General features: G+C 36.0%; 4 protein-coding genes across 6 annotated transcripts; 1 reads left to right on the top strand and 3 right to left on the bottom strand.

Annotated features, from left to right (window-relative positions):
• Window positions 1-32,192: 32,192 nt before the first annotated feature.
• IDO1 (indoleamine 2,3-dioxygenase 1) lies at window positions 32,193-46,672 on the bottom strand. 3 transcript variants are annotated; one of them, XM_001137531.5, is made up of 10 exons: window positions 46,500-46,672; window positions 42,541-42,636; window positions 42,304-42,423; window positions 41,569-41,687; window positions 40,386-40,400; window positions 37,845-37,944; window positions 36,914-37,031; window positions 35,738-35,789; window positions 35,139-35,287; window positions 32,193-32,803 (listed from the first exon to the last, which is right to left on the bottom strand). In XM_001137531.5, the coding sequence occupies exons 1-10, from the start codon at window positions 46,584-46,586 to the stop codon at window positions 32,448-32,450; spliced, it is 1,212 nt and encodes a 403-aa protein (XP_001137531.3). In that variant the 5' UTR covers window positions 46,587-46,672; the 3' UTR covers window positions 32,193-32,447. The 3 variants fall into 3 exon arrangements, with proteins under 3 accessions (XP_001137531.3, XP_009453506.3, XP_009453507.3); XM_009455231.4 differs by lacking the exon at window positions 42,541-42,636; XM_009455232.4 differs by lacking the exons at window positions 42,304-42,423; window positions 42,541-42,636.
• A 75,061-nt stretch (window positions 46,673-121,733) lies between these two features.
• ADAM2 (ADAM metallopeptidase domain 2) lies at window positions 121,734-215,977 on the top strand. The gene is made up of 21 exons (XM_519722.8): window positions 121,734-121,926; window positions 122,847-122,923; window positions 126,062-126,117; window positions 135,145-135,223; window positions 138,368-138,444; window positions 138,860-139,028; window positions 150,557-150,613; window positions 170,880-170,951; window positions 171,372-171,538; window positions 172,571-172,652; window positions 182,630-182,766; window positions 190,201-190,384; window positions 192,534-192,632; window positions 192,742-192,937; window positions 198,503-198,608; window positions 203,857-204,040; window positions 210,004-210,081; window positions 210,298-210,436; window positions 213,072-213,231; window positions 214,814-214,877; window positions 215,648-215,977. Exons 1-20 carry the CDS (start codon window positions 121,872-121,874, stop codon window positions 214,845-214,847), a joined length of 2,208 nt encoding a protein of 735 aa, XP_519722.5. The 5' UTR covers window positions 121,734-121,871; the 3' UTR covers window positions 214,848-214,877; window positions 215,648-215,977.
• A 13,652-nt stretch (window positions 215,978-229,629) lies between these two features.
• Window positions 229,630-382,651, bottom strand: ADAM18 (ADAM metallopeptidase domain 18). The gene is made up of 20 exons (XM_016959382.3): window positions 382,459-382,651; window positions 381,784-381,860; window positions 360,798-360,853; window positions 358,039-358,117; window positions 357,598-357,674; window positions 356,456-356,633; window positions 337,783-337,848; window positions 329,924-329,995; window positions 329,556-329,722; window positions 328,716-328,797; window positions 321,802-321,938; window positions 318,759-318,942; window positions 303,416-303,511; window positions 299,123-299,321; window positions 289,782-289,887; window positions 287,110-287,299; window positions 274,668-274,748; window positions 260,724-260,838; window positions 243,756-243,915; window positions 229,630-229,798 (listed from the first exon to the last, which is right to left on the bottom strand). Exons 1-20 carry the CDS (start codon window positions 382,511-382,513, stop codon window positions 229,756-229,758), a joined length of 2,220 nt encoding a protein of 739 aa, XP_016814871.2. The 5' UTR covers window positions 382,514-382,651; the 3' UTR covers window positions 229,630-229,755.
• Window positions 382,652-386,991: 4,340 nt separating this feature from the next.
• Window positions 386,992-535,013, bottom strand: LOC735522 (disintegrin and metalloproteinase domain-containing protein 5). The gene is made up of 27 exons (XM_063817045.1): window positions 534,896-535,013; window positions 534,068-534,158; window positions 523,504-523,548; window positions 520,364-520,442; window positions 519,959-520,035; window positions 518,666-518,837; window positions 517,727-517,792; window positions 496,624-496,695; window positions 496,287-496,453; window positions 495,430-495,511; window positions 489,639-489,775; window positions 481,757-481,940; window positions 465,074-465,169; window positions 445,658-445,856; window positions 440,686-440,776; window positions 439,830-440,061; window positions 427,788-427,874; window positions 427,062-427,176; window positions 415,023-415,159; window positions 410,612-410,750; window positions 409,568-409,760; window positions 408,884-409,071; window positions 408,531-408,717; window positions 403,984-404,070; window positions 393,706-393,870; window positions 391,476-391,533; window positions 386,992-387,158 (listed from the first exon to the last, which is right to left on the bottom strand). The coding sequence occupies exons 1-19, from the start codon at window positions 534,948-534,950 to the stop codon at window positions 415,098-415,100; spliced, it is 2,109 nt and encodes a 702-aa protein (XP_063673115.1). The 5' UTR covers window positions 534,951-535,013; the 3' UTR covers window positions 386,992-387,158; window positions 391,476-391,533; window positions 393,706-393,870; window positions 403,984-404,070; window positions 408,531-408,717; window positions 408,884-409,071; window positions 409,568-409,760; window positions 410,612-410,750; window positions 415,023-415,097.
• Window positions 535,014-538,027: the final 3,014 nt, after the last annotated feature.

Raw genomic sequence — 538,027 nt, 5'->3', positions numbered from 1 at the left:
TTAGGTAATGACAGTGAATTTGGAAAGGAGAAGCCATATATTCAAGATACACTTGGAAAATGAAATTAAAATGATGTGATTATTAAATTTGGGGCTGGGGGCTTAAGGCAAGAAAATCACTAGCCCAGTAGCTCCATTTATGGCCCACTCTAGGCCTGTGGTTTAGCCAAGTAAGACATAGTCTGAATTTCAGTGACCCCCAACTCTCACCCAAGGGACAGTAAACTGCATTAATTTTTGTGAATTTTCATTGGCACCCAGCCTGTCTCATTTGTTTACATGCTATCTATGGTTGCTTTTACATTACAGCAGTAGAGTTGGTAGTTGGAACATAAACCATATGGTAAGCAAGCTTAAAGCAGTTAGTATTTGGCCCTTCAGAAAAAGTTCACCAATCTCTGATTTATCCCCCTAACCTGAGGCTCTTTTTCTCAGTGCATAACCTGCACAATTGAATTTTTGGGCTAGGAAGAAGAGGAAGTGAGGATGATTTCCATGTTTATGAATTAGGTGAGCAAATGAATGGATGGAAACACGAATTGAGACAGAAATGCAGGTGAAAGTCAAAGAGTGGGGATAAAGGTGGTAAATTCATTTTTAAATATATTGACATTAAATTACCTGTGGAATCAAAAGATATGACTGTGCTGAGAAGTTGGATACACAGTTTAAAGTTCAGGAGAAAAGTCATATTAGAAACATACAATTGGGGCTGGGCACGATGGCTCATGCCTGTAATTTCAGCACTTGGGAGGCCGAGGAGGGCGGATCACCTAAGGTCAGGAGTTTGTGACGGGCTTGACCAACATGGTGAAATCCTGTCTCTACTAAAAATAAAAAATTAGGCAGGCGTGTTGGCACATGCCTGTAATCCCAGCTACTCGGGAGGCTGATGTAGGAGAATCGCTTGAACCTGGGAGGCGAAAGTTGCAGTGAGCCAAGATCGTACCACTGCACTCCAGACTGGAGTAACAGAGTAAGACTCCATTTCAAAAAAAAAAAAAAGAAGTATACAATTTGAAAGCATAACTACAGTAAAAGCCCTATATTTTGGTTAAAACCACAAGAGTGTATAAAGCCATGTGAGGGAATATGAAAAATGAAAGGAGAAGCCTAGATTAGCACAATGGAGAATATTCACAAGGCAGATAGAGGAACTGATTCCAGCAATACAGATCAAAAACACAGTGACAGACGCTCAATGAGCTTGAATAGAATGACCCTATAAAAGTCAAGACAGTAGAGCCAGGTGCGGTGGCTCACGCCTATAATCCCAACTCTTTGGGAGGCCAATGCAGGCAGGTCACGAGGTCAGGAGATCAAGACCATCCTGGCTAACACGGTGAAACCCCTTCTCTACTAAAAATACAAAAAAAATTAGCTGGGCGTGTTGGCGGGCACCTGTAGTCCCAGCTACTCGGGAGGCTGAGGCAGGAGAATGGCATGAACCCGGGAGGTGGAGCTTGCAGTGAGCCGAGATTGTGCCACTGCACTCCAGCCTGGGCAACAGAGCCAGACTCCGTCTCAAAAAAAAATTAATTAATTAAAAAGTCAAGACAGTAGAGGATTTCACAGAAGTAGAGAATCATCAGAAGGTCAACCGCATCATTACAGAGTTAAAGTAAGATTGACCTCTTTAAAAAACAAAACAATATTAGGAAGTCACAAATATATATTAGTTTATCTATGTACACTTAATAGAAATTTAGGTCAGGGTCATAGAAGCAGGGTTCAAACGTTAGTGTGTTGAGGAATTAGAAAATAGAGAAAATGTACATTACTTTTGAAGGAGAGCCATAAGGCAGTAGGGAATTTGCATTTCAGAGAGATCTTTTAAGAATGAGAAGCTTGAGCAGTTTATAGTTGGCTATTGCAAGAGGGAGAGATTGAAGACAAAGGAGAGAGGAGAGTAACAGAATGCAGAAGGAGCAAGGACTGGAAGAAGCAAAGGAGGAGAGAGAGAGCCAGAATGGAATGTCTGTCCTTGCAGCAGTAGGAGAAGATCTGGAGTTTAAAGGAGTTCACTTTTTATAGACTCAATTTCTCAGCAGATGGGAGTGAAGATCAAGTTGTGTGAGTTGAGATAGGGGTGGGTGTGAAATTAATTACAGAGGAGAAAAGACCAGGGACCTCAACCTAAACATACAAATGACATGGAAGGTCCATGAGAACCCAGGGAAGTCTGAAAACTGTAAATTTGGAGTAGTATAGACCTATACATTACCCATAATTCACTTGGAAGTCTTCAGTCCCTGAGGATCTGAGACAAACCTGGGTTCAAGCTCCTAATTAATTCATAACTTGGGTACATCCAACATCCTACTCACAATCTCTGATTGACTGATTGATTGATTGAGACACAGTTTCACTCTATCGCTCAGGCTAAAGTGCAGTGGTGCGATCTCAGCTCACTGCAACCTCTGCCTCCTGGGTTCAAGCTCCTAATTAATTCATAACTTGGGTATATCCAACATCCTATTCACAATCTCTGACTTATTTATTTATTTTATTTATTTATTTTGAGGCACAGTTTCACTCTGTTGCTCAGGCTGGAGTGCAGTGGCATGATCTTGGCTTCACCTCCTGAGTTCAAGAGATTCTCCTGCCTCAGCCTCCTGAGTAGCTGGGATTACAGGCGCATGTCACCATGCCTGGCTAATTTTTTGTATCTTTAGTAGAGATGGGGTTTTGCCATGTTGGCCAGCCTTGTCTTGAACTCCTGACCTAAGGTGATCCACCTGCCTCAGCCTCTCAAACTGCTAGGATTACAGGTGTGACCCACTGTGCCCAGCCAAAGTTTATAGAGGTTTGAGAAAATAGTGTTGATATAAAATTGCTAGGTTAGACACACAATGAGTTAGTGTCCTATAGGGAATACAGTCATAAGCATTGGAGTTATATTTTCTACTCAACAGAAATATTTTGCTGCTTTTCTGTATAAAAATCTACAAATTAACAGCCGGGCACAGTGGCTCACGCCTGTAATCCCAGCACTTTGGGAGGCCAAGGTAGGCAGATCACGAGGTCAGGAGATCAAGACCATCCTGGCTAACACGGTGAAACCCCGTCTCTCCTAAAAAAAAAATTGAAAAAATTAGCCCAGCATGGTGGCGGGCACCTGTAGTCCCAGCTACTCGGGAGGCTAAGGCAGGAGAATGGCCTGAACCTGGGAGGCAGAGCTTGCAGTGAGCGAATCGCACCACTGCACTCCAGCCTGGGTGACAGAGCGAGACACTGTCTCAAAAAAAAAAAAAAAATCTACAGATTAACATGGAACTTCAGACTGAAGTAGCACAACAGTATTAATCAATACTAAGAAGTACAAAAAACAAAGGGAAAACCTCTAGATATTTAAATCACCGTAAAGTGAGATGGTTGAGACAATGCTCCAGGATGATATTGAAAAGACACACAGCCATCCTTTTGCTTCTGGATCATTTCTTTGGATAATTTTCTTAACAAATTTATAATTTAAAGAAAAACAGATTTGTAAAACGGTATTTTATATGAACACTAAACTCTTTGTTAGATTAATGCTTGATTAGATTAAGTATAAATTTTGGCTAAGAAAGTAGCATAGGAAAATTAAAAATAAAAGCATGCACAAAAATGAACCAGGTGCCAGGCCCAGTGGCTCACACCTGTAATCCCAGCACTTTGGGAGGCTGAGATGGGCAGATCACTTGAGGTCAGAGGTTCAAGACGAGCCTGGCCATCATGGTGAAACCCCGTCTCTACTAAAAACACAAAAATTAGCCAGGCGTGGTGACACGAGCCTATAATCTCAGCTACTAAAACTACAAAACTTAGTTTGATGTGGTGGCAGACGTCTGTAATCCCAGCTACTTAGGAGGTTGAGGCAGGAGAATCGCTTGACCCCAGGAGGCGGAGGTTGCAGTGAGCTGAGATCACGCAAGTGCACTCCAGCCTGGGCGACAGAGTGAGACTGTCTCCAAAAAAAGAAAAAAATTAGCTGGGTGTGGTAGCAGGCATCTGTAACCCCAGCTGTTCGGGAGGCTGAGGCGGGAGAATTGCCTGAACCTGGGAGGCAGAGGTTGCAGTGAGCTGAGATCAAGCCACTGCACTCCAGCCTGGGGAAGAGAGCAAGACTCCGTCTCAAAAAATAAAATAAAGTCTGGGCGCGGTGGCTCATGCCTGTAATCCCAGCACTCTAGGAGGCCGATGCGGGCAGATCACGAGGTCAGGAGATCAAGACCATCCTGGCTAACACGGTGAAACCCCGTCTCTAGTAGAAATACAAAAAATGAGCCAGGCATGGTGGCGGGTCCCTGTAATCCCAGCTACTCGGGAGGCTGAGGCAGGAGAATGGCATGAACCCGGGAGGCGAAGGTTGCAGTGAGCTGAGATCGCGCCACTGCACTCCAGCCTGGGTGACAGAGCGAGACTCCATCTCAAATACATAAATAAAAATAAAAATAAAATAAACCAGGTAAATATGAACAGGAAACTTGGGTGACAATATTAACATCAGAAAAATTAGAACCTAAACTATCAGAAAGATTAGAATTTGAAGCAGATGATTTTAAATGAAATCAAAGGTTTAAGTTTTGATGGAAAGAAGCTGTTCTGACATTGCATCAAAGTAAAGTGAAGGAGAAAGAGCTATTACATGCCCTTCTAGAGACAGGTGAGCATCACAGGAGCCCTGTAGGAAGAGTTTTAAAGAGCAGACTATCAAGGTTTTATTTTCGTTTTACGTTTTTTAGAGACAGGATCTCACTCTGTCACCCATACTGGAGTGTAGTGGTACAAATATAGCTTATTGCAGCCTCAAACTCCCTGGGTCAAGCAATCTTCCCACCTCAGCCTCCCAAGTAGCTGGGAACACAGGCACATAGGATCATGCACAGCTAATTCTTTTTTATTTTTGTAGAGATGGGGTCTCGCTATGTTGCCCAGGCTGGTCTCAAACTCCTGGCCTCATGTGATCCTCCTGCCTCAGCCTCCCAAAATGCTGGGATTATAGGTGTGAACTACCACCTCTAGCCTGATTTCCATTTTTAAGCATCACTTGACTGCTATGAACAGAATGTGTTACAGCTGAACAGGAATGGAAGTAAGGAAACAAGGGGAGGAGACAATAGTCCTAGGGCTACATGAAGGTGGACTGAAGTGGAGTGGAAATGGAGAAAACTGGTCACCTTGGAAATATATTTCCATGATAGTGCTGAATTCATTTATTGTCAAATGGATCATTTGCAAATGGTGAAGACTATTGTGAGGATTATTTATTTATTTTATTTATTGATCTCTTTTTTTTATTTTTTTTTTTGAGATGGAGTCTCACTCTGTCATCCAGGCTAGAGTGCACTTGTGTGATCTCGGTTCACTGCAACCTCCACCACCTGGGTTCAAGCAATTCTCCTGACTCAGCCTCCCGAATAGCTGGGACTACAGGTGTACACCACCATGTCCGGCTGATTTTTGTCTTTTTAGTAGAGACAGTGTCACCATGTTGGCCAGGCTGGTCTTGAACTCCTGACATCGTGATCCACCCGCCTCAGCCTCCCAAAGTGCTGGGATTACAGGCGTGAGCCACCACATCCATCCAAGACTACTATGAGGCTTAGATTTAAAAAGTGTAGTTTAAGTTAACACAGGGCCTACTACAAAGTGAACACTTTCTATATAGTTATTACTATTACTATATTTTATAAACAAACTTCAACAGGGAATAAGAAAAAATCAATTCTTAATGAACTGTAAGAGGCTGCTATGAATAAATGTTGCTAATACACTTGAAAATTTCAGTTGAGTTCACATTTGGGAAATTGCAAAAATTCATATTTATATTTAGAAATAAAAAACCTAACTAGAACAAGAAGCATAAAGGGAATAGAAAATGTAATTCAAAACTTATAGCCTAAAATGTCTGTAGTCTGAAGAGCTATGCTATATCAACGGATAGATTATCTGTTTCAGAACACAGAAAAGCATGAGAAGGCATCTAATTGGCTGCGTGTGGTGGCTCATGCCTGTAATCCCAGCACTTTGGGAGGCCAAGCCAGATGGATCACTTGAGGTCAGGAGTTGGAGATCAGCCTGGCCAACATGGGGAAATCCCGTCTTTACTAAAAAGGATACAAAAATTAGCCAGGCATGGTGGTGCGTGCCTGTAATCCCAGCTACTCAGGAGGCTGAGTCAAGAGACTCTCTTGAGCCAGGAGGTGGAGATTGCAGTGAGCTGAGATTGCACCACTGCACTCCAGTCTGAGCAACAGAGCAAGACGCTGTCTCAAAAAAAAAAAAGTCATCTAATGCATCTTATGAAGAAAACGTAACCTAAAGATTAATCCTTGAAATAATAACACTAACCAAGGCAACTATCCACTGTTGCTATTTATGAATACAAAAAGACAATTCTGAAGATGTCACAAAATTGAGTTCAACAATATATTTAAAGATCAAGTGAGTCAGAGCATTGCTATGGTTACGTTTTAATGTTAGAACATTATTATTATACATTAAACAGTAAAATCTAGAAATATAGAAAAAGTTTGGGGACAGTATTTTGACAAGCTACTACAGTAGAGGACATGCCAAAATAGCAACAAAGTTTTGCTGAAATTACTTCTAAAGAGGGTGGGACCTGACATTGGGGGATTTCTTTTCTTCTTTTTTATTTCTTTGTTTTCTTCCTTGCGGGATGGGTAGATTTGAGTCTAAGCTTCAGAGCTATGGATCATGGCTATCGTCAGAGTATTCAACTTTCTCTGTCCCCTCCCCTCACCTGGCATGAGAGCTCAGTCATTCCTCTTAAAAATCACCAGGCAACCTGTAACCCCAGCATTTTCAGATGCCAAGGCAGGTGGATCACCTGAGGTCAGAAGTTCGAGACCAGCCTGGCCAACATAGTGAAACCCCATCTCTACTAAAAATACAAAAAATAAGCCGGGTGTGATGGCCCGCACCTGTAATCCCAGCTACTTGGGAGGATGAGGCAGGAGAATCACTTGAACCCAGGAGGCAGAGGTTGCAGTGAGCCAAGATTGTGCCACTGCACTCCAGCCTAGGCAACAAGAGTGAAACTCTGTTTCAAAAAAAAAAAAAAACAGGCAAATATTAAAGAAATATTTGTTAATTGGTTTATATTGGTTAATATTTGTTAATGTGTCCATCTAGCATGGCAGAATATTTTTTCCTGGCCTTATATTTTCTGCTATGTGCTAAATTGTGTCTCCCCCAAATTCCTATGCTGAAGCCCTAGCCCTAGTACCTAAAAATATAACTGTATTTGGAGATAGGCCCTTGAAGGAGGTACATTGAAATGAGGCCTTTAGGGTGGGTCCAATTTAATCTGATTGGTGTCCCTAAAGAAGAGGAAATTTGGACACAAAGAGACAGGGGGAGACTGGGCACAGTAGCTTATGCCTGTAATCCTAGCACTTTGAGAGGCCGAGGTGCGCGGATCACTTGAGGCCAGGAGTTCAAAACGAACCTGACCCACATAGCGAAACCCTATCTCTACTAAAAATACAAAAAATTAGCTGGGCTTTGTGGCGCGCACCTGTAATACCAGCTATTCAGGAGGCTGAGGCAGGAGAATTGCTTGAACCCGGGAGGCAAAGGTTGCAGTGAGCCGAGATTGCACCACTGCACTCCAGCCTGGGTGACAGAGTGCAACTCTGTCTCAAAAAAAAAAAAAAAAAAAAGAGAGAGAGACATAGGGAATTTGTGCATAGTGGAGAAAAGACCATGTGAGGACACAATAATAAGGAGGCCATCTACAAGCCAAGGAGCGAGACATCAGAAGAAACCAACTCCACGACACCTTGATCTTGGACTTCCTGCCTCAAGAACTGTGAGAAAATCAACTTCTGTGATTTAAGCCCTCCTGTTTGTGGTATTTTAAGCCCAACTGTTTGTGGCTGCTGTTACAGCAGCTCTGGCAAACGACTATACTATTAAATCTGACTTCACAATCTTGAAGATAAGTAAGCATCAGCACCCTGTCTGGGGCACCAGCAAAGGCACAGAGGCCTCCTTATGGGATTTGTGAGTTGAATAGGGGGTCCTCATCTCAGAGAAACATTACACTCAGAGCATCTGCCCAAACCAAAAGCAAAAGTGCATAGAATCACTGAGGACTTAAATGACAGGAGATGAGGACTAGAATATAATGTCTAGGAGTGGAGAGTTTTTACACTGGTTTTTTAATCACATCTGTATCCTAAGCAACTTCCTAAATGCCCTTAGGCATAGAAACCAGTGAATAAATTTTCACTAAATAGAAACAATAAAATGGCCGGAAAAATTTTGAAAGAATAGAAAATGCAGAAAGGGTTATTAAGTTGAAACTAGAGAGAGAGAACAAATGGCATTCGGTTAGATGGCAATCGATCTCAAAACTAGCTAGTGATTACAAATTATTTTTAAGGACAAGACAGGGAATTTTTGTACAAATGGTGTGATTTAAACTTAAACATCTCGGGTAGAAGAGAAAAGTTTTGTTATTGTTTTTGTTTTTGTTTTGAGACAGAGGGCCGAGGCGGATGGATCACTTGAGGTCAGGGGTTCGAGACCAGCCTGGCCAACATGGCGAAACCCCGTCTACTAAAAATACAAAAATTAGCTGGGTGTGGTTGGTGGTGGGCTCCTGTAATCCCAGCTACTCAGGAGGCTGAGGCAGGAGAATCGTTTGAACCCAGGAGGCGGAGGTTGCAGGGAGCCGAGATGGCGTCACTGCACTCTAGCCTGGGCGACAAAGTGGACTCTGTCTCAAAAATAATAATAATAAAACAATCAGTAAAAATAAACGTGAAGTAAAAATTTAAACACTAGATTTCAATTTATGGGACTCATTAACTGGAGATGATATAAAAGTGAAAGATTTCTATCAGTCATAGAGCCTAAAAAAGCAGTTGACTAACATTTATAATAATCATATTTCAAGTACTGAGGTCAATTATGCTAGAGATTCTGAATGAACTATTCTAGGTGGAGCTTCGGCATCAGTATTTTTTAAAACTCCCCAAGTACTTTTGCTATATAGCCGGAAACAACAACTCTAAACCACCTTGCATGTAACATTCTTTGAGGAAAACTCTTCAAATATCAGATGCATCATGTCATTTACAGGATGTGTTAAATCTGAACTCCAGGCCGGGCCCAGTGGCTCATGCCTGTAATCCCAGCACTTCGTGAAGCTGAGGTGGGCAGATCACGAGGTCAGGAGTTCAAGACCAGCCTGACCAACATGGTGAAACCCTGTCTCTACTAAAAATACAAAAATTAGGCCAGGCGCAGTGGTTCATGGCTGTAATCCTTGAACTTTGGGAGGCCAAGGAGGGTGGATCACCTGAGGTTGGGAGTTTGAGACCAGCCTGACCAACATGGAGAAACCCCATCTGTACTAAAACTACAGAATTAGCCAGGCATGGTGGCTCATGCCTGTAATCCCAGCTACTCAGGAGGCTGAGGCAGGAGAATCGCTTGAACCCGGGAGGCGGAGGTTGCAGTGAGCTGAGATTTTGCCATTGCACTCCAACCTGGGGTACAAGACGCCATCTCAAAAAAAAAAAAAATCTGAACTCCAGAGCCTCATTTCCGGGCTCTCTCAGTTCTCTTCACTCTTGTCTCCTGCTGTAACCTTCTTGATGCCAAGCTAATTTCCTCATATTCTCCATGTCTAAAGAAAAATTAGCCCTCCCTCCAAAAACACACATCCATGCCCCCTCTACACACGTAGGGCACATGAAACATTTATTTGTATGAGTTGGTGAGGCACACATTTTCCACAATAAATGTTGGAGCTTGGAAAGGTTTGAACATTGACAGAAACAGTGGGATAGAATATTTGAAACTAAGTCAGACTGCTTCCCAAAACCAGAATTTTTTTTATTCACTGTCTTGACCATGTTTTCTTCAGACATGTTCAAGCAACTATCTATAGTGAGAAACCAAAAGAGATACTGAAGGAACTTCTAAAAGAGTTTCATCTAAAAGAGATACTGAAGGAACTTCTCTGAGGCCACTGGACATGAAGGTACAGCCTCCCGACTCTGACGCTTGCCTTTCAACTAAACGAAAGTAAGATCTGGTGTCCCCTTGAGGAGGGCAGCCGATTGTGATTCTCCATCTACTCTTGCAACACTCTGCCTGGTGATTTTAGTGGCTGGGTCCCTCCTTATCTGTGAAGCAACCTGCGGCAGATTTTGATGAAAATGTCCTTCTGCTACCTCTTCCCAGAAAGGGAGCAGTTGAAAATGGTCACACCAATGAAAGAAAATTAAAACTGAAACAAGGAAGTACATTTTGAGAACTATGGGGAAAATGATCATAACACAGTAAAACCACTTTCCCAAGGGACTTTTTTCTGCATAAGCTCAGGAATGGAAATTCCATTAACAAAACCATAGCATATCAGGCAGGGAGTGTCACAAGAACCTGATGCCATAAATGTTTCTCATCTGTTTCCATAGTTATGAAAGAGGAAAGAACAAAGAGGGGAGTTCTACAACTGTGGATCTACATCATGTTTAGCTCATTTGTAATACTGTTTTTCCTCAGCTCAGTGTACACATTTAATCCCACTAAGAGCAATTTGGTCTTTTCTTCCTTTGGAACTAGGCAGGATATTCCTGAATTGGGTTAGATGTATAGAGTGGAGTTTTTAACAAGCACTGGCTCAAGGTCAGAAGACTGGCTTCTGGTCCTTACACTGGATTTATGAAAATGCTTTCACATTCATTCTCCATAGCAATCTAGTGGAGGTGGCACCAGATCTCCATCCAGTAAATGTGAAAATTGAGGGTCAGGGGATGTTTGTAATTCAGTCAAAGTCACAAGAGCTATTAAGTGCAAATTAGCATGACCGACTCATCCGAATTGTCCCAGCACTTTCCTGATTTAGCACTGAGAGTCTGGCATGTCAGGCGTCCATCCAATCCACTAGGTTGTCCAAATAGGGACACTTGGTCAACCTAGTGGCAGTGTCAGAGGAAACAGTCCGGTCCATTCCCATTTCTCACAGTGCCACTGCACTCCAGCCTGGGCGATAGAAAGAGATTCTATCTCAGAAAAAAAAAAAAAAAAATCTTGGGGTCGGATGTTGCAGTCATTGCAGTAATTTTGGAGAGGTTCCACCCCCACCCTCCAGCCTAATTTGCCATTTAACTATGATTAAAGAATAGTGTGGAATTCAGTGGGCTTTTACTGAATACCTACCCTGAGGCTTGTCTACTTCTGAGTGTTACCAGAGTGATATAAATGAAGATAAAAACTCTGCTGCTTCCAAGAGTAGAGAGCTGTTTTGTTTTGTTTTGTTTTGTTTTGTTGAGACGAGTTTCGCTCTTGTTGCCCAGGCTGGAGTGCAGTGGCACTGTGAGAAATGGGAAAGTTCTTCAAAGATTATAAAAAGTCACAATTTCTTACTATAAGATTGCTAGCCACTATTAGTGGCTGTCCAAATCAGCTGTCGTAGCTTGCTCCGGCATGCCTGGACAGAACTAGAAAAGCCCCAGCCCATAGTGCATGCCATTCCTTATATGGAGATGTTTCCTTAACTATCCCTGGGCAACTTGCTTTTCTTTCTTTGTTCTGTTCCCTTATCCAATTAAAAAAGTTTTAAACTAATAGCCAATTGGGTAAAGTGTAAAATGTCAGGTCCTATTCCAGCCAATGGAAGCTGGACACAGCAGTAGGGTAGATGCGTCAGGTTATAAATAACTCTGTCTCCTTTGTTTGGTGTGCTCTCGTGGCTGGACAGCTATTGAGTAGCACCCTTTCTGCAGAAAGTAAAGGTCCTTTTGCTGAGAGATCATTTGTTCCCATGTTCATTCTTTTTCTGTGACACCAAAAACTTCATTCCCAATAGCATGATCTCCACTCATTGCAACCTCTGCTTCCTGGGTTCAAGGATTCTCCTGCCTCAGCCTCCCCAATAGCTGGAACTACAGGCATGTGCCACCACCCCTGGCCAATTTTTGTATTTTTAGTAGAGACAGGGTTTCACCATGTTGATCAACCTGGTCTTGAACTCCTGAACCTCAAGTGATCCACCTGCCTTGGCCTCCCAAAGTGCTGGGATTATAGGCGTGAGCCACTGCACCTGGCCTGGACCCCACGATTTTTAACTGAGTGGCCTTGGCCCTCATTTAGGATGTAATAATAATAATAATAATAATAATAATAATAATAACTAAAAGTCAAGAGTTATAAGCAGAACTAGTTCTGCTTTTGCCACTCATGACTTTGAGCAAGTCATTTCCTCTGGATTTCAGCTAGCTCAAATGTAGAAAGAGGGGGTTGACACCTGATGGTCTGTAAAAGCTTTGATAGTTTTAATGTTCTAGGCCTTGGACCACACCAGATGAGAAAAACAGTGTTTATAAGGGCTAAATGATGAAAAAGATTTGCATTACAATTTGAGCCCTAAGTAGAATTAAGAAAGAGGTATTGTTTGTTAGCAAGGTCTCCTTCCCCTTCTCAGAAATTGCCGCAAAGATTTAATCCTTCCTACCAGCCCTGAAAGCACCCAAGTTTCCTCATGTTCTCTTTTTTTCTACCATTAGCAAGTCAAGATAAACTAATTTACATCAGAATGTCGCGATAGTGATCCAGGACAGTTTATAAGTAAGCGCTTCTGGAGGGATCTGCATTACAAACATGTAGTCATGCAAAGGAGAAAATCTTTAACAGAGAAATTCCAGGTATTCTGTTGAAGGGGCTTGAGTCTTACTGTGACCTTAGCTCATGTACTTGGAAGTGCCATGTTCCAGGTTTGATAAACCACAACCACTTCAGAATTAGAAGTTACATGCAGACAATTATTCCAGTGATCTGTGGTGAGCAGGGAGGGGAGGAAGGGCCTGCCAGAAGCTCAGAAGGTGTTGTATGTAGTTTGAGCAACATAGTCTAGGATTATGATTGATTTATTTTAAGAAACAACACAATAACTTTTTGAAATATTCGATCACGTTAAAGAAGGACATATATTTTTTAGGTTTAGCAAATGAGATAATAAATACTAACAAACTTGGTAATAGCATTGTTTGAAATGTTTGTTCTTCCGTGCCGTAAAGAAATAGCACTCGAGGCTGGGCTCAGTGGCTCACGCCACTTTGGAAGGCCAAGGCACTTTGGAAGGCCAAGGCAGGCAGATCACCTGAGGTCAGGAGTTCGAGACCAGCCTCAACATGGAGAAACCCCATCTCTACTAAAAATACAAAATTAGCCGAGCATGGTGGCGCATGCCTGTAATCCCAGCTACTCGGGAGGCTGAGGCAGGAGAATTGCTTGAACCTGGGAGGCGGAGGTTGCAGTGAGCCGAGATCGCGCCATTGCACTCCAGGCTGGGCAACAAAAGTGAAACTCCATCTCGAAAAAAAAAAAAAAAGAAATAGCACTTGAACATAAATTTAATTTATTTAGTAAGGCCATTTTTACTTCCTGCAGAAAAGGTACACTTGCCAGCAGTTTTGCCACTAGAGTACACCAAACAAAGGAGACAGGGTCATTTATAACCTGACACATCCACCCTACTGCTGTGTCCAGTTTCCGTTGGCTGGAACGGGACCTTACATTCTGTATTTGTCCTGATTGGCTAGCAACTTAGAACTTTTTAAAAGAGGCACAGGTAGAGGAGAACAAATGACGGAGGAAGTAACTTGTGGAACGCTGAGAAAGATAAAAACACCTTTAAATAAGGAAGAGGAACAGGCTATGACCTACTGCTTGCTTAGACCAGTATAAGCATGCCAGGGAAAATATTTAGGCTAAATTGTGGGAGCTAAGAACATAAAGTACATTGATTTCCTTATTGTGGCTAGCAGATATTTAAGAATGTTAGCACAGGTCTTTGAATAAATTTTGCTTCTAAGAGAAGTTACTATTTATTCCTAATTAGACGGGGAGGAAAGTCTTTGAAGAGGAATATCTACTTTACATTTTACAGCATGAACAAATTATTTAATTAAACACTCTACTTCTTTTTTTTTTTTTTTTGATACCTTAGCTCTAGTCCTAGAGTTTTGCCCCTGTTGGTTAGGCTTGAGTGCAGTGGCACAATCTCTGCTCACTGCAACCTCTGCCTCCCAGGTTCAAGCGATTATCCTGCCTCAGTCTCCCAAGTAATTGGGATTGTAGGCACCCACCACCACGCCAATTTTTTGTATTTTTAGTAGAGATGGGGTTTCACCATGTTGACCAGGCTGGTCTCGAACTCCTGACCTCAGGAGATCCACCCACCTTGGCCTCCCAAAGTGCTGGGATTACAGGCATGAGACACCTCTCCCAGCCTCAACCCTCTCCTTCTACCAAACAACTTTTGGGACCCTACCACTAAGATAAGTGATTTCACTTATGAAGTGGGTACTACTGTAACTGCCCAGTGAGGTCACCTTGCCCACTGTCTAGACAGAGCCAATTTATCAAGACAGGGGATTTGCAATAGAGAAAGAGTAATTCATGCAGAGCAGGCTGTGCGGGAGACTGGAGTTTTATTATGATTCAAATCAGTCTCCGGGAGCATTCATGCAGGGAGCGGAGGTTATTTATCTATTTATTTTTTTGAGATGAAGTCTCACTCTGTTACCCAGGCTGGAGTACAGTGGCGTGATCTCGGCTCACTGTAACCTCTGCCTCCCAGGTTCAAGTGATTCTCCTGCCTCAGCCTCCCGAGTAGCTGGGACTACAGGTGCGTGCCACCATGCCCAGCTAATTTTTTGTACTTTTAGTAGAGACAGGGTTTACCATGTTAGCCAGATGGTCTCAATCTCCTGACCTTGTGATCCGCCTGCCTTGGCCTCCCAAAGTGCTGGGATTACAGGCGTGAGCCACCGCCCAGTGGGAGCAGAGTTTTTAAGGACAACTTGGTGGCCTGAGGGAGGCCAGCGAGCCAGGAGTGCTGACGGGTCAGAGATGAAATCATAGAGAGTCAAAGCTCTCTTCTTGTGCTGAGTCAGTTCCTGGGTGGGGGCCACAAGATCAGATGAGCCACTTTATCAATCTGGGTGGTGCCACCTGATCCATCAAGTGCAGGGTCTGCAAAATATCTCAAGGACTGATCTTAGGAGCAGTTTAGGGAGAGTCAGAATCTTGTAGCCTCCAGCTGTATGACTCCTAAGCCACAGTTTCTAATCTTGTGGCTAATGTTAGTCCTACTAAAGGCAGTCTAGTTCCAAGGCAAGAAGGAGGTCTGCTTTGGGAAAGGGCTGTTACTATCTTTGTTTTAAACTAAAAACTATAAACTAAGTTTCTCCCGGAGTTAGTTCAGCCTATGCCCGGGAATGAATAAGGACAGCTTGGAGGTTAGAAGCAAGATGGAATCGATTAAGTTAGATCTCTTTCACTGTCTCAGTCATAATTTTGCAAAGGCGGTTTCACTACCAGCTTTTGCAGATTAGTGATGAGAGATATAAATGAAATCCTAAGCTCTTCAACCAACTGAATGGACCTCTTCTTGGCTAAGAGGGTCCCAGAGTTAACTTGAAAACTGAGTTCTAGTTCATTACTAGATGGAATGTCAGACACTCCTCATTATACCCTTGTAGGTAATTCTCTTTAGACATTCTTCCCTAAGGGCTAAACAGAAACCAGCCCTTTTGAAAGTCTCCTCTACCCCTGGTATCAAACAAGCACCTGACTGTTATCCCTCCCTTTTGCAGTTTCAACATAACAACCAGCCAGGTTCACCAAACATGCAGTGGTTCTGGCCCCTACGGAGAACACACAGTGAGGGTTTCCTGTCCTCTCCTTCACTTTTGACCTCAGAGGGCTGAAAGATCCTCCCTCAGATCATGCTAAGGCTGCCATTTTTTGAATGTAGGTCCCATGAAGGGGCATGAAGCCAAATTGCACATGTACACATTTCTCCTTTCATAAATATTCATAACTCCTCCTATAGCCTATTGAATATGTATATTTGGTCACCCCATTCAGCATAAATCTCTGTCTTATTCTTCTGACCCTGGAAGTGCCTGTTTCTGGCTTCCAGCCAGAGGCAATGCTTCCCAGACTGTAGCATGGCCACCCTGCAGGTTGCAACCCCATATAAGAAACCTCTCCTTTTCAAATTTATGAACTTTGTCATTCTTCAGTTAACAGTAAACTGAGGCACACACATGTGAATAACCCTGTCCAGTTTCACTCTATTAATTATTAGCAGAGCAAGGACTAGAGCTAAGGTATCTTAATTTCCAAGCCATTGTTCAGAATTTTATGCCAGGTGTTGAAAGGCCACATAGCTAATAGATGCTAGAACTGTTGTACCTGAGCGAGTTGGAAAAACGCCACACTTTCACACAAATTAAGAATCCTTTATTAGCCAGCGACCGAGAGACGGCTATCGCTCAAAATTCTCTCGGCCCCAAAGAAGGGACTAGATTTTCTTTTATACTTTGGTTTAGAAAGGGGAGGGGGGTCTAGTTAAAACAATTTTACAGAAATAAATTAGGCAAAAAGTTAAAAGGATAAATGGTTACAGGAAAGTAAACAGTTCCAGGTGCAGGGGCTTTAAGACTATTACAAGGTGATAGACTCGGGGCTTTGGGCGTTATCAATCAGACGAATTCCTGTGAATTGCGGATATAGCTTGCCACAGTATCTTACCAGTTAATTGCATTCCTGGATGTGCTGGGAGTCAGCTTGCACAAGCTAAGTCCTTGAGGAAGGGGCTGCCAGTGAAAGAGCCAAGATGGAGTCTGTCTGGCTCTCTTAGCTAAGGGAGAGTCAATTCAGGTGGAAACAAGGCTAGGTGATTAAAGGAAAACGGGGAGTCTAAAAACGGGGTTAGTAAAAACAAGGTTGGGCATTACAGAACAGAGACTCACATTGTGGTAGTCCTGAGTTAACAGCAGGAAAGTCCTGGGCTGGGTGTAGTGGTTCACGCCTGTGATCCCAGTATTTAGTGTGGATCCTTGCGTAATAATATTCAGGTCATAGATCTCACTGGGGAAATTCCGAAGACCCTACCTTTTTGTTCATTGGACCTGAATTCTGGTCATAAGATTATACACAAATGTATTTGAATGCTTATGTATCCATACACATCTCTCCTTCCTCCCTTTCTCTAAGATAAATATGAAAGCTAAAAAAAAGCAGGAAGTTCCCAGATTAACTAATGCAACCGTTCTCACGCAGGTTTCAGTTTTGAAAGTTGTTTGATTTATGGTTCCTTATGAGACATCTAGGAGCCATTCTTGAACGCCTGGCCTCAGCTCCTTATGTGCCAGGACAACAGGACTGAGCCACAGCACCTCTCGAGCCATTCTCAATTATCCACTTCCCCTGTTTGATTGCTCTGGCTAGGACTTAAAGTACTATGTTGAGTAAGAGTGGTGAGAGTTGGCGTACTTGTCTTGTTCCAGTTCTTAGACGAAAGCATTCAACTGTTCACCATTCAGTATGATGTTAGCTATAGGTTTCTTTTTTTTTTTTTTTTTTGAGACGGAGTCTCGCTGTCGCCCAGGCTGGAGTGCAGTGGCGCGATCTCAGCTCACTGCAGGCTCCGCCCCCCGGGGTTCACGCCATTCTCCTGCCTCAGCCTCCGGAGTAGCTGGGACTACAGGCGCCAGCCACCTCGCCCGGCTAATTTTTTGTATTTTTAGTAGAGACGGGGTTTCACTGTGTTAGCCAGGATGATCTCGATCTCCTGACCTCGCGATCTGCCCGCCTCGGCCTCCTAGAGTGCTGGGATTACAGGCGTGAGCCACCGCGCCCGGCCAGCTATAGGTTTCTTACATATGGCCTTTATTGTATTGAGGAACATTCTTTCTACACCTAATTTCTTAAGAGTGTTTGTTTGTTTTTTGAGATAGTGTCCCTCTGTCATCCAGACTGGAGTGCAGTGGCACAATCTCGGCTTCCTGCAACCTCCACCTCCTGGGCTCACGTGATCCTCCTGCCTAAGCCTCTCAAGTAGCTGGGATTACAGGCTTGTACCACCACACCCAGCTAATATTTTTTGCATTTTTCTTAAAGACGGGGTTTCCCCACGTTAGTCACGCTGGTCTCAAACTCCTGACCTCAAGTGATCCACCCACCTCAGCCTCCCAAACTGCTGGGATTACAGGCGTGAGCCACTGCGCCCTGCGAAGAGTTTTTATTATTAAAAAATTCTCAATTCTCTTCAGCCCAATATCTAACCAATTTTGCAGTTCAGCATCTTATGCCTCCTAAATGCAAGTTCTCAGACTCTGCATGTTTAATTGTCCTCTCGTTCTTTCCTTCAATCTCAGATGAAAAGATGGCCCCATTATTTTTTATGTTAGTCATATGGTTTTTTTCATCCATTCCCTCTGCACCTTCTCAAGAATTTCCTGTAATATTATACAACCATAGAATTGTGAAATATTAGAACTGAGTCATAGAATAAATGATTCAGTTCAATGCTCTCATTAAACACGAATCACCCAAGATTTATGGGAATGAAACAACTTATCAAGTGTATTCCTGGAAGCTGGCATCAGAGTTGGAGTAGAATCCTGATTTGATGCCTCTTAGTCTGGGACTTTCTTACTGATTTTGTTTGTTTGTTTGTTATACAGAGTCTCATTCTGTCACCCAGGCTGGAGTGCCGTGGCTTGATCTTGCCTCACTGAAACCTCTACCTCCCAGGTTCAAGCAATTCTTCTGCCTCAGCCTCCCGAGTAGTTGGGACTATAAGTGCCCGCCACCACGCTGGGTAATTGTGTTTTTGGTAGAGACAGGCTTTAGTCATGTTGGCCAGGCTGGTCTCAAACTCCTGACCTCAGGTGATCTGCCTGCCTCAACCTCCCAAAATGCTGGGATTACAGGCGTGAACCACCACGCCCAGCCCAGGACTTTTCTACTGTTAACTCAGGACTACCAGAGTGTGAGTCTGTGTTCTATCATCTATTAGCTACATGGCCTTTCAACACCTGGCATAAAATTCTGAGCTTCTGTTTCTGCAGGAAATCCATAATGTTTATCCCAGAGACATTACATGATGAATTAATGAGAAATTATAAGCGAAGCACCTACCATATAACAGGGAATGTTATTTTTCTCATGTTTCATATTGTTTTCCTCTCATTCTAAAAATTCTTTCTTAGTTTTTATTTTTGGAAACAAGCTCTCATTCTCTCAGCCAGGCTGGAGTGCAATGGTGCAATCATAGCTTACTGTATCCTTCACCTCCTGGGCTCAAGTGATCCTTCTGCCTCAGCCTGTTGAGTGAGTAGCTGGGACTACAGGTGTGTACCACCATGCTTGGCTAATTTTTATTTTTGTTTTTTGTAGAGATGGGGTTTTGCTGTGTTGCTCTGGGTGGTCTTGAACTCCTGGGCTGTAGCTATCCTTCTGTCTCGGCCTCCCAAAGTGCTGGGATTACAGATGTGAGCCACCATGTCCACCCATTCATTTCTTAGAATCATGCATTTCTGGTTTTCTTTCCTATTGTTTGAACTGTATTTTTCTGACTTCTTTTTCTATTTCATCCCTAAACATGTTAGACATTTGCAGCATTAATGAGCCATTTCTCTATCTCAGTGTTCTTATGTATTTTTATTTAATCTTAACCATTAGTTATACTCGGTTCCCAAGTCTGCATACTCGATCTTGACTTTTCTTGTTCCCAAGGTCTAGACCCATGTTACTTGTGGGTCTGTAACTATCTTAGGTCCTGCCAATAAAACTTTCAAGAGCTCCTCATTGTTAATGAAATAAAGTGCAAATTTTCTTGGCCTGGCATTATGTCCAAAATCTGACCCCTAAGCACCTTTCTAGCAAGACCTTTGCTCAAGCCCTCAAAAATGATTTACTGCTCCTGAAACAACTGGTATTTTGTTTCTTTGGTCTGGTTATTCATAGTATTTTTCCAAAATACTTTCTTGACAGTCACCACTACTTCTACTTCTCGTTTTTAAAAAGAGAGCCGGGAGTATTGTCGCATGCCTGTAGTCCCAGTTACTCAGGAGGCTTTTTTTTTTTTTTTTTTTGAGATGGAGTCTTGCTTTGTCACCCAGGCTGAAGTGCAGTGGCATGATCTCGGCTCACTGTAGCCTCTGCCTTCCAGGTTCAAGCATTTCTCCTGCCTCAGCCTCCTGAGTAGCTGGGATTACGGGCCCCTGCCACCACACCAGGCTAATTTTTGTATTTTTTAGAAGAGATCGGGTTTCACCATGTTGGCCAGGCTGGTCTGGAACTCCTGACCTCAGGTGATCCGCCTGCCTCAGCCTCCCAAAGTGCTGGCATGACCTACTGCGCCCAGCCAAAGTTTTTTTTTTTTTCAATTTTATTTGTATTTGGTACATAAGAATGGTATATACTTAAGAGTTGCATGTGATATTTCTATACAAGTATGCAATGTGTAATGATCAAATCAGGGTAATTGACATCTCCATCACCGAAACAGTGATCATTTCTTTGTTTTGGGAAGCAGAGAGTAGAACAGTGGTTACCAGAGGGTGGGATGAATAGGGGGAGGAGGGACAGGGAGAGGTTGGTTAGTGGGTACAAAATTATAGTTAGATAGTAGGAATAAGTTCTAGTGTTCTATAGCACAGTAAGGTGACTATAGTTAATAATATATTGCGTATTTTAAAATAGCTAGAAGAGAGAGTTTTGAATGTTTCCAACAGGAACCCCACTTATCTTTTAAGATACATCTCAACTGCTAATACTTCCATGAACATTTCTTCAGAATTGTTTTCTTTCTGCAAAATTCTACAATCAATCTGTACCTCATTTACATCACACTTCCAGTTCTATCTGGTCTGATTGTTACTAATGTAGTAACCTCATCTTTCCTATTAGATTATAAGCTCCTTGAAAACAGAACCCATATCCAACACAACTTTGTATTTTCCTTTAGCCGCAAGCCCAATGTTTGGTATTCAATAAATATTTGTTGGATGAATGATATCTCAGTCTCATTATGGACCTCATATTTGTAGGACCGGGATCTGCGTGTCAGGTAGAACTTTGTACTGCTTTCGGTCACACTGCTTTACTCCCAGCCCCAGAAACTTACCATGAAGTAAGAAACACAGGGCTGTACCCTGCATGAAGCCCTGCCTGGCCTCTTTCTTACTAAGAGGAAGTTGGCTAGAGACAATTGTGCTTAGAAACTTTCTTTCGTAACAGTAAGGCTGGGAATTTTGGCGTCTTGGGTTGCATGATCAGCTTTCCATGAATCACAGTAGTACCAGTGCACAGCAAGGTATCCATTTCTATCAGTCGGGGTATTAGGGCTTTTTGGAAATGAGCCAAGGAGAAATTAGAAAAAGGAAAGAAAATATGGTCACAGTTTAACTTTTTAGGACCTCATTTACTTGTTTGCTAAAAGCAACATCAGATATACTTAGTTTCAGTTTCTAAATCGATAACGCTGGTACATTGAGTGTTTTTGTCCAGTTCATTAATTACTTCTTTGTTCCTAAATTCAATGGGGACATTTAAGTCCTTTCGTTGATTAACTTTTCAGGCATCTGGCATTGCAGCCTACTTTTTTTTTTTTTAACTCTTTTATTTTCGTGACATTTTCCATGACATCTATCCTTCCTTATTTTACTGTACTTCATAACAAATAAATACGTAAAGACTGCAATCACGGAATTTTCTTTTTTCTTTCTTTCTTTCTTTCCTTTTTTTTTTTTTTTTTTTTTTTGAGACAGAGTCTCGCCCTGTCGTTCAGGCTGGAGTACAGTGGTGCGATATGGGTTCACTGCAGCCTCCGCCTCCCGGGTTCAAGAAATTCTCCTGTCTCAGCCTCCCGAGTAACTGGGACTACAGGCATGTGCCAATACGCTTGGCTAATTTTTGTGGTTTTAGTAGAGACAGGGTTTTGTCATGTTGGCAAGGCTGGTCTCCAACTCCTGACCTCAAGTGATCCGCCTACCTCAGTCTCCCAAAGTGCTGGGATTACAGGTGTGAGCCACCACTCCTGGCCTCTTTTTTTTTTTTTTTTTTGAGATGGAGTCTTGCTCTGTCGCCCAGGCTAGAGTGCAGTGGCGCCATCTCGGCTCACTGCAACCTCCACCTCCTGGGTTCAAGCGATTCTCCTGCCTCAGACTCCCGAGTAGCAGGCGCCCGCCACCACACCGGGCTAATTTTTGTATTTTTAGTAGAGCCGGGGTTTCACCATGTTGGTCAGGCTGATCTCAAACTCCTGACCTGGTGATCCACCCGCCTCAGCCTCCCAAAGTGCTGGGATTACAGGCATGAGCCACTGTGCCCGGCATGAGTGTGGATTTCTACTGCACCATATCCTCACCAGCACTGAGAGTGCTGTCAGTATTTGGGATTTTCACCAATGTAAAAACGTAGTGGTATCTCATTGCTTTAATTTGCAATTTCCTAATGGCATATGATGTAGATCATATTTTCATATGCTTGCCACTGTGTTTCTTCTTTGATGGGGTTTCTGTTGAGATCTTTTGCCCATTATTTAACTGAGTTGTTCATTTTCTTATTTTTGAGTTTTAAGAATTATTTGTATATTTTGATAATTGTCTTTTATCACATATGTCTTTTGCAAATATTTTCTCCCAGTCTGTGGCTTGTCTTTTTGTTCTCTTGACGATGCCTTTCACAGATCACATTTTAATATTGATATGTGATATAGAGCTTGTCATTTTTTTTCATTGATTGTGCCTTTGGTGTTATATATAAAAAGTTATCTCCAAACCCAAGGTCACCTAGATTTTCTCTTATGTTATCTCTAATAGTTTTATGGTCATAGCAGTTTTTAAAATGAGTTTATTAGTATATTACTTTAAAATAATTATTAAATGAAATAAATCAAGGATAAAGTGATGCTATATTTTATAAAATTCATTTACAGATATATTTCCTGATAAAATTCATTTATATATAAAATATATAGTTTTCCTCACAAAATTCCTTTATATAGATATAGATATAGATAGAGAATTTTTTGTAGAGATAGAGTCTCACTATGTTGCCCTCACTGATTTCAAACTCTTGGGCTTAAGTGATTGTCCCACCTCAGCCTCCCAAAGTGCTGGAATTACAGGTGTAAGCCACAATGCCTGGCTAGAAAATTCTGCTACAAAAGAAATATAAAACAAACATATTCTAATATCTGTTTCTTGTAATATAAATATGAATTATTTAAATTTTCACAAACTCCCATATCTTTTTCCATAGTTCTTAACATGTCTAAGTAGTAGGAAAACAATAAAAGGACAAATAAAATACACATTTTACATTTTGTTATTATAAAACAGTTCATTACAAATATACAAATGCAATAAGTTTCTTTGCATGGTCTACAAGCAATGTTATGTTGATTATCTATTTCACTTTTTTGATCATTACATTATAAGGACTAAAGTTCCCTTGTTAGCTACGTGGGGGGTTGAGGTAGCAGGAGCAGTTGAGCCCAGGAATTCAAGGCTGCAGTGAGCTAGGATCACACCACTACACTCCAGCCTGAGAGACAATGTGACACATTGTCTCAAAAAAAAAAAAAAAAAAAAAAAAAAAAGAAGATATTTTGGTGTAGTTTTAAATTCTCATAGAAAAGCTTCCTGAAATAGACAGTTACATTACATAAAAGTCATTCCCTTTAAGCCAACAAAAAGTTACTTATTAAATGTATCTACCTAAATAAAGTTTTAATTGATGAAAACTAGAATTTTGATTAGAAAACTTTAAAAAGATGAAAGACACTGCAATTTCTGTTTGATGTAAGCTGCAAATTTTTCATTTTTTCTGTACCTGGTTATTTTGCCTTTCTGTGAAACATAACTGTTGGAATATAATCCCACCTGCATGATAAACTGGGAGCCATCATTCAACTGTATCCACAGAGCCCCACAGAGTTTACTGGGTCACTCAAACAACATTTTTCACAAAATAAAATTCAAAAGCTGTTCTGATTTTGGAAGACGATCATTGAAAGCGGCAGAAAAGGAGTTTGTCCCGAAGTTGTAGCTGTGCAATCATATTCTTTGTAATATAACAATAGGTATGTTAAATATGGGTATCTATTGCAGGGAAGATGAACTAGTCATGATTAAACTAGTCATGATTATTCTTCTTTTAAAAGATGTCTTTCCTCTCACTGTAAAGTTTGACCCACAGAAGGAGGAGGTGATAAGGCCTTAGGGGCCTAACACTGCCAGATTGTCTATGAATACCAAAAAGGAAGGACGACTTTCACGTTTATTTTCTTCTTTGGAAATTATAGATTTCAGTTTCAAACAAATGGAACACCCCCTAATTAGCATGGACCAAATTTATCTTCATTTTCTCTTTGTGGAGGCTAAAGCAACTCCATCTTGGATGCTAATCCACTGTGTTGACTTCTGATTAACTCCAGTTCTAGGAATGCCTCTAAGGTTACTACTTAATCTACTCTTAAGAGCATGTACTTGCCGTAAATCCTGCCGTTAAGCAAATTACTGCAATTGTCTTTCCCTATGGTATATAAGCCCTGGGTCTGGGGGTAACAGTGTGAGGATCCACCATCTCATCTCAGGGCAGATATATGGCTTCTGTTCTTAAGTCCCTATTAATTTTTCTTTTTCTGAGAAACTAGATTTGCCAGCCTCTTTCTTCAGCCTGTCAGCCTCCTTGACTTTTGGGGGTGGGTTTGCAGAGAATTGTTCACAGTGGAACACATGTTTAAGCTACCATCTTTACTTCCTCCTTTCCATGTGTAAGATTTCTCACACATGTTCCAAGATTTTGCAATGACTTGAATTAAATCTCTTTTGGATAGTTTTCGCTCTATCATAATACCAGACCTCAAAATCAATAGCAGGGTAATTTTTTTCATCAAAATGCATCTACAGTACCTTGTAAAATAGATGACCTTGTAAAATAGAGCCAGATCCTTTAGGTAGAATAAATCTGGAAGCATATTCATATTTCCTCCAGTACATTTCTGGTAAATTGTTAAACCTGTACTTACTGATGTTAGTAGGTGGATGCATTCTATCAGCAAGAGAAAACTTCCATCATTTGGATAGTACATTGTAATCATATCTCCATCCCTGGATATACTAAGACCTCTTTCAGAAGTTTTGTGGATACCTCTTCTGGATGAAGTATGTTCATTATTGCCCTTTTGATTTTCAGTTATGACTGATTTTAACTTGCACATAGTTAAAGAAGGTATAATACTTCATAATGTACATGTCTGAAAATACTTCAGGTTTTGCTGTCTTCCAAAACAATTGCTATTTCATAATCTGCCAATACTACTTTATGTAGTGTTCTTGACTGTGCCATTGTCAAATGTGTCCTCAAAAGTAATGCACAGGCTGGGCAAGGTGGCTCATGCCTGTAATCCCAGCATTTTGGGAGGTCAAAGCAGGTGGATCACTTGAGGTCAGGAGTTGGAGGCCAGCCTGGCCAACATGGTGAAACCGTCTCTACTAAAAGTACAAAAATTAGCAGGGTGTGGTGGTGAGCGCCTGTAATCCCAGTTACTTGGAAGGCTGTGGCAGAAGAATTGCTTGAACCTGGGAGGCAGAGGTTGCAGTGAGCCGAGATCACGCCACTGCACTCCAGCCTGGCAACAGAGTGAGACTCTGTCTCAAAACAACAACAACAACAACAACAACAACAACAACAGCAACAACCAGAAAAGTAATGCACAAAGCATTCAGCCCATGGACCAAACATTAAATGCAAGTACATGTGCACTTCGCAATTTCTAGGGAAACATAATTAGGAATTTTACAATAGAGAACAGTGATTTTCCAATTGAGTTGCTAGCCCCAAATTGTCAGTCTTGATGTTTACATTATGCATACGAGGTTAGAAAAGAAGTTACCAGTGTACTTACCATAATAATGAAAATGCAACATTCTTGTGGTGGCCTGGTGGGTGAAGTGTCAAGCTTCATTTCCTAAGAAGGTTTTCATTCTGTTCTTTAGGTGTCCATTGCCTTCTGTATTATGGTACATTTCTAATGTCAAATCTAATCCAATCCTTGTCTTTAAAATATTTATAAAGCTCCAGTGTAGGAGGATATTTCAACTGGCAGTGCATTTTCATCTCATTGTGGACTCTCTGTATTCTTACTCCTTTCTTAACTATCATCTGGACTGAAATTTCCAAACCAGTGTGTATGGACTCAACTTTGCAGACACCAGCAAATGATCCCTTACCAGGCAGATTTCCAACTTTAAAATTCTCCATCTTCTTTCTGTGGCAAGTCACAATATTTCCAGGCACCAGCCTTTGCATTCATTGGGCTCAGTTCTCTGGCTGCCACTCCTATGGCAAAAGTACAACCACCTCAGCGTCTCTAGGGCATCTTCCAAGGCCAGGGCCATGTCTCTGAGCTCTTGTTTTTAAAAGCTTGGGCCCTTGCTCCACATAGCAGTAATGAAGACAAAAATGAGTCTTCTTCCACCCCACCTCCACTGCTCTTTTATTGCTACAACATAATAAAAAGTCATGCATGAGTTGGGAATTTGAGGAGAGACTTGTGCAGTCAATTATCCAATACTGTGATAGCAAAGTTCAAAAGGAACCTAGTTCCCTTGTAAAAGAACATTTTCCAAGAGAGGAGATTGTATTGTGTAGCGGTTTGAAGTATTCTGCAGTCAGATTGCCTGGGTTCAATCTTTTACTTTGTCATAGCTGTGTGGCTCTTGAAAACTACTGAACTATATTGGGTATCAATTCCCATATAGGAAAAAGAAGTACTAGTAATAGTACCTGTCTCTAGATTCATTGTTTTGATCAAGTGATTAATGTATATGACACTTTTTGGACAGTAAGAGGCATATGAAAGAATTAAGTAATTATTAGCTATCATCATTAATTTATAGTTTTAAAAAGTAGCTCTCCCAGAAGATTCTATATATTAGATGATTCTGATGCTCATTTACAACATTTATATGTTTATGTTTACTTCTTGCATTATATATGAGGCTAGGTCAACAAGCAACTTATATGTTTGCTTATTTATTTAATGCTGGGCATTCAGGAGAAAATTTTCAATGAAGGCACACCAATCAATTCAACTTTAAAGTTAAGTATCAAACTTACCTCCTGTAAAAAACATTCCTCAACTTTTCAAACAGAAAGAATCATTTTCTATTTTGTGCCTCTATCACACACAATTTTCTTGTTAGTCTAACGATTACAGAGGTAATCACCCCCAAAGAAACACAATATGATGTCTTGTCTCTGTATGCTAATTGAGATTAGAGAAAGTGTTTTATTGATATTTAAATGTCAAGCAACTAAAAGAGTGAGTGTCTGTGCAAAAGGGAGTTGAGCTGTATATGTGTTATTGACATCCCCTTCTCTAGAGGTATTCCCACAGAAGCTGGATACGTTGCCTCCTATATATTATAGTAATTAAGAGCTCATCTTTAGAGCCTGACTATGCAAATTTATACCCTAGCATTGTCTCTTCCTTGCTATATTCTTGAACAAATTTCTTGGCCTCTGCATCTGTAAAATGAGGAGAGTAATAATATATAGAATTGCTTTGAAGATTAAATGACTTATATAAAGACCATTAGGAGCAGTAATTGATGGTGTGAGTTCTAAATATAAGTTTGCTGTTTCCCAGAGGATCTAGAGATGGAATTTCTGCCTGTGTGGGCCATTTTGTCTCATATTTGGCAAGAATCTTATAAACCATTAAGTGTATGTTTATATGAAAAATTTTTGGCTTGTGTGAACTTCTAACTTTTCAATTGTTTATTGTTTATTGACATAAAACAATTATGTGGAAATGAGCAAACTTTAATTTCCAACCATTACAACTGCATGACTGCACTAGCTCTTGTTTAAAGGGCATGAGAAGTTCAGAGTGGCGTGAACCGAGAAAAATATATCTTATTTCCTTGTGAGATTATATTTAATATAGTAGAGTGAAAAAATAGGATTAAATGATACATAAATAACTTCAACATTTAATATGCAAAACTGAATTATAGAAGGCAAGAGCTAAAGAATACTTTTTTGAGCCTTGATATGAAAACGATACATATTTTAAGCTAAATTATCCTTACTTATGGAAAACAACCATGTGAAGAAATACACCACTATGAATTTCTTTCTTTCATTCTTTTTTTTTTTTTTTTTTTTTTTGAGAAGGAGTCTTGCTCTGTTTGCCAGACTGGAGTGCAGTAGGATGATCTTGACTCACTACAACCTCCGCCTCCTGGGTTCAATCGATTCTCCTGCTTCAGCCTCCTGAGTAGCTGGGATTACAGGCACCCACCACCACTCCCTGCTACTTTTTGTATTTTTAGCAGAGACAGGGTTTCACCGTGTTGACCAGGCTGGTCTCGAACTCCTGACCTCAAGTTATCTGCCCCCCCTCGGCCTCCCAAAGTGCAGGGATTATAGGCATGAGCCAGCGTGCCCCACCACCACTATGAATTTCTGTTTTTCCCATGACACAGACTGGGATAGAATTATCTTTAATTTCATTCAAATAGGAACCATGTTACTTAAAATACATAACATCTCGTTAAAACCATCTCCTGTGATAGGATACCACCTTCACCATCTGGTGATCCCACCCTACCCCTGGAGGAGCACTCACTGCGATGTGCAGAAAATGCCTGGGATGGGGGCGGGCGAGTGGTGGGCAGAAGCAGCAGGGCTTCTCATGAAACATACCAAGCATTTTGTTGTGCCTTTCCCACTCCAGAGATGATTTAATTAGAGTAATTCAGGAATCTTGGTTTCTATTTTTTTTTTTTTTTTTTTTTTTTTTTGAGATAGAGTCTCACTCTGTCACCCAGGCTGGAGTGCAGTGGCGCGATCTTGGCTCACTGCAACCTCTGCCTCCCAGGTTCAAGCGATTCTCCTCCCTTAGCCTCCTAAGTAGCTGGGATTACAGGCACACGCCACCATGCGTGGGGATTACAGGCACACGCCACCATGCGTGGCTAAATTTTGTATTTTAGTAGAGACAGGGTTTCACCATGTTGGTCAGGCTGGTCTCAAACTCCTGACCTCATGATCCACCCGCTTCGGCCTCCCATAGTGCTGCGATTACAGATGTGAGCCACCATGCCTGGCCCTTGGTTTCTATTATGTGGAAACACAGAAGAGACTCTGGAGCTAGTGTTCACACCCTCTGTAGGAGCACGTGGAGCCCAGTGTCAGTCCCTCTCTCACCTACAAGGCAGCAGTGGGTGCAATTTTTATGACAATGCTCCTTACTTCCTTTCCCTCTCTCCCTTATTATCAGAATAAAGGTGATGTTCTAAAGGAGAAGGCATGACTGCAGGGTCTTTCTTTAGCAACCAGAGACTCTCTGCACGTCAATACTAATTAGGTGAAACCAACTCTGGAAGAGAGAAATGCCTGATGTGCCTGAAGTGTAGACTTTCCAGGATTGTGGGCCATCAGTGCTGCAGGTGGGAGAACACAAGATAGATAGCATCTTGACCTGGAGCCAATAAAAGATCCTTAGCAGGCCAATAAAAGATCCTTAGCAGGCCAGGCACAGTGGCCCACTCCTATAATCACAGCACTTTGGGAGGCTGAGGCGGGTGGGTCACCTGAGTTCAGGAGAACGAGACCAGCCTGGCCAACATGGTGAAACCCCGTCTCTACTAATAATACAACAAATTAGCTGGCCATGGTGGCAGGTGCCTATAGTCTCAGCTACTCAAGAGGCTAAGGCAGGAGAATTGTTGGAACCTGGGAGGCAGAAGTTGCAGTGAGCCCAGATCGCACCATTGCACTCCAGCCTGGAGGACAGAGCAAGACTCCTTCTCAAAATAAAAAAAAAAAAAAGATCCTTAGCAAGTTACTTACCTATGCTAGTAGTACTTTATAGCTTCCTAATACTTCAACACCATATTCCACTCAGGCCTCACAATAACCTTGTGAATAAGGCAGGGCTAGTGTTGTTATGCTTATTTTGCAGACATAAAATGGTCACAAAGCTGAAAGATGTCCAAATGGAACCCATGACCTGGTCTCTTGACTCTCAGGTTAGAGATTTCTGTACCACATTTAACTCCAAGAATGTGATGGTCATTCTGGTTATCCCTTAAAACTTACACACAGGCCACGCACGGTGGCTCACATCTGTAATCCCAGCACTTTGGGAGGTCAAGACAGGTGGATCTTCTGAGGTCAGGAGTTTCAGACCAGCCTAGCCAACATGGTGAAAACCTGTCTCTACTAAAAATACAAAAATTAGCTGGGCTTGTTGGTGGGCGCCTGTAATTCCCAGCTACTCAGGAGGCTGAGGGAGGAGAATTGCTTGAACCCAGGAGGCGGAGGTTGCAGTGAGCCCAGATCACACCGCTGCACTCCAGCCTTGGTGACAGAGTGAGACTCTGTCTCAGGAAAAAAAAAAAAGAAAGAAAGAAAAACAAAACTTACATGCATGTGCACACACATATATGTATTTGGCAGGTACATGGGCATGATGCATATTTACTTTTTTCATTATAGAATTATATGTCCTCATTGCAGAAACATTGACAGAAGCATAAAGAAGAAAATGTGTCCGGCCTGATAAATACCGTTATCGTTGACATTTGGTGCATTTTCTATGGAATCTAGTGAAAGTCTGCTGTGAGCAGGAAGATTTCACTGCATTACGGTGTATTTAAGAAACAATATTAAAACAGTTTTTAGAAGTTTGGTTTTTAGAAATATATGGCTACATTTCCTTCCTCAAACCTATTTGGGTATACTCGTTTAAATTCCTGTGTATTTAAAAGAGCTCAGAACCCCTCAGAACTCAGGTTTTCATAACTTCAAAGTGCTTGCTAATTCCACACCCATAAGACCATGGTGCTTTTTCCTCCTCTCATCTTTTTTTTTTTTTTTTTTGAGACGAAGTCTCGCTCTGTCGCCCAGGCTGGAGTTCCATGGCGTGATCTCCGCTAACTGCAAGCTCCGCCTCCTGGGTTGACGCCATTTTCCTGCCTCAGCCTCCCGAGTAGCTGGGACTACAGGCGCCCACCACCACGTCCGGCTAATTTTTTTGTATTTTTAGTAGAGACGGGGTTTCACCGTGTTAGCCAGATGGTCTCGATCTCCTGACCTCGTGATCCACCCACCTCGGCCTCCCAAAGTGCTGGGATTACAGGCGTGAGCCACTGCGCCCAGCCCCCTCCTCTCATCTTCTATAACATAACTTGATTTCTGGCTGACCATTTACAATCTCATGAGTTCCTGCCTAGTCATTTCATTTCCTTCCCTTTCCCTTCCAAAATTATTTTTTCCTTCAACCTAGTCTACTCCAAGTAGAGCAAAAAGAACAAAGACGTGAGTCATCAAAATTTTTTTCTCCCATTGTTAACCAACTAATTGTGTGGCCATCAGTAAGTTATTTCACCCTTCTGTGCCTCAATGTTGCCATCTTTAAAATGAAGAGCTTTGCTTTGATAATTCTTAAATTCCTCTCAGGCTCTAGCTTCTTAGGGTTCTATTATTAAATATATACATGCCAGAATGTGAGTGCCCAATAATCTGGATCTCTCAGGAGAAGTTTTATTTCAAAGGTGAATCTTCTTTTTAGCCCAGGTTAATTTATCATACATTCATTTATTCTTTTATGTATTTATTGAACATAAATTTGCTAAGTGTCTTCTAAAAGCTGGGATGCAGCTGGGTGCGGTGGCTCACACCTGTAATCCCAGCACGTTGGGAGGCCAAATCATATCTTTCATAATCACATGGGATTACAGGCATGAGCCACCACACCTGACTGCATCCCAGCACTTTGGGAGGGATGCTATAATCCCAGCACTTTGGCCTCCCAAAGTGCTGGGATTATCATATATTCCAACGATAAGATACAGACATAACTTGAGCTCAGGAGTTCAAGACCAGCCTGGGCAACATAGCAAGACCCTGTCTCTACAAAAAATACAAAAATTGGCTGAGCATGTTGGTGCACAGCTATAGTCTTAGCTACTTAGGGGGCTGAGGTAGGAGGATCACTTAGGTCTGGGAGGTCAGGGCTGCAATGAGCTGAGATCATGCCACTGCACTCCAGCCTGGGTGACAGAGTGAGACCCTGTCTCAAAAACAAACAAACAAAAAAAAGCTGGGATGTATAAATCTGGTAAACAATACAGAGTGTCCCTGGCATCAAGAAGCTTATCATGTAATAAGAATATAGACAAGTTGACAGGTAATTATGAAAAAGTCTCATATTAACATAGGGAAAGTATAGGAGTCTATTAGCCCTGCTGAAAGCAGTTTATAGTAGGTCTCATCTAAATCAATATTTAATGAAGCAACATTTATTATATCTTATGCATTTTTATTTATTATGACAGAATATATCTTATGCATTTTTATTTATTGAATGTCATTTTATTCCAATGATAAGATACAGATTACAAAACTTCTAGTATAATTACACATAATTACCTTTTATTGTTTTCCTACAAGAAATGCACAGGTATTTTGAGGTCTTTTGTATTGCATTATTGGTAAAACATTGCATAGTATTAGTTTGTGGCTCTGTTACAATGGGTAATGACAGGAATGCATACAGATGTCTCTGCTATGATAAAATGTGCTCTTGTTGGGTTACATTAACCTTCCTTCAAAAGGGATTTCTCAGTTGTACTTCTTACAGTCTTCAGGAAATTCATTAAATCAGTGCCTCCAGTTCCTTTGGCTTCCAGTTTTGAAGGGTCTTCAGAGGTCTTATTCTCCTTTGGCTGCTGGCTTGCAGGAATCAGGATATACTTAGTCACAATTTGCAGATGGTAGCTCCTCAGGGAGACCAGAGCTTTCACACAGGCGTCATAAGCTTCCCGCAGGCCAGCATCACCTTTTGAAAGGACAAACTCACGGACTGAGGGATTTGACTCTAATGAGCACAAGAAGTTCCTGTGAGCTGGTGGCATATATGTTCTCATGTCCTGGAGGAACTGAGCAGCATGTCCTATAGGAAAAAGAGAAAGAGGAAATACGGAGGTCACAGCATTCCCCAATCCAGGAGAGAAAGGCAGAGTGAGGTCAGAGTGGGCAGGAGATCACCAATATAGCATTCACTGAGGTCAAGGTCATTCTATTTGAAGGCTAATGTTTGGCTATTAGTCTTGCTACTAGCAATCGTAATTATTGTAAAATATTATTAATTTTGAAAACTGAATGAGCTAAACTCATTTTCTCACAATAAGTATTTTTGTTTGCGCTTTTTTTTTTTTTTTTGAGACAGAGTCTCGCTCTGTCGGCCAGGCTGGAGTGCAGTGGCACGATCTCGGCTCGCTGCAACCTGTGCCTCCCGGGCTCAAGCAATTCTCCTGCCTCAGCCTCCAGAGTAGCTGGGATTTCAGGCATGCGCCACCATGCCCGGCTAATTTTGTATTTTTAGTAGAGACAGGGTTTCTCCATGTTGGTCAGGCTGGTCTCGAACTCCTGACCTCAGATGATCCACCTGCCTCAGCCTCCCAAAGTGCTGGGATTACAGGCATGAGCCACCGCGCCTGGCCTTTGTTTGCACTTTCTTTCTCTCTTTTCTACTGTAAGAAGCTGATGGTATAGACAAGGGGCATATATAATCTGCATTTGACAGATTATGACTGATTCTTAAGAGAGTTTAAGAGATTGTGTTTAAATGAGTGTTCAACAACAGCAAAGACATGGAATGAACCCAGGTGCCCATCAATGGTAGATGGGACAAAGAAAATGTGGTACATGTACACCATGGAATACTACACAGCCATGAAAAAGAATGAAATCAAGCGCTTCACAGCAACATGGACACAAAGATAGGAACAGTAGACAGTGAGGATTTCAAACAGGGGAGGGAGGGAGGAAGGAAAGCAAAGGTTGAAAAACTACCTATTGGGCGCTATGTTCTATACTTGGGTGAGGGGATCATTAGAAGCCCAAACATCAGCATCACCCATTATACCTGTGTAATAAGCCTGCACATGTATCCCCTGAATCTAAAATAAAAAAATTAAATATGATAAAAAAATTTTAAAAATAAGTGCTCAAATTAAGAAAAACTCATGTTTTTACCCAGCCCGATGCTTTCCCCTTTGACTGTTAAACAGAAGTTTAACAAAACAGAGAAAATTAAAAAGAAGTTCTTCTTGGAGCTTATTCCTCCCCTCCAGCTAAGCCCCTAGAAGGCATACAATGAATGTGGCTCACCTTTAAACTTTGGTGCAGGCATTGCTCTGGGTGGCTGGGACAGCTGAACAAGAGCAGGGCACAGACTCTGCTTGTCACTGAGGTCTTTATCTCCCCACTAACAGCCCTGTCTCATTTGCAGGTGAGTGTCTCTTTCTGAGTCTGATCATACATTTTCAGAGCATGTGATATTGGCTTCACCGGAGTCAACCAGTCTTTATAGACATGTTCAGATTTCAAGATGGAACTTGGGTGTGAGGAAAGCTCTGCCACTTTATTTTATTTTATTTTTCTTTTTGTTTTTATTTATTAATTTTCTTTGAGATGGAGTCTCGCACTCTTGCCTAGGCTGGAGTGCAGTGGCGCCATCTCGGTTCACTGCAAGCTCCGCCTCCTGGGTTCACGCCATTCTCCTGCCTCAGTCTCCCGAGTAGCTGGGACTACAGGCACCCGCCACCATGCCCAGCTACTTTTTTGTATTTTTAGTAGAGACAGGGTTTCACCGTGTTAGCCAGGATGGTCTCGATCTCCTGATCTTGTGATCCGCCCGCCTCGGCCTCCCAAAGTGCTGGGATTACAGGCGTGAGCGACTGCACCTGGCCTTTTATTTTTTATTTTTATTTTGAGATGGAGTTTCATTCTTTCGCCCAGGCTAGAGTACAGTGGCACGATCTTGGCTCACTGCAACCTCTGCCTGTGGGGTTCAGGCGATTCTCCTGCCTCAGTCTCCCGAGTAGCTGGGATTAGAGGCACCCACCACCACACTCAGCTAGTTTTTGTATTTTTAGTAGAGACCGCGTTTCACCATGTTGGTCAGGCTGGTCTCAAACTCCTGACCTCAGGTGATCCACCTGCCTAGGTCTCCCGAAGTGCTAGGATTACGGGCTTGAGTCACCGCACCTGGCCAGCTCTGCCACTTTCTAGCTGGTTCACAAGGAACCTGTCACTGACTCTCATTAAGTTTCTGCATCTTCATTTTTAAAATGGGATCATGGCAACCAAATCCCTACTTGCCTGATTCTGCTAAAACTATCAGATAAGCTCAGATGAGATGCTGATGGGAAGGTGCTTTGTAGATATCCAAATACTATTGTATTCACATAAGAGATAATTATTTCTTGTTATTTTCCACTCACCTCCACCAGCAGTCTGCTGGATGCCCAGCAGGACGTCAAAGCACTGAAAGACGCTGCTTTGGCCTGCACTGCCCCCTGCAAACTGCTTTGGGTCTTCCCAGAACCCTTCATACACCAGACCGTCTGATAGCTGGGGGTTGCCTTTCCAGCTATCAGAGGAAAGAAGGAAAAAAAGAAAAATCATTCTTTAGGTTAATTGCTAATTTTCAGGTACCAAATCTTGCACTAGTGCTGAATAGAAGGTGACAAGAGATGGATTTCATGATCCTTTTTTCATACCCCCTTGCCCCTGCTCATTTTCAAGCATGAGAATAGTAAATAATATAATCCTGAGCAGATTTGGCATAACTATTCTAGGAATGGAATCTTACCTTTGTACTAGCACAGACCACTCTTTTTAAAATAACTAGCTTTCCTGTCCCCCACTCCAGTACATTCCTGGCCAAGTGATAACAGAACAGTCTAGTATTTTTCTACCATGTGAATTTTTGGATGTAAATTGTTAGCCAAACCCAATGGATATTAGGGACCAACCAAGAGAATTTGGTGGTGTTCTTTGTTAAGTGAGAGCAAACAAATTCAAACATAAGACTACATACCCAGACAAATATATGCGAAGAACACTGAAAAATGCTTTTGGGTTCACATGATCTGTAAAAAGATGGAATATGTTTAATTAAGCAGCATCAGAGGTATACAGGGAAATCAAGGTGTTGTGTACTGATAATGGATTTTGGCACAGGCTGCAGGAAAAGGCATTAGGTCAGTCTATGCTAAACAAAGCCCCTGCAGATAAGCATTCACTTTCCTACCCTCTTCCAGGAAGCCCATTAAACTGTAACTATTTATTTAGCACTACTTTACGTGCTTACGGACGTAACAAGTAAACTGTTTACATAAAGAAACAAACCAAAGACAAAAAAAAAATAAAACAAACCAAAACAAAACCCTAGAAACTAGATCTCCCTCTCTATTTTTAAAATTTTTAAAAATCGTTTGGAGACAGGGTCTCACTTCATCACTCAGGCTGGAATGTAGTGATCATAGCTCACTGCAGCCCCAACTCCTGGGCTCAAGCAATCTTCCCACCTCAGCCTCCCAAGCAGCTGGAAACTACACATATGAGCCACCGCACTCAGCCTCCTACCCTACTTGATTTGAAAATCTAGCTTCTTGCCAAGGACTAAACAGCAATAACTCAAAACCCAGAGAGAAACAATCAAGTATTTGTTGAGTCTGTTCAGTAGGGCAGATTTCCTATTGCAAATTACTGCTTATGCACTTTTTTGTGTGTTTTTTTGTGGGTAGTTTTTTAGCTGTTAATTTTGCAACAACTTTTGACCTCAATGACTTTTCTGTGTTGTTTCTTAATTTGTAAAAAAACAGAATTAGGAAAGAGTTCTTATCAAGCAGAAGCTATTTTTTTTTTTTTTCGGAACTTAAAACCACCCTCCCATGTGGAAAGTTTCTCTAAGGATTTTAGCAGGAGGCAAGGAAGTTCCTTAGTGTTAAATAGACCCAGCTTGGAACTCTGGCTTCACCGCCTGTGGAATCTGAAGTCATTTACCCTGTCTTTCTAAATTTAGATGACTTTACTTATAAAATGGAGATAATGAAACCTACCACATAGAAAGTGGAATGGTTTAGTAAGATAAAATACCTAAAGTGAAAACATACTAAGTGATAGTTGCTTTTTGCTTCCCTTTTTGCAACTATTCTACACCTGGAACATTTGACTTGTCAGCCTAAACTATTGCACTGCATACAACACTTGCCGTGAATTTGGTGAAACACTTGAAGGGCTTTCTCCAAGCAAGAAGCTATTTCCAACAGCGCCTTTAGCAAAGTGTCCCGTTCTTGCATTTGCATTGCCTTGAATACAGTAGGAATTACCTAAAACAAACAAACAAAACACAAACATTTAAGGTTTTCTTTCTTTCTTTTTTTTTTTTTTTTTTTTGAGACTCGCTCAGTTGTCCAGGCTGGGGTGCAGTGGCGCGATCTCAGCTCACTGCAAGCTCTGCCTCCCGGGTTCACGCCATTCTCCTGCCTCAGCCTCCTGAGTAGCTGGGACTACAGGTGCCCACCACCATGCCCGGCTAATTTTTATATTTTTAGTAGAGACGGGGTTTCGCCGTGTTGGCCAGGCTGGTCTCGAACTCCTGACTTCAAGTGATCCGCCCACTTCAGCCTCCCAAAGTGCTGGGATTACAGGTGTGAGCCACTGTGCCCTGCCAAATTCCCCCGTCTTAATCCATAAATTAAATTTGGGATTTTTACATTTCTTTCCTGGGCTGGACACTCTATTTGACTAATTTCCTTACATTTATAGAAGCTTGGATTTGTTTTTATTCACATAGCATTTAATTTAAAGATATTTATATAGTTGTATATGTTTCATTTCTATTTTTGATAATCAAAACTATTGAATTTATGACACTGTATCATAGTTCCAAAGCCAGATTTTATTGAAAATGTTTATCTCCTACAGAGGTTTCAAGTTGGATTTTAAGTATATGGCTCTGAGATTTTATATTTTAGGTAATACACAAAAATAAATAATTGATCCTTTACCCCCAATTAAATGATCCCATGTTGTACTTGTTAAGGATAAAGTTAACTCATGCTTAGTATAGTTTAGGCTCTGAAGTGATTGCTCTGCTTACGTAAATTGACATATAAATTTTGAAGTGAGGATAGACGTACTTTGATTGCAGAAGCAGCTGCTATTTCCACCAATAGAGAGACCAGGAAGAATCCTTTACTGCAGTCTCCAACACGAAATGAGAACAAAACGTCCATGTTCCTGAGGAAATTGGATAAGGAAGGCAAGAAGTTTAGCAAAAATTATGGGATATTTTTTGACATTTTTATTTATGCTATTTTAGTTTCAACATAATTTTATGAGAGAGGTGTGGCAGGCCTTACTATCTCCATTATGTAGTTGGGAATATTAAGACTCCTTTTTTAGGCCCATTGTCCAAGATCATATAATTAATAGTAAGTAGATTAAACTGAGACCTAAAGTTTCATATTAGAACTCAGAACTAGGGCCGGGCATGGTAGTTCACATCTGTATCTGTAATTCCGGCACTTTAGGAGGCCAAGGCGGGTGGATCACCTGAGGTCAGGAGTTCGAGACCAGCCTGGCCAATGTGGTGAAACCCCGTGTCTACTAAGAATACGAAAATTAGGTGGGCATGGTGATGGGCGCCTGTAATCCCAGCTACTCGGGAGGCTGAGGCAGGAGAATCACTTGAACACAGGAGGCGGAGGTTGCAGTGAGCCAAGATCGCTCCATTGCACTCCAGCCTGGGCGACAAGAGCGAGACTCGTCTCAGAAAACAAATAAACAAAACAAAACAACAACAACAAAAAACACTCAGAACTAGAAATTCCCAAACTAGTTCTGTTTCTATTATCCCGTCAACTTCTCACAGGATATCTGCGAGGTAGAGTTTTAAGAGGTAGTCTTTTGCTTAAATAATTATATTCATATTCATATTTTAATTTGTGAGCCTAATTCAATTTCTCAGCGGTTTATATGCTTTACAAAGGAATTGACTGCGAAATTCAAATAACTGATTAGACCCTATTTTTCTTTTTAATTGAAGTTTGGGCATTGGTGCAAACATAGTCTTACTATCTGTATATCTATGAGTTTTGTGGTGGTTAAATTCACGGTATCTGAAGCCAGACCATCTCTGCAACTTACTTGCTGTGTGACCTTGAGCAAGATATGACACCGTCTGCCTTGGTGTTCTCATCTGTAAAGTGAGACTGACTGCCGATGTCATCCTCCTTTTTAAAAACCTTCCAGTTTCTCCCTTAAGATACTGTTTTAACTCCTTATCATAGCTAATAAAATCCTACATAATCTTTATTTATTTTTATTTTTATTTTTTGAGATGGGGTCTTACTCTGTCGCCCAGGCTGCAGTGCAATGGCACAATCTCGTCTCACTGCCACATCTGCCTCCTGGGTTCAAGCTATTCTCCTGCTTCAGTCTCCCGAGTAGCTGAGATTACAGGCATGTGCCACCATGCCCCGCTAATTTTTGCATTTTCAGAAAAGGAGGGTTTTCGCTATGTTGGCCAGGCTGGTCTCGAATGCCTGACCTCAGGTGATTCACCCGCTTTGCCCAGCGATCTTTAAAAAAAAAAAATTAATCTTTTTCTCACACTGTTATTTTTATCACTTATTATCAGTGACATTAGCCATCCTTCAGCTTTGATAACCCACCAAGATGTTTGTCACTTCAAGGTCTCACTTTTGCTGTTTCTTCCGCTATGAATACTCTTACCTTTTTCCTCTAGGTAATTCCTCAAATAACTTGCTTCAAGGGTTCCCCCATCACTCCTTTTATTTGGTTAGGGATCCCAATACTTTAACTTCTTATGCCTTATCTTTATCATATCGCAGTTTACATAATTTTCATATACTGCCTTTCCTCTTCATTAGTCTAGCTTCACCAAGGTGGGTTTATACTGATGATATTTACCTTAGTTTTTCCATCTTTTTTTTTTTTTTTTGAGATGGAGTCTTGCTCTGTCACCCAGGCTGGAATGCAGTGGCGTGATTTCCGCTCACTGCAACCTCCACCTCCTGGGTTCAATTGATTCTCCTGCCTCAGCCTCCTGAGTAGCTGAGATTACAGGCGCCCGCCACCAGGCCCGGCTAATTTTTTGTATTTTTAGTAGAGACGAGGTTTCACCATGTTGGCCAGGCTGGTCTTGAACTCCTGACCTCAGGTGATCCACCTGCCTCGGCATCCCAAAGTGCAGGGATTACAGGCGTGAGCCACCGCGCCCAGCCCAGGTTTTCCATCTCTTAGCCTATGTTTAGTATATATTATAGGTCAAAAGTAGTAAGGATTGGGTCAAAAAGAACAAGTTGGTATATGGTTACTTATTGACACCGGTAACTAGTTATGGACATGGGAGTTATTAAGTCATAGATACACAGATGTGTGTGCATTTTGTATGTTTGCATATTAATTTCCTACAGATGTATTTGAGTAGTATTCTTGTATATATCTATAGCTATAATATCAGATAGACATAGTTGTAACACAATCATAGATACAATTAAAGACTGAGATTATTTGTTCTCTAAATAATCACTTAAATTATTTTTTGGCTGAATTCAATTAATCATTTAAAAATGCTTTTGGAGTCTATTGATAAACCTACATTCAACTATAAGTAACAAATAATTCTTAGAATCAAACAAGAATCAGATACTTACTCATAAGTCAGGGGCCTTATGAAAGCAGCCATGAAGCAATGGACCAATTGGAAGAGAGAAAGAAAACCAATTTAACATCAAATAATGATGAGTTGTTGCTATTTGATTGAATGCTACTATCAGAGGTAAGACATAGGTAAAAAGAAAAAGCTTATTAAAATATTTCTTCAGTAGGCATTACATTTAACTTAATAACTTACAAATGAATGAAATAATTAAATATGCAAGGAACACACATGGACAGTCAAAACTAGTTGTTTTATTTTTACTTTTTTGAGACAGGGTCTCATTCTGTCGCCCAGGCTGGTGTGCAGTGGCACGAACATGGCTCACTGCAGCCTCAACTTCTTGGGCTGAAGTGATCCTCCTGCCTTAACTCCCTGTGTAGCTGGGACCACAGACATACGCCACCATTCCCGGTGAATTTTTTTTAAAAAAAAACTAATTTTTAATAAGAAGAAACTTTCTAGATCGAATCCTTTCATTTTATGATATTCCCATTTGCAGAATATTTTTCTACAGGCACACACCCAGAGACATGGGCTTTGGTTCTCCCTTTCCTTTATTGTAGCAGATCTTATGCCTAAATGGGTAAAAATCACCTATATCCTGAGCAGACTGCTCTGAAAAACCAGTCATTGCTGCCTGTAATTAAAGATGTGTTGACTCTTAACCACAATTGGCTGCTAAAAAATTAAATTAATAGAATCTCAAAGACATGCTCATCAAAAGAAGCCAGACACAAGAGTCTATACTCTGTGGTTTCATTGATATGAAACCCAATAACAAAAATCATCTAATTTTTGATAAGGCAAATAAAAATATATTTGTCTGTGGCAGGAAAGGGAATTGAAAGAGGCACAAAGAAATTTTCTGAGGTGATAAAAATATTCTGTATCTTACTGAGAATGGTGGGTGTATGTATGTATATAATAGTTAAATTCAAGCTGAACACTTAAGATTTGTGCATTTTACTGTGTTAACTATACACCTGTCACATATGTGTACATTTGTAGTGGTAGACACAGCAGTCCAAGAAACCGTACCCAACCGAGGAACTGAGAGGAACCATACCCAGCTGAGAGGAAAGCTGTGCTGCCCAAAATTAAGCCAATGAACAACCCCTGTTTTATTTAATCGGCACACACTCCAAAAATTCCTGTTGTTATCACTGTTTACATACTTATTAGGATCCTTTTTCTTCCAGTTTGCCAAGACACAGTCTGCATAAACCAGAATAGGAGGCAGTTCCAGTTTCTTGGAGAGTTGGCAGTAAGGAACAGCAATATTTCTTGGCAAGACCTGATTAAAATACAGTAGTTAGGTTTTTTGTTGTTGTTGTTGTTGTTGTTGTTGTTGTTGTTGTTGTTGTTGTTTTTGAGATGGAGTCTTGCTCCTGTCCCCCAGGCTGGAGTGCGGTGGCAGGATCTCGGCTCACTGCAACCTCCGCCTCCCAGGTTCAAGCGATTCTCCCACCTCAGCCTCCCGAGTAGCTGGGATTATAGGCACCTGCCACCATGCCTGGCTATTTTTTGTATTTTTAGTAGAGATGGGGTTTCACTATGTTAGCCAAGTTGGTCTTGAACTCCTGACCTCAAGTGATCCTCTGGCCTTGGCCTCCCAAAGTGCTGGGAGGCCCATGTGTGTTTTAAAGGTTAGATATTGCAGTCTGTATTAGTTTTATGTAATTAGGATTGCCAGATAAAATACAGGATGAAAAATGAAGTAAAAGACTAAAAATATAATAATGATAACAGTTGACATGTCAAGCCAGGGCATATTTTCTTTATCATTTTGTCGTGTTATCTAAACTTTGCATGATGCAGTTATAATGCTTTTAGAAAATTTTTGGAAAGTTAAATGTAAATTAGATGAAAATCTGTCACATAGCATAAGAAATCTGAGAAAATCTCCAAACCTTACGGACATCTCCATGACCTTTGCCCCACACATATGCCATGGTGATGCATCCCAGAACTAGATGTGCAAGGCGCTGTGACTTGTGGTCTGTGAGATGATCAATGCTGAGCATGTTTAACTGAAAACAAATGGAGCAATTGACTCAAATCAATCTCGGTAATGTTTTATGCTTCAAAACCAAGTTAACAATGTTAAGAAGCTATACAAGAAGACAAATGTAATACATATGTCAAACCTTCTCAACTCTTTCTCGAAGCTGGCCAGACTCTATGAGATCAGGCAGATGTTTAGCAATGAACATCCAGTCATTATAAAAATCAGGTAGATTTTCCTTGAAAAAAAAAAGATCTTTATTTACTAGTAGCAGTTATTGTAGATTTGGCTTCCCACTGATAGTATGCCTTGCCTCCACATCCATTCTGTGCAATGTTGCCCTGGCATGTGGCTTACCTGTCTGGAATCACCAGCCTCTGTCTTGTCATCTGCACACGCAGGGCTGAAGACCCTCTCTGTGTTCCACCTCTTCCTCTCTCTTCAAACACTGCCATTTGCAGCTTTTCAAAGTTCACCTCAAAGGTTTCACTAAAATCCTCCTGACTACTCTATTTGAAACCAATCTCCTCCACTATAAATTCTATGGATTATGCCTTTTCAAATTGTTAAACAATTATTATCTGCTGCTTTGGTTTTTCTTTTATTTTCTTTTTTGAATTGGAGTCTCGCTCTGTTGCCCAGGCTGGAGTGCAGTGGCGCAATCTTGGCTCACTACAACCTCCGTCTCCTGGGTTCAAGCAATTCTCCTGCCTCAGCCTCCCAAGTAGCTGGGATTACAGGCATGAGCCACCATGCCTGGCTAATTTTTGTATTTTTAGTAGAGATGGGGTTTTGCCATGTTGGCCAAGTTGGTCTCGACCTCCTAACCTCAGGTGATCTGCCTGCCTCGGCTTCCCAAAGTGCTGGGATTACAGGCATGAGCCACTGCGCCTGGCCTACTTTGGTTTATCTTGGCTAGATTTTAAGTTCTTTGAATGGAAGGAAAATGAGATGTTTTAAATGTCAATAGTGGACTAGGCACTCTGCTCGATAATTTCATATATATAAAAGATATATATTTAATTATTGTAATGGCCCAAGAAGTTATCTCTGTATCATAAATAAGGAAACCCAGGCTTACACAGTTTACATAACGATTTTTGTATATTGAGTTTATTGTCAAGTTTCCAACTTTCAAAAGAAATGTAATAAATGTATTTTTGTTGTTTTTATTCTATGTTTCACCATCTAGTACATCTTATTTTTTTGGTTGTTGTGATTTTCCCCAAATAACAGAATACTTTTTTGTTCTGCATGATGATTATCATTTTATTTGACAGCACTTTCAACAAGTATAAAATTTAATCAGTAATATGCTCTGGTTCAGAGGATCCCTAAATGGTATAATATAAATTAAAAATGAATCACACTCAGGATCATTCAAATTCTGCTAGATTAGAGATTGTGCCTTGTATCTATATGGAATCAGAAAACATATTATTTTCCTTTGGACTAAGAAGCAGATAGATTATGAGAGGTAAAATAGACATTTTTTGGTTCATAATTTCTAGGAAAGATCTTCAGTGAAGAAATAAAAGTAACCAATAATTTTTTTTCATGTTTCCGGGACAGTGAATCTAGCTTCTGCAGCATCTCAGCTAGCAGAATTGTTATTATTGTTATTGTTTTCAGACAGGGCCTCACTCTGTCACCCAGGCTGGAGTGCAGTGGCGCAATCTCAGTTCACTGTAACCTCCGCCTCCCAGGTTCAAACAATTGTCCTGTCTTAGCCTCTCAAGTAGCTGGGACTACGGGCACACCAACACGCTGGGTAATTTTTTTTTGCATTTTTAGTAGAGTCAGGGGTTTCACCATGTTGGCCAGGCTGGTCTCAAACTCCTGACCTCAAGTGATCCACCCACCTTAGCCTCCCAAAGTGCTGGGATTACAGGTGTAAGCCACTGCACCTTGTCAGAATTATTATTATTATTATTATTTCCTGAGATGGAGTCTCACTCTGTCACCCAGGCTGGAGTGCAGTGGCGTGATCTCAGCTCACTGCAACCTCCGACTCCCAGGTTCAAGCAATTCTCCTGCCTCAGCCTCCTGAGTAGTGAGGATTACAGGTGTATGCCACTATGCCCTGCGAATTTTTGTATTTTTTTAGTAGAGACGGGGTTTCACCACATTGGCCAGGCTGGTTTCGAACTCCTGACCTCATGATCCACCCGCCTCGGTCTCCCACAGTGCTGGGATTACAGGCATGAGCCACCCGTCCCCAGCCGAGAATCTTTTTTTTAAGTAGCCAAGGAAGAGTTTCGTTTGTTTTCTTTTGGGGTTTTGCTTTACCCCTTGGAATCTGTTCTACAGGTATTCATAATTATCACAGTTGTTGCATTTTTAAGGAGAATCGAATCTCTGAGAAACAAAACCCATGCTACAAAGTTTAGTAGTTTCTGAAAAAGATGGTTTTATTGTACCATTGATAAGTACATCCTTGAAATCATCCAGTCCCGGCATTTTTGTAGATATGTGGGCAAATAGCAAGTTTGAGTATTATTATTTTGCATGAATAAAGCAAACTAGTGCTTTTGGCAATAAAATTAAAGCATACTTTTCATTTTCTTTAATTAACAATCTGAAGAGGAAAATTAGATTGGAAGGAGGTAGATGCTTTAAATTTGCCAGTATCACCAAAGTGTTTACAGGATTTCATTTCTAAGCACAGTTAGGTTGAAATCTCTGACTAAACATTTGCTGTGTTTAAAGGTGCTCTCTAGTATGTGGACTGTAACTGTTTGAGCTACAAACAAAAATATACTCGTCTACAGAATTATTATAACATGTTCCTAGAAATCTTCTCCCGGAATCCCATGTGCCTTGTTAAACTGAAGATTGAAAGAAAGAAAATAAGCAATGTCTTATTATCCCTTCTTAAGAGAGGCAGTGTGGAATAATGGTTTTAAGATTATAGACTCTGGAGACAGGCTGCTTAGGCTCATACTGGCCTCTGGCACTTGCTAGCTACATAGTTTATTACATTCTGCATGCCTTATACTTCTCATTAGGAACATGAGGATAATAACATACGTTTCTGGCCGGGTGCAGTGGCTCACGCCTGTAATCCTAGCACTTTGGGAGGCCAAGACCGGTGGATCACCTGAGGTCAGGAGTTCGAGACCAGCCTGGCCAACATGGTGAAACCCCGTCTCTACTAAAAATACAAAAAAGTAGCTGGGTGTGGTGGCAGGTGCCTATAATCCCAGCTACTTGGGAGGCTGAGGCAGGAGAATCGCTTGAACCTAGGAGGCAGAGGTTGCAGTGAGCTGAGATCGTGCCACTGCACTCCAGCCCAGGTGACAGAGCGAGACTCCATCTCAAAATAATAATAATAATAATAATAATAATAATAAATAACATACATACCTTTTGGGATGGCTATGAGAATGGAAAGGGTTAATTTGTAAATTGCTTAGAAAAATGCTGTATTTGATAATTAAAATATTGATGATAAATTGGTTTACATAGCATTCGTTAGAAGACAGATTAGAAAATGTAGTTTTTAAGGCAAACCTTTTTTCCACATACCTTGCACTTTATAGGTAAAACTTGCAAACAAGAAAAAAGGTAGTTCAGACTCTCACTTGAATCTTATGCTCAGTAAATAACAAGCAATGATAATATAACATGGAAGGTGCTTGATGTGCAATCTCATAAACCCCATCAAATTAGAAACACATGTTTTGCATAATTTAAGTTATATCCCTAAGAGAAAGGGATTTCTGTTTGACTCATGGCTCATTTAAAACTCTGGCTTTTTCAAAACACCTTTTCTCAAAATACAACTGTAATAACCTCATTGTTTGTATTTTACTATATAATTCTTATGTAAAGCTGATACACTTTCTATAGTTTCCTTTCTCACCACTCTCCATATCCATGTTAGGTAAGTAAGAAATGCATAGATGACTCCATTTCTAGGGAGAAAATGTAAGACAAATTAAGTGAGATGCAGTTATTACAGCTCTCTAATTTTTACACAGCTTTATGTGTTTGTTTACTAGAAGTTACTGAACCACAGTTGTTCAGTAGAAGTTAACTTGGCCAGGTAAGGAATGAGAAGAAGAATGCATTTTCCCACATTTTACTGCCTTCTCTTACCTGTGGATTTGGCAGAGCAAAGCCCACTTCTTCATCAATATGGTACTCTTTACTGATTGTCCAGGAGTTTTCCATAGCGTGTGCCATTCTTGTAGTCTGCTCCTCTGGTGCCCCTCAGTGTCTGAAGAGTTTTCAGAGCATCTTATAATAGCTGCTGCCACAGCCAGTGACCACAATTTATCACAGGGGCAGTGAGAAATTACTTCCACTTTTGGAATGGTTTCATTTTCTAGTTTCTTTGTTTGTAATATGAAAACCAATAAAACCACAAAAGCATCTCTGTGCATCATATGTACAAACTGAAAGTTCGTATTCCATATGAAATTTGTAATCATTAAGCACATCATTTTCTTACTGCCATATAGGAAGCCAGAAAGGCCTGAAGGAAAACACAGAACTATGAAAACAGGTGGCCGGAGAAGAACATTTTACTTTATGGAAACTTTTAAATCTTTGAATGAAAATGAAGGCTACAGTCCTAAACTCTCATTTAGTTATTTCTCATTGGCTTTCTTTTAGGCTTCCACAGTTCTTTGAAAATATTAGTGTCATGTTTCAGCAGCCCGGAAACACAACCTGTGTTATACTCAACTATTAGTCAATGGCTCTGAAGTAGGAAAAAAATAGAAGCACATGAAAAATTAGAAACATAGTAACTCTCCACTTCCTTATTTTTCCTATTGAGACTTTTGTCAGTTTTTCCAATGATAGCATTTGCCCTTCTCACATCTCTAGTAAGTAACTTTTAGGAAGATTGCCTTGCATCTAACTGTACCTGACTGCCAGGGGCTGATGAGGCAACAGTCTGGCATATTTGGGTACTTTGTAATATGTCAAAAGTTGGAGAAAAGGATAAAATACCTTGAAAATGTTTTTCTCAAAGTACAAATTAAGACTGCATTTGGTAAAGGTTTTCAGCTTGCATGCAAGTCTGTGGTTCACTTTAGAGGCATTGTTCAATCTTAATGAGAACAAGGAAGCTAAAGAAGAAACCAAGTTGCCCGTTCCTCTAGATGATCAAAAGGAGAAAAGAGAAATAGTTCGTGTGAGTAAACTAAAAGACATCGCTGTTTTGTCATCAGCTTATTAGTACTTGAAATAAATTAAATTGTGATAGCATATGGCTTTCGTTACAGTCTAGAATAGCTCTCGCGCTATTCTCTACTAAATTATGGCTGTTTTTTTCAACATGTCATTTTACAGGAAAATGTTCCTTGAATAGGAAATGTCAGGAAAACTGAAACCAAAATTATACAGCAAAGAGAATACAATGACTGTGTTTCTTATGACTACATGATTCATGAGGCTAATACTTTGGGAATCAGTTCAAGGAAAACAAACAAAAAATCATGAAGACCTATCATATCTATATAGAAAACAACAATACAAATAAAATATTGAGCATTAGAAAATATGTGGTTATTTTTCATTCTTTGTACTTGAAGATTTTTCATTCTTTGTACTTAAAGTTTTTATGGGTGAGTCAAAGTGAAGACATGGAACAAAGTTTTAGATGATTCTGTCCCAGGATTAAGTTTTTAAGAAGCATAAGTTTTTGACAAAGCTTTTTCTTGATTCCGTTTATCCAGTCATCTCACTAAATCTATCCTACCCCCCGGTGTGGTGGCTCACGCCTGTAATCCCAGCACTTTGGGAAGCTGAGGAGGGCGGATCACTTGAGGTCAGGAGTTGAAGACCAGCCTGGGCAACATGGTGAAACCCAGTCTCTATTGAAAATACAAAAATTAGCTGGGCATGGTGGCATGTGCCTGTAATCCCAGCTACTCGGGAGGCTGAGGCAGGAGAATTGCTTGAGCCCAAGAGGCAGAGGTTGCAGTGAGCCAAGATTGCACCATTGCACTCCAGCCTGGGCAGCAGAGTGAGACTCCGTCTCAAAAAAAAAAAAAAATCTATCCTACCCTTGACTGCAGAACCAATAATGCTTTAGTGCCTCAATTTTATCCCTAGCCACTTAACTTCCTCAAACTTTGGCTTCTTTGCTATTTCTGAAACTACATTCTCAATTGAGCTTGTCTTCATTCACCTTGATTTTCTTCAGCCATACCTACACCTCCCTAAAAACCTCATTTCGCATATTTTTAGAAGAGCATCATAATTTTATGATCTCATACTGATTCTTCATCTTTCTCCTTAGCTTTTAACTGGTGATCAGGTCGTTATGTTAGAAAACTCCTGAAAGCCAGAACTCAGCGTTTTGCTCTATGGCCTCCTACATCTGAGACTTTATGTGACTCTGTCTCCCTTGTATACATCTGTCTTTGATAGCTTACATTATTTTTTCTCTATAATTATTTTATTGCCTGACTTATCTTCACAGCTATAGACTACATTTCCATCTGCCTGAGGAACATCTCTACCTTAAAATCCTGTTATCCAGTTTCACAGGGGACTTCACTGACACGAGGACTATTATGATAGGATCTGCAGAGGGACCTTCATTCAAGGTCATGATAAATACAAATGTGTCTCCTCTCAATGGAGCATCTTTTCTAATACATTCACATTTCTCTTTACCATTATGTTATACTAATTTATAAAATGTAGCTTTTTTTAATAAAAGAATTTTCATTTAAAAAAATAATTTACAGCATGTAAGGAGAATGAAAAAAGTCATGGAAATACCAACATCACTGAATTCACCATTAACGTTTATGTTATTATGTTTTACAGCATTTTTCATGCAAATCAATTACATTCAAATTTTTCTGCGCACTTACTAGAGTCAGGAATTTTCTAAAAACTTTGCTTGTAGTAACTAATTTTACTTTTATAATTGGCTTATGAGGAAACTTTCATGATATCTCTGAAAGGGAATTAACGTGATTCAGATTTTGCTAATTAAGGCCCTTAGTTGCCAAAATAAAACAAAATTAAATACTCCCTTAAGGAAGAAAACATCATCTTAGACCTCAAAGTACTGATATTGTTTTTATAGATGTCTAAAAATCACTAAAAAATAACCAGGCGCCAGCCGCGGTGGCTCACGCCTGTAATCCCAGCATTTTGGGAGGCTGAGGCGGGTGGACTGCCTGAGGTCAGGAGCTCGAGACCAGTGTGGCCAAGGTGAAACCCCGTCTCTACTAAAAATAACAAAAAAATTAGCTGGGCATGGTGGTATGTGCCTGTAATCACAGCTACTCGGGAGGCTGAGGCAGGAGAATCGCTTGAACCAGGGAGGTGGAGGTTGCAGTGAGCCGAGATTGTGCCACTGCACTTCAGCCTGTGCGACAGAAGGCGACTCCGTCTCAAAAATAAATAAAATAAAATAAATAAATAAAATACTGAATTGGACTGAAATAGAAGACAATGATATGTGACAAAAGTCTGTCCAGGTGTGTTGACAAACTTTAGTCATTCTTCCTGTAACATGAGTTAAGTTAATGAAAACACAGAAAAGGGACCAGAGGTAATTGTTTTCTTCTTTGGCAGATCTGGACTTAAGGCAGGTAAGAGAACTTCAGGGAACAACTTCTTCCAGTGTCTACTGGCTTCCGGGAGCCTTTAATTTGAAGTAACCAGCATATCAGAGTGCCATATTTTTGGGTGTTCTTTTCTGAGCCCCAGTAATTCCCCTGTTTGAAACTTTTCTAATGTTTCATACACAAAAAGTTGAGTTGGTAGTTGTAGAGAGAAAAACTGAGTTAGTAGCTGAATGGCAAAGGATCTCATTAAACCAGTCTTCTCACTTCTGGGAAAAGGCCAGTCTAATTAGTCTTCTCACTTCTGGGAAAAGGCCAGTTTTGTCTTATTTCAGGAGATGGCTTTGTAGATGGGATCTTAAAGCTATGACTCTATATATAATGCAGACAAAAAGATCTATAGTAAGAGCCATTTTTACAGAATTGGAAGAAAAACAAAGGTTAATCTTTGGAGTAGTTTACAAACTAGTTTCTTCTAAAGTCTGCAGGACAGCTGAGAATATCAGTAGCAATCTGACAGATTTTCCTGGATTGTAGCTTGTGTGCAAAGTTTGTCCATTTATAAAATGTTGCAGTGATTTTTCTTCAAAGCCAAGTTAGCTAGTATCAGCTTGTAGAGTCTTAGGAAAAAGGGAATTTTAACGTTTAGTGATTCCAAGTCAGAAATGTAGGAGGAAAATTGAAAATGCTTGCCTGGAGATTCAAAGACAGATTTTGATAGGACTAACAATTTAAGATTTAGTTTAGATTACAGGCAAATAAAAAAAATCTGAGAAAGAAAGAAAAAACAAACAATGAACTGGAATCTAATTATAGTTTTTTTTTCTTTCCTGAAACATGATTTTTCTCTCTTCAGTCCCCCATTTCTACCAAAGATAAATAAAAGTAAAGCCATTTTATTTGCATATTAAGTTTTCGTCTTATTGTACTTGGCCTGATTATTTGCATAAAGTGCAGTAAGAATATCAATTTGTAACACAGGCTCCTTTTAAGTTCACTTTGCTGGAACTTTTCGTAAGGAATCTCAGATTAAACTTTTAGAAACCTCTTCAGGCTAGGAAGCCAAGTCAAGGATTGGATTTGCTCTTAGATTGTGTCAGTAATACCTGTACAAATTAGTGAATTTCTCTTTTCTCAAGGTCCCCCAAATAACTTGAGGTTCCTGGGATGTCAGAAAGTGACATTCTTACTTACCACAAGCCCATTATGTGAACCGTGTATTTAGGATATTAGACCAGTTTTTCCAAAAGCTCCTATGGGCTTCATAATATCAACCTCAGTTTCTTAAAGCTGTCTGGTCACATCTGAAAATATGGCATTTCAGTCAAAGCCTTGGTAAAATAACCAGAGTCTCCAACTGTGTTCTGTGGCAAAAGGGAACAGATTCTTAATGAACTGATTCAAATAACTATTTTGCCATAAAATAGAAATACTCATAAATAGTTTCCAAATTCAGGATCAATCAGGTAGAGAGAAAAGTGAATGTTTCAATTTTGTTCAAAAAAGTATACTTTACCCATTTCTGTAAAGCTTAAGAGAACAAACATTTTCCTTAAGTCTGTAAAGCAAAACATAAAAAGAATCAGCAATATTTTAAACAACAAAGTTATTAAAATTACATTAGTCCAATGTAATTAGTTGTTTTGCTTGATGTTGAGTTAACAATTTTATGACTTTTTAAAAATTAGAGTTCTGAAATTGTTTACTCAGTGCTATAATACAATCTTAAAATTATAAGAAACTTGTATTCAAGAGTACTTGTTTTTTGTTTTGTTTGTTTTTTGTTTTTGTTTGTTTGTTTGTTTGTTTGTTTTTGAGATGGAATTTTGCTCTTGGCCAGGCTGGAGTGCAATGGCATGATCTCGGCTCACTGCAACCTCCACCTCCTGGGTTCAAGTGATTCTCCTGCCTCAGCCTCCTGAGTAGCTGAGATTACAGGCACCTGCCACCATGCTGGCCTAATTTTTTTATTTTAGCAGAGACAAGGTTTCACCACGTTGGTCAGGCTGGTCTCGAACACCTGACCTCAGGTGATCCACCCACCTCTGCCTCCCAAAGTGTTGGGATTACAGGCATGAGCCACTGTGCCCGGCCAAGAGTACTTGTTGCAGTCCTTTCCATGAGCTTTCTTGAAGACACAACACTTTAGGATTTGCAAAGAGCTTTCAGAAAAAAAGGATCAGCATAAAAAAATTAATTGTGAGCAAGACTAAAAATGGCCATGGTTAAAGATGGAATTAACAAGAAAACTAGGTCATTTTCTCCTTTTATGACATACAACAATTTAACATAATACTCATAATTATGACTAATAACATATAACAAAACAAATCCAATTTTTAGGAATCTCATATAATTTTGGAGCAAATACTAATAACATGACAATACAAATATAATTTTGAAAAGGTTAAATATTATTTCTTATTTGAAAATCTTTTTACATAATGAACATATCAAATAAGCCTGTTTATTATTTCTTTTGGAAGCTTCAGCAGCTTTTTGGAGTATCTCAAAGTTAGTTTGAGGTCAAAAATACTTAATTTTAGATTTTGAAATATAATTGTGAGAAGCCTCTCAAATACCTTAAAGGTTTCAAATACTTGATCAAAATAGGATCATAGGTCCAACGAAAAAATAATAGTCATTCATTTAGCAAAAGTGATAATTAGAAGATTTCAAAAAGCAAAAACCTTTGCTGTTTGATTGATAAGAGACTCGGTTTTGCAAATAATCAAAACACCTTCTGAAGAAGCATGACAAGACATGAGGCACACAAAATCTGTTTCTCTCTCTTGCTTTTTTTCCTGTTCTTTTGCATTTTACTCAGAACATGTACAAAAATCTTTTCTTTTTATTAATCCTATGCAAAAATATTATTTAAAAGAGAAAATCAACCACTAGCTTTGTCTTTGTGTACTTTAAATACTAAAGCTAATTTTAATGACGTGTAAACAAATGTCTCTGATATCAGTCAGCTTTGCACACAAGATAAACTTTTCATAAACCTTCTATAAGCTATTATAATTTTTTCCTACTCTTCTACTTTTTAAAAGTCTTTATATCCATTTAGTTTTACCTATATCATTTTTTTTCTCCATTCACTTAGTCTGAAGCAACCTTTATTTATTTTTTATTTATTTTTATTTTTTAGAGACAGGGTCTTGTCACTCAGGCTGGAGTGCAATGGCCTGATCATGGCTCACAGCAGCCTTGACCTCCCAGGCTCAAGTGATCCTCCCATCTCAGCCCTCAGCCTCCACAGTAGCTGAGACCACAGGTGTGCACCACCACATCTAGCTAATTAAATTTTTTTTTTTTTTTTTTTTTTTGTAGAGACAGGGTCTCCCTCTGTTGCCCAAGCTGGCCTCAAGAAATCCTCCCACTTTGGCCTCCCGCAGTGTTGGGATTACAGATATGAGCCACTGTGCCTGGTCTGAAACAACCTTTAAGTAACCTCTAAACTAGACAAAATTACTTTTCCTTTAACAAAACCACATACTCATGACTTCCTTATAAGCGTTCTCACTGAAAATGTATCTTGCCTTTTTTTGTATACACTTTGCATACAAAATTGTTTACCTTATTTTTAGTGGTTTTAATTACATATATTAATTATAATTTAACTCTTAGTATCTTAATTTTTAGTGAAAATCTAAGAAGGAACTCTTTCATATCAGTATTTGTAAATGAAAACCATTTTATAATTCTTAAAAATATTTCCTCAATTTTTCATGTTTATCAAGAGATTCAAATATATTTATCTTTTCTATATCACATCAAAATAAGGTATCAGAGTATTCAAACTTAAACTTATGCTTAATAATTGATGTGTCAGTATTTTAACTTAGAAATAACTCAGATATTTCACGATTAACTATTACTTAATTTAACATAACATGACTTTAAGACTTTAAGAGTGTCAATTACCAAAAAGATTTTTGAAACTATGATAAATTTATTTGTAAACATTTACTCTATTTGTATTTACCTAATTGACTCGTTAACAATTATGTCTGAATTCCTCATGAAAAACAATAGTAGCCATTTAAGCTTAAGCTTTTTGTTTGTTTGGGGTTTTTTTTGTTGTTGTTGTTGTTGTTTTTAAGCAGTCTTGCTCTGTCGCCCAGGCTGGAGTGCAGTGGCGCAGTCTTGGCTCACTGCAAGCTCTGCCTCCCGGGTTCACGCCATTCTCCTGCCTCAGCCTCCCGAGTAGCTGAGACTACAGGCACCCGCCACTGTGCCCAGCTAATTTTTGTATTTTTAGTTGAGATGGGGTTTCACCATATTGGCCAGGCTGGTCTCGAACTCCTGACCTTGTGATCCACTCGCCTTGGCCTCCCAAGGTGCTGGGATTACAGGCGTGAGCCACTGTGCCTGGCCTGTTTTTTTGTTTTTTGTTTTTTTCCCAGCTAAACCATGTCAACCCTAAATCAGCCAATTTCATCTTGAGCAAGGCCTTTAAGATACTGGGCACAGGTATCCTCCCCAGGATCCTCTATCCTCCAGGTTGTCCTGGATCCAAATGCCCATGGGCACCCACGATGGTTATGAAAAGGAGGGTCCACCTGGGTCCTGGATTTACACACCAAGTGTAAAGCCCGGGACAGAGGACAGAACTATGAAGATGATGTCTGGAGGATCTGACCCCTCCCAGCATGACCAAGAGGAAGAGCTGGATGTGGGAGGATAGGGCCCTACTGAGCTTGACTCTGCCCTGCAGCTGGTAGCCCAGGTGCTGTGGACACACATATATCTTCAGGCTTCATCATGGCAATCTGTCTAGGCTCCAAGACCTAGAAACTCAAAAGCAAAAACATAGGCTCAGAGTAAGATGTGTGCAAGGCATTGGGGGAGCCCAGCCACCAGCTGTAGTAGCTTTAGCTCACAGACAAATCAAAGAAGTACCAAAAATATCATAGAAGAGATAGTTTTATGACCTTACTACATTTAGCAGAGACAGTCCAAACCTGCCTGAGCAGTAGCCCCAGGCAAAAATGTATAAATTAAATTCTGAAGAAATTTTTATTTTATTTTACCAATAATTTAAAAAGTTTTATTTAGCAAAGATTCTTAAGGTCATATGAATTTGAAAAGCATTGAACCTATTTACTTAATTTATATGTGTTTTTATTTTCAAGTCAATTTATTACCATTAGACAATATACAAGCATATGTATAGAAACATAAATATGTGTAGACATAAAATACAGAACACAGAGATATGTATCCAAAAGCCAGACATCAGGGGGCTTAACACAACAGAGAGCAAATCTTTAGACCTGAGAGGAACCTGCCCATACCTCTTGGAGCTCTGTAATGGAGACAGAGAACATCCCCCCGCCCCAAGAGGCCAGTGGCACTTTTTTTGTGTGTTCTTCAAAGGGTCACAGGGTCCCCTCATGAGAGTCAGAAAAGTCCTGGTTAGGCCCCTTAATGTAATATTAAAGGTGGCAAAAGAAAGGTGAAGTAGAAGTAAATGGGAAAACAACTCTTAGAGAAGCCCATCGGGAATATTTTAAGCTTTTCCAAAAAGACCAGTGAAATTTTACTTTTTTTTCTCAGTAAAAATAATTCTAATAAGAAAGGAAGCAAAAAAAAGGACCAAATGTATAATTTTTAAAAAGAGCTTCAGTTGACTGGAAAAACAAAAAAACCCAAAACAAAACAAAACAAAAACCAACACAGGGTAGAAAGAAGATCCAAAAGGGAAAAGTCTTTGTGAAAAATAAAACAAAGTACGGCCGGGCAAGGTGGCTCACGCCTGTAATCCCAGCACTTTGGAAGGCTGAGGTGGGTGGATCACCTGGGTCAGGAGTTTGAGACCGGCCTGGCCAACATGGCAAAACCTTATCTCTACTAAAACTACAAAAATTAGCTTGACATGGTGGTGGGTGCCTGTAATCTCAGCTACTTGGGAAGCTGAGGCAGGAGAATCACTTGAACCTGGGAGGCAGAGGTTGCAGTGAGCCGAGATCATGCCACTGCACTCCAGCCTGGGATACAGAGTGAGACTTTGTCTCAAAATAATAATAATAATAAATTTAAAAAATAAATAAAGTAAAAATTATAGCCTGAATATCAGCTTTTAGTTAAGCTGTTTTCTGACCTTAGAGTTCTTTTTTTAAAAATTGGAATTTATTATTATCAGATTTCAGCTGGGACAAAAAACCAGTATTCCTTGTTTTTGGACTTTTATTTCTCCTTTCTAACCAAAGGTATCTACTGAGTGACTCAGAACCAAAGCCAGTAAATCCTTTATGAGGTAACAAAGGACAGATATGAGGCACCTCAAAGTGGCATGAAGAGGAAGTCCTCACAAGATCTGGAGCCAGCCCCTAAAGAGACTTCAATAACAGAAAAGTAAAAATGGTCCATGAAAGGGAAAAAGATCAATATCAAATGGTAATGTAACTCTCCAAACAGTTGAGAGTCACACAAACATAAATTCAAAACAAATAATTCAAGCTAATTGTTGTACATTTTTCTTTTTCTCCTGAGTTGCAAAGATCTAGATCTCTAAGGGTCTGATTTCCTGAATGAGAATCCAATCCCAGATCACAGCAGTGAAGAGTAGAATCCTAGCCCCTACACTACAAGCTGGGGTATCTTTTTGCAGGTTCAGCGGGAACCCCAAAGCAGGCAGTTTGAAGCAAAAAGATTTTAAGTACATTTACAATCTGCTTTCTGCCTTTTTGAAATCTTGCCAAAGGAGTTTCTAAGGCTACATTTCTTTTGTTTCTTATATAAGTACCAATAACACAGCTGATTAAGGCAAGAGCCCTCTAAAAAGTTTTCACTTAAATATAGCCAGTTTCTTTATTGCAAAGCAACTGAAGCCAATCAGCCTTTTTCATGCAAAGTCCCAGAGGTAACTTTCCAAGTTTACAATACTATGAATGTTAAGTGGCATTTTAAAAATCGGTTCAGATGATGTAGCCCTCATGATTCCTCAAAAATTCACTCTCAGAAATAGGCTAAGGTAGCAAAAGACTCGTTACCACAGATGGCGCAGGGTGCTGTCTGTGTGTGCAGCAGTGCCACACTATCCCACAAAGTTGTGGGGTGTGCCAGTCACAGACCCCTTAATCTGTTGCACCAGCAGACCCTCCTGGGTTTGGACTTTTCCAGAACTAACCAGGTAACATGTGTTGAGACAACAAAGGTCCTTTATAGATAGGACAAAGTCCCCTGAGAGTCTGGCATATTCAGACCTAAGAGTGTGCTGCTTAATATCTTAGGTGTCTAGGGTTCTGGCCCTTTCAGACTGGCCACCAGTTATGTCCCGAAAATCATACTCCCCAGATGGTGAAAAACAAGAGCGAGTGCTCCCACCGGTAACAAACAAGTCAAGTTCTCACAAACACAAAACAAGATATAAGGGGACCCTCATCCAGTTTTTATTTCGGGGACTCACAGCACGTACAATTGTACATAGGTCTGATGAAACTGTAAACATCACCAGTCTCTCGGGGGCCAGCTCAGACAAGGGGCTTATAGAGACTTTAGACCCGTGTTCTATCCTATGACACCCATCTTTATGACAAAACAACACCTAAAGACAAAGACAATGGAGAAACAAAATCTATTTCTGGGAGAAAAAAGATAAGGCAATATGAATATCTATACAATAAAATACACCAGAGTTGCTACACCCAAGACCAGTCAAAAATGATTTTCTCCTGTTAATATTACATATGGAAAGAGAGACAAACATGGTTTTTTTACTATCCGCTCATCCAGATTCCAAAGACAAACACAGACCAAGATTCTGACTGGAAAGAATTTCTTACCCTTCTGCTGGCTTGCCGGGTCCCAGGTTCCCTGACTGCAATTTTCGGAAGAGCAAAGCAGTTTTGGTTGTCCTGTTCACTGTGCCAAAACTGTTGGAGCTGAGGGAAAACTTTCCTTTTGCCCTCTGAAGGTTCATTGAAAATCAAATGACAAGAAGCAGATTAATAGGAGAAAAGGCATGCAAATTTTATGTTAATGTGCATAGCATAGGGGGATTGTAGGAGAAGGATTACCCAATAACCCGATGGGGGTAGAGATGCCTATATACCACTTTTCATAGGGAAGAAGAAGTGGGGTAAATGTGACAATTTGGGGTATATAAAATGATTTTTTAGGGGAAATGAATGGACTTGGAGAACTCAAAAAGGCCTGTAACAAGGTCTGTTGAGCCTGCAGAGCAGACAATGGCTATGAAATGATTTTCTTTGAAATACTGAATTAGACTGAAATAGAAGGCGATGGTTTGTGACAAAAGTCTGTCCAGGTGTCTTTCTTCCTTTGATATGAATTAAGTTAATGCAAACACATAAAAAGGACCAGTGGTCATTGTTTTATTCTTTGGTAGTTCCAGACTTTAGGCAGATAAAGTAACTCCAGAGAACAGTTACTTCCAGTGCATGTTGGTCACCAAGGGCTTTTAAATTATTTTAATTTAAAATAATCATTGGGCCAGGCAAGGTGTCTCACTCCTGTAATCCCAGTGCTTTCGGAGGCCGAGGCGGGAGGATCGCCTGAGGTCAGGAGTTCGAGACCAGCCTAGCCAACCTGGTGAAACCCTGTCTCTACAAAAATACAAAAATTAGCCAGGCATGGTGGTGCGTGCCTGTAATCCCAGCTACTTAGGAGGCTGAAGCAGGAGAATCACTTGAACCAGGGAGGTGGAGGTTGCAGTGAGCCAAGATTGCACCACTGCACTCCAGCCTGGGAGACAAGAGTGAAACTCTGTCTCACTAAAATAAAATAAAATAAAATAAAATAATAAAATAAAATAGTCATCATACCAGGGTGCTATATTTTGGGGAATTGATTTCTCAGGCTCAACACTTCTGTACAGATCTTTGTAAGATACTATTCTAAAATAGAACAGTTCATATGACTTTTTAAAAGATGGCTTCCACAGATAGAACAATACACTGGCAATTCTTTGCTTTTTGCTTTTCATTTATTTTTTATTTAATATTTGCATGTTGCAGCAAAGATAGAGTTAACTGACTATAGTCTATTTTCCCATTGATCACAATTAGATTCTCTGGACAAAATACAAAGGTAAACTACTGGTAAATCTTAAAGTAAACAATATCAGGTGGATTTAAGGATTAAAGTCAAAATTTGAATAGTAACACATAGGAAGTTGAGGTTTGCAAATTTTTTTTCTCCCTTCTTTCCTGATTATGACCTCAAACTGGTCTAAATCCTAGAAGAGTGCAATAGGTACTGAGTAAAAAGGTCTTCTTTCTAGCCAAATGACTGGAAAAAGTTATTCTTGCATATTAGATATGGGAGGAGATCTCTATTTTTCTTTTTCATCTCCTTTCTCTCCTGGCTCCACTGTGAAGCCAGTCCATAGCTGTGGCATTGCCCTGCCACACAGGTGGTGGCACAGGTACCTAAGGCCCCGAAAGAAGGACTCTTGGTCAGAGGGACTAGGAGAAGGAACTAGGACAAATGTCTGAAGAATGTGGGAAGAATGCCCAGTATTTCCCTCTGTCTTATATCAACACTTTACTCTAAAGCTGACTCTGGTTGTGCATGATCGCACATCAGTGCAGAAGGCTAAAGCTCTGAATTATCACATCTTTCTGAACAAAGAAACTGGAAAAAGGGCCCCAGGGCATTCAAGCATGTGGGAGAAATAAAAAAACAGGAGAGCACTAAAAAATGGCATCCCCTAATTCTACTATGACCTAATATAAGTTTTGGGCTTTATTCTAAATTGTGTGTAAACAGAACAGACTCAAAGAAGAGTAGTCTATATTTCAAGAAGAGAATTATGACATAAATGACTGCTCAAATCTCAGACTAAACCTTGAGTGCTTCTATGCTATTTGGGTCTGCCTGGTCCATGACCCAAATAGCATAGAAAAAGCTTTGAAAGCTGAACTCACTGTAAATTACTGTCCATAGAGGACAAGACAGAACTGTGGTCTGATTGCTTCTCAGGCTTTTGGCTAATAACTGTGGTCTGAACCTAAATAGCCTGATTGCCTGCTAAAGAAAATTCTAAAAATCAGCATTCACTAGAAAATTTTAGAAGGATAGTAGTATTAAAAATGCTAAAGATAGGCTCGGCGCCATGGCTCACGCCTGTAATCCCAGCACTTTAGGAGGCCGAGGCGGGCTGATCACCTGAGGTCAGAAACTCAAGACAGGTCTGACCAACATGGAGAAACCCCATCTCTACTAAAAATGTAAAATTTGCCATACATGGTGGCGCATGGCTGTAATCCTAGCTACTTGGGAGGCTGAGGCAAGAGAATCACTTGAACCCAGGCGGCAGAGGTTGCGGTGAGCTGAGATCGCACCATTGCACTCCAGCCTGGGCAACAAGAGCGAAACTCCATCTCAAAAAAAAAAAAAAAAAAAAGCTAGAGATATAATCCAATATTAACATGGCATTTGGAGAACCATGAAAATCTGACCTAAATTCAAGGAAAAATGCAATCAATAGGTATCAATCCTGAGAATATTATACACTTTATAACCATCTTCCATTAGGTAAATGGGAATATGCTTTAAAAGTAATAAAAAGACATTAACATCAAAGAAATTAAACCAAATATAGAGTACAAAATAAATACAATACTTCTAAGTGAAAATGTACTTTATTGGCTCAGTATCAGAATGAAAATGACAGAGGAGAGAGACAGTATACTTGAATACAAATTAGTAGAAATTATCCAATCTAACACTAAAGAGAAAAATTAATTTTAAAATGAAAATCAAGGTTGGGTGCAGTGGCTCATGCCTGTAATCCCGGCACTTTGGGAAGCCGAGGCGGGCGGATCAACTCAGGCCAGGATTTTGAGACCAGCCTGGCCAACATGCTGAAACCCCGACTCTACTAAAAATACAAAAATTAGCTGGGCATGATAATGTACCCCTGTAATCCCAGCTACTAGGGGGGCTGATGCAGGAGACTTGCTTGAACCCGGGAGACGGAGGTTGCAGTGAGCCGAGATCATGCCACTGCACTCCAGCTTGGGTGAGGGAGTGAGACTATCAAAAAAAAAAACAAAAAAAAAAACATCTGCACAGCAAAGGAAACAACAATAAAGTGAAGAGACAACTTACAGAATGGGAGAAAATACTTGCAAACTATACAACTGACAAGGGACTAATAACTAGAATGTATAAGGAGCTCAAATAAGACAATAGTAAAAAAAAATCATTAAAAATGGGCAAAGTATCGGAATAGACACACTTCAAAAGAAGATATACACACAGCCAACCGGTAAATGAAAAAACGTTCAATATCACTAGTCACCCGGAAAATACAAATCAAAACCACAGTGAGCCATCTCACCCCAGTTAAAATGGCTATTTAAAAAAGATAGAAAATAATAAAAGCTGGAGAGAATGTGGAGACGGGAGTGTTCCTGCGCTATTGGTGCGGATGTAAATTAGTACAGCAACTGTGGAAAGCAATATGGGGGTTCCTCAAAATACTAACATTAGAACTACTATATGATCTAGCAATTCCACTACTGGATATATATTCAAAAGAAAAGACATCAGCGTATTGACGAAATATCTGCACTTTTATATTTATTGCAGCACTGTTCACAATACCTAAGATACGAATCAACCTAAGTATCCATCAATAGATGAATGGATAGAAGAAATGTGGTGTAAAGAAAAAAAAGAAAATGTGGTGTATATGCACAATGGACTATTATTCCCTCATAAGAAGAATACAATCTTGTCTTTGGCAACAACATGGATGTAACTGGATGACATTATGTTGAGTGAAATAAGCCAAGAAAAAAAAAAAGACAAATGTCACATGTTCTCACTCATATATGGGACTGAGAAAAATTTCTATGATGGAGGTAGTGAATAGAATAATGATTCCCAGAAGCTGTGAAGGATAGTGGGGAGTGGGGACAAAGGGAATGGTTAAAGGGGCCCCAAAATACAATTAGATATAAGAAACGAGATTTAGAGTTTGAGACTAGCCTGGCCAACATGGTGAAGTCCCGCCTCCACTAAAAATACAAAAAATTAGGGGGGCATGGTGGCAGGCCCCTGTAGTCCCAGCTACTTGGGAGGCTGAGACAGGAGAATCGCTTGAACCTGGGAGACAGAGGTTACAGTGAGCCGAGATCGCACCACTGCACTCCAGCCTGGGTGACAGAGTGAGACTCCATCTCAAAAAAAAAAAAAAAAAAAGAAAAGAAAAGAAAAGGAATGAGATCTAGGATTTAGTAGCACAGTAGGACGATTATAGTTAACAATTAATTTATTGTATATTTCAAAATAACTAGAAGAGTAGATTTGTGATGTTCACTCTGAAAACTCAGAAATTATCAATATTCGAGGTGATGGATATCCCAATTAGCCAGTTGTGATCATTACACATTGTATGCTTGTATCCAAATATCACAGGTGCCCCACAAATATGTACAACTATTATGTATCCATATATACATATTTTAATTAAGAAAGTGTTTACCAGGATTTCTCCACCAGCAGTGTTAATAAAGTTAAAACTTTTTTTTTTTTTTTTGAGACAGGGTTTGGCTTTTGTTGCCCAGGCTGAGTGCAATGGCGTGATCTCAGCTCACTGTAACCTCTGCCTACCCGGTTCAAGTGATTCTCTTGCCTCAGGCTCCCGAGTAGCTGGGATTACAGGTACCCACCACCACACTCAGCTAATTTTTTTTTTAATTTTTATTTTTAGTAGGGTACCCACACCACACCTGGCTAATTTTTGTATTCTTAGTAATGAAGGGGTTTCACCATGTTGGCCAGGCTGGTCTCAAACTCCTGACCTCAGGTAATCCATCTGCCTCAGCCTCCCAAAGTGCTGGGATTACAAGCATGAGCCACCACACCCAGCCAAGTTAAAACTTCTAAATGTTTTTTCCCTTATATTTTCCTGGGACTGAGACATTCTAATCCTTTTATCCTTACCTGTAAAAGAGGATCTAGTAATAAGAAACTTCTTGAGATTAAATTAGGTAGGGCCAGATGAGACTGTGTTGCTGGAACAAATAATTCCTCCACATTCTCATCCCACGGATGCTAGCAAATTCCCTTCTCTTCTTGATTGTTGCCTTTCTGAAGAGCAAGCTGAGTGAGAATCATGGTTGTGGGTTATGATTCCTTAGCACTTTTTACTATATGAGTCCATGCTTGCATTAATTCCCATAAATGAGAACAAATAAATCCCTCCTGGAATGCACCGATGGCGGATGGGATGGATATTACTAAACCAACAAAAAGTTGTTTTCAGCTTGGCGCAATGGCTCATGCCTGTAATCCCAGCATGTTGGGAGGCCGAGGCGGACAGATCACCTGAGGTTGGGAGTTTGAGACTAGCCTGACCAACATGAAGAAACCAAGTCTCTAATAAAAAAACAAAATAAACTGAGTGTGGTGGCAGGCGCCTGTAATCCCAGGTACTCGGTAGGCTGAGGCAGGAGAATCGCTTGACCCTGGGAGGCGGAGGTTGTGGTGAGCTGAGATCGTGCCACTGCACTCCAGCCTGGGCAACAGAGTGAGATTCTGTCAAAAACAACAACAACAACAACAACAACAAAACAACAATGACAAAAACAAAACAAAACAAAAAACAACTTGTCTAGAACCATGTTCCGAAGCTTTATGGTAATTCTTAATGCTCATGATATTTCTGGTACCCATTTAATCAGGAAATTTTAATTTTTTTATATTTTTTTATTTTATTTTATTTTATTTTATTTGAGAGAGGGGTTTCACTCCTGTAGCCCAGGCTGAAGTGCAGTGGCGCAATCTTGGCTCACTGCCACCTCTGCCTCCTGGGCTCAAGCTATTCTTCTGCCTCAGCCTCCCGAGTAGATGGGACTACAGGCACATGCCACCATGCCTGGCTAATTTTTCTATTTCTTGTAGAGATGGGCCTTCGCCATGCTGCCCAGGCTAGTCTCCAACTCTTGGGCTCAAGCCATCCACCCACCTTGGCCTCCCCAAGTGCTGGGATTACAGGCATGAGCCACTGTGCCTGGCCACATTTTATTATTCTTTTCCAAATTATGAATAGTTTCAAATTAGCAAAAAGAACAATATAGAATAGCAAAAATAGAATGTCATATGGCTTCAGATATATTTTTAAGACATGAAACATTACACACTTTCAGAACACTGCAGACCTATTAGAGACAAATCATTACAATCACAACTAAAGCCCCATGTATCTCCCTTGCTCCATAAGAGAAAGCATTATTGTGATTTCAATGTCTTATTCCCATACATAATTTTATTCTCTTGCTACTGCAGATATGAATCTATAAAAACTATATAGTATTGTTTTACAGATTTCAAATATATATTCTCTGGGTATATTTTTCATTCAGTATTACGTTTCAAGTTAATGAATATAACTCCAAAGCATTCATTTTTATTTTTGAATTTATTTCATTGCATGAATATATTATAATTTAAATCTATATTCAAACATTTATGTGGTTCTACTTTTTTGTTCCTATTAATAATGCTGAAGTAAATATACACATGTTTACAGCAATGTTTTCCAAACCATGAATTTTGTCCAACTAGAGGTGAACCACGTTTGCAAAATTATGACTGACACAGTGAAAGAGATCTAACTTAACTGACTCCATCTTGCTTCTAACCTCCAAGCTGTCATTGTTCATTCCTGGGAGTAGGATGAACTAACTTTGGGAGAAACTTAGTATATACTTTACAGTTTAAAACAAAGATGAGTCCGGGTGCGGTTGTTCACGCCTGTAATCCCAGCACTTTGGGAGGCCTAGGTGGGTGGATCACTTGAGGTCAGGAGTTTGAGACCAGCCTGGCCAATATAGTGAAACCCCGTCTCTACTAAAAATAAAAAAATTAGCCAGGCATGGTGGTGCATGCCTGTAATCTCAGCTACTCAGGAGGCTGAGGCAGGAGAATCGCTTGAACCCAGGAGGCAGAGGTTGCAGTGAGCCAAGATTGCACCACTGCACTCCAGCCTGGGTGACAGAGTGCGACTCTGTCTCAAAACAAACAAACAAACAAACAAACAAAACAAAAAACAAAAAAGCAAAAACAAAAACAAAAAAAAAGCAAAGACGATAACGGCCCTTTCCCAAGGCAGACCTCCTTCTTGCTTGAGAACTAGATTGCCTTTGTAGGACTAACATTAGCCATAAGATTAGAAATTATGGTTTAGGAGTCATGCAACTGGAGCTACAAGATTCTGACCCTCCCTAAACTGCTCCTAAGATCAGTGCTTGAGATATTTTGCAGACCCTGCGCTTGATGGATCAGCTGTCACCACCCAGATCGCTCATCTGATCTTGTGGCCCTCACCCAGGAACCAAATAAGGGCAAGAAGACAGCTCCGACTCCCTATGATTTCATCCCTGACCAATCAGCACTCCTGGCTTCTTGGCTTCCCCTCACCCACCAAGTTGTCCTTAAAAACTCTGCTCCCAGAATGCTCTGGGAGACTTGAGTAATAACAAAATTTAGAGTAGTAACAAATTTTTTTTTTTTAAAAATGGAGATTTGAGTAATAACAAAATTCTGGTCTCCTGCACAGCTGGCTCTGCGTGAATTACTCTTCGTCTATTGTAATTCCCCTGTCTTGAGAAATCGGCTCTGTCTAGGCAGTGGACAAGGTGAACCCACTGGATGATTACAGATGGTTGAGACCCATTAATAAATAATAAAATTCCTACAGTATAGTGAGACAAACATCTTTTTGAAGAGCTAAATGGAATAGAATACAATACAAAATTTCAAGGTGTACCAGACATACAAAGGTAACTATAATTTAATAGAGCTTTTGATTTACTAATGTGCAAATGTGTATGAGCATGTACTGCGGCCCACGTAAGATATTTTTACTTATGATGGCTGTGGTCAAAATGTATGAATAAAACTCCTACGGTTTACTTCCAAAAAAGGGGAATTCCTGGGTTTTGGTATGAATATCTTAAGCTATACCAGATTTTTCAGAATCACCTTTCAAATTGATTATATACAATTATTCTCCCCAGCATTTTTTAAACATTTCCACATCTCCACACTATGTTATTTCTTAGAGTAAAATATGCATACAGAAAAGTACACCTAGTATAACGTAGATCTCAATTCATTTTTATAAACTTACCTGTGCAAATAGATAAGTCACTTGTGCAAATAAGTAACTATGAAAATAATTACCTGTGCAAATAAGTAACTTACCTGTGCAAACAGGTAAGTAAAATTCTCTCTGGGGGCAGCTGTGCTGGCTAATGAAAAAGAGGCCTATATACCTTGTTAAACGACAATTAACAATAGCCACAGTCATTTGCATATAGGCGCTTTTCTAAATGAGGGAATAGATTATTGCTGGTATTGTCTGGGGAAGAGTCTCCTATTGTTTAGCAGGTCAAATTATGCAAAATATTTTTATAAATATTAATAACTTAGAGAACTTATGTAAGTTTAACATGCCAGATGGCAAGTAGGGCATAATAATCTTCAGTTTTGCCACATGACTAATTCAGGAGTTTTTGAACCACCAGGGAGTAGGAAAGCATGGAAATCTACCTAGTCTATCATTCCTATTAATTTAGGGGAGTGAGTTTTAAAACAATACCCTATTTATTTTTTGTAGAACATTTGGTATACCAGCGACCATCAAGTGTTGGGGCACTCAGTAACCTCACTAATATGTCATAATCCCTTACCAGTTATCAGTTCAGAGGAGAGTAAAACAATTTTACCCAGGACTTGTTAGGAAAATAGTCTGACCCTGAGGCTAAAGAATTTTATCAGCCACAGAGATTTTGCATGAGCTTGGACAATCCAAGTCTTGATGGAAACCACAGACCAAATAAAACTTGCCCCTTAAACCTTTCCTTTTCAAAAAACTAAAAATTCTGAGAGCCCAATAATGCTCCCAAATCCTCTCTGTGAATTTGAGAGAGCACATAACATGGAGTGGCTTACAGACACAAACTTTACCTGGTGAAATGGGTCACAGGAACATAGCTGCAAATGGATCTTGCCCCACTTGTCTGAACGAGCCTTGGTCAGAAGGAAAATTACGTGGTTTCAAATTTGAAGTGGATCATATGAATTTATTTATTATACATATATCTATGCCTATATCCTTAGCCATGTCTATAAATATATGTAAAAATGTATCTTTTAAATTGCAGTTGTGATAGCAATACATAGAAAGCTAATAAAAGACTACAGATTGAAATCGTCAGGCTATTTAAGGCTGGAGGTAAAAACATTAAGCTGCTTATAAACTCAAAGTGAAGTCAGACTGTGATATCCTTTATGATAGGGAGGATAATATTCAACATAATGGTTCCAAGTGAACCCCATGATTAATTAAGTAGAGCTTCCAGAAATGGTTAATGTAGCTACCATCCTCAATGTTTTTGAAGATCTAGTGCTACCTCATCACTGTCTCTGACTCCTGAGACCCTGTAAAAGAAACTCATGCCTGCTCCTCCCTTCCTTCCTTGGGAAATGTAACACAGAACCACCCTGATCACCCCAATCTTCCCAATGTACAATGAGTAGTTTTGATCACTCTGAAGCACGTATCTCCAGTGTCAAAAATACTTGAAAGCAGTTCTTTGGGTGAGAACTCTGAGAACAGTGAAGGGTCCATTAGGATTTGGAATTATCTGATATAAGAGTTGAGGAACAAAAGTACTGATAGGAAGGTGTGTCATGAAAGAGTAAGGACTTACGTTAAGCATTTCCGAAATCCCTAATGATGAATATCATCTTGGTTTTTTTTTCTTCATAAACCTAAAAATCTCTCATAAATTTGGTGGGAATCTATCCCAAGATAGATGCTGCAAAATATCCAGATTTTTTTTTTCTAATTTAATTGAGATAAATAGAGCTTAATAGTAATGAAGTGCTAAAAATGCACTGTCCCAGTAGGAAAGATTTTTGGAGGCCTGGTTTGAAGGACACAAGGACACTAAGACCTGTTCTTTAGACTCAAGCGCCATCTTGTGGATTCTGACTACATTGAAGCTAACATGCTCCTTAGCAGCCCCATTTTTTTTCTTAGAGCATAATGAAACCCCATTGTACCTGATGTCTGGCTGGATTTGATCTTCACAGGTCATGGGATTTTACCATTCAGAAAAAGATTCAGAAAAGTAGTTTTTTTTTAGGAATACAAGCGTGGTATTATTTTATTCTAGCCACACCTGATGAGTGGGGGACCAATTTGTTACAGAGCATCAGCAATGAACCCAAATGTTTTCTTGTTTATGCATGAGTATTTTTATTTTGGTGCAGCAAATATGAACATTGTATAGTTATCTGTGTTTATTTATTTTTTGTTTTGTTTTATTTTATTTATTTATTTATTTATTTATTTAGGACGGAATCTTGCTGTGTCACCCAGGCTGGAGTGCAGTGGCACGATCTCGGCTCACTGCAAGCTCCGCCTCCCGGGTTCAAGCAATTCTCCTGCCTCAGCCTCCTGAGTAGGTGGGATTACAGTCCTGCACCTCCATGCCCGGCTAATTTTGCATTTTTAATAGAGACAGGGTTTCTCCATGTTGGTCAGGCTGGTCTCGAACTCCCAACCTCAGATGATCCGCCCACCTCGGCCTCCCAAAGTGCTGGGATTACAGGCGTGAGCCACCGCGCCCAGCCTGTTTTGTTTTAAATAAAGATGGGGTCTCACCACGTTGAATAGGCTGATCTTGAATTCCTGGCCTCAAGCTGTCCTCTGACCTTGGCCTCCCAGAGTGTTAAGATTATAGGCCCCCACAACCCGGCGGATTTTATTTGTTAATGGTGAGATTTGTTTTTTTGAGATGGAGTTTTGCTCTTATTGCCCAGGCTGGAGAACAATGGAGTGATCTCAGCTCACTGCAACCTCTGCCTTCTGGGTTCAAGTGATTCTCCTGCCTCAGCCTCCCAAGTAGCTGGGATTACAGGTGCCCGCCACCATGCCCGGCCTACTTTGGATTTAGTCATCAAATCAGTGTATCTTTAGTGTATCTCTTAGAGCATGGCAAGACGAGTGCTCAACCACTTATGCAGTTCAAAAGCATTTTTAAGTCTGGACGGGGTGACTCACGCCTGTAATCCCAACACATTGGGAGGCCAAGGTGGGTGGATCACTTGAGGTCAGGAGTTCGAGACCAGCCTGGCCAACATGGGGAAACCCCATTTCTACTAAAAATGCAAAAATTAACCGGGTGTGATGGTGGGCACCTGTAATCCCCGCTACTGGGGAGGCTGAGGCAGGAGAATCACTTGAACCTGGGAGGCAGAAGTTGCAGTGAGCCAACAGCTTGCCACTGCACTCCAGCCTGGGCGACCCTGAGATTCTGTCTCAAAAAATAAAATAAAATAAAAATAAGTAAATAAACAAAAGCATGTTTAAGAGCAAACACTATAGTGAGAAGCTTACTAAAAAGAAATGATATATTATGGACAGTGTTTTAACTTATTTTCAGCAAATATACAAATGTAAACGTTTTCATTACGCAGTCTGTAAGGACCTCTTTTAAAAGATGATGGGCAGTTTTGTTTTGTAATGGAGATTCTGAAACCACAAAGTATTACACTATGTATGATTTGAATCTACCCAGCAATTCAATGAATGTCTCAAACTATATTGCCCATACATTAAAGAAGAAGTTTGGCAAGAATTTTGAAAGTATGAATTATTGACAAAAATTAATAAAAATTCTTAACTCTTGAAATTCAGAGATTAGCATTACTTGTCTGTATTTCAAAATTATATGATGAGCACCTCACAGGTAGACAAATTGAAAATGATCCTAAACTTTTGACCCAGCATGGAAAAGTTGATATTCACAGACAAAAATGTTTAACATTTGCTTTACCACTGTGGTGATTGTAAACCTTAGTTTACATACATTATTAAGGTTTTCTATTTTGTTCCATTGTACTGATGCTTCAAACACTTCTTTCTGATTTTTGAGTTCTATAGTTGATCTTGACACATCATTTGATGAATACTGGCTAAATTATGAAATCATGGAAGAAGCTATTACAAAAAATTTGTTACAAAAATTTTTAAAAAGTGCAAATAACATATTATCATAAGTTTCAGAGAAAATGCTAATGCTGCATCTGTTGGAGCTTCCTGTACAGACTTTTCAACAGTATAGGACTGTACAACTCTGTTACAACTTTACAACTCTACAACTGTACAATACTGTTAGAACTTTGTACAGAGTCTCAGACAGAATTTGTCTGTCTGAGAATTTGTCTGTCTGTTGTATTGCAACATTCAATACAAATAACCTTGTTCCTATTAATAGTGTGAACACGGAATTTGTGGAAAGTCCATTGGACAAATTATCCATTTAAAAAATGCTTTCAGCCGGGTGCGGTGGCTCACGCCTGCAATCCTAGCACTTTGGAAGGCCTAGGTGGGTGGATCACCTGAGGTCAGGATTTCCAGACCAGCCTGGCTAACATGGTGGAACCCCGTCTCTACTAAAAATACAAAAAATTAGCCAGGCGTGGTGGCAGTCACCTGTAATCCCGGCTACTCAGGAGGCTGAGGCAGGAGAATCTCTTGAACTGGGGAGGCGTAGGTTGCAGTGAGCTGATTGCACCACTGCACTCCAGTCTGGGCAACAGAGAAAAAGTCTATTTCAAAAAATAAAAATAAAAAAAAAAAGCTTTCTCCAAGGCTGTTTATGCTGAAGCCATATATGGTTGTTCTTTGCAGTGGGTGCCTTTTCCTATTCTCATTAAGTTTCACATGGGCCAAAAGTAGTCACACCTTAACCTCAACATCGTTTACATTATTCATAATTTATTAGTCAAAGGGAACAAAAAACACACCATTATTTTCCATTTAACATAATTTTCTGTCAGGATTTTTTGTAGAATTGGTATTATCTCTTCCATAAATGTGGGAATTCATTCATAAAGCCACCGGGGTCTGGAGTTTTCTATCTGGCATTTTGAACTGATTTTAATTTATTTATTAAGTGGTTATTCAAATAATCTTTTTCTTTTGAATTGGCTTTGTTAATTTGTGGCTTTTGGTGTCACATTTACGTTGTCACATTTATTAGCATAACATTTTATGATATATATTATCTTTTTTTACTATCTGTAAGATATGAAGTAATGTCCCTTCTCCATTTTCTGATATTGGCAATTCTGCATCTTCTTGCTTTTTTTTTCCCTAATTAATTTGGCTAAACATTTATCAAGTCCATGATGAAGAAACAACTTTTGGTTTCACTAATTTTTTTCTATTGAGCACATTCTAGTTTATTACTTTTTATTTGTCACTATTTTCTTTCTTGTGCTCACTTCAATTTATTTCGCTCTTCTTTTCCTATTTTTTTAAGACTACATCTTGATCATTTATTTGAGGCATTTTTTTTTTCTAATATAAGCATTTAAAACTAAATTTCTTTCAAGGACTATTTTACCTACATGCCTCAAATTTTGCTATCTTGTATATTCAGTTTTATTCAGTTAAAATGGTTGCCAGATTTCCTGGTGATTTCTATTTCAAGCTGTAGTTTATTTAGAATTGTGTGATTTTTAAATATTCTTTAAAATATTTTGAGTTTTTTCATATATTGCAGTCAGAAAACATACTTAGTATGATTTGAATCCTTTTAAACATATTGAATCTTTCTTTTTGGCACATAATGTGGTCTTTCATGGTATATGTTCTCTTATTCACTGAGAAAGAAGTTTATTTTTGAATTCATGCAATGTCTTATTGTTAATTCATTCCATGCCACTTAGTTTAAGTTGGTTGGTAATGTTTTCCTTTTTTTTTTTTTTTTTTTTTTGAGATGGAATCTCGCTCTGTCACCCAGGCAGGGTTGCAGTGGTGTGATCTCGGCTCACTGCCACCTCCACCTCCCAGATTCAAGCGATCCTCCTACCTCAACCTCCTGAGTAGCTGGGATTACAGGCCCCCGCCACCACGCCCGGCTAATTTTTGTATTTTTAGTAAAGGCGGGGTTTCACCATGTTGGCCAGGCTGGTCTCAAACTCCTGACCTCAAGTGATCCACCTGCCTTAGCCTCCCAAAATGCTGGGCTTACAGCCATGAGCCACTCCACCTGGCCGATAATGTTTTTCAAATGTTCTACATATTTGGTTATTTTTTTCTATTTTTTCTATTAATTCCAGGGAGAGAATGTGGGAATTAATCTCTAAGTATAATTGTGAATTTGTCTATTTCTCTTTTCAGTTCTGTTTGTTTTCATTTCTTGCATGTTGGAGCTTTGTTATTAGTTGCATGCACATTTTGCATTATTATGGCTGCTTGATAAATTTATCCCTTATTATTGCAGAAGTACTTCTTGAAATATTCTTGTCTTTAAGTTCACTTTGTGTGCCATGAATGTAGCCACCGCTGCTCATTATTTTTGTTTGCGTGGTGTATATTTTTCCATCTTTTTACTTTCATTCTTTCTCTGCCTTTATATTTAAAATAGGGTTTTTTTTGTAGACAACATGCAATTTTGTCTTGCTTTTCTTAATTCAATTTGATAATATCTGTTTTATAATTGAAAAATTTGGGAACTGCATCTCACGGACCAAATCTTGGCTACTATTTGTATTTTTTTGTTAACACAGCCACATTCATTTATTTCTGTATTGTCTGTGGCTTTTTAAATATTATGATGACAGAGTTGAATAGTTGCAATAGAGATTATATGGTCCACAAGCATAAAAGTAAATGTTTTGGTGCACTTTTTAAAAGAGATGCCTTTGGCTGCAACATGAAATTTTAGATTGGCAGTTATTTTCCTTTTAGCCATTAAGATTTCATATAGTTGTCTTTTCCCATCCCTGGCATTCATGGTTTCTAAACAGAAATTTGCTGTCATTCTTATATTTGCAATTTTGGAAGCAAGGTGAATTTTCATTTTTGACTTATTTTAACATTTTCCTATCACTTGTTTTCAGCAATTGGATTATGATAGGCCGAGGTGAAAATTTTTCTCTGTGGTTATTCTTCTTGGAATTCACTGAGGTTCTGGAATGTGGAGTTTGCAGTTCAAATGCTGGGAAATTTTCAGCCAGTATTGCATCAAATATGTTTCCTGTTTCCCCTCCTCTGCCTCAAGGACTCCAATTACTCAAGTTTGATTACTTGATGTTATCCTAGAGGTTAATGACTGCGATGATTTGAATTTGTTCCCCAAAGTTCACATGTTGAAAACTTATGCAACAGTGTTGAGTTTAATAGGTAATTAGGTCGTGAGGGATCTGTCCTCATAAATAAATTAATATCATCATCCCACGTGAGTGGGTTTGTTATTGTGAGAGTGGTTTTGTAATAAAAGTAAGTTTGGCTCTCTCTTGCTCTTTCTCTAGCCATGAGATGCATTCCACCATATTATGACAGCATGAAGCCCCTAGCAAGATGCAGGCCCCACCATCTTGGACTTCCCAGCCTCCAAAACAGTGAAAAATACTTCTTTCCTTCATAAATTACCTGGTGATTGGTATTCTGTTATAGCACAAAACAGACTAAGACACAGCATTAGGTCATTCTTTTATTGTTTCTTTTCCTCTCTGTGTGTTTCATTTTGGGTCATTTTTATGGCCATGTCTTCAAGTTCCCTTATATTTTTTCCACAGTTTCTAATATGTTGTTAATCTTCCTTAGTTATTTTAAATGTTTTATTTTCTAATCACTAGAGGTTCCATTTGATGGATTTTTTTCCATTTAACTCATGATCACATTCATATATATATATAGAGAGAGAGAGAGAGAGAGAGGTTTTTTTTTTTTTTGAGATGGAGTTTTGCTTTTCTTGCCCAGGCTGGAGTGCAATGGCATGATCTTGGCTCACGACAACCTCTACCTCCTGGGTTCAAGCAATTCTCCTGCCTCAGCCTCCCAAGTAGCTGGGAATACAGGCATGCACCACCACGCCCAGCTAATTTTGTGTTTTTAGTAGAGACAGGGCTTCTCCATGTTGGTCGGGCTGGTCTTGACCTCCCTACCTCAGGTGATCCACCTGCCTTGGCCTCTCAAAGTGCTGGGATTACAGGTGTGAGCCACTGCACCCAGCCCATGTTCATATTTTTAAAATATTGAGCATATGTATAATATTTATGATAGTTGTTTGAAAGTCTTCATCTATTCTACCATTTTTGTCATTTATGAAAAAATTCTATTTTTTGTGTATGAGTCACACTGTTTTGCTTCTCTGTTAGACATGACATTTCATTGAATGCTGGATATTGCAAATTTGTGTTGTTGACTGCTGAACATTAATGTATTCCTTTGAAAGGTGTTAGACTGTTTTTCCTGCATGAAGTTAAGCTCCTAATGGTTAACTTTTATTTTTTTCAAGATTTACTTTTAAGCTCATTAAGGTGGTTTCAGATTCTATTATTAGTCTGGTAAGATTTTTCCAAGGACTCTACATAATACCTCCTATTTAATGATATTTAATGATGAGAGGTGAAGCCAGCTGTGCTGGGTTGGGTGAGGACTTGGAGAACTTTTCTGTCTAGCTAAAGGATTGTAAACAGAACAGTCAGTGCTCTGTGTCTAGCTAAAGATTTGTAAACCCACCAATCAGCACTCTGTAAAAATGCACCAATCAGCGTTCTGTGTCTAGCTAAAGGTTTGTAAATGCACCAATCAGCACTCTGTAAAAATGCACCAATAAGTGCTCTGTGTCTAGCTAAGGGTTTGTAAATGCACCAATCAGCACTCTGTAAAAACACACTGATAAGCGCTCTGTGTCTAGCTAAAGGTTTGTAAATGCACCAGTCAGCACTCTGTTAAAATGGACCAATCAGCACTCTGTAAAATGGATCAATCAATGCTCTGTAAAATGGACAATCAGCAGGAGGTGGGCAGGGCCAAATAAGGGAATAAAAGCTGGCCACCCGAGCCAGCAGTGACAACCTGCTCAGGTCCCCTTCCATGCTGTGGAAGCTTTGTTCTTTTGCTCTTCACAATAAATCTTGCTGCTGCTCACTCTTTGGGTCCACACTACCTTTATGAACTGTAACACTCACTACGAAGGTCTGCAGCTTCACTCCTGAAGTCAGTAAGAACACAAACCCACTGAAAGGAAGAAACTCCAGACACATCTGAACATCTGAAGGAACAAACTCCAAACACACCATCTTTAAGAACTGTAACACTCACTGCTAGGGTCTGCAGCTTCATTCTTGAAGGCAGCGAGACCAAGAACCCACTGGAAGGAGTCAATTCCAGACACATTTTGGCAACCACAAAGTAACTATCACATATCGCCAAGCAGTGAGTACCATCGGACCACTTTTGCTTGCTATTCTGCCCTATTTTTCCTTAGAATTCAGGGATTAAATACTGAACACCTGTCGGCCAGTTAAAAGCAACTAGCACGGCCACTGGACTAAAGACACAGGTTTCAGGCTTTCTGGGAAAGGGCTCTCTAACAACCCCCGACTCTTCAGAGTTGGGAGCGTTGGTTTACCTGGAACGAACTTCCACTTTTCCTGTACTTCTCGACTGAGCTGAGGGTCAGCAGAGAGGAAAGCCATTCAGCTCCAGGGTCCCAACAAGATGTTGGTTGACCTTGCGGCCATGAGCAGAACTCTCAAAGCCATGTCACCCAAGTGAGACTTGCCCATCTATCCTATCTATCCTGACCCTTGCCTCCTGGGTCCTAATGCCTGTCAGACAAACTTCCTCTTGCCTCTCTTCTTCAAGGATAGTCCTGCTTCTAAAAACCACTCCCTGTCTCTGGTGCTTTTCTAGTTTCTCCTGTAAGAATGATTTCTAGTATAAACTTCAGGACTCTGTTACCTTCTTTAGGCACCTGGGCTCACCAATCAGAAAGATATAATTTTTGCCCAAAGCCTCATTGTAAGGGGGACTAGCTGGAATTTAAGGATCCCTCCTCAGATAAGGAGGCCTAACAAAAGCTATTCCCGAAGCTAGGATATGGGGAGCCTCAGAAATTATATCCTTCCTATTCATATAAGTGGGGACAAAAGGCATATCTCTTCCAATTCTGGAGATCCCTTCCCTCCCTCAGGATATGGCCCTCCACTTCATTTTTGAGGCATAACATCTTTATAGGACACAAATAAAGTCCCACTACTAACAGGAGAATGCTTAGGACTCTAACAGGTTTTCGAGAATGCATCAATAAGAGCCACTAAATCCGATTTTTCTTCATCCTCTTTGTGGTCTAGGAGGACAGGAAAGGGTGCAGGCTTTTGAGGATGCATCAGTAGGGGCCACTAAATCCTACCATCCTTGGTCCTCCTTGTGGTCTAGGAGGAAAACTAGTGTTTCTGCTGCTGTGTCAGTGAGTGCAACTATTCCAATCAGCAGGGTCCAGGGACTGTTGCAGGTTCTTGGGCAGGGGGAGAAACAAACAAACCAAAACCATGGGTGGTTTTGTCTTTCAGATGGGAAACACTCAGGCATCAACAGGCTCACCCTTGAAATGCAACCTCAGTCATTGGGACCAATTTGACCCACAAACCCTGAAAAAGAGGTGGCTCTTTTTTTCTGCACTATGGCCTGGCCCCAATATTCTCTCTCTAATGGAGAAAAATGGCCACCTGAGGGAAGTATAAATTATAATACTATCCTGCAGCTTGACGTTTTCTGTAAGAGGGAAGGCAATAGAGTGAAAACCTTATGTCCAAGCTTTCTTTTCATTGAAGAATACAAAACTACATCAAGCTTGCAATTTACATCCCACAGGAGGACCTCTCAGTTTACCCCCATATCCTAGCCTCCCTATAGCTCCCCTTCCTGTTAATGATAAGCCTCCTCTAATCTCCCTTGCCCAGAAGGAAGTAAGCAAAGAAATCTCCAAAGGACCACAAAACCCCCCAGGCTATCGGTTATGTCCCCTTCAAGCTGTAGGGGGAGGGGAATTTCGCCTAACCCCGGTACATGTCCCCTTCTCCCTCTCTGATTTAAAGCAGATGAAGGCAGACCTGGGGAAGTTTTCAGGTGATCTTGATAGGTATATAGATGTCCTACAGGGTCTAGGGCAAACCTTCAATCTCATTTGGAGAGATGTCATGCTATTGTTAGGTCAAACCCTGGTCTTTAATGAAAAGAATGAGGCTTTAGCTGCAGCCCAAGAGTTTGGAGATACCTGGTATCTTAGTCAAGTAAATGATAGAATGACAGCTGAAGAAAGGGACAAATTCCCTACCAGTCAGCAAGCCATCCCCAGTATGGATCCCCACTGGGACCTCGCCTCAGATCATGGGGACTGGAGTTGCAAACATCTGTTGACCTGTGTTCTAGAAGGACTAAGGAGAATTAGGAAAAAGCCCATGAATTATTCAATGATGTCTACCATAACTCAGGGAAAGGAAGAAAATCCTTCTGCCTTCCTCGAGCAGCTACTGGAGGCCTTAAGAAAATATACTCCCCTGTCACACGACTCACTCAAGGGTCAGTAGATTCTAAAAGATAAGTTTATTACCCAATCAGCTGCAGATAACAGAAGAAAGCTCCAAAAGCGAGCCCTGGGCCATGAACAAAATCTGGAGGCATTATTAAACCAGGCAACCTCAGTGTTCTATAATAGGGACCAACAGGAACAGGCCCAAAAGGAAAAGCAAGATCAGAGAAAGGCCACAGCCTTAGTCATGGCCCTCAGACAAACAAACCTTGGTGGTTCAGAAGGGACAGAAAATGGAGCAGGCCAATCACCCAGTAAGGCTTGTTATCAGTGTGGTTTACAAGGACACCTTAAAAAAGATTGTTTAATGAGAAACAAGCTGCCCCCTCTCCCATGTCCACTATGCTGAGGCAATCACTGGAAGGCACACTGCTCCAGAGTAAAAAGGTTCTTTGGGCCAGAAGCCCCCAGCCAGATGATCCAACAACAGGACTGAGGATGTCTGGGGCAAGCGCCAGCTCATGTCATCACCCTCACTGAGCCCTGGGTACATTTAACCATTGAGAGCCAGGAAATTGACTTCCTCCTGGACACTGGCGTGGCCTTCTCAGTGTTAATCTGTCCTGGATGACTGTTCTCAAGGTCTGTTACCATCTGAGGAATCCTGGGACAGCCTGTAACCAGGTATTTCTCCCACCTCCTCAGTTGTAATTGGGAGACTTTGCTCTTTTCACATGCCTTTCTTGTCATGCCTGAAAGCCCCACACCCTTATTAGGGAGGCATATATTAGCCAAAGCTGGAGCTATTATCTACATGAATATGGGGTACAAGTTACCCATTTGTTGTCCCTTACTTGAGAAGGGAATCAAACCTGAAGTCTGGGCATTGGAAAGACAAATTGGAAGGGCAAAAATTCCCACCCAGTCCAAATCAGACTAAAAGACCCCACCACTTTTCCTTATCAAAGTCAATATCCCTTAAGGCCTGAAGCTCATAAAGGATTACAGGATATTGTTAAACATTTAAAAGCTCAAGGCTTAGTAAGGAAATGCAGCAGTCCCTGCAACACCCCAATTCTGGGAGTACAAAAACTGACTGGTCAGTGGAAACTAGTGCAAGATCTTAGACTAATCAATGAGGCAGTAATTCCTCTGTATCCAGTTGTACCCAACCCCTATATCCTGCTCTCTCAAATACCAGAGGAAGCAGAATCGTTCACAGTTCTGAACCTCAAGGATGCCTTCTTCTGTATTATCTTGCACTCTGACTCCCAGTTTCTCTTTGCCTTTGAGGATCCCACAGACCACACGTCCCAACTTACATGGACAGTCTTGCCCCAAGGGTTTAGGAATAGCCCTCATCTGTTTGGTCAGGCACTGGCACAAGATCTAGGCCACTTCTTAAGTCCAGGCATTCTGATCCTTCAGTATGTGGATTATTTACTTTTGGCTACCAGTTCGGAAGCCTCGTATCAGCAGAGTACTCTAGATCTCTTGAACTTTCTAGTTAATCAAGGGTATGAGGCGTCTAGGTCGAAGGCCCAGCTTTGCCTACAGCAGGTCAAATATCTAGGCCTAATCTTAGCCAGAAGGACCAGGGTGCTCAGCAAGGAATGAATACAGCCTATACTGGCTTATCCTCACCCTAAGACATTAAAACAGTGGTGGGGGTTCCTTGGAATCATGGGTATTTGCCGACTATGGATCCCCGGATACAGTGAGATAGCCGGGCCCCTCTATACTCTAATCAAGGAGACCCAGAGGGCAAATACTCATCTAGTAGAATGGGAACCAGGGGCAGAAACAGCCTTCAAAACCTTAAAGCAGGCCCTAGTACAAGCTCCAGCTTTAAGCCTTCCCACAGGACAAAACTTCTCTTTATATGTCACAGAGAAAGCAGGGATAGCTCTTGGAGTCCTTACTCAGACTCGTGGGACAACCCCACAACCAGTGGCATACCTAAGTAAGGAAATTGATGCAGTAGCAAAAGGCTGGCCTAGCTGTTTATGGGTAGTTGTGGCAGTGGCCATCTTAGTGTCAGAGGCTATCAAAATAATACAAGGAAAGGATCTCACTGCCTGGACTACTCATGATGTAAATGGCACACTAGGTGCCAAAGGAAGTTCATGGCTATCAGACAACCATCTACTTAGATACCAGGCAGTACTTCTTGAGGGACCGGTGCTTCAAATACATATGTGCATGGCCCTCAACCCTGCCACTTTTCTCCCAGAGGATGGGGAATCCATCGAGCATGACTGCCAACAAATTATAGTCCAGACTTATGCCACCCAAGATGATCTCTTAGAAGTCCCCTTAGTTAATCCTGACCTTAACCTATATACTGATGGAAGTTCATTTGTGGAGAATGGGATATGAAGGACAGGTTATGTCATAGTTAGTGATGTAACCATACTTGAAAGTAAGCCTCTTCCCCCTGGGACCAGCGTCCAGTTAGCAGAACTAGTGGCACTTACCCAAGCCTTAGAACTGGGAAAGGGAAAAAGAATAAATGTGTATACAGATAGCAAGTATGCTTATCTAATCCTACATGCCCATGCTGCAATATGGAAAGAAAGAGACTTCCTAACCTCTGGGGGAACCCCCATTAAATACCACAAGGAAATTATGGAGTTATGGCACACAGTGCAAAAACCCAAGGAGGTCACAGTCTTACACTGCCAAAGCTATCAGAAAGATGAAGGAGAAAAGGCAGAAGGACACCGTCAGGCACATGCTGGGGCCAAAATTGCTGCCAGGCAGAACCTCCCATTAGAAATACCTATGGAAGGACCCTTGGTATGGAACAACCCCCTACAAGAGATTAAGCCCCAGTATTCCCCAACTGAAACAGAATGGGAACTTTCGCGGGGGCATAGTTTTCTCCCCTCAGGGTGGTTAATGACAGAAGAAGGAAAGATACTTATACCCAAAGCCAGCCAGTGGAAAATACTTAAAACCCTCCACCAAACTTTTCATATGGGTATTGAAAACACTCATCAAATGGCCAAATCCCTATTTACAGGGCCAAATTTCCTCCGGACCATCTGACAGGTAGTCAAAGCCTGTGAGGTGTGCCAAAGGGGTAATCCCTTGGTCCATCATAAGCCCCCTTTGGGGGAACAAACAATAGGTCACTATCCTGGAGCAGACTGGCAGTTAGACTTCACCCATATGCTTAAGTCAAAGGGATTTCAAAACTTGTTGGTCTGTGTTGATACCTTTACAAATTGGATAGAAGCTTTCCCCTGCAAGACAGACAAGGCTCAGAAAGTGATTAAAGTCCTAATTCATGAAATAATTCCTAGATTTGGGCTTCCCCAAAGCTTACAGACTGACAATGGTCCAGCTTTTAAAGCCACAATACTCAGGGAATTTCCAGGGCACTGGGATACAATATCACATTCACTGCTCCTGGAGGCCACAATCCTCAGGGAAGATTGAGAAGGCCAATGAAACACTTAAGAGGCACTTAAGGAAACTAACACAAGAAACTCATCTCCCATGGCCTACTCTTTTCCTCATGGCCTTGTTGAGAATCCAAAATTTTCCTCGCAAAATGGGGCTCAGTCCATATGAAATGCTGTATGGATGACCTTTTCTCACAAATGACCTCCTACTTGATCAGAATATGGCCAACTTGGTCAAAGATATAACTTCTTCGAAATATAACAAAACCTTTAAAACCTATGTCATAGAGAGAGCAGGGATAGCTCTGAAGGATGTCCAGAGAAAAGGGAACAGAGTTGTTTCAACCAGGAGATCTAGCGTAGGTCAAATCTCTCCCCTCTACCTCCCCATCTATGGACTCTGTGGGAAGGACCATACTCGGTAATCCTCTCTACCCCCACTGCAGTTAAGGTGGCAGGAGTGGAATCTTGGATTCACCACACCTGAGTTAAATTTTGGACACCCCCTGAGGAACCTGTGGGACTGTCAGCTCAGGAGTCCCAAGATCAGCCAGACCAGCCTCGATAAACCTGAGAACCATTAGAGGACTTGCATCTCCTATTTCAGAAGGAAACATCCCAGACTAAAAAGCCTCCTACCACTGATCCTGAAGAAAAACTCCATCCTCCTTAAAAAAGATAAGTGAAAACCTACATAATCTTTATCTTTAACACCCCTCCTTACCCCTTTAATGGAATCCTTTTACTATTTCATTATATTATTAAGCAGCATACTAACCATACTCCTTGCGATAGGGCTATATACTGTAGTTCCTGCTGGGATGAAAATCCTAATCACATCAACCTTATTTCTATCTTCCTTCCTTCTGACTGCAATTTACTCCTACCTTTAACTCAGGCTGGATAAAATGATTTCGTCTTCCAGAGCACCCTCTTTACCTTCCTATTTACTCTTTGCTTACCTATCCCTCCTGCTTCCTTGGATACCTCATACAATCACCCCTCCCTTTCCACTAGCTCCTAATTGCCTCTACAAGACTCTCAACTTAACCCACTCTCTGTTAAACCAGTCCAATCCTTCCCTGGCAAATGACTGTTGGCTTTGTGTCTCTCTATCAACCTCTGCTTATGTTGCCACTCCCATTCCCACAAAACATTGGGTCTTTAACAACTTAACCTACCACCTTCATTACGAAGGGAAAGACCCTTTCTGACTTCTAAATATGCAATCATTAGCCAACTTCCCCATCTCTGATAGGGCCAAGAATACCCTAACAAGATGCGCAATCCAACTTTTATGTTCTTACATTTCCAACCTCACCTATTACACAAGCAATGAAAAGCCCATACACAGCCCTGTTACTATGAACACGATCTTAACTTTCCAAGCCCCTTTATGCATCCAACTCAACCTGTTATCAGGTCTGCCCCTGGGGCACCTACTACCCCATCTGTGTAATTACACTCCACAACTTCAAGCCCCAACTGATCATAGTAACTTCTGAGTCACCCAAAGGGCTCCATTCAGATGGCTTGTCCGCTTCTCAGGGCCCGCGAAAATCATCACCTCCTCCCTGCTTAACGAACAGTCCAGGTTTTATAATGGAAAACTTACTCCCTGCCTGAACATTCACCCCTGGACCCCTTGCAGCAGGGCCCCCATGTCTAATGAATGCCTTCTCATCCCCTCTTTCAATCACTCTCTCTAATGGTTCCTAGTAGATACAATATGGTTTTTTCTCCAATGGGAAAATAGAACACAGGGAGCCACTCAGTTTACTCCCAACACTCCTTTCCAGCTGCTCAGCAGAGCTGCCTTGGCAAGTACTCTAGGAGTATGGGAAAATGAAAACAACAAAGTCACGCACCTTTTTAACATACACAACCAGTTCTGTCTACCCAGCCAAGGTATATTCTTATGTGGAATGTTGGCCTATATCTGCCTCTCCACTAACTGGGCAGGCACCTGCACCTTAGTCTTTCTAAGTCCCAACATTAACATTGCCCCAGGAAATCAGAACCTATCGGTACCCCTCAAAGCTCAAGTCCATCAGTGCAGAGCCATACAACTAATACCTCTACTTATAGGGTTGGGAATGGCTACTGCTACAGGAACCAGAATAGCCGGTTTATCTACTTCATTATCCTACTACCACACACTCTCAAAGGATTTCTCAGACAGTTTGCAAGAAATAACGAAGTCTATCCTTACTCTACAATCCCAAATACACTCTTTGGCAGCAGTGACTCTCCAAATCACCAAGACCTAGACCTCCTCACTGCTGAGAAAGGAGGACTCTGCACCTTCTTAGGGGAAGAGTGTTGTTTTTACACTAACCAGTCAGGGATAGTACGAGATGCTGCCCGGCGTTTACAGGAAAATGCTTCTGAAATCAGACAACGCCTTTCAAATTCTTATACCAACTTCTGAGGTTGGCAACAAGGCTTCTCCCCTTTCTAGGTCCCATGGCAGCCATCTTGCTATTACTCACCTTCAGGCCCTGTATTTTTAGCCTCTTTGTCAAATTTGTTTCCTCTAGGATCAAGGCCATCAAGCTAAAGATGGTCTCACAAATGGAATGCCAAATGAGCTCAACTAACATCTTTTACCAAGGACTCTTGGACTGACCCACTGGCCCTTTCACTGGCCTAAAGAGTTCCCCTCTGGAGGACACTACAACTGCAGGGCCCCTTCTTTGCCCCTATCCAGCAGGAAGTAGCTAGGCTGGTCATCCCCCAATTCCCAACAGCAGTTAGGATGTCCTGTTTAGAGGGGGGATTGAGAGGTGAAGCCGGCTGGGCTTCTGGGTTGGGTGGGGACTTGGATAACTTTTTTGTCTAGCTACAGGATTGTAAACCCACAAATCAGCGCTCTGTGTCTAGCTAAAGGTTTATAAATGCACCAAACAGCACTCTGTAAAAACACACCAATCAGTGCTCTGCGTCTAGCTAAAGGTTTGTAAATGCACCAATCAGCACTCTGTAAAAATGGACCAATCAGCACTCTGTAAAATGGACCAATCAGTGTTCTGTAAAATGGACCAATCAGCAGCATATGGGTGGGGCCAAACAATGGAATAAAAGCTGGCCACCTAAGCCGGCAGTGGGAACCCTCTCAGGTCCCCTTCCATCCTGTGGAAGCTTTGTTCTTTCGCTCTTCACCATAAATCTTGCTGCTGCTCATTCTTTGGGTCCACACTACCTTTATGAGCTGTAACACTCACTGCGAAGGTCTGTGGCTTCACTCCTGAAGTCAGCGAGACCACAAACCCACCAGGAGGAACAAACAACTCCAGACATGCCACCTTTAAGAGCTGTAACACTCACTGAGAAGATCTGTGGCTTCAAACTCACTGGGAGGAACAAACAACTCTGGACGTGCCACAGTTAAGAGCTGTAACATGCCGAGACCAGCTGGGTCGGGGAGACCCTAAACCAGTGGCACTAGAGGAATTAAAGACACACACAGAAATATAGAGATGTGGAGTGGGAAATCAGGGGTCTCACAGCCTTCAGAGCTGAGAGCCTTGAACAGAGATTTACCCACGTATTTATTGACAGCAAGCCAGTGATAAGCATTGTTTCTATAGATTACAGATGAACTAAAAGTATTCCTTATGGGAAACAAAAGGATGGCCGAAATAAAGGGATGGCTTTGGCTAGTTATCTGCAGCAGAAGCATGTCCTTAAGGCACAGATCGCTCATGCTATTGCTTGTAGTTTAACAATGCCTTTAAGTGGTTTTCTGCCCTGGGTGGGCCAGGTGTTCCTTGCCCTCATTCTGGTAAACCCACAACCTTCCAGCATGGGCATTATGGCCATCACAAACATGTCACAGTGCTGCAGAGATTTCATTTATGGCCAGTTTTGGGGCCAGTTAATGGCCAGATTTTGGGGGGGGGTCCTGTTCCCAACATGTCCCCCTTCTTTGATTTGCAAAGTGATAAAAGCAAAGGCAGCTTTGTCACAGTGAGCTACTTCTTGCAGGAGTCAGGATCTGCATCTGCAGACTATACAAAGACAAACAACACAGATTAAAGGTACAATCATTATTGGAATCACAGAGCTTCCAAGTGTTTTTATCCATTTTAATCGGTTACTAGCTGCTAATCAGTCTGCAGCTCCTTCAAGCACTCCAGTTCCTGGCATTAAGGTCAGGTGTGCCTGGGATGTTTTAAATATTTGTTCTTTAATTTCACAATATCCAAAGACAAGTTTGTAGAGTGTCCTTCTAAATGCTTTTTTATTCTTTCCCAAATTTTGATCTTATTAAGAGCTATTAATGGTTTCCACAAATCCTTACATTAAGCTCCTAGAGCAGGCCATATCATTTGAGGTTGAGGTGCCACTATACAACCATGGTTCCAGATAATAGAATTCTTGCCATACTTCTTTCCATTTCTACCATCTGACCATTTTGCTCAGACCAGTTGAACATAGTGTGGCCATGGCACACAGACTGAGTGGTGCAATTTAAGCTAAACATCCCCTTAGGGGACTGATCAATAATGATTCCATAGGAATCGTTGCACAGCACCTCTGCCTGTTCTGCAGTGCAATCTTCCTAAACAAGAACATTCATTATTTCTGGCCAGGTTCTATTTTGTTTACAAATAGATTTTTGAGGGCAGTATGCCTCAATTATAGGAGCAGATTTATTATGGTAAATACTGAGACCAGAAAGCATGTGTAACTGTGTCACAGAGTGATTACATTCAGGCATTATTGCCAGCCAAGATTGATAAATATGCCCAATAAGTATAATTGTTCTCTGTGTCAGCCCTTGTTGAAGGAATACTCATGGCAATGGTGATCACCGGTGTCATAGCTACCATTAAATTACTCATTGTGACTGGTTGCCCCACTTTCCTCAGGTTTTCTTCTGCCATCTGTGAAAGTTTCTTGATCTGTCCCCAGGTGGGAGGCTGTGTTCGATGGGTGTTGCACATGACAGTTGGGGTCCTCCTCAGCATCAGCCTCTACATGGCTGCAACCAGGAGGTCCTTGGGATGCTCCTGGAATCTCTTCCTCAGCATCTGGCTCATGATAAGTTTTCAGATGTCTTGATGGTATCCAAATTGGCTGTTGATTTTGGCCTGGAGAAACACAAGCATAACCTCTACCCCAAGTTATTATTTTATCTATTTCCCAACTTTTTGTTATCAGATCTGTCCACCAAACCAATTGTTTTACTTCTGTCTTTGCAGCTGGTTTCTGTAGATGCTGTTAAGCTGCTGATAACATCTGGCCTTTGGGCAGGCTCAAAAAATTTAAAGTTAATAATGCTAGATTCAATTGTGTGTGAACTGTCCCATAATCCCTGTTTCTCCCCCTTTTTTGTTTTTGTCATCAGTTATCTGTATGAAATCGTAACAGCATTTTCAATTAACTGTGTGGAATGAGCCATGTATGAAGACTCAGAAATCACTTTAATAGGCATATTGAAAGCAGTCAATATCTCAATTACAGCTACAAGCTCCGCTTTTTGAGCTGAAGTATAGGGCGTCTGGAAAACTTTACTTTTTGAGCCAGAATAAGAAGCTTTACCTTTACTAGACCCATCTGTGGAACATGAAAACTCTTAGCAGGCTGCAGGTTATTTACTGCAGGAATTGTAAACGCAAACCTTTCACAGTCTTGCTCAGCTAAGGGGATAGTAAAGAAACAGTCTTTAAATCTATGACTATTAAAGGCCAATTTTAAGTCCTATAAAGCCTTCAGTTTCTCTTTACTCGGTGGTCATTCTTCTATCCAAATTGGCTTTTCTGTTAACCATTTTAAAGGTATAGGTTCTGGAGACTTAACAATGGCATCATCAAAAATGATATCCTAAACCTAAAACTTTGTCTTTCCCCTTGAAGTGGTTCCTTTAAACCTTGCAAATTTTTTCCTAGTCCCATACCACAGACATACCCCATTTCATGCATCATATGTTGACTTTGAGGGCTGTATAATTGTTCTGGAATTAGAACTTGTGCTCCCCATTGTTGTAACAAATCTCTCCCCCATAAATTTATAGGTACAGAAGTTATAATTGGTTGAATAGTCCCAGGTTGTCCATCGGGCCCTTCACAGTGCAAAATATAACTACTTTGATATACTTCAGGGGCTTTGCCAACTCCAACTATGTTAAATTGAGTGGGTTGAATTGGCCACATGGATGGCCACTACTGTACAGAAATTATTGAAATGTCCTCCTGTATCTACCAAACCTTTAAATTTCTTTCCTTGAATAGTTATTTCACAGGTAGGATGTTTATCAGTAATTTGATTCACCCAACAAGCTGCTTTACCTTGTGTATTTGTGCTTACAAATCCTCCTGTTCATTTTTTTTTTTGTTTGTTTGTTTGTTTGTTTTTGAGATGGAGTTTTGCTCTGTCACCCAGGCTGGAGTGCAGTGGGGCAATCTCCACTGACTGCAAGCTCCGCCTCCCAGGTTCACACCATTCTACTGCCTCAGCCTCCTCAGTAGCTGGGATAACAGGCACCTGCCACCACGCTCGGCTAATTTTTTTTTGTATTTTTTAGTAGAGACAGGGTTTTGCTGTGTTAGCCAGGATGGTGTCGATCTCCTGACCCTGTGATCTGCCCACCTTGGCCTCCCAAAGTGCTGGGATTACAGGCATGAGCCACCGAGCCTGGCTCCTCCTGTTCATTTCATTTCACTTTTCCCCATTTCCACATACGGCACAATCAGGAGCTGTGCTATACGCTCTCCTGGCTTTGCTTTCCAGAGAACAGAAGTAGATATAACGATTTCAATTTCCCCCATTGTAGTCTGAATCAATGACTCCTGTATGTATTTTTACCCCTTTTAAATTTAAATTAGACCTGCCTAGAAGTAATCCTAACGTCCCTGCTGGCAAGGGTCCACAGACTCCTGTTGGAACCTTCTGCGGGGGTTCCCAGGCAGAAGGCTCACATCTTTTGTGCAGCATAAATCTACTGCAGCACTACCAGCTGTGGTGGGGGACAGATATTGTACAGGGGTGAGGGAATGGCCTGAGCTGGAAATGCCCTGGTTTGGAAAGGGGCCCAGGATGGGCCCCTTATGACATTTCCTGAAATCGGGTTCCCATCTTTATCAAACTTAGAGTGACACTGATTAGCCCAATGTTTTCCTTTTTTACATTTTGGACATATTTCAGACTCAGCAGTTTTCTTTTTTTCCATATCTGGCAGCCTGACTCACTGATTTTTTCTACATTCTTTTTTAGTATGACCATGCTTCCCATAGTTAAAACAAGCTCCAGGAAACAGAGTATTTCCTTTATCCACTCTCTGTCCTGCCATTTCCTGTGCCAACAAAGTAGCTTTATGCAGATTACCTCTGATACCATCACAGGCCTTGATATAATGAACTAAATGTTCTTTCCCTTTAATAGGTCACAGAGCAGCCTGGCAATCAGGATTAGCATTGTCAAAAGCTAATAACCGAAACACTATATGCTGTGCAGCCGAATCTGTAATTACCTTTTTAAGAGACTCCTGTAACCGAGCTATAAAATCCACATATGGTTCTTTCAGTCCCTGTTTTACAGCACTAAAGGAAGGGTATTGTTCTGCACCTGAAGTGACTTTTTTTCCCAAGCTCTAATGCACACTCCTCTAAGCTGTTCTATGGCATCATCCTGCATGACCACTTGTACATCTAAAACTGCCCAGCTGTCAACCCCCAAAAGCTGGTCTGCAGTTATACTAATTTGAAGTTGGGCCTGGGTGTTGCGAGCAGCCTGAATGGAAGCTTCATCTGCCCACCAAGTTTTAAATTGTAAAAACTGAGCAGAAGTTAGACAAGCTCAAGTAAGAGGATCCCAGTCAGTAGGAATCATCCAACTGGAAAAAGCAACATTCTTTAACAGTCCCATTACAAAAGAAGACCCTGGTCCATACTGACTAATAGCTTGTTTAAATTCTGTGAGTAATTTAAAAGAAAAAGGCTCAAATGTAGCTATAATATTTCCCTGTTGATCTAGGGGATGTACTCTAACAGGGAACTGCCAAGCCTCTATATCACCGTCTCATCTAGCTTGCTGAATTCCTGCCTGAATAGAACTGAGAGTGGTCACTGGAGGTGCTGCTCTAACAGTCACTGGGGCAACTACTTTTTGCCCAGTGTCCTCCAGAAAAGAAAGATCTGGAGGGTCAGGCCACTCTTTTTCTTCAAAATAATAATGAGGGGATGCAGAAAGGTAGGGATGAACCTCTCCCTCCTTTGCTGCTTTTGTTTTAGCTGGCAAACAAACCTGCTCTCTAACCTCTTCTGCTCCTTCATTATACTCTCCTTCCTCCTCATCATTAGTGTGAAAAGGTTCTAAAGTGGAACGAACCAGAGCCCACACTTGTCCCATTGTTACCCTGATGCTTCTGAGCTCCCCTTCTTACTCACCATGGGGATTGCTTTAAGAGTACTCAGGTGTCCTCCAGCTTAGGTCCACATTCTCCAATTGTTGCTCTGGTGACCCTTTGACCTGGATTCGAGCCCCCACGATGGACGCCACTTGCTGAGACCAGCTTGGTCAGGGTGACCCTAACCCAGCGACACTAGAGGAATCAAAGACACACACACAGAAATATAGAGGTGTGGAGTGGGAAATCAGGGGTCTCACAGCCTTCAGAGCTGAGAGCCTTGAACAGAGATTTACCCACATATTTATTGACAGCAAGCCAGTGATAAGCATTGTTTCTATAGATTATAGATTAACAAAAAGTATTCTTTATGGGAAACAAAATGATGGCTGAAATAAAGGGATGGCTTTGGCTAGTTATCTGCAGCAGGAGCATGTCCTTAAGGCACAGATCACTCATGCTATTGTTTGTGGTTTAACAATGCCTTTAAGCAGTTTTCCACCCTGGGTGGGCCAGGTGTTCCTTGCCCTCATTCTGGTAAACCCACAACCTTCCAGCTTGGGCATTATGGCCATCACAAACATGTCACAGTGCTGCAGAGATTTTGTTTATGGCCAGTTTGGGGCCAGTTAATGGCCAGATTTTGGGGGGCCTGTTCCCAACAGTAACACTCATTGCAAAGGTCTGCGGCTTCACTCCTGAAGTCAGCAAGACCACGAACCCACTGAAAGGAAAAAACTCTGGACACATCTGAACATCTGAAGGAACGAACTTCAGACACACCATCTTTAAGAACTGTAACACTCACACGAGAGTCCACAGCTTCATTCTTGAAGTCAGCAAGACCCAGAACCCACTGGAAGGAACCAATTCTGGACCCAATGATACCTCTCTACTTTAGTAGATGGGAACAAGGACCGTTTCCAGTCTTGTGTGAGTTATAGAAATTGCTTGGTCTTCTGCTAATTCCTTAGCTCTGTGGAACTTCACTCCATGCCTGCCCAGAGTAGAGTTCAGGCAAACACTCAAGAGATCTCCTTTGCATATTTCTCAAGCTCTACCTCTGTGCAGTTTTCCTCTCTTTGGTACTTTTGCTTACAAATAGCTGCAAACTCACCCTTTCTGCATTTTGATCTTGTCTCCTCAACTCAGTTAGAATGCCAGATTATTTTGATTTCCCCTTAATATATTGAGAGCTACCTCCTATTATTAAGCTGGGACCATCACGGAGCTCTCCTTGTTTCCTTTCCGTATCTCAGAGATCCTTGTCTTGTGCTACCTGTTGTCCAGTGTCTGAACATCATTGTTCCATGTATCTGTCTGATGTTTATGGACAGAGAAATCTCCATAACAGGTAATGCTTCATAGGTCATTGAAAAAAATCTGAAGTTTGATTTTGTTTGAGATGGAGTCTTTCTGTCACCCAGGCTGGAGTGCAGTGGCAAAATCTCAGCTCACTGCAACTGCCTCTTGGGTTCAAGTCATTCTTCTGCCTCAGCCTCCCCAGTAGCTGGGATTACAGGTGTGCACCACCACATCCAGCTAATTTTTGTATTTTTAGTAGAGATGGGATTTCACCTTGTTGGCCAGGCTGGTCTCAAACTACTGACCTCGTGACCTGTCTGCTCTGGCCTCCAAAGTGCTGGGATTACAGGCATGAGCCACCGTGCCCAGCCATGAAGTTTGATTTTATAAAATGCTATTTCAATACTTTTAAGGTGCTGTTGTTTATTTTTTAAACCACCTTAAATCTATTAAAGGATAGAATACCTTCATTCATTTTCTAATATTAAACTGATCTTGCATTCTTGGATTGAATCAAATTTGTTTATACATTTATACTAGGAATCTTAATTGAGCTTTCTAATACTTTGTTTAGGGTGATTGTATCCATATTAATCAGTGAAATTTCCCTCCAATTTGTCTTTCTTAATGGTGCTTTGATTTTTTTCCACCTTTCATTTTCTCTTTCCTGGAAGTGTTTTTAGGAGATTGAAATTATTTGTTTCACTTTTTTTTTTTTTTTTTTTTGTAGGAGTTACCAGAAAAGCTATGGGACTGAAGCTACATTTGGGAAGATTTTGACATAATGATTCAAATGGTTTAATTGATATGGAAATACTCATTTGTCTCTATGTTTGAATCAATGGAATGAGTTATATTTTTCCAGGAACTTTTTTGTTTCATCTGAATTTGCCAATTTATTGTCACATTGTTTATTGTGATCTGTTTTCACCTTTTTAACTTTTGTAGCTAATATGACCTTTTCATTTATGACATAGCTTATTTGTGCCTTTCCATTATTTTACTGATTGATCTTATGAATATATTGTTTTGAGGTAATAATCCTTGGGTCAAGGATACAAAAGGGTGGCACCAGTTTAAGGTTGGAGAAGCAGTTGCTGAGCAGATGTCCTCACAGAAGTATTGTTTTGTATAAGGTGACTTTTTTATGCAAGGTTGTGGTTTACATAGAGTGTTTTGTGATTTTTTTTTTTTTTTTTTTTTTTTTTTTGAGATGGAGTCTTGCTCTGTCACCCAGGCTGGAGTGCAGTGGTATGATCTTGGCTCATTGCAACCTCTGCCTCTCAGGCTCAAGCAATCCTTATGCCTCAGCCTCCCCATTAGCTGGGACTACAGGTGTGTGCCATCATGCCTGACTAATATTTTTCGTATTTTCAGTAAAGACAGGGGTTTCACCATGTTGGCCAGGCTGGTCTCGAACTCCTGACCTCAAGTGATATGCCTACCTCATTCTCCCAAAGTGCTTGGATTACAGGCATTAACCACTGCACCTGGCCATTTGTGTTATCAGGGATTCATGCATGAGAACCCTCCCTTCATGACTTCTCCTGATTTAATTTGCCAGGTTTCTTATTTTACTTTGTATTTTTACACAAATGACATAGTTTAGACATCTGTCTCCTCGAAATTTCATGTTGAATTTTGATCCTAATGGGAGGTGTCTGGGTCATAAGAGCAGATCCTTCATGAATAGTTTGGTGCTGTCTTCATGGTAATGAATGAGTCCTCCCTTTATTAGTTCCCATGGGAATTGATTGTTTAAAAAGTCCAGCACACTGGCTCCCCATCACTTCCCCTTAACCTTCTGCCATGAGTGGAAGCAGCTTGAGGCCCTCACCACACGCAGATGCCAGAGCCATGCTTCTTTTACGGCCTGCAGAACCCTGAGATAAACAAATCTCTTTACAACAAACCTTTCTTTACAAACTATCCAGCATGGGAGTATAGTAAAAAAGTATCTAGAATTCAAACTTCTCATGGAACATCTGGACCCAGAAGAAGAAAGAAGAAGAAGAAGAGGAAGAAGAAGGAGAAGGAGAAGGAAAAGGAGAAGGAGAAGAAGAAGGAGGGGGAAGGGGAGGTGAAGGAGGGGGAGGAGGAGGAAGGCAGAGGAAGAAAAAGAAGAAGAAGAACAAGAAGAAGAGGAGGAAGGAGGAGGAGGAAGAGGAGGAAGAGGAGGAGGAGGAGGAGGAATGTCAACTAGCACAAATGCTTGGAATAAAACCATTAACTTGCTGCTTAGAGGAGGTAGCCCTAAAAATAATGCAGCAGCAGAGACAGAAGATGATGAAAGTGATGGGGAGGAAGGAAGAAGAAACACTTCAGAGGTAAGGTGGAAAAGGCTTCAATGTATTGCATAGCATATTATGTTAAATGATTTGTATGTGCTTATATATGTCAGTTTATTAAATGTACATCAAATATGGACATTTATTTGTTCCCAAATAATACTTATATCATTTCTTATGCCTGTCTTGTACTTTAATCTCTTAATCCTGTTATCTTCATAAGCTGAGGATGTACGTTACCTCTGGACCACTGTGATACTTGTGTTAACTGTATAAATTGACTGTAAAACATGTGTGTTTGAACAATATGAAATCAGTGCACCTTGAAAAAGAAAGAATAACAGTAATTTTTATAGAACAAGGGAAGACAACCATAAGGTCTGACTGCCTGCGGTGTCAGGCAAAAAGAGCCATATTTTTCTTCTGGCAGAGAGCCTATAAATGGACGTGCAAGTAGGAAAGATATCACTAAATTCTTTTCCTAGCAAGAATATTAATATTAATACCCAGGGAAAGGAATTCTTTCCTAGGGGGAGGTCTATAAATGGCTGCTCTGGGAATGTCTGTCTTGTGCAATTGAGATAATGGCTGAGATAAGCCCTGGTCTCCTGCAGAATCCTCAGGCTTACTAGGGTTGGAAAACTCTGCCCTGGTAAATTTGTGGTCAGACCAGTTCTCTGCTCTTGAACCCTGTTTTCTGTTGTTTGAGATGTTTATCAAGACAATACATGCACTGCTGAACATAGACCTTTATCAGTGGTTCTGCTTTTGCCCTTTGCCCTGTGATCTTTGTTGGACCGTTATCAGTGGTTCTGCTTTTGCCCTTTGTCCTGTTCCCTCAGAAGTATGTGATCTTTGTTAGACCCTTATTAGTGGTTCTGCTTTTTGCTCTTTGAAGCATGTGATCTTTGTACCTACTCTCTGTTCTTACACCCTTTTGAAACTTTTAATAAAAACTTGCTGGTCTAAGACTCAGGCGGGCATCACGGTCCTACAGATATGTGACGTCACCCCTGGCAGCCCAGCTGTAAAATTCCTCTCTTTATACTGTCTCTCTTTATTTCTCAGCTGGCCGACACTTACGGAAAATAGAAAGAATCTATGTTGAAATATTGGGGGCGTGTCCCCCCAATATACTTGATTCTAGATTTGATGATTGGACCTTTGGGAGGGAGTGAGAAAGAATGAGAGAGAGAGAGAGTGTGTGTGTTTGTGCTTTTTTTGTATGCCTTGCATCATATTTCAGCAAGAAAGACATTTTGTATAGGTCTGGCACGGTGGCTCACGCCTGTAATCCTAGCACTTTGGGAGGCTGAGGCAGGTGGATTGCCTGAGCTCAGGAGTTCGAGACCAGCCTGGGCAACATGGTGAAACCCCCATTTCTACAAAAATACAAAAAATTAGCCAGGTATGGCAGCATGTGCCTGAAGTCCCAGCTACTCGTGAGGCTGAGGCAGGAGAATTGCTTGAACCTGGGAGGCGGGGGTTGCAGTGAGCTGAGATAGCACCACTGCACTTCAGCCTGGGCGACAGAGCAAGACTCTATCTCAAAAACAACAACAACAGAAAGGCAGGTTGTATAGAACAGTAATGATTGAGGTCAATACTTTTTGTCTGGAAATTGGTATGCCTTGTCATCTGTTAAGCCTCTAGTGCACAGCTATGTGCTAATCTTTTTGTTTCTTTGTTTTGTGTGTGTGTTTTCCTTTTTTTTGAGGCAGAGTCTTGTTCTATTGCTCAGGCTGGAGTGCAGTGGCACCATCTTGGCTCACTGCAACCTCTGCCTCCTGGGTTCATGCCATTCTCTTGCCTCAGCCTCCTGAGTAGCTGGGATTATAGGTGAACGCCACTGTGCCCAGCTAAATTTTTGTTTGTATTTTTAGTAGAGATGGGGTCTCAGCATGTTGGCAAGGCTGGTCTTGAACTCCTGACCTCAGGATTACAGGAGTGAGCCACTGCACCCATCCTGCTAATCTTTTTAGGAGTCACTTGGTTGTTGTCACATGGTTACTTTCAGTGCACCATGGGCTTCAAATTCCTATAGAGGTTGCTTATACTTTGGGTGGAGCATTAGTTTAGCAGATCCATGTCTGATTCTGAGTTTTAGTTATTCTTTTTGTGCCGTGTATAAGAGAGGGTCTCTTTCTATCGTCTATTCCTTTTAAGAAAGAAAAAAAATTTATCTGATGAACATGAGCTCCTTTAATTATCAGGCCCAGAGAGGCACTAAAATGTGACAGTGTGTGACTGCAGTTACATTCTGCTACCGCCTTGAACTAAATAATTACCTCTTGAAACCACTTCTTATGTGGGCTCTAGACATACAGATGTCAAGTAGCCATAAAATTACATATGCTCGACACCATAACTGATACCCTATAGATCAACAATATATAGCCAGCTACTAATCAATATTATTTCTGTAAACCAATGGGAATTCCTATCAAGCAGCTTTGTGTCAGTCCACTCCTTGTTCCCTTTTGCCTTGAGACCCTGCTGTAACAAAGGCTGAGCAGAGCACTCCTCAAGGCAACTCGGAAGTGTGTTATGGGTAGCTGCCCTCAACCGTGGCCCAAATTAATTGTCTATTAATTTTTGCCTCAGTTTATTTCTTTAGGTTAACACTTTCCTGCCTCTCTCCCAGAAGTATTCTATTGTCACGTTATTTTTAATTTTTTTCTAATTGTATATTTTAGAGATGTATGTCACTTTTTATTTAAAGCTAACTTAGTTTGGTGGTTAGAGTGGTGGTAGGGTGGGGACGCACCTTCTCTTGTTTTCATTATTGGCCTGGAGCATGCATTTTCTTCCTGAGTCTTGGGGATGTGGCCTTCTCCATTCTCTTGCATCTCTCTGAATGTGGTTATTGTGCTCAGTGCTTAATCTTGGCCCTTTTTCGAGAGTAGGATTTTTTTTTTTCTTTTTGCAGCCATTTTTTCCCCCTGCTGCAATTAGTGTCCATTAATGCACTAAGAAAGCCAATTTGTTTTATAGTGGATGTAAAAGAGAAGGAACTCTTGCTCCTTCTTCATGGCTGCTGGGCTCCTCCTCGTGGTCTGTATCACAATAAATACTTCTTAGAGCTCTTTGCACATTTTGCTGTTAGAGCCCACATAAAGTTCATAAAGACAGAGACCAAAAGGAAATACAGATTCCTTCACTTTCTACATGTCCCAGGTGTTTCACACTGTTTTCCAGCCCTCAATCAGTCATCACCAATTGTTCACCTATTTTAGCTTAAAAATGTTTAAAAGTGTTTGGTTTAAAAAAGTTTAAAAGTGTTTAGTTCTGCCTGCCTAAAGTGATAACTTGTTTGTGTCTTAAAGCAGACACTGCCTCTCCTTAGATTTTGCAACAGTTTTAATTTCTCCATGATACCAGCCCCCCAATGAGTTCCAAAAAGTCAGAAATTTGAAATTGATCTGGCCCTTTTTGTATTGTAAGACTGAGAATGAAAACTTCTTTTATTTCTCAACAACCCAATGTAGAAGCTGGAAGTCATATTTATTTATTTTTAAATGTTAAGCCAATTTTGAATTACTGGAAAGCCCAACTTATTAATGATACATTACATTATTTAAATAACACTAAATGCTGTGTGCTAAGACTTTCTTAAGATTATAGTTTCTCTGTGAATAATGTTTTTTGTTTGTTTGTTTGTTTTTGAGAAGGAGTCTCTCTCTGTCGCCCAGGCTGGAGTGCAGTGACGCAATCTCAGCTCACTGTGATCTCCACCTTCCAGGTTCAAGCAATTCTCCTGCCTCAGCCTCCCAGGTAGTTGGGATTACAGGCGTCCACCATCAAGCCCAGCTAATTTTTGTGTTTTTAGTAGAGACGGGGTTTCGCCATGTTGGCCAGGCTGGTCTTGAACTCCTGACCTCAGGTGATCCACCCACCTCAGCCTCCCAAAGTGCTGGGATTACAGGCGTGAACCACTGCGCCCAGCCTACTCTGTGAATAATGTTAACCTGTACTTTTTCCTTTTCCTAAGTGTCTTGTCAGGTTTAATATAAAGGTTATGCTGACTTATAAAAGGTATTTATGGAGTACCTCCTGCTTTTCTAATGTCTTGAAGGATTTGTTTAAGGTTCAAATAATTTTTCCTTTGATTTTTAGTATATACATAGTTGAAGTGATCTGTGCCTAAAAACTGTGAGGGGGTGCAGTTGGGGGGAGGGTGGGTGAGGCAGTGAGCTGTGCAAGCTTCAGGTTACACTTTAAATTTTCTTAATAGATCTTCCAGAATTTTATAAATTATTGGTTATATAGAATTTTGAAGGTTCTGGAGGAAAAGAGATTACGTAATCAGTGACAACTGCAGGAAGCTAATACCATCCCCAGAAATAGAACAAAAGTAAGAATATTATTCAGAGCTTGCAACTGCTTCATAAAAGATGCCATTGCAGTCAGAACCACACTGTGTATCCTGAGTCTACACTCTCTGCTCACTCTCACCATTCCTTCCATTTGACTGCCTCTCCTTTTACCACTGTATCTGCCACTGTCAAATATTAGAAAAAAATTTTTTTCCTCTTGCCATTATATTTCCTGCCATTGTTTCCCATTGGCAGAATAACCCCCCACAAAAAAAAAAGTGAACTGGCAAAGGATTTTAGCTGTCAGGATGAGCAGGGTTTAGACAAGAAACTGAAGCTGAGATATGACAGGTACTACTTGGTATGTTCTCTTTTTTGGCAAATAGTCATAAACATACCCTTTTATTTGTGTTTGAATTTTTGTTGTTGTTGTTGTTGTTATTGAGACGGAGTCTTGCTCTGTCACCCAGGCTGGAGTGCAGTGGTGTGATCTCAGCTAACTGCAACCTCCACCTCCCGGGTTCAAGTGATTCTCCTATCTAGCCTCCCGAGTAGCTGGGATTACAGGCGTGTGCCGCCATGTCCAGCTAATTTTTTTTTTTTTTTTTTTTTTGAGATGGAGTTTCGCTCTTATTGCCCAGGCTAGAGTGCAGTGGTGCAATCTCGGCTCACCACAACCTCCGCCTCCTGGGTTCAAGTGATTCTCCTGCCTCAGCCTCCCAAGTAGCTGGGATTAAAGCATGCGCCACCATGCCCAGCTAATTTTGTACTTTTAGTAGAGATGGGGTTTCTCCATGTTGGTCAGGCTGTTCGGGAACTCCCGACCTCAGGTGATCTGCCCGCCTCAGCCTCCCAAAGTACTGGGATTACAGGCGTGAGCCACCGCGCTCGGCCCTAATTTTTGAATTTTTAGTAGAGACGGGGTTTTGCCATGTTGGCCAGGTTGGTCTCAAACTTCTGACCTCAGGTGATCTGCTCACCTCGGCCTCCCAAAGTGCTGTGTTTAAACTTTCATGCAGCATACTGTTTACACGTAACTGGCTTCCTAAAAGGCATCATTACTCATGCAAATGAAGACACATTCATCTTCTCAGAAAGAGAGACACAAAGCTTCCTCATTCACCGCCCTCATCTCTGGGAGTTAACTGGCCTGCATGTTCTCTAATTAAAGAATGAACAGGCTGGGCGTGGTGGCTCACACCTGTAATCCCAGCAGTTTGGGAGGCCAAGGCGGGCGGATCATGAGGTAAGGAGGTTGAGACCATCCTGGCTAACATGGTGAAACCCCGTCTCTACTAAAAATACAAAAAATTAGCGGGGTGTGGTGGCCGGTGCCTGTAGTCCCAGCTACTCGGGAGGCTGAGGCAGGAGAATGGCGTGAACCCGGGAGGCGGAGCTTGCAGTGAGCCAGATTGCACCACTGCACTCCAGCCTGGGCGACAGAGCAAGACTCCGTCTCAAAAAAAAAAAAAAAAAATGAACCGTAAGTTTGACAAATGTCAATCTTCATGTAGAATGAGAAAGGAAATAAGAGACTTACTCATAGCTATTAAAAGTCTTTTCTGAAATGGGTAACAAGGCAACTGTTGATGTTTTTAGCTTCCTCTTTTGTTATGGGCTGAATGTTTGTGTCTTTCTAAAGCTCATGTGTTAAAACCCTGACTCCCAAAGTGAAAAAGTATCTGGAAGCAGGGCCTTCGGGCAGTAACTAGGTCATGCAGGTTGAACTGTGGTGATGGCATCAGTGCCCTTTTAAGGAAAGTAAGAGACACCAGGTCTTCCTCCTTCTACCATGCCAAGATGCACCAAGAAAGAGGTCACTTGCAAGCCAGGAAGAGAGCTTTCACCAAGAACCAAATCACCTCTTTGATCTTGGACTTCATAGCCTCTAGAATTGCAAGAAAAAATAGTTCTGTTTTTTAAGTCACCCAGTCTATGGTATTTTTTTAAAGAGCAGTCTGAGCTGACAGAGATACTCTTTCTACTATACATTTTGTTTTGTTTCTTTCATGTCATCCAGAACCTTAGCTAGTGAAGGATCGTTTTTGTTTTCTGGTGGAATAACCCAGGTCATGTTTTCTCAAATAGTCTTAATTCAGGTGTAGTTAGTGTAGTCTAGTTGGTATAACTGCTTAGTTTTCGGTGTTATTATCTCTTGTTTCAGCACGTCAGGATAGCCTTATTTTGCCCTATAACAAGGACTATTACCTCAGCCACAACAGTAAAAGCTGATTTGTCTGATGCTTCAGCAGAATTAGAAGTACTTAATTGTGGCCAGGAGTGGTAGCTCACGCCTGTAATCCCAGCACTTTGGGAGGCAAAGGCGGGCAGATCACTTGAGGCCAGGAGTTCAAGACCAGCATGGCGAACATGGTGAAATCTCATCTCTACTAAAAATAACAAAATTTAGCTGGGCATGGGGGTGCATGCCTGTAATCCCAGCTTTTAAAAATGTTTTCTTGTATATTTTATTTTTTTATTCATTCATTTCTGTTTTCAGTTTGTTATTTACTTTCCTGTACTTTTTGAGGTTATTTTGTGGTTCTCTTTCTAGATTCCTTTTTTTTTTAAGGAAAATTTGTATTATTTTAATTATTTTTATGTACAGAAAACTCAGCAGTGTACCTTTAACCCAGTATAGTGGCAATTTTTTTAGCTTTTGCCCTTTTGAGTTTGGCAATGCGAGCCACAGACTTGGGACCCAGGACATTGCCTCCCCACCGACGAGAGAGCTCATCATATCTGTTGTTGTAATTGGTCCTGATAGCTTCCACCAGCTTAGCCAAAGCTCCTTTGTCTTCTGAGTTAATCCATGTGAAGGCAACAGTGGTGCAGGTCTTCCTGTGGACTAGACAACCCAGTCTTGCCTTTCCTTTGATAATGCAGTAAGGGACACCATTTTACGACGCAGGGCAGGCAGGAAGACCACCAGCTTGATCTTTATTTTTTTACCGCAGTAAAGGGAACTTTATTGGTAATTTAGGAGATGTTCAAGGATCATTTTGAGCACGCCCAATTTTGTCCTTAGGCACAGTCTTTAAAACCTACCCATCTCACCAGTTATGACTCCACCGTACCAAAACAAAGAGTCTGTTGGGCAAAGGAATCATTTTAAGTATTTGAGCATGAGAATGATGATGTGATGAGTCCACGTTCTCTCAGATTAGTTTGGTAACAAGGAACAAGAGAGAGAGTACGTTCATGTGGATACACATGGTCAAGTGAAGGTGGAATTCACATCAAGAATTCTCGAAAAACCAAACCAGTTTGTGACTCATGTCCCATTTTTTTAAGATGACTAATCTTGGAAGAGTTTGATGCCATAAATATTTATAAGCAACTCTTGATTATAAAATCTGAAAGAAAAACTCTTAACTGGCTCAATATGACTAAAGGCTTATCAATTTTCATTTATTTTTCAGTATTTAAAAATAACAAATTAAGAAAAATAATAAATTTTGAGATAATTTTAGTTTATATACACTAATACCAATCATTTAACCTGAAAACAATAATCACTTACACATTGTAAAAAAATTTTCTTGAGATTAAACAACTAGAAATATTCCATTACCATAAAGCCACAAAGAGGTTCATGTTCCTAAGAGCAAACTCAGGAAAACAAAAATAATCATTATACCAGTGATAAGCACCAAGACAGAACTTTTTTGCACTTGAAGCCACAGACACGAAATAGAAAGTGGAAAAGTAGTGTGTCTCCTTTTCTTTCCCATAGGAATTTCAACACTGAATTTTAAAACATCTTTATATTATATTCCAGCAATTTATTTATTTATTTGCTTTTATTTTTATTTTTTTGAGACAGAGTTTCCCTCTGTCTCCCAGGCTGGAGTGTAGTAGGTGATCTCAGCTTACTGCAACCTCCATGTTCCCGGTTCAAGCAATTCTCCTGCCTCAGCCTCCCAAGTAGGTGAGATTACAGTCATCTGCTACCACAACCAGCTAATTTTTTTGTATTTTTAGTAGAGACGGGGTTTCACCATGGTGGCCAGGCTGGTTTGGACCTCCTGACCTCAAGTGATCCACCCGCCTCAGCTTCCCAAAGTGTTAGGATTACAGGCATGAGCCACCGCACCCAGCCATTTCCAGCAATATTTTTAAATTTGCCCTATACGTTATAAGTTGTGTGGAGAAACTATTTTGGTAAAAAGTGTTACTGAGATTTAAAAACTAGCTAATATTGCATGTAGATTGCTTAAGTTTTAAAGTGACTGCCTGACTACATAGGTTATTTTCTACAACCTCCAGTATGTTGGCATTACCTCAAACTCAGAGACCCCACAGGACAAAAAGAGACTCCCTTTCTGGGGCTGAGTTGCACGTGGAAGGGTAGCAGTGGATTTGGCCAAGCCTCCGGAAGGAATAGTATCTGTTTTGGGAGAACCCTTGGGACCAATAAGAGGGATGCCCAGTTTCACACTCTGGGACCATTAAGACATTGTCAGTGGGTGAAGTGGAGGACCACTGACATGCTGCCAGTGCCCTCTGGGGAAGTGCCAGGGACCCTCAGCTGCAGACCCAAGACGGATCACATTCCCTGATCTTTGCCTGAAAAGTGGCTACTGTTGCTCTGTGTCCTCCAGTGTAACAGGTATGCTGTGTCCAGACATCCTGCTTTAGTCTTTGCTTTCTAAACGTGTCAGTCACTGACACTTCATTGTGGTGATAGATCCCCTAGTTCCCCCATTGCTCAGCCTCTGGTTTATTTTGGGGGTAACTGAGTCTTTGACCGCTCAAGTCTTTTAAGGGTTAGTTGGACCATTATGTAAGCTTGTTTGTCTTACCTCTCTCTGGGCGGTGGTACTCAGTCTTTCACGCTGTTCTCTAGCAAACTTCTATGTGTACATACACACGCGTGCACACACACACACAATATCTCATCTGGCTAAAGTTTTTAAAAATTATAAAAATAAATAATTGTTTCAACCATCGGAATGAGTTGCAAATAAGATTGCTGGAGCAACTAGATCTAGCTCTACTGGTTTGGGTTTATTACAGCAAACCTACATAATTTAACATATTTATTTACTTTAGTGTGACAACTGATGAACAAAAGCAGAGCCATCTGAGTTGTATAAAATGAACCAAAGAGGAAGAAAAGTGATGTAAATTTATTTTGCAAATGAAAAATTAATTAAAAAATTAGTATTATTATTATTAAAGTGGGCATTCTTCACTGTTTCCAGGCCGTTGTGTGCGTTTTTATTCTATGTTTTAAATTGCTAAATAAGGTGTTCTTCTGGTCCTCTGATGTAGAGGTGACATTTAAATACAACCAATCAGGCCTTAAGTGCAAAAAAGTTTTGTCTTGTGCTTATCACTGGTATAAGTAATTCAAGACTTCTTTTTCTTTTCCCTTGGCCAATCTATATTTTTCAAATATATTTTCAAATAACCAAACTTTGATACTCTCTATTGTTTTTCTGTTCTCTATCTCATTTATCTCTGCTCTACAATTTCTGCTCTAACCTTTATACTAACCTCTAGTGCCTTTCTCTTGTTAGCTTTCAATTTATTTTGTTCTTTTTTTAGCTCCTTCAGGTGTAAATTTAGGTGATTATCGGAGATCTTTACCCTTTTTAATCTAGGCATTTACAGCTATGAATTTGTCTCTGAGCACTGCTTTCAGCTGCATCCCCTAAGTTTTGGTAATTGTATTTTCATTTATATTTATCTCTAAGTAGTTTCCAGTTTCCCTTGGGATTTCTTCTTTGGCACATTAGGTAAGAGTGATGTTTACTTTCCACATATTGTGAGTTGTTTTCCTTCTCTTCTTGATTTTTAGTTTTATTCTGTTGTGGTCAAAGAAAATATTTTGTATAATTTCCATATTTTAAAATTTATTGAGACTTGTTTTGCAACCAAACATATGGTCTATGCTGGAGACTGTCCCAAGTGTACTTTAGAAGAATTGACACTCTGCTATTGTTGAGTGCAGTGTTCTGTATATGTTATTAGATTTAGTTAGTGTACAGTGTTGTCAAGTCCTCTATTTTCTTATTGATAATTTGTCTCATTGTTCTATTCATTATTGAAGGTCAGGTATTGAAATTGTCCACTATTATTGTAGAACTGTATATTTTCCCCTTTAGATTTCATTTTATATATTTTTAGGTTCTGTTCTTAGGTAGTATTTGTTTATAATTATTATACCTTCTAGATGAAAAAACTATTTCATCCATGTATAATGCACTTCTTTGTCACTGGTAACGATTTTTACTTATAGTCTATTTTGTCTGATAGCCACCAGAGCTCTCTTTTGATTCCTCTTTTCACAGAATATCTTTACATCTTTTCACTTTTTACCTGTTTGTGACTTTAGATCTAAAATGGGTTTCTTTTAGACAATAAATAATTTGGTCATTTTGGTTGTTTGTTATTTTATCCTTCTGCTAATCTCTTCCTTTAAATTGAAGAGTTGAATCCATTTTCATTTAAAATAGTTACTGTTAAAAAAGGACTCCTGCCTTTCTATATGTATCCACAATAATTTTTTAAGTATTTATTATTATTTACTATTTAGTATTTTTTTAGTGTTTCTTTTATTGCTGTGTTCTTTTGTGTTTGACTTTCTAGGTTATTACTTTGCCTTCTTTTTTCTTTTTTGTATGTTTCTGTTATATGGCACAGTTTGTTACTTTCTTAGTAATTACCCTGAGGATTATAATTAACAATCTAAAATACACAATAATTTATTTTGAATTAGTACCAACTTAGCCCCTACAGTATTTAAAAACTTTGTTCCTATATAGCTCTACTTATCTCCCATCCTTGTGTTTTGGTTATTGTTGCAAATTACATTTTAAGCATTATGTGCTTAACAACATAGATTTATAATTATTTTATGCATTTGTCTTTTAAATCAAGTAGTGAAGAAAAAGAGAAGTTATAAACCAAAAATTAAAAATAATGTCATCCTCTATATTTATTTATGTAGTTACTTTTACCAGTGTTCTTTATTTCTACATAGTTTTGAATTACTGTCTAGTGTCCTTTCCTTTATTTGGAAAGATTTCCTTGAGTCTCTTTGGCAGGGCAGTGGTAATAACATACTTTCCCAGTTTTTTGTTTATCTAGAAATCTCTTAATTTATCCTTCATTATTGTTCCTTTGAGGTTGGGAAGGGGTATGCAAGTGCTAAGCTCCACACACTCAGGATAATGACAAAAGGATTTTAAAAATTTTTGGAAATATTCCTCATGCTGCACACAGATCCAACAACAGAGGGCAGAAGCCTCACTGGCACTAGAGATTTAAACACAACTTCTGACCAAACACTGATAAAATAATAAGCTGCTTCAACCTTGGAACAATATCTCAGAAGCCAGGCCTAAAAACGAAATCACATGTATTCTTGGCAGCCTGGAAGACTGTGTGCATGATGTGGGCTGTAACCTCTCTTGAGTGACAGGCCCTAAAATAAGCAGCAAACACTGACATAATTGAAAGAGGAGATAGACAGTTTTACAAAAATAGGGACTTACTAGTCTACTTTCAATAATGAACAGAATAACCAGAAAAAAGATCATAAAGAAATAGAGGACTTAAACAACATGTTAGGTCAACCAGACCTAACAGACATATGTAGAATGCTCTCCCCATCAACAACGGAACATACAGTCTTCTCAAGTGCACACAGAACATGTTAGGACTGTTAAAAGAAAATGAAATAAAGGACCCCCAAATCATTAAGCCAAAGGGAAAAGTCAGGCTGGGACCTGCCTCAGGCAAACCTACCTCTCATTGTATTTCTAAATAAGATAGCTACAAAGATTAAAAACAGTTACCTTCTTCGTTCACAATTTGCCCACAAGGAAAGTCCTTGTGGGCCTCAAGATCTTTACTCTAAGACAGTTCTGTTGAACTTCACCTTGGTAATGTAAATCGATAGCTTATCTTCACAGGTGCAGAGCAAAGGACAGACAAAACTCAGTCATCTCTCTGCTCACCTGAGACAAGTGCATATCCGATTGCTTTCTCTGCCCTATTGTTTATGTAAAAATGTAGATTCACTGAGCCAGACTAAAGCATAAGTGACTCTTTCTCTGTCCCCCTCTCACATGTAAGTTGTGTGTTCAGTGAAAGGTTGATGAAAGACTCAAAAGAATGTAACCTTTTTTCTCTTATCTACCTATGACCTGGAAGCCCAGCCTCAAGTTGTCCTGCCTTATTAGACAGAACCAATGTACATCTTACACATATTGATTGATGTCTCATGTCTCCCTAAAATGTATAAAAGCAAGCTGCACCACAACCACCTTGGTCACATGTTGTCAAGACCTCCTGAGACTGTCTCGCAGGTACGTCCACAACCTTGACAATATAAACTTACTAAATTGATTGAGACCTGTCTCAGATACTTGATGTTCACAACTTTGATCAAGGAACAAATGCTCACTTTTACTACTGCTATTTAACATTGTACTGGAAGTTTCAGCCAGAGCAAAGTGAAAAAAAAATGGCATCAGGATTGGAAGAAAGAAAGTAAAGTTATCTCTATTCACAGATTATCTGATCCAATATACAGAAAATCCCAGGGAATAAACACATACACACACACACTCACACACACAGAGATAAGCTAAGAAATGAATTAAGCAAAGTTTTAGCATACAAAATCAACACACAAAAAAATCAGAGCACGAAATTCAGTTGTAGTTCTTACACCAGCAACACATAACCTGAAAAGAAAATTAGAAACATAATTCAATTTACACAATAGCATTTATAAAAATAACATATATAAGAATAAAATTTACCAAGGAGTATGTGATTTTTATGTACACTGAAAACTATAAAACATTGCTCAATGAATTTAAGAAAAAATAAATATCCTGTGTTCATGGATATTTATTTAGTTCATGCATATTTACTTATCATCACCTTAATATTGTTAAGATGATACTACCCAAAAGCTATTTATAGAATCAACAAAATCCCTATGAAAATTTCACAGATTTTTATTTTGCAGAAATGTAAAAGTCATGCCACAACTTCGTATGGAATTCAAAGAGGCCAAGAATAACAAAAACAATGTAGAAAGAGAAGAACAAAGCTGGAAAACTCACATGTTGGTGATTCAAAATTTACTACAAAACAATAGTAGTCAAAACAGTGTGGTACTGGCATAAAGAATGACATATAGAAAATGGAGCCAAACTGAGAGTCCAGGAAGAAACTCTATACACATATGACCGATTTATTTTCAACAAGAATGCTAAGACCATACACTGAGTAAAGAAGAGTCTGTTTGAAAAATCGTGCTGGGATAACCAGATATCTATGTGCAAATATTACACCATATGCCAAAATTAACTCAAAATGGATCAGCGATTTAATATAAGAGCTAAAATTATAACACTCTTAGAAAACTTATGGACAGAACTTCATGACCTTGTATTTAGTATGAGTGCTCAGATGTGACACGAAGAGCATGAGGGAAAAAAAAGAAAATGACACATAAATAAGACATCATCAAAACTGAAAACTTTTGCATATTGAAGGACATTATCAGGAAAGTGAAATAATACCTATTGAATGGGAGAAAATATCATATTTAGATATAAAATGTATATTATTTATATATACATAAGGGATCTAGAATCCAGAATATATGAATAAGTCTTATCACTGAACAACAAAAAGGGAACCCAATTAAAAAGTGTCCAAAAGACTTTAACAGGCAATTTTCCAAAGATATACAAACTACCAAATAAGCACATGAGAAGACACTCAATATCACAGTCATTGGGGAAATGCAAATCAAAACTACAGTTAGGTATCACTTCACATCTACTTGAATGGCTATATTAAAGAAAGAAAAGAAGAAATAAATACTGCCAAGATTGGAATCCCCATGTATTGCTGTTAGGAGTGAAAAATTGTTTAGCCATTTGGAAAGTGTGGCTATTCCTCAAAGAGTTCGACATAAAAATACCATATAACCCAGCAATTCCACTCCAAGTATATTCTCATAAGAATTGAAAGCAGGTACTCAAATACATGTAAAATACAATGAATCTTTCTGAGTTTCTCTTCAAAAGGTTTAGCCTGTTAACTTCCTTACCCTTTGTTCTCAAACTCAACTTTCTTGTTTCTCCTTGCCCCTAGTTACTGTAAACAGTAACTGTGTGCATGATGTGGGCTGCAACCTCCCGTGAGTTCTAATCAGTAACTCACATCTGTTCCTTTGTTTACCTGTACCCATTGTTCCCCTGAAACTGCACGTCTCACACACTCCACCACTGTACCTCACATCCCCCTCCCTTCCATATTAAAAAAAATACTTATAAGTAGCCAATCGGGTCATCTCAGATTGTGTGGTCTGACCCCAGCCCATGGGGAAGGACACAGACATAGGGATCGCGTTAACGATATAAAAACTCCCTGGTCTCCTTGGTTTGGTGTGCACTTGCGATCTTCATTGACACGAGTGTCACCCTTTGGCAAAAGTAAATTGCCTTGCTGAGGAAACTAAATTTATGTTTGAGTGCTGTTTCTTTTGTGGCATCGGAAATTCATTTATAACAATTTTGGTGGCCCGTACAGGGAGCCCATTCTCCTCTGGGAAGGGGTCTCCAGTACTTTCCCGCGTGGAGGCGCGCCCCGTCACCTTGTTGCGGTAGCCTCAAGGTGAGGAATCGAGACCCACCCAGTATGATGAATAAACCCAGACTCTCAGCAATGCAGGAAAGGAACAAACGGGCAGCTTGGGAAAATGGGGCTCACATACCGCAGCGACTAGGTAAACTCTACACAGACCAAGGTAAGAAAAGTCGCAGGGGCGACAAAATATTTCCTTGGTGGTCGGGAGTCTGGAGGTTAAAATGGTGTGAATGGTAACAAGCACTACTGTTGTGAGGAGTGAGTGAGTCCAATATGCAGTTCTGTGGTCACCTCATATGGCTTAGGGCGGCCCTTTGGGGATCCCATCAGGGGTTTATACTGAGCTGCCATCAATGCTAAGAGGGACCTGAAATACTCCTGCAAGGGAAGCGGCCAGAGCAGACGAAGCAAGAGAAAGGTGCCAGAAATCTCCAGCAGGTGGGACTAAAGGATGGGCGAGAGATTCCTCATACAAGGGAATTGAGCCTTAATAAGCCTCCATGGAAGAATAGGCAAGACATTCCTCATACAAGGGAAATGAGCCTTAATAAGCCTCCAGGGAAGGATAGGCAAGAGATTTCTAATACAAAAATTGAGCCTAACTAGGACCCAACATGGGAAATACCCCAAGCACAATGGAAAGTAAAAAGGATAAAAATAGCAATAAAGATATTCCCCCAAATTGTCCCCTAGGTCTCATGTTAAAATATTGGAAAAATAATGAGAGAACTAAACATAAGAACAAGCAACAAATGATAAAATATTGCTGTTTTGTTTGGACCCAGAGTCCCCTCCTTAAACCCTCAATCTTCTGGCCAAAATTTGGGTCGAATGAGGATGTAATGTGTCAACTCCTAATTCAACATGTAAATGAAAACAATCCAGTGTCTCAAGAGGAACTAGACTATGCTCTTTGCTGGAGACAGAGACCTGTCCTCCTCAATCCCTTAAAAAAACTAGGGAAACACCCAATCTAGCACCCCACAATGAAGACTCAGAAAAGCTGGTTCCCATGCCAAAGGACTCCTGTGCATGGGATCCCCATACCACCTTCCCCCACTCAGTGCCCCCAGTACTTCCCTCAGGCAGCTGCCACCCCAGATCCTGCCCCAGATTCTTCCCCTGCCCACGTTATTTCTCCTCCTTACAATCCTGATTCCTGGGAATCATCACCCATGAATCTGTTCCCTCTCAGCCTAAGTGCCCCTCCCTGAAGGGACTCCAACATGAAGTAGAACAATGTAAAAGAGATATCCAAAATTTCCCATTTCCCTCCACATCTAAGGAGTCAGCTCTGACTCTCTTCCCCTTGAAAGAAGTACCACAAAGTGTGGGGGCTATTGGCTTTGTAAGTGCTCCCTTAACTAGTTCAGAAGTCCAGAATTTAAGGAAGGAACTCAAGCCATTCTTATATGACCCTTATGGGGTAGCAGATCAAGTTAATCAATTCCTGGGACCACACTTTTACACCTGGGTCGAGTTGGTGTCCATTCTAGGCGTACTCTTCTCTGGTGAAGAGAGAGAGATGATCTGTAGGGCTGCTATGGCAATTTGGGAGCATGAACACGCTCCCGATCAAGACGTTCCTACCGCTGATCAAAAGTTTCCTGGCCGAGACCCCCAGTGGGACAATAATAACCCAGCTCACCAAGAAAATATGCAAGACCTAAGGGAAATGATAATAAAGTGAATTAGGGAATCAGTACCCTGAACCCACAACCTTTCTAAAGCACTTGATATACAACAGGAAAGCAATGAGGGGTTTATGAAATTTCTAGACAGACTGAAGGACCAAATGAAACAATATTCAGCCCTAAACTTAGAAGACCCCCTTGGACAAGGCCTGTTAAAACTCTACTTCATCATTAAGAGTTGGTTAAATATCTCAAAAATGTTACAAAAATTAAAAAATTGAGAAGACCAACCTCTGAGTGAATTTCTCAGAGAAGCTCAAAAAGTATATGTTAGAAGACATAAAAAGAAACAGAAAAAAAAGGCAAAACTTATGCTATCCACTTTCTAGCAGGTGGCCCCAAATCCACATACTTCTAAACAAAGCCTCCAGGGGGCCAAAAACTACAAAGGGTCCAGACTGCTGTTTAAAAGACCCAAGGATCCATCTAGAGGACCCAGGCCCTCATCTACCAGAGTCTCGAAAGAGTATGGGGGAACAAAGACACAAAGTCCTAGAGCTGAGAGAGAATAAGGACAAGATAGGTGTTACAGATGTGGAAAGGCAGGCCACTTCAAAAGAGAATGTCCTGAATTAGAAAGAGAGAGAGAAGCCCTGCCCCTCATGACCTTTGAGGGGGGTCAGGGACTCTGTCTGTCTTACTTCAAGTCCCACCAGGAGCCCTTGATAAATTTAGATGTTGGACCCAACCATGAACTTATCACCTTTCTAGTTAATTCAGGGGCCACTTGCTCCTCCCTTTGTTTCCCTTCATCTAACATTGCCTGCTCTTCAGAAGACCTTATAGTCTCTGGGGTAAAAGGGAAGGATTTAAAGCAAAAGTCTCAGAAAGTACAGAAGTTCAATACCAAGAACGATTGACTCATATCCAATTTTTATTGACCCTGGAGGCAGGAACTAACTTATTAGGAAGAGGCTTAATGTTGAAGTTAGGTATAGGCTTACAAGTTAGTCCAAAAGGATTCCTTACCTCATTAAATTTACTCACCACCGCAAATGAGAAATGTATTCACCCCAATGTCTGGTCCAGAGAAGGAAACCAAGGAAAACTTCACATTCCCCCAATCCACATCAAGCTAAAAACCCCAGAGGAAGTGGTGAGGAGGAAGAAATACCCTGCCCCTTTAGAAGGACGGATCAGGTTAAAGCCCATAATTGAAAGTCTCATAAAAAATGGGCTTCTTGAGCCTTGTATGTCTCCTTATAACACCCCAATACTGCCCATCAAGAAATCAGACAGATCATACCAGTTAGTACAAAATCTTAGAACTGCCAACCAGATAGTCCAAACCACTCACCCCGTTGTCCCTAACCCTTACACTTATTCTCAGTAAAATTCCATATAATCATCAATGGTTTACTGTAATAGACTTAAAAGATGCTTTTTGGGCATGCCCCCTTGCTGAAAATAGCCAAGACATATTCGCCTTTGAGTGGGAAGACCTCCAGTAAGGGTGAAAACAACAGTATCAGTGAACAGTTTTGCCCCAAGGGTTCACAGACACACTCAACCTGTTTAGTCAGAGTCTAGAATAAATGCTAGAAAAGGTTTCTGTTCCAAATCACATATGCATGCTCCCGTATGTTGATGATATACTCATATCAGGAGAGGATGTAGAAAAAGTAACCAGTTTTTCCATATGTACCCTTGATCATCTACATTCTGAGAGGTTATGAGTCTCAAAGAAAAAGCTTCAGTATGTAGAACCTGAGGTCAAATATTTAGGCCATTTAATAAGTGCAGGCAAGTGGAGAATAGGGCTGGAGTGAGTTGAAGGCATCGTGTCTTTACCCTTGCCTCAAACTAAGCATGAGCTCAGAAAGTTTCTAAGATTAGTTGGATACTGCTGCTTATGGATTGACTCATATACCTTACACAGTAAGCTGCTATACCAGAAGCTTACTCAAGAAAATTCTGACCATCTCTTGTGAACTTCTGAGGAAGTCGACCAAATTGAGGAACTGAAAGAAAGACTTATGACTGCCCCAGTTTTAGCTTTGCCTTCTCTAGAAAAGCTCTTTCATCTTTTTGTCGATGTAAATAATGGAGTGGCTATAGGAATGCTTACCCAAGAACTCAGTGGCCACCAGCAGCCTGTGGCCTTCTTATCAAATGTTTTAGACCCTATTACCTGTGAGTGGCCTCAACGCATTCAATCTGTTGCCGCTATGGCAATATTAGTTGAAGAAAGCAGAAAGTTAACTTTTAAGGGAAAGTTAACTGTAAGCACATCCCACCAAGTTAAAGCAATACTAAATCAAAAAGCTGGGAGGTGGCTTGCTGACTCCAGAATCCTGAAATACAAGGCTATTTTGCTAGAAAAAGATGATTTAGCTTTAACTACTAATAATTCACTCAACCCAGCAGGTTTCTTAACAGGAGATCCAAATCTAAAGAAGGAGCACTTATGTCTAAATTTAATTGACTACCAAAGGTCAGACCAGACCTAGGGGAGACCCCCTTCAAAACAGGACGACACTTATTCATACATGGTTCCTCCAGGGTAATTGAAGGAAAAAGACACAACAGGTATTCAGTAATCGATGGGGAAACTCTTAAAGAATTAGAGTCAGGTAAATTGCATAATAATTGGTCTGCCCAAACTTTTGAGTTGTTTGCACTTCTCAATAAATGTTAATAAATCTATGTTTTCCTTAAACTATTGGGTTAGAGACCTATTACTATTCATGATAGTGATATATGATTCATTAGAGCTTGAGTTTTTGAGGTAAATACAAAAGTACATTTAAATTTCATACTCCAGACAAAGAAGACTATATGTCTAAGAAAGGAAAGGCAAAAAATACAGATTCATATTTATTCACATTGAATTGTGCATAAAACATAACTTTCAATAATGGTGAAAATAACAGAACAGCTTTGTTATGTGCCTTGATCTATACAGAGTTTAAAAAATAGTTCCACATGACTATAGGGTATCTTCAGAAGTGGCGGTATATTAATCTTTGAAAATTCTCTTCTCCATAAGCAATAAACAAATGTCAAAATTTCTCAGAATCAACTTTTTCATAACTCTGGAAATTCAAAGGCTTGCAGCCACCCAGATAACATTTATTCAAGACAAACAGCTAAATCTCAGTAAGGACAGTAAACTTTGTGGTATTTTAATTTGTCCTAGCCTATCTATCACTCTCCAGATCTACAATGTCCTTGAAAAATAACAGCCTGCATTTCTAGTGCAGCCTGGTAAGCATTGGAGGAAGCACAAGTATGGAACTCTTTGAAAGCCTCACCCTAAAAGAACTGACATTATTTGACCTGATTGGTCATTCTCCAGAAGACTCCACTTGCAAGAATGCTTGTATTAGATTGACTCAGAACTAGAATGTGTATACAAAAAGCTTTTCTTCTCAGGATCCTTTGTAAAAAAACAATTTACAGGCAGGTGTTTTAAATTTTCAGCTGCCTGAGGCAATGGATAACAGTTTGAACAAACAACAGCCAGACCAAAATATTTAACACAAGGCACTGGGGAGTGAGATATTCATAGAAGCTTTGAAAACCTAAACTCTGAAAGGCAACAAGGATGTGTAGAGCTGTCCACACGCACAGAAGATACCTGAGACCAAGAGAAGGCCCTAAACTCTTATCTCTGGCTGACCTTGAAGCTCTGAGCAAGCAAGTGGTGAAGGCTAAGAAGATTTTCAACTGTTTGGTTCAATGTTGAAGATATGACAGAGTAGGCATACAGAGCCCATTGGGAGGCTTGTTGGCACCAGACGTTTAAAATAAGCTCTAATTATTAGCTGACCACGAATCTGAGTAGAGACTTCAGTGACTGCACACAACAATGGATACAGACTTTGCAGAATGATTTGAGGAAAGCTTCTAAACAAACAACTATTAATAACCAGCAGAAGTCGCAGTAATCCTTAAGAGGAAGGAAGAATCTGACTTCCAGAGTTGCTGTATGATATCATTTGGAATGTTCTATTTTCAGCAAAATTTATGAGACATACAGAAAAATTATGGTCCATACACAAGAAAGAAACAAGCAATAGAAACTTTCCCCTAGGAATCCTAAATGTTGATCTTGCTAGACAAAGACATGAAATCGATTTTAAATATATTCAAAGACCTAAAAGAAACCATGTCTAAATAATTAAAAGAAAGTATGAAAATGATGACTTACCAAATAGAGAATATCAAGAAAAGATTAGACATTATAAAAAATAATCAAAAAAGAAATTCTGGGGCTAAAAAGAATAATAACTCAAAGAAAAAATTAACTAGAAAGGCTCCACAACAGCTTTGAGCAGGCAGAAGAGAAGCAGTGAATGTATTTATTTATTTAAATAAAAATATGCCTCCCCATTTCTTTTTTTAAATGAACTTTTATTGTAGATCTTGGGGGCACATGTGTAAGTTAGTTCCAAAGGTATATTGCACAGTGTTGGGGTTTGGAGTATGATTGAACCTGTCAATCATGAAGTGGGCATATTATCCAATAGGTAGTTTTTCAACCCTGGTCTCCCTCCCTTCCTCCCTTCCCATTCTTGTATTCCCTGGGGCTTGTTGTTCCTATCTTTATGTCCCTGTGTACCCAATATTTAGCTCCCAACTGTAAGAGAATATGCAGTATTTGTTGCTTTTGTTTCAAAGCAAAGAAAGAATTTAAACAGACATCAATTGAAGAAATTTAGGTGAGGAATGGAAAAAATGACAATTTCGCAGACCTGTGACACACAATCAGACTTACAAACATACAATGGGAGTCCCAAAAGAGAGGGAGGAGATAAAAAGGCATAAAGAATATTTGAAGAAATAAGGTCTGAAAACTTCCACATTTGATGAGAAACAATAATCTACACACTTAAGAGGCTCAACAAACTCCAAGAAGGATAAAATCAAGTCATCCATACCTAACGCATAGTAATGAAACTGTCAAAAGCCAGAGATACATAATCTTGAAAGTAGCAAGAAGGAAGCAACTCATTATTTGTAGAAGATCCTCAGTAAGATTCAAAGATGATTTCATCGTATACCATGGAATCTAGAGATAATTGGGTGCCATACTCAAAGTGCTGAAAAATAAACTATGTCAACCAAAAATTCAACATCTTGCAAAACTTTCCTTCAAAAATGATAATAATGATATCTTCATATAAACAACAAAAAAGAAATTTGTGTCTTGCAGACTTACCCTATAAGGTATACTAAAGAAAGTCCTTCAGGTTGAAATGAAAGGATATTAGAGAGTAACTAAAATCCACATGAAGAAATAAAGACAGGAGATAATGGTAAATGTGTAGGTAATGCAATTTATAGTATAAATACATTTTTGTTTGTAATGCTTTTTATTTTATCTGATTTAAAAGACAATTTCAAAAGCATTGATTATAAATATATTTTGGGTGGTGTATAAATATGTATTTTATTTGGCAATAAAATCCAAAGGAGAGGAGGAGAGAGAAATAGGGCTCTATAAGAGCAAAATTGTTGTATACAACTGAAATTAAGTTGGTATTAATCTGAACTATATTGTTATAAATTAATGTGTTAATTTTAATTCTCAGGGGACCTATTACAAAAATATTCAAAAATATATGTTAAAAGAAGTAATGAGGGAATTATTATGGTATACTAGAGAATATCTATTTGACCAAAAAAAAAAGAGTTATAAATGAATAGAGGGAAAATATCTTAAACACATACAAAAAAAAAGAAAAATGATAGAGTTAAATCTTACCTCATCAGCAATTGTGTTATATGTCAATCAGTAATTTGAACTCACCAATCAAGAGGAAGAGATTAGAAAAATAAATAAATAAAATCCAGCTATATGCTCTCTATAAGAAATAGAATTTAAATTCAGACACAAATAGGTTGAAAGTAAAAGAATGGAAAAAGATTATTTCATGCAAATTGTCAAAAAAAAAAAAGAGAAAGAGAAAGAGAAAAAGCAAAGAAAAAAAGAAGAAACAGCTACACCAAACACCAATGCAATTATCTGAATGCTTGTGTCTCCTCACAATTAATATGTTGAAACTTAATCCCCAGTGTGATAGTATTAAGAGGCAGGGCCTTTTAGGAAGGACTTTCCCTTATGAATGAAATTATGTAACATGATGTTTATAAGATCTATCCAGGTTTAGCATTATTAGTAATTCATTCCATTTTATTGACTGAAATCCTATTGAATGAGCAAGCAACATTATATTAATCTGTTCAGCAGTTGATGGACATTTGAGCTGTTTCCACCTTTTGGATATTATGAATAATCATGCTGTAAACATTTGTGTTCAAGTTCTTAAATGAACATATGTTGTCATTTCTCTTGGGTATATATCTAGGAGTGGAATTTTTGGGCAATATGACAAACTATTTTTCATCTTTTTGAGGAACTTCCAGACTAATTTCCAAAGGAACTGTGCCATTTAACATTCCCATCATCAGTGTTTGAAGAGTTCGGATTCTTCTAATCCTTGCCAATACTTATTTTCCATTTTATTGATTATTTATAGTGCTTGTGAAGCAATATCTCATTACGGTTTTGGATTTTGTTTCTCTAATGTCTAATGACTAATGATCTAATTAGTAATGATCTTGAGCATCTTTTCATGGGGTCATTAGTCATTGATAATATACCACCTTTGGAGAAATATGTGTTGAAGTACTTTACCCATTTTTGTTGGCTTATTTTTCTTTTTTGTTGACTTGTAACAATTCTTTATATATTTCTGCTTTGCTAATTGTTTTCTGCATTTTTTAAATGTAGATTCTTTCTTTCTTCCTCTCTCACCATCTCCCTTTGTGATTATGTTTTCTGTCATAATATTGCTATAGTTTGAATGTGTTCCCCAAATTTCCTGTTTTGGAAATGAAATTCCAAAATTTATATGTTGATGGTTTTTGGAGGTCATGCCTTTGGATAGTAATTAGGATTAGGTGAGATCATCAGGATGGATTCTCCATGACAGTATTAGTGGCTTTATAAGAAGAAGCAGAGACCTGAACTAGTGTGCTTGCTCTGTCTCTCAATGTGATGCCTCCTGCCACGTCATGATGCACAGAAAGGACCTCACCAGATGCCAGCATCATATTCTAGGACTTCTCAAGCCTCCAGCACCATGAGTTCAATAAACCTCTCTTATTCATTACCCAGTCTATGGTATTCTGTTACAGCAACAGAAAACGGATTAAAACAGATATGCTTTAATGTCTTACTTTTTAACATTTTGTGTATCCACTCTTGGTTTTTGATTTGTGGTTACCGTGAGGCTTACGTAAAACATCATCTAGTTATAATAGCCTATTTTAAGCTGGTAACAACTTAACTTTGATTGCATTAAAACCCTACCTTTTTATTCCCCCTACATATGTTTTTGATGCCACAGTTTACATTCTTTTATATTGTGTTCCTCTTAACAAATTATTATAGCTATTATTTTTTGTAGGTTTTCTCTTTTAACCTTCTTAATAAAGAGATATATAATTCGCACACCACCATCGCTGTATTCCAGTATTCCTAATTTGACTGCGTACTTACTCTTATCAGTGAGTTTTATACTTCTCTGTATTTTTATGTTACTAATTAGCCTCTTTATTTTTTCATCCTGAGGAATTTCCTTTAGTATTTCTTACAAGGTTGGGCTAGTGGTGATAAACTCATTCAGGTTTGCTTGTATGGTAAAGTCTTTATCTCTTCTTTATTTCTGAAGTATAGCTTTGCCTAGTGAAGTATTCCTGGTTGACAGGTTTTGTTTATTGTTTTTTTTCTTTCTGGCAGTGCTCTGAACACATCATCTCATTATTTTCCTGGCCTGCTGCTGAGAAATCTGATAGGCAACGTGGATTTATTTTGTGTGTGATGTGCTTCCTTTCTCTTGCTACTTTTTGGATCTTCTCTTTAATTTTTGACAGTTTGATTATAATAAGTCTTGATTTAGTATTGTTTGGATTGGATTTGATTGGATAATCTCGAGTTTCATCTACTTTGATTTACATCTTTCTCCAAATTTGGGAAGTATTTGTCATTATTTATCTAAATAAGCTCTTTCCCCTCTCTATTTCTGTGCTTTATGAGCATACCCATAATACTTTCTTGAACCATCATTATGCTAGATTTGATAACACATTCATAATCATAAGCTGAGGACCAACTGGAAGATTATATTTTCCTAATGCAGAGACTATCACTGTAATTTTTCAAACTAAAACATGGAAAGAAAATAATTTAAAAAGCAGAGGAGAATTTCAGATCCTGGGAAACTATAAAATGACCTAATCTAATATAACCAGACTCACAATATGAGGAGAAGAGAAAATAAGATAGGGAAATATATAAAGAGAAAATATTTGAGAGTTTTAAAAATGGATAAAAGATATAAATTCACAAACCCAGAAAACACTTCACATTCTGAGATAACCAATATAAAGGAATTGCACATCTAGGCATATCACAATCAAACTGCTGATAACTAAAGATAAAGAGAAATTATTTAAAACAAGCCCAGAAAAAATTTTGGGGGGAACAACATGAAGAGTGATGTTAGAAGTAACAGAAGGCAAAATCTAGTTCTCATTAGAAGCAACAGAAGGCAAAATCACTGGGATGAAATGCTTAAGATACCAGGAAAAAAATACCTGTTAATGTAGAATGTTATAGCCATCAGGAATGCACTTCAGAAATGAAGACAAAATTAAAAACAATTTTTATAAGCTAAGAGCAGAGAGAATTTCTCTGTGTAAATATAAGACCTGTAAAAATTGATACTGAAATTAAGTAAATAAAATAGTAACGTAACATTTTGTGATAGAGATGTAGATACAGTAATAAATCCCATACAATGAAATATTCAACACTAAAAGGAAATGAGCTATCAAGTAATGAAAAAAAGTGAAAGAACCTTAAATTTCTTTTCTTTTTTGTTTTTTTGAAATGGAGTCTCATTCTGTTGCCCAGGCTGGAGTGTTGGCATGATCTCGGCTCACTGCAACCTCTGCCTCCCAGGTTCAAGTGATTCTCCTGCCTCAGCCTCCCAAGTAGCTGGGATTTCAGGTGCCTACCACCACTCCTGGCTAATTTTTGTATTTTTAGTAGAGATGGGGTTTCACCATTTTGACCAGGCTAGTCTCAAACTCCTGACCTCAGGTGATCCTCCCACCTCAGCCTCCCAAAGTGCTGGGATTACAGGTGTGAGCCACTGCACCTGGCCAGGAACCTTAAATTTCTAAGTGAAAGGAGCCAAAATGAAAAGGCTATACTACTGGTGATTCCATTATTACATTCTGAAAGAGGCTAAATTATGGAAACAGTAAAAAAAATCAGTGCTCAGAGAGAAGAGAGGGATGCATAATTGGAGCACAGAGCAAGAAAACAATTTTGATTGGCACTATAATGATAGATGCACATCATTACACTTGTCAAAACTCATAGAATGTACAACACAAAGAGTCACCCCTAATGTAAGCTATGGATTTGGTTGTTAAGGATGTATCCATGTGTACAATGTTCACGGATTTTAACAAATGTACCTTACTGATATAGGATGTTGACAGTGGGAGATGCTGTGCATGTGGGGTTAAGGATATGTGACCTTAACCCCAGTTTTCCACTGGGTATTTTTCTGAACCTAGAACAGCCCTAAAAAAGCCTATTAATTATACATATATGTATATATGTAAAATATGTGGCTATAAAAATTAAATTAAATTGAATTATCTTATTGCAATATTCTTACTTTGTTTATTATGGGTATGTGGAATGCAATATGTTGAAGATATATAATATAATCTCTAAACATTAAAAACCCCCAAAAGAACAAATAGCATATTCAAAAATTAACGAGACCAGGTGAAATTAAATTTAAAGCAGCTTCCATTATCCAAAAGAGGTAAGAAAGTAAAAATAAAAGACCAGACAACTAGTAGGAAAACAATAGAAAACTACTAGCAGGTGAGAGACATAAACTTAACATGTCTGTAATTACTGTAAGGAAATGGACCTAATACTTCAATTAAAGTCAGGATCATCATACTGAATTTAAAAATCTGTATGTTATTTATACACAAACACACACACACAAACTTTAAGGACATGCCTTTAAAGTGAAATATTTTTGTAAAATATCCCAAGCAGATTCTAATTATTTTTTTAAAAATCTGGCTATGGAAGTGATAGATAAAATAAGCTTAATGGCAAAAAGCCAGTATGGGCAAAGAGTGGCATTATAGTGACATAAGTTCACTTCATCAGGAAGACAAAACATCCCTAAATGAGTTTTAAAAAAATAACTTATCTTCAAAATATGATAATTAAAAATTGATAAAACACAAAGGAAAAATAGAAAAGTATTCTTAGTTGGACATAATAAAAGAACAAGAATTAATAAGGATATAAAATATTTGAAAATGTATTATCCAACTTGATCTAGTTGACATTTAAAGAATAATATAATCCACAGCTAAATAGTCTGCATTCTTTTAAAGTTTGCATTCTTTTAAAGTTCGAAACATTCAGTGTAATGAACCATATAATGGGCAATGAATTTTCTCTTAGTGAATTGCAATGACTTGAAATTATTCAGAATACAATCTGTGATCACAATGGAATTGAGTTAGACATCAATAAAAAAAGTAATTAATACATGCTCAAATATGTGGCATTTAAATACCACCAATAAACATGTGGGGCAAAAAGAAATCATGATGAAAATTAGAAAACTTTTAGAATTGAATATTAATGAAAGTAAAGTATATCAAAATAAAGTATAAGAATACAATGGTGAAGTTAAAGCAATGAATAGATAGAAATTTGGAAATACATGGAGATTTGTAGTTTAAAGGCATAGGTTAAAAGAAGAAATGTTTAAAATAAATAATATAAACTTCCAATCTTAGAAGCTAGAAAAGGAACATTATGCCCAAAGTAGAAAAAAGGAAAAGAACCCAAGAACAAAATCAACAAAGCAGAAAACATACAACAGAAAAAAATAAAGAAATCCAAAACCGAGTTCCTGTAAAAATAAAAATTATACATTCCAAGACCTATTTACCCAGTATAAAGAGAAACATCACAAATTATCAATATTGAGAATGGAAGAAGAGATATGTCTGCAGGTGCTATAGACCTTAAAAAGTTGCTAGAGGAGAGGAAGGCATTATGAACAACTTTTGTCAATAATTTAACAACCCCAAAGAAATGGACAAATTCCTTCAGAAACGTAACTTTCTCAAACCAACACGAAAAGAAAAAAATATGAATATTTTAAAGAAATTAGATAAAAAAGTAAATAAATCTTCTCATGAAGAAAACTCCAGGTCATAATCACTCCATTTCTAAATGCTAAGAAACATTAAAAGAATAAATATTCACAGCATTACACTATTTCAAAGATTAAACGAAGAGATAACATTTCTTAATTTCTTTTATGAGGGCAGCATGTCTCTGATATAAAAGTTGGTAAGTTCATTACAATGAAGGAACATTACAGACAACACAACAACACAACAAGGCATTGATGTGTACGAAGTGGAATTTTCATATACTTCTGGTGAGAGTATAAATTAGTACAGTCTTGGAAAACTTGTCGGAAGTATCTACCAACACATACCCTGTGATCCGACAAATTCACTCTAGAAATATACACAGTAGAAATCCTTACTTATTACACCAAAAGGCATGTAGAAGAATGTTTATAGCTAAATATTATTTTTAATAGCTGGAACAATAAACAAACAAAATATTCATTAACAGTAAAATGGAAAAACAAGTAGTGTTATATTTATTGAATTTGTAATATACACCAATGAGGATAAAACAGAACTATTGCTTTGTATGAACCTTACAATCATCCTATTAAAAGAACCCAGACATGAAAGAGTAGATGGTGATTGCTTCTACTTGCGAAAAGTTCAAAAACAGACAAAACGAATCTTTGGTTGTTTAGAAGTCATGGTTGTGAGGTTGGAATCTGGGGATTTGGGTGGTTCTTTTTCATTTCTTCATCGTGGTACTAGTTACACTGTTTTTTTTTTTTCCACTTGAATATTAATTGACCTGTGAACTTATGATTTATTATATACTTTTTTTTCGGTTTTTGTTTCGTTCTTTTTTTTTGACGGAATTTCGCTCTCTCACCCAGGCTGGAGTGCAGTGGTAAGGTTTCTCTGCTCACTGCAACCTCTGCCTCCCAGGTTCAAGCGATTCTCCTGCCTCAGCTTCCCGAGTAGCTGGGATTTCAGGCACCCGCCACCATGCCTGGCTAATTTTTTTTGTATTTTTAGTACAGACGGGGTTTCACCATGTTGCGGAATCTGGTCTCGAACTCCTGATACGTGTTTATATATATTCAATTGAAATTTTACTTAAGAAGTGTTTATAAATCTTCCTGTTCCTCAGCTGTTGGAAGTGATTTTGTTGTTGCTGTTGCCTTAATTAGGCATCACGTCCAGTGGAGTGCTTGTCCTGCAAGAGACAGGGCTCAGGAGCTCGCACGTTCCACAGCGCACCACACCCAACCTCAGCCCACCTGGGCTCTCCCAGCCGCCTGCCTCTTCCAGGCTGCGTGGCCGGGGCATCATCTCGCGCTTCCAACTGCCCTGTAACCACCAACTGCCATTATTCCGGCTGGGACCCAGGACTTCAAGCCATGTGGCGCGTCTTGTTTCTGCTCAGCGGGCTCGGCGGGCTGCGGATGGACAGTAGTAAGCAGAAAAACCCCTCCTCTGGCCTTTTGGGACCCTCAGCGCTACTCTCCCTTTGCCTCCAAGTTACATTGACATCCCTGGGAGGATGCGTTCCTGAGGGGTTTCCAACTCGGCAATTCCAAGCTCATCCCCGACATTGCCGCCTTCCCCACCCAAAATCCACGTAGAATAAGGGCTTTCCCACACGTCCTGGAAACCTAGGAAAGATAAGATAGGAGGTCGTAGGCCTTAAGAGGTTGCTTCAAAATTGTAGTTTCAGATCCTGCTTTGCATTTTTCACGACAGTGAAAGTTGAGACCCAACTTCTGTACTCTCTAGTTGAAGAGTCCAGAGTGAGTTAATTTGTCCTGAGGGGCTTGAACCTATTGACCCAAGGTTACCAGATCCTACCTACAGGGCAATACTCCTAAAGCAATACACCTACTTCTTTTTTAAAAAAATATGGCCGGTCACGGTGGCTCCTGCCTGTAATCCCAGCACTTTGGGAGGCTGAGGAAGGTGTATCACGAGGTCAGGAGATCGAGACCATCCCGGCCAACATGGTGAAATCCCCCTCTACTAAAAATTTAGAAAATTAGTCGGGGGTGGTAGTGCGTGCCTGTAGTCCCAGCTGCTGGGGAGGCTGAGGCAGGGGAATCGCTTGAAACCGGGAGGCGGAGGTTGCAGTGAGCAGAGATCGCACCACTGCACTCCAGCCTGGGCCTGGGCGACAGAGTGAGACTTCGTCTCAAAAACAAAAAAAACAGAAAAACAGAAAAAAAAAACCTCCTTGTACTTTTAGAAAGAAATGGGAAGATAATAAAAATGAGAAGCGGCGTATAGAATAGAGATTAGAGATTTAGATGAAAAACTCATAAAACAAGCTCTGAAATGATGGGCATTGATTGTTCTAATAAAACATTTTGCACATTTTGCAGATTTTGATAGTTTACCTGTGCAAATTACAGTTCCGGAGAAAATACGGTCAATAATAAAGGAAGGAATTGAATCGCAGGTAATGAATCACTAACAGTATTTACAAATTTAAAATGATGTAAATATTTTGTTTCTAAGAAGTTAATCTGCCATTTTTCATTCATGCACACCTGTTGAATTTTATATTTATACCAAATTTTCCCTGAATGGAAAAGCCCTTTTGAAAATGAACAAGGATCAACAATGTTTCACAGAAATAATGGTGCAGTGATGCTGGATATCAAAGCCCCAAGTCCATTTTCTGAATCTGTCTTCCTCTTGGATGTCTTTGAATAATCATTGGCTTGATTGTTCTAGAGATTCTGTTCTCACTCACCGTTCAGGCTGTATTTGGAGGAATTTTTTGTCATTGTTGCTAAGTAAGCCTTGGCTTGCTTATATGGGATGATGATCACTTGAATTAATGATGTGTTATATTAATGATTTTTTTAGCCCTGATTGCGAATATGTTAATGATTAGGACTCTTTCTTTCATGCTAGTTTAGATTATTTTCGTTCAGAATTATTATTCTCTTTTTAAAATTTGAATTTAAAAGCTTCTTGTCATTTTCACTAAGTTCTAGAATCCATTTCTGAAGTGGAATGTGGTTTCTTGAGACATCAATTTTTTTTTTTTTGGTTTGGTAGCAGATGTTCTGGTAATTTAAATGCAAACATTTCCTTAGCATATATCCATTTGTCATCCTAATACAGACATTATAGCTTAAGATGTTATTTAAATCATTTTTAAAGGAATGCATATCTATATATCTACTACTAAAACAAATCATTTAAATAGAAAAAAGCAGTGAGGCTTTTAACAATATTTTATGAAAGATTTTTAATGTAAAAGTATTATGGAGATGTTAATAATATTAGAAAATAAGCAGAGAATCTATTTGGAGAGAAGTATTTCAAACAAGAATAACTTGATTGTTATAAGATAGTGATTTGCAATAAGTAAAAAAAAAAATGCCCATTTTCAACTGTCAAATTCATGAGGAAAAAATTGTCTATTTTGTTAATGTCTGTATTCTTCTTGCCTAGAACAGTGCCAGATACAAATGCTATGTGTATTTATGTTTTCGTGCACTAATCAGGCTCATTATTTTCTCATCTGTAAATGAGAAACTTGGAATAGCTGGTCATCAAAAAGTTCCTTTTTGATTTTGTGGTTACCAAAACCAAAACAAAGCACCACCACCAACAAAAAAACAGTGCGAGGGATAACTGTTGATCGTCAGTTGCTTAGGGAGTTAATGGGAGTGAAGGAGTTAAAGGGAGTTAAATACACAATTAGCATAATAGCCTAGTTTATTTTTAAAATACTGTAATGAATTAACAGTATTTTTAAAACAAACTAGGCTATTATGCTAATTAATTCAACAAATACTATAAACATAATATGAAACAATATATATTTTGAATTATTACAGTTAATAAAGGCTAGAAACCGTAAGATTATTCAACTTAAAATTACTAGATTTTTTTTTTTTTTTTTTGAGACAGAGTCTTGCTCTGTTGCCCAGGCTGGAGTGCAGTGGCGCAACCTCGGCTCACTTCAAGCTCCGCCTCCCAGGTTCACACCATTCTCCTGCCTCAGCCTCCTGAGTAGCTGGGACTACAGGCGCCTGCCACCACGCCCAGCTAATTTTTTCGTATTTTTAGTAGAGACAGGGTTTCACCGTTAGTCAGGATGGTCTCGATCTCCTGACCTCATGATCCACCCCCCTCAGCCTCCCAAAGTGCTGGGATTACAGGCGTGAGCCACTGCGCCTGGCCTAAAATTACTAGATTTTTAAAAATAATTGAATGTAACTTCTAAAAGTGGGAAATGCAGTATGAAAATATAAAAGTCAGGAATTTAGAGTAGAACAGAGACAGCTGAAAAGATGAAATGCAACATGTGAAAGGCTAAAAGGACAGAATTAGAAGCTTAAGCATAGAGTGATTGGCATTCCTGAAATAGGGGAAAAAAGAAGAAGAGGTAATAGTAAACATATTTTAATAAGAAATGGCTTTATAAAGTCGAATCTTCAGAATAGATGTCCCAAATCCAAAGCAGAGTTTATTTGTTGAAGTCCTAACCCCTGGTGCCTCAGAATGTAAGCATATTTGGAGGCAGAGTCTATAAAGACATAATTAAATTAAAATGAGTTTACTAGAATAGTAATTAATAGTAAGTAATAGCTCTAATACCATATGACTGGTGTCCTTGTAAGAACAAGGAATCTGAGCATAGACACGTGTGATTATGAAGACACCAGGAGATCCAGAAAAAGCATTCCACAAAGTCTAACATCCTTTCTTGGTTAAAAACTCTTAACAGTTTAGGTATAGAAGGAAGGTACCTGAATATAATTAAGGCCAGTTATGAAAAACCCTTAGTTAACATCATAATTAGTGGAAAGGCACTAAAATCTTTTTTTTTTTTTTTTTTTTTTTTTGACGGAGTCTCGCCCTGTCGCCCAGGCTGGAGTGCAATGGTGTGATCTTGGCTCACTGCAACCTCCGCCTCCCAAGGTTCAAGCGATTCTCCTGTCTCAGCCTCCCCAGTATCTGGGATTACAGGCAACCGCCCCATGCCCGGCTAATTTTTTGCATCTTTTAGTAGAGATGGGGTTTCACCATGTTGGTCAGGCTGGTCTCGAACTCTTGACCTCGTGATCCACCTGCCTTGGCTTCCCAAAGTGCTGGGATTATAGGCGTGAGCTTTTCCTTTAAGATGTGGTACAAGACAAGGATTCCCACTCTCAACATAGTACTGATAATACTATCAAGGGCAGAGATAAAGATATAAACAGCATCTAAAATCAGAAGGAAGTCAAATATCTTTATTAGCACATGACATGATCCCATATATAGAAAACCCCAGACTCCACCATAAATCTCTTAGATCAAACAGAAGAATTCAATAAAGTTGTAGGTCATAAAATCAACATACACATTTCAAAATAAACAAATAAAGTATATATATTATTTTATTCATTATTTTGATTATGAAATCTAGAGTTATAACATCAAATGCCATTAAAATAAATCAGCATTAAATTCTAATTTTTCTCCTTTTATTAAATGAATGTGTTTTAGAATGCAATTATCATTAATGTAAAATGATGGTTATCCCTTCTAACATTTTTCTCATTTTCTTTGTATTTTTACTGTGCTCTCCTGCCAGGCATCCTACAAAATTGTAATTGAAGGGAAACCATATACTGTGAATTTAATGCAAAAGTAGGTAATCACCATTATTTTATCAATTCTCTTTGTTCTACTTATAATTTTTGCTTGAAATTGGCCAGAATGTAATTATTTTGTATTTGAAAATATTTCTAGCTTCTTGCCATTCATTCGTCCCTTATCATATGATTTAAGCCTATATGATACATACCTAGAACTTGAATTCAGAGTGTATGTGCCCCTCCTTCTTGTTCCCAGTAGCACCAAATTTTTATTTGGTGATCCAAGAGGTTTCATAAAGGATGAATTTTGATAATTTTCTATCTCTCATAAAAATATATATGGCTTGTTTTTAAGTTCTTTTATATTCAAGGTATATTTCAAAGAACATAGCAGATTGCTGGATGTCGTGAATCATGACACATTTTAAACTAGTTTACATACTTTATCACAACTTATTAAGGACTTAAGTTAAAATTAAATAAAATTTGTAATTAGCCAAATTCAATCTCAGGCCAGTTGATGAATTTGGGGAAAACAAGCACAATATACTAAGAAATAAAGAAAAGTGAAAATCGAAATGATTCTTCTAGCGATAAGAACAGATTTCTACAAATTATCAAAAGCAGAAGCCTGCAAGTGAAATTACCAAATCAATACAAAAATCAAAAATGCATCCATATCATTTCTAGAATTCATAGCTGCAATCTTTTTATACACCATAAATTTTGGAAAATGTTTTCTATTTATAAGATGGACGGTACTACTTTGAAGAAATAACATTAAAAAAAGACTCAAAATTACTTTTTTCTGAAGAAAAAAAGTGCTGCCTTCTGCAAGAAATACATAGAGCAAACTGACGTAGAATCCCACCAACAGTTGTTACTTTAGAATGCCAAGTGATGAGACTGAGAGCAAGTCAGTGACCAATAGTAAAGCATCCTCTGAAATTACTTTCTGCATCACAGATACAGTATTTATAAATGTTTAATATAGATCAAAATATGTAAAGTGTAATTAGACATAGAATATCTGAATTAAAATGTAAGCATAACAGTTGATTTCTTAAGCTCTTTTTTCTACTAGAAAAAATGTATAGAATATACAGTACAATTTATGGTGATGTAATGGATGAATCACATACTATATACCTTACAAATAATGTGGTTATTTTCTTGCACACAAGCGGTGAAAAGGTACTTAAGAAAAAAAATCACATACTAAAATAAAAAAATCGTTTGAATAGTAACCATATCCTCAGTGACTAGCACAATAAAATTAGAATGTAATTACAAAGCCTTCATCAGAGAATCACCAGATATTTGTAAATTCAAGAGCAGTTGCCAAAAAACTCTTGGCTCAAAAACATTCAAAACATTATTGTAAAATATCAATAAAGTAGTAAGAAATAGAATATTACAAATCAAACATTTTAGAAATGAATAACCAAATGTATAATAAAAGTAAAATTCAAAGCTTTCATTGTTTTTACATTTTACCTGCATCAGATGAGAATAAAGTGTATAATATTATGGGATGGGACAACATAAAGTGTTGTTGGGTAGCCCACACTGGTGGAGTACTGAAGCCTTTAGTGGCTATTGTTATTGGTCTATGTCAAGCCCTGTCAGTCCCTACCCAGGCTATCTTGGTAACTAGTTAGTTTCAGGCATGGCCAACAGTTTATAGACACTCAGGGTGATAACGATATTTACTTTCAAAAGACAACGAGGCCTGGACTGTATGCAGAGCTAGCACCAAACTGTGCCTTTTCCTGGCAACATGACCATCTCTGAGGGCTTTCAAATATACAAAATAAGGACGCCAGGAACCAATTTTATGACATTGTACAAGGTGTTCTTAAGAAATCTGAGAAGAGATCCAGATTAGTAGGATATTTAGAGTAACACCAAGCCAATGAGTACTTCTGATATCTTTTAAGATGCTGTAGTTTGTCTATGACATGGTAGTCATTGATTTCTTTTTGTTTATATCTCTAAGGACTCTGAATTTTCAATTTGAGAATTAACATCCTTGCATCAATCATGGAGATTCTTATCAATTTTTAAGTTTAATTATTGTTTTTTCTCACTCTGCTAACCTTCCCTGGGATGCTTTTAAATGTATATTTAAAATTGGGGCCTCTTAATATAAATTTTAGTGAATCAAGTTAGCAATTTTTGACTCACTTATCTATCACATATTTCTATGTACTCATTCACATTTCCTGTTATTCCTGATTTTGTGCTTTATTCTGGATGATTTCCATTTTACTCTTTATGTATGTCTAATCTACTCTTCAAGAATATTTTTCAATGACTATATTTTTCATGGTTAGGATTTCTGTACAAAGTGACACATTTGTGCTTTGTAAATCTTTTATGGCTTTTTATCTCTGTTTTTTATCCATTTCAACGTTAAAACCTCTTTATTCTTAAGTTTCATAGTTTACTTGATTATTGCTATTTTTCTACATGATTTCTCCCAATTTTCAAGCTTTGGACTTTTCCATATGTTTGGAACTATCATTGATGAGCTCGTTTGAGTGAACTTTATCTTCCACCATCCTCTAATCTTTTTTGTGTTGTGGAGGCCTCTCTTCGGGGGTGGTTTTATGGATGCTTTTGCTTGTTTCCTGCCACGACAATTAGCTGAGTCAAAAGTTTACACTTTATCAGCTCAGGGTTCCGTACTAATAGGGCTGCTTGGAATCCATTTCACATCTGCCTGAGATATAGTTTAGAGTTTTCATTTCTGCATGTGATGCTGTTTCTGCCTCAGTCAGTATTGGGTAGCATCCTTTTGTCCAGGGTCTCTGTACAGCAGGTGTCTTAGTCTGTTTGGGCTGCTATAACAAAATATTAATACCATAGACTGGGTAGCTTACAAATAACAGAGATTTATTTCTTATAGTTCTAGAGGCTGGGAAGTCCAAGAGTGAGGCACTGGCAGATTCAGTGCCTGGTGAAGGCTCATTTCCTGGTTCTTAAATGTCTCCTTCATGCTGTGCCCTCATACAGTAGAAGGAGCAGGTCAACTCTCTGAGATCTCTTTCATAAGGACACTAATCCCATTCATAAGGGTTCCAGCCTTGTGGCCTGATCATCTCTCTAAAGTATCACCTCCTAAAACCATCACATTGGTGATTAGATTTCAAAATATAAATTCTGGGATGAAACAAACACTGAGATGACAGAAGCAGGTATTGATTTTTTTTTCGTTTCTATTAGCAACTTGCAGAGGAAATTTCTAGCTCTATTCCTTTCATTTAAATGCTCACATCAATGTGTTCTGATGCTTGCGACTATTGTCGTAAATAATGTGTTCTCATGCTAATGACCAGAGGACATTAAACCACCTGTTCTTAAGGTATGATTCTGATCCAGAATCCATCTTACTTTGCACAGCTTCACCTGCTCACTCTTTCAGCTGTGGTACCAGCCTTTGTTTCTATTGCTTTGATCATTCCAATTAACCCTATAATACAATCAAATCAGGAAATTTTTTGGCAAAGGGAAGACAGTAAATATTTTAGACTCCAAGCTCTATATACTCTCTTGCAACTACTTGCTGTTGTAAAAGCAGCCATAAACAGTATGCAAATGATGGGTGTGGTTATTTTGCAATACCACTTCATTTTCAAAAACAATCTATCAGCTGGATTTGACCTATGGGCCAGTTTATTACCCCATTATTTATAGTGTAGTCCTGTATTTGAAAATTATTATTGTTCATCTGTCATTTCAATATCAAGAGTGGTGATGGAAACTGGGAAATAGGTCTCCTTTGTGTCACAAAAATCACTGTCAATTATCTTCAAAATTTTTAAATGTTCATTGCATAATAAAATTGGCATACATTAAAATATAAAATATGTTTATGCAGTTAAATAAGTGTCGTGAAGTGAATATTTATGTAACTCTCTGACTTTACACATATATTGACTGCACTCAAGAAGTTGTGCTGTTTTTCATTTGCTATAATAGCCCCTCAGTCCTTCTCACTACTTTTCTGGATTGTTGTGATATCCATTTCTCTGATTTTATTTAGAATTTATTATCCTAGCTAATGTGGTTTCTTTTTGTCTTTTTTCTAACTCTAAATAAATGAATTATGATGATTTTTCTAGTTTTAGTCACTCAAATTAGTGTTCGTGAGGTTTTTCAATGTTGTCGCAAGTAATTCCAAGCTATTCATTTTTATTACTGTATAGCATCCAATTTCATGATTATACAACAATTTATTTCATCTTATTTTGAACATTTTGTTTCTGTCTAGTTTGGTTATGTTAAAATGTATATTATTTTGGGCCTATGCACAAGATTTTATAGGACATATGACTAACAGCATACTGATGGGTTAAGTTACATGCACTTTCATAATTACCATACATTTCCTCCAAAGTATTATACTAATTTACTCACTCCTCTGAATTATATATTCTATTAATAGTGGTAGATGTTTTAAGTTTTAAATGCTTATAATTATATACTTATGTCCTACTGTGATTTGATATGTATTTCTCTAACTGTAAATAACTTCTCTAACTGTAAGTAATTTAATATGTATTTCTCCAACTGTAAATAATTTCTCTAACTTTTTAAATACAGCAGTTAGCCCTATGGAATTTCTCCCCTGTGAAGTGCCTGTTTAAGACATTTGTTCTTTGTCAAAAGATATTTCTAATCTGACCTTTTCTCTCCTTGTGTTTTCACACTTATGGTATTTGGTAAAGATAATTCTTCCATTATGGTAAGTTATATTTGTATCTTGTATAAGAAACCCTTTCTTACTCAAAGGCCATGACTAAATCTTATATAATCCTCCAAAATATTTTTAGTTTTGCCTTTCCCATTCAGGTCTTTGTTGAAACAGAAATTGGCTTTTGAATATGCTATAAGGTAGACAACCAATTTAGTTTTTCTGTATGATTTTTCAAATGTTTCAATAGCTTTATTGAATCTTCTATCTTTCTGTACATGTCTTCTGTGTGATGATGGTTATATATTATACATTTATATATGGTTTTATCTGTTTCCAAGCTCTTGATTAAACTTTTTGGTCTATTTGTCTATTTATGATAAATCTTGATAGCCTAAAGATAAAGCCTTTTCACCTTTTTCCTCATCATAGATGTTTTGGCAATTATTTTTCTTTCAAATTAGCATCCAGTAGACCCAGCACAATTTAAAAATGATATTTCTTCACTGCACTGTAATGTAATCTTTTTTTATAAATTAAATGACTGTATATAAAGAAGTCTCTGGATTCTTTGTTCTCTTCTCTTTGTTTAAATGCTTATTCTTAGACCCTGTCTATTTATCAGTCCAAATGTCATAGTTTTAATTACTATGACTTTATAATAGGTGTTTATAACCAGACTTGTCCTTCAGTTTTAAGGTGTGCTTACTCTTCTTGATTGTTTAAATTTTCACATGATTTTGGAAACATTATTTTTTCTGTTTTGTCTTTTGTTTTATATTCCTCTTTTTTCTTCATTGCCTCTATCCGATTGAATCTACTAATTTATATTATACATTATTCCTCAATTAAATTCTTTGTTATACATTCTTTTACTCTTCTTTTAGTAGTTTCTCTACGTTAACATATCAACTCTTGAGTAATTGAATCTATTACAGATTAGTCCTCCTACCAATTACCATATGTTTTTAGATCCTTAAATCTCTAACACCCTTTACCCTCTGCTTCCCATTCATTATTTTTTTTCACACATCACAAACCTGTATATTTTTAAATCCCCATGAAGTATTACTATTTTTTATAAAGTCAGCATTCATTTTAATTTAACCAAAATTTACCAATTCTGGTGATCTTTAGTTCTCCCTACATTTCTGTGCTTCTATCTGGAGCTAATTTTGATATATCTCAGGAATTCTTAATATATTTCTATTATAAGACTGCTTGTTTTAAATTATATATGTTTTTATTTGTCATTAAATCTTTATTTAATCATATTCTTCCCCTTCCAGCTATATAAAGGTCTAATTGACAGAAAAAATTATATATAAACAGTTTGCAACATATTTTTAGATATGTATACATTGTGAAATGACTAAGCTAATTAACATATTCATCAATTCAAATACTTACCTTTTTTGAGGTTAAGAATACTTGAGATCTAATCCCTTAGCAATTTTCAAGTATAAAACATTACTAACTACAGTCAACTTGTTGTACAAAAGCTCTCCAGAGTTTATTCCTTCTAAATGAAACTTTCTTATCTTTAACCATCATCTCCCATTTTCCCACTCTCAGCCCCTAAAAACCATCATTCTACTCTCTGCTTCTATGAGTTTGAATTTTTTAGACTCTCCATATAAATGAGATCAGGCAATATTTTTCTTTCTAAACTTGGCTTATTTTGCTTTATGTAATGCCCTCCAGATTCATCCAGCCTGTAGCAAATGAAAGAATTTCTTTTGTTTTTATGACTGCCTAGTATTCCATTGTGCATATATACTACATTTTCTTTATCCATTTGTCCATTGATGGAAACTTAAGCTTGATTCCATATCTTGACTGTTGTGAGTTCTACTGCAATAAACCTGGGAGATGTTTATTACAGATATCTCTTCAACATACTAATTTTATTTGCTTTGGATATATGCCCAGTAAAGGGACGGCTGAATCATACAGTAGTTCTATTTTTAACATTTTGAGAAACCTCCTTATTATTTTCCATAATGGTTGTACTAATTTACATTTCCACCAACATTGTGGAAGTATTCCCCTTTCTCTATGTCCTTGCCAACACTTGTTCTCCTCTGTCTTTTTGATAATAGCCAATCAAACAGGAGTAAGGTGTTATCCCATGGTGGTTTTGATATACATTTTTCTGATGATTAGTGAGAATGAGAAGTTTTTCATATACCTCTTGGCCATATGTATGTCTTCTTTTGAGAAAGTCTATTTAGGTATTTTGCTCATTTTCAATTTTTTTTTTTTCTGAGTTGTTTGTGTTCCTATACATTTTGGATTTTGACCCCTTATTAGATGTATAGTTGGCAAATCTTTTCTCCCATTCTTTAGGTTGTCTCTTTGTGGTGGTGTTTGCTTTGCTGTACAGAAACTTCTAAATTTTGTGTACTCCCATTTGTCTAGTTTTTGTCTAGTTTTGTTTTTGTTACCTGTGCTTTTGTAGTCATATCCAAAAAATCATCACCCAGACCAATGTCAAGCATTTCCTCTATGCTTTCTTCTAGTAGTTTTAGCATCATAACTATTATGGTTAAGTTTTAATCCATTTTGAGTTTGTTTTTGTTTTTGTTTTTGTTTTTCTCGCTCTGTAGCCCAGGCTGGAGTGCAGTGGCGCTGTCTCGGCTCACTGCAAGCTCTGCCTCCCGGGTTCACGCCATTCTCCTGCCTCAGCCTCCCAAGTAGCTGGGACTACAGGCGCCCACCACCATGCCTGGCTAATTTTTTGCATTTTTAGTAGAGTCGGGGTTTCACCATTTTAACCAGGATGGTCTCAATCTCCCGACCTCGTGATCTACCCGCCTCGGCTTTCCAAAGTGCTGGGATTACAGGCGTGAGCCACTGCTCCTGGCCTTGAGTGCTTTTTTAATATGGTGTGTGAAACGATGCAATTTTGTTTTTCTGCATGTGGGTGTCCAGTTTTCTCTATGTGATTTCCCCATTGTGTCTTCTTGACAATTTTGTCAAACACCAACTGACTGTTTATTTCTCTTATATCTATATTGTTCCATTGGTCTATATATCTATTTTTATACCAGTACTATGCTCTTTTGGTTACTATGGCTATACAGTATAGTTTGAAGTCAAGTAGTATGATGCCTCTAGCTGTGTTCATTTTGGTCAAGCTCGTTTTGGCTATTTAGACAAATTTAACGAAGGAGGTAAAAGATCTGTACATTGAAAACTATAAAACATTCTTAAAAGAAATGAAGGAAAACAGCAAATAAATAGAAAGATAAAGCATGTTCATGAACTGGAAAAATAAATATTGCTAAAATGTCCATAATACTCAAAGCAATCTACAGATTCAGTGCAAACCCTCTCAAAATTCTAATGACATTTTTCACAGAAATGTAAATAAAAAACAATGCTAAAATTCATATGGAACAACTTAACTATATTCTTATAAATTTTTGCTGGAATAAATTCTAAGATGTCTTTGAAAAAGATGTCGTTTGCCTTTTAAATCATCATTCCATTGTTTTCTGACTTTTTTTTTCCTTTTCTATTGATGAAGTAGCTGTATTATTTGTTAATTGGTTTATTAAGAATTATTTGTTTCTTCAAAAGTAGAATTCTTTTTCCTTGAAACTTTAAAGATCTTTAAAGTTTATCTGGGCTTTTGTTAGTTTTTTTTTTTCTTTTGATGATATATTTATATCTGACTTTTATTTCCCTTTATCCTACTTGATTTACATAAAGCTTTTTGATACTGTGTCATCAATTTTGAAACAAAAATGCTCTGATCTTCTGAGATTAGCTTAACTTTTTATGTAACTTTGGCAAACAATACTAATGCTTGGGGTGCATTAGTATTAGTAACAACATAGATGCAAATCTCTGAGTTTATATTATCATCAAATGAGATGAATATTATATAATAAATAAATAGAGTAGAAAGAATGTGAGAAGGTAATATATGCTTGGGCAAAAACTATAGAGCAAATTTAGAGTATGGTTTAAAAATCCTATGCTTTGGTGATTGAACAAGTTGACATTTTAAATAAAATTTTCAAGATAAACCTCAGTGGGAAGTTGATGTATAAGCAAAGACTTGAAGTAGATGGAGAACAATGAACTATGTTGAAGAACTTTCCAGGAATGGCCAACAAAATGGTACAAATATCCTGAGGTCCAAGCTTGCCTGTTGTGTTTGGGAAACAGCTAGGAGGACAGAGTAACAATAGAGTGAGTGAAGTCTAAGATGTTTGAGTAAAATTCAGAACAAAATCCATATATTTAGAAAATATCCCTCTGTTTCTCTTGCTCTTTCTGTGTCAACCTACCTGTCTATAATTAATAAAATAAATGTTTCAAAACAAAAGTTTAAGAATCAAATTTTTCCATTTTATCTTTATGTTACAGAAACTTTTTACCCCATAATTTTAGAGTTTACAGTTATAGTGGCACAGGAATTATGAAACCACTTGACCAAGATTTTCAGGTATGTTTTTTATGATCTCTTTTATTTTTGTCATGTGAGTGTCTATGATCACCTTATTTAGTGTCCACATGTTATTAGAGTCTAAAGTGTTGGCTCATGGCTTCTTGGCATAAGTTTAATGTTTTCCTGTTGATGATGTATACTGATGTACTGAGTTAGCCCTAGTAAACAGATGATTAACTAAAAAGACATGATTGTAGTGTTTCTAAACTATTTAGACACATGCTAAGGGCTTATGTGCCTGAGGTGATAGGGACTAAATATGTTGTGAAATATGTAAAATGAAAAACCATGACTTGTATCATGAAAGCTAAATCTGAGGAGAAAATAAGAATCTAATCTTCTTTGAAGTATGTTCAAGGACCGAATAAGTACACATGAAGTTTCACACACGTTTAGGAGTATATTAAATTTTCATCTATTTGGAACATGTAGAGCTTAATTTAATGTTGTCTATAATTTGTTATAAAAATAATAAAGAAGAGTGAATAAAATTGCCGGGATTGGTCATGCCTGAAATGTTCTTTTTTTTTTTTTTTTTTTTTGAGATGGAGTTTCACTCAGGCTGGAGTGCAATGGCGCGATCTCAGCTCACCGCAACCTCCGCCTCCTGGGTTCAAGTGATTCTCCTGCCTCAGCCTCCCAAGTAGCTGGGATTACAGGCATGTGTCACCATGCCCGGCTAATTTTGTATTTTTAGTAGAGACAGGGTTTCTCCATGTTGGTCAGGCTGGTGTCGAACTCTCGACCTCAGGTGATCCACCTGCCTTGGCCTCCCAAAGTGCTGGGATTACAGCAGTGAGTCACTGCACCCGGCCTCTGTTCTTTCGTTTTTTAACCTCAGCCCTGCTCTACTAATTGCTGTTGTGTTTTCCATTTGTTGTTCTTGATTTCTATATAGCGACTCAATCAAGTGTTTTGAAAGTAAAGCATTTTTAGAGAGGCTAGGATTTCAACAGAAGAAGTAATAGATATGGTTAGTTGCTTTAAGTTTTGCCCAAGAGAGTACACAACTCTATGAGTCAGTTATAGAGTAGTCTATATAAATATATAACTAATATACTGTTACATAGTGTTATACACACACATACATATGTGTGTGTGCATATGTGTGTTTGTATTTGCATGCATGAGAGAGAGGACAGAAGATAGAGTGAGAATCCAAGACAGAGGCACAGGAGATCACAATATCCCACACCTGTATTTTGTATCATTCTTCCATACATAACTCTGCTTCCTACCTCCCAAGAGGTAACCATGAAAGATAAATGTACAGTTAAAAAAAAAAACAAGCAAGAATGCTACAAAGCATTCAAAGCATCACAATCTGAATGTGGTAAGTAGTTGCATGTTGATCTCAAATGTAGTAAAAACATGCTGCCTTGAAAATAAATTGTGTTTGCCAAGGTTGCAGGCCTACCTCTATCCTAGGAAAAAGCTCATTAAATTCGGTTGGGAACAGGTGTATTTATTGGATTATTTATTTTTCTTAAGTCCACACATGATTCCCATTCCTAAAGTCATATTATCTTGATAAATAAAGACTTATCTACAAAAGAAAAAAAATCAGCCAGCTAAACCAGGAAAGAGTTTGTTCCCTGCATCCAGAGTAGGACAAGTGTAAGCCATTCATCATTGTCCTGGATTTTGTGATCTCTCCAGGACAAACAGATAGTCATCATAATTAAAAGGTAAAATTACCAGGATGCTTAAACAATCTAAAATGTGTGTGCACATAAAAACAGACCTCAGGCCGGGTGTGGTGGCTCACACCAGTAATCCCAGAACTTTGGGAGGCCAACGCGGGCGGATCATGAGGTCAAGAGATGGAGACCATCCTGACCAAAATGGTGAAACCCCGTCTGTACTAAAAATACAAAAATTAGCTGGGCATGGCAGCATGTGCCTGTAGTCCCAGCTACTCAGGAGGCTGAGGCAGGAGAATCACTGGAACCCAGGTGGAGGAGATTGCAGTGAGCCAAGATCACGCCCCTGCACACCAGCCTGGCGACAGAGCAAGACTCCATCATAAAAAGCAAAAAACAAAAAACAAAACAAAAACAGACCTCAAATCCTCAAATTATGGAAGGCATAATTGATGGAAATGAAAGAAATAGACAAATAATACTTATATTTGAAGATTTAAACATTTCTCTTCCAATAATAAAGTAGAAAGAAACTTTGTAAACTTCTAAATGAAGTAGAAAGAAATTCAGCAAATATATCAAGTGTATACACACACTTTTCAAGTGCAAATGTAATATTGAACAAGAAGATATTAGAGTGAAGGCAAATGATGCAAAACTGACTGATAAAAATAAAAAATAAAAATAAACTGCGAAAGGATATTGGGTAATAAGTGAAGCTTTTTGATTCTTCCATGAAAATTTTATCCTATGTGACTTAAAAATGACTTATTCTTTCATTTCTAAGTTTCTCAATGTCATCCTGTGTTTAAGGTTGATGTAACTTCCTGATACTCCACAGAATTAGAAATGTTATCAATCTGGATATTATAAACCACATTTGGAAGGAAGAAGATAAAAGCTGTGGAATGTTCAAGATATTTTTACCTTCATTATATAAAGTATGAAGTGTACCCCAATTGGTGATAAAAATAAAAGCACAAATATTTTCACATAAATTTCTAAATAAGATGGAAATAGAAATACAGTGTATTGAGTCCATGAAGTATGGTATTTGGAAAGTGGTACAAACTAAGATTTTAGGTATCACAGTAGAAAGATGAACTATAAAGCAAAAGTAAATACAAATTCCAGGTGAAATTTGCAAATGAAAACATTTTGATGGAATTAAAAATTAACTTTGCTTATCTACCATGCAACATTGTCAGAAAAGTATGAAAAATATAAGTTTTGATGATGTTTACCTCACTCTAGCAACTGAGAATGTCATGCTTAATTTAAAACCTATAGAAATATGAAAATATACTCATTTTTTATAAATCTGTGGGGAGTACTTTGGAAAACCAAGCCATATGCTCATCTGATAACATTATAAATCCATTTTTGAAACATGAGTGTTTGATGCATAAAAACAAAACACATATATGTTTTACATATTTGAAAATTGTATCTGTAACACAAACCATTCTAATGGAGATATGTGTATTTTATCTTTCAGAATTTCTGCCACTACCAAGGGTATATTGAAGGTTATCCAAAATCTGTGGTGATGGTTAGCACATGTACTGGACTCAGGTTGTAATTTACTGTTTTATGAATTACAAAATAAAATATTTACTTCAAAATTATTTTAAACATTTTAACATAATATTCAGTGGTTCTAAAGTGTGGCATGACTATTGTGGAAAACTGCCACTCACAAAGCATGGTATGGAAATACTTATGATGGCTCCTGCCCTTATGCAGGATTATGATTTTTTAAATATATTTGGAAGCCATGAAATATTAATAGCTAGGCAAATGCTAATAGCATTACTATGCGGTGTCACTCAGTAAGTGTGTGGATACCCAGTGACTTTCTCCTATTTTATCACCTTAGATTCAGGGTAAAAATAATCTGCACACCATGAAAAAATAATGCTAAGTGGCATTGTATGGGCTTTTCCACAAGGCGTTATTTTACTTATTAATTTTTTTTTGAAATTTTTAGGGGCTTACTACAGTTTGAAAATGTTAGTTATGGAATAAAACCCCTGGAGTCTTCAGTTGGCTTTGAACATGTAATTTACCAAGTAAAACATAAGAAAGCAGATGTTTCCTTATATAATGAGAAGGATACAGAATCAAGAGATCTGTCCTTTAAATTACAAAGCGTAGAGGTAGGTGATTAATTGAACAAACTCTATGGTTATTACTATACAGCAATGTAAGCACTGAAATTTATAGTTGATAAATTACATATTTACACACCCATAAAATCCAAAACATATAGCCACATGTATGGATACATGTACCAGAAACTTCATGACTTATATCATTAAGCCTTAAAACTAGTTTTGTAATTTTCCAGATCTCCAATCATGACATTTTCAACTGTTAGTGGCATCTTTTTCTGTAATCTAGACCTTTATTGTCAGCAGATGCACTCCTTCCCCATAGCCATTATGTTAAAATTCTGGTGTAACAAACACAAATGCCATCCACATAAACAATGAAGATACATATCTAGGGTTCTGAGGAGAGTCACCCCTATCTTGTAAGGGAACTGCCTCAGGGGAGGTCATTATATTTTTCTCAGGGGATTCAGGGTTATTTAATTTCCTCAGAAAGTGAGAGAGAGGTTGCTTCTACTAGCAAACAAGATTCACCAGCATTTAGGAGTTTTATAGCCCCAGCTTCATTAAGGTCCTTCTCTAGGTTCCCATTCCAGTTTTCAGGATCCCACTGCTTCCCACTCAATGCTTTCTCTTTGATGGCAGTACCATGGGAGGTTAGGAATTCAGTTTGCACTGTAATTCATCCACTGACAGGATAAGATTCTGGGTTTGGTTTTCAGTAATCTCAGCTCTGTGGCTATGGGATATAAAAATTTATTTCAAGACACACAAATAAGCTTTTGGGTAATTTATGCATCGCTTGAGATGGTAATTCAAATACTTAAACTTATTCTCTTCTTTCTCCACTTTGTCCAGCAACATTAGGAGCAACCAATCTCATTATATTTGCTAGTTTGACAAAAATATTCAAAAGTATCACATACATGGTCACCAAGACCCTTGCCTTCGTAAGTGTTTGATCAGAAGTATTCAGTGGTAATATTTTGCCTGTCTTTATTGCTACATCATGCCATGAACTATCTTCTCTCTATAGAATTGTCTTTAAATCTAATCAAAGTAGAAGGCAAATTCCCAAAACCCCAGCACCAATTCAGAAGATGTCCCCTTAAGATTCTGTTTTCTTGGTACCTCATTCCTGGTACCAACATCTATATCAGGGTTCTCCAGAGAAATAGAAAACCAACAGGAGATATACATGTGTGTGTTTGTGTACATACAGAGAGAGGGAGAGAGAGATTTTATGGAATTGACTCAGATGATTGTGAAGGCTTGGTAAATCCAAAATCTACAGGGTAAGTGGGCAGGCTGGTTATCCAAGGAAGATTTGCAGTTTAAGACCAACATAGTCTGCTGGCAGAATTCCCTTTTGTTTAGGAAATACTCTGTTTTCTAAAAAAGGCTTTAACTGATTGGATGAGGTTCACCCACATAATGAAGAGTAATGTGCTTTACTAGAGCTTTACCAACTTAAATGTTAATTTCGTCTAAAAGGCACCTTCACAGAGGCATCCAGGGTAATGTTTGACCTAATATCTGGGCACAGTGGCCCAGCCAAGTTTACAGGTAAAATTAATCATCACACCAATATCACATCATTTATTCTTATGTTTCTTCTAAATGTTTTATTCTTTAATCTCATTTTGATATATGATACACTTTAATATTTTGTATTGGATGAGGTAGAAATTCAAATTGGTTTTTTTTATATCAATATCCAGCTGTCCTCACACCATTTGTTGAAGAGATTATTTTTTCCTCATTGAACATTCTTGATTTTTTTCAAAGATCAGTTGACAATAAATGTTAAGTATTATTACCAGACTTAAAATTATAGTCCATTAATCTTTATGTCTACTCTAATGCCACTACCATGTTTTCTTTACTACTGTATTTTTGTAGTAAGATTTGGAATTGGTAAGTGTACATCCTTCAATATTCTTATTTTCCAAGATTCTTTTGGTTATTCTGGCTACTATGCATTTCCAAACATATTTTAAAATTTATTTACTTTTAATTTCCATAAAATGGCACCCGGGATTGTGTTGAATCTGTAGATAAACCTGAGGAATGTTGCTATATTAACAATATTAACTCTATCCATGAGCAGTAAGTAGCTTTTATTTTTTAGATATTCTTTAATTTATTTCTGCAATGTTTTATATATTTAAGTCTAAGTCTTCAGTAAAGATTCTTTTGTTATTTATAGAAGTGTTATTATTTTAGATGTTATTTAAATTTTATATCAGTTTGGATTTCTCATTATTAGTATTTGGTAATTAGTGAATTTTCCATATTGGTTTTGTAGTCTGTGAACTTGGCAAACTTGTTTATTAGTTTTCTATTGAGCTCCATGACTTTTTATGTACATGGTCATGCCATCTTGAATAAAGATAGTTTATCTTGTTTCTTTCCGACTAGGATATCTCAAATTTCCTTTTTCTTACTTAATTGTCCTGATTACTAGTTCCATTATAATGTTGAATAGAATAGGTGAAAAGAGATGTTCTCATCTTTTCCCAATCTTAGGGAGAAAAGATTCAGTCTGTCACCCTTAAGCATAATGTTATTTGTAATTTTTTCACAGGTGCCCTTTATCAGGTTAAAGAAGGTTTCATCCAGTGTTAGTTTGTTAATGATTTTTGTTTTGTCATTAAGGGTTGTTGGATTTTGTCAGATATTTTTGTTCTGCAACGTCTGTTGAGATAATAATTTCATTTTTATCGTTATTTTGTTAATGTGGTGTAGTGCATTAATTGACTTTTGATTATTAAACTAACCTTGTATCCAGTCTCTCTTTGTTATAGTGCATAATTCTTTTTATGTATCGCTGGGTTCAGTTTGCTGGCATAATTTTGAAGATTTTTTTCATTTATATTTATAAAGAATATTGCTGCGCAGACTTGTTTTCATATGATATTTTTCTCTGTCTTTGGTATCAGGGTGTTACAAACTTCACGAAATGAGTTGGGAAGTGTTGTCTCCTCTATTCTGGAAGACTTTGTGGAGGATTGATTTAATTATTTCAACATCTGTAAAATCCATCTGGGATTGGACATTTTTAGGGAAGGATTTTTATTAGTAATTAAATTTTTTCTCAAGTCTATTATAATTTTCTAATTTCTTTTGGAGTCAATTTAGGTAGTTTGTGTGTCTATAGAGGTTTTTCTATTTTATCTATTTATTTCTTGGCATATTGTTGTTTGTAGGACTCCCTTATAGGTCTTTAAATATCGGTACGATTTTTAGTAATCTTCTTTTTCATTTCTGATTTTATTAATTTAAATATTTTCTTTTTTGTGTGGTCAGAGTAGCTAATAATATTTTAATTAAAGTGTATCTCTTTTAAAGCACATGTTACTAAGTTTTTAAACATTTTAAATCACATCTGACAATTTTATTTTTAACTGACAGATAATAATCACACTTATGGGATACAAATGATATTTTGATACTTGAATAAAAGGTGTAATGATCAAATCAGGGTAATTAGCTTATTTATTACTTTAAACATTTATCATTTGTTTATGTTGGGAACATTCAAAATTGCCTCTTTAAGCTACTTGAAAACATACAATAAATTATTGTTAACTATAGTCACCCTATGGTGCTACAGAACACTAGAACTTACTCCTTCTATCTAGCTGTACTTTTGTAACCAATAGCCAACCTTTCCCCATCCGTTCCTCCCCTGACCCTTCCTATCCTCTCATGACCACAATGTCACTCTCTACTTCTATGAGCTCAACTTTTCTAGTTGCCAAGGTTATTTATTGCATCTACTTTTAATGCACACACTTACATAATTTAGATTTAATCTACCACTTTGTCATTTCTTATTTGTCTTATATGTTCCTTATTCCTTTATTCTTTCTTCTTTTATATCTAATCTATTTATTTTTTTCAAGGATTTAATCATGATGTTACATCTTTTTTATTAATCAAGTATTTTTATTTTTCTCCTCTAATGAGCTTTTACATTATATATTGTTTCATATATTTTGCTCTTATATAGTCTATGAATACAAAACAATTTTTACAACATAATAATTTTAGTGGCTAGTCTAATTAGAAGTTGACAAACTATGGCCCTCAGGCCAAATCTGGCCCACAGGCTGTTTGTATAAATAACATCTATTACTGCTATTCTATATATTGTTTATGTATACTTTCATATTATGGTGGCAAACTTGAATAGTTGTGACAGAGACTGTATGCCCTACAAAGAAACTTTATAACCATGGCAGTCATTCTTCATTCTCCTGTCTTCCCAGGAAACTACAGATCTATTGTCATAGATATAGACTTGCCTTTTCAAGATATTTTATATAACTGGAATCTTACAATATCTTTTGTGACTTCTTTCACTTATAAGGTGGTCAAAGCTCATCAGTACCTCTTTTATATTTATGGCTGAATAACATGTGCCTGGGTATAAATATACCACTCGTAAGTCATATAGTCATAAGCTGATGAACAAATTGGTTGTTTCTACTTTTTAAATATTATAATATTGCTAGGAACATTAATATATGTTTTATGTGGATATATGTTTTTATTTCTCTAGGTAATTACTAAGATTTGAACTGCTAGGTCATAGGCAGACTCTGTGTTTCACCTTTTGAGTGGCTGCCAGATTATTTGTCCAATGTGGCTGACAATTTTATATCTCCTGAAACAACATCTGTGGGTTCCAATTCCTCCACATTTATTTATTTATTGTTTTTTATTTTTTGAGATGCAGTTTCACTCTTGTTGCCCAGGCTGGAGTGCAATGGTGTGATCTCTGCTCACTGCAACCTCCACCTCCCGGGTTCAAGTGATTCTCCTGCCTCAGCCTCCCGAGTAGCTGGTATTAGAGGTGCACACCACCACGCTCGGCTAATTTTTTGCATTTTTAGTTGAGATGGGGTTTCACCATGTTGGCCAGGCTGGTCTTGAACTCCTGACCTCAGGTGATTCACCCACCTCAGCCTCCCAAACTGCTGGGATTACAGATGTGAGCCACCGCGTCTGACCTCCTCCACATTTTTTTTTCAACATTTATTACCAGTCATTTTGATTATAGCCATCCTATTATGTGTGAAGTGATATCTAATTGTGGTGGAACGATTTAAAACTTTAAAAGTTCTAGTTTGTGCTATCATTATATGTTTTTATTTTTATACATATTATACACCTCATAGGACTACTACTATTATTACTCACATTATTGTTTTAAATAATTCATATCTTTTCTCATTCTGTTCATTCCCTCATGCTGTTTTATGCTGTCCTCACTTTTGGAAATAAAAATTATTATCATTTAAATATTCTTTCTGCTGTATTTAAAAGGTCATAAAGTTATTCATTTGTTTTGATTAAAAATTTCATGTAATTCCCTGCCCCATTTCCCAAAATACCAAGAAGCTTCTACCAGGAAGTGCTTGCCAAGTTGATTATTAAGTTCACTTACAAAACATGAATAAATAAGCATATTCAAAGAAACATCTGAAAATGTAGAGCAATGGGGAAATCACAGTTCTCAACCATCTGTATTCCTATTCTATTTCATTTTATTTGCTAGCCTTATTTTATCCTCCACCTACTTCCAACATAAAAATTTAATTCCTAAATTTCAGTGTCTATTGTTTTCTCTCACTTGAATTCCATCCTTATAATTCTAAACAGAAAGATCCTATAACCTTATTCCATTAATCATTTTATTATGTGTAATATTTTGAATTATCATCTACAGTTCCTTCATTATATGAACATAATCATATCTCCTTAATACTAAAAATAGATTTAAAAATAAATGAAATAAAATAGAATCTATTATATACCTAGCACTTTCCATTTCTTCACATACCAGCTTTATATTACAATAAGGGGAACCATCCATCCTGACAGCTCATTAACTATTCATTTCACAAAAATGCAGTTTCTGTCTCCACAAATAATCAGTGGTGATCCATTGTTAAATTGGCTTTTTGAAATATTGAGATACATTTTTAAAGAGTGAAAGTAAAAATTCCCTAGAACTTTCTAGTTATCTTATTTTCTGCAATAATGCTGTCTCTTGCTTCTCATTTTCTTACATTTTCTGACTTTTCCATATACATTCACATTTTAAATATTGATATTTGCTCAGTTATATCTCATGTTTGAGCTTGTTATCATCACATATAATATATATAACATATATATCATATATATATGATATATATATATATATATAGTTCTATGGCTTTACCTACTGTGAGCTACAGATATTCACTCCCAGTCCAAATTTTCTCCTGAGTTGATAATTCAATACAGGACATGTTGGTTGTTCGATTGAAACACACATACATGGACACCCGCACCCACACACCCCATATCTATCTATCTGTCTATTTATTGATGGATAAATCAATCACCTACATTTTCCTTCCAACTTCCTGAATATTCTTAACCAAGGACCTTTGACATTTTTAAATCTGAATATTTAATTCATACATATTGCCAAGTGGATCAGTGTAATACTGTGAGTTCTCTGATGTTTCTGACTAGATCCAATTCCTTAGTCTTTATTTGGCCAAGGCAACCTTTGTCCTAAATTTGGAGTCCTCTTTCAACATCATATATGTAAGCACTTTTGTCTCCTTTTAGGGCTACTTTGTCTTAATAAAATGGCTTGGCTTTTGCGGATTTTTTTTTTTTTTTTTTCTGAGACAGAGTCTCACTCTGTCACCCAGACTGGAGTGCAGTGGTGTGATCTTGGCTCACTGCAACCTCTGCCTCACAGGTTCAAGCGATTCTCCTGCCTCAGCCTCCTGACTAGCTGTGATTACAGGTGTGAGCCACAACGCCCAGCTAATTTTTTGTATTTTTAGTAGAGACAGGGTTTTGCCATGTTGGCCAGGCTGGTCTTGAACTCTTGACCTCAAGTGATCCACCCACCTCGGCCTCCCAAAGTGTGGGATTACAGGTGTGAGCAACCACGCCTGGCCTGTGGATTTTTAAAATTGGCATCTGGCCACCTTTTCAACACACATAGCTCCTGGCATTCTCTCATGCATCTGTGTAGTTTTCTTTTCTTTTTTTTTTTTTCTGCCCACCTTTTCAACACACACATTTATTTACATATATTTATTTTATTTATTTATTTTTCATTATACTTTAAGTTCTAGGGTACATGTGCACAATGTGCAGCTTTCTTACATATGTATACACGTGCCATGTTGGTGTGCTGCACCCATTAACTCGTCATTTACATTAGGTGTATCTCCTAATGTTATCCCTCCCCGCCCGCAACCCCACAACAGGCCCTCTTGTGTGAAGTTCCCCAGCTTGCGTCCAAGTGTTCTAATTGTTTAATTCCCACTTCTGAGTGAGAACATGTGGTGTTTGGCTTTCTGTCCTTGTGATAGTTTGCTCAGAATGATGGTTTCCAGCTTCATCCATGTCCCTACAAAGGACATGAACTCATCCTTTTTTATGGCTACATAGTATTCCATGGTGTGTATGTGCCAGATTTTCTTTATCCAGTCTGTCATTGATGGACATTTGGGTTGGTTCCAAGTCTTTGCTATTGTGAATAGTGCTGCAATAAACATATGTGTGCATGTGTCCTTATAGCAGCATGATTTATAATCCTTTGGGTATATACCCAGTAATGGGATGGCTGGGTCAAATGGTATTTCTAGTTCTAGATCCTTGAGGAATTGCCACACTGTCTTCCACAAGTGTTGAACTAGTTTATAGTCCCACCAACAGTGTAAAAATGTTCCTATTTCTCCACATCCTCTCCAGCACCTGTTGTTTCCTGATTTTTTAATGATCACCATTCTAACTGGTGTGAGATGGTATCTCATTGTAGTTTTGACTTGCATTTCTCTGATGGCCAGTGATGATGAGCATTTTTTCATGTGTCTGTTGGCTGCATAAACGTCTTCTTTTGAGAAGTGTCTGTTCATATCCTTCACCCACTTTTTGATGGGGTTGTTTGATTTTTTCTTGTAAATTTGTTTAAGTTCTTTGTAGATTCTGGATATTAACCCTTTGTCAGATGGTTAGATTGTAAAACTTTTCTCCCATTCTATAGGTTGCCTCTTCACTCTGATGGTAGTCTCTTTTGCTGTGCAGAAGCGCTTTAGTTTTTAATTAGGTCCCATTTGACAATTTTGGCTTTTGTTGCCATTGCTTTTGGTGTTTTAGTCATGAAGTCTTTGCCCATGCCTATGTCCTGAATGGTATTGCCTAGGTTTTCTTCTAGGGTTTTTATGGTTTTAGGTCTAACATTTAAGTCTTTAATCCATCTTGAATTAATTTTTGTATAAGGTAAGGAAGGGATCCAGTTCCAGCTTTCTACATATGGCTAGCCAGTTTTCCCAGCACCATTTATTAAATAGGGAATCCTTTCCCCATTTCTTGTTTTTGTCGGGTGTGTCAAAGATCAGATGGTTGTAGATGTGCGGTACTATTTCTGAGGGCTCTGATCTGTTCCATTGGTCTATATCTCTGTTTTGGTACCAGTACCATGCTGTTTTGGTTACTGTGGCCTTGTAGTATAGTTTGAAGTCAGGTAGTGTGATGCCTCCAGCTTTGTTCTTTTTGCTTAGGATTGTCTTGGCTATGCCGGCTCATTTTTGGTTCCATATGAACTTTAAAGTAGTTTTTTCCAATTCTGTGAAGAAAGTCATTAGTAGCTTGATGGGGATGGCATTGAATCCATAAATTACCTTCAGCAGTATGGTCATTTTCACAATATTGATTCTTCCTATCCATGAGCATGGAATGTTCTTCCATTTGTTTGTGTCCTCTTTTATTTCGTTGAGCAGTGGTTTGTAGTTCTCCTTGAAGAGGTCCTTCACATCCCTGGTAAGTTGGATTCCTAGGTATTTTATTCTCTTTGAAGCAATTGTGAATGGGAGTTTACTCATGATTTGGCTCTCTGTTTGTCTGTTATTGTATAGGAATGCTTGTGATTTTTGCACATTGATTTTGTATCCTGAGACTTTGCTGAAGTTGCTTATCAGCTTAAGGAGATTTTAGGCTGAGATGATGTGGTTTTCTAAATATACAATCATGTCATCTGCAAACAGGGACAATTTAACTTCCCCTCTTCCTAATTGAATATGCTTTATTTCTTTCTCTTGCCTGAATGCCCTGGCCAGAACTTCCAACAATATGTTGAATAGGAGTGGTGAGAGAGGACATCCCTGTCTTGTGCCAGTTTTCAAATGGAATGCTTCCAGTTTTTGCCCATTCAGTATGACATTGGCTGTGGGTTTGTCATAAATAGCTCTTATTATTTTGAGATACGTCCCATCAATACCTAGTTTATTGAGAGTTTTTAGCCTGAAGGGCTGTTGAATTTTGTCGAAGGCCTTTTCTGCATCTGTTGAGATAATCATGTGGTTTTTGTCTTTGGTTCTGTTTATATGCTGGTTCAATATGTTGAACCAGCCCTGCATCCCAGGGATGAAGCCAACTTGATCGTGGTGGATAAGCTTTTTGATGTGCTGCTGCATTTGGTTTGCCAGTATTTTATTGAGGATTTTTGCATTGATGTTCCTCAGGAATATTGGTCTAAAATTTACTTTTTTTGTTGTGTCTGCCCCAGGCTTTGGTATCAGGATGATGCTGGCCTCATAAAATGAGTTAGGGAGGATTCCCTCTTTTTCTATTGATTGGAATAGTTTCAGAAGGAATGGTACCAGCTCTTCTTTGTACCTCTGGTAGAATTCGGCTGTGAATCCATCTGGTCCTGGACTTATTTTGGTTAATTATTGCCTCAATTTCAGAGCTTGTTATTGGTCTATTCAGGGATTCAACTTCTTCTTGGTTTAGTCTTGGGAGGATGTATGTGTCCAGGAATTTATCCATTTCTTCTAGATTTTCTAGTTTATTTTCATAGAGGTGTTTATAGTATTCTCTGATGGTAGCTTGTATTTCTGTGGGATTGGTGGTGATATCCCCTTTATCATTTTTTATTGTGTCTTTTTGATTCTTCTCTCTTTTCTTCTTTATTAGTCTTGCTAGTGGTCTATCAATTTTGGTGATCTTTTCCAAAAACCAGCTCCTGGATTCATTGATTTTTTTGAAGGGTTTTTTTTTTGGTCTCTATCTCCTTCAGTTCTGCTCTGATCTTAGTTATTTCTTGCCTTCTGCTAGGTTTTGAATGTGTTTGCTCTTGCTTCTCTAGTTCTTTTAATGGTGATGTTAGGGTGTCAATTTTAGATCTTTCCTGCTTTCTCTTGTGGGCATTTAGTGCTATAAATTTCCCTCTACACACTGCTTTAAATGTGTCCCAGAGATTCTGGTGTGTTGTGTCTTTGTTCTCATTGATTTCAAAGAACATCTTTATTTCTGCCTTCATTTCGTTATGTACCCAGTAGTCATTCAGGAGCAGGTTGTTCAGTTTCCATGTAGTTGAGTGGTTTTGAGTGAGTTTCTTAATCCTGAGTTCTAATTTGATTGCACTGTGGTCTGAGAGTTTGTTATAATTTCTGTTCTTTTACATTTGCTGAGGAGTGCTTCACTTCCAACTATGTGGTCAATTTTGGAATAAGTGTGATGTGGTGCTGAGAAGAATGTATATTCTGTTGATTTCGGGTGGAGAGTTCTGTAGATGTCTATTAGGTCCACTTGGTGCAGAGCTGAGTTCAAGTCCTGAATATCCTTGTTAACTTTCTGTCTCTTTGATGTGTCTAATGTTGACAGTGGGGTGTTAAAGTCTCCCATTATTATTGTGTGGGAGTCTAAGTCTCTTTGTAGTCTCTAAGGACTTGCTTTATGAATCTGGGTGCTCCTGTATTTGGCTCATATATATTTAGGATAGTTAGCTCTTCTTGTTGAATTGATCACTTTACCATTATGTAATGGCCTTCTTTGTCTCTTTTGATCTTTGTTGGTTTAAAGTCTGTTTTATCAGAGACTAGGATTGCAACCCCTGCTTTTTTTTGTTTTCCGTTTGCTTGGTAGGTCTTCCTACATCCCTTTATTTTGAGCTTATGTCTGTCTCTGCACATGAGATGGGTCTCCTGAATACAGCACACTGATGGGTCTTGACTCTTTATCCAATTTGCCAGTCTGTGTCTTTTAATTGGAGCATTTAGCCCATTTACATTTAAGGTTAATAGTGTTATGTGTGAATTTGATCCTGTCATTATGATTTTAGCTGGTTGTTTTGCTCATTAATTGATGCAGTTTCTTCCTAGCATTGATGGTCTTTACAATTTGGCATGTTTTTGCAGTGGCTGGTACCAGTTTTTCCTTTCCATGTTTAGTGCTTCCTTCAGGAGCTCTTGTAAGGCAGGCCTGGTAAAAGAGAGAATAATATGAATAGCTTGGAACCAATGAAAACATGGAGAATGGAAGATAGAGGAAAGTTGTTTCCCAAGTAAATTAAATAATTGATTAGGTACAGAAAAGTGACAAATAGATGAAAAAGATTTTATGATATCTAGTGTTGCTTATATTATCTGGTTTTATTTCTATATGCAAAATTGTGTTTTTCAATATTTAGTTCATTAATAGTAGTGACATGCACTAAAAATACTTAAGTAATTCTGTAATTTTGATGTAAAATTTGTGGATTTTTTCAGCCACAGCAAGATTTTGCAAAGTATATAGAAATGCATGTTATAGTTGAAAAACAATTGGTAAGTATATTCTGATTTATTTATGTCCCTTAATATTTGCAATGAGGGATTGTAATAATAATTTGGAATACATTTTTAACAGAAAAGAATTGATAATTTTGCCTTAGCTCTGCATTAATGCACTTTAAATTATTAATATCAGTAGTAAATTGAGAATCAAATTTTATATAGTGTTTAATTTTATAAATAGCAATGTAAAGAAAATAATTGCTACCTCTATAATAGTTTACAAATAGTTTTAGAATTATTATAGAAACTTGTATGTATTCTAGAACTATATTGAATTTTAAAAATAATGCTTGACATTTTGGATATTATTTAAAAAGAAATAAAAGTTTCCCATCTGTACATTTTTTTTGTAGACAGGAAAATAATGGCTTATACTGGGGATGAAAGGTGGTGATTAAGTATTTTAATGATAAATATTGTAAACTTGGGTAAAATAAGTGATCAATATGTTTATTTTTCTTTATGTATTTATTTATTTATTTTTTGAGATGGAGTCTCACTCTGTCCCACAGGCTGGAGTGCAATGGCATGATCTCGGCTCACTGCAACCTCCACTTCATGGGTTCAAGTGATTCTCCTGCCTTAGCCTCACAAGTAACTGGGACTACAGGCACACACCACCACACCCAGCTAATTTTTGTATTTTTAGCAGAGACGGGGTTTCACCATGTTGGCCAGGATGGTCTCGATCTCTTTACCTCATGATCCACCTGCCTCGGCCTCCCAAAGTGCTGGGACCACATGCGTGAGCCACCGCGCCTGGCCAACTTTTTCCTTACGTTTTAAAAAATGTTTAGCAATTCTGTGTCCTTTGAATTTCCATTTAAGACCACCTTATCCATTTCTGCAAATAGGATGATTATATTTTGATAGAGACTGTGTTAATTCTATAGATCAATTTGGGAAGGATATTTTTTCACAATTTGGAATACTCTAATCCATGATCATCATATATCCACCCCATTATTTAGATCTTCTTTGATTTCTCTCAGCAATATTTGGTAGTTTTTCAGTATATGAGTCCTTTGCTTTTTGTTAAATCTATTCCTATTTCCTAATCTTGTTTCTAATATGATTACATTTCATATTTTCATTTTGATTGTTCATTTGGTAGTGTAAAAAAAGTTAATTGATCTTGTATCTTGTGATTTTTGCAAAAAATGTTTGTTACTTGTAATTGTGTGTGTGTGTGTGTGTGTGTGTGTGTGTATTCCTTAGGACTTTCTGCATACACGATCATTTTGTGATAAAACATAACTTTGTTTTAGGCTTTCCAATGTGAAGCCTTTTTATTTATTTTCTTGCATTATTGTCTTTGCTAGAACCTCCAGGACAATGATTAAGTGTAAGTTGAGAGAAGACTTGTGTTGTAGTTTCAGTGTTTGTGGGAAAGCCATAGATTCACCATTTAATGTGCTAATAAATTAAATATTAGCTGCTGTGTTGTCGTTGTTACTGTTTTTATCAGGAGTAGGTGTTGAGTTTTGTGAAATGTATATTCTGTTTCTGTTCAGATGACTATGGGAATTTTTGGTCATTATATTAGTTAAGTGTCTTACAGTAATTTAAAGTTCCAGTTGATCATGATGCATAATCTTTTTTATATATTTCTGGCTTCAGCTTGCTAACAGTTTTCTTAGGTTTTCTTTGTATATATTGTGCAGAATATTTATTCTGGATGTTGGAAATCTGAGACCAGGGTAGCAGCATGGTTACATTCTGGTGAGGGCTGTCTTCCTAGCCTATAGATGGCCACCAAAAAGCAAACTCTCTAGTATCTCTTCCCATAAGGGCACTAATCTCATCATGAGGGTCCCACCCCTATGACCTCATTGAAACCTTATGATATCCCAAAGATACCATTTCCAGATACTGTTACAATGGGGCTCAGGGCTCCAAAATATGAAATTTTGGAGAGAGATAATTTACTCCATAGAACTCCAGCCCTCACTTCCCCATATTCGTGTCCTTCTCCCAAACAAAATGTGTTCATTCCATCCTAACAGCTCCAACTCTAACATTTAAAGTCCAAAGTCTCATCTAAATATCATCTCAATCTGTCACGGGTGAGACAGGATGTACAATTCATACTGAGGCAAAATTCCCCTCCAGCTATGAAACCTGATAAGTAGAACTTTGTGTTCCACAGGGAAAAATAGGAAGGAAGCAAAGGGCCATGGTTTCCAAGCAAGTCCGAAAGTCTAGCAAGACAAATTTATTTAGATTGTAAGCCTCAAGATTAATGCTGTTTGGCTTGATGCCCCTTTTCCAGGTCTACTGGGAGGGCAGTGTCACTTCCATGGCTGGGGTCGCTGGGTGGTCCTGCCAGCAAGGCTACAGGCAAAGGCCATCCAAACTGTGGAAATTAAGGCAGTGGCTCCGATCATCTCTGAATCACCTTCAGGGTATCTTTTCCTCTTCTCTATTATTAGCACTCATTTTCAGCTCATTTCAGCTGTATCGTTCCATCCTGTCAAATCTAAGAAGTCTGGCAGCCCTCCTTCATTGTGTCCTGTCTCTATCCCTTTCAGTTAAAACAGGCAGTGTTTTCACTCATATAATCCTATAAAGTTTTTGTCAAATGATTGTGCAGCCATTTCCTTAGTGTTCTCCTTAGAACAATCTTTGCAACAAAGATAGGCAGGAAATCACCAAATCTTCAACTTTTGGTTCTGCTTTGCTTTACAGTTTCTCTTGAATTTATCTCTATCATTTTGCATTTCAGGGTAAGCAGTCAGGAGGCACAATGCCACTCAATGCTCTAACATTTTGCTTGGAAATCTTCTCAATTAAATATTCTATTTTATCACTCACAAGTTTTACCTCCAATAAAACACTAGAACATAGTTTACATTACCTGCATTTTATATATAGATATTTATATATAATAGATATTTATAATATTACAAATAATATAATATTTATAATATATATAACATTGTGTTTTTTTATTATGTGTCACACTTTGTTGAAAACAGGACATTTTTAATATAATATAGTTGGGCAATTCTGAATCCTGAAAGCCTATCTTGAAATCGTTGTTTCTATTCTTCTGTTGTTTGTTTGTTTGTTTAGTGCTTTGCTGGAGCAATTCTGAAGACTCTGCTTCTCTAGCAGTGTGTCATCACTGATGTCTTTGCATTTTTTTTTCAATTCCCGTTTTCATTTTTTGAGCCTGGATTCCTAGTGGTTGTCCTTGGGTTGGCATATCTTATTGACTGGTCAGAGTCTATGTTCCAACAACTTGCGAAAATAAGGCTTCCACTCTTTGCCAATGGGTTTACCTTTGTGTTGGAAAAAGTATTCAATATCCAGGCAGTTTTCACTCAGGCAAGTTTTACTTACTGCAGGACTTACTCCCATCTCCTCTACTAGTGAGTCAGCCATGAACTTGTGCATAGCTTGGCCCTTTCCAATTTCCCCTGAGCAGCGATGCTACTTCATATATATATGGAATATTCCTGACTACCGTGACTATATGGGTGCTTTCGAGACCATTTTGGCTGTTGCATTGTCCACAATTTCATGCTAGGTTTCTGGCTAATCTTCTGGTCTGTTGCTTAAAATCACCAGTTTCACAATCTATGTTTAGATGTGATGTTGGCCTTCCCTGTTCATTTGCCACAGATAACTATTGTTTTTGACAACGTACCTGAGCATGTGGTCTCCCTGCTGTCAGCTACAAATCATGTCATTCTACTTTAATAAGGAAGCTATTAGATTCCTGGCTTGAGCTGTTATGGTAGAATTGCCACAGGCTAGAGCTAGCTATGAGGATGGGAACAGCTCAACTAAAATGCCACAAATTCCCATTATTATTATTATTTTTTACCATAGCATTAATAGTTTTTCTTTAATAAATTATTCTTAAAGTTTTGTATTCCTTTGGTCATTTTCCAGAATCTTGAAATGATTTTTGACAATTTTGTCTTGTTTTATCTTTGTTTATTGTGCAAAGGATTTGCAGAGCTTATCGTTTTTACCATTTCAGGAGTCTCACTACATTTTCCAAGTTTATTTCTATGAATTTGCTTTTCATTGGCTTTGTAAACTAGATATTTTTAATAAAACATTCTACTCCTTGTCATAGTCACCTTTAGATCCCCTAGTCACTTTTCTTGACCTGCGCCTATCTGCCTAGGCATTTGGCTGCCTCCTGTCCCTATCAAAACATAATCCCCAATGTGATGGTATTAAGAGGTGGGATCTTTGAGAGGTGATTAGGTCATGAGGTCAAAGCCCTTATGAATGGGATTGATGTCCTTGTAAAACAGGTCTAAAAAGGTTTGTTTGCCCCTTTCACTCTATGAGGACACAGCTAGAAGGTACCATCTATAAGGAAATGAGCCCTCATCAGACACCAAATCTACCAGTGTCTTGATCTTGAATGTTCCAACCTCCAGAGTTGTGAGAAATAAATGTTTTTTTAATAAGCTACTCAGCTTGTGATATTTTTGTTATAGCAGCCTGAATGGACTAAGACAATCATGATCACTCCACACATCTCATCAAGGAGTAGAGAAGAAGTATACTCTAAGATACTGCAAGTATTTTAAGAGTATTTTAAGCAAGACATGTAAAGATATGCACTTTACCAGAATGCAAAATACCATGCATTCAGAAGCCAAAAATATGAAGCTATTTTTAAACTTTACCATACTTATTTTTTACTGAAGTGTTTAGCATTTTGATGACTGTCCCATATTTTGACAATACTCATATCATAATTTTTTATAATTTTAATGTCAACGTAACTATTTCTTCCAGTGTCTTTACTTTTTAATTCCCTGATTTCTCTATTTCAATAGTATTGTTCATCAACCTGCCTCAGCCACTGACTTTCATCATCATATATTATACTTCAGGATTGCTATCACATTACTCTTCTCTACTCTTATATTTAAGCCTCTCAATCTTTGAATACTCCCTCTTATATTTCTCTTTCCCATTTCCAGACTTTAATATTTTATGCCACCAAGACATTTATCCATTAATTCTTCAATTTTTGCATTGTCCTTTTCCATGTACTCAGTTCTTCCATTGAAAACCACATATCCTATGGTTTCATGATTACTGTCATTCCCTACGAACACCTGCAACTCCCTTGCCATTTTCCCTTTAGTTGCCTCTCTGGAAAAACCTCAAACCTGGTTAAATCCAAGTCAACAAATAATTTGTTCACAACTGCAATAAAGCACACAATGATAGGGCATGTTCTCACTTTAGTTCCATAAATCCTGAAACGTCATTATGCTCCCCACTGTCTTGCCTTGCTGACTCATATTTCGCTGATAAAAGAAATCAGAAGAGAACATCCACAAACTCTTGTCACTTTCTCAAACACTTAGCCTGGATATTTAATCATGTACTCTGTTTTCCTTGCCATTACCACGAATGAGATGGTGCTCCAGTCTAACACTAGAATTCCAAATGTGCACATTCACACTCAGCTCCTTAAGGATGTGGCTCTAACAATTCTTGTCCACATCAATCCTTATTAGTTCTTGGCCATCAGCAAATAAGTATTCTTCCATATTAAAAACAAAACAAAACAAAACAAAACAAATAAGCAAAGATAATCGTCCTTCTCTCCAGCTAACATGTCGATGTTTTACTTTCACTTATAACGCTCCTTAAAAGGGTCATCGGTATTTACTAATCCCAGTACCACTCCAAATATCTTTTCAGTCTAGTCTTATTTTCATTTTGATTCTGATTTCTATCCCCAAAATTAATTTTGCTAAAGGACATTTCAACTAACTGAGTTTTAGAGTTCGAATTGGCTTTTATCAGCAATTAATGAACGAGGCATCATCCAGTCTTCAAAATAGGAGCTCCAGGCACAGCAGAAAAGTCGCCTTTTTAAAGGCAGCTTTATCAAAAACAAGGAAGAAGCACAGCGCAAAAAAAGTGGATTGTTTAACATGAGATCACTCTGCTTGTACGGGATAAAACAGAGGGAACGTCATTATATTGGCTCAGGTTGACTGGGCACCTTGGGATTGGTTGCGAGAATCCCCTATTTGTTTTGAAAACTGGACCATTTAGGGATTTGGCTATCATGTTTTCCTTGAATTCTCAGAAGGCCAGATCTTACAAATAAACAACTTAAGTTAAATGGTCATGTGGATTTTTAGTATGAGTGACTCATTTTGGGCCTGCCATGTTTTCTTTAACAGTTTCCACCTTTTGCCAGACTCAGTGATACCGAGCGGTTTGATCAAAATTTAAGGCATTAGTGCCACTCTCAGTCATCATGATGCTGCAGTTTTTTATTTAGTCTCAGAGTGAAATTTTTAAATCACAATTTCAGGATCCATTGTTGATCTTTTCTGTTGCTCTCAATCTTGTTCTAATTGTAGAATTAGATCAACTGTTGTGTGGGGGATAGCTGCAAGCAAGCATTAAGATTCATGAGAGGAGGCAGTGCACTCCGGAGATTACTAGAATAACTACTAGCAAAATTGTACCCAATAATTGGTCATAATTCTTGGTTATAGAGGTTCAATTTTTGACTCAAAGTCACCATGAGCCAAATCAACTAAAATAACAAAAGAAAAACAAAAGTTGATTGCTAGAACAAACGATTTTTTTTTCTCTGAGTTCAGAGGGCAGTTAGTTGAAAATATTTCCAGATCTGAGCTTAAAGCCTATTTTTTTTCTGGTTTGCAGTTAGGGAGTCCCTGGTTATAGCACCAGGTGCTTTGGTGAACTCTCTGAGTGTCTCGCACATTGGGCACAAAGGTTTTCTCTTAAGATTTACATCAAGTTGTCCAGCTCCAGTTTGTAGGGGCTCCAGTAATAAAGGTAGTTTTCGTTTTTAGTGATTCCAAGTCAGAAAAGTGCAGAAAACTGCAGATGTGAGTGTGAAGGGTCACACACAGATACTGGAGGAAATAAGAAGAATTCAGGATTCAGGTCAGTTTATAGGTGGGTAACAAAACCTCAAAAACAATGAACAGAGCTAGAATCTAATAATGAGGTGGGGGGGCCAAGATGGCCGACTTGAAGCAGCAGCATTCGGAGTCTCCCATTGAAAAAAAGCCATAAGAGGCTTGTGAATCCTTCAGCGGCAACCAGGGTATCCAGGTTCTTTCATCAAAATTGACTAGAAGGCTGGCATGACCCACGGAAAGAAGGAAGAGCAGTGCGGTGTGGCAGCCCACCTGGGAGCCGCACGGGGAAGGGGAATCCCCTCCCCCCAGCCAAGGGAGGCAGTGAGTGAGCACACAACCCAGCTGGGGAAACTGCTTTTCCCACGGAACTGTGCAACCCATGGATCCCACTTGTGAACCCACGCCACTGGGGCCTAGTGTCTCAACCATGGAACACGCAGATTCTTACAGCCTCTCAGCTGGAATATGCTTAAGCCTACCCTAACTCCCCAGGGAGGGGCAGCCAGCACTGGCTGAGGCTGCCTGCTGTCTACGCCATTTGAGCTCCTTGGGGGAGGGGCAGCAGCCAGCTCTGGGACTAGCAACTGCCTAAGCTCCCTGGGCGGGGGAAGGGCGGCACCCATTTCTATAGTCCCAGGCTGCTCTTTTCCCCTGCTGGAACCAGGAAGGCTGGATGGCTTGTTCCCAAGATTTGTTCCCACTGCCCAACACACTGGCTGTGGCAGTATGCGGCCAGCGTGCCTCTCTAGGTCTAATCCTGACACATCCTCCTCAGTGGGTGGGGCTTCCCTGCAGCATCTCCAATAACTCCAGCCAGAGGCTCAGGGACAGAACCCGGATCTCCCTGGGCCTGAGCCCCCAGGGGGAGGGGCGGCCCCAGTCTCTGTGGACCAGCAGAATTAGCCTCTCCTCCTGGTAGTTCTGAGTTATCCGAACAGCCCAGATGAATGGGTTTCCCCCTCGTAAAACACACCCTCTCCACCAAGGAACAAAGTCCTTCATTAAACAAGTCCTACTCCCCATGCCACCCAACTGGGTGAGACCTTCCAAGAGGGGTTGTCAGACCCCCTATAGAGGAGTAATCCTACTGGGATCAGGTAGGTGCCCCTCAAGGTCAGAGGTCCCAGAAGAAGGAGAAGGTACCCATCTTGGCTGCTCTCCAGCCTTCTTGAGTGACGTCTCCATGCACAGGAGCAAATCAGATGAATAGGGTCTGAAGTGAACCCCCAGCAAACTGCAGCAGCCCTACAGAAGAGGGACCTGACTATTGAAAGAAAAACAAGCCGAAAGTGGCAACAACAGCATCAACAACAAAAGGCCCCCACAAAAACCTCATCCAAGGTTCAGCAGCCTCAAAGATCAAAACTAGACAAACTCACAAATATGAGAAATAATCAATGAAAAAAATGCTGAAAACTCAAAAGCCCAGAGAGCCTCTTCTCCTCCAAATGATTGCAGTGTCTCTCCATCAAGGGCACAGAACTGGCACAGAGGATCATATGGAGTAATTGACAGAAGATGGTTAATAAAAAACTATGATTAGCTAAAGGAGCATGTTCTAACCTAATGCAAAGAAGCTAAGAACCTTGATAAAAGGTCAGAGGAATTGCTAACTAGAATAACCAGTTTAGAGAGGAACATAAACGATCTGATGGAGCTGAGAAACACAGCACGAGAACTTCGTGAAGCATACACAAGTATCAACAGCTGAATTGACCAAGTAGAAGAAAGGATATAAGAGTTTGAAGACCACCTTACTGAAACAAGACATCCAGACAAGAACAGAGAAAAGAATGAAAAGGAATGAACAAAACCTTCAAAAAATATGGGACTTCATAAAAAGACTAAACCTAAGATTGACTGGAGTATCAGAAGGAGATGGGGAGAATGGAAGCAAGCTGGAAAACACACTTCAGTATATTATCCAGGAGAACTTCCTTAACCTAGGAAGACAGGCCAACATGCAAATTCAGGAAATACAGAGAACACTGTTAAAGTACACCATGAGAAAATCAACTCCAAGACACATAGTCATCAGATTCTCCAAGGTTGAAATGAAGGAAAAACTGTTAAGGGCAGCCAGAGAGAAACACCAAGTCACCTACAAAGGGAAGCCCATCAGACTAACAGCAGACCTCTCAGCAGAAACTCTACAAGCCAGAAGAAATTGGGAGCCAATATTCAACATTCTTAAAGAAAAGAATTTTCAATCCAGAATTTAATATCCAGCCAAATTAAGCATCATAAGTGAAAAAGAAATAAAAGTCTTTCCAGACAAGCAAATGCTGAGGGATTTCTTTACTACCAGGTCTGTCCTGCAAAAGCTCCTGAAGGAAGCACATTATATGGAAAGGAAAAACCAGTAGCAGCCACTGCAAAAACGCACCAAAACTTAAAGACCAATGGCACTACAAAGAAACTGCATCAACCAGTGTGCAAAATAACCAAATAGCACCATGTGACAGGATCACATTCACACATAGCAATAGTAATCTTAAGTGTAAATGAGCTAAATGTCCCAATTAAAAGACGCAAGCTGGCAAATTGGATAAGGAGTCAGGACTCATTGGTGTGCTGTACTCAGGAGACCCATCTTACGTGCAAAGACACACAGGCTCAAAATAAAGGGATGGGGGAATATTTACCAAGTAAATGGAAAGAAAAAAATGGTTGTATTCCTAGTCTCTGACAAAACAGACTTTAAACCAACAAAGATCAGAAAAGACAAAGAAGGACACTACATAAGGGTAAAGGGAACAATTTGACAAGAAGAGCTAACTATTCTGAATATATATGCACCCAATACAGGAGCACCCAGGTTCATAAAGCAAGTTCTTAGAGATCTACAAAGAGACTTGGACTCCCACACAATAATAGTGGGAGACTTTAACACCCCACTGTCAGTATTAGACAGATCAACAAGATAGAAAATTAACAAGGATATTCAGGAGTTGATATTAGCTCTGGACCAAGTGAACCTAGTAGATGTCTACAGAACTCTCTACCCTAAATCAACAGAATATACATTCTTTGCAGTGCCACATGGAACTTATTCTAAAATCAACCACATAATTGGAAGTAAAACACTCTTCTGCAAATGCAAAAGAACTGAAATCATAACAGTTTCTCAGACCACAGTGCCATCAAATTAGACTAATAAAGAAGAAAAGAGAGAAGAACCAGACACAATAAAAAAATGATAAAGGGGATATCACCACTGACCCCATGGAAATACAAGCTACCATCAGAGAATAGTATAAACACCTCTATGCAAAAAAAACTGGAGAGTCTAGAAGAAATGGATAAGTTCCTAGATGCATACACCCTACCAAGACTAAACCAGGAAGATGTTGAGTCTCTGAATAGACCAATAACAAGCTCTGAAATTGAGGCAGTAGTTAATAGCCTGACAACCAAAAAAAAGCCCAGGACCAGACAGATTCACAGCTGAATGCTACCAGAAATACAAAGAGGAGCTGGTACCATTACTTCTGAAACTATTCCAAACAATTGAAAAGGAGGGACTCCTCCCTAACTCATTTGATGAAGCCAGCATCATCCTGATACCAAAACCAGGAAGAGACACAACAAAAAAAGAAAACTTCAGGCCAATATCCCTGATGAACATCAATGCAAAAATCCTCAATAAAATACTGGCAAACCAAATCTAACAGCACATCAAAAACCTTATCCACCAAAATCAAGCCAGCTTCATCCCTGGGATGCAAGGCTGGTTCAACATACCTAAATCAATAAATGTAATCCATCACATAAACAGAACCAAAGACAAAAACCATATTATTATCTCACTAGATGCAGAATAGGCCTTTGATAAAATTCAATATCCCTTCATGTTAAAAACCCTCAATAAACTAGATATTGATGGAATATATCTCAAAATAATAAGAGCTATTTATGACAAACCCACAGCCAATATCATACTGAATGGGCAAAAACTGGAAGCATTCCCTTTGAAAACTTGTACAAGCCAAGGATGCCCTCTCTTACTACTCCTATTCAACATAGTATTGGAAGTTCTGGCCAGGGCCATCAGGCAAGAGAAAGAAATAAAGTGTATTCAAATAAAAAGAGAGTAAGTGAAGTTGTCTGTTTGCAGATGACATAATTTTATGTTTAGAAAATCCCACCATCTAAGCCCAAAAGCTTCTTCAACTGATAAACAACTTCAGCAAAATCTCAGGATACAAAATCAATGTGCAAAAATCACAAGCATTCCTTTACACCAACAATAGGCAAACAGAGAGTCAAATCATAAATGAACTCCCATTTGCAATTGCTACAAAGAAAATAAAATACCTAGGAATACAGCTAACAAAGGATGTGAAGGACCTCTTCAAAGAGAAATAAAAGTCAAGGAAATAAAAGAGGACACAAACAAATGGAAAAACATTCCATCCTCATTGATAGGAAAAATCAATATCATGAAAATGGCCATACTGCCCAAAGTAATTTATAGATTCAATACTATTCACATAAAACTACCATTGACATTCTTCACAGAATTAGAAAAAACTATTTTAAATTTCATATGCAATCAAGGAAGACCCCATATAGCAAAGAAAATCCTAAGCAAAAACAACAAAGCTGGAGGCATCAAGCTACCTGACTTCAAACCATACTACAAGGCTACAGTAAGCAAAACAGCATGGTACTGGTACCAAGCAGACATAGAGACCAATGGAACAGAACAGAGACCTCATAAATAACTCTACACATCTACAACCATCTGGTCTTTGACAATCCTGACGAAAACAAGCAATGAGGAAAGGATCTCCGATTCAGTAAATGGTGCTGGGAAAACTGGCTAGCCATATGCAGAAAACTGAAACTGGACCCCTTCCTTACACCTTATACAAAAATTAACTTAAGGTGGATTAAAGACTTAAATGTAAAACCCAAATCCATAAACACCCTAGAAGAAAACCTAGGCAATACCATTCAGGAAATAGGCATGGGTGAAGACTTCTTGACAAAAATACCAAAAGCAATTGCAACAAAAGCCAGAATTGACAAATAGGATCTAATTAAACTAAAGAGCTTCTGCACAGCAAAAGAAACTATCATCAGAGTGAACAGGCAACCTACGGAGTACAGAGTGGGAGAAAATTTTTGCAATCTACCCATCTGACAAAAGTCTAATATCCAGAATTTACAAGGAACTTAAACATATTTACAAGAAAAAAAACAACCCCATCAAAAAGTGGGCAAAGGATATGAACAGACACTTCTCAAAAGAAGACATTTATCTGGCCAATGAACATATGGAAAAAAAAGCTCCACATCACTAATCATCAGAGAAATTCAAGTCAAAACTACAATGAGATACCATGTCACACAAGTCAGAATGGCGATTATTAAAAAGTCAGGAAATAATAGATGCTGGAGATGCTGTGGAGAAATAGGAACACTTTTACACTATTGGTGGGAATGTAAATTAGTTCAGTTATTGTGGAAGACAGTATGGAGATTCCTCAAGGGTCTAGAACCCAAAATACCATTTGACCCAGCAATCCCATTACTGGGTATATACTCAAAGGAATATAAATCATTCTACCCTAAAGACACATGCTCACGTATATTTATTGCAGCACTACTTACAATAGCAAAGACATGGATCCAAGTCAAATGCCCATCAATAATAGACTGGATAAAGAAAACGTGGTACATATACACCATGGAATACTATGCTACCTAAAAAAGGAATGAGACTGTGTCCTTTGCAGGGACATGGATGAAGCTGGAAGCCATCATCCTCAGCCAACTAACACAGGAACAGAAAACCAAACACCGCATGTTCTCCCTCATAAGTGGGAGCTGAACATTGAGAATGCAAGGACACAGAGAGTGGAACAACACATACCAGGGCCTGTTGTGGGGTGGGGGCTGAGGGGAGGGAACTTAGAGGATGAGTCAATAGGTGTAGGAAACCACCATGGCACACATATACCTATGTAATAAACCTGCACATTCTGCACATGTATCCTGTTTTTTTTTAGAAGAAGAAATAAAGGGAAAAAAAAGAGAATCTAATAATGAGTGTATATACTCTATTTCTGACACGTGTTCTTTTTCTCTCTACAGCTTCCCCGTTTCTACTAAAGATAATCAAAGAAAGACCATTGGGTTTGCAGAATAAATCTAGTCTCATTAAACTTGGGCCTAATTATTATGTAAGTGCAGTGAGAAACGTGTTTCTTTATGGTACAATTTTTCATGTCTATTTACAAATCCAAATATTTTTAGCTTCTTTATACCATATAAAAACAAGATGCCAAAAGTATATAAACTTTGTGAACCACAAAATATCTGAGATGGGTACCAATCAATTTAGAAAGTTTATTTTGCCAAGGTTAAGAACATGCCCTTAACACAGTCTTAGGAGGTCCTGATGACTTGTGCCCATGGTGGTTGGGGTACAGCTTGCTTTTATGGATTTTAGGGAGACATAATACATCAAATGATATATGTAAGATTTACATTGGTTCAGTCTGGAAGGGCAGTAAAAATTGAAGCAGGTTCTTCCAGGTCATAGGTAGAGTTAAAAATTTCTGATTGTTAAATGATTGAAGGAGTTATCAATAGAAAGAAATGTCTGGTTTCCAATTAAGGGTTGTGGAGACCAAGGTTTTATCATGCAGATGAAGCCTCCAGGTAGCAGGCTTCAGAGAGAATAGATTGTAAATGTTTCTTATCAGACTTAAGGTCTGTGCTGTTGTCTTTTCCTGAATTCTAAAAAGCAGGAGGTATACTGAGGCATGTCTGACCCCCACCCCTCTTCCCATCATGGCCTGAACTTGTTTTTCAGATTAATTTTGGAATGCTATAGCCAAGAGGAGGGGTCATTCAGATGATTGGTGGCCTTAGAATTTTATTTTGTGTTTACAGCTTACATATATGTTCAGAAATTGATGTTTCACCATTTGCCTTATTTGAAAATGATCTAGATAGTCCATAATTATCTATTCTTCAACTTAACTTAGCAAAACTTTAAAAGTGTAAATTACCAAAGATATTTAGGGAGATATTTTTTTTAGTAGATAAAGTATAACACAAAACAAAGCTATTCATCATTGAATTATTTTTCTTGTTTATGAATTGCATAATATAGAGATAACATGAAATTATTATATTAGGAAACCTAGGTAGAAAATGCTGACAACTCCAAAGACTTGTCTATTTTGGTAGCAGGACAAGCCGCAGACAAAACCCCTCAGACACCGAGTTAAAGAAGGAAGCGGTTTATTCAGCCAGGAGCATTGGCAAGACTCCTGTCTCAAGAGTCAAGCTCCCTGAGTGAGCAATTCCTGTCCCTTTTAAGGGCTCACAACTCTAAGGGGGTGTGCATGAGAGGGTCATGATTGATTGAGCAAGCAGGGGGTACGTGACTGGGGGCTGCATGCACCAGTAACTAGATCAGAACAAAACAGGATAGGGATTTTCACAGTGCTTTTCCATACAATGCCTGGAATCTATAGATAACATAACCAGTTAGGTCAGGGGTCGATCTTTAACTACCAGTCCCATGGTGCGGCGCCAGGCTGTCTGCCTGTGGATTTCATTTCTGCCTTTTAGTTTTTACTTTTTCTTTCTTTGGAGGCAGAAATTGAGCAAAAGACGATATGAGGGGTGGTCTCCTCCCTTATTTTAAATAAACCAGCATGCTTTAGCTAACTTTTCATGCACTGAAGTTATCCACAAACAAGTGTACATGAAAAGCATTTGAATTCATTCCCATATTTCTAGCAGTTTTAGGAATATTTCATTTATATAAACACTTATTTTCTTCAAGTCAATTAAATAGAGATCCTTAACATATATTAATGTTGGCAATACCATTTGAAGATAGAAAAATACTCTGTACATATGACATACAAAAAGGCATACATCAACATACACAGAAGCAGATCTTGCAGTTTTTAGTCTAAAATTTTAGCCATATGCCTGATACAGTAACACACAAAACTCACTAGTTCATAAAAACACATGCAAATCTGGATCAGAATTATATTTGTAGCTAATGGAACAAGATTATTCACCCAGATGGCTAAAACTGACTTTTAAGATTTTTTTTTGTCACTTTTCCAATTGTTGTCACCCTCTTCCTTTTTAGACAACAAATCTTCCAAATTTCCATTTCACTTCTCTATCAAACTGTTTCTCTGACGAGGCTATTTCTGCCCATTGTTGGACATTATGGGCTGTATAGACTTTCCTTAGTCTGAGGAAATGTGACATGGCAACTTTAGTTAATGTCCCTCAAATAGAAATTCTCTAGTTCGAAACCTATCAATCCTTATATTTTTGTTCTCTCAATCAAATTGTAGCCCAAGTGAGGTCTTTACCAATAGATTTTGGCACCACAGCACAAGAGGCTCCCATATCAAGGAGTCTGGAAACTTCTTTTGCCCTGACCATTTTACCTACTCTTATGCAAAAGACTTTGAGTCCTTATCAGTGAGTTGAGCCAAGGACCCTTGTCCTTTTTTCAGTCTTGATCTTGATTAACCTACCTGACCATTGCCTCAAGTGGTTACAAGTCAGGTTTCTCATTGTAATCTCTGCCTTCTAGCTTAAAAAATTCTCCCAATGGATAAATAGGGCAGACTTGCTTAACACCCTTTAATGTTAGGGAAGTAGCCAAGGTGTCCCTTTGGTCCATCCATCCCTTGGTAATGTTACATTAAAACTTTTGTTTTAACCCAATTAAGGTCCATTTTATTCATTCTATTTCTTAATAACAATCTACAGATGGCTGCTCTCATTTTGCATTTCTAAAGGGATGGCATTTAAGTATGATAAGGTAGAGAATTAACACTTAAAAGGCACAGAACGTAGACTTCAGACCTAAATACTATCATTTGCTGAAATAAATAAGGTGGGGGTAAAAGTCCATTAAGACAACATGTTCATGAAAAGCATCTCAAACATAAATGCAAGGCTTGCTATGTAGATTTAAGCCAATGCCTTTTCTCCAAAGTAAGAGTTTCTATGATTTTAATCCTGGTGCAGGGAGGGAGGATCCCTTATACATGGAGATTTTATGCAACTTTTTCTTCTAAAGAGGTCTCAAAATAACTGACTAGAGTTAGTCATTGTGCCATAAAGGCATATTTTGGCTATATCACTGTCTTCCCGACCCAGTTTGTGTTTTTTAACTAGATTACTGAATTCAGAGTTAAACCTATTACCACGGACGGCAGAAAAAGCATTTTCTATGTATGGGCTCAACATGCATAGACCAGAATGTTTTAAAAATAGTGCTTTTAATCTTAACTTATAGTCAGAGGCTGGTTCATTCTTTTTCTATTTATAAAATTGATTTGCAGTCCTTTCACGATTTTTTTTTTTTTTTTTTTTTTGGACAAAATACTTTGGGGATGGTTTCTTGGGATTTTCTAGTAGACCAGCAATGCCTTTAGCCACTGCTCTGAGCTCAAGATCTTGACCAAGATATAAAGGTGGTTAAAGAAGCACATCTGATTGATTTGAGGGCCTAACTTCACAAGGCATTTATCAACCTTTATTTTGTTCTTTGAGGAGGGAATTCGACTAAGTGAAAATGTTAGTAAGCAGAGGAGGAAAGAGAGGGACAATAGGGGTTTCATCAGTCTTACAGTCTCTTGTAAAGAATATTTTAGTGAAGCTATTTTAGAATCCTGAGGTCTTATAGAAACTACTACATATCAATGCAAATAGATGTACCATTCTCTATGCCTAATTTGGGAGTGCTTATTTTCATGTGCACCTCTTAGATGGATGATTTTGTGCAATTATAACATTCCTCATAAAAGCCATTGCAATTCTAAATTATGTTTAGTAAGGTTTTGCCATTTTTTTTTTTTTGTAAATATTTACAGCTTCCAGGAACATACATTTTGAACATAAGAGAAGCACGTATACCAGAAGATAGAGTACTGGATACTTTAGAATGTAAAGATCCCATTCTTGTATTGTGTCTTGGGTTTCTTGGAGCTGAGAAAAAAAAAAAGCCCAAGATGGTAGTGCTACACTGCTGTGTTGTGTGATATTTTATAGTATTCTTCACTGAATGGAAATTTTTCTTGAAGCTGGCAAGTGGCAAGTGCACTAGTGTCAAGCTAACCCATTCTGTCACCAACTTATCCTAACACAGGAATCCTAGTTTTAGGTGGCAGACACTTTAACAGTTTTTAAGTGTTTGATCCATACCCATCAGACAAGTTGTGGCTCAGCTCTGAGATTCCTTTGACCAATATAGCCAATGATTTTTTTTACCTTTGCATATAAGACAAGAAACAAGGAGGAGAGAAACAAAATCCCTGTGAATGTGGCAACAGCTATCCTTTACCTCTAAAGCTTCAGCCTTTGTCTGTCTAATGGAGCACCACAAAACACCCAAAGGTCATATGCTTTGCTACAACACAAAAGGACCTTGAACTGGAAAGCCAAAAGTATCAGAGAGCTCAATGAAGAGAGTACAGCTGAAATTCAAGAGGAACTTAGTGACAAATTCTGGGTTTGGTGAGGAAGGCAGAGAAGTCTAAAGGAGCCAGCAGTCACCTCATCTGCATACCTAATGGGTTACAGGGATAGCCACAAGCCTCCTTCAGATACCGTCTTCAAAGACTGTCAGTGAGCAGAATCCTAACAAGCTGAGTTTCAAAGATCTAACTGATTTTCAATACAATTCATGAACCAGGCAGCACCCAGGCGACATAAGCTGTGTCAGGCAGATTTATCAGAAATGAGGAAACAGCAATAGTGCAAAAATAGACTTGTTAGCATCAGGCTACATTCTTTATATGGGTTAAAGCAGAGAGGACATTCTTATCATGCTAACTTAGATTAACTGGGCCCCTTTTGATTGGTTACTGAGAATGTTCTGTTTTTTTTAAAACTGGCCTGCTTGGCTATTATCTCTCCCTGGATTCTTGAAAGGTCAGATCTTTCAAGTAAACAACTTAGGTTTTAGTTTATTGACATGAAACTTTAGCATAAGTCACCCCATTTGAGGCCTTACATCCTTTTTTTTTTAAATTGTAAGTGTTATAATTATATTTCAATATTTAGATGTTAAAATCAAAGTTGAAAACTGTTTAGATGCATGGGATTTTCAAGTGGGGAGCACTCTGCTCTTTCTTTGGGTAAGCTCTGTATCTTCATATTTTTGTCATGGGGGAAAAGCACTAATAATTAAACATGTGGTTGGAGTGTTAATTGGGGACATTAAAATATTACATGTAATCTCTCTCTTTTCAGGAGTTGTTCCCTTTCCAAAGGCCCTTCATTATAACCTGCTTATAGTGGAGAGATGTACCACTAATCTCCTTGAAAAGAGGAGAAAATTTGGAAGTTCTAACTGCTTCTTTTTTGATGTTGTTTTTAAAAATCTTTATTGAAATGTAATTTATATTTTATGATGTTAAACTATGTGAAATGTAAAATTCCATGGTTTTTAGTATATTTACAGATTTGTGCAAACAATAATAACAATAATCTAATTTTAGAATATTCATCACCTTATAAAAAGACTTTGCATCCATTAGCAATTACTCCCAATCCCTCTGCCCTTACTTTCCTGTACCACAGGCCAAGCAATCACTAATTTACTTTTTGAATATACAGATTTTTCTGTTTTGCACATTTCATTTAAATGGTATCATACAATATGTAATGATTTATGACTATTTTTTCATTTACCATAGTGATTTTCAGGTTTATACATGTTATGGCATGGATTAGTACTGCGTTTCTTCTTACTGTAAAATAGCCTATTGTATCGCAATTTGGTTACCTATTCATTAGTTGATGGACATTTCACTTTTTCCACTTTTAAGCTATTATGAATAACATTACTATAAACATTTGTGTACAAATTTTTGTGTGGCCATGGATTTTAACTCATATTGGATAGGTGTGAAGAATGAGAACTGTGAATTGTTGGATTATAAGATAACTCCTTTTCACGTTTGACAAACTGTCTTCAAAAATGGTTGCTCCATTTTATATTTCCATCAGCATGCATAAGAATTCCAATTTCTTCACATCCTCACCAACACTTGTCAATGTGTGTCTTTTGAATTACAGTGATTCTAATGGATGTGAATTTGTTTCTCTTTGTGGTTTTGATTTACATTTCCCTAATACACAATGAAATTGAGAATATTTGCATTTGTGTACTAGTCATTTGCATATCTTATTTGGAGAAATGTCTATTCACATTATTTGCACATGTTTTAATTAGGTTGCCTTTTTGTTGTTAGTTGTAAATATTCTTTATATATTCTATATACTAGATCTTTATGGGATATATATTTTGCAAATATTTTTACCATTTCTGAAGGTTGTCTTTTTGTTTTCTTGATGATGTCATTTGAAGCAGGAAGTTTTTAATTTTGAAAACTTAATCTTTCTCCATTTGATTTTCTTGGATTCTTCTTCAAATATTAATTGACTGTAAATGTTAGAATCTATTTCTGGGCACTCAATTTCACTGATCTGTAAATCTAATAAAAGGCCAGTAACAAATTGTCTTGGTTACTGTAGTTTATAGTTAGTTTTGAAATTGAGATATGTGAATCCTCCAACTTTGTTCTTATTTAAAATTGTTATGGACATTCTGAATAATTTTCATATTTCTGTGCTTTATTTCTGGATCATGATCCATGGGCACTTAAAAAAATGCATATTTGCTGTTTTATAGTGAAATGTGCTATAGATATCTATTGCCTTATAATTTTGTTATAGTCTTCAATATCTCTGTTGATATTTTTGCCTAGGTATTCTATTATTGAAAGCTGTTTACTTAAGTCTTTAAATACGATTGTTAAATTTTCTATTTCTCCCTTCAATTCTGTTATTTTTTGCCTTGTGTAATTCTCTGGCTCTGTTTTTGGATGCATACATGTTTATAATTTTTATATCTTCCTGATAGACATCCTAGCTCTCTTATTAGTGCTGTTTGTATGGTATATCTTTTAAGTTCCTTTACTTTTAGGTGAATTGTATCTTCAAAAATGTACTATGTCTCCTCTACACACATCTAAACATTCTGGTTTAGAGCTAAACTTTTCTTTTAATAATTATTATAATTATTTTATTGATAGTAGAATTATACCTTTTTATAATGTTTAAAATTTTTAAATTTCTATGGAAAAAATATAAATTTCAATTCATATTTTTCAGTTTTTATACTGAACATATAACATATAATTTGTATAAGAAAATAATGTCTAAAAACTAATATGTTTGTAATTTAAATAATTTATTACTTCACCAAATTGAATTTTAAATGAAACAATAACAATCATTAAATGTTAAGCAATATATATTTACATCTAAAATGTAATAATATTTTACAGTATAATCATATGGGGTCTGATACAACTGTTGTCGCTCAAAAAATTTTCCAGTTGATTGGATTGACGAATGCTGTAAGTGTTTGCTTCTTAGTACTTTCGCACTTCTTGTGTTACTAAAACAATTTCTACACCTCATTATGACACTACATGAATCCACATGTTGTGTGGCGTAGGGGAAATTAAGTTTTATTTTAAATTTTACTTATCTGAAGTGGGAATAATAATAATTGTATGCACGTAATTTGGCTACTGTAAGACTTAAATTATATAAAGCATGGGGTATGGGGCTTCCTTAAATGCAAGCATTATAAAATCTCAAGTATTACTTTTATTATTAGTAACATTTTAAACTTACTAATCTACTTTAAAAGATGAAATGCAGACTTATAGTTTAGTTGTTTAATATTTATCATAAATTTGTTTTCAAACATATATATCTAATTTTTAAAAACTGTGACTTTTGAACATATTTTTGTATGTTTTCTATTTTAGATTTTTGTTTCATTTAATATTACAATTATTCTGTCTTCATTGGAGCTTTGGATAGATGAAAATAAAATTGCAACCACTGGAGAAGCTAATGAGTTATTACACACATTTTTAAGATGGAAAACATCTTATCTTGTTTTACGTCCTCATGATGTGGCATTTTTACTTGTGTAAGGATATCTTGACATTATATAAAGTTTATCTGAAGAAAATTTATGCAATTTGACCGACTATCTGACTGTTGATAAATGTGTATTAAAAAAATCTATTTTTTTCTTACACACACCATGTAAATATTTTTCACAACATGGTATTTATATTGGAATTACTGATATCAATTTATTTATAGGTTTGAAGTTAAAACTCACTCCTCAATCTTGTTCCCATATTACTTCTTTCCCTAGAGTATATACCACATTATTAAATATCTCACACAATACATAAAATTTTCACAATATCTACTTGGAGAAACATCTGAATTCTATAAATATAGTAATTCAGCCTTCTTCTTATGATTTGTTGTTGTAAATTAAAAAGTAAGAAAAGTAATTGAAACACTATGTTTTAATATCTCTAATATATCTGCACTGTGCTTAAGGTTTTAGTACATTAGCCTTCCTTTCTATTTAATAGACTCTGTTTTTCTTTTATCAATATTCAGAATATATATATATTATATGTGTGTATATATATGTATATATATATATATAGAGAGAGACAGTTTTTAAGATTAAGCATGGAGTTTTAAACATTTTACTTTTTATCTTCTGTCCCATAAATATGACATGCCTTTTTCATGTCTCTGGAAGGCTAATTTTGTCTGAATAATGAGAGACTTTAGTCCATAGAGTGATTCTGCTCATTAACCAGTTGCATTGCCTTAGCTTTTTACTTCTAAGGAATTTTATTTATTTTTATTATTTTTTGTTTTTTCTTCAGTTTTTCTGTTTTAGTTTTTTAAAATCTACGTAAAATGAATCTTTGTTATGTTACAGAAATCCATATAAAATACACTTTATTTGTTTTTAAAATTTATTTTATTGTTTTTAAAAGAAGCAGAAAGATTTAGTCACATCTTATGCTATGTTACATTAATGTTAGATGGAAATATTAATGATTATCATAAATGTAAAATTTGTCTTATAAAAATTCATATTAATTTTTACAAAATTATATGATTATGATCCCTTTTTAAACTTAAGTTACAGAGAAAAGTCAAATTATGTTGGTGCAACATTTCAAGGGAAGATGTGTGATGCAAACTATGCAGGAGGTGTTGTTCTGGTATGGTATATGCATAGAAAGTATGCTACGTAAATTAGTATACAGTTACACATTTCCGTATTTAATTTTTATGTGTATTAAAATTTGCATTGTTCTAAGCGCCTTTGTCACTGTTGCTGATAGAAATGTTTAAACTATAAGAAGTACTTGTTCAATTCACTATGTATAAAAATTTTTCAATTTCCTATCATGAGTTCAAGATATCCTTTCTAGAAAGTTAAGGTAGTGAACTAGTTTAGTCTTACTGTAAAGTGCTCTTCAAGTTTTCATAATCTTAATATTTAATAATTAATTTCGGCTAAAACTTAGATTTTATATGTTTTCCTAACTATGTAGTGAACATAATTATTAACCAGATTAAAATAAAACATTTGAAAGTATCAGTCGCCTTAAAATGCTTCATAGGGTATAAGTAAAGAATAACGGAACCAAATGTCCTAATTGACATTAATTATCTTAGTAGAGAATGTTAGTGTATTCAAAACTGATATATTTTTGCCGTTATTTCATAATACTATCACTATTCTGACAAACAGAACTTGCCTTTTTGTTGTGTGAGTGTTTGTACAATATCTGCAGGAGTTTCTTAGAGGCAATGAACAAATGAAGTGAAGCTAAGTGAAGCAATAAAGAGATGAATCAATTAAATGGAGATAAAAATAATTTCAACTTTTATTTTAGATTTAGGGCATACATATACAAGTTTGTCACCTGGGTATATTGTGAGATGCTAAGGTTTCAGATATGATTGATTTTGTCACCCAGGTACTGAGCATAGTACCCACTAGTTAGTTTTTCAACCCTTCCTCCACCCCCGGTAGTTCCTGATTTCTAGTGTTACCATCTTAATGTCTAAGTGGACCCAATGTTTAGCTCCCACTTATAAGTGAGAACACGCAGTATGTGGTTTTATGTTCCTGAGTTAATTCACTTAGAATAATAGTCTCTAGCTGCATCCATGTTGCTGCAAAGGATATGATTCTTTTTATGGCTGCATAGTATTCCATGGTTTATATGTACCACATCTTCTTTATCCGATCCACCATTTACGGACACTTAGGCTGATTCCATGTCTTTGTTATTGTAAATAATGCTATGATAAACATGTAAGTGCCAGTGTCTTTTTGGTAGAATGATTTGTTTTCTTTCTGTCTTTCTTTTTTTTTTATTATTTGAGACAGAGTCTCTGTAACCCAGGCTGGAGTGCAATAGCACAATCTCGTTTCACTGCAACCTCCACCTCCCTGGGTTCAAGCAATTCTCCAGCCTCAGTCTCCCAAGTAGCTGGGATTACAGGCACTCACCACCAAGCCCAGCTAATTTTTGTATTTTTGGTAGAGACAAAGTTTTGCCACATTGGCCAGGCTCGTCTTGAACTCCTGACCTCACGTGATCCACCTGCCTTGGTCTCCCAAAGTGCTGGGATTGACTTATTTTCTTTCGAGTATATACCCAGTAATAGGATTGCTGGATTGAATGGTAGTTCTGTTTTAAGTTATTTGAGAACTCTCCAAACTGCTTTCCACAGTTTCTGAACTAATTCTAGTCCCCCTAACAGTGTATAAGCAGTCTGTTTTCCTCATAGCCTCATCAGCATCTGTTGTTTTTTATTTTGTAATAAGAGCCATTCTGACTGGTGTGAGATGGTGTTTCATTGTGGTTTTGATTTGCATTTCTCTAATGATTAGCTGGTTAGCCATACACAGAAGAATAAAACTAGATGCCTTCCTTTCATCACATGCAAAAATTAACTCAAGATGGATTAAATATTTAAATGTAACTCCTCAGACTATAAGGGGTTCTAGAAGAAGACCTAGGAAACACCATTCTGGACTTTGGCATTGCCAAATAATATATGACTAAGTCCTCAAAAACAATTGCAACAAAAGCAAAAATTTACAAGTGAGATTTAATTAAACAAAGGAGCTTCTGCACAACAAGAAATATCAACAGAGTAAACAGACAACCTACAGAAAGGGAGAAAATATGCACAAACTATACATCTGACAAAGGCCTAATATCCAGAATCTATAAGGTGGTGAAACAATTGAACAAGCAAAAAACAAACAACCCCATTAAAAAATGGGCAAAAGACATGAACAGACACTTCTCAAAAGAAGACATACAAGTGGCCAACAACATATGAAGAAAATGCTCAACAAAAATTAATCTTCAATATTTATGAACAAGTTTGGAGAATGTGGCTTATACTTATGCTCAAGTGATTTACCTGGTCTCAAATGCTGGAATTTGGCTTGTTTATTTCATCACATGCCACACTAAGAAATCATAAGACTCTCCCATGGAGAGTGCAAGGCCTTCACTGATTAACAAAGAGGAGAGCAGAACTGATTTTCTCTATAGGGCGGGCTTCCAGCATGGGCAACATAGTAAGAACTCATTTCTACAGTAATTTTAAAAAATATAAATATTCGCCAGGCATGGTGGAAGGCCCCTGTAGTCCTAACTGAGGTAGGAGGATCACTTGAGCCTAGGAGTTCAAGGCTACAGGGAGCCAGGATTGCACCACTACACTCCAGCCTGGGCATCAGAGCAAGACCCCGTCTCAACAATCACAACAAAATTTTTAAATTAGAGGCACGCTAGCTTCCAGGAAGAAGAAAATGCCATAATTTACTGGACAGTTTGTGCCTCATGGGCAGAGAAAAATGGTCTCTTTAGTGATGACAATTGGAAGAAAGCTTTTCTAGTATTCTTTCTTATTCTCCATAGTTATTTTGCCTGCCCTTTCACTGGAAAAATCAGCTATAGACAATGTTCACAGAAGAAAGATGTTGAAGAAAATAGTTGAAGTTCTGTCTTTTGATGTTTAAATTCCCACCACCCTTTCTACCTAATCCTGCAGGGCTGTAGATTGCAATTTAGAGTCTGTATCCTTCCAATGCTGCTCCTTCCTAAAAGTTTATATGTGAAACCACAGCACAAGTAGTTTTTGGATGAGTACAAACAAGAAAGAATAATCAGCATATGATTTTTCACTTAATTTTTTTTTTTCTTTTCGAGACAGAGTCTCGCTCTGTCACCCAGGCTGGAGTGTGGTGGAGCGATCTCGGCTCACCCTGCCTCCCGGGTTCCAGCGATTCTCCTGCCTCAGCCTCCTGAGTAGCTGGGACTACAGGTGCCCAGCACCATGCCCGGCTAATTGTTTGTATTTTTAGTAGAAACGGGGTTTCACTGTGTTAGCCAGGATGGTCTTGATCTCCTGACCTTGTGATCTGCCCGCCTCAGCCTCCCAAAGTGCCGGGATTACAGGCATGAGCCACTGTGCCTGGCCTTAAAATATTTAATTGACAAACATCATATATATTCAAGGGGTACAATGCGACAATTATACGTCTTTAGATATAGTCATGTTAGGGGTCACGGTTTCAGCATAAGAATTTGGAGTGGGAGGGAGAAAATTTGGTCCATAGCAGTAGTCTAAAGGAAGGATGTTCTAGAAGAAATAATGAGGAATATTTAATTATGATGAAGGGGAAGATAGCAATCATAATGTTGTATGCATCTAATTACATGGCTTCAAAATATATAGAGCAAATGTCAGAGAATAAAGGAAAAAGAGGTCCATAATCATATTTAAGAATGGAAAAAAACAACCTACCTCAGCAATGTAATTTTTCATTTTATCAAAATATATATTTCTAAAATCTTATACCAAAGAGCAACATTGCTAATGTAGAGTATTTACCAAAGCAAATAATATGGTGAGAAATAAAGCAGTATCAATAAATATTAAATGATTGAAATCTTACAGAGAAAAGTGTCTGAGCATTGTGGATTTAAATGAGAACCAACTAATAGAAATATCACTTAAAAATCTCAAAAGATTTGCAAATAAAATAATGAGATAACTCATTTTGAGCTAAGTGACATTAAAAATACAGCGTATCTAAACTTATGGGATCCCAAAAAGGCAGAGCTGAGAGGTAGTGCATTTATAGCTTTAATGTATAAATAAAAATAAGGTTAGTTTGAATGTAGATGATCTAACTCCATCTCCAAAAAGCATTATAGATGGTGAGTTAAGCTAAGAGATGCTATAAAGTAGGAAATAAGTTTTAAGGATAATATTGGCTATCAATGAAATACAAAATATAATGAAGAAAATCATCAAAGCTCAAACTAATTTTTTGAAGATATATACAAGTGATAACAACCTACCAAAATGGGTATCTTATTTCAAACAAAGCTGAAAAAACAAATTATCCAAATATTAGTTGAATAAAGGGACATGATCACCACAGATCATACAGACATTACACATATAAGACGGCTTATCCTCAACCAATTAATGGCAATAAATATGGATAAAATTTTATGAATAATAAATTTTCTCAATTAAATAGAAAAGTAAATCTGCATCACCATTGAACCATTGGCATAGTTGAGTCTCCAATTAAAACACTTTCCTTCAAAACAAACAAAACATCTAGGCCCACATGATTTCCAAAAAATGGCTCCAAAATATTTAATGCTTGTAATAAGTTACTTTAGATAATACAAAAGGAGGGGCTAATTCTCACCTTGTTTTATGATTTGAGATTTATGTTAACTATACGTTAACAAAAAGAATTCTGCAATATATCAAAAGAGTATGACATGGTGAACACATAGAAATTATTCTAGGAATACAAGATGAATTTTATATTTGAAATCAATCATTATAATCTACTTTATTAAAAAATAGATACAGAAGATACATTTGTTAAATTTAGAACCGACTTAGGACAAAAAAAAGCAAGATTGAATACTCTCAGCAAACTTAATGTAAAAAGAGACATCTTCAAGAAATGTTTGCCCATTCTAAGATCATGAAGCTATTCTATCCTCTAACACAAGCTTGATTGATTTGCCTTTCAATGTAGATGTATAATCCACATTAAAGAAATTTGTTTGGTGTAAAATAGGGGACAGAATCAGTTAGCTCACATTGGATAGGTAATTGCTTCATAACAACTTATTTAAAAGGTTAGTTTTCCTCCAAATAAATACAGTTGTGCCTTTGTAATAGAGATCAAGTCGCCATATTGCTGGCCTCTTTCCAGAATCTTTTATGACCATTGGTGTTTTTGTATGTCCTTCCACCAACACCACGTTGTCATAAGGACTCTACCTTGATAGTGAAACATCAAAAATGGTAGTGTAAACCCTACTAGTCTGTTATTCTTCAAGACTGTTTTAGGTATTCCAAGTCCTCTGCATTTCCATTTTAAAATCAGCTTGCAATTTCAACAAAACTGTTTGATTTTTATTGCTTTTTATGGAAACTTTAGATCAAGAGAGATTAGTATCAACAATATTGAGGCATTTTATCCATCAAATTCATAAACATATTGTGGAATATCCATATCCTGTAGTGCACTACACAGAAATTAAAAGAAGTACAGTTACACTCAAAATTAATGAATTTCCAAAACTATATTTTTAGAAAAACTAGCCAGAAATAAAATAATAAATACTTAATGGTGCCATTTTTATGAAGCTAAAGTGCAAGTAAAGATAAGCCATTGTACTGAGATCAAAATAAAGATTCTATTTTATGTGGAGGTAGTGCCTGGAAACTTGCTGAAAAGAACTTCCTGAGTGATGAAAATATTTTGTGTCTAGTACAAAGTAGTAGTTATACAGGTTCATGTGACACACACACACATGTGCACACACACACAAGTACACACGTATGCACTTCCCCAATACATGTGTATATATGTGTTTTCACATAAGTATACATAAATTATACATACATGAATGTGTACATATGGGTACATAACTACACATAAACATATAAACACACACATTGATATGTATATGAAACTGTATCAAATCCGAAACATTATTTAAAAGGTATGAAAGGAACTTACAGTGAGCCAAGATGGCGCCACTGCACTCCAGCCTGGGCGAGAGTGCGAGATTCCATCTCAAAAAAAAAAAAAAAAAAGAAAAGGTATGAAAGCACCACACAAAACAAGCTTTATAATAATTCCAAAGGGCAATAATTGAAAGAGATAACAATGTTTTAGTTTCAACTGTAAAAGGCAAAGATTATTTGATCGCATTTTCTCTACAAGTTTCAAACCCATTTGTAATATCACAGGAATTTTAACCCCTAAAGGGTAAGAGAAAGACCAAAAAATAACAACCATAGGCTAATTTATATATCAATACTAATATAAAGCAGCAAAATATTCTTTAAATAAAAATCCATATGTATTTTGTTTCTATTACTTAAGATGAAACAAAATCTTAGTAGCATTGTATAATGATCCTGAACATATATGTAGGTATATTCTAAAAATCTGCTGAAATAGAATGCAAACAGTGAAACAGCTGTGAATATAGGCAAAATAAATTATTAAGTGTTCTTTCAATGATATTCTGGACTTGACTTTCTATTGACTGGGCTGTTTGCAATTATTGGGTGGCAGAGGTTAATGTGCAGATTTTTGTCTGGTAGAAATGCAAATAATTTCTCTCTGGTGGATGAGATAACCCACATATTATTATTTATTATTCTCTAAAACACTAATCAGTTTTGTATCTAAAACCTACAATTCTATCCTAACATGTTTATTAATATACTCCTAGCTTCTCAAATGCTCTTTGATATGGTTTGGCTCTGTCCCCACCCAAATGTCATCTTGAATTGTAGCTCCCATAATTCCCATGTGTCATGGGAGGGACCCGGTGGGAGGTATTGAATCATGGGGGTGAGTCTTTCCCATGCTGTTCTTGTGATAGTGAATAAGTCTTATGAGACCTGATGCTTTCATAAAGGGGAGATCCCCTGCACGCGTTCTCTGGCCTGCCACCATGTAAGATGTGCCTTTGCTCTTCCTTCCTCTTCCACTATGACTGTGATGCTTCCCCAGCCATGTGAAACTGTGAGTCTATTAAACCTCTTTTTCTTTATAAATTACCCAGTCTTGGGTATGTCTTTACCCGCAGCATGAGAGAAGACTAATACACTCTTTAAATTGGCGTGAACATCTTACCAGTTCCTTGACTAAATAATGAGTTGAACAAAACATAACATGTGTTCATTAAAGAAAAAAAAGGCATAGATAGAATGTTGATACATAAAATTAGAGACGAGTGTTTTTTTAAAAAAACTTATATGGCAGGCACATTTATAGAGAATGCTCACATGTTATGCAAAAAACAAGTCTCAATAAATCCCCACTTGTTTACAAATTTCTCAGTCTGATGATTGGCATATAAGAAGCCTAATAAATGCTTGTTGCTGTTATTATTTGAAAACTATGGTTCTAAACAGGTATATTCACCAAAAGAAAATTGTCTGCTCTGTTGAAATTTTTTGTCCCTAAATATATATTTTTTAAATTCAGTGTTAAATAAAGTTGTGCTTTATTGTCACTTGCCTTTCAAATCAGAGATAATAATAACAAGAACCTGTAGGAAATTCTCTTACTGCTTTCCATACCTTTAAAATTTTTTTATACTACTCTGGACTGAGCTGTGTCCCCCCTAAATTCATATGTTGAAGCCTTAACCTCCAATGTGACTATATTCAGAGATTGGACCTGAAAGGTTAACTAGGTCATGGTGGGGGGCTCTAATTCAATAGGACTGCTGTCCATAGAAGAGGAGGAAGAGACACCAGAGATAAGGCTCTCCATGCGCACATAGAGGAAAGGCCAGCAAGAAGGCAACCTATTACAAGCCAAAAAGGTCTCAGCAGATGCCAACCAACCCTGCCAGCACCCTGATCTTGGACTTCTAGAACTGCGAAATTTCACAGAACTGCAAGGAAATAAATTTCTCTTGATTAAACCATCAAGTCTTTGGTATTTTGATCCTATAATGATCAAAGACATTTGAAAGTGTCTTTGAAAGGAAATACAATAAAAGGAAAGATCAAAAATGTATGTACTAGTAAGAATACAGGGAAGGTAAGAGCAACTGAACATGAAGGGAAAAAAAAACCCTGCTTTTATACAAATGCCTAAAGTGAAATCACTGGATCTTGTTGTTTCCATCTTAGTGAATTATAAGAGATAACAGGAAACAGGAGAAAAAGAGAAAAGTATAAAGATGCATTTATTGGTCAACAAGCCTTTTCTACAATATCTCAAAAATAGGGTGGTTTAAAATAACAGTACCAGTATTAATATACTACTACAGTATTTAGCCTCTTGAAATTCAGCTGAATCCTTCAATTTATTCCCTGTAGAATCATTCTCTCTCCTTCTCCTTCCCCTTCTTCTCCTTCTTTTCCTTCTCCTTTTCATTCCTTTCTTCTTTCTCCTCCTCCTCGTCCTCCTCCTTCTTCTTCCTAACACTGTCTCTCTGAAAGCAGATGATACATTTAAAATGTGGAAATTTGATAAATGGAGTATTTATCCATGTGCATGCAAAATGTGGAGCCTTTGCAGTACCTCCACACAAGTAATAAAGAACTTTAATTGGTACCAAGTGTTGATGGAGGGAAGGGAGTCATTTTATCAGAGTCACAGACAGAAGGTAGACGTCCCATCAAGGGTTCAAAGAGATGTAAGCATCCTTGCAATGATGTAGTAAATACCTCACTTTCATTCACATCTCATTCTCTTCTCTCCATTAGAAAAAATCAAGGTAAAACTCGAGGGCAAAGCATCCCTCTGACATAATCCATTTGTGTCATCTTTTTGGGGTGGAGGGCAAGGTAGAAAATGATGGAAAATTGACTTAGAGAGGCAACAGAAGAAATCAAAATGTATACCTAGAAACCTATCATGAAGTATATTCATCAAAATGTTAGTAGATATATTTGAAGGGGTAGCAGGATATGTGGATTTTTCCCAAAATTCATGTTATAGTGTGATCAAAATGCGCTATAATAAGCATCTTACTCTTACAAAAAGAGAAGTTATAAATTTAAATTATATGTTTATTTATTTATTAATTTAATATATAATTAATATATATATTAATTATATATTATATAATATAATTATATATAATTAATATATAATTAATATATTATATATTAATTATATAATATAATTATATATAATTAATATATATAATTAATATATATTATATATTAATTATATATACAATTAATATATATAATTAATATATAAATTATATATTAAAATTATATAAATATAAATTATATATTTTAGTTTTCCCAATAAAATTGAAACAACTGAAAAGTCAGAATTCTTATATCAGTCATTATTACCATAATATTAATTAATTCAGTGAGTTAACTTATGAGTTTATAAAAACATTTATGAAATGGCTATATAAAATATTATCTTTGAGGAATCAATTTTTTTAATTTTAATTTTTATTATGGGTACACAATAGTTATATATATTTATGGAGGAGATGTGATGTTTTGGTACAGGCATACAATGTGTAATGATTAAATTAGGATAATTGGAATAACCATCACCTCAAGCCTTTATCATTTCTTTGCATTAGGAACATTTCAATTCCACTCACATATTTCAACACATACAGTAAGTGTTGTTAACTGAAGTAACACTATTGTCCTAGAAATACTAGACCTTATTCTATTTAATTGTGTTTCTCTACTCATTAAACCATCTCCTCTTTATCCCCCACTTTGTACTACCCTTCCCAGCCTCTGGTAATGACCAAATTTCATAATTTGACACTATGTTTTTCTATGCATTTATCTTTCAATATTATCTTTTGTGAATATAAATATGACTGTAATTGTTGTTAGACATAGCTAACAAATTCCTGGGGCAATTTTTTTTCTTTGTCTGAGGCCACCAAATGAGTCATCCATTTACATACCGATGAAACTTCAGATTTTATTTTTCATAATTTTCTTACATTTATAATGAGTTAGGCCAACAAGGATGGCACTTTTGGGATAACAGATGCCCCTATTCCATTTTATCATGTGATCTTTAATAATTGCATTGTTCTCCCAGTAAACAAAATAATCTCCCAAAACGTGTACATCTATTTTTTTTTCTCAGCACCCCAGAATCATAAGTCTGGAATCACTTGCAGTTATTTTAGCTCAATTATTGAGCCTTAGTATGGGGATCACTTATGATGACATTAACAAATGCCAGTGCTCAGGAGCTGTCTGCATTATGAATCCAGAAGCAATGTAAGATTTCTGACTTTTATACTTTACATATATAGTTTAATGTAATTTTAATGTATTTAGTTGAAGAAAGTTTAAGTTGTTAAATAATAATGGCGATCAGCTGTGACTGAGGACTCCAGGACCAAAATGTGTATTCCAATGCCCACGATGCATATTTATCTCAATATCACTTGTAATCAAATGTCACACTGGCTTTCTCACATGTGATCTAACACTACATTTATCAATATGTTTACTTGTATAATTTTACAATTTGATGCATAATTTGATAAGCCAAATGCAAGCTTGAGATCACTACACAAAAAGTATTTATTAGTATGAACTTGTCTGCATGAGTCTCCTTCAACTTGCCTTGGTTCAGCCTGAAGTCTCAGCATCTGTTGATTTCAGAGATGCTGCCATTCAGCTTTTTCTTTGTCATGAGAGAAAGTCGTTTGCAGTATTCTAATCAGGCCTTAACGATCTAGTGAATTTTTTTTGCTGATATCAACATTATTCTTATAGTACATTATGAATTTTTGTAGAAATACGATCAAATAGCCAGGGGATTTAAGGAAACCAGGCAGTAACTGGAGCCAGCCTTTTATCTTTCTGATGGATATTCTTGGAGGCATTGTTTGTTTCTCAGATGTGTTAGAGAATCAAGCCTCATTGCCTGCAGCAGGAAACATCTCACTGTCTCCATTCCCACACTGCTGCTCCCTAAAATATTTGTGCTTAAGTTCTTGTCTCAGGCTCTGATTTTTGGGGTGGCAGGGATGGGGGACCTGTCCTAAAATAGTTACCCCAGAGTGGCTTTAGAAAACAAACCTTTATGAAAGGATTGTGGGCCTACATCAATACATGATCTGCTAGCAACAAGGGCACCTTTGGCAAAAGATAATGTGAAAAGTGCACTGCAGCAGGTCCAGGCTGTGGTGCAAGATGCCTTGTCTTTGGTTCTTGTGATTATTTAAATACAATGATGCTAAGGATATTCCTGGTAGATTACGTACATGTGGAATATCTGGCAAGTATCAGTAGGAGATTTGCAGTGCAGACCTGTAGTTCTGCTATAGCTTCCAATGGGCTATTGGGCTCTTGCAGCCTTGAGCATGCATCCAGGAAATAGTAAGTTGCTATGTTATTGAAGTTTACTGTTTTCATCATAAAATAGGTGTTTTAGAGCCACAAAAATATATGTATAAGATCAAGTGAGCATATCAATCTATCTGATGACCAAAATGGTAAATCTGGGAGCAAGCTAGAGAAGGTCCAGATAGTACAAGTAAATAAGGGAACAGGGATCCCAGATCTTCATGTCACCTACATCTATTGTACCAATATTTCTCAGTCACCATACACTAATATCCTTGTAGGGATTTTCTAAAACTGGTTGATGGAGAAAAACAAACCTCAGTCCAATTTTAATATGTTAGTTGAAGTATTTTTTAAAAGTCAGTTTCATATAGAGTCCTATTAGATTTAGACCTAAAGACTGTGGGGATGGTAAATGTCCCCATGCCCCATGCACATATTTGTAAACAATATGTCGGGTTTTCCACCTTGTATGAGAGAAGTGCCAGAGATTGAAATCTACACAGATTCCTATGCTGTGGCAAATAGCGTGGATACTAGGTGAACGATCTAGATGCTATAAAACTGGACATTTAAAGACAAGAAAGTGTGGGGAAGAAGTATGTGGATTTATTTAGAATGGGCACAACACATTCAGATGTTTATTTTCAAGTTCCACCAGAAAAGCATTTACTTCAAAAGACGCACTCAAGGACCAGGTCTTTGACATCTATGAATGTCAACCAGCCTTTTTCCTAGGACACTGTAAAAAAAAGTCTTAAAATGAAATGTACACACTCCTTTTCTAGGAGCAAACTTCAGCCACTTTAGTGAAACACCAGATTCCTGACCAACTATGGAAAATTCTGTAAGATATTCTGTACATTTTCCTGTGGGCCCCGCAGAAAGAAGTCATTATTGCCATCTCAATAATACATGCTGATATCAACCTTTCCTCCCCCTCTCTTTCTTCATCCTTACACCCTTATTCCTGCTTCCTAGGATCACCACCCACATAAAATTCCTGCAATCAAGTTCATGCTTTAGAGTATTTTCTCCTGGCCAATCTAAACAAAGACAGATGACATTTATATAGTTTGTATTAATAATGTTGAGCATTATTCATTAAACTTTTATTTATTTCAACCACAGTATAGCTGTTTACAATGTTGATTATAATGATTACAATAGTTGTAATGGTAAAGAAACGATAGGAAGGATAAGAAAATCACAAATATAAGAAGTTCTTTGGGCCCTCCACATCCTCTTGGATAATGTCAAAGTATTCTCTGTTCAATTTTGAAATAGGTAATTTTGTTAGGATGCCTAATAAGTTATTCCCATCACGGTTGGAACCCGTTCCTTAGTTTTGTTTTTTATTTTTTCCTTTGGAAATAGGTTTCTTATTGTTTTTCTAATTGCACCATGTTTATGAGACTATGAAATTTGCAATTGTTTGTGACAAGTATATAGAAATGGTATTGATTAATTTTTATTGAGCTTGTATCCTGCAGCTTTGCTACACTAACGTATTCTATTCTGGAACTTCTAATTTAGTCTCATGAGAATTGTATTCACATGTAATTATATATTATAAATACATCTTCCTTTTCGATGTTTATATTTTTAAAACATCTATATCTTGCCTTATCGCAGTGCTTAGGGCCTCGAGTACTATTTAAAACAAAAGTTTGAAGTGTGGCTGTCTTTGTTTCACTCTGATTTATGAGCAAGACTTGTAACTTTTCACCAATAAATACATTAACTGAAGGTTTTACAGAGAGACTTTTAATCAGATTGAGAAAGCTTTGTAACCCTCATTTATCAGAGTTTTCATTATGAATATATTTTATCAAATATTGAGATGCTCATATGTTTCTTCTACTTTATTCTGTTGATACATTGAAATACATTTTATTCATTTTTAGTTGTTTAAATAATCTTGCTTTTCTGAGATAAACTGCATCAAGGAATGAGGAATTATCCTTTTAATGTATTAATCCTTTTTGTAGCTGGATTTTTTCCCCTAATATTGGCAAAGTATATTTGCCTGTATATTAATGAGTGATACAGATCTTTAGTAGTAATTCTTTTGCAATTCCTTTGACTGGTTTTAGTATCACAGTTACACTGGCTTCATATAACTTTCTAAAAGAGATTTTGTACTATTGATACTATTTCTTTCTAAATTGTTTGATAGCATTTACCAGTGAAGCTGTCCGGACCTGGATAACTCTTTTTGGAAAGGTGTTTAATTGGTCATTTTTGAGATATTTAGATTTTAGTTATTTTTCCTTTTCTAATAAGTATTTTGTTTCCTCAAAATTGATTAATTTTTCATAAAATTTTTTATAGCTTTCATTTATTTTCCTCTAAAAGTCAATGGGATAATTTGTGATATGCCCTCTTTTATCTCTGGTACTGATCATTTGAGTTTCTTTTTATAATCACTCTAACTTAGATTTTATCAAATTAATTCATTTTTTTAAAGAATCATATTTTAATGACATTGACTCTTTCCTGTGGCCTATCTACTTTGTTTTCCTTTATTTCTACTTAGTTTGTGGTAAGTTTATTCATCTTTTTTTCTAGATTTTTAATGTAAAAATTCAAATAACTGATTTTAAACCTCCCTTCTTTTTGTGTAAACCCTTTAAAGCTGTGCATTTCTCTCTAATCACAAGTTCCTAGAACTTGACCTTCAATTACACACCACACATTTTTGATACTTTGTGTTTCATTTCCAGTTAGTTGAAATATTTTCAATTTTTTGTGATTTCTTCTTTGTCTAGCAATTTTAGATGTAGGTTAGTTGATTTTCAAATATTTGTGGATTTCCTAAATATCTTTTTGTTATCTGATTTAATATCTGCTATGGTCCAAAAATATACTTTCTAGATGTCTATCTTTTGAATTTCATGAGACTTATTTAATAATTGTGTTTAGTTTTGTCTTTCTTTGTTTTTCATTTTTTCAAATTGATTCCTTCCATCATGTACAACAGAAAGTGAGAGAATGTGTTGAGGTGTTATTTTTCTGTTTTTAGTTAGTAATTAAGATGCCTGTAGTAATTCCTTCAAAATTATATTTAAATATAGGTTATATTAATATTCTTCCTAGCGAATCATACTTTTTGTAAAATACAAAATATTAGACACATGTTTTGATGTTTTGATTATGGATTAAGGAAAAAGATGCTCCATTCTTTTATTTTGTATTGTATTGTTACTAGAACATTTCATTCTTTTGCAAATACTTTGTAATTTTTTGGTGAGAAAATGAATGGTTGAAATGTGGTTGATAAAGAAATATTTTGATTGAGATCTATATTGGGATTAAGTCTGTATTTAGATTTTGCTGCAAGTTACAGAAAACACAAAGGAATAATGGCTACAATCAAAGAAAAGTTTATTTTGAGAAATTACCATTCTATTAATTGTGTGATGTTTCACAGTATAATTTCACACTGTATTTCTACACAGTGGCTTCCATTCCCAAAATAATCTCATATCCCTAATGGAAGTTTTAATTACAACAATTAACCAAATTTAAAGTGACCAACAGGATAAAGGAGCTTACAAAAACATGTCTATCTCATTACCTCCTAGAACTTGAACTTATGGCTCATCTTAGGTCAATTATTTGACTTCTATATATGTTCACTCATTTATTAAAAACTGAGAAATTTAGACATTGTACAATGAAGTCATGCATTCAACTAACAACCAGAGGCTCCGTTATCAAAAAAAAGTGAGAGAATAGAGCATGAAAACATCCAGCAAATCTCCATGAAGATTCAAGCTGCAAAAAAATACTCTAATCGGATGCAATTATGCTTGATATTTTACTTTCTTTTCTTTTGTTTTTACCGTTCTCTCTCCCCTCTTTCTTTTTTTTTATTATACTTTTAAGTTCTAGGGTACATGTGCACAACGTGCGGTTTGTTACACATGTATACATGCGCCATTTCGGTGTGCTGCACTCATTAACTCGTCATTTACATTAGGTATATCTCCTAATGCTATCCCTCCCGATATTTTACTTTCTAATGACAATGTTAATTTCATTACCAGAAAGTGTATACTCTATAAACCAGTTCACACATGGTAAATGTATCTTGCATTGCCTGGTTCTCAGTAATATTAAATTTCTATCCGTTTTTTTCTATATGGTTCCTTGTATTTAGATAGTAATCATTTGAATTCTTGGCAATTTATAATAAATTCATTATTTAAGGTTGATGGAACTGAAGGGGATGTTCAGCCAGGATGTGACCACACAAAAAGTCATACCAACACTGTTAGTTTTTTCAAAAATTCTAAATTTATTCGAGGTCTTCGAGTGAATAACATTTTCTTGTGATAATCCAAATGACTAGAGTTTGATACCATCAAGTTTATTACCTTAAAACTCATCACATTCCTATTAACAATGTCTTCCATCAAAATATAGGCCATCATGATTATAATCTTTTTAAACATTGTTAATACTACTTAGAATAATCAAAATTATAACACAATTAAACTTTATTATTTATAGCAAGTGGTTTCAATAGTGCACTCCTTTAAAAGAACTAGCAGAAGATAGTTAATGAATGATTAAATTAGTAACATTCCAGTTGTTGGTAAATATTCTGAAGTAAAACAAATGTCAGTAAGGGGAATAAAGGGTAGTAAGGAAGCGGTATTTTTAACGTGTGCTTGGAAATATCCGTTTGCATAAATTTTGTATAGACATGTGAAATGAATGAAAGGGAACCGTGCATGCATACTAAGGAATAGTTTTCCAGGCAGAGGAAATAGTAGAATATTTGACGGAGGGGACAGTAAGAAGTCCACCTATTTGAGCAGAGTGAGTTGAGGTTGATGAGGAGAATGACCTCAGAGGAGTTGGTGAATACATCGCACTGATTTTGCTCTGAATGATTGAGTAACTATAGGTGAATTTAAACATGGAAGTAATATGAAATTGCCACTTTTTTAGGAAATATAATTGATTGAGTTTTGAGGAAAAGCATGTGATGAGCTAGTAGGCTATTGCATTAATCTGTAATGAAAGACCATAAAGTCTGTGAGTAAGTGGTTGTTATGGAAAACACATATTGAATATATAGAAAGTAGACAGATTTGACAAAATTTCATGGCAGATAAGGGGTTTGTGAGAAATATAAGATAACCTCAAGGTTTCTGTCCTGAGCAACTAGGCAGTTGGAATTTCCCTGTAGTGAATTTGAAACTATTAGGAGTACAAACTATGGATAGGCACAGTTTTTAGTACTTTACATGTATAATACTCTCACAACTTTATGAGATAAATAAAACATTTATCTTCATATTGCAAGGAGGAAACTAAAATGCATATAATTTTAAAATCTTTTACAAGGACAAACAACCTGTAAATGGCAAAACCAAGACTTTAACTCATTTGTTTTGATTGGCCACAGAGTCCACATTCTGAAACACTGTGTGATACTTTGTGAGGGGTGTTTTTGGGAAGAATAATCAAGAGTATTGGGAATTTATATTTAAGGTGCCAATAAAATACACTTAAGAAGAAACACTGAATAAAGCATCAGACTCTGGACTTGAGTTCAGGTGACAATGCCAGAGAAACAAATATCGGAGCTATTGGGCATAGACGCTATTTGCAACTATAGACATGGATAAAATAACCTATGAAAAAATATAGATTTCTTAAAAAAAGAAAAGCCTGGGCTGGGCGCGTTGGCTCACGCCTGTAATCCCAACACTTTGGGAGGCCTAGGTGGGCGAAACACGAGGTCAGGAGTTCTAGACCAGCCTGGCCAACATGGTGAAACCCCATCTCTACTAAAAAAAAAATACAAAAATTAGTAGGTCATGGTGGCGTGTGCCTCTAATCCCAGTTACTTGGGAGGCTGAGGCAGAAGAATTGCTTGAACCGGGAGATGGACATTGCAGTGAGCAGAGATCATGCCATTGCACTCTAGCCTGGGTGACAGAGTGAGACTCCGTCTCAAAAAAAAAAAAAAAAAAAAAAAAAAAGCATGTTTTCTTTATTAATACAGGGGTGTCCCAGCACTTAGAAGTTATAAAAAGAAAGAGCACAAATGAAACAGCAATGGGGCACTTTGGAAAATAGGAGCTTAAACAAGAGAGAGCAGTGTCATGAATAAGTGTCATAGGAGAGCCAATAAAACTTTATGGATTAGTAATTTACTTCCACTAAAATATTTACATTCTTGCACAGTTGACTTCCCATGCACAGAGATTGAAAGCATTGACACTCACAGACTTGGGAATTTGGTCTGTTGTGGAATGCTGTTGTATAGGTTTATTCTAAGGGTAGGTAGTTTATGGAAACCCTTACATTAAAATTTGACGTTTGATGTGTCTTTAGTCATTTCAGTGGTGTGAAGATCTTTAGTAACTGCAGCATCGAAGACTTTGCACATTTTATTTCAAAGCAGAAGTCCCAGTGTCTTCACAATCAGCCTCGCTTAGATCCTTTTTTCAAAAAGCAAGCAGTGTGTGGTAATGCAAAGCTGGAAGCAGGAGAGGAGTGTGACTGTGGGACTGAACAGGTTGGTACTAATTTGGAAGACTACGCACTGAAATTGCAGCAAAAATTACTTATTAATTCAAGTGAGAAACTGCCATTTTCCTTAATTCATCAAGCTAAATTTTCTGCAAATGATTCAGGAGGGCGTGTAGGTATTATAACAACTAATGAGTGCACTTATATATATTGGTGTAGTGCTTCAGTGCTTTGTGGATCTACGTGGATTTGTATGAATATACAGGTAATTTTCCTTTATTTATTCTAGCTTTCTTGAGGTATAGCTGACAATTTTAAATTGTATATATTTAAGTTATACAACTTGATGATTGAGTATATAAGTACATTTTGAATTATTTACAAAAATCTAGATAACTAACATACCTGTAATCTCACCACAGCATTTTATTTTTTCCTTTTCTTTTGCTTTTCAAAAATTTTCCTTTCTGACAAGAACACTAAGAATCTACCTTCTTAGCAAAGTTCAAGTGTATGATACAATATTGTTAACTGTAGTCATGTTTGATCTCTAAGAACGTATTCATCTTGCAGAACTGAAATTTTATACCCCTTGACCATCATCTCCCTATTTTCCACTCCCTGAAGTCCCTGGTAAGCACCATTCTAATCTCTCATATAAGCAATTTTCAAGGCCACTAATTTCATAGCTGAGTTGATGTAGGTTCAATCTTTTCCTCTTGAGTATATACTTCCCTAGTTTTTAAGCCTAAAATTTAAAACTAGTATTTAACCTAAATTCCTTTGTTGTTCAGAAAGAGAGATATTTTAAAGCTTTCACTATGGAGCAAGAAAACCCAGGGAGTACATTTGTGGTTTTTGAATATTTTAATCCAGGTCGATATTTAAGTCAAAAAGATTTGTAACATACATAATTAAGAAGAGCTACTTTTCTCAAACCACAGAAATCTTAGATAAAGCACCTGGGTTGAAGGGAGGTGAGGAGAGCAGAGGTAAAGGGAATGAAATAAGGCAGAGGAGATATTGAAACTCATAGTGAATGGTACAGGCTCAAAAGGATCACAAAGACTAAGTAGACTTCATTGTGCCCTACAATGGTCACTCATGTAGCCTTCCAACCTTAAAAGTGTGTTTATAGATCCTGAGATGTGTGATATGTTTTTAAAAAATTGTTCCTCGTCACCCACTTGTTTTTGCTTGGTTGGGTTTGAATGGAAACATCTTGAAAATTTTTTCTTCAATTTGACAATCATGTATCTAAGCTCTCGAAATGTTATATAATTGAGGCTTAAACCACTGAGATATAACTTTCCCCTCTAGAATTACAGTAGATAGCAATGACAGTGACAATTCTTAGACAGAATAGCTGTGAAAAATACTGACAACTCTGTGCTTCCAAGTATCTTGCTATAACTCATATGAAGACTACTAAACCCATGATTTATGTTTGTGTGATTTATCAAATTTCTTTTTCCAATTTACCCTATTTTAAATTTCTGGGTATTTAAAAAATGTGAGTGTGTGTGTGTGTGTGTGTGTGTGTGTGTGAATGCATTGTCTTTTAGCCTTCTTATCTATTGCTTTTACTAACTTTAGTAATAGAAGTTTTAAAAGCATATTCACTGGGCATAGATGAACTAAAGCATAAAACAAGGCATAATAAGATATGAGTGAATGATATAAAGGTGACAACTTCAGCATTCTCAGAAATAATATCATTTTCCAGTCCTTAATTAGGGAGTTAAAAATGAAATAAATCAACAATATACCACAAAATGCAGAAACTTGTTAAAATATTATATTCAGAAGACTCTAATAAGAAGTAGTCACTGCAATAGAATTTTTAAATTATAACTTCTGTTTATTTTACGTCTTGTATTTAACTATCTCTGTCTACAAGAGCCAGAGCTCTTCTCAGTGATGTGGCTATGGTGGACCCCAGGGCTTCAGAGAATCCTTTTATCAGTGTAACCAAACCTATTCTAGCAATATGAGCAACACATGGTCTGGCAATTAGTAGGTAATTAATAAATGTCTGTTAAGTAAATGAATAAGTGGTTTTATTTATTTTTGTTTGCCAACATGTAAGTTAAGCACCTATGTGTATGTTATATAATATGTTGTCTTTATGAACATGTCTGTCCAATATGAATACAAGTTGGAAAATACTTCAGAGCATTTGATTTGCCTTACAGGATTGTGCCCTTATTGGAGAAACATGCTGTGATATTGCCACATGTAGATTTAAAGCCGGTTCAAACTGTGCTGAAGGACCATGCTGCGAAAACTGTCTAGTAAGAGCTTTTTGAAAAATTTCAATATTACCTACATAAGTAGTTATCATTATTATGCTTATGTATTCTCATTCTGCTTAATTCAATATCATTTACCTCATCCCATCAGTTTATGTCAAAAGGAAGAATGTGTAGGCCTTCCTTTGAAGAATGCGACCTCCCTGAATATTGCAATGGATCATCTGCATCATGCCCAGAAAACCACTATGTTCAGACTGGGCATCCGTGTGGACTGAATCAATGGATCTGTATAAATGGAGTTTGTATGAGTGGGGATAAACAATGTACGGACACATTTGGCAAAGGTATTTATTATCATTTGATTTCTTATATATGGGTTTTTTCTGGAAACTGAACAGAAATAGATGCTGATACATGATTGTGATTTTTAAAATGTCACATTTAGTTTAAATATTCTAAAGAATTATAGAAAGAGAAGAATACAGCCAGGCGCGGTGGCTCACGCATGTAATCCCAGCACTTTGGGAGGCCGAGGCGGGCAGATCACCCAAGATCAGGTGTTCGAGACCAGCCTGGCCAACATGACAAAACCCTGTCTCTACTAAAAATACAAAAATTAGCTGCAAGTGGTGGCACATGCCTGTAATCCCAGCTACTCAGGAGGCTGAGGTTGCAGTGAGCTGAGATCACGCCACTGCACTCCAGCCTGGGAGAAAGAGTGAGACTCCACCTCAAAAGAAAAAAACAACAAAAAAAGAGAATACTGTCAGAAAAAATATCAGTAGCTAGAAATTAAAAATTAATTAAAAGTGAAATCATTACATTATTAATTACTTTCATCAAAATAATAGAGGGAAAGATTCAAAGTCTATGGGACTTCTGAGTTCAAGAAGGAAGAAAGTAGACAGAACACAAACTATACTTTTACTTCATATCCATCACTTTTTTTGGTAAATATAGAATAAGTAATATGACTATAGACATTAAAGTAATTATAAGTTGTCATATAAATACAGTTTAAGCCACGTTTAATGCAGGCACACACATTCAGGTGCACAAAATCACCTGTGGAAACAATAAGGAAGTTTCATGAAAATCCAGGGACTCTGAAGTTATTGAGGGATGATGTGCACCAATGTTAAAAACAAAAAAGAAAACCATGGTGCAAACTATATACAAAATTGTTTGCTAAATAATATGGAAACAGCAACAATGCCAACAGTATTTCATCCCCATGTCAGAAAAAATCAGGAACAATTGACAGAGGAAATATTTAGGATGTTCATAGAAACAGATAGGTGGTCACCTTTATTCTCAACTGGAACAAGTTGCAAGTCTAACTCTAATTTCTGTGTAAAAAGGGATTGCAAAGCACTTATCAATAACCAAAATGAACATACAATTAGGAATGACTGTTGGTTTGAAGAAAAACAAAACAAAGATGCAAAGAAAGAAACTTACAAAATGAAAAAGTGTTGTCCTGGGAAAATGGGTAATTTGGTACCACAATGTGGATGATTTTCAGATTAAAGAAGGAAAATAGAGACAGAAAGAGACAGAAAGGCAGAAAGAAAGAAGAGAGAGCAAAAGACAAACTTTTTAATTACTGATTTAATTTCCTCAATCATTGTTGGTGTATTCCGATTTTCTACTTTTTTCATAATTTAATATTCGTAAGTTGGATGTGTCCAGGAATTTATCTATTTTTTCTGTTATCAAATTTGTTGGCATATAGTTGTTCTATTTATATATGTCTCTTATATTCTTCATATCATAAGGTATCATTGTAGTATCAGTGGTAATGTTTTCTGTTTCATTTCAGATTTTGTTTATTTGAGTCTTCTCTCTCAATTATATGGACCCAGAGTGCTTCCTAAGGAGCACTCTACATCAGTATTATTTAGTGGCCGCCAATAGTCTTTCCAATTTCCTTTAATGCCTTGGCTATATGTTTTCTACCCTATGCCAAAAGTATCTCTGTGAGAAGACAGATTCAAACTTCAAGCAGTTTATAAGACAGCCTTAGCTTTCACTTCCTGCTTGTTCAGGACCTAAACATCATAGAGTAAGGAGTGACTAGAAAACTCTCTGTTCTCAGAACTATTCTAGGTATGTGTGCAGCTATTTATTTATTTATTTATTTATTTATTTATTTATTTATTGGAGCCGGAGTCTTGCTCTGTTGCTCAGGCTGGAGTGCAGTGGTGTGATCTTGGCTCACTGCAACCTTCACCTCCCGTGTTCCAGTGATTCTCCTGCCTCAGCCTCCTAGCCTCCTGAGTAGCTGGGATTAGAGGCACACACCACCACACCCGGCTAATTTTTGTATTTTTTAGTAGAGATAGGGTTTTGCCATGTTGGCCAGGCTGGTCTCGAACTCCTGACCACAGGTGATCTGCCTGCCTAGGCCTCCCGAAGTGCTGGGATTACTCGCTTGAGCCACTGCGCCTGGCCTGTGTGCAGCATTTTAGATCCAGTTACATTGTTACCAAGCAATGAGTTCACTTCCGGATGTGCGTAGAGGCCAACACTAGTAGCACCAGCTTCCAAGAAAACAGAAAGCTTTATTGTGAGGTCCACCAGCAAGGAGACAAAAGGCAATGCTCAAATCTGTTTCCTTAAGCTGGCGTCTGGGGGCAGGTTATATAGGCAGATGGTAACTATGAGAGAGATGAGAAAGGCTCTGATTGGGTCATGCAAAGAGGCGGTGCCAGGTCCTCAGCTTTTAAGTTTTTACTGCAACAAAACAGGACTCCCCTCCCTTCTTTTTTGAGGGGAAGAGGGGAGTGAGGGTCTTGCCCAAACTGTAGTACAGTGATGCAATCACAGCTCACTGCAGCCTCCAACTCCCAAGGTCAAGTGATCTTTTTGCCTCAGCCTCCCAAGTAGCAGGGACTACAGATGCATGTCACCATGCCCACTATTTTTTTCTTTTTCTTTTTTTGTAGAGGTGAGGTCTTGCTGTGTTGCCCAAGTTGGTCTCAAACTTCTGGTCTTAAGTAATCCTCCTGCCTTGGCATCCCAAAGTGCTGGAATTATAGAAGTGAGCCACTGCATCCGACCCTTTGCTTCTTAATTTGTTCCATGCTCCTAGATTTGAATATTTCAAATTGAGTACTTCAGTTCCAGCCTGCTCAGGTTCAGGCTATTTGATTGGCAACCTGGGGGTCGATGGCAACTGAAAAACAGCTAATCATTTTGTGACTGATAAATTTGACCCAGAGTGAACAATAGGTTTGAGCTATTCTGTTTCATATTGTCATCTAACTCTCCAGGAATTCCTTTAAAATTTCCAGTGAGCTCTTGTTTGCCTCAACTGAAATCACAGCCTTAGGCACTGGTGATGCTGGTAGCAGATTTATATTATTTCAGTAATGCCTTTGTTGTCAGTGAACCGGTTCAGATTCTTTACTTCACTGCCGAAAAGAATTTGAGAGCAAGTCCAAAGGGAAAGTAAATAAAGAAGTTCATTGCAAAGCAAAGTACACTCTGATAGCAGGCTGCACAAGAATAAGAGCGTCGGTTGGCATTGAGGAAATTCCCTTTATTGGAGTCTAACATGATTATTCATAAAAGGGTGGGAGTGGGCATTGTTGTTTAGCATGTTGTGGGTGGTCTCCTGAATGCACATGTGCTATTGCTGTACATGCCAGTACATGCATCACATTTCTCATTAGCATTTTAATTCTCCACCCAAGGGTGCCTTTTTTACTATTATAATGAACATAGGTCACTCCAAGGACACAAATCATGGGTTTCTGCACTTGAACCAATTTGGGTGTTTTCCCTTATGTTCCTTTACCTCCTTGCTGCAGGATGTTCTAACCAGTATCCCAGGATGCAGTTTTTGCACTGTTGGGAGGTTTATTCTCGCCATCTATTTTGCAAGTTTGCTCTCATTTAAGGGATGCTATGACCAACCTATCTAATTTACCTCACTCTGAAAGCCAAGATTTTTTTTATTCATTTTTTTTTTCACTTAACTGAGCTCTAAATCAAATCAAGTAGACCTAGCCACCTGGTAACAGAGATTTTTCCAGGGAATGGAAAGTTTAGATAAAATATTTAGATAAATTATTGGCTGCCTCTGGGCATAGCGCTTTCACAGAGCTCCAACAGAGATGTGACCTCTTCATTAGCTGTAAGCCTGCTGGCTTTCATCTGTCATGAGACACTGAGAACAAATGAGAATATGCCCAAGTTAAAACATCACTGACCCCTTTGTTTATCAATTCTATCAACCAGAACTACACCAGAGAAACAGAATCCATTGGATATGTAATTCTGCACTCTCTCTTCCTCTCTGTAGATAGATAGATATAGATATATAGATATTTTATTGTATATAAAATTTTGTGTATATATCTATGCAAATAATTGGCTGATCAGATTGTGGGGCTGGCTAGGCAAGCCTGAAATCTGTAGGGCAAGACAATTAAAAGGGCAGAATAGAAATTTTAAGCATAAATTGAAGTCCACAGGCAGAATTTTTTTCTTTTTCAGGGAAGCCTGCTGTAAAGGTCTTTCAACTATTAATAATTGAATCAGGCCCATCCACATTATCTAGGATAATATTTCTTAAGTAAAATAAACTTATTGTAGACTTCATCACACCTACAAAATCCCTACAGAGCAATGCCTAGATTAGTGTTTAATTGAATAACTTGAGACTATAATCTAGCCAAGTTGACACATAAAATGTATCATCACACTGTCTTTCAGTAGTTTCTCTTGGATACCTAAAATTCATTTTGATCTGTAGATTGCGGCTTTCTTTCTTTGTTTTGGCCTATTTTTTGTCTACAAGCATTGGCTTGCTACCATAGCCAAGGTTAAAATTTTGACTTCTTACCCATAACCAGCTTTGCAAATGACCTCTGGGACAAAATGAACTTTTAATTTTCAGTTCACTACATCATCTGTGGGTCGCAGCTGAGATCTGAGTCTGTCCACTCTGTTAGTGAGCATTCATGCTGCAGCATCATTATGTAGTGGTCAAGTCTCCCTGTCAAAGATTTTTGACTGAGTCCATCAAGTAGAGCAGTTGGAGGTTATGAGAAATAAACTGCTTTTTAAGTAGGTTGAAGCTTTTTTTTTTTTTCTTTTGAGACGCAGTCTTGCTCTGTGGCCCAGGCTGGAGTGCAATGGCGCGATCTCGGCTCACTGCAGGCTCTACCTCCAGGGTTCACGCTGTTCTCCTGCCTCAGCCTCCCAAGTAGCTGGGACTACGGGCGCCTGCCACCATGCCCGGCTAATTTTCTTTTGTAGTTTTAGTAGAGACGGGGTTTCACTGTGTCAGACAGGCTGGTCTCGATCTCCTTACCTCGTGATCCGCCCGCCTCGGCCTCCCAAAGTCCTGGGGTTACAGGCGTGAACCACCGCGCCCGGCCATGTAGGTTGGATCTTATGAGAATTAAAATTATACAGATTATGCATGTGGATTGGATGATGGGAGGGTGAATGAATCAATTGTGACTCCAATATATTTCTGGTCTAAGGAAATTATGATGTAAAACAAGATAATTGGTTAGTTGTTTGACTTGAAAAGACATTCATGCTAAAACTGTTTATTTGACAAATAAGTCAATTATGTGAAAAAAGTTTCCTACGTACTAATAGATATGCATTTATAGACTTACAATGATTAGAGGTTAAACTTAATACAGTGGCTAACTCTGGAGTATGTCTAGGATATGTCTTTGAATAGCAGACCAGAGTCCTTTCAATTTTTAAACATTTCATTGAAGTAGTTTTGTGTGATCTTAAATCTAGTTTTTATTTTGAATGTTATAGTATGATCTTATTTTGTACAATGAATATCTTAAACCCTTTCAGAATTTTAAGTGTATTTGTTATTTATTTTTAATTAATATAAGTTTAATATGACTAACCTCACCTTTTTTTTTCAGAAGTAGAGTTTGGTCCTTCAGAATGTTATTCTCACCTTAATTCAAAGACTGATGTATCTGGAAACTGTGGTATAAGTGATTCAGGATACACACAGTGTGAAGCTGAGTATGTTTTCAGAAATCTGTCTTAGAACTTCTATTTATCACCTTATATTTGAAAATAACATCAAACAATTAAGTTTATGTAAGCAAAATATCCCCTGAACATAAAGTAAGACCATGTTTATTCAAATTATAAATATCATAGACACATTTCTCCTCTCCTATAACCAAATTATCCCTTGTACTTTTCCACAAAGTGTTTAGTTTCCATACAGGTACATTAATTACCCATCAGTAATCATTTTTATTGTGCATGCTATTACTTTAATTTTTTTTTTTTTTTGAGATGGAGTCTCACTCTGTTGCCTAGGCTGGAATGCAGTGGTGCTATTACTTTAATTTTTACAAAGCATGACAATCCTTATAGTAAAGAAGTTAAAATACATGAATTTTTACTGCTTAAGGAGCAAAACGTGTTTTTCTTTTTTTTTTTTTTTTTTTTTTTTTTTTTTTGAAGGAGTCTTACTCTCTCCCCCAGGCTGGAGTGCCGTGGCACTATCTCGGCTCACTGCAAGCTCCGCCTCCCGGGTTCACGCCATTCTCCTGCCTCAGCCTCCCGAGTAGCTGCGACTGCAGGCGCCTGCCACCACGCCCGTCTAATTTTTTGTGTTTTCAGTAGAGACGGGGTTTCACCTTGTTAGCCAGGATGGTCTTGATCTCCTGACCTCGTGATCCACCTGCCTTGGCCTCCCAAAATGCTGGGATTACAGGCGTGAGCCACCGCACCTGGCCAAAGCGTGGTATTTAAGAACATGTGCTCTACAGCCAGACATTTTGGTTTTAAATCCTAATCCCACTCTTTGACTATTCATGTGACCTCAGGCAGGTATTTCAGTTTTTTTTAATATGTAATATATGAATATTAATAACACATCACCAGTTTGGTGCCAGTGGGAAACATAGACGCTGTATGAAAAACACTTAGAATGGTGACTGATACATTAGTATGTTCTATATGAGTGCTAACTATTATCTGTTACTATCATTTTGTAAATTAGAACTAGAAGACCGGGCGGGGTAGCTCACACCTGTAATCCCAGCACTTTGGGAGGCTGAGGCGGGCAGATCACCTGAGGTTAGGAGTTAGAGACCAGCCTGGCCAACCTGGTGAATCCCCGTCTCTACTAAAAATGCAAAAATTAGCCAGGCATGATGGCGGTTGCCTGTAGTCCCAGCTACTCGAGAGGCTGAGGCAGGAGAATCGCTTGAACCTGGGAGGCAGAGGTTGCAGTGAGCCGAGATCGCGCCACTGCACTCCAGCCTGGGCGACAGAGCGAGACTCCACCTCAAAAATAAAAAATAAATAAATAAATTAGAACTAGAATGTTACTGATACCCATTCCTTTGTTGTAAAATTTTATGTTGATATTATTTCAAAAGTAAAGTAAAACTTCTGTAATAAACTTTATAGTTTTCGTGAATAGTGCAAGGAATTCCCATATACCCTTTGCCTAGGTTTACAGGTTGTTTACATTTTTCCTGTTGCTTTACCCTTCTGTTGTTCCAACTCTTCTCTCCTCTCCTCTCTTCATAATTATTTTTCTGAACGGTTTGAGTGTAAGTTGAAAACTGTGCTTGTTTATTCCTCAATATATCCATGTGTTTATCTTGAAAATAAAGATATTTTCTTACATAACTTATTGTAGCTATCAAACGTGGTTCATATTGAAATTTCATTCATTGTTTTGAGTAATTTTAGGCTATTTTCCTTGTTCAGGAACAAACCCAGTGTCAGATATTTACATTAACTCCTAATGTATTTTTAGAGTTCTTTAATTTGGAACATTTTTGTTTTTATTTGTGTTTCTTTTTATTAGTTTTTTTAATACTATCGGTTAAGTAATTTGTAGAATTTTCCCACAATTTAGGTTTCTTTGAAATTTTTCATAATTATGTGTAAGTGATACATTTTGGCATGTTTATCACTGAAGTGATGTTGTTGTACCCTGGATTTTTTTAAAGGTACATGCCATTTTCTTTCAGTATTGGACATTTTTAGGTTAAATGTTTTGATAAAGTCATTATTCTCTAAATCTTTCAACTGTGAAATTACTATTTTCCTTTTGGGTTTAATATGTAATTTTGGAGGAGTTATATTGAGACCCTGGGCATATTCTGTTTCTCCTCAAACTTTAACTAACTAGTTTTAAAATCCATTAGTGATTTTCTAACTGTATTATTGACTTTGCCTTTATTATCTAGAAATGTACTGTAGGAAGAAGTAGTCACTTCTATATTTTTATTTACTTATCTATATATATCAGTTTAGACACAATAATTGTTATTTTATTTAATAGGATAAAATACATTACTATCATTATTTTGATACTTTCTCAAATTCTCTTAATTTTGACTATCGGGAATCCCTTTGAGCTGGTTAATGTCTCCTTTTCAAAAGTCTGTAGGACTTTTTAATAACTTCCAAATTTTTCTAGCACAAGAAAAGATGTTGTAGGTTGCATTGAGCTTCTTCTACTTCTGCTCTGGATTCAGCTATTCATCCAAGGAGCCTTGGTTCCTTTTCTTAGAAGATGGTATTTGAAAATAAATACCTAAGCACCAGCTGTGTGCATGTCTACTATTTCTTTTTTCTTTTTAATTTTTTTTATTTTTACTGACTTTTTATTTTTTAATGTTTTTATTTGGAAACAATTTCAGACATATAAAAGTTAGAATAATAGTGCAAATAATTCCTGTATACCCTTCAAATTTTCCAAATTTTAGCATTTTAACACATTTGGCTTATCATTTTCTATCTCTTTGTCTCTGTCTCTGTCTCTCTTTTTCATTACATATAATATACACACAAATATACAAATATACACATTATAAACACATACAGTTTTGTAACTATATGTATATATTGCTTTATAATTGTTTTTCTGAAATATTTGAGAGTAAATTTCAGATACGGTGGCCCTTTATTTCTTTTTTATTCTTCTCATTACCTCTTAAGCCTGTCAGTCAATGGAGCTAGAACATGCATTTCATATATGCACATACATGTATCACATATTCATTCATGTAAATCTCTGAATTTAAGACATGAACTTAGTGATAATTCTAATTCCAATTAAGTGCCATAAAGTACATTTTAGTATACAAGTTGCTTCCTCATATACTCAAGTTCCAAATGCACAGAAATCTGCTTTATAATTGCTAAAGCATATACTTACTGAAAGAAAATTCTAGCTATTATGACTATATTTTCCTTTTCATCATTGATCCTTTTTATATAAGCTGCATTAAAGGGCTTCTCTGCTGAATGAAATGTCTGTGTAGTATTGGTGTTGGTATCTAGTAATTTATTTGCCCTCTATGTTATATTTTACTTTTTCTATGTGTGTTTAGCATATTTCTTAACTTTGTATCATATAATATGACTAATACATAATGGAAATTGCATTCACTTTTGCTTTTCTGAAGGCTAGAATTTTGTAATGGAAGGGATTTAACATAGCTGGACTCAAACTATAAAGCAAACCTGTCTCTGAGCAGGAGCTGAAAACATTGTTCATTTCGTTATGCCTCTGGGAGATGCTTTTATGTGCTCCCTGGATTCTTCACCACACAAGCTTAATTAGTTCAGTAGTCATCCAGGTTTCAGGCTGAATATAAACCTGAAATTTATATTCAGATTTCAGTTCTCAGTCTAAGTTTCCAGTCAACTAACTGACATTAGACCCGTATTTTAATAATGTCCTTGGATTATTCAAGCTAAGAATCTTCAATGTGCTTTCATAAATTATTAAACAAAGCCACATCTACAGAATATCTGGTGCTGCAGTTCCCATTCTTAAAGCTCAGTTATATAGTCCTTTCCTTTCTGGTTACATTCCGGTGTCTTCAAAGTGTGAGCATATGTGTTTCAGATTACAGTTCTACCTTACTACAATGCCTTCCAGCCAAAGACCACCAAGAAGGCAGCTGTAGTTGAGCAAGTTGGGTTTTTTTACATGTTGAGTGGTGAGAATGTGCATCATGAGAAATTGTGGAGTATGCCAGTTCTAGAGATTTGGACTTGGGTTAGGTGATTTTAGGAAGGTTTCAGGAAATAGACTTTTGCTGTAAATTAGATGTTTTAAAGTAGAGATATTAATAATTGTATGATTGTATATCTTAATCTTATATATGAAGAGGGAAGACTAAAGTGAAGCTAAAGTTGTAATTGCTAAAGAAGCAATAGTCACACATATTAGTTGAATCGTGGGAATGTCCAGTAACTGTGGCTTGGACAATGTTTGTTTCTCCTCTGTGTTCAGACATGATCTATGAAGTGAGCTTGCTTATTTTCTTAATCTTTCATGATCACAGAATGGCTTTGCCTAAGGTTGATGTTCTATGAAATTACTTAATGTTTAACCGGTGTGTGCACTATGAGTGCAGAACAGCTTTTATCAACTCCAAGTCCTTCCTCGATGACTCCTGGCCACTTCAGGGGCTGGGTTGCCCATTTTCGTTGTCTTCTTTTGGCCAAAGGGAGAAAAGTTCAGGCCATAGAAAATTGCTTGAAGACATTTAGATTTTCATCACTGCTGAGATTTTGCTGATTAGGAGGCTATTTAGATAACGTATGTTGTCTATCTCAACATATGCAGTTGATCTAGGGTTAGTCTCTCTGCCTCCATGGTTTCCTGAATCTTCTGATGTAGCAATGGTCATGTGGTAGCATTTAAGATTCCAAACAGGATGCAAGGGCCAAATAAAAATCTTATGGTTTGTAGCATGTACTGTAGGCAAATGCTTACATTAATCTGTAGGAAATACTACCTTATGTGATATATATAGTGATAACCCTGTAGTATTAATTAATGGTTATTTTTGTAATTAATATGAGTGACCTTGAAATCTTCATTTTTAAAATCACTGAAAAGGTGAACAGATGTTAAATTCATTTGAGCTTGGGTTTGATTTTGTTTCAGATTCAAAGGAAAGTGAAGGAATCACAAAAAAAGTTGTCAGGCTAACTAGGGAATATTAGGTTGGTGCAAAAGTGATTGCGGCTTTTGCCATTAAAAAAGTGGCAAAAACCACTATTAGTTTTGCACCAACCTTAGTTCATAATTAATTACTAAAATGTTCAGTTATTATTGGCAATTTAGGCAAGGCTCTTTTTTTGGTGTTTTAAAACGAATTGCATATATTAGCTTGCAAATCTTGAATACTTTATTTAAATCTATCTATTTTAAAAATTATATTCTTGTACTTCTCTAAATTAAAATTAATAATTTTTATTTGTGGATAAATTATAGCAATCTGCAGTGCGGAAAATTAATATGTAAATATGTAGGTAAATTTTTATTACAAATTCCAAGAGCCACTATTATTTATGCCAACATAAGTGGACATCTCTGCGTTGCTGTGGAATTTGCCAGTGATCATGCAGACAGCCAAAAGATGTGGATAAAAGATGGAACTTCTTGTGGTTCAAATAAGGTAGGTAGTCTTTTATTCCCAAATAATTTCCTAATATTTTAGACTTTGCCCTTTTTTGAGATGAGTGTCACTCTTGCCCTGGCTAGAGTGCAGTGGTGTGATCTCTGCTCACTGCAACCTCTGCCTCCCAGGTTCAAGTGATTCTCCTGCCTCAGCCTCTTGAGTAGCTGGGATTACAGGTGGTACCACCACACCCAGCTAATTTTTGTATTTTTAGTAGAGACAGAGTTTCACAGTGTTGGCCAGGCTGATCTCAAACTCCTGACCTCAGGTGATCCACTCACCTCAGCCTCCTAAAGTGCTGGGATTACAGGCGTGAGCCACTGCACCTGGCCTAGACTCTGTTCTTAAATGATACATAATTAGTATTTTTTCTCAGAATTTAAGTGCATATTCAATACAGAAAATCAGGAAAAAAACAAACTTTAAAAGAATAAAATATTTGCAATCATGCATATATGACATTGCTATGAATATTTCGTTGGTTATTTAGTAGTTTTTTCATTGAAATTATGTGTATTCACTGAATTGAGAACTGCGTTGTTCATTTACTGTATTTTATTAAATATCTCATATCACACAGAGAATACATCTAATGTCATAAATTATCTTTTGATATAATCATTTTAAAATAGCCATTAAAATAATATATGCCCATTTTACTGATGAAAATAATAAACAAACTCACAGAATAAAGAAAAAATCAATCCAGTCACATATCTGAGATGTAATAACTCTTTTAATTTTTATGAACCTTCCATCAATTTTTCATAGATATGCACACACACAGAGTTGTAGAATATTTATCTGTCTACATATCTATCTTTCTTACTTTGCATTCAATATGGTACCTATGCATACATATCAACAGTTTTTGCCTTCCTAGATTTTTTTATTATATGAAATATGAAATACATACAAACACGTATATACACAAGGAGGTACAAGCTCAAATTAGTCTCATGTTTAAATTATAAAGCCTCTCTGGCTTAATAAGTAACAGAATACAGTAAGCCCCTTATTGAAGAAAAGAGGGAAAGGAAAACTATGCTAACTTCACTAATATTCATTTAGAAAATTAGAAAGTAAGAGTGTATACAAATAAAAAAATTGTCATTCAAATTCTCACACAAAATGTAAGTCATTTAAAAAATTGTGCGACACATTTGCTTTTATTAAATTTACTTTGAAAATGTCTTACCAAATTAATGCCCAAGACTATCTTATATTTTAAATTCTCCATTATTTCTAAATAGGCTAAAATATGTTATGTGAGGTAGGAATTGCACAGGAAATGGGAACCACCAAGAGTGGCTTAAATGGTTGGTAGTTATTTTTTTCCCATAATACAAAGTAATTTTGGAGGTTGTCTATCCAGAGCAGTTATTGGGTGCCACTATGTCATCAATGACCCAGACTCAGTCCAGTTTTTAGCTATAGATCTTGTTTGTGATCCTCCTTTACATGGCCTTCAAAATGGTTGATTGGAACTCCGGTTATATCCACAGTTAGTGAATGGGATGAAGGATATATGACAGGCAGTACCCTGCCACAGTGTTCATGACAAAAGTGATGTCCCATCAAGTAGCCATCTAAGAACACTAGGACGAGGATGGGATGAGTTGGAAAAATAATACATTTTAAATCAACCATGTATTTGAGAAACTAAAAAACCACACACAGGCTTAGGAAAGATGCATGCTCAGAAAGGACCTGGGATGATCATAAGCTTTATATTCAGGTTGACCCCAACGTTCAGATAATACTAAATTAATTAGTAAAGAACTTTCACAGAATAGAGCCATTCTACAAACACTGGGCAAGTTGGCAGGTTTTTAAATTGCTCCATTTTCATGCTATTTCTTGCCTGAATACCTTGTTTTGTGTGTGTGTGTGTGTGTGTGCATTTTGTTGTTTTATAGGTCCTGTGAAATTTATGCTTTAAGGAGGTGGTGGATTTACTATTCCAGTGGATTTACTATTACTTGCACCCTCTAAAGCTGTGGGCTGCACTGTACCTTGGACCCTTTTAGCCATAGCTAGAGTGGCTGGGATGCAGGGTGCCAAGTCCTGAGGCAGTATAGGGCAGGGGGGCCCTGGGCCCTGCCCAGGAAACCATTTTTCCCTCCTAGGCCTCTGTGTCTGTGATGGGAAGGGCTACCATGAAAGTCTCTGATATGCCTTGGAGACATTTTCCCCACTGTCTTGATGACTAACATTTGACTCCTCATTACTTATGCAAATTTCTGCAGCAGACTTGAATTTTTCCCCAGAACATGGGTTTTTTTTTTCTATTGCATCATCAGGCTGCAAATTTTTCCAACTTTTATGCTTTGCTTCCTCTTGAATGCTTTGCTGCTTAGAAATTTCTTCTGCCAGGTAGCCTAAATCATCTCTCTCAAGTTCAGAGTTCCACAGATTTCTAGGGCAGGGGCAAAATGCTGCCACTCTCCTTGCTAAAACATAACAAGAGTCACCTTTTCTCCAGTTCCCAAGAAGTTCCTCATTTCCATCTGAGACCACCTAAGCCTGGACTTCATTGTTCATATCACTAAGCGCATTTTGATCAAAGCCATTCAACAAGTCTCTAGGAACTTCCAAACTTTCCCACATTTTCCCGTCTTCTTCTTAGCCCTCCAAATGATTCCAATCTCTGGCTGTTACCCAGTTCCAAAATCGCTTCCACGTTTTTTAGTATTTTCACAGCAGCACTCCATTCCTGGTACCGATTTTACTGTATTAGTCTGTTCTCATGCTGTTAATCAAGACATGCCTGAAACTGGGTAATTTATATAGAAAACAAGATTTAATGGACTCACAGTTCCGCGTGGCTGGGGAGGCCTCACAATCATGGCAGAAGGCAAAGGAGGAACAAAGGCATGTCTTACGTGGAGGCAGGCAAGAGAGTGTGTGCAAGGGAACTGCCCTTTATAAAACCATCAGATCTCATGAGACTTACTATCAGGAGACCAGCATGGGAAAAACCTGCCGCCATAATTCAATTACCTCCCACCAGGTCCCTCCCATGACACTGTGGGTATTGTGGGAGCTACAATTACGTCTCCACCATAATCTTTTGCCCCAGGTGTCTGCAAATGTTAATCTCCCTGCACCTTTCCCTAGCAGTCTATACTGCTTCTTTCCATCTGAGATTTGAGTTAGGCAAATCAGAAACCAGTCCTTAAGGCAGCTACCAGACTAGTTAGAATATTGCCAATAAAATCTGTGCTGTATCCTTCAGTTTGAGGGAAGGGATTGAGAATTTAGCTGCTGCCTCATTCAGACAAAAATGCCATAAAATTTTCTACCATTTTGACTGTGACAATGTGTTCTTCAGTATTTTACTGGTTGCTGTAGACCTTTGACTGTTTCCAGAGCTCCTATAATGTTATTTCAGCCAGATTTTGTTTTGTTTTCTATATCACCGTTTTTCTGATGTACCTCCCCAGACTATTTATTGAAAGTTTGATATAACCTGCTTCTAATTCTGCCACTGTTGTAGGGGGTGCAAATGATCATTTAAATCCAAAATGCTTGGTCATTGGTGGCCACTGGAGGAGCGCTGCCTTCAGTTTTGGTTGCTTTTGTGGAATCACACTGTTTCACATTTTCTGAACCTAAAAATGACTTTTATCTCTGGTACAACTATGCCTTTAAAAAAAGAGTATGAGCCTGGCCAACATGGTGAAGCCCCGTCTCTACTGAAAATACAAAAATTAAGTGGGCGTGGTGGCACAAGCCTGTAATCCCAGTTACTTGAGAGGCTGAGGCACGAGAATTGCTTGAACCCAGGAAGCATAGGCTGCAGTGAGCTGAGACCAAGCCACTGCACTCCAGCCTGGGCAACAGAGTGAGACCCTATCTCAAAAAAAAAAAAAAAAAAAAAGAGTAGGTACAGATTTTATTTCATTTAGCATTTTAGTTCCTACATAACAAGGTTTCTGTAGGAACCTATTCTGCCTAATGATAATAAAGGAGGCTGCATTATGATTCTTATCTCAAAACAAAAATAAATCTGTTTTAGAGAGTTTGGTGAAGAATAAAAAAGAATTGTTTTTTTTTATGTAATATTACTATTGCTATATGGTTATAAATAATTTTTAATTTTTTTAGCTAGCTTCTTTATTTGGATGCTGCTTTTCCCTAGCAAAGCTTCCTGCATGATGCAACTGAAGTTAAGCACTCTGCCACAGGCATGTTAAAGCAAAAACAAACAAACAAACAAAACCCAGACAAAAACAAAAACAAACCAAAAAACCCACAAAAACACTTCATTGCAGAAAAAGGGTACCAGTAATACCAACAACCCTTCCTCAGCTTTTGTTTCTCTAGACAATTAATATATTTAATGGTTCTGAAAATTAGGTTTACTTTTTTCTGGACAATAGCTCTGCAAATTATATATCTAACTACTCTATTTAAATTGTAGTTAGGTGTGAAGGAAGCATGCTAACAGAACAGATAGATTTATAACTACAGCAGCACTAATCTGTATCCAGTATCCAGAGCTAGTACTTTTTATACTACTACCACAGCCATCCAAAATAACCTGGCCATCTATTCATCATTAGTCCATTTCCCCATAAATCTTAAACGGAGGTATGCATTGCCATAATTATGCAACACAATTAACAATGTATTTTTTCATACTCAATAATGTTGGGCAAAAACTATGTGAACAGGTTAACTCTCTGACTTTAAAAGTTAGTGTGTTATGATCCTATATTATAAGAGGAAAAATCTCCCAAAGTATTGCCAATATTCTTTAGCAAACTTTTAAAATAAAAAATATTTCTAATTACATGTTCTTGGGCTTACCATTAGTCGCTTTGAGTATTTGTATGAGTGCATTAAACATTTTTTGTTCTTTTGAAACATAGTATTATTTGCTCTGAAAACAATTACTAAACCTTTGTCTTAATGCTTAACTTTCTTTATCTCAGTTGATTTAACTACCAGCAAGAGAATTAAACAAGTCAGAATCCTTGGTGTCTTTTTACCCATCTCTTTTTACTATGCATATTACTCCAACTCAGCTGGTTTAAACTTTCTATCTCAAATACTTCTACTGGTTTCTATCCTCACTACCACTGAATTTCACTGTATGCTTATCATTTTTGTGGACCACAGCAATGACATTCTAACTTTGTATCTATAGGCTATTGCCCTTTCCATTCTCTTTTCCAAAACCTACTTTTATCAGCTTTCCTTCTTCCAATATGTAAATATAGCAAATTGCTATATTTGACCAACTTGCTAATGAAGAATATAAGATTATACACAATCATGCCAATAATATCTTCTTTCATATAATATCGAGTTTTTTTGTCTGTTTCTCTCTCTTTTGTTATGGTATGAACAAGATGAGATTTGTGTTGTTCACTGATGCCTTCTTGGGGCCAGGTACATTTGTAGGACTCAAATATTTATTTAATGAATGACTGAATGGCCACACTGCCCTTTAGATTTCTCAAAGGTTCAATACGGTCTTCCATGGTAGAATCATTTTAAATATTACTTCTTTTTTTATAATACTCTGTCTTTTATTTCTATACCAATTAAGTCCTATCTATCATCAGGGCTCAATGAGAAGGTTTTAACTCTTCTCGAATATTTGACACATTTCCTGTATTTTACGCTTCATAAATCAATTTTTTCATTACAGCATTTATTACGTACTTATTTGTGTTTTACTCATTTCATATTTGTCCCTGCTATCCCAGTCTAAGCAGGGAAGAAGCCGTTATTGTTTTGTTTACTCCTAGATAATCAGAGTCTCATCTAGTGCTGGAAACATAGTAGCTCAATACATTAACTATTCATTGTTAGTATACTAATTCTTGTTGCTAAATCAATACCCTTTTTATTAGTCCATGGTAATATGGTATGGTATGGAATGCTTTTAATCAAATGGCAACTCTCGATGGCATGTCAATTAACTTATTTTTGCTCATCCTTTTTAGGTTTGCAGGAATCAAAGATGTGTGAGTTCTTCATACTTGGGTTATGATTGTACTACTGACAAATGCAGTAATAGAGGTGTAAGTAGCAGTACTGTGAGGTGAAAATAGAAATCATTGAGCCTAATTTTAGGAAACTAAATGCATTGCTACACACACACACACGCACACACACACACACACCAAAACATATAGGAAAATTGGCCTTATCTGACCTACATTTTATTTTATAATTCTACTTGAACACATATAAATCTAGTTGCTTATCTTATAAGGTGATATTTCTCCTTCTTTTAGGTATGCAATAACAAAAAGCACTGTCACTGTAGTGCTTCATATTTACCTCCAGATTGCTCAGTTCAATCAGATCTATGGCCTGGTGGGAGTATTGACAGTGGCAATTTTCCACCTGTAGCTATACCAGCCAGACTCCACGGTAAGTATTAATAATAAATCAGAAAATAATTAAAACATAATTTGAATTTATTAAATTTGATAACAAATAATATTTTGTCTACCAATTTATATCTAGACTATGTTTAGACATTAAACTGCACATGAATGTGTATGTTTTACTTCCACTTCCAGAGAGTAATATATTACAACATATGTAGCATATGTTATAAATATGATATATCAGTCAGAGCCCAGGCATAAAGACAGAAATCACTTTAGTCTTTCAAACAGAAAGAACGCCGTGTAAGGCGTCTGGTAATTGCATAGATGAGAAGATTAATCAGAGAAAGGTGAGGCAACCCAGAAAATGACTACCACTTTTTAGGGTTGTAGGGACAACAAAAAGAGGTGGTATTACTAGAATCAGAATCTGGGCCATTTAGCATGATATGTAACTATGGTCAGGGATGTATAGCAGGATTGAAACCACAGGGAGAGTTACTGTCCAGCATGAGCTGGAGGTATAGAGAATATACAGTCACTGTTGGAGATGCTGGAGAGGAAGGGGGAATAATATCTCCCAGTGATCAAAACTGACTGGAAGACAGCAGGTCAAGGAACTTGGGCAGTGCGGTTCCCTGTGATATCGATCAAAGCAGAGGAAAAGCCTAGATGAATTTTAGAGAAAGCCAGAAGTTAACTGGCATTTCCAATAATACTTAGGACCAGGAGATTTTCTTTGATATAAAAATCTAAATGTACATACAAGTAGAGCCATTTTTCTGATTTTGAGTCATAGGTAGTTATTAATTCCAGTATCTGGAAATATTATATTTAATGTTATATAGTAATAGATTAGTAAGTTTAAAACTTTGTAACTAATGTATTTTCAAGCTATTTCCATTTTACTAGCAACAATTAGCTTATCTTCCCATTGGCTGCAATTAATTGTTTCTATTCATGCACACACATGCCATTTCCCAATGAGCAGTGGAGACCACTCCTTTCCAGGTTGGTTTTAGTGGTATGATTGATCAATAAAATGTGAAGAACTAACATTCTAGGACTCTCGTGGTCTTCCTACAGACTCTAGCTAGGTATTTTGCAGCCCTTACTTCTCTCATTCCCTGAAATCTCATTCTCTCATTCACCTCTTGAAAATTATCAGCAATATTTGAAATTTGATTGCACTCAGAAACAAAAATACAACCATCTAATAAGCCCTCCTCAAATTCATGACCAACAAAATTGTGAGCAAAATCTAATGTTTTAAGTTACTAAGCCTTGAGGTAATTTCTTATACAGCAATAAATAATAAAAAAATTTAGCTCCCAATATGTTGTGTAATAGAAATATAAAATGTGACCTTAGCTTTGAAATTGGATAGTGCATGGAAGACAGAAAGGCAGGAAACTACTGAAGTCTTAGTACATGTTGAAGTTGGTGAGCAATTCAAGGACAGTTTAAAAACATGTTGCAGAAAGTGAAACCATTATTATGAAGTGGTAAATTGTTTGGCATCACTGCTGCCTTTGGTAATGTGGAAAATTGAACTCATGCCTACTATGAAACTGCTGGAAGAAAATGTTAATAAGGCACTCTGGGACATTGGTCCAAGCAAGGATTTTATTGGTTTGAAAGTAAAACTAATTTTCATTCTCCCCAAGTTTCTTAAAGTAAGAAACAATGAAAGGCCAAATTTGAGATTAGAGCAATAAAATTTTATCTCAAATCAAAATTAAGCAAGGCCTTTGACTGTAAACACCTCTGTTAAAATCTCAGAAAAACTTAAGTTGATATATCTTAGAGACTCTTTCTTCTATACAAAAGGCCTTCTAAGTATTTTATGTAAATGCATCATAAAAACTTTCAAACAATAAGGCTACTAAGAATTTTAAACTGGTCATTTCATAACAGCCTCACAGGATCCAATACAGAGAAAGGCTTATGTCAAAGAGATTTGCGAGTGTGGCCTTTGTTTAATGGATTGTGTTTTTATTTGATACATGAGAAATTCACAGGAATTATATTAGCTCAGACTGAAAGTGATCAAGGTAGCATGTACGTTCATTGGTCCCCAATCAACTATAGGCAAGAAACAGGCTGATAAAGGTAGTCAGATGTGAAAAGGACTATTTGGATTATAAACCAAAGGGCATAAACAAAAAGTCAGAAACCACACTTCTTAATCTGTGGGTTTATGATTTTTTAGGTCAGCACCAACAAAAATAAACAACAACAAAAAACTATAGGCATAGATGGTTTCACAGGTGAACTGAACCAAATTCTTGGAAGAAAGCAATATTATTTTCAGAAAACAGTGGTGGGGAAGTTCCTGTCAACTCATTGTATGAGGAAAACATAATCCTGATGCCAAATTCAAACAAGGAACTCAACAAAGAAGAAAATCACAAAAAAAATTCTTCATGAACATAGATACAAAAATCCTCAACAAAGTATCAGCCCACCATATATAGCTATCCATTTTAAAAAGAGTTACAAGAGTCACTTTGGGCATTTATATTTTCAAGTTATCTATTTCATAGAAAATATGTTAATTTTTAAATTATTAAATTATTCAAAGATTTTATTCTGGTAGACTTAGTAAAATACAGAAATATCTTTACTATATTTCTGGTGCTTGCTTTCAAATCTTTGATTTTTTTTTCTCCTAGAAAGGCGCTACATTGAGAACATTTACCATTCCAAACCAATGAGATGGCCATTTTTCTTATTCATTCCTTTCTTTATTATTTTCTGTGTACTGATTGCTATAACGGTGAAAGTTCATTTCCAAAGGAAAAAATGGAGAACTGAGGACTATTCAAGCGATGAGTATATTGATTTCATATTTAAGATTTGTTATTTGTATAATTTATGAACATAGTCAATAAATAGCAATGTGGTAGATGTAATGAGTAATAATTCAAATTCAATTATTGTCTTTATATGGGAATTTAATTACTCATATATTAATAACTAATGGCCAGGGGTGGTGGCTCACGCCTGTCATCCCACCACTTTCTGAGGCCAAGGTGAGTGGATCACTTAAAGCCAGGAGTTCAAGACCAGCCTGGGCAACATGGTGAAACCTCATCTCTCCAAAAATATACAAAAATTAGCCAGGCGTGGTGGCATGCACCTATAGTCCCAGCTACTCAGGAGGCTGAGGTGGGAGAATCACTTGAGCCTGGGAGGCAGAGGCTGCAGTGAGCTGAGATTGTGCCACTGCACTCTAGCCTAGGCAACAGAGTGAGACTGAGACTCAAAAAAGAAAAAATTATATATATATACACACACACACGCACACACACACACACACATACACATGCATATATACACATATAATAATTGCAATTTTAATCTTATAAGAATCTGGACTTTTTAGGGGCAAGATTAGCTAAAGTTTAGCTGTCCATTCAAGTTTAAAGTTTATCTTTAAAGTTTATCTATCTTCTTTTATTATTTGATCTTGTTAAATATGTATTTTAACTTAATAATACTTAAATAACTTTGTAATATTTCTATATCTTAGTGAATTTTTATGCTATTTTAATGAAAGGTAGTAGGAAAACCCAGGAAAGTAATTTAGCTTTTTTTTGGTAGTAATGTAAATTGAAACACAGCAGTTAGAAGTAGAAAAAGATTAAAAGTTAATAAGTAATAAAAAACTTAAAAATCTAGATGATAGCCACAGCTAGTCTACAGAAAATATGAAACAAATAACTTTTATTAAAAATAAAAATATCTGAATATGTGCTATAAAAATACAAGTAAATATTAAAACTGGTTTATTTATTTTCAAGGAAAATGCTACCAAATGATTTCTCCCTGGGAGTTATATAACTATGTCCTTCATTTTACTTGAAGTGAATGGAATTTCATTAAAATACTTAAAATGACAATGTAAATGAAAATGGAATATATTTTAAAAGTTGATTTGAAATTGCTGAAATAATATACAGCACCTAAACTAGTAATAACTTAGTCATTATTTAAATATACTAAAGTGGTTTTCTTATATTGGATAACTATTGTGGAATAACTGATATCAAATATCTTCAGGGAAAAAAACATAGCTAGTAAAATGAATAGAAATTAATAGGGTTGAAAATGAATGGCAAAAAGTTTAAAGATACTTAACCAATAATATTATGAATATAACAATGATCTAAGTTTATTTTCGGGTAAACATATATCACTGTGCTTTTTTTTCATATTCACTGATGCAAAGATGTGCATTATTAGTCTTGATTACCAGGGCAGAGATGTTCTCAGTGATAGGGTATTCTCAAATAATGGGTGAACCCAGTTCTTAGGTAAAAATTCAGAACGGTTTCAAGACTGACAGATAATACAGAGGTTTGTAAAATCATCTTGAAGAAAGTATAATATTATTTTTATTTTTAATATGCAGGCAACCTGAAAGTGAGAGTGAACCTAAAGGGTAGTCTGGACAACAGAGATGCCATGATATCACTGTGAGTTTCTTTCATTTTTTTAAAATTTATTTTACTTTAAGTACTGGGACACAGGTGCAGAATGTGCAGGTTTGTTACATAGGTATGCATGTGCCATGGTGGTTTGCTGCACCTATCAACCCATCCTCTAGGTTTTAAGCCCCACATGCATTAGGTATTGGTCCCAATGCTCTTCCTCCCCTTGCCCCCCAACCCCCGACAGGTTCCGGTGTGTGATGTTCCCCTCCCTGTGTCCATGTGTTTTCATGATTCAGCTCCCACTTATAAGTGAGAACATGCGGTGTTTGGTTTCATGTTCCTGTGTGTGTTTGTTGAGAATGATGGCTTCCAGCTTCATCCATGTCCCTGCAAAGGACATGAGTGAGTTCCAAATATTTTAAGGATGGGGGGGTTGGGGGTAGGAGAGAGAAAGAACGTAATATATTAAATAAATATATATTAAGTAGTGACAGTCATATAGCTATATATAATAAAAATAAATTGAAGACTATTTTTCAGAATTATAATATTTTTCAGAATTTATAATAGACATGATCAAGTTATAAATGATATTGAAATTTTCCACTTAAAAATTTATTACAGTGTTATTTTTTAATTATTTTCTCTAGTTAATTTTACTTCTTTAGCATTTGTGTATTTAAAATGTTGGCTAAAAATAAATTGCATGATATAAGTCTACTTTGCAATAAGGTTACTTGCATGCTATTTGTTGAACTAGCTATCATTTCAATTTACTTGTTGATAACGGTGACTTTTTTTCATTTATTCAGTCTTCTAGAGTAATTATCTGTGATGGATGGACACAAAAAAATGGAAAGAAAAGAATGTACATTACCTGGTTTCCTGGGATTCAAACCTGCATATTGTGATTTTAATTTGACCAGAAAATATGATATATATGTATAATTTCACAGATAATTTACTTATTTTAAAATGCATGATAATGAGTTTTACATTACAAATTTCTGTTTTTTTAAAGTTATCTCACACTATTTCTGTTGGTTAGTAGACACTAATTCTGTCAGTAGGGGCATGGTATAAGGAAATATCATAATATAATGAGGTGGTACTATGATTAAAACCCACTGTTATATTTCAAATTGCAATGGTATGTGTTATGTTATAGTGTGATGGTCTGAAATCAATCACAGACAATGATCCTAAAATTTGGAAAAATTTTTCACCATATGCTGCTGAAAAAAGATACATTTTCAAGTATATAAACATTCAAAGTAAAGGATATTATTTCAGTCCTACACATACTGATTCCTTTCATGAGGTCAGCAAAAATTAGTAAAAAAACATGACAAGGATTATTCAGCCTGAAAAAAGAAGGAAATCTTGTTATATGCAGTAACATGGGTGAAATTTTAGGACGTTATGCTGAGTGTAATAAGCTAATCACAAAAAGGCAAATATTGCATGATTCCATTTATATGAGGTATCTAAAATAGTCAAACTATTTGACTCAATTATCTGATTTATAAGCATATACACACACAAGACACACAGATTTTAAGGTACTAGAAATAGATTTGAAGTTTTTTAATCTGATGAAAGGGATCAACAAAACATTTATATAATGAAAATAATTAATATTGAATTTTCTAATCTTTCCTCCTAATATTGTGAAGAAGTTAAGAAAATTCACTATTAACATTCTTATATATCTTTGTGGAAATAGTAGTCAGCAAATATGGCTACAAAAAAGTAAAAAATAAACTTTAAATAGGAATCTTTATACAAAGAAAATCTTATTATAATATAAACACAGAAAATCCAAGATAATCTATAGATAAAATATTTTAACTATCAAGTGAATCTGAAAAATCCATTGGGTGTGAATTTAATACACAAGTATCCCATTTACCTATAAAATAAAAATGTAAACACTAGAATATTTAAAAGAATATTATTTACATTAGCACTAAACATATTAAATCCTTGGAAATAACCATTCTAGGAAAACTATGACACCTATACATACAAAATGACAAATTACTATTAAAAGAAATTAAAGATAGTGTTAGGCCATTCTTGCATTGCTATAAAGAAAAACCTGAGGCTGGATTTTTTTTTTTTTTTTTTTTTTTTTGAGACGGAATTTCACCCTTGTTGCCTAGGCTGGAGTGCAATGGCATGATCTTGGCTCACTGCAGCCTCTGCCTTCCAGGTTCAAGCGATTCTCCTGCCTCAGTCTCCCGATTAGCTGGGACTACAGGTGCACACCACTACGCCCGAATAATTTGTGTATGTTTAATAGAGATGGGGTTTCGCCGTGTTGGCCAGGCTGGTCTTGAACTCCTGACCTCAGGTGATCCGCCCGCCTTGGCCTCCCAAAGTGCTGGGATTACAGGCGTGAGCCACCACGCCCGGCTGAGGCTGGGTAATTTGTAAGTAAATCACACTACCTAACTTCAAAATGTGCAAACACCATCGTACTGGCATAAAAGCAGACATGTAGACCAATGGAACAGAATAGAGAGCCAAGAAATAAATCTGTGCATTTACAGCCAACTGATTTTCGACAAAAGCACCAAGAATACATACGAGGAAAAGTTTCTTCAACAAATGATGTTGACAAAACTGGTTACCTATATGCAGAAGAATGAAATTAGATCCTATATATCTTAGATGTATAGGATCCAATATATACATAAATTATCTCAAAATGAATCAAAGACTTAAATATAAGACCTGAAATTGTAAAAGTATAGGGGAAGAAAAACATAGGGGAAAAGCTCCAGGACATTTAGTCTGGGTAAAGACTTTTTGGAATATGACCTCAAAGTACAGACAACAAATGCAAAAATAGACAAATAGAATTGCACCATACTAAAAAGCTTCTGTACAGCAAATGAGACTCAACAGAGTGAGGTGACAGCTTAAAGAAAAAGAGAAAAGATTGGCAAACTATACATCTGATAATAAGTTAATATTCAAAATATTAACAAACTCAAACACCAAGAAGACAAATAGCCTGATTAAACAATGGACACAATAAAGGAGTAGACTTTCTCAAAAGAATACATACAAATGGCCAACAGGTAAATTAAAAAATGCTCAATATCACTACTCACCAGAAAATGTAAATCAAAACCACAATAAGATATAAGGTTAGATTGGCTGTTATCAAAAGATAAAAGATAACAAGTACAGATGAGGATGCAGAAAAAACAGAACACTTATACACTGTTGTTGGGAATATAAATTAATACAATCATTATAGAAAACAGTATGGAGGTTCCTCAAAAAATTAAACATAGAAGTACTGTATGACTCAGCAGTCCCACCACTGGTTATGTATTCAAAGTAAATAAAATCAGTATGTTGAATAGATGACTGCACTGCCTGGTTTACTGCAGCACACACAATAGGGTCAAGATATGGAATCAAGCTAAATGTCCATCAACCAATGAATGGATAAAGAAAATACAGTACATATATACACAATTCAGCCATAAAAAGGAAATTATCTCATTTGCTACAACATTTATGAACTAGAGGCCATGACGTTAAGTAAAAGAAGCCACAGAAAGACAAATATCACATCATCTCACTCATGTGGGATCTATAAATACTGATTTCATAGAAGTAGAGAGTAGAATGATGGTTACCAGAAGCTGAAGTGATTAGAAGACAAAAGGGGTTTGGGGAAATGTTGGTCCAAGGGTACATATTTACAGTTAAATAGGGGGAATATTCTCAAGAGATCTATCGTGCTGACTATAGTCAATGACGGTGTATTTTATTATTGAAAAGCACAGAGAGCAGATTGTGTTTGCACCACAATAATGTTAACTATTTGGGATAATGAAGTTATCAGTTAGTTACATTTAATCACTCCACAATGTATACATGTTTCCAAACATTATGTTATACATGGTAAGTACATGCAATTTTATCTGTCAATTGAAAAAAAGTGGACTTAATACAAAAAGGAAAAGATAAAGTAGACATAATAACAGGCCCACTGATTGAAATTGTTTCATTACTTTTAAATATGTGGTTAAAAAAAAGAAATAAATGAAGTTTCCACTAAGAAGTTGATAGCACTTTATCAATATTTGAGAGGTAAGTGACCTGCTCCAACCCCAGCCCCAACTCATAGACCAATGGCATATGAAATTTATCTATTCTAGCCCAGTGGAGTTCAAATCTAATCATGAGGACTGTAATTTAGAACAGAAAATAGTTAAAGAATGAGCTGAATTTAATAACCAATTTAAAGCCATAAATCTGAAAAAGACTGACAGGGAGGCCAAAATATGTTGGTCCAGCCTTTTTTGGGGCAGAATCAATAGTTTGAGTAAAGTGGCCTGAGTTGGTATGCAAATTATCTTAGAACTGTTAGCTACAAGAACTCAATTTACCGTAATCCCTCCGAGAGACAAGAAGGACCTAAGATGTATGTGAGTGAAATGGAAATACCATAGTGGAAATGTGAAATTACAGATAGTAAAGTTTGATTCTAAAGACTGCACCATGGTTACTTTCTTTTTACCCGAACATATAATTGGTATGGGTGTTATGTGTGAATGGGATGTATTGTCCTTTTCATGGGAGGACGGGGAAGGACATTGATTAAAGTTTACCCTTTAACTAATTTTTGCAGCTATACTAAATGAGAACTTTTAGAATGGTCCACGCCCTGCTCAATATCAAACATTAGGCAATAAAGAATTCCAGCGGGGCAATAAGAGAGCATTACTTTAATTAAGGAAATGGTTGTGGTCAGAGTTTTAATTCTCATTTTCTTTTTAAATGCACTGCTTCATTAGATGCAAAGTGAAGTATGAAGTAAACTTCCTTTCTCAGAAACTTTTGTGTCAGTTATAATGTATTTATCTAAATCTACCATCTCTATCTATCTATCTATCTATCTATCTATCTATATCTCTACCTCCCTACCTATTTATTTGGTACTAAGCAATCTTTCACAGTCTTAAGAACTTAGAGATAATAAAGGCTAAACAACACTAGAACATGGAATAATTTAATATGATTAGTAATTGCCTCAGCAAGGAACACTATAAATTTACAATACATTTGAAATATAAAATCTGTATCAGAATCTCTCTCAGGCTCATATGTTTCAAGATGAGAACATAATTTACAGATTCGGCCCATATAAAGATATTTAAGATTGGATATTTGATGGGACTCAAAGCCTCAGTAGAGCATACTCATATTAAATGTTCTATTCAAAGATGAAGGATTTGGTGTCACAAGAGAGAGTGCTGGTGAGCCCCAGGGATCCAATAAACATCCACGTGCAAAGTCCCTGGGGTTCTTATTAATATCTGTACACAGAGACTCATGGCTTAATCTCTTCATGAAATGAGAGAGATTATGCATTTATGTATAGAATGAAAATCCAGGTTGTATAACCAGGTTTTCCAGGTAAGTCAATTGGTCCTGGAGGTTTTCAGGGAATTATACCTTAAACAGCAAATTATACATATTCCTTCTCTCACTTAAGTCAAGAGTCACAGCCAAACATTCAGGCATCCACAGATATAAGAATAGACTTCTCCCAGTTTATTTGTAAAATAAATCTACCCTCCCTGTATAATCCGCCACTGACTTTCTCATCACTGGTTAGGAACTTTTAATTATAAATTACTTGCGATCATTGTTCTTCTGCAACTTTCTTACAGTGCAGTTAAAGCAGCAAGAAAATTTCCAAAGTAGTAATTATTTATTTTATGGTCCAAAATATGATCTATCTTGGTGAATGGTCCATGTGCACTTGAGAAGATTGTGTATCCGGATGCTGGGTGTCTGAATGCCAATTAGATCAATTCGCTTGATGGCTTTCTTCACATCATCTATATCTTTACTGATTTTCTTCTCAGCACTCCTAACAGATATTGAAAGAGGAATAATGAAATCTACAACTATAATTGAGGACGTGTCTGTTTCTCTTTTCAGATCTGTCAGTTTTCTGTCAAGCATACACATTTAGTATTGTTATGTCTTCTTGGAGAATTTTCCCCTTATAATTTGTAATGTCTCCTTTTTCTCTGAAAACTGTCTGTTGGAATATCTATTTTATCTGAAATTAGGATAAGTACCTGGACCTACTTTAATTAGTGTTTGCCTGATACATTTGTCTTTTTACTTTTGACCTATCTAAATTTTTATATTTAAAAGAGGCTTATCATAGAGGCATACATATGGGCCTTGCTTTCTAATTCAATCAGTTATCACATAACTTGTATTTAGTCCAGTGGTTAGCATACATTTTTTTTCTGTAAAGAGCCAGATAATAAACGTTTTTGGCATTATGAGTCACATGGCTTCTGTTGCAAATCCTCCAATGTGCTGTTACAGTGTCAAAATGACAATGCAACATTTCTTTTCTTTTTATTTTTATTTTTCTTTCTTTCTTTCTTTCTTTTTTCTTTTCTTTTTTTTTTTTTTTTTTTTTTTTTTTTTTTTTTTTTTGATACAGAGTCTTGTTCTTTTCCCCAGGCTGGAGTGCAGTGACATGATCTCAGCTCACTGCAACCTCTGTCTCCCAGGTTCAAGTAATTCTCCTGCCTCAGCCCCCCAAGTAGCAGGGATTACAGGCACCCCTCACCACGCCTGGCTAATTTTTGTATTTTTAGTAGAGAGGGGGTTTACCATGCTGACTAGGCTGGTTTCAAACTCCTGACCTCAGGTGATCCACCCACCTCAGCCTCCCAAAGTGCTGGGATTACAGGTGTGAGCCACCACACCTGGCCAAAAATGCAGCATTTCATTGTTACACCACATTTTGTAAATAAAGTACATTTCATCCATTCATTATTATATTTTTATTTGTTATATATCAGTTGACAGACATTTGGACTCTTTCCACTTTTTCTCTATTATGAATAATGCTGCTATGAACTCTAATGTACCAGTTTTTTGTGGACATATGTTTCTATTTCTCTTGGATATTTACCTAGAAGTGAAACTGTTGGATTATAAAGTAATGATGTCACAGTAATCATTCAATTTGTCAATTATCTCCATTGGTTTACTTTCAAAAAATATTCAAACTTTGACTACACTTACCATTCCTAGTTTGAACCACCGTCGTTACTCTTCTTGACTATTGTTACAGCCCCCATACTTGTTTCATCCACTTTTCCCCTTGCCTATCTATAATCTATTTGCAAAAAAGTAGTCTTTTAAAGTGTAAGTTATATTGATTGACATTAAGACCTAATACTATAGTTTGGATGTTTGTCCACCCAAAACGTCATGTTGAAATTTGATTTCCAGTATTAGAAGTGGGTCCTAATGGGAGGTGTTTGGGTCATGGGGGCAGATCCCTCATGAATTACTGGCTGCCATCCTCATGGTAACGGGTGTGTTCTCTCTTATTAGTTCCTATAAGAGCCGGTTGTTAATAAGAGCCTGGCACCTCCCCCTACGTCTCGCTTCCTCTCTCACCATGTGAGCTTTGCACGTGCCTGTTCCCATTTACCTTCCACCATGAGTGGAAGCACCTGAGGATTTCACCAGAGATCAATCTTGCATCCAACAGAATTGTGAGCAGAATAAACCTTTTCATAATAAAAAAAAAAAAGTACCTAGTCGCACATATTCCTTTATAGCAACACAAAACAAAGACACCTTACATGAGATTTACTTTTCTGAACTACACTACAACAACCCTCTGACTAACTCTGCCAAGAAGTTCTCTGACATAGCCTGGAGACATTTTCCCCATTGTCTTCATGATTAACATTCAGCTTCTCATTACTTGTGCAAATTTCTGCAGCAGGCTTGATTTTCTTTTTCCCAGAAAATGGGTTTTTCTTTTTCTATTACATCATTAAGCTGCAAAATTTTCAAACTTTTATGCTCTACTTTCTCTTGAGTCCATTGCTGCTTAGAAATTTCTTCCACCAGATACTCCAAATCATCTCTCTCAAGTTCAAAATTTCACATATCTCTAGGGCAAGGGCAAAAAGCCACCAGTCTCTTTGCTAAAGCACAGAGTCACCTTTTCTCCAGTTCCCATCAAGTTCCTCATCTCCATCTGGGACCACATCAACCTGAACTTCATTGTTCATATCACTATCAGCATTTTCATCAGTCATTCAACAAGTCTCTAGAAAGTTCCAGACTCTCCCACATTTTCCTCTTTTCTTCTGAGCCCTCCAAACTGTTCCAACCTCTGCCTGTTACCCAGTTCCAAAGACGCTTTCACATTTTTGGGTATCTTTACAGCAGCACCCCTCTCTACTGGTACCAATTTACTGTATTAGTCTGTTCTCATGCTGCTAATAAAGACATACCGAAGACTGAGTAATTTATAAAGAAAAAGAGGTTTAATGGACTCACAGTTCCACGTGGCTGGGGAAGCCTCAAAATCATGGCAGAAGGCAAAAGAGGAGCAAAGCCATATCTTACATGGCAGCAGGCAAGAAAGAGCATGTGGAGGGGAACTGCTCTTTATAAAACCATCAGATCTTGTGAGACTTATTCACTATCATGAGAACAGCACAAGAAATACCCACCCCCATGATTCAATTACCTCTCACCAGGTGCCTCTCATGATGCTTGGGAATTATGGGAGCTACAATTCAAGATTTGGGTGGGGCACAGCCAAACCGTATCACTGTATCTTTGTTCTCATTTGTTTCAAAGAACTTCTTGATTTCTGCCTTAATTTTATTATTTACCCAAATGTCATTCATGAGCATGTTTAATTTTCATGTAATTGCATGGTTTTGAGTGATTTTCTTAGTCTTGACTTATATTTTTATTGCACTGTGGTCTGAGAGTGTGTTTGGTATAATTTGGTTTTTTTTTTTTGCATTTGCTAAGAATTGCTTTATGTCCAATTACGTGGTTGACTTCAGAGTATGTGCCATGTGGCAATGAGAAGAATGTATATTCTGTTATTTTCTGGTGGAGAGTTCTGTAGATGTCTAACAGATACATTTGGTCCAATGTTGAGTTCAGGTCCTGAATATCTATTAATTTTCTGCTTTGATGATCTGCCTAATGCTGTTTGTGGAGTGTTGAATTTTTCCACTATTATTGTCTAGGAGTCTATGTTTCTTTGTAGGTGTAGGCTGCAGCCTCGTAGGTTGATCTCAGACTGCTGCGCTAGCAGTGAGCAAGGCTCCGTAGGTGTGGGACCTGCCGAGCCAGGCATGGGAAAGAATCTCCTGGTCTGCCAGTTGCTAAGACCATGGGAAAGCACAGTATTTGGGTGAGACTGTCCCGTTTTTCCAGGTACAGTATGTCATGGCTTGCCTTGGCTAGGAAAGGAAAAATCCCCTAACCCCTTGTGCTTCCTAGGTGAGGCGATGCCCTGCCCTGCTTCAGCCCACCCTCTGTGGACTGCACCCACTCTCCAACCAGTCCCAGTGAGATGAACCAGGTACCTTAGTTGGAAATGCAGAAATCACCTGTCTTCTGCATCCATCACACTGGGAGCTGCAGACCAGAGTTGTTCCTATTCGGCCATCTTGGAAAGGACCCTGGGTTTTCTCTGTGTCTTATGTCTTTTCTCTTCCTTTTTTCCCTCCATTACTGCTTTCTTTGAGTTAAATGGATATTTTTGAGTTACTATTTTAATTTTATCTTCTTTAACATATATTTTTGAATTGTCTCCTTAGTGACTGGTCTGAGGTTTACATTAATATCTTAATTTATAACAATGTAGTTTGAAGTAATGCCAATTTAATTTCAATAGTATACAGGCTTAGCTTATATGTAGCTCTGTCCTCTGCTCCAGTATACTTTGTCTTATTGTCACAAATTACATACTTACTATTGTGTACCCATCACATTAGATTCATAGTTATTGCTATATGTAGCTGTCTTTTGAATAAGATAGGATATGAAAATTACAACCAAAATAAACTTATATTGTCTTTTATATTTACCTTCATAGTTACCCTTAATGGTGCCTAATTTTTGTTCATATGGATTGAGTTCTTTTATAGGGTAGGTCTGCTAGTGCCAAATTCTCTCAGTTTTTGTCTGTCTGAGAATGTCTTAATTTCTTCTTCATTTTTGAGGGATGGTTTTGCTCAATATAGAATTATTGATTGATCATTTCTTTCCTTCAGAACTTTGACTATTTCATCTTACTCTCTTGTGGCCTCCATGGTTTCTAATGATAAATCAACTATTATTCTTATTCAGCATTGTTTGTATGTGACAAAGTTATTTGTCTTTTGCTATTTTCAGGATTCTGTATTTTTTTGTTTAATGTATCTGGAGTTAAACATCTTTTCATGTGCTTATTTGGCCATTTGTTTGTCTTCTTTGGAAAAATGTCTATTCAAGTCCTTTTGAACTGTTTTTTTGCTTTGAGTTTTAGAAGTTGCTGAATTTTAGAAGTTGTATATCTATTCTGGATATTAATCCATTATAAGTTGTGATTTATAAATATTTTCTCTCATTCTGTTGGTTGCCTTTTTACTATTTTTTTTTTTTTTTTGCTTAAAAGTTTTTAATTTTTGTAAGGTCTGATTTGTCTATTTTTTTCTTCTGTTATTTGTACCTTTGATATCATCTCCAATAAATTATTCCCAAATTACACATCATGAAGCTTTTGGCCTATATTTTTTTCTAAGGCTTCTATAGTTTTAACCCTTACATGTAAGTCTTTGATATAGTTTGAGTTAATTTTTGTATGTGGCCTTAGGTAAGGGTCCAACTTTATCCTTTTGCTTGTGGAAATCTAGTTTTCCCAACATGATTTGTTTAAAAGACTGCCCTTTCCCTATTTGTCTTGGGTACTTTATTAAAGATCATTTAATTATATTCCTGCAGGTTTGTTTCTGGTCTTTCTAGTCTGTTACTTTGGTCTATATATCTGTCTTTACATCCAGCTGTATTAATTTCTGTAGATTTTTAGGTAATTTTAAAATGAGAAAGTGTGAGTCCTCCAACTTTGTTCTTTTTCAGAACTATTTTGGCTAGTCAGAATCCTTTGAGATTCCATATAAATTTTAGAATAGGTTTTTCTATTCCTGCATGAAAGCAATTAGGATTCTGTTTGGAATTGCATTGAATCTGATCAATTTACATAATACTGGCATCTTAAATATAAAGTCTTCTAATCCATGCACATGGGATAACTTTCCATTTTCTTATGTCTTTACTTTCTTTAAACAATATTTTGTAGATTTCATTGTACATATCTTTCAGCAGCTCTTTGGTTAAATTTATTTGTAATTATTTCATTCTATTTAATGCTATTGTATATTTAATTTTTAATTTCCCTTTTAGATTGTTTATTGTTAGTGTAAATAAATGCAACAGTTTTTTCCTTTTGTTTTCCAAGATGAGGTCTTGCTTTGTCACCTAGGCTGGAGTGCAGTGGTATGATCACAAGTCACTGCGGCCTGAACTCCTGGGGTTAAGCAATCCTTTCAGCTACAAGTGTGCCATCAGGGCCAGTTAATTTTTTAAAAAATTTATTTTAGAGATGACTTCTTGCTATTTTGCCCAGGTTGGTCTTGAACTTCTTCCCTCAAGCAATCCTCCTGCCTCAGCCTCCCAAGTAGCTGAGATCACAAATGTGAACCACATGCCTGGGAAAAAGCAACTAATTTTTGGGTGTTGATTTGGTATCCTGCTACTGCGCTGAATTTATTAGTTATAGCATGGTGTGTGTGTGTGTGTGTGTGGATGTGTGTGTATTTGTGTGTAGTGTTCTCTATAGATAAGATTCTACCACTGAGAACAGAGATTTTACTTTGTCTTTCCAGTTTGGATGCTTTTTGTCTTGCTTAATTGCTCTAAGTAGATCTTCCAGTACTGTGTTGAATAGAAGCAGTGAAAGTGGACATCATTACCTTGTTCCTGATCTTGGAGTAAATGTTTTCACTCTCACCATTACATATGATATTCATTGTGGGTTTATCATATATACTTTTAACTATTTTGTGATAGTTTCCCTCTATTCCTAGCTTCTTGAGGCTTTTTTATCATTAAATATACTGAATTTTATCAAATGCTTATTCTCCTTCACTTAGGATGACCATGTGGTTTTTTTCTTTCATTCTATTACATGGATTGGTTTTCATATGTAGAACTTCATGATGTATCTTATAACTGTATTTGATACAAACTGTATAGGAAACAAGCCAATGAAATATTTTGCTTTCCTCTTTTATCCTATTGTTTGAGAATAAAGACATATATTTTGCCTTCTACATTCTGGATATCAAGTAATGGCATCACAATATACACAGTTGCTTAAGGCACAAATCTATATTTCAACAACATAACTTACCTGTACCTTACTCATAATAACAAAAAATGTAAAAAACAAGTTTTATGTATCATGGTTAAACGCCTTATAAAATATCTCATAAAGTCTCACAGCATACTCACAAGTTAGGTATAATTTTACCTATTTTACTGTTAAGAAAATTAGAATTGTTTTGAAACACAGCCAGTAAGTGATTGAGACTTGGATGTGTCACTTCCTTTAACACTTTTCAGCTTTCTAACCATTATCGTACATATGGTATTAATTAATTTTTCAGAGCTCAAGTATCTTTTGCTAAATTTTCTAATTCTAAGAATTTGTATGAAAAAATCTCTTAGCATAAATGTTTAATTGTGCACTTTTTTGTCAATAAAGGATCCATTCTACAGGTGTGCAGTGACATTACATTGCATGTGATTTTCACTGGCATTTCCCTGATGATAGTGATGCTGACCATTTTTTCATACAATTCTTGGCCATTTGGATGGCTTCTTTTGAGAAATGTCAATTCAGGTCCTTTGCCCATTTCAAAATAATATTATTTGTTTTCTTGTTATTGAGTTTAGTCACCTACAAATTTTGGATATTAACCCCTTACCTGATGTATAATTTGCAAATATTTCCTATTATATAGGTTGTCTCTTCACTCTATTGATTGTTTCTTTTGCTATATCAAAGCTTTTTAGTTTACAGTAATCCCTTGTTTTCTATTCTTGCTTTTCTTGTCTTTTGAGGTTCAGAATAAACAAATATATAGAGCTAGAAGGTAGATAAGTGATTGCCTGGGGCTGGTGAAGTAAAGGAGAAGTAAAGGTGAAGTAAAGGTGAAGTAAAGGAAAGTAGGAGAAAACAATGGGGAGTGATTACTAATGTTTCTGGAGCTTCTTTTTTGGGTGATGAAATGTTCAAAAATTGATTATGGTGATGGTTGCATAATTCTGTGATCTTACTAAAACTATTACATTGCATACTTTTTTTTTTTTTTAGACGGAGTCTCGCTCTGTCGCCCAGGCTGGAGTGCAGTGGCATGATCTCCGCTCACTGCAAGCTCCACCTCCCAGGTTCACGCCATTCTACTGCCTCAGCCTCCCAAGTAGCTGGGACTACAGGCACCCACCACCATGCCCAGCTAATTTTTTGTATTTTTAGTAGAGATGGGGTTTCAATGTGTTAGCCAGGATGGTCTCGATCTCCTGACCTCGTGATCCGCCCACCTTGGCCTCCCAAAGTGCTGGGATTACAGGAGTGAGCCACTACACCTGGCTCATTGCATACTTTAAATGGGTGAATTGTATGATATGTTAGTTACGTCTCAATAAAGCTAGTTAAAATCAAGTTCAAGTTGGCTGTTTAGCCTTTTTATGTGCTAGGAATTTGGTATGTTTTCTTTTGTTTTTTTCTGAGACTGTATTTTTAAATATTTAAGAATTATTTCCCTAGTATGCATATACTACTTGAAGAATAATGAAAGAAAAAGTAAGTAAACCATATATTTTCACTCAGGCAAAATGTAAGAACAAAGTAAATATGAGCACAAATATAATTTCACAGATGAATGTGTATAGATACATCAACATTATTGGTGTCTTTCTTAGTATTCTGTGGCCATACAATTTGTAGAAATGGTGTTTCAGAATCTGCAGTAAGGAAAAACATGTGAGCATTCCCAGTGTATCACAGCTTCCTTTCTTCACTCGTCTGCTCATCTTACATGACTATACTTTCAAGCCCCAATACACACACACACACACACACCCCACAAAACCAGACTTTGTCCAATTCCAGGAAGAGGCTCCCCTAGAAGAGAAGAGGGAGTATTACCCAGAGTCATCCCCCACACTCTGGGTCTTGGTGACCTCAACCCAGAATGGGAAAGGAAATATGGGCTGTAGGTGTCAAACCCCATCCAGCCTCCCTCCTTCCCCCACCTCTCCAGGAAATGCACCCTCTTGAGCAGAGTCAGGTAAGTGAGGAACAGCTGTCTGAGTTCTGGGCTGAGCCCTCCAACTAGCAGGTTCAACCAGATGCCAATGGCACAGTGGCCCTGAAACTGGGCAGGCTCTGACCGTGCCCCTCCCCAGCCTGGCCTGAGGTTCAAGACCAAGGAGGATGATGCCCGCCTGGCCTTGAAGCTCTGGGGCTCTGGAGCAACAAGCTCTGTTTCTTCTGCACAGCTTGGCCTGAGCTACTGGAACAGGGAGGGTGACACATGCTTCCTCTCTGGACACTGAAATGCAGTCCCCGTACGCAGCAAAAATTCTTCACTTGCCATCACCCGCGGAGGTCAGCCGGCCCAGCCCTGAGAGGATCAGCAAGAGAGCATTGCGTGGCCAGCGGCCTCGCCACAGTGATAGCTGCTGAGCATGGAATGGGGGCTGCTTCTGGCCAGGGCTGGGGAGGCCGAGCGGATCCCAAGAACGGTGGGGTCTGGAGGGCACGGCCCAGACCCAGGTCTGTGGATCCCAGAGACTCTTGGAACTTGGAGTCAGGGGGTTCCCACCCACAGCAGGAGGCACTGGAGGAGGCACGTGGGAGGGCACGCAGGCTTTATTTTCCAAAAGTTTGACATTTACAATGCATTCGGGGATAACATAAGGTTATAAATAAAGCACGTTTGTTCCTTTAGGTTATTTGCTATGGAAGTTCTGTGCAATATTAATGTCCCACGTCATGGCTTTCTGATACAACGGACGAATTACTATAGTGAAGAAAAACAGAAAAAATAGAAATTCACAATATGTTTAGTAGTAGCCAATTGCCTATTTTAAACCTTATTTACTACTGAATTTCTACTTTATAACTGCTAAAAATCAAAGATTATTATAGATAAGTTTGGTTATCTATATTATAGATGTTGTATTATCTATATTATAGATAAATTTGGTTCTTATCTATATGATAGGTAACTTATCTATATTATAAGGAGTCCAATTAAAAAGCTAAACATAAAATAAATGTATATGTTTTTGTACCTTAGCATTGATTTATAATTTACCAGGCAAACTATGAAATGACTATGTAAAAACAATCAAAATCCATTTATTCAGTTTTATACACTTTGTTTCTTAGAAAAACCTACAGCTTAGGGAGACAAAATAAAAGGTTAGTCTTTATTTTTTTCCCCATTAATATGAAGTTCACACATGAAAACAATAGAGTTAACATGGAAATAATTTTCATTTTATAGTTAATATTCAGGTTGCTGACTTTAATTTTTTCACAATTTCCTTATTCACTTTATAAAAATACTTTGTGTAGTAAAATACACATTCTAACCATTTTTAGTGTACAGTTCAGTGGTACTAAGTACATTCATATTGTGAAACTATCACCATCTGTCTCCAGAAACATTTTCATCTTGCAAAAGTGAAATTCTGTGCTCAGTAAAGAATAACTCCTCATTGAATAATATGTATTCAACAACAACTTCGCATCCTCTGTGGCCCACAAACACAAGAAAATATGCTCAATATCACTAATCATTAGGGAAATGCAAATCAAAACCACAGTGAGATATCTCCTCACACCCATTAGGATGGCCAATATGTTTTTTAAAAAAAGCAGAAAATAACAATCCTAGCAAGAATATGGGCAAACTGGAACCCTTTTGGACTGTTGGTGGGAATGAAAAATTGTAAAACTTCTGTGGAACACAGTATGGCAGTTCTCAAAAATATAAAAATAGAATTACCTAATTTCAATTTTTTTGCCAGACATTCTTAAGTTGTCCTTCTATGGAATACTCTTGCTTGTATACCTTTCATGCAATATTTAAAAACAAAATCAAATATTGATTGTCTTCTCCAGTTTGTAGAAGGAAACAAAATAAGGTTGGCTTTTTTACAATTCATTTTTCCACACTTCCTTCTAAACATAAAATATTTGTTTGACTTACAAACAATAATAACATAAAAAAATAACTTCCAAATAGCCAAGATTTTTATTTCACTGAAGTATTTACTTTTTAACCATGTGCTTTTTGTTGTGATATATGTTGTATGTCATATTTAAATAGTCCTATACACCTTAAAGACTTTATTTTTATATATTTTGTTAATTCACATGATAATTGATAATAATTAATACCTCAGGATTTATTGTGTTGCTATTAAAGAATAATGACTTTCTGACTCTCTATGACTTGAACACATTTCTGAAGTCTATTATACATCACTGAAGGCATGATAAATAATACAGTTACTCATGATTTTATTAAAATCTCTGTTCATCAGTCAAGTAATCAAAACAGGAAATACATGTTCATTATTTAAATTTCTTAATTTTCTTTGACTGGTTAGGATGGCTGCTTTTTTTAAAAAAATGTGAATATATTGTTTGGATATTTGTCCTTGCCCAAATCTCATGCTGGATTATAATCCCCAGTGCTAGAGGTGGTGCCTGGTGGGAGGTGTTTGTATCATGGGGGTGAATCTCCCATGGTTTGGTGCTGTCCTGGTAATAGTGAGTTCTTGCAAGATCTGGCCATTTCAAAGTGTGTGGTACCATCCTCACCTGACTCTCTCTCGCTTGCTCCTGCTTTTCCCTTGTGACATACCTTTTGCCCCTTCACCTTCTGCCATGATTGTAAGCTTCCTGAGGCCTCCCTAAAAGCTGAGCAGAAGCCAGCACCATGCTTCCTGTAAAGCCTGCAGAACTGTGAGCCGATTAAGTCCCTTTTCTTTATAAATTGACCTCAATTTCTCATATTTCTTTATAGCAATGCAAGAATGGCCTAACATAGAAAATTTGTACTAGCAGTGGGGCATTGCCATAAAGATACCTGAAAATCTGGAAGCAGTTTTGGAACTGGGTAATGGGTTGGGAAAGTTCGGAGGGCTCAGATAAAGACAGGAAGATGAGGGAACATTTGGAACTTCCTAGAGACTAGTTAAAATGACTGTGACCAAAAGGCTGACAGTGATATGGATAGTTAAGTCCAGGCTGCCAAGGTCTCAGAAGGAAATGAGGAACTTCTGGGAACTGGAACAAAGGTCATGTGTGTTACGCCTTGGCAGAGAGTTTGGCTGCATTTTGTTCATTCCCTAGGGATCTGTGGAAGCTTGAACTAAAGATGACCATATAGGATATCTGGCAGAGAAAATTTCTAAGCAGTAAAGTTTTCAAGATGTTGCCTGGCTGCTTCTAACAATCCATAATCAGATGGGGGAGCAAAGTAATGATTTAGAGTTGAAATTTGTATTTAATCAGGAAGCAGAGCATAACAGTTTGAAAAATTTTCAGCCTAGCTTTGTAGCAAGAAAAAGCTTTGAAAGGAGAGGAATTCAAGTAGGCTGTGGAGCAACCACTTGCTAGAGATATTAACATAACTAAAAAGGAGCCAAGTGCTAATATCCAAGACAATGGGGAAAAGGACTTGAATACATTTCAGGGACCTTTGTAGCAGCTCTTTCCAAAATATAGGGATGCCATCCTTGTGTTCAAGTAGGTCAGAGGCTAATAGGAAACTAGACATATTGAAGAAATGTCATAGCTAGAAATAAATTATAAATTCATTTTTAGGATGTATACAACTTTCTCTGGGAATGCAGTTAAAATAATTTAGCTTTCTCTATCAAAAGTAACTACTTTTGATAAAAGAATGTCACATTTGAGATTTAAGCTAATTGGGTAAGTAAACTTTTTATGAAAGTAATATTAAATTATTCAAAAGTTTTAAGTGTGTGTTAATTTTGCATCTTAGAAAGATTTTGTAAGATGGTTGTTAAATAAAATTTATGGGAGGTTATTTTTGAGCTGAGTTCTTGCACTAGTCTCCAACAGAAGAAACTAAAATGGAGCCGTTCACCCTAAGGTGCCATGTAACCAAACTGAAACTAAGTTGTTTATCTGACTTTCCAAGAAATCAGGAGAGAGATTAAAGCCTAATCCTTACACAGGTCAATTTTAGCTTATGTGATCAGAAAGTCCCCTCTGCTTTAACATTGCAGGGAAAAATAACCTGAAGTAACCTAATGTTAACCAATCCACTTTTTCATGTCATTATATTTCCTTGTTTCTGCTGAAAGTACCTTATAAAAACTGCTTTTTAAATTTTTATGAAGTTCAAATTTTCCTCATGGATCATGATTTGTTCTCATGTAAAATAACCCTTGGTATAGTTCTGGGTCTCCAAAAGTTTTGTTTTCTTCAAAAAGTTCCATAACTTTACCTTTACATTTATGTTCATGAAATAACTTTTTGACTTTCTGTTTTGAAATAGTTTCATATTCATGGGACATTTCAAAGAAATGCACAGGAAGGTCCTGTGTACCCTTTAGTGAACCTTCTTTATGTTAACATTTTGCCTAACTATAATATAATATGAAAATCAGAAAATTAATATTGATGCAATTCACAGAGATTTGTCATATTTCATCAGGTATAAGTGATCTTATGCTGGCATGTGTGTAGTTCTGTGCAACATGATCACATGTGTAGTAACATATAACTATAATCACATTAAGATACAGAACTATATTATAAACACAAGACTTTTTGATGCCTTCCCCTTTTATAGACATATACATCAAACTCTCCCATAATTCCTAGTCCCTGACAATCATTAATCTTTTTCCCATACTGACTTTTTTTATATTTCAATAACTTTGTATAAGTCCTATCACACAGTATGTCAGCTTTTGAAACTGGCTTTGTTTTAGTTAGTATATGTCATAGTATGGATTTACTCTGCTTTTGGTAACCATTCACCCATTGAAATGCATTGAAGAAATTTCTAGTTTTTCATTATTAATTAAAGTATTAAGAACATTTGAATTCAAGTTTCTGAGAGAACACAGTTTTCATTTCTTGGAGATAAATGTCCAAGAGTAAAATTCTGGTCTGTACCTCTTTTAAGATAACTTAATTACAACAGAGGGTAGGAAAGTTTAAGCCTAAGGATGCTGTCAAAATCAATGCAGATTGTGATGGTAAACAATTAAGAAAAGATGGTAGATATTAAAAAAAAAAAACTAAATTATACACCAGCTAGATGTTTAACAAAGACAACCAAAGAAAGGTCACTAAGGATGGTTCTTTGGGGGTTAGAGGGAAGAAATAAGCTTCAAGGGCTAGGTTCAAAGACTATTTTTGCAAAAGCACTTGGATTTAATTGATCAGACTATGGAGCAATTTATGCTCCAAGGCATGTTGAAAACAATTTAGCAATCAGCCTGCAATTGGTGTAAGCTAATAGCTGGGTGTTACAATAGCAGAAGCAGATGGTTTAACAGAGAGAAACAACAAAAAGGGTGTTTAAAAGCGCCTTGATTATAGTCATTGTCATCACAAGGTTACCACGTACATCCTAAGCCTGTACCCTTTTAGGAGCAACATCAAAAGTTTCACATTACAAGGAAAACAGATTGCAATAAAATAGTCCAGCCAAATTACCAAACAAATCCACTGGGAAGGATTAGAATCCAGAGGTAAAAAACAGAAAGTACAATCCATATACGCACCAAAAATATCAGGCAACAAAAACTGCAGAAATATTTGGACTAAGTTAGACTTGGCAGACAAAGATTTCAAAGCAGCTATTATAAATACAAAGAACTAAAGGAAACCATGGATTAAAAAAAGGAAAAATGATGACAATGCTTCATCAAATATAGAATAACAGTAAAGTGAAATTATTAAAAAGGTAATAGAATGACTCAGCAATATATTTGAGCTGGAAGAAGTTCAGTTAAATTAATAGATTAATAGATATTATGTAAGTGGAAAAAAAAGAAAAATTACTTAAAAATATGAGTAGAGCTTTACATAAATGTAGAATACCATTAAGTGTATCAGTATATAGCTAATGGAGTACCAGAAATAATAGAGAGGTAAAGGAGCAAAATATCTATATGTATATCTAGTCAAAATATTGAAAGATAAGGACGGTAAGACAAAAGCAATTCATTACATACAAAAAAACTTCAGTAAGATTTTCTCAGCTTATCTCCCATCAGGAACATGGAGGCTAGAAGACAATGGGGTGAGGTATCCAAAATGTTAAAATAAAACAGCTACTGCCAAGTAAAAATCTTATAGCCAGCAATACTATATTTCAAAGATGATTGTGTAATAGAAACATTTTTAAGAATTTGGGAGAATTACTAGTAGACGCACCTTACAAGAAACAACAAAAAAAATATTCTTCAGACTGAAGCAAATGTCCCAAGACAGTAATTCTAATCCAACATGAAGAAGCAAAGAACCTTGGTAAAGGCAACTATGTACATAATTATATTTTTAAAAAGTACAGTATAGACAGACTTTGGTTTCTGTGTCCAGCATGTACAGAGCTTGGAAGTTGTCATTTCATCATTCTATTCTAACAACAGTAAAAATCTGAAGAAACTGAAAATTAACAATGCTTCTTAGATCTGTTAGAGAATTGAGATCACAAGACAGCGATTTCCCAAACTAGAGACAGACAAGTGGATATAACTAATTATAACTCACCAGAGCAGAAATTCATGAGCAGAAACTCCCATGAGAACCAGTACCAGGGTAGAAAAATTTAAACTATAACTGAAGAATAGATAGAAGCTCAGTGTGGACAAGTCTGAGAGTAAACAACTCCAGGGGCCCTAGTTTTAGATGTCTCCATACTATTACGTGTCTACCCCTATTATGTGTCTACCCCCAGGAAGCTATCCGGTTCTCGCAGTGAAAATCAGAGAAAACTTTTCTTATGCTTCTAGAATTAGAAGGGAAAAGGAGCCAGTCTGAAATATGTCCAGAGCATTGTGTTCTTCTTAACAAGGGCTGCCCTCAAGAGAAACTCTTCCATCACGACCTGAACTGCTGGGGTTTAGCAGAGCGTAATTTACCTGGGGGAAAGGAAATACTCAACTGCAGCTCTGTCTTGCTTTTCATGTGGGAGAAGGGAAAACTCTAACTCCAGCCCCACTCTAGTCATTGTGTCTTATTTAAAGGAGTAGGAAAAACTCAGAAGTAGGAGTGAAGGACAAAGGTTCACTAAAAGACTAAAACCTAATCATAGGACTACAGAATGCTTCCCCCCAGCCCAACACCTTTCCAACATATCTATTTAGCACAGGTTCTTTAACATAGAATACCATGTCCAGCTTTCAACAAAAAATTACAAGCAATACTAAAAGACGAAAACACAGTTTGAAGAGGCAAAGTAAGCATCAGAACCAGATACAGACATGGTAGAGATGTTGGAATTATGAGATTCAAAGTTCATAACAACTTGATTAATATGTAAAGGGTTTTAATAGAAAAAAGTAGATAGCATGCAAGAAGAAATGGACAATGTCATCAGAAAGATGGAAAATCTAAGAAATAATTAAAAAAAAATGTTAGGATTCAAAAACATTGTTATAGAAATGAAGCCTCTCTTGGGACCAGTAGTAGGCTGGACAGAACTGAGGAAGGAAACAGTGAGCTTGAGGATATGTCAATAGAAACTTCCAAAACTGAAAATCAAAGAAGAGAATACTGAAAAAAATGAAACAAAATATCTAAGAACTGGCCTGGTGCAGTGGCTCACACCTGTAATCTCAGCACTTTGGGAGGCTGAGGTGGGCGGATCCACGAGGTCAGGAGATCGAGACCATCCTGGCCAACATGGCAAAATCTCCTCTCCACTAAAATACGAGAAAAAAAAAAATTAGCCAGGTTGGGTGGCACGTGCCTGTAGTCCTAGATACTCCAGAGGCGGAGGCAAGGTAGTCGCTTGCACCCAGGAGGCAGAGTTGCAGTGAGCTGAGATGGCACCACTGCACTCCAGCCTGGCAACAGAGTTAGACTCCATCTCAAAATTTAAAAATATATATAAATATATATAAATATATATATTTATATATATATTTAGATCTAAATATATATAAATATATTTAGATCTAAATATATATATTTATATATAAATATATATAGATATAAATATATATATATATATATATATATATATATATATATATATATCTCTTGGAGATATATATCTCTCTCCAAGAACTGTGGAACAACTACAAAAGGAGTAGCATATGCATGCTGGTAATACCAGAGGAGAAGAAAAATAAAGCAGAATTATTTGAAGCAATAATGCCTGATAATTTCACAAAGTTGATCAGAGACCAACCCACAGATTCAGCAAACTCAGAAAACACTAAGTAGATTAGATGTCAAAAAATAACAACTAGATATATCATATTCAAACTGCAGAAAATCAGAGGCAAAGAACAAATCTGGAAAGAATCTAAAGGAAAAATCATTTTACCTATAGAGGCTCAACTATAAGAATTACTTCCAACTTCTCTTCTGTCAACAAGGAAACAAGAAAACAGTAGGGCAAAACATTTGGTGTTCCAAGAACACACACACACACACCCCTCCAGAATTCTCCACCCTGTGAAATTGTCCTTTGAAAATTAAAGAGAAATAAACACTCTCTCATACAAACAAAAATTGAGGAATTTTTTTGCCAGTAGGTCTCCCTCTCAAGGAATAAAATAGTTTCAGGAAATGAGTGGTGGTCAACAGTATAAAATACTGCTGGGTTAAGAAAAATGTTCAAAAATAGTAATCAAATTTGACCAAAAACACAATATAGGTTTGTTTCCTGTTATAATGCTAGCATGCCTACTCTTCACTTAGATGTCATTTTCGTGATCATAAATTCTGAACTCAGAAGAATGATCCCAGTGAAAGTTTACATGTACTACGTACTATAATATAAACTAAATATGTTGCAAGAAACTATTAAATGGAACCAGTTGGAGTGGGAGGACAACAAAAACATGACCAGCTTAAAGTGTGGGTCCCTGGATTTCCTCTCCTCTGTAAACTAAGGCCTCTCCCTTCATGTCTAACTTTCAGATATTGCCCATAAATAGAAACACAAATAAATCTATAAAAATATGAGACCATGTAATTAACAACAACTGTAAAAAGAAGAACCTTTCCACAAAGGAAAACTTAGGTCTGCTTTGACTTCAGGAATGATGTCTATGAAGCACTCAAAATTAAACTAATAACAATTCTTCAAAAACTCTTCCAAATAATAGGAGATGAAATACTACACAATGCATTCTTTGAGGAAACTATTACCCTATACAGAATAAGACAAAGATAATTATTACCAAACTATAGCAACACATAAAATAGATTGTACAAAGTGACCAACTGGTTTCATGATACACAGTTTCATGATTAAAACATTCAACAAATTAAGACCAGAAGAATATATCCTTATCATGACTAAGCGCACCTACAAAAAACCCACAGCTAACAACATACTTGAGGGTAACAGACAGAATGATCTTCTAAAATAAGAAAGACAAAGACATTTGCTATCACCACTCCTAGTCAACATTGTATGGAAATTGTAGCCAGAGCAATTAAACAATAGAAAGAAGTGGATCCAAAGAAGTCATCCAGATTGGAATGAGAGAGTTAAATGCTCTTTTTGTAAATGCCATGGTCTTGTATATAGAAAAATCATTTAAAAATTCTCTAAAAACCCATGAGAGCTAATATGTCACTTCATCAGTTTTGCAGGAAGATCAATATACACAAAATCACTTTTATTGCTATCCACTAGCAGTGAGCTTTTGGAACATAAAATAAAAAATTCAATTACAATTACATCAAAATAATAAAATAGTGATGATTAAATGTAATCAAAATTTAAGATTTTTACTCATAAAACTAAAAAAATTACTTTAAATAAACTAAAGAAGATTTAAATATATATAAGAAGGCACACCATGCTTATGGATCAGATGACTTAATGTTGTAAATATGGCAATTTTTACCAAATTAATCCACAGATTGAATGCAGTCGTTGTCAAAATTCCAAGTGGTTTTTAAATAGAAATTTACAAGTGAATCCTAAAATTTATATGGAAATTTAAGTGACCTAGAGTAGCCAAACCAAGTTAATTTTTTGAAAAAAAAAGTAAGCAAACTTGTCAAACCTTAAGCTAGATTGAATAAAAAGAGAGAAGACTCAAATAAATACAATTATAAATGAAAGAGGAGACATTACAACTGATACCACAGACAGGATCATAAGAGACTACTATGAACAGTTAGATGCCAACAAACTGGATACACTAAAAGAAATGAATAAATTCCTGGACACATACAACTCACCAAGCTAAATCACGAGGAAATAGAAAATCTGAACACACCAATAACAAGTAAAAAGATTGAATCAGGAGTAACAGTCTCCCATAAAAGAAAATCCTAGGACCTGATTGCTTCACAGCTGAATTCTACCAAACATCTAAAGAAAAACTAATATCATTTCTTTTCTAATAATTGAAGGGAAGGGAATATCTACAAATTCATTTTATAAGGTGAGCATTACCCTGATACCAAAGTCAGATAAATAAACTACATGAAAATAAAATTATAGGCCAATAACGCTGATAAATATAGATGCAAAAACACTCAACAAAATATCAGGGAAGCAAATTCAGCAACACATTAACAGGATCATACTCCATGATCAAGTGGGATTTATTTCCTGGATGCAAGGATGATTATACGTACACAAATTAGTAAATGTGATCAACCACACTAACAAAATGCATCACAAACACTTTATGATCATCTCCCTAGAGGCGGAAAAAGCATTTGGCCAAATTCAATGTTCTTTCATAGTAAAAACACTGAACAAGTTAGGTAGAGAATGCATATGCCTGTACATAATAAGGGCCATATACAGAAAGCACACAGCTGACATTATGCTCAATGGTGGAAAACTAAGGTCAGGATCAAGACAAGGATGCTGACTTTGGCCACTTCTCTTAAACATAGTATGGGAAATAGTAGCCAAAACAATTAGGCAAAAAGAAGGAAAGAAGAAAGAAAGAAGGAAGGAAAGAAAGAAAGGAAGAAAAGGAAGGAAGGAGGGGAGGAAGAAAGGAAGGAAGGAAGGGAGGAAGGAAGGAAGGGAGGAAGGAAGGAAGGAAGGAAGGAAGGAAAGGAGGGAGGGAGAGGGGAAGGAAAGGGAAGGAAGGGAGGGAAGGAAGGGAAGGAAGAAAGGAAAGAAAGGAAAAGGGGAAGGGAGGGAGGGAGGAAAATCAAAATTAGAAAGGAAGAATTAAAATTGACTGTTTGCAGATGACATTATCTTTTGTATAGAAACCCCTAAAGGCTAGACTAAAAAACTGTTAGAAATGATAAATCAATTTAGTAGAGTTGCAGGATACTAAATCAGCATTCAAAAATGAGTTGTGTTTCTATATACTAACAATGAACTATCTGAAAAAGAAATTAAAAAACCAATCCCATTCACAATAGCATCAGAAAGAGTAAAATACTTTGGTGTAAATTTAACCAATCTAGTAAAAAATTGGCACATAAAGCCCATAAAAATTAATGAAGACATTAAGATACACGTAAATAAATAAAAGGCATATACACTGTTCAAGGATTGAAAAAATTAAGATTGTTAAAATATCCATATTACCCAAAGGGATGTACAGTTTTATTGCAATATCTATCAAAATTTCTATGGCATTTTTCACGGGCATAGGAAAAAACTCTGACATTAAGAAGAAACCATAAAATATCTCAAAAAGCCAAAGCAATCTTAAGCAAAAAAAACAAAGCTGGAGGTATTACACCTCTTGATTTCAAATTACATTACAAAGCTATAGCAATCAAAATAGTAAAGCACTGGCATAAAAAAGATACATACATCAATGGGACAAAGTAGAGCACTGAACTACATCCTTGCATATATGGTCCACTAATTTTTGACAAGGAGAATAAAAATATACAATGGGGAAAGGACAGTCTCTTCAATAAATGGTGTTGATTAAACTGAATATTCACATGTAAAAATATGAAATTGGAACTTTATCATACATCACACACATAAATCAAATAAATATGGACAAAATACTTAAACGTAAGACCTGAAACTATAAAACTTCTAGCAGAAAATAGAGAGAAAGCTCCTTGCCATTGGTCTGGGCAATGATTTTATTGGGTATGTCACCAAAAGCACATGCGATAGAAGCAGAAATAAAGTGATTGCATTAAACTAAAAAGCTTTTGCATAGCAAAAGAAACAATCGATGAAATAAAAAGGCAGCCTATAGAATGAGACAAAGTATTTGCAAACTATATATCTGATAAAGGGTTTCATAATATCAAAAATATATATGGGTGGCCAGGCACCATGGCTCATGCCGGTAATCCCAGTACTTTGAGAGCCTGAGGCAGGAGGAACACTTGCGCTCAAGAGTTTAGACAAGCCTAGGCAACATACGGAGACACTGTCTCTACAAATTATATATATATACACACACACACACAAATATGTGTGTGTGTGTGTAGATCTCATAAAAGTGAATAGCAAGAAAGCAAATAACCTGATTTAAAAATTGTCAAAGAAGCTTAATAGACATTTCTTCAAGAATACATACAATTGAATAACAGGTATATCAAAAGGTACTTAACATCACCAATAATCAGGAAAACATAAATGAAGACCACTATGAGATACTACTTTCCATTTAGAATGGCTTACTTTACATCTTAGGTTAACACAGTTGTTATTGAAAAAAGGGAAAAGAGAGCAAGGTTGGTAAAGACATGAAGAAAAAGAAACTCTTCTACAATGTTGGTGGAAATGTAAATTGGTATAGCCATTATGGAAAACAGTATGACGGTTCTTCATAAATGAAAAATAGAACTACCATATGATGTGACAACCTCACTTCTGGGTATGAATTCAAAGGACTTGAAATCAGGACCTTGAAGAGATATCCGCACTTCCATGTTCATTGTAGCATTGTTCACAATAGCTATGATATGGAAACAACCTAAATGTCCATCATGGGTAAATAGATAAAGAAAATGTGCCAAATGTATGTAATGGAATATTACTCATCCTTAACAATGAAGAAAATTCTCTTATTTGTTATCTCATGAATAGATGTAGAGGACATTATGTCAAGTGAAATATGCCAGACAAAATTTGTGTGAAATATGTCAGACAAAAGTTGCATGATCTTAACTATATGTGGACTCAAAAATAATCAAATTCATAGAAGCAGAGAGTAGAACAGCGGTTGCCAAGAGATATGGGAGCAGAGAATGGGAAGGTGGTGGTTAAAGGGTACAAAGATTCAGTTATGCAAGATAAATTCTGGAGCTCTACTATACACCACAGTACCTATAGCTAACAATACTGTATTGTATACTTGATATTTGCTAAGAGGGTAGATCTATATCAAGTGTTCTTACCTTGGTAAAACAACAACAATAATAAAGAATTTGGGAGGAAACTTTGGGAGGTGATATATTTATGGCCTTGATGGTGATGATGGTTTAAAGGGGTATACTTATTTCCAAACTCATCAAGATGTATATATTAAGTATGTATACATATTTGTATATCAATTATACTTCCGTGAAGTGGTATAAAACTGATAGAATAACTAGACAAAAAATCAGCAAGGATATAGAAGACTTAAATGATACCATCAACCACCTTGACCTACCTGTATTCTATAGAACTCCCCACCCACGCAGTGGGTATTCACAATAGTAAATACACCTTCTATTCAAGTGTATTTGGAACAGTCTTCAGGACAGACTATATACTAGGCCATTAAAAATTCTCAAAAAATTTAAAAAGATTTTAAATTTACAATGATTGAAATCAAATGAAGTATATTTTGTGACCAGAGCTCAACTAAGTTGAAAATTAACAAGGCAAAAATCCTGAGAAATCTATAAATATTTGGGAATTAAACAATATACTTCTAACTAATGTATGAGTCCAAGGGAAGAATTCACAAGAAAAAAACAGAATATTTTGAACTGAATGGAAATGAAAATATATGCTATCAAAATGTATAGAATGCAGCTAAGCCTAAGGGAAAATTTACGGATTTAAATGCCTGTATCAGAAGAACAAAGATCTCAAAACAATCATGTAAGCATTGGCCTTACAATTACTAGAAAAAGAACTAGCCAATCCCCAAGCAAGGAAAAAAAAGTAGATAAGAAATATTAACCTGTAATTAATGAAATACAAAACTGAATAACACTAGCAAAAAATAATTATAACAAAAAGTTGGATCTTTTAAAATATCAGCAAAATTAACAAACCTTTAACGGGTCTGAACAAGAAAAAAAAGAAAATGCAAATAAAATTAGGAATAAAGTGCGATAATTCAATACTGACCCTACAGACATTAAAATGATTACAAGAAAATACTACGAATAACTTTGTGCAACAAATTATACAATTTTGAAGAAAGGGACATATTTTTGAAGTCACAAGCTTCCAAACATGACTTAATCAAGAACAGAAAATCTGAACGGATTACAAGAACAAAGATATTAAAATGGTAAGTAAAACCAACACCAATGTGTAATGAGATCTAACTAGAAGGGCACTTAAAAATTTACCAACTATATTCTTTTCTGACCTAGTAAGTCTTTGGTACAGCATAGCATACTCATCAGGAAAAGTTCTAGAACATTGAGAATTTTGGCTTGCCCCAATATAATAACAAATTATTGAAACACAAAATTATAAAGATACCACTTACATTAGATTTAAAATAGTATATTTAAGAATTAATATAACAAATGTTATATAAAATGCATGACACTGGTTAATGACTAGGATAATTTAACCTAATACATTAATTCTATATCATACTTACCGATTATACTCTGCATTCTCTCTGTTGCATGATTTCCTTATTTCATTTCTTTTAAAGATCACAGTGGTGAAAACTATGAAAAACGGCAGAAAAATGCAGAAACTCAGAATAAACCAGTTGTTCCAGTGTGTATTGTAGCCTTTTTCAGTATAAAAGTCACCTAGAAATGAATCATATCATAAATTAGTGGGGACTCAGTGGATATTTAAATAAATTTATATTTTTTCACCTTAATCATATACGTGTATACATAATGAAGTTTTAATGCATTGCAAACTACTAGGAAAAATAGAACATAAATACAAACTACAGTGCTATATTTTTCATAGATTTTCTGTTTATTTACACATATTTATTTAATATTAATCTGCTGTATACATGTTTAGAGTGCTGTTTGCTGCATTCAGCTTATTTGTAACATCAATACTTTACAAGTTAATACAGTAATCGGGATTAAGTTACAATTTTAAAAAATGTATACTTTGAGAAACCACCATCCCACTCGCCAAATCAGTTTTTTCCTTAGAGAAAACCATTTATAAATGACTCATTTCTCTCCATCTAGTGTTTATATTCTATGTATGTAAAAAAAATTCATACTTATACCTATACTTGTATCTGCATCTATATCTATATATCTATACATAACATGTGCATCTGTGTGCATGTGTGTATATCTTTCCACTCATTGACATTCTATAAGCATATTATTCCCTTTGTTTTTTTAATACTTAAAAAGTTGAGATATCACACAATTCTGAGAAGTATACAATATGTAAATATATTAGCAAAATCAGCAATGAGTTAACTAAATGAATATGCACATACCCACTCTCCACATCTCAAAAAGGATCCTGTTATAATTCCAAAGCACTGCAGGGCATTTCCTAATACTTTCTCCTCTCCAAACGTTACAATGATCATGGTTTGTTTAATATTATTTATTGAAATTTATTGATGTATACAACATAGTAACAAAAATGTGTGCCATAAAGTTGTACCGCTCAAAAGACATTTACATTGAACAAGACCATGTAACCAGCAACAGATCTAGGAAACATAACTCATAACTCCCCAACTTAGTTTACCAGACACTATCTTTCCCAAAGAAAATCACTAATTTTGCCTCTAAGAGCATGAATCTTATTTCCCTTTCATTTTGGCTTGCTGTTAATTTAGACACATTAACTATACTTGTATCTTTTCATGTTGTATACACTTTGAAAAATAGATTAAAGAGGTACAAGTGCAGTTTTGCCGCATGGATATATTGTGTAGTGGTGAAGTCTAGGCTTTTAGTGTACCTATCATCGGAATAGTGTACATTGTATTCAACAGGTAATTTTTCACCCTTCATATCTCTTTCACCTTCCAATGTTTTGGAGTCCCCAGTGTCTATTATTCCACTGTGAATGTCCATGTGTACCCATTGTTTAGCTCCCACTTATAAGTGAGCCAATGCAGTATTTGGCTTTCTGATTCTGAGTTATTTCACTTAGGTTAATGCCTCCAGTTCCATCCATGTTGCTGCAAAAGACATGGTTTTATTTTTTTATGGCTCAGTAGTATTCCATGATATATATATAAAGAAATATAAATATAAATATGTATTCATCAATGGACGACTGAATAAAAAACACATGGCATATATATATATATATACACACACACACACACACACACACACACACACGGTATAACCAACAAAGTAGGCAGACAACCTTATAGAATGAGAGAAGATATTTTATATATAAATAAATATATATGCACCATGTGTTCTTTATCCAGTCCTCCATTGATATATATATGATATCAATATATATTACATGATAAATATATATGTGTGTGCATATATATATATATATATAATGTGTTCTTTATCCAGTCCTCCATTGATGGACACTTAGGTTCATTCCATAACTTTGTTATTGTGACTAGTTCTGCAATGAACATATGATGTATAATGATTTCTCTTCTTTTGGGTAGCTAGCAAGTAGTAGGACTCCTGGATTGAGTGGTAGTTCTATTTTTAGTTCTTTAAGAAATCTTCATACTGTTTTCCGTAGTTATAGTACTAATGTACATTTCCACCAGCAGTATAAAAGTGTTCCCTTTTCTCCACATCCTCACCTACATCTGTTGTTTTATGACTTTTGAATACTAACCATTCTGATAACATAACTCATTGTAGTTTTAATTTGCATTTCTCTGATGATTGGTGATGCTGATCATTTCTTCATATGTTTTTTGGCCTCTTGGATGTCTTCTTTTGTAAAGTGTCTGTTCATGTCTTTTGCCATTTTTTTGATGGGGTTGTTTATATTTTTTCTTTTTGAGTTTTTTTAGTTCCTTATAGATTCTGGATAACAGTACTTTGTTGATATATAGTTTGCAAATATTTTCCCTCATTCTGTAGGTTGTCCGCTTACTTTGTTGATTATTAGTTTTTCTTTGCAGATGCTTTTTAGCTTAATTAAGAAGCCCCATTTGTCCATTTTTACTTTCGTTGCATTTGTTTTTGAGGTCTTTGAGTCATAAATTCTTTGCCTATACCAATATCCAGAAAAGGTTTTCAGAGGTTTTCTGTAAGAATTTTTATACTTTCAAGTCTTACATTTAAGTTGTTAATCTGTCTTGAGTTAATTTTTGTATATGTTGAAATACATAGATTTTTTCTTCTGCATGTGGCTATCCAACTTTTTCAGCACCATTTACTGAATAGGGTGAGTGTGGATCATTTTTGACAGACTTTAAATGTTATATAAATGGAATTATACTGCATGCACATTGTTTTCTGACTTTGTTCATTATTACTGACTTTGGAAATTCACAGATGTTGTTGCTTACAGTTGTAAAATGTTTATTCTAATTGATGCATACTATACCTTTGCATAGAAATAGCAGGTATTAATTTCTGATATTCTGACAGACATTTGGGTAGTTTGAAATTTGGGGTATTATGAATAGTCCTGCTGTGAATATTCTACAGCATGTCTTTTGGTCAACATTATGTTTGAAAATCAGATACATGCATACATGGGAAGTGTCAATGCTTGCATATTCCCATATTGAACATTAGTAAATATTTCCAGTGATTTTCCTAAGTGGTTGTATCCATTATATTCCTATTAGTAGTAAATGAGTGTCTTCGTTTTTGCTTATATTTGGTATTTTTCTTCTTTTCATAGTTATTCCTCGTATAAAATGAAATGCAAACACCACTGTACAGTTGGATGAAATCTCACAAATGTAAACCCCATGGGGCAAACATTTTAAATATTTTTTTGTTTTGATGTGTTAGTTTTTTTCATTTAATATAAAGTGTTTCTAATATTTTATTTGATAAAGAATGGGTTTAACTAGTGCCTGAGAGTTGGCAATAAAATAGTGTAAATTCTTTTATAAACTATTTTAATTTTGTTATTTTAACAGCTTTACTGAGAGATGATTGACATGAAATAAATGCCCACACTTTAAGTGCATAATTTGATAGGTTTTGTTATATGTGTACCGCCATGAAACCATAAAAATACAAACAATGCATATATCCATAATCCATACACATTTCCCAAGCCCATTGATCTTGCCACGTTGCTACTCCCCACACAGGCAGTCACTAATCTGGTCTGCATTCTTTCATTATAAATTAGCTTTCATTTTTTATACTTATATATAAATAGAACAAGACTGTATGTATTCTTTGTAGTCTAACATGTTTCATTTAGCATAAATGTTGAGATTCATCCATATTGGTGTATATAACAACAGTTTGTTTCTTTTTATTGTTTGATAGTATTCCACTGTATTGAGAGACTACACATTGTTTAGCCATCATCTGTTGATTTATATTTACATTGTTTCCAGATGTTATCTATTATAAAAATTGTTACTATATAGATTTTGACTTACATTTACATTGTTACCAGATTTTATCTATTACAAAAATTGTTACTATATACATTTATATGCAAGGCTTTGTATGGGCATCAGCATTCTATTCTACTGGGTAAATTGTATAATAGCTGATTTATGTGATTTGTATTTACCTCCTTAAGAATCTCTGAAACTATAAATTTTGTTTTAAACATCAGTGTTTTAAATATCAGTATATGGTTCCTACCCCCACATCTTGGCCAAAGTTAATGTGGTCAGCCCTTTTAAATGTAAACAATTTTTAAAGGAATGAGTAGCATCTATTTGTGATTTTAATTTGCATTTCTCCAATGACCTATGTTGTTGGGCATCTTTACATGTACTTATTTTGCTCCCCTTTTTTATAGAGTTGGCTTTTTAAATTAAGTTTCAAGGATTCACTATATATTCTGAATACAAATACTTTATCAGGTATATATTTTACAAATATTTGTTAAGGGGCAGTGGCTTGCCCTTTTATTCCCCTAACAGTAGCTTTTGAATAGCAAAAGTCCTAATTTTTTGATGTTGTCCAACTTATCACATTTTGGGGTCATATTTTTGGTGTCATATCTACAAAATCTGTGCTCAAAGTCACTGAGGATTTCTCTTATATTTTCTTCTAGAAGTTTTATATTTTGGTCTGTAATCAACGTTAAGTTAATTTTTGAACATGGTGTGAAATACAGCTCTAAGTTTATCTTTTTACATATAAATATATAATTATTCTAGCACAATTTGTTTAAAAAGCTAAACTTTATCCATTGTATTGCTTTGAACGTTTATTAGAAATCCATTTTCCATATATCTGTATGTCTATTTCTGGTTTCTTATTCTATTTTATTGACCTGTATGTCTGTGTTAATGACAGCACCACGCTGACTTGATAACTGTAGCTTTATAGTGAGTTTCAATATTGGGCAGTGTATTTCCTCCAACATTTTTTTTCTTCAAAGTCATTTTAACTATTCTAGGTCCTTTGAGTTTTACAATAAAGTTTACAATCAGCTTATCGCCTTCTGCAAAAGAGCCTGATGGATGATTTTGACAGAAATTTTCTTATATGGATAAACAAATTTAGAGAATTCTGCTCTTTTAACAATAGTCAATCTTTTGATCTATGAAAATTGCATGCCTCTCCATTTATTTAAATCTTCTTTAATTTATCTCAGTAATGACTTGGAGTTTCCAGTGCACAATCTCACATTTTCTGGCTAAATTTATTTGCAAGGGTTTTATTTTCTGATGCTATTTTGCGTGAAAATTTTTATTTTCTTTTGTTGTAGGAAGAGCACCTAACAAGAGATCTAGATTGTTAACAAAGTTTAAGTGTACTTATTGTTGACTATAGCTACAATGTTGTACAGCAGATCTCTAGAGCTTACTCGTCTTGCTTGACTGACACTTTATGCCCATTAATTTGTAATTTTCCACCCCATCCTACTACCACCCCGATAACCACCATTCTATTCTTTAATTATATGAATAGGATTATATTAGGTACTTCACGTATGTGGAATTGTAGAGCATTTGTCTTTCTCTGACAGCTTATTTCACTTAGCATCATGTACTCAAGACTTATTCATGTCACTGCATATTGCAGAATTTTCATTTAAAAGGCTGAATAGTCCTTCATTACATGTATGTGCCACACTTCCTTTATCCACACATTATTGACGGACATTTAGGTAGTTTCCACATCTTGAGTATTGTGAATACTGCTATGATGGATACAAAATTGTTAATTTTGAGATGCTAATTTTAATTTCTTTAAATATGTCTCCATTAGTGGGATGGCTGGATCATATGACAGTTCTATTTTCAATTTTTGAGGAACCTCCATACTGTTTTTCATTAACAACTGCACCATTTTATATCCTTACCAACAGTATGCAAGGGTCCCAAGTTCTTCACATCCTTTATTTGCTGAAAAATAATAGTCATCCTGACAGCTATGAGGTGATATCTCATCATGATTCTGATTTTTATTTCCTTGATGATTAGTGTTATTTGTATATTTTTTCACATACCTGTTGGTGGTTTGCGTGTTTTCTTGAAGCAATGTCTACTCAAATCAACCCATTTTTTAAACAAGTTATAAGGTATTTTGTTCTTGTTTTTACTATTAGGTCATAGGGATTTCTTATATATTCTTATATATTTTGGATATTAACTCTTTATCAGATATATGGTTTGCAAATATTTTCTCCCACTCAATAGGTTTCACTCTGTTGATTGTTTTCATTTGCTGTATGGAGTTTTATGGTTTGATATAGTCCCACAATTACATCATTGCCAAGATCAATATAATGAATCTTTTCTCTCATGTTTTCTTCTAGGAGTTTTACATATATAGGTCATGTTTTTCTTTAATTCATTTTGAGTCCATTTGTATGTATGGTGTAAGATAAGAATCCAACTCATCCTTTTGTAAAGACTTTCTCAAACATACCAAAATTAAGGGAATCCATCACCAATAGATTTACCTTACCAAAAAATTCTAGAGGGAGTTCTCCTGGTTGAAATGAAAAGATGCTAAACAGCAAAATGATAGGATAAAAAGTTATAAAACTAGTTGGCAAAGATAAATATAGAGACAAAAATAGAATACAGTGTTGCTGTAATGGTGATGAGTAAATCACTTTTAATTTTACTGTAAAAGTTAAAGGACAAAAGTATTAAAAATAACTATAACTAAAAATACATTAAAAGGTACACGATATGAATAGATGTGAATTGTGACAATAACACAGAGTGGAGGAGGGCGTAAATGCGTAGTTTTTTTATGTGATTGAGCTTAAATTGTGAATGGCTTAAAATGGACTCTATAACTATAAGATACTTTATATGAGCCACAAGTAGGTAATCACAAACACACACACACAACTATACAAATTTCACACACAAAAAAAGAGGAATCAAAGCAAATAAATACAAGATATTCCATGTAAATACATACATAAATAAAAATATTCCATGTAAATGCTAGCCAAAATGGAGCATGAGTGGTCAGACTTATGTCACACAAAATAGACTGTCAAAAAGTGTCACAATAGACAAAGTCTTTATGTTATGATAAAACAGTCAATGCACTAGAAAGGTATGACATCTGAGCACCCAACATCTGACCACATAAGTATATAAGGAAAACAGTGACTGAACTAAACGGAGAAATAGATATCAATACAATGATGGTAGGTGACTTCAATGTCACATGTTCAATAATATATAAAATATCCCAACAGAAGATCAATAAGAAAACAGAGAGTTTGAATCATACTAAACACCAAATGGACCTAACATACATACACGAAATATTCCACTCAACAGCAGCAAAATGCGTGTTGCTCTCAAGTTCACACAGCTCTTTCTCCAGGACAGATCAAATGTTATATCATAAAAATAAAAGTTAACAAATTTAAGAAGATTGAAATCAGAATAAGTATCTTCTCAGATCACAAGGGGATGAAAGTAGAAATCAATAGCAAAAGGAAAACTTGAAAATTTACAGTATGTAGGAATGAAACAAAACATTAGTGAACAATCTTTGTGTCAAAGAAGAAAACAAAATGGAAACAAATACCTCAAGACAAATGAATATGAATATGCAACTTGCCAAAAATTATGGGCTGCAGCAACAGCAGCACTAATAGGGAGGTTCATGGTGATTAACACTTGCATTTTAAAAAATGAGAGAGAAAGATTTCAAATAAACAACCTAACATTACCCTTCAAAGAACTAGAAAGAGAAAAATGAACTTTGCCCAAAATTAGCAGAAGAAAAAAAAATAGCAAGTATTAGAGCAGAAATAAATGAAATAGAAAACAGAAAAGCAAACAAACAAAAATCAGTGAAACTAAGAGGTGTTTTTAAAATGGCAAACAAAATTGATAAAACATTACTTAGAAAAAAGAGAGAGAAAAAATGCAAATAAATAAAATCAGGAATGAAAGGAGAGACATAAAATCTGAAAAATTATGAGAAATTGATGAGAGACATTGGTCTGTAGTTTCCCTTCCTCATAAAGTCTTCTGGTTTTGCTACTGGGGGTGATGCTGGCATTATCGAATGAGTTAGGAAGTCACACCCTTGCTTCTATTTCCTCAAAGGTATTGCAGAGAATTAGCATAATTTGTTACCTAAATGTTTGGTTTTATTCACCGGTGGCTATATCTGGGCCTCACAGCTTATTTAATGGAAGGTTTTTAATTATTGATTTAATTATTTTAGTATGTATAGGCCTATTAGAATTATCTGTTTCATCCTGTGTGAGTTTTGTTTTATTGTGTCGTTCAATGAATTGTTCTTTTATAAAGATTATACAATATTTGAGAATAGGGTTATTCGCAATATTTCTCTATTATCGCTTACATGTTCATTTGATCAGCAGTTAGCCTTCTTTCATTTTCATACTAATAAGTTATGTCTTTTTCCATTTTTCTTGGTATGGCCAGAGGTTTATCAATGTAATTGATGTTTTCAAAGAACCAGTCTTTCATCGATTTTCCTTTATTGATTTGCTTTTTTTTTCTATTTTATCAATTTTTACTGTATCGATTTTTCTTTTCTTTGTTTATTTTGGATTTACTTTAACCTTCTTTCCCTAGTTGGCTAAGATGAAAGCTTAAATTTCTGACTTTAGATATTATATACGCATTCCATGCTGTTCATTTTTCTATAAGTTTTGCATTTGATGGGTCCCACAAATTTTGATAGGTTGTATTTCATTTTTATTTAGTTCAAAATTATTTTAAAATTTCTCTTGAGACTACTTTAACCCGTGTGTTATTTGTGAGTTTGTTGCTTAATCTCCAAGTATTTTAGGGCTTTACAGTTCTCTTTTTGTTACTTATTTCTAGTTCAATTTCATTTTGGTCTCAGAACATACATAGTAGGGTTTCATTGCTTAGGCTTGTTAAGGTACATTGTAAGACAAAGAATTTGATCTACAATTGAGAATGTTCTGTGTGGTCTTGAGAATAATGTTTATTCTGCTCTCATTGTATGGAATATTCTCTAAATATAACTAGATCAAGTTGACTGATCATGGTATTAAGGTCAATTATATACAGTAAATTCTCACTTAACATTGTCTGTCTGCAAGTTCTTGGAAAATGCAACTTTAAGTGAAACAATACGAGCAGGTCCTCAAAGAAAAAATTGTTTTTTCAACAATGTTTCATTATAATATTGATGAGAAAAGATGGTTTCATTGTATGTCCTTTCATTTCAAGTCACAGTTTTGAAGAACTTGATGGAATTAAGTGAGGATTTACTATACTTACTGATTTTCTACATGTTGATGTGTCAATTACTAAGAGAAGGGAGTTAGACTAGTCAACTCTTATAGCGGATTTTTCTATTTGTCCTAGAAGTTCTATCAGATTTTGCCTCATTTATTTTGATACTGGTGTTACACACACACAAAGATCTTTCTCCAACTTTTTACTTTTAATTTACCTGTGTCTTTACATTTAAAGTGTGTTTCTTGTAGACAACAGAGTTTGGTCTTGTTTATTAAATTTCTTCTAATATACTCTGATAGTCTCTGTCTTTTTTTATTGTTATTATACTTTGAGTTCTAGGGTACATGTGCACAACGTGCAGGTTTGATACATAGGTATACATGTGCCACGTTGGTTTGCTGTACCCATCAACTCATCATTTACATTAGGTATTTCTCCTAATGCTATCCCTCACCCAGTCCCCCATCTCCCGACAGGCCCTGGTGTGTGATGTTCCCTGCCCTGTGTCCAGGTGATCTCATTGTTCAATTCCCACCTATGAGTGAGAACATGCGGTGCTTGGTTGTCTGTCCTGTGATAGTTTGCTCAGAATGATGGTTTCCAGCTTCATCCATGTCCCTGCAAAGGACATGAACTCATCCTTTTTTATGGCTGCATAGTATTCCATGGTATACATGTGCCACAGTTTCTTAATCCAGTCTGTCATTGATGGACATTTGGGTTGGTTCCAAGTCTTTGCTATTGTGAATAGTGCTGCAATAAACATATGTGTGCATGTGTCTTTATAGTAGCATGATTTATAATCCTTTGGGTATATACCCAGTAATGGGATGGCTGGGTCAAATGGTAATTCTAGATCTAGATCCTTGAGGAATCACCACACTGTCTTCCACAATGGTTGAACTAATTTACACTCCCACCAACAGTGTATTTCTCCACATCCTCTATTTCTCCACATTATATCCAACTATTTCTCCACATCCTCTCCAGCATCTGTTGTTTCCTGACTTTTTAATGATTGCCATTCTAACTGGTGTGAGATGATATCTCATTGTGGTTTTGATTTGCATTTCTCTGATGGCCAGTGATGATGAGCATTTTTTCATGTGTCTGTTGGCTGCATAGATGTCTTCTTTTGAGAAGTGTCTGTTCATATCTTTTGCCCACTTTTTGATGGGGTTGTTTGTTTTTTTCTTGTAAATTTGTTTGTGTTCTTTGTAGATTCTGGATATTAGCACTTGTCAGAAGGGCAGACTGCAAAAATTTCCTCCCATTCTGTAGGTTCACTCGGATGGTAGTTTCTTTTGCCATGCAGAAGCTCTTTAGTTTAATTAGATCCAATTTGACAATTTTGGCTTTTGTTGCCATTGCTTTTGGTGTTTTAGTCATGAAGTCCTTGCCCATGCCTATGTCCTGAATGGTATTGCCTAGGTTTTCTTCTAGGGTTTTTGTGGTTTTAGGTCTAACATTTAGGTATTTAATCCATTTTGAATTAATCTTTGTGTAAGGTGTAAGGAAAGGATCCAGTTTCAGCTTTCTACATGTGACTAGCCAGTTTTCCTAGCACCGTTTATTAAATAGTGAATCCTTTCCCCATTTCTTGTTTTTGTCAGGTTTGTCAAAGATCAGATGGTTGTAGATGTGTGGTGTTATTTCTGAGGTTTCTGTTGTGTTCCATTGGTCTATATATCTGTTTTGGTACCAGTACCATGCTCTTTTGGTTACTGTAACCTTGTAGTATGGTTTGAAGTCAGGTAGCATGATACCTCCAGCTTTGTTCATTTTGCTTAGGATTGTCTTGGCAATGTGTGCTCTTTTTTGGTTCCATATGAAATTTAAAGTAGTTTTTTTCCAATTCTGTCAAGAAACTCTTGGTAGCTTGATGGGGATGGCATTGAATCTATAAATTACTTTGGGCAGTATGGCCATTTTCATGATACTGATTCTTCCTATCCATGAGCATGGACTGTTCTTCCATTTCTTTGTATCCTCTTTTATTTTATTGAGCAGTGGTTTGTAGTTCTCCTTGAAGATGCCCTTTCCATCCCTTGTAAGTTGGATTCCTAGGTATTTTATTCTCTTTGAAGCAATTGTGAATGGGAGTTCACCATGATTTGGCTCTCTGTTTGTCTGTTATTGTATAGGAATGCTTGTGATTTTTGCACATTGATTTTGTATCCTGAGACTTTGCTGAAATTGCTTATCAGCTTAAGGCGATTTTTGGCTGAAGACGATGGGGTTTTCTAAATATACAATCATGTCATCTGCAAACAGGGACAATTTGACTTCCTCTTTCCATAATTGAATACCCTTTATTTCTTTATCTTGCCTGATTGCCCTGGCCAGAACTTCCAACACTATGTTGAATAGGAGTGGTGAGAGAGGGCATCCTTATCTTGTGCCAGTTCTCAAAGGGAACGCTTCCAGTTTTTGCCCATTCAGTATGATATTGGCTGTGGATTTGTCATAAATAGCTCTTATTATTTTGAGATACGTTTCATCAGTACCTAGTTTATTGAGAGTTTTTAGCATGAAGGGCTGTTGAATTTTATCGAAGGCCTTTTCTGTATCTATTGAGATAATCGTGGTTTTTGTCATTGGTTCTGTTTATGGGATGGATATTGACATTGAACGTGATTATTGATATATTTGAATTAATATCTATTGTTTTATTGTTTTGGCCCTTGCTATTTATTGCCCTTGTTTTTCTTATCTTTTATCTTCCACTGTTTTTTTTTGGGGGGGGGGCCTTCTCTGATTTTAATTGACCATTTTATATTATTCCATGTTATACTTCATTTTTAATATTTTTTAGTGCTTGCCCCAGTGTTCAGTGCCCTGAATTTGTCCTGTTTGCAGTTCATTAAGCTTCTTGGATTTTTATATTTATGATTTTCATAAAATTTTAAAAGTTTTGGGGCATTATGTCTTCAAATAGTCCTTCTCTCTCTTTCTTTCATTATTCTCTCCATATGGTACTCACAAAATGAGAATGTTGTTCCACTTGGTAGTGGTCTTCAGGTCTCTTGGGCCCTGATCAAATCTCTCCATTCTTTTTGCTTTCTGGTCCTCAGATTCAACCATTTCAATTGTTCTGCCTATAAGTTTACTGCTTCTTTTTTCTCTCTGCCCAAATTCACTTTTAAACCCTTGTAGTGAATTTTTAATTTTAGTTATTGTACTATTCAGCTCTAGAATTTGTTCAGTTCCATTTAGTAATTTCTATCTCTATTGATATTCTCATTTTGTCCATACCTGTTTTTCTTGATTTTCTTTAGTTCTTTGTCCATGTTTTCCTTTAGGTGTTTGAGTACATTTTAAAGCCTTTGTAAGTCTGATTTTTGAGCTTCCTCAAGGATGATTTCTGTCAATTAATTTTGTTCCCATGAATAGGTCATGCTTTCCTTTTCCTTTTTAAGCCTTGTGAATTTTCATTGTTGTTGAAAATTGGCTATTTGACTGTTATAACAAGGAAACTCTGATTATCTCCTCATCTACCTTACTCAAGGTTTGCCAGTTTCTTGATTTTTGAAGACTTAATTAGTTCATTTGTTTAGTGACTTACCAGGCTATTTTTGCAAAGACTGTATTTTTTGGCTTTGTAGTCACTGAAGTCTGATTCCCAGAGTTTTTGTTCAGGTAATGTTTTGACAGTGACTTTTTGGAAAACAGGAGATAATTTTTAACACTAATAATAAGTACATAGCCAAAAAAAAAAAGGAAACAAACACAAACAAAATAACTCTTCTATTCAGTGCAGGCTGAGTTTGTGCTGGAGCACTACTTTTACACTGAGCCAGACTTTCGCTGAGCCTAGGAATTAGCCTCAGGTGACAGCTCATTATCTTCTTTGATATTTTCTAGCATGAATCTTGCAATAATCATGCATATGGCATTCTAAATTTTCCATATATCCACGTAATTTTGAATTTCCTTGTTAAATTCCTAGTTATTTTCTAGTCTGTCACTTGTTCTAAACATATTTGTTATATCAGCCTAGCAGGATAGTTAGTCCTCCATGTTCTCCTGACAACATAACTGCCAGTGTAATCAACAATACTCCAACAAATATAGTAATTCCCTTTTTCCTCCCACCCCACCCTGAAGCAGCAAACCTAATGGCTTTCAAATATAGCTTCCTCCTAGTTGAACTACCATGTTGACGAAGTTGGGTCAGGCTTGTCTAAGGTAAGAAATCAGTCTAGGGTAAATATATTTATGTTGCCTGAGATTCACTTAGCTTCTTGGATACAAGAACTGACTCTCTTCAACTTGTTGAGAAAATTTGGGGTCATTATTTTTTCAAATGTCTTTTCTGTACATTCTCTCTTTCTCATTTTTTATCTGAATTACCCATTAAATATATACAAGAAAAATATATATTGCCTTAGAAACATGTAACTCATTCATCTATTTTTCCTTTCTCAAATGTCAGAATTGTTTACTTTTTGACAAATACCTCATACAATTTTCTAGAATTATTCTGTCACAGCCAAAAAGGAAGTCTTTATTGCTGTTCCTTTCAATCTCCTTTTTCAGAGATTAATAATCTCAGAGATGTTTCTGAAACACCGTTGCTTACAGAAGTTATCTCCAGTGTTTTTATCTCTTCTCACTCTACACAATTGTATCATCCCATGAGTTACTTTGATTAGCTAAACAACCTATAAACTAAGTATGACCATTCCCTGATACCCTTAACGACACCAGCATCAAACACACAGTGATATTGTCACATTAATTTTCCGACAGATAACTAAACTTCTGTCTATCCAAACTTAAACACATTATTTTCATGCTCTGTTCTTTCTCTGATATTTTCATGCAAATTTTTATAACTGTGCATACATAAAACACATTGATCATCATGCCTTTATTCATTGTTATTCACAAAAATTGATATTATGTAGCAACTTATTTTTCCTTTTATTATTTACTTTGGGACCTTAAAATTAAAGCTACTGCTTTCCAGCAATTTTCATTCATTAAGACTCACATCACCAAACCTATTTACCACATTGCTGCCTGGGTGGACTTTATAAAATGTGAATCTCAATTTTATTGCCTCACCAGACACTCAATAACATGTCTGTGGAGGGAATGTATGAATGAATGAATAATTGAATCAATAAGTAGCCTATGATATTGACAGAGACAGGAGGCAGAGAAATTTTAGGCAGAAAAGGGCAGGTCCCCAACTAAGGCTGAACCTCAAGCTGAAAAGCCTGAGACTGCGGCCCGAAGTGAGAACTAATATCCCTGTTTTCTCACTTGAATGTTGCCTTTTCCTAAACCACCCATGGTCTTATTCCACCCCCATCCTGTGCCTATAAAGACCCCAGACTCAGCTGGCAGAGAGGAGAAGCAGCTGGACGTCAGGGACTATGGCTTGACATTGAAGAGAAGTGGCTTGATTTCAGAAGGACAGCTTGATGGCATAACTTCAGAGAAGAATCTGGCCGGAGATGGCTGGACTTCAAGGGAAGATTACCTTCCCACCCCATCCCCTTTTCGGCTCCCCTTCCCACTGAGAGCCACTTTCATCAGCAATAAAATCCCCTGCATTTACCATACTTCAATTTGCTCACATGACTTCATTTTTCCTGGACACTGGACAAGAGCTCGGGAGCCATGAGTGCAGATGCAAAAGGCTGTCACACTGGCTCTTTGCCCTCGCTGGCAGAGAGCAACCACCTCACATGAAAAGGCAGAGGGCCCACTGAGCTGTTCACAGTTGTTAGCAGATGGCAGAGCTAAAGGAGCACTGTAACATGCCCTCTGGAGCTTCAAGGGTCACTGGAACCTCTCCAGATGCGGCCGCAGGGCCCGCACTGAGTTTGCTTCTGCCAATGCTCAAAAGCGCTCACCTGGGCCCCTGCACCCACTCGCCTGTGTTCTCCCTCCTTCAAGGGTTGGAACACAGCAGGTCCCAGTGAGTGGAGTTTGCCACTGCTGGCACTGAAGCAGCCAGCTGGTTCCAGTGCTCATGCACTCCAGTTCCCACCTCATTCACTCACACGCTCCCTCCTACAAAGAGGTGAGAACTGCAGGTTGTGCAAATGAGGCACCCCTGTCGCAGGTCCCAAGAAGGGGTCAGGGAAATATCCTGCTTCAATATTGCCTTCATTTATAGAAACAAATAAAGCATAAATGTTATGCCATCACTCAAAATGTGATTGATTTACTATTATTTCTTTAAAAAATGCATTTATATTTTGCCATGTTTTTCCAGAGTTCATTGAGAATAAATACTGTATGGTACAGTTTTTTTTTAACAGCCTACAGAGTTTGTAATAATATGGAATGAAAATCATTTGTGTAGTTTTTTATTATTCTATATGTGAATTTTAAAAATTTTGTTGAATGACATTTGTTGAAACTTATTAGTACTGTGTTCTAACTTATTTGAGTTAATTGAAGCTGAATATCTCTGAGAATATCTGATTATAAATATTGTGTAAGATTACAGTAGTCACTCCCGCTTATCTACAGTTTTGGTTGCACAGTAACAACCATGGGCAACCACTGTCTGAAAATATTACATGAAAAATTCCAGAAATCAATAATTCGTAAGTTTTAAACTGCATGCTGTTCTGGGTAGCATGATGAAATCTCCCATCATTCCTTTCTGTCTCACCCAGGACCTGAATCATTCCCAAGTCCAACGAATACATGCTGTATATGCTACCTGTCCACTAGTCACTTTGCCATCTTGGTTATCAGGTTGACTGTTATGTCGTTACAGTGCTTTGTTCAAATCACTCTTATTTTACTTCATAATGATCCCAAAGGGCAAGATTAGTGACGCCATCAATTTGTATATGCCAAAGAGAAGCCAAAAATTCTTTCCTTAAGGAAAAGGGTGAATACTCTTGACTTCGTAAGGAAAATATATTAATACATACATATTCCAAATATATGTAAGAAAAAATGTATATGTATACTTACAAATGTATGTGTATATTTATAAATATTTTAATATTTAAATAAACATGTATGTTTATATTTACAAATGTCATTTGACAAAATATACATACAAAATATACATACATACATATTTTCCTTAATAAGGAAACTATTCATTGCTAAGATCTATGGTTAAAACAAATCTTCAGTCCATAAAATTGTAAAGAAGGAGAAAGGAATCTGTACCAGTTTTGCTGATGTATCTCAAACTACAAAAGTTAAGACTGCAGTAGTGCATGATAAATGCTTAGTTAAGACAGAAAAGACATTAAATGTTTAAGTAGAAGACATGAACAGAAAATGTGTTCTGATTAACAGCAACGTGTTGCACCAGAAGACATTTGAACCTGTAGAAATACTTCAGCATGGAATTCCCTGAAATGAGTGAGCCATTTATTGCAAGTAAGAGATGGTTACACAGATTCAGGAATAGGTTTGGACTGAAAAACAGAAAAATTGCTGGAGAGGCTGTGTCTCCTGATGAAAAATCAACTGCCACAGTCTTCTGGAAGAAGACCAGTAGAACCTACAGCAATGAAAGTGCAAAGGAGGCGCCATGGCATAAAACATGGAAGGACAGTTAATCATTGCTGTTACTGAGCCTGATTAATGAATTAATCTTTATCATAGATATGTACATGTAGGAAAAAGCATAGTACATTTAGAGCTGGCACTATCTACAGTTTCAGGCATCCACTGAGGGTTTTAGAATGTATCCCCCACAAATAAGGAGGGACTACTGCAATGTAGATGAAGCTACCTTTCAAGATAACTTAGATTTGTTTAATTAGCTTTATATAAAACAACCTTCTATTTTGCTTTAGAAAACAAATTTCCACTTACCAGATTTCTGAAAATTTCCATCATCAATACTACCCCCTGGGGAACCAAACTGGAATTTACAATCTGGAGGTTTATGTCCAGGGAAGCATTGACAATTACCAAAATTATTACATATCTGAAACAGAAAAATACAGAAACAGTTTGAGGAGTCATCTTAGTCTTTGTATCTGATATAAGGTCTTTGTATCTGATATAAATACCTAAATTTCATAGAATAATTATTTTTTCTTAAGATTATTATGACTATATAATATGAGAAATAGGTTAGAAAAAGTCGTAAAAATTTTGACAACATAATGGCCAGGTGGCAAAATACCTACATGAAAGTTTATTTCTGGTCTCTATACATTGAACATTAATGTCTTCTTCAATTGTCTTTAAAAAATAAGATTTAATAAAGTTGTAGTCTACATATTCAGAGAGGTTAAATTTTTTAAATGACTGTTATCTTATTTAGTAATTTGGAAACATTTGTTGTCACTATTTGGACATTTTCTATTCATCCACTTCAATGTCTATACAAAGTATTGTGATAAAATAAACATCAATTGATTGGCCACTTTAATTCCTTATCCTAGCCCCTTTTCAACATTTGACATTATTGGTCAATAATGTGCATTTTATTTTTAAGTAATTATATTTTCCATAATAAAATAACATACATGCAAAGCAAATATTATAAATCAACAATCAAATACAACTTTATGATAAGCTTCCATTGCTAGAAGTTAACATTTGACAATGTTTCTGTATTATTCATGTGTTTGTATTAATATTTCTACAGTTTAGTATTTTCATTTTAAAATAAAACAATTAAGTACATATTTTGTAAATTTCAAATAATAAAAGTGTATAGAACTGAAATTCCTCAACCACTATTTAAGTCCCATTTCCAACTGCTAAAGATGTTGTGTTTCATTCATATATATCAAATGCATTTATAAATACACGTACTCACATCCACAAACACACATACACATTAATAGATTTTTACCAAATAATATCCATAACAATATACCATGAACTTCTTCTCATACCTGTATGTATAAAGACATCACAGGCACATTTTAAAAATTAGACTCATAATATTCAGTAGTGTAACTATTCCCTGTAATTTTCCTATAGATATTGTGTCCCTTCCATTTATACTCATTTTGCTAAATTGTTTATATAGTATATTGAAATTGATTACCTCTTTTCTACATATCAAAAGAGATTTCAATAAAGTGAGTTTGAATTATAGCCCTGAATTCCATGAAGTAGTATTCTATTTTATATATCCATGTTTTTGTTGTTGAATATTTAGTGCACAGTATTTTAATATTAGAATCAGAATATCACTTATGCATTTTTTTAGATGGGGTCTTGCTTTTTTGCCCAGGCTGGTCTTGAACTCCTGGGCTCAAGTAATCCTCCTGCATCAGCTTCTCAAATTGCTAGGATTACAGGCGTGATCTGGCCTTATGCATCTTTTTAACTTATTCCACAACTGTAATCCTCTTCTGAATTAATTTACATTTATTTAAATACCTGAAGACAACAAAGGACCTCATTATTTTATTTTGCTAACTTTAAAAGAAACAGCCAGAGCAAAGCAACTTTAACAAAAAATGAAGGGAAATGTGATATTTTGGAGAATACGTAAAAAAAACAAGCACAAACCTGGCAATAATTCTAAGAACACACACATACAAAAGATAACCTTAAAATATTCTGTACAGTGTAAAGAGACTAAATATAGCATCAGACTCTTCCCTGATAAGACTAAAAGCAACAGTATAGTAGAACAGAGTTTCAAAGTTTGAAGGTAAACCAAAATATGATAATTCTTAAACAACAAAAGTGTCATTTATATGGAAGACCATCATTTTTGCATTTTGATATCAATATCTCTGAATGCATTTTTCTCACATATATATTTTTCTCTATATTTTGACAAAGTGTTATTCCAGTTCCCCACCCCTCCAATGAAAGTACAAGGACATGATAGAACATTTGATCTAGGATAGCAAATCTAAATATATTATACTTTTAACTGTAACATAATTTAAAAAACAGAATTAACATAATGCATATAATCCCTTACAATATCAGGAACTTCAAGTCCAAAATTTCCAAAAAACCACAAATGTTAGAGGTTTAAGGTAAAGGGTAGGTACAAGTGCAAAAATGGTCACTCCTTAACTGCACGTGCAAGGAGAAATAGGTTTTATTTAAGCTGGGCATAGAAATAGACAAATAAGGAAAAATAAACAAATGTTTAAATTCCCAGGTAACTGGGTCCCCCCAGCCAAAACAAAGTCACATTATAGAATTTACTTTGTATTAGGGCAAGTCATGGCAAGATAAAACATTAAAAATGATTTATAAAAAATTTAAAAATATGTTGAATTTTATCAAAAGCCTTTTCTGCATCTTTTGAGATAATTGTGACTTTTTTGTCTTTAGTTCTGTTTATGTGATCAATCACATCTATTGATTTCCATATGTTGAACCAATCTTGCATCCTGGAGATGAAGACTATTTGATTGTGGCGCACAATCTTTTTTGATGTGCTTCTTAATTCGGTTGGCCAGTATTTTGTTGAGGATTTTTGCATCTATGTTCATGCAAGATATAGGCCTAAAATTTTAATTTTTTGTTGTGTGTCTGCCAGATTTTGGTATCAGGATGATACTGTCCTCATAGAATGAATTAGGGAGGGGTTCCTTTCCAATTTTATGGAATAGTTTCAGTAGTAATGGTACTAGCTCATCTTTGTACCTCAGGTAGAATTCACCTGTGAATCTATCATCCTGGGCTTTTTATGGTTGGTAGGCTATTTATTACTGCCCCAATTTCAGAGCTTGTTATTGGTCTGTTCAATGATTCAATTTCTTCTTTGTTCATTCTTGGGAGAGTGTATGTGTCCAGGAATTTATCCATTTCTTCTAGATTTTCTAGTTTATGTGCATAGAGGTGTTTATAATATTCTCTGATGGTTGTTTGTATTTCTGTGCAGTCAGTAGTAATATCCCCTTTATCATTTCTGATTGTGTGTATTTGAATATTCTCTTTTTTCTTCTTGGTTAGTATAGCTAGTGGTCTATTTATCTTATAATTTTTTTCAAAAAATAAACTCCTGAATTGGTTAATCTTTTGAATGTTTTTGTGTGTGTCTCAATTTCCTTCAGAAAAGACTTCTGATAAAATTCAACATCCCTTCAAGTTAAAAACTCTCAATAAACTAGCTATTGAAGGAACATACCTCAAAACAATAAGAGCCATGTATGACAAAACCACAGCTAACATCATAATCAATGGGCAAAAGCTGGAAGCATTTCCCCTTAAAAACTGACATGAGCTAAGATGCCATCTCTCACCACTCCTATTTAACATAATATTTAAAGTTCTGGGCAGGGCAATCAGGCAAGACAAAGAAATAAAGGCATTAAAATAGAAAGAGAGGAAGTTAAATTATTCCACTTTGTGGATGACATGATCCTATATCTAAAAATAACCTCATTGTCTCAGCCTCAAAGCTTCTTAAGCTGATAAGCAACTTTAGCAAAATCTCAGGATACAAAATCAATGTACAAAAATTGCTAGCATTCTGATACACCAACAACAGTCAACTGGAGAGCCAAATCGCTAATGAAGTCCCATTCACAATTGCCACAAAAAGAATAAAATACCTAGGAATACAGCTAACTAGGCAGGTGAAAGGTCTCTACAAGAACTACAAAACATTGCTCAAAGAAATCACAGATGACACAAATAAATAGAAAAACATTCCATGCTCACAGATAAGAAGAATCAATATTGTGAAAACAGCCTCACTGCCCAAAGCTATTTATAGATTCAACGCTATTCTTGTTAAATTAACATTGACTTGCTTCACAGAACTAGAGAAAACTATTTTAAAATTCACTGGGAGGCAAAAAAGAGTCCAAATGGCCAGGGCAATCCTATGCAAAAAGAACAAAGCTGGAGGCATCAAACTACCTGACTTCAAACTATACTACAGGACTACAGTAATCAAAACTGCATAGTACTGGTACAAGGACAGAACACATAGACCTATGGAACAGCACAGAGAACCCAGACATAAGATCACACACCAACAACTATCTAATCTTCAACAGACTTGACAGAAACAAACAATGGGGAATGGATACTCTATTCAACAAATGGTGCTGAGATAACTGGCTAGCCATGTGCAGAAAACTGAAACTGAACCCCTTCCTTACACCATATACAAAAATCAACTTAAGATGGACTAAAGACTTAAAATTAAAATCCAAAAGTATGAAAACCTTGGAATACAACCTAGGCAATATCATTCAGGACATAGGCACCGGCAAAGATTTCATGATGCAGATGCCAAAAGCAATTGAAACAAAAGCAAAAATTGCCAAATGGGATATTATCAAAGAGCTTCCATACAGCAAAAGAAGCTATCAACAGAGTAAACAGACAACCTACAGAATGGGAGAAAATATTTGCAAACTATGTATCTGAAAAAGGTCTAACATCCAGCATTGATAGGAACTTAAATTTACGAGAAGAAAAAAAAAAACCCATTAAAAAGTGGGCAAGTGACATGAACAGAAACTTTTCAAAAAAGACATACATGCAGCCAACAGTTATATGAAAAAAAAAAAGCCTAATATCACTAATCATTAGAGAAATAAAAATCAAGACCACAATGAGATACCATTTCACGCCAGTCAGAATGGCTGTTATTAAGAAGTCAAAAAATAACAGATGCTGGCAAGGTCGTAGAGAAAAAGGAATACTTATACACTGTTGGTGGGAGTGTTAATTAGTTCAGCCACTGTGGAAAACAGTGTGGCGATTCCTCAAAGACCCAAAGACAGAAATCCCATTCAACCCAACAATCCTATTTCTGGGTATATACCCAAAGGAATGTAACTCATTCTATTATAAAGACACATGCAGGCATATGTGCATTGCAGCACTAGTCACAATAGCAAAGACATGGAATCAACATAAATGCCCATCAAGGATAGACTTAATAAACAAAATGTGGTACATATACACCATGGAATACTATGCACCCATAAAAAGTATGAGATCATGTCCTTTGCCAGGACATGGATGGAGCTGGAGGCCATTATCCTTGGCAAACAAACACAGGAACAGAAAATCAAATACCACACGTTCTCACTTATAAGTGGGAACTAAATGATGACAACACATGGACACATAGAGGGGAACAACACACAGTGGGGCCCACCTGAGTGCAGAGATTGGGAGGAAGAGTGGGTCAGGAGAAATAACTAATGGATACTAGGCTTAATACCTGGGTGACGAAATAAGCTGTATCACAAATTCCCATGACACATGTTCACCTATGTAACAAAACTGCACATCCTTGCACATGTACCCTTGAACTAAAAATGAAAGCTAAAAATTAATTCATAATTAATTAAAAAATAAAAAAGAAAAGAAACGTTTAAATGTGAAATATAAGAAATAAGGAGCATATAATGTCAGGAACAACAAGCATCTTAATAAAACGCAGAGATTATCACAATGTATTAAAAAGTGAAAATTAGGAAATAGAACAATACATATATCAGCAAATACAAGCAAAAATACACCACGATGAGCATATCAAAAATAAGAATAAGAAAAATAAGATATATCAGAAATATATATTTTTAGAAAAAATTAAAAGATGGATAAAATCGCCAATTTTTATATAAAATACAAATAAACCACACTTACATTAGCATAAATTTTAACTTATATGGATCAATAGTTGGTGGGGAAAAAAGTCAAAAATATAATCAATTATTCTAAGTCTTATATGAACAGCAGGTCCAAATTCATTATTAGTTTTGAGCAAAAATTTTGGAAGCAAATATATTTACATCACTTAACCTTGTTAATATCATAGAAACAAAATATAAAAAGTGCCCCAAATCACTCTATAATCTGAATTTTTCATGTCATGTTATACTCAGAAATTAATGTTAATAATGTCCCAATTAGTTAAATAAAAAGAGGTTGGGATAACTTATTTTTATTAAATTTTCATTAGATTTCATAATTGTTTAAGAAAGATTAATCGCAAAACATTAGGACACATATTTACTATTACATTTACCTAAAAGTTCTATGTACATTTTTTCAAATTTCAGTGAGAGAATTGCTTTGTGAATATTCTCATATCAATTTTTGTGTTTACTTTGTCACATACATCTCCTGACCAAGAAATACCAATAAGGCAGATAAGCTCTATAAAATTCTGAATGAGAAAACTGTTTACATAAGTAAGAAATTAAAAATGAAATTACTGTACATCCATTTACAATTCATGACAAAATCATTTCAAGCTTCAACAACATTCTTTTTTATTTGTTGATAAATTTGATGTTAAAATTTCTAGTGATTATGTGATTTTCTTAAAAATCAATTTTTAATGCCATTTTCCAAGTAATGCTGTAACTTTAATTTCTAGAATACACAAGCACTTTAAGAAAAATCACATTGTAGTTAATTTAAATGTTATCAAAGTGGCATAAATCACACACAGATAGAATATTCTGGCCAATTCAGTCCCCCATTTCACATTGTTTTACACCCTATGCACTCTGAGTGTCCAGAAAATACATTTCTCTGTCATCTTTGTGTCCCTCTTGTTCACATACATTCTACAACCAATTTCTGAGAAAATTGCACATGTGGTTGTGTACTTCTTTGGATATCCTCAGCTCATTGGGAAATATCAGAAATTTCAAGATTTTTCTAATCATCATTGCTGCCTCCTGGGGCAATAGGGTCCCATTATCACATTCTGCTCTGCTCTGTCACGCCTTGAAGATCCTTCTCATTGAAACAATATTTACTCTACAACCTCATCACCTGCAGGCCATCAGACTCAATATCTTGTGGCACACTTGTATTCAATCAGCAGTATAAATGTGGTCCAGTTATTAGATGAAAAACTGTGATTTATAAGTATTGCATTATTTTTATATCAAGATCATAAAACATCTCGTATTAGCCCCCCAAATTCTACACACAGAATATTTAAGAAGACAAATTCATATATAATACTAACACCACACATCTCACTTGTGTATTAAAAAATAATAAACCAAAACTAGGGAGGGTTTATCCTAGAAATTAAAATATCATTCAGCTTTAGGAAATTCACTAATATGATTCATTCAAGTAAGATATTAATGGAAAAAAACACATGATATAATTAAATAATAAAAAATAATTCAATAAAATTAAAGTCTTTCTTCCTAAATTTTTTAGCAAGTTAAGCAAATACTGGAAGCTTCCATGAACGTAGAATATGATGTACATTATTAAACTTTAGAATAATTCAACATGCAATTACTAACCTGAAAAACCATGAAAAACAAGTGAGACTTGTTAGTTCTTTAAGGAATGATAATTTCAAACCAATGATTGTCCTCTTTTCAAAGAGGCCCTTACCAATTTGGCACATTTAGAAGTATAACTCCAGCTTGACAGTAATGAGGGCAAGCAATTTTTAGGAGACAAAATAAACAACAGAATTATTATCATTTTCTTGAAATGCAGGGGTTGGAAAGTGGAGTTGTGAAGGGCTAGATCATACAGCCATTATCTCCCTAAACACATTTCCATATTCTTAAGCTAAAATCTAATTCAAAAATTTCTCTAAAGCACTGCTGTAATTCTTAGAGTTTCTTGATGCTGAGGAGATAAAGATGCTGCAGTTTTTTAGGTGAAAGATTTAGATACTTACACCATTGAAATGGTGTAACAGATTTATAAAACTGTGTCTTAGATTTATACAGCTATGAACTTGTATTTACATAGCTCAATCCATAAATGGATTTAAACTAATCAGACCCACACTATTTCTGCCAAGAGAAAACTATAAAGCCTCTCTTGTAAAACTTACCATCATTGTTAAACATTCCATTGCAAATTATTTAAGGAGGTTTGTAAGGAAATAGAAAGGTATCAAGAAGAAAATCAGGCAATTGAAACGATTGTGAGAGGTAGCAGAAAATTAATATAATCAACAAACAACACTTCTGTGACTCCTGATGTGTTGGGGTATTTTCTCACACACCAAGCAATTCACCAAAAGGGTCTCCAGTGGACACTAGCTGGGTGTCAATACAATAAAAGATAATACATAAATTAACAATACCAGGAAAAAAGTGGAGTTATCACTACAAATTATATAGACTTTACAAGGATATAAAACGAATATGCCAAATAATTATGGCTTAGATATGAGAAAAATTGATTAATAAATTCTAAAAATAGAGAAGATGAAATTTCCCCACACAATTGAAATCTATTAAAAGTAAAGAAATTTAAAAATGGAAAAATAATATGAGTAAGTCAGGAACACAATACAAGGCTGTAAAAGCAAATTAGAAATGGCAGAATAATAATAGAACTAGAAAATAGCTTTAAAACACCCAGATTGAAGAACAAAGAATGAAAGCTTGAGAGATTCAGAATAAAATCTAACATGTATTTGGAACACAGTACAAAACCATAAATTTGGTGTAAATTTAATCCCAAAAGGATTAAATAGAGAATACAGAAAAAGCAAAATTAAGTAATGATTTAAAAATGTCCAAAACTTAAGAAAGATAATCCTTAGTAGAATCCAGTAGCTCTGTAAGTTACGAGTATGATGAAAACTACACTTTAGCAAATCATATGCAAACACTTGAACACCAGTGTCAAAAAGAAAACATTAAAAGCAGGTGTTCCTCAAGAAGCAAAAGTAAAATGCATCTGACTTCTCAGAAGAGATCATGTAAGTCAATATAAAACAGATTATATTTTTTAAACTACTGAAAGAAAATTCTGACCTAAAGATAAAACATTCAAAAAAACACTCATCAGAAAAAAATGTTAATTTTAGCCACCATACTTTTTTCAGGCTGAAGAAAATTTTTAACAGAAATAAACACAGAAATATAGAAAGGAATGCAAGAAATAGAAAGAGTAAATATATGATTAAGCAAGAATAAATAAATGTTAACTGTAGAAAACAATAATTATTGTGTTTCTGATGTTTAAAATATATAGAAGACAAAATAAATGATGTGAAAAAATTCACTACCTTTTAAAACAACCAGTCGTTCAAGAAAGAAATCACAAGGAAAATTAGAAAATATTTTGAGAAATGTAAATAAAAACACAACATACAAAAATTTATGTTATACAGCAAAATTTTAGCCAAAGCAATTAGGCAAGAAAAAGAAATGAAAAGACAACCAAATTGGAAAGAAAGAATGACATAAAATATATTTGCAGATAATGTAGTCTTATATGTAGAAAACCCAAAAAATCCCACATAAACATCTTAGACTAATAAATTAACAAAGTTGCAGGATACAAAATCAACACACATACAATAAATAGCTGCATTTTAATACACTGGCTAGCAATGCATAACCCAAAAAGGAAATTGAGAAAACAATACCATTTACAATATTATTAGAAAGAATAGAATACTACTTAAGAACAAACTTAAAACCAAGGAGAGACAAGACATATAAACTCAAAATTACAAACCATTGCTGAAGTTAAAGAAGATATAAATTTAAAAACATCTCATGTTCATGATTTGAAAGACTTAATATTGTCAAGATGACAATACTACCCAAGCCAATCTACAGATTCATAACAATCTTGGTCAAAATTCCAATGATGCTTTTTTGCACAAATTGAAAAATGCATCACAAAGTTCAGATGGAATCCCAAGGCACTTCAAGTAGCCTTAAAAGTTTTTTAAAAGAAAGAACAAAGTTGAATAACTTATACTTCCTGAGGACAAAACTTCCTGCAAAGTCACAATAATGAAAACAATGTGGTTTGGCATGAAGACAGACATACAGACAAATGGAGAATAGAGAGCCCAGAAATTAACCCTAACATTTACGGTCAAATTATTTCTGTCAAGGCTTCCATGACCATTCAACGGGTAAATGACAATTGTTTCAACAAATGCTGGGAAAAGTGTATATCCATATGTAAAAATATAGTTAGACTCTTATCTCAACCATATACCAACATTGACTCAAAATAGATAAAAGATCTAACTGAAGGAAGAGTTAAAAAGTTAAAGCTCTTAGAGATAAACATAAGGGAAAAGCTTCATGACATTAGATTTGATGATTTCTTTAATATTAAACAGAAGACCAGGCAACAAAAGAAAAAATAAATAAACATCATCAAAATTAAAAACTTTTGTACACAAAAGCATACGATCAAGACAGTGAAAAGACAACATTTAGAATGGAAAAATAGCAAATCACATATATGATAAGAAATTAATATCCAAAACATATAATTCTAAAACTCAATAATAAAAAGGAAGCACAATTTAAAAATTGGCAAAGGACTTGAATAGAAAATTATCTAAAGGTATATGGATTGACAACAAGGGAAATAAAGCTCAACTTTGCTAATCACTAGGTAAATGGAAATCAAAACTACAGTGATAATTCCATTTTGCAACTATTAAGATGGTTATTATTAAAAAATAAAAATAAATATTGGGCAGGATGTAGAGAAATTGGAACCCCTGTGCTTGCATTGTTGATGAGACTGTGGCAAAGAATATGGTGATTCTGAAAAAAATTGAAAATAGAATTACCATATGCTCCAGCAATTCTTCTGGCTATATACCTGGAATAATTGAAATGAAAACAGGGACCTGAACTGATACTTGTATACTGATGTTCATAGCAATATTATTTACAACAGCCAGAAGGTAGAGGCAAATTAAACATCCACTGACAAATCAATGGATGAACAAAATGTCGTATACACATACAATGATATAGTTTTCAGCTTAAAAAAATGAAATTTTGCTACGTGATACAACATGGATGGAGCTTGAAAATATCATGCTAAGTGAAATAAGCTAGACACAAAAGGACAAATATTGTATAATACCAATTATATGAGGTATCTGGAGTAGTCAATTCATATAAACCTCAAGTAGAATAGTGGATACCAGGGGCTAGGGGAAGGGGATAATGGAGGATATATTTTTTTAAAAAACAGGCAAAAGATTAAGATGCTTCATCATAGAAGATATACATATTTCAAATAAGTGTAATAAAAGATGCTCAACATCATATGTCATTAGAAAGCTGCAAATTAAAACAACATTGAGTTACCACTAAATAATTAGAATGCTTAAAATCCCAATCGCTGAAAACACCAAATGCTGGTGAGTATGTCAAGCCACAAGAACTCTCATTCACTGTTGGTGAGAACGGAAAATGATACATCTACTTTGAAAGACAATTTAGTAATTTCCTACAAAACTAAACAAACATGCTGCTATTATATGACTCAGTAATTGTGCTCCTTTGGTATTTACCCAACTGAAATAAAAAGTTATGTCCACACCAAAACCTGTAAATGAGTGTTTATAGCAACATTATTCACAATTGCCCAAAATGGAAAAAGAAAAACCCACATTGTCCTTTAATAGAAGAATGATCAAACACACTGTGGTACATCTGTACAGTGGAATATTATTCAATAATAAAAGCAAATAAGCCATAAAGCCATGAAAAGACATGGAGGGATCATAAATAAATATTACTAAGAAACAGTAAAAAGTTCACGGGTTTCTAGGAGTTTATGGAAAAGGATGAAGGGCTAAATATGTGGATCACAGGCATTCTTAGCACAGTGAAACTATTCTGTATGATACTGTAATAATGGAAACATATTTTTAAGACCCGTATATTTTTTAAGACGCATATTTTGAAAGACCTATATATTTTTAGGACCCATAGAATGTACAAAGAATTAAACTCAATGTAAACTGTAGACTGTAGTTAATAATAATGTATAATTAGTAGCACAGGAATTATAGGGCATCGCTCTAAGGCAAGATGTAAAATAATAGGGGAAGCAGGGAGGGAGAGGGAGCAGATATATTGTAGTTCACTGTACTTGGTGCTTGTTTTTATGTAAACCAAATGTTGCTCTGAAAAATGTCTGCTAATTTTTTTAAAGCTACTATAGAAAATACACAATGAAGAAGCACCACCAAAATAGCATAACCTTGATACAAAATCAGAAACATAAAGTACAAGATATAAAACTATCAAATCCATAAGATAGAAACATTTATATCAAATAAAATACTCAAAAATTGAACTAAAAACAGGTCATGGTTGGTTTTATTCTGGGAATTAAAGTTGGCTTACTATTTTAAAAATCAATAAATATATTTGTACATTAACAGATTAAAGGGGAAAATCATAGAGTAAAGTCAATAGATGCAGAAAAAGTCTTTGGTAAAATTTAACACTTATTCATAATAGAAAACACTTAAACTAGAAATAAAAGAATAATTTTAATTGAAAATTATAATAAAAAATATTCTGCAAATATTACACTAAAATGTGAAGCCTTGAAATTTTTTCTTTCACAATAAGGACAAGGCAAGAATATCCACCACTTATATTGAATCATGCATAAAAGTCTGAATTTAATATTCTGTTATGTTCTTAACTTCTTTATACTGATGCTTAGATTACTAACTTTCAGAGTAATAAATTATAAATGTTCATGGCAACTAATGAAAAGTATATCATTAATAAAAAGAGAACGACACTATTATAACTGGCAACATTTCATGAATAATGGTATTTCAGAACACCTACATGCTAATAAAATTGAACTGGAATGATAAATGATAAAGCTGTCTATTGAGACCTGTCATTAGAAAGTCTATGCAAATTTGCTTAGACTCAGTAAGATTTCTATTACATATAATTATTTTTAAGTCGTTTTTCTTTTTAAACATTTTAACTACAAAATATAACATATGTAGAAATATAAATTAAATAAATATGGAAGTTTTACCTTATGTATTTCCTTTATGAATGTAATATTTCATAGTAAAAGGTTTTATCAAAAAAATCTAAAAAGTAGAAGTAAAACAACAACTGAATGTAAATAATAATATATTAAGAAAACAATTGTGAACCCAATGAAACATGGTAGCAAAAATTGATAATGTATAAAAATGTATATAAGTTACACATATCAGATATGTATAAAGTTATACAAAAAACATATAACTTTGTGTTGAGATATTGCATAACTTTGTGTTGAGATATTGTAAAAAATAATAAGGCTGAAGAACTAAAATGTAACAGAGGAAGTAAAAAATTCAAGCCAAAAATTATAATTACAGAAAAAAAAACAAAACATTAAAATGTGGCTATTTTCTTTGTTAATAACTGATGGCAAATTACTGACAATGTAGTAGCATTTTATATCCTCTGAATCCAACTATTTTAGAAATTATAGAATTAAATATTAATGCATTCTGGTGAATTTGAGGTTACTCTTACAATGTTGACTATATCACACACTGATTTTCTTTTAGGAAAATAATTTTTTAAAACTCTCAAATTATAAATTTTAATAAATGGAAATGCAATATAAAAGTAACAAATTTAAATTTCCAGATTAAAATAGACAATTCAGAAGAAATAAAAAAAGCTTTTTGCGTGAAGTTGCATTTCCTATTGGAAGTCTCTCCATGAGAAAAAAATATTCCCTGATATGTCAACATGTTTTTAAGTATACTCTGTAAAATATTGTATACTCATATGCCTTAATTATTAAATGTGTGTGGGAGAAGAAATATGTTCATGATATAAGTAAAAATGCATTTATTTGTGTTGAAGAAGAATAAATGTTTTTATTTAAACATATTACTAAGTTGTGACTGCTTACAGTTCAATACGTATCTGGTACAATTCACTTAATATGTTATATAGTTTGAAATTAGGTCAGTTAATTTTCTTTATATTAGTCTACCAGAGCTAGGCAAGTCAACCTAGACTCTCAATCCTCATAAACAGATGTTTATTTGAATTACCCACAAGAATAACATGTAATTCAGATACAAAAGTGACTTACCCCTTTCCCTTTGCATTTTGTGGTGGCATTACAGTTATATCCCATTAAATGAACTTTTCTGCAGGTTTTATTTACACAGTACTAAAACAAAACAAACAAAAATTTTACAATTCACAAATGTCATATAAAACAAGAAAAAACATTAATGATTTCATATATATGTATAAGAGATGCTTAAGTTGAAAGACTTTTAGTAATATTAATATGACTAATATTAATATGATTAACATTATCTTAATTTATTAATACAAAAATACAAAAATCTAAACAACAAAGTAATTGCAAGCAAAAAAACTGACAGCATTTGCCTTGACATGGTTAATGTAAAGGTTACATATAGTTTTGGTTTTTATACTTATAGCTTGCATTGGATTGAGACACTCATCATATGAGTTTTCTATATTATGTTAATGTTTTGTTATGAATAATTGATTAGATGTTAATGACTTGTCTTCTCAAAAATTGGAACAGAAATCATTTTGTTTAGGTTTTAAGTATAATTCATAAATTTTGAATCTTTGTTATAAGATTCCTCAGAATAATATGGCAAGAACAATATTTATTTCTTGTAAAACTTTTATTATGGCAAAATGGGTAATATGGTGGTGAATAATCACCCAGATATGTGGTGTTTTGCCTCATTTATGTTTTTCTATTTTTTTCTGACTTTGCAAGCTTCTTTTTTATTTCAAAGTGTCACCATAAAATCTGTTTGTCGTTCACAACATAACAATACCAAACATGAATAAAAATTAGCTTTTTAATTATTTCCTCAAATCAGCATAAAACCAATTTATAGATTATAAGTTGCATATGTCAACTCACTTTTGTCCCTCATATTCAGCAAATATCAGATGTTCTAGCCAGAGCATTTCAGCAAAAAATAAAAAGATATCCAAGACTATTTTTAGCTTCCATGTATGAGTAAGAATATATGATATTTATTTATCTGTGTTTGGCTTAATTCAGTTAATACAATGGTCTCCAAGTTCATCCATGTTCTGCAAATAACATGATTTTGTTTATCACTAAATAATGATTCTGTTGTGTGTATGTACCACATTTTCTTTATCCATTCATCCATTAATGAGCAATTACGTTGATTCCATAGTTTGGTTATTGTGAATAGTGTGGCAATAAACATGGGAGTTTATTGCCACAACTATCTCTTCAATATACTTATTTCCTTTTCTTTGAATAAACACCCAGTAGTGGGATGGCTGGATCACATGGTAGCTCTATTTTTAGTTTTGGAAGAAACACCATACTGTTTTCCATATTAGCTGTACTAATTTGCATTGTCACAAACAGTGTATAAGAGTTACCCTTTCTCTGCATTCTCGCTAACATGGGTTACTTTTTGTATTTTAAAAGTTTCAGGTGATGAGCTTGCTAGTTAGATATGATCATTATACATTGTATACGTGCAGTGAATTACATTAATTGATATATACAAATGGTACATATTTATAAGGTACATTGTACCTTATAAACTTTTCTTGTTTCATATAAAACAAGAAAAAACATTAAGCAGTGATTTAATATATATGTGTAAGAGATGCATATATATCATCTGGTTCTTGCATTATTTCCTTAGTGTAATAACCTTTAGCTTCATTCATGTTTCTGCAAAGGACATGATTTCATTCTTTTTTAGGACTGCATAGTATTCCATGGTGTACATTTTTAAAAATCCAATCTACTGTTGATGGGCTTCAAGGTTGATTCCATCCATGTCTTTGCTATTGTGAATAGTTTCACAATGAACACACAAATGCTTGTGTCTCTTTGATAGAGTGAATAATTTTCCTTTGAGTATATACCCAGAAGTGGGATGGTTGGGTCAAATGGTAATTGTTTTAAGTTCTTTGAGAAATCTCCAAACTGCTTTTCACAGTGGCTGAACTAATTTACATCCCCACCAATCGTGTGTGTTTCCTTTTCTCTTCACCCTCACCAACATTTGGTTGGTGGGGAGAGAATAACAAGCATTTATTTTTTAATGGGTACAGAGTTTCAGTTTGGGATGACAAAAAATGTGCTGTATGTAAGTGGTAGTGACAGTTGCACAACAATACAAATGTAATTAATGAATTGTCCACTTGAAAATGGGTAGAAATGTAAATTTACATTATGTATATTTTATCACAGTATAAAAAGAAAAAAATAGTATATGCCATATGAAGATTATAAAATTGTCCAAATTAGGCCTCCTACCTGCAGCACCACCCACTGTAGCACCTCCCACCTATGACATTCCCACTACAGCTGCTGAAGTGCCCCCTGCCCATGGGACCTCCAACAGAGCACCCCTACTGCCCATGGTGATCCCTGCTAGAGTGCACACACCTTCCACTTGCCATGCTCCTATAATCCCCTCCTAAGCACCCCTGCCCATGGTGCCACATGCTGGAGTGCCTCTGCCCTAGTGGCACACCTGCCACACCCACCAGCACACCTAAACCCATGACTCCACCATCTCCTATGGAGTGGTATTGCCAGCAGTGTGAGAGCACTTTGGCAACTCCAGCCCAAATGGAGCTCAACTTCAAAGGACCATCCTCTCAGCGCAAAAGCTTCCTAAGCTGATAAACAACTTCAGCAAAGTCTCAGAATACAAAATCAATGTGCAAAAATCACTAGCATTCCCATACACCAACAGACAAATGAGCCAACAGTCAACACAGTCAAATCAGGAATGTACTCCCATTCACAACTGCCACACACACACACAAAATACCTAGGAATACAGCGAACTAGGGAGGTGAAAGATCTCTACAAGGAGAACTACAAAACGCTGCTCAAAGAAATCACAGATGACATAAACAAACAGAAACACATTCCATGCTCAAGGACAGGAAGAATCAATATAGCTGAAATGGCCACATTGCCCAGGACAATTTTTAGGTTCAATGTCACTATCATTAAACCACCACTGAGATTCTTCACAGAACTAGAAAAAACTACTATTTCAACTTTCACATAAAACAAAAAATGAGCCTGAATAGCCAATGCAATCCTATGCAAAGAGAACAAAGCTGGAAGCATCATGCTACCTGACTTCAAACTATCCTACAGGGCTACAGTAACCAAAACAGCATGGTACTGATTCAAAAACAGACACAGAGACCAAAGGAACAGAACAGAGAACCCAGAAACAAGACCACACATTTACAACAATCTAATCTTTGACAAACCTGACAAAAACAAGCAATGGGAAAAGGATATTCTATTCAATAAATGATGCCGGGATAAATGGCTAGCCATATAGAGAATATTGAAACTGGACTGCTTCCTTACACCACACACGGAAATTAACTTAAGACAGATTAAAGATTTAAATGTAAAACCCAAAACTATAAAAACCCTGGCAATACCATTTAAGACATAGGCGCAGGCAACGATTTCATGATGCAGATAGCAAAAGCAATTGCAACAAAAGCAAAAACTAACAAATGAGATCTAATTTAACTAAAGAACTTCTGCACAGCAAAAGAAACCAGAGTTAAACAGACCAGCCTACAGAATGGCAGAAAATATTTGCAAACTATGTATATGGCAAAAGTATAATACCCAGCATCTATAAGGAACTTAAACAAAGTTACAAGAAAACAAAGCCATTAAAAAGTGGCCAAAGAACATGAACAGATACTTTTCAAAAGAAGACATACATGAGGCCAAGAAACATGGAAAAAAAGCTCAACATCATCGAGCATTAAGAAAATGTAAATCAAAACCAAAGTGAGATACCATCTCATACCAGTCAGAAAGGCTATTACTAAAAAGTGAAAAAATTAACAGATGCTGTCAAGGTTGTGGAGAAAAAGGAATGCTTACACACTATTAGTAGGAATGTAAATTAGTTCAATCATTGTGGAAGACAACGTGGTGATTCCTCCAAGTTTTAAAGACAGAACAATCCCATTACTGGTTATATACCCAAAGGAATATAGATCAGTCTAGTATAAGGGCACATGTATGTTCATTGCAGCACTCTTCACAATAACAAAGACATGGCATCAACTTAAATGTCCATCAATGACAGATTGGATAAAGAAAATGTGCTACATATACACTATGGAATACTATGCAGACATAAAAAAAATGAGGTCATGTCTTCTGCAGGGACATGGATGGATGTCCATGTCCATGGATGGTCATTATTCTTAGCAAACTAATGCAGGAATAGAAAACTAAATACTGCATGTTCTCACTTACAAGTGGGAGCTGAATAATGAGAACACATGGACACATAGAGGGGAAAAACACACAGTGGGGTCTTTGGTAGGGTGGAGGTTGGGAGGAGGGAGAAGTTCAGAAAAAAGAACTAATGGGTACTAGGCTTAATACCTGGGTGATGAAATAATCTTTACAACAACCCTCATGACGCAAGTTTAGCTATGTAACAAACCTTCACATGTACCCCTGAACTTAAAAATAAAAGTTAAAAAGAAGAAATAGAAAAAAATGCTCATCATCACTAATCATTAGAGACATGCAAATCAAAACCACAATCTCACATCAGTTAAAGTCCAAAAATAGCAGGCCAGTAAGGCTGCAGAGAAATGGCAACATTTATTAACTGCTGGTGGAAATGTAAATTAGTTCAACCATTGTGGAAAGCACTTTGGAAATTACTCCTTGAACTTAAAACAGAGCAACAATTTGACCCAGCAATACCACTATTGATATACATCCAAAGGAAAATAAGTCCTTCCACCAAAAAGACACATGTATTCATATGTTTATTACAGCACTATTCACAATAGCAAAGACATGTATCAATGAAGACGCCCATTAATGGTGGGCTGGATAAAGAAAACAGGGTGCGCACACACCACGGAATACTATGCAGCCACACAAAAAGAATGAAATAATGTCCTCTGCAGCAACATGGATGCAACTGGAGGATATTATCCTAAGCAAACTAACGCAGGAACAGAAAACTAAATACTGCATGTTCTCACTTATAAGTGGGAGCTAAACATTAAATACACATGGCAGTAAAAAAATGGAACAATAGATACTGGGACTGCTTGAAATGGGAGGATGGGGAAAGGGGCCTGGGTTGGGAGGCTACTTATTGGGTACTATGCTCACTACCTTGGTGATGGAATCATTTGTACACCAAGCCTCAGTGTCATGTAATTTACCCATGTAACAAATCTGTACACATGCCTCCTGAACCTAAAATACAGTACAATAGAATAAAATTGTCTAATTTAGACCAGTGTATGTAAGAGGAAGGGAGATGACAAGAAATTAATAATCAACTGATGAACTCTTAAGTTAACTACCATTTCTCACTGGATCATAAGCTTGATTTAAAGTTATACATTGATGATCAAAATAAGAAGAAGACAAATTATGCATTGTAAATAATTTTAGGAAACAGAATAAAGTGCCATTCATGGCCATTTAAGTATGCGTCTAAATTTATGTGAATATTGCATAGACATATTTTCAATGTTTTTGAGATTATTTTCTATCGTATTCTAAGTAGCACAAGAACTTCCTATATATAGGTGCAAAAGGCCACATGGGCATGTGAAAAATAGCTTCATATTAAAATACATACTAATATTATAACTGAACATGTTTCACTTAGTATCTGTATTTCTGCAATCCATTCTGGAAGTCTAGTTGGACAAAAGATATTTCAAGTAAAAAAAATAGGAATCTATTTTAAAAAATCAATGTGGTCAACATCCTGTGATGAAGGCACTCTTAGCTAACTTTCAACAAATTCCCCTTAGATCTCTTGGCTCCATATGAATATGCACCAAACAAAGTAATGGAAACATACCTTTAGTCACATAATACACTGCAAGTGATGTGCAATAACTAATAGTTCAACAAAGAAACTTCCAATTGCACAGAGTTCTGATTCCTACGCATTTCTTAAAAGCAAATAATGAATAAAAAAATCTGAGTCTGAAAATAATTTTTCTTAATTAATGTTGTTTTTCGTATGTCAGAAATTGTAATCATTTAAGAACAAAAGAGATAAACAAGCTATAGTCATTTTAGAAATGAAAAAGGAAACGCTTTAACCAAGATATTAACATGCTGTGGTCGGAATATTTGTGTTGCCCAAAATTCACCTGTTGAAACCTAATCTCCAGTGCAATCATATTAAGAAGTGGATCCCGTAGAAGGCGATTAGGTCACGAGGGTAGAATCCCCATGAATGAGATTAGCACCTTAATAAAAGAGGTTCAATGGAGCTTGTTCACCCTTTCTGTCATGCGAGGACACAGTAAGGTACCAACTTTGAAGCAGATAATGAGTCCTAACCAGGCACTAAATCTGCTGGCACTTTGATCTTGGACTTCCCAGCCTCAAAAACTGTTAAGCAGTACCTTCCTTTTGTTTGTAAATTACCCAATCTCAGCTATTTCATTATAGCAGCATGAGTGCACTAAGACAGAAATTGGTACCGAGAGGTGGAATGTTGCCATAAAAAATACCTAAAGATGTGGAAGTGGCTTTGGAACTCACTACTGACTGGAGGCTGAAAAAGGTTTGGAAGTGCTTGCTAGAAAAAGCCTGCATTGCTGTAAGAGGAGAATTAAGGATGATTCTGGTGAGGGCTCAGAAGAAAAGGACAGCTTTAGAGAAAACCTCAGTTTTCTCACAGGTTACCTAGCTGGTTGTGATCAGAGCATTGGTAGGAAAATGGATGGTGAAAGCCATTTTGATGAGGTCTCAATTGAAATGAGGACCAAGGTACCGGAAAATGAGGGAAAGACGATCTTTGTTATAAAGTGTCAAAGAACTTGGCTAAATTGTGTTTGTGTCCTAGTGTTTTGTGGAAGGTGGGATTTCTGAGCCATGAAATAAGATATTTCACAGAAGAAGAAATATGTTAGCAGATGGTGGAGGGTGCAACATGCTTTTTTAAATCAGTTTATAGTAAAGTGTGAGAAGAAAGAAAGAAATATTAAACACGGAATTTATAATGAAAAGGAAAGCAGAACTAAAAAATTTGGAAAATTCTTAGCCCAGCTGTGTTGTAAAGAATGAAAAAGCATGTTCAGGAGCGAACACCAAGTATATGACCAAGCCACCTTCTGAAAAAGAGATTAAGAAGGTTTAGAAACCAGGTGATATTCCCCAACTCAATGGAAGAATGCCCCTGAAGGCATTTCACAGATTATCAGTGCTGCCACTCCCATTACAGGATCAGAGTTACCAGGCCTGAGGAGCAGATCTATGTCAAAAGAGGAGCCTCATGCACCCACAGGACTTTGGCACTTACTGCTCATGATGCCTCAAGTCTCTATTCCCTGCATTGTAGCAAACCGCTCTTCAACCATATCGGGTATGGCTCCACTGGGCCCAGGTGGGATGAGGCCCAAGGAGATGTCCTTCTGGATGGCACATTCAAATCAACCTTGGGGGTGTCTCCATGGTGCCATCTTTACAAGGGCCCAGAATGAACAAGCTGTGGAGGCATGGCTGCCTTCACCTGGACTTCAAAGGATGCCCCAGATGCCCTCACAGCACAGGCAGAGAACTGTCATTGTAGCAGGAGGAGTTGTAGACAAAATCCCTCAGACACTGGATTGTGGAAGGAAAGAGCTTCATTCAGCTGGGAGCATCGGCTGACTAGAAACTGAGCTCCCTGAATAAATAATTCCTGTCCCTTTTAAGGGCTCACAACTTTAAAGAGTGAGGGGGTTGTGATTAATTAAGCGAGTGAGGGGTACGTGACTGGGGGCTGCAGGAACCAGTAATCAGAGTGAAACAGAACAGAACAGGGAGTTTCACAATGCTCCCTCATACAATGTCTAGAATCTACGGATAACACAGTGGTGAGGTCAGGGGTTGAATTTTAACTACCAGGCCTGAAATGAGGCGCCGGGCTGTCTGACTATGAATTTCACTTCTGCTTATTAACTTTTACCTTTTCAGCAAACAAGAAATTATAAGAAACTATATAAGAAGTGGTCTCTTCTCTCATCATACTAGGGCAATGCCCAGTGGAGCTGGGAGCAAAAGTGAGGCCAGCACAGACAGCCCCCACCAGGGCAACAATGAGTACAGAACTGCCCCCTCAACCTCAGGCTGATTGAGTCACTGACGTGCAACTCTAGCCTAAGAGAGCCCCAGACACACAATTCCAACCTGTGAGAGGTGTGGCATGGGCTGTAACCAGCAAATCCATTGATATTGGGCTGCCCAGAGCCCTCGGGGCCCAGTTCGTGCCCCAGTTAAAACATTTTGGTTATCCAAGAAAAGTAATTCCTAGAGATTGACTGTATGTCACAGTTTATATAGTTAACAATAATGTATTATATACTTAAACAATTCCTAGGGGGTAGGCCATATATTAAATGCTTCTATGAGAGAGGTAACAATAATAAATAAATAAATAAATAAATAAATAAATAAATAAAAAGATTGGGAAAAAATTTTGGAAGTTATAAATAGCTTATGACATGGAAGGTAGTGATCATTTCACAGATGTATAATTATCTCTACACTCATCAATTTATTGTTTATTTACTTATTTATCTATTTATTTTATGTATTTATTTATTTTGAGATAAGGTCTTGCTTTGTTGACCAGACTGGAGTGTAGTGGTGTGAAAGCTTCAATCTCCTGAGTTCAAGAGATCCTCTTGCTCCAGCCTCCCAAGTAGCTGGGACTACAGGTGTGTGCCGCCATACTTGGCTAATTTTTTAAAATAATATTATTTTTTTAGAGACAAGGTCTCGCTATGTTTCCCAGGCAGGTCTTGAACTCCTGAGCTCAACTGATCCTCCCATCTTGGTGTTGCAAAGTGATTTTTGTTTGTCAAATAAAACTAAATATACAATTCAACCAAAAAAAGTAAGTAAAACAAACTACAGAGTAGGAGAAAATATTTGCCATCTTGCTTTTAGGATATTTAAAGAACAATTAAATTGAACTTTTAAAAAAGACAATCTGATTAAAAATAGGCTAAAGACGTGATCAGATACTTTACTCAGGAGGATACACTGATGACATATAAGTTCATGGAAAATACTGAATATAATTAACCATTAAAGAATGCAAATATCACTATGCACATATGAAAATGAGTAAATAATAAGTAGTGCTAACACCAAATGCTGTTGAGGATATGAAGAAACTTGCTCACTTACACACTGCTGGTGGAAATGAAAAATGGCATAGCCACTTGACCAAAGATTATAGCAGTTTCTCATAGAACCAAAAATATACTTATCTTGCAAATCAGAAATTGCACTCTTAGAAGTTTATCTTAGGAAAAGGAAACAATACACGTATTATCGCAGTTTCTGTGAGTGGTGAATTCTGGGAATGGCATAGCTTGGTCTTTTGCTTCAGATATTTGCATAGGCTGGTACTAAAATGCCAGCCAATTTCATCTGAAGGTTTTACTAAAATGAATATGCTTCCAAATTTGTCACGTGGTTGTCAGAAGGCTGTTGTATTAACATGCTCCTTTCCTCAAGGTCTTTTGGATGGAGGCCATATTCACTTTCTTCCCATGTATTACTCTTCGATATGGTAGCTTATTTCATCCAAGTAAGCAATGAAGAAGGGGCAGGAGAACAAAACGGAAAATACTGTCTGTTATATCCTAATGTTGCAAGTTATATTCCATCATTTTTTCCATACTCTATTTGTTAGAAGCACGTCACTATGTCCATCCCTCACTTGGTTGGTAGGGAATGTGTATTATAAAGGGAGTGAACAGAAGAAGATAAGATATTGGAGGGTATTTTAAAAGCTGAGTAGCACAGTTTATCTTCTAATGTTACATATCTTTTACACATAAAAACCACATTAATTGTCAAGCTCTCCAACATTCTCATTTCATTATAGCATCAGTTCAAAGCCTATTTCTTCATCTGAGTTAGCTCCAGCTGTGGATTAGGTTCATGGGTATACTTCCTTGAGTATAGCTCTTCCATTTGTAGATCTTTGACACTAGAGAGTAATCTGCCCCCAAGCCCATCAATATATAATGGTAATAAAGGCATAGAATAACTTATAGATATTTTAATTCAAAGTGTGTGTGGGGGGGGATTAGAACTAAAAAGAAATTACTGGTCCATAGCAATTCTGAAATATCTAGAAGGGCTCATGTTGGGAGTTCCTTGTTTGGGTTTCAAGGTCTGTGAAAAATCTCTCTTGGCTCTCAGTTCTGCCTTCTCAGTTCTTATTTGACTCTCTAAGTATTCCTTCCCTTTTCAGGAAAGGTAGCACATATTTGACTTTGAGCAATTGTCTCAGCCTGCCTCCTCTCAGTAGAATTTTGGGGGTCCGATAGCCTCCTTTCATTTTGTATTCTTTTTACTGGCGGTTTCTCAAAAACTGTGAACCTCCCGTGAATCTCTTTGGCATTTATTACATTAAACAAAAGACATGCTCACAAATATCTTTGAAATGAACCGTTTTCTACCTTAGGCTTCTGCTGAGATGTCTGAAAGACAAAGCTCTGAAGTTTCTAGATGCCTTATTTTTTTAAATGTAGAGGATCTGTGAGAAAGCCTTTTTTTCTTTAAAGGACTTTTGTCTAACTGAATAACACTCTGAGCCTTTTACTGTAGAACATTAGTTAAGAGTTGATCTTGACTAATCTTTTGTTACTCTTAACTAATGTTTTACGGTCTCACTCTTGACCATGTTTTCCTAATAGTTCTTGGAATCCATTTCTTTGTTTTAGCATCTTTTGCTGTCTGGAGAAGTTAAGAGTTTTCAAAATCATCAATGGTTATGTTTTATTTAACAGTTCCTTCAATTTCTTTCATTTCTTATTATATTATAAGCTGCTAGAAGGGGTCAGAAGCTAGATCACCAAGTTTATTATGTACACATTCTACTTTCCACGTACTGTAGAAGACAATATGCTAAGCTTTCTGCCACTAAATAAAAAGAACCTTACTTCCTCCAGTTTTCAATAGTACACTCCTAACTACCACTTGAGCCCTCACCAGCCAGGTCCTCAAAGTGCAGAGTTGTACTTAAGGTCTGTTTCAGGCAATATGAGCTTTCTCTATCTTGGTCTTCAACATTCTTCTGGTCTCTACCCACTTCCTGGTTCTATATTCATACCCAATTTTTAAGGTATTTGTTACAGCAGCACCGTATGTCCAGGTATCAAATCTGCATCAGTTTTCTGTTGCTGCATAACAAATTATCATCAAAATTAATGACATTAAACAACACGTATTTATTATATCACAACTTCTGTGAGTCTGAAATTCAAGCACATCTTATCTGGGTTCTCTGCTTCACAGTCTTCTTACAAGCTGAAATCAAGGTGTTATCTGTTATCTGGGACTGTAGTCTCATCTGTTGGTCCGACTTGCAAAGCTCTTCATAGCTTGCTTGTGTGGTTTTGGCAGAATTCAGTCCCTCACAGGCTGTTGAACTGAGGGCCTCAGATTTTCACTGTCCCACAATTGCTTTCCTTGTAGGATTTTCCCTGAAGGCAGCTTGCTTCAGCAAAGCAAGCAATCTGAGAAGGCAAGGGAGAGAGTCCATGCAAAACAGAAGTCACTGTCTTTTCTCATCTTCTTTCTTGTCTCTAGCCTCTAATCTTGTGACATTCCAAAACTTTTGCCCTGTTTTATTTGTTAAAAGCAAGTCATTAGATGCAGCCCACAGGCAAAGGAAGGGATTACACGAAGGAATGAATGACAGAAAGTGGGATCACTTCAGGAGCAGATTACCACATAGAGGTTTCTCAAGGGATTAGGGTTGCTGACACCAGATATAACAATTGACTAACACATCCTCCATTTCTAGGTTTTGTTTTATTTTTACGCATCAAATAAGCACCAAATGACATTTAAGTGCAACACTCTATAATTGCTATGTGAAATTTCAGATGCCACATATTATCATGTTTTCTGGAACATGTGCCCTTATATTACAAGATTAACCAAGTCTCTAAAGCCTTTTTGTTCTCTTTTTATGTTATGACTACATAGCTAGAAGTGTTCATATATATTCATGCATGTATATACACATGAGCCTGTATATACACTATAGCAGTTTCCTAGTATAGATTCTTGCTTCGTTCCAAACCTTTTCTACACTTATATTTTGATCAGATACAAATCAAATAATTTAATAAATATGTAAAGTCAATTAATGCTCTTTGTGAAGCCAGGAAAATGGAAAACTTTGTATTAGCATTTTACAATTTAAAGCTACCAGATGTCAGTTAGTAAAATCTTGTGCTTAAAATATATATGTACTTTTTTTTACATAAGGACTGATAATATTTTAATCCAAAAAGCAATGTAATTGGATAACTTAGGCTTGTTTTAATTATCATTTAAATATCACATGAGAAATAAATGCCAGCACAAGTTTAAATCCATTCAATATAATTGTGATAGTCATCATGGACTGCCGTATCTGATAACTAACATAATTTAACACAGCTGAATATAAATTATCACATTTTGTTACCATTTCTGGACCACACATGGTGCCATCAGCCACATAGGCATTGTCTGTTCCATCTGATCTCATGGAGGAACCAGTGGCTATAGATACACATACATGGTCTTGAATATATGAATAAACTGTAGATTGAACTTCACTTTTATTAGCATTTTTATGTGGCTGAACACAAGCTAATTTTCCACAGAGAACATCCCTGGAAGTGGAAAGCAAAAAGTTCCTTATCAGTTTATCTCTTAATGATAACAAGTTCCAAGTGAGTACTGCATAATGGTAACATACTGTTAATTGATAGTATAACACCTGAAAAATGCCAGACTAAAACATTATTTTATGGTGCACAACAACTAAATGCAACTGTCTTAATAGCAGAATTGAAATGTATATGCTTAACTAAGCGTGAAGACACGACTTCATTCCCATTATAGAGCCCAGTTTTGTTCTCTAAGTTCTAGTTGTCTTAGACCATTCATATTTTACCGCACTCTGGGAGAATTAGTCACTTGCCCCACTTTGATATAGCTTGGCCAGCCTGGTCACTTATTACACAAAATTTGCTGAGAGTGGCTAATTGCATTTCTCTTTCTGCACATTTTATTGTGCCTATCATTCCTGTCATGATACCTAGACAGTACATTTCTGCAGTATACACAACCTTCATTTTGATCCACAATTTCTCCCAGCATACAGATATTTCCAGTATATTTAACTTATCTGTTAAAAATTTAAGAACTTTTAGATCCCCTCTATGCCACAAACATACCAAAGGTTATCTTATCCCATGGATGCTGTATTTTGCCATTTGTAATCTATCATTGGGTAAAATACTGACTTCTCTATGAGGCTAAGAGTATTTCTAGACTATGCTCTGAAAGATAATCTATGTCACTTTTTGTAATTTAAATTATTGAAATCTAATTATCACAGTTCATCCTCAATGAGAATAATCATTTTTAGCCATTGATCTGTCTCTGTTGAACATGTCATTATTATTTCATCAAAAGGCTCCTCTTAGGGAATTTTACCCATTTGTCCTAAAAGAATCATTTGAGGCTTTTTCAGAAGAATAAGCTTAATTACATCAAGAAGTAAAGATTGAAATGAGATTAAGAGCCAGAACCTAAATTACATTCCACTTTTGTCTTCCCTCCAGCGTAACTTTTCTACTTTCCCAGGTCTCGATATTTCTTTTGATTTTGGTTCCACTCTCTTTCTATAGAATATATTCTAAACCAGACTTGCATGGTATGTATGTATCCTTCTAGTCTGGCTACCGAGTACAAATTCTTCCTCCAAGTCCATTTTCCCAAAATTTGCATTTATGGTTAAATTCTTACAACTATTTTTTCTTTTCTGAAAAGGTATCACAGTCTGTTTAGATCAGACGATGTATGCTACTCAATTTTAGTTTCATCTAATGATGTTATTTCAGGAAAATTCATGTACTATTATCACATAAGACAAAGTCCAATGGAGTCATGTTTGCTAACTTTCACAATTTCTTCCAGGTTTCTTTTATCTTTTTTTCATGAATAATCTTAAATTAAAGGCAGCAGATGTGCCTCTGGACATCAGGAAGAAGATTAAGTGGGGTTGTCATGCCACCATCTTGTCTTTGTTGGGATCCACTGTGGTGTAACTCAGACTGCTGGCCCCTGGTGCTCTGTATTAATATCCAATAGGTGTGGCTGATTATGCCGGGTCTCCTCCTGAGATCCCCACTCATCAGTACTTTCTTTGTGATTCCACCTTTCTTCTTTCCATGTACTAATCCTCCTGTGCTGGGGCAAGTGGGAAGTTCTGCATCCTCTCCACAGCATACATAATCCATGGTAATTTCACATATGGAGGAGGGTGATGGAGGATACTACTTTAGTCCCACCCAACTGGATACCTTCTTCATCCATTTCTCATCTTAATAAAGGAACTGTCTTGCTTTGAACAATACTGATAGTGGTGCTTACCTGAGGATTTTATGGTTTTTCCTGGCTAAATGTCTGCTTCTCCCTGAATTAATTATATCTAAATTTTTTATGTTATTCCCTTTCTCTTATTTTGTGAATCTGGCTCTGTTACACATTTCTGTGGCTCTTTAATTTTCAATGAAATTAAGGAAGATAAAATTAAGGAAGCATTCATTACGGGGTAGGCACTTCCTTTATTAAAGTATTGGATTTCATTAATCCCTTTATTACATGGATTATAATAACACTATGTCCCAATAGTCTGAATTTAGTTATTAATAGATACTTCCATGCTTTACATATTGATGTTTTGGACACAATTAGCCAAAACAAAAATAGCTTTCTTCTTCTCAACAATTCTATGTCTTAAAAATCAAAGCTTGAGGTTTGCTTTAAGATTGTTGCTATTTATAGACTTAATACAAAACTTCATTTGAATTCTCAGTACAGAGTAGCAGTTCTGATTTCTGGCAGTGTGTGTCCATTTTCTTCTTCTGTTACTAAGTATTAGCCTTTTTTTATCCAATCTCATTTTTAGGATGATATCAAGGGAAAATAATAGAAAATCCCGAATTTCATAGAAAAAATATATGCATTGGTATTTGAAAATATTCCCATGTTATAAAACTTTAGTGTTCATTACTACTTAGTGTCTCTTGATAAAAATACATAATTTTTATGATTCAAAGAAGCAATCATTTTCTACATACGTACTTCCGTTCACAAGGTAATGGTTGTGAATTTTTAAAACCACAGTTTTCAGATCTTTCATGCAGAGAATTAACTTCTTTAAAACAGGCAAATGGAGCACCTTGAGCACCTTAAAATGCAAACATGTCAGTTGAATTATCATTCTTAATATGAGTTAAATGTTTGTCAGTAACAGACTAAGGAAATTTAATTTCAAAAAGATCATGTACTTGTTGATCACGCTTTTGTTTCTATGCATACCCTGTCAATGCAAGTAGAAAGGAATAATTGTCTTATCTTACACACACAGAAAATGATTATATCTATTGCAATAAGTTATATTATTTTTAAAACAATATGTTTCTCTTTCTGGTGGGAGCAAATACTTCTTAGTCTAATGAATATTGGGCTTGACCTTGTAACTTCCTCTTCTTAATGAAATGAGGAATTTGAAGCATGTCACTTATGGACAGAAACCTCTGGAACTTATATAGTTTTCCAGAGTCTACCTCCTGTCCTTTGTAGCACATGTGTTTATTTGGTCCTTCCAGCATGCTGGCTATACTTTGCTTATTTTGCCTGACTAGTATAAAATCATTGATGGATTGGACCAATGTTACATTTTATGGGAAGTCCAAATCTCTTCTACTATATTATGATGGAGGGAAAAAGAGTAAACTTAACCCTGGAGAAAAATTCTAAATGAATCCTGTTATCCACTCTATGGGAATGTAAACTGTTTCTAATCTTCTTTTCAAATAGGAATAGAAAATAATACACTTGCCAAAATGGCCGAATAGGAACAACTCCAGTCTGCAGCTCCCAGCGTGATCGATGCAGAAGATGGGTGATTTCTGCATTTCCAACTGAGGTACCTGGTTCATCTCACTCGGACTGGTTGGACAGTGGGTACAGCCCATGGAAGGCGAGCTGAAGCAGGGCGGGGCATTGCCTCACCCAAGAAGAGCAAGGAGTCGAGGGATTTCCCTTTCCTAGCCAAGGGATGCTGTGACAGACTACCTGGAAAAATGGGGCACTCCTACCCAAATATTGCACTTTTCCCAAGGTCTTAGAATCGGCAGACAAGATGATTCTCTCCTGTGCCTGGCTTGACAGTTCCCATGCCCACAGAGCCTTGCTCACTGCTAGTGCAGCAGTCTGAGATCAATCTGCAAGGTGGCAGCCTGGCTGGGGGAGGGGTATCAGCCATTGCTGAGGCTTGAGTAGGTAAACAAAGTGTCCAGGAAGCCCAAACTTGGCAGAGTCCACTGCAGCTCAACAAAGCCTACTGCCTCTAGACTCCACCTCTGTGGGCAGAGCATAGCTGAACAAAAGACAGCAGACAACTTCTGCAGACTTAAACATCCCTGTCTGACAGCTCTGAAGAGAGCAGTGGTTCTCCCAGCATGACATTTGAGCTCTGAGAAGGGACAGACTGCCTCCTCAAGTGGATCCCTGATCCCCATGTAGCCTAACTGGGAGACACCTCCCAGTAGGGGCCAACAGACACTTCATATAGGCGGCTGCCCCTCTGGGATGACCCTTCCAGAGGGAGGATCAGGCAGCAATATTTGCTGTTCTGCAATATTTGCTGTTCTGCAGCCTCCGCTGGTGATACCCAGGGAAACAGGGTCTGGAGTGGACCTCCCACAAACTCCAACAGACCTGCAGCTGAGGGACCTGACCATTAGAAGGAAAACTAACAAACAGAAAGAAATAGCATCAATGTCAACAAAAAGGTCATCTACACCAAAATCCCATCTGTAGGTCACCAACATCAAAGACCAAAGGTAGACAAAACCACAAAGGTGGGAAGAAACCAGAGCAGAAAAGCTGAAAATTCTAAAAATCAGAGTGCCTCTTCTCCTCCAAAGGATCAGAGCTCCTCGCCAGCAACGGAACAAAGCTGGACGGAGAATGACTTTGATGAGTTGACAGAAGTAGGCTTCAGAAGGTTGGTAATAACAAACTTCTCCAAGCTAAAGGAGGATGTTAAAACACATCACAAGGAAGCTAAAAACCTTGAAAAAAGATTAGATGAATGGCTAACTAGAATAAACAGTGTAGAGAGGACCTTAAATGACCTGATGGAGCTGAAAACCATGGCACGAGAACTTCGTGAGGCATGCACAAACATCAATAGCCGATTCTATTAAGTGGAAGAAAGGGTATCAGTGATGGAAGATCAAATTGATGAAATAAAGCAAGAAAACAAGGTTAGAGAAAAAAGAGTAAAAAGAAACGAACAAAGCCTCCAAGAAATATGGGACTATGTGAAAAGACCAAATCTACATTTGATTGGTGTGCCTGAAAGTGATGGGGAGAATGGAACCAAGTTGGAAAACACTCTTCAGCATATTAGGCAGGAGAACTTCCCCAACCTAACAAGACAGGCCAACATTCAAATTCAGAAATACAGAGAACACCACAAAGATACTCCTTGAGAAGAGCAACCCCAAGACACATAATTATCAGATTCACCAAAGTTGAAATGAAAGGGAAAATGTTAAGGGCAGCCAGAGAGAAAGTTCGGGTTACCTACAAAGGGAAGCCCATCAGACTAACAGTGGATCTCTCGGCAGAAACCCTACAAGCCAGAAGAGAGTGGGGGCCAATATTCAACATTCTTAAAGAAAAGAATTTTCAACCCAAAATTTCATATCCAGCCGAACTAAGCTTCATAAGTGAAGGAGAAATAAAATCCTTTACAGACAAGCAAATGCTGAGAGATTTTGTCTCCACCAGGCCTGCCTTACAGGAGCTCCTGAAGGAAGCACTAAACACAGAAAGAAAGAACTGGTACTAGCCACTACAAAAACAGGCCAAATTGTAAAGACCATTGATATAATGAAGAAACTGCATCAATTAATGGGAAAAATAACCAGTGAACATCATAATGACAGGATCAAATTCACACATAACAATATTAACCTTAAATGTAAATGGGCTAAATGCCCCTAGTTAAAAGACACAGACTGGCAAATTGGATAAAGAGTCAAGACCCATCAGCGTGCTGTATTCAGGAGACTCATCTCACATGCAAAGACACACATAGGCTCAAAATAAAGGGATGGGGGACGATCTACCAAGCAAATGGAAAGCAAAAAAAAGCAGGGGTTGCAATCCTAGTATCTGATAAAACAAACTTTAAACCAAGGTCAAAAGAGACAAAGAAGGCCATTACATAATGGTAAAGGGATCAATTCAACAAGAAGAACTAACTATCTTAAATATATACATGCACCCAATACAGGAGCACCCAGATTCATAAAGCAAGTCCTTAGAGACCTACAAAGAGACTTAGACTCCCACACAATAATAATGGGAGACTTTAACACCCCCCTGTCAATATTAGACAGATCAACGAGACAGAAGGTTAACAAGAATATCCAGGACCTGAACTCAGCTCTGCAACAAGCAGGACTAATAGACATCTACAGAACTCTCCACCCCAAATCAACAGAATATATATTCTTCTCAGCACCACATCTCACTTATTCTAAAATTGACCACAAAATTGGAAGTAAAGCACTCCTCAGCAAATGTAAATGAACAGAAATCACAACAAACTGTCTCTCAGACCACAGTGCAATCAAACTAGAACTCAAGATTAAGAAACTCTCTCAAAACCGCACAACTACATGGAAACTGAACAATTTGCTCCTGAATGACTACTGGGTAAATAACAAAATGAAGGCAGAAATAAAGATGTTCTTTGAAACCAATGAGAACAAAGATACAACGTACCAGAATTTCTGGGATACATTTAAAGCAGTGTGTAGAGGGAAATTTATAGCACTAAATGCCCACAAGAGAAAGCAGGAAAGATCTAAAATCGACACCTTAACATCACAATTAAAAGAACTAGAGAAGCAAGAGTAAACAAATTCAAAAGCTAGCAGAAGGCAAGAAACAACTAAGATCAGAGCAGAACTGAAAGAGACAGAGAAACCATCATTCCCAGCCAACTATCACAAGGACAGAAAACCAGACACTGCATGTTCTCACTCATAGGTGGGAACTGAACAATGAGATAACTTGGACACAGGGCGGGGAATATCACATGCTGGGGCTTGTTGGGGGGTGGGGGGTGGGGAGAGGGATAGCATTAGGAGAAATACCTATGTAAATGATGAGTTGATGGGTGCAGCAAACCAACATGGCACATGTATATCTATGTATCAAACCTGCACGTTGTGCACATGTACCCCAGAACTTAAAGTATAATAAATAATAATAATAATAATACACTTGCCAAATCAGGGGTTACACTTCTCACACATATTTGAGGCCATGCTAATCTGCTCTAGCATGGACATACCCTGGCGCAGTGAATGCAATCAAGTCTACTACCTGATTACATTTGTAGTAGTTAAATATTATCTTCCAGGATCATCTTGTTTCTGCAGGGATCATATTGAATAATTAAATGTGTGTAATATATAGCCAACCACCCCTGCATCCTTTAGATCTTTAAAAGTAGCACTAATTTCTTGAAACAGGCGGTTACAGACATCAAACACATTAAAGCCCCACTGAGGGAATTGCACAAACTATTAAATATGCCAACTCCAATTATATACACTAGGTCTGAGAAATAACAACCAAATGGATTTGTGGAACTAGCAGACCCACTGTAAACTGAAACTTGGCCAGGACTCTATTTAACTCCTGGCGTCTCTAAGTCCTCACTCTCACAGGGAGACCATGATCACATTGGGCTTCTGGATATTAATGTCAATGCAGTCTGTGTCCACTAGTTTTTAAAATGTTTGGATATTTTCTTTTCCCCAGTGAACAGATACGTGATTAAATGGTTGTAAGTCCATATGGGAACATATTAGAGGAACAGTTAACAAGGTGTTATGGGGATTTTCTTCTATGGCCCTTGCTCCCACTTAAGTCAATGAGTTCTGGCTCTGAAAATTGGTTTAGATTCAGAGTGTGGACCTAACATTGCGATATTTACTGAGACAACTCTCCACAGTCTCCTGGTCATCTATTTTTATACATTTCCTTTAATGAAACAAATTGAGTAGTACCCTCATTGGCTGCTCGCAGAACACAGGGAAATCGTATTATATTAACTCTCTCCCTGACACTTGGTAGGGAAGTTACCCATGTCTGCTACTGTGTATCTACTGCTTATAACAACATTATTCATCTGGCTTCTGGTAGGTAAGCACTGCTATCTGGTCTTGATTTTTCCAGATCTTATCATATCCATTGCTACCGGTGAGTGTAGTGGCATTCCCACTCTGATCTGCAGAGGAAGCCATCTTTGAAATTTATGGTGAATATGGTATCCCTTTCTCTAGCACATTCCTTATGGCCTTGGGCTTTCCTGTTTGGCCAAATCATTTGGCCTTAAATACACAGTACATAGATTACAGTATTCCCACTTCCCTGAGCCTTTTTCTTCTTTTTTCCACTATCTGCTATGGCAATTCTGTCATTTAAATTTCACTTAGGGCGAGTAATCATGTTTTTTCTATGCTGCTGGAAGCCATCCTAGTAGAAAGATTTTACTGTCTTCTAAGATCCATGCCAGTATGTTAAATGCTGTACTTTGGGAGAGTGTTCCCAAAACAATAAATACCCCCCATCCCATGTTGTGTTCCTCTATTCTATCTCATGATCAGGTTCTCAGAACTCAGTCCCATGTGTACTTCCCTGATGCCAGCAGTAACTGCTGGCTAGGACCAAATCTTTTTTGGGGTATAGTTTCCTTACTGCTTTATAAAGTCCATCACATCCCTGTCTCTATTATTCTGTGCCTTTTCTCTATTTTCAGCTAGTGGCCATGAAGGATAGCGGGAAGATACTGATGAGAATACACTTCGTGTTATGAAGAGGGACGGGGGAGGAATCAGATCTAGGCCATTCTATAGGTTCAATAGACTCAAAGAAGCCTGGAGCCTCAAAATTAGGGTAGTCATATTTTCAATTGTCTCCATCCCAAGGGTAGGTCCCATTCTTCTCCCAATTAGAACCCCAAACCTGAAAAATATACCTGATAAGGAATTCAAACTTATATAGAGTTTAACTTCTCAATTAAGTCTTCCTCATCTCTCTCTAACCTCTTTTTTAAAAGATGAGGGGCCCTTTATAAGTTAGCAGAGGCCCTCTAGACTCACGCTTTGCTTTCAAATGCATGCCCTTTTGTTATATTTTCCTAAGTTCAATGGTATTTGGCAATAGCCATTTAATGCCATTACCCTTAAAGTTACTATTTGCCCCATTAATTTCAATTGTACCAGCTAATGTATTCTCTCTCACAAGTATACTATCCCAATCTGCTGAGACAGTGTATTATCAACTTCCACCAGTGATGACGTGCTCATTGATAGCCTGGCAGAGAGTGATTTGGATTTGAAAACTCATCTTTTAGGCTGTATTTACTCACTCCACTCTCATTACCAATTGTTAGTAGTTGGGACATCTAGGAGCTGACATCTAATTGAGGCATATGATGAAGGCTATTTATTAAAGATCAGAATATTTGGAAATGGGAAGGAAGCTGGATGGAGCACAGGAGAATTCAAACTGGGATGCAAACCCAACAAGTTCTTGAACAGACTAATAGGTAGCTGTGTGGTATAAATAACCTGCCAGTGTGTGTTTGATTGGGCCAAAAGAGGCAGACTTTTGTATAAAACCCCCACCTCACGTAATCATTGCATGTGTGCTGGCTTGAGAAGTGTGTGCCTTTGGGCAAAAGCTCTCTTTGCAGTTGAGGCAAATTCTGGAAGAGCTGATAGCTGAAGACTACTTGATGACAGACGGCGGTATTTTCCTTATTCACTACCTTGATTTTCTTTTAGCATTCTATTTTTATTGTTTTAAATGCAAAGAACACAGCTATAGGTTTTAAATTTCTTTTGTTTTACTGTCTTTTTCTCTTAGTCACTAAGCTCCATGAGTACAATAATCATATGGCAATGTCCATCTGGTTGAATATTGTAGGCTCTTTGCATTTAGACACTCGATGTATAATTTTGAATAAGCAAATCTACTTATATTTCAACATTTCTTTAAAAGTTTAAATTTACTTAATAAAAGAATGCTAACTTAATGTAACTACTTGTTAGTTAACATGTCCCATATAATATACCACCTGTGGTTTTTGGTAACAGAAGAAAAATGCCTGCAAGTAAAAAGCTAAGTAAATGAATCAAGGAGAAAATGGGAAATGAATGAATTAGGGGATGAACAAAACACTGCATCAGAGGATGAAATTTTTGATGCATTCATATTAGTTTTTTGGAGATCCTAGAACATATATTATAGGAATACACATTTTGCTAAACATCCTGTTGCAATCAGAATTCATCTGACAAAGGGCTAATATCCAGAATCTACAATGAACTCAAACAAATTTACAAGAAAAAAACAAACAACCCCATCAAAAAGTGGGTGAAGGATATGAACAGACATTTCTCAAAAGAAGACATTTATGCAGCCAAAAAACACATGAAAAAATGCTCACCATCACTGGCCATCAGAGAAATGCAAATCAAAACCACAATGAGATACCATCTCGCACCAGTTAGAATGGTGATCATTAAAAAGTCAGGAAACAACAGGTGCTGGAGAGGATGTGGAGAAATAGGAACACTTTTACACTGTTGGTGGGACTGTAAACTAGTTCAACCATTGTGGAAGTCAATGTGGCGATTCCTCAGGGATCTAGAACTAGAAATACCATTTGACCCAGCCATCCCATTACTGGGTATATACCCAAAGGATTATAAATCATGCTGCTATAAAGACACATGCACATATATGTTTATAGTGGCACTATTCACAATAGCAAAGACTTGGAACCAACCTAGATGTCCAACAATGATGGACTGGATTAAGAAAATGTGGCACATATACACCGTGGAATACTATGCAGCCATAAAAAATGATGAGTTCATGTCCTTTGTAGGGACACGGATGAAACTGGAAACCATCATTCTCAGCAAACTATGGCAAGGACAAAAAACCAAACACCACATGTTCTCACTCATAGGTGGGAATTGAACAATGAGAACACATGGACACAGGAAGGGGAACATCACACACTGGGGACTGTTGTGGGGTGGGGGGAGGGGGGAGGGATAGCATTAGGAGATATACCTAATGCTAAATGATGAGTTACTGGGTGCAGCACACCAACATGGCACATGTATACATACGTAACAAACCTGCATGTTGTGCACATGTACCCTAAAACTTAAAGTATAATAATAATAAAATTTTAAAAAAGAGTATAATAATAATAAAATTTAAAAAAACAAAAAAAGAGAACTCAAAAAAGATGTCATGTGTCAAGTAAATGAATTCTAGGTTGAAGTTTTTTTTTAATTAAAAAATAAAGAATATATTGTAGACGCTACTTAATGAACCTTACAGAAAGTATTATTTAATTTTACTTTTAAGAGATATTTTAAACCCTGCTTAAAAATAACAATACTATTCAAACAGAAATAAGTATTAAAAAAAAAAACACACACACATAAAAAGTAGCATTCTAGAAAAATAGCACACAGAAAATAGCACTGACTTGTGATTTAAGAAATCATAGTTCTGCAGCTTTTGTTGAATTTCGTTTAAGCCTCCTAATCTGAAATTTATTACTCAAATAATTAGGAAGACAAGATGGACCATATACAATGTAATTTGGTACAAATTATATTCCTGAGCTTACCACTGGGCAAATAAACCACCTTTACTCAACTAGAAAATAATTATATATATATATGCATTTCACTGGGTAATTTTGATCTGTTTCTATTATTTTAATTTCTCTAAAAATACAAAATTATATTTGGATATTATGAATAATTGCTCACCAGAAAAGCAAGAATATATGCACAAGTCTTATTAAAATTACTCTCAAAGCTGTTTGAAAAACAAAACATAAAAATGAATTTTGATCAGGTGGCTTAAGACCACCATTATCTTAGCAGTTATTCCTCAATTAGGAAATATGATTATTTTTAAATGAAATTCACTCTGAGCCTTGTAAGTTTCATGCCATTAAAATTAAATCATGAATGTGGGTAGTAATAGGAAATTATATAAATTTTAGAATCTACTGATTTTAATGTTTATATAAATGATGAGCTATAAACATGGATTTTTGCCCAGCTAGCTAATCATCAAAAACAAAAATCAAACCACAATAAAAATAATGTATGGTCTTTTTCTTGGAAAACCTCAGATACTCTTAAAAAACTACCCTTCTTTAACTAAAATTTAATTTTTATTAATCTTGTGGTTCAGTTTCTTCCACTTCTAGAGTTGTGTGGTACACAATGTACTCTACAGAGAGATGCAAATTTAAGGTAAAATAAATACGAAAGAAAGAGCAATACCTTTTCCAAATATCTTGGCACACTGGTTATCAGTAGTTTGACATTGTCCGTTATAGCAATAGGCAGTTCCCAACTTGCACAAACGGCCATTCAATGCATAAGTGTCAGGAACACAATTACTAGAGGTTCCATTGCAGTACTCTGTAAAATCACACTCTGGATCAACACTCTTTCTACATGGAGTGCCTGCTATTGACAACTGGGAGGAAAAGGAAAAATAAAATTAAGTTCTGTAAATCATTTTTCTCAATTGCTTAGTGAAAAGATTTATCACATAAAATGTTTCTAATTATTGATATTTGAGGGAACACCAGAGTTCCCAAGTCCATGAGTTTGCCCAAAAAAAATCAAATACAGTATTCATTGTGAAGCCCAGAAAAAACTGTCTCAAAGACGTGAAAGAATTCCTTTTGACAGTGAGTTTGCAGCTGCTCACCTCCTTTGTGCTCTACATTTTGAAATAAGCTGACTCAAACAGCATTAGAAAACAACTACACAGATTAAACATACCTGTTCCTTGGAACTATAGGAACACTCTCTCTACCTTTTTGTTCTTGGAGAAACTCAGGAGCCAGACTTCCTGGTGTCAGTCCCAGTCTCTGACTCTTACTACCTTATTTGTATGGGTGAGAAACACAATCTATCTGTTTTACTTTTGTAAGCTTGGAATAAAAGACAAATTCTCATAGAGTTCTTATTAGTATTGAACAGGAGTAATGGAAAAAGTTCTTAGAACAATACATAGTAAGCAGTGCAGTGTGCATATATGATAACTATCATCACATCAGCATCTTTTTTTTGTTTTTTGAGATGGAGTTTCGCTCTTTTGCTCAGGCTGGAGTGAAGTGGCATGATCTCAGTTCAATGCAACCTCCATCCCCCAGGTTCAAGCAATTCTCCTGCCTCAGCCTCCCGAGTAGCTAGGATTATAGGTACATGCCACCACGCCTGGCTAATTTTTGTATTTTTAGTAAAGACAGGGTTTCACCATGTTAGTCAGGCTGGTTTCGAACTCCTGACCTCACGTGATCCACCCACCTTGGCTTCCCAAAGTGCTGGGATTGCAGGCATGAGCCACCGCGCCCAGCCTTGAGCCACCACAGCTGGCCTCATTTTTATATGTTTATTATTATCTAAGAGCATAAAGGCCTCCTTGCATCACTTAGGTGAGGTGTACAGTTATTGCCAAAATTTTGTGGTGGCCTGACCTAATAGATTGCCATCCATAGTGAAATTCACCATGTTGAAATGCTGTCCTGCTATATATGTTGACACACACACGCACACACACAAAATACAATCCAGTTTGATGAAATTAATACTTGATACAGTTTGGCTGTGTCCCCACCCAAATCTAATCTTGAATTGTAGCTCCCATAATTCCCACATGTGATGGGAGGCACCTGGTGGGAGATAATTCAATCAGGGGCAGGTCTTTCCTGTGTTATTCTCGTGATAGTGAATAGGTCTCACAAGAGCTGATGGTTTTATAAAAAGCAGTTTCCCTGCACAAGCTCTCTTCTCTTGTCTGCTGCCGTGTGAGATGTGCCTTTCACCTTCCACCATGATTGTGAGGCCTTCCCAGCCGTGAGGAGCTGCGAGTCCATTAAACTTCTTTCTTTTGTAAATTTCCCAGTCTCAGGTGTGCCTTTATCAGCAGCATGAAAACCAACTAATACAATATTCAATAACGAAACAAAGATGCATAATAAATAAAAGAAATGGTAACTTAAAAGTGATGAAATTTAAAAACAACTTTTTCAACTTAGAATTCCATACCCTGTAACTATATATTTCAAAAAAGAATGAGATATAAAGACTTTCCTAGACAAAAAATAAATGAGTAGCCAGGCGTGGTGGCTAACATCTGTAATCCCAGCATTTTGGGAGGCCTAGGGGGATAGATTGCTTGAGCTCAGAAGTTCAAGGACAGCCTGGGAAACATGGTGGAATACCCCATCTCTACAAAAAATACAAAAATTAGCTGGGCATGGTGGTGTGTGCCTGTAGTCCTAGCTACTTGGGAGGCTGAGGTGGAAGGATGGCTTCAGCCCAGGAGGTGGAGGTTGCAGCTAGCAGAGATAGTGCCACTGCACTCCAGTCTGGGCAGCAGAGCCAGACCCTGTCTCAAACAAACAAACAAAAAAAAACTGAGATAATTTATTTTCAGAGGACATAAATGACAAGAAATAGTAAAGGGAGGTCTTCAGGTACAAGAAATATGATAGTAAACAGAAATCTGCAAAAGAAAATAGACCTCTGAAATGAAACAAATGATGTTAATTCATTTAATTTTTTTTCTTCTTTTATTTACTCTAAAAGATAAAAGACTATACAGCAAAAATAGTAAAAACGTATTTTGTTTTTATGGTATATGATCATGTTCTATTATAAGAATTATTCACTACACATGAAATGAAATATGAAATTAGCCTGATTAATTAATGATTCATAAAGCAATGGTGAATCAGTAATTTATAATCAATAATTTGTATGGATCAATGATTTAAATGATTTTTAAAAGGTACAAATAACAAATCAGTAGCAAAGATAACACAAAACCATATATTTTATAGTTTTAGTGTTTACATTCAATTTACAAAGCAACTGTAAGTCTCATAAGTGTCTGATGGGAACTCAAGATAGTACAGTTGCTTTGAAAGACTTTTTCAATTTCCTATAAAGTTCCATATTTACCATATGATCCAGCAATCCCTTTCCTAGGTATCTAGCTAAGTGAAATGAAACACTATGTTCATGCACAAATATGCTTATGAATATTAAAGTAGCCATATTTTCATCACCAAAAATGGAAAACAGCCAAAATATCCCTCAACTGGGGAATGGATGAATGAACTGTGGTACATCCTTACAATCCTTGCAATACTACTAATATGCAGTCACTATAAAGGAATGATCTGCTAATAAACATAAGAACATGAATGTATCTCAAATACATTATGTTAAGATGCCTACTTCACATTTGCACATATTGTATGATTCAATTTATGTGATATTTTTGCAAAAGCATAATTACAGCTTCAGAAAACAGATCAGTGGTTACCAGGGGCTGCGGGTGGAGTCATGGATTGAGTATAAAGAGGCACAGGGAAATGTGAGAGAGGAGTGATGACATCACCTATCCTTTTTATGATGCTAGTTATAAGCTTAAATATGTTTCTTCTGACACTTGGGAATATTCACTAACAGAATTTTAGTATATTAAATTATACATTAATAGCTAAATTCAACAAAAAAAATACATAGAATATTTACATAGAGGTGATTTACCAGAATTGGAATAATAAAATATCTTGCTATTAAGGAACTTGTTTTCTTATCCAAATGTGTGTCTTGGACATAATACTATATTACTGCATTAATATTTAGTCCATATTTACTAACTCTTGTACAATATATAATTATGTAATCATTCCAATATCAATAAATACTGTTCATTTCAATTGTATGTGTATGATTTGCATTTCAGTTATCAATGAGAGTTCTTTACACATTCTATATGCTGCATATTTTGTCTGCTATTCATGCTACAATTTTTTCCGTAATCATTCATCATTTATTTGACTTTATAATTTATTTGAGAGTTGATAACTTTTTGGATGTAGTAATGTGTGTTTTTTCTCCCTTTTATCTGATAATTTAGAAGATGGTAAACTTTGTGATTTTAACACTAAAGAATAGAATCATCACTCAGAATCCATGGGCATTTGGTTCCAGGAACCCTCAGGCATATTAAATCTATGGGCACTCAAGTCCTTTACATAATATCTTGTAACATTTGTATATAACTTACACACATCTTCTCATATATTTTTATTATCTCTGTATTACTTATATTACCTAATACAATATAAATGCTATGTAAATAGTTATACTGTATTGTTTAGGGAATAAAAACAAAAATAAAAATAAACTCTGGCATATCTTTACAATATTTGCAATACTATTCAGCAACAAAAAGGAATTATTTGCTAATAGACACAACAGGAATAAATCTCACATGCATCATGCTAATGCACCTAATTCATGTTTGCACGTATTAAGTGATTCAGTATGTGGAGCCCATGCACATAGTAACTGCAACCGTACCTGTCTGAGATGACTTTTATATTTTATAGCAATTTTCCTTTAAACTTGTGTTTGTTCATGCACTCTACATTTTATTTCACTAAATTCCTTATATATTCTTTTTATTAATTGCACATTGATTCAGTTAATACAGACGTCTCTTACCACAGTTCAATTTGCTTTTAATGAATGTTGGTAACTTACCTCACACTTTGATGTACAACATGGTCCAGAACCACATTTTACTGAGCCCTTCAGTTTACATGTGTTATAATCACAGCACTTCTTAAATTGACATTCCTAAAATTTTACAGGAAGAAATATTATTACAGTTTAACCACTTAAAAGCTCTTGTTTCTTAATCTCAATTTCAATTTAATATTCTGTTGTGTACAAACTTGTAATTATACAATATAATTGTATAATTCCAATGAAGCTGTATTAGTTTACCATTTCTTTTCTTCTTCTTTTTTTTTTTTTTTTTTTTTTTTTTGAGACAGGATTTCACTCTGTCGCCCAGGCTGGAATGCAGTGGTGTGATCATGACACACTGCAGCCTCAACCAGTGAGATCCAAGTGATCCTCCCACCCCAGCCTCCTGAGTAGCTGGGACCAGAGGTGTAAGCAATCATGCCCAGATATTTTTTTTTTTTTTTTTTTTTTTTTTTGTAAAGACTAGGTGTCACTATCTTGCCCAGGCTGGTCTCAAACTCCTCAGTTCAAACGATCCTCCTGCCTCAGCCTCACAAAGTGCTAGGATTACAGGAGTTAGCCACCATGCCAGACCCTATTTTACTATTTCTAGAATAGCCACAGGTACATGCAAGTGTAAGAACTGCAGAAATAACATCTAAAATAGCAGTTGGTCAGCAATATTCATTAGCTAAAATATTTCATAATTAACTCGTAAGTTACCAACACCAAAATATATCCTTGGGGGAATGAAAAGGTGGTTTTTAGGAGAAACAAACTTTTCTCAAGGGTCTCATGGGTGATTTGTTTACTAAGGATTCCAATTGTAAATAAAGTTAGAGTGAGGCAGTAAGTAGAATAAAAATGTACTTAGTATATATTTCTGTACCATGTTTTACTATAATAGAAATAAACAAAAAAAGACTATACCTATTATTTTTAAAAAGTAAATGGCAGTCAATTATTATTCAAATAGGGGCCGGGCGCGGTGGCTCACGCCTGTAATCCCAGCACTTTGGGAGGCCAAGGTGGGCAGATCACTTGAGGTCAGGAGTTCAAGACCAGCCTGGCCAACATGGTGAAACCCCACCTTTACTAAAAATACAAAAATTAGCCAGGCGTGGTGGTGCGTGCCTGTAATCCCAGCTACTCAGGACGCTGAGGCAAGAGAATCGCTTAAACCTGGGAGGCAGAGGTTGCAGTGAGCCAAGGTCATGCCACTGCACTCCAGCCTGGATGACAGAGTGAGACTACATCTCAAATAAATAAACAAATAAATTAGGTTATAACTTTAAAGAATCTTAAAAAACAAATATTGTTTGTATGTAAATAACACTGCATTTACACCATATTTTTATATTCTTAACTCTTTTATTAAACAATTTTATTTACTCAGAGATCTAGTTTCAAAGATCTTGTCCTTTAATATAAAGGCAGGATTCTTCTTAATTTTGAAATTTCCATTTGTTCACACTTTTTCATATGTATGCATGTAAATGGACGTATGCTTATATGATCAAATAATATATAAAATATAGAGCAGAAGTTGAAATTGTAATTACATTCTCCAGATTCTCTAGGGATAATCACATTGTATAATTTACTGTTTAACCTTCCAAAGTTAAATAATGCTGTATAAATGTATGTGTGTGTATATATTCTTTCACTAGTAATTAATGAAGACGCTCTCCCTGTACCACAATACTTAGCAGTACTAATTATGACCAATCATTTTAATTTGTAACAAGGAATGGAAAAACTGATCTCAAAGCTCTCATTATTACTTCTCTGATTACCAGTGAGTTTGTGCATAAATTTGCATTTGTGCAATTTTATTTATGAATTAAATAATCATATATTTTGACCATTTTGCATAGCAGAGCTTTTTTCTTTCCCTGTTCCTATTAGATAACAGAAACAGATTTTATATGATATCTGGTTGCCTTTATATATATATAAAATAAGCCTAATTTGTAACACTACGGATATGTTCTAGGTAGTCTTTGTCGAAAGGGCATTGACACCTGTATCTTCATAAATATCCTCCATTTTTCACAAATGGAAGCTCTGTTTTGTACCCACTCACCCATACAAATGTGGCTGCATGCTCCTTATTTGTACCTGTGTTCACATGTATCACTGCTAATAAATATTTTAACAAATATTTCACAGCATATAGAGGGATACATTTTACAAAAAGTAAAGCTATAAGCCTTAAAATTAGCAATAAAATATAAGAATAAAGTACTGATACTGTTTTATAGTCTTGGCATGGTGGAGGTCTTGATAATCAATACATAAAACCCAATAGTCCTAAAGGAACAAGAATATTACAAATTACTCAAATTGATAGGCACCATTAACAGACCAATTATAGACTGCAAAGAAACATTATAAAAATATAGAAAAGAGAGGCTGGGAATGGTGGCTCACGCCTGTAATCTCAGCACTTTGGGAGGCTGAGGAAGGCGGATCACGAGGTCAGGAGATAGAGACCATCCTGGCTAACACGGTGAAACCCCATCTCTACCAAAAATACAAAAAAAAAAAAAAAAAATTTGCTGGGTGTGGTGGTGGGTGCCTGTAGTCCCAGCTACTTGGGAGGCTGAGGCAGGAGAATGGCGTGAACCCAGGAGGCGGAGCCTGCAGTGAGCCGATATCGCACCACTGCACTCCAGCCTGGGCGACAAAGCTAGACTCCCTCAAAAAAAAAAAAAAAGAAGAAGAAGAAGAAGAAGAAACAGTTTTGTTTTTTTGTTTTTTTTTTTTGAGTATGGTCATATAGGCATCCTGATCATGTACTTAAATGATCAATCACAGTAACCAAAATTCTAGAATCCCAAAAGGAAGCAGGTATCTACCATAAATTAAATTGTTCAACATCACAGTCTGGGAAAGCAAACCAACATTATCACCTATGGAACATTTAAAACTTCAACTTCTCAGACCTGAACTGAAGGCCAACCTTAGAAGCAGGTCTTTCTAAAGATGGCAACTTCAGGGTTGGTACGTTAACTCTGTTTCTGCACAATATCGCATTAATATTGCACAGATTATAAATGTTTGCATTTGCTATTATTGATTAGAATTACTACTTTTTAATGCTTATTTTATATTTTCCTAATTACAGGACTGGAATTTTCATATTATTCTTTTAAAATAGCTTTTCCAGTACTTTCTTGTTAATTTTCTGTCTGGTTGATATGTCCATTGTTGAAAGTGGAGTATTAAAATCCTCTCCTATTATATTGTATTGTCATCTATTTCTCCCTCAATGTCTGTTAATATTTACCTTATATACTTAGGTACTTCAGTATTGGGTGCATTTATAATTGTTATGTATTCTTGGTGAATTGTACCATTTTCATTAAGTATTTTGTTGTTTCTTGTGACTGTTTTCCACTTGAAGTCTACTTTATCTGTTATTAATATAGCTGTCCCTGTTCTTTTTCGGTTACTATGTGCGTGAAATATAGTCTTGCATTCCTTTACTTTCAGCCTATGTGGGTCCTTAAAGCTAAAGCTAGGCTCCCGGATGTAGCATATAATTTAATCTTTTTAAAAAATCCATTCAGCCACTCTGTGTCTTCTGATTCAATAATCTAATCCATTTATAGTCAAAGTAACTATTTATAGGCAAGAATTGACTACTGCCATTTTTTTAGTTGTTATTTGGTTGTTTTGTAGATCTTTTGTTCTTTTCTTCTTCTCTTGTTGTTTATCCTTGTGATTTGGTGATTTTCTTTTGTGTTAAGTTTTACTTCCTTTCTCATTTGTGCACCTGCCATAGTTTTTTGTGTTGTGGTTATCATAAGGCTTACATAAAATATCTTATAGTTAAAATAAATTATTGTATACTGATAAAAACTTCAGTCACATACAAAAACTCAAGACTTCACCTCTCCCCCCAGTTTAAATGTCTTTAAAAATAAAGCATTTCTTTTTCTTTGCAGATGGATTGTCAGGGACAATGTGTTTTAGGTTAATATCCAGCTTTATTATGTTGTGGGAATACACGTTTATTTTCAGATTTTTTGGTATCTATAATTATTTTCAGCATGATCTAATGCATGACTGATTTTTAAAATAACCCATGGAATTTTGAAAATTATGTGTATTCTTTTTGTGATTATAAAGTTCCCTTGCTATTAGATATGCTTTTTAGTGACTGTTGTTAATTATCTGATAATTTATTAGTTGTTTGATAGCCTGAAAGAGGTATATTAAAGCCTTATGAACTATGGATACGTGCATGGTCCATGTATTTTGTTTTATATATTTCAGGGTGCATATTCTATGGATGGATATGTGCATATTCCACATATTTTGTTTTACATATTTCAGAGACACCTCATTGATTATATTAAGTTCACTATGTTGCCCATCTTCTTAGTTTTTACATTTTTAGTAATTGCTATTGCTTATATACTGTTCAATGTTTATAATTTGGTTTTCTTTCATAATATATCACACACATACTTGCTTTTTTGTGTATTTGCTTGTTTTTTTTAAATTATTCATTCCAATACTAGCGGATCCTTAGAAAATATGTTTGAAAATTAAGATTTCATAGGTAATTTTCCATGTAAAAATCCAATCAATTATTTTAGCTATCAAACAACTAATCAATTATCAGATAATGTATAACAACAGTCACTAAAAAGCATAATCTAATAGCAAGGGAACTTTATAATGAAAAAAGAATATATGTAATTTTCAAAATTCCATGAGTTATTTTAAAAATCAGTCATGCATTATAATTGTCTCAAATTTCCCTGAAGGCATTCTATATTAAGACTTAGACATTCTCATTCCCCAAAACTATTTTAAATGTTTTCTAGCAAGAGATCAAGTTGGAAATGTGAAGTGTTCTTTACCTTTATTATTCATCTTGTTCTCAATTTTGAAAAATATATTATTTTAAAATGTTGATTAGAGAATATAGGAAGTACTCCTCTCCACAACTCAAATAAGAAAAGTTGTAATAGCACATCTGCCCTCCAACATTCAGGTTACAATGAAGAGAGGCATGTAAGGTACTCTCCAGAAGCATTATTCCGTTTTCAACCCTCCCTAGTGCAGTGTTATTTTTACTTAGATTTCTGGGAAAGAAATCTCAGCAGTGGTAAACTAAGAAACCAGCGTAAACAACCTACTTATTACTTAGTATAATTGTGTTTGTTTCCTCTTACTGCTGTAACCTTTAACAGGTTACCACAAACTTAGTGGTTTAAAACCATGCAAACATACGATCTAAACTTCTGTAGTGTAGAAGTCCAATGAGCTAAAAATCAAGGTGTTGGTGGGCTTGCATTCTTTTCTGGAAGCTTTCTGGTAGAATCTATTTTCCTGCCTTTTTCAGCTCATAGAAGGCCACTCAAATTCCTTGGCTCATGTTTTTTTCCTCTATCTTTAAAGCCAGTAAAGGGAAGTCAAATTCTTGTCATAGCACATCACTATCAGCTTTTCTTCTCCTTCTTCTTCTGCTTTAAAAAATCTGAGCAATTGGATGCATCTGAATAATGTGGTATATTGTCTCCATCACAAGGTCTTTAACTTAATCACACCTGCGAAGTTCCTTTTGCCATGTGAAATAGCATGCACACAGGTTCAAGGATGAGATGGGGGCAAATTTGAGAGGACGATATTCTGCCTACCACAATTATATTAATAAAACAATTTAAGGAATTTGCCATAGATTCTTTTAAGTTCTTTTTCTTTGATTTATAAATGTTTCATTTCACTCAGTTAATAAAAAGCAACAAATTATTAATTTGCATCAGCAGGAGTGCCACTGGTAATCTCAGCTCAAAGACTCCCAAAACAATTCCCTATGTGTTTTGATTACTGTAGATATAGAAATGTAAAGAGCATACAGCTGGATATTTTATAATACAATATAATTCTCATTTAATAGGAAAATATAACCTTTTAACAGTTATGTCTATTCCTGACATGTTATATTCTTACTATGACATCATTATATTTTTAATATTTATGAGGTATCATAGGTTTTTTGTTTTGCTTTTCCTTTCTTCTCATTTTTAAGACTATAAAGACTTTGTTCTTTCATGTCTTTTTCATTCAAAATACAATTTCCAATATATTACTTTTTAGATGTCCTGTTTACCTTTAAAATGAACATATCTAAAGTTATATGTTGAATACACTTCTAGAAGAGATTGACACTTCCCCAAAACAACGTGAATAGTGTCATCAAGTCTTGAGATGTTCCCTTAAACCCCTTTTTAGTAACTAGGCCAGGCACCATGGCTCACATCTGTAATCCCAGAACTTTGGGAAGCCAAGGCGGGTGGATCACTTGAGGCCAGGAGTTCAAACCCAGCCTGGGCAAAATAGCGAAATCTCATCTGTACCAAAAAGAAAAGAAAAAACTAGCCAGGCATGGTGGCGGGCACCTGTAATCCCAGCTACTCGGGAGGCTGAGGCAGGAGAATCTCTTGAACCTGGGAGGCAGAGGTTAGAGTGAGCTGACATCAAGCCACTGCACTCCAGCCTGGATGATAAAAGCAAGGCTGTCTCAAAAAACAAAAACAAACAAACAAACAAAAACCTTTTTAGTGACTACTAACCAATAAAAGGAAATGTGATCTTGACTTTTAACAGTCTATAATAGTTTTATTTTTTTAACTTACTATAATTTTCTTGGCCTTGGTTATCTTGCTCAAAATAATGTTTATTGAATTCAACCACTTTGTTTTGTGCAGCATACTTTATTTTATCATTATAACACAATTTGCTTTTCATTTTGCTGAAGAAGAATATTTGGGCTATTTCTCTGTTTTCTTTTCTTTGCTATTATGATATGAATGTTTTATGTTTTATATATACCTGAGACTGAAATTCTGGATCACAGTTATGTATGTGTTCAACTTTATAATAAAATAGCACTTTTCACTTGTGCCAATTTTCACTACCAACAGTAGTGCCTAATAGCTACTCATCCTCACCAATTTTTTTCTTTTCCGCCATTCTCATGGTGTTTTGTTGTTTCCAAATTATGCTTTCGATCTGCATTTTGGGATGCTGAGCATCGATTCACAAATTTATTAGCGATTAGTATATCCACTTTGAAAGTTTCTGTTTAAGAATTAGGTCAATTCTTCTGTCTGAAAGTCTGTCATTTTCTTACTGATTTATATGTATTCTTTATCTGAGTACATATCTCCTGTCACATTTATGTGGAGAAAACAATCTCCTATTGTATAATCTACCCTTTAAATCTCTTATCTGATATTTTATTTTATCAAAATCTAATTTGTAAATATTAGGTAATATTGACATTTAGAGAAAATTATTAGACTACATATTCGCTTATGTTTTACACTTTGTTTTGTGTTTTTTTTAGCTTTACACATTTATCAACAATATATCTGAAATTAGGTTCTATATATAAACCAAATAGGTAAATACCATTTCTTATGTACATTGAATTGTCCCAGCATCATTTTTTGTAAAGGCATCCTTTCTACACTGCATTCCTCTGTCCTTTTTGTCACAAAACAGTAATTATATTTATGTAGGTCTATTCTAGATTCCATTCTGTTTCATTTGTCTGTGTCTGTCCAGGCACATATACCATACTGCTTTAATAACTATAATTTTATAATGAAAATAGATTTCTGAAAATTTCAGTGGACCAAATTTGTTTTTTTTTTCAAGATCACCTTGGCTAGCTTTGTGCCTTTCATGTTTCCATTTAAACTTTAAAATCAGCTTGTCTATTTACATATACCAACACATATGCAAATACAATTCCTGCTAGCATATGAATTGGAATTGCACTTGGGGATGATGAATTTGGACAAAAAATTACATCTTAGCAATATTAATTCCTCTAATTTTAAAACATGACATATCCTTGCATTGATTAAGTAGTCCCATAATTTTTCTCCTAATGATTTGCAGTTTTATATTTAGTAGTCTTATACATGTTTTATTATATATATTCCTAAGTATTTCATGTTCCTGGGTATTATTGTAGATGCTGTTGTTTTAAATTTTTTTCTTCTCATCATTTATAAAGAAATATTTGATTTTTATGAATTGACTATGTAATGAGTGACCTTGATAAATTCATTCATACGTGCAAATAATTTATTTCTAGATTATTTTGGGTTTTCATGCATACAATGATATGATTATAAATAATGAAAGCTAAATTTCCTCTCTTCCAACTATTATGCATTTTCTTTTTGTTGCTTTGGTGGCTAGTTTATCACATTCAATAATAAGTGTGAAAGATGACAACAGATATCACTGCCTCATTTCTGACCTCCGTGAGAACAACTATTATGCATGATGTTAACTGTAGATTTTACAGATACCCTTTCTAAAATATAGTGAGTTTCCCTCTTTTCCTTTTTTTCTCAAAATTTATTATCTATCCATTGAGATGATCACTTTTTTTACATTCTGTAAATAAACCACAATATCCCCAACAATAGAGCATAATGTTACTGTTTATGTATATGTTGTATCATTATTTTCAATTTGTTAATCATTTAGTGAAGATTTTGTGTTCATGAGAAATATGGACATATCCAACAATATACACTGGGAAAAGAACAGTCTCTTTAATAAATGGCACTGGGAAAATGAAATATCTATATGCAAGAGAATGAAACTAGATCTCCATCTTTCACCATTTACAAAAATTAACTAAAAGTGAATTAAAGACTTAAATGTAATACCTGAAAATATGAAACTACCAGAAGAACACATTGTGGAAACACTATGGGAAATTGGTCTAAGTTTTTTTTTTTTAAGCAAGACTAAAAGCAGAGGGAACAAAAGTAAAAATGGATAGGATTACATCAAGCTAAAAAGCTTCTGTATAGCAAATGAAACAATTAACAGAGTGAAGAGACGACCTAAAGAATGGGAGAAAATATTTGCCAATTACACATTTGATAATAGCTTAATATATAAAAGTATATAAGGAACTCAAACAACCGGATAGCAAAAACCAAATAATCCAATTTAAAAATGGACAAAAATCCCCTACACTTCTCAAAATAAGACATTCAAATGACAACAGATATATGAAGAAAACGTTCATCAGTTATCATCAGGGACATACAAATCAAACCCACAATGAGATATGATCTCATCCTAGTCAGAATGGCTATTATCAAAATGACAGAAAATAACAAATGCTAATGTGGATGCTGAGAAAGGGAAACGCTTGCACACTGTTAATGGAAATCTAAAGTATTATAGTTATTATGGAAAGTAGTATGAAGCTTCCTCAACAAACAAAAAATAGAACTACCACATGATCCAGCAATCCCACTGCTGGATATACATCCAAAAGAGAGGAAATCAGTATACTGAAAAGATACCTGCACTCTCATGTCTATTGCAGCAAGCACTATTTACAATAGCCAAGGTGTGGAATCAACCTGAGCCCATCAACAAATGAATGGAAAAAGAAAACGTGGTTTATATACACAATAGAATATTATTCAGCCATAAAAACAATGAAATCGGCCAGGTGCGGTGGCTCACGCCTGTAATCCCAGCACTTTGGGAGGCCAAGGCGGGTGGATCACGAGGTCAGGAGATCCAGCTACTCGGGAGGCTGAGGCAGGAGAATAGTGTGAACCCGGGAGGCGGAGCTTGCAGTGAGCCGAGATCGCGCCACTGCACTCCAGCCTGGGTGACTCAGCAAGACTCTGTCTCCAAAAAAAAAAAAAAAAAAAAAAAAAAAAAGAATGAAATCCTGTCAGTGGCAGCAGCATGGATGTAACTGGAGGACATTATCTTAAGTGAAATAAGTCAGACACAAGAAGGCAAATATCACATGTTCTCAATCATGTGTGGAAGCATATAAAGTGGATCTCATGAAGGCAGAGAGTAGAATGGTTGTTACCAGAGGCTTGGAAGGAAAGTGGGATGAATAGAAGTTGGTTAATGGGTACAGAAATACAATTAAATAGAAAACATAAGTTCTAGTGTTCAATAGCACAATAAGTAAACTATAGTTTAAAATTATTTATTGCATATTTTAAAATAGCTAGAAGAAAAGAATTGTAATGTTCCCAACACAAAGAAAAGATACCCCAGGTACCCTGATTTGAACATTTCACATTGTATACATGTATCAAAATATAACATGTACCCCCAAAATATGTACAACTATGATATATCAATTAAAAACACATAAAAACTATTCTTGAAATATCCTCATCAGATTTTTGCATCAAGATTATTTTATCCTCAAAGAAGTTAGGGCATATTAGGTTTTTTCCTAAGTCTAAAATCAGTAGAATTCCTTAACTTTTAAATAATTACTTGTAGAGTCATGTGGCATGAACTTCTCTCTGATGAGAGGTTGTGAAATTATAGATGTGATTTCTTTTAAGGCTATTTATTCACTTTTTTAATATCGACTCGTTGGTGTTTATAAATACAATTTTAGGATAATTTGTCAATTTTATCTGATTGTTGTTTACTTATATAATGTGCATGATATCATCTTACCATTTTTTAATATCTGTATAGATCTTTAGTGATATTTCAACTTTAATGACCATTATTGTTGTTTTTTAAAAAAATACATTTTTTAAAAAATCGACAAATAAAAATGTTATGTATTAATGATGTACAGCATGATGTTTTGATACATGTATACATTCTAAAATGGCTAAATCAAGCTAATTAACACATGCATTGACACACAAACTTCTAATTATTTTGTGGTGAAAACACTTAAAATCTACTTTCTTAGCAATTTTCAAGTATACAATCCATCTTTATTAACCATAGTCACCATGAACTTATGCCTCCTATCTCATTTAAATTCTGTATCCTTTGACCACCATCACCCCAGTTTCCCACTCCCAGCCCCTGGTAGCACCATTTTACTCCTTGCTGGTATGGCTTTCACATTTTTAGATTCCACAATAAGTGAGAAGATGATGTATTTGTCTTTCTATGCCTGCCTTATTTCACTCAACATGTCCTCCAGGTTCATCCATGTTGTCACCAACTACAGGAATTTTTTCTTTTAAAAAAGTCTGAGTAGTAGTCCATTGTGTACCTCTACCAGATTTTTAATCCATTCATTTATTGATAGACACTTAGGTTGATTCCTTGGCTATTGTACACAAGGCTGAAATTAAAATGAAAGTGCAGACATCTCTTCAACATACTGCTATTATTTCCTTTGAATATACATCCAGTAATGGGATCACTGGATTATATGAAGTTCTAAGTTTTTGATGAACCTCCATACTGTTTTTGTAATGGCTGTACTAATTTATGTTTCCATCATAGTGTGCAAAGGTTTCCTTTACTCCACACCCTTACCAACATCTGTTACCATTCATCTATTTTGATGATCGTATTCTGACAGGTGTGAAGTAATATCTCTTTCTGATTTTAATTTGAATTACTGTGATTATTAGTGATTTTGAGCATATTTTCATATACCTGTTGTCCATTTGTTTGTCTTATTTTGAGAAATGTCTATTCAGGTCCTTTGCCCATTTTTAACTGGATTGTTTTCCCGCTATTGAGTGGTTGGAGTTCTTTATATATTTTTGTATTAATCTTTTATCAGATGTATAGTTTGCAAATATTTCCTCCAATTCCTTAAGTTCTCTCTTTACTTTGTTGACTGTTTCCTTTGATGTGTAGAAGCTTTTTAGTTAGATATAATTCCATTTCTATATTTTTGCTTTTGCTGTCTGTGTTTTTGGTGTCATATTTATGAATCATTGCCAGATCCAACGTTGTGGAGCTTTTTCCTATATTTTCTTCTAATAATTTTATAGTTTCAGGTCTTAGTTTTAAGTCTTTAGTCCATTTTGCATTGGTTTTTTATATTTTGTGAGACAAGGGTCTAATTTTGTTCTTCTACATGTGAATATCCAGTTAGTAAACATCCTTTATTGTCACAAATCAATTGACTATAAATGTGTCCATTTATTTTTGGGCTCTTTGTTTCATTGGTCTATGTGTTTTTATGTCATTATCATGCTGTTTTGATTACTATAGCTTTGTAGTATATTTTGAAGTCAGGTATTGTGATGCCTCCAACTTTGCTCTTTTCACTCAGAATTGCTTGGGTTTTAAGGTCTTATGTGGTTTCTTATAAATTTTGTGGGGAAAAGAAAGACCAGACTGTTACTGTGTCTATGTAGAAAGAAGTAGACATAAGAGACTCCATTTTGTTCTGTACTAAGAAAAATTCTTCTGCCTTGAGATGCTGTTAATCTGTAACCCTACCCCCAACCGTGTGCTCCCTGAAACGTGCTGTGTCAACTCAAGATTAAATGGATTAAGGGCTGTGCAGGATGTGCTTTGTTAAACAAATGCTTGAAGGCAGCATGCTTGTTAAGAGTCATCACTCCGTAATCTCAAGTACCCAGAGACACAATACACTGCGGAAGGCCGCAGGGACCTCTGCCTAGGAAAGCCAGGTATTGTCCAAGGTTTCTCTCCATGTAATAGTCTGAAATATGGCCTCGTGGGAAGGGAAAGACCTGAACATCCCCCAGCCCGACACCCATAAAGGGTCTGTGCTAAGGAGGATTAGTAAAAGAGAAAGGCCTTTTTGCAGTTGAGATAAGAGAAAGGCATCTCTCTCCTGCTGTCCCTGGGCAATGGAATGTCTTGGTGTAAAACCCGATTGTATATTCCATCTACTGAGATAGGAGAAAACTGCCTTAGGGCTGGAGGTGAGACATACTGGCGGCAATACTGCTCTTTAAGGCATTGAGATGTTTATGTATATACACATCAAAAGCACAGCACTTTTTTCTTTACCTTGTTTATGATGCAGAGACATTTGTTCACATGTTTTCCTGCTGACCCTCTCTCCACTCTTACCCTATCGTCCTGCCACATCCCCCTCTCCGAGAAACGCCTGATAATGATCAATAAATACTGAGGGAACTCAGAGACTGGTGCCAGCGCGGGTCCTCTGTATGCTGAGCACCAGTCCCCTGGGTCCACTTTTCTTTCTCTATACTTTGTCTCTGTGTCTCTTTCTTTTCTCAAGTCTCTCATTCCACCTGACAAGAAACGCCCACAGGTGTGGAGGGGGAGGCTACCCCTTCAAAATTGAAAATTGTTTCTCTATTTTCATGCAAAATGTTATTGGGATTTTGATAGAGATTACATTGAATATGTAGATCACTTTAGCCACTATAGATATTTTAACAATATTAACTATTCCAGTTCTTGAACATGGTTTATCTTTCCATTAATTTGTTTCCTTTCATTCCTGCAACAATGCTTTATAGTTTTCAGTATACAGATCTTTCATCACCTTGGTTAAATTTATTCCCAAGTATTTATTTTTTGTAGATATTGTAAATAAGACTGTGTTCTTGATTTCTTTTTCATACAGTTTGTTGTTAGTGTAGGAAGAGCTACTGATTTTTGTATATTGATTTTGTATCCTGCAACTTTACTGAATTTATTTATTAGTTGTAAATTTTTGTTGGACACTAGGGTTTTCTATATATATGATCAAGTCATCTGCAGAGACAATTTAACTTCTTTTCTGAATTTGATACTTTTTATTTCTTAGTATTGCATAAGAAATTTTTTCTTCACTGCTATTAGTAGAAATTTATAACTTTATTGATTTTACAAAAAGCCTACAATTGGTTTTCAAAGTGACTGAATATAGAATCTGTGATAACTGTAATGGTGTTTCAGGGCCTCTGATGTCAGGAGTGTTATCACAGATTCTGTATAGAATCTTTCTGAAATGTCTTGGTTTTCATTTCATTTAACTTTCATATAGTTCAAATTACTCAATAAATTCCCTTTTGATTAACAAACGTTTTCTGTAAAAAATCAAATATTATTTCCAGACTTGCTTGTCATATAGTATCTGTTGCAACTATTTACCTCTGCTATTATAGCACAAAAGAAGCACGGACAACATTCAAACACATGGGCAAGGCTGTATTTCAATAAAACTTCATTTACAAGAAGAGGCAGGCGGCAGCTGGATTTAACCAACTGGCCACAGTTAAAGAACTATGATATAGAAAATGCCTCCAAGAATTTCCTCACAAGGAGAAAGGAATCTGGTACTCACCATCATAATTATCTGATGGCTGGTCATTAGTTTCCAAGCACATTGAGCCCACCCTGCTAATGGATGCACATACCACTGAGGTAACAGGAAGCACACTCCAGCAGAATGTCTCTGGTATTTGAAACAAAAATACTGCCGGAACAGCAAATATAAAGGGGATACTGATGGGACACTGGCTATATCTGCTCTTAGTGTCAATCTGCCTACATTCTATAGTTGTAGAAACCCAAAATGTGAAAACCTAGCCCCAGATTGTGTTGCTTTATTTTATGATTCATAAAAAATAGCTAGTATTTATTGGCAGTAAAAGATACCATATTTAGGGGTAGGAGACTGCAAGATGAGCACAGTACAGCTTATCAGAAAACTAAGACAGCATGGGAAAATATGAGATAATTGGAAACTTGTATATATATATACATGTATGTGTGTGTGTACTATATATGTACTACATACATTTAAGTGTGATATATGTGTGTGTATATACACATATAGAGATACACACAGCCTCATACATATAGGTTTTACCTTGTGAAATATAGGATGACTTAAGAGAATTGAGAGAATTTAATGGTATATTAAAACGTGGTGACAGCTGTTTATGTAGGGAGGAGGAATTCATGTAACTGTTGGGGGATAAATCATGAAGAAACTTTATTGAAATAGAGACAAATTGTTAAATATTATAAGATAATAACATTTAAAATAGATTAAGTATGTCATCTCACCTGTTGAAAATAATGTTCATTGAACATTTGATTGATGAAATTATAATCAGATGTATACATATATTTTAAAATGAATAAATGAAACAAATTTTGGTCATTCAAAAATTTGTAAATGCAGGAATGTCTGAGAAGGATTTAAAAACCTCATTATAATGTTTAGCAATTCTTGCAAGAACAAGAGATAGGGAAAAATTTGGATCACATTTAGTAAAAGTTTGTAGAGAAAATAGAGAATGAAGCCAAATGAGTTAGGAACTGAGATGTGGATAATAAAAAGGACTTCATTTAGCCAATATATTCAAAATCAATCTGCTGGCATGATTGGCAACAGTTATGCAAACCTAGTGTTAATGACAGACTCGCCTTCTCCATTTAAGAGTTGTGGGAATGTGATTTATACATCTTAACTCATCCTGTTTCTCATATTTCGGTTATAAATTAATGGCATTGTTGCATATATCATTTATATATACCATGACAAACATGTCTTATGTTTTATCAGAAACATAAAAATTGTGCTCCAGTTTCAATCTTTGTTACTCACATTTTTATTACCACAGTCACATTCTTCATTGGATTCCAAAATCCCATTACCACACACCGGTTGATTTTGATGTAATGGTTGCAAATTTGAAAGCTTCTGAAGGCATTTAGTCTCAAATTTTGAAACAAAATATCTATAGTCGTGCATGCTGCAGTTGCTAAAAATCTTTCTACCACTGGCACTCCTAAAATAAAATAATATTCCTCAGGCAAATAAACCTTGCTAATAAAACCACATCTAAACAACACTCCATACATAATCATGTAAATCACAAGATGGCCACCCCAAAATTTATACTTTAGCAGAGATTCAACCAAGGATAATTAAATTTTAATATTGCTTATCTTTAACATTCTCTTAAAAAATTGCATTAAAAACCTATTTTCTCATCAAAGTAATGCAATAAGGTATGGTGGTTAAATCTATGTATCTATATGTATGCATTTACATATCTTTATATCTAACCATCTATCTATTGTTCCCTCTACATAGTGTGCTCTTCTGTTATATAGTTCAAGCTTTCTTCCTTCTTTTTGTAGGGAATAGAAAGAGAGATCAGACTGTTACTCTGTCTATGTAGAAAGAGAAGACATAAGAAATTCCATTTTGACCTGTACTTTAAACAATTGCTTTGCTGAGATGTTGTTAATTTGTAACTTTGCCCCAGCCACTTTGCCCCAACCTTGAGCTCACAAAAACATGTGCTATATGGAATCAAGGTTTAAGGAATCTAGGGCTGTGCAGGACGTGCCTTGTTAACAAAATGTTTACAAGCAGTATGCTTGGTAAAAGTCATCGCCATTCTCTAGACTCAATAAACCAGGGGCACAATGCACTGCGGAAAGCCACAGGGACCTCTGCCCTGGAAAGCCGGGTATTGTCCAAGGTTTCTCCCCATGTGATAGTCTGAAATATGGCCTCGTGGGATGACAAAGACCTGACCGTCCCCCAGCCTGACACCCGTAAATGGTCTGTGCTGAGGTGGATTAGTAAAAGAGCCTCTTGCAGTTGAGATAGAGGAAGGCCACTGTCTCCTGCCTGCCCCTGGGAACTGAATGTCTCGGTATAAAACCCGATTGTACATTTGTTCAATTCTGAGATAGGAGAAAAACCGCCCTATGGCGGGAGGCGAGACATGTTGGCAGCTATGCTGCTTTGTTATTCTTTACTTCACTGAGATGTTTGGGAGGAGAGAAACATAAATCTGGCCTACGTGCACATCCAGGCATAGTACCTCTCCTTGAACTTAATTATGACATAGATTCTTTTGCTCAGATTTTTTTTTTTTTTTTTTGCTGACTTTCTCCTTATTATCACCCTGCTCTCCTACCGCATTCCTCTTGCTGAGATAATGAAAATAATAATCAATAAAAACAGAGGGAACTCAGAGACCGGTGCCGGTGCAGGTCCTTGGTATGCTGAGTGCCGGTCTCCTGGGCCCACTGTTTTTCTCTATACTTTGTCTCTGTGTCTTATTTCTTTTCTCAGTCTCTCGTCCCACCTGACGAGATATCCCACAGGTGTGGAGGGGCAGGCCACTCCTTCACATTTCAGTCAGATGTCTGCTCAAATGTTACCCTCCAGGGAGATCCTTCTTGACAACACTATCTTAAATTGTGCCCCCTCTTCATTCTCCTTCTACTTTCAATATTTTTCTATACAGCACTTTTGCATTATGTAAAAATAAGCTTCATTAATTTTTATTTTCAAAATTTCATCTCATATTACCTAAATTTCACACTAAAATATAAGTCCCGGGGAGATCTTTATTTACATGTTCACATGTATATTTCCACTAGTATATCTAGGAGAAATGTCTAATAGATGCACAACACACATTTCAAATATACTGTATGTGATATTGAACTACTTATGACAACCATGTCTGTTCTCAGTTGCTGAATACTCCATTCTTTCAGTTGCTAAGGCTGATAGCACTGGTGTGACCCTGGACTCTGTTCTTTCTCTCACAATCCATACCCAACACAAATACACATACACACTAGAATAGAACATAACCAATTAACAATTTTTATTTTGGTTACTTGTTAAAGTGATAATATTTTGGATCTATTGGGTTACATAAAATATATCATTAAAATATATTACCACAATTAATTTCACCTGATTATTTTAATTGTTTTTAATTGTTTAATTAAAACATAAAATTATGTTTAATTTTCATTATGTTTAATTGCTTCTAGAAAATTTAAAATTACATATGTGACTCAACATTTTATTTCTATTGGACAGCACCATGGTAGACAGTCATGTATTAGACAGCACTATAGCACTATGTTAGACAATCGTCTCAGATAGCAATACTTAAACAGCAAAATCTGAGATGACAGAGGTTCTGGGTAGCCCTTTAAGCCTCCAAGGAAAGAAATGTATAGTTTCTAAAGTTTCAGAGTTGAAAGTTTAAGAGCAAAAAGAAATGCCTTAGCTTATTTTAACAGCCATTTGTTGTGGAACAAATATGAAAAAGTAAGAGGAATATTACACAGAATAATGTTATTTAATCAGATTGTCTCTATTATTTCAAAATACTTTGTTTTAATAGGAATAAGTATTACCATACTTTTGCAAGACACTCTTATGCAAAAAGCTACAAATACTGAGCACTAAAATCTCTTCACACAAAATTAGTATATAAATAGATATGGACTCAGAAGTTATCTTCTACCTGGAGTATATAATTTCCAACAACTGAAAATTAAAAATATTGTTTACAAAATAAGACTTTTGTTTAAGATGGGTACAAAGCAACTAAGTTTTGAAACCTCTGCTTAAAAGTTGGGCATGACAAGAAAGAATATGAATGCGATGTCAGTGATGTGTATGTGTGTGCACAGACATAGATATAGATCAATCTATAGTATATATCCCTAAGTATACAGAATTTTTGTGTGATAACTTTAGAAGCATGATATAACTTTCTAGCCATTGATGTGGTGTCGAATATAAAAGTTTAAAAACATTATCACATTTTGGAAACAACCTTATAAAAATATAAGTGAAATTAATTAAGAAAACATCTTACACTGCTTCGTGATTCATGATGCATGTAGCTCTCAGACAGAAACACTGAGTGATGTCATCATATGTTAATCCTACATTAATGCCAAGCAGTTGAGCTATAATAACCGAAAATCCCTCCAAACCTATTGCATCTGGATACTAAAATAAAAGACATGAAAAAGAAAATTATTATGTGTGAAAACAAAAGTAATAACTTGAAATATTTTTACTCCTATCATATTTTCTATTTTAATACTTCTTATGTTAAGCATACTTCACAACAATTATTTTGGTATGCCATTTATTTATCTGCCTTAATTTATTGATTAAGAAGCATGAAACAAGTAATCAAACTATGATAGTCTCTGGTTTTAAATTTTGCACGCCAAAATTCTATAGCTTTGAACAGGTGGTATTTCTGATACAATACAACACGTTTATTTCACTTTCTCATTAAATCAGTTCATCCAATGAATAGATATCAATTCAGTGTACTCATGTGTCAGGCATTATGATAGATGGTAGGAATACAGTGGCATGTATGAAAGAAAAGGACTTTGTTCACATCTATAGCTTATATTGTAGAAAGAGAGAAAGACAATTAACAGTAATCTGCAATAAACTTTCTATGTAAAAATAGATTGTTACACATGCTTTTAAGAAAATAAAGTACTCCAATAGAAAATTTTATGGAGGGGTATAAAATAAGGTAGTTAAGTAAGGTAGTTAGAACATCTTCTTTGTGAAATTTATATTTAGGCTGAGATACAAAGTATGGGAAATGACCCAACATTATGTATATGTATAGGGGGCTGGAATGTGGACCTACCGAAAAGTTGTGTATAATGACTAAAGTGAAGAAATGACAGGACAGAAGCCAGAGAGTCAGACACAATCACAGTAAAGAAATTTGGGCCAGGTGCAGTGGCTTAGGCCTCTAATCCCAGTGTTTTGAGAAGCCAAGGCAGGAGGACTGCTTGAGGCCAGGAACTCAAGACCAGCCTGGGCAACATAGTGAGACTCCGTCTCTACAAAAAAAAATTAAAAATAGCCAGCAAGATGATGCACACTTGCAGTCCCAGCTATTTGGGAGAAGGCAGGAGAATGACTTGAGCCCAGGAGTTTGGGGTTGCAGTGAGCTGATTGCACCACTGTACTCCAGCCTGGGCTACAGAGTGAGACCCTGTCTCAAAGACCAAAACAAAACAAAAAATAAATTTGAAGTGAGAAGATATTTAAAAATGCTTGCTAACAGTGTGGACTCAAAGTGTTTTTCATATTATTTATCTTTGATAAATAAATAATGATATATTTCTTAGCTCTTTAATCATTACAAACAAAAATCTGAGAACATGTCTAATTTTTCTGTATCATTTAAATGTATAACTAGAAAATCTGTGTAATGCATAACTAAAAGAAAAAAGATTGTGTACATGTTTGTATGTATATGACTGAAAACACAGAATTGGCAATATGAAAAAATAAACTAATAAGTATCCTTTCCTATTATCCTGTAATAAATATGCTTAAAAGTTACAGTGTCAGAATTTGAAAGGGGTTGAAGCCAGAGCAGAATATGAGGAATGATACCTAGGCTGACCATCATGTTTTGGGGCAAGATACAAAAACCAAAAGCTAGACTTTTGATACTAGATCAGAGAGGGAAATATGGTCTTGCACTTCCAGCATAAATGGCACTCTTATAAAAAGAAGGTGTTTAGATAAAGTGACAGAGACACAGAAAGAACTTCATGTGAACAGAAAGGCAAATATTGAGGTAATGCATCCATAAGCCAAGAAATGCCAAAGATTGCCAGCAAACCACCAGAAGCTAGGGCAAAGGCAGAGAAAAGATTGTCTTTCGCAGCCCTCAAGAGGAACCACTCTGTTCATTTTGATTTCAGAACTCTATTTTATCCAGAACTGTGAAGTAATACATTTCTGTTGATCAAGTGCTCAGTTTGCGGTATTTTGTTATGGCAGCCCTGGAAATCTAATACAGACCCCCTAATATATCAAAACCCAAAGTAATATATCTTAAAAGTGCCCAGGAATGGGGAAGATACATTACATAGTGAGGAAAAGGTAAGAATTACAGCAAAGTTGTCATCAGAACAGTGCAAAAGAGTAAACAGGAGGAAAATCTCCTTAAAAGTGGCTCTAGATAAGGATGCCCTCTCTCAGCACTCCTATTCAACATACTATTAAAAGTTCTAGCAAGGCAATCAGGCAAGAGAAAGAAGGCATCCAAAGAAGTCAAACTATCCGTGTTTGCAGATAACATGATACTATCTCTAGAAACCCCACAATCTCATCCCAAATACGTCTTAAACTGATAAACAATTTCAGCAAAGTCTTAGAATACAAAATCATATGCAAAAATCACTGGTATTCCTATACACCAACAATAATCAAGCCAAGAGCCAAGTCATAAAGGGACTCACATTCACAATTGTCACAAAAAGAATAAAATACCTAGGATGCAGCTAACTAGGGAGGTGAAAGATCTCTACAAGGAGCATCACAAACCACTGTTCAAAGAAATCAGAGATGATAAAAACAAGTGGAAAAACATCCCATGCTCATGGACAGAAAGAATCAATATTGTTAAAATGGTCATGCTGCCCAAAGCAGTTTATAGATTCAGTACTATTGCTATTAAACTACCATTTACATTCTTCACAGAGCTAGAGAAAAGTATCTTAAAATTCATATGGAACCACAAAAGAGACTGACTAGAAAGGCAATTGTAAGCAAAAAACAAACAAAAAATGAAAACAACAAAAAAACAAAGCTGGAGACATCATGGTTGCTACCTGACTTCAAACTATACTATAGGGCTACAGTAACCAAAACAGCATGGTACTGATAGAAAAACAGACACCTAGACTAATGGAACAGAATAGAGATCCCAGAAATAATACCACAGGCCTACAACTATCTGACCTTCAACAAACCTAACAAAAACAAGCAAAGGGGAAAGAATTCTCTATTTAATAAATGATGCTGAGATAACTAGCCACAAGCAGAAGAATGAAACAGGGCCCCTTCCTTATATCATACACAAAAGTTAACTCAAGATGGATTAAAGACTTAAATGTAAAACTCAAAACTATAAAATCCCTGGAAGACAAGCTAGGCGGTACCATTCAGGACATAGGTAGGGGCAGAGATTTCATTATGAAGATGCCACAGCAATTGCAACAAAACCAAAAATTGACAAATGGGATCTAATTAAACTAAAGAGCTTCTGCACAGCATAGGAAACTCTCAATAGAGTAAACTCTCTACAGAATGGGAGAAAATTTTTGCCAACTATGCATCTGACAAAGGTTTAATATCTAGCATCTGTAGGGAACTTAAGGAAATTTACTAGAAGACAAAAACTAACAACTCCATAAAAATTGGGCAAAGGACACGAACAGGCATTTTTCAAAAGAAGAAATACATGTGGCCAACAATCATATGAGAAAAAGCTCAACATCACTGATCATTAGAGAAATGCAAATCAAAATCACAGTGAGATACCATCTCACACTAGTAAGAGTGGCTATTACTAAAAAGTCAAAAAATAACAGATGCTGGAGAGGTTGTGGAGAAAGAGGAACACTTATACACTGCAGGTGGGAGTGTAAATTAGTTCAGCCATTTTGGAAAACAGTGTGGTGTTTCCTCAAAGACCCAAAGACAGAAATACTATTAGACCCAGAAATTTCATTACTGGGTATATACCCAAAGGAATATAAATCATTCTAAATACTATGCGGCCATAAAAAAGAATGAGATTATGTCCTTTGCAGGGACATGGATGGAGCTAGAGGTCACTCTCCTTAGCAAACTAACACAGGAACAGAAAACCAAATACCACATGTTCTCACTTATAAGTGGGAGCTAAATGATGAGAACACATGGACACCTAGAATGATGAGAACATATGGACACCTAGAACACATGGACACCTAGACACATGGAACAACACACACTGAAGCCTATCAGAGGATGGAGGGTAGGAGGAGGGAGAGGATCAGAAAGAATAACTAATGGGTACTAGGCTTAATACCTGGATGTTGAAATAATCTGTACAACAAACTATATAACAAAGCTACAGTAACCAAAACAGCATGGTATTGGTACAAGAACAGACGCACAAACCAATAGAACAAAATAGAGAACCCAGAAATAAGACCACACACATACAACTGTCTGATCGAACAAAAACAAGCAATGGGGAAAGGATTGCCTATTTAATAAATGGTGCTGGGAGAACTGGCTAGCCATAAGCAGAAGAATGAAACTGGACCCCTTCCTTACACCATATACAAAACTTAAGATGGATTAAAGACTTAAATGTAAAACCCCAAACTGAAAAACCCTGGAAGACAAGCTATGCAGTACCATTCGGGACATAGACATGGGCAATGATTTCATGAAAAAGATGCCAAAAGCAATTGCAACAAAACCAAAAATTGACTAATTAAACTAAAGAACTTTTGCACAGCAAAAGAAATGATCAACAGAGTAAACAGACAACCTACAGAATGGGAGAAAATTTTTGCAATCTACCCATCTGACAAAGGTCTACTATCCAGCATCTACATGGAACATAAACAAATTAACAAGAAAAAAAAAACCATTACAAAGTGGACAAAGGACAATAACAGACACTTCTCATAAAAAAAAAATATGTGGCCAAAAATATGAAAAAAAGCTCAACATCACTGGTCATTAGAGAAATGTAAATCGAAACCACAATGAGATAGCACCTTACATCAGTCAGAATTGCTATTATTAAAAAGTCAATAAACAACAGATGCTGGCGAGGTTATAAAGAAAAAGGAATGCTTTTACACTGTTCATGGGAGTGTAAATTAGTTCAACCACTGTGGAACACAGTGTGGCAATTCCTCAAAGACTTAGAGGCAGAAATACTATTTGACTCATGAATCCCATTACTAACTATATACCCAAAGGAATATAAATCATTCTGTAATAAAGACACATGCACACATTTATTTATTGCAGCACTAGTCACAATAGCAAAGACATTGAATCAACCTAAATGGCCATCAAGATAGACTGGATAAAGAAAATGTGGTACATATACATCATGCAATACTATGCAGCCATAAAAGGAATGAGATTATGTCCTTTGCAGGGACATCGATGGAGCTGAAAGCCATTATCCTCAGCAAACTAATGCAGGAACAAAAAGTCAAATACCACATATTCTCACTTATAAGTGGGAGCTGAATGATGAGAACACATGGACACATGGGGGAACAACACACACTGGAGCCTGTTGGAGGTTGGAGGAGTGGGAGGTGGGAGAGGATCAGGAAGAATAGCTAAAGGATGCTGGGCTTAATATCTATGTGATGGAATGATATGTGCAGCTAAACAGCATGGCACACTTTTAACTAGGTAACAAACCTGCACATCCTGTACATGTACCCTTGAATTTAAAAGTTGGAATTAAAAAAATTAAAATTTTGTCTATCATATAACTTTCACATAATTTACTTCCCATTTTTCTTTGTCAGTAAATTATAGGAGCTCATTTGTACCAAAATGAGCAAAATATGAAAGAGGGATACACATAATACAAAGGAAACCAGATTGAAAATTCTCCAACCCTGTCTATGCATCAAGTGTAATGTAGATTGGTAAAACAGACAATTTCTCCAGAATGTCTCCAAGAAAGGAAAGAGGAATTTCTGAAACAAGGAGAAAACTAGAAGCAATGTATAATTTTATTAAATAGTTGTTGCGCAAATCAATATAATGCAATTATTAAATTTAGGAAGAACAAAAAGGCACACAATCAAGGCAATTTAATCTTAGTTCATTACTTGGCTCATTAGGGAATAAGACACAATTCAAATGAGATACATAATTATAGAGGGGGAACGAAGCGGTCGAAATATGGATATGATGAACTATTAAGATGTTACATTCTAAGTTCAATAATAGGAAGTCAATAGATAATACTCACATTTGAAGAGTCAGGAAACTTCATGGGCGTATTTTTAAGAAATACATGGTAAAAGAATGAACAAACTATTCCTACTCATAAGAACATAAATGATTGCTATAGACATAATATTGAGCAAAATAGAGCAGGCAAGAATACACACTGAGTTCTGCTTACATAAACTTCAAAAATAAGTAAAATTAAACAAAGGCAATAGGATAGTGGTTTCCTTTGGTATGGGTAATAGGTGGGAGGACGCATGATTCACAGGTACCTTCTGAAGTGTTGATAATATTCTATTTTTTATCTTTGTGGTGTTTATACCTATGCATAAACTCGATAAAAATTAATTGTGCTATAAACTTTGACTTGTGGAATTTTATCTATATACTATATTTTGTACTTCAACAAAACTTTCTTTGAAAAGAAATTAACATGGAGTTATGTGGTTACAAAGAAGAAATTTTCTAATTGAGAAAGATGATTTAAGGGTTGTAAATTTTGCAGGAAACAGTTTTATCAATATACAAATTTTCAATATCTAAAAACAATATATATTATTTATGCATTCATATATTAAAATAGCACAAAGTATGCGTAAAATTGCAAGCACAAATTCATGATTTTTGCTATTTATTGAACTTGGAGGAAATGTGCAGGAGGCTTTAACATTGCTCTAATGCTTTGTTTATTTAAAAATCTAAAGCAAATGCTCGTGTCCATTATGACCAGTTGGTGAGTGATTACACTAAGGTTTGTTCACATAATATTCTTTGTGTTTGAACTTTATAAATAAATAAACTTTCTGAGATTCTATTAATTTTGTCCCAATAAAATAATAATGAATATACATATACAGAAAAAGATCAAATGGTTTTACATTATTTAACTATTTAAATTAATACTTACAAAATATAATATAAGGCCTAAAAATAGTGATGTAAAGAAGAATAAAAATTACATACCATAGCAATACCTGCATCATAGCTTTTATTGCATACGGTGCCAGGAAATGTTGCTCCCACATATTTAGGATGTTTCCTGTAACTACATTATTATAATTTTTTATTAACGTAGTTATGCAAAACAATTTGTAAGCTTATGTATTAAATTAAACCTTCTTCACATAAAATTTTAAAAATGACTTTGCAAATATATAAAGCTTCAAACTAGGTAATATCTAATAAACATTACAAAATACTAAATACTAAATACTAAATCTAAATACTAAAATCATTGACTTTAATCAATTCACTTTAATACCAATGTAATTTCCTTGTATATCTCCTAAAATGGATATAATTTTATTAGCTCAAATTCAACTGTTTGGTTATCAAAAGTTAAAGAGAAAATAATTTTTAATTTGTGGAAGAAGCAATCTTACTAGTCCTAAAGATAAGCATTTTTAAATATTAAATATTAAAAAAACCCAAATCCCTCCTAGTAAAAAGTAGACATGAAATGTATTAATTTATCATGAATAATTTTAACTGAATAGTCTCCGTTTTTACATCATTCATAAACTAAGGATTATATGTTTTCTGTAGTAAAGTCAACATCACAGAAGTTCATGAAATGCAGGTTTTTGAAATAATACTTACACTTCAAACTATTCTAATACAAAACTGATTATTGTTACTTTTATTATATTTTTAAGTACACTAGCACCTCTATGACAAAGGCTACTAATTTTTAAACACTTTCAAAGGGGCTTACAAAAAACTGAAGAACGCAATAAATTCACTAAATTACCAATTTAAAATAATTATGCAGATATCTTTATTAATGTAGAACATTGTGCTTACACAAGTAAGTATGCTATGTCATGGGGCCGTAGGATGAGATAGTCCCGTTTCCATGCCAAAAATCTTTGTAATATATCATCAGCATCCCCACTGGTGGAAATCTGGTTTTCATTTGACCACAATTCCAAGGAAGACAGTATAACAGTCAATTTGAACTGGGTAAACATCTAAAAATAAGATGTATTGTACATTTTTAAAGAAACAAGTTATTACATTTAAAAGGTACATTAAAAAATAAACAACATGTTCCAGTATTTTCAGTATTAAACTAATAAAAAGTATTTAAGTTATTCATTGGCCAAGATAGAACCCAAATTATATTAAAGAAACTTTCATGAAAATGGAAATGTGAAAAAGTAAAAACTTACAGTGTTGACAAGCCCAATAACCTGGACAATTTTTTGTGTTACAGCCATCATTTCAGATCCCATATAATCATACTGAAAAAGAAATTTTATTTTTCATGAAGGTATTATTTTGAATCCATGTGAATGAAATGATATTTAGGCATTGTATTAGATATTATAAGTAATCTAGAGCTGTTTTAAAGTACATAGGAGAATGTGTGCAGATTTGAGCAAATTCTACACTATTTTATATGAGACAAGATTTTATGGATTATATATTATGTATATACATATATATATATATATAATACACACACATGCGGAAATATTATTAAGCTTTGAAAATGGTTGTCCTGTCATTTGTGAAAACATGGATGAATCTGGAGGACATTATGCTAAGTGAAATAAGCCAGATGCAGAAAAGAAAATACTACATGATCTCACTTATATATGGTATCTAAACAAAACAAAACAAATATATTCAAATACATGGAAACAAAGTGAAAAGGTGGTTGTCAAGGGGCAGAGGGCTGAGTGTGGGGAGAAATGTGGAAACGGCATTCATAGGATACAAAGTTTGGGTTATGTAGAATAAGTAAGTCTAGAGACCTAATGTACAAAGCAAGAACTACAATTAACAATATTGTTTTATATACTGAAAATTAGCTAAAAGAGTAGATTTTAGGTACTTTTACCATAAAAATGTAACACTATGTATATAAAAACATTATGATGTATACAGTATACATCTTAAACATATATACTTTTAAAAAGAATAAAAGGTTAGAGAGAAGATATAAATTGCCAACATCGGGAATGAAAGAGGATTATAATATCAAAGGATGATAATAAAGTATGAAAGTACTGATGTCAATAACTTATTACATTTTAATACATTTGAAAATATTATTTAAAATGGCATTTGCCAAAATGGCCAAAGATAAAGTTCAAAGAATATATAATCATATAACTATTAAAGTGGATTCTGTAATTTTAAACCTTCCCATTAAAATATCAGGTTAATAAAGAAATATAAGGGTTAATTGTTGGACAGGTGCAGTGGCTCATGCCTATAACCCCAACACTTTGGGAGACTGAGGCGTGGACAACATGGTGAGACCTCATCTCTTTAAAAAATTTTAAAAAATTATCCAGGCATTGTGGTGCATGCCTGTAGTCCCAGCTACTTGGAAGGATGAGGCAGAAGAATTGGTTGAGGCCAGAAGTTCGAGATTGCGGTGAGCTATGATTTTGTCACTGCACTCCAGGCTGCATGAGAGAGTGAGGCCCTGTCTCTCTCTCTCTCTCTCAAAAAAAAAAAAAAAAACAAAAAAACTTAATGGTTACAGATATTTAAATAATAAGTAAAGAATAAGTAAAGGCATTTGTACAAAAATCATTCAGAATGTAGGAAAAGGGCAGACATTGTAATCAGTTTTATGAAACCAACACTGCTTTAACAACAGCTTAACAAGAAAAGGTCTTTTTTGGATATTCTTGTCAAATATAAAATGGATTCTCAATGTAACCACGAGAAAACTCAGGCAAGTCCAAACTGAGAAACATTTCTAGAAAATAACTGGCACGTATTCTCCAATCATGCCAAGGTACATGAAAGACAAAGATCATAGTAATGCCACAGATTGGAGTAGAAAAAAGAAACATGTCAACTCAATGGAATGTAGGATCTTATAATTGAGGACTGAATTAGGAAAAAGACACTTGTGGGAAAAATGTCAAAAATTTTATAATAGTTGTTAATAATGTAGAAACATTAACTTTTATGTTTTGATTACTATATTATGATTATATAAGAAGTTAACAGGAGAAGTTGTGAGAAGAATCTTTACTGTTTCTTAACTTTCATGTAAGTCTAAAGTTCTTTCAAAATAATAAGTTTAAAATAATAAAATGCAGCTAAAGAGCAAAGAGGGATATCTCACCAATATTATTAGTGAACATTAGAAATGCTGATACTACAAATATACCAATTTTTAAAAGATAAAAGAATGTGTTACAAATTCATTCTAAGAAATTTGATAATTTAGATCATTTTAAAAATCTACTTGAAAACCTATGCCTTAGTCCATTTGCCCTGCTACAAAAGAATAACACAGACTGGGTATTATAAAAAAGAGAAATCTATTTCCTCACATTTCTGGGAGTGGAGAAGTCCAAGAACAAGTTGCTAGCATCTGGTCTGGTGAGGGCCTTCTTGCTGTATCCTCACATGGCAGAAGGCAGAAGAGCAAGCTACACAGTGCTTTTATAAGGGCCTTAATCTCATCTGTAAGGGAAGAAGTTCTTGTGCACTAATCACCTCTAAATGGTCCCATTCCTTAATACCATCACATTGGCCATTAAGTTTTAATACCTGAATTTTGGAAGGAACATATTCAAACCCTAACATTCCACCCCTAGTTTCCCAAAATTCATGTCATTCTCACGTACAAAATACCTTCATCCCATCCAAATAGTCCTAAAAAATCCTAACTTGTTCTATCATCAACTTTAAAGTCTAATTTCAAAATCTCACCTAAACATTATATGAGTAAGACTCAAGGCAAGATTTATTCTGTGGCAAATTCATTTCCAGCTGTGAGTCTATGAAATTGAACAAGTTATATGACTCCAAGATACAATGGTGGGACAGACATAGAACAGACATTCCCATTTCAGAAAGAAGAAAGAGTCAAGAAGAAGGGAATAGCAGGTCCCAAGCCAATGCAAAACCCAACAGAGCAAACAATATTAAATCTTAAGGCCTGCAAGTGATCCTCTTTGACTCCATGACCCACCCATGAGACACACTGGGGTGGGATTTGAGCCCCAAAGGCTTTGAGTGGCACCACCCTAATAGCTTTGCTGTGTGCAGCCCATGTTTCAGCTCTCACACATTGAAAATGCATGCATGCAGCTTTCCCAGGTGTTCCTTCCTGGTGGCTCTATAGTTCTGGGGTGTTGTGGGTGGCCCAGCACCTATGTCTCTGCTGGGCATTGCCTTAGTGGGGTCTCTCTGAGGCATCCTTTGACTTATAGGTGGAAGTAGCCATGCCACCACAGCTCTTGTACTCTGTGAGCCTGGAGAGTTAGCACCAGGTGGACACAGCCAAGGTTCACAGTCTGCACCCTTTGAAACCACAGTCTGAGATGTACCTGGGCCCAGCTGAGCTAAAGCCAGGGCAGCAGAGAAGTGCCTGGCTGTGATGCAAGGATCTTAGACCTGAGGTGGCCCTGGTGTGCAAGTCTCAAGGTCCTATAAGCATTCTGGCTTCTCTCTTTAACCTGTCTTGCTTACAAATCCCCAGCACTCTGGGCTTGTAATGGGAAGGCAGCCTTGAAGATCTCCAAAATGTCTTTGGGGTTATTCTCCTCTTGTGTTGATAAATAGCAGCTGACTTGCTCTATCCACACAAATTTTCTTTAAAGGTCACTTGACACACTCTTGCTATTCTCTCCCATACATACTTCCCCCAACCCCCCATCCCCCACCTTTTTTTTTTTACAGGGCAAGGCTGAGAGTTTTTCAAATCTTTACATTCTTCTTCCGTTTTAATTATAAATCCATATTTAAACCATTTATCTTGTCTCAAATTTTACTATAAATAAGTAGGAAAAGCCATGCAGCATCCTGAACACCTTGCTGCTTAGAGATTTCTTTTGCCAAATACCTGAGTTCATCATTCTTAAGTTCTGACTTCCACAAAGTTGTACAGCATGGGCATAATTCAGCCAAGTGATTGGCCACTTTATAACAAGAGTGGCCTTTCTCCCAGTTTCCAATACCTTGGACCTCACTTCCATCTGAGCTCTCATAAGAACAGCCTTTACTGTCCATATTTCTACCAGCATTCTGTTCATGACCACTTAAGTAATTTCTAAAAACTGTTCATAACCACTAATCTCTAAAAAGATTCACAACTTCCCTACTTCTCTTCTTATGAGCTCTCATCAGAATCACCCTTCATTCTCCATTTTCAGTAATACAAGCTTTTTCCATTATTTACTTCAAAACAGCTCCTGCTTCAACCCATTGCCAGGTACCAAAACTATTTCCACATTTTTAAGCATTTGCAGTGGCAACGCCCACTCCTGATACCAATTTCTGTCTTGGTCCATTTGTGCTGCTATGACAGAATATGACAGATTGGGTAGTTTGTAAAGAACACAGATTTATTGTTCATAGTCCTAGAGGCTGAGAAGTCTCACATCAAGGCACCACAAACAGGTCTGGTGAGGACCTTTTTGCTATGTCCTCGTGGGAAGGAAAGCAGAAAGGCAAGCTACAGAATGCTGCATGAAGTCTCTTTTATAAGAGACTTAATCCCATACACGAGGGAAGAAGCTTTCATGACAGAATTGCCTCATGCCTTAAAGTCATAACATTGGCCATTATGTTTCAATACATGAATTATGAAGGGGACACATTCAAACCATAGCAATCTAACTTGTAGAAAGTAAAACAAGTTTAAAGAAAATACCAACTTCCCTATGTATATCATATGTAAAGAAATTTAATGTGTACTTTAAAATATTTCCTCAAAGAAAACTTAAGGTCTACAGGGTTTCAGAGTAAATTCTTCCAACTATATGTGGAAGGGGTCATACTTATAATATCTAAATTCTCGAAGAGACTATAAGAAGAAGAAAACTCACTAACTTATTTGATGAGGCTAGGATAATCTTGATAACAAGGAGAAAAATCATAAGAAAGGAATATAGCATACCATTATTTCATGAACATAAACCCTAAAATCAAAAACAAAATATTAAATAAAAGATCCAGTTATTTGTAAAAATTGATTAAAATGTGATAAGTAGGGTGTATTTTAGAAAAACAAGTATGGTTCTCTATATCCATTGATTATCTCTGTAAGAGCAGAAAAAAAATTTGATGAAAAACAGCTATCCATGACAAAAATCTTGGAAAACAGGGAATATAAGGGAGCCTTCCCAATATTATAAAGATCACCTACCAAAAACTAAGAGCTAACATGAAACTTAGCGAAAATAGTTAATCTGTAAGTTAGGGGAAAATTTAGGAATATACACATCAGTCTATTTAACATTGTACTGCAGAGTCAAGCAAGGACAATAAAACAATAAAATGAAATAAAAATAAAATAAATAGATAAATTACTAAATACATGTATACATAAATGCAAAAAGGAGTAAAAATTGAAAAAGTAAAAAATTAAAAATTAAAATTTGAAATTAAAACAATTAAAATTCATAAATAATATGTGTACATAGAACATTAAAAAATCTACAAAAAATGAAACACAAGAATTAACAAGTAAGTTATGCAAAAAATAACAGGATATAAGATAAATTGTGTGTCAACTATGTTTTCATAAACCAGGGCAAAAATACTTAAATGTTAAATTAAGAATACCATTTACTAGGGCATCACAAAATCATCAAATGCATAACAATAAAACTAACAAAGATGTTCAAGAACACTATAGAACACTGACGAAAGGAATTAACAAAAAATGTAAAGATGTATGTGAGGGGGTTCTCCTTATTCAGAGATTGGATGACTCAATATTGTTAAGTTCACAATTCTTTCCAAAGTGAGCTAACCATTCAATGTAATTCCAAAATCAAAATTACAGTATTTTTGGAAAATTTTAGAGGGTGATTCTAAAATGGATTTAAATAAAAGGGGCCCAGAATAGTCAAAGCAATAATTAAGATTAGAAAAAGGACAAAACCAAATAAATTATATAACAATAAAGCTACAGTAATGAACACAGTGAATTATTGATTCAATAAAACAGAAATAGGGCAATGGAAGTGAACAGCAACCTAAGGAATAGGCCACACACAATTCTACTACATAATTTTTAAAAATTGCTAACACAACTGAATGGAGTAAGAGACATTTTCCGTAAGTGGAGATGGAGCAAATGGATGTCTATATGGAAAAAAGAGAACCCTGCCTCACAGCGTACACATTTCTCAATTAAAAATATACCATAAAACTTATTTTAAAAGGTAAAGAAAAATACATAAAATGATATGGAAGAAAGTAAAATTATGTCCTTGGAATAAGAAAATATTTCTTAAAAACAAAAGGAAATTAAGAAAACATAAATTGGACTTAAATTAACTGTGGTTCAGAATGCATGTCTATCAAAAGACATCATTAAATGAGTGTAAAATTAAGCCACAGACTGGAAGAAAATAGCCTTAATACAGCTATGTGAAAAAGTCCTCATATTTGGAATATATAAGGAATCCCCACAAAATAGTAAGGAAACTATTAAAATGGGTAAAAACTTATACATTTACTCTTCAAAAAATCCAAATAATAAACAATGGTATGAAAATATGCTCAAACTCAATCATGTGTTAAATGCACCTAAAAACCACCATATGATATCACTATATATCCACTAAAATGGCTAAGATTTTTTAAAGTTTATAAATTGTAATGTTTGTAATGATACAGAATTCCTGGACCTTTCATACAATGCTGATAGAATACGAAATTAGTATAATAACTTTTCAACTGTTTGCCAATATTGTCTAAAGGTAACATACCAATCCCATGATATAACAATTTCACTCCTAGGCAGATACCAAAAGAAATTATGTCTACCAAAAGACATGAGCAAGATTGGTGATAATTTTATTCATAATAGCACCAAATTGTGGTATTCTTCACGTTAGTATACAAGAAATAAACTACTGTTATGGGCAACAATGTGAATAAATCTTAAAGACATTATATTAACAAAATAACCTAGATGCTATAGAATATATAATCTACAATTTACACTTTTGGATCTACCTGATTGTATTATATTTATCTGCTAAATGCTAGTCATTCATCTAAAAATCTATTCTATGAAGGCTTTCTTTAACAATTCCTACATCTTTCTCAATTCTATCCTGTTACTTTGTGAGTATATATATAGATATATAAGTATATATATAACTTATATATACACATACATAATGTACGTAGTGCATCATAATTATTTGGTTGCATATCTGTCTTTTCCATTAAAATATGAATTCTTGAAAGTAGAATTTCCAGTGATTAGTCTGTGTTTTGCATTTTGTAAATACATAATAGTACTAATTTTAAAAATAAATATACATTTAAAACCAGAAGTGTATTTATTCAAAAACTATGCTGAAACATATTTTAAGAATAATAAAAAATATAAACACTACTATTATTGAAGTGAAATTTTTGTTAGCAATAAAGGTTTTAAAATGACATTAAGGCAACAAACTGAATTAGTTGAAAACTTTGCAAAAGAGAAAATAACAAGTGAATATGCTTTATAAGATGGTAAAAATGTGTATTCAATAAAACAATGTGACCAGAAAGGATGGAGCAGATTGAGAGAAAGGATGGCCCATTAGGAGTTAAAGTCAAAGAGATACTGAGTGAGCTGGAGTGGAGGAAGCAGATAGTGTAGGGCATTCTAGGCTAGTTTGGGCTGTTACTCATAATTGGTTGTAAAAGGTCACAAATGTTGATTTATGTAACACCCCTAAAATAAAATATCTTTTATTTTAAAATATTAAGAAAATTGTATTATGTCTTTAAAATTAAAACAAAACTTTCACTAAGTTATAAAAAGAAAGAAAGAGTGAAAGAAAGAGGAAGGAAGGAAGCAAGGAAGGAAGGGAGGGAGGGAGGAAAACAAAGGGAGTGAGTGAAGGAGGGGTAGAGGAAGGAAAGGGAAGACAGAGGGGAGGGGAGGAAAAGAGAGGAGAGGGAGAAAATAAGGAGACAATGGAGGAAGGGAAAGAAGGAGGAAGAGAGAAAAGGGAGAAGACAGGAAGGCAAGAAGGAAAGTTCTTTCTTGAAAGCATACTTAGTTCCTTCTTGAAAGACCTCTTGAAAGCATACTTACCAAAGCTTTTTCCACTATAATGTATATTTCCAGATATTGGGGTAATAGTTTTGAAAGATTTTTTATCTGGAAAACAACAACAACAGAGATTTATAAAATGTTAACATATATTGAATTTAAGAGAAAAAGATGACATGTAAAGACAGCAAAAAATTGCATATAAGATTTTCATGAGGACTTAAGTATAAAAATTAATTCCGATGTAGAAAATTTTACTTCAAAACATATTCCAAGCTTAAAATATTTACAATGAACCTGCTAGAGTAATGTAAGGGTCTAGTCTCCGTTAATGCTGAATGAGAAAAAAAAAACATAAACATAAAAATACAACTTCTGCTGTCTTCATCTGCTGACAACTCTACACTTTGAACATTTTTCACTGACTGTCTTATGAGGGACTATAGCAACACTAACTGTGGCATACTGAAAATTGTCCATTCATAAAGATATAGGAAATATTTGAGAACTCATAGTCTACACTGAAATTCAGGTAAATATTGTGATTTGTCTATTAAAAATTGATGATTTATAGGTTATTATCTTAGCACAATCAATAATTATTGCTTTATATCAAATGACACACAAAGCCTATGCTCTGGACCTATTGAATTATTTCTGATATTTTACATTCTGTTCTTCCCTGTGTACTCATATGATTATCACCTATAAATCATCAATTATTACATCCTCATTTAACACTTTATTGATAATTTTACATGAGCTTTATTTCTAACAAGCTGAAGTGCCTTCTCACATATAGAAACTTCGGAGAAATTTCTTCTTTGATAGCATATTTACTAGCCACAAAATACAAGAGTAAAGAGGGTGTTGAATCTGCAATAGAATAGTCTAAGTTAAAATAAGTAAACAAGCAAACAAATAAGCCAAACTTACTGGATAGAGTCTCTGTTTAAATAGGTTGGTTTATATTTCCATGGGAAAGTAAAGTATGCCTCATCTCATATATCTATTGTTGTTTATCTATCTATCTATCTATCTATCTATCTATGTATCTATCTATTGATCTATCAGTCTATTCATCATCTAAATCTATCAGTCTATCGTTTATCAAGACATACATGTTTATTTATCTATCCATCTATATATCCTCTCTTTGTGTATACATGTATACTGCAATTTTGTAAAAAAGGGGACTCTCATTTTTTTTCAATATTCTAAGATATGTGAGTTTGGTCTTTTAAACTTTTGTTATTGGTGTGTTTTTTGTGATCATACTATTGCATGACCATACAACTTATTGCTCAAACTGAAATAATGTTGAGTGAGAAAAGGGGGCACTAAAATAATCAAAATTATATAATTATTAAAATTGATATTTAATGACTAAAAAGTTTAACTTTCTAAGCAGAAACCTTGCAAACAAGAAGTGTTGACATTCATCTTTAGTCTCTTTATAAAGAATAACTCTGCCAAGAATTTTGTAGCCAGCAAAACTAAGTTTTATAAATGAAGGATAAGTAAAGTCTTTTTCAGACAAGCAAATGCTAAGGGAATTTGTTACTACTAGATCAGCCCTAGAAGAAATGCTAAAAGGAGTTGTACATCTTAAAACAAAATGTCAATATACACCAGAATAGGACCTCTTGAAAGCATACAATGCATAGGACCTATAAAACAATAACACAATGAAGAATACAAAGTATCTTTGTGACAATCAGCATGACTGGAACAGTATCTCACATCTCAATATTAATGTTGAATGTAAGTGGTCTAAATACACCACTTAGAAGACACAGATTTGCAGAATGGATTAAAAAAAAATCACAAACCGAACATCTGCTGTCTTCTAGAGACTCACCTAACATGTAAAGATTCTTATAGATTCAAGGCAAAGGGGTGGAAAGGACATTCCAGACAAATAGAAACTAAAGGCAAGTAGGAGGTGCTATTCTTAGATAAAATAGACTTTTAAGCAAAAACAGTTTTAAAAGACAAAAGGATGTTGATATGGTTTGACTGTGTCCCCACCCAAATATGGTAATAATCCCCATCTGTCAAAGGTGGGGTCAGGTGGGGATAATTGAATCATGGGGGCAGTTTCCCCCATACTGTTCTCATTGAAGTGAATAAGTCTCATGAGATCTTCTGCGGGAGTTCCCTTGCCCAAGCTCTCTTGCCTGCTGACATGTAAGATGTCCCTTTGCTCTTCCTTCATCTTCTGCCATGATTGTGAGGTCTCCCCAGCCATGTGGAGCTGTGAATCCATGAAACCTTTTTACTTTATAAATTACGCAGTCTCGGGTATGTCTTTATCAGCAGTGTGAGAACAAAAGGATCAATCCAACAAGAAGATATTATAATCCTACATATATATGCATATATATATGCATCTAACTTTGGTGCTCCCACATTCATAAAACAATGACTACTAGTCCTATGAAAAGAGATAGACGGCAACACAATAATAGTGGATGACTTCAACACTCCCCTGACAGCACTAGACAGATTTCAAGGCAGAAAGTCAACAAAGAAACATAGGACTTAAACCATACTCTAGAACAAATGGACCTAACACATATTTACAAACTATTTGACCCAAGAACTATATTCTTCTCATCAGCACATAGAACATTCTCCAAGACAGATAATATGATAGGCCACAAAATAAGTCTCAATAAATTTTTTAAAAATAAAAATTATATCAAGTATCTTCTCAGACACAGTGGAGTAAAATTAAAAATCAACTCCAGAAGGAACCCTCAAAACTATAGAAATACAAGAATTTTAAACAACCTGATCCTGAATGATTTGGGGGTTAACAATAAACTCAAGATGAAAATTTAAAAATTCTTCAAAATGAATGATAATAGTAATACAAATTATGAAAACCTCTGGGATACAGCAAATGCAGCACTGAGAGGAAAGTTTATAGCACCAAATGCCTATATCAAAAAGACTGAAAGACCACAAATTGACAATGTAATCTCAACCTCAACGAACTAGAGAAATAAGAACAAACCAAACCCAAAGCTAGCAGAAGGAAAGAAACAACAAAGATCGGAGCAGGTTTAAATGAAATTGAAACAAAAATATTAAAATGATCAATGAAATGAAAACTTGGTTCTTTGAAAAGATTAACAAAACTAATAGACCATTAGTTCCATTAGCCAAGAGGAGACAAGATTAAAAGAAGGTTTAGAAATAAAAATGAAAATATTACACCTGACATCACAGAAATATAAAAGATCATCCAAGACTACTATGAACACTTCTATGCACACAAACTAGAAAATCTGGAAGAAATGGATAAATTTCTGGAAACACACAACCCTACTAGCTTGAATCAAGATGAAATAGAAATCCTGACTAGACCAATATCCATCAGTGAGATTGAGTCACTAATTTTAAAAAACTGCCAAAGAAAACCCAAGGCCACAGGAATTCACAACCAAATTCTACCAGATATTCAAACAACAATTGATACCAATCCTACTGAAACTATTGCAAAGTATTGAGAGCACAGATGCAAAAATCCTCAACAAAATACTAGCAAATAGAATCCAATAACACATCAAAAAGATAATTCACCCATGATCAGAAGGTTTCACCTCACGGATGCAGGAGGGATGGATCACTATATGCATGTCCATAAATGTGATTCACCACATAAAAAATTGAAAATAATAATCTCTACAGATGCTGAAAAAAGCAATAAAATCCAGCATCTCTTTATAATAAAAAAATTCAACAAACTAGGCATAGAAGGAACATACCTCAAAATAATAAAAGCTATATATGACAAACCCACAGAGAGCATCATACTGAATGGGTAAAAAGCTGAAAGCATTCCCCAAGAACTGGAAAAAGACAAAGAAGGATACTTTCACTACTTCTATTCAACATAGTGCTGGAAGTCCTAGCCACAGCAATCAGGCAAAAGACATAAATAGAGGAAATCCAAATTGGAAAATAGAAAGTCAAGCTAACTCTGTCTACCAATGTTATAATCATATACCTAAAAAACCCTAAAAGGCTCCTCTAGAAGACTCCTACATTTGACCAGTGAATTATGTAAAGTCTCAGGTTACAAAATCAATGTACACAAATTAGTAGCATGGCTGTACACCAACAATGACCAAGCTGAGAATCAAATCGAGATCTCAATCCCTTTTACAACAGCTGCAAAAATAAAATAAAATAATTAAGAATATACCTACCCAAGGAGGTGAAAGCTCTTTACTAGAAAAACTACAGAACACTAAATCCTAGATAGCAGAAACAACTGGAAATTCATCCCATGCTCATGGATGGAAGAATCAACATTGTGAAAATTACCTACTGCCAAAAGCAATCTACATATTCAAGCAATTCCTATCAAAATACCAAGATCAGTTTTCACAGAATTAGAAAAAAGTAATCCTAAAATTCACATGGAACCAAAGAAGAGCCTGAATAGCCAAAGCAATTTTATTAGTCCATTCTTGCACTGCTATAAAAGAATACCTGAGACTGGGTGATTTATAAAGAAGAGATTTAATTGGCTTACGGTTCCACAGGCTGTACAGGAAGCATGACAGCTTCTGGGAAACCTCAGAAAACTTTCAATCATGGTGGAAGGCAAAGGAAAAGCAGGCATGTCTTACATGGACGGAGCAGGAAAAAGAGAGAGCAGGGGAGGTGCTACACACTTTTAAACAACCAGATCTCCTGAGAACTCTACCACCAGAACAGCACTAGGAGGATGGTGTTAAGCCATGAGAAACCACCTCCGTGATCTAATCACCTTCCACGAGGCCCCACCTCCAACACTGGGGATTACAATTTCACATGAGATTTGGGAGGATACAGAAACATATCAGCATTCTTAAGCAAAATAACATATCTAGAGACGCTACATGACCTGACTTCAAACCACACTACAAAGCTTTACTAACCAAAATAGCATTGTACTGGTATAAAAGTAGATACATAGACCAATGGAATATACTAGAGAACCCAGAAATAAAGCCAAATACCACCAACTGATCTTCAGCAAAGCACACAAAAACATAAATTGGGGGAAGGACCCTCTATTCAATGAATGACGCTGGGAATACTGGATAGCCACATGTGGAAGAAGGAAACTGCATCCCTATCTCTCTCACCATATACAAAAATCAACTCAAGATGGATCAAAGACTTAAATTTAACACCTGAAACCATAAAAATTCTAGAAGAAAGCTTAGGAAAAACTCTTCTGGACATTGCCCTAGGCAAAGAAATTATGACTAAGACCCCAAAAGCAAATGCAACAAAGATGAATAAATGGGACATCATTAAACTAAAAAGCTTCTGCACAGAAAAAGAAATAATCATCAGAACAAACAGACAACCTAAAGAAGGGGAGAAAATATTTGTAAACCATGCATCTGACAGAGCACTAATATCCAAAATATACAAGGAACTCAAACAAATCAGCAAGATAAAAACAAATAATCCCACCATAAAGTAGGCAAATTACACAAATAGGCCTTTCTCAAAAGAAGATATACAAATGGCCAACAAACATGAAAAATGCTAAACATCACTAATCAACACGGAAATGCAAATTAAAACTATAATGATAATCCCAGCACTTTCGGAGGCCAAGGCAGGTGGATCACGAGGTCAGGAGATCAACACCATCCTGGCTAACACTGTGAAACCGCTTCTCTACTAAAAATACAAAAAATTAGCCGGGCATGGTGGCAGGTGTCTGTAGTCCCAGCTACTCAGGAAGCTGAGGCAAAGGAGTGGCGTGAACCCGGGAGGCGAAGCTTGCAGTGAGCCGAGATCACCCCACTGCACTCCAGCCTGGGCGACAGAGCGAGACTCCGTCTCAAAACAAAAACAAAAACAAAAAACAAACAAAAAAATTATAATGAGATACCACTTTATCCCAGCCAGAATAGTCATTATTAAAAAACTAAAAAAAAAAATGTGTGCATGTGGTGAAAACGGAACTTATTTCAAGCTCAGGAGTATATGTACATACTGCTGGTGGGAATGTAAATTAGTACAACTACTATGGAAAAGCAGTATGGGGATTTCTCAAAGAAGTAAAAGTAGATCTACCAAACCCACTGTTGATTATCCCCCAAAAAAATTATATCAAAAAGAATGCTGCACACATATGTTTACTCCAGCACAATTCATTATTTCAAAGATATGGAACCAACCTAAGTGAACATCAATCAGTGAGTGGATAATGTATACACCATGGAATGCTACTCAGCCATAAAAAAGAATGAAATAATGTCTTTTGCAGCAACTTGAATGGAGGAGGCCATTATTCTAAGTGAAGTAACTCAGGAATGGAAAAACAGATACTATATCTTCTCACTTTTAAGTGGTATGCAAAGGCATACAGAGTGGTATCATGGAAATTGGAGATTCAGAAATGGGGAAGGTGAGAGGGGGAGTGAGGGATTAAAAGCCACATATTGGGTACAATGAACACTACTCAAGTGATGGGTGGAGTAAATCTCAGACATCACCACTATACAATTCATCCATGTAACTGTCCCCTCATACCAAAAAGCAACTGAAATGAAAAAATATATATATAAATATATACAGACTGGTAACCTGGAAAACTAGAAAGTCTTAGAGGTTTACAAACATCAGTGTGTGTTGTATACGATTCCTCTAAATCTTTTATCTCTGTGCCTTCTATTAAGTTATGTAACTTATTGTAACCTCAGTTATGTATCTGTAAAATATGACAAGCATGATTGTAAATAGCATTAAATAAGATATGACATGAAAAATTAATAAGTTTGATTGTATTATTTTGATATAACTAAAACTACTTACAAGTTATTGACAAAACTAGATGTTTTTCTAAACAAATATAACAGCACACAAGACAAATTCTCAATGATTAAAAATTGCATAAGTAAAATATTTGCTCTTGATAGATTCTCATGTGCTTTATTTTCTTAGGTGTCTCTCCTTCTAATGCTATATTTCTGATATTTTAGAGCAATATATTTTTCAATATCATCTTAATATTTTCATTACATTGCCTATGATTTTTTCAAAATTGCATTTTATGGTTAATACATTTAAAATTGTGAACATTTTCAATGGAATCTTTCTAGAGGCCATTATATATATGTATTATGTATATTATATATGTAAAATTATGTATATAATATATATAATATATTACATATAATTTTACTTATGCTGTTTTTAATCAATGAGAATATAATTTTGCCTTGTGTGCTGATGTACTTGTTTTTAGAAAAACAACCAGTTTTGTCAATAACTTTTAAGTAGAAGTAGTTAAAAATAAAAGTTGGAAATTAAATATATATGTATATATACACTTTTTTAAAATCTCCTACTTTTATTTTAAGTTCAGGGGTACATGTACAGGACGTGCAGGTCTGTTACATAGGTAAACATGTGCCATGGTGGTTTGCTGCTCAGATCATCCCATCACCCAAGTATTAAGGCCAGCATCCATTAGCTTTTCTTCCTGATCCTCTTCCTCTTCTCATCCTCCACCCTCTGACAGACCCCAGTGTGTGTTGTTTCCCCACATGTGTCCATGTGTTCTCATCATTTAGCTCCCACTTATAAAAGAACATTCAGTGTTTGGTTTTCTGTTCCTGCTTTAGTTTGATGAGGATAACAGCTTCCAGCTCCATCCATATCCCTGCAATTACATGATCTCATTCTTTTGTATGGCTGCATAGTATTCCATGGTGTATACGTACCATATTTTCTTTATCCAGTGTATTACTGATGGGCATTTAGGTTGATTCCATGTCATTACTATTGTGACTTTATATTCTTGTTAGTCTCAAAACAAAAATAAATATCTTTAGTATCTGAGCATTTAAATAAATTAAAATAATATTCACAATATTATTGGATGTTACCTGCAATAAAATTAACTTCCAAAATTATTATATTAATAGATTTTTATCTTCCATATTTTATACTTAAAAATAAAAAAAAATTGAAACACTAGAAAATGCCAAAGATCAGGGAACTCATGTGTCATTCATCCAGTTTTCCCCAGTGGTCATAAACTTATCAAAACCAGGACATTGACATGAGTACAGTGTGTGTGTGTGTGTGTGTGTGTGTGTGTGTGTGATTTTGTCATGCATGTGTTCATGTCACATTTAAAAAACTCAGCTGCTCTATTAAGTATGTAATAGTATCTGATGATGTTCTTAATTTGCATTTTTCTAATGGGTAGTGATGATGTAAATATTTTAATGTATTTTTATTTTGTTTCATTTTGTTTTTGCCATGTCTATGTCCTCTTCAGTGAAATGCCTCTTAATGTTTTGGCTATTCTTTAATTGTATTTTTTAAATGTTGGCTTTTGAGTTATTTATACAGTCTAGATATCAGTCCATTGTCACATTTTCCAGGTCTGTAGCTTGTCTTTTTGGCATATAAATGTACATAATTTTGTTCTATGCATAGATTGTGTAGTGGTGAACTCAGAGCTTTTAGGGTATCCATCACCCAAATAATGTATATTGTATCCATTAAATATTCTCTCACTATCTACCCCTCTCACCTCCTCACCCATTCAAATCTCTATTGTCTATCATTCCACACTCTACATCTCTGTGTGCACAGTATTTATATCCCATTTATAAGTAACTACATCCAGTGTTTATCTTTCTGTGTCTGACTTGTCTCATTTAAGATAAAGGCCTCCAGTTAATCAGTTCATCTATGCTGTTGCCGCTGATAGGATTTCATTTCTTTTTTAATATATAGTTATATTTTTATATATAACAATATATAAATATATGTTATATATTTTAATATATAAATTATTATATAATGTATATATTATATTACATATATAATATATAAATTGTTATATTTTTAATATAACAGTTGGCTACTTGTATGTGTTCTTTTGAGAAAGTATGTTTACCTGTTCAAATACCTTGCCCATTTGCAAGCAAAAGCTTTTTAGTTTGTTGTAGTGTTTTTGTTTGGTTGGTTGGTTGTTGGTTTTTTTTACGTTTTTTCTTTGTTTTGTTTTGTGATTTTTTTTTTTTTTTTGCTTTTGTTGCATGTGCTTTTGAGGTCCTGTCTAAAAAAATCTTTGCTCAGACCTATGTCATATAGTGTTTCGTTTAGGCTTATCATCTAATAATTTCATGGTCTGGGGTTTTAAGCTTAAATCTTTAATACATTTTGATCTTTTTGTATAAGTTCAGAGATGGGAATTTACTTTCACTCTTTTGTGTGTGAATATTCAGTTTTCCCAGCACCATATATTGAAGAGACTGTCCTTTCTCTGTTGTGAGTTCTTGGCACCATTGTCAAAAAATAAAAAATAAAAAAGGATGGCTGTAAATGCATAGTTCTGTTTCTGGGCTCCCTATATTGTTTCATTGGTCTATGTGTCTGTTTTAATGCCAATACCATGCTGTTTCAGTTACTATAGCTTTATAGTATATTTTCCTCTTTTTGCTCAAGATTGCTTTAGATATGTGGGGTGTTCTCTTGTTACATATACATTTTAGGATTGACTTTTTTCTATTTCTGTAAAGACTGGTATTAGAATTTTGACAGAAATTGCATTGAATCTGTAAGTCTCTTTAAGTAATATGAACATTTTAACAATATTAATTATTCCAATTCATGAACATTAAATATCTTTCCATTTACTGTGTCTATTTCAATTTCTTTCATCCATGTTTTATAGTTTTCATGTGGAGATCTTCAATCTCCTTATAAAAACTTACTAATAGTTATTTCATTTTTGTAGGTATTATAAATGGGATTGTTTTCTTGAATTCTTTATCAGATAGGTTACTATTGGCATATAGAAATGATACTGATTTTTTTATGTGGAGCATGTTGCTTTTAATTTCCATGTATTTGTACAGTTTCCAATGTTTCTCTTATAACTGATTTCTAGTTTTATCCCATTATAGTTAGAAAAACTATTCAATACAATTTCAATTTTTAAAAACTTTGTTAAGACTTGTTTTGTGTCACAGAATATGACTTATCCTGGAGAATGCTCCATAAGCAGTTGAAAAACATGTGAATTCTGAAGTTGTTGGATCAGATCTCCTGTAAATGTCCATTCGGTCGCTTTTATCTTGAGTAGAGTTAAAACGTGGTATTTCTTTGTGGATTTTATACCTGCATGTTTCCTCCTATACTGAAAGTGAGGTGTTGAAATCCCCTATTATTGTATATGTGTCTATCTTTTCCTTTAGATCTATTAATGTTTGCTTTATCTATTTAGGTGCTACAATATTGGGTGCAAAGATATTTGTGATTGTTTTATCCTTTTCTTGTATTGACCACTTTGTCATTATATAATGCCCTTGTTAGTCTTTTTTTATACTTTTTTCCTTGGAGAATATTTTTATCTAAGTATAGCTACTCCTAATTTGTAGGGAGACCCCCTGAAACTATTGCTCGATAAAAGATGAAATGCTCCTGATTATTGTAAACACAAAGTTGTATGCAGGATTGTGCAAAGACAATGCCAAGTTGGACTGCCAGAATGAGCCAACAGCGCGTGATGTGCTTCCCCCTGCAGAGAGCCTATGAATGAACGTGCAGTCGGGGAGGTTTCACATCACCAAGATTCCTATCCCAGAAAAGCAGATGTTCATAGCTCTGGGAATGGAATGTGACCCTTGCGGGAGTCTATAAACGGACGCATGGGGGGCACCTGTCCATACAGATAAGACAGGGCTATAAACGCCCTCATCTTGCCACGGCTCTTCTAGGCCTCTTTAGGGTTAAGGCATACTCCCTTCTGAGAATTTCTGGTCTAACCGGTTGTCTAGCTTCACGTCGTGTTTCTATGGATTGTTTGTAACCAGCTTTTGCTGCAACTGTTACTGCTGATTAATATCTTGCTAATCACAGGTTATGGAAAGACTGTGTTTCTGTTTTAAGGCTCTGTTAGAAATTACTGATGCACACACTATATTGTAAATTCTTATCTCTGTGTACTGTACTTCTGCATACAGATGTTATGTTAAAGAATTAGTTCATCCCCATGTGACCATCTCACCTCACAATCAAATGACCCTAAATCCCTCACTAACCTACCCCCACCCTTACTAAACTTAATAATAAATGCTGGTATAGCGAATGCATTGTTGGCACCGCGGGACCAGAAGGCGGTGACCCCCCTGGACCCAGCTTTCACTAGCTTGTGTGTGTCTATTATTTCTCAACCTGCCGATCCACCTGGGAACAGAGAGCCTCGTTGCATTGTGGGCTGCTGGCCAGATCCCACAATACTAGTTTATTTTGGTTTTTATTTGTATTAAATATATACTTTTCATCCATTTACTTTCAGTCTATGTGTATACTTACAGACAAAGTGAGTCTTTGGAGGCGTCAAATAGGTCTTGTTTTAGGGTTTCTGGTTTTATTAACTTTATTCATTTCCAATTTTTATTTTAGGTTTGGAGGGATAGAAGTGCTGGTTTGATACATAGGTAAATTGCATGTCACAGGGGTTTAATGCACAGATCAATGTGTCACCCAGGTAATGAGCATTGTACCCAATAGGTTCCCACCCTACATTCTCTAGTAGGCCCAGTGTCTATTGTTCCCTTCTTTGTGTCTATGTGTACTCGATGTTTACCTCCCACTTATCAGTGAGAACATGTGGTATTTGAGTTACTATTTCTGCACTACTTTGCTTAGAATAATGGCCTCCAAGTCCATTCATATTGCTACACAGAACATAATTTCAGTATTATTTATGGCTGTGTAGTATTCCATGGTGCATATGTAACAGATTTTCATTGTGCATTCCATCACTGATGGACATCTAGATTGATACTATGTCTTTGCTACTGTGAATAGTACTATGATAAGTATATGTGTGCATGTGTTTTTATGGTGGAATGATTTTTATTCCTTTGGGTATATACCCAATAATGGAGTTGCTGGTTCGAATGGTAGTTCCATGTTCTCTGAGAAATTTCCAATCTGCTTTCCACAGTGCCTGAACTAATTTACATTCTCATCAGCAGTGCACAAGTGTTCCCTTATCTCCACAGCCTCGTGAGTATCTGTAACTTTTTCTTTTTAGTAATAGCCATTCTAACTGGTATGGAATGGTATCTCATTGTGGTTATGATTTGTATTTCTCTAATGATTACTGATGATGAGCATTTTTTCATATGCTTGTTGGCTGCATGTATGTTTTCTCTTGAAATGTGCTTGTTCATGTCCTTTGCTTATTTTTAAATAGGATTTTTTTTTCTTGTAAATTTTAGATATTAGACATTTGCTGGATTCATACTTTGTGAATGTTTTCTCCCATTCTGTAGGTTGTCTGTTTACTCTGTTGATTGTTTCTTTTGCTGTGCAGAAGCTTTTCAGTTTAATTAGGTCCCAATTGTCAATTTTTGGTTTTGTTACAATTGCTTTTGGCATCTTCATCATAAAATCTTTGCTACGGCCTATGTTCAGAGTGATATTTCTTAGGTTTTATTTTGGAGTTTTTATAGTTTTAGCTTTTACTTTTAAGTCTTTAATACATCTTGATTTGATTTTTGTATATTGTGAAAGGAAGGGGTTCATCTTCAATCTTTTGCATGTGACTAGCCAGTTATCCCAGCACATTTATTGAATAGAAATTATTTTCCCAGTTGTTTGTTATTGTTGATGCTGTTGAAGATAAGATGGTTGTAGATGTGCAGCTTTATTTCTGGGTTCTAACCTGTTCCATTTGGTCTATGTTTCTGTTTTTCTACCAGTACCATGCTGTTTTGGTTACCTCCTTAAAGTCTAGTTAGAAGTTGGATAATGTGATGATTGCAGCTTTGTTCTTTTAGCTCAGAATTCCTTTGGCTATTCAGGCTCTTTTTTTGGTCCCATATGAATTTTAGAATAGTTTTGTCTAATTGCGTGAAAAACGTTGTTGGTTGTTTGATAGGAATAGCATTGAATCTGTAAATTGTTTTGGGATGCACTGTCATTTTAACAATTTTTTTTCTTTTTGAGACGGAGTCTTGTTCTGTCACCCAGGCTGGAGTGCAGTAGTGCCATCTTGGCTCACTGCAACCTCAGCTTCCTGGGTTCAAGTGATTCTCCTGCCTCAGCCTTTCCAGTAACTGGGAATACATGGGAATACACATGCATGCCACCACTCTTGACTAATTTTTTTTGTTTTTTGTAGAGACAAGGTTTCACCATGTTGGCCAGGCTGGTCTCAAACTCCTGACAACAGATCATCTGCCTGCCTCAGCCTCCCAAAGTGCTGAGATTACAGGCATGAGCCACTGTGGCTGGCCCATTTTAACAATATTGATCCTTCCTTCCTAACCATGGGCATAAAATATTTTCCCCATTTGTGTCTGTCACCTGATTTCTTTCAGCAATGTTTTGTGATTCTCATTATACAGATCTTTCACCTCTCTGATTATCTATATTCCTAGGTATTTTTTTTGTGGCTAATGTGAATGAGATTGTGTTCTTGATTTGCCCCTCAGTTTGGTTGTTATTAGCTTATACAAGTGCTACTTGTTTTTTTTTATATTGATTTTGTATCCTGAAACTTTGCTGAAGTTGTTTGCCACATCTAAGAGCCTTTGGGCAGAGACTATGGGGTTTTCAAGGTATAAAATCATATCATCCATGAAGAGAGAGAGATTGACCTCTTCTCTTCCTATTTGAATGCCTTTTATTACTTTCTCTTACGTGATTGCTCTGGTGAGGTCTTCTAGTACTATGTTGAATGGGAGTGGTGAGTGTGGGCATGCTTGTCTTGTTCTGATTCTTAAGGGGAATGCTTCCAGCTTTTGCCTGTTGAGTATGTTTACTGCGGGTTTGTCATAGATGACTCATTATTTTGAAGTATGTTCCTTCAATACCTAGTTTGTTAAGGGTTCTTTACATAACAGGATATTGAATTTTATTGAAAGTCTTTTCTGTATCTGCTGAGATGCTCATGTGGGATTTTGTTAAACAACCTGCTACTGAATGAGATTCTGGTATGTTGTATCTTTGTTTTCATTGGTTTAAAAGAATTTCTTGATTTCTGCCTTAATTTCATCATTTATCCAAAAGTCATTCAGGAGTAAGTTGCTGACTTTTCATGTAATTGTATGGTTTTTAGAGATCTTCTTGGTGTGAACTTCTATCTTTATTGTACTGTGTTCCAAAAAGTGTGGTCCGTATGTTTTTTTTTTTAAATTTGTTGAGAATTGCATTATGGTCGAGCATGTGGTTGATTTTAGAGTACATGCCATGTGCCCATGAGAAAAATGTATATTCTGTTCTTAGGGTGGAGTGATTTGTAGATGTATGTTAGGTCCATTTGGTCAAATGCTGAGTTTAGGTCCCAGATATTTTTGTTAGTTTTCTGCCTTAATATTTTGTCTAATGCTGTCAGCGGAGTGTTGAAGTCTCCTACTGTTATTGCACAGTTATCTACATCTCTTTGTAGGTCTCCAAGAACTTGCTTTATGAATCTGGGTGTGCCAGTGTTAAGTGAAAATCTGTTTAGGATAGTTAAATCTTCTTGTTGATATGAACCCTTTATCACTATGCAGTGCTCTTTGTCCATTTTGATTGTTGTTGGTTTACAGTTTATTCCGTCTAAAATTAGAATAGCAACTCTGTGTTTTGTGTTTTCAGTTTGCTTGGTAGATTTTTCTCCATCTCTTGCTTTGAATCTATGGGTGTCATTGAATGTGAAATAGATCCCTTGAAGAAATTATACAGTTGGGTCTTGCTTCTTCATGCAACTTGCCATGCTTTTATGTGGGGTGTTTTTCCCCTTTACATTCAAAGTTAATATTGATATGTGCAGATTTGATCCTGTTATTGTGTTGTTAGCTGGCTGTTAAGAAGATTTGATTGTGTAGTTTCTCTATAGTGTCAACTGTCTATGTACTTGGTGTTCTTTTGTGCCCTGTATGGTCTTTTGTTTCCATGTTTAGCATTCCCTTAAGGGCCTCTTGTAAAGCAGGGTCTGGTGGAACAAATTCTCTCTGCATTTGCTTGTCTGAAAAGGATTTTATTTCTTCTTTGCTTATGAAGTTTAGTTTGGATGGATATTTAATTCTTGGTTGAAATTTATTTTCTTTAAGAATGCTGAATATAGGCTCTCAATCTCTTCTGGCTCACAGGGTTTTGCTGAGAAATCTACTCTTCACCTAATGGGGTGTTCTTTGTAGGTGGCCTGCCCCTTGTCTCTATTTGCAATATTTTTTCTTTCACATTGAGTTTGGAGAATCTGATGACTATGTGTCTTGGGATGGTTGTCTCGTATAGCATTTTCCTGGGGTTCTCTGAATTTCCTAAATTTGGATGATAACCTTTCTAGTAAAGTTTGGAAATAGTTTGTGAAAAAATCCTCAAATATGTTTTCCAAGTTGCTTGCTCTCTCTCTTTCACTCCATTTCAGGGATGACAATCATAGGTTCGTTCTCTTTACATAATCCCATATTTCTCAGAGGTTTTATTCATTCTTTTGCATTTTTTCTTTATTTTTGTCTGACTGAATTGATTTGACAAAACAGTTTTTGAGCTCTGAAATTATTTCTTTAGTTTTGTCTATTCTGTTGTTAATACTTCTGATTGTACTATGAAACTCTTCTAGTGAATTTTTCAGCTTTATTATAGCAGTTTGATTCTTTCTTTAAATGGCTATATCCTCTTTCACCTCCTCATTGTTTAATTGGATTCTTTAGATTCCTTAGATTGGGTTTCAACTTTCTCCTAAATCTTGATGATCTTTATTGCCATCCAGATTCTGAATTCTAAGTATGTAATTTCAGTCATTTCAGCTTGGTTAAGAACCATTGACAGAGATACAGTACAGTCATTTGTAGGTAGGAAGACACTCTGGCTTCTGAGTTGCCAGAGTTCTTGTGCTGGTTCTTCCTGATCTGTGTGGGCTGATGTTTGTTTAAAGTTTTTGTCCTTTGGGTGGGGCTTTTTGCTTCTATATTCTTTGATGCTTTGAGGGTTTGACCATGTTTGTAAGTTGGGTTCAGTCAACCGACTTTGTTTCTGGATGATTTTAGAGGGCTCATACTTGGTTTAGTACTCCTGGGCTGCATGCTCTAACCCTGGGGGTCTGAAATCAGGCCCATGGCTTTGTTCTTTGGCCCATCAAGGTTAAGCACCTGCTGTGCTTGAGAGGCCAAGTTATTCCTGATATGCTGGCAACAACATTCCATTTGGGGGTGCTGTCAAAAGTGCTCTGTCAGGGTGATGGCAGCAGGGTCTGCACTCCTGCATGCAGACCAGCAGTGGCTGGCCAGTGGTGTAGCAGAGTCTGCATGCATGTATGTACCTGTGGTGGTAGTGGCATGTTGGGTTCGATGCATGCATGCATGGCAGCAGCAACAGGGAGACATGGTGGAGTCCACGCATCCAGGTGTGTTCTAGCAGTGGTAGCTCTATGGGGTCTGCATGTGTACAGGTACTGGCAGGGGTGAGGCTGCAACAGCAAGGTCCATGCACACATACCAGAAAAATAATGGGGGAGGCTATGGGTGAGTGTGCACCAACAAAGTGGTGGGAGGAGGCTATTAGCACATGCATGTTGGCAAGAGCCCATTTGCTAAATCTCTCCAATGGTTAGGCAGGGTCTGCCGATGAAGGAGCTATGGCAGCAGCAATAGGGAGGCATTCAGGTTGGGCATCTGAGGTTGTGCTGCAAATGAATGTAGCCAAGGAGGAACCCCAGAAGAATATGTCAGACAGTAGGGTGCTCAAATCAGAATGGCCTTGTCCCACAGGCAAGGCAGGCCTGTTTTGTCCAGGTCCAACAATCAACAAAAACCAAAGCCACCTAGAGGAGTGTGAAGAGCCTTGGGGTATGAGCGCTCCTGGCTTTATTCCACTGCAGCTCTTCCTGAACCAAACCCCCTGGGTTCTGCACAGGCTGGGGTCCTGTCCCTGCCACTTCTCCAAGCAGCTCTCCCTGCCAGATCAAGTGTCTGTGGGGGTCATGGGGTCTCCTGCAGCTAGAATTCTGGAGGTTTTTATAGTGAGAGTGGGCCACTCCTCTAACATTTAACTCACCTCTTCCCTAGGAGCTGCTGGGAGCCAGGGATGAGTCCCAGTTCTTAACAGCCCTGTGCAGGGTTCCCAGCTTCCTCCCCATTCAGCACAGGGTCTACATCCTCCCTCCACCCACCCTCAATTCCTTCCTTCCAAAGATTTGCTCAGAATGTGTTGATCTTCTTTGTCTGGTTTTCCGGTGGGAGATAACCTTCCTGGCTGTGTCCAGTTGGCCATCTTTGCTCTCCTCCCTCCCATTTTTTTTTTCACTAATTAAGCCACATTATTTCTTTTAGCTGGATAGTATAATTCATTTACATTCAAGGTAATTGTTTATGGGTAAGAAGTTGGTATTACCATATTCTTATTTGTTTTCTAGTTGTTTTGTATAAACTTCTTCATTTTTTTCATGTCTTGCTATCTTCCTTTGTGGTTAAGCGATTTTTTCTCTATCAAGTATGTTTTGATTTCTTGCTTTCCACTTTTAGTGTGTCTGTTAAAAATGTTTGCTTTGTGGTTATCATGAGGCTTAGAAAGAACATCATATAGTCCTAGCAGGTTATTTTGAACTGATACCAAATTAACTGTGGTCACAAAAAAAGGAAAAAGAAAAACTCTATTTTTTATACATTTGGTTCCCATCACAACCTATAGGCACTTTTCTTTTCCTCCACATGTTGGATAATGATTTAATCTGCAACCTCAGCTTTTTGATGTATTCCATAAAAATCATTAATGTGCAGTTTGCCCAACTTTTACTCTGATGTATATGTGGAAGCAATGCTGTTTCCAGCTTTCCATATCTCTTACCTGAAACCAGAAACCTGAGAAGAATGCTTTTTTTATTTATCCCAGTAAATACTTTTGGCAATAATGAACTACAAAATGGAAACAAATTTTAAAGTAGAATAAAAGTGTGAAGTCTCTAGGAACCATACAGATAGTTGGTTTCATAGCTTCACAGGATTTTTTTTTTTTTCAGGATTCACACAAGCTAATTTAATTTCAAAACACATCCATTTAAAGACCCAAGAAGTGCTTTGAGCTCCAAGTATGGTAAACACAAAGAGATCCATTCATAGAAACATGATAAGCACACTGCCATAAGACAAAGGCAAAGGAAGAATCTCAAAAGAAACAAAAGAGAAGCAACTCATTTTGTCCAAGGAATTCTCAATAAGAATAATAGAATATTTTTATCAGAAAAAACAGAGACCACATGGTGATGGATTGAAATATTCAAAGAGCTGAAAGAAAGAAACTGCCAGCAAGAATTCTATACCTAGTCTACCAGCAAATTAAGAGCATCGAGCAACATGCAAATGGCTGTGCATTTTAGAAAGATAGGTTCAGGTATTATGTAAGATATATAACAAAATATTAAAAGTAATTTTACCAAGGTACTAGAATAACAGTGACTCTGTTCTTTCTGCATTTCTAAACTTTTTCAATAGTATCATTTTGTTTGAAAAAAATATAAAAATTAATGTTACATAATACATCATAAAATATTAAGCTTGAAATATGTAACTTTCCAAATATTTTAGATGAAGTTTCAATGTTTTATTTAAAGGTAGAAAAATACATAAAATTTAATATTCCTACTCAACAGCTAACTAAATTCCTTTCATGATTTAAAAGAAAACTACACAGGCAATGTTCTAGTATGTCATAACATCAGAATGATGACAGTCACCTGTGAGTTTAAAGGAACTTTGTAGGGCTGGTCTTTCTGCCAAATATGACTGTAATTTACTGCTAAAATGGATACATTTGGATCATTATTTTTCATTTGATAAATTATATGCTCAAATCTTGCTGAAGATTCTACTGGTTCAATTCCATAACTGACATTTTCAAACTGGAGAAATCCCCTGAAAATTTAGAAGGCATAAGAAAATAGTTATAAAAATCCCACAAATGATCCCTTCAAAATGATAATCTGAAATGGCATAAGAAATAAAAAACTATACTAAAGAACACATTTTAAGCCCATTTTCTTTTTCCATTATTTTTTTTGGGGGGGCAGTTTATCATTAGTAAGAGCCACCATATCTGGCTTCGTTTTGCTTAAATTTTAAAGATCTAAATGCAATGAAGAACATTTTTGTAAGGCTATCACATTAATTAAGGCCAAATTTGCCACAAATATATTTGTTGAGGATTCCAGGAATAACGTTCCTGTTCTTCCAGAGGTTTGATAAGGGACAGCATGTATGTAGACTATATATCTAAAGAGGTCGTTATCTATAAAAACCACATTCAGAGAATGCCAAGTTTCTGAGTTGATGTGAATAAATTCTGGAAATCAGGCAACTGAAACCAAAGGAAAGTTAGAGGGAGCATTTTTTCTCTGCTCCGGATCCTTTTTTTCCTGATGAACTTATCATAAGTGAGCCTCCCAGCATCACTAACAGAAATCACTTATCCCTATCCTTTATTCCTGAGGGATCTTCTTAACTAGTTGTTTTATATCTGGTACTAAGCTGAGACCATACTATATTTTCCTATTATATTTATATAACTAACTAATGCCATTTTCCATAACTATTTGAGAAAACAGATGCAGAATGCAACAATCATACTTAAGGAGATATTTTAAAGTTTTCTTCCATGAAACTATTCCATTTTCCACGATAACCCTGGATTGATTTCATGGGAATAGGCCCTTAGGTCTAAGTATTAACATTAATACAAATAGAATAAAGCTGTTAGAAAGAAAACTTTCCATTTTGATTTCCCTTAAACTTTCACGATTTGTGTCTGCTAGTCACTAAGTTTTGTTTTAAAGAATATCTTAAGTTCTCCATCTATAGATTTCTTATAAGGTGCTATTACCTGAGACCAGAACATATACTGAGTGTCACAAATGAATCTGGAAATTCGGCAGCATATCCTTGGTAATGGCAATGCATCTGAAAAACAGTATAGAAAGGCAAGTATATAAATTCGTTGTGAATAAAAAATGTATTGTCAAGCATGTCAGAAGATTCAAAATATTAAAAGATTTAATAATAAGATCATTAATTATTAACGCTTATTTTCAGAAAAAAAAAGATTTGTGACAATTCTCTTTATTTTGCACCACAGGTACAAGAGAGTGTCTGTGAATATTCTCTTGTACCTGGGTTTCATCTCTATCACATGCCATTTCTATGTACAAAAGTCAGTAACATGTCAGCAAGGATAAAACATTTGTATTAAACTGTCAACATGAAACACATTCTAATGGTAATAATATAACCACTTTAACAAAAAAAATAAGGTATCTTACTTTACCATAAAATATGGAGACTCAGAATGCAAAGATCCAGTTTCATTATATGTATAAACCAGAAAGTTCTGGGGTAAGAATGATCTAAAAAACCAAGAAATAATAAAAAAGTTTGAATCATAATCTTAATATAAATGTTTAAAAACAAATATTACATACATTTTATATAACACGATTTAATTAGCTTTATATAATGGCATGATTTCATTGAGTGATTTTAGTGAGGCATAACAGTTGAAATTCATAGAACTGGTGAATCAAAGAGTTTAGACTTAGCACTGGGACAGACTCTGGGATTCCTCTGCATCAGACATATGTGTGTATAGCTGTGTATGATGACGTTCAACAAATGTACTGAGTGTTCACTATCTGACGGACCCTCATGTAGGTGCTGGGATTCAAGAGTTAGGCAAGAGACAAAAAGCCTTAGTCTTTGTGACAGCCAGGGGCACATAGTACTAGCAATTAGATGATAATAGATAAGGCCTGGGGAGGGTGGTTACAAAATGTAGATAGGGTGGCATGGAAAACCTCTCTGAATAGATGATTAAATACCTGAGGAATAAACCACATGAATTTTCACAGAAGTGTTATTCTAGAAAGAATTAATAGAAAATGCAAGGACCCTCAAGCAGAAATATGCTTTGTACAAACAAGGAACAACTAGGGGGCAATATGACTGGAGTGTGGAGTGACGAAGACAGACTATAGTAAGAGATAGTGTCACAGAGATGAGACGCATTGGAGGGTTTGAGCAGATAAAGACAGCATCAGACCAATGTTTTAATAAAATCAGCACTGTGTTGAGAATAATCTGCAGGACAAATAAGCAGAAGAAACAGAGAGACATTTAGATGTAAGACATGATGGTGCTTTGAACTAAGATAGCATCAGTGGGGTAGGTCTAATTCTGGATATATTTTGTAGGGTTTAGATATAGATATATTTTGAATACAGAGGTTTATAATCCACTGGAAATAGGGGAAAATGACAGAAAGATGTCAAGTATGACTCCGACTTTTTACATGTTTTTTTTTTTTTCCTGAAAAACTTATATATTTGCCAATTCCTGACATGACTGTGAGAAAGACAAATTGCGAAGAAAGTCAGAATTCCATTTGGACATGTTACCTATGAGGATTCTAGTAAATACTTGGTTATCAACTAAGTACTCAGATAAGTGAATATGGCATTTATTTAAGAGGAATAAGGTAGAGATGTTAATTTGGGAGCAACCAACATGTGGATGGTATTTAAAGTCACAAGAATTAAACAACCAGGTGATTGAATATAGCTAGGGGGAAAAAAAAAAACCAGAATGCAGAAACCATACTATGGAGTACTCTAAGATTTGAGAGATGAGAAAGAATTAAAAAAAAAAAAATAGAGAAAGGAGAGACAGAGAGAGAGTGAGAGAGCACTGAAGTACCCAGAGTACTTCAGAGTAAAATCAGGAGCAGGAGTCTATGGTATTCTGGAAGCCATATGAAGAAAGTATTTTACGGGGGAGACACTGGTCAACTATGATCAATGCTGCCAACTGGTTAAGAAAAATTAAGACTAAAACACAAACAGGGCATTCAAAAACATGAGGACCACTGATGATTCTATCAGAAAACACTTGTGGAGTTGTAGAGGAAGAAAAGTAAACGTGAATTAAGTAGGGTAGTCATGAATTAAGTGAGAATAATTTCCTCTAGCCTTGTTCAATTACAAAGAAGCAGGCAGACAAGGGACAGTTGCTATAAATACATATGTTTGAAGATGCAGACAGAGAAGAGGCTACTTTATTTTTATAAAATGTTGAGAAAATACAAATCAAGATACAAACAGTAGATTGTTGCTTGGAGTTGTGAGTGAGAAAGAGGCTAACTGAGAAAACATGAGGGCTCTTACGTGGGGAAAGAATGTTCTAAAACTGATTTATATTTGATGGTGGCAACAGTGCACAAATTCATTAAAATTATTGAATTTTATACTTTAGAGAATTTTACATGTAAAGTAGGTTCAGTAAACTTGTTAAAAATAGACACACTTGTAATCAGCATATCATAAAAATTGTGTCACTAGTTGAATTTCCCACCATAATCACTTGATGTGTAACTTGTCGTATACATCCAGATGGCCTGAAGCAAATGAAGAATCACAAAAGAAGTGAAAATGGCCAGTTCCTGCCTTAACTGATGACATTACCTTGTGAAATTCCTTCTCCTGGCTCAGAAGTTCCCCCACTGAGCACCTTGTGTTCCCTGCCCCTGCCCACCAGAGAACAACCCCCTTTGACTGTAATTTTCCAATACCTACCCAAATCCTATAATCCCCACCCCTATCTCCCTTTGCTGACTCTCTTTTCGGACTCAGCCCGCCTGCCCCCAGGTGATTAAAAAGCTTTATTGCTCACACAAAGCCTGTTTGGTGGTCTCTTCACATGGACGCGAGTGACATAACTATGTTTGATTTCACACCAGATATACTTAATATATAACTTGCTGTTCTTGGGTTCAACGGCTTATATGCAATTTGAGATTTTACAAGTATGTAGTTTATTTCATAATTTGAAAATATCAAGCGAAAATTAAAATGAAAGAGCTCTATAGATCTGATATTCAAAACCTAATGAATCCTAAATTGGGAAGTTGATTGATAAAACAAGTCTACATTATACAGCATTCCTGAATTTAAATACTGCACAAAAACTTTAAGGCTGTAAAATATAAACTTAAAGCTTTCCCTTTTCCTTAATGAAAAAAAAATCATATCTTACTGTTTTCTGAGATGTAGAGTGTAAGGTTGTCCATCAATTGTAATGATGTAAATCATCTAAAATAAAACACATCAGTAAAGATTATGAAGGAAACCAGAAATATATAAAATAAAACAATATTCATCCAAGTTAATAAAGAGTCTATCTATTAAAAATGAACATAATCTTTATAATTTATTATTCTAAATAGTAAGAATTTAATATCTTAATAAATTCAGGAACAATGTGACCAATTTAATGTGTGGGGTGACTTTTTAAAATAAAAGTGAAGGGGAACTGTGGTATATATACATGATGGAATACTACTCAGCCATAAAAAGAAAGGAATTAATGGTATTTGCAGTGACCTGGGTGAGTTTGGAGACCATTATTCTAAGTGAAGTAACTCAAGAATAGAAAACCAAACATCACATGTTCTCACTCATAAGTGGGAACTAAGCTATGGATGCAAAGGCATAAGAATGACACAATGGAATTTGGGGACTTGGGAGAAAGGGTGGAAGGCGGTGAAGGATAAAAGGCTATTAATTGGGTTCAGTGTATACTGCTTGGGTGATGGGTGCAACAAAATCTCACAAATCACCACTAAAGAACTTACTCATGTAACCAAATACCACCTGCTCCCCAAAAACCTATAAATAAAAATAAAATAAAATAAAAATGAAGAGTACATTTTAAAATATATATATATTTAGCATTTTAGCATTATTAACACTATATTAACTGCTTCTATTTAGGAAAAAACATGCATTTTTAGTCAAGATAAATTAGACATGGCTGTAGGCATACATGCCACACAAAACATAACGAACCAGTAACAAATTTTAATATATACATACATATGTGCAGTCATACCTATTTAGAGACATTTAGCATCTCTCTCTCAACATATAAAACTGTGGAAAAAGAGCTAAGAGACTGAAAGCAGACAAGAAGCTAGTGAGGAAGACCATACCTCCAGGGACAAGAGTTATAAATTATCACAAATTGGGTACTAACAATGCTCATGATCCTATTGTGATGGCATCCAGAAACAGCAGGTGATGCCATTAAATTCTACAGGGGGGTGTAACTGGACTATGTCTACAGATGCAGACAGAGGTCTATCCTACTAAACCCACCATTTCTCTTCCAAGGCAAACAAATGTCAAGAGAAGTCTCTAATTTTAAGCTGGAACAGTCTGTGAATTGGGTAGAGAGAAACAGGGCAATACTGCCTATGACTGGAAATGCCAGAAAGAAAAAGGAGCACACAGGCTCAGAAGGCTATCTGCTCATCACCCAGACTGGAGGCAAATCTCATCCCATTATTCCCTTAAACCAATGTAAGCTACTACGGTAAATCCAATGCATTCTCCCAGACTGAATGCAAAACAAAGGCAGCAAAAGGTCTGACACAATCTCCACTCCAATGGCAAGTCCACAATAAAAATCTATCTAACTTCTGAGGTACATCTACACCAAGAAGGGACAATAACAAATTCAACAAATAAAAGGAGTAATTTATCAAATTACTTCTGAGAAAACCATAAAGTGTGTTGTATTAGGCTGTTCTTGCATTCCTATAAAGAACTACCTGAGACTGGGTAGTTTATAAAGAAAAGAGATTTAGTTGGCCCACCGTTCTGCAGGCTCTACAGGCATGGGACCAGCATCTGCTTGGCTTCTGGGGAGGCCTCAGAGAGTTTTTACTCATGGCAGAAGGTGAAGCAGGAACTTGCACATGGCAAAAGCAGAAGCAAGGAGGAGAGTGGGGGTAGGGGGAAGTGCCACACACTTTTACATGACCAGATCTCACGAGAACTCACTCACCGTTGCAAGGACAGCACCAAGCCATGAGGGATCCACCCCCATGACCCAAACACCTCTCACCAGACCTCACCTCCAACACTGAGGACCACATTTCAACATGAGATTTGGAGCGAACACATATACAAAACTGTATCATGTGTGAATAAAACAGGACCTTAATATAAGTATATTTAATATCTTTAGAAAAATAAAAATAGATATTATAAGGAGTAGGGATTGAGTGTAACAAAAAACTAGTTCTATAATTTTCTAATGTGTAATGAGGGTTTATCAAATGCCTAGTATTGTCAGAAGCACTTCGTATGTTTTTTTGTAATATTTTTATCCTCAGAAAAACTATTTTTCATTTCAAGAAACAGAGATTGAGTAACTCTCCAAAGATGATACATCAAATGAGTGTAACAGCCTGGCAGAGAAGCAATGTGCTTTACCACTGTGTGACAATGCCAGCATGTGGTGAAGAGCAGAGAGTTCTTACTGAGGAAAAGACAGAAAATCATAAAAATGAATCAATTATAGATGATATAAATGACCATGTAACTGTTGATTTTTAAGTAAATCATTATCCTGAAAAAGAGTCTGGCTATATCTGAAAGATAATTAGTGAGGTTGAACATCAAAACTAGAAAGTTTCTGTGAATTAAACACAAAAATATTTTAAAAGTGAAAGATCTAAAAGAATAAATAGGAAACAGAGAAGCTATTTCCAGGACTTCCAATATCAACTAATAAGAATTTAAGAAGGCAAAAATAAAGTGAAAGAAATATTAATAGTTAAAAACTACTACTTCAAAATTGAACACATAAGTATTATCATTTAATGTGCTCATCAAGGGTCATATAGAGATTTTAAAACACAAAACTAACAATATAGGCTTACCTCAGAGATGTTGCAGGTTTATTTCCAAACCATTGCAATAAAGCAAGTATTTCAATGAAGCAAGTGATGTATATTTTTTGGTTTCCCAGTGCATATAAAAGTTATGTTTACACTATACTGTAGTCCACTGAATATGTAAAGCAAATTATGTCTATAAATGTTCAACCTTAGTTAAAAAATGATTTATTACTAAAAAAGGCAAACAGATACAAAACGAGCACATGCTGTTGTACAAGTGGCACAGGTAACTTGCTTCACACAGGTGTGAATTGCAATTAAGTAAAGCACAATAAAATAAGGTATGCCTGTAGTGAGGGACACAGAATAGCCACCAAAATTTTGAGAAGAAAGAACCAAGTTTGGAGAAATTACCTTATCTAATTTCAAGATTTTCCTCTAAAGCTACCATAATCAAGACAGAATGATATTGGCAAAACAAAATGGATGCACAGAAAAATGGAACAGAAAAAAGAGCCCAGAAATAGACCTTCAACTGATTTTTGAAAAAGATTCAAAGGCAATTCAATGGAGAAAGGGTCGTCATTTCAATTGACGGTGATAGAACAATTGGATGTCCACATGCAAAAAGATGAATCTCAGTACAGACATTACACCTTGCACAAGTGTGCAAGATAGAACAATTGGATGTCCACATGCAAAAAGATGAATCTCAATACAGACATCACACCTTGCACAAGTGTGGAAAGAAATTGTAGACTTAAAGGTAATACACAAAACCACAAAATATCTAAAATGAAATACAGGACAAAAACCTCTGTATTCCTGGTGTTGATGATGAGTTTTTAGATATGATAGCAAAAGCATAATCCATACAGGAGAAAAAAAATACAAGTTGGACTTCATTTTTGTGAAAATACTAGCTCAAAGAAAGACATTATTAAAAGAATGAAAAAAAGCTATAGACAGGGAAAAATATTTGGAAATCACATATCTCATAAAAGACTTAACTAGAGTACATAAAAAGCTTTTGAAACTCAAAAACAAGAAACAACCCAATTTAAAAATGAACAAAATGTTTGAATCTTACAAAGAAGATATACAGATGGAAAATAACGGTATATTTTTAAAATCTTAGACCAGAAGAGGGATTTTGCAAGAGATTGAAGGTCAAGAAGGTACACAAGAGTGTGGCAGAAATGACCCTAAAGTTCTCATCTGGATTCAAGGCAGTTCCAGTAAGGGTGGAACTGTGACTTTCAGTCTATTACATGAGACATGGTCACCTATAAAATCATAAGAGTAATGCAAGTCAAAACCTTAAACTCTATAGCATGGCTTCTATCAAAAGAACAAGCAACAGCAAATGTTGGTGTGTACGTAGAGTAATTGGAATCCTTGTGTTGGTGGAAATTTAAAATGATGCAACCATTACAAAAAATACTAGAGAGGTTCATCCAAAAATCACATAAAAATAGAATCATATAAAATATAGAATTATTATATGATTTAAAACCCCACTGTTGGGTATGCATCCAAAACAATTCAAAGCAGTATCTTGAAGAGGTTATCTGCACACCAATGTTCTTGGTATCATAATTAACAATAGCCAAGAGGTGGAAGCAACCCAAATGCCCATCAGTAACGAATAGACGAATAAAATGTGGAAAATGCAACAGATTATTATGCAGCATTAAAAAAGAAGGAAATCCTATTACATGCTAAAACAAGGTTGAATCTTGAGGACACTATGCTAACTGAAATAAGCCAGACATGAAATACATCATTTATGTTTGCACTAATATAAAATATCTAATGTAGTCAAAATCATGGAAACAAAAAGTAGAAAGATGGTTGGAAAGGGCTGGGGAAGGCCATCAAGGAAATTAGTATTTAATGGGTATACAGATTCAGTTTTCCAATATAAAAAAATTCTAGAGATTTGTTGCATAACAGTGTGAATTTAATTAACAGCATTGAATCATATACTTAAAAATAGTTACAGTGGTAAATTTTATCTTATGTACGTTATTGTACAATACATTTTTCTAAAAGACAGGTAATGTGAGATTGGATAAAAAACCAAGACCCAATTATATGCCCACAGAGACATGGATTGATTAAGAGAACAAAGAGAAATATATCATCCAAATGCTAATCATAAATAAACTAAATGTGTACATTAAAAACTAAGAAGGCAAACCACGATAATAAGAAATAATATTAGGAATAAGCAGAAACATTTCATAATGATAAAAGTGTCAATTCCTCAAGAAGGCAATATAAATCCAAATGTGCATAAAGCTGTAAAATGCATGAAAAACTCAAATATGGAGGAAACAAGTATTACTTATAAATGGAGATTTAAACACTTTACTGAGAGCAAAGTGCCACCACCTGGCCCCTGCCACATTGGGCTGGAAGACAGAAGACAGTGCAGCAGTGATATGTTTTGGGTCTGTGTCCCCACTCAAATCTCATATCAAATTGTAATCTCCAATGTTGGAGGTGGGGCATGGTGGGAAGTGATTAGATCAGAAAGGCAGATTTCCCTTTTGGTGCTGTTCTTGTGATAGTTATCGCGAGATTTGGTTGTTTAAAAGTGTGCAGCATCTCCTCCTCCTCTCTCTTCCTCCTGCTCTGGCCATGTAAAGCATGCCTACTTCCCCTTCCCCTTCCACCATGACTGAATGTTTCCTGAGGCCTCCCCAGCCATGCTTCCTGTACAACCTGCCCAACTGTGAGCCAATTAAACCTCTTTTCTTTAAAAATTACCCAGTCTTAGTTATTTCTTTATAGCAATGTGAGAACAGACTAATACAAATAGGAATTGAGACTGTGGGCATTTGGGCCACTTCATCATGTAACTTCATACTGCCTTCAGACACATTCAAAAGCCCAGTCATGTTTATACCCCTTCCAATTGATTGTGAAATCCTGTTGTGCATGTCCCACCATAAGCTTTGCAGGTCAGATAACACCCAGTTCCTCATGGGCAGCTCAGGTCCCAGGGTAACCTGGTGCCCTGATTAAGCATTCAGTCTTATTAAGGCTCGTTAGCAAGTCAAAAACTGTTTCTCAAACTGAGAGCAGTTATCCACAGAAATAGCATTAGTGACAGAAAATTAGCAAAGACCTAGAATATTAAACACTATCAATCAACTTGAAATAATTTACATTTATAGACCACACAATCCACCAAGATGAAATAAACACATTTTTTAAATCCACAAAGAACAATTACTAAGATATACCTTATTTTATGCCAAGCCTCAATACTCTAAAAATATTTAAGCCACTGAAAGCAAGTTACCTGGATCCAATAAAATTAAAATATAAATCAGTATCAGAAATATCTAGACAACTTCTCAAGTTTTTAGATATTAAATAACTCACTTCTAAATATTACCTAAGTCAAAGAAGCAATTATAAGAATTTAGAAATAATTTTAAACAAATGATGATTAAAGCCATAACCCATAAAACTTTGTGGCCTGCAGAAAAATAAAAACTGTGATTAAAAGAAAGTTTACAGGCCTTTCTTTAACAGTGCTTTAAAAAAAATTACAAATTTATATGTTTTTATTAGCAAGAAATAACCAAGAACAGATGAAAACTTTCTTAAATTATTAAAAGGCATTGAACAAAATCTACAACTAATGTCAGACTTAATGGTGAATAATCGAATGCATCCTCTCTGCAATCTCAAGAAATAAATATTTATTGACAATTTATTTCACACTTTTTATTGAATATGGTACTGGAGGTTCTAGCCAGTGCAATACCACAAGGAAAAGGAATAACTGGTAGGCAGAATTTTAAAAAAAAAACACAAATTTTTTAAATCTTCAAAACACATGATAATACACAGAAAAAATTCTAAGTAATACATGAAAAAAGTTGCTAGAACTAATGCGTGAATTTAATAATATGAAGGATGGAAGCTCAATATTTAAAATTTAATTTAGTTCTACATAACAACAATGGATAATAAGAATATGCAATAAAAATGGAATTTACACAAGCATCAAAAACATGACTTTTTTTAAAAGTTATAAAATATATGAGCAATATCTGTGTCTAGAAAGCTTCAGAAAAATGATTAGTGAAATTAACAAAGACATAAATAAATATGTGTGTGTATATATACATATATAAACCCATTGAGATACATCTATTAAAGACATTGAATCGATAATTAACCTTCCACAACAGGAAGCACCAGGCCCAGATGGATTCACTGGTAAATTCTACTAAACATTTAAGAAATAATGTATATTAATTTTCTACAATCTCTTTCAAGAGATAGAAGCACAGGGAATACTTCTTTTTCTATAAAGCTAGATGAAAAATCCTCCACAAAATATTAGCAAATCTTATTCAACAGTGTATAAAATAATTATTTTTATACATTATAAAAACTATTTACATATTTTATACAAATTTTTTTATACATTACAACCAAGTGAGGTTTACCCTAGATGTGCAAAGGTAACGCAACACTTGAAAATCAATTCATGTAATCATCACATTGTCTAAAGGAAAAGAATCACATGAGATCATTTCAATAGACATGGAAAAGGCATTTGAAAAAATCCAGCCTGGCGCAGTGGCTCATGCATGTAATCCTAGCGCTTTGGGAAGCCAAGGTGAGTGGATCACCAGAGGTCAGGAGTTTGAGACCAGCCTGGCCAACATGGCGAAACCCTGTTTCCACTAAAAATACAACATTAGCCGGGCGTGTTGGTGGGTTCCTGTGATCCCAGCTACTCAGGAGGCTGGGGCAGGAGAATCACTTGAACCCAGGAGGTGATGGTTGCAGTGAGCTGGGATCGCACCACGGCACTCCAGCCTGGGTGAGAGAGCAAGACTCTCTCTCAAAAAAGAAAAAAGAAAAAATCCAACACCCATTTCTTTTTGTTGTTGTTTTTTTTTTTTTTTTTGAGACGGAGTCTTGCTCTGCCACCAAAGCTAGAGTGCAGTGGCATGATCACAGCTCACGGCAACATCTGCCTCCCAGGTTCAAGTGACTCTCCTTCCTCAGCCTCCCGAGTAGCTGGGATCACAGGCATGCACCACCACATCCTGTTAATTTTCATATTTTTAGTAGAGACCAGGTTTTGCCATGTTGGCCAGGCTGGTCTCGAACTCCTAGCCTCAGATGATCCACCTGCCTCGGCCTTTCAAAGTGCTAGAATTACAGGTGTGAGCCACCATGCCTGGTCAATACCCACTTTGAATAATAATAATGATGGCGATAAAAATTTTCAGCAAACTAAGAATAGCAGGCCATGTTCTAACCTTAATAAAGAACATCTATTTAAAAAAACCTAGGGCTAACATCATACATAGGTTTTGAAAAACTAGACCCTTTCATGCTAAGATCAGGATCAAGGCACAGATAGCTACTCCTTTCAACATCACACTACCAGTCCTAGCCAATGCAATAAGAAAAGGTATACTAGATTGGGAAAAAAGAAATGAAACTGTCTTTGTTCATAGATGAAAAGATTGTCTATGTAGAAATTCTGAGAGGATTGATGAGAAAACCTTCTGGAACCAAAAAACAATTACAGCAAGGTTGCAGGATAGAAGGTAAACATACAAAAGTCAATTGCTTTCCTACATACCAGCAATGAAGGAGGGGAATGTGAAGTAAAAACAATGCCATTTACATTAGCATCCAAAACTCAAAAGATTTAGATACAAATCTAGCAAAATATATACAACATCTATGTGAGAAAAACTTCAAAATTGATGAAAAAATTAAATAAGAACCAAGTGAAATATTCCATGTTATGGATAGCAACACTAAATATCATTAAGACATCAGTTATTTCCAACTTGATTAATAGATTGAAGATAGTTCCAATCAAAATTCCACTTAGTTATTTTGCAAATATCGACAAACAAATTCTACAGTTTATGTGGAGAGGCAAAAGACCAAGAACAGGCAACACAACACAATACTAAAAGAGAAATACAAAGTTGGAGGACTGACACTACCTGATGTCAAGACTGAACTATAAAGCTACAGTAATTAGCAGATTGTGGTATTGGCTAAAGAATAAACAAAATAGAATAATGGAACAGAAAAAAGAGCACAGAAATTGATCTATGTAAATAAAGTAAACTGACCTTTGACAAAAAAGCATAGGAAATACAATGAAGTAAAGACAGTCTTTTCAACAAATGGTGTTGGGACAACTGGATATCCAAACGTAAAAAAATAAATAAATCTAGACACATAACATAATAGTTCACCAAAATTGACTTAAAATTAATAACAGACCAAAATGTAAAATACACAACTATAAAACTACTTGAAGAGAACACAGGAGAAAATCTAGGTGACCTTAGCTATGGCAGTGACTTTTTAGTACAACCCCAGAGGCATGATCCATGAATAAATAATTGATAAACTGGATTTAATTAAAACTGAAAATTTCTTCTCTGTGAAAGACACTGTCAAGTATATGAAGAGATAAACCACAGATTAAAAGAAAATATTTGCAAAAGGCCTATATGACAAAGGACCAAAATATCTAAACAACTCCTAAAACTCAACAATAATAAAATGAACAGTCAGACTTTAAAAAGAGACAAAAACCTAAACAGACATCTCATCAAATAAGATATATGTCAAGCAAATAAGACATATGTCAAACAAACACGAGACCTGATAGTCAGGGAGGCTGTGCATCCATAAGGACAGTGGTATATTGAAAGATTCTGTACTTTCTTCTCATCTTTTATCTGAACCTAATACTGCTCTAAAAAAATTAATCCTTATATATTATTAAGGAATTGCAAATTAAAAATAAAATATTATTACACATTGATTTGAATAGTCAAAACGCAAACACTGACAACCCCAATTGAAGTAAAGATGAGGAGCCACAGGAACTCTTATTCCTCGTTTGTAGAAATGCAAAATAATAGATCAGCTTTGGAGGATGAGCTGGCAGTTTCTTACAATACTACACATACTCTCACCATATAATCCAGCAATTGTGTTCCTTGGTATTTACTGAAAAGAGCTGAAAACTTATGTCCATACAAATACCTATACAGAAATATTTATGGCAGCTTAATTCATAGCTGCCAAATCTTAGAAGCAGCCAACACATCCTTCAGTAGGTATACATAAATAAACTGTGGTACAGCAGACAATAGATTATTATTCAGTGAAAGAAATGAACTATCAAACCATTAAAAGACATAAAAGAATCTTAAACGCATACTAAGTGGGAAGAAAAGCCATCTGAAAAGGCTACATAACTTCAAGATTCCAATTATAACACACTCTGGAAAAGGCCAAACTATAGAGACTGTAAAAGAATAAGTAAAGTCAAGGATTTGGTTGGTGGGGAGGGATGATTAGGTAGAGCACAAAGGAGTTTTAGAACAGTGAACTTATTCTGTATGATACTACTAGTGGATACATGTCATTATACTTTTGTCCAAACCCACATGGTACACAGCACTAATGTACACTATGAAATTTTGAGTGATGATGTGTCAACATAGATTCGTTAATTGAAACAAACATCTGAGATCTGATAGTCAGTGAGGCCGCGCATCCGTAAGGACAGTGGTAAGCTGAAAGATTCTGTATTTTCTTCTCATCTTTTCTCTGAACCTAATATTGCTCTAAAAAAAAAAACCACACACACTGTTTACTTTAAATTAAAAATGGATAAGATCAGATTTCTGGTTCCAGCCAAAATGGAATAGCCTCATTCTTCCAAGTTCTTCCCTCTTAAAGCTAAGAAATCCTGGGAATATAATTGAAAAATAAAAGTAAAAAATTTTGGAGAAATGGAAACAAGAAGGCAGACTAACCAGTGATATAAGGACTTGAGCGATGACTAGTTCAGGCTGGGCATGGTGGCTCACTCCTGCAATCCCAGCACTTTGGGAGGCCGAGGTGGGTGGGTCACTTGAGGTCAAGAGTTTGAAACCAGCCTGGCCAACATGGTGAAACCCCATCTCCACTAAAAATACAAAAAAATTAGCCAGGTATGGTGGTGTGCACCTCTAATCCCAGCTATTTGGGAGGCTGAGGCAGGAGAATCTCTTGAAACCTCTGAGGCAGAGGTTACAGTGAGCTGAGATCATGCCACTGTACTCCAGCCTGGAGTGAATCTCCAGAGTGAATCTCCTGGAGTGAATCCAGCCAGAGTGAATCTCTATCTCAAAATAAACAAATAAATACATATTTAAAAAAATAAAAATAAAAAATAAAAACAGTTAGTTCACTGGTTTTCTTTTGACTCCCATGCTTGTAAATGGTTTGCTGGAGAAGATAGCAACCTGGAACTACCAACAGGCACAGTGTCAACAGGGTCCAGTGTAGAGTGAGATTGCAGTCCCTCCTTGTAGCGATGAAGCACCACCTCCATGGCAGTGAAAGTCAGCCCTGTGCTTCACCTATTCAGGATTCCAGTTAGGTACAATGAATAACACATGAAAACAAAGTTACCAAAATAAAAATCTAAGTGGAAGGGCTCAACCACAGAATGGGGTTAGGGGAGAAAATACTGAAATGGGAGACAGAATAATAGAAATTATCCAATCTGAAAATTGAGGAAACTTACAAAAAATGTAGAGAGGAAATGATAAAAAATGCACAGAGCTTCAGGGACCTAGGGTACTATAACAAAAATTCTACCAGTGTCATTAGAATCCCAAATAGAGACAGAGGATAGAGTTGAAAAGGTACTCACAAGAAATAGCGGGTGAAAATTTACCAAATTTGACAAAATCATAAACCTATTGATTTAAGAAGCTAGAAACTATTGAGACTACAAAGGAAACAATTACCAAAAAAAAAAAAAAAAAAAAAAAACTCACAGCAAAATGCATCATAGTTCAATTTCTGAAAACTAAAGGAAATTTTTTAAATCTTGAAAGTAATGAAAGAAATGACAACTTACCCATTAGGGAAAAAAAAACAATTCAAATGACAGCAAATTTCTCATAAGAAGCCATGAAGATCAAAGGAAATGTCGTAACATAAATACGATGAAAAAAAAGACCCATAAATCTAGAATTCTATGAAAATCCACTTTAAAATATCCTTCATAAATGAAGAGATAATCAAGACATTCTCAGATCAGGAAACTAAGAGAATTTGTCTCATACAAACCTACACTAAGAAAACGACTAAATAAATTTCTCTAAACAAAAAAGGAAAAATAAAAGAGGAAGGATTGAAACACCCAGAATGAAGAAAAAACATAGAGGGGAAAGTATGGGTAATTACAAAAGTTTACCTTTTCATATTGAGTTTTCCAAATTAATTTGAAGATTGAGGCAAAAATTATTACACTTATTTCTTTGTGTTCCTTTACTTTAGCCCATTTATAATTGCCTTAAATATTTCCTCAACATATATTTAGAAACACATTAAGGTTTAAATAGTTTGCTTAACCTGGTGAAATGATGACAGTAGGCTGTGAAAAGTTACGTACATGTAATGTAATATCTAAAGTAACCACTAAAAGAGCTCTACAAAGTATATATTCTTGAACCAACCCCACAGCAAAAAACTATGTTATTCTGGTAATTTATACATAAGCATGAAAAAGAAAATAAAAATTAAAAGCAAAACAAAAAATTACTTGGTAGATGTAACACCAATGGTGACGTTAAATATAAATGATATGAATAGGCAAAATTATAGATTGAGTGGATTTAAAAATTGACAAAGCTATATTCTGTTAAAAATAATTTCACATCAAAGACAATTGCCTAGGCTGGCTGAAAGCAATAATACTGAAGAAAACTTATCATGCAAACATAAATCAAAGGAAAGTAGAAATTGTTATATTAGTATCAAATAATGCAAAGATATTTAGCAGAGAATGAGAAGGGCATTATATAATGATAAAGGGTATCAATCCAGCAAGATGTAATAATCCTAAATGGGTATACCCCAAAAGACAGAACTGCAAAATATAAGAAGCAAAACCTGACAGAAGATAGTCTTTCGACTATCCTTCCCCATTGTATCCTTTTGGTGAACTTCTGGAAAATCTGTTGACTGTATATGTTTGGATTCATTTCTGGGATCTCTGTTCTCTTCTATTGGTCGACATGTCTGATTTTTTTTTTTAATGACAAAACCATACTGTTTTGAATATTATGTTTTTTAAATATAATTTTAAATCAGGAAGTATGATGCCTCTAACTTTTTTCCTCAGTATTGCTTTGGCTACTCGAGGTTATTTTGTGGTTCCATACAAAATTTAGCATTGTATTTTGTATTTCTGTGAAGAATGCCATTGGAATTTTGATTGGGATTGCACTGAATCTGCCTATTGCTTTGGGTAGTATGGACATTTTAGCAACATTACTCAAGAATAAAAATCAATGGCCCAATAACATAAAAGCAAACAAGCTATTGCTGATATGGAGAAGGTTTCATTGTCTGGATAGACAATCGAAACAGCCATAACATTCCCTTAAGCCAAAGCTTAATCTGGAAAAAAGCCCTAACTTTCTTCATTTCTATGAAGACTGAGAATGAAAAGAAAGTGAAGAAGAAAAGAGTGAAGCTAACAGAGGTTGGTTCATGAGATTTAAGAAGATATCTCTATCTCCATAACAAAAATGCAAGGTGATGCAGCAAGTCCCAATACAGAAGCTGAAACAAGCGATCTGTAAGATCTAGCTAAGATAATTGATGAAGACTGCGCCACTAAACAACAGATTTTCAGTGCAGATAAAACAGCCTTCTACTGGAAGAATACACCATCTAGGACTCAGCTAGAGACTTTCATAGCTAGAGAGGGGAAATCCATGCATAGCATTTTTTAAATTGTTATTTTAGATTCAGGGGTACACGTGCTTGATTGTTACATGGGAATTACATGCATGATGCTGGGGGTTGGGCTTCTAGTGTACCCATCACTCAAATATTGGACATTGTTCCCAGTAGGTATTCTGTCCCCATCCCCAACTTTGGAGTCCCCAGAGTCTATTTTCTTCATCATTTTATGTCCAACTTACCATTTATTTAGCTCCCACTTATAAATGAGAACATGTAATATTTTATTTTTTCACTGCTGGGTTATTCCACATAGGATAATGGCCTCCAGTTCCTCCATGTTGCTAGAGCAGACATGATTTCATTCTTTTTTATGGCTGCATAATATTCCATGGTGTATATATACCACCTTTTATTTATCCAGCGAACTGTTGGTGGACATTTAGATTGGTTCCATGACTTTGTTATGGTGACTAGTGCTGCAATAAACGTACAAGTGCAGGTGTCTTTTTAAAATGATCTATATTCCTTTTTTTATCAATGTAAAATGGGTATTTAGATACCAATTAGTGAAATTGCTGGGTCAAACATCAAAAAACTAAAAATAGAACTATCATTCTACCCAATCTTAATGTCTAGCTTTAAAAGACAAGCTGACTCTCTTGTTAATGCTTATTACAGCTGTTTACTTTAAATTGAAGCCAATACTCAGTGACCATTCTAACAATGCTAGGGCCCTTAAGAATTATGCTAAATCTACTTATGCCTGTGATGAGAAATGTAACAACAAAGTCTGGATGATAGTATAACTATAATATGGTTTACTAAATATTTGAAGCTGACTGTTGAGACCTACTGCTCAGAAAAAAAGATTCTTTTCAAAATATTACTGCTCATTGACAATGTACCTGGTCACCCAGGAGCTCTAACGGAGATGTGCAAGGAAATCAAGGCTGTTTTCCTGCCTGTGAACACAGCATCCATTCTGCAGCCCAGTCAAGGAGCTATTTTGACTTTCAAGTCTTCTTACCTAAGAAATACATTTTGTAAGGCTATAGCTGCCATAAATAGTGATTCCTCTGTTGGATCTGGGCAAAGTCTATTGAAAACGTATGAAAAGAATTCACCATTCTACATGTCATTAAGACCATTCACGATTCATGGAAAGAGGTTAAGATATCAACACTAACAGGAATTCAGAAAAAGTTAATTACAGCTCTCATGAATGACTTTGAGGGATTCAAGACTTTGGTGGAGAAAATAGCTACAGATGTGGTAGAAATGGCAGGAGAACTAGAATTAGGAGTGGAGGCTGAAGATATGACTGAATTTTTGCTATCTCACAATAAAACTTGAATCGATGAGGAGTTACTTCTCACGGATGAGCAAAGAAGTTGGTTTCCTGAGATGGAATCTACTCCTAGTAAAGATGCTGTGAATACTGTTAAAATTACAAAAAAAGAGTTTACAAAATTACATAAACTTAGTTGATAAAGCAGTGGCAGGGTTGGAGAAGATTGAATCCAATTTTAAAATAAGTTCTACTGTGGGTAAAATGCTATCAAACAGCATTGCATACTATAGAGAAATCTTTCATGAAAGGAAGAGTCAACCGACACAGCAAACTTCATCATTGTCTTATTTTAAGAAATTGGCACAGCCACCCCAACCTTCAACCACCACCCTGATCAGTCAGCAGCCATCAACATCAGGCAAGGCCTGATTGTAACCAGCAAATGATTACAACTCACTGAAAATTCAGATGATAGTTACAATTTTTTAGTAATAAAGTGTTTTAAATTAAGGTTTATACAATGTTATTTTTAGCCACAGCACTATTGCACACTTAATAAACTATAGTATATAGTATACCAAACATAAGTTTGGTATGCACTGGGATACCAGTTTGTGTGACTTACTTTAGTTTGGTAGTCTAGAACCAAACCTGCAATATCTCCAAGACATGCCTGGAACTTTCAGTTTTGAACAATAATAAGCAAAAGCATTATAAGTCAAAATAAACAGGAAAATAACCAGAAGGAATCATGAGAGAGTTTGTGACTTGCTCTTATGTTTTATTTCTGAATCGAGTGCTAATTTTGGAGGTGTGTCTACTTTGTGAAAATTCATTGAGATATATGTGTTATTTATCAGTGTAAAATGTTATTTTAGTTTAAAAAAGAAAATCTAGAAAAAATTTATTTTGGAAATTAAAGGCAAAATGTCCTCTTCCCAAAATACTTGAGCCAAAAGGAATGATAGCATTCATTTTATTTTATTTTATTTTATTTTATTTTATTTTATTTTTTATTATACTTTAAGTTTTAGGGTACATGTGCACATTGTGCAGGTTAGTTACATATGTATACATGTGCCATGCTGGTGCGCTGCACCCACTAACTCGTCATCTAGCATTAGGTAGATCTCCCAATGCTATCCCTCCCCTCTCCCCTCACCCGACAACAGTCCCCAGAGTGTGATGGTGCCCTTCCTGTGTCCATGTGATCTCATTGTTCAATTCCCACCTATGAGTGAGAATATGTGGTGTTTGGTTTTTTGTTCTTGCGATAGTTTACTGAGAATGATGATTTCCAATTTCATCCATGTCCCTACAAAGGACATGAACTCATCATTTTTTATGGCTGCATAGTATTCCATGGTGTATATGTGCCACATTTTCTTAATCCAGTCTATCATTGTTGGACATTCGGGTTGGTTCCAAGTCTTTGCTATTGTGAATAATGCCACAATAAACATACGTGTGCATGTGTCTTTATAGCAGCATGATTTTATAGTCCTTTGGGTATATACCCAGTAATGGGATGGCTGGGTCAAATGGTATTTCTAGTTCTAGATCCCTGAGGAATTGCCACACTGACTTCCACAATGGTTGAACTAGTTTACAGTCCCACCAACAGTGTAAAAGTGTTCCTATTTCTCCACATCCTCTCCAGCACCTGTTGTTTCCTGACTTTTTAATGATTGCCATTCTAACTGGTGTGAGATGGTATCTCATTGTGGTTTTGATTTGCATTTCTCTGATGGCCAGTGATGATGAGCATTTTTTCATGTGTATTTTGGCTGCATAAATGGCATTCATTTTAAAATATTGAAAAATGAATAAAAAGTGTAGAATATGACTCAAGGAGTACTTAAAATGAAAGTTTAAAATTTTTAAATGTTACAAAATTAGTAATTAAAAATTATTTCTAATAAAATATTAATAATAAATATATATATACATACACCCATGTTGGTGTATATATTTATATATATATTTCTTCATGTGTGTACACAATCATTGACATGTTTGTGTGTGTAAAATACGCATGTCAAGGAAGATATACATACATCTTGATATACATAACATACACATAATCATACATAATTTATACACAATATGTACTTACATATATTCTTATATTCTCTATATTAATAGCTATAAACAACAGTCATTTGGAATAGATACTCTGCATAGATGGTTCTTCTCAACCTTACCATGACAACTTAATTCATTATGAAGTATATATATATATGTCTTGTGCAGACATTTATGATTCCAATGCTTGCTTCTGGCTATAGTCTGAGTAAGATATAATGTGCCTAACATAAATTAATCACATAAAGAATAAGAAAGGGGAAAGCAGCCAGTAACATTAAGGAGTTGGCTTGGCACTATCAGCTAGACTTGGAATTCTGCTGTTGAATATAAGCACTTTAAAAGGACATCAACGTAACACAGGACCACTGTGAGACAATTATGCATCAAGACAAAACCAAGACTACTTCATAATCATGTATGAACACCAACTAAATGTAAGCCCTCCCAAGCCAAAAAAACAGAAAGATTGAATATGCCCTTATTGGGCTAGCATGAATGGCTGCTGCTTCTTAACTAATGACAGATTTAGGAATGTTCTGGTCTTCCCGTGCCCTAGATAAGACTTACTAAGATACACAATCATAGTATTATGCCTACTTCCTGACCATATCTAAACCAGAACAAAGGCACGCATCCTAAAACTTCCCCCAAATTCCCAAAACACAAGCCAAAATCTTATAAGTACTTTAACAACCTCCTAAAGAGATGCTCCATGGCTCCCCAAGGTGTGCATTCTCCCTCACTGCAGTGTGTAATAATCCTCACTTGTTCAATTGCAGGCGTGCTTGCAATGGTCTTTGGCAAGAAGGCATTGATAGCAGGAAATAAACACATCCCAACTGAGGTCAGCTCTCCCCAACTGGAGAGTTGTTTCCCAGTGTTGAACCAACAATGGCACTATGGCTTCCAAATGTATACTTAGATAAAACAGAAAGTTTGAAACCTTCTTCATAGTTCCTGTAATATCCTAAAATTTAAGCCATTGTTTTATGGAATAGAAGAATATATTTCAAATGATCTATATGACAAAGAGCTAATATCCAAAATGTCAAAAGGACCTTCTACAACTCAACAGCCAAAAACAAAACAAAACAAATAACCTGATTAAACAATGGGCAAAGGACCTGAATAAACTTCTGTCCAAAGAAAACATACAAATGACCATCAGGTATAAGAAATAGTACTCAATATCATTAATCATTAGAAAAATGCAGGATCAAAACCACAGTGAAATATCACCTCACAGCTATTATAATGGGTTTTGTTAAAAAAAAAAAAAAAAACCCACACCCACAAACAAAAGCAAAATGTGACAAGCACTGGCAAAGATGTGGAGAAGTTGGAATCCTTGTACACTATTGGTGGGAATGGAGAATGGTGCAGCCATTATGAAAACCAGTATGGAGGTTCCACAAAAAATTAAAAATAGAACTACCATATAATCCAGCAATGCAACTTCTGGCTACATATCCAAAAAAATTAAAGCCATGAAATTGAAGAGATATCTGCAGCCCCATGTTAATTCCAACATTATTCACAATATTCGTGGTTTGGAAGCAACCCAAATGTTCAATGACATGAATGCATAAAGAAAATGTGGCATATAAACATATTGGAACACTATTTAGCTTCAAAAAAGAAGGAAATCCTATTTGAGACGTGAATGAACCCACAGAACATTATGTTATGTTAAATAAGACAGTCACAGAAGGACAAACACTATATGATTCCACTTACTTATATGAGGAATCTAAAATAGCTAAAATAGGTGGGTGTGGTGGCTAACGCCTGTAATGCCAGCACTTTGGGAGGCCGAGTCTGGTGTATCACTTGAGTTCAGGAGTTCAAGACCAGCTTGGCCAACATGGGGAAACTCCATCTCTACTAAAAAAATTCAAAATTATCCAGGTGTGGTGGCATGCACCTGTAATCCCAGCCACTCAGGAGGGTGAAGAACAAGAATTACTTGAGCCCAGGAGGCAGAGGTTTCAGTGAGCCAAGATCACACCACTGCACTCCAGCCTGGGCAACAGAGCAAAACTCCATCTCAAACAAATAAATAAAATAAAACAGTGGAAATCATAAAAGCAGAGAATAGAATAGTGGTTGCCAGGGGTCTGGGTCGAGAGAAATAGGGAATTATTGTTCAATGAATACAAAGTTCCAGTAATGAAAGATGAATAAGTTCTAGAGGTATGCTGTATAACATAGTACCTATAGTTAACGATACACCATTGTGCACTTGAAAATATGTTAAGAGAATCATTCTCATGTTCAGCATTCTTAGCACAAAACACAAAACAAAAGTATGCAAGGACATTTTTGGAGGTGATGGATATGTTTAGTACATCGACTGTGGTCATGATATCATGGGTGTATGCATATATTCAAACTCAGGAAAATGTCTACATTGGATATGTGCAATTTTTATACCAATTATAACTCAGTAAAGTTTTAAAAACATGAAAATAATACCCTATACAATAAAATATAGCTTCAAGAATTCCATATAAATAATACCAAAAGTGTAGACAACGAATGAATACTGCATGTCTCTCATAGTAAAACTATTTCATCAAGCCCTGCGTAGTTGCTATATGCTTCTTGACAAGTAGTAAGAAATTTGAAGTTTACAGTGATTATGCAATGACAATGTACAATAGTAGTAAATCTGGGGAAAAAACAGAATAGATAGATAGATAGACAGATAGATAGATAGATAGATAGATAGATAGATAGACAGACAGACAGACAGACAGACAGACAGACAGACAGATAGTTGGTTTTTTGTTTGTTTGTTTTTTGTTTTTAAGAGATGAAGTCTTGCTCTGTCATCCAGGCTGGAGTACAGTGACACAATCACAGCTGACTGCAGCCTCCAACCGCTGGGCTCAAGGGGTACTCCCACCTCAGCCTCCAGAACAGCTGGGACTACAGGCACACACCACCACACCCAGTTAAGTTATTTTTGTAGAGATGGGGTCTCACCAACTTGCCCAAGCCGGCCTCAAACTCCTAGGCTCAAGCGATCCTCCAACCTTGGGATCCCAAAGTGTTGGGATGGGATTATGTTGGCAGAAAATAACTTATGCAAATAATTCTTCAACAGAAAGCAGCTTACTGTAGTGGAAATGGAGTTATAAATTAAAGATTAGACTCTACATGCTAACACAGATTTGATGCCATTAATATTTTTTAATCCTCTGTCTTTTAAAAAGAGTATATGTAATAAATAATCCCATTTCAGAAGGATAATGTGATAAATAAGATTTATATATGAAAATCCTTTCCAACTTCTCTAAAAGAAAGTATTCATTTTATTGTGATTCTCAAACATAATTTGACATATACTTTATTATAATTGTTCACTAGTAGAACATAGCCATGGTAGGTCCCTATATTGTGTGCCAAAATAGAATTAATGGATTAATCTTTTCCTTAGTCATAATTTTAAACTCACTCTTTCAACCTGAAACATTTTCAGAGTTGACATATATTGTGCCCATTTTGACTGCATAGAAATATAAACCCCTATATTGTGACTTCCAGTTTGTAAAATAAAACATTTTAAATCTGTCAATTTCAGGTATTTCAATCAAGAAAATATACAAGACTGAATGCCTTCAGTTTAATCAGTTTTTAATCTAGCAGGTTAGTAATTTTCCAACTTCTTTTTCCAGTTAATATTTACTTATTGTAATGTTTTTCATGGTAATAGGGCAAATGTGATGTTTTTATTTTTTCTTTGCTTTTTAAAAATTTCTTTGTACATTACATGCTATTAAGACTGATGCTTGTGGGTCGAATTTTGCATGTCTAAATTTTACTTATGACCAATTTGTACGTCACTTAGTGGACAATAAAAAAATTGTTAATTTGTTGGCTAAACCATGGTCACGAATATTTTATATTGATTTTTTTTCCTACCAGTTTGATTGCTGAGCATTTCTTGGAAATTGTGAACAAGTAGTATGTTAAGAAGAGATGAAGAGAAAAGACAGGGAAATAAGCAGCAGAAATGGGGGAACAAGAGGATCAAAACACGGTAGGAGACAAAATAGCACAGGCAAAATATTATAATTTGGCAATGAATACAAGTTAGTATGATCTGACTTAATATAAGGGTAAATAAAAATTGCCATAAAGCTTTAAATATAGAATAAATATTCCTCATCATTTACCTTCCTCTCTGAAACTTCACTGTCATTTGACTTAATCTTCTGTGGAACTGTGACATGCAGAAATATTCCTTCAGAACCTGCAGTAAGAAAATGTGTTTGTTTTTGTCTTTGTTTTGCATCAACAATCGTCTCAGTCAAGCACGGGTTCTTATCCCGGACTGCATGGTGGCGCCTAAAATTTTAAGTAAAAGTTTTCGCATGTGCTCACACTCTTTCTAGTCCACAAATTTCACTACATAATCAACAGCACATTGAAAATGGCTAAGACACAAAAAAAGAAAAAAAAATTAGACATTGCAGTTCTACAGGCCCCTCTGGTTCCCTTTTAGAATCGATGAGAGACTTGCTTCCTCAGGACTCTGAGGAGTTCGCTGAAGGCAGTTAGTACTCCACCACCTCCACCCTCCTTCACAGAGTGGGAAGATGCCAGAAGACGCACTGCGTGTGGGCCACTGAGACCATGGGCGCTGATGCAGAGCGCTAACAGGTCCTCCGCTAAGGCCTTTAGTTCCCCCTGGCCTGGCGTGGAAAGGTGTCCCTGACACACCGGAAGCACCGGCATGGGATCCCAGAAGGGAGCGGGGGAGGGTCCCAGAATGACAAGAAACTGCTCCCAGTAAGAGTCCAGCCCGGCTATAAAGTCGAAGGAGAAAGGGGAGGCTCCCATGGACTTACCTTCGTGGGCTTGCAGCCTTCCAAGCTCAGTGAGGAGGGCGAGGAGAAGGAACATGGCTCAGCCAGAGCGCAGGAGCCACAGCCAAGGACAGAGACCGTTGAGCAGCGCTGAGCTCGCGGGCAGGCTCTCGGCCACCGGGCGCCTGGGCCAGGGAGGACCCTGTGCTGCCCCAGGACCCTGGGGGTGAGGTCTGAGGCGCCCTGAGAGCTGGGCCACTTCCGCAGGGCGGGGAGGGGAAATGCCAGATGCAAGCATAGGTGTTTGCACAAAATTTGTTGCAGAGACGTTTAAGTTGTTTAAAGCCCTCAGTAGTTACATTGGGGTAAATAAGCTAGATTTTCCTTTTTAGTGAGGTTTTCTTTAGTGAGGTTGGTAATTTTGTTTCTCCATATCACAGTTTTATGGCAGGTTTTATTTACTAAAGGTGGAGGAGAAAGAGGAAAAGGGAAATAACAGCTATTATTATTAGCTATTATTACTAACAATTTTCTACATGCTACTGCTGACTTAAATATCTTTGCAAATACGGAAAAATCAAGAAAATTGAACTTTTTAATGCCGGTACAATTTCACCATTATTCATGATACCAAGATACGGAATCAACCTAAGTGTCAATGAGGAATGAGTAAATAAACAAAATGTGGTAAATATACACAGTGGAATAGCCTTAACGAAGGAAATTCATTTGCAACAACAGGAATGGAACCAGAGAACGTTATGCTAAGGGAAATATGCCAGGCACAGAAAGACAAATACTGTATGATCTCATTTGAATGTGGAATCTAATAAAGTCTATCTTATAGAAGGATGATTACCAGAGGCTAGGGAAGGTGGGATGAGGGATGGGGAAGGGAAAATGTTGATCTAAAGGTACAAAGTGTGAGTCAGACTGAAAGAATAAGTTTTAATGATCTCTTGCACTACATGGTGATCACAGTTAACAATAATGCATATTTCAAAATTGCTAAAATTTATTTTCAATGTTCTCACCACAAAGAAATGATAAATTGATGAGGAGATGGGTATGTTAACTAGCTTGACTGAAGCATTCTATAATGTATACATAGATCAAAACATCACGCTGTACCCTATAAATACACAAAATTATTTGAAATAAATTTGCAAAAAAGAAAATGGAGTTGATCCCACTAAGACCATCAAAAAGCACTTTTCTTCAACTGTGTATTTTTCTCATAAAACTATATTATAATCAATGGAGGAAAGAGAAAGGAAAGCTTTAATATTTAGTGTTATTTTTGCAAATAAAGAGAATTCAAGAAAATGGAACTTTATCTTGAAAAGACAATCAGAAAGCACTTTACTTCACCTGTGTACCTTGCTTACTACACGAGATTATAATATAGTGTTCTAAGGGAAAAGAAAACCTTTACAATGCAATCTGACTGTTTTGTTAACAGTGACTCTAAGCTCTAAGTAAGAAACTGTGGAGACAGGAAGTGCAGCAAGGCAGGGGGAGAGAGAAAAATTGAGACCACTGTAGAAGACTACGCAACTGCCTCCCTTAACTTTTTGACAAATATCTTAAATGGCACATGTCCAAAATCCAACCCATCTATCACACTCAAGCCTTTTACTCCAGTACCCCCTATTTCAGGGATGAATTTTGTCAAAATATGTGTGCAAAAATTGTGTGCAAAATTGTGTGCAAAAATAAAACTGATCAGGGCCGGGCATGGTGGCTCATGCCTGTAATCCCAGCACTTTGGGAGACCAAGATGGGTGGATCACCTGAGGTCAGGAGTTCGAGACCAACCTGGCCAACATGCTGAAACTCCATCTCTACTAAAAATACAAAATTACCCTGGTGTGGTGGTGGGCGCCTGTAATCCCAGCTACTTGGAAGGCTGAGGCAGGAGAATTGCTTGAACCCCAGAGGCAGAGGTTGCAGTGAGCCAAGATTGTGCCATTGCACTCCAGCGTGGGCAACAAGAGCAAAACTCCATCTCAAAAAATAAAAAACAAATAAAATAAGACTGATCAGGACTAAAACTTGGATCTGCTAAGTACTGGTATGCCTGAACAGATAGCTCAAAAATTATTATTGACAAGAAGCAGGCCATTGAACACAATGACCCAAAATAAGTTAGTGGCAATGAAGATGAGAGAAATCTGGTAGAATTATCCCAGGTTATATTTTCTGGTAAAATTATCCCAGATTGTATTTTTAAACAGCTTTATTGAGATATAATTCATATGCCATGCAATTTACCCATTTAAAGCATACAATTAAGTGATTTTTAATATGTTCTCAGATATGTGTGAACATCACTATAGTCAACTTGAAATTAGTTTCATCACATCATGAAGAAACTCTGTGCCCATTAGCCATAAAGTACCCTCCCACCCCCAACACAAGTTCTTTATCCCACCCCTCTATTCCCTAAACAACCACTAAACTAATTTCTATCTTAAGAGATGTCTCTATTCTGGACTTTTCATACAAATGAATATGTTATAGGAGGCAGAAAGAAATTATTTAGGTAGACAGGGTAAAGTGAGTCCCTGGCAGAAATCTTTCCTTTTAACAAAAAGTAGTTCAAAAATACCTCCCTTTCTAACTTCAGGCAGTTCAAAGAAATCACTTCTCTTCTAACAACAAGCAGGCTGAAAGTTCAGGCTGTAAATCACACATCAACAGCTTGGGCACAGAAAGAAGGGGAAGGTCTCCTGGGTAATCACCAGACTTCACACTTACACAATGGGCCCCAGTAAAACAGAGGGCTTTAATAAGCACATTCCTTTCCCTTTAGGCACACTGAGATAAGGAAGCCAAAAGCAGACTTGTGGGGGCAGGGGGATGCCTACAGATGCAGGAAGATGTCTGGGAACAGAAACAGAAACTCTCCCTCTCAGATAAGCAGAACAAAGTTACACAGACTGAGATTCTGCCTATGTGGGCAGGGAATGGGATGAGAACTGACAAAAACTCTGCACCATACAGATAACACACCTGTTCTCAATCAAACCATCTGGCCCTAGGAGGATAAGACATCCCCTCCTCACGAGCCCCGTCCTCACTAGCCCATTTATAAAAACCCTGACAACTTGGCAACCCGCTTGGGACCCCTCTCTGAGACAGAGAGCTGTTCTTTCCTTTTGTCTATTAAACTCCTGCTCCAAATTCCCTGTGTGTGTGTGTGTGTGTGTGTGTGTGTGTGTGTGTGTGTCTGTGTGTGTGTCCACGACCTCCATCTCCTTGGCCATGAGACCGAGAACCTTGGTACTTACCCCAGACAATGAGGCTTCTTCAAATACACATGTAAATATCTGATGTTTGTGACTGGCTTTATTCACTTAGCATAATGGTTTCAAGGACCAATCATGTTGTACCAGTGTCAGTGCTTCATTCCTTTTTAGGGCTGAATAATATTCCATTGTTTGGATATACCACATTTTGTTTACCCATTTTTCAGTTGATGGATATTTGGAATAGGAAACTCTGGACCTCTGTGGTGAGGTTCCTCCACCCCTGTCTAAGGAGCATCTTGGTTTGTGATGAAGACTCTGTAGGTCCTAATTGGACTCCAGGTGGGCTGATGGATCCCTAACCCATGTGTAATGCTCTGCGATATGTAGAAGTGCCCCCATCTTAGCAAGAGATGGATGGGAGGGGAGACCGAGGCAAGAAAATCTTACCCAGAAATGCCCAACTTCAGGGAAGATAGAGCAGCAAGTTTGAGTTTTCTAAAAGGACAGAGAAATCTTCCAGATCAGTTTATACAGGGCCAACGAAGCATACGTACCTGATGGTACTATGACCTCAAACTCAGTTTGAGCAATTTCTTTAAAGTAGAAGGGATACTAGTGACTCTCTGGGGGCTATGAGAGTGAATATCTAGCAATTCTTCCACTCGGTATCCTAATGCCTGGAACAGACAGGGCAGGGGAATCATGAACTATTGGAGGTGTGGCTATTGGTGTCCTCTCTTGAGACGGGAGCAGTCAGCATGACCGTGGGCATCTGAAGAATCTGAAAGTTTTCAGTTTAGGATGTAACAGGTGTCAGGCCTCTGAGCCCAAACCTGGACGTATACATCCAGATGGCCTGAGGCAACTGATGAACCACAGAAGAAGTAAAAATGGCTGGTTTCTGCCTTAACTGATGACATTCCACCATTGTGATTTGTTCCTGCCCCACCCTAACTGATCAATTGACCTTGTGAAATTCTTTCTCTTGGACAATGAATATCAGAAGCTCCCCACCGAGCACCTTGTAGCCTCTGCCCTTGCCTGCAAGAGAAAAACCCCCTTTGACTGTTATTTTCCACTACCTACCCAAATCCTATAAAACTGCCCCACCCCATCTCCCTTTGCTGACGCCTTTTTCAGACTCAGCCTGCCTGCACCCAGGTGATTAAAAAGCTTTATTGCTCACACAAAGCCTGCTTGGTGGTCTCTTCACACGGATGCGCGTGACAACAGGTTTCTGGGTGAAAAAGAGCAAAAGTGGTTTTTTCCTACTTAAAGATTCATGGCAGGTGGAATAATAAATAGACACACGCTTGCATACTTCCTGTCATAGAATTTATTTTGTTTGTGCAATTGAAAGCTTTAAGCCATAATGAAAGGAGAAAAAAGGCGATTTTTGTTTTCATTGTTGAATCAAGCCAGTTAATGGTAAGTTTCTTGGTAATATCCTTTCTCTATCTTATGGCTTTTGATGTTATCATGTAGTTACTGTTGTAAAAGAAATATAGAAAAATAGAAATGTTAAATTTTCGTTGTTAATAAAAGTTGTCTACTTTTATAATGCAACTACAGGTATAGCAATTAATTACTCAAATAAGACACTGCTTGCTATACTGTTGTATTAATAATTTGTGCCTGATATTCAGGACATTCATAAAGCAAAGTTCCTTATTCATGAATAATTTGTGATAGCCACATTAAAAGTAAATGTTATAAATTGGTAGTCACACAGGTTTCATTAACATGGTCTCTAAATTTACATCAATAAATGGAAATCACCAACGAGAAAACAGAGGGGGAAAGAGCAATGCAAACCTGTGAAGAAATACAAAACAGTTCCTATTAATTTCTCTATTATATATGTATCTGCAGAGGGAGAGAATTTTCAAAAGCCCTCAGTGCATTTCCAACAGGTTTCCACATATACACGTTCAAAACCATAATCATCATTCACTCCCCTCCACTTCCTCACCCCAACCTAAGACAGTTCTTTCCCTACTATACAGTATGTCATTGGTTATTGGGGGAACCCACCCCCAATATTTCAACATAGGTTCTTTCTATTTTCCATAAGTGTCGGCTGGCTGAGAAATAAAGAGAAAGAGTACAAAGAGGGGAATTTTACACCTGGGCCTCCAGGGGTGACATCACATATCGGTAGGACCATGATGCCCGCCTGAGTCTCAGACCAGCAAGTTTTTACTAAGGGTTTCAAAAGAGGAGGGGGTGTAAAACAGGGAGTAGGTACAAAGATCACATGATTCAAAGGGCAAAAAGCAGAACAAAGATCACATGCTTCTGAGGGAACAGGACAAAAGGCAAAACAGAACTACTGATAAGAGTCTATGTTCAGCTGTGCACGTATTGTCTTGATAAACGTCTTAAACAACAGAAAACAGGGTTCGAGAGCAGAGAACTGGTCTGACCACAAATTTACCAGGGCGGAGTTTTTCCCCACCCTAATAAGCCTGAGGGTACTGCAGGAGACCAGGGCGTATCTCAGTCCTTATCTCAACCACATAAGACAGACACTCCCAGAGCGGCCCTTTATAGACTGCAGCCCCCCTCCCCCAACCAGGACTGCATTCCTTTCCCAGGGTATTAATATTAACATTCCTTGCTAGGAAAAGAATTTAGTCATATCTCTCCTACTTACATGTCCATTTATAGGCTCTCTGCAGGATAAAAAATATGGCTCTTTTTGCCAGACCCTGCAGGCAGTCAGACCTTACGGTTGTCTTCCCTTGTTCCCTAAAAATCACTGTTATTCTGTTCTTTTTCAAGGTGCACTGATTTCATATTGTTCAAACACACATGTTTTACAATCGATTTTTACAGTTAACACAATTATCACAGTGGTCCTGAGGTGACACACATTCTCAGTTTATGAAGATAACAGGATTAAGAAATTAAAGTAAAGACAGGCATAAGAAATTATAAAGTATTATTTGGGAACGATAAATGTCCATGAAATCTTCACAATTTATGTTCCTCTGCCATGGCTCCAGCCGGTCCCTCCATTCAGGGTCCCTGACTTCCTGCAACAATTGGTAAAAGGTGTCACTATCCATTCTGCCAGAAAAGTAGAGGTCTTTGTAGTTCTCTCTTTTATTCTAATCCAAATATATCCATTCAGTAACCAATCCAACAGATTCTGCCTCTGTCATATTCCTGAAAATATTTTTGTGCTTTTCCTCCTCTCTAATCCTGCCCTCATCACACCTTTCCTGTGCACTCAGTAGTCTCTTAGCTGCTTCACCAGTCTGCAGTTCTGACAGAATCCATTCTGCCTACTTTATCCCAATGAAATAGGTAAATGCAAAACATGTCATGCCAGATCTCTCTTACAACCTCAAAAATACTTTATATTCTTGCTCATATAGAAAAACATTTAAAATCCTTATTGTGGCATACCAGTTACTTGTCTTGGCTCATGGTTACCTATTTTTTTTTATATCTCAGTATTCATAGACTTGCAAATGACTTTTAAAAAGTACGAAGAGCCCACATTCTAGAAACAGGCCTAGTTTTACATTTTAGCCTTGCTGTTTTCCTGCTTTACATCAATAGACATATTATTTAAGCACTTTTTCTTACATTCTGCATCCAGTCAATGCATTCTGCTGAGTCACCTTCAAATTTTATCCATAAGATTATCCTTACCACTCCTGGTTTGAAGTACTATCTTTTCTCTCATGTATTATTGCAGTATTTTCTCTACTTCTACTCTTGTGATCATACAGACAGTTTTCAACAAGTCGGCCTTTTAAAGAGTAAGGCCATGTGGCTGGAATCTGAACTATTCAGTAATTCCTTCCTTTCACTCAAAGTAAAACAGAGACAGACTCCAAAAGCTCCAAGACCCTCCATGGTGTTACTTCTCTGATCTAACCACAACTATAGCCCTCTTAGTAACTCTGCTCCAGGTGGACTGACATCTTCGGTATTCTTCAAACATTCCCAACTTATTTTGTATCATATCATTCATGTGCTTGGAAATATACTGCCTAGATATATGCATGAGTAATTCTGCCAATTCCATGCCTCTGTAGGATAGATTTGATTTACAGCTAGAATGGAAAAACTCAATCTTTATCTCTAGGAAAGCCTGGGTATCTGGTTTTGACTTTTTGTTGAGAAAAAGACACTGGGATTGTTAATGGGCTGTTTAAAATCTACAATAAGGAACCTTGGAGCCCCTTGTCTTTCTGACCCCCAATGCTTGCCTGCACTCTCTCTTGCTACACTGTACCCTTTGCGTTTAAATAAAAGCTTTTTGTGAGTTCATCCTTTGAACTCAGGTAACTCCTTTCAATGATCAAAACTGAGTAACTATTTCACCTCCTTCAGATTATTTGCTTACAAATCACTTGTGCTATAGGACTTATTGAGAGAAAAAATACGTAAAATTGTTATCCAATACCTTCCTCAACAGCAACTCCCCCACTCATCCTTACTGCTATAATCTTTTGTATATGATTAATAATGTTTCAATTTACTATATCATCAACTTATATGTCTATTATTTATGGACTGATAGCCTAACCCTCTATCTCAAATTATTGAGGCAAGACTTCAATGCAACCAGAAGGTACTGTTGGCAGAAGGAAGCTGTGAAAAGAGGAAAAAAGGAAAGCAAGATGTTGCATTTATGACTTATGAGTTGGAAGAAATCAGGGAAATGGTAAGCTCTAGGAGAAAATGACTGTGGTTGGCCGATGGTGGTGGTAGGGAGTTCAGGTGAAGACACGCAGCAGGATGGTGAGATTCTGATTGAAGGACATGAGAAGAAGGCAGTAGCCAAGTGCCAGAATCCTCAGGTAAGACATGGGCTTCTAATAAAGTTTTTAAGGAGGATGTAGAGATTGGTCTAGGCATGAATAAAATTTTTACACTGGGGTTACAAGTTATAAAGGTTTTATTTGGTGGCAGATAAGGAAATAGAGACCCATGGACATAATTATTACTCAAAGTCTGATATGAAGGAATGGGAGATAAACAATTGGATGAAATCTTGATCTTGCTCTAGATTGAATTTTTGAACTTTTCAATTTACTACCAGTAATAGGCCTAACATCAAACTTTATTATTTTTCTACACATATGAATTTGAATAGTACATACATATGCCTATTTCAAGCCATTTCATAGTAAATAATTAATTGTCTTTCTGCCTCAGAGGGAGAGTATACTTAGCATTTTGCTAAGCATCAACTAGGTCCTCAATCCATGTGTATTCTATTCCTTTTCCCTAGCCACATATCAGGCTATATGTTTTAAGATTGTAAGCTTCTACTCTAGAGTTTGATTGCTTTAAGTTAAACGCCAATGCAAAACTCACTAAAACTCTATACATATGAAGAATTATTTAAATTCTTTACATACATATTCTTATTTCTAAAATAAGGATAATAATACCAATGTAGTGTTATTAAGGAAAAAATGTAAATATAGGGAAACAATCTGTGTAAATCAATTAGATCTACCAATTTCTAAACGCATTAGAATCTTAAATGAAGGAGCAGGAAATATGATTATTCATAAATATTCTAAGAATGTATGTAAAATAATTTGGAAGTCACTTCTTATTACAAAAATATTTTTTATAAATATCTGGCTAATATCAGTTACATTAAAATATTTCCAAATAAGCATAAAATAATAATAACATAAAATAGTCTTTGCTTAGCATATGATATTAAAATGTAGAAGTTCGGATGATAAAATATGGGAATAATAGCTTTCTCATACTAAGGTATTGTTAAAAATTTTTAAATATGTGTGTATTATGAATTATATCACTTACCTCTATGACTGGTTGCTGTCACTACTGCTGTTACTGTTGCTGCTACTACTGCTGTCTTCTGATGTAGAACCGTATAAAAGAGATTAACATTGGTTTTAGGGTTAATAGCCATTGTAAAATCAAGAAGCAAAATCTTAAGCAAAATCAAGAAGAGTAAAAAAGCTGCATTTGTGATAGTTAATTAGTAGGTACCAATATCCACTTTGCTTTCCGTATACCTCTCAGACAGCATATATTTTTGTGTTTGGCCTTTATCTAATGTTGGTCTAACTTTTAAAGGTTTTAAGACTTTTTTAAAAAATTTCAAACTAAAAATCTATTATTTTTTTCTATCCTGTCTACATGGAAGATGGAATGAGATACTAATATATCTATGATAATGCCTCTCCACAGTTAAAAAGATATATAAGTGCACATCTTCAAATTCTTACATTACCATTTACACAGTTACAGTATTTCTACTAATAACTATGTAAATAACTATTTGGACTATAATTTCTCTTTCATTAATGAGGCCCTTAATGAGGCCTCTGTGTCTTTCAGATACATTTAGTTTCATTTTGTGGTATTTATAAAGCCTCCGTTTTTTTCTTAAGATAAGTTTTGAGCAACTAACTCAGGATTATAAATCCAGATAGAATACAGGATGAATTTTGGTGCCCTTGCACTGCTATTTTCTTCTGTCTCCAGAGAATATTAACTAAAAGACATTGACTAAGATTATTGTTATTTTGTTTGGAAGTGAATATAGAAAGGGTTGAGATAGAGGTATTGGGCCAAGTCAAAGCCAGAGCAGTCAATATAAAGAGAATAGACAGGGACAAGAAGGGGTAATGTCAATCAGTAATGGATGAAATGACTTAGTTCCTGACCATCCAGTTCATTACTGTCTTTTGTGCTTCAACTCTAATTAGTTTCTTACCCTTGCAGCCTTGAAACCACTTATGGTTGTAAAAGAGGCTGCTTGAACAGATTTTGTCATTTGTAACCATTAATCTCTTATTACAACATTTTTTCCATTACTCATATTTACTTATAGTAACTATTCGCATATTTCCAAGATGTCTTAAGAGCGCAGGAAGACTTATGCTAGCTATCATTCAATTAAGTTAATTTATAACAATTTGATAATTATGTGTCTTCCAAAAAATCCAGAATATTACTCTGAATTTATTAGGTTGGTGCAAAAGTAATTACGGTTTTTGCAATTACTTTAAACTGCTTGCTACTGCTAACTTGTTGATACACAAAATTATCTGGCTTGCAAACAGAGGTGTTAGTAGAAATTCTATATCATTATTTAATCTTCATCTTCACCTGTGAGAAACAGAAATCCACTTATTATCCTTATTATCCGTATTCTTGTGTCCCTAAATATTTACTGAGTATGCAATGATGTTACAGCAAAGAAAATAACTGCAAAAACCTTTGTTATAATTTTAGAAACCATTGAAGAATATTAATTGTGCACAAAGTGCAGTTTCCTATCTACTTTCTCTCCCTCATTTCCTGTTTTATTTTCTTACCTTCTACATATTCTGTTCACAAAAGTTGCTTCCCCAACTGTCTCTATTGATATCCTTGATATAAATGACTGTCAATGCATGAAAAGTGGGGTTGTCTGGGAAATCCAAAGAACATCCTCAAACAATTTCAGCCAATATGGCTTTTATTTATTTATTTATTTTGGAGACGGAGTCTCACTCTGGAGTGCAGTGGCATGTTCTCGGCTTACTGCAACCTCTGCCTGTGGTTCAAGCAATTCTCCTGCCTCAGCCTCCCAAGTAGCCGGGACTACAGGCATGTGCCACCACGCCCTTCTCATTTTTTGTATTTTTAAGACACAGGGTTTCATCATGCTGGCCAGGCTGGTCTCAAACTCCTGACCTCGTGATCCACCCTCCTCGGCCTCCCAAAGTGCTAGGATTACAGGCATGAGCCACCATGCCCCGCCCCAATATGGGCTTTCTATTTGAAAGGCAATGAGGATTTAATGAGCAGCTTCAGTTGTTCCTTGCCCTGTAAGAATATGTAGAACACCTAACTGCCCAAAATCTGAAAAGAAACTTTGGTGTATAGTAAGACCTTCTTATTCAATATCTCATTCAGTTTTTCTAAACATTAACCCAATCCTTCTCAAAATTCCTATTTGTAATATTTAAATTTATACTCAAATTCTTCCCATAGTCCTTTTGTAAAATTAAATATAAAAAATAACAAGTTTACTTACCTTCCACTTACACTTTTTGCTCAGTGCCAAAATCTCTTCATTTTGTTCCATTTAAGACCAATGATGGCAGTTAAAATGAGGAAAGGTAGAAAAATGTAGCAACTGATTAAAGGCCGTTTTTCTGAGGAACAGCATGTCATTTCACAAACAAGGGTGTACTTTTTCCTGAAAACATGAGAGTGACTTTTACAAATATGATATTTAAAGCATACTGCTGATTTGAATTTTAAAATTTGAAATTCAAATACAGTTATAGAATAAATACATAAATTTGAATTTAAAAGTGTTTTCTAATCTTCTATAACTGTGCCCCAAAGTGCATTATATATTTATGTCAACTCAGTACACTTACACATATCTTTGGCAATATACAGCCATTGGCAATATACAATATTATTGACAAATTTAGTTTTAAACTTTTAGCTATATTTAATCTTTATTTACATGATATATTCTAATCTATCATATTCTAACATATTCCCTTCTGTGAACGGCTACATGTAACACATTAACTTAATATTATCTAATAAGGTGTTCTTCAGATTAAAAATGGAGCAAAAAAACTGTTTCAAAATAATTTTATAAAAAATTATTGACATATCTGAGGGTGAATCCTAAAAATTAATACATGATAGTACTTAAATTGAAATAATGAATAAATAGAAATACACACATTCATGTCTTCATGAATTAGAATTAATATTGCTTAAATGTCCATACTACCCAAAGTGATCTACAGATTCAATGAAATTTTTATAAAAATGTCAATGCTATATTTCATATAAATAAAAATTTATAAAATTCATATGGAACCACAATATAAACATATATAGAAAAAGTAGAATGGTGGTTACCAGAGGCTAGGGGCGTAGCAAAAATGAGACGTTGGTCAAAGGATGCAAAGTTTTAGTTAGATAGGAGGATTAAATGATAAGTATTCAATAGGACTGATATGCTAATTAACTTGATTCAATCATTCCACATTGTATGTATACATATAACATATCATAACATGTCATGACATGTCATAACATCACTTCTTACCTCATAAGTATATACAATTATAAGTTGTTGGTTAAAATTACAAATATTTAAAAGTAAATTTTAAAGTAGAACTATATAAGCTGTTTCAAAAATAATTTTATGAAAAATTATTGACACACTTGGGAACTAATTTTAAAGTAAGTTAATGGCAAAATTTCTATGGAAAATTTCCACATTATTTGTATAATGTGACATTATTCTACTTTTGACTGTATTAATTAGAAAAATAGATATTCCTCTAACATAAAAATGAAGAAGTATCAAGAGAATTAGAGAGGAAAAAAAATCTATGCAAAAATATCTATATAGTTAAATGAAAAAAATAAACCAGACAACTAAAATATCAATGTAATGAATTAAGCAATCAGTATTGCCACCAAAATATTATGACATTAAATGTAAATAAATTTAGTAACCATCAAAAAAGACAAGGAAACAGTAACTTTAAAACACATTTGCATGCATGCACACACACATACAGGCAGACAATCCAATGATATCTTGATTCAAAGTGATTTGTCTAAAGAAAAGTGATTCAGAATGTTTTATATAAAAAATGAATTGCAATGCAAAACTGTTGAAATTAAGCAAACATGCAGCAACCTTAAACTATGGTAGAGCTCAATGCTTTTAAGATTCTTCACTGCCTCAGGTATGAGAAAAGGTTATTTCCATGCTATTTTGGCTATTGGAAATAATGCTGCTATGAAAATGGATGCAAAAATATCTGTCTGTGTCTCTGCTTTCAATACTTTTGGGTTTATATGTATATGCAAATTGCTGGCTAATATGGTAATTCTGTGTTTCTTTTTTTGAGGAACCACTAGAATATTTTCCACAAAGCCTGGATCACTTTACATACCATCAGTTATGTGCAAGGCTTTCCATTTTTCCACACTCTTGTCAACACAATTTTTTAAAATTTTTTTATACTAGCCATTTTAGTAGGTTAAAATTGTTATCTCATTATAGTTTTGACCTGCGTTTTTCTAAAGGTTAGTGATGGTAAATATATTTTCATGTACTCATTAGCCATCTATATATCTTCTTTCATGTACTCATTAGTCATCTATATATCTTCTTTCATGTACTCATTAGTGTTCTATATATCTTCTTTGAAGAAATGTCTGTATTCAAGTCCTTGGCCCATTTTTAACGGGTTTTATTGTTTTGAGCTGTAGGAATTTTTGACATATTCTGGATATTTATCAGATATATAATTGTCAAATATTTTCTCCCATTTCATATATTTCTTTTTTACTCAGTTGAATGTGTTCTTTAATGCACAATTCTTAATTATTAAACTCCAATTTATCTATTTTTTATTTTGTTTTCTATGGTTTTGATGTCATATACAAGAAATTATTTTCAAATCCAATGTCATGAAGATTTCCCCCTGTATTTTCTTCTGATATCTTTATAGTTTTAAAACTCACGTTTAGATCTTGAATCCATTGTGAGTTATTTTTTTGTGTATAGTACAAGCATGGGTACAATGTCATCCTTTTGCATGTGATTATCCAGTTTTCCCAACACAATTTTTTAAAAAGATTGTCCTTTCTCTATCAAATGGTCTTGTTGGTGTTGTTGAAAATTATTATACCATATACGAGAAAGGATTTATTCCTGGGATCCTTTTTTATTTCTTTGTAAATCTTTCATTTTCTTAATTTGTTTTCCAAAGTAATGTGTCAGTTTTCAAGAAGGTACAGAAGAGTCTTGAAGACAAATTGTCTATTTATTTTAGCTATTATTGAACACAAGTGAGAATTCAGATTTTTCTGTACTGCCCATAATAATTTTTAAAAATCAGTACAAGAAGACATTACACAATATGAATCAGACAAATCCAAAGAAACATAAAGCAGGGCTCTAATCTGTAATGATAATTATCTTAGTCTGTTTAGGCTGCTATTACAAAGATATCACGGACTTGGTGGCTTATAAGCAACAGAATTGTGCTTCTCACAGTTCTGGAGCTAGGAAGTCCAAGATCAAGGTGCTAGGGACATTGTGTGGTCAGGGCCTGCTTCCTCATTCATAGATAGCCATCTTCTTGCTATAACCTCACTTGTGGAAAGGGTGAAGAATTTCACTGGGATCTCTTTTACAAGTGCACTAATCTCATCTCATTCATATTGAAACACAATAAAAATGTAGACTAAAAAGTTGATTTTCTATGTTTAAATTTCAATTTAAGGTTTTATAAAGCTGGTTTTTGCTACTTTTATTCCTACTTCTCCAAATAATCTGTGATATGACTTTTAAAGTACACAAAATAAAGATTTAATGGGCCCCAGGTTAAAGATGACTTCTGAGGGTTATTTTCAGATAAAGTAGACTTCAAGACAAATATGAAGAAATACATTACAGCGGTAATAAAAGAAGCTATTCCACACGAAAACATTAAAATCCAATGAATGCAGCAATTAATGAAGATTCAAGATGGAATGAAAAATACAGTGAAATAACAAATACAGAAATAAATCCACAATTATGATTGGAGCTTTTAAAAACTTCTGTCTCAGTATTTGATAGAAGTAGAAAAGAATTATTTAGACCAATTATTCAGAAAGTACAAACTACTCAACTCAGCTAATATGAATTGGATGCTATGAATGGCTATATATGTATTAAGAAAATAAAGATGTGTTCTTAAAAATGCAAAGAGAGTGGATTTAAAATGTTCTCATGACCAAAATGATCAATATATGAGATGTTGTACATGATAAATATATGCAATTTTGTCTTTAAATTTAAAAATAATTTTTTAAAAAATTCAAAAACTCCCTGAAAAGAAATCTACTGGCCCATGAGAATTAACTGGAAAATGTTCTTTAAAAAGCAATACTGTCGATTTTAAGTAATATTGAATATAGAAGTAAATACTTCACATCTCATTTTGTGAGGCTAGTATTACTGATACCTAAACAAAATAAAGACAGTACAATGAAGAAAGAATGACAGATATAAACCATTATCTTAAAAAAAATACAAATATCCTCAACAAAGTATTAACACGTCAAATTTAGTAATGTGCAATAAATAATAGATAATCCAAATAAATAATAATAAAAGCAATAATAAGAATATTATCTTTATAAAAATATTACTAACGATAAAATAATAGATTATAGACAAGAAGAATTTATTTTAGGTAGTCAAGATTAGTTCAGTATCCAAAATTCATGTAATCCATTATGTCAACAGACAAAAAGGTAAAATCATATGATCCTAGCCATTGAAACTAAATACATTCGTAAAACCCAATGCTATATATATATAAACTATCTCAGAAACTAGGTATTGAGAGAAATTTCCTCAAACTCATAAGGATTATCTCCAAACAAAACAAAGCAAAATCCCTACAGCTAGCATCAGACTTGATAGTAAAAGCCTGAATTATTCTCCTCCTAAAATCATTATTAAAGCTAGAATCTTTACTCTCACTTCAATTCTAGTCAATATAATAAGAAATAAAAGGGATTTATACTGAAAAAAACTATCTGTTTTTAAAAATAACATGATAGTCTACATAGAAATCTGAAGGTACTTAGAAAAAAACCTCAGAACTAAAAATGAATTCTATTATGTTGCAGAATCCAAGATCAACACCCAAAAATTAATTGCATATCTGTATACTTACAGTGAACAAGTGAAAATTTAAAAAAAAATCATTTATAATTGCTCTAAAGAAAATGAAGTACTCAATAATGAAACAACAAAACATGTATTTTTGAAAGTTACAATATTCTGATGAAAGAAATCTAAGAAGACCTATATAAATGGAGTGACATGGTTTGGCTCTGTGTCCCCAACCAAATCTTATCTCTAATTGTAATTCCCATGTGTGGAGGGAGGGACCTGGTAGGGTGATTGGATCATGGGGGTGGTTTCCCTCATGCTGTTCTCATGGTGGAGTTCTCATGAGATCTAGTTGCTTCATGAGTGTGTGGCTGTTTCCCCTTATCTCAATCTCTCTCTCTCTCTCTCTCTCTCTCTCTCTCTCTTCTCTCTCCTGCTGTCTTGAGAAGAAAGTGCCTGCTTCCCCATCATATCCACCATGATTGTAAGTTTTCTGAGGCCTCCCAAGCCGTGTGAAACTGTGAGTCAACTAATTCTCTTTTGTTGGTAAATTGCCCAGTCTCAGGTAGTATCTTTATAGCAGTGTGATAACAGACTAATGCAGGGAGATACATATGTCCATAAACAGGAAGATTCAATAATAGAAGAGAGGCAAATTCTTCCAAAAATGGTCTATAGGTTCAATACAATTTGTATCGAAATCACAGCAAGATATTTTATAAACATAGATAAGCTTATTCTGCTCATTCTAAAATACATATGAAAGGAGAAATTCTAAAATAGGCACAATGACTTTGAAGAAAAAGAATTATTTTACAATGTTAAAAATTATGACATAGCTATAATAAGCAGTGTGGTACTGGTGGAGAAAATGATGCAAAGATCAAAAGATAAGAAGAGAGGATTAAGAAATACACCAACAGAAATCTATCCAATGTTTGGGACATAGGTGAGAGAAGAAATTCAATGGGTGAGTAATAGCTTTTTCAAAAAATGCTGCTGGAAAACTTGGACATCCATAAATAAAAAAATTAGTGTTGTCTTAGTATCTCCCATCTTTCATAAAAATAACTCAAAATATATAATGAACCTAAATGAAAAATAAAGAACTGTATTTTTTAGAAATATCATCGCAAAAAATCTTTAGAACTTAGGACAGGCAGAGAGTTCAATATAGCATGATCCTAAACTGGAAAAAAAAAATGCCCTATCAAAATAAAACTTAAAAAATAATTAATCTGAAAAAATTAATTACAGACTTGAAGAAAATATGTGTGAAGCAACGTATTCTCAAAAAAATACTTGTATCTAGAAAATGTAAAATTTCTCAAAATGTAATATTAAAAAACACAAACAATCCAATTTTACAAATGGTCAAAATATATGAATAGACTTTTCCCTGAAGAGAATATACAGATACCAAATAAACACAGTAAACATGTTTAACATCATTACATACTGAAGGAAGCACAATTAAAACGACAATAGATATTAATATACTCCTATTAGAATGGCTTAAAAAATAATGATACCATCTAATGTTAGTGAGAATGCCAAAAAATTGGGTCATTCATATATTATTGGTGGGAATGTCAAATGACACAGCCATTCTGGAAAATGGTTTGGCAGGTCCTTTGAAGTTTAAATAAATAGAAATGCTCTTGGGACCTCAGTTAATAATTAAGCTGAGGAAAGGATTCTTCAAATGTTGACTTCTGGATGAAAATTAAGAGTACCGAAAAGTTTGGTTGACAGTACAATCTAGAGCTGCACTATCCAATATACCAGCCACTAGCCACAAATGGTTATATAAATTTAAATTAAATACAGTTGAAATTTCAGTTCCTTGGTTGTACCATCCACGTCAGGTGCTCAATAGCCACATAGGACAGCAGAGATGTAGACCATTTCTTTGAGAGCAGAAACCTCTATTGGAACATAGATCTAGAGACTAACCTAAAATCCAAAACCCATCATCAATACTTCCTCCTGGTGATGAACTATCTTGCCTACAAGTTTAAGGAGAATATGCAACATCACGTTGACAATTATTCAGAGTATTGCAAACCTAAAACCAAAAGCAAATAAAATAAGAGCATTATATGTATACAACATAAAAATTAAATTATTTGTGAGAGTTAATGTAAATTATAATATAATTTTATAATATATAAAATATAATATATAATTAATTGTATACAATATAAATTATTTATAAGTATTTTATAATTTATATTTATAATACAATTTGATTTATTATAATAATATAGTATAATTTATTATAAGTAGTTTTTATTTTCATGTGAAAAAACATTAATATGATAAATATTCATGCAATACCTAAGTATCATAAAGGTTTCCTCTTGTCTCTTATATTTTTTTCCCCTTGCTGTCTTGCCCAGGCTGGAGTACAGTGGCATAATCTTGGCTCACTACAACCTCCATCTCCTGGGGTCAAGCGATTCTCATGCCTCAGCCTCCCAAGTAGCTGGGATTACAGGCAGCACCACCTTGCCTGGCTAATTTTTGTCTTTTTAGTAGAGATGGGGTTTTATCATGTTGGCCAGGCTGGTCTCGAACTCTTGACCTCACGTGATTCACCCGCCTCGGCCTCCCAAAGTGCTGGGATTACAGAAGTGAGCCACCACAAAATGCAAGGGCTTGTCTCTTGCATTTTTAAATAAAACTAGATAACATTCTTGATACGATTGAAATGCCTTATGCTAGAAAGGCATAGAAATTATGAAGCTAGAAACTATGTTGTGATTGAAGTAAAAATGTATTCTGAATTGTGATAGGTTTAAGTAAAATAGCTGCAATCAGAGCCAACTTTTATGAAAACAAACAAGCAAACAAAAACAAAGGGCAAGTGTGCTTTTGGATACAGATATCAACACTTATATGTAAAACTAAAAAATATTTCAAATGTGATGTAGTGGATGAATAAGAAAATGGTCACCTCCCTAGTTAGCTGTATCCCTAGGTATTTTATTCTTTTTGTGGCAACTGTGAATGGGAGTTCACTTCTGATTTGACCCTCAGCTTGACTGTTGTTGTTGTATAGGAATGTTAGTAATTTTTCCTACCGATTTTGTATCCTGAGACTTTGCTGAAGTTGTTTATTATTTTAAGAAGCTTTTGGGCTGAGACTATAGGGTTTTCTAGATATAGGATCATGTCCTCCGCAAAAAGGGACAATTTGACTCCGTGTCTTCCTATTTGAATGCTCTTTACTTCATTCTCTTGCCTAAATGCACTGGCCAGAACTTTCAAAATTACATTGAATGTGAGTGGTGAGAGAGGGCATCCTTGTCTTGTGACAGTTTTCAAGGGGAATGCTTCCAGCTTTTGCCCATTTAGTATGATGTTGTCTGTGTGTTTGTTATAGATGGCTCTTATTATGAGGTATGTTCCTTCAATACCTAGTTTATTGAGTGTTTTTAACATGAATGGATGTTGAATTTTATCAAAAGCCTTTTCTGCATCTATTGAGATAATCATGTGTTTTTTGTCTTTAGCTCTGTGTATGTGATGAATCACATTTATTTATTTGTGTATGTTGAACCAGCCTTGCATCCATACATAAAGCCTAGATGATCATGGTGGATAAGCTTTTTGATTTGCTGCTGGATTCGGTTTGCCAGTATTTTCTTGAGGATTTTTTCATTGATGAACATCAAGGAATCACAATTGTCAAGGAATAAAATACTTAAGAATATAGCTAGCTAGTGAGATGAAAGATCTCTACAAGGAGAATTACAAACCGCTGCTCAAATAAATCAGATGTGACACCAACAAATGGAAAAACATTCCATGCTCATGAATAGGAAGAATCAATATTGCAAAAATGGCCATACTGCCCAAAGCAATTTCCAAATTCAATGTTATTCCTATTAAACTACCATCGAGACTCTTCACAAAACTAGAAAAAAAACTATTTTAAAATTCATATGAAACCAAAAAAGAGCCCAAACATCCAAGGCAATCCTAAGCAAAAAGAACAAAGCTGGAAGCATCACACTACCTGAATTCAAACTATACTACAGAGCTATAGTAACCAAAACAGCATAGTACTGGTACAAAAATGGATACATAGACCAAGGGACAACATGGAGAATTCAGGAATAAGACTGCACACCTACAACTATACACCATGGAATACTATGAAGCCATAAAAAAGAACAATGCCATCTCCTTTCCAGGGACAAATACCACATGTTCTCACTTATAAGTGGGAGCAAATGATGAGACTACATGGACACATAAAGGGGAAAAATACATAGTGGGGCCTATTGGAGGATGGAGGGTTGGAGAAGGGAGAGGATCAGGAAAAATAACTAATGTGTACTAGGCTTAATACCTGGGGATGAAATAATCTATGTAACAAACCCCAAAGACACAAGTTTACCTATGTTAACAAACTTGCACATGCAACCTTGAACTTAAAAGGTGAAAAAAAAAAACAGAAAAAGAAAACAATCAGTGGCAGAATTGGGAACCCAGAAATAGGATTATGAAAAAATTAAGTAACAAAGTAAATTAAAATTAAATAATAAAGAATAAGAAAAGAAACTCTAAGTAATAGGATATATAAGTAATTTAGGAGAAAATTCTGTTCTAAGACATGCAGATAGGTCACTTTTTTCTGAATATATACATATAAATATATATACATATATAAATATGAAATACCTATATAAATATGAAATGCAAGTATGGAAGAAGACACTGGTCCCAAAGTGCAAGCCAAATGCATTCTGAAGAACTCAATTATTAGTTATCAAATAAATTCAAATTAACAATTGATTTAGCATGTTTAGAACGTATCTAACAGACCGATAAATTAGTCTGGCCAGAATATATTGAAGTGTATATTTCTGTATATGATACGTGGCAAAAAAAAAAAAAAAGTCATGATATTTCTTGAAGATAATGATACTTACGAATATTTAAGTGGTGCATATATTTGGATCATCACATTTCATTGCTAATAACTTAAACTATCAGATAAATGTGCAAAGGTCATTGTACAACAATGTGTCTTGTACTACTATTTGCAATAGTTACATTAAAATTTAACATTATCCAAAAGACCAACAGTAAATGATTTTTCAAATTCATTGACTTTTCAAGATCCATACAGGGAAATAAAGTCTTTAAAGGGTTTAACAGATGAACAGGAAACTCTACTCCCACAAAAAAACTTAGATTATAAGCAATGTGTATAAGATAAATACATTAAGTGTATGAGTGTTTATAAATATATTTGTATACACATACACTCAATTATGAGTAATGTGTATGTGTATATATAAATATATGTGTGTAATCCTTATTAAATCCATTTTCAAAATTCTAAAGCTAACATTATAGTAATCTGACTCTAACATTATAATAAAGAATTATGTTTACTTTTGTATTTTTGTACAGGGTTCAAACCTTATTTGCTTCTCAGGCCTGTAACAGTTTGATTGTAAATATATATCACATATATATGTTAAAATAGTAGAATATGTTACCTTTATTTAGCTGCAATTTTCTAAAAGAAATGTTTACATCAGAAAATTCTCTAGCTTATTATTTTCCTTGAAAATGTTATTGATAAGGATTAAAATAACTATATTTGAAAATAGGGTAACTGTTACATACCCCATGTCCACCGCATTTTTCTTCCGAGTTACCTTGTCTTCTATCTGCATATGTGCTCACAAGTTGGCAAACTCCATTATCACATAACTAAAATGTTAAAGTAACCAATAACAAGAAAAAATTTTAAACGCAAAGTCAAGAGTTGAGCAACTGTATTTTGTACAAGAACTATATTCATAAGATATAAACACAAACATAAATTTGGATTTGATGACTTTTGTTCATTGTAGTAATAGAACCCGAAGTCACTATCAAAATGATATGTTATTACTTTATAACTTTATAGAAAAATTAAGTAATGAAGTAAATTAAAATGAAATTACTTTATAAAATATTAAATATATTTATAAAATATTGAATATCATATTTACTTATAGTCCTGTGTATAAGAATGAGTAAAAGAAAGGCAGTTAATGTTATTTTTTAAATTCATTGACTAGCTTATTAGTTTGAAAAACTCTCTGTTGATGATCTCATCAATATGCCCGAAGCATATTCCTTTTCAGTTATCAAATGATTATACTTAGATGTTCTTATCTCTCCTAGCTAAGATACATGGACTAGGATCAGTTTGATAAACTCTTCTCCTGTTTAAGTTTTATGAGTAACAAATTCAAAGGCACTTTGTATCACAACCAGTATTAAGCAAATTTGCCTTGCTGGAAATGCCTATTTCCATGTAGTATACTGTTGACTTAGTATATTACTATGTTAAATCTATGAGTGTTTTATTTATAATCTTTATTCAAATTAATAAGATATATGTATATTGATACTGACAAATAAGAAATAAAGTACATCTGTCTAAAGTCATATAGGTATAGATAGATGTAGATGTGGATATATGTTAAAGTGCATCTGTCTTTTCATATAGGTATGTATGGATAGAGGTAAATATAAATATATGTTAAATTTAATTTTTACAAAGGACCCACATTTCATGAAGGTGAGGTAAAGAAGTCTCTACTTTCTTATCTCTCTGAAATCATTTGAACAATGTTGAACAACAAATGAAAACAAAGCACACCTTTGATGAATTTTTAAAATAGCCAGAGAAGAATTCCAATTTGAATTGACAGAGCTGGTGAACACAAAAGCCCTCTTTTTCCAATAAAAGAGAATAAAGGAGAATCAAAAAGATGCAATTGGAAGAAGAGAGATGTAAGAACTTCCTGGAATAACGAAATAAAAAGGAAGATCAACAATGGATAAAATGAAGTGGGAAAGCAACCATATCAAAGACAGTGGCAAAGAGAAGCCTGGTTGATTAGCCTGGCAATGCTTTGAAGAGCTGCAGCCTCAAGATTATAAGGAAAAACTGAGGGAGAAGAGCTGAAAGGACAGGAAGGGGAGGGATGGCTAAGATGTGGACTTATCCACGGAAGTCTGTACACAAAACTTACTTCGCTCTCAACATCCAATACTCACTTTTCCCTCTCCCTCTCAATGACTGAATGCAGTTCACACAGCACTTTTATCCCAAAGATTTAGAAGGGTATTTTGTTTCCTAAAGCAACTAGACTCATAAGACTGCGGAATTCAGGCTTCTAGAGTGTTCTGTCCTCTAGAATAAGCACTACCCAATTAAACCAGTGGTTAGTATAGTATCATGTTTAGCGATCATGGCCTAAACTCAGCTTCCAAGATGAAGGCTGTCATTTGATAAACCCTAGTCACATAGAGAAAGCACCCAATTAGATTTTCAATATCTCTAATCATCAGAGAAATGCAAGTTACAACCACATGAAGCATCACATCAAACCTGTCAGATTAGCTATTATCAAAAGTATTAAAAATAACAAGTGTTGGTTAGGATGTGGAGAAAAGGGAATGCTTATACATTGTTGGTGGCATTGTAAATTGATACAGTGATTTTGGAAAACAAGTACAGTGATTCCTCAAAAAACTAAAAAGAGAACTATCATATGATCCAGCAGTCCCACTGTTGTGTATTTATCTAATGGAAATAAAATTAGTATGCCAAAGAGATATCTGACTCCCGTGTTTATTGTAGTATTATTCACAATAGACAAGGTATGCAAACAACCTAAGTGTCCATCAACAGACGCATATATATTTTTTAATGTGATGTGTATATGTGTGTGTGTGTGTATATATATATACACACACATACACACAAAATTCAAAATAAAAAATGACAGATAGTAAAATAAGAGTTCCTTTGACCAACAAGAATTCTGATGTTGAATCTCAAGATCATGCAGTAATAAAAATGTGTAACAGTAATAAAACAGTAAAGATGCCTATCTCTCTCACTCACACTGTTATGCGTATGCAGAAACACACCATATAGTATCAAGTAAAATTTTTATTTACCTTTTCTAGACCACAAAAGGTACCATTTTTTACATAGGAGTTATCCTTTATGCTACACATGAATTTTGTAAAAATGTAGACATATATATATGTATATATATATACACACACATACACACACACAATGAAATATTATTCAGACTTAAAAATAACAGGAAATTCATTTTCAACAACACTGGTGAGCCTATATGACATTAAGTAAAATAAGCCAGGCACAGAGAGACAAATATAATCTCACTCACATGTGCAATCTAAACATGTTGAACTCATGGAAGTAGAGACTAGAATGGTGGTTACAAGGAGTTAGGGGAGGAGTGAACAAAGAAAAGAAAAACATGTCAGTGAGTACAAAGCTAATTATGAGTTTGGATCTTCTATTGCACAACAAGGTGAGTATACTTAATTATAATATATTGTATATTTCAAAATACCCGAAAGGGGATTATAAATGTTCTCACTGCAAGGAAATTATACCTATTTGAAGTAATGAATATGATAATTATTAGACTGATTTGTTCATTTCACAGTATATACATGTTTCAAAACATCATATTGTATACCATGCAAATACACAACTGTCATTTGTCTATTAAAAATAAAATAGAACTGTAAAAAAAAGTATAGGAGTATAAAGGTATAACTCAGGAGCAGCCCACTGGAAGAGATGCGTTGGGCAAGGTATTTGACGGGGACGAGGTGGTACAGGCAGAGTTTCCATGCCCTCTCCTGACACGTCACCCTCCCAGCAAGTCATTGTGTGTTCACCAATCCATAAGCTGTCTCTGAATCTCTTTGTTCAGAAGTTTATTTGTTTGCTTGTTTTTAGACATAGGGCCTCCATATGCTGCCCAGGCTGGAGTGCAGTTGAGTATTCACAGGCACAATTCAAACACACTGGAGCTTCCCTCGAACCCCAGGGCTCAAGCAGTCCTCCTGCCTCAGCCTCTCAAGTAGCCAGGACTACAGGCATGAGCCACATACAGAGTCTTTATGGAGCTCAATCACCAGCTTCACCTTGTCCCTTTCCAAAGGTCATTGGGTAGGACTGAGAGTGTCAACCTTCTAATCACTTGGTCTTTCTGGTGACCAGCCCCATCCTGAGGCTATCTAGGGGCCCTACCCTAAGTTACTGCATTAACATAAACTCAGATGTTGATTGAAAAGGGCTCATTATGAATAACAAAGGACAGGCCTGTCACTCAGGAAATTCTAATAGTTTTAGGTTCTCTGCACCAGGAACCAGGGACAAAGATCAAATGTCTTCTGAAGTATAGCACATATACACATCATTTTTGTGCTTTTTCTTTAATTAATTGATGATTAAATTAGCTGTAAATTATGTATTTACCCTGTCATATTTATAGTAAACATTTTTGTCAGTTTGTTTTATCAATTTTGTCATCCTTTGAAAGGTTGACATATTCCTTTATAATGTAACCAGCACAAGAATGTTTCTTTATTACTTCATTATTTTTATGTGGTAACAACTTTTCCCATTCTGAGATAAGTTTACTATTAATTTCCATTTTCCTCTTGTTTTTCTTTTCTTAAAATATTGGATCTATATAAAAATTATGTAAAATGTGTGATAAGTTTGTACTTTTTCATCAGTCAACTAATTTTTCAATGGCACTGGTTCAAAAATCCTTCATCTATTATGCCTCTCAAAAATAAGTAAAGCTTAAACTCTATGTTTTACTGTTAAGCACGTGCCAAATTTTTAATAGGTATGTCATGATTTTGGAGAAAGAATTCAGAGAGTAGGTCGATGAGCAAATAAATATTTTACTTTCATTATAATTAAACAAGTCCTTGCCAATTACTAAATACTTGGGTTTTTTTTTCTGTATTTCTTTAATGTTCTAATTATTCAGATTTTCTGACCTTATTTTTTGGAATGTTGTTTGATTTCATTTTTTGTTCTAGGTTTAGGCATATTATTTCAGATAAGATTCTTGCCTCACAAAGAGATTTAGTTCTCAAATATGAGAAAAATTTAAATACCTATGGCAAAATTCAAAATAAAAAATGACAGGTAGTAAAATAAGAGTTCCTTTGACCAACAAGAATTCTGATGTTGAATCTCAAGATCATGCAGTAATAAACATGTGTAACAGTAATAAAACAGTAAAGATGCCTATCTCTCTCACTCACACTGTTATGCGTATGCAGAAACACACCATATAGTATCAAGTAAAATTTTTATTTACCTTTTCTAGACCACAAAAAGTACCATTTTTTACATAGGAGTTATCCTTTATGCTACCACATGAATTTCGTAAAAATGTAGACACACATACATGGTTTCCAAGGTAAGTATATTAAGCATCATCATCTTTATGTCGTATTAGTTCTGTACTTTTCCAGTGACAAACTAGCTTTGCACAAAGGACACGTCTGGGAATATAAGGCAGAAAAAATTAGCCATTTTTCACTTAAGGACACAATATACTAGGTAAATAACAGCTCAAAATATAATGATAATTCAAAATGTTACTTAGATTACACCACCAACTATATTCAGAACCTACACCACTTTATAAAGTGCAAAATATAAACTCACCTGTATATGCTACATCTCTCATTTGTATTAAGTGACCCTCTGAAATACACACACACATACCAACGTTAGAAAAATGTACACGTTTAAAAATGTGTACTCGAAATTATAGGAACTAGTTTTACAGTTTCCAAAATTGTTGGCATGCAAATTCACTTCTTGTGAACACAGATAAGGAGCACCCTGAGCAACTGAAAACATAAATAAAGAAGTCCCAATTACTCATTTTAAAAAATTAGTTACAAATAAAAATGTAGTAAATTAATATGGAGATATCTATATAGCAATAATGCCCATTCAGTGTCATCCACCACAACTTTTTGATGTAATTATTGTCTATACACAAAGGAGAAACACCTGCTAAAAACTACCCACTTGGGTGGAAAGAGCAAAAGTGATATTTTAGTGTAGAAATAATTGAGAGATCAGTCATTTTCTCTCTTATTTACTATTCTAATAGTGTGCTCCCTTTCTGTCATCTGATATTTGACTAATGCTCTATTTTTTTGGTCCTGTGATTATTAAGTCCATTTTACCTCTTGATATAGTTCAAAGTTGCTTTAAATTTCAATTTTATTTTTAAGTTTGGATTTAAAAAAACAACACTCTTTTCATGGTTATAGGATGGATTACTGACTTTAGAATAACTACAGTTTAAAAATGAACCTAGAAAAATACAATTATTACATTGTCCAAATAATTGCATGCACTGTCCATCCCTATCTTGGAATATTCCTCTAAGACAATAGGCAGTCTTATTGCATAGCTCATAATCAGCAGATTTCACATCAGGTACACAAAACTCAGATGTTCCATTGTAATATTCTGTAAAACCACACAGATCTATGCTTTTCCTGCAAACATGTCCTCTTTTATGTATCTGTGAGACAAAGGGAAACAAAATGTGTGTATATAGATATATACACACACACACACACATACATATAAAGGGGTTAATAAAAAATGTCAAAAATTTCAAAAGGTACATTGTATTAGCATCTATCATTTCTATCACTTAACAATTAAAACTACGGATTTACTAAAAAAAATTCTAGTGAAATAAATTGGAAAGGACCCAAATATCCATCTATTGACGAAGGGATAAATACATTGTAAATATACATAAAATAACATACTTTCAAATAATAAAAAGAAATGGAGTATGGATACATATTGCAAGGAGGATGAACCTCAAAAACACTATGCTAAGTGAAGAAAGTCAGATGCAAAAGGTCAACTATTGTACAATTCTACTTATATGAAATATCCAGAATAGGGGACTCCATTAAGACAACACAGAGGGGCGGTTTCCAGGGTCTGAGGGGAAGGGAGAATGTGAGCAACTGCTTAATGGGTCAGGGGTTTCCTTTTGTGTTGATGAACATGTTTTGGAAGTAGATAGATGTACAATGTTGTGTATGTACTAAATGCCACTGAGTTGGCCACTTGAAAATGGTCAATTTTATGATTTGTGAATTTCACTCCAATTTTAAAAAATTTCTAGTGAAAGCACTCATAGTTAAAATGCATCCTATTTTCTTCAAAATATCTTTTTTCTTCAAAAAAACTAGAAAGTATTTATGCTTAATGAAAATAAAATGTCTGATAGACATCTTTTTCATTTTGCAGTTGAAGTAATTTTCTTTTCAAGATCTGTTCCACCTCCACTATGAGGGGGTTATAAATCTCATGAATCTGCTTCTGACACAGGGTAATAATCTGAACACTCACCCTCAGATACAGTGATAGTACAGTGATGGGAAATTCAGTTTCACAAGATCAGTCATGTTTTCCTCCACTACCAAGTATTGAAATGAATGTTGGAAGGGAGAAGCTCTCTCTACTCTTCTGAAATATTGCACACTGTGGACTAAAAAAGCAAAGAGCTAAAATGACCTATTGCTATCATATATGAAAGCTTGTTAGAATTGTCAGCCAGAATGCAAAGATACCCAAGAGATGCATAGATCAAAAATCTTGTTACTATTTGAAACAAAGATTCACTTAGCAGGAGGCTAGCCCCATCTTCCACCTAATCTTCTGCAGTGTTTTCCTTTTATGGCCATTCATTATCAAGACAAACTGACCAATACATTATCAATATTATCTGGTACCAATCATATTTTTTTAGACATTACAAAGAGGAATATCTTAATAATGATTACAAACATGTTAATCACTGTTATGTGTTAGCAAAGCAGCTGTTTCAACAAAGCAGCTGTTTCTTTTTTATCTTTGAACTTAGGGTTGTGTCTATTAGTAAGCAGGAAATGTATTTTTAAAAATTGCATCAAATCCTTAAATTTAATACAAGCTTTATTGAAACTGGCCTGTTAGAGAGTAGACAGAAAAGAAAAACAGAAAGTTTTTTGTACTTACGGTCAATAGTAAAAGAGAGCAATAAAAACTTCCTGTCTTACACTTTGGGTTACTCAGAAGCCTGCTTGAATTTTTCTCCTGGTTAGGCTGTAAATTTTCCAAACTTTGATGCTCTGCTTTTCTTTTAAATAAGGTTCCAGCTTTAAGTCATTTGTTTTCTCTTGTGTATGAATATAGGCTGTTAGAAGCAGCCAAGCCAAACTTAAATACTGCTTCCTAGAAATTTCTTCTACCAGTTATTATAAATCATCACTCTTTAATTCAACTTCCACAGATCCCTAAGACATGAACAGAATGCAGCCAAGCTCTTTTATGAGGCATAAAATTTGTGACAATTGATCCAGGTCCCAATAAGTTCCTCATTTCCATCTGAGACCACCTCAGTCTAGACTTCATTGTCCATATCACTATCAGCATTTTGGCCACAAGCATTTAATCAGTCTCTAAATAAAGTTCCAAACTTTCCCTCATCTTCCTGTATTTTTCATAGTCCTCCAAACTCTTCCAGCCTCTACTTGTTACTCAATTCCAAAGTCACGTCAACATTTTCAGGTGTCTTTACAGCAATACCTCACTTCTGGTACCAATTTTCTGTATTTGGCCATTCTTGAATTGCTATAAAGAAATACCTGAGACTGGGTAATTCATAAGAAAATAGGTTTAATAGGCTCATGGTTCTGCAGGCGGTACAGGAAGCATAGCAGTATCTGTTTCTGGGGAGACTTCAGGATGCTTCCAATTATGGCAGAAGGCAAAGGGGAAGCAGTCACATCACATGGTGAAAGCAGGAGCAAGAGAGCGAGGGGTGGGGTGCTACATACTTTTAAATGACCAGATCTCATGAGAACACACTCCCTAGTGTTAGAACTGTACCAAGGAGAATAGTGCTAAACCATTCCTGAAAAATATGCCCCCATGATCCAATCACCTCCCACAAGTTTCCACCTCCAACATTGGGGGATTACATTTCAATATGAGATTTGGGTTGGGACACAGGTGCAAACTATGTCAATATTTTAATATATAGATCTTACATAAATTTGAATTTTCCTACATAGGCACAGCAGACCCTTCAAAATCAGGAAATAATGGTGTGTTACAAACATTTATATACATCACAATATTGGCATTTTGTAGCAAAATGATGCAGTTCAGAATCAAACATCACGTTTAGTTCCCACATCTCCTTACCTTACATTCCTAAGATTTTTTTTTTGGATTGATTTTCATGATTTTGATAAGTTTGATGATTACAGGCCAATTTTGGGGTAGAAATTACCTTAATTTAGGTTTATAAAATATATTTTTATGATTAGACTGAGGTTATGCATCTTTACAATATTATTATAGCAGTGTTGCTTTGTTTGTTTCATTGCAATACAAAAAGTTGTGAACAATCTCGATTTGTTATATTACTGAGAATAGTCACTTTGATCAGTTGATTAAGGTGTCCATGCCAGTATTCCCTGGAAAATTACTTTTTTTTCCTTTGTCTGTTGATAATTCTTTGGAGAGAAACCTTTTGGTTTTATGTAAACAATCCATTTCTAATTATATTTTAAATACATTAATGTATTTATACCAATTTGGAATCATGTTTTCATATTTTACTCAATGGGTTGTAGTCCATTAGTACCATTATAATTTTTGACACTCGAATTGTCCCAGTTTTGGCCCATTGGAGCCCTTTCTAACTGGCCTTTGTGTTATCTCCATGATACTTTGTGAATCTCCTTATTTTTTATAGAAGGCATTCCAGGCTAATTTTTAATTTTCTCTGCCTGAGCCTTGGAATCGGTCATTTCTTCAAGATATCCGTATTTCTTTTAGTGGAAAATAATATTGAAAAAGTGCAATCTGGATGAGACATTTGCTCATTTTTACCAGATTTTTTCTGGACAGAGATCAAGACCATATCAGCATCTTAAGTAATGTTAATAGCTCTTTTCCTCTCACCCGCAATTTGCAAAATCTCCACCAATTTCAGCTCCTATAATGCTATGAACTTACAAATAAACATTCTTCATGGGAACAAAACGTTTTTGAGGTTTTTATTAGTCCAAAATTTCTGAGTTCCCAGTCTGTATGATTTTTAGGTCCCCATTGTATTCCTTCTATTTCCTCCCACACCACTACTTATTAAATGCAGGTTTTATTTTGGCAGTTGATTGGCCCCACCTGCTGGTATTCTGTGTGTTCCGGTTTTGGGAAACTTGCATAGGCTTTTGTGTGTCTGTGTGTCTCTATGTGTTTGTATGTAGATACATATGTTTTTATAGTTTTTCTTTCTATTTTATAAGATAATTTGGAGACACTAAACTACATCCTGATGTTTTTACCACTTGGCTCCCAACCCTTCCTTTATTCTTTTTTTTTTTTTTTCTTTTTTTTGAGATGGAGTCTTGCTCTGACACCCAGGCTGGAGTGCAGTGGTGCAATCTCGGCTCATTGCAAGCTTTGCCTCCTGGGTTCACGCCATTCTCCTGCCTCAGCCTCCCGAGTAGCTGGGACCACAAGCGCCCACCACCACGCCTGGTTATTTTTTGTATTTTTAGTAGAGATGGGGTTTCACCACGTTAGCCAGGATGGTCTCGATCTCCTGAACTTGTGATCCGATTCCACTCTAGGTAAAATTACACCTTAACATGGTTGTTGTCCTAATATTTTCTTTCTTTCTGATCCTTCATATTACTGATTTTCCCTCAATTTTTAGCCTATAAATATAAGCAATTTTCAAAGCTTTCTCTTAAGACACCTCTTTTAACTTGATAACTTCTTTCTAAATGATCTGTCTGTGGTTTTAATTGTTACTCATATACTGATGGCTTGTACATTTTATATCCCTTGTTCTCTGAGATCTGGAACTATATAACTCATTCTGTGTTAACAGCTCCAGTGAATTACTTAAAATACCCCAGATATAATGTATATAAAATGTTGTCAAGATTTACCCTCACTATTCTCGTTTCCTAAATTAATGACCTCTTAAAATATTTGTTAATAAGTTATAATATATGAAAACGTATGGATAATTCTTGGCATCTCCCTTTATCTAAATCATTATAAACCACTATAGATTATTATGAAAACTACCACCTCCCAAATATTATTATTGTTTTTCCCTTTGATTTATTTTACATTGATTTTATGAGATATTTTTATTACCCATACTGAATAAATTGATTAAAATGTATGTGTGTGTGTGTGCGTGTGTGTAAAATGAAATTCAAATCCCTGTATCATGATTGCATGATCAGGTGCTCTCCTTCATTTCTTATATTAACTCCTGGGTTTCTTCCCCTGACTCAGAGTTATTCGGCCTGATGGTATTTCACTTTATTTTCACTATGTCTAGAATATTCCTATTTACAGTGCCAGCCTTTCTACTTTTTAAAAACATTTTACCTACTGCAATCTGCTTATTCCAGGTCTATTAAGCTTTTCAAGATTCTTGCTAGCCAATAACCATTTTACTTGCTGGGCTTGAAAAATTTTTCAACAGCTCCAATAAACTTTAGTAAACCCAAGTATACAATCATCAACATCTGCTCTCTATATATACTATAATGTTGAATGCAATACTATTAAACATGGTTTCTACAAAATCCCATAGTCAAACTTGTAAAGTCTTAAATAAGCACATATATATTTAATAACATTCTTACTCAAGTTACACTGCAAAAATCATACATCATACATCAAGGAATAATGCCTACATTTTCCAAGAGAAGACATATATTTGATTAAAAAAATAATACTTTACATTGCCTTAGAATTCATTACGCATGTAGCTCCTGGACAGTTACAGTTGTAGATGTCATCATATGTCAATCCCAGATTAATTCCAAGCAACTGTGTCATAGCAACTGAAAATCCCTCTAAAGTTACTGTCTTTGAATACTAAAAAAAGAAACAAAGAAAAACATCAAAATTGACTAAATTATTTCTTTACCTCATTGATCTTGTCAAGCAATTCTGGCCATACAACCATATGCAAATACAAATTTAAGAAACTGGTATACCAAAGCTAATTACTTTCTTAGAAATAAAAAACAAAAATATGTTAATTTTTTGAATAGTAGCATGTTTAATCTAAATAGTATTGTCATAATAAAATAAGATTAATGCCACAATGTTTTATGACACTTGAAATTAAATTCTAATAAATTTCAAAAACGTTTTGAAAAGTAGAAGCATATTTTTATGACTATATTAATTTTCAAGTGAACACTTGGAAAATATACACAGATTTTGAAGGTTTGGATTGTCAATAAGTTTTGACTTCAGAAACAGTTTTAGGATAGTCAAATTACTTTTTTTTCTAAAAACATAATAGTATATCTTGTGAGTAGCATTTATTTGGTCTAAAAAAGTAAAATGTTAGAGGGAACTAGGTCAGTAAGACATAAATCCCTGGAAACCAGTGGGTTTTCCATAGTTTTACGTTTTCTAAAATGTGACATAGTTGGAATAGTACAGTATGTAGTCTTTTCAGATGGCTTAACTTAACAGTGGCATTTAAACGTCTGTCATATCTTTTTGTGACCTAATGTCTCACTTTTTAAATCACCAAATAATGCCCCATTATGTCTATGTAACTAACAGTATGTATTCATTTGCCTATTAAAGGGCATATTGCTTACTACCAATTTGTGTTAATTATTAATAAGGCTGCAATAAATATTCATGTGTATGTTTTTGTGTGGATATGATTTCAACTCATTTGGATATATATTTGCTGAGCATGAAAAGTTTCTCAACAGCTCATGTGCATGAACATTCATGTGCATGTTTTTGTGTGAATATGTTTTCAACTCATTTGGATATGTACCAAGGACAATTGTTGGATCATCCAGGAAGAGCAAGTTGAGAAACTGTCAAACTGTCCAAAGTGACTGTATCATTGTGCATTCCCATCAACAATACATTTGGTGTGGTTTGCATTTTGGACTGCAAACATGATGGCTCATAGCTACATTCTTGCCTTGTTCTTTATCTTGGTAATAAATCATTTTGTTTCTTACCATTAAGTCTAATATTAGCTGTATTTTTGTAGATATTCTTTCTCAAATTCGGAAAGTTTTCTTATATTCTTAGTTTTCTAAAAAGTTTTATCATAATTTGGCTTAAATTTGGTAAAAGTTTTTCTCCTTCTATTGATAAAATCATGTCTTTTCTTCTTTAGCCTATTGACATGACATGTTACATTAATTGATTTACAAATGATGAACCAGCTTTACAACCTAGAAGAAATTGTATGTATATATATCAACAAGAAAATAGAAATTTTAAAAATAAACCACCAGGATTCCATGCTTAAACATAATAAATAAACTTAAACATTTATTAAATAGGCTAAAAGCACACTTGATCAGGTAAAAGAATCAGTGAACTTGAAGACAGATTATTTAAAATAACTGAGTCATGGAAGTAGAAAAAATGAGAAAATGAAGATTGTCTATCATCTTATGAAACCTTACCAATGGGTGTTTCAAAAGGAAAAGAGAAAGAAGGGGAAACTTAATTTGAAGAAGAGGAAGAGAATGCACATCGATTTTCATGATTAACAACTTTAGGAAAAGCTCAAAGAGGTATTCATGGAGACACATTATAATCAACCTGTCAAAAGTGAAAGGCAGAGAAAGAATCATACAAGCAGCAAGAGAAAATTGACTAATTACAAAGGATGGGAATAAGAGAGGAAGAAACAAAGGATCTACAATAAATCAGAAAACCATTCACAAAGTGGCAGTAATAAGTTCTTACCTGTCACTATTTGAAATATAAATGGATTAAATTTTTTAACAAAAGACATAAAATGGACAAATGTATTACAAACCAGACCTCACTATATGCTGCCTACAAGAGACTTACTTCATTTGTAAGGACACACACTGGCTGAAAGTGAAGGGATGGAAAAATATACCCCATGAAAACGGTAAACAAAAGACAGCAGACATGGCCGTACTTGTATCATTAAAATATAGATTTCAAGTCAAAAACTGTCACTAGAGACAAAGGATATCATTATATAATAAAAAGATCAATACCTCAAGAGGACATAATAATTATAAACATATAAACACTTAACATTGAAACAACTGAAAGTATAAAGTAAGAATTAATGCAATGAAGGGAGAGATAAATAACAATACAATAATAGTAAGGACAATTAAATATCCCATTTTTAAGAATGAATAGGACATTCAGGCAGAAAAGTAATGAAGAAATATTTGATTTGAACAGCACTTTAGAACAAATAGACCTAACAGAAATACATAGAACATTCTGTTCAACAGTAGAAGAATACGCATTATTTTCTAGCTCACATGGCACATTCTCCAGTACAGACCATATGTTAGGTTACAAAACAAATTTTAACAAATATAAAAAGATTCCAATCATATCAAGTATTATTCCTATCCATAATAGTATAAAAGTACAGTTTGTCAAAAGTAGGAATCATTAAAAATACACAAATATGTGAAAATTAAATGAAAGCTAATGGGACAAAGAATAAATTAAAAGGAAAACTAACAATTATCTTGAGAAAAATGACAAAAAACCCCAAAATACCAAAACATGGGAGATGTAGCAAAAGCAGATTTAACATGCAAATTTATAGCAATAACTCTCTGCATTAAAAAAGGAAAGATCTCAAATAAATAGCATAACATTATGACTCAGGAAACTAGAAAAAAGAACAAACAAAACCCAAGTTTAGTATAAAAAAGGAAATAATAAAGATCAGAACAGAAATATTCACATGCAGAACTTAAAAACATTTTAAAAAATCAACAAACCTTAAGTTTTTATTTAGAAAATCAACAGACATTTAGCTATACCAACTAAGAAAAGAAGAGAGAAGACCAAACTAAAGAATAGCCAAAATAATAGTGGAGACAGTACAAAGGATGTCTCTGAAATACAAAAGTACTCTAAGGAGCTATTATAAAAATTGTATGCCAAAAAACTGGATAACCCAGAAGAAATGAATGAATTTCTAGAAAAATACAACCTACTAAGATTGAATCATAAATAAATAGAAAGCCTTGCTTGATCAATAACAAATAGATTAAAATGGTAATTTAAAACCTCCCAAAAAAGAAAGCTCAAGACTGGATGGCTTTATGGCAGAATTCTGCCAACCATTCAAAGAAGAATTAATGCACTTCGATTTTAAACTTTTCCAAAAAATACAACTGGAGGGAATACTTACAAACACATTCCAAATCCAGGCAAAAACGCCACAGGAAAACAAAGCTAAAGACCAATGTGTCTGATGAACACTGATGCAAAAAGCCATGATAAATTATTAGGAAACTGAATTCAACAACAGATAAAAAGAATTCTACACCATGTCCAAGAGGCACACATCTCTGACATGAAAAGCTAGTTTAACGTATACAAATCAATGTTATACATCACATTTACAGAACAAAAGATAAAATCACATTATTATCTCAACAGATGCAGGAAGAGAATTTGACAAAATGCCATGCCCTTTCTTGATAAAAACTCTCAACAGTTTAAGTAGGAAGCTGGTAACCCTGCATGGGGTTGCTGCATGCCAGCATGTATTTCAGCCCTGGATGACTCCTAAGGAAGGGGTGGGTCTGAGCTGTGGAAGCTGACAGACCTTGAGAGGGCAAAGCTGTCTTTGCCAGGGCACAGGAGCAAGTCTGATCTGCTCACATCACTGTCCACCAACCCTTCCCAGAGTTCCTGCCTGGCCATGACTGCATGCAGTGCAGCCACAGAAATCCTATCAGAATGCTTTTCCAGGTGGCCACTGCCATAGTGCTTTCATCAGCACAATGGGACAGCCACTGGAGCTTTTTGGCTGACAGCTTTCTGCTGGAATGTGATTGCATGCAATGCCACTGCCACCTCTTCAAAGCGCATTAGGCCACAGCACTCCAGCTGACCCACCAAAGTGCCTCCCACCTGCAATGCCCCCCACCCCCACTGGAGCACCACTCATCTGTGATGCCCCTGCTAGAGCACCTCCTGCCTGCCGTGCTCCCACTTCCCTTCACCAGAGACCCTCCAGCCTGAAGCAACCCTGTCACTTCCTCCAGAGCACTAATGCCTGCGGCCCCCATGCAGTCCCCTAAACAATGTTGTTACCAGTGGTATGGAAGCAGTCTGGTTTCTCCAGCCCAGCTGGTGCTTGACCTTGAGAAACCAGAGGACAAAGCTGTGAACCCAGTCCCAGCCACCCAGAGTTAGATCACGCAGCCCAGGATTGTGGAGTTGAGCCATGGACCTCTGAAAGCATCCAGAAATGAAGCCATTCAATTACATCCAACTTGTACCACAGTCTAATTTTCAATGGCGTTATAGATCATAAGAACAAAAAGGGCCATCCAAAGGACAGTTACCTCACAGGATAAAGGATCATCAGCCCTCATAGATTAGAAAGATCCAGCGAAAGAACTGGCAATCTTAAATGCCAGAGTGTTTTCTCTTAACCAAACTGAAATGGCTGAAATGTCAGACTCAGAATCTGAATGACAAGGAAGCTCAAGAAAAAGTTGAAATCCAATCCAAAAGAAAACAGCAAAATGATTTAAAAGTTGAAAGACTGGAAATAAAAAATTTACTATAGAAATTTCAAAATACAATTGGAAGAATTAACAACAGAATAAACCAAGCTGAGGAAAGAATCTCAGAGCTTGAAGACAATTCCTTTAAAGTAACACAGGCAGATAAAAATGAAGAATGAAGAATATTAATAAATGAATAAAACCTCTGTGAAATATGGGATTATGTCAAGATACCAAATGTATGATTTGATAGCGTTCCTGAAAGAGGTGAGAGAAAAGCAACTTAGAACGCATATTTAAGAATATAGTTCACAAATTTTTCCCAAATCTCATTAGATAAGTTGACATGCAAATTCAAGAAATTCAGAGAACCCCTGTGACATAGTATGCAAGATGACCATCCCCAAGACACATAGTCATTAGATTCTGCAAGGTCAACATGAAAGAAAATATCTTAAATGCAGCTAGAAAAGGACCAGGTCACTTACAAAGGGAAGACCATCAGGCCAACCATGGATGTTTCAGCAGAAATTTACAAGCCACAAGAGACTGGGGACCTATTTTCAATACTTTTAAAGAAAATAAATTCCAACCAAGAATTTCATATTCCACCAAACTAAGCTTGATAAGTGAAGGAGAAGTGAAATTATTCTCAGACAAGCAAATGCTAAGGAAATTTGTTACCACTAGACCTGCTTTACAAGAGATCCTGAAGGGAGTGCTAAAAATGGAAAAGAAAGAACAATACCTGCCACCACAGAAATATACTTAAGCATGTACTACATTGACACTATAGAGCAGCTATACAATCAAGTCTACATAACAAGATAATGATAGAATCAAATCCTCAATATCAATATTGAGCCTGAATGTAAATGGGCTAAATGCTCCACTTAAAGAACATAGAGTGCCAAGTTAGATAAAAAAGGAGGCTGCAACTGTCTGCTGACTTCAAGAGACCTATCTCATAGTAATAATACGCATAGGCTCAAAGTAAAGGGATGGAGAAAGATCTACCAGGCAAATGGAAAACAAGAAAAGCAGGCGTTGCTACTCTTATATCAGATAAAGCAGACTTCTTTAAAACAATGTAATCACAAAGGACAAAAAATGGCATTACATAATGATAAAATAGCTCAATCCATAAAGAAAACTTAACTATCCTAAATATATACAAACCCAAAACTAGACTATCCAGATCCATAAAACAAGTTCTTAGAGAACTATGAAGGGATCTAGACAATGACACAGTATTACTGTGGGACTTCAGCATTAGACAGGTCATCAAGGAAGAAAACTAAAAAAGATATTCTGGACTTAAACTTGACAGTTGGCCAACTGGACTTAATAGATATCTACAGATCACTCCACCACAAACAACAGAATATAGATTCTTATTATCTGTACATGGCACATACACTAAGATCAACTATATGCTCAACCATAAAACAAGTCTCAACAAACTAAAAAAATTAATAATTCATATCAACCACGCTCTTGAGCCACAGCAAAATCAACATAGAAATTAATATCAAAAAGATCTATTAAAACTATACAATTACATGGAAGTTAAACAATCTGCTCCTGAACGACTTTTGTGTAAACAGTGAAATTAATCAGAAATCAAAAAATTCTTTGAAACTAATGAAAATAGAGACACAACATATCTGAATCTTTGGGACACAGCTAAAGCACATGAGCAGAATGTTTATAGCACTAAACACCTAACCTACATCAAGAACTTAGAAAGTTCTCAAATTAACAGCCTAACATTGTACCCAGAGAAACTTGAAAAACAAGAGCATACCAACTGCAAAGCTAGCAGAAGAAAATAAATAAGCAAAATCAGACCTGAACTGAATGAAATTGAGTTGGAAAAATCCATAAAAAAAAACAAAAGAAAAAGTTGGTTCTTCAAAAATTAAACAAGATTGATAGACTGCTACCGATATTAATTAAGAACAAAAGAGAGAGGATCCAAATAAGCACAATCAGAAATGACAAAGGTGACATTACAACCCAAACCACAGAAATACAAAAAAATCCTCAAACATTATTACAAACATTTCTATACACACAAACTAGAAAACCTATATTAAATACTTTCCTGGAAACACAGTCACTCAAAATTGAACCAGGAAGATATTAAAATCTTGAACAGACCAATAATGCATTTCAAAATTGAATCAGTAATAAAAAGTTTCTATCAGAGGTCTTCACAGCAGCCCCTCCCATCACAAACTAGGAGGCCTAGGAAGAAAAAAATGGTTTTGTGGGCCAGGCCCAGAGCCTTGCTGCTTTGTGCAGTCTCAGGACTTGGTGCCCTGCGTCCCAGCCACTCCAACAAAGGCTAACAGGGGCCAACACAGGGTTCAGGCCACTGCTTCAGAGTGGGCAAGCCCCAAGCCTTGGTGGTTTACATGTGGTATTGGGCTTGTGAGTACACAGAAGTCAAGAATTGAGGTTAGGGAACCTCTGCCTAGATTTCACAGGATGTATGGAAATGCCTGAATGTCCAGGCAGAGGTGTGCTGCAGGGACAGAGCTCTTATGGAGAACCTCTACTAGGGCAATGTGGAAGGAAAATGTGGGGTGTGGGCCCCTACACAGAGTCCCACCTTGGGCACTGCCTAGTGGAGCTGTGAGAAGAGAGCCACCGTCCTCCAGACCCCAGAATGGTAGATCCACTGACAGCTTACACCATGCACCTAGAAAAGTGGCAGACACTCAACACCAGCCTGTGAAAGCAGCCAAGATGGGGGCTGTACCCTGCAAAGCCACAGGGGTGGAGCTGCTCAAGACCATGGGAACTCACCTCGTGCATCACCATGACCTCGATGTGAGATATGGATTCAAAGGAGATCATTTTGGAGCTTTAAGATTTGACTGCCCTGCTGGATTTCAGACTTGCATGGGGCTTGTACCCCTTCATTTTGGCCAATTTCTCCCATTTGGAATGGTTGTATTTACCCAATGCCTGTACCCCCACTGTATCTAGGAAATAACTAACTTGCTTTTTACATTTATTTTTTATTTATCCATAGGTTATTGAGGTACAGGTGGTATGTGTTTACATGAGTAATTTCTTTACTGTTGCTTTGTAAGATTTTGGTGCACTCATCACCCTATACATATACTCATCACACTATACATTGCACCCTATTTGTAGTCTTTTATCTCTCAGTCCCCTCCCATTCTTCCCCCCAAGTCTCAAAGTCCATTGTATTATTCTCATGCCTTTGCATCCTCATAAGCTTAGCTCCCATATATCAGTGAGAACATACAGTGTTTGGTTTTCCATTCCAGAGTTAGGAAGTAACTAACTTGCTTTTGATTTTACAGGCTCATAGGTTGAAGGGACTTGTCTTGTCTCAGATGAGACTTTGGACTGTGGAATTTTGAGTTAATGCTGAAATGAGTTAAGACTTTGGGGGACTGTTGGGAAGACATGATAGGTTTAGAAATATGAGGATATGAGATTTGGGAGGGACCAGGGTGGAACGATATGGTTTAGCTGTGTTCCCACCCAAATCTCATCTTGAATTGTAGCTCCCATAATTCCCACATGTTGTGGGAGGGACGTGGTAGGAGGTAATTGAATTATGGGGGGCAGGTCTTTCTCATGCAGTTCCCATGATAGTGAGTAAGTCTCACAAGATCTGTTGGTTTTATAAAGGGAAATTCCCCTACACACTTTCTCTTGCTTACTGCCATGTAAGACACGACTTTGCTCCTAATTTGTCTTCTGCCATAATTGTGAGACCTCCCTATCCATGTGGAAATGTGAGTCAATTAAAGCTTTTTCCTCTACAAATTACCCAGTCTCAGGTATGTCTTTATTAGCAGCATGAGAACAGACTAATACATGTCCCAACCAAAAAAAGCCCTGGACAAGATGCATTCACAACCTAATGTTACCAACCATACAAAGAAAAGCAAGTACCAATCTGACTGAAATTATTCCAATAAATCAAGGAAAAAGGAATCCTCTCTAACTCATTCTGTGAAGCCAGCATCATTCTAATACTAAAGCCTGGTAGAGACACAACAAAAATAGGAAACTTCAGGGCAATAACCCCAATGAACATAGACACAAAAATCCTCAAGAAAATACTAGCAAACTAAATCCAGGAGCACATCAAAAGGTTAATTAACCACAATCATACAGCCTTTACTCCTGGAAAGCAAAGTTAGTTCCACATACATGAATCAATAAATGTAATTCATCACATAAGACTAACAACAAAAACCACATGATCATCTCAATAGATGCAGAAAATCCCTCCATAAAATCCAGAATTCCCTCACGATAAAGACCTTCTACAGGCTAGACATTGAGTAAATATAGTTCAAAATAATAAAAGCCATCTATGGGAAAACCACTGCCAACATCATAATGAATGAACAAAAGCTAGAAGCATTCACAACTGGAACGATAAAAGGATGCCCACTCTCACCACTCCTATCCAACACAATATTGGAAGTACTAGCCAAAGCAATCAGCCCAGAGGAGGAAATAAAAGGCATCCAAATAGAAAGAAGGAAAGTCAAACTATCTCTCTTCACAGAAGATATGATTCCATACCTAGAAAACACCATAGACTCCACCAGAAGATTTCTAGAACTAATAACTTCAGTGAACCTTTGGGATACAAAATAAATGTACAAAAGCCAGTAGTATTTGTATACACAAATGATATTCTAGCTAAGAGCAAAATCAAAAACTCAGTCCCATTTAAAATAACAAAGAACAAAATTCCTAGGAATACAGTTCACCAAAGTAAAAGATATGTACAATGAGAATTACAAAACACTGCTGAAAAAAAATAATAGATGACACAAACAAATGGAAAACATTCCACACTCTTGGATAAGAAGAATCAATATTGTTAAAATAGCCATACTCCCCAAAGAAATTTACAGATTCAATGCTATTATTAAACTGCTGACACCATTCTTCCCAGAATTAGGAAAAACTATTCTAAAATTCATATGCAACCGAAAAAGATCATTAATAGCCAAAGTAAGCCTAAGCAAAATCAACTAAGCTGGAGGCCTCATACTATACTGACTTCAAACTATAGTGCAAGACTACAGTAACCAAAACTGCATGATACTGATACAAAAAAAGGACACATACACCAAAGAAAGAGGACAGAGAACTGAGAAAAAAATCCACAAACCTACAGCCACTTGATCTTCAACAAAGTAGACAATGACAAATAACAAGACAGGACTCCCTACTTAATATGGTGCTTGGATAACTGGCTAGCCATATGCAAATAATTTAAACCATATATCTTTCTTTCACAATATACAAAAACTAACTCAAGATGGATCACGTTTAAATGTAAAACCTAAAACAATAAAAACTTTAGAAGAAAACTCAGGAAATATCATTCTGAACATTAGCCTTAGTAAACATTTTATGACAGAGTTCATTGTAGATTCTGGATATTAGCCCTTTGTCAGATGAGTAGATTGCGAAAATTTTCTCCCATTCTGTAGGTTGCCTCTTCACTCTGATGGTAGTTTCTTTTGCTATGCAGAAGCTCTTTAATTTAATTAGATCCATTTGTCAATTTTGGCTTTTGTTGCCATTGCTTTTGGTGTTTTAGACATGAAGTCCTTGCCCATGCCTATGTCCTGAGTGGTATTGCCTAGGTTTTCCTCTAGCATTTTTATGGTTTTAGGTCTAACATTTAAGTCTTTAATCCATCTTGAATTAATTTTTGTATAAGGTGTAAGGAAGGGATCCAGTTTCAGCTTTCTACATATGGCTAGCCAGTTTTCACAGCACCATTTATTAAATAGGGAATCGTTTCCCCATTTCTTGTTTTTGTCAGGTTTGTCAAAGATCAGATGGTTGTAGCTATGCAGCATTATTTTTGAGGGCTCTGTTCTGTTCCATTGGTCTATATCTCTGTTTTGGTACCAGTACCATGCTGTTTTGGTTACTGTAGCCTTGTAGTATAGTTTGAAGTCAGGTAGCGTGATGCCTCCAGCTTTGTTCTTTTGGCTTAGGATTGACTTGGCAATGCAGGCTCTTTTTTGGTTCCATATGAACTAGTAAAGGATTTTTAAAGAGTTAAATTGCTATATTATAGGACTTTCTGTTTCTCATTGTAAACTACTGTTTACTGAAAATACATAATTCAAATAAACATGTATTTTTCATGTTATTGTGTGAAAATAATATATGCATATAGTTACAGGTTATAGGCTAAATTATTATGGTTTTTTTTTGTCTGATAAATAGTTTGATGTGGCTTTGTACTGTCTCTTTAAAAAGTTGATCAACCTAGGTATGCATTTATATAGCACCCAAGCTACAGATAAGTCTGCCCCAAAGTTTCAGGACTTTCTTGCAAGGTCCCAAAAGAGATGGGGGTAGAGGCCTGGCCAACATGGTGAAACCCCATCTCTACTGAAAATACAAAAATAAGCTGGGCGTGGTGGTGGGCACCTGTAATCCCAGCTATTTGGGAGGCTGAGGCTGGAGAATCACTTGAACCCAGGAGACGGAGGTTGCAGTGAGCAGACATTGTGCCATTGCACTCCAGCCTGGGCGACAAGAGCAAAACTCCGTCTCACACACAAAAAAAGAGAGAGATGGGGGTAGAGTTTGCAGCCCATCTATGCTCCCAGTTATTTTGGGTAGGCTCATACCTTCTAGAACAAGGGTATGCCCTTCACCTCCAGTTGACCCAAATTCATCTAGGCCTGATTAATCTCAAAATACTACTCAGGAACATCAGGACAGGATTAGAAAGAGCAAATCTCCAAAGATTAGCATGGAGCCCTTACAATGCAGGAGAAAGATAACCAATTATAAGTGAATAGGAAGAAAAGACAGCCTGAAAGATTCTAGGGGCATTAATATAATAACGACTATACTGACACTATTATAAACTCTAGTTTATAGGAGTTTATAATAAATATAGTAAATATAAATATAATAGTAAATATAAATATAGGAGATAATCCAAAGTGAACAGTTTAAATTAACTGGTCAAATTTTACACACCAAAATTTCTACTTTTAAAACTGCCTAACATTGGCCATACTTTTTCTCAGTAAAGAATGTCAATGCTGATATAGAAAGAACAGTATAAACTTGCACTGTCAACATTTTTTAAATCTTATAAATAAAAAAAAGCATGTTGACATTAGTTGCTTTGTAATCTGGCTTGAAACCTATAATTTACTATCTTACATACTGTACATAATTAATACAATTTTAAGAACACTAACCAGTTGGTGGTACTAAGTGTCCATCATCAATACTTCCAAATGCTCCTTGCTTTGGTTGGCAGTAAGGAGGATTATATCCCTTTTCACAATGGCAATGGTTAAAATTGTTACAAACCTTAAATAATAAAAAAAAGAATAATTTTGATGGAGACTAATGAATAATCTATACTTACTCCACAGAGTATCTCATTCTAGAGAATTTATCTAAATAGATAAATTTGTCAAATTTTCCCTTGCTAATGTTCATACTACACAAAGTACATCTATCTTGTGTTGTCAAATCAAATTTTTTTCTAAAAAATTCTTTTAACTCCCCCCATAGCCAGGCCTAAATACCTCAAATTACCAGTAACCTGTCACTAATTATAACCTACTTGCTAGCTGACAGCCCAGACTCTAAATTAACTTACAGCACTAGCAAGAAAATTCTAATAGTCTTTATTTACCAGTTTCTATCTTCTATTGCTTATAGCACATCCTCCTCACATATCCATCAAACATTTAATATATCCAGAATCATCTTAAATGTTTTCTCTTTGTCTTCTTTAATAAATAGTTTGATAAGTTTCTTAAGAAGACAAAATTGAGGTTATAAATTATAGACTATTAAATGACACCAAATGACATAAAAATGGCAAACAAAAAAAGTCATTTATTTTTTTAAAATCCTCAAATTGTTTGATTGTTAAAAGCAAGTTGCTTAAAATAAACATTGCAGTTACTTACTCCATGACGATCACAATGATTAGAAGCATCACACAATTTTAAATTCATCAGGAATCTAACATGTTTACAATGCATTTCGAAACAATACTAAAAACAAAGCCAAAAAGTACAAAATAAAATCAGTCAAAAAATCAGATTTTGTGCATGGCTAACACATTCAAAAATTCAAGAAAATATTAGAATTCATATTATCAAAAACTTGCATTAAAAAGCTGTGAGTGTCCAGTGGAAAAAAAAAATTGTGACTACACTGAAGTAAACATGAAATAAACTATGTACTTTCAGTTTGTAAAGATGTAATCATACGTAAGAAGCCAGAGGTGTTATTTTCTTTCCATTTAGTACCAGAAGTCAACTTAGATAAACTACTGGGAAAAATAACTTGATTAGTCCTTTGAGTTCAAGAATTATCTGATGAACATTTTAAAATATACCCATGTGTGGGCTCCCCTTGAGAGCATTATATCAAAAACTCTGGGGAGAGGATCCAGTTGTTTCTCAGGAGCAGCCAGGTTTGAGAACTATTGAGCAGAGAAGTGAGATCTTAAAATCATGAGTATGAGCAGCAAGGGAAGATAGTTTACTATTCCATATGATAAAATAAAAAGAAAGAGGGAAGAAAGGACAACAGGTAATTATATGAGGTAACAGGACAATGGGAAACTCTCTTGGTGAGCTGGATAAAAGGCCTTCTAAGAAAGAAAAGTTTCATGGGTGAAATTAAATTTTTCTAATGTATGACATACATTTATGTGATCTTCTTTAATTATCAAAAAACTGTCACTAAATTCACCACGTTGTGAAAGAGTTTTATACCTGGAGTGAGTTTTGTCTTTGGGTCATAATAATGACTATATGCAGAAACAGGAGAGTCAGGACTCTGTAATGGAGGTTTGAGCTAATATCATTTAGATTTCAAGGGTAAGGGAGGCTTCAGATCATATTTGTATTCCATATGTTTCAAAATGAGCAAGAAGTAACAGGGACTCTGTTTCCTTTTTATGTGCTATTTATTATCAAAATGTTACTAAATAGAAATAAATTTGTATTTAGCAAGTCTACTCAGAAGCTTTCTCTCAAAAACAGTATGTTAATTTAACTTCACATAGTATCTTTTTGACTTAAATCAATTAGAATATTAAAATTGTATTAAATATATTCTTAATTTATAGAATATTACATGTCTCCAATAATATTGCATAATTATTTTGTGCTATATTAATTGTTAATGTTGTTTTCATATTTTGGTATGTTAAATAAATAATAACAATAATGTGCATTATATTATAGTAGAACATAATAGTATAATAATAGTCAGTTTAAGTAAAGTATTCATCTACCAATCAGGAAAAAATCAGAGTCCATTATAAAAAGTAAAAACCAACATACATTTGGCTTTTCTATTGAAACAATAAATACAATTCAAGAAATGTTATCGCAAAAACCATGCTAATAAAGAAAAATTCTTGCTCACATAATATCTTACTCAACCAAAACTATTATTCATTTGAGATCTTCAGCTCTTGTCTAAAGATTTACTCACTAATAATGTATGCAAAATTACTAGATTATATGTCAGAACATCAAAAAATGTGTGTATAAAAATTACTAAAATGTTATATTACTCTTAAAAGAGGTGTGAAGATGATTAATAACATATACTGCTGAACTTGTAAATAAATAGGGAAAATGGAGAATTGCCTAACTTTTCAATATTCTATTTAAACATTCTTTAAGAGGCCCACCTAAGGTCCACCTAAAGATTATTTAATCATTTGAGTGAAAATTCATACCATGTAAAGACATTACCAGGTGAATGGGTAGAACAAAAAGGAGAGATGGAAACATAACAAATATATTAGCACAGGAGGCTTGTTTGAATGTGCAGGTCTGAGACCCCATTCTCTATCCAGAGACATAAGGAAAACTGTGGGAGTGAGAAACTTGGGACCTGATGGAGAACTCCACCACACCTCTCCCCTACAGAGAGACATGCAGTTGGCTGGCCTGAGGAATCTCCTATCCTTCCAGGAGGCACCAGCAAAGACCATGGAGAGCCCCAGTGGCAATAGGTAAACCAAGCCAACCAAATAACATTGTGAAGGCTCTGAACATTGAACTGCCTTTGGAACAGCCCACAAAAGAAGGCCAAGACCTAAACAAGATCACTTCCTGCTAAAACAGTGCTTTATATTTGACACAGAGTCTCCTAACATAATAAATACAATTTCTGGATGCAACTAAGTCATTCCAAGAGCTAAGAAATCACAACTTGAATGATAAAAGACAACCAGCTGATATCAGAACCAAGATGATTCAGATGATGGGATTACATGACAAGGATTGTAAAGCAGCTATTATTTAAAAAATCAATAATCAATTACAAATCTTCTTGAAACAAATAAAAAAATACAAAAATCTTAGCAAAGGAACAGGTGATATAAAAATAAACCAAATGGGAATTATAGAATGAACAAATACAATAACCTAAATTTTAAAAAAAGCCAAGTGACTGAGCTTAAATCAGTAAACTTGAAATAGCAAAGAAATGTTTATTAAAAATCTTGGAACACCACAAAGGAAGAAAAAAACAGGGAAAGGAAGATAAGTAAATAAAATGGACTATCCATTTCTTTATAGGTTTTTAAAAGTATAGTTAATGATTGAAACAAAAATTATAACACCACCAATGATACTTAAATGTAGGGAAGGTAAACACAACTAAAATGGGAGTGAGGTTGTTTTCTCATTTCACTCAAAGTGGCAAAATGTTTATAGCAGTAGCCTCTTTAGGCCACATACATATATCGTAAAACCTTGAGCAGCCACTATGAAAACTACACAAACAGATGGCTAACTTAGAAACACTATAACTGGATCAAGATAGCATCCTAAAACAATGTTTAAATCACCCATTGAAAGGCAAGAAAAGAGAAAAATAAGAATGGGAACCAGAGGAAACAAATAATGAAATAACATACTTAGGCAATAACATTATACCAACCAAAAGACATGCCACACTGCACTGAAGGCATGACTCAACTCTGTGATGCATTTAAAAACTCACCTCGAATTCAATGGCAGAGATAGATTTAAATAAAAAGGACAGAAAAAATATGTCATTCAAACATTTATCCATAAAAGCAGGAGTAGCTATATTTATATCTGATACAGTAGACTTCAGAGCAAAGAAAATTACTAAAGACAAATGAAGACATTATGTCATGATATGATAATCATTCCAACAATAATACACAATTATCCTAAATGTCTACATCCCAAACCACAAAGCCTCCAAACATAAGGCAAAAAGTAATAGCACTGAAAGGAAAATAGACAAAGCCACAACTGCAGATGGATATTTTGACACCTTTGTCTCAGCAATTTACAGAAATTATACAGAAAGTCAGCAGATATACAGGAATCTGGACAAAACAGGATTTAACTGATGCATATACAGGTCACTACAACCCGTATCAACAGAATATACATTTCTACAAGTGCCTATGGAATATGCAGCAAGATATATCATATTCCTTACCATAAAGAAAACCTCAACAAGTTTTTAAAAATTAAAATTATGAGAACATGTTCTCTGATAATAATAAAATCAAACCTGAAATCAATAAAAGAAATACAACAGGAAAATCTCTAAATATGTTGAAATTAAACAATACATTTATAAACAATTCATATATCAAATAGCCCTCAAAGAAACTAAAAAAAAAATACATAGAATCAAAAGAAAACAAAAATATACATTAAAATATGTAGGATGCAGCTAAAACAGTTCTGAGAGGGAGATTTATAAGACCAAATGCTATAAATGAGAAAAAGCCTCAAAGCAATCATTGAAGTTACCACTTCAAGAAACTGGAGGAAAGGAAGAAGAAATTAAACTCAAAGCAAAAGAAAGTAAATGATAATAAAAGCAGAAATCAATGAAATTGATTGCTAGTTCTATATGAAATTAAAAGCTAGAAAATAATAAAGAAAACCATTATAACAAAGAGTGGAGTCTTTAAAAATTTTTTATGAAATTAATAAATTTTTTATGAAATTAATAAATTTTTAGCTAGACTGAGAAAACCAATGAAACAAAAAGCAGATGCTTTGAAAATTTTTAATGAAATTAATAACTTTAGCAAGACTGAGAAGTTAAGAAAAGAAGACACAAATCACCAATATCAGAAATGAGATAGAGGATATCATTGCAGATCCTGCAGCCATTACACAGAATTATAAAGAAATACTATGAACAGCTTTATATTTATAAATTCAGAAACTTTGAGGAAATTGACCAATTTCTGGGAAACTATGAGCAACCAAAAATCACCAAGAAACAGCTTATAATCTGAAGACCAATACAACAATTGAAGAAATTGAATTCATAGTTTAAAACCTCCTAAAAAATGAAATTTCCAGGCCCAAATGATTTCACTAGAGAATTCTATCAACATTTAAAGAAAAAAATTAACATACATTTTACATAATCTCCTTCCAAAAATAGAAGAGTGAAAAACAGTTTTCAATTAATTTTATAATGCCATATAAAATGACCAAAATCAGATAGATACATTGCAACAAAAAAAAAACTACAGACCAATCCCCCTCATGAATTTGGTTACAAAGATTATTCAACAAAATATTAGCAAACTAAATGCAACAATGTATAAAAAATTTATACACAATGACCAAGTGATATTAATACCAAGTATGTAATGCTGTTTCTACATTTAAAAATTGATTAATGTAATCCAACATTCAATGAACTAAAGAAGAAAACTCATGTGACCACATCAATCGACACACAAAAAGCATTTGACAAAATTCAAGACATAAGTATAATAAAAACCTGCAATAAATTAGCAGTAGAAGATGGTTAGCTCAACTTAAGGGGCATCTGCAAAAAAGAAAAAACCCTACATCTAACATCATACTTAATGATGAAAGACTTAATACATTCCTCTTAGATTAGGAAAAAGTCAGGGACATCCTCTCTCAACACTCTTATTCAACATCATACTGTAAGTTCTAACCACTGCAGTAAAGCAAGAAAAAGAAATAAAACATATACAGATTGAAAAGGAAAAAATAAAATAGTCTCTATTTCCAAATTATTTTCTACATAAAAAAATCCCAAGAAGTCCACAATCAAACTCCTACAACTAATTTAACACAGGACAGTTGCAGGATAAAAGATCCACACTCAAAATTCAATAAGAAATGGGGAAAGGACTCTCTATCTAATAAATGGTTCTGGGATAGCTGGTTAGCCAAATGCAGAAGAATAAAACTGGACCCCTACCTTTCACAATACACAAAAATTAACCGAAGATGCATTCAAAACTTAAACCTAAAACCTGAAACTATAACAATTCCTGAAGAAAGTCTAGGAAACAACTCTTCTGGACAAAAACCTAGGATTAAAACCCCAAATAGAACTTAGGACTAAAACTCCAAAAGCAAATGCAACAACAACAAAAATAGATAGATAGGATTTAATTAAACTAAAAAAGTGTCTACATAGCAAAAAAATAACAACAGAGTAAACAGACAACCTACAGAATGGGAGAAAATATTTGCAAACTATGCATCCAACAAAGAACTGATATCCAGAATCCACCAGGAACGCAACAACTCAACTGAAAAACAAATAATCCCAGTAACAAGTGGGCAAAGAACATGAACAGACATCTCTCAAAAGAAGATATACCAGTGGCTAGCAAACATATGATAAAATGCTGAGCATCACCAAAGATCAGAGAAATGTAATTTAAAATTATGATGATGCCCCATCTCACACCAGTCAGAATGGCTATTTTTTTTTTTTTTTTTTTTTTTTTTGAGAGAGAGTCTCACTCTGTCGCCCAGGCTGGAGCTCAGTAGCACAATCTCTGCTCACTGCAAGCTCCACCTCCCGGGTTCACACCATTCCCCTGCCTCAGCCTCCCGAGTAGCTGGGACTACAGGTGCCTGCCACCAGGCCCGGCTATTATTTTTGTATTTTTAGTAGAGACGGGGTTTCACGGTGTTTGCCAGGATGATCTCGATCTCCTGACCTCGTGATCCACCCTCCTCAGCCTCCCAAAGTGCTGGGATTACAGGCGTGAGCCACCGCACCATGCCTCAGAATGGCTATTCTTAAAAAGTCTAAAAACAACAGATGTTGGTGAGGATGTGGATAAAAGGTAACACTTATAGATAATTATATATATGTGAAGAAAAGGTAACACATATACATAATTCATGTGGAGAAAAGGTAACACATATATATAATTCAGGTATAAAGGTAACAGATATATAATTCATTTATTATATATAATATATAATTAATTATATAAATATATAATACATAATAAATGAATTATTTATCTAGATATATAAATATCTTTATGTATCTAGATATATATCTTTATCTTTTATATATAAATATCTTTTATAAATATCTTTATATATCTAGATATATAATTCATTTATTATATATAAGAATTCATTATATATAATAAATTATATTAATTATACAATATATAATATATGCATTTATCATACACAATAATTAAATGAATTTATGTTATACATTATGTATTTATATTATATACATTACTGTGTAGTAATTCATGTATTATATATGTACATATCTAGGTATATAATTAATTTATTATATATTATTTATATATGAATTTATTATATATGAATTATATAATTCATTTATTATGTATGAATTAATATAATGTATTATATATTATATTTGTATTATATATTATAGTAATATATAATTTATATATTAATATCATATATTATATATTAATATATAATTAATATATTATTATATTATATTTATATTATTATATATATTGCTATATTATATATAATATATAATATATAATATATCTATTATATATATTATATAATATAATTATATTATATAATATATATAATAATTATATATATGTTAATATATAAAATTAATATAATATATTATATAATATATAATGTATTATATAATATATTATATATTATATTATGTATTATATAATATATTATATATTATATTATATAATATATTATATGAATATAATATATTATAAAATATAATCTATTATATGAATATAATATATTATAAAATAGAATATATTATATAATATAATATATAATATATTATATAATATACATATATTATATTATATATGTATATTATATATAACATATTATATAATATATTATATATATTATATAATATATTATATAGTTATATAGTATATATTAATATATTAAATATATAATATATCATATAATATATAATATATTACATAAATATGTAATATATTATATATATTATATGATATATAATATATATTTATATATTATATAAATATATATTATATATCATATATTATATAATATATTATATTTATAATATATTATATATCATATAATATATTATATAATATAATATATAATATAATATAATATCATTATTATATTATATAATATATTATATAATATAATATATAATTATTATATTATATTATATTATATTATATAATATATTATATGATATATATCATATAATATATTATATAATATATTATATTATATAACATATTATATAATATATTATATGATATATAATAGATTATATTATATATTATATATCATATATTATATTATATAACATATTATATAATATATTATATATCATATAATAATTATATATATATTATATAATATAATATATTATATAATATATATAATAATAATATATATAATATATTATATAATATATATGATATATAATATTATATATAATATTATATATATAATATATATGATATATATATCATATATAAATATATATGATATATATAATTATATATCATATAATATATTATATAATATATTATATATCATATAATAATTATATATATATTATATAATATAATATATTATATAATATATATAATAATAATATATATAATATATTACATAATATATAATATATATAATATTATATATAATATATATAATATATTATATATTATATAAATATATAATTATATTATAATATATATTACATATATTATATAATATATATATTATATAATATATATTAATATATTATATATTATATAATATATTATATATTATATAATATATAAATATATTAATATATATTATATAAATATATAATATATTATATAATATATAAATATATAATATATTATATAATATATAAATATAATATATAAATATATGATATTAATATATGATATATACATTTATTATATATTATTATATATAATAAATGAATTATATATCTAGATATATAAAGATATATAATACATGAATTACGACATAGCAATAAAAATAATTAAATCATGTCCCATGCAGTACAGCAACATGGATAAAGGTAGACATCATTATCATATATGAACTAACTCAGAAACTGAAAATCAAATACCATGTGTTCTCACCTGTCAGTGGAAGCTAAAAAATAGGTACACATGGACATAAAGATGGAAATAATGGGCACCAGGAACCCCAAAAGGTGGGAAGAATCGGAGGGTTAGAGTTGAAAAATAACTGGAGACAATGTTCATTATTCAGGTGACAGGCACATTGGATGTCAAAACTTCACCAATAACTGCACATGTACCTCCATGAATATATAAAAATTTAAAAATAAATTGTTTAATGTATCAAAAAATTTAGAATAATAATTTCTAATAAAAAAGTAAATTAGAAATTTGGAAAAATAATCTAAATAAAACTGTAAACTCCACAAAGCTATAGAAATTAAACAAAACACTCTTAAGGAACCAGTGGATCAAAGAAGGAATCACTAAGGAAATTAGAAAATACTTACAAACAAATAGAAATATAAACACAATATTCCAAAACTTATGGAATGCAGTGAAAGAAGTTCTAGGGGGAAGATTTATTAGTATAAATGCTCACAATAAAAAAGAAGAGAAATTTAAAATCAACAACCTAACTTTACAACTTAAGGAAATAGAAAAATAAATAAATAAACTAAATTCTAGCAGAAGGAAGGAAATAAAGATTAAAGTGGAGATAAAATACAGAGTAAAACAATAAACTTAAGGAAACCAAAAATTGGTTCTTTGAAAAGATGAACAAAATTGACAAACCTTTATCTAGATGTACTAATAAAGACAGAAAACTCAAATTACTAAAGTCAGGAATAAAAATGAGAACATTACTACCAATTCTACAGAAATAGAAAGGATTATAAGAATACCAAGATCAATTGTTTACCAATGAACTGGATTAGCTTGATAAAACTGACAAATTCCTAGAAACAAAACCTATCAACACTATGAAGAACTTAAAAACCTGAACAGACTCCTAACTCATAAGGAGATTTAATTAATAATTAAATTAATTAATTAATAATCATAAGCCTTCCTATGAAGAAAATTTCTGGACATAACGCCTTCAAATATGTAAAGAAGAATTAACACCAGTTCTTCTCAAATTTTTCCAAAAACATGAAGAAGAGGAAATATCTTCTAACTCATTTTATAAGGCCAACATTATCCTGATATCAAAGCCAGACAAATATACTACAAAGAAAAAATACAGACCAATAACCATTATGAACATAGATGCAGAATCCTCAGTAAAATGCTGGCAAACTGCACTATATTAGGAGTATACACTATGACCAATTGAGATTTCTGGAATGCAAGGATGGTTCAATGTATGATAGCTGATCAATGTAATGACCACATTAATAGAATGAAGGAGAAAAACAAAATGATCATCTTAATTGATAAAGAAAAGGCATTTAACAAAATTCAACACCTTTCATGACACAAACATTCAAAGTACACTCAGTCATGAGGTAGAAGGAAACTACCTCAACATGATAAAAATCCATATATAAAAATCCCACAGCTGACATTATACTTAATGATAAGACTTTAAAGCTTCTCCGCTAAGATCAGGAACAGGGCAAGGATACTTCCTTTCACCACTTCTCTTCAACATTGTACTGGAAGTTCTAGCCAGAGATGTTAGCCAAGAAAAAGAAATAAAAGGCATCCAAATTGGAAAGGAACAATTAAAACTTTTCTGCTTCCAGAGGACATAATTTTATAGGTAGAAAACTCTAAGGATTACCCCAAACAGTTAGAATTAACGATGTATTCAGCAAAGTGGCAAAATACAAAATCAACATATAAAAACTGGTTTCATTTCTATACAGTAACAATGAACACTCTGAAAGGGGTATTATGAACACATTTCCATTTATGATAGCATCAAAAAGTACTTAAAGTACTTAAGAATTAATTTAGCAAAGCAGTTTAGGATGTCCATACTATTCAAAGTGATCTACAGATTCAATACAATTACTATAAAAATCCCAATGATTTTTTTGCAGCAATGGAAAAATTTATACTAAAATTCATATAGAATCTCAAAGAACCCCAAAAACAATCTTGAAAAAGAACAAAGCTAAAGGAGTCACATTTCCCAATTTCAAAACTTACTAGGAAGCTACAGGAAACAAAACAGTGTGGTACTGGCATAAAGACTAATATATTACCAATGGAATAGAATAAATAGCCCATAAACAAATTCTTGCATATATGGTTAAGAGATACTACTGAATTTTTACAAGGGTGCTGAGACCATTCAATGGAGAGAGGACAGTCTTTTCAACAAATGGTGCTGGAGAAACTAGATGTCCACACACAAAAGAATAAAACTGAACCTTTACCTAACACCACATACAAAGATGAACTTGAAATGGATTCTATAGGTAAACATAAGATCTTAAAACTATAATACTCTTAGAATAAAATATAGGGCAAAAGCTTCATAATATTGATTTGGCCAGTCATTTATTGGATATGACACCAAAAGTACATGCAACAAAAGAAAAAATAGACTAATTGGATTTCGTAGTTGTTTTTAAATTGTGCATTAAAAGACACTATCAACAGAGTAAAAAGGCAACTCAAAGAATGAAAGAAAATATTTTAAAATCATATCATAAGAGAGTAATATCCAAAATATATAGAGAATTCCTAAAACTCAACAACAAAAAAAGATGATTTAAAAACGGGAATAGCATTTAAATAGACATTTCCCTAAAGAACATATACAAATGGTCAATAAGCACATGAAAAGATGCTCAAAATCACAAATCATTAGGGAAATGCAAATCAAAATTACAGTGAGATACCACTTCACACCCATTAGGATGACTACTATCGAAAAAAAAAAACGGAAAGTAAGCGTTGTTGAGGATGTGGAGAAACTGGAATCATTATGCATGGCTAGTAGAAATGTAAAATGGTATAGCCACCATGGAAGACAGTGGAGCAGTTCCTCAAAAATTTAAAAATAGAACTACCATGTGATCCAGCAATTCTACTTCCAGGTATATACCCCCAGAAATTGAAAGCACAGTTTTGAAGACATATTTATACTGCCATGATTATAGTGGCATTGTTTATAATAGCTAAAATATGGAATGATTCCAAATGTTCATCAACAGATGAATAGATAAACAAAATGCAGAATGTACGTACAACAGAATAGTAGTCAGCTTTAAAAATGAAGGAAATTCTGACATACTACAGTATAGCTGAAACTTGAGGGCCTTATGCTAAGTGAAATAAGCCAGTCAGAAAGAAAAATACTATATTATTCCTCTTATGTGAGATACCTATAATAGTCAAATTTATAGAGTCAGAAAGTAGAATGGTGGTTTTTCAGGGGATCAGAGGAGGTAGGAATGGGGAGTTATTGTTTAATGAAATGAGTTTCAGTTTTACAAAATGAAAAGATTTATGAAGATAGAGGGTGGTGATGGTTTTACAGCATTATGAACGTATATAATACCACTGAATTGTACACTTAAAAAGGTTAAAATGGCAATTTTTATATTACGTGCATTTTACCACAAGAAAAAATGGAAGAAAATGCATTGGTTAGTACATTGTCAAAATGAGTATAACCAGAAAAATCATTTTAAAACACTTTAATTTGTGTAGTTCTAATTACCATATCAGGACCACACATGGAACCATCTTGTACAAATGTTTCATCTCTGTCTTCAGCTGAATAATATGATGTGATTGAAATAGGTGAATTTACTGGAGGTGGCGTCCTCCTGGGTAGGTATGTAGACACACATGTTTGGTCTCCTACATGTGCATAAATCACAGATAAATTTGGACGTGATATTAAGTCTCTGTGTTCCCATGTATAGAATAATTTTGCACATAGAATATGTCTAGAAGCACAAGGAAGAAAAAAATTACCTTATTGTTTATTGAGATAACATATGTTGCTGATACAGTGAAATTTTTAAAAAGTGATTTACTAATTTAAATCCAAGTTTCAACAATTTTCTCTCAGTACATATGTTTTCGCACAATGACTTATGTTATGATTCTTTTTTGTTTCATGAGGCAATCTGGCAAGTGAAAAACTAATGGTTTTTACACTATGACAGCTGTGATCTGTTCCACAATAGCTGCTGAAATTTGAGAAAATGATCTCTGGTCTTCAGTTTTTTCAATAGTAAATGGGATAAGTAATTCTTATACACATTTGATATACATAAATTGAATAATATAACCTATATTATAAATATATAATATATATAAGCTGCATAACAATGTCTAGCTCATCACAACAATAAACAGAGGCCATTTTTATGGTCATTGTTGTTTTAACATTATAGGCGCTAAACAAATGTTCTTGTAGGCAGTGGATAATATTGTCCAGCTCAGATGATGTAATAAAGAAAACCTGACCCCCAACATTCGATTTTACTGCATATAATATATTTCCTAGGATTTTAACAATCTCTAACCTACATTCCAAACAGTTTTATAATTTTCTAAATACATACTGGAAAAGACAATGTGCAGTGCCACAGTTTCCAAAATTGTCTCCTCTGGTATTAATTTCATCATAACAGAAAATTGGAGCACCTCTTGAACCTATGAACAACAACAAAAACTTAAGTAAATTACAATACAGAATTTAAGTTATATTAAAGAAATGAAAGACTCAATCTGGAAATTACAATGTGATCCATAAGAAAGTTTATAATTACCCAGGACTAAAAAGTTTCTGGGGGCAGAGCTAGGATTAAAAAACAAACTCCTTTTTATAAGCCTAGAAGACTTTCTTCTGCAGCAAACAGAAAACAAACAACATTATTAGAATGCTTCTGTATTGTTAGACAAATAAGCAACTGTCGCCCTCTCTATTTCCTATAAATTATTTACTTCCTGCCTTACTTCCCTACCCGTTGTGAAAATGCTGTTTACTCTTATTCCAAATGAAACAGTAGAAAAATAGTATCTTTAGTGCAATAATGATGACAAACACAAAGAACACTTCATTTAACTCTCCTTGCTCCACACTAGAGTCATCATCTATTATTAGATTATTAGATCCTAATAGTTATTATTAGATCCTAATAATCACTAGATAAAAATTGTTGAATTTTAAAATTAGAAAGAATATCAATGTTCATCTACTTCAGTCCTTTATATATTTAGTTATGTCTAATTTTAAAATTATGAAAAATTCAAACATCTATAATAACTGTCCTATTACTTTGACTTAGTAGTTTAGAGGTAGTTTACATTGATCATGTTAGTCATATGTAATCGAAATAGAGATCATTTGTTGTTACCACTATTAATTGACAAGAGAGCTCTCTTCAATAATTTCACAGACTTTCATACTTGGAGAACATGATCTGTAAATTTCACTCAGTTAAGGAGCACAATCCATACATATACAAGGTGCTACAGAACAATAATACTTCGACAATAATACATTAAGGCTTTTCTGAGTATCCACCTTACTTTTCTCATGGTTTAAATCAGCATCTCAAAACATAAAGTTTCCTTCCAGATCTACCTTCATCCAAAGTAGGCGATCTCCTATCTGTACTTATTTGGAGTTTTCAAGCTATCTCTATATATTTATCTATTCCATTGGCTAAAAGGAAGTATAAAATTTTTAAGGAAAAGCTTCACTATCCTATTTTATCACCTAGCCATAATTTGTCAGCCAAAGAACTTTGTCTGAAATAGTCAAAAGATTGTTGACTATTCATAATTATCCAAAAGAAACTTCTGAAAGACATTTATAAATTTAAGGATGTCCAGGATTAAATGGCTAAATACACAATTGGTTCCTAATTTTATGGAATACTAAGTTCCATACATGATTTTACTTTTTCAAACATTTCAGAATATCTTTCAGTGAACTGAGAGGTAAAAGATGCCTTCAGGACCCCAAAGCAGCCTTCACATCTTTACTGTGTTTTCCAGATTATCATAAATGTTAGTGGCTATGTGTTCATTAAAGGTCAAGTCATATTATAGGAATATTTACCTAACTGCCCAGTGCTCATCAAAGCTCCATCACCTGTTTGTAGTCTGTTTCTTAAATCCAGAGCAATTGTAGCTTTAGATAAATTAGTTGAAGCATCCTCAGACCTTGTATAAGGACTACATTTAAATTTTATAGTGCTATATACTGAATAAGCCTGAATATAGATGCTGAAAACCCTGAACATATTTTATTAGTTGATTAAATAATCATGAAATATTGTTTATTTCTCCTTCTCACACAACTATTCAATAATCCAGCAAATCTTTTACACGTCCCTGGTAAGCATGCTTCTATGGTTTGGAAAATATCTATGCCCAGAGCCAATCTTTGTGACACTTTCATAACAATATTGATCCAATATGGTTTTTGATAAATCATATCTTAAAAATTGAAAAAGAAACATTACCAGGTTAGTTTTGCAAAGACTGTTCATACTTTAGTTTGGAATATAATCCTTTTTCAGAGTCTTAATCAGCTTAAGTAGTCAAACTTCTGGCCCTCTCTAGAGAAGGAGGTCTCAACGCAGCACAGCAGACATAATTCTTTGTTGTAGAGGCTATCCTGTGTATTACAAAGCATTTAGCAGCACCCCTGACCTGTACTCACTAGAAGCCAAGATTCACCCCATCCAAGCTGGGACAACCAAAAGTCTCTCCAGGCATCCTGTCTAGTGGGCAGAGGCCAAGGACGCTGCCAAATATCCTACAATGCACAGGAGAAGCATTCCCTGCCCCCACTTCTCACAATAAAGTATGAGCTGGCCTACATTATCACTAGTGCTGAGGTTGAGAAACCCTTATATAACTGTTGGATTAGCACTTAACATTTGTCTAGGTGATATACAACTCAACTTGGTCATAAAGCCCTCTAATAATATATGGAACTTTACAACTAATGAGACTTTCAGCCTTATTAGGGAAAACATAACCACAAACCAAATAACACCAAAGGTAATAACATCATTTTACATTATACCTACAATAGGAAGTTTCTGCATCTGCAGAGATAACACTGAAGAGGAGCATGCTGTAGGGGCCAGACATTTCCAAAAACAAAATTTAGTAAAGAGCTTAGAAAAAGGTGGTAACCATTTGAGGTGTTTTTCCTTCACTGGTTAGATTTTTTTGAAAAAAAAAGCTTAATACTTAACCTTGTTCTTTTACCATAGATCTACAGATTTCCCTATTTTAAATGCCATTGCTTGATAAATAAGCTATGTCTTTCAATGTGACAACTTCATTAGTATATTTTGTCCAGAAATCAACAATTTGGGGGGGCATGATGATTTGTATTAGGCCTGTGGCATAAGAATTCTTATTGTCTGTTTCCTACAAATAGCATATAGGTTTTACAATGCAAAACTAATGCCTACTTCAGAATTATATCAAACCCTGCTCAAGGATCATTTTAGCTGACCATGACAGGTCATAGATGACCTAGTCAAATAACTGGATATTTGTAGGGAACACATGTCATAATCTAATAATAATAATACTACCTTATATTTACTGAGTACAGTCATCAGTTGCTTGATGAGGATATGTTCTGAGCAATGTATCCATTGTTGTGTGAACATTATACAGTGTACTTAAACAAACCTAGATGGTATAGCCTGCTACACACCTAGGCTATATGGTGTAGCCTATTGCTCCTAGGCTGCAAACCCGTATAGCATGTTATTGTACAAAGAATTGGATTTAATATGCGTTGAAATACAGCTACCATTGAGGGTAAATTTTCATCAGGCTTCTATTGCCCTCAGGGGGCTAGCAAAGTGAGATTGTTTTTCAAAAATAAGTACAAAAACTAGTAGTCAAGTCCAGAATTATCACATCCTAGATGCATGAACACATGGTCACTAGAAGTGGACATACATTATTTTAAAATCAAGGTGCTTTAGAAGTCATGCTTGCCTTCCAAAAAAAAAAACTGTACTCTTTGGGGCAAATACCCGTGTACTCCCACAGTTCTCACAAAGGACTTTAAAATCTCTCAAAATCACTAATAATACTAAATACACAGTGAATGGCATAACCCGGAAGACACCTGATTGGCAATCCACTATGTGGCTCTAATTTTATCTGCCTAGCATTGAGTCCTGGCTTTACTTAAAGAAACATTAGATCATAGATCTGAAGTACTGTCCCATTCCTCCTAATTTTACTGGTCATTCGTTTGTATGATTTTGTTTTTGTTTTCCAAGACGGTGTCTTGCTCTGTCACCCAGGCTGGAGTGCAGTGGTGTGATCTCAGCTCACTGCAACCTCGGCCTCCTGGATTCAAGCAATTATCCCGCCTCATCCCAAGCACACCCGGCTAATTTTTGTATTTTTAGTAGAGACAGGGTTTCGCCATGTTGGCCAGGCTGGTCTTGAACTCCTGACCTTGTGATCCGCCCGCCTTGGCCTCCCAAAGTGCTGGGATTACAGGCATGAGCTACTGGACCCAGCTCTTTGTTTGTATGTTAACAATGTTTTAAAGTCTATAGCTATTGTCTTGCCATATGGTACAAATAATTATTCTGTTAGAAAAGCAGGACAAAATTATGAAAATCATCAAAACCCCCATCTCACCTTCTCCTTAAATTCCTGGCAGTCACATTGCTGTAGACAATATTTAGAGATCTATGACCTGGTTAGAGAAGACCTCAAAGGAGAGCTAAGAATGAAAAATTTCACTCTCTCAGAGAACATGTACTGCATACGTTCAGGAATTTGTATCTTCCAATGAAGCAAATGACATTTATAGGAAATTATCAAAATGGACTAGATTGCTAATGAACTGAAGCCCTCACTTATCAGCAAGCACTTTGAAACCCAACTAATCAGTGATTAGCCCTGCTTTCCTCTGATTAAGAAACCTTGTTTCCTTTAAACTAAACCCCCACCACAAATTCTATATAATATTTTGAAAAACTGCATTTTCACTTGAGGTTTCTTTTCTGTAGAAACAAGAATTCCATATAAATTCAGAGAGGTTTTTTGTTGTTGTATTTCACAATCATGAAAATTTTGTTTTTGCGCCAGGCGCAGTGGCTCGTGCCTGTAATCCCAGCACTTTGGGAGCACGATGTGGGCAGATCACTTGAGGCTAGGAGTTTGAGACAAGCCTGGCCAACATGGTGAAACACTGTCTCTACTAAAAACACAAACTTAGCCACCCATGACGGTGTGCTCCTGTTATCCCAGCTACTCCGTAGGCTGCGGCAGGAGGATCGCTTGAACCCAGGAGGCGGAGGTTACAGTGAGCTGAGATCAGGCCACTGCACTCCAGCCTGGGCGACAGAGAGAAACTCCGTCTCAAAAAAGAAAAAGAAAAGATAATTTTGTTTTTTCTTTAACACTAATATACATTATGCAAGAATTCAGTCATTAACACATACGTTTACATTTTTGTTCCATAAAATTCAATAACAGAGTTTGGAATAATCAGAATTTAGGGACTAAGAAGAAAATTATGATTATTACCTCTTCCAATTAAATCATCACATTGTTTGTCAAAAGTCCGACACTTCCCTTGAAAACAGAAGGCTCCATCTGAATCACAATATTCTCCATCACGTACATAAGTGTCAGGCAAACAGTATGGAAGGTCCCCATTGTAATAGTCAGTGAAATCGCATTCTTTATCAACTGATTTCCTATAAATCGTATTAGCCGGTTTGAACTAGGAGGAAAGAGAAACATAAAACTTTAAATATCAATGATATTTAAGTTTTATTTCTCTGTAGGCTCTATATGCTGGTCCATTTTTTTCCCTAAGTTTCTAATAGCAATTAGAAAATTAAATCTTCTTGTTAACTATTTATGCATCACACAGGATTCTTAAAATATCTCCTTTTAAAGCCTGCAACATTTTTTAAATGTTTATGATGAGGATTTATCGTTTTATAAATGGCTGCTGATTTCTTCTTTAAGATTAATATGGAGAAACCAGAAACTGCCCAACTGAGCAGAGCCAAAATGGATTACAAGTAATTTTTATATTCCCTAGCTCCACTTTGCCTTTCTTTCCTTTATGGATGTCTGCTTATCTTTGAGTTTCTAGCTTCTCTTATAAGCATTACCCATTTTTTTATGCGCAAGAAATTTAATCACATAAATGATGAAGACATTCTAAGAACACGCAGGAGAAAGTTTATTTCATATTTATTTCAAATTTCATGTTGCAAAAAACTTAAAAATAACTTCCATAATTACATATTTCTGATCTGCTTCCGGGCTTCCCTTTCTACAAATTTACTTTTGGTAAGAAGCATCTAATCATCATCTCTGAAAACTCTTCTTTCTTCAACACATGCCCCAGTCTCTTATGGTTATTGTCATTATCCTATGCAAAGTAAATAAAATTTTTCCTAGCTTTCAAAGGTCCTGAAGGCCCAGCTTATATAACATTTATCTTCTCAAAATTGTTTTTCGCCAACTTTTTCTTAAGTTTTCAAGTATTTGCTATCTGTAAAAAGTCTCACACAAATTTTCCAGGTGATGCATGAGAAGACAAATACAATATCTACTGTCACTCAAGCTTACAGAGTGAACATTTAATTCAAAACTAATGGTTCAAAGTGTTTATAGAGGAAAATTTGCATAAGTATAATGAGAAAGTATCAACACTTGTTTCTTCAGAATTTGTTTCCTTTTACGAACTGGTATAAAAGGCAATCGTACTTTGATTCCAACCTTTTTTTTTTTTTTTTTTTTTTTTTTTTTTTGAGACGGAGTCTTGCTCTGTCACCCAGGCTGGAGTGCAGTGGCGTGATCTCGGCTCACTACAAGCTCCGCCTCCCGGGTTCATGCCATTCTCCTGCCTCAGCCTCCCGAGTAGCTGGGACTACAGGCGCACACCACCACGCCTGGCTAATTTTTGTTGTATTTTTTAGTAGAGACAGGGTTTCACCGTGTTAGCCAGGATGGTCTCGATCTCCTGACCTCGTGATCCGCCCGCCTCGGCCTCCCAAAGTACTGGGATTACAGGCATGAGCCACTGCGCCCAGCCTATTCTAACATTTTTAAAAATACCTATGAACACTCACTTCCTCAAATACTCTTTGAATCAAGCTTTATCATCCTACTGGCTCCTCCACTGAGAGGCGGAGAAAATTCTTTTAAAAATATTTTTACTTTGTAGGTATATGACAGTCGTGACTTTAGAATATTGAAAAACTACATTTTCACGATCATTGAGGTAAAATTAAATAAATTGAATTGTGTTGCTCAAGAAGTGCACCTCATGGGCTCATCTTTTTTTGTTCTGGATCTCACCTTTATTATTATTATTATTAATTATTTCAATCGTTTGGGAGAACAGGTGGGATTTGGCTACATGGATAAGTTCTTTAGGTGTGATTTCTGAAATTTTGGTGCACCCATGACCCAAGCAGTGTACACTGCACCCAATGTGTAGTCTTTTATCCCTCACCCCACTCCCATACTTTCCCACACATCTCCAGAGTCCATTATATTACTCTTATGCCTTTGCATCCTTATAGCTTAGCTCCCACTTATAAGTGAGAACATACGATGTTTGGTTTTCCATTCTTGAGTTACTTCACTTAGAATAACAGTCTCCAATTCCATCCAGGTTACTGCAAATGCCATTATTTCATTCCTTTTTATGGCTGAGTAGTATTCCATTGTATATGTGTATGTGTATATATGTATGTGTATATATATGTGTATATATGTGTATATATGTATGTGTATATATATGTGTGTGTATATATATGTGTATATATAGTGTATATATATGAGTATATGTATATATGTGTATATGTATATATGTGTATATATTTACACATATATACACTATATATGTCTATATGTATATATATACACACTATATATGTCTATATGTATATATATACACACTATATATGTATATAGTGTATATATACACATATACACTATATATGTATATATAGTGTATATATACACACATATATAAATACACACACATATATATATACATACATATATACCACAAATTCTTTATCCACTTGTTGGTTCTTTGTCCATTTGTTGGTTGATAGTCATTTAGACTGGTTCCATATTTTTGTAATAGTGAATTGTGCTGCTATAAACATGCATAAGCAAGGGTCTTTTTCATGTAATGATTTATTTTCCTCTGGGTAGGTGCCCCCAGTGGGATTGCTGGATCAAATGGTGGATCTACTTTTGGTTATTTAAGGAATGTCCATAGTCCTTTCCACAGTGGTTGTACTAGTTCACATTCCCACCAGCAGTGTAAAAGTTTTCCCTTTTCACCACATCCACACCAACATATTTTTTTAAAAAAAAGTTTTAATTATGGCCATTCTTGCAGGAGTAAGGTGGTATCACATTGTGGCTTTGATTCTCAATTCCCTGATAATTAGTGATGTTGAGCATTTTTTCATATGTTTGTTGGTCATTTGTATATCTTCTTTTGAGAATTGTCTATTCATGTCCTTAGCCCACTTTTTGATAGGATTATTTGTTGCTGTTGTTTTTCTTGCTGATTTGTTTGCATTCCTTGTAGATTCTGGATATTGGTCCTTTGTCTGATGCACAGTTTGTGAAGATTTTCTCCTACTCTGTGTGTTGCCTGTTTACTCTGCTGATCATTTCTTTTGCTGTGCAGAAGCTTTTTAATTAAGTCCCATCTATTTATCTTTGTTTTAGTTGCATTTGATTTTCGGTCCTCAGTCATGAAGTCTTTGCCTAGGCCAATGTCTAGAAGAGTTTTTACCATGTTATCTTCTAGAATTTTATCGTTCAGATGATGTTAAATTTAAGTCTTTAATTCATCTTGATTGATTTTTGTACAAGGTGAGTGATGAGGATCCAGTTTCATTCTTCCACATGTGGCTTTCCAATTATCCCAGCACCATTTGTTGAATAGGGTGTCCTTTCCACACTTTATGTTTTTGTTTGCTTTGTTGAAGTTCAGGTGGCTGTAAGTATTTGGCCTTATTTCTGCATCCTCTATTCTGTTCTATTGGTCTACTTGCCTGTTTTTATATCAGTATCATGCTGTTCTGGTAACTATAGCTTTGTAGTATAGTGTGAAGTCTGGTAATGTGGTACTTGCAGATTTGTTCTTTTTGCTTAGTCTTGCTTTGGCTATGTGGGCTCTTTTTGTGTTCCCTATAAATTTTAGGATTGTTTTTCTAGTTCTGTGAAGAACGATGACGGTATTTTGATGAAAATTGCATTGAAATTATAGATTGTTTTTTGCCATATGGTCATTTTCATATTATTGATTCTACCCATCCATGAGCATGGGATGTTTCCATTTGTTTGTGTCATCCATGATTTCTTTCACCAGTGTTTTGTAGTTTTCCTTGTAGAGATCTTTCACCTCTTTGGTTAGGTATACTCTTAAGGGTTTCTTTTTGCAGCTGTTGTGAAGGGGGCTGAGTTCTCAATTTGATTCTCAGCTTGGTCGCTGTTGGTGGATAGCAGTGCTACTGGTTTGTGTACATTGATTTTGTATCTAGAAACTTATTGAATTCATTCATCAGATCCAGGAGCTTTTTTAATAAGTCTCTAGGGTTTTCTAGGTATATGATCATATCATCGGTGAACAGCCACGGTTTGACTTCCTCATTATCAATTTGGATACCCTTTTTTTTTTTCTCATCTGATTGCTCTGGCTAGGACTTTCAGTACTATGTTTAATAGAAGTGGTGAAAGTGAGCATCCTTATCTTGTTCCAGTTCTCAGGGGGGAACGCTTTCAACTTTTTCCCATTTAGGTATGTCCCTTCTATGCCAATTTTGCTGAAGGTCTTAATCATAAAAGAATGCTGGATTTTGTCAAATGCTTTTATGCATCTACTGAGGATCATATGATTTTTGTTTTCACTTCTGTTTATGTAGTGTATCACATTTGCTGACTTCTGTATGTTAAACCATCCCTGCATCCCTTGTTTGAAACCCGCTTGATCATGGTAGATTATCTTTTTAACATGCTGTTGAATTCATTTATCTAGTATTGAGTTGAGGATTTTTGCTTCTATGTTCATCAGTGATATTGGTCTGTAGTTTTCTTTTTATGTTATGTCCTTTCCTGGTTTTGGTATTAGGGTAATACTGGCTTAATAGAATGATTTAGGGAGGATTCCCTCTTTCTCTATCTTTTGGAATAGTTTCAGTAGGATTGGCACCAATTCTTTCAATGTCTGAAAGAATTCAGTTGTGAATCCATGTGGTCCTGAACTTTTTTTTTGTTGGCATTTTTTTTATTACTGTTTCAATCTTGCTACCCATTATCGATCTGTTCAGAGCTTCTATTTCTTTCTGGTTTAATCTAGGAGGGTTGTATATTTCCAGGAATTTATCTGTCTCCTCTAGGTTTTCTAGTTTGTGCACATAAAGGTGTTTATAGTAGCCTTGAATTATCTTTTGTATGTCTGTAATATCAGTTGTAATGTCTCCTATTTTGTTTCTAATTGAGGTTATTTGGATCCTCTCTCTTCTCTTCTTGGTTAATCTCACTAACAGTCTATCATATTTGTTTATCTTTTCAAAGAACCAACTTTTTGTTTCATTTATTTTTTGTATTTTTTTATTTCAATTTCATTTAGTTCTGCTCTGATCTTTGTTATTTCTCTTTTTCTGCTGGGGTTGGATTTGGTTTGTTCTTGCTTTCTGAGTTTTTTGAGGTGTGACCTTAGATTGCCTATTTGTGCTCTTTCAGACTTTTTGATGTAGCCATTTAATGCTGTGAACTTTCCTCTTAGCACTGCTTTTGCTGTATCCCAGAGGTTTTGATAGGTTGTGTACTATTACCATTGAGTTCAAAGAATTTTTAAATTTCCATCTTGATTTCATTGGTGACCCAATGATCATTCAGGAGCAGGTTATTCAGCTTGATATATTTGCATGGTTTTGAGGGTTCCTTTTGAAGTTGATTTCCAATTGTATTGCACCGTGGTCTGAGAGAGTACTTGATAATGATTTCGATTTTCTTATCTTTATTGAGACTTGTTTTGTGGTCTATCATATGGTCTATCTTGGAGTATGTTCCGTGTGCTGATGAACAGAATGTACATTCTGCAGTCGTTGGGTAGAATGTTCTATAAATATGTGTTAAGTCCATTTGTTCTAGGGTATACTTTAAGTCCATTGTTTCTTTGTTGACTTTCTGTCTTGGACCTTTCTAGTGCTCTCAGTGGAGTATTGAAGACCCCCACTATCATTGTGTTGCCATCAACTTCATTTCTGAGGTCTAGTAGTAATTGTGTGTGTATAATATATATAATATATAAAGTATGATATATATCAATATTAATAGATTTTAAAGAAGAGATATACTGTAATACAATAATCGTAATGGGCTTCAATATTCCACTTTCAACAACAGACAGATAATCCAGACAGAAAATTAATAAGAAAACATCAGACTCAAACTACACTTTAGACCAAATGGACCTAATATACACATAAAAAACATTCTATCAAACAGCAACAGAATATATATTTTTCTCAAGAACACATGAAATATGCTCCAGGATAGATCATATGTCAGGCAGCAAAGTAAGTCTTAGAAAATTTAAAATAATTGAAATAGTATCAAGTATCTTTCTCACCACATTGATATGACAAGAAGTCAATAACAGGACTTGGAATTTGGAAATTTTACAAGTATATGAAAATTAAGCAACATACTGCTGAACAATCAATGGATCAAAGAAGAACTTAAAATGAAAATTTAAAAATATTTTGAAATATCTTGATACAAACAATAATAGTCACACAATATACTAAAACTTATCAGATGCAGCAAAAATTATTCCAGTGGGGAAGTTTATAGCAATAAATACCTACATCAAAAAAGAAGAAAGATATCAAATAATCAACCTAATGTAATTACACCTCAAGGGACTAGAAAAAGCAAAATCCAAAGTTAGTAGAAAAAAGGAAATAAAGATAAGAACAGAAATAAATGAAATAGAGGCTAGAAAAAAAGTAATGAAACTAAGAAATATTGATTAATTGTCATAGACTTTGTGAAGTTACATATTAACTTTTAGGTTTTTGTCTGATAGAATAGGAAATAATTCCTGTCATTTAGAAAAGATAACCAAATAAGTTATTGTTTTTTTCCTGTGGATATTAACCAGTTTTAACATAGTAATATTATGCTAACATTCTTTTGTTTCCAAATCCTATTTATCTAGTTTTGTTACTTACTCTTGAACAAGCCTATTATTCTTTCTAGTTCCCTCATTAATGAGTTGAATAAAATTCTGACACATTAATTGTATATTATGAGAGTAGCCCTTATAATTTTTTGAAAATTATGCTTTTTTCAGGGTCAATCTATTATTTTTTGCTTATTCATGTGTGTGCATGTGTGTGTGTGTGTCCAGAAATCTGTGGCAATCTCAAATAAAATGTATTATAAAAAAGAATAGCTTACTGAATTAGCATATTTCAAAAAAACAATTTTCAAATACATTGCACCCCAAATATATATCTGTTAAATAATTAGAACAAACACTGTTGTTAAAGTTAGGAAATTGTGAGCCTATAATGTGACTTGACAAGATGGGTAATGGAATTTTTTATTTTTTAAAGGTTTATTACAGATTTATTTATAATTGCCAAAATTGGGAAGTAAATTAAATGTCTTTCAATAGATAAATACATACGTAAACTCTGGTACGTTCATATAATTGAATATTATCCAGCTATAAAAAGCAATTAGCTACCAAGCCATGAACTATAGCTATAGAACATAGATGAACTATAAATATATGTTGGTAATGGAAAAAAGCCAATCTGAAAAGGCTACATGCGCATAGTCTTACAACTACATTACATTATGAGAGACAAAAGTATAGACACAAATTTAAATCCAAACATTCTGATTTCAGTTTTGTTCTGTTATGCCACATTGTTTCTCACCATGTGATATTATTTTCAATAACACCTACATATTCTTATTTACTTTTTCTTTTTAGAGATATCATCTGCTCCACTGACATACTGGATGACATTTCCATCATTCTACAATTCTCACTGTAAAACCTTCAAGGACACCATTTTAATAAATATTTCCCACGGCCTACAGATATGCTGAAATCATTTTTTTCACTTATTATCAACTAACACAACTCTTGAGTCCACAATCACTAAATTCAGGAGAAACATGTTTCTTGTCCACTAGGTGGGAGTTTATCTTCATCAGGGTGACCTTTTCTGTTTTTAACTTTATTGAGGTTTAATTTATAACGTACATACCATAAAATTCACCTATGTTAAGTGTACACTTTAGTGATATTTTAAGAAAATTTACATAGTTGTGCAACCAGCACCACAACCCAAGTTTAGGACATTTCTATTAGCATAGGATAAGATCCCTGGTATCCATTTATAGTTAATCCCCATGTCTGTGGCTGGCCCCAGGTAACCACTAATCTACTTACTGTCTCTATAAATTTGCATTTTGGGACCTTTTCTAGAAATAAAATGATAAAATGGGTGGGGTTTTGTATTTAGCTTCTCTTGCACAGTAGTGTTTTTGAGATTGTAGTATGTATGAGTATTCTGTCAACGTTTATTGCTCTCTAGTATTCCATTGTATGGATATAGCATAGTTTTTGTCAATTAGTTTATAGATATTTGAGTTGTTTTCAGATTTTGGTCGTTGAATAATGTTGCTATAGACATCCATATGCGAATTTTTGTAAATACGTGTTTTCATTTATCGTGAGTAGACCTAGGAGTAGAATCCTTCGTTCAATTGGTAAACTTATGTTAAACTGCTTAAGAGACTGTCAAACTGTTTCCCAAAGTAGCAACACCATTTTTTGGTCCTACTAGCAGTCTATGAGTTCCTGTTTCTCTATGTTTTCACCAATATTTGTTATTTTCTGTCATTTGATTACAGCCATTCTAGTGGGTGTCTTGTAGTATCTTGTTTGAATATACACATTGCTAATGACTAACAATGTCTTTACTATTTTTCATGTATTTATTATTCTATGTAATTATTTTGTATATATTTCTATATATTTTGTATATCATTGTATATAACTTTGTATATATTTGCCTATCTTCTTTGAACAGGTATTTTACCTGTTCAAATATTTCATACATTTGTAATTGGATTGTTTCCCTTCAATTATTGAGTTGTTAGCATTATTAATAGATTCTGTATACAAGTACTATATCAGAAACACAGTTTGTAAATATTTTCTTCCCCTCTGTGACTTGTCTTTTTATTGTCTTAATAGTGTTTTCTCAGGCACGAAGGTTTTTAATTTTGATAAAGTCCAGTTTACCAACTATTTCTTTTATGAATTATACCTGTGATGTTGTATCTTGGAAGTTTCTGCCAAATCCAAGGTTATGAATAATTTTTCCTATGTTTTCTTCCAATAGATGTATAGTTTTAACTACTGCAGTTAGGTTGTTTGTCTATTTTGAGTTAAATTTTGTGTATGGCATGATAAAAGGGTCCAAATTTACATTTTTGTATGTGGATATTGAATTGTCCCAATAGCCTTTGCTGAAAAGACTATTATTCCTCTATCAAATTGTCTTGACACGTTTGTCAAAAATCAATGGACTATAAATATAAGAGTTTATTTCTGGACTCTCAATTCCATCCCATTTATCCATGTATTTAATGTTATGCCAGTACAATGTTAAGCTAGATTACTTTAGCTTTGTAGTAATTTTTGAAATATGAAATGGTGACTCCATCAATCTGTTCTTCAGGATTGTTTTAGCACTTCTGGGTGCCTTGCATTTCCAGAATTTTTAGGATTATGTCATCAATTTCTGCAAAGAAGCCTACTAGAATTTCGCCAAAGCTTGTCTTAAATCCATAGATCAATTTAGAGATGTACGGAAGAGTTAACATAGCAGACTTCAGACTGCTATACTTAGAAAGGTATATTCGAAAGCTGGCCTTTGGCTGACACCTCAGTTACCGTTCCCACACCATTGCCTAACTAATAAGTCACTGTGCCTGAACTGTTTAGACCTTGTTATTTATAGTGAACAACCAATTTCCATCTAAGAGTTTGGAATTTGGGTAGATACTAGGCAAACGATGCCTATGTGACCAGCCTCTAATAAAAATCTTAGGGTCTGGGTTCCCGGCAGTCAAGATTTCACACATATTGTCATAATTCATTGCTGGAGGAATTAAGTCCATCATGGGTGACTCTACTAGGAAATGACTCTGGAAGCCTGTGACTACTTTCCTTCATACTTGACCCATGAGCCTTTTTCCTTTGCTAATTTTGCTTTGTATCCTTTTTCTGTAATAAATTATAGTGATGAGTACATTCTATGTTCAATCACGTGAGTCTTCCTACTGATTTACTGAACCAAGGGGTAATACTGGGGACCCCTGACAGAAGGGAGAATCGCTGTCTTAACAATACCATCTTTCAACCCATTCACATGGAAGATCTCAGCATTTATTTAGGTTTTTGTATTTTTCTCAGAAATTTTTTGTTGTTTGCATGTTTATTTTGTATTCTTAATATATGCCTAAGTATTTATTTTTATGCTATTGTGAATGAATTTCCATTGCTAGTATATAGAAGTGCAATTCATTTTTGCATAGCAATTGCGTATCCTGTGACTTTGCTGAATTCATTTATTTATTCAAACAGGTATTTTGGTAAATTTCCTAAGATTTTACATACACAGGGTCGTGTAATCTGCAAATAAAGACAGTTATACTTTTTGTCTTCCAAGTTAGATGCATTTTAATTTTCATTCCTACCTGATTTTACTCTCTTGGACCTCCAATACAATGTTTAGTAGAAGTACTGAGAGATTGCACCCTCACTTTCATTCTGATTTTAGGGTGGAGAGCATTGAGAATTTCATGGTTAGTATGATGTTAGCTGTAGGTTTTTCATAAATACTTTGCATCAGGTAGGGGAAGTTCCCTTCTATTTACAATTTGTTAATAGTCTATAATGGGTGTTACATTTTTGTTATATCCCTTTTCTGCATCATTTGAGACAATCTTGTATTTTCTTGTCCTTTATTATGTTAGTATGGTGTGTTACATTAACTATACCACTTTTGCATTACTGAGATAATCCTTTTTGGTCATGGTGGATACTTCCTTTTATGTTTCTTTATTCTGTTTGCCATTTCTAAAGGACTTTTTGCATCCATATTCATGAGGGATATTGATCTATAGTTTTCTTTTCTTGTCTTTGTCCAGCATTAGTATCAAGGTAATACTGTTCTCATAAAATAAATTCAGAAGGGTTCCTTCCTCTTCTATTTTATGCAAAAGATTGTGGAGTATTTTTGTATTATCCCTTCTTTAAATATTTGTTACAATTCACCAGTCAGGCTATCTGGACTTACGTAGTGAATTATCAAACTGGCCAGAGCTTTACCAAATATCCTGTGTAATTGCTCTATCAGGAGATTTGTCTCTGGAAAGAGCACATGAAACATTTCTTCTCAAAACAATCTGGCATTAGAATTGAGCATCAAACCATGATGGAGCCCATTTCAATAGTCACATAAATTCTGTCTGGTAAAACATCCACCACTACACTATAGCAAATCTGCTGGTAAATTCAGAAGCTGATATTCATATGCAAATGAAATCATTTTTATCACCTTTAAAACAGGAACCAATTTAAAAATTGTTTGATTAGTCAACCACATTTTTTTTTTTAGCTTAACATCTCCTTTTTTTTTTTCTTTCCAACTTTTTTTTACATTCAAGGGACACATATGCAGGTTTGTTACATGGGTAAATTATGTGTCACAGGGATTTGCTGCACAGATAATTTTGTCACCCAGGTAAGCTTATCTGCTTACCCGATAAGCAGTTTTTCGATCCTCATTCTCCTCACACCCTCCACTCTCATCTAAGCCCTGGTGTCTGCTGTTTCCTTCTTTGTGTCCATGTGTACTCCCACTTATAAGTGAGAACATGCAGTCAACAACATTTTAGAATGTGGTTCTAAATCATCTTACCTAATTATGATTTGAGTTGACAATTTTGATAGAATCCATACTTTGAAAATAACTGTTAGCTACATACTTTTGTTTCTCCATCAGTAACACCGAGAAAAAAAAAAATTATGGCTGAATAATTCTGAAGAGTCACATTGACTAGGACCAGTACACTATTTCTCTATTAGTCATTAAATTAGAGCAAAACAGGCCACTTTTCTTCCTTTATGTATACATCTTCCTTTTAGGTTGATGTAATCCCATTTGTATATTTTTGCTTTTGTTGTCTATGTTTTGAAGTCATGTCCAAAATAAGGATCTCTCTACCACTTCATTTATTCCCTGAAGCCTCTATGCCAATTATTTTCTTTGTCATTAAGGTTTTAGCTCAAATGTCACCCTTCAGAAAGACATTTCCTGTTTACTCTGGCTAAAATACCCTCTTCCCTCACTTTTTATTCTATCGTCCTATTTTATTTTATTTTTAAATCACTTATCACTGTCTGAAACTATCTTGTTTAGTGTTTGTTTGCTTATATGTTTATTCTCTTTACTATCTCCCACTAGATAGTGTGGAGTAAACTATTTCCTGAATTAGTGAATGAACAAATAACTTTAAGCTGTAAATGAACCTGTCTGCTTCTAACGCCTTTTATCTCATCCTATTTTGGCAAGGTTTGATCTGCACATTGTTACTCTATGTAATTTTAGGACTAATATGAAAAAGCTAAACAGAATGCTGGAAGCCACTGATTTTTTATATTGATTTTAAGAACTTACTATCTGTGTGTTCAGTGCTATCTATTTTTTTCTATTTTTCTCTCTTCTATAATCCTTACATTTGGCTGTAATTTCTTATATTTATCTTCCATGTCAATAACTAGTTTGAGCCATAAGAATTCTGATATTCTCTAAGTTTGGCATTTATCTTAAGTTTAAATTGTGAATGTAGTTTATCTGTAATGATTCTTCACTTTATTCACCTTCAGTTTTATTTTGTTCTATTTTTACAACATTCTCTTAGTTCAAAGATGCCAAGCCTTGCAATTTTTTCTTTGAGAATGGTATTTTTTTTCTGAAATTGCTTGTAGAGCCTATAATGACTTAATTTTAAAAGCATACACTCCCTCCAATCTTATGGATGTCTGCCATTTACCCTGTTTCAGAGTTTGTTTCATTTTCCCAGAGTATTTCAGTGAACTCTGCTGGGTGTGAAAAATTATTTGGGAATTTTTTAGTTGATAGATAAAATTACATGTATTTATCATATACAACACAATATTTTAAAGTGAACTATATATATAGTTCTTTTGTAGTGAGAACATTATTATCCATTCTCTGCATTTGTCAAAAGTCCAACATAATTATAGTAACTATGCTATACAATAGTTATCTTGAATTTATTCCCCTTCTCTAACTTAATTACACATCCTTCAACCAACATCTCCCCATTCCTTCCTCCCTGCAACAACCATTCTAATCTCTAATTCTATGAGATCAACTTTTTAAGATTCTACATACGAGTATGATTATACATTATTTGTCTTTCTGTACCTGGCTCATTTATCTTAAGATAATATCCTCCTGGTTTAACCATACTGCCACAAATTACAGAATTTCCTACTTTTTATGGCTAAATAGTATTCCATTGTGTATGTATACCACACTGTCTTTATCCAATCATCTGCTGATGGACACAGAGGTTGATTCCATAATTTGGTTATTGTGAATAGTGCTGGAATAAACACAGGAGTGTTAATGTCTCTTCAACAAACAGATTTCATTTCCTTCGGATACATACCCAGTAGAGGAATCACTGGGTCTCATGGTAATTGTATTTTTAATATTTTGAGGAACTCCCCTGTTGTCTTCCATAATGGCTGTATTAATTTACAAGCCTATAAACAGTGTGTAGGGGTGCTCTTTACTCCATATCCTTGCCAAGACTTGTTATCTGTGGTCTTTTGATCATACCCATTCCAACAGAAGTGAGGTGATAGCTCATTTTGATTGACAAGATATTCAAGATAGTAATATTGAGCACTTTTTTAATATACCTATTGGCCATCTATATGACTCCTTTTGAGAAATGCCTATTCAGATCTTTTCCACATTTTTTAATTGGGTTGTTTTCTTGCTATTGAGTTGTTTGAATTCCTTATGTATTTTGGATATTAACCCTTATCAGATGTATAGTTTTCAAATATTTTCTCCCATTCTGTAGATTCTCTCTTCACGTTTTTGATTGTTTCCTTTGCTGTGCAGAGGCTTTTCTGCTTGATGTAATCCCATTTGTATATTTTTGCTTCTGTTGTCTATGTTTTTGAAGTCATGTCCAAAATAATAACTGACCAGAACAATGTCATAAAGCTTTTTCCCTGTTTTCTTCAAGTAGTTTTACAACTTTGAGTCTTATATTTAAGTCTTTAATCCATTTCAGTTTTATTTTTGCACATGGAGAGAGATAAGGATCTAACCTCATACTGCTGTATGTGGACATCCAGTTTTTCCAACACCATTTATTGAAGAAACTGTCCTTTCTTCAGTTATGTATTCTTGGCACCTTTGTAGAAAATCAGTTGACTGTAAATGAGTGGAATTATTTCTAGGCTCTGTATTTTGTTCCATTGGTCTAAGTATCTGGTTTTATGCCAGTACCATGCTGTTTTGTTTACTATAACTGTGTAGTATATTTCAAAGTCAGGTAGTGTGATGCCTATAGCTTTGTTCTTTTTGCACAAGATTGCTTTGGCTATTGAGGGTCTTTTCTGATTTCATGTGAACTTTAGGAATTATTTTTCTATTTCTGTGAAGAGTGTCATTAGTATTGTGATAAGAATTGCAATTAACCTGTAGATTGCTTCGGGTATTATAGATATTTTAACAATATTAATTTTTCCAATCCATGAACAGGGGATAGCTTTCCATTTATTTGTGTCTTCAATTTCTATCATCAATATTTTTTAGTTTTCAGTGTAGACATCATTTAACTCCCTGGTTAAATTTATTCTTAAGTATTTTATTTTTATCTATCATAATGGGATTGTTCTCTTGATTTCTTTTTGAGATAATTCACTATTAGTGCATAGGAACACCACTGACTTTAGTATGTACATTTTGTATCCTACAACTTTACTGAATTTATGTACTAAATCTAACAGTTTTTTGTTTTGTTTTGTTTTGGTTTTTTGGTGGAGTTTTCTATATATAGATGTACCTCAGAGGTATTGTGGATTCAGTTCTAGAGAACCTCAGTAAAACAAATACAGTAATAAAGCAAGCCACATAAGTTTTGGGGTTTCCCAGTGCATATAAGTTGTGTTCACACTATATTGTAGTGTATAATAGCGCTATGCCTAAAAAATATACATACTTTAATTAAAAAAATATTTTATTGATAAAAAGTGATAACAATCATCTGAGCCTTCAGTTTACTGGTAATCTTTTTGCTGTTGGAGGATCTTGCCTCAATGTTGATGGCGCTGACTAATCAGGGTCATGGCTGTTAACAATTGAAGTGGCTGTGGCAATATCTTAAAATAGGACAACAATGAAATTGGCCACATCAATTGACTCTTTCTTTCCTGAAAGATTTCTCTGTAGCATGCAATGCTGTTTGATAGCATTTAACTCACAGTAAAACTTCTGTCAACACTGAAGTCAATCCCTTCAAATGTTGTCACTGCTTTATCAACTTTGTTTATGTAATATTCCAAATCCTATATTGTCATTTTAAAAATGTTCACAGTACCTTCACCAGGAATATATTCCATCTCAAGAAATCACTTTCTTTGCTCATCCATAAGAAGTAACTCCTCATCAATTCAAGTTTTATTAGGAGATTGCAGCAATTCAGTCACATCTTCAGACTCTAATTCTAGTTCTCTTACTATTTGTATCACATATGCATCTACCTCCTCCACTGAAATCTTGAACCCTTCAAAGTCATCCATGAAAGGTTGAATCAACTTCTCCCAAACTCTTGTTAATGCTGATATTTTGATCTCCATCTATGAATTGCAAATGTTCTTAATGGTATTTTAAATGGTGTATCCTTTCTGAAGATTTTTAGATAATTTTGCCCACACCCATCAGAAGACACTATCTATGGCAGCTAGAGTCTTTACATAATAAGGCTTGAAAGTCAAAATGACTCCTTGATCATTTGTCTGACCATGGGCTGCAGAATGGATATTGTGTTAAGCAGGTATGAAAACATGAATCTGCTTATACATCTCCATCAGAGCTCTTGGGTGACTAGTCGCATTGTCAATGAGCAGTAATGTTTTCAAAGGAATCTTTTTTTCCTGAGTATTGGGTCTCAACAATGAGCTGAACATATTCATTAAGCCATGCTGTAAACAGATATGCTGTCATCCAGGCTTTGTTGTTCCAACATAGAGCACAGGCAGAGCAGATTTAGCGCAATTCTTAAGGGTCATGGGATTTTTGGAATGATAAATGATCATTGGCTTTAACTTAAAGTCACCAGTTGTATTAGCCCATAACAAGAGAGTCAGCCTAAAGCTTTGAAGCCAGGCATTAAATTCTCTCTAGCTATGAAAGTCCTAGAAAGCATCGGTATTAGGCCGTTCTTCCACTGCCATAAAGTAGTATCTGAGATTGAGTGCTTTACAAGAAAAGACATTTAATTGATTCATGGTTCTGCAGGCTGTACAGGAAACATAGTGGCATCTTCTTCTGGGGAGGCCTCAGGAAGCTTCCATTCATGGCAGAAGGCAAAGGAGGTCAGGCACATCACATGGCAAGAACAGGAGCCAAAGCAAGAGGGAGTTGGTTGGGGGAGAAGGGAGACATGCCACACCCTTTTAACCAATCAGATCTCATGAGAACTTAATCACTATTGTGAAGATAGCACCAAGCCATGAGGGATCCACCTCCAAAATCCAAACACTTCCCACCAGACCCCACCTCCAGCAGTGGGGATTGCAATTTAACAGAGATTTGGATAGGGACAAATAGCCAAACTATATTAGCATCTTTTTTCAATAAAAGGCTGTTTCATCTACACTGAAAATCCATTGTTTAGTGTAGATACCAGCATCAATGATCTTAGCTAGATCTTTTGGATAACTTGCTGCAGCTTCTGTATCAGCACTTGCTGCTGCACCTTGCACTCATGCTATGGAAAAATCTTCTTTCCTTAAAACTTATAAACAAACATCTGCTAGCTTAAAATTTTCTCCTGCAGCTTACTCACTTCTCTCAGCCATCATAAAATTAAAGAGAGTTAGGTCCTTGCTCTGGATTAGGCTTTGGCTTGAGGGAATGTTGTGGCTGGTTGGATCTTCCATCCAAACCACTAAAACTTTTTCCATATCAGCAATAAGCCTGTTTTGCTTTATCATTTGTGTGTTCACTGGGCTAGTGCTTTTACTTTCTTTCAAGAACTTTCCTTTGTATTCCTAACTCGGCTAACTGTTTAGCACAAAGTCCTGGCTTTCAACCTATTTCAGCTTTTGACATGCCTGTCGCAGGAATCTTGATCATTTCTAGCTTTTGACTTAAAATGAAAAGCATGAAACTTTCTTTCTGGTGAACGCTTAGAGGCCATGTATGGTTATTAATTGGTCTAATGTCAATATTGTTGTGTTTCGAGGAAAAGAAAAGCCTGTGGAGAGGGAAAGACAGGGGAATGGCTGGATAGGGATCAATTAGAACATATATTTATTGATTATTTGGATTGAATCTAATTGGAGACTTTTGACTTTTCCTGTACCTGGATTATATCTTTCTCTAGGTTTGGAGAGTTTTCTGCTATTATTTCTGTAAATAAGCTATCTATCAATTTTTTTTTTTTTTTTTTTTTTTTTTTTTTTTTTTTTTTTGAGGTGGAGTCTTACTCTGTCCCACAGGCTGGAGTGCAGAGGTGCGATCTTGGTTCACTGCAAGCTCCGCCTCCCGGGTTCACACCATTCTCCTGCCTCAGCCTTCCGAGTAGCTGGGGCTACAGCCACCCACCACCACACCCGGCTAATTTTTTTGTATTTTTAGTAGAGACGGGGTTTCATCGCGTTAGCCAGGATGGTCTCAATCTCCTGACATTGTGATCAGCCCACCTGGGCCTCCCAAAGTGCTGGGATTACAGGCGTGAGCCACCGCACCCGGCCACCATCTATCTCTTCATCTTTTTTATTCTTTCTTCAACACCAGCTGCTCATATATTACCTTTTTTGTTGGTGCCCCATAAATCCTGTGAGTTTTCTTCATTCCTTTTCATTCTTTTCCTATTTTCTCCTCTAACTGAATATTTTCAAAATAGTTATCTCCTATTTCACAGATTCTTTCTTTGGTTTTATCAGTTCTGCTGTTTGCACTCTTTACTGCATTTTTAAACATCGTTCATTGTATTTTCAGCTCCAGGATTCCTGTTTGATTTTCAATCTCTTGGCTGCTAAAGCTACACTGGGCTAGAATTCAACCCTCCCAGCTGCTGAAGTCACCTTGTCACTGTGGGCTTTTGGAGCCCAACACTGTTGTAGTAGGTGGGTGGTGATGCAGGCCGAAACTTGAGGCCATCTTGCAGGGGCTAGAGGTTACTGTTTGGTGCTGCGGCAGGTCTGAAAGCTCAGATCATAATTACCAGCTAAGATTCAAGGGCCTTGGGCGTCTGCCCAGTGCCAGGTTTTACTGCGGTTGACCTGGTATTGGTTAAAAGGTACAGTCCAAGTCTCACTTCCCTCTTTTTCTGGCAAGCAGACAGTATCTTTCGCTGTGCTGTGCTGTGCTATGCTGTGTTGTGCTGTGCGGTGCTGCCTGGGGTTCAGGGAGGGGCGATGCAGGTAATGTAAAACTGTCCTTCCTACCCTCTTTAATGCATCTTTTCTTATCATGCTATAACCAGGCACTATGACCTCTCACTAATACAGGAATTATTAAGAAATAATTTTTAGGCAGCTAGAAAGGGTAAAAGCTCTTGGTGGGATTTTCCTTTAATAAAAAGCAGCCCCAAACCATTTCTTCTCTTAACAGAAAGCAGCCTGAGAAGTCAGGCATAGATATGCAAACCAGAAGCTTTTATATGTAAATGCAGGCAGCTGTACCTGGAAGCCAGGTACATTCAATATGGTGTCCCCTGCCCTCTTTTCCTTGTCACCACGTTTAAGGGTATCATGACAGCCTCCAAGTAAAACCACGTGTACTGGTATCTTGGCCGCCGCCAGGTGGAGGCTGTATTTGCATAATAAAAGACTAGGGTGGGAGGGCCAGTATTTTCGAGTGCTATGTAAATGGCACGCCTGGTCAAACCAATTCCCTGAGCCCTATGTAAATTAATCGCTGCCTCCTCAAGCCTCTGTACAAAACCCATTGCTTTCCGCAGCAAACAGGAGACCCTCTTTTTGGCGACCCACTTTCTCATTATGAGGAAGCTTTTTCTCTCTCTCTTCTTCTTTGTCTATTAAACTTTCCACTCCCAAACCCACTCCTCGTGTGTGTCCGTGTCCCGAATTCTTTCTGGACCGTGACAAAGAACCAGGGTATATAACCCAGACAACGGAGCCGTTTCATCACCTGGCTTCCTTAGCTCTTATGCAGGTATTTTCATACATGAACAGTTGTTCAAATTGATGTTTTTGTTGGGGAACAATCACTGGAGAGTCCTATTCCACCAAGTTGCTCTACCTCTTGTCCACCACGAATTCATTAAATGGTGTCAATAAGAGAGACCAAATGGTTGTAACAATAACAGACATGTTGAGCTGGAAAATCAAGCTGGGAGAGAAGAAGCATTAGGTATTATGTACATGAGAGTACTGGAAGTGATAGATTACTGAATAGATTTAAGTATGATAGTGGGTCTTAGGTTGCTTGGATATAATATGGTGGCAAGGGCTGAACATATTACTGATATGTTTTCCATCTCCTTGAAACAAGTATTTCAACAAATTTGATGCTGAGCCATTGTCAGATACAAATTGCCGCTTACCTTGCAATCTTTTGAACAGCAATCTCCGGAACCACATTTCGCATTACCTTTCATTCTACATGTTGAAGGATCACAGCATAATTTATGTGTACAATTCTGTAAAAAAATGCTAAGTGTTAGTTAATCACATATAGTTAGATACCACCAAATAAAACTGTGACATATAACTTTACAAAGTATAAAGCTTTTCTAAAATTCACTGATTTTTCATAATCCCATTCTTTATGTGAGATTTATAGAAATCAATATCTCATTCAGTAATGTGTAAGATAAATGTATTGTCTTGAGGGAGGAGAAAGGGAGGGGGTTGAAAAACCACCTATTGAGTACTATGCTCACCACCTGTGTGCAATATGCCCATGTAACAAACCTGCAAATGTACCTCCTGTAGCTGAATTAAAAGCTGAAATTTTAAAAAAGAAATGTATTATGTCACTATATTTCATATACTTTCAATGATATTCCTATGGGGCCAAAATCTAGAGAAAACAGTTATTAGATATCTTATTAACTAACATTCTCTTTAAACATTTCCTTATATTATTCCTTTTATAACAAATCGTATCAGCCAGATTTATTCACCTGTAGAAACCAAAATTAAATAACCTCAAAAACTGTTCATAAAATCACAAATGTTTTCTGTTTTCTCAATGCCTCCACCTAACTTCTTTGGAAGAAATGAAAAACTAGAGATTCTAGACCTGCAATGTTAAATATGACAACCACTAGCAATGTGTAGCTATTTAAATTTAAATTAACTAACATAAAACAAAGTTAACAATTCATGTACTCAATCATATAAGCCACATTTTGAGTGCTCAACACACACATGATTAGTGGAAAGTGTATTGTATGGCACAAAAGAACATTTCCATAATTATGAAAAGTTCCATTGAAGAACACTGCTCTAGAAAATGGATGTTTAATTTTACAGAAAGTTTTGTGTTTATTTCCTGGATCTAGCATAAATGTTGTCCTTATTTATTTTACTGTGATGAATAATATTGATTTACATTCAAATACAAAATCAATTTTACATTATTAAAATAAGCCCAAATTTGTCTTGCTAATATTTGTTTAGAATTTCTGTATCTGAGTTCATGAGTGACTCTGGCCTCTAATTTTCTTTTCTTGTAATAAGCTCCTCAAAGGTTTTTTTTGTGTCAAGTTTACACTGGTTATAAAATGCATGGAGCCTTGTTTATTAAAAAAAAAGAAGAAAATTGGATTATTACCTCCTTCAATATTAGAATTTATCAGAGAAATCTACTAGGCTGGTGGTAGTTGTCAGAAGTTTTTAAAATAGAGATACAACTCTTTTGTTAATTATGAGAACACTCTAATTTGTTGTTTCTCATTGAGTCAGTAATTGTTTTACCATTCTAGTAATTTCTCATATTCTCAGAATATTCATATTTATTAATATAAAATTTTTTATTATGTCCTCTTTCTAGCTGTAGGTTCTGAGTTTTTTTTTCTTTTTCAGTCCTGATATTGGTTGTTTATACCTTTTCTTATTTGGTTTCATTAGTGTTACTTGAAAATTTTTAACTTTTTTTTTAGTTTTTTCAAGGAACCAAGTTTTCTCTTTAAGCTAGCTATTATATAATGATTGCTTATTTTATTAATTCTTGCTCTTATCTTTATTATTTATACATTTAGGTCTATAAATTTTCATTGAAATATAGTTATAGATATATTGCCGAGTTTTGATAATGTCTAATTTTCATTGTAATATATTTACCCACTGGTAATTTAAAAGCATACTTTTTTTAACTTTGCAAATATTGAGGATATTCTGGCTATGTTAATTGGTTTATTGAGTGAACTTCTTAGCAGAAAAATAAATTGTTAATTGATTTATTGATTGATTTATACTTTGTTGCAATGTACTAGGTAAACATACACTTGTGTATCTTTTTTTTCCACTGGAACACTATGCAGCCTCTATGTATAGACACAAATATATTAGAAGCATATTGTTGAGTAAGAAAAGCAATTTGCAAAAAATGTATAGAATATCATTTGTCCAAAACTTCCTCCACAGAATTATAGCCCATATTTCTATAGACACACACATATATATATATACATATATATATAAATAGAATAAAAAGTCTGAAAAAATATACACAAAGCTGTTAACAATGAGGACCTTATAGATGGGAGTGATAGTCCGGAGGGGAAATTTTACTTTTATCTTTAATGTTAGATTTTTTTACAATTATCATATATTTGTGTATTACTTACATAGTTAAAAATACTAGCTACTTTCAAAATATAACTTTACCCCAGTTGTCTCATAACCTCTAGGGCTAGGTATGACTTGGTCAAGACCCAGGATTAGTTGGCAGTGATTGGGATAAAATATTGACATATTGAATATATTTATTATGGCTAAAAAAATGTGTTCCCAACGCACATAGTCACTGCACTGTCCAAGTTCAATGCTAATGAAAAAGTCTTAAAGGCAACTAGAGAAAAGGGTCAGATTATGTATAAAGGGAAACCCATCAGCTAACAGTGAACTTCCTAGCAGATATCTTATAGGCCAGGAGAGATTGGGAGCTTATTTTCAGCATTTTTAATGAAATTTCAACTAAGAATTTCATATCCCACCAAACTAAGCTTCATAAATAGAGAAATAAAATATTGTCCAGATAAGCAAGTGCTAAGGGAATTTATTACCACTAGACCAGCCTTACAAGAGATCCTTAAAAGAATTCTAAACAAGGAAACAAAAGAATGATATATGCTACCACAAAAACACACTTAAGTACCTAACCTACAGACCCTATAAAGCAATGTACAACAGAAACTACAAAGCAACCAGCTAACAACTTTATGATAGTATCAAAACCTCACATCAATATCAACCTTGAATTTAAATGGTCTAAATGCCCTTCTTAAAAGGCACAGATTGGCAAGTTGGATAAAAACAAGAACCATTTGTCTGCTGTCTTCAAGAGACCCTTATCACATGTAATGACACCCACAGACTCAAAGTAAATGGTTTCAGAGATATCTATCATGCAAACACAAAATAAACAAAAAGAACAGTGTCTCTATTCTTATATCAGATAAAACAAGACATTAAACCAACAACAATAAAAAAAGGACAAAGAATGACTTTACATAATGATGAAGGGTTAAATTCAATGAGAAGATGTAACTATTCTAAAAATATATGCACCCAAAATTGGAGCACCCAGATTCGTAAAACAAGTACTACTAGACCTACCAAAAGACTTAGTCACAAAGTAATAGTGGGAGACTTCAACATCCCCACTGACAGTATTAGACAGATCACTGAGGCAGAAAATTAACAAAGAAATTCTGGCCTGAAATTTTAGTCTTGACCAATTGGACCTAATAGACATCTACAGAATACACCACCCATCAACCACAAAATATGTATTTTTCTCATCTGTACACAGAGCATACTCTAAGACCAACCACATGCTTGGCCATAAAGTGAGTCTCAATAAATTTTAAAAAATTAAAATCACACCAAGCATAATCTTGGACCATAGTGAAATAAAAATAGAAATAAATGCCAAGAACATCTCTCAAAACCACACAATTACATGAAAATTAAATAACTTACTCCTGAATGACTTTTGAGCAAACAACAAAATTAAGGCAGAAATCAAAAAATTTATTGAAATACATGAAAACAGATATAACATACCAAAATCTCTGGGATGCAGCAAAAATGGTGTTAAGAGGAAAGTTTATGGTGGCAAATGCTTACATCAAAAAGTTAGAAAGACCTCAAATTAACACTTTAACCTCACACCTAGAGGAACCAGGGAAATAAGGACACACTAACCCCAAAGCTAGCAGAAAAAAAATAAATAACTAAAATCAGAGCAGAATGAAATGATATTGAAACCCAAAAATACAAAGAGTCAACAAAACCAAAAGTGTGTTTTTTGAAAGGATAAACAAGATTGATGGACCACTAGCTAGATTAACAAAGAAAAGAGGGAAGATCCAAATAAGCACAATCAGAAATGACAAAGGTAACATTATAACCAACCACATAGAAATGTGAAAGATACTAAGCCTATTATTAACACTTCTATGCACATGAACTAGAAAATCTAGAGGAAATGGATAAATTCCTGGAAACACACCATCTCCCAAGATTGAATAAGAAGAAATTGAAACCCTGAACAGGCTAATATCAAGTTCAGAAACTGAATCAATAATAAAAACTTACCAACCAAAAAAAGCCCCAGACCAGATGGATTCACAGCTGAATTCAACCAGACATACAAAGAAGAGCTGGCACCAATTCCATTGAAACTATTCCAAAAAATCAAGGAGGAGGAACTCCTCCCTAACTCATTCTATGAAGTCAGCCTAACCCTAATAACAAAACCTGGCAAAGACATAATGAAAAAAAGAAAACTACAGGCTAATATTCCTGATGAACATGGACATAAAGATCCTCAACAAAATACCAGCAAACCAAATCCAGCAGCACATCAAAAAGTTAATTCACCATGATCAAGTAGGATGCAAGTTTGGTTCAGCATATGCGAATCAATAAATGTGATTCATCACATAAATAGAATTAAAAACAAAAACCATACGCCGTTATCCTAAGTGAATTAATGCAAGAACAGAAAACCAAACACTGCTTATTCTTACTTACAAATGGAAGTTAAACATTGGGTACTCATAGACATAAAGGTAGCAATAATAGATACTGAGGGCTACTAGAGTGGGAAGTGAGGAAGGGAGGCAAGGGTGGAAAAACTAACTATTGGGTACTAAGCTCAGTGCCTGGGTGACAGGATTAATTGTACCTGAAACCTCAGCATCACACAATATACCCAGAAAACAACCCTGCACATGTACCCCCACCCAATCTAAAATAAAAGTAGAAATTATAAAAAGTAAATAAATCAAATAATGTGTTCCCAGCAGCTCTTAGAAAAAATGTTTTACATATTTTACTTAGGTCATCTTTCATTTGTTGTTCAAATATTGTGTATCTTCAATGATTTTTTCATTTGCTTTTTCTTTTTTCTTTCTTTCCTTTTTTTTTTTTTTTTTTTTTCATATGAGACGAAGTCTCGCTTTGTTGCCCAGGCTGGAGTGCAGTAGCATGATCTTGGCTCACTACAACCTCCACCTCCCAGGTCCATGCAATTCTCTTGCCCCAGCCTCCCAAATAGCTGGGATTACAGGCGTCTGCCACCACACCCGGCTAATTTTTGTATTTTTAGTAGAGACAGGGTTTCACCATGTTGGTCAGGCTGGTCTCAAAATCCTGACCTCAAGCTATCCATCCATCTTGGCCTCCCAAAGTGCTGGGATTACAGGTGTGAGCCACCGCGCCTGGCCTTCATTTGCTTTTTCTATTGTTTCCTGCCAAAGATGTGTTAACAACTCTTAAAGTGATTGTGAATTTGTCTGTCTCTCCTCACAGTAAAATTTTGCTTTAAAATATTCTGAAACTATGTTTGCATGATTTTTAATTTAGAATTATTACATGTCCTAGTGTGCTGGACCAACCCTGTTCTGGCTTGCAAGGGCCAATTGTTAAATTTTCAGAAATTTTGTGAACGGGTTGCTAAGAAAGCCATTAATAAAAATTGAATTTCATTAACTTACAATGAAATAAATTATATTTTTAAAAGGTAGCAAATATTGAAAGCATCATTTCTTATTTTCCTACATTTTAATTTTAGCTATGCTCTTGAAAATATTAATGTCTATTATTAATTTTTGGTGGAAATACTGTATAATGATCTGCTACCGTTCACATTTTTCCAACTCTGCATTTAATAATGTTGCGTTTGTCACTTTAAATCTGCCATTGTGGGAGTGTTTAAAGGAAGGAATTCAGCAAGTGCTACAAATCAGGGCCTAAATCAGGTTTTGTTGATTGTCTTGGTGTGCGTGCTAAAAGGTTTTGGGTTAATTAATATAATTTGTATGAGGTTGAGAAATAATTCAACAGCAACTAATATACCAGATTTAATAAAGATGAATTTACTCGGTAAGAGTTAGCAAATTAGGATAGAACTCCAATTATCAAATCATGGTTGAATCACAATCATACACTGAGTTAACTACAGAATCAACAAAAGTATTCTGGGAGAAGTATTCTGGCTATATAAATTTACAGTAGAGGGTATTCTTGAATAACTGAAAGCATGTGCCCTTCAACTAACTTAATTGCAATAAACTACACCCATTTAAAATGTTTAGTTTAATGAATTTTGCCATATGCATTTACTCATATAATCAAGTTACAGAACACTTCCATTGCCGACCAGAGATATCTCCTACTTATTGAAGTCAACCACTTCTTCACACTAAAGATTACTTGCCATTTTTTTATAATTTTACATAAACAGAATCATATATCACATAACCTTGTGAATCTGGCGCATTTCAATCAGCATAATCTTTTTTGTGATTCACCAATGGTGATAAATTTACCAGCATTTTGTTCATTTTTTATTGCTGAGTAGTTTTCCAATGACTAGAAATACCACAATGTATCTGTCCAAATAATGATAGATATTTGGATTATTTCTAGTATTTGGCTGCCATGAATAAAGCAGCTCTAAACATTCATGTAGAAATATTTTGGGGGATATATATTTTCATTTCTTTGGAAAAAAAATACTCAGAGATGGAAATCTAGGTCAAAAGGAAAGTACATATTTAACTTTATAAGACACGGCCAAAATGCTTCAAATATTTTTACACCCAACTAGCAATTTACACAAATTTCAGTTGCTCTACATCTCAACAAAACTCACTATTTTTATCAGAAGGGGGTGTATTATTACAGACATTCTAATATGTGTGCAGTATATATGATGTGGTTTCAATTATTTTTCCCAGATGACTAGTGATGTTAAACATCATTTCATTTTCTTATTGTCATTTATAAATAATCTACTGTAAACTGTCCAAATTATTTTGCCTAATTTTATTAGGTCATTTGTCTCCTTTTAATTGAGTTATAATATGTACTCTCAAGAAATACAGATTTTGTCTTTTTAAATTTTATTTAATATAAAATATTTTTAGAGCATTGTTAGGATCACAGCAAAATTGGGCAGAAGGTACAGAGATTTTCCACATGCCTCGCCCACACACATACACAGCCTCCCTCCTTATCAACAGATCAGAGTGGTACATTTGTTACAAATGATAACCCTACCTTGACACACCATTACACCTGGAGTTCAATTTTACATTAGTTAGGGTTTACTTTGGTGTTGTACATGGTATGTGTTTGAAAAATTTATAATGACATGTATCCACCACCAGAGTATCATACAGAGTAGTTTCACTGTCCTAAAAGTCCTCTGTGTTCTACCTAATCATCCCTCCCGTCCCTTTAACCCCTGGCAACTGCTGATCTTTTTACTGTCCCCATACTGTTATCTTTTCTAGAATGTCATATAGTTGAAACCATGTGGTGCATAGCTTTTTCAGATGGCTTCTTTGACCTAGTAATACATATCTTAGATTTCTTCATGTTTTTTCATGGCTTGATAGCTCATTTCTTTTTAGCACTTTTTATTTAATAGACAATATTTTTAGAGCATTGTTCCATTGTCCAATGTAGCAAAGACTATTTATTCATTTACCTATTCAAAAATATTTTAGTTGCTTCCAAGTTTTGGCAATTAAAAATTAATCTACTAGAAACATCTGTGTGCAGCTACTAGAAACATCTGTGTGCATGTTTATATGTGGACATAAATCTGCAACTCTTTTGGGTAAATACTAAAGAGAGTGATTGCCGGATAATATGGTAAGAGCATATTTAGTTTTAAAAGAAACCACCAACCTATTTTCCAAAATGGCTGTGCTATTTTGCATTCCACTCATCTTGCTTATTAAATAATGAATGAGAATTCCTGTTGCCCCACAGCCTCATCAGCATTTTGTGTTTTTAGTGTTCTAGATTTTTGATCATTTAATAGGTAGGTAGTGGTACCTTGGTGTTTTAATTTGCATTTCAGCAATAATATATGATGTGGAGCATCTTTTCATATTTGCCATCTGTATATCTTTTTTTGGCAAGGTGTCTGTTAAAGTCCTTGGCTCTTTTTTACTCAGGTTGTTTGTTTTCTTACTGTTGAGTGTATTAGTCTCTTCTCAAACTGCTAGTAAAAACATACCCAATGCTGGGTAATTTATAAAGGTAAGAGGTTTAATTGACTCACAGTTCAGCATGGCTGGGGAGGCCTCAGGACACTTACAGTCATGGGAGAATGGGAAGCAAACATGTCCTTCTTCATATGGCTGCAGCAAGGAGAAGTGCCAAGCAATAGGGAGAAAAACCCCTTATAAAACCATCAGATCTCATGAGAACTCACTCACTATCACAAGAACAGCATGAGGGTAACCACCTCCATGATTCAATTACTTCCCACTGGGTCCCTCCCACAAAACATAGGGATTATGGGAACTGCAATTCAAAATGAGATTTGGGTGGGGACACAGCAAAACCATATCATTGTGCCCATGGCCCTTCCCAAATCTCATGTCGTCACATTTTAAAACACAATCATGCTTTCCCAACAGGGTAAGTTCTTTCTGCCTATAAGCCTGTAAAATCAAAAGCAAGTTAGTTACTTTCTAGATGCAATGGGGTATAGACATTGCGTAAATACATCCATTCCAAATGGGAGAAATTGGCCAAAATGAAGGCACTACAGGCCCCATGCAAGTCCAAAATCCATTGGGGCAGTCACATCTTAAAGCTCTGAAATGATCTCCTTTGACTCCACATCTCACATCCAGGTCACACTGATGCAAGAGGTGGGTTCCCACAGCCTTGGGCAACTGTGCCCCTGTGGCTTTCAGGGTACAGCACCCCTCCCAGCTTCCTTTATGGGCTGGCATGCGTGTCTCTGGCTTTTCCAGGTGCACAGTGCAAGCTGTCAATGGATCTACCATTCTAGGTTCAGGAGAATGGTGGCCCTCTTCTCACGGCTCCACTAGGCAGTGCCACGGTGGGGACTTCTTTGGGAGGGGCTCCAACCCCACATTTCCCTTTTGCACTTCCCTAGCAGAGGTTCTCCATGAGGGTGCCAGCCTGCAGCAAACTTTTGCCTGGACATCCGGGCATTTCAATACATCCTCTGAAATCTAGACAGAGGTTCCAAACCTCAATTCTTGACTTGTGTGTGCCCACAGGCTAAACACCACATGGAAGCTGCCAAGGCTTGGGGGGCTTGCACCCTTTGAAGCCATGGCCTGAGCTGTGCCTCTGCCCTTTTAGCCATGGTTGGGATGTAGGACACCAAATTCTGAGACTGCACAAAGCAGCAAGGCCCTGGGCCCAGCCCATGAAACCATTTTTCCTCCTAGTCCTCTGGGTCTGTGATGGGAAGGGCTGCCCTTCTGACATGCCCTGGAGATATATTCCCCATTGTCTTGGTGATTAACATTGGCTCCTCATTACTTATGCAAATTTCTGGAGATAGCTTGAATTTCTCTTTCTCCTCAGAAAATGGTTTTTTTTCTTCTCTATCACATCATCAGCCTGTGAATTTTCCAAACTTTTATGCTCTGTTTCCCTTTTAAACATAAGTTCCAATTCCAAACAATATCTTTGTGAATAAATTTTAAAAAGTCACTTCTTGAATGCTTTGCTGCTTAGAAATTTTTTCTGCCAGATACTCTAAATTATCTCTCTCAAGTTCAAAGTTCCACAGATCTCTAGGGCAGGAGCAAAATGCTGCCAGTCTCTTGCTGAAGCATAGCAAGAATTACTTTTATTGCAGTTCCCAAGAAGCTCCTCATCTCCATCTGAGACCACCTTAGCCTGAACTTCATTGTCCATATCACTATCAACATTTTCATCAAAGCTGTTCAACAAGTCTCAAGGACATTCCAAAATTTCCCACATCTTCCTGTCTTTTTCTGAACCCTCCAAACTGTTCCAATCTTTGCCTGTTACCCAGTTCCAAAGCCACTTCCACATCTTTAGGTTCCAAAGTCACTTCCACAGCAGCCTCCCACTCCTGGTACCAATTTACTATGTTAGTTCAGTCTCACATTGCTAATAAAGACATACCTGCCAGTGGGTAATTTATAAAAAAAAAGTTTAATTGACTCATAGTTCAGCATGGCTGGCGGGGGAGCCAGGACACTTACAATCATGGCAAAAGGGGAGCAAACACATCCTTCACATGGCTGCAGCAAGAAGTGCCAAGCAAAAGGGAGAAAAGCCTCTTATAAAACCATCAGATCTCATGAGAATTCACTATCACAAGAACAACATGAGGGTAGCCACCCCCATGATTAAATTACCTCCCACTGGGTCCCTCCCCCCACATGTGGGGATTCTGGGAACTACAATTCAAGACAAGGTTAGGGTGGGGACACAGTCAAACTGTATAATTGAGCTTTAAAAGTTCTTTGTGTATTTTGGATAAAGTCCTTTATAATGTCTGTCTTTTGCAAATATTTTCTCAAAAATCTGTGACTTGTCTTTTCATTTTCTTGAAAGCATCTTCTGCAGAGAGACATTATTTAAATTTCAATACAGCCCATCTTCTCAATTATTTATTTCATGTATGTGCCTTTGGTTTTTTTAATCTAAAAAGTCATTGCCAAACCCAAGATCTTCTAGATTTTCTCCTATGTTATCTCATAGAAGTGTTATAGTTTTGCATTTTACATTTAGGAGTGTGATCCATTTTAAGTTAGTTTTTGCAAAACGTATAAGGTTTGTGTCAATATTCACATTTGTGCACATGGATATCCAGTTGTTCTAGCACCATTTGTTGAAAATACTATCTTTGTTCCATCATATGATCTTAGCTCCTTTGTCAAAAATCAGTTGACTATATTTATATCGGTCTATTTCTGGGCTCTGTATCCCATTCCATCAATCTATCTGTGTATTCTTATGTAAATACTACACTTTCCTCATTGTTGTACGTTTATAGTAACTCTTGAGTCAGGTAGTATCAGTCCTCAAACTTTGTTATTGCCCTTCAATATTGTGACTATTCTGGGTTTATTACCTCTCCATACAAACTTTAGAATTACTTTATCAGTATCCACAAACTACTTTTCTGAGATTTTGATTGGAATTGCATTGAATTTCTAGATCAAAGTTGGAAGAGCTGACATCTGAAAATATTGTTTTCCTATTTATAAACATGGAATATTGCTTAACTTATTTGGTTTTTAATTTTTTTTAAATCAGAGTTTTATACTTTTCCTCATATAGATCTTGAACATTTTTTTAGATTTATACCTAAGTATTTAATTTCAGGGAATGAGAATGTAGATGGTATCACATTTTTAATTTCAAATTCTACCTGTTCATTGTTGGTATATATGAAAAAGGTTGACTTTCATATATTAACCTTGTATCCTACAACCTTGCTATAACCACTTATTTGTTTCACATAGTTTTTGCTGTTGCTGATTTTTTCAGATTTTTTACATAGACTATCATGCCATTTGGGAACAATGACACTTTAATTTCCTTCCTCCGAATGTGTATCCATTTTATTTACATTTATCATTTATTGCATTACCTAGGGCTCCCAGTGTGATATTGAAAAGTAGTGGTGAAAGGGGACATCCTTCACTTGTTCCTGATTTAGTGAAAAAGCTTCCAATTCCTCACAGGTCGATTCTTTGTTGATATTTTTTAATTGAGTTGAGGAAGTTTTTGTCATTCTTAATTTACTCGGAGTTTTTATCATGAATGATTGTTAACTTCTATAAAATGCTTTTAATGCATCTATTAATATGATCACATAATTTTTCTACCTTTACTTTGTTGATGTGATGGTTTACATTAGCTGATTTTCAAATGTTGAACTAGCCTTGCACATTTGGGATAAATCCTACCTGATTATGTTGTACAATTCTTTTTATACATTGTTGGAATTTATTTGCTAATATTTTGTTGGGTATTTTTGCCTCTATGCTTTTGAGTGATACTGTTTTGTAGTTTTCTTTCTTTGTAAGGCCTTCATTTTGGTTTTCAGTATTTGAGTATGCTGACTTCACAGAATAAGTTAAGAAGTATTTCCTTTGCTTTTATCTTCTAAAAGAGACTAAAAAGAATTGGTATATGTTTTTTCTTTACATGATTAGTAGAATTTACTGGTAAATTCATCTGGGCCTGATGCTTTCTCTTCTGGAAGGTTATTAATTATTTATTCAATTTCTTAAATAGATGTAGGCCTATTAATATTGTCTGTTTTTGTTTAAATTTGGCAGATTGTATTTCAAGGATTTAGTCAATTTATCTAAGTTATAAAATTTGTGGGCATAGAGTTGTTCATAGCTCCTTGATCATCCTTTTAATACCCTGTCTGTAGTGATGTACTCTCTTTTATTTCTGATGTTGGTAATATGTGTCATTTCTCTTTTTTCTTAGTCTGGTAAGAGGCATATTAATTTTATTGACCTTTTCAAAAAACCATCTTTTAATCTTATTGATTGTACCTATTAATTTATTGTTTTCAGTTTCATTGATTTCTGCTCTAATTTTTATTATTTTTTTTCTTATGCTTACTTTAAATTTAGTTTGTTCTTTTACTGGTTTCTTAAGGTGGAAGCTTACACTGTTGATTTTAGATCTTTTTCCTTTTCTAATACATGCAACCAATGTTATAAATTTTACTCTGAGCACTGTTTTGCTGAATACCATGGCTTTTGATAACTGTGTATTTATTTTTATTCAGTTCAAACTATTTTTAAATTTCTCCTGATATTTCTTAGATAACCCATGTGTTATTTAGACGTGTGATTTTTAATCTCCAAGTTTTTGGGACTTTCCAGCAATCTTTCTGTTACAAATTTCTCGTTCATTTTCATTGTGGTCTGAGGTCAGACATTTTATGGTATCTATTCCTTGAAGTTTGTTCAGTGGTGATTTGTGGCTCAGAACATGGCCTGTCTTGCTGAATGTTCAATATGACTTTGAGAAAAATGTGTATTCTTTTGTTGGATGAAGTCATCCATAGATGTCCATTATATCCAGTTGGTTAAAGTTATTGTTGAGTTCCACTATGTCTTTACTGATTTTTTGTCTGCTGGATCTGCCTTTTTCTGATAAAGCAGTGTTGAAGTCTCCAGCTATAATAACAGATTCATCTATTTCTCCTTACAGTTCTATCAGTTTTTGACTCATGTATTTTGATACTCTGTTGTTAGTCACATACACATTAAAAATTGTTATGTCTTCTTGCAGAATTGACCCCTTTGTCATTATAATTGTCCCTCATTCTGCAGACTGCTTGTCTGAAATTAATATAGCTACTCCTGGATTTTTTTTATCACTGTTAGCATAGCATATTTTTCTCCATTCTGTAATTTTTATCTACATGTATATTTATATTAAAGAGGGCTCCTTGTAGACAACTGTATTTGTCAGGGTTCTCTAGAGGGACAGAACAAATAGGATAGATGTATATATAAAGGGGAGTTTATTAAAGAGTATTGACTCACATGATCAGAAGGTGAGGTCCCACAATAGGCCATCTGCACACTGAGGAGCAAGGAAGCCAGTCTCAGTCCCAAAATCTCAAAAGTAGGGAATCCGATAGCGCAGCCTTCAGTCTGTGGTGGAAGGTCCAAGAGTCCCAAAGCTGAAGAACTTGGAGTTCGATGTTCAAGGGCAGGAAGCATTCAGCATGGGGGAAAGATGTAGGCCAGAAGACTCAGCCAGTCTAGTCTTTCCACGTTCTTCTGCCTGCTTTTATTCTGGCCATGCTGGCAGCTGATTAGATGGTGCCTACCCAGATTAAGGGTGGGTCTCTCCCAGTCCACTGCCTCTCCCAGTCCACTGACTCAAATGTTAATCTCTTTTGGCAACACCCTCACAGACACACCCAGGAACAATACTTTGCATCCTTCATTCCAGTCAATCTGACACTCAGTATTACCCACCACAACAGAGAGCTAGATCTTGGGTTTTGATCCATTCTGACAATCTCTTTTATTTTTTAAATTGGTGCACTTAAATCATTGAAAGCAAAGTGATAATGAATACAGTTAAATTAATAACAGCTATATTTATTGCTGTTTTCTATTTGTGTGACTTTGGTTCTTCTTGTTTTTGTCTTTTTTTTTCTTTTCCTTTTTTATTTCTTTTTAGAAAAAGGATCTCACCATGTTGCTCAGGCTGATTTGAACTTCTAGGTTCAAGGAATCCTCTCACCTCATCCTCTCAAGTAGCTGAAACTACAGGTGCACGTCATGATGCCCAGCCTGCCTTTTGTGTTTAACTGAGCATTTTACAATGCTATTTTCTATCTTTTCTTAGTGTATCAGTTATACTTTTTTAAAACATTTTTTTAGTGGTGGCCCTAGAGATGAAAATATACATTTACAACTAATCCAAGTCCACTTTCAAATAACACTATACTACTTCAGGGATAGTGTAATTCATAATAACATAATCATCCTAATTTCTCCCTTCCATTTCTTTTTGGTAGGAACTGAACACTCTGACTTATTTCAAAATGGTTCCTTTTCTCCTCCTTCTTCTGGAAGCACAGGGAATTTTTCTCTGATATTCACTGTGAGAACAAGATTAAACTTCTAGAGGTAAAGCTCATAAAAATATGAGAACAACCTCAATAACTGGGTCCTCCTGGAGTTCTTAACTCTCATAGTTACATACACTGAGCCTCTGGCATTTGTCAATTTTAGTTTAGGCTTTTCTACTCCAGCGCTGGCTGTGTGAAAGTTTAACTCACATGCTTCTGTTCTAGCAAGTTGTGATCCTCTGTATTCACTTGTTGGTCTATTGAATTTGGGGGCAGTGCTTCATCCTGTGATCTCACTTCTCCAACAGATCTAAAAAGAGTTGCTGCTTATTCAGTCTGTTCACCTTTTTACTAGTTGACACATTGGAGTGGCAACTTCCAAGTGTCTTAGATACCTGACCAGAAACTAAGTCTTGTCTTTTCACATATTTGAATAAAAGCCACTTGTCAATATACAAATTGTACATATTTTCTCACATTCTGGAGCTTGTCATTTTATTTTTATCAGAGGCTAAGTGAAAAAGGTTCTAAATTTGAGAAAGTACAACTTATCATTTTTCTCTTTAAACTTCTTCTTTTCGCCATAATCTAAAAAATTTTGCCTACCACCAGTCACAAAGATTTCCTCTTATGTTTTATCCCAAAAGTTTTTGAGCTTTAGCTCTAATTTTTAGGTCTTTGATTTATTTCAAGTCAATTTTTTGTGTCTGGTGAGAGGTGAAGTTTTATTTTATTTACACATATGTTTAGTTCATACAATTTTGTTGGAAAGATTTTCTTCACCCATTGAATAGCCCTTTGTCTTACCATGCAAAATGGCCATATAAATATCATTTTATAGCTGGATTCTCTGTTCTACTTTATTAATTGTATATATTTATCCTTTGGTCAATACTACCTTGTCTTCATTATTATAACTTCATAGAAAATATTGAAATTTATAGAAAATTAGTATATGTGCTCCAATTTATTGTTTTTCTTTTCATGGCTTGGTTTATTCTAGGTCATTTCCATTTCCATATCAATCGTAGAATCAGCTTGTCAATTTCTACAAAAAGATAAGTGGATTTTGGTTGGGGCTGTGTTAAATGTATGGATCCATTTGTGTAGAGCTGAAATCTCAATATTATGTCTCCCAATCCATGAAAGTGGGAAATGTCTCCATTCATTTCAATGTTTTTTGCTTTTCCTGAGTAATGTTAATTTTTATTGTGCACAATTGCACGTATTTTGTTATATCTATACATATCATGTTTTGGGAAACATTATATGTAGAATTGTCCTTTGATTTCATTTTCTGTTTGCTGTTTCTACACAGAAATCCAATTCATTGTTATATGTTGACTTTTGTATTCAATGACTTGCAAGATTCATTAGTTTTATTATTTTGAAGATTGCCAGTAATCTATATTTCTAAGCCAGATTGAGTTTTACTTCTTGTTCTTTATCATTATGCGTTTATCTTGTCACAACCGCAGTGTTTCCTTCTTCTCTCTAGGCAGTCATTCTGAGTTTCTGTGCACCACTGGGTTTTTGCCACTCCCCTCCTGTACTCCAGCACTCTATGACTCACTCTGGTCAAATGTAGTTGTTTATCCATTGTTTTGGTCCTCTCTTGTGTTGGGAGACCAGCATTAGGCACCTCTAGTGCTGTCTAATGGGCCATCTTGCGGATGTCCCTTTATCATATTTTATAATTATTTTTGTTTGATCTTGGTTGTATATTTTTATATTTTTTATAATTATGATAGATTTAATTTCAAAATATTTTAATTAGAATCACCTTTCCACAGAAAATGTTTTTACCTATATTAACAAACCATGCATTTTCCTACCCCATTGGTTATAATCTACTGTTTTTAGATGTTGTTAACTGTTTTTATTTCTGCTTGTTGTTGAGGGTATATCTTTCAATCCCTTCACCACTCTTAGTGGTAATTAAATTTACGTTTGGAGCTAATACACACACTAAATAATGTCAGAAGACAATAACTGAAGACAAAAATTGTCTAAGGACCATGCTTCCAAAAATAATAAAATTAGAAAACAAAGGCTCCCATCTTTTCCAAAGAATATATTTTTCAAATCTATTTTACTAATAGATAAGGCATTTATCTTCTTTACTACTAGAACATTTTTTAAATTTTAGAAAAAATATTCTACTAACGTCTTTAGTGCCACACTCACATTCTTCACTTCCTTCCAACAACCCATTGCCACATATTCTCCTGTGTGTGTAGGTTGGCATTTCAAGAGGGTTTGTCTGAAGACATGTAAGGCCATTATGAGAAGAAATATATTTAAAGTCATCCAAGCTACAGATGCTAAAATCCTTTACATCACCAGAGTACCTAATATATAAAAATATGGGTATGACACAAATTAATGTTGTATATTTTTATATATCCCATAATATGGTGCTTTAAAGAGAGATTTAAAGAGCATTATTCTTCATAGAAGACAATTAGCAAATCTTAAAACATACTTATTATATTAACATGTTTTTAACTCCAAGAATAATATATATTTATAATAAAATAAATATATGTGTGTATATATATATATACACATACACACACACACACATTCCAAAATTCTTTTTAGTCATACATCTTGTTTTATACAAGATCTGGTATAGATACACGGACCTCTAAAAGTTCATGAAAAAATAAAATGAAAATATGAAAATAAATATATAAACTTTATTTCTCAACATCAAGTTCAAGACACTTTTGTAAGCAATGATATCAACTGTTTAGTCCAGCCCTAAATAACTGAGGATCCTGGAAATTTTACTAGGTCAATGAAGTCTTTTTTACATTATTAACTGAAGAAAAATGAGTGCCCTTTAAAGAGTTTTTAAGATTAGGAAACAAAAAGAAGACAGAAGGAGCCAAATCAAGACTATAAGATGGATGCCTAATAATTTTCCATCAAAACTCTCAAAAATTGCTCTTATTGTTGAGAAGAATGAGCAGGAGCATTGTTATAATGAAGGACTCCCTGGTGAAACTTTCATAGGCATTTTTCTGCGAAAGCTTTGGCTAAGTTTCTCAAAATAGTCTCCTAATTGGCAGGTGTTATTATTTTTTGGCCCTCTAGAAAGTCAACAAGCAAAGTATCTTGAGTATCTCAAAAAGCTTTTGCCATGACATTTGCTCTTGACTGGTTCACTTTGGCTTTGGCTGGACCACGTCCACCACTTGGTAGCCATTGCTTTGACTGTGTTTTATCTTCAGGATTGTGCTGGTAAAGCTGTTCCACCTCCTGTTACAATTCTTCAACGAAATGTTTCAGAATCTTAATTTTTATTTGTACACAATTGTACATACTTCATTAATGTTATATCTATATACTTCCTGTTTTGAAAAACATTGTATGTGGAATTGTACCTTTTATCTCATTTTCTATTTGTTGCCAAATATACAGAAATCCAATTCATTGTTATATTAATACACTGATTGTGTATCCAATGACTTGCAAAATTCACTAGTTTTATTTGATTTTTTTTTCAAAATTGCTTCAAAAAATTTCCATCTAAGTTCTGTTCTTATCTGATCTCCATCAAAGTTCTGCTCTTATCTGCTCTTATCTATCTCTGGACACAATGACTTTGGCACCCACTGAGTGGAAAATTTGCTCACCTTTAATTTTTCAGCCAGAATTGTGTTAGCTGAACCAATTGAAATGTCTATGGTGTTGACTATTGTTCATGCTGTTGTCAGTCCTGTTCAATGACAGCACAAACAAGATGAATTTTTTTCCTTGCAAACTGATGTTGCTTGCCGGCTACAGCAAGCTCCATCACCAATACCGTCTCATCCTTTCTTAAAAGGAGTTTTGGCCAATCGCAGTGGCTCACATCTGTAAACCCAGCACTTTGGGAGGCCAAGGTAGGCAGATCACCTGAGGTCAAGAGTTCAAGACCAGCCTGGCCAACATGGCAAAACCCTGTCTCTACTAAAAATACAAAAATTAGCCAGGCGTGGTGGCGCGCACCTTGCAGTCCCAGCTACTTGGGAGGCTGAGGCAGATGAATCGCTTGAACCCAGAAGGCAGAGGTTGTGGTGAGCCAAGATCATGCCACTGCACTCCAGTCTGGGCAACAGAGCGAGACTCTGTCTAAAATAAAAAAAAAAAAAACAAAGAAAAAAAACCAGAAACTATGATATTGAAAATGCAATATCCCAGCAGGACTCTTGCAGAAATTAGAAAGCTGATAATAAAATATAGATGAATATGTAAAGGACCTAGAATAGCCAAAACAATTTGGGAAAATATTTAAAAACTCAGGGCACTTGCACTATCTGATTTCAAACTCAGTGTAAAGCTACAGTAATAGAGACAGTGTGCTTTCCTATAAGGATAGACATACAGGTTAATGAATTAGAATAGAGATTCCAATAATAAATCCACACATTCATGGTAAATTGATTTTTGACAAAATTGCCAAGACAATTAAGTGGGTAAAAGGCTAGTCTTTTCAACAAATAGTATTAGAATAATTGTCACTCTATATGACAAAATAAAAATGAACTTGGACACATGTACAATAATTGCAAAATGTATCATAAACTAACTATAAGAGCTATAAAAGCATGTTGCATAAAAATTGATAAATTGGACTTTTGAATCAAAATTTTAAAACCTGTCTTCCAGAGAAGACAACTATAAAGAAAAAAGACAAGCCACGGACTACAAAGAAACAATTGAAAATCATGTATCTGGTAAAGAAACCACAGCCAGAATATACAAACAAATCTTGTAATTCATTAACAGCACAAAAATCTATATTTTTATTTTACAAAGTGGAAAAAAGATCTAAATAGGCACATTACCAAATAAGCTATGCAAAGGATATGAAGTATGAAAATATGTTGAAATCATTAGCTTCTAGGGAAGTACATATATAACCTATATGAGATAATACTACATACCAACTAAAGAGACGTAAATTGAACATACTGAGCATATGAAGTCTTGGCATTGATGCAGAAAAACTAGGACTAACAGCTTAATTTTCAGGAATGGAAATATGGGGCCCCTTATGTATAAAGCAGGGAAAATTACTGTTAATGGTATTAAAACGAAAAGCTTTTTCTTTTTTCAGCAGTCTCTCAGGTGTCATGGTGTTATTTGTTTGCTAGTCAGTGTTGTCCTAAATTAAAATTCTAAGTTATTAGCATGAATTTTACCATTTATCTTTATATTGTACAATGCCAGTTTTAAATGCAGGTATCAAAGCATTTTAACTCAAAAATTTTATTTTCAGTTGATGATAATTATATATATTTATGAGGCACAATGTGATGTTTCGATACATGTATATATTGCAATATATGTATAAATCGTGCTAATTAGCATATCCCTCATCTCACGTATTTATTATTTCTTTGTGATGAGAATGTTTAAAATGTGCTCTTTGGCAATATTGAAATATACAACATGTTATTATTAACTATAGTCACTGCACTGTGCAATTTACTCTAAAATTATTTCTTTTTTCTAACCAAACTTTTGTACGTTTTTACCATTATCTTTCCATTCCCCATTCCCCACTCCCCACCCCCAGCCTCTGGTAACCACCATTCTACTCTCTACTTTGATGAGTTTGACTTTTTTAGATTCTACCTATAAGTAAAATCATGCAGAATTTGTCTTCTGTGCCTGGATTATATTTCACTCAGCATAATCTTCTCCAGATTCATCCATGTTGTCATAAATGACAAAATTTATTTGTTTTTTAAGGCTGAATTATGTATAATATCACCCCCATATTCGAATGTGTCCCCTAATGTTCATGTGTTAGAAACTTAATACCCAATGCAACAGTGTTTAGAGGTGGGACCTTTACAAGGTGATTAAATCATGAGGGCTCTGTCCTTATGAATGTACTAATGTCATTATCACAAGAACAAGTTCATTTTCAGAACAGTGAGTTTGTCATAAAAGTGAGTTTGATCCCCTCTCCAGTACGTGTGTCTGCTTTCTTGCCCTTATACCTTTTGTCATGGGATAACACAGCAAGGAACTCTCACAAGATGTGGGCCCCTCAACCTTGAATTTATCAGGATCCAGAACCCTAAGGCAAATAAACCTCTCTTCTTTATAATTACCCAGTCGTGGGCATTCTGTTTTAACAGTACAAATCAGAATAAGAAAAAAAAAATGGTACCAGTAGTGGAGCTATTGCTATAACAAATTTCTAAAAATGTAAAAGCAGCTTTGGAACTGAATAATGGGTAGGGGCTACAAGAGTTTGGAGAAGCAGAAAAGTCCTAGATTGTCATAAATGGAGCATTAAGGGCTCAAAAGAAGTGAAGAAGTGTAGAGAAAGTCTGGAACTTCTTAAATATTACTTAAGTGGTTGTGATCATAAAACCAATAAAAATATGGACTTAAAGTTCATTCTGATGAGGCCTCAGGTGGAAATGAGAAACAAGGTACTGGAAACGGAAGTAAAGGCCATCCTTGCTACACAGTTGCAAAGAATTTAGTGGAATTGTTTTGGCGTCCTAGGACCATGTGGAAGACATCCTGTGCTCCACAGGTTCACTGTCCAGGGCTGCCTTGGGACTCTGCATTCTGGCACAGTGCTTCTCAGCTTCCCCATCCATGACTCAATTTAAGAATGATGAACTAGGATATCTGGCAGAAGAAATATCTAAGTGGCAAAGTGTTCAAGGCGCTGCCTGGCTTCTTTTGGCTGCTTATAGTAAAATAAGAATGGAAATGATTTAAATATGGAATTTATCATTAAAAGAAGCAGAACAGACAGATTTGAAAAACTTTCAGGATGGCTATGTAAGAAATAAAAAAGCATGTTTAAAAAGGCAACTGTGACCAGACATGGTGGCTCAAACCTGTAATCCCAGCACTTTAGGAGGCCGAGGCGGGAGGATTACTTGAGGTCAGGAGTTCGAGACGAGCCTGGCCAATATGGTGAAACCCCTTCTCTACTAAAAATACAAAAATTAGCCAGTCATGGTAGCACATGCCTATAATTCCAGCTACTCTGGAGGCTGAGGCAGGAGAATTGCTTGAACCCAGGAGGTGGAGGTTGCAGTGAGCTGAGCTCGCACCACTGCACTCCAGCCTGGGTGACAGAGTGAGACTCCATCTCAAAAAAAAAAAAAAACAAAAAAAAAAAGCAACTGTTTGCTAAAGAGATGAATATGGATACAATAAAGCCAGGTTCTATCCTGTTTAACCAGGAAGACAACAAGAGAATGACCCTGAAGGCATTTCTGAGATCTTTGAGGATGCCTCTCCCATCATCCCATCACAGGCTCAGAGCTCTAGAAGGGCTGAATGGTTTCAGAGAACAGACCTGAGGTGTGCTTCACAGGTTCACTGCCCAGGGCTGCCCTGGGACTCTGCATTCTGACACAGTGCTTCTCATCTTCCCCATCCATTACTCAAGTGGGCCCAGGTGTGGCTCAGCCACCTCTCCAAAGGGCACAAGTGGTAAGCCTTGACAATGTCCACATGATGCTAACTCTGCAAACCTGCAGAACACAACAGTTGCCAGATCATGGTGACCTCCACCTAGATCTTTTCAAATAATGTCATCAACAACCTGGGATCCCAAGCAGAGACTTGTCACAGGGATAGAGCCACTGCAGAGAGCTCCCACTAGAGCAAAACCCATCAAGGCCATAAGAGTGAGACCAATACAGAGAGCTCCCACTAGGGAAATGCCTAGTGAAGCCATGGGAGTGGGGCAGTCCCTGAGGCCCCAGAACTTTAAAGCCACCAGCTTGCAACCTCAGTCTGGGAGAGATGCAGGCAAGAGACTCCAACGTGTGAAAGCTGCTGGGTGGACTAAGACCATAAAGAAGCAAGAATCCTGATGTTTTACAGACTCAACCTCCACCCAAGTATGCCCAGGATGGAGGACATGGAGTCAAAGGAGATTATTCTCCAGGTTTAAGCCAATATTGTTTTTCCCCGTTGGGTTTTGGAGTTATGTGAGACCAGTTACCCCTTCCTTCTTGCCTATTTCTCTCTTTTGGAATGGGAATGTCTATCCTGTGCCTGTTCCTCCATTGTATTTTGGAAGCACCAAAAAACAATGCAACTTGTTAATTGCACAGGCTCACAGCTGGAGAGGAATTTGCCTCAGGATAAACCATGCCTAGAGTGTTACCCTCATCTGACTTAGATTAGAATTTGAACTTCAGATTTTTGAGTTGATGCTAGAAGTTAATACTTTGGGGGCTATTGGGGTGAAATGAATGTATTTTGAATTGTGAGAAGGACATGAATTTTGGGGGCAGGGTGAAATGCTATAGTTTGAGTGTGTCCCCCAACATTCATGTGTCAATTTTAATACCCAATAAATGCAACAGTGTTGGGAAGTAAGACTTTCAAGAGTTGATTAGACCATGAGAACTAATCCTTGAGGATGCTTCTATCATGCATGTCCAGAATGGACTGTCACAGTTATCATGAAAAGTGGTTTAGCTATAAAATCAAGTTCAGCTCCTCTCATATATGCACCTGTACTCCCTTGCCCTTCCTCTTGCATAGCATGAGAGAAAGAAGGCTCTCACCAGGTGCAGGCCTCCCCACCTTGGATTTCTCAAACTCCAGAATGGTGAGCCAAAATAAATCTCTGTTCTTTATAAATTAACAGTCTTGGGTATTCTGATATAGGAGCACAAAATGAACTAGGACAACCACATGTTTTTATCCATTCATCCACTGATGGACACTTAGGTTGCTTCCATATTTTGGCTATTGTCAATAACTGCAATGAACATGGGGGTGCAGGTATTTCTTCAACATACTGATTTTACTTATTATTAATATATACTCAGATGTGGGGTTGCTGAATCATATGGTATTCTACTTTTAGTATTTTTGAGGAATATCCATATTGTTTTCCATAATGGCCGTATTATTTATATCCCCACTAACGGAGTACAATTGTTTCCTTTTCTCCTCATCCTAGTCAACACATATATTTTTTCTTTTTGATAATTGCAATTCTAACATCGGTATTTCTCTAATTATTATTGATGTTGACTATTTCTTTATAAATCTATTGATCATTTGTATGCCTTATTCGGAGAAATGTCTATTCAGATCCTTTGCCCATTTTTAAATTGGCTTGTATATGTTCTTGCTGTTGAGATGTTTGTGTTCTTTAAATATTTTAGGATATTATTCTTTTATCATGTGTATGGTTTGCAAATATTTTCTCCAAGTCTGTGGGTTAGACAACGCCCATAGACGGATTAAGATCTAGTGTTCGGTAGCAGAATAAGGTGACTACAGTTAACAATAATTTCTTGCATATTTCAAAATAACTAAAAGAGTGGAATTGGAACATCCCTAATGCAAAGAATTGACAAATGCTTGTAGTAATGGAAATCCTAATAACCCTGATTTGGTCATTACACATTATATGCGTGGATCAAAATATCACACCTATATCATAAATATTTATGATGTATATATTTATGGTGTACAACTATTACGTATCCACAATTAAGAATAAAACATGGATGGAACGGGAGATCATTACATTAAGTGAAATAAGTCAGGCACAGAAAGACAAACATCAAATGTTCTCACTTATTTGTGGGATCTACAAATCAAAACAATTGAATTCATGGAAATAGAGAGTAGAAGGATGGTTACCAGAGGCTCGGAAGGGCAGTAGGGGGCTATAGAGAGTGGGGATGGTTAATGAGTACAAAAAAAAAAAACCAGAAAGAATGAATAAGACCTACTATTTGATAGCACAACAGGGTGACTACAATGAATAATAACTTATTTATACATTTTAAAATAACTTAAAGAGTGTAACTGGATTGTTTGTAACTCAAGGGATATAAATGCTTCAGGGAATAGATACCCCATTCTCCATGATGTGCTTATTTCGCAGTACATGCCTGTATCAAAACATCTCATGCACTCCATAAGTATATACACCTACCATGTACCCACAAAAATTAAAAAGAAAAAAGTTTGAAAGAAAACAAGGAAGAAAGAAATTAATTAAAGAAAGAACATGTCTATTTAATAAAGAAAATTTTTACACTGCTTTTGGCATCATTGTGCAAACATCTCCTGAACAATGGCAGGTGTCAGTTTTGTCATAAGTTAATCCCAGATTAAGGCCAAGCAACTGAACAATAATGACAGTATATGACTCCAAGGATAAACCCTCTGTATACTAAATATAAGAAAAAGAAAAAGTTAACTAATAATTATAATCAGTTCTAAAATACAACAATATTTACTGAATCAAAAATTAGTATATGAAAGTAATTCTTAAAATTTATTAATGCACTCAAGATACCTATGTGGATGCAATTATAGTAGTTATATAAACTTTTTGATTATAGATTTATTAGACATGAATGAGTCCACATAACAGTTATATTAAGTTTCAAAACACTATTACTTAATGACAATATCAGCTATCTTAGCAAACGGCACAGTCAAAAACCCTAGTTTATGGCTTCTTTGAATTATTTTAAACAAAATGCCTTCAATAGTCTTCAATAGTCGATTCTACATTCCTTCTGTAGTAGGAAGCCTCTGAAATGGGTCCCAATAATCCCTGTCTCCTGGTATTCATGTCCTTGTGGAATCCCACTTTATTGTGTATAGGCTGGACTTACTGACTTGCTTTTAACTGAATATAGCAGAAGTGATGGGTCATCATGTCCAGGATAGGTTATAAGAGGACTGGCTTCTTAAATTCTCTTTCTTGCTCTTTCTTGCTCACTCTAGGGGAATACAGCTGCAATGCCGTGAGGTGAACTAGTAGAGAAGCCCACGAGTGATCTTGGAAACAGACTTTCTGAGGTCTGCCAACAGCCACATGACTGAGCTGGAAAGCATATCCCCCATTAGTCAAACCTTGAGATAACTCCAGCCCTTGCTGACACCTTGATTTTGGCCTTTGTTGGAAATCTCGAGTTTGAACCACCCACTGAATTCCTCCTAGATTCCTAACCTACAGAACTGCATTGTTTTTATCTGCTAAGTTTTGGTGTGATCTGTTATGTCACAATAGATAAATAATACATCCTCATAGGTATTATTGTTCTCCTGTACATCATTTCCAATGCTTATGTTTTCCTTTAAGAGTCCTGCTCAGATGACTATTCAGAAGACAATTAAAGTGTTGTTATATAGGAGAGAGAACACAGCTATCATCTGTTTCTAAGTAATTTCAAATTATTTTGAAGTTGCAGGTACAATTGAAAACATTTGGAACAACTCAGCTCTTATATGCCTTAATTACTCACATGACATTACTCTCTTTATTTAAGTACTTCCACCAAAATCAATTAATTCTTCCACCACATAGCAAAATAATAAGGGCCACTGAACATCTCCAAAATACAAAAACAACAACATCATAGAAGAAAGTTAATTGATCTTGTAATGTAAAAAGGTAATTGGCTTCTAATGAACCAGAAGTAAATAATAGTGAGGGAGTGATAAGTAAAGAGTAGTTCAGAGAAGACGGCCACAATCCACGGAGATGCTTCTAAATTTTTGGTTCTCCACATTGCCCTGGGTCGTTTATTGTTCACCTATACCCACTAACAGGTAGAAAAACAGCATGGCCAACATAACAATAAACTAATGCATCGAATGTTTCAGTACACCTTCAAAAAAGAGTAATTTCACTTCCTGGCCGACTGCTTGAACCCCAGGAATCTCTCCTTCCCCAACCCAACTTTTGATCAAAAGAAATTATGAGGAAAGAAGCAAGGAATAAATAGTAAGAAAGGCCACATTTTTACCTAACTTTGGTAGATCCCTATTCCCTCTAATATCCGTTAGAGGAAAAAGTTAGAATCCTCTTTTTTTCCTCATATGTTAAGCAATCTCATAAGAAAAAATGATATGACAGATGAGTGCAAGCACCATAAAAAAACAACAAAATGAATTTCAAATCTACCCTTCTATACTCTGCTATAAGACTGTGGGACTAAGATTCGGCAAACTGCATTTCTCTTATTTTTTTGTTACCAAATTATCTGCAGTTGGAAGAAAGAAGTGGCTTTCTTTTTCCCGAGGACTGTTGTTTCTGTCAGCACCATGGCCCAATCAGCAACATTTTGCTCCTAAAGTGGAAGTTTATTTCAGTGTTTGCAGTTTACTCCAGGATCAATAGTTTCCTGACTCCAACTTCTTCCAGTACTATCAGAACCCATGTAATTATGCCCCTTCAATGTAGCAGCAGCTCGAGGCAGCACTCCTTCCTCCAGAGATCTAAATGCCAGTTGGAAGTTCCCTCTTCTGACCTCAATTTTGGGAACCCCAATTTTCCTTAGTTCTGGAGTGGTAACTATCATTTTATTATCTGTTAACTCATTATTCCCTTTTGACTTTTTTCAGATGTGAAATACCTGTATAACTAATTCTCTGTTCTAAATCCTTTTGAAATACCTAGTGTAGTACCTGTTTTCTTAATTTGCCCTGACTTACACAGCATTTCATAAGTGAAAGTCCTATGAGGAAAGTAAACTGAAAAACATACAAACAGAAATCAAAATGAATGAATCAGAACAGTAAAGAAACACAAATTTAAACTAATCATAATGAAAATTAAAAAGAAACTTTTTAAAAAAAGATACTGGGAGGGAAGTGACAGCAGCAAGATGGCCAACTGGAAGCCCCTACCACTTGTCTCCCCACAAAGACAGTCAAAACAATGAATAAGCAACTACACTTTGGTGAACATAATGAAATAAGGGTGCCAAGTATATCAAAGGAGAGCAGAAGCCCTGTGTAGCACAAAACTCAGGATAGGCTGCACATGGTGGCTCATGCCTGTAATCCCAGCACTTTGGAAGGCCAAGATGAGTGAATCACCTGAGGTTAGGAGTTTGAAACCAACCTGGCCAACATGGTGAAACCCTGTCCCTACTAAAAATATAAACATTAGCCAGGCATGGTGGTGCATGCCTGTAATCCCAGATACTCAGGAGGCTGAGGCAGGAGGATTGCTTGAACCTGGGAGGTGGAGGTTGCAATGAGCTGAGATTGCGCCACTGCACTCCAGCCTGGGTGACAGAGCAAGACTCCATCTCAAACAAACAAACAAACAAAAAACACAAAGAAACCCAGGCAGGATAGCCACACAGAGAAGAGAAGAAAACACTTTGCCTCCACAACCGTGTCTCCCAGCTCAGATTAGTCTGGAAACAGGAGGGACTTCTCCCTGGGGAAAAAGGTAAGCAAAAAGACCCCAGCAGCCCCCATCACCACCTTGGACACCTGAAGTCCTCACCACTGGAGATTCCTACAGTCCTCATAGGTGCTGAACCCACCTGAAGGAGCTATGCTTCCCCACGAGAAGGATACAACACTGTGCCCTGTCCCCATGGCCTGAGCAACTACTCCACTCTGCTTGCTTGGAACCAGAACCACTGCTGGAGTGTGTCCTGTTCTGGAGGTGTCCCATTCTATCCCTGATGCTTTGCCACTACTGAAACATCCCTGCCTGGTGGCCTGCCATCCCTGAGCCAAGCTGCTGCTACACCCTCCCCTGCGGGGCCAAGCTACTGTGGAGCTACTCGGTCTACCCATCCTAGTCCCTACTGTGCCCTGCCTCTCCCCTCAGGGCCTGAGCTGAAGTGTTACTCTGCCTCCCACGGAAATGGTGACTTGGCTGCCCAGAGCAGTCCTGGCCCCACTGCCTGAGCTGAGGAGCCCAGTGCCAGCTGACACCACCACAGCAACAAAGGAGGCCAGGCACTTTCATGTACCAACAGAATATATACCACCCTACTCCCAGAGGTCACTGACGAGCCCTTTCCACTTGTTGCCACTGCTGCTTCCATCCCTGCTGCTCCAAGTCCAGGGAGCGAGCACAGATCAAGTGCACTATCTGTGAGCATTATTCCAGGGATGCAAGGATGGTTCAACATAAACAAATCAGTAAACATGATTCAACATATAAACAGAACTAAAAACAAAAACCATATGATCATATCAATAGATGCAGAGCAGGCATTTGACAAAATCTAACATCGCTTTATGATAAAATCCCCTCAACAAATGAGGCATAAATGGAACATACTTCTAAATAATAAGAGTCATATATATGACAAACCCACAGCCAACATCATATTGAATGGAGAAAACTTGAAAGCATTCCCCCTAAGAACGGAAAAAGGAAAGGATACCCACTCTCACTACTCCTATTTGACATAGTACTGGAAGTCCTAGCCAGAGTAATCAGGCAAGAGAGAAACAAATGGCATCCAAATTGAAAAAAAGGAAGTCAAATTATCTCTGTTCACTGATGACACGATCATTTACCTAGAAAACCCTAACGACGCCTCCAGAAGACTCCTAGACTTGATAAGCTATTTCAGTAACGTTTCAGGATACAAAATACATGAACAAAAATGAGTAGCATTTTTATATACCAATAATGTTTAAGCTGAGAGCCAAATCAAGAAAACAATCTCATTTATAGTAGGCACACAAACACATACACATAAATACACACACACACACACACAGAATACTTAGGAATATATCTAACCAAGGAGGTGAAAGATCTGTACAAGAACTCCAAAACACTAGGAAAAGAACTGTAGATGACACAAACAAATGGAAAAATATCCCATACTCATAGATTGGAAGAATCAATATTATTAAAATGACCATATTACTCAAAGCAATCTACATATTCAGTGCAATCCCTATCCAATTATCAACATCAGTTTTTACAGAATTAGGGAAAAAAAACCTAAAGTTCATATGGAAACAAAAAGAGCACAAATAGCCATAGCAATTCTAAGCAAAAAGAACAAATCTAGAGGCATCACATTGCCTGAATTCAAATTATACTATGAGGCTATAGTAACTAAAACAGCATTGTACTATTACAAAACTAGACACATAGATCAATGGAAGAAAATAGAGAACCCAGTTGTACCTATAGAGTACAATGTTCGCTATTTGGTAATGGGCACACTAGAAGCCCAATCCCTACCAGTATGTAATACATCCATGTAACAAACAGGCACATGTATACCCTGAATCTAAAATAAAATATAAAATATTAATTTAAAAAATTTTCTAAGAGGATAGAACTTCCATTAAATGTTATTATGACAAAATACTACTACTAATAATAAGCATAGGGAGCAGAGTAGTCTTTTGGAAATGACAAATATGCTTATGGCATTTATTGTGGTGATGGTTTCACAAGTGTAATATTTATCTCCATGCTCAGCAAGTTGTGTACATTAAATAAGTACAGCTTTTGTATGTTGATTATACCTCAATTATGTAATTTTGAGATTTAATTAAGAAAGTTTTAAAAAATCATAAAGTAGATATTGTAGAATTTAAAAATTCAGCCATCTGAATTGGTTGGCTTCATAGCAGATTTGAAACTGTTGTGGAATTGGATAATTCTAGTTAAGGTCGGATCAATAGAAATTATCTCAAGTGAAGCACAGAGAACAAAAAGGGGGAAAAAATGAACAGAGTGACCTGCAAGATGATAGCAAGTAATTTCACAAAAATATAATCACATCCCAGGAGAAAAGGAATTGGAGGATCTAACATTACTCCTTAACCAGGAGTAAATGTGCTTGATCTTTATGAAAATGCATCATGCACTCATCGGCTTCCTTCTCACCCCATTCTTGACATACCCCTTGATTATGCTCCAAATTAGTAAAATAAAAGCTATAAAATTATGAGGAAACTAAGTAATGTATTTATGCATGTCTTAAAATATTTAGGAAACCTGTGCGACAGAGCAAGACTCCTTCTCAAAAAAAAATTTTTAGGAAAATTTGAAACATGCAAGTATTGAGAGCAAACCAGATAATTACCTACCAGAGCAACTGCAGCAGCAAAATCTTTATTACATACTTGCCCAGGAAATGTGGTTCCTATTAAGGTGGGAAGTTTCCTGTAGCTGAAAAATGACTTTTTCCATAAGTGAATTTGAAAGTGGTATAAGTTTCATAGCAGCAAACATTATCAAACAATTACTATCTCTCAAACACCATTCTACTTTGAATTATACCATAAATACATTTCTCTCAAAGTTTCAATGTTAAGAATATTTCAACATACACTTTTCACTTTTGAATTTGATAAATATCCAGAAATATAATTGGGATAAGGCCTAACAATTTATGTAAATACTATTGCACTAATGATTATAGTTTTTATTCTGGTTTCCTCTATATTTATAGCCCTGAAAATTCAAATTTCTATAACCTCCTCATTCGTTTATTATTTATTTTTGACCAGATTTTTCTGCACATTAAATTCTAGTTAGGAGGAAAATTTAACCCTTCATTATATTACAAAATAAAAACATAAGAATTAACTAGAAGTAAGCCAGGAATGTAGAAATATGATAACCTGGGGTAAAGGTTCATAAACCAAAGGAAATCAAATAAATTGTAGCACTCACAATTAAACTTTTAGTTATTTCAATACCTTTTGTGGAATTTTACTTTTATTAATAACTTTATGTTGTTTGATAAAACATTTTAAGTTTTGCCTCAAGTTAGCTCCTTGAGGACAAGGACTCCTGCTTACATTTTTCACATTCCATAGTATCTATATTAAATGTGTAGAACACAATATATATAAAATAAATGCTTATTTTTCATAATGAATATATTAAATCATTTTGAGTTATTCCTTTAATGTTATAAAATGCAGAATACTACACTTACACAAGTAAGCATGCAATTTGATGTGGTTTAAAGTTAAGATGGTCCTTTTTCCATTCAAAAAATTGTAACAATACATCTTCAGCATGCCCTGTAGTAAAAATTTTGTTTTTATTTGACCAGATTTCAATTGAAGATATCATAACAGTCAATTCTAACTGGGTAAGCATCTAAAAGAAGAATATAAATTAAAAATTTTAAATAAACAAACATTATATTACATTTTCTAAAAACACATTTGATACAGTACTTTGGTTATGGAAACTCTTCAACAGCACAGCAAACTACTATACACATCATTTTTATAAAATATATTTTAAAATAGTTTTTAAAAACTTACAGTGTTAACAAGGCCAATTATCTGAATAACCTTCTGCGTTACAGCGTTTATATCAGAGCCCATGTAATCAAACTGAAAAAGATAAATGATTTTTAAAAACTAGTGGATGTAATTAATATTTCACATCTCTTTCATTTTACAATATGCTATATTCTAAAGTAGCCATAGGAATCCACTCCAATTGAAATCCAGGAAATCAGTAATAATATGCAAATAATGATTTAACAAAAATATATAATAACATGATTTTAGGCAATGTTTAATGCACTCAATTTGTAGTACTATTTCTTTTTTATGAAAATTGAATACTGAATTTCTAAAATGGATATTTCAAGCAGTTCTCATTTCTATCATTATAAATGTAATCCTACACTGAAAAACAGTATGTGGAGAAAGTGGGAAAATCCTCAATGAGTGGATTACCATTAAAATGATACTGTATACTGTGTTAGAAACATCCTTTTTCACAACATATTATAATACATGTTCTAATTTCTTCTTTTTCCAGTAAGCTCTTCCTATGTCTAATTGCTTAAAAATGCCAAGACAGTATTAAATAGCAAGGATGATATTAAGTATATGACATACTCAGTACAATAAGATATAAATGGAAACAACAAAAAGCTAAAAAGTGGGAGGATGAAATTAAGGTATAGAGTTTATATTAGTTTTCTTTTTGTTTCTTTGTTTATGCCAATAGTGTTATCATCAGGTTAATATAATATGTTATAAGAGAGTATTTGCAAGCCTCATGGTAACCTCAAATCAAAAAACATACGATGCATACACAAAAAATAAAAAATAAGAAACTAAATAATCACCAAAGAAAAAATCAACTTCACTAGAGAAAGACAGGAATGAAAGAAAGAAGCAAGAAAAGACCACAAAACAACCAGAAAACAAATAATAAAATGTCAACAGTAAGTCCTCCTTACTTATCAATAACATTGAATGCAAATAGACTAAACTCTCCAATCAAAAGACATAGACTGGCTGAATGGATGAAAAATACTAGACCCATTGATCCATTGTTTACAAGAAACACACTTCAACTATAAAGAAACACATAGAATAAAAATAAAAAGATGGGAAAAGATATTCATGCCAATGGAAACCAAAAAAGAGCATGAGTTGCTACACTTATATCAGCCAAAATAGATTTCAACACAGAAACTATAGGAAGAGACAAACAAGGTCAGTATATAATGAATAAGGGGTCAATTCAGCAAGAGGATATAACAATTTTAAACATATATGCACCCAGCACTGGAGCACCCAGGTATACAAAGAAAATTCTTTTTTTTTTTTTTTCACAAAGTGGTAAGTGGCAGGTATATAAAGCAATTATTAGAGCTAAACAGACAAATGGGCCCCAGTACAATATTATCTGGAGACTTCAACACCCCCATTTTCAGCATTAGAAATATCTTCCAGACAGAAATTCAGCAAAAGAAAATCAGATTTAATCTGCACTATAGACCAAATGGATCTAATAGATATTTACAGAACATTTCATCCAAGAGCTGCAGAATACACATTCTTCTCCCCAGCACATGGATCATACTCAAGGATAGACCAAATATTCGGTCACAAAACAGGTCTTAAAACATTCAAAAAACTGAAATAAAATCAAGCATCTTCTCTGATGACAGTGGAATAAAACTAGAAATTAATAACAAGAAGAATTTTGGAAACTATACAAATGCATGGAAATTAAACAACATGATCCTGAATGACCAGTGGGTCAATGAAGAAATTAAGAATGAAATTGAAATTTTTCTTGAAACAAATGATAATGGAAATACAACATACCAAAATCTGTGGGATACAACAAAAGCAGTACTGAGAGGGAAGTTTATAGCTGTAAGTGCCTACATCAAAAAAAGAGTGAACAGGCAACCTACAGAATGGGAGAAAATTTTTGCAATCTATCCATCTGACAAAGGGCTAATATCCAGAATCTACAAGGAACTTAAATAAATTTTCAAGAAAAAAAAAACATCAAAAAGTGGGCAAAGTATATGAACGGACACTTCTCAAAGTAAGACATTAATGCGGCCAAGAAACATGAAAAAAAGCTCATCATCACTGGTCATAAGAGAAATGCAAATCAAAACCATAATGAGATACCCTCTCATGCCAGTTAGAATGGCAATTATTAAAAAGTCAGGAAACAACAGATGCTGGCAAGGCTGTGGAGAAATAGGGATGCTTTTACACTGTTGATGGGAGTGTAAATTAATTCAACCATTGTGGAAGACAGTGTGGCGATTCCTCAGAGATCTAGATCCCAAAATACCATTTGACCCAGCAATCCCATTACTGGGTATATACCCAAAGGATTATAAATCATGCTACTATAAAGACACATGCACATGTATGTTTATTGCAGCACTACTTACAATAGCAAAGACTTGGAACCAACCCAAATGTCCCTCAATGATAGACTGGATAAAGAAAATGTGACACATATACACCATGGAATACTATGCAGCCATAAAAAGAACTAGTTTATTTCCTTTGCAGGGACATGGATGAAGGTGGAAACCATCATTGTCAGCAAACTAACACAGGAACAGAAAACCAAACACTGCATGTTCTCACTCATCGGTGGGAGTTGAATAATGAGAACACATGGACACACAGAGGGAACATCACACACTGGGGCCTGTCGGGGGGTTGGGGGCAAGGGAAGACAGAGCATTAGGACAAGTACCTAATGCATGTGGGGCTTAAAACCTAGATAATGGGTTGATAGGTGCACCAAACCACCATGGCACATGTATACCTATGTAACAAACCTGCACATTCTGCACATGTATCCCAGGACTTAAAGTAAAACAAAAAATTTAAAAAAAGAGGAAAAGTTTCTAATAAACAATCTAACAATGCATTTTAAAGAACTACAAAAACAAGAACAAACCAAACCTAAAATTGGTAGAAGAAATAATAAAGATCAGAGCAGAAATAAATGAAATTAAAAGAACAAAAGATCAATGAAACAAAAAGTTGATTCTTTGAAAAGTTAAACAAAATTGAAAAACCTTTAGCTAGACTAAGAAAAAAAGAGAGAAGATCGAAAAAAATAAAATTAGAAATGGAAAAGGAGACATTACAACTGATACTGCAGAAATTCAAAGGATCATTAGTGTCTACTATGAACAACTATATACCTATGAACAACAATATACCTTTCCAATGTATATTCCTATATACATTGGAAAATCTAGAAGAAATGGACAAATTCATAGATACAAAAAGCCTACCAAGATTGATCCAAGAAGAAATCCAAAAGCTGAACAGATCCATAATAAGTAATGAGATCAGAGACATAATAAAAAGTCTTTCAGTGAAGAAAATACTGGGAACTGATGGCTTCACTGTTGAATTTTGCCAAACATAGAAAGAACAAATACCAATCCTACTCAAACTATTCCAAAAAATAGAGGAGGAGATAATACTTCCAAACTCATTCTACAAAGCTAGTATTACCCTGGTACCAAAACCAGACAAAGGCACATCAAAAAAAAAAAAGAAAAAAGAAAACTATAGGCCAATATCTCTGATGAATATTGATGTACAATTCCTCAACAAAATACTGGCAAACCAAACTCAACAATGCATTAGAAAGATCATCCATTATGACCAAGTGGGATTTATCCCTGGGTTGCAAGTATGGTTCAACACATCCAAATTAATCAGTGTCATTCATCATATCAACAGAATGAAGGATAGAAAAACATATGATCATTTAAACTGAAGCTAAAAAAGCATTTCATAAAACTCAACAAATTTAATAAATGATGCTGGGAATATTGGATATCCATATGCAAAAGAATGAAACTAGACCTTTGTCTCTCACCATATACAAAAATCAAGTCAAAATGGATTAAAGCCTTAAATCTAAGACCTCAAACAAGGAAACATCAGGAAACTCTCCAGGACATTGGTCTGGGCAATGGTTTCTTGAGCAATACCCCACAAGCACAGGCAACCAAAGCAAACATGGACAAATGGGATCACATCAAGTTAAAAAGCTTTTGCAGGCCCGGTGCAGTGGCTCACGCCTGTAATCCCAGCACTTTGGGAGGCCGAGGCAGGTGCATCACGAGGTCAGCAGATTGAGACCATCCTGGCTAACACGGTGAAACCCTGTCTCTACTAAAAATACAAAAAAAAAATTGGCCAGGCGTGGTGGCAGGCACCTGTAGTCCCAGCTATTTGGGAGGCTGAGGCAGGAGAATGGCGTGAACCTGGGAGGCAGAGCTTTCAGTGAGCCGAGGTCGTGCCACTGCACTCCAGCCTGGGCAATGGAGAAAGACTCTGTCTCAAAAAAAAAAAAAAAAAAATTCTGCACGTTGAAAGATACAATCAACAAAGTGAAGATTGAATGGGAGAAAATATTTGCAAATCACCCATCTGACAAGGGATTAATAACCGGAATATATAAGAGGCTCATCACATGACAAATGCTGAAGAGGATGCAGAGAAAAGGAAACTCTTGTACACTGCTAGTGGGGATGTACTAGTGGGGATGTACCACTGAGGAGAATAGTTTGCACTTTCCTCAAAAACACTCAAAATTGAGCTACCGTATGATCCAGCAATCTCACTGCTGAGTATATATCCAAAAGCAAGGAAATCAATGCATCCCTATGTTTCTTGCAGCACTGTTTGCAATAACTAAGATTTAGAAGGGTCCATCAAGAGATAAATGCATAAGAAAATGTGGTGCATATACACAATGGAGTACTACTCAGCCATAAAAAAAGTATGAGATCCAGTCATTTGGAGCAACATGGATGGAACTGGAGATTATTGTGTTAAGTTAAATAAGCGAAGAACAGAAAGACAAACATCATATGTTCTCACTTATTTGTGGGACTGAAAAATCAAGACAATTGAACTAATGGTCACAGAGAGTAGAAGGATGGTTACCAGAGGCTGGGAAGGGTAGTGGGGGTTTTGACGGGAGGATGAACATTCTGTTTCTTTGGCTAGTGGAACAGCAGCAAAGGTGACACATGCAAAGATGTTAAAGTGTTTGAGCACTGGATTTCTCTCTCTTGACACTGTGGGATCCCTGCAACACTTGTTATGTGAAGAAGCCTGGCCTACCCTCCTAGGAGACACAAAACACAAAGCCCAGTGACCCTATCTAATATTTAGCCAACCTCCAGAATCAAAGACACCTTTTTGACTAGAAGCTGATTTCAGAAGCATTAATGAGCCCAGCTGAGACAAGCAGAACTTCCCAGCCAAGCCACATACAGACCAAAAGAAATATCTAGCAAAATTATTAGCTAAATAAATGGCTTTTGCATTAAGCGACTTTTTTGTGTTGGTTCTTTACAGAGTATTAGAGTATTTAAAATTGGTGCTTGTAAGTAAGGTGCTATAATAACAAGCACCACAAATATGTGTGACTACTCTCAGTCTAAGAAAGCAACCCAGGGTTCCAGATGCATCAGGGGAGCTCTTCTCTAGCAAAGGCTAGAGAAATGGTGAGCTGCTTGTTATCAGAAGCTAAGAGAGCAATGAGGAAACAACTATTATCCTGAAAAAAGTAGTGACCTATTAAACGTAGTAACAAGACAATTGGAAAACTCAAAAAAGTTTTGCCAAATAAATAATCAGGATTTATTTTTCATGATAAAGTTTTGTGTTGGGAGAGGTGTACGCTAATCTAGGAATTATAAATTGATAAATACTTTTTAAGGACATGATGATATATATTTGATGCTTTTTAAAAATTAAACTTTCAAGAATGTACTTCCCCAAAAAAATCACAAATGCCAAAAGAAATATATGTAACAAGGATATATATGGCAGAATTATTTTTAATAATAAAAAGTAATAATGACATAAAGATCTATGATTATCAATAAGTGGTGAAGTTAATGTGAATTTTGATTCTCTCCTAAAAATATTTTTTCAAATTTTTCTGGATGTTCTACAGTGAATATATATTGCTTTCATTATTTAAATGATAATGTATCCTTCCTAAGAAAGATATTGGAAGCCGGGTGCAGTGGCTCACACCTATAATCCCAGCACTTCGGAGGACAAGGCGGGCGGATCACGAGGTCAGGAGATGGAGACCATCCTGGCTAACACAGTGAAACTCCGTCTCTACTAAAACTACAAAAAATTAGTCGGGTGTGGTGGCGGGTGCCTGTAGTCCCAGCTACTTGGGAGGCTGAGGCAGGAGAATGGCGTGAACCTGGGAGGCGGAGCTTGCAGTGAGCCGAGGTTGCGCCACTGCACTCCAGCCTGGGCAACAAAGCAAGACTCCATCGAAAGAAAGAAAGAAAGAAAGAAAGAAAGAAAGAAAGAAAGAGAGAGAGAGAGAGAGAGAGAGAAAGAGAAAGAGAAAGAGAAAGAGAAAGAGAGAAAGAGAGAAAGAAAGAAAGAAAGAAAGAAAGAAAGAAAGAAAGAAAGAAAGAAAGAGAGAAAGAAAGAGAGAAAGAAAGACAGACAGACACTGGAGTGCTTTCACAGTGCCATATCAACTAGGGGCAGGTGTGGGAGGGGCCTTCCCCAGTGATTTATTTCATCACTGATATTACTAAGAATTGTCAGTACAGGATAATAATCAAAAGAAAACCAGCCTTTAGTAGGGCTTTTTATTGTTTTTAGGCCATTGCCTGCTCAGTCCCGACAGCATTCCCCCTTCTTGAAACTTGACTATAGCTGCTGACACTCCTGGAAAGAAAGAAAGAAAGTAGAGGCAACATCTCAACTTAAGCATGGAGTATGTAAAAATTGCTTGTGGCCAGGCACGGTGGCTCACACCTGTAATCCCAGCACTTTGGGAGGCCAAGGCAGGTGGATCACCTGAGGCCAGGAGTCGAGACCAGCCTGGCCAACGTGGTGAGACACTGTCTCTACTAAAAAAACAAAAATTAGCCGGGTGTGGTGGTGTGCACCTGTAATCCCAGATACTTGGGAGGCTGAGGCAGGAGAATCATTTGAACCCGAGAAGCGGAGGCTGCAGTGAGCGGTGATCGCGCCACTGCACTGCAGCCTGGGCAACAGAGTGAGACTCCATCTCAAAAAAAAAAAAAAGGAAGAAAAATCGTTTGAAACTGATACTTGATATGATTTCTACAATAAAATACAGAATCACTTCATGACTACAGACACTGAAGCATTTTTTTTCCAGCTAACCCAGGTGATCCTTCACTAGGTGTAGTGTGGCATCATTTTCACTTTGAAGGCATTTCTTTTATGCACGTGTGTGGGATACCCATGGGAGCCTCGTTTCTCATTATTATACGGGAACATCACAAGCGGGAGTGTTGTTGGCTGACTGAGAGGTACAACTCAGTGCTTCTCTCCCAGAGAAGCCGTGAATGAAATACCATATAATATGAATGGAGATCAAGCTGGCCAACGCTTAAGGAAAATAGAAAAGAACCTACATGAATATCGGGGCAGGTTCCCCGATACCCTTAGGCACCTAATCAATTCATTATGAAGCACTGGATTTTTAAAAAATGTTTTTGAGAGGGAGTCTCGCTCTGTCACCCAGGCTGGAGTGCAGTGGCACGATCTCGGCTCACTGCAACCTCCGCCTCCTGGGTTCAAGCAATTCTTCTGCCTCAGCCTCCCGAGTCGCTGGGACTACAGGTGTCACCACCACGCCCAGCTAATTTTCTATTTTATTTTTAGTAGATACTGGGTTTCACCATGTTGGCCAGGCTGGTCTCAAGCTCCTGGCATCAAGCAATCTGCCCGCCTCAGCCTCCCAAAGTGCTGATTACAGGCATGAGCCACTGCGCCCAGCCCTAAAGCACTGGATTTTGAAATAAAAATAATTTATGAAATTTGAGTAAAGTATAAAAATTAGAAATTCATGTCTCTCCAGGGTCACCCTAGACCACAGATCCTACTGAGGAACCGGCCTGATTTCATCAACACAGAGAAGGCCTTATTTTTCACCCTGAGCCAGCAGAATTACTGCAATGCGTGAGTGGCTCTGAAGCTTCCGGTGTTTAGGAAAAGAAAGTAGACTTGAAGGAAATAGCAAACGTGGATGACTCTGCAGCTTAAGGCAAAAGGAATAGATGATTAGATGACATTTTATTCACTTTAAACACCCACTTTGTAAAGGGTCCTTTTAAAGGTCATATTTAGGGTTTGGGCTGTACTTGGAAGATAGAGGAAGGGAGGCTTCACTTGGACAGCAGTGTGGGATACAAAGCATCTGACGTAGGCTTGTAGCTTTGGAAAAAACAATATGTTGGGGTATATGTAGCTCTTTACTCTGGATGCTTATTCTAGTGGGCTTGGCATTTAGTTATCTTTTAAGGAAGGCGTAAGTAGAGGAAACATTTGTAATGCGAAATTACCCAAAATTCTACCAAAAGCAATCTATAGCAATTGGCATTGCTTTTACTCATGAGAGCTTAAAAATATCTCCCCGTGTTTATTGTGGCAGTGGGTCAAGAGTGAGAGCAGAATGTAAATCTCATTCAGAAATCCGGCCCGCATTTTTACTCCCCTTACAAATTCTTTACAATCACAGAAAACAGTTGCCCTATATCAGCTGCCCATGCTAAATGCAGGTGATATTTACCTGTTATATCAGTTTAATGTACAGCCCATCTCATATTCATTAAGCTGATTTGAAAAATGATCAGAAGAATCAGGACTGGGTCCTCCAAGAATAGAAATGCCTCTGAGGCTTTATCCATTTAAGGAAAACCAGGTCTTTCACCTGTGCTCTCGCTTCACCCCAGCATTTTCTTCTACGGCAGAAGCAATGCATTGAGTCATCTCGGAATACTGGTTTAATGCACTAATAGTTGCAGGTGCTTTTCCTGGAATTTTGTCTCTGCAAGAGTTCTATGGTGAGTGTGTTAAAGGCAGCAAGCAAGGGTCACGTAAAGTGAATATTTTATGAGGCCAGGATACATGGCAGTGTAAGCAGAAGCACCCAAGATAATCAAAATAGCTGAGGAATATGATCCACATAGACTTTCAAAGGCATATGCAGTGAAGTGGTGGGACAGTGGGCTGGGAGAAGGGAAGGGGAGAGTGGAAAAGCATTAAAACTATAGGAAATCAGAGAAAATGCTGGCCTTCTGTTCCTTAGCTTCTAGAATTAGGGAGTTGTTATATAATCCAAGCCAGCAGCTGAAGATTATCTGGCTAATACTTAACTTGATTATTCTGGAATGTGCTTTTTTTCTGTAAATCAGCCTAAGTCAAAAGAAAGAGGAACTCTCATCTCTGAATCAAATGGCAGGAGGGGCCAGCTGGGAGGACTCATTTCCCCTGGATCCTATACATATTACTCGGCTCTGTGGCTGTACTGCAGTGCAGGTTAAATGAATTGGTCCCATTAGCGAGCTGGTTATATAGGAGTTAAGAAGAAATTACTTAGGCAGATACTGAGGGTACGGGAGTCCTCAGTAAGGTTTTCCTTTTAATGAAAAGCAACTCCAAAATCATTTTCTTTTCTAACAAACATCAGCCTGTAAAATCAAGCTGCAGACATAGACAAGCAAGCTAGAAGCTTGCACAGGCGAATGCCGGCAGTTGTGCCAATAGGAAAAGGCCACCTGGGAATAGGCATGTTCAAAATGGCAGCTCCATCTTCTCTTTGCCAGCCACACGTACAGTAAGGAGCAGACAAGATGGCGCTGGCCAAGTAGAAAGTCCATTTGCATAATAAGATTAGGGCGGGGCAACCAGCCTTCCCTGGGCACCATGTAAACATTACACCTGATCAAACCAAACTGTGGGGCCTACGGAAATCCAACACTGCCTCCTCCATCCTGCCTATAAGATCTGGAGCAGTCCGCCGCCGGCCGACTTTTCCCTTTTGGACATCTCTCTCTCATAAGAAAGAGCAAGCTGCTCTCCTCTCTCCTTTCTTCTGCCTATTTAACTTCCTGCTCCTTAACCCATTCCATGTGTGTGTGTCCATGTCATTAATCTCAGAACGAGACGACAAACCTCGGGTATTTCCCCAGGCAAGGATGCTGCTTCAATAGGACAGCTCCTTTAGACGAAGGAGACTCTGTAATTTGAATGTCAATGTGAGGAAAAGGGAATGCACATAGAAAAGCAGAAAAGTTGACAGTGCCACTTGTGGCAGGATTTTACTGTCATTGTGAAAATTATATGAAATGATTAATTACAGTAAGGCTCAATGTTTCAGCATAGTCTATCACAATAATAAGACTTCTATCAGCTTCTAAGTGATGTAGTTCTTTGCAGTCTGCTGGTTTGTCTGCAGCTTGGTGGTCACAGAAGCAGTGCTCTGTGCCAGCTGGATGAGGCTCATGCACCCTGCGACTGATGCACCTGGCTGAGTCTCATTTGCTCTGATTAGTCACTTTTGCCTTCATTTGCTGGAACTAAAATCCTGAGAGTTTACTTGCAAAGGGTGGTGTCTGGTTACATAATTAAGTTATTTAGTGGTGATTTCTGAGATTTAGGTTCACCCATCACCTGAGCAGTGTACTCTGTACCCAATGTGTAGTCTTGGAAAAAAATTTTAAATGTACCTAATCAATTTGTGAACTTTGGCAAAATAATTTAAAATCAGAGTGTTAAGTATGTCAATTAGCTTATATTTGCTGTTTTTGATAAAGTAAAAGAAGAAAGAGATATGCTAAAGGAACAAACTGTTCCGATTGTAAGGAGAATCCTTATCTCCAGCCATTCACACTCAAAGTAAGAAACTATCTCACATCAAGGGTGTAACTATAGTACATTTTGTTGAGGCCTTTGAGAGATTTAAGATTGTACTTAGTAGACACCCTTAGTTATACAAAAAACGGTTTCTAATATTAAGGGAGTTGTCACTCAGAAGCTTGGCAAGCCTCCCAGAGTAAAGGTGCCTATTTTTTAAAGAATTTGTGAATGTGGCTTTTGATGAATGGACTAAACTATAACTGGATACACAGAAAAGCCAACATAAAATTAGAAACTATTGTGCATCAGTGGACACCATCAACTGAGTAAAATGGCAACACACAGTATGGAAGAAAGTATTTGCAAATCATATATCAGATAAGGAATTAATATCCAGAATACATAAAGAAATCCCCAGTCTCTATAACAACCATAGCAACAAAAACAACAGTGCAGTTAAAAGATGGGCAAAGGACTTGAACAGACATTTCTCCAAAGAAGACCTACAGATGAGAAATAAGCACAGGAGAAGACACTCAACATCACTAATCATTAAGGAAATGAAAATCAAACCTACAAGATGATACCACTTCACACCCATTAGAATTACTATTATTAATAAAACAAACTGAATATAACAATTGTTGGTGAGAACGGGAAGAAACTGAAGTCCTTGTGCATTACTAATGGGAATGGAACATGGTGCAGCTGCTGTGGAAAACAGTATGACAGCTCTTCAAAAAGTTAAACATAGAATTACCATACGAGCTAACCTTCTACTTCTGGGTATATACCTACAAAAATTGAAAGTGCAGACTCATAAAAATATTTGTACACCAACGTTCATGGCAATAATACAGGAGTTATTAAGAAACAGTTTTTAGGCCACTAGAAAGGGTAAAGGTTCTTGGTGCAAATTTTCCTATAATAAGAAACAACCCCCTGAAACATTTCTTACTTAACAGAAAACGCAACAGGAAGGGCCAGGCCAGCAAGCTTTGATATGCAAATGCTGATGATTAAAATCTGGGTCCACTTAACATGGCGAGTCCCACCTTTTCCTTCTTGTTACCAGGTGTGCCAAGTATTATGGCCACCTTTAGATAACACCATGTGATAAAACAGTGTGGTGACCCACATTTGCATATTAAAGGGCTAAGGTAGGAGGGCCAGGTTTCTCATGGGCTATGTGGATGATACACCTGGTTAAACCAATCCCCTGGGCCCTACGTAAATTAGATACTGCCTCCTTTAGCTTCCCAATATAAGCAACTACTTCTTTGCTGCACCTGGGGTTCCTCTTTGTTCCGAGCCCCCCATTCCTTCATTTATCAGAGCTGTATCATTTTGGTTCATGGGCCGAGAATTCATTCATCGGAGTGGTGAGTATTAGGAGCGAACTTCCACCTTAAATCTGTCCTTTAATTTCAAGGCTCTCCTCCAGCTATCCTGTCGCCAAACTTTTCTTCTCTATCTGTAGTCTCTTACTCTCTGTGTGTGTGTCGAATGTGTGGGTACTTTTATGGGCTAGCGAAATAATCCTGTTAGGCAAGATCAGGAAATGCTGTAGACTGGGGATATAGCTCAGGAAAAATGCCATCGCAACCTTCTAGGAAGAGAGTTCTCGCCTTTCACCCACAGTGAGGTCACTCACTGCTAATGAGCACATGTTATTTCTAAGCCAACAGCGCCATCTAGTGGAAATAGAAATCCTCTTCATAAGATACATTGCCAGTCCTTTGCTGCAACAGTTAGGAGTAAGATGTCTTCCATGGCCAAATTTTAGTCTGGATATTGTCCCATCAGCAGGAAAATGGCCATTCAGTTGCTATATTCTTTTAAGGCACCTATTCTGTCTCCAATTAAGATAGTACTTAATTAGTTAGGGGATTTTAAATTCAGAAGATAACCGGAACCATTTTTTAAGGGTAAATGCTTTAGCACGGGCCATAATAGCAGGCAATCTAGCACATTGCCTACATTAAAGGAGCCTTGCCCAAAGGTGACACAGTCTCTCCCGAGATCCATTTTTCGGGGAGCCAGGAGGATCACACAGCTTTAGGAAGTCAGAGAGGAATCACACAAGGCGGAGAAGCTAAGGTTGCATGGGTAAAGTGTGGTTAGTCCCATCGCTTAGTTCATCTGATTCCATGGTTTGAAGGACCATGCCTTCAACCATGGGTGGCACATTTAACATGGGGCCAGGATCCAGAAACCAGGGAAGGAAAAATGTCCGAGGATTCTCCTCCACTCTGGGTCATATGGAAAGGAAGGAGAATAAGAGGACGCTTTTATTCTCTTTTCTTTTCCTAAATGGGTAACAAATTATCTTCAGCTTGCACCCCTCTGGAATGCACTCGGAAACACTGGCACTTCCTTAACCTCAGAACATTGAAGAAAAAAGCAACTCATTTTCTTTTCCACAAGGGCATAGCATTTTTACTAAACCTTTACAAGCATTGTAAGATCAACCCAGCTCTTTGAGCAATCATATCAGGCAGGCCCAGGGAAAATAGTTCCCCAAAATTAAAAAAGCAATTTCCAGGGGAACCATCTAAGGATCCCCCTTAGTTGGGGCCCCTTCAAGTTCACTTCTGATTATAGGACCTTAAACAAATAAAGGGAGACTTAGGCTGATTTTCTGATGACCCTGATAGGTATATAAAAGCTCTCCAAAATATGAAGTAATGTCATATTGGTCCTAAGTCAGACCCTCACTGCAGCTGAAAAGCAGGCAGCTCTGCAAGCAGCAGAGAATTTTGAAAATGAACAATGGTGTATCTCCCATAATACACCAAAAGGTAAGAAAGCAGATTGGGAAAGTGAAAAAGTAATAGAAACACCATTCCCAATTGGGAGGGAAGCAGTTCCAGTAGACAACTCTAACTGAAACCCCAATAGCTCAGGAGCTAGATGGAAAAGAAAGCACTTTTTAATATGCATTTTAGAAGGCCTATGAAAAACCAGGACCAACCACTCAATTACTCTCAACTATCTATAATAAAACAAAAGCCAAATGAGAATCTTGTAGCCTTTATGGAAAGGCTGAGAGAAGCACTAATAGAACACGCCTCTTTATCCCCTAATTCAGTCAAGGGACAGCTCATCCTGAAGGACAAGTTTATTACACAGGCAGCTCCCAATATTAGAAGAAAACTACAGAAGCAAGCTATAGGACCAAATAGCACCTTAGAGAACTTCCTGAAGGTGGCCACTTCAGTCTTTTATAATAGGGACCAGAAGGAGGCCCAAAAGAAAGAAAGAAAGCTCAGAAAAAGGACAAAGTCTCTAGCAGCAGCTTAGCAGGCTTGCAAAGTCCAGGATCCCCCAGGTGCATCGGCTAATTGCTATTAGTGTGGCAGGCCAGGGCATTTTAAGAAGGAATGCCCAGGCAGCAAGACGAAGCCACCTCAAACCTGTCTAGTTTGTGGCACAAACCACTGGAGATGAAACTGCCCCCAGAGGTGGAGGTTACTGGGTTCAGAAACAGTCTCACAGACGGTCCAGCAGGACTAATGGGTCCCATGGCTCAAGCCCCAGCTCCAGCAGCTCAAACTGCCATTATAGCACAGAAACCCCAGCTAATTCTGGAAATTAAAGAAAGTGGACCTCCTTCTAAACACTAGAGCCAGTCTCTCTCTTTTCTCTCGTCTGTAATCCAGGCCTCCCCTCTTCCCATAGCATGACTGTAAGGGGCATCTCAAGGAAAACTCTAATCCAATATTTTTCTCAACTTTATTTGCAGTTAAGAGGACCTATTAACACATGCTTCCAAGCCATTGTCATGATAGTTCTACTATTCAAAAAAGCCTCCAAGTTAACCCTAGGAAATAATTTAACTATGTACACTCCACATAAAGTGGCAGGATTACTGTCCTCTAGGGGGAGCTCTTCTTAGCTAACAAACAGTGGTTAAAGCAAGAAGTGCGTAAGGCTGAATAAACAGTAGTCACTCTCCCCAGGCACAGGCACTCAAATAGCTAAACTAATAGCTCTGACAAGAGCACTTGAATTAAGCAAGGGAAAAATAGCTAACATTTATACTAACACTAAGTATGCTTTCATAGCTCTCCATGCTCATGCTGCCATTTAAAAGGAAACACATTTTCTTACCACCAATAAATCTATAAAATGTCACCAAAAAATTAGCAGGCTATTATCCTCAGTTTTTCTATCACAAAAAATAGCAAAAATGCACTCTGAGTAACATCAAAAGGAAACAGATAAGGTAGCCAAAAAATATAGGTTAGCTGATCAGACAGCTAAGTCAGCGACAAGGAAACTTCAAGGCATTAACACGCTTCAAGCCCTTCTAATCTAGGAACGCTCCATAAGAAAAATTAACCTCAGTATTCCCCTGCAAAAATAAAATAGGCCACTTCTCAAGGGCATACTTTTCAGCCCTCAAAATGGCTATGGTCAGAGAATGGCAAACTCCATTTTCCAGCTTCCAGCCAATAGAAAGTCCTTAAAATCCTTCACCAGGGGCCAGGCATGGTGGCTCACGCCTGTAATCCCAGCGCTTTGGGAGGCTGAGGCAGGCAGATCACCTGAGGTCAGGAGTTCAAGACATGGTGAAACCCCATCTCTACTAAAAATTTTTTAAAAATAGCTGAGCGTGGTGGTGGGCACCTGTAATCCCAACTGCTCGAGAGGCTGAGGCAGGAGAATTGCTTGAACCCAGGAGACAGAGGTTGACCCAGTGAGACAGTGAGCCAACCCAGTGAGCCAACCCAGTGAGCCAATACGGTGCCACTGAACACCAGTCTGGGTGACAGAGTGAGACTCTGTCTCAAAAAAAAAAAAAAAAAAAAAAATCCTTCACCAAGCTTTTCACTTGGGAAAGGACAAAACTTATCAATGTGCTCAAAAATTGTTTTCAGGCAGAAAACCTCTAAACTGGTTAAACATATAACCTCTCTAGCTCACTTCCAACAGGAACCATCTTTATTTAACCCAGGAAACTTAGTAAAAACTCTTCTCTCTCTCTCCTTAATAAGCCAAGCTGGGAAGAGCCCTACACTGTTCTTCTTTCAAACCCCTCAGCAGTAAAAGTTACAAAAATCAACTCCTGAATACATCACACTCAAGTCAAAGCCTGAAAAACTGAGGGAGCAACCCCTGAGAGCCCAGAAAAATGTCCAAAATATCAAAGTGAAGAAATAGAAGATCTTAAGCTAAAAATCATAAAAAATAAGTAACTAAGTGAGGACTACTCATCTTACTTAGCCCTACTCCTACCTCACCAGATACTTTTTATTGTTTCTAACTTTTCCTCTCAAAGTTCACCACCGAATATTAAAACTTCTTTTTAATGCATATTTGCAGGGAGATTTAATTATACATGGGATTGCCTTTATAACTTTGTAAGTCCCCAAAGGGAAATGTTAGATCTTGGCAAGTAAAGTTTTAAATGGAAATTATTTATTACACCACTCTTGTGGAAAATTGTTATAGTCACATTACTGTTTGCAATAAAGCTATACTGAAGCCCCAGTAGCACACTGTGGCACCCACAATGTGGAATTCTCGTTGTGGAATTCTAATCGCTAAAATATTTTGCCAAATAATCATCATCAGAATTAATAATTGGAGAAAAGATTTAGTCAAGGTTGTTTTGCTTATAACAAGAGTAACTGTTATGAATAAGAAGGAAGCATGAAAGTTTTACTACGATTAAGTTTATTAGGACTTTTTACTAAAGGTTGGTAATATAATACACTCTAAGCTATGAAAAGAAGGTTATAAAGAAAAAAATTATATAAGGAAGAATCTCACATAATAAATACTTGTCCTAAAAGGAAATGATTTGTTATTTAAAGGATGGATGTTTAGGACAAGTCAAAATGTTTAAGTATGTTATAAAAGGGTCTGTAAAAGTCATTTAAAAATTTAGTTATTAAAGGAAAAGAATGGTTAAAATTAACGGTATTTTAGCCACCCAATAACATATTTCTCCCAATCATATTGCAAGTTATAAAATGGCCTAAAGCTTAAGTTATTCTCTAATGGTAAGTCAAGGGGGAAATGTGTGCTTTTCTCAAGGAAAACGTTACTTTTATTTTAAGGTTTCTAGTAACATACAGCGACATCTAGTGAAGGTAAATCGGTATTGCAATCCATTGATGTAACTAATAGGTGTCAAACTCTACCATCAGTTATGGTCTATAGGACCCCCACTAATGGTGGTAATCTTAATACTCACATTCTAGCCCAATATTTTAAGCCTTATTGTAAAATTTATCTCTTTTCGCCTAGAAGCAATCAAACAACAAATGGTGCTGCAAGCAAATCCACACATAAACATGCCATTCTTCAGAGAACCCTTAAATCAACCTCAGGAGAAGACCCAACTGCTCTTCCCCTACATGATGCCCTTTTTCAGCAGGAAGTAGCCAGAAAGAATCACCATCCAACACCCCCTAACAGCAGTTAGGTTTGCTTCTCTTGAGGTGGGGAATAATACGAGAGTTGTTAAGAAATAATTCTTAGGCAGCTAGAAAGGGTAAAGGTTCTTAGTGGAAATTTTCCTGTAATAAGAAGCAACCCCCTGAAACATTTCTTCTCTAACAGAAAAGGAGGCTTGAAGGCCCAAGCTGGCAGGCTTTGATATGCAAATGCCAGCGATTAAAAAATGGGTCCACTCAATATGGTGATTCCTGCCTTCTTCTCCTTGTCACCAGGTATGACAAGTGTCATGGCCATCTCCAGATAACACCATGTGTTCAAAACATCAAGGTCACCCACATTTGCATATTAAAGGACTAAGGTGGGAGGGCCAGGTTTTCTGTGGGCTATGTGAATGACACACCTGGTCAAACCAAGCCCCTGGGCCCTATGCAAATCAGACACTGCCTCCTCCAGCATCCCAATATAAGCAACCACTCTTCCGCCACACACAGGGTTTCTCTTTGTTAGAATCCTCCCTCCCTCTGTCTCTGTATGGGGGAGCTGTTTTCTTCTTCCTTCCTTCTTTCTTGCCTAAGAAACTCTCCGCTCCTTAAAACCACTCCACATGTGTCTGTGTCATTTTATCTCAATCGGTGTGAGCCCAAGGACCCTGGAGTTCCTCCAGTCAGCAGAGCTGTATCAGCAGCATTATTCACAAAAGGAATATGTGGAAACCCATATGTCCATTAGCAGATGAATTCAGAAACAAAATATGACATATACATATAACGGACAATTATTCAGCTTTCAAAATTTTATAAATTTTGAAATTTATAAATCCATGCCACAACGTGGATGAGTCTTTAAGACATTATGTCAGTGAAATAAGGCAATCACAAATGTACAAATACTGTATGATTCCACTCCTGTGAAGTATGTAAAGTAGTCAAAATCATAGAAATAGATAGTAGAAAGGTAGGTGCCAAGAGCTGGGGGGAAAGGGTCGAGGGAATTCATGTTTAATGGGGATAGTATCCGTTTTCAAAAGGAAAGAGATCTAGAAATCTGTTTCACAACAGTGTGTATATACTTAACACTATTGAACTATACATTTTAAAATGGTTATGATGGTAAACTTAATGTTACCTGTTTTCCCCCAATAAAAAGAAAAATAGATTAGAGTTCTAGTGAGCAAAATGAAGATTCAATCCCCAGTCTCTCCGATTCCCAAATCATGCACCTATAAGCACTACAATTTCTATTATTAAACACAATGAACCTGTACTCCCTCACCATACTCATGTTCTAGCCCAACATTTTAGACCTTCTTATAAACTTTTTCCCTTTTCGCCTAGAAAAAAATCAAACAAATGATGCTGCAAGCAAATCCACACATAAACATGCCATTTGGAAAACAACCAGAGGAATGGGCAATTTCCTATTAGTGGCCATTTCTAGAAAGGGCACTAGGGGAACTTCCCCTGCAAGCCCCCCACTAGACTGCACCTAGATCTAAGTCGTCCTCATACTTGCCACTAGTAACCTCACAGCAATGTGTATTTTGTTTTAATAAAGTAGCCGATACCTCTAAGTGTATTCCTATGCTTTTGAAATCTTAATTTAAAAAACTATGTCTTTGGAAAAAAAATTGTTTAAAAAAGAAATCCCACAAAATGTTTAAGATAGTATATTAGTCTGTTCTCATGCTGCTAATAAAGACATACCTGACACTGGCTAATTTATAAAGGAAAGAGGTTTAATTGACTCACAGTTTCACACAGCTGAGGAGGCGTCACAATCATGGCAGAAGGTGAACGAGGAGCAAAGTCATGTCTTTCATGGTGGCAGGCAAGAGAACATGTGCGGGGGAACTCCCCTTTATAAAACCATCAGATCTCATGAGACTTATTCACCAACACAAGAACAGCATGGGAAAGACCTACCCCCCGTGATTCAATTACCTCCCACGGGGTCCCACCCACCACACGTAAGAATCATGAGAACTACAATTCAAGATGAGATATGGGTGGGGACACAGCCAAACCATATCAACATCCTTCTTCACATGGCAGCATCAAGGAGAAGAATGAGTGCCCAGCAAAGGGGGAAGTGCCTTATAAAACCATCAGATCTCATGAGAACTAACTCACTATCACGAGAACAGGATGGGGGAAACTGCCCCATGATTCAGTTATCTCTACCCGGTCCCTCCCATGACACATGAGGATTATGGGAACTACAATTCAAGATGAGATTTGGGTGTGGACACAGCAAAACCATATCTGATAGCTATTTCAATAAAAGGCCACCAAGTTAAACTAAAAGGGTCTAAGATTGGTAAAAATGCAAAAAGTCTCTGGGTTCCCAACCAAAGAAATAAATTGTTACGTTTTATGCCACTAAATTTTGGAGTGGTTTGCTATGCAACAATAGAAAACTTATACTTACTTTAAAGTATAAAAATCTACTTTGTCTGATATTAATCCAGCTAAACTAGTTTTTTTAATTTGTTTATATTTTTCCATTCTTTTACTTTTGTTACTTATGTACGATATTTTACATATGTCATTTGTAAGCAGAATGTGTGTGTGTTTATGTGTGTGTGTGTTGTATGATAATCTTTGTCTTTGCTTTTAATTAATCTTTATCTTTGGTTTTTAATTGCAGTACTTAATCCCCCTACATATAATTACTTAGGTATTTTAGCTTAAATCTTTTGTCTTAATGTTAGCTTTCAAATTTGTTCTGGATTTATGAAATAAATCCTAAATATGTGTTTTTCTTTCTCTTAATTGCCTTCTTTTAGTTGATTGTGCTTAAAGTTCTGCTTTCCTCCCTCTGATTTTGTAATTTTATAGAAATATTATTTTATTGTATGCGTTTGCTTTGTACTGGGTCAACTTAGCTATACTAAAGTACCCTTGATTCAACTCTAATGAGCCATGAACTTCAAGTTTTGTTATTCCTGTCAACATTTAGCTCAGCTACCCTGACTCATATTCACCCTTTCTGGAATCAACAGATGCTTTGAGGGGAAAAACATTTTATTTTATTTTAAATGTTTTATTTTTAGCTATTATGGGTACATAATAGTTATACATATTTATGGGGCCCATGTGATATTTTAATACAGGCATATAATGTGTCATGATCAAATCAGGGTAACTGGGGTATCCATTACCTCAAACATTCATTAATCTCATTTCCTTGTGTTAGGAACATTCCAATTCCACTCTTTAAGTTGTTTAAAAATATACAATAAATTATTGTTAATGACAGTCACCCTATTGTTCTGCCAATCATAAACTATATTTTTAAAAAATGAATATTAGCCATACATATATTTTTTATTTTGCTAACCATTGTTCATGGTGTTTTATTTCCCTATGGATTGTGAGCCCATTTATGTATGGCTGATATTAATCTGTAGGAATCCTGAGGTATTCTGCTTGAAGTGACATTCCTCCAGATATAAATACTATTTGCTTCCATCATGCACCCTCAGCTTTTACCAATCTGGGACAAATGTAGCCTCATGGATTAGAATCCTAACCACATAGGTAACAAATATTCGGAGCCTAAATTCATAAGAGATCCAAAGTATAGTCATGAATTCTCAATATGAGTATTTTATTCATTGGTTTTTCTTTTTGTTTCATTTACCTAGAACTGAGAAGGAAACAGGTGATAATATGTTTTCTCCTTTTGCTTTAAAGAAGTGGCATATTTGTTTTGTAGACCATCCTTCCAATTAGACTGAGACAGTTAAATACTATTATTGTATATGAGGGTTGAGGGCTTAAGGGAGTTGTAACCTACCCTTTCACTGAGGATGTAGGTTTTTTGAAAAATCAACAATGTCAACAAGCTTTAGAAATTAAGATGCTTCACTTTGCAAAAGTGAGTAGATGCTGTATACAAAATAACAAAAACTTGATTAATTTGTATGAATGTGTTCATCGCAAACGCAAAATAGAATGGTTGGTAATTTCCATTGCCTCACTGAAATCAAGTTAAAGAGATATATTAATTTTAAAATAACAATGCATAAAGTAAGACTTACCAAATTTTTGTCCACAACAATATGCATTTCAATATATCGAGAGAATAACTTAATAAAGTCAGTTTTCTGAAAAACACACGAGTCATGAGGAACTTACAAAAATTTACCTTCTACTGAAATTATATTGAGAGATACACTGAAAGATACATTGCTCCTGATTACATAATGAGGCTGTTTTCAAGTACAAAATTTAGGTGCTATTCAGAAGATTCCAGTTCAAAGTGCCCTGGGTAGTAAGACTTTTCTACTGGACTTCTCAAGATATGTAAAAACTCAGGTATCTTTTACTTTTATAATAATTGAAACTGAAATTTTCAGTTTATAACATACAGCTTTGGTTTTTCTTAGCCTTTTGATAATTTTCATACTAATCTTTCACGCAAGCAGATTTTCTGCTACCAATTACTAGGAAGTTACTTCTGGCAAACAATGTAGTCTAGAAAAATATTAAAATTTACAACCAATGGCAATTTGCTAGAGCCAGACGTGTTATTTAGAGCAGTCTATAGGTCTTGGTAGAGAAAAAAATCATCACTTTGCTTTACATGTACTTTATATAAGTTGTTCATCCATTTTTGAACTCTCAACTGAGAAATCCAGGTTGTATAATATTCTCCCCTAAATTTTCTGAGTAATTGAAGAAAAAGAATATTTTACATTAATTATCTAAATGTCCACATATGAAAATTAATGTTTCAGTTTCTTTTATACTATATTCATATCTTTATATTTCTAAGATTAAGTTTTTGCTAAGCTTTCATCTAACAGCAAGCCTAATGACAAACATAAGTTTATTCTCTTGCCATTTTAAAAGTCATGTAGGGCCCTCATGAAGAAGTAAAATAGTTTTAAGATTTGTAAGTCACCAAATCTTGGCTCTGAAAGTATTTTTTATTACACAAAATTATACTAAATTAAAATAAAAGAGTCAATACTTACTTCTGAACTTTTTCTGACTTGATACTCTGAATTAAACCAAGTATAAGTGTCATTTTCTTCTAAGAGAATATTAGTGTCAGCATATTTTTCTTCATAAATCTTGTGTATAAATCCTGATACAGCCTCTATCGGTTCAATTCCATATGAGATGTTTTTCAGCTGCATTGTTCCCCTGAGTGTTAAGACAATCGAAACAAGTCTGAAATGATTCTACTAAAACCATAATTTTTTTTTTTTTTCGTTGAGACGGACTCTTGCTCTGTTGCCCAGGCTGGAGTGCAGTGGCGCGATCTCGGCTCACTGCAAGCTCCGCCTCCCGGGTTCACGCCATTCTCCTGCCTCAGCCTCCCGAGTAGCTGGGACTACAGGTGCCCGCCATTACGCCCAGCTAATTTTTTGTATTTTTAGTAGAGACGGGGTTTCACCATGTTAGCCAGGATGGTCTCGACCTCCTGACCTCGTGATCCGCCCGCCTCGGCCTCCTGAAGTGCTGGGATTACAGGCGTGAGCCACCGCGCCCAGTCTAAAACCATAATATTATAACGAGAAATTTGGGCCACAGTTTTTAAGATCTAAAGTGACCTTAGTTTTTTTTTTTTTTTTACTTTTATCTCTTTATCTTTTGGGGTCTTTCTTACACCAGAACTAGACCACTATATCACAGGATACATATTACCTTACATTACAAATCTGTGATTATCTTCAAGAAAGCATGGTAGTGGCATGGATCTGTGCACTTAAACAGGTTAAAACCCCTTTCTATTATGTATATTTTCTAACCAGCTTGTAGAATCTCTAGGCAGTCTCTTCTTTAGTCTTTGATTCCTTCTCTTTGATACACTTAACTCTCCTCTGACACTTGATACCCTAAATCATTTGTTTGTGTGGGCTGGATTGAAGGTATCATATGCCTAATAATGACTGACTGCAGAGCCAGCGTCCATTAGTCCCATGCATTCCACAATTGTCAATTTTTCTAGGACATTAGGAAATTGGACAAGAACAGAATTTGAGAAAACTAAAAAAGTATGAGGAGACCAATCAATCTCCCTACACTCAAGCTTTCTTAAAGCCTAAAGCAGCAGATCCTGTCAGTATCAACAGGTAGCCTCTCATCAGGAACAGATACTGCTGGAATATCAATACTATTTTATTAGTAATTTTGGTTCAGTCCTTAAGGAACTGAAATATAACAAAGGTGATTGTAGAATTAGAACAGATACATGGAGAATTAATTCATAGGCTAGCAGGATATAATACTGGCAAATTGAGTATCTTTAAGTAGTCTACAACCTGAGTCCTGAACATATGCTGAGAGTCACAAGAGAATTTGGAATACCCGCAACATATCCATTATAATTGCAATCCATCTAGAAAAAAAAAGAAAAATTAATGGATAACTTATTTTTAAAATAAACACCCCATATATTTTATTTATATTTGTTTATATGTATTACTTTATATTTTTTATTTATTTTTTACTTTAGCTACATTTACTATTTATTACTTTAGCTACATTTCTACTTTAATATGATTGGCAATTACCTAATAAATTTGTGCCATGTAGAAATAAGCACCAGCCCAAGTTATTCAATTTCAGCAAATATGTAAAATAACATTCTAGTTATTATAGAATATTTGTCTTTTTAAAGAAATCTAGAATTACAAATACATAAGAAAAAAAAACCTAATTCTTACCTGAACTAGCAGAGGTTTGGAATGACGGATGTCATTTTCGTCATAAGAATTAATAACAGAAGCTGAAGATAAAATTGATCTAGGCAAAAATAATAAAAACATGCTCAAGTTGTGAAACAAAAAAGGTAGAAAAAATATTCTTATACAAATTTTCTTTTTACTGAAAAATTTAAAGTAGTGCTAATCGACTTGTTTTATTATTGTCCATGTATTTCTAGCACTTAAACTGAATTAGGTGCTTAGTGAGACATTTTAACTGGAATAACATACAATACAAAAATGCAGATAAATGAGCAACTCAGATTGCTAGAGACATGAAGAGGAAATAGCATAGGTCCCAATTTCCAGCATGGAACTTTCTAGTCTTTGTCTATTTCACTCATTGATTTTAGATTTTATACCAAAGTTTCAAAATTAAAGTGTAAGATTAGGACAGTGATACGGTTTGGCTCTGTGTCCCCACCCAAATGTCATCTTGTAGCTCCCATAATTCCTACATGTTGTGGGAGGGACCCAGTGGGAGATGACTGAATCATGGGGGCGAGTCTTTCCCATGCTGTTCTTGTGATAATCAATGGGTCTCATGAGATCTGATGGTTTTAAAAACGGGAGTTTCTCTGCACAAGCTCTCTCTTTGCCTGCTGCCATCCACGTAAGAGGTGACTTGCTCCTCCTTGTCTTCCACCACGATTGTGAGGCCTCCCCAGCCATGTGGAACTGTAAGTCCAATAAACCTCTTTCTTTTGTAAATTGCCCAGTCTTAGGTATGTCTTTATCAGCAGTGTGAAAACAGACTAATACAAACAGAAAATGTAGAAAGAGTTACTTGGTCTCACTACAAATTCATATTTGCTAAGCTATGCTAAGGGCCAATTTCTTCTCAATAACTCCGGTCAGAATTTTATTTCCCTCAGTAACTATTCAAAAACTTGAGACTACTCCTGTCACTCATCCCACAAAACCCCCATGTTCCCTCACTGTCAGATCACCTGTTCCCATCTGCACTCCTTATCTTTATTGCCAGAAGATTACTGCTTTCATTCAGAACAAACCCTTACACTGGTGCTACAGATACCATCCTGTGCCATATACGGAGGACACTACTTTTTCTATCCTATAATTTTGAACTCTTATGCTCTACTGGATTTTTATCATAATGCTATTTAAAATGATACTAATAAGTCATTATTATCCTAAAGAACTCTTTCTTGACCCCATGTTCTACTGTAGCTATTCTTTATGTACATGTTTTTCAATTCTTAAAATTTCATCAAAAGAATTGTCTACACACAATTCCTTCACTTTCTCAATTCTTATTATCCCTAAAACTTCCCTGGAAAAGATCCACAAATATTAGAATGCCAAATCCAAAAGGCATTTTAAAAAATCATTGTTACATTGGACCTCTAGCTTCTTTTTGAAAACTGTGGCCACTCAGTCCCCTCACTTAATTTATGTAACACTTCATTCTTCTGCTATTCTTCCTACCTCCTTGGTCCCTCCAGCTTTATCTTCCATGTTGGCTGCTGTTTTTGTTCAACCTATCCCAGGAAACATTGCCGTTTCCCAGGGTCCAGTCTTTAGCCACGATCTATTTATAAGCACCCTATGTAAGAGCACTCATTAAAAAAAAAACACAGCCAAGCTACTGCTTTCTGCTCAATCTATATACCTATAGCTAAAACTATTTTCCAATATTCCTATTGAATATTTTCAGAGATTCAAATTCCTAGCCACATATGGCCCAGGATGGCTTCGAATGCGGCCCAATGCAATATACTTCCAGCAACTTTCTTAAAACATTATGAGATTTTTAAATTTTTTTTTAGCTCATCAGCTATCATAAGTGTATTTTATATGTGGCCCAAAACAATTCTTCCAGTGTGGCTCAGGGAAACCAAAAGATTGGACACCCCTGATCTAGAGGAAAAAACACACTTGGATATCTCATATGTGCTAAAAAACCGAAATCACCCCTTCCTCACACAAATATATCCCCTGTTCATATTCCTCAGTTAATTATGCTATAGCCTATTCATTTTCTTGAGTGACAACTAAATTATCTGAAATTCCTCACTGTTTACTAATCATTCTACCAAATCCATATTGAGGTCCACCGATTTTTCTTTCAAGTGCTATCACTGGTGCCATCGTTCAAACCACCACTGTTACTCACCTAAACTGTATCGTGATATAATTGATCACCTTAACTCTAACTTTGTCCCCTCAAAAACAGCCTAAAAGACTCAATGTGGCTACATAAGTACATACTTAAAACCATTTTTGGCTCCCAATATCTGACCATGGCATTCTGAATCTTCTACAGCCTGGCTCCTACCTACCTTTCCCGAATCTTTTACCTCTATTTTTCAGAAAATTTGTGCTTCAGTAATTCACATTGACTGTGCACATCAGAAAAGCCACTCTGTCTCACACCTCTGTGCTCTACCATGATTTCTTCTCGAAACAGAATGTTGGCTGGGTGCAGTGGTTCACGCATGTAATCCCAGCACTTTGAGAGGCCAAGGAGGGAGAAATGCTTGAGGGCCGGAGTTCAAGGCCAGCCTGGGCAACATGATGAAACCCCATCTCTACTAAAAGTACACAAAATTAGCCAGGCATGGTGGTGCACACCTGTAGTCCCAGCTATTTGGGAGGCTGAGGCATGAGAATTGCTGGAACCCAGGAGGTAGAGGTTGCTGTGAGCTGAGATCACTCCACTGCACTCTAGCCTGGGCAACAGAGCAAGACTCTCTCAGAAAAAAAAATGTCCCCCTGTCCTGCCCCTCTACTTTATATAGCTCTGTCTCTTCCCTTAAGATACAAGTAATCTCTTACCTCTTCCATAAAAGCCTTTCCTGACTTCCAAGTAATACTATTTACACATTTATCATATTACCATATTATAATAAAATTATTTGTTTTTCTATTAAGGTATCTGAATGTATCTTTTTTTATTATAAATTCTTTAACAGTGCAATATGTTTTATTCTCTTTTGCATGCCTAGGACTTTACTCAATACCCAGTATAGAGTAGGCATCAATATATTTGAATCAAAATGATTCATTCTACTTATACATACTTTTAGAAATTAAGAAGCCAAAGTATTAAAATTTGAAAGGACAAACTAATTACTTACTGCTTTTTGAGATGGACAAAATATGGCTTTCCTTCTATGGTAATCTGTAAATAACCTATAACAAAATTATTAGAAAAATTCAATAATAACACATGCCAAATAGTGTATCTTCTCCAAATTAGACTTTAAAATATTGAAAAAATTAATAACAACCTGTAACCATTATATTGGCTTTCCTTCCCACACAGATACTTGGAGCTTCAGAATTCTGCATTGAGAACTAAGTGATAAAGCACTCACTTGCCTGCTATTCACTATTACTCACACCTCTGAGGGAGAAGCTTACCTGATGATTATTATCTTTCAGTTCAGACAGACCCCACCATCAAGGATGTCCACCTCAATTGTGAGGACCCATTCGTTGCTTACCTAGAGCTCTCCTGGAAGGTAAATTGTCCTGCTCATTGAAAGAGACCCTCCCAAAAGATATAAGTACAAGAAATGTAATAAACTTCTAGCAATATAACATCAAAAGCAATTGCATTTTACTTATCTGTGTGAGCAATCAAACTCCTCTGGAATAGAATGTAGGAGAGAATACAGGGAGACTAAAGACATGTCTAGAGAACACCATAGAAGATAATAGAAAATGCAATGGTCATTAAATTATGTATTTGGTTAATTTAATAAATAGCATTTAACAGTTTTCAATTCCTCAACTTTATACTGGAGCATAACAAGCTACTTTGATTCAGGTAAATGTTCTGTGAGGAATCGGTTGAATGGCATTCTGAAAAGAAGTATAAGTGGAATTTGGAAGGGACCTTTAAAATTGTGCCCTCTAAAATCCTTTGATATTAAACAAATAAGATTAAAATTAAAGGATAATATGAAAGCAACAATAAAATTTAAATCCACATCTTACAAAGCTAAAACAAAAAAAACTAAAATAAACCAAAAATGTACAAAACCAACCAATAGAAGGAAAAAACTCTCGAAAGACACATTATCCAGAGCCTCCACATCTTTTCATATACAATATCCAACTGATATAAGCTGAATTGTAACCCCCCTAAAAATTCATTAGATGAAATACTAATCCCCAGCACCTCAAAATGTGACCATATTTGGAGATAGGGTCTTAATGGCTGATGTCATTCTTAACTGTGAGAACCATGAAAGTTTTCCTATTAAATCAGGAACAAGGCAAAGGACTTCCCTTCTCTCCGGTACTTTTTAATATCACACTGAAAGTCCTAGCTAATGCAATAAAGCAAAAAAGGAAATAAAATGGATACAGGTTTGCTAGAAATAAATGTGTGTCCTTATTCACAGATTACATGATTGTCTATGTAGAAAATCTGAAAGAATCACCAAAAAAAAAACCCTGGAACAAATAAACAATTGTGGCAAGGTTGCAGGATACGAAGTTAATATTAAAAACTCATTATCGAGGGGGAGGAGCCAAGATGGCCGAATAGGAACAGCTCCAGTCTACAGCTCCCAGCCTGAGCGACGCAGAAGACGGGTGATTTCTGCATTTCCATCTGAGGTACCGGGTTCATCTCACTAGGGAGTGCCAGACAGTGGGCGCAGGTCAGTGGGTGCGTGCACCGTGTGTGTGCCGAAGCAGGGCGAGGCACTGCCTCACTCGGGAAGCGCAAGGGGTCAGGGAGTTCCCTTTCCTAGTCAAAGAAAGGGGTGATGGACAGCACCTGGAAAATCGGGTCACTCCCACCCGAATACTGCGCTTTTCCGACGGGCTTAAAAAACGGCGCACCACGAGATTATATCCCGCACCTGGCTCAGAGGGTCCTACCCCACAGAGTCTCACTGATTGCTAGCACAGCAGTCTGAGATCAAACTGCAAGGCGGCAGCGAGGCTGGGGGAGGGGTGCCCGCCATTGCCCAGGGTTGCTTAGGTAAACAAAGCAGCCAGGAAGCTCGAACTGGGTGGAGCCCACCACAGCTCAAGGAGGCCTGCCTGCCTCTGTAGGCTCCACCTCTGGGGGCAGGGCACAAACAAACAAAAAGACAGCAGTAACCTCTGCAGACTTAAATGTCCCTGTCTGACAGCTTTGAAGAGAGCAGGGGTTCTCCCAGTACGCAGCTGGAGATCTGAGAACAGGCAGACTGCCTCCTCAAGTGGGTCCCTGACCCCTGACCCCTGACCCCTGAGCAGCCTAACTGGGAGGCACCCTCCAGCAGGGGCACACTGACACATCACACTGCAGGGTACTGCAACAGACCTGCAGCTGAGGGTCCTGTCTGTTAGAAGGAAAACTAACAAACTGAAAGGACATCCACACCAAAAACCCATCTGTACATCACCACCATCAAAGAACAAAAGTAGATAAAACCACAAAGATGGGGAAAAAACAGAACAGAAAAACTGGAAACTCTAAAAATCAGAGGGCCTCTCCTCCTCCAAAGGAACGCAGCTCCTCACCAGCAACAGAACAAAGCTGGACGGAGAATGACGAGCTGAGAGAAGAAGGCTTCAGACGATCAAATTACTCTGAGCTACGGGAGGACATTCAACCAAAGGCAAAGAAGTTGAAAACTTTGAAAAAAATTTAGAACAATGTATAACTAGAATAACCAATACAGAGAAGTGCTTAAAGGAGCTGATGGAGCTGAAAACCAAGGCTCGAGAACTACGTGAAGAATGCAGAAGCCTCAGGAGCCGATGCGATCAACTGGAAGAAAGGGTATCAGCAATGGAAGATGAAATGAATGAAATGAAGCAAGAAGGAAAGTTTAGAGAAAAAAGAATAAAAAGAAACGAACAAAGCCTCCAAGAAATATGGGACTATGTGAAAAGACCAAATCTACGTCTGATTGGTGTACCTGAAAGTGATGGGGAGAATGGAACCAAGTTGGAAAACACTCTGCAGGATATTATCCAGGAGAATTCCCCAATCTAGCAAGGCAGGCCAAAGTTCAGATTCAGGAAATACAGAGAACGCCACAAAGATACTCCTTGAGAAGAGCAACTCCAAGACACATAATTGTCAGATTCACCAAAGTTGAAATGAAGGAAAAAATGTTAAGGGCAGCCAGAGAGAAAGGTCGGGTTACCCTCAAAGGGAAGCCCATCAGACTAACAGCGGATCTCTCGGCAGAAACCCTACAAGCCAGAAGAGAGTGGGGGCCAATATTCAACATTCTTAAAGAAAAGAATTTTCAACCCAGAATTTCATATCCAGCCAAACTAAGCTTCATAAGTGAAGGAGAAATAAAACACTTTACAGACAAGCAAATGCTGAGAGATGTTGTCACCACCAGGCCTGCCCTAAAAGAGCTCCTGAAGGAAGCACTAAACATGGAAAGGAACAACCGGTGCCAGCCGCTGCAAAATCATGCCAGAATGTAAAGACCATCGAGACTAGGAAGAAACTGCATCAACTAACGAGCAAAATAACCAGCTAACATCATAATGACAGGATCAAATTCACACATAACACTATTAACTTTAAATGTAAATGGACTAAATGCTCCAATTAAAAGACACAGACTGGCAAATTGGATAAAGAGTCAAGACCCATCAGTGTGCTGTATTCAGGAAACCCATCTCACGTGCGGAGACACACATAGGCTCAAAATAAAGGGATGGAGGAAGATCTACCAAGCAAATGGAAAACAAAAAAAGGCAGGGGTTGCAATCCTAGTCTCTGATAAAACAGACTTTAAACCAACAAAGATCAAAAGAGACAAAGAAGGCCATTACATAATGGTAAAGGGATCAATTCAACAAGAAGAGCTAACTATCCTAAATATTTATGCACCCAATACAGGATCACCCAGATTCATAAAGCAAGTCCTGAGTGACCTACAAAGAGACTTAGACTCCCACACATTAATATTGGGAGACTTTAACACCCCACTGTCAACATTAGACAGATCAACGAGACAGAAAGTCAACAAGGATACCCAGGAATTGAACTCAGCTCTGCACCAAGTGGACCTAATAGACATCTACAGAACTCTCCACCCCAAATCAACAGAATATACATTTTTTTCAGCACCACACCACACCTATTCCAAAATTGACCACACACTTGGAAGTAAAGCTCTCCTCAGCAAATGTAAAAGAACAGACATTATAACAAACTATCTCTCAGACCACAGTGCAATCAAACTAGAACTCAGGATTAAGAATCTCACTCAAAACCGCTCAACTACATGGAAACTGAACAACCTGCTCCTGAATGACTACTGGGTACATAATGAAATGAAGGCAGAAATAAAGATGTTCTTTGAAACCAACGAGAACAAAGACACAACATACCAGAATCTCTGGGATGCATTCAAAGCAGTGTGTAGAGGGAAATTTATAGCACTAAATGCCCACAAGAAAAAGCAGGAAAGATCCAAAATTGACACCCTAACATCACAATTAAAAGAACTAGAAAAGCAAGAGCAAACACATTCAAAAGCGAGCAGAAGGCAAGAAATAACTAAAATCAGAGCAGAACTGAAGGAAATAGAGACACAAAAAACCCTTCAAAAAATTAATGAATCCAGGAGCTGGTTTTTTGAAAGGATCAACAAAATTGATAGACCGCTAGCAAGACTAATAAAGAAAAAAAGAGAGAAGAATCAAATAGACGCAATAAAAAATGATAAAGGGGATATCACCACCAATCCCACAGAAATACAAACTACCATCAGAGAATACTACAAACACCTCTACGCAAATAAACTAGAAAATCTAGAAGAAATGGATAAATTCCTTGACACATACACTCTCCCAAGACTAAACCAGGAAGAAGTTGAATCTCTGAATAGACCAATAACAGGAGCTGAAATTGTGGCAATAACCAATAGCTTACCAACCAAAAAGAGTCCAGGACCAGATGGATTCACAGCCGAATTCTACCAGAGGTATAAGGAGGGGCTGGTACCATTCCTTCTGAAACTATTCCAATCAACAGAAAAAGAGGGAATCCTCCCTAACTCATTTTATGAGCCCAGCATCATTCTGATGCCAAAGCCGAGTAGAGACACAACCAAAAAACAGAATTTTAGACCAATATCCTTGATGATCATTGATGCAAAAATCCTCAATAAAATACTGGCAAACCGAATCCAGCAGCACATCAAAAAGCTTATCCACCATGATCAAGTGGGCTTCATCCCTCGGATGCAAGGCTGTTTCAATATACACAAATCAATAAATGTAATCCAGCATATAAACAGAACCAAAGACAAAAACCACATGATTATCTCAATAGATGCAGAAAAGGCCTTTGACAAAATTCAACAACGCTTCATGCTAAAAACTCTCAATAAATTAGGTATTGATGGGACATATTTCAAAATAATAAGAGCTATCTATGACAAACACACAGCCAATATCATACTGAATGGGCAAAAACTGGAAGCATTCCCTTTGAAAACTGCCATAAGACAGGGATGCCCTCTCTCACCACTCCTATTCAACATAGTGTTGGAAGTTCTGACCAGGGCAATTAGGCAGGAGAAGGAAATAAAGGGTATTCAATTAGGAAAAGAGGAAGTCAAATTGTCCCTGTTTGCAGATGACATGATTCTATATCTAGAAAACCCCATTGTCTCAGCCCAAAATCTCCTTAAGCTGATAAGCAACTTCAGCAAAGTCTCAGGATACAAAATCAATGTGCAAAAATCACAAGCATTCCTATACACCAACAACAGACAAACAGAGAGCCAAATCACGAGTGAACTCCCATTCACAATTGCTTCAAAGAGAATAAAATACCTAGGAATCCAACTTACAAGGGATGTGAAGGACCTCTTCAAGGAGAACTACAAACTGCTGCTCAAGGAAATAAAAGAGGATACAAACAAATGGAAGCACATTCCATGCTCATGGGTAGGAAGAATCAATATCGTGAAAATGGCCATACTGCCCAAGGTAATTTACAGATTCAATGCCATCCCCATCAAGCTACCAATGCCTTTCTTCACAGAATTGGAAAAAACTACTTTAAAGTTCATATGGAACCAAAAAAGAGCCCGCATCGCCAAGTCAATCCTAAGCCAAAAGAACAAAGCTGGAGGCATCACACTACCTGACTTCAAACAATACTACAAGGCTACAGTAACCAAAACAGCATGGTACTGGTACCAAAACAGAGATATAGATCAATGGAACAGAACAGAGCCCTCAGCAATAACGCTGCATATCTACAACTATCTGATCTTTGACAAACCTGAGAAAAACAAGCAATGGGGAAAGGATTCCCTATTTAATAAATGGTGCTGGGAAAACTGGCTAGCCATATGTAGAAAGCTGAAACTGGATCCCTTCCTTACACCTTATACAAAAATCAATTCAAGATGGATTAAAGACTTAAACGTTAGACCTAAAACCATAAAAACCCTAGAAGAAAACCTAGGCATTACCATTCAGGACATAGGCATGGGCAAGGACTTCATGTCTAAAACACCAAAAGCAATGGCAACAAAAGACAAAATTGACAAATGGGATCTAATTAAATTAAAGAGCTTCTGCACAGCAAAAGAAACTACCATCAGAGTGAACAGGCAACCTACAAAATGGGAGAAAATTTTCGCAACCTACTCATCTGACAAAGGGCTAATATCCAGAATCTACAATGAACTCAAACAAATTTACAAGAAAAAAACAAACAACCCCATCAAAAAGTGGGCGAAGGACATGAACAGACACTTCTCAAAAGAAGACATTTATGCAGCCAAAAAACACATGAAAAAAATGCTCACCATCACTGGCCATCAGAGAAATGCAAATCAAAACCACAATGAGATACCATCTCACACCAGTTAGAATGGCAATCATTAAAAAGTCAGGACACAACAGGTGCTGGAGAGGATGTGGAGAAATAGGAACACTTTTACACTGTTGGTGGGACTGTAAACTAGTTCAACCATTGTGGAAGTCAGTGTGGCGATTCCTCAGGGATGTAGAACTAGAAATACCATTTGACCCAGCCATCCCATTACTGGGTATATACCCAAAGAACTATAAATCATGCTGCTATAAAGACACATGCACACGTATGTTTATTGCGGCATTATTCACAATAGCAAAGACTTGGAACCAACCCAAATGTCCAACAACGATAGACTGGATTAAGAAAATGTGGCACATATACACCATGGAATACTATGCAGCCATAAAAAATGATGAGTTCATGTCCTTTGTAGGGACATGGATGAAATTGGAAATCATCATTCTCAGTAAACTATCGCAAGAACAAAAAACCAAACACCGCATATTCTCACTCATAGGTGGGAATTGAACAATCAGATCACATGGACACAGGAAGGGGAACGTCACACTCTGGGGACTGCTGTGGGGTGGGGGGAAGGGGGAGGGGTAGCATTGGGAGATATACCTAATGCTAGATGACGAGTTAGTGGGTGCAGCACACCAGCATGGCACATGTATATGTATGTAACTAACCTGCACAATGTGCACATGTACCCTAAAACTTAAAGTATAATTAAAAAAAAAAAAGAAAAAAATAAAAAATAAAAAAAATAAAATTTGCATAGGAAAACTTAAAAAAAAATGTTTAATTATAGAACCTGATTTATGTCCCATGCATTATGCATTTGCTATTATCAATAGCACTACAATGATAATTTTTCACTTTAAATACGGTAATTTTTAATATAATCTGTAAATAATTGCTATTCAAACTAAAAGTACTTTCAGGTTAGCCCTGAAATTCAAGTCAAAGAAAGTACATTTTCCAATTTCCCACTGTAAACATAGTCAATTGAAGTAATCACAGCTTGTTAAGAAGATTAAGGCTGCTTAATATCATTTAGGATTCTTAAAATACCAATTTCACAATCTTCTGTTACTTTACATAAATTGTAGCAGATTTATAAGGATTTTAGACAGGCTAATTAATGCCTTTAGAAGTCTTTCCTCAAATTTTATTTATTTTTAAAGGACCTGTTTCATTTCTTACAATGAGAAGGTACTGGTCTTGAAAATAAAATACATAACCTATCAATAAATTCCTCATAGAGAGTAAAAAAATAAAAAATAAAAATAAAAACTCATTATCTTTCTTTTGTACCAACAAATGAACAGGTAATAAGTTAAGTGAAACACACAATGTCATTTACATTTCACCCTGAAAAATGAAATGCTTAGGTATAAATATAGCAAAATACATATTTATGAGAAAAACTACAAAACTAATGCAAAAACTCCAAAAGAACTAAATAAATGGAGGGATATTCCATGTTTACAGATATAAAGACTCAATATTGTCAAGATGTCAGTTCTTTCCAACGTCATCTATAGATCAATGTAATCCCAATGAAAATATCAGCAAGCTATTTTATAGATACCAACAAACTGATTCTCAACTTTATATGTAGAGCCAGAAGACACAAAATAGCCAATATAATATTGAAGGTGAAGAACAAAGTTGGAGAATTGACACCACCCAACTTCAAGACTTAGTATAAGGCCAGGCGCAGTGGCTCACACCTGTAATTCCAGCACTTAGGGAGGCCAAGGCAGGTGGACCACCTGAGGTCAGGAGTTCAAGACTAGCCAGGCCAACATGGCAAAACCCTGTCTCTACTAAAAACACAAAAATTATCTGTGCACGATGGCGGGCACCTGTAATCTCAGCTACTCAGGAGGCTGAGCCAGGAGAATCACTTGAACCTGGGAGGCAGAGGTTGCAGTGAGCCAAGATCGTGCCACTGCACTCCAGCCTGGGCAACAGAGTGAGACCCTGTCTCAAAACAAATAAAAGATTTAGTATAAATTTACAGTCCTCAAAACACGGTGGTGTTTGCAAAATCATAGACAAACAGTTCAAAGAAATAGAGATCCCAGAAATAGATCTACATAAATATGGTCAATGGATCTTTGACAAAGAAGCAGAGGCAAAACAATATTTTTAAAAGACAGTCTTTTCAAAAAATTATACTAGAACAACAGTATTGCCACATGCAAAATATAAAAATAAAAAAGAATCTAGACACAGACTTTAAATCCCTCACAAAAATTAACTCAAAATGGACCACACGCCTAAATGTAAAATGCAAAAACTGTAAAACTACTGGAAATGTTCACTAGAAAAAAAAATAAAATACATTGGGTGTGACCACTGTAGAAATTATGTTGCGATCTAAATGAAACAGACTATAATTGCAAGCAAATTCTACAAAACAGGGAACTGTTAGGGGAAGTCAAATCATCAGGAAGCTGTAATTTAAGAAGGAAGTATGTAATTTAGATGCTTATAATTTATTTCAGGTGAACAACAAATAATTTAGTATAAGTAAGCCTCATGTAGCATTTCTCTTTTATCTTTATGTACACATGCATTTAACTGGGTATTCTGTATTTTTATTTACAAAATCTTATAACTGTGCGTCCTTAGGCACTTTTACTTTTGCAGGTCCTACCCCATATGATACCAAACATATTCAAATAAAATCACATCCCACAATAATTATAATTTTCTGTTGCTAAAATATATTACAGTGTAAATTTTTAAATCATTATAGTTAAAAGAAACACACTGAATTTCCATATTATAAATGCCTTTATAAAAATTCTGGAAATTAGACAAGTGAGGAATTCAAAGATTATCAGTGATAAACAATGGAAAGGGAGAGTTGGCATTACTGATCTCAGGAAAAAGGAAATTAAACAAAGATATAATGTCACCTCTTCTTTCCAAATCAGAAAGGGAAGCTGTCATAGGGCTCATACACCACAGCATGGCTAGTAATTCACTTGGGAGGCAGCGCGGAGGGGTGTTCAAAGCTGCATGATAAGCATGTTGGTAAATAAAACTCAGCTACTAGAGGAAGAAAAGGTAAAAAAAGGGTATATGGGGAAGGGGAAAAGATATAAATAGTATATCCTTATGTGAAACAGAGAGGAAAGATTTCTGAAACCACTAAACGGAAAAAAAATAAATTTGGAGGCCCATAATTACTAAATAACAATAGATTATCTTATACTGGAAGAAGCCATGTGAGAAGTATTCTCCTGCTGAATTATTAGAGAAGGAACATTCACTACCATCCAATCTCGGACTGTGAAATTGATGTGATCATTAACAGATAAGCCTGCCCAGAGGTCATCACTATTCAGATCCTCACTGACTTAGTAAAAGCTAAGACAAATCACTAGGGGATCACTAGGGCTAGAACTAGGATACCAGAAAACTCAGTTATCAAGATAAATCATATCTTAATGCAACCTTTTTAAAAATCAATGCAAAAAAACACCACCATATTTTTTTGAAAAACATATCAAAATTTTCAAGACAGGCAGGATCTGATCCTGTAGTTACATGATTCATTTCACTTGCCTCACCCTAATCCTGGTCCTGGGGGGATCCAAGTTTTCTGCTACCTCCTTAAATTTCAAACTTGGGGGATCCTATACCTAGCATTTTGGCTCCAAGGGATCTTATCCCTAAAATCCTACATCATCAACAGAAACACACACACAGTCTCACACATTCATAAACATCAAAATGCTCCCTCTTGTGAACCTGTTCTCAGCTGTCAGCTCTGCCTCCAAGAAGTGCAATCCTGCCCACATTCAGCACCTTTGGTCTTGACATTAAACGCAACTTGAACAACATTTCATAGTAAAAATATTATTAAAATTACATTATGTTCTGGATCTGTTTTTGCATCCGATGATGAAATCTTCTCTGGAATTGTGGTCTGCAGGAAGATTTTATGAGGATCTAAAAATAAATATAAACTATGTTATTTTGATACCTGTGGTCTTATGTTATTCATTTCTAACTCTGATTCTGCATTTGTTTCTCTACATTAGCAGCTATTTTTAAAATAATCTACACATCTCGCCCTTTCCACTGTCTTTCTAGTCATTCTTACCTACAAATTTCTGACCCCTGGTCAAGATCTCAAATTTTTATTCCCATTCTCCCCTGCAAATCCCTCTCTCAACACACACACAGACACACACACACACGCACAGTTGGCACTGGCACAGCTAAGTTAACACTAAGTACCAGATTCAGTGTTATAAACAGATGTGGAAATGAGAAAACACAGATGCATCAAGAAAGGTTTTGCAGGGACAAATATAGAATATTGAATACAAGGATGATCTGCACTTTTCAGTGGGGCAGGTGGAGGATAACAGTTGCCAAATCAGTAAATCCTTGGTAGATAGCTTTTTTTACAGTGATGCAATTATTCGTAGAGTAGCAGAATTTTGTATGTGGAAAAAACCACATATTTCATTTTTGTTCATTTTCTGCATCAGGAAGGCATCCCAGAGAAGTTAAACGATTTTCTGTCGGAGGCTGCCTCTCTGCCTTTTTGGCCACAGACCTTGAAGCAACGGGCCAGGAGAAAGCGGGAGAGCGTGGAGCCAGGGTAAAGTCTGGGCTGGACCTGGGCCGTGGAAAGAGTGAACAAGGTCTCCCTCGGAAGCCTGGATTCCTGGACTTACTGAGGTCTGCATGCATCCCACCAAGTCCAGTGGGAAGCACCAGAAGAAGGAACATGGCTCGCTGTCTTAGAGCCCTGGCGATGAACAGCAGTTGAGACGTTGAGAGCTGGAGAGGCGCCCCTCGCGCAGGGCTGAGCGCGCGTGAGGCGGCCCAGAAAGGCTACGGAGAGGAAAAGCGCACAGACGAAGCGGGAGGTGATTGAAGTAGGTAACGCGCTGCTGGCAGGCAGCTGAGCACTCAAGAGAAGCGTCTCAGCATTGATACGCCAGTCAGTTTATTGTTAAAAAAGAAAGGATTCCTAATTGTCAATTCTCAGGTTAGGGTGGTGCCTGGTGACGCTTTTGCTTATATCTTTTACTTAGACCATCGCTTTTTAAATTAACTTCCAGTTACAGTGAGAAAAGAAACAAATATAAACATATTCTGGTTACTGACAGCAATCAAGTTTCTTCCCATTACATTTATATACCATGCAAACAGTTTAGCTAGAACCAGGCAAAATGCATGTTTGCAGAAAATGTTGCAAATGCTGTGATTTTAACATTCCATGGCTGGGGACACCATTATAGGACAGCTATTGAATGCCGAACAGCCCATACAGTCCCTGCTCAGACAGACTTCCAACAAATCTTCTCTAATGTCCCAAACTATTACTGCTACATTCTGTGTAATCCTGCAATCCCTAGCTTTTACTTCTTTATTCAGACCTTTTAAAATTCTGCCTCTAGCAGAAGCAGAAACAGTTTAGTTTATTGGGGTCCATAGGTACTCTTTCCTTTGCAAGTCCTAGCACACATCATATTAAATACACTAAAATACACATCCCCACATCAACTGTAAATTTTCAGTAAAAATCTGAAAGCGTGTTTATAAATATGCTTTGAAATTACTTGGATGCAAATCTAAGGGACGTTATCAGCAGAACAATAACAAAAATCTTTTAAAAAAGAACCAAGAGACAAAGTCAAGTCACAAGACATGAAATTAATAGTAGAATGGATACAATTGCTTAATGAAGCAGAAATTTGGAATATCAGATTGGCAAACTCTGACAGAAAAGAACAAGGAAAGAAAAAAAGTAGGAATGCAAAAATAAAATTAAGTTATATGGAAAATAGAAATAGAACTGTCTGTATCTAGAGAATAGCATTTCCCCACCAAAAAAGAGAAAAATCAAAATAGGAGGAAATATTTAAAGAAATAATGGAAAAAGTTTCTGTACATTTAAAAAGTTAAAGAATGACCTTAGATTGAAAGAACCCAGAGATTGCAAACTGGGCATTGAAGAGGAAAACACACACACACACACACACACACACACACACACACACACACCTGAAATTTAAAATGATAACAAAGAGAAAATCCTAGAATCTTCTAAAGGAAAAGAACAGGTTGCCTACCAAGGAACAAGAATCAAATCAACATTCATAGCCATACTGAACACATGAAATCAATGGGTTAATATTATTAAATTGTTAACTGAAAAGAAATCTGAAATATTATTCAAATGTGAGGGCATGAGTTTTAAAATTCTCTTCAATATATAAATTCAAATAAAATTTGACGTAAAAATACATATCAGAAAGGCATTTCGTAGAAGAAACCACATGATAAGGAAAACAGAAGATTATATGAAATGATGTCACAGTAACAGCAATCAAATATCTTTCCAGAGTTTGTTTATATGTGAGAGAAAAATACTACATCAAATAATGAAAACATATATATCTAATAAGCTAGAAGCATATTTTTAGACAATATGACTATGATGGGAAGAATGGAGAGGGGCAATGTCAAAATGATAATGTTCTCAATTTGAAACATTCTAACATGTATTTATATAACTAAATAGCTTTAAAATGTATCAACAAAAATTGATAGGCGTATAGGGGAAAGCTGGCAAAAGTATCATCAGGATTGGAGATTGAAACACATCTCTTATAATTATTGATAGATCAAGCAGGCAAAATTTAACAAAAATATATGAGAGTTGGATGACTCAAATAAGTATGATCTAGTAAACATTTGTACAATTCTAGATCAACCATAGAGAATACACATTCTTCCCAACCACCCACAAAATATTTACAAAATGATCATGTCCAAGTTTTTATAATATTTCACCAATTTTAAAGAATAAGCATGTAATTGAGTTTATATGTTTTCAATTATATTGATTATCACTATATATTAAGTGAACCATTTAGTCAATTTAATATTAAGGAATTATTGATATAGTTGGATCGTAATTACCATTAACTTTCCATTTGCCCTGTCCTATTTTTCCTCTCCTTTCTTGCCTTCTTTTGGATTGATCATTATTATTTTATTTTCCTACTTTATTGACATGACAGCTATGTAGTTTTTAAATTTTTTAGTGGTTACCTTAGAATTATAGCATTTACTCAAGATAATGTCCCTATCTTAATGTCTACTGATTATCAACCTTAATTACATTTACAAAGTTCCCTCACAGAAATACCTAGTTTTAACTAGGGAACAGGAATTTTAAAGGAATATCTTTAGAATTCTGCCTGCAATAATGTCTTCTAGTCCTTCGGGTCCTTATCAACCAGGTTTAGATATGATTCTTCAGGTGTCATTCTTTGAGGATGAGGTGGTATGGTGTTTTAACAGATCTTTTAGGTGGTAAAAAGGTACAGTCCCCCCGAACCTGCCATAATGTATACAAACTTTGAATTTTTGTTGCTAGGTGTTGCTAGAGTGGCAAACAAATTTCACCGAGTCTTTCCACAACCCAAGACGCCTAACCTGAATTAGGTCACATGCAACCTGAAAACCCCTAAAGTTATACAGGGAAATGAGAGTGACGTTGAAATGATGCATGAGGTTTATCTCTCCATAAAGAAATCGCTGGTATCCTGGAACCTCACCTCTTATGAAATGCTTTTCTAGGACCTTAAAGCTGCTATATGATTTATGGCTGGCTCCATCACCCTCATGCGTAAGGATGGCAAGCACATAGAACACAGTCTGTTGATATGGATTTAAAGAGAAAGGTGAAGGAGCCTAGTCAAGTAGGCAGAACTGAAGACAGTACTCATGAAATGTACCTGGATGCTAAAGTTCCATCAGGCTGCTCCTTATAATTTCTGTTACTTGTCTGT

Source organism: Pan troglodytes, chromosome 7 (genome assembly GCF_028858775.2).
Source record: "Pan troglodytes isolate AG18354 chromosome 7, NHGRI_mPanTro3-v2.0_pri, whole genome shotgun sequence".
NCBI classification, from domain to species: Eukaryota; Metazoa; Chordata; class Mammalia; order Primates; family Hominidae; genus Pan; species Pan troglodytes.
The sequence above is the reverse complement of the archived record's forward strand: the minus strand, read 5'-3'. Positions and strand labels throughout refer to the sequence as shown.

Coding starts and splice junctions, on each gene's coding strand:
- ADAM2 (XM_519722.8), top strand. CDS start 121,872: ATGTGGCGCGTCTTGTTTCTGCTCAGCGGGCTCGGCGGGCTGCGGATG. Junction 150,614..170,879: donor TTATAGTTGAAAAACAATTG/GTAAGTATATTC, acceptor AATATTTTACAG/TATAATCATATGGGGTCTGA. Junction 171,539..172,570: donor GATGTGGCATTTTTACTTGT/GTAAGGATATCT, acceptor TTTAAACTTAAG/TTACAGAGAAAAGTCAAATT.
- ADAM18 (XM_016959382.3), bottom strand. CDS start 382,513: ATGTTCCTTCTCCTCGCCCTCCTCACTGAGCTTGGAAGGCTGCAAGCC. Junction 360,854..381,783: donor GTGAAGTTTCAGAGAGGAAG/GTAAATGATGAG, acceptor GTTTTATTTTAG/ATGATTTACATCATTACAAT. Junction 356,634..357,597: donor AGTATATGTTCTGGTCTCAG/GTAATAGCACCT, acceptor CTAAATTTTCAG/GGGATTTCTCCAGTTTGAAA.
- IDO1 (XM_001137531.5), bottom strand. CDS start 46,586: ATGGCACACGCTATGGAAAACTCCTGGACAATCAGTAAAGAGTACCAT. Junction 42,637..46,499: donor TTGCTCTGCCAAATCCACAG/GTAAGAGAAGGC, acceptor TTTTTTTTCAAG/GAAAATCTACCTGATTTTTA. Junction 32,804..35,138: donor CCAGCAGACTGCTGGTGGAG/GTGAGTGGAAAA, acceptor TTTTTCCTATAG/GACATGCTGCTCAGTTCCTC.
- LOC735522 (XM_063817045.1), bottom strand. CDS start 534,950: ATGTTCCTTCTTCTGGTGCTTCCCACTGGACTTGGTGGGATGCATGCA. Junction 440,062..440,685: donor ACTGCACATTGTCTTTTCCA/GTATGTATTTAG, acceptor TTGTGCTTCTAG/ACATATTCTATGTGCAAAAT. Junction 415,160..427,061: donor ACACTTAGTACCACCAACTG/GTTAGTGTTCTT, acceptor TTCTTTTTTTAG/TATTCAAAGACAGTAACTTT.